Raw genomic sequence first — 567,055 nt, 5'->3', positions numbered from 1 at the left:
TAGAAGAATCAGCTAGCTGCTTGGACAAGGAATCAATCTACTTAAAAAAAAATTTAAAACAGTTTTAGGAAGTGTATATGGCACATAAATAATTCTTTTTTTTTTTCCCCTTCAGCACTGGGGACTGAACTACTAGGCAGATGTTCTACCACTTGAGTCACAACTCCAGCCCCTTTTGTATTGGCTATTTTTGAGGTAGGGTCTTCCTTTAGCCTAAGGCCATCCTGAGCTGTGATCCTGTGCTTTCCTGTGTTGTTGGGGATGACAAGCAGGGGCGACTGCACCCCACCATTGTGTTCCCCCTGTGGTTGGGCTAACAGACCTGAGTCACTGCATCCATGCACTGCTCCACATGGAATCTTGTGAACGTTTCTGCCCCGGTTAACCTGAAACTACAATCTCTACCTCCTGAGCAGTGAGAATCCTGGGCAGGAGCCACAGTGCCCAGTAAGGAATCTTACCAATAGCTCTCTATTTGTACAAAGAGAAAATGTTTTTTATAAGAATAATTTCAAATGGACCTAGCGTTCTCTGCGGGTGAGAGTTATGGAGAGCTTGTGTATCATTTCTTAATAAGACTGAAACTGAAGATTCTCCCTTTTTAAAGGAAGCAAAAAGTAAAGTGAGGAAGAGAAAACAAGTCCTTTCTTATGACTGAGGATGTACATTAGAGCAGATTTCACCATGGTGGAGCCCTGAGGATGAGCTATGTTTTCTCCTCTCCTCCCTTTCCCCTTGCTCTCTCCTCCTCTCCTACATACTTTGAAAGGTTTTTGCTGTTGTTGTTTTTGTCAGTTGTGGGGCTTGAATTCTGGGCTGCGGTGCTGTCCCTGAGCTCTTCAGCTCAAGGCTATCACTCTACCACTTGAGCCACAGTGTCGCTTCCAGTTTTCTGGTGGTTAATTGGAAATAGAGTCTCATGGACTTTGGTGCCTTGGCTGGCTTTGAACCTTGATACTCAGATCTCTGCCTCCTGAGTAGCTAGGATTACAGGCATGAACCACTGGTGCCTGGCTGAAGTATTTTTATTTACAGAAAACATGAGTATGCTGAAAGAACCAAGATTCATTGGCATCATGGCAGTGACACATATGGGACTGGAAGTGTGAAAGATGGACCAGAAAAGAACAGAAAGTAACTTGAGCTGGACTCAGTGACTCAGGCCTGTAATCCTAGCTACTCAGGAGGCTGAGATATGAGGATCACAGTTCAAAGCCAGCCCTGGCACTAAAGTCCATGAGACTCTTATCTCTAATTAACCACTAGAAAACCAGAAGTGGGGCTGTGGCTCAAGGAGTAGGGTGGTAGCCTTGAACTGAAGAGCTCAAGGATAGCACCCAGGCCCAGAGTTCAAGCCCCACAACCAACTTAAAAAAAAGTAACTTGAAGGTCATCCACTGGCTAGAGATAGGGTAGTAGGGTCATGAAAGGTTGACTGCAGTGAGGTGAACTACATCAAACTATTTGGAATTCATTGGCATCTGCTCTTGTACCAGCTCATTATGATGGCACCTGGTAAATGAAGGGGAAAACAGCCAGGCAGTTATCTTCTTTCCTACACCTGGTGAGCAGGTGATTGATGAAGGAAGGTTTAAAATAAAAAATTTAAATACAGTTCCAGCCAACCAATGCTGGTAACTAATGGAATTCAGAAAATTTCTCATGATAGCACCAGTGTGGACTATCCATGCTGCTGAATGGAGCTGTGTAGCAGTTGATGAAATGCACTTACCAGGCTTACCACTAGCCATAGAGGGGCACTGGTGTCGTCTACCTGCTAGATGTAGCGGGAAGCTCCCTGGCTTCACTCATGAAACATTTTGTTGCCATAGCAACAAGCCTCAGCTCTAACTACCATCTTACAAAGAAGATGAGCGCAGAGACCCAGGCCATGACACATCTGAATCCAACCAGCAAAATTCTCGTGCCAATCTGAGACCTTTTCAAAGTAAAGCTGGTTATGGATCTTGTTTGAATCCTGATGCAGACAAGCCAGCTGTGAACATGAGAACACACGGACAAGATAAATATGCTGACTGCATATTTATGAATAAAATGATACGGTGTGTGGAATCTGATTCCAAGTGATGCCGGTCTGTGGGGCTGGAGAGAGAAATGGATGTCAGGTTAGAGCCAAGTGGGGCCCGGCCACATGTGGATAGGTCAGAGAAGCCGAGTGGAGTGCAGAGAGATTTATTATGCCATAATTTTTCCTTCAGTAGGGGAGATTTCCACAATGAAAAGCCAACATAAAGTGAGGAAATATACAGACAGAAATTAATTTGACATCTTGACAGTGGTGGAGATGGTATGTACATGTGAAGTGTGTGGCAGGTTTTGTGTGTGTGTGTGTGTGTGTGTGTGTGTGTGTGTGTGTGTGCTCAGTTTAGTCCTAATTAAAAGTTGCATTGAAGCTGGGCACGATGGCTCACGCCTGTAATCCTAGCTACTTAGGAGGCTGAGATGTGAGGATCAAGGTTCAAAGCCAGCTGTTGGAAGTCCATGAGACTCTTATCTCCAATTAATCACCAGAAAATGGGAAGTGGGGCTGTGGCTCAAAGGGTAGGGTGGTAGCCTTGAGCTCAGGGACAGCATCCAGGCCCAGAGTTCAAGCCCCATGGCCAAAAAAAAAAAAAAAAGATGCACTGATTACATTCTATAGGATGATTATCTGAGAGTGTAAAGAATGCCCCATCCTAACAGGCCCCAGGGATGTTGGGAAGCCAGCACAGACACAGGCACAGCCCTTCTTAGGGCACTGCAGGCGCCAGCCCCACTTGGTTATTCCCACGATCAAAGATGGCGTAGAACTGTCGAATGAAGACGTCCCCCAGAATCCACAGAGGCCCAGCTGGAGGCCCGATGTCAAGTCCTTGAAAGCCACTGCCACAGAAGTTCATTTCCTCCATGTAGTCCTGTGGTGACACACAAGTACATCAATGACAGGGAGCCAGGGGAAGAAGTGCCATTCAGTGGGGAGAAGTTGAAGCCCAGGGGCGGTCCTGAGGGGTGGGGGCAGTCCTGGGTGGCCTAGGAGCTGATGGATCCACCCTCTTGGCCGGTGGATCCTCCCTCCCACAGTGCACGCACACCCTTACTCCTCTTCCTCAGTGAGGTGTTGTGCACCTATGTTCTACAATCCTGAGCACTGTTCATGTGATACACAGCCCTACCATGCTGTCATTTACCAGAGGGAACCCTAATTTTACTGCAAGACTGGAAGAGCAAAAAGTTTTGCACTACAGTGGTTTACATTCTGTTTTCTTTAGTTTCTAGCAGAGTTCAGCTTAATTAAAAATTGTGTGTGTGTGTGTGTGTGTGTGTGTGTGTGTGTGTGTGTGTGTGTGTGTGTGTTCTGGTGTGGGTCTGGGCACTGTCCTTGAGCTTTTTAGCTAGTACTCTACCACTTAGGCCACAGCTCCACCTCTTGCTTTCTGCTGGTTAATTGGAGATTAAAGTCTCACAGGCTTTCCATTCTGGGCTGGCTTTGAACTGTGATCCTTAGATCTCAGTGTAGCTAGGATGACAGGCATGAGACACTGGTTTCTGACTCGGTTTAATTTTTATGAGAGAGGAATTGCTCTATGTCTGGCTAGTACTACTGTTTCCTTTCTTTCCTTCCCTCTTTCTTTCTCTTTTCTTTCTTTCTTTCTTTCTTTCTTTCTTTCTTTCTTTCTTTCTTTCCTTCCTTCTTTTTCCTTCCTTCCTTTCTTCCTTCCTTCCTTCCTTCCTTCCCCCTCTCTTTATCTGCCAGTCCTGGGGCTTGAACTCAGGCCTGCACACTGTCCTTGGACAATTTTTCTCAAGGTTAGTGCTCTGTCACTTGAGCCACAGTGCCTCTTCCAATTTTTTCTGTGTATATGGTACCAAGGACTCGAACCCAGGGCTTTGTGTATACTAGGCAAGCACTTTACCACTAGGCTACACTCCCAGCCCCAGTACTGGTCTTTTCTTGCTGGTGTTCTGGGAATTATTTGAGTGAGCTCATTTAGGTACAAAGCAGGAAGGCACCCATTATTCTGCAAACCGAGTGTAATCTCTCTCAATCCTATTTTTCAGTTTGTCAGAGACAGAGCCCACCCGGGCACTAGTGGTCTTTCCAACAACCATGTGACATGTGAGGTGGCTGAGGAGCGCAAGGGCTCAAGGAGCCTCCATGAGAAGGAGACACAACTCCAAAGATGCTGCAGCATCTCTGATGGTGTGCTGTGGCTTTCATTAAAACCTGCAGCATGGTCCACGCTGGCTGTGAGGAGGGGTGAGCATGAGCAAGGACTCTCCTAGGAGAAGGTGGGAGAATGTGAGACGCTGGCATGGTAATGGACATATAGACTCATGAACAAGGCTCAATTTCAACATCTGTAAAACCATACCAGGAAACTTCCTTAAATGACTCAACCAAGATTCCCAGGGGAATGCCCATGCTCAGTACCTGTGTCTCTTTCAGGAGGAAAACCACTCAGGCTACTTCCCCGCATGATGGGAGAAGGGCTCAGGGTGGGGGTGGGGGACACAGGCAAGTGTGGGCAGCTGTTGGAAAAGGGAAGTGGAGCCCACGTAGGGAGGGCCCTTTGACTGGCAGAATAAGGAAACAGCTCTTACTGGCAGGGTGTAGGCAGTTGGGCTGAGGGAATAGGTGACACCGTTGATGATGAAGGCGACATTGGGCATGACATTGAGGTTGCTACACTCCACAGCATACTGAAAAACACAACGTGGGGTCCTCTCAGAGGCTGCCATCTCTGGCTCCTGGTCACTCCCACCCAGGGGGCACTCACTTCTCCATCCACGAGTGTGGCCCCAATGGCCTCCTGCAGATGGGTGATCTCGTGGGAGGGGCCAGTGATGAGGGAGGTCCCTGTGTCCACGATGGCCTGGCAGCCCTCAGCACAGAACATCACGTTGTTTCCTACCTGGATTCTGGGGGCAGAGGGGTCACTGTCAACCAGCCTTCCCCGGGTCCCCTGCCACTCCTCACTTCTTGTGCTCCCTATCACCCTAGAACTCACTGAAGATGTTCTTTCACATCTCTTCTATACAGGACTATCTGTGAACTTTTTTTTAAAACTGAGACTCATAGTTAGAAATACACTTGTGTGTGTGTGTGTGTGTGTGTGTGTGTGTGTGTGTGTGTGTGTGTGTTCTGGGTCTGGGACTTGAACTCAGGGTACTGTCCCTGATCTGGTTTGCTCAAGGCTACCACTATACCACTGAACTACAGCTCCACTTCTAACTTTTCGGTGGGTAACTGGAGAGAAGAATCTCACAGACTTTCCATGCCCAGGCTGGCTTCCAACTATGGCTACCCTCTTGAGTAGCTAGGCCTCCAGGCACGAGCCAACCGTGTCCAGCTGCTTCTTTTTTTGGGGGGGGTAGGACAGAATTTCACTTTTTGCCTAGTTTGGGCTTGAATTTATAGTTTCTCCCCTTAGCATCCTGAATTGATAGAATTAAAAGCATGTGCCTCCACATCCAGCTTGTACTTGTTCTTAATACAAACATACACACACACACACACACACACACACACACATATTACAGTGTACCCTATTTTTATTGTATTCTATTTCACTAAAAAATAAAAAGTAGATCAGAACTGAGTCCCACTGGCTCAAGCTCATACTGCTAGCTGATCTAGAACATCAAGGTTCAAAGTCAGCCTGAGCACAATGTCCATAACCTATCATCTCTAATCAACCAGCTAAAGAATTGGGCCTGGTTCAGTGGTAGAGTGTCAGCTGTGAGCAGGAAAGTTGAGTGGGAGAGGGAGGCCCTTAGTTTTATAGATCAGGATCCCGAGTGATATCATAATCCTAGGCAGGAAAATTTCTAGTCTGAAAAGTTCTAAGATGACAGTGTGCAGTAGATCTTTGTAACATTTTGCCCTGAATGTCTTAGGAACTGACAGTTTAATTACTCCTCTTTGAATTCCTACAATGCCTAGTACGATACAAGACACATAAAAAACACCAAATTCCACTTTCCCCGGACGCTCCACCAAGATGCTGTGTTGATGTTAAGTCTTGATTTCACAGCCGTCTTTTCCTGAAACCCTGAGTCTCTCCAGATAGGCAGCACCTTGTTCTGACCACAGGGCCACTTTGGTGGCTCCTCTCTCAGGCCACTGAATGCTTCTGTGGTCATTGTAAGCACGTTTCATCTTCTGTCCATGCTTAAGGGGGACCAAGTTCAAGTCCAAGCCTCCCTTTCCTTTCCAGTCCCTGGGCCCTGTCTCTCTGCTCATTAGTGTTGATGGCCAGAGGACAGCAGGTTCAGGTAGGCATTGGCCATTGGCTGAAGCTCAGGTGTGACTCATGGACGGGAGAGGAAGCTTCCCCATTGCCTGGCTACACCTGCCCTCCCCCATCTCTGCTTACCTTCAACCCACACAGTGAGTACTCAGCGTCCACTCCTCGAGACCTGCAGCATCCCTCAGTCAGCGGAAGAGATACTCACCCATCCAGGGCAATCTGCCAGTAACCTTGCTTGGTGACTGGGATCCAATTCAGACTTCCAGAGAAATGGGAAGAGTCATAGCCTCCAAAAGTCAGCTCACTGCCACTGAAACCACCTGGTAGCTCACTGTGGGGGAGGGCAAGATGAGTTACTGAAGAAAAGCCACTGACAGCGCTGGGGAGCTTGGGCTAAGACATTGTGCTTCATGGCCTGGGTGCTGAGTCCATATACCTAGCTAGGCACAGATACCCACTTGGCCTTCGCCACCACCAACCAAGTTGATTAGCAGAAACTGCTCTGTTCAGAGAATTGTGAATGTCCCTTGCTTCTTAGACACAGCGGTGGCCCTGTAGAACCAAGGCCAGGGCCACACACTTTGTGAATTGAAACATTCCCTCAAAGATCTCTTTCCCCAAAGTAGCTGGCTCCCTGTGGCTGTGGTGGTATAGAGTTTCTGAGGCATCCACTCCTGGGTATCTATGCTCATGCGACTGTGCTATGACTTTACTAGGACTTAAATATTGCTTCAGTTTCACTAGCACTTGAGGTCTCAATTTTTTTCTGGCACCTACCAGGGAGTTGGCGGAAACAAGACATAAAATAGATTCATTTTCAGGAGGATCTGAAAACCATGGAACTCACCTGTACTGCAGGGGGGGTGGTAATGGGGGAGTGACTGGAACTTCTGTAGAAATTTTAGGTTGTGTGTGATGGGGGTGTGGATCTATGCTGGATAGCTTGCTTAGCACTCACCACCTCACAGGTGTTTATGTTTGTTGATGTTTTCTTTTTGAGGGGTCAGTCCTAGGGCTTGAACTCAGGGTTTGGCACTGTCCCCGAGTTTCTTTAGTGTAAGGCTAATACTCTACTACTTGAGCCACAACACCACTTATAGCTTTTTCTGAGTAGTTTTAGTAGCCTCTCCAATGAGAGAAGGGCCTCATGGACTTTTCTGCCTGGGCTGGCTTCAAACCACAATCCTTAAACCTTAGCCTCCTGAGTTGTTAGGATTACAGGCATGAGTCACCAGCTGGCAAGGTCATAGGTTTTATCAGTAGCACTGAAAAAACTGAGAAAAAGAGAAAAGAGGAGAGGAAAGGAGAGAAGAAGAGAGGAAAAAGAGGAGAAAGACAATAGAAGGAAAGAGGAAGAAGGAAGGAGGAGTAAGAGTAAGAGATGGGAGAGGAAGGAGAAGAGAAGAAGAAAGAGGAAGAAGAGGAGGAGGGGGAAGAGAATAGAAGAGGAAGAGGAGAAAAATGAGCAAGAGAGGAGGGGGAGGGAAGGGGGGAGGGAGAGAGAGTGGGGGAACTACCTTCTGGCCTCTGTGTAAGGAAATGAACCTAATCTTATTTAACTTTCATGTCCACTTAGCATTCATTTGGGGAAACTGAGGCCCAGGGAGACAATGTAGGAGGAAGGACCGCAACCTGGGCTAGTCTGACTGCAGTACTCTTGCCTGATCCACGTCTTCTCAAGCTGAGAGGGAGCAGGAGGCTCTTCGGGAGAAGGTAGTATTCCCACAACCCCTGGCTCCATCCACCCAGGCTTGGCTCAGCAGCATCCAGGCTGGGGTGACTCACAGCTTAAGAGAGGGAGCCAGGACCCTTCATGCAGAGGGAATGGGCAAGTGAGCTTACGCTGCAACAGGGAGCTCTCAGGCCAGGCCTAACTAGAAAGAAGGCAAGAAAGGCAGGCAATCACCTTCCTGTGCAGGGAGGAAGATGATGTCACTGGCCCAGGACTCCAAGGAAGGTACCTGAGGGATTGTCTTCGTGACCTTTCTGACTACAATGCATTGTTTAAAAATTTTTGTGGCAGGGCTGTGAGTTTGGCCTAGTGGTTAAAGTGCTTGTCTAGCATGCACGAAGACCTGGGCTCGATTCCTTGGTACCACATACATAGAAAAAAGCCAGAAGTGGTGCTGTGGCTCAAGTGGTAGAGCACCAGTCTTGAGAAAGTCCAAGGACAGTGCTCAGGCCCTGAGTTCAAGGCCCAGGACTGGCAAAAAAATTTTGTGGTAATGAATACATAACATAAAACTTAATATCTTAACCATTTTTGAGTATACAGTTCAGGAGTGTTTAGTATAGTCACACCATAAAGCTCATCTCCAAAATATTTTTCATTTGCAGAGCCAAGACTGTACCCATTAAAAATGAGGCCTCCTGGCGCCAGGACTTTGACCTAGTGGTAGAGTGCTTTTCTAGCATGCATGAAGATCCGGGTTCGATTTCTCGGTACCACATACATAGAAAAAAAATAGCCAGAAGTGGTGCTGAGGCTCAAGTGGTAGAGCTCTAGCCTTGAGAAAATCCAAGGACAGTGCTCAGGCCCTGAACTCAAGCCCAGGACTGGCAAAGAAATGAGGCCTCCCTTTCCTGACTTATCCAGCTCCGCCAATCCCCCATGTGCTTTTTATCTTCACGAATATGATGACTCTAGGCACCTCATGCAAGTGGAATTAAGGCTTTTCTTTCTTTCCTTTTATTTTTTGTGGGTCATAGGACTTGAATTCTGGGCCTGGGCATTGTCCCTGAGCTCTTCAGCTCAAAGCTACCACCCTATCCCTTGAGCCACAGCCCCACTTCTGGTTTTCTAGTGGTTAATTGGAGATAAGAGTCTCATGGACTTTAGTGCCAGGGCTGGCTTTGAACTGTGATCTGAGGATCTCATCCTTCTGAGTAGCTAGGATTACAGGCATGAGCCATGGCGCCCTGCTCATAGTGCTTTTCTTTCTATGAGGCTATTTCACTTAGTACAGTGCCCTCAAGTTTAATGCATGTTTTAGTGTCGCTCAGAATGTCCCTTCCTTTTCAAGACTGCATAATATTCCATTATATGGCTAAATTCCAGTTCCTCAAAACTCAAAGAGGTGAAATATTTTGTTCAAGTCCAGACAGCTGAGAGCAGGCCAGCCAAGAGATAAAGCCAGGTCTTTTGACAGCTAGGTATAGTACGACACAACTCCCAGTGGCCACTTGGTGGCCTTGACAGCCTTGACCTGGCTTACCCGGGGGGCTCGACAGCCCTTACCTGTTCATGTAGACAGAAAATATCGGCAAATCCAGTAGGTTCTGGGCCATCATGTTGTCAAACACTGGGGTCACCCCTCCAGCAGCCAAGGAGGGGTACCCCAGGCCCAGAATTCCATCAAACTCTGCGTTCACGAAGGTCTTGCCCGGCTCAGTGACACTTTCTCCAAACTGCTGAGCAGTCACAGTCAGCCCTTCCACCTGAGGGAGAGAGCCACAGAGAGCTGCACCGGGAGCTGGCAGAGTGCCCTACTTGATGAACTAGGCCATATTCTCACCCATCGAATTTCCTTATGTAATTAATAAATCAAAGTATAATATAGTACTATATTATAAATCATAGGTAGCCAAGCTTCCAAATCAAGAAACAAAACACTCTACCAATTACAGCTCCCTTCCTTAGAGTAACCACTCTGTCTTCTTCTCTATCCCTCTCCTTCCCATCCTTTATCATTTCCTCTGCATTCCTTAGTAATATTTTCAACATATGCTGGGTGACTGTGAAGGGATTTCTATATTTTATGATCGTTATGTTTTGTCTTTTTTTTTTTTTTTAAATTCTGGGCCAGGAGTTTGGCCTAGTGGTAGAGTGCTTGCCTAGCATGCACGAAGTCCCAGGTTTGATTCCTCCTTACCACATTACATAGAAAAAAGCCAGAAGTGGTGCTGTGGCTCAAGTGGTAGGGCTTTAGCCTTGAGAACGCCCAAGGACAGTGCTCAGGCCCTGAGTTCAAACCCCAGAACTGGCAAAAAAAAATTCTGTGCCAAAATTATACTGTTTAAATTACAAAAGTGAACTCAGAATTTGGCAGTGTTTTTCATCCACATTACCTTGGTGATTTTATTTTAATTATAGAGATGTTTTCTGTTATTATTTATTAAACTCAGAGCCTGGACACTGTCCTTGGGCTATCTCAAGACTAGCACTCTACTACTTGAGCAGCAGCACCGCTTCCAGCTTTTTCTGTGTATTTGGTACAGAGGAATTGAACCTAGGACTTCACGCACGCTAGTCAGGCACCCTATCACTAGGTTACACTCCCAACCCTATATACATGTTAAAAACAGCTTGTTAGGCGTTCAAACCCCAGTATTTTTACAGAGGTGACTTGAGTCAACAGATCAATATGAAAATATTTTATTTCTTTGTAAAACAATTATTTAATCTATAAGCATGATTTATCTAGATCTTTGAATTTCATTCAATAAGGGTAGAAGTGTACTTTTTGTTAAATTTTAGGTAGGTGGCATTTTTATAATATTGTGAGTGCCAGTAAAAACCCATTTTTCAATGCCTACAGAGAAATTTAAATGAGTTTTTTTGTGTTGACTTCATTTCCAGAAACTGTATTCCTAATACTTTGTCATTGAGAATTTTTTTGTTGGTTGTGGGACTTGAACTCTGGGCATGAGCATTGTCCCTGAGCTCTTCAGCTCAAGGCTACTATCCTACCCCTCGAGCCACAGCTCTATTTTTGTTTTTCTAGTGGTTAGTTGAAGATAAGAGTCTCACAGACTTTAGTACCTGGGCTGGCTTTGAACCACGACCCTCAGATCTCAGCCTCCCGAGTAGCTAGGATTACAGACATGAGCCACCATGCCCAGCCAAAAATAACTGTCATTGAGAATTGTGTCATTGCTCATAATGATAGCAGTACTTCTTTTCTTTCTAATTTTAATGACCTTGATTTCTTTTTTCTTGCCTTATTACATTGACTGGGACCATCGAAACATGTTGAATAGAGATAGCAAGAATGAGCATTCTTATCTCATTCTTGATCTCAAGACCACGTCTCTCAGTCTCTCAACAAGTCATCATTCTTTACTATGGGTTTCTTTGTAGGCATTCCTTCTTTTCTTCCTCTTTCCTCCCTCATCTTTCCTTTCTCTTCTCTTTCTCTTCTCTCTTCCTTTTCCTTCCCTCCCCTCCTCTCTTGATGGGGTTTTTAATTCGGGGTTTATTTTATTTATTTATTTATTTTTATCAGTCATGGAGCTTGAACTCAGGGCCTGGGCACTGTCTTGGACACTTTTTGCTCAAGGCTAGCACTCTGCCACTTAAGCCACAGTGCCACAGCGCCACTTCCAGTTTTTCTGTGTATGTGGTACCTAGGAATCAAACCCAGGGCTTCATGCATGTGAGGTGAGCACTACCACTAGGCTATGCTCCAGGCCCCTACATTCAGGTTTTAAATTCAGCTCTTGCTGGGCAAGCATTCACTCACAGAGACTTGGTCCATTCCCATGATGCCAGTCAAGCTCCCGGTCCCGTAGTGGATGGAGAAGGAGGTCCCCACTTCGCTGTACGTGTTGGACTGGGAAGGGTGGAACACGGGGTGTGTCTCTGAAAAGTGAGGATGCAGCTCACTCCTCCATCCCTGCCCAGCTCCCAGCATGAAGTTGGGGCCCTGGAAGACCTGCCATGGCCCTCCCTAGTGACTATATGTTTGCCTCTAGCCATAGGTGTGGCCTAATTAGGGACCAAATAGTTGTCCCTGGGCAAACCTGATTGTGGCTATGACTTCCTGGGGCACACCAAGATAAGTGCCATTTATCAGGTACCAGCAAGGTCCTAGCCAGTAGTGTGGGTGACATTCTAGCCTTCAAAGAAACTTAGGGGTAAACAATTCCACTGTAGGAAATCACCCCCATCTCTGTCCAACCTTGGGGACACCTGGCTTCAGGGTTTCAGAGAATCTCTGCCTGGGGAGATTTGTCCTGAGACATCTTTGACTGAGATATCTTTGTTTATGGCTTCTTTTGCCAGTTTCTCATAAGCACCTACCCCCCTGTGCTACCTCTGACTAAATGGACATGCCCCAGCCACTGTGCCCCACCAGCCCTGCCTCTGCCAGAGCCAGGCCACCAAGCCTCTTGGAAGCAGGCATATGGGCTCCATCAGAACCCAAGCCACCAACCTTTCCACAGCAGTCACCCAGATGGAACTTTCCCCCATGTTCCTTTGTGTGCTCAGGAGGAAATGAGTCACTAAGTTAAAGATTTCTCTTTTCAATGGCTAAGTTTTTCTCTAGTAAATTCTAAACCTGTGAAAGTTGTTATCTTGAGCGGGAGCTGTGTTTTAGCTCCCTTCCTGGTCTCACCTTGTTTCTGTGATAAGCTGTTCTGGAAAGCGAGGCGGGGGGGGGGGGGGGGGGGCGGGGAGGGGCAGTGTAACAGGGCTGACCATGCCCTCTGCTCCTGGAGTCCCAGGCCCTGCCTCCAGGGTTGGCCATTTCCACAGGGATTCCTGCCCCCCACTTACTGCAGGCTGGACTGGTGCAGTACACAGAGGGGACCCAGAGATTGGAGGAGCCGGTATCAAAGATGACAGTGAAGTTTTGCGGTGGGGAGCCAATGGAGATAGTGCCAAAATACTCCATCTGCAAGGGGGAGAGGAGAGGGCAGGGGTGAGGCAGGGTGGGAAGGCTCACGGGGTGGGGGTGGTGGGTGTCAAAGGAAGAGTGCTTGGGACCAGCGCCTAGTGGACTGTAGACCAGAACTCACAGAGTGTAGGAATGGCCAGGCTGGGAAATAAAAGATAAGGAGCAACCAGGCACTAGTGGTTCGTGCCTGGAACCCTAGCTACTCAGGAGGCTGGGTCAAAGCCAGTCTGGGCAGTCAAGTCTTATCTCCAATTATCCAGTGAAAAACTGAATGCAGGTGTGGCTCAAGGGTAGAGTACCAGCCTCGAGTGAAAAAGCTAAAAGGACAGTTTCCAAGGCCCCGAGTTCAACCCCCAGTACTGGCACAAAAACAAAACAAAACCCAACAAACCAGAGGAAAGGCTGTGAGGGGGGAAATCACGACTCGGTTTGATTTTATGCCTGTTCCCCTGGCTCGCACAATACTACAAGCAAGGCAGGAATTCCTCCATTTCACGGAGCCCAGGATGGGGCTGGGAGGAGTCAAGCATTCAGCTTAAGGACATAACTAAGAAGTTGCAGTAGAGAAAATCAGGGTTCTTCCTTGGGGGGTTCTCCTCCCACAGAGAGCTGGGGCATGCTGGAGCCGGATGACACCACTCGTAGGGACCCAGAGGGCCAGTCCATACGATCATCCAAGGCAAGCATGGTCTAAGGCTGGGCCTTCCTCCCTCCTCCCTGCACCCCTATCCCAGGGAGCCTCACATCCAAATAGTTGACCAGGGGCTCATTGACACTCTGGCCCAGGGTGCAGGATTCCGTGAACTGGATCATGTCCAAGTTCTGGGACTTCCAGAACTCTGACAGCTGTCCCTTGGCCCGCAGCTTCTTCCGAAGGGACTGGCGCCTGGTGAGGGGCACCCTGAAGACAAAAATGCTTGTGAAGAGGGACGCAACTCTGCTACCTTCTGTTCCCCTCCCCTCTTTCCACCAGGAGGGAAGCGGGGGCAGATCTGTGAGTTAGGGCAGAGGGAGGAGCAGATATCCCATCTCTCCCCAGCTAGCCAGCCTCCTTTCTGCCCCAGATGCTCAGTCTCTGCAGGAATGTTTCTGTGCTGAGCAGGGGCTTTGCGATCCAGAGAACAGGGCTTGTGAGACAGCTCACAAAGGGCTGAGTTCAAGGGTGAGAGAAGCCCTTGGGAAAGTACTAAAGATTCCACAGCACCACGGCAGTCCTCTGCTCCTGAGCAGCAGGGGGCTGCGAGGGACTCCTGGACTGGGTGCCCATGTCCGTTGGAGGTAGAGGCAGAGGGTTGGCTGAGTGTGCATTGGAGATTAAGACCTTACACAAGGAGGCCATTGGGGAACATTTTGCTGTGGATCCCACCGTTTTCTTCTCTTCGTTCCCCTATCAGCTTTCCTCTCCTGGGGTAGCCCTAAGCTGGACTGAGTGCTGGGCACAGGGCCTCACCTGTAAAGGGCTCCTTGAACCTGTCCCAGCTCCAGTATTACCAGAACCAGCAGCAACAGGAACGCTTTCATGGTAGCTGGACCAGCAGCTTCCTCTCACTGTGTGTCGCTGTGTGTCTTGTTCCCTCCTTTTTCCTCTTGTCCAGGGCAGGGGAACTAACTTCTCCCTTATGGCAATTCTTCCTTATGGGCAGGCTCTGCCCTGCCCAGTCTGAGGACTCAAAGATAAGACCTGGCGTCACTAGCTGTCGCAGCAACCGAGAAAAAACAATAAACCAACACCAGACTGTGGAATGAGGTTTGGGGCACCAGGGCCTGAAGTCTTCCTCAAGCTTCAGGTGTCCTGGGTCCATTTTTACAAGGTATTTATTGAAAAGGCTACAGGGGTGTACGTGCAGAAAAAGTAATGTCACAGTAACCTTGAAGTCACAAGCATCCATCGTGTGATATACTCAAGTAATAACTTTTTTTTTTTATCTTAAGAAGCAGGTGCAAGCAGCAGGTGACCTACAACTAACAGATTTCTGTCGATCCCTAAATTCCCAGAAAGTTAGGTGTGGAATTAGCCTACACCTAGGATAGGAATCTGAGGTCCTTCAAGCCTGGACACATAGACCATTTTAGGAGATTCTCAGCATTCCAAGAGTTCAAGGCAGAGGCATTCCACTCTCTCAATTCTTCCATGTCTCCAGCTTGGCTTCTGGGGACTCCCAAAAGTAGCCATAATCAGAGCAAATAGAAGGTGGGGCCAGATACTCCTCCACCCCTTTTTCCTTCCCTTTTGCTAGGGGAGTATGGGTCTGGGGTGAGAATTTGGGGGTCGAGTAGCCCTCTGAAAGCTGGCCTAGACTTGCTTTTCCCAGTTCCTTTGACACCTTACCTGGGCTCTAATAAATGCATTGTTAATTGGCTGAGAGCCTAATGGGTCCTTAGACCCACCTTATTGAACTGGTACTCCATGAATGGTTGGCTGAAGACCCCAAGGGGACAAAAACGGACATGTCATGCATGGTAGGATTATAACTCAAAATATAAATTGGCCTTTTACCTCTGTGTTTCTTCTGCCCTGGTTCAGAGTGGCAGGCCACTTTCCCCTGTCTACTTCGTAGCAGTAGCCTATCGTCCCCACAAGCCCTGAAAGAGAAGACTTGGTGATAGATTTGCAGCCTTCCACACCTGGATGGATGGGTCTGGGTTGGTGATGTGTGTATGTACAGAGGGTCAGGGTATGGGGGCACTGGGCCTTGGCAAGAGGGAAGCCCTGGTCACTGGTGATCATATTTCCTCATGATCCTGGAGCCTGAAAGCCCAAGGTTGTCTCTGAGGCCCCTCTCTTTGATTATAGTTGGTCCTGGTCTCTCTGGGTCTCCAAGATCTTTCTTGTGTACCTGTGTCCTAATTTCTTCTTCCTGTAAGATCACCAGTCATGCTACATTGACTGCTGACTTCATTTAGCTTCAATACCGCCCTAAAGACCCTAACTCTAAATATGCTCACACTCATTCTGAGGTACTGGGGGTTGAACTCATAAAAGAGCCCACAAACATCAGGATCTTCAAGCTGCGAGGACTGAGGATGGGAGGGGCTTAATGGTCACCCATCTCCTACAACATCCAGATTTTCCTGCTACCAATCCATCCCATGTGCCAATGCCTCTAGAGGGCATTAGATCTGCAGTAAGAGTCAGAGGGCCTGGATGTAGGTTCGGCTCATGTTCTGGAAAGTCCCTTAACTGCCATAGATCTACCTTTCACCCCTCAAGCCCAAGCAGCAGGCAAATTCACAGTCTTGAGCTAAACCAAACCCCTCCCTAGGTCCAAAATATTAACTAGACATCTGAGAGAGAAGAAACAACCCAGACTTTTGAGCCCTAACCTTAAGGTCACCAAGGCTTTTGAGCATCATTTCCCAGGAGCCTGTCCTTTTGCCCTGTCACTAGGGACTTAAACAGCACACTGATCGAACCCCAAAGGTATAAACTCAAATAGACACCCAGTCAGGGGACTAAACAATGCATGGAGAGCTCTTCAGGCTGCAAGGAGCCTCTGATGGAGTATGGGATCTGATGTGGCCCACGGTCTGTCCACTAATCTCGACAGTCACATAGCTCTCTCCTAGAGAAAGGGGTTACCATAGCTTAGTATCCATATAGGCCACAGAAAGTCACAATAAGACCTTGCACTGGAAGGCGTCTCACAGACCTGCACAGCAGAACTACTTCTAAAGCAGAAGAAAAACAGACTTGAGAAGCAAGGTGCCCTATCAAGAGCACTTGATTCATCCAGAGGCATTTCTACAACAGAATTCCCGCAGCAGCATCACTGAGCTCTCACTGGGCATGCCCAGAGCCCCTCTCTCCTTCCTCATTTTCTTCTCCCCACCTCACTCCCACTTATCTCTGTTTACCAAGAACAGAGTCTTTTATTGGCTCTGCTGAAAAAAGGCTGGCCAGTTTTCATAGCTATGGGTTCCTTAGCCAACAGTCCCAGGTCTACTGGATTTTGGAAAGTCTGACAAAGGTTCTAAGTGGACAGGCATGTGGGGACATCTGTCAAAGCTAATGGTTCCTGTCCTCACTAGAAAGGCAGGAAGTCCATCTGTCCTGGATTCAGATTATTGGCTTCCGGGTGGAACCAAAGCTTGCTTCGGACAATTGCAGTGGACAATGTGATCCCAGGAGAGGGAATGCTGCCTAGGCATCCTCAAGGGAATGTGTAGCCTGGGGAAAGGCAGAAGGGGGACACATTGTAGGAGGCAATCTGGTCTTGACATTCCCTCAGGAATGTGGACAGCAGGCTGGGATGGCTGTAGAGGGTTCTGGAAAAATTCAATCACCTTCCCCTTTCTGGAACTTCAGCTTCTGGAAGAGAAACTGAGGCTAATAGGAGAGTTGCTCTGTGGAGGCCAGCCCTACTGGAATGCCAGAGCTCTAACAACAGAGGATGCTGATGTGGGACAGATGGCTCCTGATGGCACAGCAGTCACGCTTGCAGGACATGTGTGAGGCCCCCTGGGTGGCTGGGAGCTAAGGAACGGAGAAAGAGCTAGCTAGCATTGTGTATTATAGAGAGGGCCGAGGAGAATGCCTGATCTAGTCCTGGCTCTCCCACAAACTGGCCATCTGCCCATATAGCAATCACTTGTCATAGAATCTGTTCCCTTGTTTATAAAATGAAGAATTTGGGGTGGGTGATAATAACAAGGGACGTTTTAGGGGCATATGTTTTATGCCAGGCTCTGAGTTAAGAAACATACAAGCTTCAGCTCCTCCAGAGATCACAGCAATCCTGGAAGGCAGGAATGTAAGCCTATTCTACAGCTGAGGAAATAGGAACACAGAGTAACTCAGGTAAGGGGCTACAGCTAGGATTCAAAACGAGGTTAGTTTGGTTCTAAAGCTGTTGATCTTAACCATGGCGCTATACTGGTAATTGTTAGAGTGGGAGGAAGGCAGTGGAGAGGGAGGAGAGAAGGGGGAAAAGGAGAAAAATAGGAGGAGAAGGAGGAAAGGGAAGGAATGGAGGGAGGAAGGAAGGAAAGGATAGAGGGGAGGAAAAGGAGGAGGAAGAGAGGCAAGGATAATTTCCTGCATGGCAGACAATTTGAGGTCTTAATATGTAGCGCAGGTTAATCCTTCTTCAGACTCCTGAGTGCTGGTATTTTAGGTAGGCACCACCATGTCTTCATTTTGCGTGTGTGTGTGTGTGTATATTCTATTTTGTCTTCTAGAAGCTTCACACGAAGGATCATTTTCATTGTACTGACAGGTTAAAAAAATTTCCCATGTGTCCCTTTATTAGCTCCTCCTTGACCGGCTTAGGGGAGAAAATTACAAGTTTCCCATGAATAAATCACGTGTTTATGGCACTTCACATTTATGTTTCTCCCACATAGCCTGGCCTCTTTTGCATCGTCATAGCCCCTTGTTTGTATGCACCTGGAAATAGAAGGATCTCACCATGTCAGATTAGTTTGACTCATTTCCACAGTTAGTTCTCTTCTACACAAGTGGTTTTCAAACCAGAAATTGTGGCAGCATAGCTAGCAGAGGGCGCTTGCTGGTCCTGCTAGATTTTCCCATGATCCTCCCTCCTCTGTAGTAGTCTGTCTGTCCATGAATAGGACTGCTGGGCTCTCATGGCCAGTTTTCACCCAAAATCCCTTGGGCTTTAGACTGTGGGCATTTAGACTATGGCTAACCAGGCTCAAAGCAAAATTCCAGTCTCAGGTGTATTTGCCTCCATTCCTAAAACCCCTTCTCTCATTCCTAGCTTATTAAGTGCCTTGGAAACCCCCCTGGGGGAAACACAGGTGAGGGACACAGTTAAATGACTCACGTGATCTGGCTCAATCACATCCTTTACTCAGAACCTCCAAATGCAGCCCCCTCCTGAGGTCTCGGTATACACCATTCATTCATTCTCATCTATTACTCTAATACTCTATTACTGTAATGTTGAGACAACAAATGACCACAAATGCAGTGCTTTTTAAAAAGTGCTCATCTATTATATACTCACAGTTCATACTAGGTTAGATGTTTGACACGGGTTCAAAGGGCAATGGTGAGCTGCCCTCCTTTCTCTAGAAGGAAAATTTGTTTCTTTGTCTTCGTCTAGTCTAGCTTTTAGAGGCTGCCCACATTTCTTAGCTCTTGTTCCTTCTCTACCTTTAGAGTCAGCAGTATTGAATACCTCTCACTAATCTTCTCGAGCCCTGCTCCTTCTGGCCACAGCTGGGAAAGTTTATGCTCACTTGTGTTTGCATTCGCACCTGAGAAGATAATTCAGGATACTCAGTTCATTTTAAGGACCTCGATGTAATCACATCTGCAACCAAGTCTCTTTTGCCAGTTGTAGTAACATTAATAGATGTTTGGAATTAGATATGTGGACATCTTTGGGAGCTGTTCTTTTCCTCTTCCCCCTCCCTCCCCTCCCCTTCTTTCCCTCCCCTCCTCTCCCCCTCCCTTCCTTCTCCTCCATGCTCATCTTGGGGTTTTGAACTCAGGACCTCACACTCTTGCTCAGTTTACCATTGCCACTCTGCCATGCCTCCAGTTTCCACTTTTCACTGGTCAAGCAGAGATAAGAATCTTTCAGTATTGTCTGCCTAGGCTAGCTCTGACCCTTGATTCTTAAATCTCATCCTCTTGAGTAGCCAGGATTACAGGTGTGAACCACAAGCACCCTCTCCCTCCCCCTCTCCCTCTCCCCTTTTCCCCTCTCCCCTCTCTGTTTTTAGGGAGAGAATCTCACAGTGTAGACCAGGCCTACCCTAGTCTTGCTATTAGTCCAGGTGGCCTCAAGCTATGGATCTTCCTGCCTTAGTTTCCCTTCTACCACCTCCCCATGCTGAGATTATAGGTATACATCACCATACCAATGGGAGATCATTATTCTCATTGCCAGTCACAATGACCTATTGATAAAATAGCCATAGCTCAGTAGGTACCACCGAGTCCCCTGGAACTCGTGAAGAATTCATCCGCACAGGCCTTCTCAGCAAGCAGCAGCAGACACTGATGCCGAGGGCCAAGTGTAAGTGCCTCCACTGCCTTCCCTGCCCCCCAGCTCTAGGGTTTGAACTCAGGGCCTGGGCACTGTCCTTGGACACTTTTTGCTCAAGGCTAGCACTCTACCACTTGAGCCACAGCACCACTTCTGGCTTTTACTAAGGAATCGAACCCAGCTCTTAGTGCATGCTAGGCGAGCACTCTAGGCTATGCTCCCGGCCCCCCATTGACACTGGCTTTGCTGAAGCTGATGTCTGCCCAGCATGGAGAGGGGAGCCCATCCAGGGTCATCTGGATACCTGTGCTAAGGGATTCCCAGCAAGACAGTCTACTTCCTCAAGCCATGGATTCTAATTCCAGTTCAGGTGCAGTCTGACAACTGCACATGTAGATGGAATAGAGGAAGATGAGGCTGGTGTGTGCTTAAAGCTTGTGGGGAATGGATAGAGCTGTGAGCTCAGTGCCTTGCCATGAGGCAATTTATGAAGCTCCAGGCAAATGCAGATTGCTGGATGAAAGCCCTCACCCCGTGTTGATCGTCCCTTGAGGATGGGGCTGTGTGCCCAGCACAGTGGAGGTTTTTTTTTTTTTTTAAGTTATTTATTTATTTATTTATTTATTTATTTTTGCCAGTCCTGGGCTTGGACTAAGGGCATGAGCACTGTCCTTGGACTTTCTCAAAGCTAGCACTCTACCACTTGAGCCTCAGCACCACTTCCGGCTTTTTTTTATGTATGTGGTACCGAGGAATCGAACCTGGGTCTTTGTGCATGCTAGGCAAGCACTCTACCGCTAGGCCAAACTCCCAGCCCCAACAGTGGAGGTTTATTAACGAGAATTAAGATGTGCTAAATGAGCCAGATACCACATTATAATTCCCCTGGACATGTCTGGTCCATACAGCCTGTCATCCTCTCTCCCATCCTTCCATGTGACCTTACCCTCTAACAGACTAGCAATGCCTTCTGCTTGCGCAGCTAAATCACTCAGAGCCTTTGATTGACATGTGTTTTATGCTTGTTGAATAGCAGATCATACCTTCCAAATGTGTAGCCTGAGTAATCTATCTGGGGCATAGAGAGAGTGGGTACCTTCATTGGCTCATGGAAGCCACAGCAAACAGATGTGTTAGTAGCTTAGTAAGCCACTGACTTGGTAAGCAACCCAGGACCCCTCGCCAGCCAGGAGGGCACAGGGAACTTTACAGTGTGTGATCTTCAGCCATTTTGGTGGAAAATAGAATTAGGCTGTCCTGGTGGCTTAATCTGTAATGGTTTTACTACCAGAACTAAGAGGAAGTTGGGTTTTTCTTTTTTTGGTTTTTGTTTTGCTAAAATAGAAGTTTGCCATAAAAACAACATCAATTTGAGAACCTCTTATTTTCCTCATGTCCTAATTTTTATTGAACGTGCTGAACACTAGTTCTAGACAGAGTTGCCTGTGTTGTTGTAGAGGGGGCCTCAAGTTTGTTTTCAAACATCAAGGGCTTTTGAAGGCTGTACTCTCATTAAGTGGTTTCTAGAAGGTTCCTCTTGGGTGTATCTGGAATCATTGCTCTAACAGTGAGAAATCCTGATTTGTTGAGAATATCAACGTGGAGTGCCATATGCTTCATTAGCTTGATTTAACCTGCTCTGAAAGTTATTTTGTAGAAGCAGCATGGACGTTGGGCACCTTTACTCTTCTCGTGAAGACTCTTGGTTGACCTTCTAGGATGGGTATCATAACCCCATCAAGTCCATCCTGGATTTTTCCCAGCTGCTGCTCAGACTACTCTAAAGGCAGTTGTGTCTATACCCATCCCCTTTTACTTTCCTTAGTGTCTCTTAGTGCCTTCTAAGAAGGCCTGTCTCCAAATGAGTTCCAGTCTCTGAGGGTATATTTAAGGGTAGTTATTTCTGATGAATGGGTTTCAGGCCAAATAATGTTTTTATTTGTTCAAGGGGATGGGCCATAAATTAATTCATGACTAGTCTTTGAGGCTTGATTTTTTTTTTCTTTAAGGATGAGCTAGGTGCTGGTTGCTTATGACTATAACTTAGCTACTTAGGAGGCTGAGATTTAGAAGATTAAGGTTTGAGGACACCCTGAGCAGAAATGTCTGAGAGACTCTATCATCAAAATAACCAGCAAAACAATGGGCTAGAAGAATAGCTCAACTGGTAGAATGCCAGCCAAGCAAGCAAGCTGAGTAAGAGATTAAAGCCCAGAGTTTCCATTACACATGGCTTACATCCACAGGAGACAGATCGCAGTTATTTCACAGTGTGGTATTTAGTGTTAGTGTTCATTACAACAGTCAAAAATTTTTCAGTCAATAGTCTGCTGTATTTCAATTATCTGGTTTAGGTTTTCATCTTTCAAACAATGTGTACATGTTATTTGGTGTTTGTATTTGTGCTCTGCTAGAATCCTATGAATCCTCATGATTTATGTAAACCAAGAAATTATGCCAAGATGTTCATACTGCTTCTTGGATGATCTCAGATTGTGAAATATTGTCTCATCAATCTACATAATCTGTTTTTTTGACCTTAATAAGCACGTATTTTCAAGTCAGATTTGAAATTTGAATACTTAGTAGTACTATAAACGATTATTTCAGATTCTTCATGTTTACTTGAAAAAATATGTGAATTCCTCCTGATCTTTGTCTTCTTTCTCATTTTTTGGTTGCTTTTGTATTTTTTAAAAATTTTCACAGAGCTGGTAAAATGTGCAATGAATCCTTGGAATAAAAATAGCCAGAATCTAGCAATTGGCTCATTTACTGTATGGGAAAAAAATGCTCATTCTATTCTCCCAAACATCCAACTATGTTATCATAGTTTGTAAAGTAACAATGTCTAAACTGAGATGGATCATTTCCACTTGCTGTCTGGGCTGTGATCCTGTGTCTTTAGATCCTTAGCAGTTTAAAATCAAGTTTTTCTTGAAGCTTACTGATTATGTTTGACAATGGAACTACAAGGGAGTCCCCACCTGCACACACTTGCGTGATACATTTGTTTAAACCAACAGCTTCCAGCCTCCATTTTCTTTTGGTGTTTTACCTCCACAACCCCTTCCCCAACTGAATTAATAACCCAAATGGTTTTTCCCCCCCCTTCATTTTTCATTTTCTTGGTTTTGGCTCAATGATTTTTTTCTTTTCAATATCTTGGAAAACACAACATCTTAGCTTATTAAAAATTAAATGTTATTAATATGAGTCATTTATCTTAGCTTCTATGTAGCTGTGTGTGGTGGTGCATGCCTGCGGTCCCAGCTACTCAGGAATTAGAAGTAGGAGAATCATGGTCCGAGGCCAGCCTGCACAAAGTTAGAGAGACCCTATCTGAAAGACAAACTAGGGGCAAAATGGCTGATGATATGGTTCAAGTGGTAGAACTTGATTGCCAAGTGTGAGGGTACGAGTTCAACCCCCAGTACCACACACACACACACACACACACACACACACACACACACACACACACACACACAGATAATCTAGTAAATTTTAATTTTTGTATTGAAGAAATTTCCTTTAACAGCTCATAAACAATAGCTATAATGTAACAACTCATATGTAGAAATTATAAATTGAAAGTGCTTGTAGGAGCTGTGCACTGGTGGCTTACCCTACAATTATAGCTACTCAGGAGGCTGAGATCTTAGTATTCCAGTTCAAAGCTAGGCAGGTCACAAAAGTCCATGAGGCTCTTGCTTCCAATTGGAAACAAGCTGGAAATGGAGGTGTGGTTCAAGTGGTGGAGTGCCAGCCTTTTTCTTTTGAAAAAAGCCAAGTAAGAATGTGAGGAACTGAGTTCAAACCCCAATGCCAGCACTAAAAAGAAAGAACAAGAAAGGGAAGGAAGGAAGGAAGAAAGAAAAAAGGTAGGAAGGAAATGCCTGTACGTGTCTGATGATTAGATAATTACTCTAAATGTGAGTTATGATCTAACCAAAATCTATAGACCTAAATTTATAACTCAATGCAGACTATAAGTCAGAACACAAAACTTGATATTTAATTATAACACAAATACTAATAGTGAGTTTTCACCACATTTAGATAAATTTTTTTTCTTACAAAAACATGGTTGGTTAGGCCAGGAGTGTAGTCTAGTGGCATAGCGCTTGCCTAGCATGCATGAAGCCCTGGGTTTGATTCCTCAGTACCACATACACAGAAAAAGCTGGAAGTGGTGGTATGGTTGAAGCAGTAGAGTGCTAGCCTTGAGTCCAGCTCAAGGACAGTGCCCAGGCCCTGTGTTCAAGCTTCAGGACTGGCAACAAACAAACAAACAAAAATGTGGTTGGAAAAGCATCTCTGTTTACAAATACTACTTATTTAAGTCACCAGTCTTTGTCAAATACATTCTGCCTAAACCTACGACATGAACTTTTCACAAAACTATGTATTTCCATTTGCTGTAAAATTATCATGGCACATGGATTTTCGTTAAATAAGTATTATCATTTGCAGAAAATTATCATAATAAGAACACAAATCACTTACCTTTGGAATCACCAGTTAAGCATAAAATGTAGTAAATGGATGGTTGGCTCAGGGCTTTTGAGGTCTGTTCTGAGACGCTGGCTTTGCCATTTGCTAACGGATCTTGAGCAAGCCTTATCTCTCAGACACCTCAGCTACAAATAGAGATAACTACTCCATCCTTCTAACTGCTGTCAGGAGCTTGCACGAACAAATAGGACTGTGAAATGGGCATCGAATTTGCCATCTGCACTTGTGGAAAACCTGCTCACTTCTTTTCTGGAGAAAAATTGTAATTGTAGTTTGAAATCGAAGACACAGTATATACCAACCACACAAAAGACAGTAATTCCCACCAAAATATCCACCAACATTCCCATCAGTATGGGACCTGTTCCTGTTAAGCACCTTGTTTGGATTTTCTCATGGAGCCAAAGGTTAAGGCAATTGTTTGCTGTTTTGCAGATAAGCTACTGTGCAGGCTAAGAAGCACAAAGTGATCTTTAAAGCAACCCCAGCAGACAAATAGGCTATGTGATAAACCTCCAAAGGAACCAGGGTTTCTATTTTGAGAAATAAAAATTTGCAGTAACAACCAGAAAGTCATCTAAAGTCCCAGAAATGAGAGAAACGAGTGCAAAACTAGGAGGAAGTGTCTTTGAATATCATGCTTCCTTCTGCCTGCTGGCTCAGCTTCATTACACTGGAATACCTATGGCTGACCTAAGATACACAAAGGGAAATGGGTTGGAGAATTCCCTGTGTCTCAGGCACTGGCCTAGGAGCTAGGCAGGTAAGTTAAACAGGTATCATCAGAGGCCACACAGGGCTATTGAAGTCGAGTTAGCTAACCATCTGTCATGCTGTCTTCTCAGGTTCCATTCCTTTTTCCTTCCCCATTCTAGGTGACAGCCTCCTGTTACCCTCAGAAGCCTGGGGTTCCATCTCTCACCAGTAATTTCAGATGTTCTCCAAAGGGAGGTGGGGATGACTCTTCACTTCATGTTGCCTATGTCTTTGCCAGAACATCCATAATCTAGCACAAACAATACCAGCCTTCCCAGAAGCAGTCTAGTATTACTTGCTTTGTATATCTATTTCAGTAATGACTTTCGTCATTAGATAATGAAAGTCAGACTTTCATCATTAGATATGGTATTTGTCGTATTTACTAGCTGGGGTGGGTGGCTATGAGGCAGAACTGCTGAGTCCAGGACCCATGGGTCTGCCTCTTCTCAGCCTTGCAGCCCCCTTACAGACATAGAGCCAAGCAAGTCAAGCAAGTAGGACTGGGTTGGATTTCTTCTCTTTGATTGTGGAATTAGAATTGGACTAATTAATCTTATTAGTGGTGCTATATGTGCATGTAGAATAGTCTTTCTGTTCTGTTTATTGAATGTTGGGGGAGCTGGTACTGGGGTTAGAATTCAGGCCTTATGCTCTCACTAGGCTCTTTTGGTCAAGTTTGGTGCTCTACTACTTTAGCCACATGTCCACTTCCTATTATTGAAATTCCTCTGTGTGTGTGTGTGTGTGTGTGTGTGTGTGTATGTGTGTGCGCGCACGCGTGCGCATGTGCACATGCACCAGTACTAGGGCTTGAACTCTAAAGCGTAGAGGCTTACCTTAGCTTATTCACTCAAGGCTGGTGTTCAACCACACGAGCTATACCTCCACTTCTGGCTTTTTGGTGGTCAACTGGAGATAAAAGTCCATGCAATAGATACTTATCTGAGATCTTCGGATATTAGATTCCTGAATAGCTAGGATTCTAGGCTTGAGCCATTGACACCAGCTAGTGAACATTTTTTAAATCTCCTTTTGTTCTTTATCCCCTCCTACTCTTGGTTTATTGAAATATGACCTTCATCTATCGTCCATATGTCAATTGACATATTTATGTAAGTCTGAAGGAAAGCTGGCATTGCTTTAGATTAGATCTATCTCTTGACTATAGAAATTCTGTAGTTTCCTTGTCTGACATAAACAACTGACATTTGGCAGGAGGTTTCTGTCCATCATGGCAGGAGATCATGGTAGAACAAGGCAGCTTGTGTCAGGCAGTCAGGAAGCAAAGAGAGGAAGCAAAGAATGCCCATGGCTACTGGCTTTCTCTTTTCCCTGCTTTTATTCCATCTAGGCCCCAGTTTTCCAGGATGGCAACACCCACCCCTGTGGGCAAGTCTACATTTATTTAGTACTTTCTGGAGATGCCCTCACAGACACACACACACACAGAAGGAAGCTCTGCATAGCAGTGTGTGTGTGTGTGTGTGTGTGTGTGTGTGTGTGTGTGTGTGTGCGGTGCACACATATTCTGGGTGCATAAAGTGTACATAGAAGATGTGATGGCTGCCTCCAGGAGGAAAGCTGAGGTCAAGCAGCTTTTCCAGAAGTATCTTCTTGTACCTTTGATTTCTAAGACATACATACATTGGATTAGTTAGGTTTCAGAACTCTTACATCAGTAAGGCTTCCCTGAACAACCTTACCCAATTACTCTGCCCAGGTAAGACCAACTAAAACCAGCACAAAGCAAACTTGATTCCTACTAATTCAATAAGGGATTTACCATACATCTCTTAAAAGAAGGTACTGATATTATCGGGCTCTAAATATCAGGTTCTTTGTCCTTCGTGCTTGTTCTTCCTTCTATCCACGCTCCTCATCCTCCCCAGATAGGCACCTGCCTTTCAGACCCTCGAGGAATGTGCTCATGCTGTCACTTTTCTTTATGGGAACAGATGTGCTTACCCCAACCATCCTCCATTAGCTGGTAAGCCAAGTTCCCCTTTTATCAATCTGAGGTCATGTGTCTCCTCTCACCCCATTCCATTCCTGTGGATGCCCTGTGACTCAGTGCCTAGTCTTGTGTCATTCACCATGGGTGATAGGCACGAGAAAGATCTGGTTTCTAAGACTCCTCCCTGCCCTCCACCCAGTAGGTGGATAAAGCTGTCCTAGGATATCATGGTGAGGTCAGCTATTTCACTCTGAAACAAGACAGGAAAAAGGCAGCAAGGAAGTGAATTCAGAGTGATATTACCTGGCCTTGGGGCCCCAAGTGGCTGCAGTTCCTGAGTCTATACCCCAACATTAGACTGCATTAGTGATCCAATATATTCTCTCCACCTTACACTGGCAGCTGTCACTATATATGAGTGTCTGGCCCATTTCCCAGACCTCTTAGCCAACTTGTTTTTTTGTTGTTATGTTGTTTCTTGTTTTTAGTTTTTTTGGTCAGTCCTGGGACTTAAACTCTAGGCTTGGGCACTGTCCCTGAGCTCTTCAGCTCAAGGCTACCACCCTACTCCTGGAGCTACAGCCCTACTTCCCCTTTTCTAGTGATTAATTGAAGATAAGAGTCTCATGGTCTTCAGTACCTGGGCTGGCTTTGAACTGCAGTCCTCAGATCTCAGCCTTTTGAGTAGCTAGGATTAAAGGCGTGAGCCACCTCACCTGGCTTCTCAGTCAACTTTTTAACACTATGTTGGTTCATAGTTTCAGTCTATGGTGCTGGCTTTTCCATCATCGCTTTTAGGCCTTTGGCAAGACGGGAATATCAGGGCAGGAAGATGGAGTAGAGCTGCTCACTCCATGGTGGCCAGAAAGCAGAGATGGAAAGACAGAGCAAAAGTCTAGGAACAAGGTAGGACTTTCAAGGGCACACCCCCAGTCACCTAATTCCTCCAGCCAGGTTCTATCTTCTTCCCCCTCCCCCCACCTCCTCCTCCTCTTCCTCTACCTCCTTTTCTTCCTTCTTCTCCTCCTCCACCTCATCTTCCTCCTCTTCTACCACCACTACCTCCTCCTCCTCCTGGCACTGGGGCATAAACTCAGGGCCTGGGCACTGTCCCTGAGCATTTGCTTAAGGTTGACACTTACCATTTGAGCAACACCTCCACTTTTGTGCTTTTCTTTTTCTTTCTTTGTTTCTTTCTGTTTTGGGGGGTGGGGGAGGGGGTTCTTTTTGTTTGTGAATTAGAGAGAACAGACTTTGCTGCCAGGGATGTGTTTAAACTGCAGTCTTCAGGTCTCAGCCTCCTGAGTAGCTATGATTACAGGCTTAAGCCACTGGTGTACAATTAAATTGATAGCCCATCCAGCTATGAGCTTCTCAATGGATTACTCCAGTGATGATATTAAAGCCTCCTAATCTATTGACCTCTTAACTTTGGGTCCAAGTATTCAAAATGAAACCACGTACCACCAATGACCAAGCCTCCTGGGGAAATACCAGATCCAACCCATAATATTAGGAGCTGTGGACAGGGAGATGCCTAGCTGCTCAGAGAGCAAGAAGAGCCTGAGTGTGTGAAATGCAAAATGTGGGTTAAAGTCCTGGTTCCTACTTCCTCTGAGGTTTCTCCCCTGTGTGATCCTTTTAAGAATCTAGAAATAGGCTACGGCTGGAAAAAGGATATACTTGGTATCTCTATCTTTGAGGTAGGAAAGACTCTCCTAGAATGAACAAATAACAAAACAGAAGAAAGTGATGGGATGTATACAGGGAAAGTGACGAAAGTGGATATTGAGTGGTTAGGGTAGGACTAGAGACTTGATTGTCACAAAAGAGAAGGAGGGAAGGAAGGAAGGAAGGAAGGAAGGAACGAAGGAAGGAAGGAAGGAAGGAAGGAATGGAGGGAGTGTGGGAGGGAGGGATTCCTGGCAAAGCCATTTGAAGAGACAACATAATAGCCTCAGCAACAAAACCTTTAATATTTTATAATGTTCCATTTTAACATTAGTATTATTGAGATAGAAGTCACATGTCATGCAATTCGCCCACTGAAGTCATACAATTCCATATGTTTTGTACATTGTCACAGTAGTGTAACTGTGCCATCACCTATCATCACTGGCAGGCATAATCATTTGTTATTCTCACAGTGCCAGGGATCAAACCCAGGGCCTTGAACACGCAGGTAAGCACTCTACCATACCAGGTACCACTTTGAGCAGAACTACAGACTTAAAAAACTCATTTTTAGTCTGTGTGCTGGTGGCTCACACCTATAATCCTAGCCACTCAGGAGGCTAAGATCTGAGGATTGTGGTTTGAAGGCAGCCTGGGCAGAAAATCTCCGTGAGACTCTTATTTCCAATAAGCCATTGAAAAATCAGAAGTGGAGCTATAGTTCAAGATGGCAGAGCCTTGAGCAAAAGAGCACAGAGATGGTGCCTAGGCCCTAAGGTTAAACCTCACAACCACCACCAACAAATTCTCAAGGCTAGCACTGTACTTCTTGGGCCACAGCTCTACTTCTGGATTTCTGGTAGTTAATTTGAGATAAGAGTCTCACAAATTTTCCTGCCTGGGCTGGTTTTGAACTTCAACACTCCACTCAGATCTCAGCCTTGAAAACTGTTCTTTTTAATTCAACTGTATAGATAAGGCAAGATGCAAACCTCAATTGGAATAGGTAGATAGGGACGAGATTTTCCCCTCTCTCAAGTCCCTTGTCCTGTAGCCATGTTTTTCCCTCAGTTAAAAGTGAAGAGATAAAAGCATCTGCAGGCAGTAGCTCTGTTCTCCTACAAGGGTTGGGGACTGTGTGGCCAGTGGGGAAAGCTGCTATCTTGTTCAGTGGGCTAGGGGTGTGGTGAGTGGAGACCGGATGGGGGGAGGTGAATGTTATCAACCTCCACCTAAGCTCCTTCTCTGTGAAGTAATAAGCTATCAAAAATAGCTTCCTGTTGCTGTTGCAGATATTGTAACTTCCTTTATCACTGTCTGGTCTCCATTGCTTCATACCCTTGGGGTTGGAGTCTGACAGCCTAGAGCAGAGAGCAGGGGGTCATACCTTGCTGGGTCTAGGATCCAGTGATGCATCTCAGTGTGGATCTATTCCCACAGGCAGAAGCCCTGGAAGCGCCTCTGGGAACAAGTGCTCTCCTCAGCTTTGACAAGGGTTGGCTTGTTGTTGGAGAGTAAGCAAGACGTGGGCTTGCATGGACTACGCATGCATGAACCATGTACCTGACTTCACGGGCTCCCTGATCAGTGCCACAAAGATTCGTTGAGTGTCTACTGAATAAAGGCAGAGATCTGGCAGTGGGATACTGGAATGAAATAAGACGTGGATCCTCAGTGAGTCTCTTTGGGTGGGGTATCTGTGGCTCATGCCTGTAGTCCTAAATACCCTGGAGACTGAGATCTGAGAATTAAAGTTGGAAACCAGACGGGGAAGACAAATTCAAGAGACTTACCTCCATGTAACCAGCAAAAACCCAAAAGTGGAGGTTTGGCTAAGTGACAGAACACCAGCCTTGAACAATAAAGCTAAGATCACCAGGCCCTGAGTTCAGTACCAGTGTGGGTACATTCACACACACACACACACACACACACACACACACACACACACACACACACACAGACAGATTCTCTTTCTCTTTAGTACTTAGAGGAGTATCCTTGTTGACGCATAATGCACAAAATCATGAGATTTTGAGCCAAAAGGAGCCAGAAGGGATTCAAACTCCATACGGGGTGGTGCTGTGCTGGAGCATGTACTTAATAGGTGCAACACCCCTCATCCCATCTCCAGCACCAAAAGAACAAATGAAAGCCCTCATACATGAGGAAAATGCAGTCCAGAGAGGATAGAGGTCAAATCCTCAGACCACGTGCAATTTCTACTCACCCCAGACACCTGATACCAAGCTGACAAGGACAAGCTGTGTTGCTGTCCCGTGTGGCACACACCCATGCATGCTCATTGCAGAAAGGTGCCGCCATTCCTCTTGTGGTCGGCGTGCCCCATCCTAGCCCCCACTCAGAGAGAAGCTCTAAAGTCTCCTGCAGGACACCTGAGCCATCTTGGTATTGAACAGCCTGGGGAGCTCTGGTCAGCATGGCGGAGGGCTCGGATCCAGAGAGATGGCAGGAAGACGGGAGCTGCACAGACAGGTAGCAGAGTTAGCAAGCCCAGGGGCTTGGCTCGGCTTTCACAGATTGGAGTCTCAGGGTTGGTCTTTGATGGGTAAATATGGAGGACACAGGTAGGAAATCACCATGCCCAGCTACCTGAAGTCCTGAGAGATACAGGAGTACTTTTCTTCCTAGAAGTCATGAAAAGGAAAGCAACCTGTAGGTGGCTTAGGACCTATGAGTCCAACTCGGGCCTTCTCAGCTTAGAGAAATAAAAATACCACCCACTCTAATTTGTAACAGAAGAACCCTCTGCCTGTTTTCTTTTTTCTTTCTTTTTCTTTCTTTCTTTTTTTTTGGTCGTGGGAGTTGAACTCTGGGCCTGGGTGCTGTCCCTGAGTTTTCAGCTCAAGGCTACCACCCTACCCCTTGAGCTGCAATTCCACTTCCAGTTTTCTGGTGGTTAATTGGAAATAAGAGTTTCATGGACTTTAGTGACCTGGCTGGCTTTGGACTGCGATCCTCAGATCTCAGCCTTCTGAGTAGCTAGGATTACAGGTGTGCGCCACCATGCCCAGCTTCTCTGGCTGCTTTTTGTTCGTTTGTTTTAAGATGGGGTTTCACTGTGTAGCCCAGACTGTCCTCAATCTGTTCATCTTCCTGCCCCTGCCTCCCAAGTGCTGGGATTACGGGCATGCACTACCATATTCCCGATTTCTATTCATATTCTTATTTACAGTCACATTGCATAGACATTCACAGTAGAGGGGATCTTTGCTAACAAGGAGGGACCTGCTTCTTCATTCTGCAGAGGAGGAAGAACCAGAGTCCCTCGAGGGGAAGTGAGTTGTGAGCCCATGCAGCGGGTTGGTGCCAGAATTTGAATCCAGGACTCTTGACACCATGCTCTTTCCATGCTATGCACGTGTTCATGCTATTTAAACGTGGAAAGGGAGACTGCTAATCGCCCCTAGCTATGCGAACTATCTGCAATGGGGAGAAGGGCATGTCCTCATGAAGCAAGGGGTGTTATCTGGATCAGCAGCCCCATGCATCAGAGCAAGATGCTATCACTTCCTTGGAAATGATGAAACATGTGTGACCAACTTCCAGTGACGGCTAGGGCTGCTGGCAAGGTGGGGGGTGGGGCGTGTCCGTTAGTATCTAGCTGCAGCTCAGCCTGGGCTTAGTCCTTGATCAAGGCACCAGAGGTGAGTACTGTCTAAGTAGCACGGTGGTAAGTTCATTTGTGGGATATCTGTCTGTGGACATGGATGCAAGAAGCTTCAGATAGGATTCTCCCTTTCTGTGTTGGGATGCCAGGGCATGGGATTCAACTTGCCAGTGGCATGGAGTGAGCTGAGATTCAGCAGTTTGCATTTTTTGAACATTTATTTCCCATTCTGAGATCTTTCTGCATTTGCAGTAGTGGCAGTTAGGGCTATAGCTAGAAGGTAGTTGGAATTTGGACCCAGAAAACACTAGCTTCAAAATCCTACTCTGCAAAATGTTGTAATCCTCAGTTTTCTCATCTGTAAAATGGATTAAAATCGGCAAAGATTCAGATATGCACACCCAGTTCAGTGCCCTCCAGTAGCTGAAGATGTTACATTTGCTTTCTGTGTCCGCTGGGAACCAGATCCCAGGGATGTTCCCCTGGTCCCCATTCCGAAGTGCTTTCCTCAAGATGTATTCTGAGCTGCAAAGGACACAGTTTGTGTGGTGATCGAAAGGCCTGCTTGTGGAGTGGGGGTAACAATGCCATGAATGGAAGCCAGAAAATGAGTGCTGTCAGAGAAAAGCCATGCAGACCTTTGTGCAGGGCCAAGCCGATGTCAGCAGGAAGCGACCGTAGCTGACTCTTCAACAAACCTGACTGGGCGCCAGGCACTGTTCTAGACAGACTCATGTGAGCCTCCTGCACAGAATAGTTAAGGGATTTATAGTTGAGGAAATTGAGGCACCCTGATATTAAGTAGCTTGACTGATTCAGTGGGAGGAAGCACATCTGAAGACCCTAACAGAGAGGAGCAGCCTATCCCAGGTCCTTCTTCCTGATCTCCCCAGCCTGGAAGGGCCTTGGGAGGCCAGTGCCCAGAGGGATGGATAGAGTACCCAGAGGACTGGTTGATTAGCCTTCCTTGCCTCTTCTTGTGCTATGCATTAAAGACATTGGGACGGTGCCCAGGCCAAGTTCAAGCCCCATGACCCACAAAAATAATTGTTTTGTGCCAGTACTAGGACTTGAACTCGGGGCCTTACACCCTTGCTTAGTTTTTTCTGCTCAGAGCTGGTCCTCTTACCACTTGAGCCACTTTGACTTTCTTTTGCTGGTTAATTGGAGGTAAGAGTCTCAGATTTGTCTGCCTGAGCTGGCTTTGTATGGGGCTCTTCAGATCTCAGCCTCCTGAGTAAGTAGGATTTACAGACATGAGTCAGTGGTATCCAGTCTTTCTCAAAAATGACTGAGAGTTCAAAGATGAGAACAGTGAAACATGAAAGCAATCACAGAGATCTGGGAACTCGTAACTGTAAGCAACGAAGCCAGGCCTGGGCCCTGGCCTGACAGGCAGGAATAGAGCTGAGTGTTCTATGGTTTTATGCGGTCCTCTTGGCAATTGTGGGAGGGAGACACAACTTGGAAAGAGGAGAAAAACGTGAGCTTTGGAGAAGTTAAAGGGCTCCCTCAAGGTTAAATGATGGTTATTTTCTATGTTTTATTTTTCAAATAGGGTGTTACATTTATGGCTTGGTCAGGCTGAACTGAGGCAGGGCATCTAGATGTGAACACCTGTTGGGATGACAAGTATTCACAACCACACACAGTGTTTATTAGTTGTGATGGGGACTTACAAATGTCTTACCTGGATTAGCCTCAAACCATGATCTCCCAAGTAGCTACGATTCCACATGTGAGCCTGGCTTGCTTCTCATTTTTAAAATTTGGACAGTTTATTTGAAAATAATTGACCTAGAGCTCATTGGCAATATTATTTTTTGTTTTATTCTGCATTTGTGAATTTTCTGTTCCATATCCCACACTTGGGAATCCTAGTGTTTTTCATACAGATATATGTATATATATATATATGTGTGTGTATGTATGTATATGTGTGTGTTTATAAAGTGGTAATCTGTTTAAAATTATGATTTGCCATACTTAGCACAAGTTTTTTTTTCTTTTTTGTTTTTGTCCCCATTTTCCTCTCCCCACCCCCTCCCAATCATCGTGTTTTCCCCAGTTCTCTTTCCTATTTCAAATAAACAAATAAATGTATATACAATATAACAGGTAATAAAGCCAGATACAGTAACAATACGAGATTAACCAAAGGGCAAAAAAAGAGAAGAGAAATAACATAGTACATTAAGAACAACAATCATGTAAGATAAAGCTCTTGTTTTCATATCTTAGAGATCCTTTCATTTAGTCTCATCCTCAATGACCTTATGTACCTAGGTTTTGAGCTATGGTAATCCTCTGCTAGGGGAGGCCTAGATGTGTACTAATTATTACAAATGAGGGAAAACATTGGGCCTATGTTCCTTTGGGTCTAGCTTGCTTCACTTAATATGATTTTTCCCAAGTCTTTCCATTTCTAACAAATGAGACAACATTATTCTTTCTGATGGCAGCATAGAATTCCATTGTATGTAAGTACCACATCTTCTTAATCCAATCATCCACTGAGGGGCATCTGAGTTGGTTCCATATCTTCACTATGGTAAATAGTGCTGCAATGAACATTGTTGTGCTAGTGGCTTTAGTATGTCCTTGTTTCTGAACATTTGGGTAAATGCCAAGAAGTGGGCCACAGGGGAGCTCTATGTTTAGTCTTTTGCTTTACATAGTGGTTGAAGGAGTTTGCACTCCCATCAGCAGTGTAGTAGTGATCCCTCTTGGCCACATCCCCGCCAGCATCTGTTGTTGTTAAATTTCTTGATAATGGCCATTCTAACTGGAGTGAGGTGGAATCTCAAAGTTGTTTTGATATTAGCACAAGTTTTTAAAATCTGCTTGCCTTTACATTTTAGTTTAACATATAAAGTTTTAATATTTTACAGCCAAATCTATTTTTCATGCGTTCCTTTATGATTTCTTCCAGTGTCCATACAACTAAAATTTTTCTGTCATCTGGAGATTTAATTAATAGTATTAAATAAATGAATATTTGATTCTATTTCCTTATAATTTTAATGTCTCTATTTAAAAATATTTAGGGTCCAGGAATTTGGCCTAGAGGTAGAGGGCTTGCCTAGCATGCACAAAGACCCGGGTTCAATTCCTCAGTACCACTTACATAGAAAAAAGCTGGAAGTGGTGCTGAGGCTCAAGTGGTAGAGCTCTAGCCTTGAGAAAGTCCAAGGATGGGGCTCAGGCCCTGAGCTCAAGCCCAGGACTGGCAAAAAAAAAATTTATTCCCCAGTTGGCACCAGTGACAGATGCCTATAATCACACCTTCTCAGGAGATCTAAAGGATCATGGTTTGAGTCCCGCCTGGGTAGAAATATTCACTAGATTCCATCTCCAAAATAAGTAGCAAACAGCTGGGCTGGGGGTATGGCTTAAGTGGTAGAGCTCCTGCTTAGCGAGCATAAAACCCTTAGTTCAAAACCCAGTAATGCGGGCTACCAATTCCTTTAGATCCTGTTTTTCTCTCTATTTAAGACCTGATCTAAGTTGTCTTTTTCCTTGGTAGCAAACCCATTGGCCTCTATATACTATTTGATGAGCCACTTGCTTTGTGAACTACTTCTGTGACCTATTTGTCATTGCTTGTATTTATTTTTTAAGTCTATACTAGTTTTAAGTGCTAGTCAGAAACCTGTCTTCTCACAAATGTTTAGATTCTTTTTGATTGTCCTTTTCTTTCAAATAAACTTTAGAATAATATTGTCATAAAAATTCTCACACAAATATGATTGCAATTATATTGAGCCAAGAAGTTAATTTCAAAAATACTTTTCAGAACTCTTTTAACTTTGCCAACAGGAATATTGTCTCTCTCTTCTGTTTGATTATTTTCTACAAGATACTTTCTTGTAACTTAGACTTTATTTTTTTTTAGCATTTCCATAGTTGTAATTGTTAAATCTCAGGGTATTTTTATCTTATTATTTATTGTTGATACAATAGAAAGGATAGCTTGCAACTGTAAAATAACACAGCACAGGGCTTTATCAATCAGCCTCTTTAATTCCACTGGTTTGAGGAATTTTATGTGTAAGATCACCCATCTCACAAATAAGGATGAATCTGCTTTCTACTTACTTTATGCTATACATTTCTTTAGCGTATATTTTTCTGTCTTTTCTTTTTGGGTACTGGGGATTGAACCTAAGACACTACACTTGCTACTTTGCCACTGAGCTACACCCCTCCCCCCTAGCCCACTTTGATTTCTTTAATGCACTGAGAAGCACAAAGCCCCATTAACATGTTTGTTAATTTATCTCAGTGTTGGTTAATTTGTTAATAATAAAGAATAATAGTATATACTTCCTGATGTGGTGGTGAGAATTAAATAAATTAATGTATTTTAAAAGGCCAGTTAGAACATGCTCAATAAGTGTCACTGTCCTTACCGTTTTTGTCAGGGGCCCACTTAGAACTTCTAGTTTTAAGTTCTATATCAACCATCTTATTCTCAACTGCTAAAATACTTCATCAATTGGCAGATCTTGATAATCTGTACAGGATGGATACTTTTTTCTTTTTCTTTTTCTTTTTTGTTTGTTCGTTTGTTTGCCAGTTCTGGGGCTTGAACTCTGGGCATGGGTACTGTCACTGAGCTTCTTTTGCTCAAGATGAGTGATCTACCACTTGAGCCACAGTATTACTTCTGGCTTTTCTGAGTAGTTTATTGGAGATAAAAATCTCACAGAGTTTCCTGCTTGGATGACTTTGAGCTCCTTTGAACCATGATCCTCAGATCTCAGCCTCTTGAGTAGCTAGGATTGCAGGCATGAGCCACCAGTGTCCAGCTGATATCCTTTTTGTATTTGTCCTTTTGAGACAAGTGACCCTGACAATCCTCTTGCCTCTGCCTCCAAGTGCTGGCACTACAGACATAAATCACCATGCCCCCAGATACTACATTTTTTTCTGTGATTGGAGAGTTGAGTCTATTGATATTGAGTATTAGAACTGAGAAGTATGTAAAAAAATCCTATCATGTTAACTCTGTTTGAGGGGCTGTGTCTCTTCTGAGTTTATCTCTTCATCTGGTGGGCTCTGTTTTCTCCCCTTCTTTCATATTCATATTCTGTTTTTATTACTGTGGATGTTAAAAACATTCTATACATTGTATTCAGGTTTTAATTCAACTTGCAACTTGGTTAGACAGGCATACTGTTTTGTTTTGAAAACAAAAACGTATGGTTTTGTTTTGAAACAATGCTACTGTTTACGATGGCTCAATTTGTTAACTAATCTGGAGTTCCATTCTTAGGCTATTGCTAAAAGAGTGGTTTTCTATTGGCTTCATATTCTTATTTTAAGTAATTATTCTGACATTTGTAGTGACCTCCACAACAATGTTAGCAATAGTTATTTAGTTTTAACTGTGTTTAGTGGTTTCAAGGCTCTCTGTTGCCACAGTAGACATCGTAGTCTATATCCTAGACTACTGTCTACATTGTTTGATTTCTTTCTCAATGGACTCAAATTAAACTTGGAACACTACACAACTTTTTGAAAGACTCATCAGAAGTGTCTTTTATTAGTTCCTAAATAGACAATACTGAATGTCAACACATGTAGATATGTAAATCTAAGACTCTATTCTTTTGCTGGTCCCTGTGTATATTCATAATTTAGCTGGGTATAGCTGTTAGGGGAATATCCTAACATTTTTCTTGAAAACATCTCTCATGTAATATTTTAATAAGATTCTTAATTTTGGCTCATTAAAAAAAGAAAAAGAGTGCATGGGCCCGGAGTTTGGCCTAGTGGTAGAGTGCTTGCCCAGCATGCAGAAAGACCTGGGTTCAATTCCTGGGTACGATATACATTAAAAAAAAAAAAAAGCTGGAAGTGGTGCTGAGGCTCAAGTGGTAGAGCTCTAGCCTTGAGAAAACCCAAGGACAGTGCTCAGGCCCTGAGCTCAAGCCCAGGACTGGCAAAATAAACAAGAGTGTAGATTTGGAGCTCAAGCCTAGCCACGTGTCAGCTATGTGATCTTAGCTGTCACTCATTGGTGCCTCCTGTTGCTTGCTTTTGCTCTGAGAATCAGGTGAATGGAGATGGACACAGAGCTCTGGTGAGCTCCTAGTTATTAATATGGTGGCTGCCTATTTTGCATACTCAAAACAGGGAGTCTGGATTGAGATCAGCAAATGGCTAAGGGAGCTTGCCTGATGGGAATTGGGGCCTGTGGCACAGGAGTCCTGACCCAGGGCTTTACCTCCAGCAGGCTGCGGGCAGGGTCTCACAGGTGGCAGCAGTACTACTGGACAGGGCACCAGCACAGTTCCTCCTAGATCTCTTCCTGCTGCTCCCCAAAGAGCCTGAACTCTGCTTAACAACCAGCCCCTGTCCAGTGTGAAGCTCACCATGTGGACAGGGTAAGTGAGCTGAAGAAGGGCCCAAGCGGATTGGTGTAGCTGCTTCCTCCCGAACATACTGTCCAGAGACGACAATATGTCCAAAGGGACTGGACCTGAGACTCATCCCAGCACAGAGGTTGGCCTCTGGCTAGGGCGGGAATGGGTTTGCAATTGAATTACTATCTCTGTCGCCTGACTTTGACCAATTCCTTTCCCAGCAGAGAAATGGAATTGTGGCATGGCTTTATCATTGCAGCTGTATCCTTCTTCCTCCAGACCTGCATCCTTCTCATCATCACTTACCTGCTCACCAGGCACCTAGGTAACTCACCCAGCTTCCCTGCCTCTTCTAGTCCCCTTCAGATCCATTCCCCAGGAGACCCTCAGGCCCCTGGGGTTTCCAAACCAAGCCAAAGACCTATTGAACAGAGCTCTATCATGGGCACCCTCACCAACCCATGGCCATAATCTCCACCTCTCACCTCACCTCACCTCTCACTCCACTTACCTGTGGTTTAGAATAACTGCTGGTGACTTCAGTACCACACTTCCCCGCCAGAGACCTGTGTAGAGGGTGCTTTTCCTTGTACCTGGGCTTCCTTCCATTCTTCCTTTCTGCCTTTCTTTCTTTCTTTCTTTCTTTCTTTCCTTCTCTCTCTCTCTCTTTCTTTCCTTCTCCCTCTCTTGCTCTCTTTCTTTCCTTCTTCCTCTCTCTCTTTCTTTGTTTCTTTCTGTCTTCCTCCCTTTCTCTCTCTCTCTCTTTCTCTCTCTCCATACACACACACACACACACACACACACACACACACACACGTCTGTCTTTGTCTCTGTCTTTGTCTGTTTCTGTCTCTGTCTCTGTCTGTCTCTCCAGTACTGAGGATCCAACTCAGGCCCTAGGCCCTGTCTCTGAGCTTTTTGAACTCAAGCATGGCATTCGACTTCTGAAATTCTGGTGGTTAATTGGAGATAAGAGTCTCACAGACTTTCCTGCCTGGGCTGGCTTTGAACCATGATCCTCAGATCTCAGCCTCTTGAGTAGCTCTGAGTAGTGGTGTGTGTGTGTGCGTGTGTGTGTGCCATTCTTGGAGCTTGAAGGTAGGGCTTGGGAGCTGTCCTTGAGCTTTTTTGCTCAAGGCTAGTGCTGTACCACTTGAACCACAGTACCATTTATAGTTTTTTAGTGATTTGTTGAGTTAAGACTCTCACTTTTGTGCCCAGGCTGGCTCTGAACCATGAGCCTCACATCTCAGCCTCCCGAGTAGCTAAGGTTACAGGCATGAGCACCAGCCCTCAGCTGAAGTAGCTTTCTTTATTGCCCAAAGTACTGGCCATGAGCAAAGGCCTGCAGTTGCTACAGAGGCACATATGAAAGGCTGAAATCAGCTAACACTCTGGAGCTCACAGTAGAAGATAGAGAAGTTCCATCTTGGAAAGCACTTCAGCAAGAAGACAATACAATAACGCTGATTCCGCTGTGCAAAGACCGGAGACTCTATAGGATGGTGCTTCACGGGTCTTTCCAGTGAAAGAAGTTCAACTTTCTCTCTTGTTCTACCATTCATTCATTCATTCGTTCACTCGCTCATTCATTCACTGAATAGATAGATACTTACCAGGCATTTCAGGCACTATCTAGATCCAGCTTATCACCACAAGAAACAAAACAGGAATTCTTACACTGAAGAACTTCCATGTCATGGGAGAGCAAGATAAAGAAGCCACATAGCCATATCTGAGAGTGTGGCACGAACTGGGGAAAGACATGAATATGGAGCTGGCCAGTGCTCTGAGTCATTGGTCTCTTCCTCTAGGCTTCCAGGAAGGTAGTCATACTGCAGAGGCCCAAGGCAGGCATGGTTGGGTTGGGCTGGGCTGGACACAGCAAAGGTCAAGCAGGGGTAGTGCAATGAAGCAAGGGAAAGGATGGAGATGGAGTCAGAGGGGCCTCAGAGGAGAGCTTTTCCTCCCAGTGAAGCCAGGGATTGTGCACCCCAGCAGAACTGAGATGTAAAAGGGCCTTAAGTATCATCCGCTTGACTGAGACAGGATGCAGAAGGGCTTCCTTCCTGTCACTTCTGGTCCTTGCTTTCTGCCCTCCAGCTTACCAGAGTGAACAGATACTGAAGGAGACCAGGCTCCAGGCCCAACAGACCAGATCTGCCTACTACCACGTGACAGCTGCCAAGAAGACCAAGGAGACTGGGACAGGCCCAGACACCCCTGTATCCTCTCCCTGCTTCAAACGTGAGTGAGCGCGGTCAAGCCCTACCTGGGGACTCCAGTCAGGGACTTGCCAAGCTCCCTTTTTAAAAACCAAAACAAAACCTGTGGGAAAGGACCTGTGGCCCCTGTGTGGCCCAATTCTTTCCTGGCTTTGGTCGTGGGTGGAGGGTGGGGTGTCTTTCTGCTCCTGTCTTGGTAATGCTACCTGGCCTGGTCTACTCAGAAAGCTAATGGGCAGAGGCATCCAGCCAGGGCAGTTGCTGTGCATTATGCCATAGGCCAGCTCACCCGCTGCCCACAGGAGGTTTCTTCTCCATCTGAGATGGGCATGACTATCTGGGCATTTGAAGGACTAGGACTTTGGTGATGACTCCATTTCTGTTCCCTGCTGTAAGTAAGCCACCAGGAATATGTATGTGTATATGGGTGCGGGGGTGCATATATGTGCATGTATATGTGTACATGTATGTGAACATGTGTGTGTGTGTGTGTGTGTGTGTTGCTGGGGATGGAACCAGGACCTTATGGTGCTCAGCAGCACATGCTCTACCACTGAGCTGTCCCCTTAGCCACACCCTGTTGTGGTTCTTTTAATCTCATGGGCTGGAGACCCAGTGGGTCCCTAACCACACATGCTATGGCTGCAAGACAGCGAGGAAGACTTACACATACCCCCTCAGCACTTTTCTACTGGCTTATTTCCTATTGGTTAGAGCTGCTCAGTCCATCTGATTTCACCTTTTTAGCTGAGATAAAGGCATGGAAGGGTGCTGCTCCCAGGCCTTCGGTGTTGCTGCAGAAAAGAGGAGGCCCTGGGCTCAGGGCCTTTGGCACTCTGCTGGGACCGGGGACTGTTGGGCTAGCAGGGACCTGAGAAAACCCAAGCATCTTGCTTTATATTGGGAAAAAACCAGGGTGCAAAAGGAATGCGAAGCCAGGCATTGGTGGCCCATCTCTGCAATCCTAGCTACTCAGAAGACTAAGATCTGAGGAGCAACACTCAACGCTAGTCCAGGCAGAACATGTTTATCTCCAATTAACAAGCAAAAAGCTGAAAGTGGTGAAGTGCTCAGGGACAGTACAGAGAGAGAGAAAGAGAGAAAGAGAGAGAGAGAGAAAGAGAGAGAGAGAGAGAGAGAGAGAGAGAGAGAGAGAGAGAGAGAGAGAGAGAGAGAGACAGAGAGACAGAGAGAGACAGAGAGAGAGACAGAGAGAGAGAGAGACAGAGAGACAGACAGAGCCAGAGACAGAGACAGACAGACAAGCTAGAGCTAGTAACAAACTTAGACTGGAACCTGAACCTGAGTCTGGGGCTTGCCAGACCAGAGTGTGTTGCACTCTGGATGGCATGTTGCCCCCCTGGTGCCAGTCCTGCCCAAGCGCCATGCAGCCCGCTGTATGGTTCATTCGTGATGGATGAGCTGGTTTTATAGCAGTGTGGGCTCCTGGGCTTATTCCTGACTATTGCTGAAAGCTCTTTCTCCAACCACCCTTCTTCCCTCCCCTTTCTCTTTTGGGGGCTCCATGTCTCTCTCAGTCTCTTTTTGTGACTGGTTCTGCCTCTGTCTTTATCTCCTGCCCCTGCCTGGGTTCTCTCTTAACACTCCCTGGATTGTTCTGGAAAGAAGAGCCATTTGTGTCTCCCTCTCAGGTGACAGCTATACCTCCTCAGACAGCTTGGAAAGCTCACCTCCCATCCGCCAGGTAATCACATGTTATGGGCAGTCTGGGTCCCTGCTGCACAACAAGGAGATCAGGCGGCCCTAGCTATGGAGGGCGGATGGAGAGAGGAAGGGGTGGCCAGTCCCTGCAGTGTCCTTAGATGAGGGCTACCCCACTTCTACCGCAGTCCCACAGCGGCATGAGTCACCCAAAGTGGATCTGAGCAGACCACCTGCCAACATGCTAATGGGAATCCCATCTCCCCATGCCCAGTCCCTGCCCGGGTATATTACTAAGTCCTTACCTCCCACGTGTCTGTCCTTAAGCTGCATCCCCACAGGCAAGTGGAATGAATTCACTGGCATTCTACCTCCTTGCCCTGGCCCTGGTCTCAGCTACCAACCAGAATGGGAGTTAATTCCCAGCAAGTCTTGGGTGAACCTCTAAAGGAGCTCAAGCCTGTAGTCTTGCCTCCTCCAACAGGGCAGAAATCTACATCCACCTTACATGTCTCTTGCTTTCTTCTTCAGGACAGCAAGGATGTGAATTATACACAAGTTGTCTTTTCAGCAAATGGAGAAGGAAATAAAGATTCTTCCCGGGACTATGAGGACATAAAGGAAGCCGAGGACTATGTCAATGTCTACCCCAAAGGTCATAAACCCAATTTTTGGACTATCATGAAGCCTGCTATCTCTGAGCCTGTGGAATACACTAAAGTGGCCATCTGAATTCTGCCTTTAAAAAAGAGAGAGAGAGCGAGAGGCCAGAGTTTGGCCTAGTGGTAGAATGCTTGCCTAGCATGCATGAAGACCCGGGTTCGATTCCTCGGTACCACATACATAGAAAAAAAAGCCAGAAGTGGTGCTGAGGCTCAAGTGGTAGAGTTCTGGCCTTGAGAAAATCCAAGGACAGGCCCTGAGCTCAAGCCTAGGACTGGCAAAAAAAAAAAAAAAAAAAGAATGAGGTACAATGTCTATAGATCCTCAGGTTTCTTTTTTAGTACAATGCTTTTTGGAAAAAATTATTTTAAGCAAAGTATAGGAGGAAAAATAGGCTCATATTCCAGTAAGACTCAGATCAGAGGTTAGGAAGAACTTCTAGGGAAAGCATAAAAACCTTAGAAAGAAGGCAGTATGTTGTTCGTAAAGATTCTCATCAGTTGTCATGAAGCTCTGTTTGGTGAAGATTAAATAACTTCTCTTTGAGTTCATTAGTTATTGACAATAAACAACTTCTTGAAAAGTTTTAAATAAAACTGCAACCCATAGTTCTCTTCTTTTCCTCTTGCTCAACCCTGTACTCTGACCCTGTTATCAGTGATGCATTTTGCTTAGTAATCCTGCTTTGCCCTCAGAGATGGAGATGATTCATGCAGAAAGCCCTTACAACACCAGCCTACAGCTTTGTTATTTCTTATAAGCAAAAGACAACAAATAAGACCTTAGTCAAAACTAGCCAGCATCAGAATTAGTTACTCCAAGGAAAATCTTCCAATATTTAACCAAATAAAATTCAATATCCATCCATGGGTGTTTGGTATATCTCAACCAATAGCTTGGTGAGGTTGCATGCACCTCTTATTCCGGCTCTTATCAGAAACCTAGATAGGAGGTTCACAGTCCAGGCCAGCCCAGTCATAAAAATAATTAGATCAAAATGTGCTGGTGGAGTGGCTCAAATGGTAAGTAACCTTGCATGAAGCCCTGAATTCAATCCCCAGTGCTGCTAAGACCAAAAGTGAAACAAAAGTCAACAAAGAACAGCTTGACTGCTGGACAAAATGCCCCCCTTGCTTCTCCACATTACTTGCGAGGAGATCAGTAGAATACAGGTTTAAGATCAGCCCAAGCAAAAAGGAAGAAGCCATCTCAATGAATGAGCAGGGTATGTGTTAACATGTACCTGTCATTCTAGCTATACTAGAGGCCACAAGTAGGAGGCTTTTGGCCCGAGGCTAGTCCCAAGCCAAAATGCAAGCCTCTACCAGAGAAATAAACCATAAAGCAAAAAGGGCTGCAAAAATGGTGGGGGAGAGGGGGGATGCGATGGGGATTCTAGGGAGCTCATATACCATGGATATGCTGGGACAGAGGGAGCCACAACCTATCTGGGGAAGGAATGGGAGAGTACAAGATACCATGACACCGCTCAAGAGGGTGCACAGTTGAAAACTTGCTGTTTCTTCCAGAAATTTCCCATGTAACCTTTCTATACTGCACCTGGCCGTGGGTCATGGAGAGGTGGAGAATAATCAGCATCACCTAAGCATGTAGCCTTTGTGATATTTGCACATGCTGCGAGAGTCAGCTGCCTCCAGCTGTAAGAACAGTCACTGTGAACGTTGTACTCCAGTTGAGGGAGGGTTACATGTCATTGTCACCTCTGGGGGGAAATCCTGAGCTCTAGTCTTGGTATCTCTAGGCAGGAAGACTGATCATTTCTTCTCCAATGGGATACAGAGAAACAGCTTGACCTCTAGCAACCTGTCTCTGTTTCCAACGCGGCTTGATTGCCATCTTTCTGCCTGCCTGTCTTCTGCCTGCCTGTCCGTCTATCCATCCATCTACTTATTTATGATGGTACTGAGATTAAACTCAAGGCCTTGCTCTATTTAAGGTACTCTCTCACTTGAGCCGTGCCCTGGCTTTTCTTGATTGAGTTACTTTGAGAACAGTGTTGCATTTTTGCTCTAGCCACCCTGGACCAGAATCCTTCTCTGTACATCTCCCAGGTAGTTAAGATTACAGGTGGGCAAACCATGCCTAGCCACCTTGATTGACATAGGTCTTGTTAACTCTTCCTACAGGCCAGACTTTCCCCACAACTGTTACAACTGCCTTTCACACCCTGTAGCTGGGATTACAGGTATGTGCTACTGTGCATGGCACATCTAGTGTTTTGAGGTCCCACCACTTCCCTAGAGCACTCAGGCTTATTTCCTTGCCTTGGGGTAGTGATACCTGTATTCAGTTCTTCCTCTTCAGAAGACACCCTCATTCCTTGCCCTTAGCAAATACATCCTCTGTGGGCTTAGAGAGTAAGAATGTGACCCAGAACCAGGTTAAAGAGGACCACCATGCTAGGACTTTTGATGAAAGTTAAGTATGGCATTTACTCTGAGAGGTGCATGATTTCGCCAGTTGGTCCCTGGGTGAAGGGGGTCATTATAGCTTCAAGCCTTCCAGAAGAGGTGGCATGAGCACTCAGCAGTGCTTGGCTACACAAAGTGCTTCTCCCAGATTCTCAGGCAGCTCAACCCAGCCAACCCATCCAGCCCAGGCTGACCAAGCCTGTTCTTTCAGCTCCACGCTGCCACCTTTTGGCCACATGGAGAACTCCAGAACACTGCTTTTCCCAAGTAAGCAGAGGAAAACTTTACGCCCTGGCAATGGGGCTCCAAGGAGATCGTCCCCACCCCCCCAGCCCCCTTGCTTTAGAAGGTCACATTTCAATTTTATCTTGCATGGCCCATTGTCATTGTCCTGAAGGAATAAAGATGCCCCTCTGTATTAAAGAAATTTATTAGTTTCAAATTCCAGATCCGAGTTATCTGCTGCAACGAGGGCTAAATTTATACCCTCTGTCTCCACCCCAATAAAAGCACAGCCTAGTCATCTGGGAAATTACCATATGTGCCAAACAACAGAAAGTCGTTCTGTGGAATCCCACAGTCCACTAGCTCATAAGCCACATACCAAGCAAACGCTTCCCTGCCTGCCTCCTGACCTGTGCCTGTATGGCTGGCTGCCTAAATCAAGCTCTATCTCTGTTTCTGTCTCCGTCTCTGTCTCTGTCTGTTTCTGTCTCCATCTTTGTCTTTCTCTGTCTCTATCTCTCTCTCTTTCTCTGTTACGCATCTTGAGAAGCTTCACTGTGTAGCCCACATTGGCCTTGAACTCTCAGTCTTCTTGCCGCAGCCTCCTGAGTCCTGGGATTACAGGAGTGTTCTGCCATGTTCAGCTCCTACATGGGTTTGCAGAGGTTGAAGTTCTGTACCTCATAGGCCACAGGAGGCCCACAGTGCCCCACCCAGAGGCAATGTTTTTCAGAGTCTTCTGGGGTTAGTGGTCAGAAATGAGGCTGACCACAGAGAACACAGCGTGCTTCTCTAACTTCCCACAGAGGCTTACCTTTCTCCAGCAAGGCTCATCCCCAACTCAGGCTGATGCTGAGAGCTTCTATAGCTTCTACAAAAGCCACCATTCAATGATCCAGACAAGATACACCATTTCCTCCAGGAGCTCCCGGGCCCAGGTCCCTGAGTGCTGAGGCCCAGTGTCTGCCTGCTCCCATTGGCCTCACCATAGAATCAAACCAGCTTCCTGGAATCGGTGAAGTGCAGCCTTCACAATATTGGTACAGGGATGTTACCAAAGGCAGAGGGTGGCCAACCTTCTCCTGGGCTCTCCTTCTCTTCCCTCTCACCTGTAGATACTCTGGACCCAGTTCTGGAAGTCACCCACCAGATACAATCCAGAATCAGGGGGTGACTGTGCTCTGATGACATCAGAGAACCTACAGACCCAGAGATCCTGCCCCAGTGCATCCATGGCTGTTCCTACTTAACAAATGAGGACTGTGCTGTCTTGCTCAGCACTTGGGAAACTTGCTCAGTTTGTGCAGAAAGACAAAGGGTGAGATCTAGTAAGATAAGGTCGAAGGAACTCAACTTTGAGACCAGACAGAGCTACATACTAAGACCTTGTTCAAGAGAGACAGGCAGACAGACACAGCGACAAAGAGGCTACCAAACAGAGTAGAAAGAAGAAAGGAGGGAAGGAAAATAAAGAAAAAGGAGAAAGGAAAAAATACCAGTAAGAAGGAAGTTGCACTTTGGTGGCTCATGTCTGTCATCCTAGCTACTCAGGAAACTGAGGTCTGAGGATCCCAGTTTGAAGTCAGCCCAGGCAGACAAATCCATGATCTCTTATCTCCATCCAATCTCTTCGCTCTAATTAAGTTGGGACTGAAAGTGGCTTGAGTAGTAGAGAGACATTCTTGACTATAAAAGCTAAGGGACAGTACCCAGGCCCTGAAGTTAAGCCTCAGAACTGGCACACACATACACTCACACACACACACTCACACACACACACACACACACACACACACACACACACTCACACAGAATCAGGGATGTGTGTGTATGTGTGTGTGTGTGAAGAGACTCAAACCCAAGTCCTTAGGTTGTATGGCCAGTGCCAGTGTCTCTTCTTATCATACACAACATTTACCTGGCACTAAACAAGTATTTATAGGCATTTAGACAAGAAGGGGAACTGTACAAGGCTCAGATTCTACTCTGCCCTGCTTCCCGCACCCTCCTCTCTAGCACAGAGAGGACTCATGTCACTAAACTGAAGGTGAATGTGTGGTCAGAGCATTCCTCTGCTTGATGCCTTACCAGGGAAGCAGATCCTAAAAGGGGGGAGCTGAGAAACCCTGGAGTCATCTCACCTGCTCTAAGGTGAGGACGCTGAGGCCTAGAAGCCCAGGGACTTTGCCAGGCCACGCTGGGCACTTGATCCCAGCCTCCTAGAGAATCCTGCTGGCTGCTCCACAGAGCCCGAGATCATGGCCCCCTCTTTCCAAGATGCCTCCTCAGTGCAGCCCCCAAGGACTGCTGCAGAGGAGTGAGGGCACCAGGCCTACAGCCTAGGAAGATAATTCTAGCTCTTCATTATTTTGTGGCCATTTTCACCTCTTCTTATCCTCCCGTCCTCATCCCCATTGGGGTCCATGGAAGGACCCCAAAACCTATGCCACCCATGAAGGGTGATGGAGTGAGGGGAGCTTGTGTTTGAAGAGTTCTTGCAAAGTACCAGGTGCCGTGCCAAGGTGCAAATCACCATTAAACCATTTTTCTCCTATGAATGGGTGGGCACTGCAGGTGAATGTTACAGCCATGTTAAACATCCTTCTGCTGTCTTCCTCTAGTTGGGATGGGATGAGTTAATCGGATTTGAACAGTGCCAGGCACCAATAGCTCACGCCTGTAATCTTAGCTACTCAGGAGGCTGAGATCTGAGAACTGCAGTTCCAAGTCAGCCCAGGTGGAAAATCTATGTGACTATATTTCCAACTAACCAGCAAAAAGCAGGAACTGAAAGCCTTGAGTAGAAAAACTCAGGGACAATAACCATGACCTGAGTTCAAGCTGCAGCAGGAAAGAAGAAGAAGGGGAGGAGGAGGAAGAGGAGGAGGAGAAGGAGGAGGAGGAGGAGGAAAAGGAGGGGGAGGAAGAAGAAGACAATGACAGGTAGACAAAGCACTGATTTCTTGGCACCTGGGGAGCCCCTCTCCCCTGGTAGTGCCATCCTGACCTGGATTGGACCACCAGCTCCACCCCAAGGCTTGTTCATGCACTCTGCAAATATGGCAGGAGCAGGGAGGCCAGCATTTGGCTCTCCTGAGTCCCAGTGTCTGATATTGGAGCCAAAGACAGCAGTCCTCACTACAGGGCAGCCCTGCCTCAAACTAAGCACCCCCTAGCGCCAGCTTTGACCCTCAAAGTCCTCATGCCTGAGGAGGACAGAGCCCACCTCCATGAGGTCTTCTCTACAAGATGCCCGTCTCCATGGTGGCCTCCCCATGCACCTGCTCTAGGTCCTTCAGTGACTCTGCAGGCCTGGACCTCGCACCCAGGCTGAGGCTGAGGCTGAGGTTGAGGGTGGGTGGGCAGCTGGAGCGGGTGAGAAGCGTGGCGTGGCGGCTGCACAGGCTGCCAGTGGAGAGCTGTCTGTGCAGTCGGGCCTGGAGGGGCCTCCAGCAAGGCAGGCGGCGCAGGGGCGGTGGCAGCCGGTGGTTGTTGAAACCCATGTAGATCCAGGGGTTGCAGCAGCTGCTCAGGTTGCCCAGGAGCATGGAGATGGTAAAGGCCACATTGGTGGAATCTGCTCAGAGAAAAGCGCAGAAGTGATTGTGTGTATGTGTGCGTGTGCATGTGAGAATGTGCACACACACACACACACACACACACACACACACACACACACACACGTACCAATCCTGGAGCTTGAACTCAGGTCCTAGGCACTGTCTCAGCTTTTTCACTCAAGGCTAGCACTCTACCACATGAGCCTCAGCTCCACTTCTAGCTTTTGGAGGATTAATTGGAGACAAGAGTCTCACAGACATTCCTGCCTGGCTGGCTTTAAACTACAACCCTCAGATCTCAGCCTTCTGAGTAGCTAGGATTACAGGCGTGAGGCACTAGCACCCAACATCGCCATTCTGAATGACAGCTAGTAGAGAGTGAAGAGAGTTGCTAGGAGGAACAAAGAAGGAAACCGAGGAAAAGGTTCCCTTAGGATTCTACAACTAGAAATGCACACCAGGGGATGTGAAGCTGGGGCTCTGGACTCTTGGATCACATCTCACTGTTTTTTTTTGTTTTGTTTTTTTGCCAGTCCTGGGCTTGAGCTCAGGGCCTGAGCACTATCCTTGGACTTTCTCAAGGCTAGAGCTCTACCACTTGAGCCTCAGCACCACTTCCGGCTTTTTTCTATGTATGTGGTACCAAGGAATTGAACCCGGGTCTTCGTGCATGCTAGGCAGGCACTTTAACCACTAGGCCAAACTCCCGGCCCACATCTCACTGTTTTATGTTTTGTTTTGTGCTGGGATTTGAACTCAGGGTCTTGCACTTGCTAGGCAGGTGTTCCATCATTTGAGCCACTCCTTCATGTCTTTTTGTATATTCTATACCTATAGAGTAAGGATAAGAGCTACAGTTTGCTTCAAATTGAATTTAGAAAGGTAAATATTGTCAAGGAAGAACAGGTAGCTGAAGTACAAAAGCAGTGCGATGGCCATGTTGTATCTATTTCTTTTCTTTTTTCTTTTTTAGTGCTTGGGATTAAACCAAGGGCCTTGTGCATGCTAGGCAAATACTCCGAGCCACAACCATTGCACAATATTTTCAAACTGTTAAATTAGTTGCCAAACTTTAAATTTCTAGAAATTTCACTCACACTAAAGGAACTTACACTGCCTGATAAGCGGAGGGTGGCAGCATTGTCCCTTCACATGAGACAGTATCATAGTTCCGGTGTTTATCCCATCCCCCCCCCAAAAAAAAACCTCACATGTTGGAAATGTAACTCCCCAAATCCTGTGGTAAAGACTCTTGCAAGAAGACATTTGGTCTATCTGGCAAATACCATGTAACCCTTTTACTAATTACAATAAAAAAAATAAAAAAAAATAAAAAAAAAAAAGAAGACATTTGGGAGGCGATGGGGTCATGGTAGTTGTGCCTTTGTGAACAGTCATCTGATCATGGATTACTAGGTTAATAAAGCAGTAGGTTTGTCATTATAAGAGTGGGTCTGAGGGCTGGAAGTTTGGCCTAGTGGCAGAGTATTTGCCTAACATGCATGAAGGCCCAAGTTTGATTGATTCCTCGGTACCACATACAGAGAAAAAAGCCAGAAGTGGTGCTGTGGCTCAAGTGGCAGAGTTCTAGTCTTGAGAAAGCCCAAGAACAGTGCTCAGGCCCTGAGCTCAAGCCCAGGCCAAAAAAAAAAAAAAAAAAGAGTGGGTCTGTTGCCAAGTACAAGCTTGTACTAGTAGCTACTTAGAAGGCAAAAGGAGGAGGATTAAGAGTTCAAAGACATCCTAGGTAAGTTAGTGAGATCCTATTTCAAAACAAAAACAAAAGGACTAGGGAAATTGCTCAAGTGGTAGAGCACTTACCTAGAAAGCTGGAAGCCCTAGACTCAATCCCAGCACTTCCCAGTACCACCTGAGGACTCCAGAGAGTCCCTGCCAGCAGGAAGATAACCCCTTGACCTTGAACTTGACAGCCTTCAGAACAGTAGGAAATAATTTTCTTTTCTTTATAAATGACTCTGCTTTTAGGTGCAACAACAGAAAATGGACTAAGACAAATAAGCATCTGCTTTCTTAATTGCTTCACTCATTTGTCACCAGACCAACCTGGGAGTCACAGCACCCTTTCCCCTAGCCCTCCCATCCTCCATCCCTTCCCCTGGCCCTCCAGTCTCCTAGAGACCACACACTCGCCTTCATTGGGTGCATTCTCATCCCACACCGACCACATCTGGACGCTGAAGAAGGGCGCCCAGCAGGCGATGTAGGCCAGCACGATGACAAATGTCATCTTTACAGTTCGGATCTTGGCCCGAGACATGGTGTTAATGCTGCTGACCCGGGCTGGCATCCCCGGAGAGGCTGCAGCCGGGGCAGAGGGCGAGGGTTTAGTCCATGTCCTCCAGCGTCCTCCTTCTTCCCTTCCAGCCCGCGTCTTCACTTTGAGGTTCTTACAGATCTCCCGGCAGATGAGGCTGTAGCAGGCTGTGAGCACGGCCACAGGCAGGATGAAGATGGCCACAGTGATCCAGGTAATGTAGGCTCGTGGCCCCCAGGGGAAGTGGAAGTGTGCCCAGCAGTCCAGCACCCCTGTGCCCTGGATCGCCTCTCGCAAAGAAAAAATGAAGACTTGAGGAAGGCTGAGAATGGCGGCCAGCAGCCAGGGAGCAGCAATGAGTGGATAGGAGGACTGGCTGGGCTGCTGGAGGCTGCGCAGGGGGTGACAGACGGCCAGGTACCGGTCCAGAGTCATGGCCAACAGCATGTAGGTGGAGGCAAACATGCTGAGCACCTGCAGGTACTTGACGGCCCGGCAGAGCAGGTCAGGGCCCTGGAAGCGGTAGGTGATGTCCCAGAGCAGCTGCGGCAGCACCTGGAAGAGTGCCACACCCAGGTCGGTCAGGGCCAGGTGCAGCACGAACAGGTGCATTCGCGATCGCTTGCGGCCAGGCAGGCCCAGTGTCAGCAGCACCATTAGGTTGCCCCCAGCGGCCAGCACCAGGACAGTAGCCAGAATGCCAATCTCTACTTTGGCCAGCTCCTCATCCCGGCCCAGCCAGGGTGTGGTGGCATTGGGGGCAGACAGTGTGCCCCTGGGGATGGGGCTGGCAGCCCAGGCAGGCTCAGAGCCCATGGTCCAGGAAGAGGGAGGGAAGGAGGGGGGGTGTGGGCACGAGGGCAGAATGAAGGGGAGGGGAAGGGAGATTGAAGATGGAGAGAAGGAAAGGTGGAAATACAGGATAGGTAGGAATAGTTCAGAGCACAGGGATGGAGAGGAGGAGGCAGAATGAGACAAGATTATAATCCACAGCTGAGATTCCCCGTGTCATAGTCTCACCGGTGGAGAAGGAGAAGGATGAATACTACCAGATGGGAAAAAAGAAAGAGGGAGTGTGGGGGGGAATGCAACAACTGCCACCTTCCCGGGAAATCCACCCCAAGTTCACTTCCTCCAAACTTCAGTGGACGTAGAGAGCAGATGCCAGACTACAGACTTGAAGTCTAAGGCCATGGACCGCCCTCACCCCTCACCCCGGGGGCTGGCAGCAGGGAGCCAGCGGGGCAGCATTTTATGGGCTGGGCTAGGCCCCGGTTGGCTCTCACAGAGGAGGGCGGGCACTACCAGGCAAGAGGGCTGGAGGCTGGCTGGGGGAGAGAGGAGGGGTGATAACGGGGTGGGGCAGGGTGACCCGGCAATGGGAGCCCCAGCGGGACGCTGCAAAGGGGATGCGTCCGTCCTCGCTGCAGCTCTGCACAAGTGCATACCCGGGGTGAACAGGTGTCCCCTCTTCCCACCTCCGCGGGGACATTTAGGGGCTCCCCCTTCCTCCAGTACGGGGCTGGTGGGTAGCCTCAGAAGATCCCAGATCTTCAGGGGTGGCCAGGTGAGTGAGCAATGACCTCAGATGGAGTCCCACTGCTCAAGTCCAGACTTGGGGACTGGTAGGGGACTCGCAGCTGCAGGGAAAGAAGAAAACAGCAGGACAACGCTGGGGGCCCTGCTGTCCCCCTCCCCCCATGCTGACCTGAGTGTCTGGCAAGAAATCCTGGCCCCAGCTAGCCACCAGTGGAGCCCAAAGGCCATCCAGAAAGAGGGTATGCAACTTCGAAAGGATTCCCAAGGCTCGGGGCAGGGCAGGCCCAGCGACAGTCCAGCAGCTGTGGAGAAGCCGGGCTCTGTGTGCAGTGTGCAGGGAAGCCGGCTGGGCTGTGGCAGGGGTGAAGTCACACATCCCAGCTGCTCCCCCAGAAACTCCAGGGCTCTCCCTAGCCCCTCTTATCAGTGCAGGTCCTTTGATGTGGCCAGTCATCAAACACCATTCGAGCCCCTTCGCAAATCCCCCACTCACAGATCCTCTTAGCATCATTTCTGGAAGGTTCTGCAACCCATGCAGCTCACAAACTCTTTTGTGCTCTGGAGCCCAAGCTTTTAGTGTCTCGAGGATGTTGCATCTCATGAACAGTTATTTTCAGTCTCTCTATCAAACTCTACATATAAACATTATCAATTAATGACACTCAACCCATGCCTATCACCTGGTCAACAACAAGACTTGTGGATGAAAAGAAGAAGAAAAAGGAAATCTAACTCTCCAGTACACCAAACCCCACCTCCAGCCCTTCAATCCCACCCCTTTCACCTCAGGACTTCTCCAAGGGCAGTGTGTCTCCACAGTCTTCCTCTAATCACTCATTTCTTTGTTATCTTCCCACCACCCCTCTCTCCTCCTTTTCCATTCCCTTTCTTGACAGGGTCTTGCAGGTACCCCATGCAGACCTCAAACTCAATATCCTCTCGCCTCAGTCTTCTAAGTGCTGAGATTACAGGCTTGTGTCGCCACACCCACCTCCATTCACCCATTTTTATAGATATTTCAAATTATACATAGTCACAATCTTAAACTATTATATAAATCGTTGTTAACATATTAATGATAACATATTGTCATTATTTAATTATAACATTTCAATTTAAATATGTTGTAAATTGTACATATGTACAGCTTTAAATATTATAATAAATATGATTTTGGAACTTGCTTTTTAATTTCTACATCATTTTTTAGGTCTGCCTGTGGGGATACATAAGATAGACCTAATTTGTTCGTTGTAATTATAGCCTAGTAATTCAAGCATGTGATTATAATACATTTCATTTATCTAGAACTCTATTTGTAGAATTTAGATTATTCCCAGGGTTTCCCACTATTTATTATTATATTATGTGGTTATATATTTTTATTTATATATAATGATATATGACATCATGATTTATTGATTTATGATTTGTTTATATATAATGATATATGTTTGTGAGTAAAAATAGATGCTTCACACTGCATATATAAACAGACATGTTAAGATGAAGCCCCAAAAGTAGTTCTGCAGGTTGTAAATGATTTTGGATAATGTAGGCATACAATTTTATCTGCAGAGAATGATAGTTTTGGGGGATATTTATTCTCAATCTGTTTATCTGTGATTTCTTTTGTTTGTCTTATTATGAAGCCTCCAGTGCAAGGTTGAAGACACACTTATCCAACCCTGTTCACCTAGGTCTTTATCCTTCTCCTCCACAAACTCATTGGGAAGCAATATCAGACATCATGTCAGATCAGTTCATTTGTAAATAAGTTGTATAGTTGTCCTAAAGGAAAAGAACTCTAAAATATAACAGCAGCATGTTCCTAGCTCTGTATTAGTCAGGATTCTCCAGAGAAAAAGAACCAAATATATGAGTCTCCATGTACATACACGCGCTCGTGCGTGTGTGTGTGTGTGTGTGTGTGTGTGTGTGTGTGTGTGTGTGTGTGTGTAAAGAAAGAGGAGAGATGAACAGAGAGACTTGCAATGTTGTTACTGAGGAGATCAAATTATTTTATCCTGTAGAATGCCCTGCAATCTGTATTTTGAGAATTGCATCCCTGTTTCCCAGCATGCATGTTAATATCCCATTCCTTAACATACTCTTATTTTTGCTATAAATGGTTAAGCTGGCTAAAGGAGAGTCAGAAGGGGTCCCTCTTGTGGCATCCCATGACCAAGGTGGAAGGAGATGGGCAAGGGAACCCCTGCTCTGGATACCTGGCTGCTGGAGCCTCTTTATGGTTAGTGAATTACATCCTTGTTCTTTATGTTTCTGCCATACTTCTTGAGCGATAGCCCCACTTCCCGTTTTCTAGTCATAAATTGGAGTAAGAATCTCATGTTTTTTTAGTGCCCAGGCTGGCTTTGAACTTTGATCCTCAGATCTAAGCCTCTGAGTAGCTAGGAATGCAGGCGTGAGCCACCATGCCTGCCTGGTAAGTCGATTTTAGCTGCTCCAGTCACCTTCTGTGACTACACAGAGTGTGTGGAGACTGAGTAGTAAGTACAGATTTAGTTTATTTTAATTTTTGCTGGTCCTGGGGTTTGAACTCAGGGCTAGGCATTATCCCTGAACTTCTTTTGCTCAAAGATAGCACTTTACCACTTGAGCCACAGCATCATTTTACAGCACCACCTCTGGCTTTTTCTGAGTATTTTTATTGGAGATAAGAGTCTCACAGGTGAGGCCAGGAGTTTGGCCTAGTGGTTAGAGTGCTTGCCTAGCATGTGCGAAGACCCAGGTTTGAGGTACCACATACATAGAAACAAAGCCAGAAGTGGTGCTGAGGCCCAAGTGGTAGAGCTTCTAGCCTTGAGAAAGTCTAAGGACAGTGCTCAGGCCCTGAGCTTAAGCAAAAATAAAAAAAAAGAAAAGAAAGATATAAAGAGTCTCACAGGTTTTCCTGCTTGGGCTGACTTCAAACCATGATGTTCAGATCTTAGCCTCTTGAGTAGCTAGGATTACAGGTGTGAGCCACTGGTGCCTAAAGTATTTTGTGTGGGGGGGGGGGGTTGGGAAGGGAGGTTGAATATAGAGCCTAGGCACTATCCCTGAGCCTTTTTGCTCAAGGTTAGTGCTCTACCATTTTGAGCCACAGCTCCACTAAGTAGATTTTTTTTTTAAAGTTAAAACCAGTTAGACTGGCTCTTCAACCCATTCTACTATTGACCTCTTGCTATCCAGTCTCAGGATTCAACCAAATTAACAGAAGATGGTGGCTGCTTAAGGGCTGCCCCTGGCTATAAAAGATCCCTGTAATGGCCCATCTTCCCAGACCACTTCCTCCATCAGAACATTTACAGGCAGGTGCATCAGGGATTCCCTGGGAAGGCAGGAAGGTTGGCACCTAGTAGGTCACAGGTGCCAGGCACCTTTGCATTATCAGCTCTGCAAAGTTACTCATCATGGGAGAAGGATGTAATTCACAGCCAGGCACGGACAGTGGCTCACGCCTGTAATCCTAGCTACTCAGGAGGCTGAGATTTGAGGATCAAGGTTCAAAGCCAGCCTGGGCACTAAAGAATGTGAGACTCCTATTTCCAATTAATCACTAGAAAACAGGAAGTGGGGCTGTGGCTCCAGGGGCAGAGCGATAGCCTTGAGCTGACAAGCTCAGGGACAGCACCCAGGCCAAGAGTTCAAGCTCCATGACTGACAAAAAAAAAAGGGGGGGGGGACTTAACTCTTGGTTCAGGCCAAGAAGAAAACGGATGATGAAAAAGATCCTGATGACCACCAACTCCTATTCTTCCATAGGTCAGCTATGGAAAGTCAGAGTCTCCGCAGGACACAGCACTGGCTGCTTGTTCTCTCCTCTTCCATATGTATCTCAGGCCATGGTTCCCCATCCTGACTGCACATTTGAGTCTTCTGGATGAATAGTAAAATGTCCATACTCAACCACCTACAGATGTCCTGGCTTCCTAAGTCAAAGTTTCATCCTGGGTAAGAATACCAACCTGGGCCGGGAGTTTGGCCTAGTGGTTAAAGTGCTTGCCTAGCATGTATGAAGACCCGGGTTCGATTCCTCAGTACCACATACATAGAAAAAAGCCAGAAGTGGTGCTGAGGCTCAAGTGGTAGAGCTCTAGCCTTGAGAAAGTCCAAGGACAGTGCTCAGGCCTGAGCTCAAGCCCAGGACTGGCAAAAAAAAAAAAAAAAAAAAAAAAAAAAGAGTACCAACCTGGTGCTTGGCTCCTAATAGACCCTCAATACATTTTTATTAAATGTTAACTCAGGACTTAATGGGTATTTTATAAAAACAACACTAATATTTTCTATTTGTGTAACTTTTGCAAGTTGAAACAGTAGTTTGAGCACACATTATATCTCATTTAATTCTCATGATTGTCTTCCCAAGCAGATATTTTGGCCCCAACCTGAAGGACCACAGAGGTTTGAAGAAGGTAATTCCTAGGGCATGGTCACAAGGGACATAATGATGTCCATAGGGTCGAAGTTCCCTAGGGTCTCTATGAGGACCAGAACTTAAGCAAAAGATGCTGGGAAATCATGAGTGTGTGAGAAGCAGGCACCTTCTTCTTTTCCTTGTGTTCCTGCTGGTCTCTTCTAGTCCCACAGAACTTAAAATGTGGACAGGCTCTGGCAGTGCCCAGCCCATTGGTTCTTAAAGGGATCTAGGGAATTCCCTAAGGTGCTCCTGGGGATGCCATGGGGCAAAGGGAAGGCCCAGCAGCCGGGGCTCACCAACTAGTCTGGAGGAAGTCTTCCTCTGGGTGAGGAAGCTGCCTGTGCTTAGAAGACTCAGAGGTGAGATCCTGGTGGCTTGGTCTGCAAGGGAGTAGAGAAGCCTTGGAGAGAGGGAGCAGAGGGAGAGAGGGAGGGAGGAGGACAGAGAAGAGGAGGAAGGAGAAGAAAAAGAAGAAAAGAGTAAAGAAGGGGGAGGAGGAAGGAGAGTGGGAGGAGAAGGGGAAGAAAGGAAGGAAGAGGAAGAAGCAGGAGAGAAAGGCCAGGAGAGAGAGGTGGGGGAAGGAGGAGGGAGCAAGGGAGGAAAGGGAAGGGAGGGAGGGTGAGGGCTGTGGCTGCAAGCTGGTGCCAAGTCAGCAGAAATGGCACCTGGGCTTTTTAAGAACTGAGAAGTCTAATTTTAGCAATGTGCTCTAATGGCCCTTTGATGTACAACCCATGGCCTTCCCCCTGCCTGCCTCACTAGACACATTTGAGAGAATGGGGAGGGGCAGTGGGGGGCGGGGGGGGGCGGCCATTTCCTCCATTTCCACCCATGCTGAGGCAGAGTTGAAGAAACAACTTTCCAAATGTGGAATGAGCTTTGTCAGAACAGGGCACTGGAGCTCATGACCCCACGGAGCTGTGAGCAGGGCTCAGGCTGGGCCCCTTCGTCCTTCACCCTTTCTGCTCTACTGACCAACTGTTGATGGTAAACACTGCGCAGGTCACAGCCTCCTGTGCACGTGGTCACCATGGCTTCCTGGCCTCTCACCATTAACCTTCTGTTTGGTCTCCCAGAATCCTTCCCATCCTCATCCCTGTGTCTCTCACCTTGCTGGCCCTTACCCCTACTCCTGATGTACACAAACCCTACCAGCCTTCAAGGCTGTCATCGCCATAGCCCTGAACAGCCGGAAAGCTGGCCCTCAGCCTCCGAGTGGAAATACTCTGGGTCTTAGGAGTTTAGTCACCCTCCGTTCCTCTGCCGCCCTAACCATGTTGCATTGGGGACATTTGTGACAGATGGCGTGTGCATCTTCAGCAATTGTAAATATTTGTCTTGTAAAACTTTGAGCCATGTAGAGTGCAGACAATATTGACTCTGCACTGACAATACTGCTTTAAAAAAGTGTGTGTGTGTGTGTGTGTGTGTGTGTGTGTGTGTGTTCATTCATAGGAATCAGCTGTGCTTCTGTTACACATCTGGGGCTGGGGGATAATGAGAACTGCTCTCCAAGTCTCAGGCCTGACATTTGGAGGGTTCCCTGGCCTTCCTGCAGCCTCCCAGCAGCCTCTCAAGGAGGAAGGGACCCCACCCAGGCGGGAGGGTGAGTGTCCATGTGCGCACAGCACACCAGAGCAGCACAGTGTGGTGCCACATGCCCTTCCTGTGTAGTCCCGGGAGCCCCCCGACACACACATGTATACACACATGTGTGTGTGCACACATACACACGCGCACGCACACCTGCACACACGTCATATATACAATATGTTACATATCGTTATATATGTATTGTTATATATGTATATATATTGTTATATATACAATATAGCAGACATCACACACCTCATATATGCATATATTATATATGATAAAATGTGTATTGACTGATTACATGCAATTAGAACCTAAGAAACATGCCCTTAGTTCTGACATCTCATCTTTGACTGATTATGAAATGCACAAAGCCCCCCAAGCCCTTCCTGGTTTGATAGGAGACATTCACTGCTATGTAGGAAACAAGTTTCCCGTGAGCACGTGGGCCTCAGAAGGTCAATCCTCACACCTTGAGGAAGCCTGGGCACTCCCTGTCCTCTAGGCCCTTTCCTTCTCTAGCTCCCTGACTCAGCTGTTCCTCTTGTTGGTTCCCGGAGTACGCTGTGCTCTTTTCATTGCTCTCTTTTCTCCCCCACTTTCCCTACCTGAGTCATTGTGTTGCCATGGAAAATAGTCAAGCAGCTTCCTTACCTACAAATTTAGGTCACTTAATACCTGCTCCCAGGTCACTGTGAAGATTAGAAGCTATGTGTGTGTGCTCACTCATGGGGCTTGGAACATAGTAAGTGCTTGATGAAATACATAGCAGATGATCCTGTAACACTACAGCACTTCTCTGCTGCTCTTCCGAGTTCTGGATCCCTTTGTTATGCTTTAGAAAAGGAGCTTTGAATGGGGACTTGGGGGCGGAAGTACGTTTCCATGGGCTGCATCATCTTTTTGGCCTTCCACTCTGGGGAGGTTAATGATGGCGTATATAGGCAGAGGCAGAAATGGCTTTTCTTCAGCAGTCTAAGGATCTTGATAATATTCAGACTCCACTGTCATCTCAGTCTCGCCTTGCTAATTCCCAGGTGTGCAGTGACATCCATTTACAAGCTCCTTCCTCTTTTCCCCTCCACTTTTGTGCTTTCTCAAACCACAGTAGCATGAAATTAACTGACACTCAACCAGATGCTGAGAGGAAGAAAATGGGGAAATAAAATCTTTCCAGACAAGACAAAATGCAGGTGAATTAGCTAAAGAACAACTCCACTTTTCTCCAGTTATGAGGTCCCTATGACACTGAAAAGATACAGACATAATATTCAATAGTACATCGGTGAAATGGAACCAGGGAACTCGAGGAGATGGGTGAGGTTGGGACAGATGGAGAACAATGATGTATTGTCCCCCTGAAGCTTGGCCTAGTACCAACATCTCTGAATAGCTCTGTTTTCTGTTACTTTCTCCAGTCCATTCGACCTCCAGAATAATCTAAGACATTACATCGCCTTCCTGCCTTAAAAAAAATATATATATATTATTCCTTATCTACATCACAAGCTCCCCATAGACATAAAGTAGACATGTTTATATTTCCTATGTGATTGCTAAGCTTCAGTGGGGAGATACAGAATTTTACTGCCTGTAATTTGGAGGCTGGGGGACTAAATCTGCCTTTTATACTGCTAACACATAACCCCAGAACACAGCGGTGGTAGTTGAGCTACAGACGACAAATGGAGCCATAGCATCATCATCCTTATCTTTTAGCAGTTGTATGAAGGAGTTTCAATTCATGAGTTCAGTCAGTCATCCTTTTCATCCTTCTCCCCATCTGTCCCAACCCCATCCATCCTCTCAAGTTACCTGGCTCTGTTTCACTTACGCACATTGAATATTATGTCTGCATCCATGGCTTCTTCCCTGCCTCTTTTTGCTGAAAACGGAAGAACATGGCCTTGATGAGAAGGACATGGTGGAGTCGGGGACAGCTGGGGATGCACACCAGAGTGAATAAGCCCTCACTCAGCATTATTCAAAACAAAGAAAATGGTAAGAGTACATAGCAGTGGAGAGCTACATCCCAAAGAAATGTAATAGAAGGGACATCTGGGGGCGAGCACTTTGCCAGCCTCATAAAGAGGTTTGGCTAATTGATTCTAGTAAAGGAGCAATGGTTGAGAGCCAAGGGTCACCTGGATCTAATTCTAGGAGTTAACAATAAGACAGTGCCCACCAGGAAGAGAGGAACAGTCCAAAACCCATATTCCAGAAAGGACACTGCCACATAAGGAAGCCAGGCAGGAATGCCACCATGAGGGACAAGGGTGAGACCTGGTCATTGCAACCAGGAAGAAGGCAGATGGACCAGAGTACAAATCCAAGTCTCAGTCCATCCCCTACAGATGAAGCAGTGGAAGTGGCTGTTTAGGGCTAGGGATATAGTCCTGTAGTAGAGTACTTGCCTAGTGTGTGCAAGGTCCTGGGGCTTCATCCTTGGAATCACAGAGAGGGGGAGGAGGGGAGGGGGAAGGGAGGGGAGGGGCAGGAGGAAATGGAGGAAGTAAAGCTATTGAAAGCAATGCATGATTTCCCCCCAAAAATCGAGGACACTGCATGGTAGGTTCAGAAACAGTCATTTCAGCAGAAATACTAACTGTGGATGTTTTAACTGGGACAGAGGTAATGGATATAGTGGTGGTTCTTATAAAAATAAACTGGTAGATTGAGAAAACTGGACTTGATTTCTCGCATTAAAGAATCTGTGAATTGACATTGAACTCGAAGTCAAGAAACCAGGTCCCAGTCCTATATCTGTGGACTGCAGGACAGGTGGTCTCATTCCTGCCAGATAGAAGTGTTTGGGTTCACTGTGGGTCCCAGGGAGAATTCTACCACATCTGGGGTCTGCAGCCTCCCTCAAGGCCCTGCAACCTGGTGATAACCCAGTCGGACAGTCAGGATTTGCCAGCAGCACAGGTCTGGACTCAGTAGAATCAGCTCATATTTCCTTGCCTCAAGTAGAGCCAGGTTTGGGGCCAGGTTGTTCCTACTGAGGTATTTAAGCAATCTCAGCTGGGATCTGGAAACAAAGAAGTAAATAGGGTGCCATTTTCTTTTGGTCATTTAACCACCTCCCCATCAGCTCAGCTGTGGCCATCAGACAACTGACGTGAACTTTGAACCCTTTAGATTCAAAGGGAAACTTTGGGTATCTGACTTTTGCAGACATTTGTGTTTTATATTCACTCATCAACTAAAGGAAATGTGGCACTGATAACAATTCAGTTATATGATTTGGGGTTTATTTTTGTTATTGTTTTGTCTTTTTTTACTCTGAAGCCAAATTTCTGAGCCTTCTTATAACATTCATGCCCAGCTAACTGGAAAATTTGAAAGTAAACACATTATGAAGGGGAAAAACTGAAGCTAGAAGTCCCAGCTGCACTCAGAGGAGCCTCTGCTACCTGTGGGTGATGTCATCACTTTTTGTGTCTGTTGAAGAACTCGATGGTAAGTTCTATTTTCTCTTTCTGCCAAGCCAGTTATATGCCTGGTAAGATGGTAGCCTTGGAGTTTCCAAGCTTGCTCTTCAACTGCTGTGGTCTCCTCCTCTGAAAAACAATTCCCACACTCCACATTAGGCTGAGCTGAGCAGGCATGCCAGTGTTTGCTTTTGGCCAGTATCAGAAGAGGAAGCCATGGTGAGCAGGCAGACATATCTGATGGGTGCACATCAATGCTCCAGGACTTAGGGCCGCCATCCTGGGGACACTGGATCCAATGAACATTGTAAACTCAGTTAGCGTACTTGTCACTCTTTATTCCACTCATCTGGTGGGTCTGATGTTAGAGGGAGAAGGGTTCTGAAGGCTTAGACAGGGGAATGGCTGTCCTGGTTGCTGGGAATTGAGGGATTTTCTGGGATGGGGAACTTCCAGTAAAACCAGGCAATCCCCCAAAGGGGGCACCCTACAGAATATCTTATTTTCCTGTGATTGATGCCAGCAAAAGGTGAGCGGGGGAAGAGTAAGGAGAGCTCATTTGGTGGTTATGAAAGTTCAGCCTGTGTCAGGGCCACTGGAGGCTTGAGTAGTGAGAGGATCACTGGATCACCACCGCCAATTACAGCTTCTGACTCAGTCATTTCAGGCTGTCAAGTCCCATTCTGCTTGGGCCTGGGGCTCCTTTGCACAACCGCTGCTCTAAAACCCTGGGTTATTCATTGCACAGTGGAAGCATCTGATAATTGATTATTTTTAGGAGCAGAGCTCAGTCTTACTGTGAGATTCTGATTTTATTTCTCTGGAGAATTTAAGTGTCCCCAGGTGTCTTTAATGTGCAAGCAGGCTTGAGATCACTGCTTTAACATGTGCTCATGGGCTAGGATGTAGCTCAGTGGTAAAGTGCTTGCTTAGCAAGTGCAGCATCTTGGGTTCAATCCCCAATATCAAAAAAACAAAGCACAAAATAACTGTGCTTTTATCTCCATACTCAAAAGATAACTTGAACTCATTTCCTGCCAGTCATTCATTTGAAATTCAACATGCCTCTTCCCCCACCCCCCCCCCAGTACTAGGGTATAAGCTCAAGGCCTCCTACTTGCTAATCAGGCACTCTACCACTTGAGCAAGGCCCTCAGGCCTGAAAGTGCACTTTTGATTACCTATTATGAGCAATGTACTATACCAAAGACTGTGTGACTAAAATTGCTCCTTTGAGGAGTTTATTGTGTAAGGGAAAATGCAATACCAACAATGACGAACAGTGAATATGCTGGTAGAAATTGTGGAATCAGATGTGGAGACACACGGATGTAATCTCAGAACTTGGAAGACAGAGGCAGGAGGACTGAATTCAGGATCAGCGCGGGCTATCCACAGTGATCCTGTCTCAAAATGAGAGGGAGGAAGAGTGGGAAGCCAAGATGGGAGACAGGGAGCTGGGATTTATCTTGAGAGAAGTCATTGACGATGTCTCCAAGGTGACAGTAACTGTCATTTGAAAAAGTTAGAAACCAGCCCTGCCGAGTGTGTGCAGAAAGCACTCTAGGGAAGGAAAATGGTTCTCAGAACTGTAGAGAGAGCAGTGTTCCTGCAGGACCCAGGAGAAAACAGAGTGGCTGTGGGCAGGTGTGGGGAGGGTAGGAGAGCAGGACCACCGCAAGGATGAGCTGGAGTTGTACTCTTAAGAACAATGCAATCTATTGGTTTTGTTCTCATGTATTTTGACTCATATGAGTGATGTATATGGGGGTACAGTGTGATATTTTTGTGCATGTATAGATCATCATCAACTCATGACAACTACTATTTCCATCACATCCAACATTTATTATTTGTGTTAAGAACATTTAATACCTCATCTTCTAGTAATTTTGAAGTATATGGTAAATTGCTTTTAGCTCTAGTTATGCTGCTTGGCTTTGGGAGTACAACAACTTACTCCCACTATTAAACTGCATTTTGGCACCTGCTATCTATCTCCCTCTACCCTTCCTAATCTTTGGTAACCATTGTTCCATCTTTTCCTTCTAAGACTTTCGTGCCCAGACTGGCTTTGAATCATGATCCTCAGATCCCAGTCTCCTGAGCATGTAGGATTACAGGCATGAGCTACTGGTGCCCGGCATAGAGTAATTTTCTTAGTTTCCTGTTGTTGTTGTTTTGATTTTTCGCTCTAGAGCTTACACATGTAGCCTCACACTGGCTCAGCTTGTGTGCTGATGACTGATATTCTACCACATAAACCATGCTTCAGCCAGGTATTTTGCTGGTTATTTTGGAGACAGAAGCTCTCACTTTTCTGCCCGGGCTGGATTCAAGTAGTGATCATCTGATCTCACCTTCTGAGTAGCTGGTCTCACAGGTGCCAGCACTTGCTTTCTTGCCTTCCTTTTATTGTATTTAGGATATAAAGATTCTGTTTTTCCACATTGCTGCATGGAAAAGAGATTGTAAGCATTCAGGCCCAGGTTCTTCACCAAAGACTAGCAGGGGGCGGGGACTCATTAGACAAGTCCCCCCTCATTTGCTGTGAAGAGTTCTAGAGGACTGTGTGAGGGACTTTGTGTATTTGTGTATGGCTGGAGCTATGGGAAGAGATGAGACACTTTGTGCTAGTTGCATAAAGGCATGGTAGCTGAGCATGCAATCTCATCTGTGATCCCGATATTAAGTTACATACATAAGTTTAACACACCTGCGCCTCTTCTCTGGGTGGACATGGGCTGGAGTCTGTTCTAATGAGACTGGCTTTGCAGTTCCCTGTCAGAGGATCTGGAGGCTCCAAGGCTGGCAGTCCAAAGCCAGGCCCTGAGGTACAGAGACTTGTGAGTCCCAGGTGCGCAGCCATCTGCAGCAGCTCTTTGCTTTGTGTGAGGAATTTTAATCTATTGCCCAGACAGAGGGTCAGATTAAATGAGTCTAGCAGTGATGAGAGACCTGGGAGGGAGTATAGCAGCAGGAACATTCTGTGGGAATGGGAATGCCTTGCTGAGCACGCTGAGGGTAGCTTCCTGGGCGTACAAGGTAGCTGTCGTTTGGGTCCCTCTGCACCCTTTGCAATGAAAACCATTGCAGAATGCTTGTAAGCTGAGAGCAGACCCTCCTGAAGAGTATATGAATGTACCTTGTAAGGTCTTGCATGGCCAAGCGCTCTCAACTTCTCCTCAACAGGAAAAGGGAGGCTTGGGGTGTTTTTTTTGTTGTTGTTCCTTTGTTTTTGTGCCAGACTTGAACTCAAAATCTGGACGCGGTCCTTGAGCAGTTTTGCTCAAGATTGTCACTTTACCACTTGAGCCACAGATCCTCTTCTGCCTTTTTCTTTTTCTTCTTCTTTTTTTTTGGGGGGGGGGTGGTGTTCCATTGGAGACAAAAGTCTCAAAAGACTTCCCTGCCCAGGCTGACTTCAAATCACAATCCTCAGATCTCACCCTACTGAGGAACTGGGATTATAGGTGTGAGTCATTGGGGTCTTGATATTTCATTGTTTTATAATCGGGGAAATAGAGGCTCTGAGGAGAGACAAGATTGTCTTCGGTTTAGACTGAGCACATTGTATCCAATAACCAGGGTCTGTTCTCAGCCCTATGTAGTACTCAGGAAACTGCCTCCCTAAGGGAAGACATTGGAGCAGAGTAATGTAGCCCAGGCCACCTGGTCTTAGGTTTCAAAGAGGCAGAATTAGAGTGAAAATGAGGAAGGTTATGTCTGAAGAATGGGTCAACTTACGTTCTCAATACTAAACATTACTAAGAAACCTTCTATGAGGCGGGGAATTGGCTAGGTCCTGGGACAGAAAAGAGGCTAGTGGGGCGCAGAACTAGGTTTGTTTGTTTGTTTTTAAAAGCAATCCTTGAAACAATATAATTGTATCGTTATTGAAGTGCTGTACAGAGAGGCTACCACTTCGTAAGTTAGGTAATGAGCACATTTCTGCTTTGGACAATGACAACCTCCCTTCACTTTCTCCTAGTTTTCCCCTACTGTCCCTGCCCACAAGCTGCATCGTTCATTTTCCACATAGTGGAAAAAAAATCCTCTACCTTCAACAACAGTAACAACAGTTCAAAGCCAACTCAGGCAGGAAAGTTTGTGAAACTCTCACTCTCTCTCTCTCTTTTTTTTTTTTTGGCCAGTCCTGGGCTTGAGCTCAGGGCCTGAGCACTGTCATTGGACTTTCTCAAGGCTAGAGCTCTACCACTTGAGCCTCAGCACTGCTTCTGGCTTTTTTCTATGTAAGTGGTGCTGAGGAATCAAACCCCAGTCTTTGTGCATGCTAGGCAAGCACTCTACCGCTAGGCCAAACTCCTAGCCCTGTGAGACTCTTAAAAAAAGAAAAAAACCCAAACATTTTTTATTGTTGTTGTAATGGTAATGTACAGAAGGGCTACAGTTACATAAGCTGGGTAAAGAGCATATTTCTTTTTGGACAATGTCATCCTTCCCTCACTCTCCCTGTTTTTCCCTCCCATCCCACCCCCACCCCAACACACACAACTCATATAGTTCATTTTCAACATAGTGTCCCGTGATGAGGCTCTCAAGCCAGAAATAGAACTGTAATTCAAGAGATAGAGCACAAAAGCTCAGGGACAATGCCCAGGCCCTGAGTTCAAGCCTCAGGACTGTCAAATATAAATAAAATAAAATAATAATAGTGAATAAATGAATGAATGGCAATCCTTCTGAATTTGAGGGCTATTGTTCTGGGGTACAGTAACCACTAGGATGATTCAATTCAGTGTACTATCATTTTAAAAAACAACATCAACAACTTTTTTTTTGTCAGTGTGGGACTTGAACTCAGAGATTGGGTGCTGTTCCTGAACTTTTGTGCTCAAGGTAAGCACTCTATCACTTTGAGCCAGAGCACCATTTCCAATTTTCTGGTGGTTAATTAGAAATAAGAATCTTTCTCACCTGGGTTGGTGTTGAACTGAACAGCAGTCCTCAGATCTCAGCCTCTGGAGTAGCCTGGATTATAGAGGTGATCCATTAGTACCTGCCTAAAAACTTCTTCTATCTGAAACATCATAATCCTGTGCCAGAGTCATGTGCATGTCCTTTTCTGCCCTTCCTATTTCTAATAAGAGTGAAACGTGGTACAGAAGCAAAGTATTTAGGGATGTTCTGAATTCACGTATACTGAGGAGTGAAACGGGAGACAATGGTGGATCTCACCTCTCCCATCTCCTGACTGTCAGAGTGCATCGCCACTACAGAACAAAGTACAGAGTCTCAGTACAAAAGAATGAACTTCACGGAATTCATTTCATCTAAGCCACAAATCCATACATAGCACACTCCTCCCTTATCTACCTTCCTTTTCCTCTCTGTTACCTTTTATCATTTCAACTTCCGTATATTAAGATACTAAAATTTTAGTACTGAGATTGGCCTCCAAGGGCAAGTACAAGACCCAGGTTCAGGCCCCAGAAAAAGAAAGGAAAAAGAAAGAAACATATTAGAGACTAGAAATATGCTATCAAGCTTCATCTTTTTCATTCATGCCTCAGTTAAGAGCATTTTGCAGTATTTCAAAGAGAAGTCCTACATTTACTTCCAACAGACCAAATGCTTTTTTTTCAAGTTAGAAAATGATTGAAAGCAAGTAGTGGAATTCTATATTTCCTTAAACATCCATTCAGACTGTTAGAAGAAATATTCCCACTAATGGCCAAAATATGATTGATGTCATAAAATCACCTTAGGCTTTACTTGAGTCTCCCACTGCTTGGTCATCATACTATATGCTCAATAGATCAGAAGTGACTTCCTGGATATAGATTGTTAACCAACTGTAAATAATGCACTTAATTATAATTACTATCCTTTCTATAAGCACTATACTTACCAGTGGCACAATAACTCCTTTCGCTGTTTATTTCTACAAGGTAGATTTCACTCCTACCAGAAGTCTGTTTGCTTATGTAGAACAAAATGTTTTTAAAAGGCAATCTAGTCTGTAATGACCTGAATAGTTTAGAAAATCAGCTTTGTTAAACTTATTTGGGGAGTGCATACATAAAAATGTTTGAGGACTGATATATATTAAAGAATATGGGGCTGGGAGTTTGGCCTAATGGTGGAGTGCTTGCCTAGCATGCACGAAGACCTGGTATCACATATCTAGAAAAAAGGCAGAAGTGGTGCTGTGGCTCAGGTAGTAGAACTCTGGCCTTGAGAAAGTCCGATGACAGTGTTCAGGCCCTGAGTTCAAGCCCCATGACTGGCAAAAAAAAAAATATGCTATCATTTGTATCATCTCTGAGAGGGAAAACCAGAACACCAAACTTAGCGGCTGAGTGTCCAGAAACACTGCTGCTCTTCTTGCCTTGCCACTGGACTTGGGTGTAACACGTGCAGGAACACTAGATCAATCCCAGGGATTTAGATGTCATCTCTCTCCTGATGGATTCCATTCAGGGACCCATCTTCATGATATTATCCTCCACACTGAAGTCATATGCACTGATTGGGGAGTCTGTGTCACATGCCGGCCTCCTTGTTTCAAGGGACATTGGGAGAATTTACTTTGTTTTCAAGAGGCAGATTCACTAGAAAGAATTCCTAAATATAGAGTATTCAAAGCATCTGGATGGAAAAAGTCAAATAACAACTACTATACAGCATGTACAAAGTACCTATTAACAACACAAAGTATATAATAGCACGATTTTAAATAGAAATAAATTAACTCAAAACATGATCAAGAATTGCACTACAATAGTCATTTTACTATAGTACTTTAACATTGTGCTAATTTTGTACTTTTTCCCATGCCACACAATGATGCATATTTCTTCATTAACTTTAAGTGCATATTTTCTCAGCAAATAAATTTTAAAAAGGAATAGTCTGCAGTGTATGGGTTAGAGTAGGCCTATTAAAACACATTTAAATGTATCTGTCCAGAAGTGGTGGCCTGGCTTAGATGGTAGAGAACCAGATTTGATTAGAAAAAGCTAAGGGACAACACCCAGGCCCTGAGTTCAAGCCCAGTACCAGACCATATGCTTACAAAATTATCTTTTGTAATAAGAAAAAAGCTACTTTCAATACTCGACAATAAAGAAATCAAATAACTTTTATAATGTTTTTCAAACTAAAAGTAAACACCACTCCTGCTTTTTGTTTTTTCCCCTGTGCTGGTCCCACGGCTTGAACTCAGGGCCTATGTGCTGTCCTGAGCATTAGGGCTCAAGGCTAGCTCTTTGACATTTTTGAACCACAGCTCTATTTCTGACTTTTTGGTGGTTAACTGGAGACAAGAACCTCACAGACTTCCCTGTTCAGGCGGACTATAAAACATGATCCTTAGTTCTCAGCCTCCTCAATAGCTAATATTACAAGTGTGAGTCTCCAGAGCCCAGCCCCCAGTACCTGGCCCCAATCTCACTTTTAAGGATGTCACAAATGCCCCTGGGACAACATGGCCCGATGGCCAAGGCCAATGGTTAGGAAACACTGCTTTACTACTCTCCTAGAGGAACTCATATCTCTATTTCCTGCTTTTTCCTGACTCTACATGTGACATCATGACAATTGAAATAGAAATGGGTAACTCCAGATTTTCCTTGCTGCCTCACCTCACCTAATAAGTCATTCCTTCCCTTCATCTTTACTGTTCCCTGCTCAAATTATTTTATATGCTTAAACTGATCAATGAATGGATGGCCAGGGGTCCTTTGAGTAAATGCCTTCTAGCCCTTCAAAAGAAACCAATAACCTGAACAAGGGGTCTGTACTCCATTGGCTCTAGGGCGCCCCCTCAGGCTAGAACTGGAACCCTGAGTATCTGCTACAAAGTTAAGTGCAAGGTGAGTTCCAGAATAGCCCATCAGATGTGACTTCTCATTTACTGGCAATGGAGACTTCACATCCATAGTGTGTTATTTGATGAAACATGCTTATAAATAGCAACCTGAAACCTTTTATCGTATTTGTTCTTTTAGAAACAACACAGTTGAGACCTTATCTTAATGCATGTGGTATTCCGGTTGTAACCAGGGGCCTTTTAGTTAAAAGAAAGGGACAGCAGGGCTGGAGTGTTACTTTTGCTCTCAACTGACTCATAAAATGGAGATGAGCTAGATTAAATACTAAAATGGGGAACTCATCTCTTAGCAGCCCAGTCAGAGATAGAAGTGGAGATTCTTGCTATAGAATAAACACCCCCCTGAGGTAATAAATGACACATGTTAGTAAGGGTCTTGTCCTATCTACCTACTGTCCCTCCTCAAAAGTCTCCCTTGTAGAATAACCCACATTGTGCGTGTCACTAGAGTTGAAGAAGTTGAGAGGGTGTCACTGACTTTACCCGCTAAGTCAGGTGCCCAGTCTGGGCCATCTCTGTCATATAGACAGAGTGGCTGTGCCCTTTAAAGGCCATGATGCCTGAAGTTGCCATCCCAAGGGTTGATGGAAGCCCTGTAAACTGGCCATCCCAGCCATGTCATCCTCTCTCTCCTTCAGTTCCTGCTTCTCCACTGTACCGATCATTTTAGCACTTGCTCTGTTAGTTAATTTAAATGCCGGGCCTTCCTTTGAGAGAATTAACCTATTGTGTTGAGTCATGCCATGGTGATAGCTTGATAAATTATTATTCTACTGTGTATGGAAAGAGATGAGCATTATTCCCATAGGATTCTCATAGAAGGCTCCAGAAGTAGGAAAGTTAACATCCCATAGCTACAAGGGTTAGCTCCTTCCTGCTGTTTCATGAAACACCCTGTTCATTCTCCTGTTAGTTGACTGAGACAGAATGTAAGACATGACTTCTTTTTTTTTTTTTTTAGAAAATATTAAAATTGAATCAGGTGGACTTTGAATGGAATAAATAATGTGGGCCTTTGTAGAATCACATTATTCATAATGGTTTACAAACTATGTTGTTAAAGAAAGAAGTCACCTAATTCTTCATTTCTAATGAAGTTAGGAAATGGAGATAGCTTCTCCATGTCTGAAACAAAGGCCAAAGATTAAATATAAAGCAGGACTTCCTGATCCCAAGAGGGGAAAAGGTCTTTCTTGAGAGAATGTAAGCTTAGAAGATCTGCAAAAGGCTGATCTAGTTTCTTTAAAAAATAATTGTTCAGGCTTGATTGGCATAGGCTTGATGATGTGGAGGTGCCCAAGATTAGTAGATAGAACTTTCCCCTTCAAAATCCCCATGCAACACCTGCCTCTGAGATCCTGGAAGCAACTTCTAGTGCAAATGTTCCTACTGCATCACCTTGACAGATTCTACTTCTGCTTCCTCCTTTCATTCTCTTCTTCCTCCTCCTCTTCTCTTCTTCCTTTCTTTCTTCCTTTCTTTCTTTCTTTCTTCCTTTCTTTCTTTCTTTCTTAATTTCTTTCTTTCTTTCTTTCTTTCTTTCTTTCTTTCTTTCTTTCTTTCTTTCTTTCTTTCTTTCTTTCTTTCTTTCTTTCTTGTGGGTCATGGGGCTTGAACTGCCCTGGATGCTGTCCTTGAGCTCTTCAGCTCAAGGCTACTACACTACCCTTGAGCCAAGCCCCACTTCCTCATTTCTAAGGGTTAATTGGAAATAAGAGACTCAGGTCCTTTTGTGCCCAAACTGGCTTTGAACTTTGATCCTCATATCTCAGCCTCCTGAGTAGCTAGGATTATAGGCCTGAGCCATCATGAATATATATCTATATCTATATATAGATATATATATGGCCTAAGAACTGTCCTGGGACCTTTTCAAGACTAGTACTCTACCACTTGAACCACAGCACTACTTCCAACTTTTACTATGTACATGGTACCAAGGAATCAAACCCGGGTCTTTGTGCATGCTAGGCAAGCACTCTACCACTAGGCCAAACTCCCGGCTGCTGTTCAAATCTTTTGAACAACATATATCCTTCACATATACTTCAAATCCATCAATTTCACACCCGCTTACTACTCCCCATCCCCATCCTCTTTTCTTAAAACTACTTCCTTCATTTGATTTAATTTTTCATGAGCTTCAAAAGGTTATACAAAGGGGCTGCAATTTAATGTGTGCAGCCAAGTGGCCAGGGCTTCTTGTTGAGTCACCCCTTTCGTCTCTCATCCCCATCCATCTATTATTTTCCTGCCTCTTCTTTTAAATATTATTTTTAGTGAGATAAAATGATTGTGTTATCTTGTTTTCTTATAGGAAATCAGCAACTAGACAGTCAGGGACTGTACAAGGGAGGATAGAGAAGTGCCCTGGGGGGTTTATGTTTGCTTTATTCTTCAACAAAGTCAAGCAAGGCCATCAGTGGATACCTCGGATCCACACAGCCTTGGAACTGAACTTACAGTAGTGTCCCAACTTTTCCTTAGCATGCCCAGCGTCCTGAAGCCCGGCCTTACCTACCTTTGTAGTCTTGAGCTTCTGACTCTTCGGAGAGCATTGAGCCAAATAAGCTTCTATCCTTTCTAAAATGGCTGAAGCCAACCTACTAAATTATAAGTTTGGGAAAAGTTAAATATAGACTTGGTACCTGTCTACTTACCTGCTACTTCCCCTATTGAGCTGTGAAATTCTTGTGTTAGAGTAAGTACATCTTCTCTTTCTCAAGCTAAGAACAGTGCCTAGGACCCAAAATGTAGTTAAATAATTGTTTATTGGTTGACAGGGTGAACGAATGATGTAGCAGATTACAGGGACAGGCAGTATTTGGGTCTTTATAACAGTGAGGACCTAATAGCTGGTAGAATGTCCAGTTGGCCTGCATTCTTCTGTGCTCTCCAGAGATGGGGGTGCTGGCCTGACAGCATGAGGCGTGTCAGAAGAGGCCTGAGCTGCCTCTTCTACATGATATGATTGTCCCCAGTGCACCTTCTGAAATTTCCCACTGTCCTGATATGGGTTGATTCTCGTGCGGAATCTGTCCATGCTATCTCCTTTTTTCAGATCCTGTTCCACTAAAAACAAAACAAAACAAACATAAAAACCTCAGGAAGTTAATTCTTCAGGCTCTGTTGAGAGAGTCCCATTTGGGAACCATGCTTGAGAGTTACAAAGAAACAGGACATTTGGATCCTTCACTACTTTGTGCAAATTATCCAAATAAGCTCTCAGGCTTTAATGTGCCCAAGATATATGCACATCAAATATTTCTATGCTGCTAAGGGATGTAGTAAGGTCATGGTAAATTATGTCACTACTGAGGTATACTGGATCTTGGGTCCCCCGTGAATCTCCCATTACTTCTGGGCACCTACAGGAGATCTCTTCACATGTGAAACCTGTGTTCTGGTTCTCTTGACAAGCTACTCAGATGAAAGCCCTGACCACTGTCACTGCTGCCATGGTTACTGCAGGAAGGTCCTTTCTGCTTCTTTGAACTCTGCTCAGAGGCCTCTTGGGAGATGTTGCCGTATTCTAGGAAATCCCTGGAGCACAGCTCTCCTCTCACTTCATCATGTACGTGCTCACCTGGGCCCTGATAGAGCATTACTTGATCTGAGGCTACCCCAGTTTCCCCATCGAACAGAGGCCAGGCTACAAGAACAGGTATCGCACAATTCCTTCTTCCCTTCCTTGTCTCTTTTCTACTTGTTTTGGAATCTCCATTGTTTTACACACACATATGTGCACTTATATACACATACAAAAGCCCCTTGCCCTTTAGATCACACACATAGGAAGAGGAGATCATATTCCCAACAGATACGTTGTATTCAAATAAAACAATCCTGCTACAGAGATGATAGCACTCAGCTTTTAGAGTTGTGAGAACAAGGAACTTCATAACAAACATAACTATTCATTAAGATCCATATTACAGCAAAAAAATCCATGGGGCCGGGAGTATAGCCTATTGGTAGAGTGCTTGCCCTAGTATGCATGAAGACCTGGGTTTGATTCCTCAGTACCTCATACTCAGAAAAAGCTAGAAGTGGCACTGTGGCTCAAGTGGTAGAGTGCTAGGCTTGAGCAAAAGTGTTCAAGGACAGAGTCCAGGCCTGAGTTCAAGCCCCAGGACTAGCAAAAAAAAAAATGAAACATCAAATAGAAAGCAAAAGAGCCTACCACAGATAGATAGACAGGTAAAGCAAAGGTAAATATATATATATATGTATTTCTGTATATGTATACATATATGTGCAGAATTGAATATTATCCAGCCATAAAAATAACAAACTTCGATCATTTACAGAAACTAGAGGACATTGTGGTAAGTAGAGTAAGTCAGGTATAGAGAGATAAATATCACATACTCTCAATCCTGGACAAAGCAAAAATGTTGACCTCAAAGGAGAGAATAGAATAGTGGTTACCAAATCCCAAGAAAGGTGTGGGTTAAATAAAAGAGAGAAAGGATGATTAATAGATATACAAGATGGAGATGCTTGGAGGAACAACTTCTCATATTCTGAAAAATATTCTAAGAATAGGATATACATGGTTGAATATTTCTAGTCAGCTAGATGAGAAGCCTTGAATATTCCCAACAGAAAGAAATGACGAATGTCGGCAGTAATACATAATGTCTTGATCTGATCATTACACATTGTATTCACATATTGAAATGTCATTCTGTACCTGTAAGTTTATATGTGAATTGCATGCAATAATTTTTTTTGTTGTCATGGGGCTTGAACTCTGGACCTGGGTATTGTCCCTGAGCTCTTTAGCTCAAGGCTAGCACTCTACTACATGAGCCACAGCATCACTTCCAGTTTTCTGGTGGTTAATTGGAGATGAGAGTCTCAAGGACTTTCCTGTCCAGGCTGGCCTTGAACCTCAGATCTCAGCCTTCTGAGTAGCTAGGATTACAGGCATGAGCCACCATGCCTAGCTAAGCTGAATAATTTTTACTTGTAGAAGAGACAGGTAGCAACTTATTAAAATGTAAATAACAATAAACACATGAAAATATAGCCTCAGTCTTACTAATCACAGAAATACAGCTTAAAATAAGATTCATGTATACAGAGTTGAAACTAGACTGCTGTCTTTCACCCTGTATAAAAGTCAACTCAAGGGGCTGGGAGTTTGGCCTAGTGGTAGAGTGCTTGCCTAGCATGCACGAAGACCCAGGTTCAATTCCTCGGTACCCCACATACATAGCAAAAAGCTGGAAGTGGTGCTGAGGCTCAAGTGGTAGAGTGCTAGCTTTGAGAAAGCCCAAGGACAGTGCTCAAGCCCGGAGCCCAAGCCCAGGACTGGCCAAAAAAGAAGTCAACTCAACACTGGCCAAAGATCTTAGTGTAAAACCTGAACTTTTTTTGGGGGAGGCTCATGGGGCTTGAACTCCCCCTGGGCGCTGTCCCTCAGCAATTCAGCTCAAGGCTATCGCCCTACCCCTGGGCCTACTCCTTGAGCCACAGCCCCACTTCCGGTTTTTAGTGGTTAACTGGAGATAAGAATTTCATGGCCTTTTGTGCCTGGGCTGGCTTTGAACCTTGATCTTCAGATCTCAGCCTCTTAAGTAGCTAGGATTACAGGAGTGAGCCACTACATCAGGCATCCTGAACATTTTTGAAACTGCCAGAGGAAGACACACAGGGGAAAAACTTCAAGACACTGACACATGAAGGGGTGACACTGATCAAGATGCAGTGTATTAATAAACCACCTTGTTATATGGCAACTACTTAAAGATAATAAAATGTTTACTGTATTCTGTTTATTAAAATAATGACACAGAAAAGGATTCTTTGATAAAATTGAGAAAATTTGAATAGCTGGGACCAGGAGTTTGGCCTAGTGGTAGAGTGTTTGCCTAGCATGCACAAAGACCCAGGTTCGATTCCTCGGTACCACATACATTGAAAAAAGCTGGAAGTGGTGCTGAGGCTCAAGTGGTAGAGTGCTAAGCTTTGAGAAAGTCCAAGGACAGTGCTCAGGCTCTGAGCCCAAGCCCAGGACTGGCAAAAAAAAAATGAATAGCTGAGGAAGTAAAAGCAAAAATTGACAAATGAAATTACATCAAATTTTAAAAGTTTCTTCACAGAAAAGGAAAAAGTCAGTAGGTTGCAGAGACAGCCTTCAGGAGGGGGCGGGGACTTTGCTAACTATTCATCTGACAAAGGGTACTATCCAAAATATATAAGAACTAAACACCAACAATAAAACAAAGAGCAGTGAAATCAACAAATGGGCACCTTATCTGAATAGACACTTCCTAGAAGTACAAACTTCCAACAAATCCATGAAAAATTCTCAACACTTTTTGCCATCAGGGAAATGTAAATGAGTTTCATTTTGTATTATGTCTCACACCAGTCTGAATAGCCAGCATCAATCCAGCATTTGTTGGAGAGGAGATGAAGAAAAAGGAATCCTTATATATTGTTAGTGGGGATGTAAATTTGTGCAGCCATTATGGAAATCATTGTGGAATTTCCTCAAAAAATAAAGTGAAAATAAAATTTACCATATTACCACTATACTACCCCTGGGTATATAACCAAAGGAAATGAAATCAGCATACATGTTGATCAGTACGATAATAGCTAAGATATGGAATCAGTCTCTGTGCCAGTCAACAGACAAATGGATTTAAAAGATACAGTGTGTAAACACAATGAAGTTTTATTTAGCCATAAAGAAGAATGAAACCATGTCATTTGATAGAAAATGGATTGAACTGGAGGTTATCCATGTAAAGGAAAATTAGCCATACATAAAAAAGTGTGACATATTATGTGAAAACAAGAAACAGGACAGAACAGCGACAAAAAAGCCTAAAGTACTCAAATAAAAATTTAGGAAAAAAGATAACTGGGGACAGACCTTATGATAGTATTAGGTTGGATGAGTAGATATAATTAAAGCATGCTATACGCATGTTGGACGATGTCATGGTAAAACACATACATTTGCAATTCATATAGTGGAATAATTATAAAAAGTAAGACACAAAATTCTCAACAAAATGGTAGAAGCTAGTGTGAAAATGTAATGTGTTCATGTTGCTGAGGCTCCTCAGGCAGCCCGAATCGGCAGGAAATGTATAGATTGACAGCTGTTCCAACAGAATGTCTCAGCAATGTCCATCTCATTGGAACATGGATGTTCACACCCAGCATGTCTCCTTCTAATGCACATTCCAGGAAAAAAGACTCCAAATGTGCCCCCAAAAGTCAGGGGTCTTCCTTGTCCCCCCCCCCGTTTTTTTTTTAGAAAGCAAAACGATAGCAACTACCTTAATGTTTAGTAACAGTGAAAAGGTTTAAAATAATTCATAAATACTGTGGAATTCCATGCATAAAGTAGGGTATGTATTGCATAGAAGGGTCTCTAAAACAGATTTTAGTTGTGTAATGCTAAAGAACCGGACAATGCAGGCCTACTTTTCTGCATAGAAAATCATCCAACAATTTATGCACGACTTGGAACAGCACAATGTATCCCATTAGAATGTACAATTTTTTTAATTCAATACGTAAGCCTAGTAACTGAAGAAGAAATACAACAACAACAACAAAAAATACCTTTGTAGTACTGTACTTCCCACCTTACCCAACCCTATTCTGACAGGCTGGTCTTTCCTAGTTTTTCTGGCTTTGGGACAGCAGGTGGCAGCACAGTCAAGCCTTCTGGTTGCAAAAGCTTCTAGAGATGCCTGTGTCTCCAAATGGTTCTCTAAGGAGAAATGGCTTTTGAGAAAAACGCTTACATCGGAAAATCTTAACACAAGAAAAAAACATAATAAAGCTGAGAGAGGGACTTGTGCCATCAGCCCCAGCCACTGCAGGCCCTGATGTCATTCCGTCTGCCAACTGCAGAGCCTTGTCCTTCTAAGGAATTCTGGGATTTGATACTGACAGTAAAGACGCCAGGGTCGGCCTGCATGCCCCTGATCTCATTTGTCCTGGTCACATGTGGAAGCTGATTCAACAGGAAATGGATTCAGAGAAAGTGGAACTTCATGGAGAGGTCAGCAAAAACTAAATGTATGAATAAGGAAAAGTGTTTTAAGGGCCGGGAGTATGGCCTAGTGGTAGAGTGTTCGCCTAGCATGCACAAAGCCCTGAGTTTGATTCCTCAGGACCACATACACAGAAAAAGCCAAAAGTGGCTCTGAGACTCAAATGGCAAAGTGCTTGCCTTGAATAAAAAGTGGTCAAGAACAATGCCAAGGCCCTGAGTTCAAGCCTCAGTACTGGCAAAAAAAAAAAAAAGGTGGGGGGTGTTAAATAGAGACTTTACAGTGTCTGTGACTCATATCTGTAATCCATGCTGCTTGGAAAGCTAAGATGGGAAGGATCATTGTTTGAGGCCAGCTGAGAGATAGACCCCTCCCTTCTCAATCAATAGCTAGGCTAATGAACTCCTACCATCCCAGGATGAAAGGAAGTGTAAAACAAGAGGATTGGGATATAGGCATGGCCCAGGCAGGAAGCAAAGCCCTGTCTCAAAAAGGGCTAGAGGTAGAGCTGAGCAGTGTAGCACCTGCCTTACAAACATGAAGCCTTGAGTTCAATCCCCCATATGAAAAAAATGAGGAGACATGCCACAACGTGGATGAAATTTGAATCCTGTAAAGTCAAAAGTGGCAGTCACAAGAGACCACAGAATGCATGATACCACTGTGGGAAATGTCCTGAATAGGCAACTTCAGCGACAGAAGCTGGCTTTGTGGTTGTGTCGGGCTGGGGAGGTGGTGACTGGGGCAGGATGGCTAATGAGTAGTAGAGGGTTTCTTTTGAGAGATGATGAAAGAAACATTCTAAAGTTAGACTATGGTGGTGCTGGCACAACTCTAAAACTAAAACTCATTTCATTTTATATTTCAAATGGATGGACTGTATGGCATCTACAGGACCTCAGTACAGTACAAAAACTAAATCATGAAGACTTGGTTTCAAACCCCAGTTCCTCCTCTTATTAGAATTATGAGACCTCAGTTTTCCACACCCACATAAAATCTGAACAGGTTAGTCACAGTGAATGTGGAACTCATGTCCCTTTCCTAGACATTGTGTCCCTACCAGCAAAATGATCTGTTATCTCAAACAATTGCTGGATCATGTTTTGCCATTGTACTCCATTGAATCTACTGACTTTCCACCACGATTCCATTTTCCATCAAGAACCTTCCTTATTATTACTAATTTTTTGAAACAACATTGGGAAGTTCTTGGAAATGAAAAGTCAAGTCAATGGCAATAAAGTAGACCCTAGACCCTGGGCATCCACAGAAAGACTGGTTTCAAGGAGAGTGCCATTCAGGAAAAACTCATGCATGCTCAGCTTGCGCAGTGTACAGGGTGCTTAGACGATGTTAAATTCATTTTTCCCATGATATCACTCACTCTCAATACATGCCTTCTTACAAATCTCCATTTTTAATTAATCACATGCATTAACTCTGTGTGTGTGTGTGTGTGTGTGTGTGTGTGTGTGTGTGTGTGTTGTGCACAGGCATGGGTCTGTGTACACATGTGTTGGTCTTGGAACTTCAACTCAGGGCCTGGACCGTATTCCTGAGTTGTTTTGTTTTTGCTTTCCTCAAGGCTAGCACTCTACAACTTGAGCCCCATCTCTATTTTTAAAGCTCACAGACTTTGCTGCTCAGGTTGGCTTCCAATTGTGATGTGCAGACCTCAACCTTCTGAAAATAGCTGAGATTACAGGCCTGTTCCACCTGAGCAAGGCTTAAGCACATTTACTTTGGGGCTTAAGCACATTTACTTTGGGCCTTGAACTCAAGGCCTGGGTGCTGTCCCTGAGCTCTTCTGCTCAAGGCTAATGCTCCACCACTTGAAACACAGTGTTACTTTTGACTTTTTGAGTAGTTTGTTGGAGATAAGAATCTCAAAGATTTTCCTTCCCTCGCTGGCTTTGAACCCCAACCCTCAGATTCCAGCCTCCTGAGTAGCTAAGATTATAGGTGTGAGCCACCAGTACCTGGCTCACAGAGTTGTGTGTGTGAGTGTGTATGTATGTGTGTTGTTCAGGCAGGCTTTGAACTGTGATCCTCAGATCATAGTGAGTAGCTAGAATTTCAAATGTGAGCCACCTGCATCTGTGTTTCTTCAAATTTCATACTGAAATTTGATTGCCAATGAACAGTGTTGGGAGGTGGGGCCCTTAAGAAGGATTAATGTCTTTCTCGTGTGACTCAGGTTTCGTAGTTCTTGAGAGAGCAGGCCATGTATTATAACCTAATCCTCCCTCTTTTCTTCTCCTCTGTACACATGCCTGCTTGCCAACTCTCACAGGCACTGTTGCTGGGGGATGCCATCCATCAGGTTCTAACACAGAAGGAAGCCTTTGTCAGAGGCATCTATCCCATCTTGAACTTCCCTCCTCCAGAACCACAAGCCCTCTTTTCTTTATAAATTATTCCATCTCAGGCATCTTGTTATAGCAGCAGAAAATGGACTAAGACAGCCGGTTTACCCCATGTAAAATGCCCTACACTACCATCCAATAGGAAGCTTGCCTTTCTCATTCCATCAATAGAATCCATGCTCTATAGTGTAGCATGGGAGATGCCATTTGATTCTCAGCTTAGGTTCCTGTGTCTGTAACATGCTGAAGTAAATGAACCCCCAAATGTTTGCTTCTGTACATCTTATGACTGATGCAACCATTCACCTTCAAAGGTAAATGACAAATACAAGCAAGCCAGCACTGGAGGTGTCCTTAGCGTAGATTAATTACACGAGTGGTCATTCTCAAGTAGGAGATGAATTAAAGTGCCTCAGTTTTGATTCGGCTTCCTCATTAGCAATGTCTCTTTCCTGGAAAAGCAACAGTGGTGTGTGTCACACAGAGCGGTTCCCGCTGACGGTTTTCTTCCTCTTCTTTGGCTTATTGTTCACTCTGACTGTGCGGTTCATTCTCCTGGAGTCACTTCCTTCCCAGATAACAGCAGTGATCAGAGCTCATAGTTCCCTGGAGGTTGCTTTGAAATGGCTGACATACGACTGACCCGTTGTCATTGCACTTGGTTCCTACTTCCTCAGAGAAACTGTAAAGCCTGTAACAGAACAAGATAACCTTTATTCAATTATTCAGACATTTTGCACTAGTTGAATTTTCTGCTTTTCTTGCTTCTGATGCCTCTCAAGGAGCTCTTGGATACAAACGATTATTCGAGTCTCTTGCTCCATCCCCCTCTCAGCTTCTCTGAGCAAGCAACATCATCTGCTAAATGTGTTCAAGGAAGCGTCTTATCTCTTTCATCCCTTGCTCCCTGAGCATCCACCACTACAGAATTTACTAAAGAAGCAAAGATCTTCTTTTAGCTCCCTGATGCTGTGGAATTCAGGGACAGCCACAAAGAAATCAAATAATGGAACTGCCAGGCAGCTTGTGATGGTACAGATTTTTTTTTTCCTGGTGAGAAAACTAAAGGGATCATCATCAAATATATATCATTTTGTTCCCTTCTGAACAGTTCGTTTTCTAGTTGACTTTCTCAAAAAAGAAATAGAAATCACACTTTATTAAAATAGAAAACATTTATTCTATCTTATTCTTAGGATAATGCAAATAAAAATAAAAATTAGGAGGATACTTAGCGAAAGGACAAAACATCTAAAATGGATAATCTCTGCTGGTATTCTCATACAACAATGGTGGGAGAGGAACATGCTGTATGAAGGGTAACTTGATGACATCGACTTTGAAGCACACCAAGTCTTAGATTCAGAAAGAATTTATCAATAGACATTCCAGACATGTGCACCGAGATCTAGGTATCAAGATTATGTCCGTGAAGAAGACTGGTTAATTAATAAGCTAGAATATGTTCATATAATGGGATACTAATGACAAATGAATTTCCATAGTATTTTGTGAAGGGGAGAAAAGGTACAGAGAGGGACAGGCATTGATTCCATTTGCTTGATATATAGGATGAGTGGCGCTGGTTGCATATGGAGAGGAAAACTAGGAGCTATGTATCCTTATCTTTCATTGTAGTATCGTGTGCCTGCAATCCTAGCAGGAAGCAAGCTGAGGCAGGAGGATCAAAAGTACCAGGCCTGCCTGGCTGCACATAGGATTGGAGGCCACCTTAATGTTTATACTACTTACCTGTCCAGTTCTATTTAAGAAGTGAAAATGGCAATTGTTACAATGGTGATGCCAAAAAGCTATGGGAATCCTAGCTTAAATTCATGGAATTTTGCCATATGTTAGATATTAATTTTTTTTGGCCAGTCCTGAGGCTTGAACTCAGGGCCTAGGCACTGTCCTTGAGCTTTCTCACTGCTAGCATTCTGCCACTTGAGCCACAGCACCACTTCCAGATTATTCTGTGTAAGTGGTACTGAGGAATCAAACCCAGAGCCTCGTGTGTGCTAGGTGAGCACTCTACCACTATGCCACAACCCAAGCCTGGATAATAACTTTTTAAACCACCTTTTATGTGTTATTTTATCACAACCCTGTAAGGTTTGCATGACCATATTACAGAGATGGGATAATTGTGGTCAAGAGAGGATAAACAACTTTCACAAAGATTCTCAGCAACAGTCAAGATTTGAGTCCAGGGAGCCTAGTTCCAGAAACTATATTCTTAGGCACCACTGTCCTTGCCCCTGTGAAGGATCCAATCTTCATAATGAACTCTTCCCTATATGGTAGCCAGAACAGTAGTAGCTTACTTCCCCAGTTCATGATTTCATGTGTATGTGTGCAATACTAGGAAGTGAACTCCAGGGCCCTAGCCAAGCACTCTTCCACTTGAGCCACAGTTTCAGTCCTTTTCACTTTTACTTTTTATTTCTTTTTTGCCAGTCCTGGCTTGAACTCAGGGCCTGAGCATTGCCCTTGGGCTTTCTAAAGGCTAGAGTTCTACCATTTGAGCCACAGTACCACTTTCAGCTTTTCCTATGTATGTGGTACCGAGGAATCGAACCCAGGGCTTTGTGCACTCTACCACTAGACTAAACTCCCAGCCCCTTTTAGGTTGCTTTTACCTGAGATGGTGTCAAATCATGATGTGCCTCTCTCTACCTCCTGAGCAGGTAAGATTACGAGAGTGTACTACCATGTTCAGCTCCCTATCTGATTGGAAGTAAGTTTTCAGCTTGATTAGGAGATGAGCTTTCAGTTATTATTGGGAGCTTCCTCTAAAGGTTGTTAAGATCCTATGATCTGACAAAATACCAAAGCTTAGCAGAAGCCCAGCAGTTGTCATTCTACATCAGTTGCCTTTGAGATGTCTCCTGGGCCACCCTCACTCCTAGGTAACAAACATCTTTTCAGTCTTGGGAAGCCTTGTCCTCTCCTGTCCCTTCAGCCTTTGAAGCCATGAATCATACTCTTCAGTGGGTTCAGGTTTTATCTAAAGACAGTAAAGTCACTCCCCAAAAGAAACACTCTAGGGTGAGACATTACTAAGGGTCTATCTAAGTTGTCAGCCTAGAGTCAAGGGGGAAAAGAAAACATAGGAAAGAGACAAAGAAATTAGTATTGCAGTAGATTATCCCTTCCTAGAATCCTGCCCATGAGAAAGTGAATAACTTTTGACTTAGCACTTACCTTCTTTACCGAATTTCCTTCTGCAAGTCCTTGGACTTTTCTGTTACAGAATGATGCTGGTAATAAATAGACAGGGTCTTCCACTGGCAGCAAATTTGGATAGAGACATTTGACAGTTAAATGCCTGCAACTTGGATACAAAGATAATCAAAGGATAGTGCCCAGGAGACAATGAATGAAGAGGAAGACCAGGAGTGCTTTCCTTAGGTCCTGAAAGTCTTCTAATGAGAATCAGCCACATTCCTGGCCCCTGCTCAGTAAACCACCACCCAAGCGTAGAAAGAAAGACAAGTGTTAGAATCCAAGGCCCTGAAATCAAGGAGAACATACTTAAATGGAAACCAGGTGGACCCTAGAACTTTGGAATGGCTTGAGTAGGCAGGAAAAAGGAGGCAAATGATTTAAGCATAGGATCTGTTAACTACAGGATCTTGGGCAAGAGGTCTGTCCCAAATTCCATCTGCTACCAATGAGAGCAGAAAGGAAATATGTACTGAGAACTAAGCCAAAGGAAATGGTCCAAGATGGGTGTGCCTCCTGCGTACTTAATAATCATGGCCAGCTCAGCAAATCTGCATTTCTTTAGGCCTTGGGCTACTGTCCATTTTAATGAGTAGCAAACATTGGATGTTAAGCAGTTTCAAAAACTCAGTCCTGTTCCCTCTCCTTCCTACACACTTGCCTTTGTCTGGGTTTTGTAGGAGAAACAGCAGAGCTGCTGTATGGGTCTCCATTTGTTTATGGATGATCTGGGTTAGCAGTTCCTAGTACTTTGCTCCACCTAGTGGATTGCAGGCTAGAGAGTCCTGTGATGAGAAGCATGTACTTTGGCTGGAGATTCTAAACTGTCATTTTCCTCACTGACAGTATTCTGTCCCACCTCCAATCTGTCTTGGCTCACATTGATTGAGCTCTTTCATTTACTGCTGTTAAACCTAAATGGGTAGCTGTGAGTTAGTAGAATCAAATATATCCCTTGTCTTTCTTTTTAATGTAGAAACAGCATTATGTAATTAGGAGTCCCATATCAGCACAGAAAAACATATGTCATCATAATTATATCCCCTGTTGACCAAACTCAATCAAAGCTCAACAGGGTCATGCAATTAAATAGTGGCCTAACACTTTTGGCTGCTCCTTTGAACAATAATTGGAGATAAAAATACTATAATAATGCAGAGTAAAGCTAGGAATCACAGGTTCAATGGGATACAGAGATGGATGTTACACAAAATCCACATGTGGAAATAAAGATTAGGTTTAAGCATTAGAGTAAACAATGTAAATTCAATAATATGTATTTACTTCAACCACTACCATAACCATGTCAAATTACCATTCTTTTTTTTTTTGTGGTCATGGGACTTGAACTCTGCGCCTGGGTGCTATCCTTGAGCTCTTCAGCTCAAGGCTACCACCCTACCTCTGGGCCTGGGCATTGTCCCTCAACTCTTCAGCTTAAAGCTACCAACCTACCCCTGGAGCCACATTCCCATTTCCCATTTTCTAGTATTAATTGGTAAGAGTCTCAGGTTATTTAGTGCCTGGGCTGGCTTTGAACCTTGATCCTTAGATCTCAGCCTCCTGAGTAGGTAAGATTTCAAATTACCATTCGTAAAATTCACCAAATCATTACTCTCTATTCCCCATATATTGGTAATACTTAATTCATGTTCAGGATTTTGACTCCATTTATATTCCTATGTTGAATTCCTAATCCCCAATGCCTCATTTGGTCTTATTTGCAGGCAGGGTCTTTATAGAGGTCATAAAGCTAAAATAACATCTCTAGAATAGGCCCTAATCTAATAAGCTAGCATCCTTTTTTTGACAAATAGTAAGCTAATTTATTCTTATAAAATTAATTTGTATTTTATATTGTTTCTCATTTAATTCCAGGGAAATCCAAAAACATATTTTGGTGTCAAATGTATGTTTCTTTTGTTCATTATTCAAATGGAATTGCATTTGCTCCACTAGCAAGTCTCATTTTGAAGTCATCTCTTTTATCCTGTTTCTTTATTTCTCTGATGCTGGGTGTGGTTACTTCAGCGTACCTGGTCCTGCCTTAGCCAGTGCTAAGCTAGCATCCTTATAAAAGAGGGGACATTTAGCTGGGCACAGTGGCTCACGCCTGTAATCTACCTACTCAGGAGGCTAAGATCTGAGGATCTAAGTTCAAAGCTAGCCCAGGCACTAAAGTCCCTGAGACTCTTATCTCCAATTAATTACTAGAAAACCGGAAGTGGGGCTGTGGCTCAGGGGGCAGGATGGTAGTCTTGAAGAGCCTAGGGACAACGCCCAGGCCCAGAGTTCAAGCCCCATGACCAACAAAAAAAGGGAGGGGCATTTGGAGAATGCACACATTAAAAAAAGGGCACTGTGTGGAAGTGAGATGGCTGTCTAAAGCCATGAAGAGAACCCCCCCAAATTTCTCCCTCACAGCTCTTAGAAAAGGCAACCTACCCATTCCTTGATTTCAGACTTCTAGCATCCAGATGAAGCAGTAAGTTTCTGTTGTTCAAGCCACCTTAATTGGTAGTATGTTGTCACAGTGGTCCCAGTGAACAAATATAATTACTTTTGGCAAGTGATTTGGAAGCTTACTGAAGAAAATAAAGTTAATCCTTCAAGTACTAGAGTTGGAAGGAATGTCAGAAAACATATCAACTTGGGTATTTGAAACAAATACCCAAGGTCACATAACAAGTAGATCTTAGTCACCTTTTCACTCAACTTTCAGTCTAATAAATTCTATTTTAATGGTCAACCACCTACTTCAGAGATAGTGGCCAAACCAGCCAACATCATTGATGATTACAGGGAACGCTTGGTTGGAAAGAATTTTTTTGGGAGAACAATATGTAAAGATGTGGCCCACCTAAATATTTATAAATAGAAGCATGTGCTAAATAGAGTAATTCACTGCTGACTGACAAGATGCCAGCTAGATGATTGATACCCAGCCAAAGAGCAAGGCAGGTAACTTGGCCTCTGGTTAGGCTCATAGGCTCCATCATCATTCTGGACAGGTGAAGATCTGACTCCAATGGGAAGATGCCCACACCCCACTGAGGATGATTCACAGAGGAACTTAATTATCTGTGGGTCAGAAGCTCAGGTTCCTGTGAACACAGTGCGGGCACGGGGATATAGAGTCTGAGTAATGCTTCATAATGGGTGTGGACACTTGTTATAATAGTAAGCATGCTCTTGATTAAAGCACATGACACAAGTAATTGCTAGAGATTCCAACTCAGTCATCGCTTGGGATTATAGAGTTCTATCTAATATCAGACAGAAAGTGCAGCTTACACTTTGAAGCCCAGGCCTTGAAAATTCTCAGGAATAATTAACAGTCGATCAGTATGATCATCACAGCACATGATTCCTGCAGCCACAGAACTACAAAAAGGGGTGAATGTATAATTTTACCAGCAGCTATACTTGCATCACAGTTTCAGACTAGGTAAAAAAGAAAATGTCTTTGCATTTTTGTGTTTGAGAGCTTATAGGTTTGTTGTAGATACAGCGATGGGCATTTTCCCCTTTCCACAGACCTAATCTGTATTAATTTGGACCGAACAGAAAGCAACATCTACATCAGACAGCTAAGCTTCTGCCTTTTATCTCATCTTCTTGTAAACCATCCCCAAAACATTAAGGAAGAGAGTCATTGTTCACTCCTGCAGATACAAAGAAACATGTTTCTAGTAAAGAAATATTAGTAGAACTGTGGTTCAAAGTGGTGGAGCACTAGCCTTGAGCAAAAGAATTCAGGGACAGTGCCCAGGCCCTGAGTTCAAGTCCCACAACTGATAGAAAAAAATGAAGAAATATTGATTATGCTCTTGATTTCACTCCATAAAGTAAAACCAGCAGAAGGATTCCTTTGTACCATAAGGATAAAGGATTTTAAATGGTTGTGGTAGATTAGCACTGCAATAATCCTTTCTATCCCACAAAACATTTCCAACACTTTGCCACAGCTCCCATAAAGAAATGGAATCTTGGGGCCGGGAGTTTGGCCTAGTGGTTAAAGTGCTTGCCTAGCAAGCATGAAGACCTGGGTTCGATTCCTCGGTACCACATACATAGAAAAAAGCCAGAAGTGGTGCTGAGCCTCAAGTGGTAGAGCTCTAGCCTTGAGAAAGTCCAAGGACAGTGCTCAGGCCCTGAGCTCAAGCCCAGGATTGGCAAAAAAAAAAGAAATGGAATCTATTTCTCCTCCATTTGAATCTAGGCTAGTCCTCTGATTAACTTTGACCAATAGAGGGAAAGTAAATGCTTAGCAGAAGTGATGTTATGTGACTACCAGAACAAGCTCTAGTTCCTATCCTCAAGGTGAAGGTAGCCATCATATTGAAAAACTCAGGCTAGATTACTGAAATGGTGACAGGCCATGCAGAGAGAGCAGGCTCTGCATCCAAGGCATTCCAGCTTGAATCTTAGACATATAAATGAGGCCATCTGGGACCTTTTATCTACCACAAAAGAGTAATTATGCAACTATGCATAAAAGGCCAGGTGAGATAAAAAGAAATGCTCGCCCAAACAAAATTTGTTTTTTTTGGTATTGGTGGGGGAGGATGGTGTTATCACACAGCAATAGATAACCGAAAGGTCAATAAATTTAGGGTTTGCACAATGATTGGAGAGCTGAACAGTCAGGCATAAGGCTTTGCCTCCAGAAGCACTTCCCAGAATAATACTCTAGAGCCATCCTGCCAGAAGAATTGCTACTTGCACTATAATCTAGAACCTGGCATTGACAAGCTTTCTGTCTCCTCCCCACTCTGGAATTATATCACTGTAGCCATGACCTAAGCATCAGGAAGTAATTATGGTTGTCTTAAGAGCCATATCAGAGTCATGCTAGGTTAATAGAATGGAAAATGAATGGACAATACTGCCTTTTAGCCACCTTAGCTCTGGAATTAAGATTGTGTATGTGTATATGGCTAGCAAAAAAAAATATGTCTGGGGCCTGGGAATATGGCTTTGTAGTAGAGTGCTTGCCTAGCATGCATGAAGCTCTGGGTTCAATTCCTCAGTACTACAGTATGCATCACTGAAAGGTACAGAAGAATATTTTTTCTTTATATTTCTGTTTTCACTGTTTGACAAAAGAGTTGTCCATAGATAAGAGCTGCTCATTGACTATGGGATAAATGGTTGAATACAAGTTTTATAAAGACATCGAGATGATAGGCTCTAATTAGCCCTAGTATGATATTCTATGTCTAAACCCCTGTATTCCTGTCATTTCCCTATATGAGTATATTCTGGACTATCTAGAAAAATTTAGGATTCAAGATTTACTTCAGCCAAGTATTTGCCAGTTACTATCGCCGTTCAACTATTCCAAATCAAACTTGCTGAATCTGTTTGTAATAAATTCTCACTAGAAGAAATGAATTTGGAGGGTGGACAGAAGCTCCTGAAGGCCCAGTTTTTAATCATTCTTGCCTCCCATGGCTTTTGCTGTCATCTCTCCTTGCAGGCTTATTCTTCAGGATGCTGACAGCTTGATTTCTCTGCGTAATGTCACACAAAGGAAATTAGCTCAGTATGTCTTCTACTGAATTCCATCTGTAGCTCAATGTTTTGGGGTATTTGTGAACAGGCTACAGAGCAATTTTGATAAGACAAGGCAATGTTCCAGTCTCTGAGAATATTTCCCTTAAAGAACCATTAAAAAAAATACCATGGAACAGTCTGAAAATCCACCCACGCATGAACAATCTCCAGCAATATACAGAAAGCTTTTCAGGTGTCACAGCCATAATAGCAGGTGGCTCCTTTGGGGAGAAAAATTATGGCAAGGATAAAGAGACAAAAAGCAAACAGTTTGGATCTTCTGGGTACAACTTTCCCAGAGTGAATCATTCCCATATGCCTACTTTTGCCATGGGCCCCCTTCCAGAGGAAGTGATTTGTGTGAACGGAGGTGTAAAGATGCATTCTGGTGGGCAAACTTCAGAGGTGCCCATAATTGGCAATCTACTTAATGGTCAGCTATTTATCAACCCACTCTTCCACAAGCCTCAAAATGTAAAATTTCAGTATGGCTTTGATACCTGCTTTTGCTTTCCTTGTAATTAATAGTCCTGTTGTGAAAATTTACTAGTGCTCTTTTAAGGTAAAGCACATCCCCCAAATTCATATAATAGATTTTATGTACAAAAATATAAGAAACTGAAACTAGAAAAATTTACAAAAGTACATCATTTAATACACTATTTGAGACATATACATATATACTATACTTGTAAATATTTGTTTACCTTATACATATATGCATACATGGAAATGCTATTTAGCCACAAAGAAGAATTAATTTATGTTATTTTCTGGGATATGGATAAAGCTGGAAACCATTCTTTTGTTCTGAACTTTTTTTTATTGTCAGGATAATGTATAGAGGGGTTACAGTTACATTCGTCAGGTAGTAGGTGCATAACCTCACACATTGATAAGCCTTTTCATGATTTTGTCTCCATTTCCTTCCTCCTACCCCCTCCCAATCATCTTGTTTCCCCCTTCCCTTTCCTATTTCAAATAAGCAAATAAAGATATATACAATATGCCAGATAACAAAGTCAGATACAGTAGCAACATGAGATTAATCATAAGGGCAAAAGAAAGAGAAGAGATATAAGATAGTACATTAAGAACAACAATCACACAAGATAAACCTCATGTTTCCATATCCTAGAGTTCATTTCATTTAGTTTCATCATATATGACCTTATGTACATATGTTTTGAACTATTGTAATCCTCTTCTAGGAGAGTCCTAGATATGTAGTAATTATTACAAATGAGGGAAACCATTGAGCCTATTGGAAACCATTCTTATTTAAGTAAGTCAGGCTCAGAAAGACAAAGGATACATGCCTTCCTTCATATGAGGATGTCAGACATAAAATATAAATATATATTTAAGCATATGCAGGATCATATCTGTATACATGTATAGATATGTAAGTTCAGTTTGACTCATATGTATATGTTGAAACAAATTTGAAGAATTATCATGTACTTTAACAAAAAAAGAATAATTGAGAGGACATTTCTTGTTTGATCCCAGATAACCAGGAAGGGGGAAAATAAGGAGGAGAGGAGGGATAGTAAATAGAGACAAAATATTTCATATACATGTATGAAAATGCAATGAGGTAACTTGAGGTTGGTTTGGGATGGGGCAAGGAGAGGAAAAAGAGTGATTGTGTTCAAGAAACATAGTATACAAAAACAGACTTATTTTAAAAAACAAAATGAAAGCTGGGCACAGTGGCTCACGCCAGTAATCCTATCTACTCAGGAGGCCAAGATCTGAGGATCAAGGTTCAAAGCCAGCCAGGGCACAAAAGGACCTGAAACTCATCTCCAATTAACCTCTAGAAAACGGGAAGTGGGGCTTGGATCAAGGGTAGGGCGCTAGCCTTGAGCTGAAGAGCTAAAGGACAGCGCCCAGGCCAAGTTCAAGCCCCATGACCCAGACACACACACACACACACACACACACACACACACACACACACACACACACATCAAAACAACAACAACAACAATAACAACAACAACAACAAACCTTGCCAGGCACCTGAGATCTGAGGATCGTGGTTCAAAGCCAGCCTGTTCACAAAAGTCCATGAGACTCTTATCTCCAATTAACAGCAGAAAACCAGAAGTAGCAGTCACTCAAAGTGGTAGAATGCTAGTGCTAGCCTGGAGCTAAAGAACTCAGGGATGGTGCCCAGGCCTAGAGTTCAAGCCCCATGATCAACAAAACAAGAACAAAAACTTTTTACAACTAATTGATGTCAATTAAAACGAAAAAGGCACTAGTGTTGCAAATTTTGTCCTAAGTTTCTTAGCTATTAGTGGAAAAATAGATCTTTGTTGAGAAACACTTAGAGAAGTAGGAAAGATTCTTAAACTAAAATAATAAGACTCAGATTCTAGTTGACTTTTTCTCCCTGGGTTGGAACTAAGATGTTCTTTCTTGATTTATAAAGAGAGAATAATAGCTTCCAAGGTATTCTGTGGATATGGGAAAATTCACAATCAACTTTTAAAATGTGATATTGTTCAATTTTATCTCAGTGACTTTGTCCATTGGATGACAGACAATAAAATGATTCTTTGAGAATGTTGGAAGAAAGAATCTTTAGCTGAAGATTTAAGTACTAAAAATATTCAACCCCAGAGGTACCACAGACATAGACTAATGTTTTCCATCTGTGCAGTTTAGGGTAGATTTGGCACACACTCAATACCAGGCAAGAAAGAAACTATGGTTTAGGCTGTTTTTAAAGTAAAAAAAAAGCAGAAAAGGAAACTATTTCCTTTTATAAGCATGAGTGTTAAAATAAAGCCTTCATAGAGTAACTTACCATGGAGGCAAGACTATTTGCTCTACATCCTCCCCTTTCCCCTCTCCATTCCTGATTTATGTTCTGATTAATTAGTTGTTTTCTCTGTCATTGTGTATTATGGTCACTAGTTCCGTAACAAAGGAAAGCAAATATATATTATTCCTAATCAGTCAAATGTGACTCAGAGGTCAGAAGAGCACTTCTTTGTTGGATAATCTTCCTCAATTGCTAATATTTAAGGACCTGATGTTCAGAATCAGAAGTTCAAAATATAGCTTTAAGATTAGCCCCACCCAAGATGCCAGCAAACAGAGCCAGAGTTTGAGGTTGGGAAACTGGCTTGAGGAAAAAGATAAAGTAACAGAAAAAAAAAAAAAAAGCCATGACTGATGAACAAATGACTCACTGGCCCTTCGTTGACCTTCAGAAATGACAAGATGGAAAGGAGAAAGGAAGAGGGAGGGAAAGGCAGTGCCCTACTGTGGACCACAGGTTCCAAGAGAGGCAAAAATGGCACAGCTCCCTAGGACAAAGGATAAATATAATCTCTACAATCAAGTTGTTAAATGCCTCAAAGTAAGGGCATGAGAAATGCTAAATTTGATTATACTCTTGTCAGAGCTTTTGTCCTAAATCTGATCGCTGTATTTTCCTGCTCAAAGACCTCCAATAGGGGCTGGGAGTTTGGCCAAGTGGTAGAGTGCTTGCCGAGCATGCACGAATACCCAGGTTCGATTCCTCGGTACCACATACATAGAAAAAAACCGGAAGTGGTGCTGAGGCTCAAGTGGTAGAGTTCTAGCCTTGAGAAAGTCCAAGGACAGTGCTCAGGCCCTGAGCCCAAGCCCAGGACTGGCAAAAAAAAAAAAAAAAAAAAAAAAAAGACAAAAGTAGCAGGGATGGGGCACATGTGTCCTCTTAGTTGCTCTGGAGGCAGGGACTGGGGAAAATCAGGTATAAAGACAGCCATGGCAAAAACCTCCAATAACTCTCACTGGAAACTATTTTCCTAAACGGGTGGCTCATTCCTGTAATGATCTTCTTCTTATTATTATTATTTTGCTATTTAGGAGGCTGAAATCTGAGGATTATAGTTCAAAGTCAGATCATGCAGAAAAGTCAATGAGACTTTTATCTCCAGCTATCTAGTAGACATGAAAGTGTGACTCAAGTGGTAGAGTGCCACTCTTGTGTGAAAAAGCCAAGTGAGAACATGAGGGTCTGAGTTCAAGCCCCTGTTCAGGCACAAAACCCTAACAAAACAAAGAACTTCAATAACTCTACGTTGTTCTCTGAACTTACAATGGCATAGAACATTCTTTAAATCACAATCGTAACCTTCCTTATTACATTAGTATTCCAATGATTTCTTAAATGATTGTCTTGGGAGGTATGAGGGACTACTTAAAATGTTCTAGGTAATCTAGGTCCTTTAAAGCCCCATCCATTTATTTACACTGTCCTCTGTCCTAAACTGTTATCCCAGCTGGCAAAGTCCTGTGCTTCAAAGCCTGTCTCAAGTATCATTACTTCTCTGTAAATTTCTCAACTCCCACTCTTGCCTGCTATTCAGGATTGTTCTTTCATCTCTGGAGTAGCAGCACTTTAAACATACCTTTGTTAATTCCCTTGATGTGATGAATTAGATCCTTTCCCCAATTCACTGGGTCCTCCTGAAGTCAAACGAACAGTTCATTCTATCATTCCTGCCACACTGTAGGAGAATAATATGTTTATTGTATCCAATATTGTGTATATGAATTTTTTTAGGCTTTTAGACTAAAAAGCACTTACTAAACCTACATGTATGTGTCATTCTGTATTTGTTATTATCAAAGTCTATGGAATTGGCTTTTATTAAAAATCAGTATCAAGAATAAATTTCTCTAGATAAAAATTTGTCAATCCATCTGCTACTTAAAATGGACTTTCCTGGAACCCAGTCAGCTAAAAACAGCTGAGTAATTTGCAATATTGTCCAGCTGGACTAGAATCACATTTGGGGCGTGCTTCTATCAGTCTTGCTCTTCAAAGAGCCCCTCGGTCAGCCATAGTCTTTGAAGGCCTGAGCTGAACAGAAACCAGATGAACTCTAAATGAATGTTAACCTTGTATTTTAACTTTATTTTAAACTCTTCTCTGAATGAACACATTAACTGAAGGTATATAATGTACTATCACCTTATTTGTCTTATCTATAGGTCCATTTTATTCCAGAACAATAATTTGAGAGGCTAAAGAATAACAACAAAAAAAAATCCGAGACTAAATTGCACTGAGCATACTCCCTTCATTCTTTGGATGACATTCTGTTGGCACTTTGGGTCAGTATGAAAGACTCCGAGAAGCATGTTATGGATGTCAGTAACAGCATTTGCTGCAGCACCTTTTATCTTAGTTTATAGCAAATGATTCTTCCAATGCCCAAAAGTCTCTTTTGTCCCAAGAGCAAATAAATGAAGTTTTGTTCAATTTTCAAATTCCTCATCTGTATCTGTACTGAGCTTACATAAGGTAGTCGGCTACCCAGCGAAGTCAGATCACGACTCATTTATGTCTGAGGAGTCAAGGGGTACGGAATGATTACGAGTGGGAGTTCTGGAGTCAGGCTGTCTGAGTTTGGTCTGCTTCTCTGACTGGTTGTGTGATGTCAGACAAGTTACTTAACCTCTTTGTTTCACCTGTTTTATCAGTAAAAAGGAATATAACGGTGGCTACTTCCTGAGTTTGTTTGGGTAGCGTGAGCTAGTTTGTAACTTGGGATATGGTCAGTACCTCCAGACTTTGTTATTTATTTATTTGTTTGTTTGTTTGTTGCCAGTCCTGGCACTTGAACTCAGGGTCCGAGCACTGGCCTTGGGCTTTCTCCAGGCTAGAACTCTGCCACTTAAATCACAGCACCACTTTCTGGCTTTTTCTATGTATGTGGCACCAAGGAATTGAACCTGGGTCTTCATGCATTCTAGGCAAGCACTCTACCACTAGGCAAAAGTCCTGGCCCTCCAGTCTTAGTTATTTTATACTTTAGATATCTCTTTATATTATTAAAGTAAGGTAAGTGGGCATAACAAAAACATTAAAGGAAATATGGTCATTTTTAGAACCAACTTTATTTATAAAACCACAACTCAAATCTGTTTTGGTATCCATGTGGACACAATACCTATACCTGAGATACAAGGAAGTACATTGACATAAAACCAGAATCCAACACTATCCCAATTTTTACTGCTGTGTCTTTAAATGCAACCTAAAATAATGAAAAAAAATATTGCTAGGTACAATGGCTTAAATTGTTTAGGTTTTTTTTTTCCCCCTTCAATTTTAGCATTTGGACTGAGACTACCCATGTAATTTGCTATTTACAGAGAAATTCCTGGGGAATGGATGACAAAGATGAAGGTTTAGTATAGTTAGCTTTCATCATACAATCCATCATGGCTTTAGAAAAATGTAAATATATAACCCTGATAAACAGTATATGCTGTTAAATGTCTGACAAACTAATTTGTCTAACATATCAAGGAATCAAAATTATTCCTCATCTGTTTTAAAGTTTTAACTTATTCTGTAAGCTGATTCACAAACCTTGTTCCATGTTAAAGCAGTTACCACCAGTGTAACATATGATAGTCAGTATCCATGACAACCTAACAGCCTGTTCTTCTGTTAAAGCCTCTGTTAATACTCAGTTGAGACTGATATATGTGTGGTTGATATTCAAGTGGGTATTAATGTTCTTTATTGAGGAATGTAAAAGTCAGTGGTAGCTGGTATCCCAATTGGGAGGTAGCTGTGTGATATGTGAAGAATCTTCTATCTGAAGTTAAGAATATGAAGGCTGGAGGAAAGGAAGCAGTGGAAGAGAAGAAAAACTTCACTGATGCACATGAAACTGAAGGAATTAATTTAAGACAGCACATAAATAAATCAATAAGGGTTTAGTTTTGCTTTCAAAAGGAAGGAAGGAAGGAAAGAAGGGAGGAAGAAAGGAAGGAAAGAAGGAAGGAAGGGAATGAGAAGAAAAAAAATATAATTGGAAAATCCTCGCTAGTAATTTCGTTAATCCCTTAACATTTTTAAATAGGAAAGCATTATTATAAGATATTATATATCATAATAATTCCATTCATCTAATACATTCTTCTCCTGAAATATCTAGTATATCTTCATCTGTATTCTCTTCTGTTTCTGGCAAGTTACCCCAAAGTAGGAAGTTTATACCTGAAAAGAAAAGGTCCTAACATTATTTAGTGATTACGGTTATAATTCAGAACATTATATACAAGATTAATTTTTATTTTTTTTGGTCCTTCATGGGGCTTGAACTCTGGGCCTGGGCACTGTCCCTGAGTTCTTCAGCTCAAGGCTACAGCCCTAACCTTAGGCATTGGTGTTGTCTCTGAGTGCTTCAGATCAAGGCTACCACCCTACCCCTGGAGCCATAGTGCCCCTTCCTTTTCTAGTAGTTAATTGGAGATAAGAGATTCACATCTTTAGGATCTTTAGTGCCTGAGCTGGCTTTCAGTTGAACCTCTATCCTCAGATCTCAGCCTCCTAAGTAGCTAGGATTACAGGCGTGAGACACCATGCCCAGCTATACACAAGATTCAGATGCTAAAATTCTTATAAAAATCATAGTGTTAATAATGAAGAGAATTATCAAAGGATAGATAATAAATAAAATTAGTATTATTCACCTAAGACATACAGACTTCAAATTATTTCAAGCAAGAACTGGACTGTTAGAATCTTGGAACTCAAAAAGGTCTCAAGAAGCCAGGTGTGGTGGCTCATACCTATAATCCTAGCTACTCACGAGGTTGAAATCTGAGAATCATGATTCAAAGCCAGGCACTAAAGTCCAAAGTCCTGAGAATCTTATCTCCAATTAACTTCTAGAAAACTGGAAATGGTACTGTGGCTCCAGAGGTAGGGCAATAGCTTTGAGCTGAAGAGCTCAGGGACAGTGCCCAGGCCCAGAATTCAAGCCCCATGATTGACAAAAAAAAAAAAAAAAAAAAAAAAAAAAAAAAAAAAATCCTCCTGCATCTTAATATCATGAATAGATTGTTATTTGCTTCTGGTAATAGTGCACTAAGGATGTGACAGGATTGAAGGAATTACGAGGCCAAAAATCTAGGTGGAGATACTTTGACTTGGTACCATTTGCCCAAATCGCAGAGAATTTGACTTGAGAAATTTCCCAAGTCTTCAGGGAAAAGTCTGAGAAATCCGATCTGTATATGAAGGCAATCTTAGAACACAGAACCCTTGGGATTCTTGTCAGTCTGGATGTTTCAGTCTAAACATTCTAGCATTTTTTAACAACTTGTATATGTATTCATTTAATGTTCCTGACTCAGGTTATTTAAGGACAGTTCTAAAGTCATTACAATCCCTCTTCTAGTGACACCAGTGGCTCACACCTGTAATCCTAGCTACCCAAGAATCTGAGTTCCAGAGGACCAGGTTCAAAGACAGCCTGGGCAGGAAAGTCTGAGACCTGTCTCCAAAATAATCAGTAAAAAGATCAGGGCTGGAAGTCTGGTCAAGTGGTTAAGTGCCAGCAGATCAAGCAAGTTGGAACATGCTCAAAGTCCTGAGTTCAAGCTCCAGTACCACCAAAATCTCCCAAATTCTCTTTTATACAAAAATCTTAAACTAAATTATAATATTAGAGCTACAAAGGAGAATTTTGATATTCTTGGAGTTCATGCTTAGGAGCCATGCAGCCGTTCAGCACAACTGCTTCAAAGGAGCAAAAATAAACTAGGAGACTGAATCTGATAGAAGCGCCACCTTCCTTTCTGTTTTAAGAAGGGAGGAAGGAAATCCTGTGATACATCTGTTTCTCATGGATTAGATTCAAGCAAATAAAGAAATCTGGGCTTTTATCTTTGAAAAAATTGACCACTATTAAAATTTAAATCAAAACTGAAAAATCACTCTGTGTTTTGAATCCCGTGAAGCAGGAAAAACAGTTTCAAAGCAGAAATCTGCTTTAATGTATCCCATAAGCAACACAAAGATAAAACCAAAGGCCTAAATTAAGAACCTATATATCACTTAGGGGAATTCAGAGGAGTCTTTGGTTGAAAATGGTCTTCTTTATATCTAGTCTCAAGATCTTTAAATAACGGATTGGGAGCCCACTTGAATCTCAGGTGATTTAAGAAAAAAAGTCTGTAAAAACTCAAATATAATTGGAAGGTTTAAAAACCATGACAACCTAATTTGCAATTCACGATCTTTTGGTCTGTCAATGCAAATTGTATCTTTCTTTTATAAAAAGATTATCTCCTTAAGTTTCAATGCAGAAACATACACTGAAAAACCTGAGTGTATCAGTGATAAATAAGATTGTTATCCTCAACATCAACTTGGTATGATGGATAAAGAGATAATAGACATTAGGAACATGTGTCCCATAATAAAACTAAATGGCTCCAGCCAATATAACAAATATCCACAATAATTGATACTATAATTAGTACAACACATTGCAACTAATTTCAACAATAACTTATTGGTATAGATATCAAAATATTTATTTTTAATGTATTTTTTTTTTTTTGTGGGTCATAGAGCTTGAACTCAGCCTGGGTGCTGTCTCTGAGCTCTTCAGCTCAAGGCTATTACCCTACCCTTGGGCCAAGCCCCACTTCCATTTTCTAGAGGTTAATTAGAGATAAGATTTTCCGGTTCTTTTGTGCCCTAGCTGGCTTTGAACCTTGATCCTCAGGTCTCAGCCTCCAGAGTAGCTAGGGACACTGACATAAATCTACAGGCATGAACCACTTCTGCCCATTTTCAAATATTTATTTACATATTTATTTATTTTTCCCAGTCTGTGGGGCTTGAATTCTGGGCCTGTGCTCTGTCCTAAACTCTTCAGCTCAAGGCTACTGCCTTACCTCTGGAGCTATAGTGCCACTTCCATTTTTCTAGAGGTTAATTGGAGAGAAGAGTCTCATGGAGTCTCATGGGCTTTAGTGCTTGGGCTGGATTTGAACCATAATCCTCAGATCCCAGCCTCCAGAGTAGGTAGGATTACAGGTGGAAGCCACAGTACCACAAAATATTTATCTTTATCTTTAGTGAGGAACTACCAAAGGCAAAGGTTTCTCTTCTCACCCTCCCATTCCCCCAGTCTCTCCTTTTACACACAGACACACACACACACACACACACCTATCATATATGAAATCCTCAAAATGTCTCTGGAATTGTAATATATATCAAGATAATTTAGCACAGTTAAAACAGTAATTTAAAAGGAGTAAAAAGTCAAGCATGGTGGCACCATGTGGGAAGCTGAGGCTGGAGGGTAGGGAGGTCAGCTTGGATTATGTAGTTAGACTATGTCAAATGAAATGAGAAGAAAAGGGAAAGGAAAGGGAAAAAAGGAGAGGAAAGAGGGAAGGCCAGAGGAAGGGAGGGAGAAAAGAAGTAAGCATAAAAGGGAGGAGGAAAGAAGAAAAGGGAAGAAGAAACAATACATTTGAAGTCTTTATATATAATTATGAACACTGAGTTTTGAGTTCTGCCTAGGAGTTTTCATACATGAATAGAAAATAAAAGGATTGACATTTCACTCTGACTGATCCAATCTAGCTGTGAAGATCTCATAGAAATTCAGAAGGAGTTTGGCCTAGTGGTAGAGTGCTTGCCTAGCATGTACGAAGACCCTTGGTTCAATTCCTCAGTACCACATACATAGAAAAAAGCTGGAAGTGGTGCTGAGGCTCAAGTGGTAGAGCTGTATAGCCTTGAGAAAGTCCAAAGTCAGTGCTCAGGCCCTGAGCTCAAGCCCAGGACTGGCATAAATAAATAAATAAAAATAAATAAAAAAATTCAGAAACAATCTGTTTGGAATTCTTCTCAGGTATTGACAGAGAAATGTGATAGTCTGTCAATGGTTTCTTACCGGTTGGGTCTAATCTGTTAATACCATAAACTGCCTGGCTGTGAAACATCCAGAAGTGTCCATTGTTGCAGGAAAGAAGGCAGGGACTACATGGAGCAATCACATGGTAACCTACAATGTTCCCACTACAAAAGAAAGTAAATGTTATTAGATACCATGTTCTACTTGGTCCACAGAAGCATTTTTATGTTCTAACTGAAGTAAGAGCCTTTAAGTTAGACACCATCTCTTGCGAACAATCTCCCTCACTGGGAGCTTCAGATTGGATTTGCTCTGATAAGGGTTACAGTTCTATTAGCAACTGAGAACTTCACCTGCAAGCTAAGTGAAATAATACTAACAGATCTTTGCTATTGTTTTTGTATTCTGTCCTTGAAAGCTAGCTTCTGGTTGTGATCAGCTCTGTAAAGGACAAATAGAAGTTTGTGATTCGTTCTGTCAATGCCCCAATTCAATATGATGTACTGAGAATAATACTTTAAATAAAACCTAACTTAAGTGGGGGGAAATGACTCATGCTTGTAATCCTAGCTACTCAGGAGACTGAGATCTGAGGACTGAGGTTCAAAGCCTTGGCACTAAAGTCTGTGAGACTCTTGTCTCCAATTAACCACTAGAAAACTTGGAAGGTCCACTGTGGCTCCAGGGGTAGGGCGGTAGCCTTGAGCTAAAGAGTTCAGGGACAGTGCCCAAGCTCAGAGTTCAAGCCCCATGAATAACCCCCCTCCAAAAAAAAAAAATCTTATCTAGAGGTAGACAATTTTTTCTAACCCCAGTATTGTGGCAAGGTGGGTTCTTATATGTTCTAGTTCAATGCCAGAATATAAAAATGTTCCAACAGATGGAGGAGTAGGAAGACAGCATGAGGCCCTGTAAACTAAACACAAGCTGGCCACTCTAATTTTAGTTTCAGTGTTTTTGAAGGAGTTCAGAAATAAAGAAAATCACCAGTCTCTAGAGAAAGTTGAAAAAGTTTTTACTGTCTTCAGTATTATCCAGCTGATCTTAAAGTACCTCAGTCTTGAATAAAAACAAGTTTTTTTTTCTAGCTTGTCATATGCTAAATGGAGTAAACACATGGAATATTTTCAAATATTTTGTAAATGACATCATGAACTTTTTGTATTTTGAGTTGTAAAAGTACTTACTATAGCTTGGTCTCACCCAGTGAGATGTGGGAGTCAGTCACTGTAAATTCCTACGAAGAATACTATACTAGGTACTATCTACCTAAAATATGTCTTCAAATCATAACCTGCTTTACGGCAAATAAATAAAAATGAAAGTTGTTCTTAGACTATAATGAACAATTATTTGTAAGACTATATGTACTCCAAAAATAAATCTATGATTTTACTACCCCTATTCAATCAATTGTCCATTCATCTGCTCTCTTAATTTATATTTATTGAGCCAGACATTGTCTAGGTGGTAGAAATCCAGTAATATACAAAATCAAGTCCTTGTTCTCATAGAGCTATCATTTATTGTGAGGATATGTGGAAAAGAGAAGAGTGAAGAGGAAAGAGAGGAGAGAAAAATAATTCAGAGGTTTGTAGAATTTATTTAAGATCACACTAAGAATAAGGATAGGATCAGAGCTCAAATCTGATTTTTCTAACTAAATCCTAGTGTTTTCTTCTAGATTACATTCATTGTTTTATTATGAAAAAAAACTGCTACCTTTGAGTACACTTAGAAAAATTACAAAATCATATACAAATGTGAAGTATCCCAAGGCCCTTTTATAAATAGCTGTAAGTAACAAATGGTTTTTCAATGGCTCATTGCATGGGTTATATCTGTGCTCGTTACAGCCCACTGAACCTTTCTCCTTACTTTGGAGACAACATCCATCTTCCAAACCCAGGCTATCCAGAATATTGCCACAAATTACCATTTTAAACAGGCTATGTTCTTCAGTTTACATTTGCAGATTTCCGTGAAATAGCATCTTCCAATGAAGTCCACTGCACTACAGAACAAAAAAGTTTACAGATAAAATGTTTTAATTGTGGCCAAATGGTGACATGATTTACCATCTTAATTTTTAAGTGCATAATTCAAAAGTGTTAAATATAGTTACATTGTTGTGCAAGAAATTTCCAGATCTTTCTCATATTGCAAAACTGAAACTCTATTGGTATTACATAACAAATCCCCATTTTCCCTACCCCCAGCTCCATTCTACTTTCTGTTTCTTTGAATATGAGTATTTAAGTAGAATACACAATATTTGTCTTTTTGTGACGTGTATTTCACTTAGCATGATAGCCTTAAGTTTCACTACCACTGAAATATACATCATGATGTTGTTCCTTTTTATGTGCTATATATATATGTATGTGTATATATATAAAACTATATTTTGTTACCATTTATGTATTTCACTTAGCATGATAGCCTTAAGGTTCACTACCACTGAAATATGCGACATGATGTTGTTCCTTTTTATATGCTATATATATATGTATATGTATATATAAAACTATATTTTGTTACCATTTATCAGATGAGTCAACAGATATTTAGATTGTTTCTATCACTTGGCTATTATCAACAAAGCTGCTACATGGAAATATCTTTGTAAGATGCTGCTTTGAACTTTTAGTTATATGCCAAGATCATATATATATATTTATATATCATTTATAAATATCATACATACAAGATCATATGACAATTCTGTGTTTAATTTTCAAAGAAACTGCCATGCTACCATGTTGTACCATTTTATATCCCCAGCGTATGCACGGGTTTTCATTATTCTACATTCTTATGAAATTTACTCGTGATTTGGCACACATTTTGTAAATTCATATAGCTGAAAGTATAGAAATACAGAATATTTTATGAGACAATTAGTATTTGTGATCTAACTATAAACACCTGGCAAAACTTCCACTTAAAATATTTTACATATTCATTGAGTTTACACATAGCTTAGCACATTAACCCATGATTATAATTCCAACAAAATAGAAATAATAAAAATGACCTAACCCTGTTCTAGACTCTAGCATAACCTATAATATATTCACTTTTCTGAGCCTTCCATAAGACTGCTTGTTACTTACCTCCGCTATTGTTGAGATGAATGGGTTAATTTAAAAAAAATTGTGAGTATGTGCTACTAAAAAGAAAAAAAGCTGTAGACAGTAAATCATACATTTGCAACAGAAGGTCCTGTGATTTATCATCTAGTGTCCCTTTTATCTTTTTTTGTTTCACACATCAACTTAAAATATTAACCCATTTATCTCTGTAAAAATAATGTGGTTGCCTTTGCAGTTAGCTGTGGCTTAAGCCAAGGAATGAAATATTGTAATGGGGATCTCCATCCTACAGATTTATTTGAGTATATTTTAAAACTTTCACAGTTTGTATTATTACTACTATTATTTTTGTTTTAAATAAATTATGTCTATTGGTTTGCTTCCTTCCAAGTGTGGCCAAAGACTTGGAGAATCATTATCCACTCATATTTTGGATAGTTCCATTTTAGCAATGAAATGACTATTTTGAAAATTATGTAGGACACATTGATTATGGAAGGAAAAATATTTTTTATAGCCAAATAAAGGTTTATGTAAATCAAATAATATGACTGTTTTACTAAATAGGAAGCAACTTTTAAGGACTTTAGCATCCAAAGTGGGGAGGTAGTGAAAACAGATTTTAAAAGCACGTAGTAACGTAAACTGATGTGTAACATCAAAAATAGGCTCTATGGGGGATAAGGATTCGCTTAAGTTTCCATTTTTTTTTGTGCCATCAATATCAAACTGACATTGAAGGAAAAGGGAAGAATAGATAGGAAGGAGGGGAAAAAAGAGGGAAGGAGGAAGGGAGTGGGAGATGTGAGAAAACAATGTTGAATTCTTTTGACAGTGGTAATTTATCCCTTGCAAATCATGGTAGAAAAGTATGATGTATTTTAGTGTAAAACCTTATGGACAAATAGGAGACTCATATGACTCCTTATCTCCAACTGGGCAGAAAATCTTGCCTGAATGCACCTGGAGCCTCCATTCAGTGAGACAGGCAAGGCTGGACAAGGCTCTGTGCCAGGGCTGTAAGTTAAGGGCTGCTGTGGCCACGTGACTGTACTTGGACTACAAACATGACATCAGTACTGACCACTCTGGCTAAACCACAGACTTTGTCCAGACAGTCTGCCCACTTCAGGCAGAGTCCTAGGGGATCATCAGGCTGTTGGGAGTGTCTGGAACACCAAATGATAACCTCCAGTTGACTTCCAGAAATCCAGAGCATACCAACACTCCCCACTTAGCTAACAGCTACCACGGCTTGACTTACTTGGTAGGAGGAATGTCTGTGGAGAAAAGGTCTATGTCAGTATCAGCCAGCAAAACAGCCTTCATCCCCCTAGAGCTGAGCACCTGCTTACAGAATTTGCAACACAGGATAGACACGCATCTGTTCTTGAAACTACAACTGCTCGTAGACATGGCGTCCCAACGGAGGAGGAGGAGGAGGTGTTGGGCTTTGAAGAGGAACAAATACCCTTCTTTCTTATTCCCCTAGCCTAAAAAAAAAAAAATCAAGTTTCAGGCCTTGTGATCTTATTCTAAACCCCCAAATTGGGCAGGACAAACAGAATGCTTTGTTTTCTCAGTGGAAGAGTCAAAGTAGAATTTATTGAGCGGGACCCAGGGGGGAGGGAGGGTGAGAGGGAGCCTTTCCTCCTGGGCGGATCCTCCACTGTGAGATTTAAAGGGATTTCCAGCCGCCAGGCCCTCCCGCAGAGCGTTCCAGGCCCTCCCCCAGGCCCACGCCTCCTCTCCCCCGGCTCTCCAAGCCCGGCCTCTGCCCATCGGGGCCATCTCCGGTTCTCTTCCCCCGACCCCTCAAACCCGTCCCCTCGCCCGGCCCAGCTCCCCCGCTAACCCCGGGGTCCCAGGCCGGCCCTGGCACGCAGCGGGCTCGCGTGGTTTCCCTCGCGGCCTCCCTCAGCTCTCGCGCCGCCCGCGGTGCCTTCAGGTCTCGGTCGGGCCGCAGCCGGTGTGGTGTGGGTGTGGTAGGGCAGAGGTCGCCTGTTAGGGGTCAGTCACAGAACACGCTGGAATTTTCTTTTTTCTTTTTTTTTTTTTTAAGCCTTCTTCCGCTTTCTGGGCTTTTCCAACCCGCTGTCCATTTGAATTGCCAGCGCCGAGCTGCGATTGGGAGAAACTAGAGTTCGCCCACGCTCCGCATTGGTAGGTCTAGGGGGGGACTTCCCCTGGCCAGCGTTGAGTGGCGTGGGCACCGTAGGCCCCGCCCCAGTAACGGTGCCGAGATCACATGGACTTTCTGGTTGGTCAAATTTGGCCCCGGCTTCAAGCTGATTGGCCGGCCTCTGGAGATCCCAGCAAGAACCTCCTGCCATCCTGGTGATAGTAAAAGGACACGCCCTACCCACTTCTTATTGGAGGATGTTCCACAGTCTCCGCTGGCTTCTACTCTCTATTGGTTAAAATTCCCCGCAAAGCCCCTCCTCCCTACCCCAGTCCCATTGGTCGTGCCTTGTCTTAAGAGTTTGTGTTTGGCTGTCGGTTCCATCTTGTCCCGCCCACCAGTTCTACTTTAGAGGGATCGACAGATCGGGGAGGACCTTACTCTAGGACCACGCCTCAGCAAGTGAGTTCTAGTCACACCTCCAAGTTTCGTCGGCTCCTCCCCTTATCCCGAGATGAGCAATTCCTATTGGCCAGAGAGCCCATCGGTCCATAGAAAGCGGGTGGTGATTGGCAGGAGGGCGGGCACTTCTTCCCGGCGGGGTCCTGCGGAGTTGGCGGAGGCTCCTCTAGGGACTGGGGGCTGTTCTGCGTAGAAGCGGGTGGCGGGGAGGAGAGGGGAGGAGAGCTCTTAGTGGGAAGCGGAGCCCGGGGCCTGAGACCCACCGCGTCAGAGCCCAGGTAAAGGCTCCTTCCCTCTCTTCCTTTCTCCTTAACCGTCAGGCTGGAGCCCTGACTGAACAAACCCGGGGCTGGGGCGGGAAGGAGAGCGCGCGGATGCGCCTTGGTCACGGCTCGGTCGCTTCGCCTTGGCGGTGCCGCCCGCCCGGAATCCCTCAGACAGCCCTTCCCAACCCCCCGCCCTCGCCCCTCTCCGCACCTCCGCGTGTATCCTGAGCTACTCCTCAGGATTGCGGGTCTCGCCACCCGCCTCCCGCCGCCTGGGACTCCGTCCCGTTCGCACACTGCACCCACACCCAGCCCCTCCGAGGTCCTCAGCCGGGGTCCACGGAGGGGCTGCGGTGGTTGGCATCTGCTGTAACGTCCCTGTCTCCCAGTCCTGTATGACATCCGGATCACAGCCTGGGACCCTCAACGATGGGTGCTCTGCACAGCTTTCGGGCTCTTTTCCCTGCCTCCCCCGCTTCCCGGGTTCCCCTTCACCCACTCCCATTCCCAGACTCTCTCATCTGGGCTCCCCAAGTCGCCCACAGCCTTGTATTTTCCACAACATCGCAGCCCTACGATTTTCCTAGCTGCTCTTCGCTCCCCCCCAAACCATCTTGCCCTCTCCCCGCATTCCAAGCCTGCCTGTCTCCTGCGGTCCCAGGGCTCCCGCTTAGACGCCTCAGGACCCCCTGCCTCACCCCGGCCTCCCTGCTTCCTGCCCGCCTGAACCACGCCGCCCCTGCTCCCTCTCCTCCCTCGGTGCACCCCTTCCTCCAGCCGCGGGAAGAGGGAAGCTCTAGCGGGCGCCGCCTCCTGCCGGCTCCCAGAAGGAAAGGGGCGGCCGTGGAGGGAGGGTCGCCGCTGCGGCGCCCCCGGGAGCCGGACGAGGTCGGGCTGGGCGCTTCCCTCCCGCTGCCACCAGCGGGCCTCGGTCGGGCGGGACCCTCCCAGCGGGACCCTCCGCGACCTCTCCCCACCCCCGAGCTGGGGTTGGGTGTGGTGTTTGGGATCACTGGGCTTAAGTGATAAAAAAGATCTGGGTGTCATTTAGATTCCCTTTGGTCCCTCGTTTGGAGGAGGTGGCCGCTGTCTTCCGCCCTCCACATTCCCCGGTTTTCCCGGTTCCGACCCTGTCCTCTAACCCGTTTCCTGCTTCTGCCGACCGCATTGTTTTCCTGGACGTGTCCCGTGCCGAGCAGCCTTTTTCCTGCGGATTCCCCCCCCCCCATTTTGCTGCCAAGAGAAGCTAGTAACCAAAAACAAAACAACTGGGAGGAGGGGGGGGAGAAAAGTTGTGCGCCGGTGGCTCGTCCCTCCCCGGCTTAGGTCCGCTTTGATGTCCCGGGAGGTGCCCCAGTCGGGGGTCCGGGGCCGGGAGGGCCCCCTCGGGCTGGCGGCTGCCCAGCGCCGGCGGAGGTGCCGCAGTCCCCGCCCGGAGCCCGGGAAGGCGGCTGCTCCGAAGTGTTTTCTTTCAGCCTTTAAAACAAAATCCGGAGGGAGCTTCCTTCCTCCCCACCTCGCCTCGCCGCGCTGCGCCACGGGGCTGGCCGAGATGAATGGGCCGGGGCGTCCCCCACCCCACCCTCGCGGCGATTAGGATCTGCTCCCCGGCTGATCGCCCCCTCCCCCTTTTCCTGCGTTTACAGGCAAGTGAACCGGAGCGAACGACTTCCGATCCAGTCCGAGCTGCTGCGGCTCCCGTTTGGGATTTGATTTGCAGCATCTCCGAGTCTGTACGACAGGAAAAAAAAAAACCCGCGAAGCACGCCCAGCCCTCCCCCATCCCCGGCACCCCAATACAAGCCCACTCCCTGCCGGGGACACAGCTGGGCGCGTCCACACCCCCGCACCCCCCCACCATGTTGTGCGGAAGGACTTCCACTCCCCGCCTGTGTCATTGATGTCAGACCCCAGGCCAGCCTCCGGGCGCTGCAGTTCTCCCCGCTAATGCTGAGGCTGCGGCCCCGGCTCTAGCACAGGCACCACCAGCCGCTGCCGCACTCGGCCCCTGCGCCCACCGTCTGCATGTGCCCGCCGTAGCCGCCTGCCCTACCCGCAGCCCGCGCTCCCCGGAGCGCTGGAGACCACCGCGGGGGGCCCCTTCTGCCCTTGGGAGAAGCGGTCTTGGAGGTATTGATTTCAGTGGTTGGATTTTTCCCCCCCCTTGGATCTATCCATTCGCAATTCGAATTCGGAAGAAAGAAGGAAATCATGACGTCCCCAGCCAAATTTAAAAAGGATAAGGAGATCATAGCAGAGTACGATACTCAGGTCAAAGGTAAGGGCTTTGGGGGGGGGAATGTCAGAATGCTTATGCTCTGGGGACTGGTGAGGCGTGCTGTTCATTCCTTTGGGTGGAGCAGGTGGGGGCAGGCCGACCCTAGAGGTGGTTGCATAGGTGGGTGTGAGCCTCCTAAGGCTGGGGCAACTAGAGAGGAATGGTCTGAGTGGGCTTTAAGAGTCTTTGTGGGGCTGGTAGCCTCTTCCTCCAGGGTGGACAGTGGGGGGGGGGGGAGGACCAGAGGGTCTTGGAAAAGGGCGGTAATTTAACTCCTGGTGTCTGGGTCAGGACTCCTTGAAGGACAGCTGAAATCTGACAGGTGTTTGGACATGCATTTCAGAAATTGAAGAGTCCACACAGAAAGGCGGCCTTGAGAAGGTGTACAATTTGGAGAGTCCTGGGAAAGGCTTTTTTTTCCTTTTTTCTTTCTTTTTTGGATGCACTATATTAAAGCATGCTATTTGCTGTGGCACTGGACACAGAAAGTCTAGCCATCTTGAGGGTACCTTGTACTTGTGTAGTCCCTGGTCATCTGCATACAGTCAGAGCCAGATCACAGAACAGAAGGAATAAGGCTATCCACGCCTAGTTCTCTGCCCTCACCAAACCCAAATTGAGTTGGGAACGTTGGGGTTTCAGAGTAGTACTGATAACTGGAAAATGGGAAGACATAATTGTTTAACCCTTCTGTGCTATCACCCTCTGCTCTATGCAGAATACATGCTTTTAAAGATTCATTTACCCCTCTGCAAACATGCGAAAGGTAAAGCAAAATACAGTATGATGAATACAAGGGACCTGTCTCCTCATCTAGTCCACCACCAGACTTGGCTGGTCAGTCAGTCCATGTCCAAATAGCCTTTCCTTATCCAGCATTTCCCTTAGGAGGACTTCCTGCCTGTGAAAGAGCCCTAGCTTGTGTTTGTGCAAGACACTGTCCTTTCTGACCAGTCATTGGAAAAAGCCATGTGGCTTCAACCCATTGAGACCTTTCCTGGGATGTGGGAGAGGTAGGTAGCCTTGAATGCTACACCACATGGTTGGAGCTCTGGGTTTTCCTTTGTTTCACAGTACAGAGGGAGGGGCCCCTCCTTCTTTCCTTGTACCAATGCAAGGAGACCCTTTTTCTATTATAAAGGACTTGGGAAGGACCACATTTCCCTTCTTCTGAGTGCCTGGGGTAAGAGTAGAGTGAAAAGGGCAATTCCCTTATCCCTTTGAAGGTTGACAGGTAGTTTGAAGTCCCCATTGTGTCTGAAGGATCTTTTTATGTCATCAGTTTGGTCCGTGTTGGAGGTGCCCTAAGGGACCTTCTATCCAGTTGGCTGCATATATTGGTAGTTTTATTACAGAAATGGAGTAGTTGATTGATTGATAGCTTCAGTTGGGCTGGGATTGAGAGAGGTGTGGTTGTGAGTTATAATTGAGGTCTTGGCCTCTTGTCACTGTCATAATCCTGGCCTGTTTTTGTAAACAATAGGCCACTGGCTTGTGTCCTGCCCAGATGCACAGCATTCTGCCCCTGGAAATCCCCCCCACTGCAATTTTAGCCAGACATGTCCTTCTTTTTATTTCCTTTCCCTTCTTAATGTATCCTATTTGTAACTGTTTTCCTAGGAAGTGTTAATAACTTTGACTTTCCCAGATTTCTTTCTAGAAGCATACCATTTGAATAAGGTGCAAAGTAATTTACATTTTTTTGCGGGGGGGGGGAGTTCAGGGTTGATAGGTGTTAATAGAATCTGCTGGTTTGGGGGGCGGCAAAGATTTCTGAATGTCTCAAAATTAAATGCTTGTATATATTTATAAATATTGTCTAGAGATGATGTAATACAGTAGCTATTTGGGATTTCTCCTCAACCTATAAGCTGGAGATTGTTTTGCTTTGCTTGGATATCTTTCCATTGACCCTGTTCAGGACAATAGAATTTTTTTTTTTTTTTTTTTTTTTTTTTTTGCCAGTCCTGGGCTTGGGCTCAGGGCTTGAGCATTGTCCTTGGACTTTCTCAAGGCTAGTACTCTACCACTTGAGCCTCAGCACCACTTCTGGCGTTTTGCTATGTATGTGGTGCCGAGGAATCGAACCCGGGTCTTCGTGCATGCTAAGCAAGCACTCTACCACTAGGCCAAACTCCCAGCCCAGGACAATAGAATTTTATAGGTGGCTAAACATGTCTTCCTCAGCAATGAGCATTTATAAAACTGAATTGAACACTTTAGTCCATCATTTTTGAGGTGAGAAGAGTACAGAGAACTTGCTGGTGGTTTACGCCTGTAATCCTATCTACTCTGAAGCTAAGATCTGAGGATCACAGTTCAAAGCCCGCCTGGGCAGGAAAGTCTGTGAGACTCTTATCTCCAGTGAACCAGCAAAGAGCTGTAAGTGGGACTGTGGCTCAAGTGGTAGAGCGCTAGCCTTGAGCAGAAAACCTCAGGGCTATTGCTCCTACCCTGAGTTTAAGCCTTAAGATCATCAGTACATACACAAGAAAAAAATACAGAGAATTGAGATTTCCAAGGTCACACAGCTAGGTAGTATCAGGTTTAAAGCTAGCAGGTTTTCTGATTTCTTATTTTCTTTTCTTTTTTTTTTTTTTTTTTTTTTGTGGGTCATGGGGCTTGAACTCAGCCTAGGTGCTGTCCCTAAGCTCTTCAGCTCATGGCTAATGCCCTACCCTTCAGCCAAGCCCTACTTTCTAGTTTTCTAGAGGTAATTGGAGATAAGAGTTTAGAGGTTAATTGGAGATCAGAGTCTCTGGTCCTTTTGTGCCTGGGCTGACTTTGAACCTTGATCCTCACATCTCTGCCTCCATAGTAGCTAGGAGTACAGGTGAGAGCCACCACACCAGGCTGATTCCTCATTTTCTATTCTGTATCTTTACTGTGACACGTGACTGGGGAGGGAGAAGAATTTTACTAGGATCCAAAATCTGTCAATGAAACGTACTGGTGATATGACAATAGTTTACATTTTGGTTGCTCATGTTCTATCTGCCCCAAGAGCTTTCCGTCAACGGTCAGGTTTAATTCCTACGTCAACCCAGGAAGTGGGCATTAAAGTCACTTTCTATTCAGGAAACAGGCGTAGATAAAGCCTTCTAAGGTCACATAGCCCAACCAGGGCAGCTTGACTTCATTCATTCTTTTATTCATCAGCTACTCATTGAGTGCCTTGTGTTTTTGTTACGGTGATATAGCAGTTGAAGAGACAGAGTCCCTACCTTTGTGAAGCTTATATTCCAGAACCTAAATTCCCTATGGGAGATCACAGAACTTGAACACAAAGGAACCTGGGTTTAGGGCTGGCTCTGTGCCCCACTAGAGCATTTTATTTTCTTTTCTTTTCAAACAAGGGTCTTGAAATGTAGCTCAGGCTGGTTTTAAACTCATAACCCTCTGCATCCTGAGTACTTGGATTTTATTCTTGCATAGTAAGAGTACCTAGCTAGAGTATTAGCAAACCATTGGATGCATGGTGCTGCATCTCTTAAGAAGCCAAGATTAAAAAAAATAAAATTGCTATCTAGCAAGCAGTTCCATTTGAGGATTAAAGAGTAGATTATCTTTCTTTTTTTTCTTTTGGCTTGGCCTAGGGACTTGAACTCTGGGTCTGGCTGTTGTCCCTGAGCTTTTGCACTCAAGGTTAGTGCTTACCAGTGCAGCCACAGCTTCACTTTTGGCTTTTTATGCGTAATTGGAGATCCTCAGATCTCAGCTTCCTGAGTAGCTAGGATTACAGGGCTGAGCCACCCATGCCTGGTTTAATGGCTGTATATATTAAAAGAGGGAGGGAACCAGGTTTTAATCTTGATACTGCTACATGTTACATTTTGTCTGAGCCTTGGTTTCTTAAGTGGGGAAATAGGCAAAAGAATAGGCATTTCCTAAGGTAGTTAGAAGTGAGGGAAGTGAGGGCCTGTGTAAGCCACCTAGCACCTGGCTCTTGTGAATGCCCAGTGAAGGTACGGAGGCTACCCTCTTCAGTGAGTCTTCCTTTCTTGCTGACTTGGCCTTCTTGATATGTTAAATGATGGGAAATTTTGAATCTAAGAATGAAACTGGAATTCTAGTTTAAGTTTCTCCTGTAGCAACAAAAAGTATATTGTGTCTAATATTTAAACTCTTTGGACATCAGTTTCCCTTTCCTGTAAAATGAACAGGTAAATTGTCTACGTGTAGGCCACTATATAGCTGTGTCTTGGCCCATGGTCCTGGATCTGCTTTTCTGTCAGAATGGTTTGAAACAAGTCAATTCTCAATAGACTTTGTGGAACTCTCTCCTGTGGCTTTTACATCCTCCTAAAACACTGTCTTGCATGAATCCCAAAGACCTTCTAAAATTGCCACCTTAGTCCTATCCTAGTGTGGTTTTATGAAGGGTGTCTCCTTAGCCAACCTGCTGTGTATCTGCTTCTGGAAACAACGTTGTTTATGCTTTGTGGGTATTTAGATTCCTTTGAGTGTTCATGCTCTCAGTGTTGGGCTCGACAGAACTAATATTCTGAATCTTTTTACAAGTTTTAGTTTTTTCTACTTTAAAAATCACTTTAATGTATGCTTCTGGAAATACTTGACAACCTTGATAGGACTCATGATCAGAATCTGGTGCCTTTGGTCTCTAGCTGGTGACTGCTGGAATTTGAGCAGTAGATGGTGGTAAGGTGTGGGGCATGATACCAGAGATGATGGTGTGAATGGGAGTTGGGAGAGTTCACTACCTATAGTCAGAGCTGATGTCTTTCCTTACTCAAGCTCCCTCCTTTTTTTTTTTTTTTTTCCAGTCCTGGGGCTTGAACTCAGGGCCTTTCCCTGAGCCTCTTTGTGCTCAAGGCTAGCACTCTATCACTTGAGTCACAGCACCACTTCCGCCACTTCCGCTGCTTCTGGCTTTTTCTGAGTAATGCATTGGAGATAAGAGTCTCACTGACTTTCCTGCCCCAGGTGTCTTCAAACTGAAATCCTCAGATCTCAACTTTCTAAGTAGCTAGGATTATAGTTGTAAACCACTAGCAGTAGGCTTCAGGCCTCCCTTCCTTTTACCCAATTTTTGAGTTTTTAGTTTCTCAGGAAAGTCAAGATTAATTGTTAATGCAAATGCCATAGGATACATAGTCTCAGACAGAGTGTGCTGAGCAGTCAGATTTTCTCTTGGGAGCATTAGGGATCTTATTTCTCCCTTCCTTCTTTGTGTCTTAGGAGAACAGTATGCATGTACCTCAGAGCTGCGAAGTGGAATTTGTAAATTCCATCTGGAGCATTTTGATAAAAGAAAAAAAAAAAAGGTCAGGCAGGCCTTTGCCTGGAACAGTTTAACTCTTTCAAGACCCTTTGAGAACTGAAGATGAAATTTCAGACTCTAGTCAATGTTGTGTGTTCACACACACTTGGGAATGCTGATGGCTGGTATTTAAACAGGATTGATCCCTAGAGAGATTTAAGCAGTGCTTCACTCATGCCAGCAAAGTCTTCTCCCTAAGCTGCTTTCCTCCCAGCTCCCACCCCCCACCCCCCCATTCCCCAAGGGAGCTTTAAATATAATCAGTTTGTGAAAAGCTGCAGTAAAACATCTCTTTGGAATCCCCAGCAGATGTTATCATCCTATGTAAGACAATTGAGGGCTCCTCTTGCCTTGTTCAGAGAACATAGCAACTGCAGTAAGGTGAAGGCCTTGGAAGAAAATGAATCTTTTGGACAAATTGAAGCACTCTACATCTTACAGTTTCCAGACCCCAGAGGAAGATGGTATACTAGAGCTAGGTGTTCTGTGTGCTTTGCAGAGCAGCCTTGATTGGAAACTGTGAGCCGTTCTTAGCTGATATCAGGCAATCTTTTGGAGGGACTAGGGATTTTACTTTGGTAAATTACTGACGGGTAGGGTGTTATCCACCTTCTACCACACAGGTGGAATCTTAGACAACCCCTGATCCTTTGTCCCCTGTGAAGTTCTATGTCTAACCTGGCCACATGCACAATAGAGTCCAATCTTCTAAAATAAGCTGGTGCTCAAACCTTATTTATTTATTTATTTAGTGAGTCGTGAGGCTTGAACTCTGGACCTGGGTGCTGTCCCTGAGCTCTTCAGCTCAAGGCTACCGCCCTACCCCTGGGCCCTAAGCCTGAGCCAACCCCCATTTCCCTTTTCTAGAGGTTAATTGAAGGTAAGAGTCTCAGGTCCTTCTGTGCCTGGTCTGGCTTTGAACCTTGATCCTCAGATCTCAGCCTCCTGAGTAGCTAGGATTACAGGTGTGAGCCACCTCACTGGCTTGGTATAGATTTTTAAAACCATAAAATAAGGGAATGATACATTATCTTTAATCATAATAAACACAGGAGTGCTAAGATATGGCAATCAGTCTGTAGGTCAAATCTAAACCCCATTTTCTAGGTTAATTGGAGATAAGAGTCTCAGGTCCTTTTGTACCCGGGTTGACTTTGAACCCTGATTCTCAGATCTCAGCCTCCTGAGTAGCTAGGGTTACAGATGTGAGCCACCGTGCTCCACTGTACCCAGCTGCCATTACTATATTTTTAGGAGAGGATAAAGAGCAGAAGGAGAGAGAAAGGAAAAAAGTCTTAGTTTTGCTAGTGACAGTATCTGTTTAATTATAGAATTTACTTGAACCAAGCTGGGCGTGTGGATCATGCCTGTAATCCTAGCTACTCAGGAGGTTGAGAGTCTGAGGATTGCAGTTCAAAGCCAGCCCTGGCACTGAAGAACGAGAGACTCTTACCTCCAATTAACCACTCACACACACACACACACACACACACACACAAATTTTTTTTTTTTGCTTGAACCAGGTATTATACCTCTTCACAGGGGGCCACACGAGAGCCAGACTCCAAGGGTTGAGATACGGATTACCACAGGGGATTTGTTCAGAATATGATAAATTTGGCTTCTTTTGCTAATGACTTGATGCTCTATTGCCTGCTTAATAGGGACCAACTTTCTGAGGTAGACATGATCTTTGTCCCCAATCTGACTGCATCCTGTCATTTCCAGCACTTTTAATTTTACTTTAAGACAACTGGAGACTTGACTAGACTATTTGCCGTTTTTAAATGTACAACTATTAGCTAAGATTTTGTTGTTTGTTTGTGTCTTACCATGTAGTATGCATTATCCTAAATATTTCATAGATATCATTTGATAATCCATATAAGAGGATCCACTTAAGCCAGGTGCCAGTCTCACACCTGTAATCCTAGCTACTCAGGAGGCTGAGATCTGAGGATTGCAGGTCAAAGCCAGTCTGGGCACTAAAGTCTGTGAGACTCTTATATTCACTTAACCACCAGAAAACCATTAGTGGTGCTGTGGCTCAAGTGGTAGAGCACTAGCCTTGAGCTGAAGAGCTCAGGGACAGTGCCGAGGCCCAGAGTTCAAACCCCACATAGACCAAAAAAAAGGAGGGGGAGGGCGAATCCATTTTCACATTTACCCGAGGAAGAAAGTGAGATGTGGACATTCTGGATATTCTGTAACATACCCAAGGACTGCTGGGAGAATGATAGAACAGGCCTTAGGCTCTTAATTGTCCCTAGAGTGAGATCTCATTAATGGTCTTGGTGGCATTCTCCCTTTTTCCCTATGCAGCTCATATCTTCACCTGCTCAAATTCCTCTTCTTCCTCCACCTCCTCCCCTCCTCTTCTTCCTCCTCTTCTCTTCCTCCCCTCCCACTTTGCCTGCCCCTTTCCTCCTCCTCCTCTTCCTCCCCCTTCTCCTTCTGCTTCTTTTCCACTTCTTCTGTCCTGGGGCTTGAACTCAGTGCCTAGTCATTGTCTCAGCTCTTTTGCTCAAGACTAGTGATCTACTTTGAGCCATAGTGCCACTTTTGATTTTGTGCTGGTTAATTAGAGATACAAATCTCACAGACTTTGTGGCTTTGAACCACAATCCTCAGATCTCAGCCTCTTGAGTAGTTAGAATTGTAGATGTGAGCCACCAGCACCCAGCTTTCATTTGTTCTTATATATCAGGATTTCTGGTAGGAATGCCTTGAGGTTGGGTAGTACACTATAAAGAATGTAAGTGTTGGAACCAGACTTGGGTTGGAGTCTGTCATTTTGCTCTTCAACTTTACTTGAGTCACTCAATTTCTCTTTAAAGCATCTTCTGTAACATGGTGATGAGTACCTGGGTGTTTATTGCAGACGTATGGATTGCTTAATGTATGACAATTACTCAATAGCTTTTATTATTATTAAGTCTTTCATATAGGAAACTTGTCAGGAATATTATTGTGGCCTAAATGGTGGGTCTCAGAAAATATATATTGATTATAATAAATGAGTGAATAAATGGATGACTTAGAAATAGACTATTTCTTTTAGAAGTAGTTTCTTAATTTGATCTAGACAGTGTATCTTTGTACAGCATCACCACACTAATTAAAAACAAACACATAAACATTTGTTTTTCTGTGAAAGTCATAGCCTAAAAGGACTATTGACATTCACTATTTCCCATGTATTCTGCTGCCGGTTTTTCTGTTTTCCTTTTGGTAGTACTGGAGCTAATTCCCAGACCCTTAAACTTGCTAGGCAAGCCACTTAAGCCACATTCCCAGCACTACTCGGCTTGCATTTTATACACTTGTACAGCTCACTGCTCCAGCTTCGTTACTATTTGGGGGGTGGGGGACAGGTGAGTTATGGAGCTTGAACTCTGGGCCTGGACATTGTCCCTGAGCTCTTTAGCTCAAGGCTACCACCCTACCCCTTGAGCCACAACCCCACTTCTCCTTTTCTAGTGATTAATTGGAGTTGAGTCATTAGTGCCCAGGCTGGCTTTGAACCTGATCCTCAGATCTCAACCTCCTGAGTAGCTAGGATTGCAGGTGTGAGCCACTGTGCCTGGCTCCATTGCTATTTTATGTAGTGCCATACTTTGTGCTTTATCTATACTGTGTCTGCTCTTTGGATTGAGTATTCATCCTTGAATATAAAAAACTTGAAGTTGGGTACCAGTAGTTCACACGTGTAATCCTAGCTACTGAGATCTGGAGATTGCAGTTCAAAGCTAGCCCAGGCAAGAGAGTCACAAGACTCTTAACTTCAGTTAACTACCAAGCCAGAAGTAGAGTTGTGGTAGATTGCTAGACATAAGCAAAAAAGCTCAGGGACAGCAATGAGGCCCTGAGTTCAAGCCTTAGGACTGGCTTGAACACACACACACACACACACACACACACACACGCGCGCGCGCGCGCTGTATCTCTTGAAGTCCAGCTTAGAAGTCAGCTTGTCAACTTGTCCAGGAAGCTGGCTTCATTTTCCTTCATTGCCTTTCTCTCTCTGACAGTAACCTTGTATAAGACCCAAGCAGACTACCATTGGCATGCCCCTGACTCAGGTCAATCAGTGTATGTCAACAGCACCCAGTCTTTGGTGTCCTTCTACACACCTGTGTTACACTCTCTTAAGATTATAATTACATTGTTTACTCTTTTTTGATTGTGATCTGCTGACCACATTTAGATTAGAGTTATCTTTTATTAATTTCCCTGTGTTTACCTTCTGGTATACATCAAATCCTGTAAAATCGTTATGAATTAAATTGCATTGTTTTCTGAATTGCAGGTGGGTGTGACGGTGCCATGCTACTACACTTCTGCAATTCTCTCTCTACTCTAAAAAAAAACCCTACTCCTTTCTTAATGTAAACTGAAATTCAGAATAAATTAAACACTGCCAATATTGTTACTTGCACAAGGATAAGTACAGATAGATAGCACACAGCTCTGCCACAGATTACTCTAGAATCGCTGCCCTACAGCTATATTTGACTTGATCAAATTTTTTCAGTCACATTTTTTACATTGGAAACCAAGGAAAAATATTAACTCTGAAATTGCCAGAAATCTTAAACAAAATTTAAGCTTTCTGTAATTAAAGTGAAACACGTATTGCCATTTTTACTATTTGAAATGTAAATTTGACCCAGTTATCTCAGGAAGGTAGAAATAGGAGGATCTATAGTATGAGGCTAGCTTGTGTAAGATCCTTTTTGTAAAACAAACTAAAAGCAAAAAACTAGAGCTGTGGCTCAAGTGATGGAGTGTTAGTCTAGCAAGGATGAGGCCCTGAGTTCACTGAACAAATGGATAAATGAATTAATAAATGAATGAAAGAAATTTGAGAAAGATCTATCTTGACCTGAAGATTAAAAAAAGGTTGACTCGAATAAGGAACTGTCAGGATACATTTTTTTTCTCTTCTCTTCTCTTCTTTTTTTCCCCTCCCTCCCTCCTTCTTTTCTCTCCCTCTTTTTCTCCCTCCCTCCCTCCCTCCCTCCCTCCCTCCCTCCCTTCCTTCTTTTCTTTCTTCCTTCCTATCATGGGATTGAACTCTGGGCCTGTGCATTGTCCCTGAGCTCTTCAGCTCAAGGTTACCACTCTATCCTGAGCCACAGTGCCACTTCTGTTTTCTAGTGATTAATTGGAGGTAAGAGTCTTATAGACTTTTTAATGCCTGAATTGGCTTTGAACCCTGATCCTCAGATCTCAGCCTCCTGAGTAGCTAGGATTACAGGCACAAGCATGAGTCACCAGGACCAGCTTAGGATACTTTTTCAAAGTATAGAATGGTAAGAGCTAGTGCTTGGTTAGAAATAGCTGTGTAGCGGTGGCTCACACCTGTAATGCCCAGCTAGTCAGATGGCTGAGATATGAGAATTAAGGTTCAAAGCCAGCCCAGTCCACCAGCCCCTACCCTAAAAAGTCTGTGAGACTCTTAATCTCCAATTAATCACCAGAAAACTGAAAGTGGCACCATGGCTCAAGGGGTAGGGTGGTAAAAAGAAACAGTTGTATGATCTGTGGTGAATAAGTAGGAAAAGACTAAGGGGAAAAAGACTAATGGGAAAATTCTCTCAGATTTTCAAGTCATTTGGTATATAGTTGTTTTTTTTTTTAAATTTATATTCCTGAGGAAGTAAAAACATTCTTCTTCTTCTTCTTCTTCTTCTTCTTCTTCTTCTTCTTCTTCTTCTTCTTCTTCTTCTTCTTCCTCTTCCTCTTCCTCTTCCTCCTCCTCCTCCTCCTCCTCCTCCTCCTCCTCCTCCTCCTCCTCCTCCTCCTCCTCCTCCTCCTCCTCCTCCTCCTCCTCCTCCTCCTCCTCCTCTTCTTCTTCTTCTTCTTCTTCTTCTTCTTCTTCTTCTTCTTCTTCTTCTTCTTCTTCTTTTGTGGGTCATGGAGCTTGAACTCGGCTTGGGCTGAGTGCTCTCCCTGAGCTCTTCAGCTCCAGGCTACAGCCCTACCCATGAGCCAAGCCCCTCTCCCCATTTTCTAGAGGTTAATTGGAGATAGGAGTCTCAGGTCCTTTTGTGCCAGGGCTGACTTTGAACCTTGATCCTCAGATCTCATCCTCCTGAGTAGCTAGGATTACAGGCGTGAGCTACCACACCTGGCTGCTTCTTCCAATTTTGTGGATATTTTAGGATACACATCGGGTAGGGCAAAAGCAAAGTTGTTGGTAGTTTGTTGTTGTTTCAATCTTTTCTTCTAAAAATGCATTGTCAGTCAGTGGGCAGTTGACCTGATGAAGATGTTGTGAAAGTTGGGCACTTCTCTTTGGCATTTGAGACCAGTTTCTGTAGTTTCACATTTGGAATCATGTGAAGAGGGCAGAGACTGAATGCTCTCCCTGGAGGAGCTGACCTCATCAGCCATGGGCGGCTGGGTGGCCAGGACTCCACACGAAGACAAAGCACAAAACACAAAGGAACCCAAGGGTATGAGCTAGCCAAGACAGGACATGCCATGGGCTTTTGGAAAAAAAAAAAATCTTGTTTCTAAAAAGATACTAACAATTTCTCTAAACATTGAAATCCTCTTTCCCATTAGCCTATCTCTGTCTCCATCTTTCTTTGTCTTTCTCTATCATCTGTCTGTCTATCTTCTTTCTGGGAGTCCTCTTGACTTGAAATGTATTCATATTGAAGCAATACTTCTTTTGATTAAGAGAGTATTTCATAACAAATTGGATTGTACACAGGTAGAATTCTTCTAAGAGAAAGAGAGCCAAATAGGAAGGCAGAAAAGGTGGTTCTAGTTTGACTTTGATGGTGATTTCGGGAATAATTCACCTCAGGTCTGAGAATCCCTGGTTGCTTCATCTGTGAAATAACTGTTTTTGGCCTTCATTAAAAATGATGATGATAATGGCCAGCATTTATTGAAGTATTCATAGGTCTAAGCAATCTTTTAAGTGCTTTGCATATATTAACTCATATTTTCCCATGACTCTATAACCAATTAGTGCTATTCCCATTTTACAGATGAAGTGAAGTTAAATAACTTGCTTTGAAAGCACACGGATGAGAAGTGATGAGATGGGAGCATGAACTCAGACTGATTTGATATTGTTGTGAGGCTCAAATGAACAAACGCATTTGGAAACACTTGGGAACCATGAAGTGCTGTGTATGTTTGGTTCTTTGTTCCTAGTACCTTGGTTGCAACATAGAAAAAGTTAACATAATGTTCTGAATGTCTTCCTAGTACACACCTATTTGACTTGCTTATACATGTTTTCTCATCTCAGAAATTAGTGGGTTAAATGTTTTTTTTTTTTAATTCGTACGATCCTCTCAACTTTCAATGGCTCATGATACTTGCTTATTTAAGATAGTGAAAATGATGGTCATCCACTTGCAGCTATAGAAACCTATATTTTCAGAACAACACTCTTCTAGCACTAGGACTTGACATGCCTACATGGCTACGCACAGATGTAGTGGGCCTCAGGTGGTGGCAGAGTGGAACTGACCTGGAGAGCATTTGAGGTGGTTCTAGGTTCTTTGTTATACTCTGATTGGGAAATGTACACTATAGTTGCATAGTTGCATAGTTGCACATAGTTTTAGCGTGGAAGTAGACTTTGTGTGTGTGTGTGTGTGTGCGCACGCGCACGCGCGTGCGTGTGTGTGTGCGCGCACGTACGTGTGCCAATCCTAGGACTTGAACGTAGGACTTGGGCGCTGTCCCTGAGCTTTTTGCTCAAGACAGATGCACTGCTGGGATGAACTATGGAGAGAAGGATGGACATGCTGCTAGAATATAGGATGAGCCTTCAGTTTTCTTTCTGGTTCTAATGCTTGAACTCAGGGCCTACATGATGTACCTGAGCTTTTCTGCTAACGTTCTACCACTTGAGCCACAGCTCCATTTCCTAGGATGACCTTCTGCCTCTTGTATTCCTCTGCATTATTAGGGACAAGTCTCGTTGTCAACTCAAGGATTTCATTGAGAATTGTGATGAAGTATGGTGTAACATGAGGTCTTGATGTTGATAATTGTCCTAGCGAAGGCCAGAAATCCCAGAATAGATATTCTCAGACTTTTCTTATTCAGAGCTCCTACGTAGAGGTTTCATCATTAAGTGACATTAACAGGCTTTGTGTTTTATGTATCGCTGGAGTCAATTGTGCTGTATCTCTTGATCTTGCTTATTTATTCAGGATTTGTGGTGATGTAAGTTATCTCAGCTCTTTATTGTCAGCAGTTTTAAAGAAAACATCGGAACATTTTGGATAGGTGGCATCTGTTACTTAGATTAATGAGGATCTTGATCTGGATATGTTTAGGCCAGTAACAACACAATTTTGGAATACCTAATTTTTCTGCAGATTATGATAGCATGCTTACTGCCAAAGCCTGCGTCCGGCTTACTTGTTTTGTGCCATATACTTCTTTGAAAGAGAAAAGTCTATGTGTACGTGAACTTTTTCTCTGTTATTTTGGCCAAGGGAGCAGGGCAGACAATCCAGAAATGCCAGGTATTCTGGATTTAGCAGCAAAAGACTTGTCATTATCTTCACAGAAAGATTTTAAGGTTTTAACCTTTTCTTGCTTTATATCTCCTTCTTAGTGTTCCTAGAAGAAAGCCATGTGTGTATGAAAGCATGTTCTCTCTCTATCTGTCTCTCTCTCTGTCTGTCTCTCTCTGTCTCTCCTTCTCGCTCTCTTTCTCTTTCAACTTAATGTAAAATGATCTCATGTTTATGAGAGCAGAAATTACTTGGGAGGGATACTTGTGTTCTGCAGGCTTAGTGGGCATGATGTGAAAGCAGGGCTATTTGGCCTGTGGAGATTGTAGATAAGAGTGTGAGATGTAATTGAGTAAGAATTTGAAAAATTATCCGATAACATTAGGAGCAGCAAAGCAACCGCTTGTGCTTTTTTATGCTTGAAAACTATTTGGAGTAGGAGTGGGGAGCTAGCATTGTTTCCAGGGCGTGGGAACCCCATCCCCACCCTACCAGCCAAATATGTTTGCCCAGGCCCAGAGTATGAGATCTCAGAGATCTCTGAGAGGTCGCCACAGAATATTTAGTGCATTCTTCTGCCTCTGGGGCAATTAATTCTTCAGTCTATAATTCTTTCAGGAAAAGACTGTCAGGTAACCTTTGAAATCTTCCATAAGAGTACAATGCAGTCTTCCTCCATCTTATTCTGGTAATACACACTTTAAATGGTCAATTATTTGCAGAGATGGAAAAGAATTAAGAAAAAGCGGAGGGGGGGGGGGAAGGCAGGAGTTTGGCCTAGTGGTAGAGTGCTTGCCTAGCATGCACGAAGACCCAGGTTCGATTCCTTGGTACCACATACATAGAAAAGAGCCAGAAGTGGTGTTGAGGCTCAAGTGGTAGAGCTCTAGCCTTGAGAAAGTCCAAGGACAGTGCTCAGGCCCTGAGCTCCCAGGACTGGCAAAAAGAAAAAAAAAAAAAGAAAAAAAAACCAGGCACAGTGGCTCACGCCTTTAATCGTAGCTACTCAGGAGGCTGAGATTTGAGGATCATGGTTCAAAGCCAGCCCAGGCACTAAAGTGCACTAAAGACCTGTGAGACCCTTTATCTCCAGTTAACCACTAGAAAGTGGGGAAGTGAAGTGAGACTGAGGGTGGTAACCTTGAGCTGAAGACCTCAGGGATGGCGTCCAGGCCCAGAGTTCAAGCCCCACAACCCACAAAAAAAGAAAGAAAGAAAGAAAAGAAAAAAAGAGGCCTCATGAATTGAATTCATGGATTTGTTGCTTCTGCCACACCCTCTGTGAGACTTGTGCTTCATTTGGGTTCCTCAGCAACTTGGTAAGGAGGCGGTCATTGATGAAACCTGTGAGGCGTTAGCTCTTGGCTGCTGGTGTTGTTCTTTCCAGTCTCCTCCCTTCCTTACTTCCTCTAATGTTGGGGCACTTCGTATTCAATAAGAGAATTAAGAACTAACTTCAACCTGCCTAGCATCTATATACTATGTGCTTGGTGCTAGACTAGGTTGTGGGCATAGGCAGAGGAATAGAAAGAGTTTCAAAACCATCTAGGGGGTGGCCAGATTGTGAAGGGACAGGACTAGGATAGCAGGAGAGTCAGTGCCATGTACCCTTCCCTACTTGATTCCATTTGATCCCAGAGTGGTGCTACAACAAGACAGTATGGTTTCAAGCCTATTTTGATCATTTGTCTTTTTAAAAATGTTTTATTTTGAGATAATTATACATTTGCATGCAGTTCTAACAGATAATAGCGAGATTGCACACAGTCTTTCTGTCGTTTCCCCCAGTGGTTAATAGCTTGCAAAACACTAATATAATATTGCAAAGAGGGTGTTGACCTTGATCCTTATTACTGAACACGTCCAGCATTGCATCACTACAAGGCTGCCTGGGCTTGAACCCCGGGTCTGGCATGCTCCCCATGTCTATTAATTGCCATTTCAAAAATGTTCTAAAAATGGAATTATAGGGGCCGGGAGTTTGGCCTAGTGGTTGAGTGCTTGCCTAGCATGCAGGAAGACCGGGGTTCGATTCCTTGGTACCACATACATAGAAAAAAGCTGGAAGTGATGCTGAGGCTCAAGTCGTAGAGCTCTAGCCTTGAGAAAGTCCAAGGGCAGTGCTCAGACCCTGAGCTCAAGCCCAGGACTGGCAAAAAAAAAAAATGAAATTATAAGTATGTCACCTTTTAGAACTGACTTTTGCTTCCTTATTGTTCTCTAGAGATCCATGCAGGTTTTTATGTGTATCAGGAATACATTCTGCCAAGTGTTGGTGGCTCAGGCCTGTAATCCTAGCTACTCAGGAGGCTGAGATCTAAGGATTGTGGCTCAAAGCCAGCCCAGTCATGACCATCTGTGAGAATTAGCTCCATAAACTTCCAAGTGCTTCAGAGGTGGAGCTGTGGCATAAGTGGAGTGATAGCCTTGAGCAAAAGATGTCAGGGACAGTACCTAGTGTTCAAATCTCAGGACCAGCACCAAAAAAACAAACAAATGAAAACAGATTAAGAAAAGAAAAAGTATATTTCTAACAATAGAGGTGTGGCTCAAATGGTAGAATTCCTGATTAGCAAGTATAAGGCTAAGCTTAAATCCCAGATGCCATCACCAAAATAAAAGAAAAAGAAAAAAGGGGTACATTCCTTCTAAAATATTGATTATTATTCTGTAATATTGTGGAATGCATGGCAATTTAACCTTCTATCTAATGAAGGACAATACCTAGGCTATTTCCAGTTTTTGGCTCTTGGGAATAAAGCTGCCATGAATATTCATATATAGATTTTTGTATGAACAAGAATTTTTTTTTTTTTACCAGTCCTGGGCTTGAACTCAGGGCCTGGGCACTGTCCTTGGACACATTTTGCTCAAGGATAGTGTTCTGCCACTTGAGCCACAGTGCCATTTCTGGCTTTTTCTATGTGTTGTGATATGATGAATTGAACCCAGGGCTTTGTGCATGCTAGGTGAGCACTCTACCACTAGTCTATACTCCCGGCCCCAGTGAATAGGAATTTTTCAAAAGTGGAGGTAGCGGGGTTGGGGATTTAGATCAACGGAAGAGCCCTTGCCTGGCAAGTGCAAGGCCTTGAGTATAGTCTTCAGGACTGGGAGAACAAAAAGGCAGCTATAAAAAGTTGGAGGTAGAAGTTTTTTTTAATGAAAAGATTGTGGGTTAGAAAAAGTAAAGTCTTTGGTCGGAAATTTGGCCTAGTGGTTAAAGTGCTTGCCTAGCATGCACGAAGACCCGGGTTCGATTCCTTGGTACCACATATATAGAAAAAGCCGGAAGTGGTGCTGAGGCTCAAGTGGTAGAGCTCTAGCCTTGAGAAAGTCCAAGGACAGTGCTTAGGCCCTGAGCTCAGGCCCAGGACTGGCAAAAAAAAAAAAAAAAGAAAAAGAAAAAGTAAAGTCTTTTTGATTATCAATAAAATAGTATAATATATATTTTGCCTATATACCTAAATTGTTATATAGATAAACTAATATATGGTCATGAGTGTTAGAAACTGTAATAAAGTATAAATATATGTAACTAGAAGGAGATATCGAGTCACTGTGTTCTGTTTTAATTTCTGGGACATAAACTGGAATCTTACAATTCTTAAACTATAATCCAGAGTTAACTTTTTTTTTTCTTTTCTTTTTTTGTTAGTCCTGGGGCTTGGATTCAGGGTTTGGCTCTGTCCCTTTGCCTTTCAATGCTCTAGGCTAACACTCTACCATTTTAGCCACAGCTCTACCTCCAGCTTTTTTCTGAGTAGTTAATCAAAGATAGTATCTTAGGGGCTTTCTAGGCTGGCTTCCAAACATGATTCTTAGATTTCAACCATCTGAGTAGAATTACAGACATGAGCCACCAGTGCCAGGCCAGTGATAACTTTTTTCTTTTCTTTTTTTTTTGCTGGTCCTGGGCCTTGAACTCGGGGCCTGGGTACTGTCTCTGAGCTGCTTTTGCTCAAGGCTAGCACTCTTATTACTTGAGTCACAATGCCACTTCTGGTTTTTTATGTGTATGTGGTACTGACGAATGGAACCCAGGGCTTCATGCATACTAAACAAGCACTCTATCACCAGACCACATTTCCAGTCCCCAGAGATAACTCTTTTAAGATGTGTTTCTTTATCTTATTATTGATATATATGAATTCCTTATTGATTCCTATTCTACTTATTAATGATTATGGATTAAAATACCTTGTCTTAGAGTTGGCCTATTTTTTCACTTCCTACTGAATTATTTGATTAAATTCTTTAATGCCAGTTATAGTGGTGAACATTGATAATCATCTAGCAAGATGAAGTAGGAGGATTATGAGATCAAGACCAGTCTAACATGCATATTTGATTGAAAGAAACAGAGAAAAATTTGGGGGTTGGAGTTGTGGTTGAGTATTAGACCTTCTTTCTAGCAAGCATGATGCCCTGAATTCAAACTTCAGTTTATACAAAAGAGAAATGTTATTTACTTAGACGTATTAAAGATACGTACATATGGGGCCAGGAGCATAGCCTAGTGGTAGAGTGCTTGCCTAGCATGCACAAAGCCCTGGATTCGATTCCTTGGCACCACATACACAGAAAAAGCTGGAAATGGGGCTGTGGCTCAAATGGCAGACTACTAGCCTTGAGCAAAAGTGTCCAAGCACAGGGCTGAGGCCCTGAGTTCAAGCCCTAAGACTGGTTAAAAAAAAAAAAGATATACACATGCCTAAACCTTTCCTGTGCTGAAATAATCATGATACTCTTGTGTATTTTCTTTAAAAAAAATTTTTTTTGCCAGTCCTGGGCCTTGAACTTATGGCCTGAGCACTGTCTCTGAGATTTCTCAAGGCTAGCACTGTACCACATGAGCCACAGCACCACTTCTGGCCTTTTCTATGTATGTGGTACTGAGGAATTGAACCCAGGGCTTTGTGTGTGGTAGGTTAGTACTCTACCACAGGCCAAATTCCTGGTCCCAATCTTCTATATTTTCTTTTAAACATTTTAAAGTATTATTTCTTATGAGCATGTCTTGAATTTGTAAGTTACTTTTGCAATTGGTATGAGATAGGGATCAAACATTTCGTATTTTATGTGTCTGTTCAGTTTCCATTTATTGAAGGGTCAATCTCCCTCCTTCATTTGATTTCTTTTTCTTTTTCTGTTTTCTTTTTTTGGCCAATCCTAGGGCTTGAACACAGGGTCTGGTCACTGTCCTTGTGCTTTCTCAAGGCTAGTGCTCTACCCTTGAGCCACAGCACCACTTCTGGTCTTTCTGTTTATGTGGTTCAGAGGAATTGAACTCAGGGCTTTGTGCATGCTAGGCAAGCACTCTATGATGAGGCCATACTCCCAGCTCCTCATATATATACATATATATATATAAATATGTATATATTTTTAATGTCATCTTAGTACATAGGAAATTGCTACTTATTTATGGGCAAGGTGAATTCTCTGTAATGCTGAAGTGCTACTGTTCCTGGAGGTAGGTACATTAGGGGTTGCTGTTAAAGGAGTTGAATGTTTTCCCTTGTGAGATAGACAGCACTGAACTGTTACCATAACCTCAACCAGAAAGGTCTGCTGTCCTGTTTACTAGAATTGACATTTGATTTTATTTAAATTTTTGACATTTAGTTTTTCTTTTAAATCTGAAAATGACCATTTTAGCAGATTATATTTTTGGAACATTTTCCAGAAATAGCCAAAAAATCTTTATTTCATGTTAGATTGGACATAAGAATAATATGTCACATTATATGAGGAGATGGTATGTTTTTCCAAGTAAAATAAATATATATCATTTGGTGATTGTCATTTGTGCCAAATATATCACCTGTGCAACAGATAATTTTGTAGTTTCCATGAGCAATCTAAAGCTGTCTGGAGTCTAGCCTTTATCTCTATAATAATAAAAACTAGAGGAGAAAAAAAATAGTCTTTGTGTAAGAAAAGTAATTACAAAAATTAATGCACAGCAATACAAGAGATGACATCAGCCTGGGAAATGACTAAAAATGAGTGATGTTGATAAGAACTTGAGGAATTCTGAGATGGGAGAGGTGTGGGCCAGAATGAATAAGACCTTGGTTTATAGAGTAGGATTTGGCAAAGTTGTGAGTGGGAGGGAAGAACAGAAGCTGTGTGTCTTCCCTCAGTGGTGTTCCCACAGCCCCCTTCATGCTTACCACTCCTGCATCACTTCCTACACTCTAACACAATGATGGTTTTATCCACCCTCACCCCCCTCGCATGTCCCTCCTCCAGACACACACTCCCTACTAGAAAGCTTCCAGTTCTGGAATGGTGGGCAGCGCAGCCTTTCATTTCAGTGTTCCGAGCATCCAGCATGAAGTGTGCAGGTGGTAGGCTCCCAGTAGATGTGAGTGAAGCGGCTGCAGTGGAGGAAGTCAGGCGGGGTTGCTTCAGATGGTCTTGAAGGTCAGCCAGCGTTGGCTCTGCAGTGCATCAGGGAATAGCAGAGGCCGTCTTGAGTTGAGGAGTGGTGTGATGAGAGATGAAGCTGGTTTCCAAGAGACAGACTTTCTCCCTGGGTGCAGTCTGGCTGGCAGAGGAAAGATGGCGGGTACCCAGCCACACAGGGTATCCTAGTCTGTCTATGCCTTGCCAAGGATGTTAGAAATAACTTCCTAACTCTGATCAGTTCTTAAAGCCACCTGAAAAGAAAAATGATTCTTCATTTACTGAACTGGTAACTTGTGTTCAAGCAGATGATCCTAGGTAACAGTAACCAAAGAGGCAAGTAGGGACTGCGTCTCAGGATAGCTCTGAATGAAACCATGGACACCATCATGCTTGACCGCACTTTGTGGGGAGACACATGTTTGACTGTGTCTGACCACTGGATTTCACCATACTCTGTGGAGAGACACTGCTAAGATGGGAAATTGAGCTACAGAGCTGGGAGTAGGGATGAAGGATGAGGTCAGAGTCAGGAATGCCTGTGGTTTTTAGCTTGGGAGGAGACTGAGGGTGACAGTTGGCAGAAATAGTCACAGGTAAGTCAGACAGAGGTGTGCTGCCATTGTGAAGAGAATGAACATTATTTTAGACATTCTGACTTTGAGGTGACACTTCCATTGAAGCAGGGATTTCATCAAGCCAGTGACAGTGCCATCCCTCCTCCACCCCTCCTTCATTATATCTGTCATTTTCCTTCCTTCTAAATTGGGAATGTAGCAGAGAAACTGTGAAAAAGATGACACCTTCTGTACACACCAAATACCTGACCTTGTTGGCAGCCTTTTTACATTTTAGTTTGAGAAGTGTTTTCTCTGAAAGGGGACTGAGTGTTTGTGTTTGGCAATAAATAGCATTTTTCCCCCCACAGCCCTGCAGGGAATCAGTGCAGCTAAGCAAGGAAAGGGAAACCTTGGATTCTGAGCTGCTCTGCTTTGGGAGTTGGAGGGAGGCCTCAGCCAAGGGTCAGCTGTGACCTTAAGCCTTGGCACCACCCTCTTGTCACTTGAGCACTCTTGGTTGACTAAAGAGTTGGCTAAAAACCCAGCTATTTTAAAGATATCCCAGGGAGTGTAGGAGAGGCTGAGGTGCTGGGAAAGGAACTTGGGTGGTGCTGGTGCTGTTTCTAGGTGTGGAGGCAGGAGTGGCTACATCACCTTCATTTGAATAAACCTGAGATGGGGAGATGGCTCTTTGATAGCAGATTTGATTGGGGATTGTGATATAGGCTTTGCTGAAAGAGGGGATCAAGAATCCGGTTAAAGCTATTTATAGGAAAATAATATTTCAGTTGAGCTTAATGTGTTTCCTTGTAACCTCTGAAGCTTTCGAATTCTTAGTGTTAGATCTGTCTTGAGGACAGTGACCTTTGATGACTTCTTATGCAGTGTGTTAGATCCATGGAGACCCAACATCCGTGTGTTGGGTCCATGGAGGGTGTTGGAATTATTACAGCTCTTATTGTATATTTTATTTTTCCTTTTTCGAATAACAATGACTACTTGTGGTTGTCTTGGAAATTCTGAGACCAAGGAAACATCCAAATGGAAGTAGAGACTAAGGATGAAGTACCAAGTGCCAGCTCGGATACTTGCTTTGAGTAGGGTCCTTAACCTGTTCTGGCCTTGGCTTCTTCAGATTCAAGGCACACGTATAATATTGACAACGAGGGGTTGTGGTGTTGATTCAGCGAGATTAAACTTACGTATCTGCTTTGTAAATTATGTAGCCCAAACACATAAGAATTATAATTTTATTTGTGGTGACCAAGAAAGAGGATAGTCTCTTGGTATTTATTTAATGGGGCTTGACCTATATACCCAAGGATGTTTGTTAAAGTGAATCACCTGTTGCTTTCTGGGCCATGCCTGAAATGACATGCCATGTTGTGGTGAACTCCTTTTTGTACCGCCCCAAGTTGAGGTTGTGCTTGCACAATTTGGATGAGGTTTATGAACAGTCACATTCTTCCCCCTTGGAAACAAAACAGTGGCTTAGGCAGGGTAGATATCAGGACAGTGACTTAGCTGGTAGATATGTGATTAATAATGTAGATTTGGCCTAAGTGTTAGTGTGGGCCTCTGTGTGGATGGGTAAGTGATAAGTAGCAAGTATGCCAGGTTAAGCATGTTAGGGAACCTATTTGTCTCTGTGCTTGAAGAGTGACTGTGCCAATACTATACTCAGTATTTAAGGAAAAGAGCTCATACCAATAGCTCTAGTTCCGTCTTATTTGTTTATATGTCCTTTCCTTTTGCTAGGCTATGAGCCCATTGAGGGAAGAGACTATTCCTACTTCTGTGTTTTTCTAGCATCTGGTGTAATGATTGGCATGTAGTAAACATTAATTGGATGATGGATGGATGGAGAGGAGTAAAGCTCTGTAGTTTTATTTTGAACTTTTATTTATTTTCTTGGTGGAACCCATAGATATGAGATTATTTGCGTGGTTACCTGGTAGTTTCATAGACGCCTTCTCAATTGCAGGCCTTTGCTGTGCTGGCCACATTTATGAAGAAGTGGTTTATGGCTACTGTGACCTCTTTCCTGTGTCCCTTCCAGGCTGCCTCAGTCTGATGGCACAGTGAGGAAGGCCTGACTCCACATTTGTCCGTTTCATAGCACTCTCTTATCCTCTACCTGCTTTGCCTTTCTTTCAAGGCTTGCAACTCGGCTAATTAATTCACCTTAGACAATCTTTCTATACCTCTGTTTGTCTTCTTTATCCCAATTCTTCCCTCCTTCTTTCTGATGCTTGTTCTTACCTTGAAGAAATCTTTTCAAGCCCTTCTTGCTGATAAGATATATTCCTGTTATTAAGTCAAAAATCAAATATCTCCCCTGATATCCTAATTCTGGCAGATGAACTTGAAAAACTTGAGGAGCCCAAATGGCAGAAAGGCCTGGCCACAAGGCTCTCGGATGGGAATGAAAGCAATAAAGCCCAAAGTGCTGTCAGCCTTGAAAGCTTCTAAAAGTGCCCTAAGCCTCCTTTTCAATCAAGGAAAGTCTCAGTTTACCTCCTCATCTTTCTCAAATGAAATTTCCTTTCTCAGGCACCAGCCCTCAGAAACAAAGCATACCAAAACTACCACACCTATTTCTTTTTCAGTTTTTACTCTAGTGGGAGGGAAGAGAATGAAATATGGAGTTGGAAGGCCAATATCAGTCCTGCTGCTATTGACTGAAAAGGTCTTCCAGGCTCTCTGTGCTTTTTATTTCCTCCATGTTTGAAAATACTACCATGTACTATCAAATAACCACCTATCCATTTTCTACTAAAGTTTACATATTGAAAAACTCTTTGAGGCTGACAAAAGACAATATACATGTCAGATATTTCTCACGTTACACCAGTTTTCTGTGTTGTTTGATTTGCACATACTCAGTTTATTTCCATTGCTTTATGGGCTTAACAGTTTATTTATTTATTAGCTTGAGAACTGAAACATGTCTTTCATGACAAAGTATGTTTACACTTCAGACTATACACACATAAACACACGCAAATAATGTTATTATGAAATATACTCAGGCTAATTGAGAGGTGTCTCTAGATTGTTAATTATGGGTGACAGGAACTTTATTTCATATTTCCTTGTACCTGTCACTGATGTTTAACATAGTGTTGGTCACTTAGCAGGTGATTAAGAAATGCTCTTGTTGATAGTTTGAAGAACCTTCTTAATTATGACCTAGAATGAATGATTCTTTTTTTAGTATTGGGAGTTGAATCAGGTTCTTGCCCTTGTAGATACTATCACTGAGCCACGAACCTGGCCATTTTGTTTTTGTGCTGTGGGTCTGGCTAACTTTGTGGGTCTGGTCTTAAATTCCCCATCCTCTTGCCTCCTCCTCTTCAGTACTTATGATTACAGGCCTGAACCATTACACCTAGTTTCTGATCATTCTGATGTAGTTAAGCAGTTTATAGTGTCTTGACTCAGTGTTAAACTAAATTCATTTTGGAGCAGAGAATGGAAAACTGGGCATTCTTCTTACTTACAGGTCTCTTTTACAGTATTTTCCTTTTTATCCCAAAGTTGGAAAGAAGATCCAATTTTCTTGTAGAAATATACAAAAGAATAGCATGTGTCATGTGGCAAGTTGCTAGCTTATTTGTTTGTAATAAGATTGCATTACTTTTCAATGAACAAGGAAGTTATTTCCCAATCATTTCTGGATGTTTTAGAAAAATATACCAAGTGTGTGAACCTGTAAGCATGGAGTTTTTTGTTTTGTGTTTTTTTTTTCTTTTAGCTTTTTTTTTTAGTTTTGTTTCAAGTAGGTGAATTTATTTATTTATTATTATTATTATTATTATTTTGGTTGGTTGTGGGGCTTGGACTCTGGGCCTGGACGCTGTCTCTGAGCTCTTCAGCTCAAGGCTACCACCCTACCCCTTGAGCCACAGCCTGCACTTCCGGTTTTTGTGGTTAACTGGAGATAAGAGTCTCATGGACTTTAGTGCCAGGCTGGCTTTGAATCGCGATTCTCAGATCTCAACTTCCTGATTAGTGAGGATCACAGACACACGCGACTGCGGCCTGCTTTATTTTTTATTTTTGAGACAGAGTCTTTTTCTAATTGTCCTGTTCCAGCATTCCAAGAGCTGGAATTACAGGTGTGCCTCACTGTGCCCCGCTTTCACATAGTGATCTTTACTGTCTACCACAGTGCTTTAGTCTACAGAGAACAACTCAAGTTTAATCCTGTCCTCAGCAAGCAGATGACAATTAGGGCTGACATTAGATAGAGCCAGGGATTTGTAGAGCAATGAGATAAAATTATGAAGGAAGATCCAAAGAATACCTTGCCTGGGAGAATTTAAAGAAAAGGGTAGATGGTTTTGTTAGTACAGATGCAGGTGGGCTTATACTAGGGGCTGAAGGATGAGGTTTAGAATCTCCCAGGTTTAGCCCTCTGCAGGAAGCTTCTTGCATTCATGCAGACATTGTATAAAGGTTACAGTCACCACTATTGAATATATTCATGGTTTCACTTCTCTTAGGTACCCTTATCACAGGCATATCACTGTGAATGCTTAAATCATTAACAACTCATTAAAAGACTTGGCTATTTTCGTTTTTTAGCAAGCTGCAGCCTGGGTGTGGTGGAAACCTGCACAGGCCTGCTTGGCTGGGCCGCACCTGAGCAACTCCTAGCATTTGGCTGTCAAAAGGCTTTTTGAATAAACATGCTGATTGGAACCAGGGGCCATCTCTCTGAAAATCCTTGAAGAGGATGGGTCTTCAGAATAGAGGAGAGTCAAGGATCTGACTCTTTATCCTGGAGGACTCTTCAACAATTAACACTTTCACGCTCTTTTTATACAACCACAGTTCCTCTGCCTCAGAGGCTATATTTGTACTTGTTTTTTCCTTTCAGAACTTCTATAGCTTCTTTCTTTCAAAGACTCATAGTGCTTTTAGTTCTGTTGTTTCATTTATTCTCTGTAGGGCAGGGATTACATTTTCTTCCCTTCCCTCCCCTCCTACCCCTCCCTCCCTCCTTTCCTCCCTCCCTTTCTTCCCCTCCCACCACTTTCCCCCCCCCGCTTTTTTCTCTTCTTGTGCTGGGATTGAACCCCAGGCCTGGGTGTGTGTGTGTGTGTGTGTGTGTGTGTGTGTGTGTGTGTGTGTGTGTGCACGTGTGTGTGCGTGCACGCGAGCGCATGCATGCTAGCTAGCTAGGTAGGTGGTGAACACTCTACACTGAGCTATTGAGCTACAGCTCTGCAGGAATTAGTCTTGGTGATGCGTACATCATGCATCCCTTACTGAGTTGTGAAGTCAGTTGCAGTAGGACTATACATATGCACATATACAGGTACTATATATACTCATTCATACATGCACACGCATACGATACTTAATACGAGGGACATGTTCTAAGAAACATGGAGGCTAGTTGATTTTGTTGTATGTGTGTAGAACACTTGCACAGACCCACATGAGTAGGTCAGTCACAGTCCATGTGGCCTCTTGATGCAGTGAAAGGCCCAGTAAACATAAGCTGTAGGAGGCTGTTGCCAGTGGAGTGCTGTTTAACAGTAAAGCCTTTTCTCCATACTAGAAAATATAGAAAATATGTAGACTAGCAACATTGTTATTCACTGTTATCCTCAGGTACAATATACTGCTGCATGTGCTGTGCTCTTCCTGTGACTGAACTGGCACTGCAGGAGGCTTGTTCACAATCGAGAATAAAAGGTTGCTCTACGAAGTTACAAAGGCTGCAGTATCACTCCGTGAGAACAATTGTTCAGCTCTATTGTAATCTCATGGGGCCATTGTTGTGTATTTTGCCCATAGCTAACCAAAGCTTGGTTATGTGCTGTATAACTTTGTAGTGTGCATACTTACCGTTTGCACATCTTACCTTATTCCAAAGAGAATGGGTGACAGTTTATAATGTTTTATTTTGAGACAGGATCTTACTATGTAGCCCAGGCTAGTCTTGAACTCTAGATCCTCTTGCCTCAGCCTCCTCCTCAGCCCTCCCATTCTGCCCAATACTTCAGTGTCTTTTGTTTTGGTTTGCTGCTCCTGGGGCTTGAACTCCAGACTTGGATGTTGTCCTTGAGATTTTTTTGTTCAAGGATAGTGCTCTACCACTGGACCCACAGCTCCACTTCCAGCTTTTTTTGATGCTTAAGCGGAGACAGGAGTCTCAAGGACTTTCCTGCCTGGGCTGGTTTTGAACCGCAGTCCTCAGTTCTCAACCTCCTGAATAGCTAGGATTACAGTTGTGAGCCATTGGTGCCTGGCTTTAGTGTCTTTAGAAGGAGAATTTCAAATATTATTATTTTTACATATTTGAAATATCTTATTTGTTCCTTTTAAGTAAAGGATTCTGTGCTTTTGACTTGAACTATTTGTCCCATGGCAAACTGATCAGTTGCCACTTGTATTGAGAGGAAGACATCCAATCAATCACAGTGTTTCTGCTACATTGGCATGCTTTGTAATGGAATAGAAAATGACAGCATGTTTTTGTCACTTTAAATGAATTAGGTTTCCTTGGAATCAGTGCTTATGTTGGAGTAGAGGTATCTCAGTTTGTGAATGCTGATGATTAACTCTGGAAATAACTGAGGGAAGCACTTGATTTTGCCTCTGCATTTCTTAGATCTAGTTCCTTATTGCAGTGTCATTTTTTGGGGGAAGGGGAGTTCCTGGGGCTTGAACTCGACCTGGGCACTGTTCCTGAGCTCTTTAGCTCAAGGCTACCTTCCTAACCCTGGGCCTGGGCATTGTCCTTGAGCTCTTCAGCTCAAGGCTACCGCCCTACTCTTGAGCCAAGCCCCACTTCTCATTTTCTAGAGGTTATTTGGAGATAAGAGTCTCAGGTCCTTTTGTGCCTGGGCTGGCTTTGAACCCTTATTGCCAGTTCTCAGCCTCTTGAGTAGTTAGTATTGCAGGCATGAGCCACTGTGCCTGGTAAGCATTGTTATTTCTTGCAAGTGCAGATGTGACTCAGGACATCATTTCAGTGGTGCTTATCAGTGGGCCTGAAGCCTGGTCTTTAAAGGCATTCAATTTAGTTGAGTAAAGAAAATCCATTTGTTTGCTCATTCATTAATTCACTCAACATATAGGGATGCATGTTTACTGTGAACTGGACTGCTTGTTTTAGAGATAGTTTTTCAACAAGACTTTGCTTTCATGGAGCTGTAATCTTAGAAATATTTAATAATGAATAAATGAATAAATGAGTAAGGTGCTTTCAGGTAATTGAGTTATCTGATAGAAATGAGATGGTGTGTTGAAGAATGCCTGCCAGGTAGGAGGGAGTTTACTTAATCCCACAGGGGCAGGAGAGGCCTCTTGGAGGTGACTGCTGAGCTGACACTTTGAGGAAAAGAAATAAGGAGCCAGCCAAGGGCACATCTGGGGTAACAGGTGCAGGGTCTGAAGTAGAAAGAGCTGAATGTGTTTGAGGAATAGAGAGAAGAGATCTGTATTACTAGAGGATGGTAAGAAGCAGCAGAGGCATAGGTGTAAGAGAAAAGGGAGGGATGGCCAGACCACAGAATGCCTAGGGAACACAGTGTGGGCTCTGCATTTGATTGTCAGTGCAGTGGAAAGCCAAGAAAGGCAATACCAGGGGAGGGACACATGTGAATTATTTGTTTTTAAGCTTAGTCTCCTTGCTGTGTGGAAAATGGATGTTAGTGGGTAAAAAATGGAAGGAAAGGTACCATTTGGGAGATTCTTGAAGTAATCAGGTAAGAGATGATGGAGGCTTAAACTAGGTGAAAATTGAACAAATGTGAGACTTGTTTTGGTAGGTGAAACGCAGTGACAGCTATATTCTCAATAGAAGGAACATTTGCAAGGAAGGGGCACAGTTGGCAGGTCGTCCATGATGCTCAGAGTCCATTTATGTAAGATCTGTTTACAGGACAGGGCCTATAAAAGGACAAGGCAGAGCTTGTAGGGTTATTTTGTTTTGTTGTGTTTTATTCTTTTGCAGGTCCTGGGGCTTGAACTCAGGGCCTGAACACTGTTCTTGGGCTTTTTCCTCAAGGCTAGAGATCTACCATTTAAGCCACAGCACCACTTCTGGCTTTTTTACTATGTATGTGGTACCGAGGAATTGAACCTGGGCCTTCATACAAGCTAGGAAAGCACTCTGTCACTAGGTCAAACTCCCGGCCCCAGTTTTAGCTCTTTTATAATATTTTTTTCCCCAGAATTCCCTCAGAAGAATGTTTGCTTATTTATATTTATATATATGATTGCATTTGTTTCTTAACGAGGTCTTAATAAGGGTCTTAGACTAGATGCCAGTTTGAGGGAAGAAAGGAACTCAGGGCAAGTAAGCAGGTATCTAAGACTTGAACTAAAAGGTGGGGGCTCCTGTAATTAAATCTACTTAACAATTTGCTCAGCCTTGAACACTTGCCTTCTTTGAGAATTAGCTTCCTAATTTTTAAGACTTGTTTGCTGGCCCTGGGGTTTGTACTCAGGGCCTGGGCTCTGCCTCTGAGCCTCTCTGTTATCAAGGCTAGCTTACCTCTATCCCTTGAGCCACAGTGCTAAAATGAAGAGGCTGGATTAGATCATTGTATTCTCTTATCTACTTTTCCTACCTGTGTAGGTTTGTTCTTTACTGTCTAGGCTTGGTGGGGTTTTTTGTTTGTTTTTATTTTTGGTCCTTTTGCTCTTCTCAGAAGAATGCACATTTTCTTTCCCTTTCTTTCAGAAAGGGTGTGTCTCACTAATTTCTCCTAAAAGAGAAGAGTCCCCAGGGGCAGTAATGGTATCTGCCATGGTGTCTGTGCTCCCATCCGGTAGCTGAGCTCCCATGCTGGGGTGTTTATCTGTGGGAACCAGAAGGGCCTGTGCATGGATACATCATTACCATTCCATAGAGATTCGCCAGATGATGGTCCCAGGCAAGTAGAGAGAACTCAGGTCATGTTTTCCATTGGGAAGATTTAAAAAACAATCAATTAAATAGAACAGGTTTCTAGAAGATGTGCAGCAGGGAAGTCCTTGGCATAATTTTAGTTAGGTCATATTTGCTTTTAGCATCTTGTGCTTTGTAGAAGAGGTCCACTTACATGATTTCACTTGATCTTAAAAGTCCTATTAGATAAACAGGACAGAAATTATTAATCCCACTGAAAAGAATGGAAAACTTGATACATAAAGTAGGCGAGGTAACACACCCAAGATCACATAGCAAGGGCAGAATCACACTGTATATTTCTTCAATTTAAAACAATTTATTATCGGGAGTACTTGGGAGGCAGGAGGATCTTGAGTTTGAGGCCAGCCTGGGCAATATAGGGAAATCCTGCCTCCAGCAAAACAACTACCACAACAAAAAAATAACCTTATTGAAATTAATTTATAAACAACAAAGTAAATCCATTTAAAACGTATAGTTCAGAAAGTTTCGACAAATGTATATACTTGTATAACCATTGAAAAAAATTGTAGCACCCCGGCAAAGTTCCCTCCTGTTCCTTTGTGTTACCCACCTGTGTTTCCCCCCCCCCCCCCAATCTTTTGATGTCTAATCCAATTCTCTTTTCAGGATCCCACACTCTGATTTGACAGGCTCTCAGCTGTATCCTTCTGGAGAGAATACTGGCTGGCAGCCGGCCAGCCAGTCTCCTTGTGTTGAGTTATGGGAGTAAATGGGAAGCCAGTGGGTTGGTTACTCCATTGTTAATTCCTTCCTTCCCTTCTTTTACCAGCTTCAGGCTATAGAAAGATAACGTGGGTTTTCCTTCCCAGGTGAGCTTGCAAAACAGGACACCCACTCAGCTGTCTGCACTAGCTTCCCTGTTTCCTGCAGAGAGGGGGGAGGGATGGAGGAGATACAATGATAGAGGAGACAACCCCTAGAGGATGCTCTTAACTTCTGTGTGTCTATTTGGGCTCTCCTTGGAAACCCACACTCTGCTGCTTAGTTGCACCTCCCCAAGGCCTTAAGCAGTCTACATCCCATAACTGAGATGTTTATCCCAAAGGCCCTCAAGATCCCAGCTCTGAAAAATGAGCAAGCCTTGAGTTTCATAGTTATGCAGGGCAGGTCCTAAGCAGAGGCCTTCCCTCTGTGCTTGTTAGGTTCTGATGTATTGCTCTCAGATGCCAAAATTTGCCTAGAATATTTTGTACATTCCAGAGGGTCAAGGTGTCTGTCCAAGTGGCCCTGTTGTGTTGTTACTGTTTCTGAAATTGCGATATGGCATCCAGCAAACTGAAGGAGGCACTCCTTGCCATAGCTGGCTTTGACCTAGAACATCAAGGTAGAGATAAATGAGACAGCTGTACCCTTATAGGTGAACACAGGAAATGACTCAGCATGGTGGTCCCTGCTGTTCTGGGTGAGGTTTTCTCTTAATTGAGCTACCATTGGGGGCAGGGGGGGCGGGGGAGAAGAAGTCCTGTGCTATGCTGCTAATGCCTTCCGTTTGTTTTGGGCTGTTGAGTTTTCCCAGAGTCCCATTCTTCTCAGTGACCCTCCCTTATTCTCAGTAGGTTTGGTACCTTCTCTTAGGGAAACAGCCACATCTCTTCTGATGTTTTACCACTGCAAGGACCCAAGCTGCTAAGTTGTCTCTTCTGCAAAGGCTCATCCTGAATCTTGGGCCCTGCAGTGTTGATTTTCTCCTAGTCATTTTACAGATTTCTCTGGCTTTGGTTATAGGGGGTAAAAAAATCACCAGGCTGCATGCTTGAGCTTCAAGTTTCTTCAGAACTGGCAACCTTAACAAGAAACAATCTTTTTTTTTTTGTTGTTCAGCGCACATAGCCTCAGGCCCTGGTTTTCTTTGCACTACTTGCTCCCTAGTGTCTGGCTCCCAGCAGATGGTGTCCATCCCCTCCCCTGAATCTTCATTTGCTGCCTGCATTCACTTGATGAGGCCCTGGTGCTGACTTGCTGACCTCACCGCCCTCTTTAACCCCTGCAGGGACCTCTTGCACTAATGGAGGTTTGGAAAACAGTGGGCTTCCTGTGTTTTGTCTACATACAGCTAGGTACCCCAAAGCCCGAAGGACAACGCTGATTTCAGGATGCTTTGGGAAGAAAGTGCTGGCACAGGTCCGAGTGGACATGTGCAGTGGTGTACGCATCTGCAGAGAAGGACCAGAGACGGCAGCCGTGCTCTTCCATTTCCCTTTGGAGTTCCATTTTTAAAGGTTCTTTTACATCCTAAGGGAGCATTCCACAACAGTAAAAGCAAGGTGATACAGGGAACTGGCAGTAAGATAGCCAAGGAGGATGTCAGGAAAAGAAAAACAGTAACTAACAACCCTGTATTTTAAAGGGAAACTTTTAGCCAGGCACCGCTGTAATCCTAGCTACTCAGGAGGCTGAGATCTGAAGACCCAGGTTCAAAGCCAGCCCAGTCCTGAAAATTTGTGAGACTCTTACCTCTAGTTAACCACCAGAAAACCGGGAGTGGAGCTGTGTCTCAAGGGGTAGGGTGGTAGCCTTGAGCTGAAGAGCTCAAAGACAGAGCCCAGGCCCGGAGTTCAAGCCCCATGACAGACCCAAAGAAAGGGAAACTTTTTGGAGAACTTGATGGGCTCTGCTGGTCATGTGGAGGAAGAAGGAGGGAGAAGATCGTGGATCTCTTGGAAGTTCTATTTTCCACTTAGGCTTCATGTATACATTCATGGAGAAGTAGGGAGCTCCTCCCCAAGGAATGCCTGGCTGCAGATGGGAAGCAGATTGGCTCAGCCTCCCCAAAGAGCTCAGGTGTTATTTGTTGTTTCCCCCTCCTAGTTTCCTCCTTGCAGCTTGTATCTTCCCTTTCTATAGGAAAGCTTAGCTGCCTTTCTGCCCGCAGCTTCACTGGGCCCAGATAGATGGGATGCTGCCTCCTTCCTTTTCTTTTTTCTTTTCTTTTCTTTTTTGGCTTGAACTCTGGGCCTGGGTGTTATCCCTGAACTCTTCAGCTTAAGGCTACTGCCCTACCCCTTGAACCACAGCGCCATTTCTGGTTTTCCGGTGGTTAATTGGAGATTAAGAGTCTTACAGAGTTTAGTGCCTGGGCTGGCTTTGAACCGAGATGCTCAGATCTCAGCCTCCTGAGTAGCTAGGATTACAGGTGTGAGCCACTACCCCTGGCCTTCCTTTTCTTTTGATAGAAATGATCAGACTTGATAGAAATGATCTAGGGTCATGGGAGGGAAGAAGGGCTTTGTTTTGGTGTCTTCCTTCTGGACAGGGGGCTGCACTGGACCAAAACAAATGGAGAGAAAGAGAGAGAAGAGGGGGGAGGGACACACACATGCTGGTCCTGAGGCTTGAACTCAGGGCCTGGGCATTGTTCCTGAGGTTTCCTGTTTAAGTCATTCTATCATTTCAACCAGTTTTACATCTACCTTTTTGCTGCTTAATTGGAAGTAAGAGTCTCATGGATGTACCTGCCTGGACTGACTTTGAACCTCGATTCTCAGATCAGAATTACAGGCATGGTCCACCAGCACTTGGCTTGCCAGGATTGATTTTATCTGTCTCTGGGAAAGCAGATTCTACAATCTATTTTGAAACCTGTTTCCTCAATGGAAAGCTCTTAAATTAGGAAGTTCTTGGTAATACCTGACTTAAAATTAAGCAGCTTATAATTGCAACCTCATTTCCTTTGTTCCTTTGAAATCATGGAGTTTGGAAAGGAGAGGAATTTTGGAAGTCATTTAGATCTATCCCTAATGAAGAAAATGAAACCTACTAATTTCCTAGCTCTAAATTGAAATGGAAAGTGCCTCTTCATCCTCACATTGAGGAACTCATCCGTTTTGGGATCTGCCTTTGAGAGCACATTTGGGTGCCATTCAGTGAGAGTCAATTTAATTTTGAGAGGTAAAAAAACCCCAAGTGATTCTGGAATTGGAAGTGTAGAATGCAAGGCATTAACTGACTTACTCTATTTTGTTTCTAGTGAGAAAGTGAAATGATGCTTGTAGAATTACCTTGCCACTGTTGGCAGAGAGTAAAAATAACGCAGCTCTTCACATACACAGGCTTTTCCAGTTCTTTTCCCTCTTTTGATATCAATGCCATTCTTTAAAGGAAAAAAAATGACAGGTAGTGATTTTTCTCCCTTCTATCAACCAGATCCTCTACATGTGAAGGATCTCTTTTAAGTATGTTGTCAGGTGACTGAAACTCCTCCAAAGGTCCCTTTCCATTTGGCTTTCTGCTTCTACACACTCCTTTGACACAGCCCTGTGCTGCCTCGTCTGACAGACTGCATTCTGATGGCAGGAAGCTCTGGTGAGAAGCTAATGATATGGGCTCCATTTCAGCTCAGGGAATCTTATTTTGCCATATAGAAATCCAGCATTCTGTGCAAATCAGCAGAACCCATGTAGGCTCATGCTGAAGGGGTCTTGGGAAGGGATCTCTTGTCTCCTTAGTAATGGGTATTTGGAGCTTTTCTACCTTGGCTTGGAGATATTTTCTCCTGGCAGTGATGGTCAGGTTTAACTTACAACCTCTGTCTTCTCTTGTCCATGTTTCAGGATACAGGGAGTCAGTATACCACTTGAGTCTGCAAGTATTATTAGCCTGTTAGTCTTCAGGAAATATAGTTAAAATTCAGTGTTTTACCTGGAACTCCAACTATTTGCCCATTTTATAAAATCCCAGGTCAGTAATCTCTGCTACCTAGATTGAATTGGGCTAAAAAAGTGTAAAGTGTAACTTCATTTTGCTGTAAACTTAAGAAACAAATGTATCGGAGACATCTTATTAGGAGCAATTGGGCCAGAAGGTAGACAGTTAGTGCAAAGCAAGTTAAAGTAGAGAGCTAAAAAACCAGCAGCAACAACAAACAAAAAGCAGTAGAAACAGTCTTGAACACGTTTTTAACTTAAAAATATATAAATGTACATGCATCTACAAATTTGTTGATGGAGTCCAAAAAATGAGGGTCCTTCAAGTACAGTTTGTTTGTAAATCACATCATTAACACATCTATGTATGATCCCACTCTCCCTTCGTCCTTCTCTCTCTTCTTTCTCCCTCCTTTCTTTTCCTCACACTCCCTTTTTTCCTTTTTCTCTTTTTTCACTCTGTAACTCAAGCCTAGCTCAAACTCTCTCTATATAGAGAGTTCTTGAGTTTCAAATCCTTCTGCCTCTGTCTCCAGAGTAGATTGGGAAGATGCAACAATAAAAGGAGGATTACAGCATGGGCCACCATACTAGGCAGTTTCTGTTTCCTCAAATTAATCAAGTTCTTAAATACATTTGAGAAATATTATAGAATACTTCTGGGCTTGGACTCTGGGCCTGGGCATTGTCCCTGAGCTCCTCAGCTCAAGGCTACCACCCTTCTCCTTATGTTGTAGTGCCACTTTCGGTTTTTTAGGGGTTAATTGGAGGTAAGAGTCTCACTGGTCTTTAGTGCCCGGGTTGGCTTTGAACCTCAGTCCTCAGATCTCAGCCTTCTGAGTAGCTAGGATTACAGGCAGGAGTTTATCATGCTCAGCGCCCCCCCCCCCCCCTTTTTTTGTGGCAGTACTAGGAATTAAATTCAAGGCTTTCCACTTACGCTTACTTGGTTTATACTTGAGCCATGCTCCAGCCCAACTTATTGCTAATTATATTGTTGCTACAGTCTCACAGACTGGCTTTGAACTTTGAGCTTCCTGCTTCAACCTCCTGAATAGCAAGGGTTGCAGGCATGAGCTCCCAGCTCCCAGCTACATCTGCTACATCGACATTTTAAGTTCCACCTCTTAGGAATCTCTCTTACCTTTACTTCATGGAATGTTTTGAAAGCATTCAGCTTACTTTCCATAGAAACAACGTTTTTATATTTGTAATTAATATAATAATTTAATACATAATTAAAATACACAGACACATACTTAGTGCAGCTCTGTATACATAATTAGTGCCAAAGAGCTTCTTTGTTGTGTATTACTACTTGTGTTGTACTCAAATCCTATATAATAACCTATCGTTCAAAATTTTTGCTGCATGGGTTCCTTCTGTTTACGTGAAAATAGAGTTGGGGGGCTATTACACTTGGGTTGAAACAGCGTGTTTTAGGAAGCTCTGCTTTTTTTTTTTAATATAACAACTATACCTTAGAATAATAACGATAAGAATAATATTTATTGGGTGCTTACTATGTGTCGGATCATGTGCTAAGAGCATACCCCGAAAGAAGATATGCCAAGTGTGTCTGCGTTTCTCGTTCCCGGATATGAGGAATCTCTGGGTGCCAATGAGAATGGGGGACAAGGACTAATCTTTGAATGGTACAGTTTGTTTCAGAGTGCTGCTTCTTATTTTAAGGGATGAGTGTCCTCTTTCTGGCAGGGTAAACAGAGCTCTCTTACCCCTAGAGGGCCTAGAAGGAGATGCTGGCGCTTGCTTCAGGCTTGCTTGGAGTCAGGGTAGTCACTCTCTTGACGCCAGAGAATGAAAAGGATCCTTGTGACTGGGCACTGCTCGGAGTATTTGAAATCAGATTTTGGCAGGTGGGAGGTAAAGGCAAACTGGCAGTGAAAACAAGCTACTGTGGGGGACATTAGACCCTGCTTGTCACTTTCTTTCTTCTTTTTCTTTTCCCCCACCAAGACCCCCTTGTTGGAGGGCCCTTATGAAACTCCTGTTGCTTTGGTAGTCTGGATGCGTGTGTGTGAACAAGCTGTTTATTGCTGCCAAGACAAACAGCCGTGTGGGTCCCAGGGCCCAGCCTGAGCTGGGAGCTCCACAGAGGGTGGAAGGGTTGCATTTGGGAGCCGTGTCAATGGAAGTAATTTTCAGAGCTGCTTGTGTGAGATTGGTTCCAAAGTGAATTTAAGAGAGAGGTAAAAGTCTCTTGGACTTCCATCCTTTTGGGACCCAGCAGATACCACAAATCCAGTCTTTACAAATAAATTTTTTTAGTGCCAGAAGTGAATCTAAAAAAAAAGTGTTGGTCAAGAAGGCAAGAGTAAACACCTAGCCAAATAAACAAAATGCCTGTGGGCTGGCAAGAGTGATTTCTGTGGAAGGCTAACTCTTCCCCTTTTTTGTAGCTTGGAAGGACTTAGCAATGAAAGGAAGAGGGGCCACCTTCTTTCATCCCCCCCATCTCCTTCACTAAAGATGCATATTAGTCACTTCTATGATTCGCTTTAAATTAATTCAAAGATAACCCTGACTTCCAAGTTAAACAAAAGGGTTCCTGATACACTTTTCAGCCATGAGGATATTATGCTGTTATATGGCCAGTTTTTCCACCTTAGTTTGCTATGTGGCCCAGGCCAGCCTTGAACTCATGGTCTTGTTGACTCTGCTTTCTTACCGCCATGTCTGGCTAAGTATAGAATTCGATCCATGGGGCGACTGATAGGCCACTTTCTTGTTGAATGCTCTGTGTCTTTCCTGGGGTACTTTCTGTTCCTTGAAAAGAAAGACATTGATTGGTTTTGGCAGTTTTATTCTGAGCTGGATAAAGTTGGTCAATTCAGGTGGGAAAATAATTGTAAAGGGGGGTGTTGATTATGTCTGTGAAGATATGCTACACTCATCATTGTGGAAGCCTCTTCAAGTTTGGCCTTAACTCATGGGATCTGGCTTCCCGAAAAACAACATCCCAGGCACGCGCTCAAGCACAATTTGGTCACGTCTAGCTGTATCTGGCCATATCTGATTTCTGCTTCCCTGAGACAGAATGAAGTCATATAACCCTCCCCTAAACCTCTGGCCTCAGCTTCTATGAAAATGATCTGTAACAGCTTGATGAGAAGAGTATTTCCATCCTCATGTTGGTAGGAAACATATCCAGGATTACCCAGGTCCTAGAAATAGAGACCCAAGAACTGCTTCTAATGTCTCTGCTTTTCCCACAGGGCTTCTGAACTTGTCCTTAATCCTTGGCTATTTAAGTCACTTCTTGAATTCCTTGGGAAATAAGTACACTGAAATGGGGCTGGAAAAGAAAAGGAGCTGTCAACGAGAGCCATTCAGTTAGTGGCTTATGAAGGAGCATTTCCTTTCCTCTTCTACCTCTGCTGACGTGGACTTGATTGCTGGGTAGAAGTAGAGATACTGCAGTTGAGGAGAGCTGTTCACTGTGGCTTCCTGTGATTTTACATAATAAAACCAGCATCTCCCCAGTGGCCTTTTCCTGTCTGCTAGTGGCTGTGATGAAGTGGGCCACTCTGGGGACAGCCTCACTTCAGGGCCTCCCCAGTGTTATTAGGCCCACAAAGGGTCTTGGGATCAAATGTGCAGTTAAATTGATGAGATCAATTCATTAGGATAAAGACTTCCTCTACTTGCAAAGCAGTGTGGGGCTCTGGTCAGTCTCTTTAGAAGTTAATGTGTGGATAAAGGATTTCATATCAGGAAGAGATCTATGCTGCCCTTCTGCAAAGCTTTGATTATTTGAAGGGCAGGGAAGACTTCTTGAATCTACATCAAAATATTCAGCTTTGAAATATGATTGGAGTGAGGCTAGTTTTCTGTCTGCTCTTTTCCTTTAGAAATCTGCCCTACAGAGCAACCCAGGTGACTTTTTTTTTTTTTTTAAGTCGGGGAGGGTTTTATGGACTGTGTAGCAGTGTGTGTGTGTGTGTGTGTGTGTGTGTGTGTGTGTGTGTGTGTGTGTGTAGCTCTGACTACCACAGCAGCTAATGTGATCTCCTTCCTCATCTTGATCCTATTTAATTACCTATTCTGGGAGCTATGTAAATGACTATTTTGTTGTTGTTGTTGCTGTTTTTCACTTATAAAAGACAACTAGCTCTAGCTGAGAGAGATGGCTTACCCCAGCAATTTCAGCTGCACAAGAGGCTTAAATAGGACGAAATAAGAGGATCGTGCTCCAGGTCTGCCCAGGCAAATATTTGAGACCTTCTTTGAAAAATAACTAGAACAAAAGGGTCTAGGTGCGTTGCCCTGAGTTCAAACCCCAGTTCTGCCTCTCCCACACACACACAAAAGGAAGGAAGGTAGAAAGGAAGGAAGGAAGGAAGGAAGAAAAAAAAATAGTTCATGTTTCTGAACCTTTTCCTTGAACACATTTTATGAATTGGTCTTTGTGTTTGTCTCCTTTGCTTTAATTCACTGAACACCTTTTCATTTTTGCTGTTAATAGTTCTACACTATCAACTTAAGGGAATCCACTTAAATTAAAAAGATGTTAGGTTGAGAGAAAAAGATGCTGCCATACTTCCAAATACAAGCAGACCTTATTCTGCCTTAGACTTAATGTCTGAAATTGTACGTGTACTGCCTCCCTCATTCTGCTCTTCTTAGTAGTTCTGTAATCAGGAGTCTGCTATTTTCTTTTTAGTTTTATAATTATTAGTCTAGTCTGCACTATCCTTAAGGCTTTTCACAGAAACACTGCTGCTCACCTCATTTTGCAGAAAGTCCCTGTAGGCTTTAAGAGTCATTTAGTCATTCAACAAACATCATTTAGCACTATTTCAAGAAGTGTGCTTCATGCCTGGAATTCAGTGAATGAAGTTCATGCCCCTAAGTATGTATCACCAGAGAGGCCCACATACAAATAACCAGGCATACTTCAGTGAAAGAAATGCTGGGTTTGGGTTACCTACATGGTTCTGATTTTTTTTTTTTTGCCAGTCCTGGGCTTGAGCTCAATGCCTGAGCACTGACCTTGGACTCTCTCAAGGCTAGAGCTCTACCACTTGAGCCTCAGCACCACTTTTGGCTTTTTTCTATGTATGTGGTACCGAGGAATTGAACCCGGGTCTTCATGCATGCTAGGCAAGCATTCTACCACTAGGCCAAACTCCCGGCCATGGTTCTGATTTTATACTGGTTCATCGAGCAGCAGTTTTCCAAGTCTATTCACTTGCCTGTTCCCTTGAACTCTGAGGGCCAGGAATGAAATAAGCCTGTAGAATGAAAGAGCAAATGATGTCTTTGCTCAATATTAGGCTTGTTTTATAAGGTGTATTCCATAGGTTTCAACCTTCCTAGAAAATGTTAGTGACTAAAAGACTGGTTTGTAGTGGAGCCTCCAGAAAAGCAATGGATTTTTGCCTTCTTGCCCATTAACAAAACGCCGGACTTGCTTTTAGGATTCTATTAGGTAAACACATGAGATCACCATTTTGTAGGTGATTTTATGATGTTGATCGGGTGAAAAGAGAGCTATTTTCCAGTCTTCTGGTCCTCGAGGCTCCAGACTTGCGTGGAGATGAAGTGACTTACTTCACCCATCTGAGTGTGCATCTGTATTTGGAGCATCAAAGAGGAATCTGTGCCACTCCTGTGACACTCAGCTTTGAAGCGGAATTCCTCCAGGCAGTGTCTTTTGGTAGACTAGACAGGGAGTAAAACTGCTGCTCACTTTGGGCACATTGAAAACACAGTTCCATTTCTCTTGAAGAATGTACAAGAACAGGGTTTTGTGCATACGTAAGAGAAAACAGCAAATGAAAAGGATGTGAGCGCAGTAGCATGAATGGAGCATTATTCTTAGCCGCAATCTAACTCAGGGAACCGGAAACAAGATGCTTCAGAATGTGGACTCCATGTGGACTCCGACTGTCCCAAGCTAGAGCCAAGAGTCTTCAAGTCATAGGGAAACTCATGACAGCAGCTAGCGTCCTCCAGACCTTCCTGTTTTGGTAGAAAAATCTCCTCCTCCCAGACTGAGATGGAGAAGGGGAGGTATTCTAAGGAACTGGAGAGAAAGAGCGATCATGTCTCAAGAAGTGGACTTCCTGCATGGCTTACTTCTTCCATAGAGACCAACTGTGGTCATCCATAGAGCAACTTTTTTTCATGCTTCAGAGGTTCGGATTCTGACAAAGAGAGGGGTGGCTTGGCTGACTGACTAAACCTTATATACCTGCTTAGGAACATTTTGATTGGTTGATCAGACCAATCAGAAGTTGATTGGTCTTTGAAGGCAGAACTACCACTCAGTGGTGAGCTTTTAGAAAGTTTCAGCCACTCCTGGTTGCGCAGTGACTGCTGATTAATTGGCTTGAATATATTAGTGTCTGGAAAGTAGACTGATGATCCAGCTTCCCTCTCTGATGTGATGATTGATAGGGAGGAATGTTCCCAGGTAGCATTTCCCATAGGATTAGGATGGGATGGTTTTAGTCAGATGTATGTTATCACTGTCACTATCACCAAATGATCTTTATTTTTAACTTAACCTGAGTTAAGTAAGGTAAATACACATTGATTGAGCTCCTATCCTGTATGTCATTTAGTATTAAAACAGCTATGGAAAAACAGTTTAAAAAGACATGTCTTTAATTAGAATCTGATATGAGATGGATTTCTTCAAGGAGGGCCAGGTATTGTGGCATTACCTCCAAGCATATTCTCTGAAATGGACCAGGCCTGTATATAAGCTATTCAATGTTCTCTCTCTCTCTCTCTCTCTCTCTCTCTCTCTCTCTCTCTCTCTCTCTCTCTCTCTCTCTCTCTCTCTCTCTCTGTCTGTCTCTGTCTCTGTCTCTGTCTCTCTCTGTCTCTCTCTCTTCTCCTTTCTTCCTTCCTTCTTCTTTTTTTCTTTCCTTGACCTCTTCATTCCCCAGCTGGTTTTGGAGATGACCTATATCCCCATTTCTCTTGAATTTTATTTTGAGAACAGGGTCTCTCTAAGTTGCCTTGAGCTTGCCTCACCCTCCTTTAGCTTGCCTCACCCGACTGAGCAGCTAGAATTACAGGTCTATAATTCTAGGGTACTATCACACCCTGTCCCACTTTCTTATTTCTGTGAAGTGGAAAAAAGATAATCTGATTTTTTTTCACTTTTTCTTATTTTGAACACTAAGTTCATTTTACTGCTCCAAAATATAAGTAGGGCCACTCTTCTTAGAAAAATTCATTCTTTCTTTCTTTCTTTCTTTCTTTCTTTCTTTCTTTCTTTCTTCCTTCCTTCCTTCCTTCCTTCCTTCCTTCCTTCCTTCCTTCCTTCTTCCTTCCTTTCCTCCCTCCCTCCCTTCATTCCTTCCTTCCTTCTTTCCTTCTTTCTTTAGAGTGGTTTATGGAAACTCAGAGCCTCCTTTTACTGTCTGTCTTGATTTGGTTAGAATTTGTGAGAAATGAATATAGGGAAAACACTGGCTATAACCTGGCAGTAGTTTTCTTGTACTTGGTTAATATTCTCTTAACCATGTGCTCTACCTAGTACAGATTCCCATTTCCTTCTGTCTGTTACACCATGTGCCACTGATATTGCAAGTTAGCCTCCTCAGGTAAGACAAAGGCTAAGGTGGAAGATGGATCACCAGCTGTTCTTAGCTTCTTCATAGAGGTGAAAACTAGGTCAGAGCCAGACCCTTGAGACCTGGAAAAACATGGACGCTATTACTAGGAGCACCTAGTTCTGGCTTTTCATTGCAGTTAAGGTGGTGCGTGCGTGTGTGCATGCGTGCGTGCGTGTGTGTGTGTATGTGTGAGATCTTTGTTATCTGCTATCTGTTATCTAAGGGATGTCAGTGCAATTTTCTATAAGAGATGTAGAATTAAGGGGATGAGAGAACTGACCTTATGCTGATTTGGCAAATGGTTATCAGTTCTGTTGAACCTGGTTAAGGCTCAGAGTTTTCACTTGGATTTATTCTGGGAAATTTGATATTTGAGAAAATAGTAAAGAGGCCAGTCAAAGAACTGGCTTCACACAATATGATCTTGTTTTTGGTCTAGTGATGACAGATCACTAGACTGCTAGATCAGTCTTCATTATGAATTCAGAATAGAGCAGCTTTTCATGTTTTCAATTTCTACACCTGAAGACTCCATCATCCACAAGTCAGAAGTAAGCTGGTATGTTGCTACATATAATTCTAGCACTCAGGAGGCCAAGGCAGAAGGATTGTAAATTGGAGGCGAAGCTTGACTACATAGCAAGTCAGACTCCCCCCCCCCCCCCCCCCCCCCGCTGTAGTTCTCACTGTTTCATCCCATCTCACTCCAGTACTCATCATTTATGTTGTTAGGTCTGTGATAGTTGAGTCTGTACTAAACCTGTGCAGCCTTTTTTCTTTCCATTCTTTACAAGTCACTTATATTACATTATTATATGTACTTGAGAAATGATTAAAAGTATATGGGATTGTCTTTATAAAAAAAAAAAAAGTATATGGGAGAAGCCAGGCACCGGCAGGAAAGTCTGAAAGACTCTTATCTCCAATTATCCATCGAAAGGCCAGAGATGGAGCTGTGGCTCAAGTGGTAAAGAGCTAGCCTTGATCAAAAAAGCTCAGGGACAGTGCCCAGGCTCTGAGCTCAAGCCCCAGGACTAGCACACACACACATACAAAAGTATATGGGAGAATGTAACAAATTATGTGCAAATATTATACCGTATTTACCTAAAAGTTTTGAGCATTCCTAGATTTTGGCATCCACGGAGGGTTTAGGAACCAATTCCCTGCTGATACCAAGGGAAAACTGCATCGGGAGCCAGTTGAAGTGAGGGGTGTTAGGGGAGGAGAAATGAAATGAAGTCTTGTGGTAGTATCAGAGTCTCCTAGTCTTTTCTAGAAAAGATTCCTTTGATGTGGAATCAATCTGCTTTGTCTAACTAATTGGAATTATGGTCTTCTTTCTGTCCCTAAAGATTCTGATGTTAGTCTTGGACTGCTCAATTCTCTTTGCTCAGAACTAATGACATCAGTGATAAGGTATGAGACCTCATGTTTAAATGATGGTTTTGGATTATAGGTTCCTTATATTCTTAAGTTAGCAAGAGTGACAAACCAAGAGAGACAAACCAAGAGAGACAAACATGGTCTAACTACAACCACACTCACAAACAACAAGCTGTAGCACTAGAGAGATGCAGGTTTAAATCCTGGCTGCCCCGTATGTAAATTGTATCACAAAAGTAAATTGCTTAATCTCCCAGAGATTAGTATTCTTATTGTAAACTGTGAACAAAAATATCTAATTATCTCAAAGGGGGCTTTTGAGATTAGAGGGAAGGTGGAAAGGGCCTAGCATGTAGAGGTTACACCATCAGCTTCATTTGTTTCTGTTATTAGCAATGAATTTAGCAGTGTGCAAACTTACCCTTCCATGCTTCCCATGGTTCCATTAGTAAGATGAGCTTGACATTCCTTGCCCAGTGGTTGATAAGAAGCCAAGGGAGATATCTGAGCTGGTGAGGACAGATGTGTATCTCAAGATCTTGGGGCCCAAATTGGGGCTGTACAAATTGCAGTATATTTATAAGATCTGTATTGAAAGCACACCCTGCCTTTTCCCTCTGCTGGTCCTCCTGTTCAGAGGGGGCTTTTCGACCTCGTTGCTTTAAATAGCCTTCAGATGGTAATATGGATAGTAGATGAACACAATCCCTGTTAGTTCATTTGCCTGGTGCTTGGGCAGTCTATTCTTAGACCACAATGGCCGGAATAGAAAGCCTCTGACCCCACACCCCACTGGAGCCATGTGTGCCTGGCTAATGAATTTCTTTGGGAAGCTGGGACAAAAGACTGGATCTGCTTGTGTCATTGACTGGACTGGGAAGGAGTAGACTATTAAAAACCAGTCTCTTTCTAATTGTCTAGACTTTATGAGCCTGGCTTACCTGGGACAGGTCATGTTATGATCCTAATTAAGGTTTGGCCTGTTTGCTTTGGTCCAGGAACCATAGGGAATAAAAGCAGATAAGGTATTTATGGGTGAACCTTTACTGTTTTATTTTTTCCTGGATCTGTGATTAAAGGATTAGCACTCTTCGCATTTGTTGAGCAGAGCTTTGGGAGGGAGAAGGATTTCACCGTTTATTTTGTTCCTTCTATAAGCTTGGAGCACTGCCCAAAGTATTTTATATGTTCCCTCCTTTAATCCGCAACATTGTCAGGTGGAAATTGAGGAAGGAACTTGCCCAAGCCTTTCTTCTGTATTACCTTACTTGCCATGTCTTTTGCTAGATAGTCACCGACATGGTTATTTCAGTGAAGATACTGGTTAGTCAAAAGCAGCACTACATGTTCATTAAACATCTCAGTGTAGGTATTATAGTCACATCATAGAGCATCACAGGGCTTCTGATACTATCTGCACACATACTTGCTCCAACCTTGAGTCTGCATTTTGTAAGAGCATAGTTGGTTGCCCAGCTCCAAAGCCAAACAATTCTGGGGGAAGCGTACTTCCATATTGTGGAGTGTTTCCAGAAGCAGCCTGGTTTTTAATTACCTTCCTAAAGATCATGCCCTCTGTTTGTGGAGTATCTTTCTCCAGGGAACCCCTTGAGCTTCCAGAGACATGATCTCAGCTTCATAACATCCCTGGTAAGAAAGTAGGGGGCTGAAATAGTTTCTGTCCTTTACAGTGAGTGGGAGGCTCAGGCACAGATGGGAGACAGAGGCACAGAAGTTAGATAATTAGTTCAAGGTCATATCAGATGATTTCCAACTCAACTGATTATCTGTCTAGGACTGATCTCCCAAATGTGGCAGCTTCCCTTATAATGTAATTTGTTCTCAACCACTTAACATGTCATATAGTTCTTCCTCCCCTTTCTACTTTGGTAAGTAAGATGTTTTTTTTTTTACACCTACTGCCTGATTAATGTTGGGTTTTAATTTAGCCCTTCAAGATGATCAATGACTTAGCTGAGAAAACGGTTGCCAGAATGTAGTTTATAGCACATCTTCATTGTTATTTCTTTCCCCATGTTGAGTTTTCTGTGCCAATACTTAGCACACTGTCAGACTCTGTGGGTCAAGATCTTTGGAACTCCGAAGACTTACCTAGACAGAGGAGCTTCTGTAGGGAGGGACTTTTCACCTTTCTCTGAGCAGTGCTTATTAGGAAAAGAATCTAGAAATTCCTGTTTTCAACTTTATCAAGGAAGTGGAACACATTCCAGAAGAGCCTGTTGCCCTCCCCTGTAGAAATAGCATAGCACAGCTTTGGCTTTTGTTATTCCTTTCTTCTTATAATAATAACAACATTAATGTTATTCATAAACATCCCCTCATCTCAGGGTCCCACAGTGGAGGTTGGAATTTTGTATCAGCTTCATTAGATTCTGCCAATTCCTTAGAATTTTCCAAGGTCCTCTTGACATACTTCAGAGGGTGTTACAGACTCTTGACTGCTACGCCTTGTTCCTCCATGCTCTTACCCTTTGTCCAGTTTCCCTCCTTCACCTGGCTTATCTCAGTAGCTTCCCTGATATGTCTTTGCTACCCTTCTTGCAGCTCCAGTGTACCTTCAACTGGACAGCTTAAGCAATTCTTTTAAAATGGAATTCCTCCTCTGTTCAGAATACCCCTATCCCGTGACTTTGCATTCGGGACGTGATCTGGCCCCTACTACCCAAGTGACTTTGCTTCCTATTTCTCTCATCACCCCTCCTCCCCCCACTCCTCTTCATCAACACTGGGTTCATTTTGTTTTCTTTAACATGCCAGACATACTTGACCCAGTCCTGTTGGACAGGCCTTGCTGTTCCCTGGATCTGCAACATTCTTCCCCTGGTGTGTGCACAGTTCACTCCTTACTGTCTTGGACCTGTGTTCAAAAGTCATCTTATCAATGAAATCTTCCTGATCCCACTCCCCACCCATATTTCCTATATGATGAATATCTGATTCTATCCTGATTAGAATAATCTTTTGGGCCTGGTGTATACCTATAAGGACATAAGGAGGATTAGTGTTAGGGGCCTGCTGGGGCAAAAAATTAGTGACCTATCTTAACCAACATTTTAGGGGTATAGATTCAAACCTGTAATCACAGCCACACAGACACAGGTATGAGGATTATGGTAGTCCAGGGTCAGCCTAGTAAAAAGCAATAATCGATCGATAACCTAAAAATGAAAAAAGTTGTATGTATGGGTCAAGAGGTAGAATATTTGGGGCTGCCTAAAAATGAAAAAAGCTGTAGGTGTGGGTCAAGAGGTAGCATATTTGGGGCTTGGAGTTTGGCCTTGTGATAAAGTGCTTGCTTAGTAAGCATGAAGACTTGCTTGAGTTTGAGTCCTTGGTAACACATACATAGAAAATGCCAGAAATGGTACTGTGGCTCAAGTGGTAGAATGCTAGCCTTGAGAAAGCCCAAGGACAGAGCTCAGGCCCTGAGTTCAGGGGAAAAAAAATAATATTTGGAGCACAAGGCTTAGAGTTCAAACTCCAGCATTGTGAAAAATAAACAAATAAATGCAAGTTCTCTAAGGGAAAGGATTTTGTCTGTTGTTTTTTTTTTTTTCTGCTCTATTTCATGTCTATGAGGTGCTTAGTGTGTTTTGGTTGAGTAAATGAACCAGTTGATTACTGACTCAGTAAATGTCCCCAGTGGAAGGGTCTTCTGGGCCAGTGTAGGTTAATGAATGGAAGGCACAGTCAGTGTGGAGTTGACCTTTTCTTAGTAAAATTCCCAAATGCTCTTTTTTCTGGATTTAAGCCCCATTTTTATCTTTATTGTTATCACTTTTTAGTTAAAAAGTCAAAGAAGGAATCTAGAAGACCAGTTGGTCTTCTCTTATTGCTGTGAAAATTAGAAAGTCTAGAGAAGGGAGAATTATCCAAAGTTACAAAGCTCTAGTTGGGGTCAGTCTAACATTAGGCTACTGGCATTATCTTTCCTGCATAAAGTCCCTTGGGTAAGGAGATTCATAGGTTTTTAGATTCAACCATTTCTCTTTAGGCTCTAAACAGGAGCTTTGCTCTGGACATTTCAGGGTACTGTAGATGGTGATGGAGTTGACTGGTGTGAATGGGAGTGATCCCAGATGTGCCAGGATCATTACCACAGGCACACTCACCCTTCCATTGGCAGAAGATATGTAGGTTGAAAGGAAACCAAAAGGAAAATCCTGAGCCTTCGCCACTCCCGTTGTTACATTACATGTCATAGTCCGTTGTGTCTTCCATTTAAATTCAGATTTCTTTTTCTGATGAATGGCCAGACCAGCTGCAAGCCCTTTGGGCTAAAAGGCTTGGTCTTGCCAACTGTTCATTTTCTGGATGAACTTCCGTATTTCAGGCATTTGCTCGTACTTGTCTATTCAGTTGTCAGAGGATGAGGAGTGGTCTCTTTGGAACAGTCACTTCTCCCCATGCAGCTTGTGTCTTGAAGCGGGCTCATCTCTATCCTCTTTGTAAATGCGTGGAGTCTTTTGTTCAGCGGTGTGATGTGATATGAACAAGGACTCTTTAAAAGAGTCTCTTCTAGCATTTGTTGGAACATGTTTGTGAATTGTCCAAGATATAATTGGGGTGACATAAAAAGAAGGGTTCAATGTGTTTAATTTCTTGCCATCTGGTTTGTGATAGGAGGTGCCCGATTTTGATTTTAGAAGATACTTTGATTACACCTGAAGGTGTCATATTTTATTGCATTCCCTGTAGCCTCAATGATAATACCAGCCATGCAGAAGTCACATGTTTTTGCTGCATCTAATTTCACCTATGAAAAGTTCATGGGAACATCTTTCCAGTTTGGATCTAAACTGTATTCTGGGGTGGATGTTGACTTCCAGATAGACATTTTTGTGAGCAAGGAAAGTTTTTTTTTTTAAAAAAACGTTTTGTGTACCATACCACACCTTTTAGAGAGCTTCAGTTGGCGTTAGTTAGTAATCTTATATTAATTAGTTGGGCAAAACAAAGGCCAGAAAAGTTTAGGGCTGGGCCTTAAAATGCCCAGTTAAGAAGTTTTAGATTTAGGAAGTTCCTTTGTTTACAGATAACTTCTCTTCTCCTTCTTCCTTCCTCATTCCATTTTTTTTTTTTGATGTGTATAGACACTTTCCCCCGAGCTTTATTATTTATTTATTTATTTAGTCATTTTGTTGGTTGTGGGACTTGAACTCTGGGCCTGGGCACTGTCCCTGAGCTCTTCAGCTCAAGGCTGCCGCCCTACCCCTTGAGCCACAGGGGCATTTCCAGTTTTCTGTTGATTAATTGGAGATAAGAGTCTCATGGACTTTTTTTTCCCCAGTCCTGGGCTTGAGCTCAGGGCCTGAGCACTGTCCTTAGACTTTCTCAAGGCTCTCTACCACTTGAGCCTCGGTACCACTTCTGGCTTTTTTCTACCTATGTGGTACTGAGGAATCGAACCCAGGTCTTTATGCATGCTAGGCAAGCACTCTACCACTAGGCAAACTCCCCACCCCTCACACAGACTTTTTAGTGCCCAGGCTGGCTTTGAACTGAGATCCTGAGTAGCTGGGATTACAGGCATGAGCTACCATGCCTGACCCGAGCTTTATTTTTTTACAAACCTCATACTCTGCCACTTGAGCCATACCTCTATTTCTGGCCTTTAAAAGAAGTGGTTAATTGGAGATAAGAGTTTCTTGGATTTTTCTATCCTGGCTTTCTTTGAACTGTGATCCTCAGATCTCAGCTTCTGAGGAGCCACTGGACCTGGCTGATGGTTTCTTTTTTAAGCTGAAGGAGACAGCAGAATTCTTGTTGTTTATACCTCCTGGTTTTATAAGATTATCCTTTGGGTGCTTCTCAGATCTTGTCTCAGTCATTCATGGCACCTCTTCATCTGAACATGACAAACCTTGAATTGCTGAATTTAAACAACTGGATTGGAGAAACCCGCTCCTACCCCACCCCAGCCTTGGTTCTGGTAGATATTGTATGGAAAAGCTAGATAAGGCAATCTCAAGGCTGTAAGGTCCGCCCTAGGAATGCTATTCAGAGCCCCTCAGAGGCGCCCCCCTCCACTTCCCGGCTAAGTCTTTACCCAGTACCTGAGTTATCTGGATAACTGGCACACCTGGAGGCAGTCATCTCCCCTTCTCTACACCTCCTCATCAGACCATGGGAGGGTCCAGGCTCTGAAGGCACATCCATACCTCCCCACCTCACCCTCACCTGGCCACACCTTCTCCCTGCCACTTCCCTACATAAGTGTTTGCTCTTGGGCCAGGGGTCTCCACCATGCATGGTGGGGTGCAGTTCTGAATAAAGTTCTCCTCCCTGCCTGAATACCATGTGGTGTTCCCTTTTCATTGGCCTAACTTAATTTAAATCTAACATAATGGCATCGAAACCTGGAAGGGGACCACATCTCTACACCCCTTGCCAGCAGGAAGTAGGTCGAGAGAATCTGGCAATGGCACCCTGATGTTTCTGGTTGTGGAGATTGTTCTAGATTCTGAGTTAGGGTCTTCCTTCATCCTTGTGCACAGAAGTTTCTCTTAAACCTGTAGGGTAAGTACTCAGAAAGTGTAATTTCCACCAATTCTTATTCCTATCTTTAAAGATATACTGTTAAATTTGGCTGGCTTTCTAATTTTGTGTTTTATTAGCAGTTTAAAATAGCCAATTTAGATACAAGCACAAAGATATTAACCAGCTTTGGAAATAAATGTGAGTTCTGTTACTTTCCCAGTTACTATTCTTTCTCATCCTCCTTCCCTTGCTCCCCCTCCCTTGTACCCCCCTTTCTTCATTTCTTAAGCAGGCAGTCTTACTTAATTTATCTTGGAAGAGCTGGTGAGGAGCTCTTTTTTTTTTTTATGACTCTGAAAGAGTAAAGATGATGGTCTCAGCTAATGGTAACTAGATCCAGGGGAATAGGGTCCGCTTGAATTGGAATTAGTTCATATGAGCAAGGTCCTGATGGCCAGTGGCAGGAATATACGTGACCACAAAGTGTTAAACACATCTGGAAAGGGATTCTGACATCATCACCAGAATCTGCAGGGAATACACACCACCTATAGACCCATTCCTCTTGGACCGCCCCCCTGCAAAGATTCTTTAAGAAGTGATGCCTGAGTGGTTTTCTGGCCTGCCTGCCTACTCATTTGTCTTTGAGGGAATGGAAGGAGACAACCCGCCCCTGCATTCTGCTGTCTCTGTGGTGGGTGGATTCTGCATTTGAAAGAACCAAAGCCCTTGGTGCATCGCAGGGGATCTGCTTTTCCTCTACTCGTTGTCCCAGCAAAACTTTTCCTGGCAGGCTATTTCAGTGGGTTGCTCTTTGCTATTTAAGTTGTTTGGCAGTGGTGTGTCAGGATGCAAGTTTTCTGAATGCTTTCCCAGCTGGTTACTGAGTGGTGGTTAGGGAGAGGCTAGACCGAGTTCTTGAGGCCTGGTGTCTGTCTGGATATTTGCAGCTGGTCTGTTGAGAGCAGCTCTTTAGATGTGGATGGATGGAGGTGAACTGGGGGCATGCCTGTTGAGGTCTTTTGTTGGTGCTTTGATACAGTAGTGGATTAGAGGATTCAATGTGACTTTTCTTAATTATGCATACTTCTCTACTGGTGCGCAGCCTCCCTCCCCCAACATTTTTCTACATGCTTTTGATTTCCTACTTCCTCTATATGTAAGGGTTCCATTTCTAAGACAAGGCCCTTTTGTAGCACCTGAGTCAGTTATGACTGAAAAGTTCTAGAGGCAAGTTTAGACCTACACTCTAGAAAGCCATGCTACATGGGGGCCAAGAATCCAAAGGAAGTACATCTGTCATTTTTTAGCTTCCTGTAACCCTTTAGTTGGTTCAGCACATCAGGGCAACACAAAGTGACCCTCCTGTTCTAGGCTCTCCAGTAGTCAGAGGCCTTCCTCCTGCACCCTATGTTGTGTAGCTTACATTCTAGATGTTTTGTTTGTTTGTTTGTTTGTCTGGGGCCTGGGAAGGAGGAGGGGTTTAAATATACACAAAAAATAAATATAGTGAATCTCTATGTTCACAACAGTCAGATGAAATTACTGACAACTTTATTTCATTTGCTCCAAATCCCCAGTCCTAAACATTTATTTTTCTGTAGGAAAGAGTGGGTAAATATTCAGTTTCCCTGTCCTACCTTCCTCTCCTTTTAATTTCAAGAATAATGAGTTAATGATCAAAAACCTCTAATGACCTAGTGACTATTTCTTTTCATGAGTATTGGGGGAGCTCATAAATATTTTGATTTCATTTATTTATTTAGTGGTGCTGGAGATCATACCCAGAATGAAAACTCTGAGTCTTGTGCTTGCTAGACAGATACTCTACAATTTGAGTCAAGTTTTAAGCCTTCTTCGTATTCCGAATCCCTTAGATATCAAACCCCATTGTACTTTGATTTCTGACTTCTTTTGTAAAGGTTCATCTCTGAGACTCTTGGACTTTAGTCTCAGGTGCGGGCTTCCTGATTGTGACACTTTTGCCCCAAGCATACTGAATTTTGGTAGTCCTGTGCAGGCTGTACACTCCTCATGGAGACCAGTTTCTATGACTTACAGTACTTACTCTGACTCATGAATGCCTAATACTCTCGTGAGCAAGGTTTTCTTGGCCTTAGCTAACTTCGGCTCCCTTTTGGAAACTGAGTTCTAACAACATCCTATTTATAGGAAACCCTTTCTCCCCTCATCAATAACTTATCTGGTCTTTCTGGGCTTGCCACTGCTTCCTGGGTTCTAAGTTCCTGTTTCAGTCTGAGAATCAGTAGTACATTGTCTCATCAGGTTATCTTCAGCCCAGACTTACAAAGAGTCAGGTGGGGATATGGTAGGGAGTTGTTGTGGTGTGCTTTTGGCATAACAGGTACTTAGCCAGCTCATTCTCTATCTTTTCTTTCCTCCTGTAATCCCTGGGTTTCAGTTTCTTCAGCTACTAAATACAGTGGTATTTAGTAGAGTGTAGAGTTGATTTTCGGTCTGGAGGTAGGGTACACTGGCTCAGTACCATTGGCAAAAGGACTTAAGGAGAGATACTGGGCTGTGGTTTTGTTGAGTGGAACAGTATGAGGTGATAACTTTGTAAAGAGATTTGGCAACAGGGTCAGTTTGGGATGGTTGCTTCTTGGCACCCATATTGAAATAGATGGATCCTTGACAAGACTTTTACATGTTTTCAAATTGAGGAGATTGCTGATACATCAGTTAGTCTTGAGTACTTTGTGGATCTCCAGAGATTCTGTGTATGAGGGTAATCATTTTTATTGTTTTATTTAGTGTTGTTAGCTTCTTTATGTGGACATACTGAGTGTGGAAGAGCTGTAAGCATTAGAGGAAAGTCTAGGAGCGAGCCTAGTTCCCCTGTCTCTTACAAGGGAGGATCCATAGTTAAGTAGGAAAGAACTAGGCTTACAGAGAATGAATCCTGATCCAGTTCTTTTTTGTTTGTGCTTCCTGCAGTCCTTCACTCAAATTTACATCCACCAGCTCAGAGTAGCATGTACAGTAGTGATTCAGGATTGTACTAGCTGTTTGTTTATAACAAAAAGGAGACCCAGTAATTTACAGCCTATCATTTCTAAAGTCTGGAGATGGCTCAGCAGAAGCTTTGCTAAGGCAGATTTAGTTGCATTAGAAAAGAACCTAGCTGGCTGCGCTCAATCTTGACGCTTTTGGGTATAAGTAAGTAGGTTATGGAAAGGTAACAAACAGGATGACTCTGGGTCTCCATCCCCCACCCAAGAAAAGGAGTAATGAAGTTCTGGGTTGGCCTCTTTTTCATTTCCTTTCACTTTGAGTAACAAATTCCCTTCTCACTAACCAGCTGAACAATCTGGGACTCTCTATGCCCAAGGAAGACTGTTCTCACACCCATCAGACTGAATTAGGTAAAAACTCCATGACCTTAATGTCGAAGGGTTTTTAAAGGGCTAATGGAGATTCTTCTAGGAGTAACATTTTCCATTCTATCGGGAGGCAATTCTGAAGAAATTCCCCAAACCTCTTGGGTTATTTTATACAGCAAAACATCCAGCATTCAATTTTTTTTTTGCTAATAGATGATCGGTAGATTGCAAATACTTCAAATCCATGGAGAATCTCTAAATTGCACTGAGGCACAAGCGTTATGTCTCCTTTCCTATCCCTTTTACCAGAGCAGCTAGCAGGAAGCAGCTTGGGAAAATTTATATGACTTCTCTCCCTGCTATGTCCCATCATTCTTTTAGAAAATGTTGAGTGGCTACCTGCCAGATAGAATCTAGGTAGCAAAATCCAAAGTCTATTCCTTACCCAGGTTGCTTTCAAAGAAAGGAAATAAATCTTGTGTAGAAGTCTTTAAATTTACTATTGAATGATCACATTCATATTGTACTTTGGACTAGTCATTCCATCCTGGTTGCTTTTATTCTACATCCATGAACCAATGGGCCAGAGTCACGGTGTAAGTAGACCCAAAGTGGCCTTGCCACCTAAGGCCTGAGTGGGAGCCATGATAGTATTTTAAGGAAAAGAATGACACAGTCTACTTGCATTGTAGAAAGAGGACTGGTGATAGTGAGGGTCCCAGTGGGTTTGGAGGGTGTGAGACTGTAAAAGTCCAGAAAAAAAGAGCTCTCCCATCAGGCACAGTCCTAGATCCTGGGAACCTGGTGAGAATAAATCATTCTCTGCACTTGAGGGAGAGATAAAGTGGTCAGAAAGACAGATCATACACATCTAACAAGTGCTATTTTTAAGCTAGTAATAAGCAGTTTGAAGAAAGTAAGTACATCTACGGGAGGTAGAATGTTAGGGCCTTGGGGTGGTCAGCAAGGAGGTGACTGATGTAAGCCAAGTGACTGAGACCTGTGAAGAGTGATTCTGATTGGGGCAGAGTGGGAACAAAAACTGTGTGCAGAGGTCCCTGAGGTGGGTATGTATGTGGTACAATGTTTGACTGTCCTAAGAGTCACTGTATCTGGAGTACAGTGGAATATATGCTAATGATTGGTAGTCACAGGAAGTTGGAGGACCCTCTAGGGTGTGAAAAGGAGTTTGGATTTCTTCCAATGGAGTAAAAAGCACTATAGTTAATTTGAGATCGGCAAACCACAGTCCATTTGACCCATCCAGCCTGCTATTTCTCTAAGTAAGCATGCTGGACAGTCAGGCCCACTGCTTACATATTATATGTGGCTGTTTTTATATTACAAGAGTTGAGTAGCTGTGACAGAAAACATCTGCTCCAGAAACTTAAAATATTTGCTATCTGGCCTTTGTTGAAAAAGTTTACCTATGCATAAGTGAAATGACCCAACTTAAGTTTAGAGGAGATATTCTGGGTGTGACATAGAGAATAAATGATGGAAGACGTAGTGTATCTGGGTATTTTGAGTGAGAAATAATTAGATATTGGGAAGCAGGGAATCATCATGCTTTCGTTTGGTTTACGAACACCTAGCTATGATCAATGCCCATTAAATACTGCTGAGTTAATCAGGAGAAAGCTGAATAAAGTGGTGCCTGTAAAAATAAACGGGAAATAAGGCTCTGAAAGATTTTTAGGCTGCAAAAAGTCCCATAGCTAGCCGGGTGCAGTGGCTCACGCCTATAATCCTAGCTACTCAGGAGGCTGAGATCTGAGGATCAAGGTTCAAAGCCAGCTCAGGCACAAAAGGACCTGAGGCTCTTACCTCCAAATAACCTCTAGAAAATGGGTAGTGGGGCTTGGCTCAAGGGTAGTGCAGTAGCCTTGAGCTGAAGAGTTCAGGGACAGTGCCCAGGCAGAGTTCAAGCCCCATGACCCATGGTGGGGTGGGAGAGAGAAATCCCATAGCTATTGTTGAATAGTGGTAATAGAAATAGGGGTAAGGGACTGGGTTGTAGGTTTGGAGAGTAGATTTACAGTGACTGAATTTTCTCCTACCTTCCCTGTATTTTTCTCACCCTGGATCCTCTCAGAGTATAACCAACATTCTCATTTTCATTTCTCTTTGAAAACCATAAATGTGAAGCCAGCAAGGAAGAGGGAGAAAGGAGAGAATATGGGAAGAGAGGAAGGAAGGAAGAAAAGATGGGGGTCAAGGATAAAGTACTAAGGATGAGACATATGAGGAGCTTGGGCACAGGCAGGCTTTCCGTTTTTGGCTTGGGTTGTGGTGCATGGCAATGCCTCCAACTGAGAAAGGAAATTGCAGCTAGTAGAGCATATGTCTCCAGGAAGGAAGTATTCCATTTTGAACAGAGGACATCCAGGTGGAGATATCTTAACAGAGAGACCAGAAACCAGGTCTGGAGTGACAGGAATTCCAGTTATCAGCCAATGAAGATTTCTTCAAGCAGCATATATGATAAAAAGGGCAGGACTGGATCTCATAGGACCTTTATTACCTATATAATATGTATTTAGAGAGAAGACGAAGCTAAATCTAGCTCTTGAGCTATTTGCATCAATTTGCAATTTGTCTGGCCATCCATCCCATGATTACAGAGTTGCTTTTTTTGCAGAGACTGGTGGGCTCTGAAGAGGACTTGCTGTTACGTACACTGCTTTTTTTTTTTTTTTTTTTTTTTTTTCTTAAATGGCATCACTGGGGCAGGTCTGGGGCTTCTTCTAATATTGGTAAACTTTTGATCTTTTTTTTTTTTTTTTTTTTTTTTTTTTTTTTGCCAGTCCTGGGCTTGAGCTCAGGGCCTGAGCACTGTCCTTGGACTTTCTCAAGGCTAGAGCTATACCATTTGAGCCTCAGCACCACTTCCAGCTTTTTTCTATATGTGGTACTGAGGAATCGAACCTGGGTCTTCATGCATGCTAGGCAAGCACTTTAACCACTAGGCCAAACTCCTGGCCCTAAACTTTTGATCTTTTCATTGCTTCTGGTTCTTCATCTCCCTCTTGAGTGTTTGAGGCTGTATATAGGTAGGAGGGTCTAGTTAGCTGCTCTTGGCATTCTGTTGCAGCAAGAATTCTCTTGATTTCAAGATTACACAGGTAGCTTAATTTTACTTATTTTAATGCTATTTCTTTTAACCTACAAGGCTAGATAAACTCTTGAGGAAGCCTGAACAAAGCTGTCCTTTTCCTTTTCTGGTCTGGGGGCAGGGGAACCACGGAAACGACTCATAAAAAAAGCACTTGTGTTGAAAGCGGCCTTGTGGTAGAAGTAATCCTAGACTTGGACATAAATCTCCCCTCTTTACAAAAGTCTATTATAAAAACCCACGGATAATGTAAGAAACGTTCCAGGAGCAGAGAGGACTACCATCCCTGGCACCTTTCACCACAGACTCCTACCTGCTGTTTGTACACTTTGAGAAGGCCAAGCTAACCTACCCTTAACGTAATGTGTTCAAATTTTCTAAAAGACAAATTTATGTGTGTATGTATATAAATTATCTTGAAGTAGTTGTGCAAAGGAGTGTCAGTTCAATAGGTCAATATTCAAGTATAATGCATCTTGATCAATGTCACTCCTTCCTTTGTTTTCCTCCATCTTTCCCATCCCTTTCTGTACCTTCAAGTTATATGGTTCCATTTTCACACAAGTACGTTGAATATAATGACTATTCGCCTGCCCTTACTCTTTCCATTCAGATATCTTGCATTTCTTTTGACATGTTGCACTATTAGGGAACATATGTGTTTCAGTTTCTCTTTCCTTACAGAGATGAGCAATAGTCTTGCTAGTTCTTTAACCCGATGATTACTCTCTTGAAGCTAGTGACTTCTGGCAGACCCAGGTAAAACCTGATCATCTGGTCCCAATGTGGCAGAGGTAAAGTTTTACTCAATACCCTTCTCCACATCTCCCCCAACAAATTAAATAGTAAAGATTAAAAAACAAATCAGGAAAGTCAGGACATGTTGCTGCATGCCTAGAATCCCAGAGCTTGGGAGACTAAGGCAGGAGGATTCTGAATTCCAGACTGTAATTCTGAATTCTATACATCTTATAAATTCCAGACTATAAATTCTGAATTCTAGACTATAACAGCAAGTCCCTATCTCCAAATTAAAACGATCACATAAGAAATTATGTTAATGAGTTTCTATCAAAAAGTATAATTTCTGCCCCTATTTTGGTAGAAGCTCTGCTTTTTATTCCGTAGCACTCTTAATAATTTCTTACATTTCTGTACACTGTTTCTTTATGTGAATATAATTAACTGTAAACACGTACTCTCATTTCTCCCCTCTGCTTTTGCACAAAAGGTAGCATATTATCTAACCTGTTTTTAAAGTTGCCTTGGATCTTTTTATGTTGATACGGAGAAAATGGTTTCATCTCATTCTTTTATCAGAGCTGTGTAATATTCCATTGTGTTGCTAGCTGCCGCGGTTTGTTAAACCAGTTCTTTTCAAATAAAGATGCATTGCTTTCAGTATCTGCTATGAGAAGCAAAGCCTCAATGAACAAAGGCAGCTTTTTCAAAGGGTTGAAAAGAACTGCCTATGCTCCGAAGATTATTAGTCTTCATTTTTAGAATGCTAGTTGGTTTTATTGGTTGATAAATTCCCTATTACTGATATTGAGGAGTGAAACATTGGTGCCGGGACCGACAGTCCTTCATAACTCAAGAATCATTAGTGTGACTGCCCCATGGAGGCATATCGCTCTGTCTCAGGCTTATTTCAATAATAAAACCTTTGGAAATTTTAATAATGAAACCTACTTAAGACCCTTTGCTTAAGAAGTCTGAATCACTGATCACTGCAATTACTGCCATAGCAGCTGTAGAGCAATTTAACAGGATAATAGCGAATAGGATAAATTACACTTCAGATTCTTAATGGATTGATGCACAGAAGTATGTGAGGGAAGATGGAGTAAGGAAAGAGCACCTTCTGAATTTAGCACATAGTTACAAAATAGGCCGCTGGGGCCAGTGTAGCTATCACTACTTGGAATCAGTCATCCTGCACCAGCCTCCTGGGCTCTGAAGGATAAAACACCCTGTTTATTATAGACAACAAATTGGGTTAATCCTCTTGTTTGTGTGCCTTTGAAGTGGGTGGGGATGCTAGGTGACTGGCTAATTATCTCATTTAGAGTACTCTCCTTTGTACTAAAAAATGGGTATCTGGTGTGAAGGGGGGAGGCAGACTAGTTTTACAAATAGCTGCTGGCCTGAGGGATAACAATTCTTGCCAGGCAAGTGATTGAAGGGTGAACTGGAAAAAGAACTGAGGGACCAGTAAGTAGGTAAGCGTGTCATTCTGTAAGGTAACATAGGAACACCCTTGTGTATTGGGATGGGTGAAGGGGAATGGTTTGGGAAGAATTAAGTATAGGGCTAGTATTGTGAGCCCCTCGATTAGTATTTAGGGAAAGAGGGTGACTGCGTGGCTGATGTGAGGTGGGCTTTGAAAGGGCCCAGGAGCCCTGGCTGTGGGTCTACCCTGACTTCCTTGGCACCTGCTCACACTGTGGATGCCATCATAGCTGCTCGGTGTTGCTCTCTTGCCTTCACGATGCATGGCACCCCTTACTCTTAATTCTTCCAAAGCTGTTGGAGATGAAGAGGAAAATGAAGTGTTTCTTGCTTATGTTTAATCTGTTTTAACATGTCTTAAAGTGCTGTTGGATTTAACAGTAGCATTGTGTTGGTTCTAAAACAAACTAATTTGCCTTTTTTTTTTTTTTTTTTTTGCCAGTCCTTTGCTCAGGGCCTGAGCACTGTCCTTGGGCTTTCTCAAGGCTAGAGCTCTACCACTCACTTGAGCCACAGCACCGCTTCTAGCTTTTTCTATGTATGTGGCTCTGAGGAATCAAACCCAGGTCTTGGAGCATGCTAGACAAGCACTCTACCACTGGCCCCACCTTTTTTTTGTTTGTTAGTTTGTTTTTGACAGTTCCAGGGTTTGAAGTCAGGGCCTTGTGTTTGCTAGACTGGTGTTTTACAACTTGAGCTATGCTCCAGCCTTACCCTCTCCCCAAATATCTTATAGACTAGAAAGCCCTTATGAAAAAGGGACAGGGGTAGTCTGAGAGAGCAAACCATGCCAGGGTACTCTTCATCATTTATGACAGATGACTCAGAGGCAGTCTGGGCAAAAAATTCTGAGCTTAAAGCCAAGCTCTTCCCTTTTTGGCTACGTTATATAACCTTTAACTTATAGCTAGTCTGTAAAATAAGGAGAATAAAATCTACCACGGAGTGTTTTTAAATGGTTAACTAAGAAAATAGAAAGTTGGCTTTCAGTAGGAGGTAGCTGCTACTATTATTAGCAGTCTTGTGCAGGGTCTCATTTATCGGTTTGGATGCAAGGCAGGTGCTGTCTCTTGCAGGAGATCTGGCAGTATATCAAGAGGGCTGACTTTAGGGTTGGGAAGCATATTGACAGTATTGGAGGAAGGTGTTAGTTACCATGGCAACTTGGGAATTCATTTGGAGGGAGGCTTGTGACTGGAGGTTATCTCACTATAAGAGTGACTGGTGGAGATTAAAAAAAGAAAGAAAGAAAAGCCCTGACTAGCAGGAATTAAATCTTGCTTGCATTGTATCTGCAGGAAACACGCACATGCATGCGTGCGCGCGCGCACACACACACACAGATGCTCTGGAGAAAGTTCCAAATGATGTGACTCAAAGCATTGTTCCAGTCTTCTGTGGGAATAGGTGGATGTGTTTTAGCGTGCCTCAACCATGCCACCAGCTTACCACTTTTGTTCACATGTACTATTTGGGTTAGAAAAACGAATGAATGGATTTCATTGAACTTCCCCACACAAAAAAAATTGGGTTATCTGAAAAGATACCATCATACCGTCACACCTTTTGCTAGTCATGTAGTCCCCAATAAGATTTGAGTTGTAAGGAGCAAGAGTGCAGAGCACACTGCAATCATTTACTTTGTCCTTAGTTAAATGATATGATTAGTACAGGTGTCTCCTCTTGATTGGGCAATTCAGACATGTTTTCTGTTTGTAAAGGCAATTCTAGTATAGTTGCTTGTTACCTTCTAATTGCAGCCCTGCCTAGAAATAGGAATGGACCAAATGCAGCCCCTTCCACAGTGTGGTTCACCATTTACTACTTAATTCTCTTCAGCTTCCAGTGCTCCCTCACATCTACTTCTTCCCTTTGACCTTAGGGATGGCTATATGACTTGCTTTGGCCAGAAAAATGTGGCTAAACATGGCATTTTTGGGCAGAAGCAATTCCCAGTATGTGGCAGTTCATTGCTTTTCCCCTGCTTCAGTGATTATGAAAGTTTGTGATCAAGTGAAATTTCTGTCATCTGGGCCTTTGAGCTACAAAGATAAACAGATTTCCCTTCCCTGACGCTTGTTGGACACATATCATAGGCATGGAATGTGTTAAGCCACTGAGATTTTGGGGGGTGTTTATTACAGTAACAACTTGGCCCATCCTAACAATTTCAGTAGTGACTCAATGCATGCTTATTCAGCACTTGGCTTCAAGCTGTACTTTTTCTTTTTCTTTTTCTTTTCTTTTTTTTTTTTTTTTTTTGTGGGTCATGGGGTTTGAACTCAGGATGTGCTGTCCCTGAACAATTTTATTCAAGGCTAGTGTTCTACCACTTTGAGCCACAGTGCCACTTCCAATTTTTGAGTGGTTAATTGGAGATAAGACTCTCACGGGAACTTCTCTGCCCTGGTGTTTTGAGCCTCGATCCTAAGATCTCAGTTTGAATAAATGGGGTTAAGGTGTGAGCCCCTGATACCCAGTCCAGGCTAGACCTTTTTACCTTGGGAATATAACACTGAAGGCAACAAATGAAGTCTCAGCCCTCATGAAGTTTCTATTCAATGAAGATAGACAACAAATTAGTAAATAAAGAAAAATAGTCACAAGTTAAGGGGAATAAGGTCATGGGGATACATAGAGCTCCATAAATTAAAAGAGGTTCTAGTGAATAGAGGGAATGTCCTAAACATTTGTTAATGTTCTTTAATATTTCTCAATGTCTTTTAATTCTGGGTATTTCTAGTATGATTTCTTATACCTTAGAAAGGAATTTTAACATTGAAAGCAAGATAGACAACATATTGTATACTTGATGGCATTATAAAGAAATTAAGTTGCCATGGTACTCCAAAATAAATGATAGTGAAGAATATTAATTTGCTTTGTATCTTTGAAAACTCATTAGTATCCCACTGAGTTTAGTGGGGGATGAAATCCTAGCTTGTTGTGTGAGCTGTTACACCCCTCCCGTGGGCGTCCATTTTCCGCAGGCACTCTCTTCTGAGATTTGCTTGTTTAGCAGATCCTTGTCCAGTTTTGAAGTGGCAGCTTGGCTCTTACACTGGGGAGGGACAGAAAGGAAATGGATGCATACTTTGTGTGTCTTATCTACTGTGAATCTGGAAACAGACTGGCAAATACTTCCTTAAATCTCCCTTAAGTATCCCAATGTCAAGTTGGACGGATTATAATTTTTCTAGAAGTATAGGACTGGAGCTCAGGTTTGGTTGTTTAGAGATCTTGGCTGTGTTGCTAGCTGTTAATATTGTCCTTTACATGACCCTGAGTGGCTTGGTAGGAGAGTAAAGAGCACTTATGATGACTTGGTGAGAAAAGTAGGACATGGGACTTGTACTGGAGGAAAGAACTTTATCTGCTTTTTATTCCTTTTTTTTTCCCGCCAGTCCTGGGCTTGAGCTCAGGGCCTGAGCACTGTCCTTGTTTTTTTTTTTTCCTCAAGACTAGAGCATACCACTTGAGCCACAGTACCACTTCTGGCTGTTTTCTATGTATGTGGTACCTAGGAATCAAAGCTGGGTCTTCGTGCATGCGAGGCAAGCACTTTACTACTAGGCCAAACTCCCGGCCCTTTATTCCTTTTCTTTTGGGGCAAGCCAGAGCCATGAACATGGGGGAAGATCAGGGAAAAGGGTTATCTAAATGATAGTTAGAAGGAACAGGTAACTCTTTCAAAAGCACTGGACAGGAGAAGAGGATGGGTGTGAAGTTGTATGTACAAACACCAAAACCACTTCCGTAACAGCAATGAAAAGGACTGTGGTGGGCTGGGCATGGCAGCATTCACGTTCTTCTTACGGTCATCCTGGAGGAGGATGGAGAAGCTCTGAACTGGTGCCCATACATAGTTTTTCTCTCTTGGATATTTTAGACATCTCATGATCTGGCCAAAACTCCAGGGTAATAGGAAAAACAGATAAAAAATAAGAAATCCCAGCATTGAAGACACATGTACATCCTAGCAACTAGATGGCTATATTGGTAAAGTATAACTTTCCCTGCCAGGATACATGCCAACAGTTTAATGGTGTATATATCAGAGCCCCTCATTATCCCCATTCAGAAACCCTAAAGTGAGTTGTGAAACTGAAGGTATTGAAGCTGAATGCCAAAAACAATGATCATGTTACCTAGGGTCTCATGAATAATTCAGCTAACTTTAATGCTTTTTCCATGGTGAAAATAAGGGCTGAAATATTTGGCATAATGTAGGCAAATTACACCCGCCTTTTGGGAGGATGGTTGGTCACGAGGAATGTGAGAAAGGGTGGAGAAAAATAAGGAATCTTCTTTATTTCTTTTAAGTGAATATGTGGAATCTTTCAACATTCCACCTTTCAAGAAATAAATATATAAAAATTCAAGTTGCAGGTTTAAAAGTGTTTCCTTTACATGTTCATTAATGGCTGAAGATTTGGACTTGAGAAGTACTTAGAAAATTGCTCCTTATGTCCTAGAGGCTGATCAGAGAAATACCAAGAGGGAAGGAATGTCTGATGTTCTTGGTGATAGGAAACCTTAAGAGTGGTAATCTGTTTCAGGGAAATAATGATCTTTAGGCATGTGCAAAGGAACCTATAGATGTGCTTGCAAGTTGTGTACAGATTAAATTATTATAAAGGTAATTATAGTTTAAGGGCATTAAGAAAACATTATATAATAAGCCATGTCAGAAGACTAGAATTATTTTTCATGAACCTATTTCCCTCTTAGTAATTTAACTTTTAAGTGTAGGTTTTAGTATGTTGATTTAACTTACATTGAGATCTTTGCTTTCAAGGGAATAGAGTACTAGACATAGTACAGTTTTAGATTTCAGGTTTTGCCATTTAATTTAATTTATTTACCTAGAGCAGGGGATCTAACCCAGGGCTTTACACATGCTTGGCAACCACTCTCACTAAGCTGCAGTTCCCCCAACGTTTTGTCTCTAAAAATAGGTTAATTCTCATCTTTTTTCCAATTTTTTCCTCAAAGTTATAGAATCTTAGGATATTGATCGGAAGAAACAGAGAATTCATCTACTGTGAAAAATCCCTTTCTCCCTATATGAAAGTAACTTGTTATCGATTAGACTATATATTACAGAATGAAACCATAAATACATTAAAAGAGAACATAGAATATTTTTCAAGCCCTGGAATAAGTATGATATAACAATTCAGAAGCTATTTAAGACTTTGATGAAATTTAGAGATTCTTCATGGTTAAAATATATCCTAAGCGCAGAAGACAAATTTTATAAGAGTTAACCTGCTTTGAAGATAGTCTTTATACAACCAATAAAAAGTGAAACATCAGCCAGTGCGAGTGGCTTATCCCTGTGTCCTAGCTACCTAGGAAGCTGAGATCTGAGGATCATAGTTCAAGCAGCAACAGGAAAACCTTGAGAGACTCTTTATTTCCAAATAACTATCAAGGAAAAAAAAAAAGCCAGAGGTAGAGCTATGGCTCAAGTGTAGAGTGCTAGCCAGTGTATAGGCCCTGAGTTCCAAGCCCCTGGACCAGTACACACCCACCTACCCAAAGAAAAGTTAAACTCAGTAATTCAAAAGAACAACTTAACAAAAACAGGAGCCATTACTTTAAAGGAACAAACAACACAAAGATTTTTTGCTGAACGTACAAATATATGAACACAGACAATGAATTTTATGCTGATCTGATTTAACCTATTATAGAGAAATACAAATTCAATTACCACTATATTTCACATATTAGATAAAGTGTTTGCTAATACACTGCATTCTCAGAATATACAGTTGAGCTATATAAAAATTCAAAATGTATAAACCTTTTAACTGAAGGGCTTCCTTCCAGGACTTTACTCCACAGATACCTTCACATTTGCATTTACTACAGCAATGTTTATGATGGCAAAAATATTGAGAAAAATGATAAGAACCAAAACATTTTCCAAAAAACAAAACAGTAAACAATTGAACTTAAGGAATTAGGAATAGAATTCCTACCCTAACCCCCAAGTGTTATACTTTTGAGGAAAATCACTGTTACAGTTTTCTTATGTATCCTTCCAGAAATATCCCATGTACTTACAAGCATCTGTGTGACTGTCCTTCTCCCTCCCCCACCTAAAAAAAAAATAAAACATACTGCATGAAGTGTTTTCCTGGGTTAGTGTGCTGTGCCCCTTTAGGAAAGACAAAGCCTAGCAGAAATATTTTTACTGTTAATAGTTATTCTCTCTCTGTGTCCTCTCTCTCTCTCCTTTCTCTCCCTCTCTATCTCTCCCTCCTCGCCCACCCCTTCTTTCATTGAGGTAGATCTTTCTGTAGAGCTCAGGCTGGCCTGGAAGTCATAGTCTCCTCTGTCTGCCTTCCCAGTTTGGGATCACAGGCATGCACCACCATGCCTACTTTCCAAAGTGATTCTTAGCAAAGATGCTTCTGGCACTTGGGATGCATGTTTGATATATGAGACTGTCCAACACATTTCACTTCTAGCCCTTTGCACTAATTGCCAGTTGCACTTTCCCAGTCATTGTAGCAAACAATAAGTACTTCTCTACATTTCTAAACCTGCCAGGGTTTGGGGTGTGGTGATGATAGAACTATTTGAGTTTAAAGGAATCTATTCTTCAGGTTGTTCCCTGTTCCCAGGATCTATTGACCTAGGAGGGCTCCAACACAGGCAGCTGTAGACTTTATTTAGCCAGGAAAGAGCTTACATGAACTTCCTTTCTATAACCATGGTGTTCACTTAGCCACAGGAGGTTGACCTAGGCCAGGAACTATTATTATAAATGTGTTCAGGCTTTGGTGACAATGGGCAAGCGGTCAGGAAGGAGGACTTGGATTATGGTTCCTTAAAAAGCTTGCATTGGTTATAGCCTAATAGCATTGGTCCATTTTTCTGTGGTGTACTTTTTAGGTTTTGTTTTTTTTTCCCCCCTGACAGAAAAAATCCTACCACACAGTTTTCTGCCAACGAATTTTCCTGAGCTGAAAAGAGCAGATGTTTCTGTTGGAAACTGGCATCTGTCTCCCCTCTCTGATGTGCACATCCACTGAATGCAGACCCATGTAACACTGAATTCACACTACAAGGTTCTCTCCTGACATGCAGGGTGAAGAATCCCTACGTCCTTGGTCCTTTGGGCCTTAAAGAACTGACATCTCCTTACACAGTGACCACAGTGCTCCTGTCTTATGTAATGAAAGCGGCTGAAGACTGTTTTCCTCTCTCCTGAAACAGGAGACAGAAAACTTCAGTCTTTAGCATTGTATTGTCTCCCTAGGACTTTAAGTTGGACACACCCAGGGATACAAAAACACCCAGTAGAGAATCTTTCTTTTCTGTGATTCTGTATCTGGTATGAGTACATTCTTCTTGCAGTGCATCTACTAAATGCCTTTAGTTGTCAATTAATGTTTTTTTTTTTTAGCCTGAGTGTACACACTAAAGCATATGAAATGCTAGCAGCCTTACTGCTGCTTCTTCTCGCCCTATCCACTTTTCCTCCTCTTCCTCATTGTCGTCATGTCATGGTCGTCGTCTTCTTCATCTTCCTCCTCCTCTTTTGCCTGCTTCTTCACTGGACTTTCTTTCATTCTTTCTCTTTTAGCTTCCCATTTCCTGACTTAACCAGAGGTGGGGCATGCTCAGAATATTGCCTTAAAGCTTTCTGCATTTGTTCCTCTTAAGTTTTCAAAACGTTTAAGAGGACATTTATTGTTTATTATGATTAGAAGCAACGTAATTGTCACAGACAATATGGAAAACACAGAAAGAAGCCAAATGAGGAAAATAGTCTTTAGAAAAATGATAGACACCTTTTCTTCTAAACCATCTGTCTACATCTTTGTAGCTACAGACTCTTATGTTCTAATCCTGCCTTTTATATCTTTTTTTTTTTTTTTTTTTTTTTTTTTGGTCAATCCTGGGGCTTGAACTCAGGACCTGGGCATTGTCCTGAGCCTCTTTGTGCTCAAGTCTAGCGAGCTACCACCTAAGCCACAGTGACACATCCAGCCTTTTTTGAGTAGTTTATTGGATTTAAGGTTTCACAGACTTTCTTGCTCGGGTTGGCTTCAAACTGCCTCCATCCTCAGATTCCAGTCTCCTGAGTAGCTAAGATTACAGGTGTGAGCCACCGCGCCCGTCAGCCTTTTCCATGGTAGTGTACCTTGAGGGATGGCAGACAGAGATGGAGGTCCTTGGATCTCCCGCCATGGAAGAACTGTGGAATGTGGCAGGAGCTCTTGCGGATTATGAGAAGAACCTGCATGTCTGGAGGACTTTGGGTACTTGGGTTCCAGTAATCTCACAAAGAGAGTCCATTCCTGGGGAGAGCAAGAATGGTAGTATATGCTAGTGGTTGTATGTAGGAGACTTATGGCAAGCCTACACATTGGTGATTTTCACAAGAACTTAAGCTCAGTGGAAGCTCTTTGTTGCACTTCATGTTTGTACTGTTGAATTTTTCAGGTTAATTTTGGGATCCACAGTGAGAAGTCTCTCTGAAGGCCTTGGACTCTAGTTCTTAGCTAGTTTCTGGTATATACTGGCAGTAGGACAAGTGGCAAAGAAATCTGATGTCACTTCAGTTTCAGACTACCCTGTAGCCCCTCTTTAAAGACAGCAATGTGAACATAGAAGGCAACTGTGTTAATTTTGATAAGACTTCTAGGGAAACTTTTCATTTTTATAAAAACCCAACTGGGGAGAGTCACTGTTCAGAGATAAGCATATATGAGCTTTTCCAGTTCACATCATTTTTATATTAGAAATCTGTTTCTTAGCCAGACATGGTGGTGTACCCCCAAGTAGTGGGCAGGTAGAAGTAGGGGGATAATGCCTGGGTGAAATTAGTAATATTATCTGACAAACAAGAAACAGACTACTAAAAGAGGGTGTGGTTCAAGTGGTAGAGTACTTGCCTGTCCTGCCCAAAGTCCAGTACTTAAAAAAATACAAACAACAACTAAAACACATGGTACAGCCACGGAAGAAAAGGAGGTAGGGATAATAGTTGGCTTGTTTCAAAGTTCTTTTAATCCTCCCTCTGCTATCCCTTCACTCAGTACTGATTCTAGTGCCTGGTTATCTTAGCTTAGTATTCAGATCAAGAAAACCTTTTATCTTACTATCATCATCATCATCAACATCATCATCATCATCATCACCATCATCATTAGTAGTAGTAGTAGTATTTTTGCCAATCCTGGGGCTTGAACTCAGGGCCTGGGCACTGCTCCTGAACTTCTTTTTTGCTCAAGGCTAGCACTCTACCATTTGAGCCACAGCTTCACTTCAGCCTTTTCTGTTTCTGTGGTGTTGAGGAATTGAACCCAGGGCTTCATGGATACAAGGCAAGCTCTTTTAACACTCAGCTACATTTTCCAGCCCAATACTTTTATTCTTAATTCTCCTTCTGAAAGTTTCATATCTTTCAGAACAAGATAGGAAAAAAGGGAAGGAGGTTTATTATTAACTATGGTGGTTAAGAAATAAATCTTGGTGAATAGATTCTCTTGTGGACTGGAATTTCTCAGGCATTTCTTTAAGACATGCATATTCTGGAACTTTGCAGTTGTCTGATTTTTTTCTCTGCCTCTGTCTTGCCTTGTAACTTTAGTCTCCCAAGGCAAATAGTTCTGAAGGCATTGATAAAAGTAACCTTTAGGTGAGCATAGATTTTTGTTGTTATTGTTACATATCCCTAATCTAGAGCCTCAACTGGTTTTCCCCTGAAGTCTCCAGTGGATGGATGAATAGGAAGGGACCCACTGTGTTTTAGACTCCGATGGGACTCTGACCCCTGGCTTTTGGTCTTTCTCCCAAGGGGCATAGTAGTAGGCACTTAATAAAGAATTGTTGGGTCCAAGTGGTTTGAATGGAACATGATTTGTGTGTAATTTTATATTTCTATGAAGTCTGTTCCTAGGCTGGGTTACTTTTCAAATTATATATTGCTACTCTGAAGATTGTCACTTCCTGAGTTTTCTTTTCTTTGTTCTTTTTTGCCTACTTGTTTCCATTGTTCCAAATTTAGGCATATTGGAAGTGAGACCAGGTGGGTGTAGAAATGACTTTGTCAAATTAACTTGTTCAGTCAGAAGAAGGTGAGGAAATGGCTTAAGCATCAGAATCTTTTGTCTGAGTTTTAGGGTCGGAGAATGGAAAGGTAGTGTGGCTGGCAAGGACAAAAAGTGACAGTTTGCATTGCTTTAAATCTCCATTTGCCTCAGAGCAGCTAGCCGCAATGTGGTGACTACAGGCTTTGCAATGTCCCTGTTCCTGGGACTGTTCCTGTGGAGTGGGATGGGGTAGGGGGTATTGTCACCTTCTTGCTGCCTTCCCAGCAACAGCCTTTCTTTTTTTCTTCTTTTTCTGTTCCTCCCTCCATCCTATCCCCCCCACCCCCGTCCTTGGCACTTCATTTCTCATGTCCGTTCTCCATCCCTCCCCTCTCATAAAAGTGAGGTTTAAAACCGTTAGCTTTCTGACTGCCCTGCAGTAGGAAGCGCAATCCCAGTCCCTTTTAGCCCCTTCTATGTGGGTGTCAGACTGAGCGTTTAACTTCTTTATGAAAATGCACATTAGCTATTCAGAGACTTAATCTCCTAATGATTTGTGTGTGTTGGTAAAAAAGGAAAAGCCATCATCCCTGCCTGGTATACTCAGATGTTCCCTTTGGTACACTGATGGCAGGATTTCAAAAGCAAAGGACCATTTAATTTAATTTTGCAGATGGTGGGAGGTATTGCAGGGAAAGCGTGGTCACAATATGCCCCCTCCCAGGAGAGTAGCTTCAGGTTGCCCGAGGGGCTTGGATGTGAGAAATCTAACCCTCTGTCTTCTTTCCACCTCCTTCCATTATATAAAATGTGGGGTATGAAGGGGAGGGGGAGAGAGCCTGAAGGAGGAGTGAAGAAAATTACTGGTTTGAAAAACCAGTGACTAATGTAAGATTGTCATTTGTAGAGGGATTGTTGCATTGGACATATGGATTATAACTAGCTACAGATTCACCCATTCCTTGTTTAATTGTTTTATGGCTTTTTCCTTCTGAAATTGCCCCCCTGTGGCCTGATATCCTTTTCTAAGGCTGGGGACTGTATTTGATGGCCAGGGAATCAATCTACCTCTCTCCAGGGTACTAACTCCAGTCAGTCTGAGGAATGTCATCTCATCTTTCATCTCATCTCATCTCATTAAGGGTAGCCCAGTCTAGCCTCAAATTCAGGATCCTTCTGCCTCCGACTCTGAAATGCTGTTACTGTAGGCATGCAGCACTTCACTCCACTTTGACTCTTCATTGTTTTTAGGGTGCAGCCTTCCACAGAGAAGCAGGTCCATGATCTTAAGTTGTTAGTGCACAGCAGCTGGGCATTTGCAGCCTGCTTTTATGTGTTTCAGGATTGGAGATCCAAGCTGTTGGGTTTCCCACCGCCCCCAAATGTTCATCTGTTACTCTGTGGCCAGGAGACAGACTCCAAATCTTGGTGGTTTTTCAGTCTGGCTATTGGACAAGTCTAGTTTTGGCAGAATGAGGAGAAATTGATTTTCTTAGTGCTTCAGAGCCATACCACCCTATAAGAAGTGTGAATTAAATAGGTATGGATATATTTCTCTTTAAATTATCATTTACAATGGCATTTAGAGATGTGACTTAAATGTCTTCTTAAAACTTCTGTTTGGTGACCTGTTCAGATAAAGGCAAATCAAAATATCTCACTCAGAAGTTATATACTTCTTGAAGTCTCTGGAGTTTTGGACATATCTCTTTTTTTTGTTCTGTCCTCCTTTGGTGTCTGCCAGAAAACTCCTTTTTTTTTTTTTTTTTTTTTTTTTTAGGAGGAAGGATCTAGTGCCATTTATTTATCTTGATAGATTGAACATTCAGGGGTGGGGAGCATCTGATTCAAGGGTCTTATGGCCAGAGAAATAATTTGGTATGATGGGACAAACACACGTGCTTTTTTTTTTTTTGGCCAGTCCTGGGCCTTGAGCTCAGGGCCTGAGCACTGTCCTTGGGCTTTCTCAAGGATAGAGCTCTACCACTTGAGCCACAGCACCATTTCTGGGCTTTTTTCTATCTATGTGGTACTTAGGAATCGAACTTGGGTCTTCATGCATACTAGGCAAGCACTCTACCACTAGGCCAAACTCCTGGCCCATTTTTTTTTTTTTTTTTTTTTTTGCCAGTCCTGGGCTTGGGCTCAGGGCCTGAGCACCGTCCTTGGACTTTCTCAAGGCTAGAACACTACCACTTGAGCCTAAGCACCACTTCCAGCTTTTTTCTATCTATGGGGTACCTAGGAATTGAACCTGGGTCTTCGTGCATGGTAGGCAAGCACTTTACCACTAAGCCAAATTCCCAGCCCCACATGTACTTCTTGTTTGCTTTTTGTCAGCTGCCCCTGGCCTGTCTGCCTATATTGGTAATTTTGTATGGCCTGCAAATGCTGTTATGATAATCCAAATGGCTTTTGGTAAGAAAGGGGCATCTTAACCTAAATGAGCATGTATGTTTCAGTCATTTATCCATCTCTGTAGAGAAAGTCCCATTCTGTTTTAGCCACCACTGACCAGGTGAAGAAATATTTATATCCTAGGCTGTTGAGTCATTTATTCACTTATTCAGTCATCTGCTCATGAAAGATATTTACTGGTTTTTATTTATTTATTATAGATATTTTATTAGGAATCAGACATAATTCTGGGGTTTTTGTTTCTTTTAACAAAACAAAGATTTCTGAGTTAGCATTTCTGTAGGGGAGGAGTGAGACATTAAACTTGATAAATTATAAATTGCACAGTAGTTAGAAAGTAGTAAGTACAGTAAGGGGGATGTGAGTGCTAGATAATCTGGTCTGGTTTTATTTTAAAATGGGGGTGAGGGATGGAAACTCTGAGGTGATGCCCTGTAGAGTGGATTATATTTGAAAGAGATGAGAGTGGCTATTGGGGGGACAAGGATTTGAAGTAGATAAGCTAGCTTGTACAAAGGCCCTAGGGTAGAGGCTGAAGGCCTTAAACTATTTACTTGATGTTTATGAGGAAGTGCAAGAAGGTCAATGCAGTGGCACCAGTGTGGTCTGGTGGGAGTGAGGTGGAAGTATAAGAGTTGAAGTAGGGGGAATACTACTGAAGGTACTGCCTCAGGGAAATACAAGGGGGAGGAGTTGGAATGACAGTTTGTAGTTGCATTTTCAACTCTTCTCTGAAGGTAGAAGATAACCTTGCCAAAACACTATGCCGCTCATATCAGCAGGAACTAAGCTGCTTGTTTCTCAGCTTGTTTCTCACTGCACAAAGAATTGTACAATTTCCAGTGGGAACTCCCCTCTGGAGGTGGGGAGAGATGGGGACGGAAGAGTGGAAAAAGGCAATTAGGAAGAAATCTTCATTGTGAGTCTAGATTGACCCAGGATCTGTACATAGTTAACTCTGAGGCTTTGCTGGATTCTGCCAAAGATTCATTGTTGAAGACAGGGCAAGCACAACTCATTTCCATTTATTTCAATTCAACATTTCTGCCAGCTCTGCACTAGGTGCTGAGGATGTAACAATGAATAAGACATGGTCTTGGACTTGAGGCACTCCTTGCCTGGCAGGGAAGACAGATGTAAATTGCTAATTACCATACATTGTGCTGAGTGTCATAATAGAGTGTGTGCGCGCGAGATGCCACGAGCTCCTGAATTAAAGGAACTATGCTTTAAGCTCCTCATCCTGAGAAATGTACCATTTAACAATGGAGGGGTTTCTTTTATAGAAATTGGTGAAGTTCACTTGATTGAAAATGAAAAGGAAATTTCTAAAGGAATCAGACTACAAGGCTATTTTTGTGTCTTTTAGTCAATATATAGTATAATGTTAAACTATTTTCTTAAGCCAGTTTGACAGAAAGTCTGGAGATGCATAAAATAATTAAATAAAATAAATTAAAAATATAAAGTCCTTAAAAATAATGACAAACACAATACTAGGGACTGGTGTGCCTTTTTCTGAGAGAACCCACACTCTCTTCTTTTTCTTTTCTCATTGGTTTTTAAGGCAGGAGCTACTTCTGGGGATGTGTAAAATCATGACTGATTCCACAGCTATAATATTAATGCGGTCCACTATGGCTCTCCTGATGCTATTTGGATTGATGTCATTCATGTGCATTTGCCCTAAGTCTGGCCCATAAGTCTGGAATCAGACTGAGTTTTAGTGTCTTTTTTTTTGTTTCAGGGTAGGGTGGTACTGAGGTTTGACCTGAGAGCCTTGAGCTTAATTAAAAGGTAGGTATTCTGTCACTTGAGCTTTACTTTTAGCCATGTCATCCTTTCTATTCTCATTTTTGCTTAGATCCTCCTGCCTATGTTTCTCATATAGCAAGGATTATAGGTACTTGCTACCATGCCCGACCCCTGCTAAATTTTTTGCTTGAGTGGGTCTCAAATTATAATTTTCCACATGTCCATCTCTTGAGAAGCTAGCTGGGATTATAGGTATGAGCCACTACTCTCAGCCAATTCAATAGTTTTGGATTTTATTCAGTAGTTTCCATGTGTTTTATTCTTAGCTCATTTGATTCTGGATTTTGTTTCTGCCTCAAGTAAGTTCTGAATATGACTGTCAGTGGATTTGACTAGGAGAATATGTTTCCTGAGGTGTGAAATGAGCAGGCAGCCATATAACTTGAGACATATTGTACATTAGGATACATTTTCTTGCTTGTCTGTTTCAGGAGAATGGGGAATAGGCAGCCGGTAGAGTTCTCTGCATTTACACTATGGCGGCATGTGGCTTTTCCGTGGTGTGAAGTGGGCGGGCAGGCAGGGAAGAAGTGCTCGCCATAGATTCTAGATGAGGAAAGCGAAAGCCAGAGGCTCAAATCTGTGTGACTCATGCAGTTTGCCTGCTGCTGCCTCTCATGGTCCATGGTTAGACAACCCTGGGACAGAGCTACTTGTTAGGTCAGAGCAGGCTGTCCTCTTCTTGCCTACCTTTGGATCAGCTGGCTCTTAGTGTTTTGGGGGTGTCTGCATTGAGCCCCCTGAAACAGCCTTACATTCCCTTTCTCCTACTTTGTCCCTTTGTTGGAAGGAAGCACTTAGGTCAATGATTAGAACTTTGTAGGCTTTGTATCTGGGTGGCAGAGAACTTACCTAACATGGTCAAGGTCTGGAATTTGGTCCCCAGCAATAAAACAAAGCAAAATACCAAAAAACCCCAAAGACTTAGTTGTTGCCGTGCCACCACCCATCCCCCAGGGCCGATTTCTGAATCTAACTTGTTTTAGGCTGGGGAATGTAGCCCAGTGGTCGAACACTTGCCTAGTACATGCAAAACCCTTGGTTCAAATCCCCAGTGCTGCAAAAATAGTAAATCAAAACAATAACCAGATTTATGATCAGTTTGTAATTTGCTTATCTAATTTTTACTTAGTGCTCATATGGATATCTTGTTATTGCTCTTAGGAGCGAGTCCATAACTTCTTTAGACTGTGCGCCTTCTCAGGGTTTGATGCCCCCACCTTGGTTCACACTGCCTCTTAAAATCTGTATTTGAGCCAGTTTGACTTTCTTTGATATTTCAGTCTCCTGCATGTGGCTTCCTGGTTTTTTTTTATGTTGCCTCTGGGCCTTTGTACATGCATTTCCTCTGGGCTGGTGTCCTTTCCCTGCCCTCTTCCTCTGGTTAACCCCGGCTCTTCAACTCAGCTCTTCTGTAGATGCCTTGCAGTGTCCTGGACCGTCCTTTGCAGTTCCTCTTGGAGTCTGCCTCTGTGGAAGGCTGCATTCTCTTGGGTAAAATGAAAGAGATTTTTGTATTGGCCTGGCATTGCCTACCATTTTTGAATTTACAAACTCTACTCAAAGCAATATAATTTCATGATCTCCCCTCAGGAATTTTTAAACAATATTGTCACTTTTATAAACCTACAATAAAAAATGAATTTAGGCAAAACATTTTCTTTTGTAATGACATTATTAAAATATTGCACAGCTCAAAAATATTACATGGCTTACTTTAATATACTATTAAAACTTAATAGCCTTTGTTTTTATACAGGTGATATTTAACAAGTAGTGTGCACTATTGACTTTATAAATTAAATAAATTAATAAAATTTAAGTGTCACATTTATAAATAATCTAAAATGTAGTAGTAAAATAAAAAATTATGACTAAATATACTCTTAAATATATACATATATACATATATATATATATATTTTTTTTTTTTTGCCCGTCCTGGGGCTTGACCTCAGGGTTCAGGCAATACCCTTGGGCTTTCTCAAGGCTAGTGCTCTACCACTTGAGCTACAGCACCACTTCTGGCTTTTTCTATGTATGTGGTACCAAGGAATCGAACCCTTGTTGGGTCTTCATGCTTATTAGGCAGGCACTGTACCACTAGGCCAAACTGCCGGCCCTTAAATATATTTTTAAGTATAGCTGGAAATTTAATTATTTGCTAATTTGTGTGTGTGTATGTGTGTGTGTGTGTGTGTGTGTGTGTGTGTGTGTGTGTGTGTGTGTGTGTGTGTGTGTATGAAACTGAGTTTGAGCTCAGCACTACATACTTGCTTGCCAGGCAGATGCCTTACCACTTGGACCATGTCCAACTACACATAAAAAAAATAATGCTGTCATGATGTTGCCATGGGATGATTGGATGTGTGACACTGGGGCTCCCTTGGGCAATTTTTATTGGGGGGTGGAGTTCTGGGGCTTGAATTAAAGCCCTGGGTGCTGTACCTAAATTTCTTTTGCTTGAGGGTAGCACTCTATCACTTGAGCTACAGTGCCATTCCTGGCTTTTTCTGAGTTTATTGGTGATAAGAGTCTCATGGCCTTTCCTGCCCAGGTTGGCCTTGAATTGCTATCCTCAAATCTCAGCCTTCTGAGTAGGATTATAGGTGTTTCCACCGGCATGTCTCAATCTTCTCATTGGCCCCTCTGATCCTGTGCAGCTAGTTAGATAAGTATCAACTTATCAAAAGTGATCTTATTTCCTATTTAAGTATTGCCAAATATTTGTTTATTTGCAGCATGTATCAGATGCTTGGTGGACTGTGGTGCCTGGATTATGGTAGCCATAGTTAAAGCAGCTTTTATAAAGGACAGTGAGATTTAGAAAGAACCTTGCCAGTTTTCATTTTTGCTGGGAGCCTTGTTCAGTCTTTCTCCAGCCCTGGGTAATTGAAACTTTTGTTCCAGTTAAGTTTCTTCTTAAAAAAGATTTTGTTAATTATGAGAAATGCCCTGTGGGCATCACATTATGAGTGCTTTTGTGGCTGGCATAGATAGTGGGGTAGAAGGAATGCTTGTCAGAATAGAGCAGAGATAATGCATTTATTCTTTGATTTTTGGTATGGTCTCTTTTAATTTTTAAATAACTTGCATTTTCAAAAAAGTGATAAATGTTTATCATAAAATTCAAATCAAAACTTAAAAGTTACACAGATCAGCAATAAATTTTTCTAGGTCTGGAACAGGTTGTCAGTTGTTCATTCGTTCACTTATTCATTCACTGTGTATCCACCAAGTACTTGGTATACGTTGAGTACTAAGGATTGAGCAGAGAACAAAGCTAATCTAGTGAGAGAAGAGGATGAAAAATTATCTAAAGAGACTCAGTTATAAATGTAGTAAAGAGAAGCAAAATGGGATAAATGAAGTGGCCACAAAGGCTGCTTTGAGAAGACAATAGTCTATATGCAGAGAACTTCCTGAAATGAAGGGAAAGTGGGGAGGTATGCTTTAAGCTAAAGGAAGCATATGCAAAGGGCCTGAGTAGGAATGCTTGGCATATTATGTTTCCCAAGTGGCCAGTGGGCCTGGAAACCTGTAAGGATGAGCTGCAGAGATGGGATGTGAGGCATTAGAAAACCTTCAGACTTTCTCCACTGAAGGGTCACAAGCTGGGCTGCAGTGTGGAGAACAGACGACGGGGAAGCAGGGATAGAGGCAACAGGATCTCCAGGAGCAGTGATGTAGAACAAAGGAATGCTGAGTTGCCACAGTAGGGAATGGTAGAGTGGATTCTGGACAGTCTGTAAAAGTAAAACTGGCAGGATTTGTTGATAAATTAAGCAGAGTTTGAAAGCAAAGACTCAGTAACTTGGAAGATTTGGCTGTATGGTTATTATGTTGGAGCCTGGCGGGGGTGGGGCAGAAAGGACTGTCAAGACTAGATTTTTGCGTAGGTTTTAGATACCTATTAGAGAAGATATGAGAGGCTGGAGTGCAGGAAGAGGTCAAGATTGGATGCAGAGATGATACTCAGCAGGCGCAGGACTGGATGGATGAAATGGACTTGGGTCCTAATGGAACCGGAAAGGGCTTCTAGCCTGATTCCTAGAGCACTTGATCCCAGCATGTAGAAGCTGGGAAGGACAGAAGTCTAAGGGAGAAACCACACACTGAATCTGCTGAGGTCTAGTGAAGGGGTCTTACTTTGTGTCTGCGTGCATACCAGCAGAGGATGGTGTCTGGCACCAGTCCTGGTGTGGCAGCAGCAGTGGAGGGGTCCTGAGAGTTGGCTGTGACTGGCAATGCAGAGGGCTTTCCTTCCCCTTCAGGAGAGACAGCCAGGAGAGCTGGTCTCAGTGAGCAAAAGAGAAACTGTGGAGGCAGGAAATGGGGCCAGCCATTCTGAGTTTGGTTGTGAAAAGAAGCTAAAATAAAAGGTAATTGGGTGACAGGAAAGGGGGGATCAGATGATCACAGGAGAGCTGAGAAATACAGCATGGTTGTTTGTAGATGGGAATGAGCCAGTAGAGAGGAAAAGTGGCTAAAATGCGGATTATACTTCTGGTCCGGGCTCTGTCCCTGAGCTTCTGTGTTCAAAGCTAGCTTTCTAGCACTTGAGCCACTGCTCTGTTTCTGGCATTTGGTTGGTTAATTGGAGATAGAGTCTCTTGGTCTTTTCCTGCTGGGGTATGACTTTGAACTGTGATCTTCAGATCTCATTCTCCTGAGTAGCTAGGATTACTGGCATGGGTGACGTGCCAAGCTAGGGTGCATCATCTTAGAAGCAAGGGACTTGAGCAAGAAGAAAGAATTCTTTTGGCGTTGGAGGAGAAGGAATCTAGGGTAGGGTGGAAGCTGTGGCAGGGCAGGCAGGCAGGAGGGGAAAGCTGTGGGTTGGTGATAGACAGTGATTTTCTCTTTCAATGTTAACATTCAGCACACATACAGAGAAGAGTAGCCAGGGAGCAGGAAATAGTTTTATAAGAATGACAGGCCATATGTTCTTTTATTAACAACTTTTTATTAGCATACATTAGTTGTACAAGGGAGAGCGGAGGGTTTCACTGGGACAGTTCCATACATGAGTTCAATGCATCTCAATCAAGCTCAACCCTTTTTAAAATTTTTGGTCATGGGGCCTTGGTGTCATCCCTGAGCTTTTCTTGCTTAAAGTCCTAGCACTCTACCTCTTTGAGCCACAGTGCCACTTCTGAGTTTGTGGCGGTTAATTGGAGATAGGAGTCTCACAGACTTGCCTAACCAGGTTGACTTCTAACCTAATCGCCTCCTGAGTAGCTAGGATTGCAGATGTGAGCCTCGGGTGCCTGGTTTAAACCCAACCCTTTCAGAACTTTTCGTTAACCTCCCTTCCTCCTTCTTAAAATAAGTTTAACAGATTTCTGTGTCTAATTTCTATTCACACAAACAAACCACTTTTGCCATATTCCTTCTCATTCACCCTCTTCTGGTTTTCTAGTGGTTCATTGGAGATAAGAGTCTCATGGACTTTAGTGCCTGGGCTGGCTTTGAACCACAATCCTTAGATCTCAGCCTCCTGAGTAGCTAGGATTACAGATGTGAACCACCATGCTCAAAAGCAACTTCTTAAAAACGTTACTCCAGTTCTTATTTGGGGCAATTGGAGTCCCATTTAGAGTTTTCTCATGCAGTTTTCTCTGCAGTGAAGTTTTAGGTTTTACTTTGAATTTTTTGATACATTTGGAGTTGGCTTTTATACAGAGTAAGATATAGGGATCTAATTCCACTGTCCTCCAGGTAGATAACCAATTTTGCTTAGGCACCATTTGTTGAAGAGGCCCTCTTTTCTCCAGTGTAGGTTTTGGGCTCCTTTGTTAAAACTTAGATGTCTTATGTTCCAGTGTTCTTTGTGTCTGTTTGTAGCACTTCCATTCTGTTTTTGTTACTGTGTTTCTGTAGTATAATTTGAAGTATAGTGCTGTAATAATACCTCCAGTATTGCTTCTTTTACTCAGAATTTTTTTTTTTCCTATTCAGGGTCTTTTATTCTTAGAATTTTTAGAATTTTTTTTTTGTGTTCTTGAGAAGAATGAATTAGGGCTTTGTGGGAATTGCATTAAATCTGTAGATTGCTTTCCTGCTACATTTTCGGAGGTGTTTATCAGATCATTTTTTGATGGAATCTGTAGAGTCTATAAGATCTATTACATCATTTGCAAACAGTGATAAATTGACTTTTTCCCTTATTTGGATATCTTTTATTCTTTCTCTTGCCTTTTGCTCTGGCTAGGAATTCTAGCACCATATTGAATAATAGTGGAAAGAGTACAAGTTTGTCTCATTCCTAATGTTAGGGGAAATTATTTCAGTTTTTCCCTTGGTTAATACAATGTTGGACAGAGCTTTGTCATATATAATCTTTTATTAAGTTCAGGTACATTGCTTCTTATTTCTTCAGTGCTTTTATCATTTAAAAATGTCAAATGTTGTTAAAGGCTTTTTAGTCTCAATTAAGAAGACCATATAGGGCCAGGAGTTTGGCCTAGTGGTAGAGTGCCTGCCTAGCATGCACAACGACCCAGCCTCAATTTTTTGGTACCACATACAGAGGAAAAGCCAGAAATGGTGCTGTGGCTTAAGTGCTAGAGCTCTGGCCTTGAGAAAGTCCAAGGATAGTGCTTAGACCCTGAGCTCAAGCCCCAGGGCTGGTAAAAATAAATAATAAATAAAAGAAGATTACATAATTTCTTTACCTTGATTATATGTATATGATATGATATATTCTTAATATATGTATGGATTTATGTATATTGAACTATCACTGCATCCTCAGGGTAAAATCAACTTAGTATTTGATGTTTTCAGTGTATTGTTGAATTCAGTTTGCAATGATTTTTTTTTTTTTTGCCAGTCCTGGGGACTGTACTGAGGGCCTGAGCACTGTCCTTGGGTTTTCTCAAGACTAACACTCTGTCACTTGAGCCTCATCACCACTTCCAGCTTTTTTTTTTCTATGTATGTGGTACCAAGGAATTGAACCCAGGTCTTCGTGCATGCTAGGCAAGCACTCTACCACTAAGCTAAACTCCCAGCCCTGCAATGATTTTTATTTATTATTTATTTATTTATTTGTGGGTCATGGAGCTTGGTCTCTGGGCCTGGGCACTGTCCCTGAGCTCTTCAGCTCAAGGCTACTGCCCTATTCTTGGAGCCACAGCCCCACTTCTCCTTTTCTAGTGATTAATTGTAGATAAGAGTCTCAAGGTCTTTAGTGCCCCAGCTGGCTTTGAGACTCGATCCTGAGATCTCACCCTCCTGAATTGCTAGGATTACACTTGTAAGACAATGAGCCCAGCTTCCTGTCTTTTTTTTTTTTTTTAGCTGTGTATTAATTGTACCAAAGGGTTTCACCAAGACCATATGCTCTCCATAAAAGTAAAGGTAATTGAACTTCATTTTACTTGTTTAACATAAGAAATTAAAGGGTAAGTGGAAAAACTGTTGAATTTCAGATGTTTCTTTCTACCAAATACAATAGTTTTAAAATTCTGTCCACGATTAAGGATACAACTATGAAAACCATTAGAATGCTGAAGTTGCTATTAATATTTTTAACCACATCCTTAGCTTTATCTTTCCTTTGAGAGGGACTGGCTGATCTGTTGGAAAGACTCTAAATGTGTGTTTTTGCACTTTCTTACACCTTTATTCCAGTTTTTTTTTTTTTTTTTTGCCAGTCCTGGGCTTGAGCTCAGGGCCTGAGCACTGTCCTTGGACTTTCTCAAGGCTAGAGCTCTACCACTTGAGCCTCAGCACCACTTCCGGCTTTTTTCTATGTATGTGGTACCAAGGAATCGAACCCGGGTCTTCATGCATGCTAGGCAAGCACTTTAACCACTAGGCCAAACTCCCGGCCCTTTATTCCAGTTTTTATAACTTATGTCTATTTTTCCTTTTAGGGTTGTGAACATTTACATTTCAACCTACATGCTCCCACTTTTTTGGTCTCAGTGCCTCATCTAAGCATCTGTTCTCTGTTTTATCCTGGCTTCCCTGTGCCTCTGTCCTTGTATTGACTGATCTTCTGTGTACAGGGTTTCCTAATCAAGATTAATTCATGGGTGCTTCCTAGGGTGAGATCTTTCAAGCTGGAGAGTGTCTGAATCTTTTTTACACTTGAGTGGTGACTCAGCTTATCATAATATTTTTGGATCAAAGTTGCTCTCTCTTTGAGTTTTTAAAGACATGGTTCTATTGTCTTTAGACTTTCAGTACTGTTACAGAAAAGTCTGAGGAAACCGTGGTTTCCACTCAGTTTTTTTGTTGTTGTTACTTTTTAGGTGGCTCATGCATGTAATCCTAGCTACTCAAGAGGCTGAGATCTGAGGATCTCAGTTCAAAGCCGACCTGGGAACTAAAGACCCCGAGACTCTTATTTCCAATTAACTGTTAGAAAACCAGAAGTGGTTCTGCAGCTTCAAGGGGTATGGAGATAGCCTTGAGCTAAAGAGCTCAGGGACAGCACCCAGGCCGAGTTCAAGCCCCACAACTCACCAAAAAAAATGTTATTTTTGGGCTGGGTGTGTGACCTAGTGGTAAGAGTGCTTGCCTAGCATGCGTGAAGCCCAAGCCAGAAGTGGGACTGTGACCCAAGTGGTGGAGTGCTAGCCTTGAGAAGGCTCAAGGTCAGTGCACAGGCCCTGAGTTTGAACCCCAAGATAAACAGCAACAACCAAAAAGATTACTTTTTCTTGATCAATATGTGAACAGTTCTTCCTTTGTCATTTTTTTCCTTTCAAGACAGTTTCCCTTTATAGTATAGGATAACCTCAAACTCATGATCTCCTGCTTGCCTCCTCAGGGAGGGGTTGACGCCACTACCCCCAAGTCAAAAACTTGGGAACATTGTATGTCTTGATATTGCTTGTTCAGTGTGCATCTCCTCATAAGCAGGGTGGAATGTGTCATCAACTCTCAGATACAGTTCTTTGGATATTTTTTGTTTCATTTATCTTCTTCATTTGCACTCATTTCATTATGAATACTGTCAAAAAAAAAAAAGCAAAAAGAAAGAGAATAATGTTACTGGCTCTCACACAACTGCCCAGCTGCAGGAATCAGCTTGTGACCAAGGTTACTTTAGCTGTGCTCCACGCCCCCCCCTTCCCACTTTCTTCTATTACTTTGCCATGAATACTAGATATTATTTACCCTCAAGTATTTCAGTATTTATTGCCTAAAAGAAAAGAGCTCTTCTAAAAAGAAGAAAACAGTACTGTTAATTAGACTTACTGGTTTGTTTATAATCCATTTACTAACATAGTGACACCTTTTCATTGCATTAGATTAGCAATAACTTTGCTCCAGAGGGCTACTGGGTAATGACAGTTACTGGGCCTCAGAATCAGGAAGATGAAACTCAAAGAAAAGGTCTCAGATTGTTCCTGATGTGGCAGGGAGCCTTAGATTGGGCAATGCTTGCACGCACCGGAAGTGTCTGCTGGTTCCCTGTTGCTTTCTGGATTTCTAGCATTCATGTGAACAGTAGAAGGACTGGGGCCATAGCTGATGGAGAATCTGGAATGTACAGTTTCTTTTCCAGCAAGAAGTGAAACTTGGGTCCTTTCTGATTTAATAATAAACATGAAGAAAGTCTAGACCAACAGTTGAAAAGCTCTGGAATAAACTACATGGCTACCAAAGGCAGAACTAGAATTGAGTGTTCAAACTGTTGGTTTAGATTGGTAGATCATAAAGTCAAATTAGTGAGCTATAACTAATGTTCAAAAAAGAAACAGAATAATCAGAGTCCATGGTATGTACTACATGTAAATGTTTCATTAAACTTTCAGTTGTATGTGTGCAAGAGAGAAAGAGAGAGCATACATTGACTTGTAAAATTTTGTGATTATTAATTGGTTTTATTTAATTTCTATCACTTTCTTGCTCAGAAAATTAAAGGATCAAAGAACGACTGAAATCGGTCTTATTTATGTATTATATGTATATTATATAACATATGATTATGTATATCTGTATAATTATGTATACATACATATAGTGTTATAGTTATTACAAGTATATTGGATTCTATTAATAGCATGGGCCTTTGACTTTTGGCTGCTATTGCCTTTGCCTTTATTGTGTTGTTTTGTTTTGAATTCTGGTCCTGGGCACTGTCCTGAACTCTCTGCTCAAAGCTAGCATGCTACTACTTTGAGCTACAGTGTCACTTCTGGTTTCTGGTGGTTAGAGCTAAGAGTCTTTCCTGCTTGGGCTGGCTTTAAACTGCAGTCCTCTGATCTCAGCTTCCAGAGTAGCTAGGATTATAGGCGTTAGCCATCCATGCATGGCTATTTTTTTTTTTTTTGCCAGTTCTGGGCTTGAGCTCAGGGCCTGAGTACTGTCCTTGAGCTTTCTCAAGGCCAAATCTCTACCACTTGAGCCACAGCAGCACTTCTGGCTTTTTTCTGTGTATGTGGGACTGAGGAATTGAACCTGGGTCTTCGTGCATGCAAGGCAAGCACTCTACCACTAGGCCAAACTCCCAGCCCCGTGGCTATTTTTTTTTTAATTAAGATTTTAGAATTAAATATATCTGTGTGCAGTTAGTTAACTCAGTAGTGCTTTCTAGGCACAAGGCTTGGCTCAGTACTTTATTTACATTATTTCTTTTGCTCTGTATAATCCAATGGAATGGCCGCTGTTGCAAGCTCCATTTTGTAGATAAGGAAAACAGTTTAAATAGATTGTCTTGTTCAAGAATCCACTGCTAGTAAGTGGCATAAATTAAAACTCAGTTTTTTTTCTGAATATAGAGTCTTTGCTTTTAACCATTCTGCCTTACGCAGATGTATCCTCCTGAGGTTTTTAAAGATTGAGTGAGATAATGTACCTTTGTACTTGAATAATGACTCAATATAAGCTTGCTTGGCACATAGTGAGCACTTAATAAATAGCATTTGTAATTTCTACTGAATATCTAAGATGTACCTGCCTATAACTTTGTTGGAGAGAGTTTGCCTTTCCATAAAATGTTAGCTTTAGGTAACAAATCAGTTCTTCTAGCCAGCTAGTCACTTGACATGTATATTGACCCTTGAAGAATGTTTCATTAGTTCAAGTATTCTGGATACATACTTCCATTGCAATAAAAGTTTTATCCAAGAAGGGACTATCTGCTGGCATCAAGGGCAGTGCTTGGCATATGATGGATGTCTCAGTCTAGATTCCCTAGGAAAGACAGCTAGAGGCAGAGAGCCATTCCTGGAATGCAGGGATGAGGAGAAAAGAGGAATGAAAAGAGGGAAAGCAAATATGAAACACTGATTATCAGCTTACCACAGTTCCATGAGGCACTAACTACTTGGACCTTGGGGATACCTTCTGAGAACTATGTGCAGGTACTGTGTGACTCAATAGACCAGTAGGGAGGGACAGAAGATCTCAATTGTCAGTTCCTATTTCCCACTAAGTTTGACCTCATGGAATCTAAAATTTTCTGAGTTTCTTGGCTGAGTGGCTGCTGACTCAGCAGGTCTCTCCCAGTCTTATGCTATAGGAAAACACTAGAGTTTCTGAGAGGCGTGGAGCAAGCGTGTGAGGCAGAATGCTATGTGAAGTAACAGCTGTTTCAGCTTCAGTAGTACAAATGGTACAACAAGGTAGTTGGGTTAATCTTGAGTGAACACAACTGAATCTGGCCAAGCAAGCTGTTAGTAATCACGGATCTCTTCTACCTCAGCTTCTGGAATGCTGGGATTATGGATGTGCACTGTCACACATATACCACCACTTTGGTGTTGATCTGTCTTTGGTCTTAGTCCACTTGCTGTATCTTTTTATTTTCTTCCCACCTAAATGGATATGTCTCAGGCCTAGGCCTATTTCTTTTTCATTCTGCATACCCTCTGTGGACATCTGCACTCACTTTCATGCTTTACTCTCCAACTCCCATCTACTTGCTGATGACTCCCAAATGTCTGTCTGCAGATTCAACCTGAATCTGAAGACCTCTAGTCTGCAGAAGAAAATGCCTTTCCAATAGAAAGTTCCATAGGCATTTTCTCACAGGCCAAGTGAATGTCTTGATCCTCCTGATTCCCTTTTCTTGTCCTTCTCCTTGATGACTATAGGTACTGGTCCTTGCCTATTGAACTGAAACAATGTGCCAATAAAGTGTGCTAAGCTGGGTCCTTCTCAAAATGAAGTGTGCCCTGCAGAGTTGTTCTCTAAGAACTTTGGGACTGAGCAGTATTAGTACTGCTTTGGCTTGTTTTCCATCTAGCTTTGCTGGTACTGTTTATCATAACTATCAAGATTATCTTTGGATACACTTGACATGTTTAAATTGGCATTTGTTTTTTTCAGTTGCTTGTTAGGAAATTCCTTGGGTTTTGACTCTCCTTTAGTTATCCTATTTTCAAAACTCTTGATTTGTGTGTAAGAACCAGGGGCTCTTCTGGTCTGCACTTGTGTCTGCTTAACTCATCCAACACACAGGTGCCTCTCTGCTGGCCCTAGCTGCCTTCATGTCATTCTGTGGTCTCCTCCTAGTGTTTTTACAGCTTCATCCACCCAGCTTCACCTGCCTATGTGCCTCTTATCTTTGCTAGCCACATCCCTCCTTCCTCCCTTGGCCCTCTTGTCCCTTTTAACCTTTCTCAAGTCAAGGCCTCAAGGCTAACCTATATGTATACTTCCTTAAAGTGACCTCCTATCTGAACATGGTCTGGGACTGTTACTCTAGAACTTGCTGTGCCCCTCTTTACAGGGTTATACTTTTGCATTGCTCTCCTTTAGTTTATAAGCTCTTTGAGAGTAAGGCAGCAGCATGCTTTCTCATGAAAGTGGTTTACATTCATGTGTGTTCTATAGATTGATTATCTGGGTGTTTGCCCAGAAATGGTGATAGATAAGCATTTGAGGGTGGAGGTGCTTACTGGTTATTGTGTTCTCCTAGCAAATAGGGAGCATCAGGGTAGGTGATATTACCCTGAGGAGCTGTTGGTCTCCTCATTCCACACCATCGGTTTAGAGTATAAGTTAATTCTAGATTTTGGACATTGGGAATTGTGTTTCTTAAACATCTCCAGCAAGGCCTAGGACTAAAATTACTACCTTGGCATTTGATCTGGCAGCTTGTTCATCTGGGAGGCTTTTGTCTCTACCTTTGCTATTGAGTCACTTGAAAGAGCCAAGGCGGCCTGCCAGAGCAATTGAGATGATTAAAGTTCATTGAGATATCCCCTCCACACCCTCTGACTCCCAGCCTTCCCAGGGTTACTTTCTTTGCCTCCACTTGGGGGCTGGAAAGTTAATGGATGACTGAACATCCTTTGGAAACACATGGGGCTATTTTTCTTTTTCTCTTTTCTCTGCCTGGTTTCATTTTGTCTCCAAAGCTGCATGTATTGTTTTTACCTAGTGAAGTGTTTATGTAAGGGGAGGAGAGGGTCTCTCTTTCCTAGCTTTCGAACAGTCTGCTAGACAAGACAGTGTTTTGTTTGTTTGTTTGTTTTGTTTTTGCCAGTCCTGGGCTTGAGCTCAGGGCCTGAGCACTGTCCTTGGACTTTCTCAAGGCTAGAGCTCTACCACTTGAGCCTCACCACCACTTCTGGCTTTTTTCTAGTATGTGGTACTGAGGAATCGAACCCGGGTTTTCATGCATGCTAGGCAAGTAATCTACCACTAGGCCAAACTCCCAGCCAAGACAGACAGTTTTGAAGACGTCCAAAGTTACAGTTTGACAGAGATCTCCAGTGAAGAGGAAAGCCAGGGAGGCCAGTACTCTAGCCATGCATCCCTCTTCCCCGTTAAAGATGACTATTTTACTTTGAACACAAAAGTCTCTCTTGTTACAACCAGCTTGCCTTCCACCATAGAGGAAAAAACGGTTAGCTTTAGGGTCACCAGATCTACAGTGAAATTATGTTGAGGATCAGTGTGAGTATGCACTGGGATTTTTCCACTCATGGAATTTTATTCATTTTGACCTCTCTTACCATTCAGCCCTGTGCTCATTAATGTTTGCTTCCTTGTTAGGAAGGCCTAGGAATCCATCCAGCAGACCTTCTTTGTGGGATCGTCCATCTCTATTGTTTTCATCCTGACACAAACTTTTACCAGCTTATATTGGCTGCTTGAAACTCATCTACTGGCCTTGGGCACTGGTCCTTCCTTTGAACCTGGTGTGTTGTAGAGTTATCCTTTACTGCAGTGAGGCTATCTTCATTTCCATACTCAGACATCCTGCCTCCAGGCTTAGGTTTTCCTCTCTTTGGAATAGTCTCTCCTTAACTTTTAGTTAGGAATAATCCACTCACCCTCAGAATACTCATTTAGACTTCCATTTCTTCCCCTTCATACATATATGCCAAGTTTCTGGGTCTAGGAGTATATTATAAACTAAACACACACACGGAATTTATTCTGAATTTTATGCCCAATATACAATAGCAAATATTTTTATAACATGTACTACATATTTGATATAATTTTGTAATATCCAAGTCACTATATAATATTTAAATGGGTCTATTTACATGTTTTGATTACATCTTTAAAATTAAGTCATAAGTTCCTTGCAAAAAGGAAACTTCATACTTCTGAATACTTCAGAATCCCTTACTTTATTCACTAGGACTTCTTTGTTTGCAAGTGACCAAAAACCCAAAGATAGTGTTATGAGCGAAAAGTGAATGAGTTTGCTAGTATGACCAGAAGTCTCAGGGATAGACTGGCTTTTGGCCATGACTTGACTCAGGTGCTCCCATTTCCTTTCCCCACCTCTCAGTTCTGCTTCTTCGGGCCAGTGTCTCTGTATTCTCCCAGTGCTTTTGCACTAGATGGTGGCCGCAATCTCAGACTGTCATTATCAATGGGTCCTAGCTCTCAGTCGAGAGCTAGAGGTAATGTCCATCATCTTTGGAGAAGAGAGGAGATAAACTAGTTTTAACAAAAGCACATATTCTAAGAGTAAGAAAGACATGGATGTAAGGAATGGAAAAACCATTGTTCTGGAAGCCTTGGTTTGGAATAGCTCATGTCCTCATATTTCTGTTCTTCAGTGGAGTGTTATAATGAGCAACAAGGCTAGTCACATGTTTTGAGGAAGAATATCTACTTTCTAGTTTACTGAAAATAGTTAGCTAGCCTTTTGTTGGAGCACTGACTACTCACAGAGAAGTAATATTGTTGGTCCTGGAAGGTGTGATATGGCAAGTGGATTGAGGGCATTCTGTGTCTCCCTCTGTGCTCTCCCAGCGTCAGTGCACACCTCATTTATTCATATTGTTCTTTAAATATCTCCTTTGATATATTTTTTGTTTCTCTTGCCTTTTCTTCCCAGAGCATTTGGAAGTTTGCAGTAAGAGATAGAAAGAACATTGGCTTGGAGTCCAGCAACTGTAGTGCCAGTGTTGGATCTGCAACCAAATAGCTGTGTGAGCTTGGTCAGTCCTCCTGTCTCTCTGAGTTTGGGATCTCTATCCAGTGAGGATTTTTAAGAGTTCTCAGTACTGCAAACCAAGGCAGGGTAAAGAACAAGATTTGGCAGGGCATCCTGGCATTTTGTTTCCCTGGGGAACCGTTTTGAGAGAGGCTGATTACTGTTGTGATAAGAAGCTTTGGTACGAGATATAGAAGGGATAGTCTGATGAAAGCCCCAATTGTATTCTTATATAACCTTTTCTGGAAAGGTACTAGGAATTAATATTCCTGAGATGGCTAAGGTGACATCATATGTTTGCAAAAGGGCTAAAAGCAGGTGAGACGGATTTTTTGGGGAAAAGACTGGCAGCCAGATCAGGTTTCCAGTAGGGAACATGGGTTGATCTCATGCTTTGTGCTGCCAGCCGAGCTGTGGAGTCATAGCTCCTGACCCTACTGGGCGCTGACACAAGGAGAAAGGAAGGGAATGCCTGCTTATGTTCCTTTCCTGCATGAATACATCTTCCTTCTGACCTGTCCTGCGCCCCCATTTTCTCCTTAGAAATGAGAGATTAATGACTCAATCAGAGAAAAGTCCTGAATATAGGGATACATTTTCAAAGGGGAAAAGAAATGAGTTAATATTGCCAGGTTGAAAGCAGTCTGTGAACACTGTCCCCACCTGTGCTCTGGTGAAGTCCCTGGGTATTCTCTGAGGTGTAGACAGTGTCACCTTGCCAGTGCAGGTTAGACTTTAAATCATCATTGTGACCAAGTCCTACTTTGAGTCAATGATCCGGATTCTGTGAGGTCTCATTTTTCTTCCAACTGCATTCTCATTGTGACTCTTTCTATCTTCCCAAGGAGGAAATAGGCCTTCTTCTAGCTCCTAGGACAGGGTAGTAACTCGGTAGTTCCTAACTCAGCTGTGGCCAAATGTGGACAAGGCATCAGGTTCCCCAAGAAAAGCTTTGTTGGGTGTGTCTGCTTATCTTAGGTTTGAACTCGGGCATATAAACATTCCTTGCTAAGGTCTGACACCCTTCAGAAACCATTGGTGTTGAATGTCGTGACCAAACCTACTGTCAAGAGGGGCAGTTTCCAAGATTTGCTTTAGGGATATTTAATGCAGAACTGATTTGGCCCATACAAATGAAGAAATGAAAACCAAGAAATTCCCCCCTTCTTTTTTTTTGATCAGTTGTGGGACTTGAACTCTAGGCCTGAGCACTGTCCCTGAGCCTTTCAGCTCAAGGCTGCCACCCTACTTGAGCCACAGTGCTACTTCCGGTTTTCTAGGGGTTAATTGCAGGTAAGAGTCTCACAGCTTTTAGTGCCTCTGGGCTGGCTTTGAACCGTGATCCTCAGATCTCAGCCTCCTGAGTAACTAGGATTATAGGTATGAACCATCTCGCCCAGCTAATCCTTCTCTTTTTTTGCATGTCTGTTGGGCCATTTCCCAACATATTTTTTTCTTTTTCATATTTACCCAAAATTATTTTTCTTTTTTTTTAGTAAGACAAAATTTCACATATTGTAAAACTCATTATTTTTAAAATATACAATTCAGTGCCTTTTAAAAAATACACTCATGAGATTGTGCAACCACCAACACTATCTTAATTGCAAAAGAGCTAAGTTAAATGTTGACTTGAATGTTTGAATGAAATATCAGCCAAAGGTCAACTCTGATTCTCAGAAAGCTTGTTTAAAAACTTTGGTCTAGGGAAGCTGAAATTTTTATTCAAGTGTCCTTTTAAAAAACACATATAGGGCCAGGATCAGGGCCTAGTGGTAGAGTGCTTGCCTAGCATGCATGAAACCCAGGGTTTGATTCCTCGGTACCATGTACACAGAAAAAGCTTAATGTGGCACTGTGGCTCAAGTGGCAGAGCAAAAACATGTCCAAGGACAGTGCCGGGCCCTGAGTTCAAGCCCCAGGACTAGCCAAAAAAGAACAAAACCCCCCAAAAAATATATAGTAGGAAAAAAATCAGAGAGCATTACATTTTTCTTGATTTGTTCTTGTACCTAATGATGCTAAAGTTTCAGTACTTAAGATTGGGGATTATTTCCATGCCTTTGATATATTAAATAATAGTCTAAGAAAGCCATTCATGGGTGCCTCATACCTGTAATCATAGCTACTTAGAAGGTGAGATCTGAAGATTATAATTCAAAGCCCACTTTTGAGGAATGAAAGTCCTTGAGACACTTAACAACCAAAGAACCAGAAGTAGAGCTGTGGCTCAAGAGGCAAAGCACTAGCTTGAGCAAAAAAAAAAAACTCAGGGAAAGTACACAGACCCTGAGTTCAAATTCTGGGACTGGCACGAATATGCAAGACCAAAACAGGAAGACTTTTTTTTTTTTTTTTTTTTTTTTTTTTTGCCAGTCCTGGGCTTGAGCTCAGGGCCTGAGCACTGTCCTTGGACTTTCTCAAGGCTAGAGCTCTACCACTTGAGCTTTAGCATCACTTCCGGGTTTTTTTCTGTGTGTATGGTACCGAGAAATCGAACCTGGGCCTCCATGCATGCTAGGCAAGCACTCTACCACAAGGCCAAACTCCCGGCCCCAACAAGAAGACTTCTTTTGCTTTCTTGTCCCTTTTTGTAAGCCATACTCGTTACGGAAGGGCTTAGGCCTGTCTTGATGTCCTTTGTCACCATCACCCAGAATCTGTCCTGTAGGAGGAGCTTAGGGGAAGTTATAGATGAATTCTAGATGGCCAGTTATCACTCTAGGAAGTTTATGGTGATCTTAGTACTTCGGCTTTATGGTTAGTCAGAAATCTTTCATACCTTTGAAGACACAGATGCTTATAAAAAGTCAGTGCTTGACTTGTTCCCCTGTAGTGCTCAGGTAAAAACCTCCAAGAGTATTACCTTCCCAGGGGCCTAGAACCTTATCCAACTCTGAAACACATTCCGAAAACCTTCTTGAGTTGGGGTGGTGAAGGGTGGGGTGGCTGATAATGTCTTCCAGTGCGCTCACATATGCATATGCACATGTGCACACTCAGTGGGTATACAAGGGAACTGTGAGGCAGCCCTCTGTGTTTTAATAAATTATCTCTTTCTTCTCGGTGCCCTTGTGGTTGGTGGGGTCGGGCAGAGTGCCTCTAGCTTGGGCACATGGCCCAGACATGCTGGCATTCAGTGGCCTATTGTTTCTTGCCCCTGTGTACATGGACAAAGGACCAGGACTGGCCCAGCTGCCTTCTTGGGGACCATTGTTTGTCTTAGCAGCAGCAAAGGCAGCAGCAGCAGTAGCAACAGCAAAGCCTGAGGCAGTTCATTCAGCTCTGGACAAAGCAGCCATTCTGTCTTGAAGCAGTAAGCCTCAGGGTGGGGGTGGTTGGAGTCTCTTTTAATATCTGGAGGATAGCAGCAAGGAGGTACCTCTCCTTCCAGGCAAGTTGTGGGGAAGGTGGTACCCTGTCACAAACCACAGTGACAGGTGGGATCCATTAGCAGTTCTTCTTGTGGGTCATGATGTGGATATTGCTCTCTTCCTTTCTCTGACCTATAAACCTATAGTATGCCCTCGGGGTATGCTTGCAGGATAGTGAAAACACTTGAAAACACTTGTTGCTCTGGACAGTAGATGTAGGAAGTGGAGAAGGGGTACAATTTGGTGTAGACTAGTCAAAACATGAGCTAGCTAGTGAGTCATTGGGCTAGCCCCAACTCAATCCTGGGGTCCTTAATCACCTTTCAGCTGAAAAGTAGAGAAGCCATGTTCCAGATGCCATAGTTACTGATTTACCCAGAAATTCCTCCAAGGCTCCTGTAGTGCTCTGTTTTTCATTTCCCTGCTCCACTGTCAACCTCTGTTACAAGACAGCATTAGTTTAACTTCATCCCTACTTTCCCCTAGTTGTATGGCCCTTTGGTGTATAATTAATACATTTCACTTCAATTTGCCATATCTATTGAAACAAGACAATGGGCAATATTGGATATTCTGTTGATGAGAATTAAATGACACACAATAACCATAGGCTCATAATATATGTTTTGTAAACAAATTCACCTTTCCCTTGAGAGCCCAGAAGGGATGCATACAGTTCATGCTACCCCACTGATGAACTCGAGAAAGGGTGGAATTCTATGCTGGCTAGTTGTACTTGGGGCATCTTAATATCTCAGAGGAACAAACACGCAGTTGTTCCTTGGATGGGACAACTCTGGAGTGAGTTGCTTCTGGAATTTCAGGGGAATTGGTTTAGAACCTCAGGAACAATCTGCTCTCTTGATTAAATTGCGGCAAAGATTAAGTGAATGTTATTTTAACGGTCCTTATGTCCTATTATCTCTTTTGTACCTTTGTTCCTGATTAGGTACCTAGAGAACCTTCTTGCCCTAAGAGATTTTTCTTTTTTGCCAGTCCTAGAGCTTGAACTCAGGGTCTGGGAACTGTCCCTGAGCTTCTTTTTGCTCAAGGATAGTGCTTTAATACTTAAGCCACAACACCACTGCTTGTTTTTTTCTCTGTGTGTGGTAACCAAGGAATCAAACCTAGGGCTTCATGCATGCTAGGCGAGCACTCTACTGCTAGCCAAACTCCTGGTCCCCTGAGAGATTATTCTTCAATGGACAAGTTTCATAATCTTAGGGAGCCTTTTGAAAGCTGTCAATACCCACTCAATGGCTATGACTGCTAGCTCTTTATTAATATCTAGATAGGGAATAGATACCTCTTGACAAGGGCTATTGCCTTTAAGGGATCCAGAAATCCCTAGCAAGAACCAGATGCCTGATATGACCTCTGCAGGTCTTCTCCCCTAGTGTCCTTGTAATCAGACTCCAAAATACTCAGAACAAGAGAGCTTTGATGAATGATGAGGTAGGCAGCTTTTCTGCTCAGCCTTCTGTCTGCTTAAAACAATCCTGCAGTGCTCAGTTTCAGTTCAGGTGAGGTTATGCTGGGTTGGCTGGCACTGGAGGTTGGCAAGGAGATATGGGGTTGAAGAAGGTGTACTTCACTTACAGACCACGTGAGATCATCCACAAAGGAGCAAAGGCATGTGTTATACAACGATACCTGAAGAAACAGAAACACGGAAGAAGATGAAGATGAATCATCAAACTTAGTTACCCTTAAAGGAAAACTCAAGTACACTTTTAGTTATTCTTGCTTTAAGGACTGGTTGCAAAGCTTTCAGTATTGCTGCATCAATCTTGGAATTGCCTCTGAATTATCTGTGATGCAGATTTAAAAAAAAAAAGGGGGGGGCAAAAAACCCCAGACACCTCCTCTTCTTTCCCCACCTGCCATTGCCATACATTCTATAGCATAGACAGAAAACCTTGCTGTGACTTTACATTTGGAAAGGGATTTGAAATACACATAAGTAAAAGCAGACTATAGCTGCTCCCCCAACCCTCATCCCAATCGGAGTCATTGTTACATACCAATGCTTGGATGGAAAACACTTGCAGGGAAAGGGGATAAAAGACATTGTTCCATTCTGACTCAGATGTGGCTTGGGACATTTCATCAGTAGGGTACACACTCCAGGCCTTCTCTGAGCTGCTGGCAGGCTGCTTCCTGCAAGTGCCAGGTCTCTTGTCAGTAAAACATTCAGTGATGCATTCAAGGCAGGTATGGTTGCATCTGGCGCTGCCGTTGCTGTAGTTCCATAGGGATAATGTTGGCGAGGTGTGGGCACAGGATAACTACACAGAAATCTGCCAGCTGGCGCTTAACCAGAAACACATCTACCTCTGACAGAATAGAGGCTCTAAAATCTCTATAAGGGCGAAACAACTGAAATGAGGGGTATTGGCTAGTGAAAAAGATCCTTTTCTAAGTTAACTGAGTATATGCTCATTTGTGTTCCTAGGGATCAGAACTCCATCACTGAGCTACACCCCAACTCCCAAGTCAGCTCTCCTCCTTTCCCCCTCCCTTTCTAATACTGGAGTTTGAAACTCAGGACCTCATGTTTATTAGGCATATGCTCTACCAGGTCACAGGTCCAGCCCTCCTTTGTACTGCTTATGTTTGAGATAGAGGTCTCACTTCTTGCTCAGGTACACTTGAGCCATGATATTCCCATTTTAGGCTTCCTCTAGTAGCTGGAATAACAGACATGTACTTCTCCATCCAGCTCTGGGTTGAGAAGAAGTATCTCAAACTTTTCTACCTCCACTGGTAAGAAATTCTTACCAGGGTCAGGAGTTTGGCCTAGTGGTAAAGTGCTTGCCTAGCATGCACGAAGTCCCGGGTTGGATTCCTCAGTACCACATACATAGAAAAGCCGGAAGTGGTGTCGTGGCTCAAGTGGTAGAGCATGAGCCTTGAGAAAGTCAAAGGACTATGTTCAGGCCCTGAGTTCAGTCCCCAGGACTGGTTTAAAAGAAAGAAAGAGAGAGAGAGAGAGAGAGAGAGAGAGAGAGAGAGAGAGAGAGAGAGAGAGAGAGAGAGAGAGAGAGAGAGAGAGAGAGAGAGAGAGAGAGAGAAAGAAAGAAATTCTTACATGTATGATCATTCATTTGGGGCTTTTGTCAGAGGAAACCCCAAATTTCTGGCACTATGTCAGAAACCCAATGAATTGCTCAACAAATATTTAGTTCTGAATGTTTATTATTATATGTAAGAAGCAGCTTCTTCAAAATGATCTAGCAGACTCACAATGTTCTTAATGGTCCAAAAAGAGTTGGTGGAGTTCATGAAGCCAGTTTAGACTTTTAAATTAAGAGGATTGTCTCCCAAGGGACAGGAACAGGTAGAAGGAAGGTGGTAAATGTCTGAGTGTGTGGAGTTTGTTTAAGGCTGTCCATGAGTAATATGGTCCCTTGTTTTCTTGCAGAGATCCGGGCTCAGCTCACAGAGCAGATGAAATGCCTGGACCAGCAGTGTGAGCTCCGGGTGCAGCTGCTACAAGACCTGCAGGACTTCTTCCGGAAGAAGGCAGAGATAGAAATGGACTATTCCCGCAACCTGGAGAAGCTGGCTGAGCGCTTCCTGGCCAAGACTCGCAGCACTAAGGATCAGCAATTTAAGTAGGAATTCTGTGACTGTTGCTTTGAGAGACCTTTAGGGTGGGTGTGGGGTTGAGGAGTCAGGAGGTACCACTTGAACCAGTTGAATTTATGAATCTATGACTTCGAATTAAGGGAAAGCCCTCAAGGACTTTTGTTTTTCTGCATCAGGATTGTAGGTGGTAGTATATCTTGGAGAGAACTTTTAACCAGAAATAGCTAATGTTGTAGTCATACATCTAAATCCTGGCCTAAGCAATCACTAAGGCCTATTCCTTCCCACTTAACAATATTTTGCATATCCAATTCTTTCACTCTACTCATTGTCATTGTCCTAGTTTAGGTCATTATTTTATTTTTCTGAATGATTACAATATAGTATGCATTGCTGGTCTTCCAAAGCAGAGGTTTTCAACCTTGGATACACCTCAAAATTCTCTGTATAACTTCACAAATCTGGGAATCTGCTCCAGAACAATTAAATGAGAATCTGGAATAGTGTGCCTTAGGTAACAGGATTTTTTTTCATATATTTTTTATTGTAATTAATAGAAGGGTCACATTATATTCACCAGATAGAAGATACATTATTTCACATTGATACCTTTTCTCATGTTTTGGTCCTCATTTCCCTCCCCCTCACCCCGCCCCTCATCTTGTTTTCCCCCATTCCCTATCCTATTTCAAATAAAGGCGACAGGATTTTATAGACAATTTCCATTCCATGAAGAGCCATGCTCAGGGCCACCTTAAAATCCCTCTCCTTGCTCTAACTTGCTTGGACCAACAATATCAAATTTAGTCTTCTAGTATGAAGCTCTGAGTTCAAACCCCAGTACTGAAGAAAAGAGAAAAGAAAAAGATTTAGTCTTTCTGAAACACACTGAGTATTAGGTAGTTTTCTGCACAAAACTTTTAGTGATTTCTTATTGTGTGTTTTTGACCTGCAAATTATCATCTACTAGCACCTGTGTCATCTGAGTTTTTAGAAATGCAGAATCTCAGGCTCCACCCAGATATCCCATAGCAAAATCCCTAGATAATTGGTATTTTTGTTGGGATCTGCTCTGTTCACAAAAGTTCACACCTCACATTTCGCCTTGGACTGTGTTCCAGTTTTGCTTCTTGTTTTGGTTCTAGGGTACTTCGGCTAAGTAGACTATCAGAGGGCTGTAGGTGACCGGTTATTGAGCTTGTGAGCTCATTTGTCACATTTCTGTGTATCTAAGCCATACCTAAGTTGTGGGGCCTATCTCAGTTGCTCCCTGTTCTCAGAAGCTTTCTTGATTCTCCCAGAAAAAAAGAATGTTCATCCGTCCCTCTCTCCCTCCCTCTCTCCCTTCCTCCCTTTGTCAGTCATAGTGCTTCAACTCTGGGTCTGGGCATTGTCCTTGAGCTCTTCAGCACAAGGCTAGCGCTCTACCACTTGAGCCATAGTGCCACTTCCAGTTTAGGGCAGTACCCTTGAGCTGAAGAGCTCAGAGACAGTGCCCAGGCCCAGAGTCCAAGCCCTACCACTGACCCAAAGAAATTTTCCTTCTTTCGTGGATTATACAAGTTTGTTTGGTTTATCTCCTAGCATATGTGGTTGAAAGTAGATGCTCAGTGAATACTATGTAATGAGTAAATGAATGAATGAATGAGCCTAATAATAAAAAGCAAGTGTATCCTATTTCCCCAGTTTTCTATTTTTTTATTCCTGTAGTAATACAGGAAAGAGAATAAGTGATTCTTTACAAGCCAGCTCTGAGCAATAAACTTAGAAGTTAAGACTGAGAATGTATGACATGGTCAACACTGGCCAATACGTGAATTTCCTCCAGATGTTTTCTCTTCTGAGTCCCTTATCTTTCCCAAGTCCTATTTTCTTTAAGATAAAAGAAATCATCTGATAATGATATGTTATTTTAGTATGTGACAAATGAAGACTTGGTAGAAGGATCATTTGCTTTAGAAAATGATTTCAAGTTGCATTATTCTGTTGGTAAATTCCTCCTAACTTTAAAATAGCATTTAAGTTTTAGTACTGTTACCTTATTCTCAGTTAAAGACATACTTATTATAAACTAAGTTGCATTATTCTGTTGGTAAATTCCTCCTACCTTTAATACAGCATTTAGGTTTAGTACTGTTACCTTATTCTCAGTTGAAGACATACTTGTTATAAATTGAGGTAGATGTGCTAACGTCTAAGTTATCTGAATTGTGATCATACATGAGGAGCAGTATTATTTTCCTCAAGGCTAGAAGAATTTTCTTTCTTTCTGATAAAGCTAGTCTATTTTTCCTAACATAGTGAGTCTTTATGCTCACTATCACACAAGATATTGGAAGATAAGAGAATTTTTTTTTTTTTTTGGTGGGTCATGGGGCTTGAACTCGGCCTAGGCGCTGTCCCTGAGCTCTTCAGCTCCAGACTACCACCCTACCCTTGAGCCAAGCCCCACTTCCCATTTTCTAGAGATTAATTGGAGTTAGGAGTCTCAGGTCCTTTTGTGCCCGTGCTGGCTTTGAACCTTGATCCTCAGATCTTAGTAGCTAGGATTATAGGTGTGAGCCACCATGCCCGGTGAGAATTTTTTTTTTAATATCTATCCATGGAGACACCATATCTGGTTAGAGGAGTGGTTTTTTTTTTTTTCTTTGTAGATTGTGGGGCTTGAACTCAGAGCCTACGTATTGTCCCTGAGCTCTTCAGCTCAAGGCTATCACTTTACCAGTGGAGCCACAGCACCACTTCCCATTTTCTGGTGGCTAATTGGAGAAAAGAGTCTTCTGGAGGTGAGGGGCTAGCTCTGTCCTGGGGTGGGGGTGGGGGGTGGCTTGGCCTACAGGGAAGGCCAAAAAAAAAAAGTGTCTCATGGACTTTTGTGCCTGGGCTGGCTTTGAACCACAATCCTTAGATCTCAGTCTCCTGAGTAGCTGAATAGCTAGGTGTGAGCCACTTGTGCCTGGCAAGGAAATATATTTGAATATAGGAAGAAAATAGAAGGTAAAGTAATAGTGATCTCATTAAGAGCTTATTGGTGTTATTTGGAATAGGGATATCTGATATCCCTACTGGTGCTTTATATCTGATATAAAGCACCAAATAAGTGGGACTTTGGTTAGATATCAATGGTAGATGGTTAGAGAGCAGCATGTGCAGAAGTGTGAGGGACAAGGGGAAGTAGGAGTTCATGTAATATCTAGTTTTGTTCAAGGGAAAGTTTTTTTATGAATATATTTATCCAGTTAACATGTGTTTCACATTCCTTGAGCTCCTTCTTCATCATGCCTTGAGGTACAGCAAAAAGTAAGCACTGACTGCCCCTCCCACGTGACACTTGAGTGAAGAAATGGGTATTAAGAAAATCACTCTATTAAGTATGGAATTTGAAGTTGGAGTAAGTAAGTATTGTGGAAGGAAAGGGCAAGGTAGATTAAAATCCTAGGGGAACTTCTGCACTTTATGAATGGCTTATTCAAATAGCTTCCTGTCTGATCTCATCCTCAGTAACAATGTACTTATTTAATCACCCCCTATGGATATTAAGATGAATTATTGGTTAATAGAGAAAAGATACAGGAGAATTCTGACACTTTCAAAGCAGAGGAAAATAAGGTTAAAAATAAAAGTGAGCTAGTATGTCTACCATAGCAATGTAGAATAATTGTGGCCCCTGTTATAGAGTGGAGATGTTACAAGAAGACTTGTTTTGAATGCTGATCTTACCTTGGACATGTTGGATTTGGGGGAATGTGAGGCCTCAGGCATCCTGGATGAGATGTATTGCTGAGCTTACAGGTTCTGACTGGGAACAGCTAGCAGAATCTCCTTGTCAATGTGACTGTGAAATCTTCCTTGTCAATGGATATAAATGAACCCAGAAAAGAGAAAAACAACAAAGCACTAAGTCCAGGATCCCTTCCCTGGGAACTGCCAGTGTCAGGGATAAAAGTCTTAACACAGGAAGAAGTAAAATTACAGAAAAGATAGAGAAAAGAAGGAGGGTGTTAGCTGTCTTCCGCTGCCCAGGAAGGTAAAATGATAAAAGGTAAGACAGGCTACCAATACCAGTCTCAATGGAAATAGAAATGTTTCATGTAGAATTGGTTGATAAAAGTCAATCCTGGCAAGTTATTATTGATAATCTCATGTTTAATGCATTAGGAGACATACAAAGAAGATTAAAATGAGCCCCAAATGCAAAAGCTTTCTGTTTGTTAGAAAATATGCATATGTGAAACATAGGCAATTACTGGTTTTTATAGGTCAAAGATGGTCTCATAATGGCATATTCACGTGATACATCCAAATACAAGAAGAAATGAGACAGACATACAAATGTACTGGATATCAGCAAGAAAAAGAGAGGTCTAGGCAAATCCTACTTTCATTACACCAGTTATTCCTAAAAATGTAAATAAAAGTCAAATAGTGGAAAGTCCAAATATAGTTATAAGAATATAAGTGAATTTCTGATTGTGTTTCACCTGACACGTTTTCAGCATTTTGCTCCTTGTCTTTCATTTTTTTCTTTCTTCCACAATTAAACCTATGACCTATTTGCTTCTGTGTAGTGAGTATCTGAATAGTGCATGTGGCTGATTGCTTCCCCTTTCTTACTAGTAGAGGATGAAATCTCTACGTCCATTGCAGCATGAGTAACAACACTCTTATTCTTTTATTTTCCCCTCATTTTTGTATTGCAAAAGATAACCCAACATTCAGATAACCATACTACTAAAACTGAGCTGGCCATTTGGCAGGAGGCACCAGTAGACAGAGCTTTGAAATATTTGTTAGCAATGGTGTAGAGATATGTCTGATTTGGTTTAGATATAGATATGACCATTATATATATAATTTCTATATAATATATATAATTTATAGAAATATATAGCATGTAGAAATACCAATTTACACAAGATATATAAGAATCTGTCATCAAAGAGTTGAGCATCAACAATCTAGGACTGTGTCATGCTCCTTATTTGTTACCTGGAGTATTATCTTTGTCTGCATGAACCCAAATGTTTCACTGCTACCATGTCCCCATCCTAGCCAATGGGAAAGGCAGCAGGGCAAGGGTCAAATGTGTCTTTCTTTTTAAAAGTTGCAGTGTGGAGGTAGCATATATATATGCCCTTCAGTTCATATCCACTTAGCCAGAACTTAGTCATATGGTTATGCTGAACCATAAGAGATTCTGGGAAATGAATTTATTATCCCGGGTGACAAGAAAGTAGAGTTTCTGTCCATCTAGAGCAGGAAGCTTAGTGGGGAACAATTAGTAGCATCTGCCACATTGTGTGTGGTGAAAAAGGGCAGGTATGAAAGGACCTAGCTATCCATCCATACAAAGTACCGCATGTATCCACAGAAAAGGGATTTGTTCTGGTTGGAGGACTGAAGAGGGCTTTACAGAGGTGAAGTTCAATGGCTAGAAAATGGCCGAGTGAATCCAGACAATAAAGAAGTTATAGAAAGAAGATGAAGAGATAAGGGAAGGAAGTCTCTTAGATAGAGACAACAAAAAAGACCTGGGGGGGTAGGGGATGGCAGAGTTGGGGAAAAGACTGGTAGGTAATTCATCTGCTTTGCTAAAGAACAAAAATAATAAATACAATAGCTAAATATGCCAGGAAAAGTTGGTAGGGGTCAGAAGATTACAGAGCTTTATGAATACCAGGTGACAGAGTCTGGGCTCTATTCTGTAAGCAAAGGGGAGCCATTGATAATTTTTTGAGCAATGAACATAATTATGGCTGTGCTTTAAAAGGTAACTATGGCAACAGTGCTTACAATCATTGGCAGCAGACAAGCTGGAAGAGAGGACCTGCTAGGAAGGTATGGCTGTCCAGTGGTGAGGTTAATGTGGGCCAAAACCTAAGTCATGCCCTTGGGAAGAGGAAAGGTGGGGCCGAATGTGAGGGCAAGAATCAACTGAAGCGAAATAAGCGGGGACAGAGAAAGTCCTCTTAGTTTTCAGAATCTCTGGAGTGGCGATTGTACTGTATTTTCATTCAGCCAGCCAACTGTAGCCTTGATTTTTGCTTACTCTATGACTGGTCCCAGAATAGTTTATTCTCTGCCCAGAGCATCTCAGCGGGCACTTGTCACCTCCCCCGGAGCTGTAGCAGCTGTCGGCTTAGCAATGCCATGCATTTTGTCTCCCTATGCTGCCAGGAGAGCAGCTGCCAGCAGCAACTCTGGGCAGACGCATGTCAGGGACGTGGAAACTATTCGGATTGGGATGGGGCAGGTTGGCCAGGATTGAAGGCAGGCTACATGGATTCATCCCACTCTTTTCCAGGCCATTTTCTCACCCTGGCTGTATTTCCAACCATTCATCCTGGGTTAGGGGTGCTATTTTGTTACAGTTTTAAGGAATTGCATTTAGGGCCAAATGTTGCTGAATTGCTTTATCATCTTGTCTAGGATCATTTCTTCTTCTCTTGGAAGCCATTACCCAGGTACCCTTTGGCTTTGCTCCCTGTTCTGCTCTGTTACTTCTTACGTTTTGTCCTCTCCACCCTGTGTTCAACAGAAACAGTTTTATTTAAGTCCACCTGGCTTGACAGTGTTAACATCTGATCCAGTGGTCCTATCCCTCTGCCCCAGAGGAAGAGTGAGAAATGCTGCAGATCTAACAATAGGGATTATTTCAGTCTATCATCTTCTGTTTTCAGATAGATAATATGGCTCCTCTGTTTGTGTCTGAAATTCTGTCAGCCTGGTTTGATTAAGGGCCGAGAAAAAACAATCACATAAAGATAGGAAGGCTTCCTGGGGAAGATGTTCTTGAATTTTCTTTGGCCCCTTGAAGAGTATAAATGTATTCCTATTTGTTGCTGAGCCTTTGATTGTCTGTTTTAAGTGAGATCTGTGTTAATATTACCCAGCAGGCTTCTAATTGATAATGCGTTGGCTGTTTTTTTTTTCCCCTAGACTTGCTGTAAATTACCTTTCAGTCATAGCTCACTTGGCTTTGATCTCTTACTTTTAATAGCTCATTTTTTGCTTTACTTTGAGATAGCGTTTTTTTCTCCCTCTATTGGGTTTTTAGAGAACTACTTTCACATCACTCTCCTGCTGTGTTCCTTATAGAACCCTTATGCTATTTTGTAACCAGCAACACCTTTTCTGCCTTCCTCCAGCTTATCCTTCTCCTCAACAAATATTTGTTGAACATTTAAAGGTATTATCCTTCTAGGCTCTTAGAAGAGGGAGCCCAAGTAAAAATAGTGGTTCTTTGTCATATAAATTTATGACTATGTCAAGGAGCAATTGTACCTGAATAGAAGAACAAACCTTCAGTGTAAGGGTATATGTGTAAGACCCTGTGTGTGCTATGGAAGAGGTGACACAGTGTGGTCAGGAAGCTTCGGTGAGGAAATGGGATGTGGATCAGCCTCTGTGAAGGGTGGATAGGATCTTGATAGAAAGTAAGGAAGGCAAGGGGATCTGGGCAGAGAAAGGACACTGGGGGGGAAAGAATGCAGCACTTTGGTGTAGAGTGAGTAGACTGGTTTGGCTGAAGTAACCATAGCTAGGAAGCAATTGGACACGATGAGATAGCATTGTATCGTGGAGCACTTCAGTTCTTGACTAAGAGCTCTGGCTTACTATAGATACTAGAAACCATGGAAGGTTTGAATAGTTTATTATTTAAACATAGGTACAAGCTCTGCATAAGGAAAACTCAACCTGGCAGAGGTTTGCTAAGTGACAAGAGATTTGAGATGCGGAACCAATTGTCCAATAGATAATAAGGACTTAAGTCATGGTGGATGGTAGCATGGAGAGAATAGGAATTTATTTTTTTTGTTGTTCATTTAACAAATAGGTATTGTGCTCTTACCATGTGCCAGCCACATGCCAAGCAGAGTAGGGACTGCCTCCTGCACTTCTGGAGCTTCCAGTCTAGAGGCATATGGAAAGCACCTGGTGCCTGGGGAATCTTCTGGAAGTGATGATGAGAAATCATCTGATGGGATTCAGATTTCAGTGAGTTTGGGAACACAAAAAAAGAGGGCTCTGAAGTTTCCTTTGGACTTCAGTAACAGGTAAATGAATGAGGCCTTTAACTAAAATGAGATTGAATTGGTTTTGAAAGGCTGAGATATGAAAAAAATATGTTTCAGAGATGTTAAATTTAAGGTATTGAAAGGATATTAGAAACAAAACTTTGAGTAATCAACAGAAAATAAATAACTGGCCAGGCCTTGGTGGCTCATGCCTGTAATACTAGATTCCGGAGGCTGAGTTCTGAGAATCACAGTTCAAAGACAGCCCAGTCAGGCAAGGCTATGAGACTCTATAGCCCAAGTATGTAGCAATATAGCCCAGTCTCGAGTTCAAGCTCCACCAACAAAGAAAAACAAAAACAAAAAAAATTAGAAGGGGGGGAAGGGAAATTTCCTTTGTAGTGTTATTGGCATTCAGATTGCAGCGTAGACAAAGTGAAAATAGATTCATTTTATATCTATTCAGAATACATTTTTGGAACCTAATTGAATACCAAGCATTGAGCAAGGAGTGGAAAATGACAAGAGAATATTGTATTTTTACTCAATTAAATGAGCAGGGTATGAAGGAGTATACATGGAGGTACATCTGCATATTTGGTTGTCTGAGTTGTGTGTCTGTTGGAAGGGATGTGAGGGAGCGGGCCTAGGTATCTCAAAAATCTGGTAGACATTTAACCTGCAATACTCCTTTCAGTGGGAAGATAGACACACAATTAACAAGAAATTCTTGTACAGTCCATGCTCTTGGCCTGAGGCCCAGTATTTGTATGTGTACAATCTATATAGATAGGTTACTTATTGCTGATGGATTCCTCCTCTGGAGTCAAGTTCAAAGTTGTTCACTTGTTCTCACAGCATAGCACCAGGTTAAAGAGTCAGTTGGCCTTGAAGAATGTTTTAGCTGTGATTGCAAACCAGAAAAGTGTGGATGGTCAGAAAGTTCCTCTTTGAATAAGGGGTGACCTTGAAGAGGGAAGTAACAGAAAACATGAAATTGCCGGAAGGGAGAACTCCCTGACTTCCTGGGACCAGTGCGTCATTCATTCATTTTGGACATACTTGGGAGATATTTGTTCCTTCTGGAAAGATTTTGTCCAGATGTGGCATCTGGTGTTGAGCAAGGGTTGGCTTTCCTTCTTCATGCCTCAAGTTACTTTCATTGAGAAGCTAATAGAAGGTCTGGTGTGTTTTACACCAGCCCAATCCATATAGAACCTTGAATGGTGATTGATCTTTCTTAAAGTTAGGATCTTTTCATACATGGATAAAGCAGGATAGAAAAGATATAAGAAGGGAGTTTGGCAGTCAACAATACAGGAAGGTGGCCAATCTTTCAAGTGAGGAAATAATTCTGTCAAAAGCTGTTCGGGAAACTTTGTGTCTTAAAGAAAGCTTAGAACTTTGAACTAGACAAACTTATGTCTGAATCTCTTATTTCCCACTTTGAAGAAGTCAATGTACCTCTTCAACTCTGTTTTCTTATCTATGATGTAGAAAGTAATACTTTGAAACTTTGTTTTAAGGATCCAGTATCATATGTGTTAAGTCCTAGGCCTGTTTCTATAGCTTAGTAGGTACTTTTGTAGTTATCACCAGTACAGGAGAAAGAGAGCATGAGAATTAACATCTTAGGGTTAGCACCAAATTTCCTGAGTTTCTCAGTCTTGGATTTCCACACCGATTGTATAAGTTTAGATGAAGGTGCTTAATTACCTCAGTTTCTTCAGTTGTAAAGTGATGATGGATAAGAGTACCTACCTCGGCGGAATTGCTATGCTAATGACTTGAGTTAATATATGTGAAGACCTTAGGGTGCTGCTTTGTACACTGTAGCAACTTTGAGGCCCCCCACCCCCAGCTGAGCATTCTCACACTAGATAAAAACATTAGATATACTAGCTGTAAGCATGACTCCGTAACATCACCTCAGTCTCCATTTTCTTCAGAGGTCCCTGTGGGCTCCTTTTGAGGCCAAACTCATCCTTTGGTGTGGATTTTGATGGTATAGCTTCTTTGGGTAGGACATGTATTGAAAGGTGTCATGCAGTTCAACTCTGGAATGACATTTTTAGAACCAGGTTCATAATCAAAGAGAAGAAATTTGTCATACAGCCATGTTCTGGCTTCCTTACCTTCTTTGAGTCAGTAGTTAGGCAGATTGCTGGATTGATGCGGCTTCTGAAGAAGTATATTATGACTTACGTGGTGAAAGGCCAGTCTTCTTCAGCCTGATGCAGTGTCTACCATTGACAGCCACAGGCCAGGGTATCGCAGGCCTCTCCACCATGAGCATAACAAAATAACAGAATGTGGTTTGCTGAGTTATTGGTTTCATGGGGCCAAACAGAAGTTTTCTGCATAAGTGGCTATATATCATCCTCTTAGGAGAAAGAATGGTAGAAGATAGGCCAGACAGATGCAAAATCTGCTTTTTTTTTTTTTCTTTCTTTTTTGGTTGGTTGTAGGACTTAAATTCAGGGCCTGAACATTGTCCCCAAGCGTCTCTTTTTGCTCAAGGTTAGCACTCTTCCACTTGAGCCACAGGCTCACTCCCAGTTTTGGAATGGTTTATTGGAGGTAAGAGTCTCATGAGGACTTTTCTGCCTGGGCTGGCTTTGGATCTGAGCCTCCTGAGCTGCTAGGATTGCAGGTCTGAACCACCAGTGCCCAGCAAAACTTGCTTTAATGAGCAATTGGGAGGATGTTGGGGGGATTCCTGAGAACATCCTGTGTCTCCTGGGATCAGGTACTAGAATGCCAGCACGCCACATCTCAGGTTTTCAGCTCCATGAAGCAAAGACGTTGGTGATAATGCCCCTTGACAACAGAACTGGGAGAAGGGGAGCTTGGTGCTTTTTTTTTTTCTCCCCTCCCCCCCTCCCCGCCCACCCCTGGAAGCCTCATAATAATTCTGTCACAGTCTACACAGGAAACAATGTGTGGCAAGGAGGTGGGATCTTTAATTCGTAGGAACTCTCGGCCAATTAAATAAACTGTCTTTGATCCCGTTCTCTTTGAAAGGCAAAAGCCATGTCATCTTATTGGGAGCCGACTGTGTTAAGTGGGAGGGTTTTCAAGATAAGAAGAAAAGACAGTCTCTGCTGCACAGACTTTCATCGCTGAAATGGGGAAAAATCAGGCAGGCTGCGAGAGGATAAGAGGAATGCATGGGCACACAGATCTAAAAATAGGTCTCATTTAAAGCAAGTTCCAGAAGTCCCTGCAAGGGAGAGAGGCTGGGATACTCAGGAGGGACTCATGTGTGGCGCAATCACCATAAGGGAAATGATAGCACTGTTAGGTTCTCAATTAGATTTGGTCCCATGTTAATTGAACTAAAGACTTTAACATCCAATTCCTGCACTAAGTTCAAGTTATCACACTGAGGAGAAGCTGCCATAGAAGAAGAGCTTGTGTTAATGAAGGATTCAGGGAGCAGGAGAGAAAAGTGGGGCTTGGATTTTTCAGAGTTGAGACCAGATCATTTTTTTCCTGTTAGTTCCTGCTTCCCCACTGTCATTACCCTTCAGGTTTTATATTCAGGAAGGATCAATGAGCATAATTCTGCTTCTAAACTTATTCTGGGTACAGCTGGCTAAAGAACTAGGATTAGAAAATGAATAGAACAAACTAGGGTTATCTTCAGTAGTGGGGAGCTGTTTGCCGATTCCTGCTTAAGCAATCGGGACAGGGCATCCTTGCATGAAATTCAGACATCCCTCCCTGGCAGCCTCTGTGTTAAAGTAGAGGTTGCAGAACAAGTCTGGCAGCTCTCAGCCTGAACCCTTGTAAACAACAGATGTTCATAACCAAGTTCTAGGGGGTGGGGGTAGGGGTTTTCTATTGGTGCTTGAAATTCTTTGGATTTATAGGCAGCATCTCAGGGATTCAGCAAAAAGGAGGAAGTTGTACAGACTGATTCTGCATCAGACATGTAGAGATGATGCTTCTGATGGATTACCTTGTAAGACAAAGCATGGACTGTTGTATGTTGAATGGAGAATGATGGGAACTCAGGGAAACAGGCCCAGTTAAAGGCTCAGCTTCCAAAGTTTACTGCCTTCCTGCTTTCCTTTTCCCTCACATTCTCCTACCTCCCTTTTTAAAGATGTGGGGTCTAGGTGCTGTCCCTAAACTTTGTTTTGCTCAAGGCTAGCGCTCTACCACTTTGAGCCACAGCTCTACTTCCACTTTTCTGGTGGTTAGTTGGAGATATGACTCTCACAGATTTTCCTGGCTGACTGGCTTTGAACTGTGATTCTCAGATCTCAGCCTTTTGAGTAACTAGGATTACAGATATGAGCCACCTGATCTGAAATTGTCAGCCTCTTCCTTTTTTTTTTTCCCCCCTTTGGTAAAGATGGAGATATGTGCCCTTCCCTACCATTGAGCTCTACATACACATGCATTCAGGTGCACAGTCTGTGTCTGTCTCCCTCCCTCCCTCCCTCCCTCCCTCTGTGTACACATTTGTATGTGTATTGCTGGGGACTGAATCTAGGGATTCCTACATGCTAGGCAAGTGGTCTACTACTTGGCCACACTCCCAGGCAGTCCTTTCATTTGTATTTTATTTTTGAAATAGGATCTTTTTAACTTTGCCACAGCTGGTCTGTCTTCTTGCCTCTGATTCTCCTGTTGCCAAGATTATAGGCATGTACTCCTGGACTTTTCTTTAAACTACCTATGTAACCCACACTGACTTAAAACTTCTGATTCTCTTGCCTCAGGTGCTAGGTGACAGGCCTGTACTTTTCTTGGATCTAAGCTTATTCTTATCCATTCTCAGTGTTGATTTTTTTTTTTCTTCTAGTTCTGGGGCTTGTAATTTAGTGCCTAAGCAATGCCCCTGAGCTTCTTTTAGCTCAAGGCTAGTTCTCTACTGCTTGAGCCACTTCTCTACATCCACCTTTTGGTAGCTTATTAGAGATAAAAGTCTCATGGACTTTGCTTCCTGGATTGGCTCTGAACCATGATCCTTAGATCTCACCTATGAAGTAGCTAGGATAACAGGCATGAGCCACCAGTGCCCAGCTTTCAGTGTTGATTTTGCAGGTCCCCCTTGCATCATTAAGGTAAGAACTAGAGAATCCCCACAGATCTGGACTGGTATTCACTAGCTTTGTACATTCTTAGGTGAAACAGCTAAGAGTGGGCTTCTTTTCTAGAAGAAATAACAACATATATTCTTGGCATTCAAAATCATAGATGATTTTTATCAATATTTTAAGCTAGTTGTTTTTGGCTCATTAGAGTAGCACAAAAACTTGTCCAAACAAAATATATTGCCCTTTTTTTCCCCCTTGTACTGATTCTGGGGCTTGAATTCAGGGCCTAAGTACTGTCCCTGAGCTTTTGTGCGCAAGGCTAGAGCTCTACCACTTGAGCCACAGCTCCAAGTCTGGCTTTTTTTAGTGTTTATTTGATTAAGATAAGAGGACTTAAAGACATTTCAAACATTTACTAAGCACCTGTTCTATGCCAAGGATTACACTAGGAATTAGAATAATAAACCACAATTCTAGCTCAAGGAGATTATCATTTAATGTCAAATAGTTATTTTATTTTATTTTTGGTATAACAGCAACTTAAAGTCTCATGCTTGTTAGGAAGATGTCCTACCATCAGTCTCAGATCATGAGCCTCCTCCTTCAGCCTCCTGCATAGCTGGTATGCACATACCACCATGTCCACTTCATTGATTTAGATGGATTCTTACAAATTTCCTTTTTTTGGCAGAAGAGCAATGCTAGCTTCAAGCCCAGATTGTGTAGACCTTTGACTCACAAGTAGCTGGGATTGTAGACATCAGCAGCTGCTCCCAGACAATGGGAACTAATTCTAAGTATACATGTATAGTGATATATATGCATATGTGGTAGTAAGGTGTAGAGTTCAGGGTTGAGGAGCCAGAAATGTTGACTGATTGTTTTAGTGACTTGTATATGATTCATTAGTAAACACTTGGTTTCTTTTTCATCATGAATAATGTCCAACAAGTTGTGGCCAAGTTCTGAAGCTGTATAGAGGACTGAACTCCTACCTTTGGGGACCTCATGGTCTCATGTGGCAAGCAGACTATTTTAAAGGCTTGTCTGCTTAGTCTGTAATTCCAGATTCTTGGGAGGCAGAAATAGTTATGTGGTTCTAGGCCAGTCTGGGCAAAACACACAAGACGCTATCTGAAAAATAACTCAAGTAAAAGGGCTATGTGGTTTAGGTGACAGAGTGTCTAACAATTGTGAGGTCCTGTGTTCAAAAAGTCTATCATCAACTCAAAAAGAAAAGCAACTTGAAAATGGGACAAATGACTTCATTTTCTTCCAAGCTAGAGTCTTCTCTTTTTTTTTTTTTTTTTTTTTTTGCCAGTCCTGGGCTTGAGCTCAGGGCCTGAGCACTGTCCTTGGACTTTCTCAAGGCTAGAGCTCTACCACTTGAGCCTCAGCACCACTTCCGACTTTTTTCTATGTATGTGGTACCGAGGAATCGAACCCGGGTCTTCATGCATGCTAGGCAAGCACTTTAACCACTAGGCCAAACTCCCGGCCCGAGTCTTCTCTTTTTAATTTTTATTTTTGACACAATTTTATGCTTACAGAAAAATGTTGAGTAGTACAGTACAAATAAGTTCCATTCACCATTTTTATCCAGCTGGCTCTAAATATTACAACATTTGTTTTATATCTTTCTCAATGCATAACTTGCAGATAAAGGTACTTTTGTTTTTCTGAAGCACTTGATAGTGAGTTTGCAGACATGATGCCTTTTATCTATCCCTACATTCTTCAGTGTGTGTTGCTAAAAGTAAAAATATTTTCTTATATAATCAAAGTACAGTTACCAAAATAAAGGTATGAGGACCAATACAATAGTATTATCTAATCTATGGATGACCAGGTTTTACCAGTTTTTTAAAAAAACAAAAATCATCCCTTGGGGCTAGTTGCCCATGGCTCATGCCTGTAATCCTAGTTATCCAAGGAGACTGAGATCTGAGGATTGCTGTTTGAAGCTAGCCCAGCAGGAATGTCCTTGAATATTTTAGCTCCAGTTAACCACCAAAAACCTGTGGCTCAAGTGATAGAGCATTAGCCCTTGTATGCAGATAGATAAAAAAAAATAGATAAATAGACCAACAGATAGGCAGGCAGACAGGCAGGCAGGCAGGCAAACAATCAGACAGACAATTTGAAACTTGTCTTGGCCCCATACCACTGTGAAGTCAAAAACTTGCTCCGAAGGAAAGTTTCAAGTTGTGTATAATTCAATTGCTTTATCTCCTAAGTGTCTTGGCATGTTTCCAAGTCTTCTCTATATTTCATGGCATTGAAATTGTTTTGAAGCATTCACCGACTTGTTTTAAGATATATCTATCATTTCTGTATTGCCTTGTGATTAGATTCAGGCCAGAAACTTCTGGCAGGAATTCCCTAAGAGACAGTATCATAGTCTTCCCAGTGTATCTATCTGGAGTCATTTGTCACTTTATTGGTGATGTTAACACTGGCAACTAGGTTAAAGTGTTGTCTGTGAGGCTCATGTCTTTGTAATTAAGGTATTAATGGTGGAGATATGCTTTGAGACCAGATACTTCAAAGCCCTTATACTCAATACCTTGAGCATTCATTGATAATTCTTGCTTTAATCAATTATGATGACCAAGTTTCCCACCATTCTGTATTAGTTGGAAGTTAACAATAAGGAAGACTTCTTCTTCACTGCTCATATATTTTTAGTTTGGGTGTCGGTTTATGTCATTGTGGTTTTGTAGGTTCTCGTTTTCTTTCAGTAAATTATTATTCTTCAACATCTTCATTTTAATGTTTATGTTGTCCCAAGTGGCCACTGGAGTCTCATTGTGCTGACTCTGTGTCCTTTTGACATGTCCTCACATCATCTGTTTGAGTACTTCTGTAGTGTTCTGGCACAAGATGTTCCTGCTCATCTTATACTATCCTTGCTTCAGTTGTGGAGTCAGTCACTTTTTAGAGATCCCTGGTTGCTTTTGGTGTGAAGTGGTATTTAGAAATTGTAGATGCTAAGTGTGTTCTTGCCAGCTGCTCCTGGAGTATCACTATTTATAGTCTATCAGTAGAGGTAGCAGATTGATGTAGGCACATGTCTCTCTCTCTCTCTCTCTCTCTCTCTCTCTCTCTCTCTCTCTCTCTCTCTCTCTCTCACACACACACACACACACACACACACACACACACACACACACTTACACTTCCTTTTTTGCCTGTACTAGGGTTTGAACTTCTTGCTTGTGAGGCAGGCAGGTGCTCTACCACTGAAACTCCAACCTATTTTTTGCACTGCTATGTTTGAGATAAGATTTCATTTCCTATCTGGATTCACACCTGAATTACAATCTGCCTATTTTATACTTCTCATAGCTTGGATGAACAGATACATGCCACTGTTCCTGGCTTCTTCCATTCAAATGGAGTTGCATGGACTTTTCTGCCCGAGTGTCTAAAAGTCTCATCCTCTTGATCTCAACTATTTAGTTTAGATGACAGTCATATACCACTGCACCCAACTTTTTGTTGGGAAAGTGTCTCCTATGTATGCCCAGGCTATCCTTGAGCAGAGATCCCCATGTAGCCAGGATTACAGCTATGAGCCATTGGCAGCTGGCTAAACATGTATACGTAAATGTTTCTCCATCTATATACAAGTGTTCTTTCATTTATGATGGCATTCCATCAAGGTGAAAGCATCATAAGCTGAGAATCTGTTTAAGACACCCAACCAAGCACCATAGATTAGTAATAACACAGCATCCTGTAGAGTATTGATTACATTGTGGTCTCATGGCTTATACAGATGTGGCTCTCTCTATGGTCCAGAGAACCATATCACATGCTTAACCCCAGAAAACATCAAAATTAAATATGAGGGATACATGCTGAATGCATATTTCTTCTATACCATTGTGAAGTCAAAAACTCTCAAGTTGAACCATCATTAATGCAAAGACTTTAATATCAGTAAGTACTCAGAGCCTGGGCACTGTCTTTGGGCTTTTCTCAAGGCTAGCACTCTACCACTTGAGCTACAGCACCACTTCTGGCTTTTTCTGTGTATGCAGTACAGGGGAATCAAACCCAGGGCCTCATGCATGCTAAGCAAGCCCTCTGCCATTAGGCTATGCTCCTGTACTTTTTTTCTTTTTTTATCAGTAAGTTCTTTTTCCTTAAAACTTCAGATTTTCAGTATGTTTATATTATTTGTTGAACTTTTCCCCCTCTTGACTAGAGATTGAGGAATCTCAGAAGTGAGGGACCTCTTGCTTCTCTGTAGACTATGTCAGATCAGCAGAAGTCAGTGATGGGGTCGTAGGTCAGACAATGATTATGTTCCAAGGATCCTCTTGAAGGTACTTCCTCTTATTCCTGGGTCAGCCCTCACCAAGCAAGCCATGTATGTCAATGTCTCCTAAGATTGCTTTCCTTATGCTTATTTTACCACTAAAATTACCTCTCTTGTCCTTCAGGAAGTAACAGTTGAGCTTGAATTTCAGCTCTAAGCTTTCATCTCGTCGTATGTCCCATGCTTCATGATGGACCGTTAGCTGGTCTTGATCTGATGACCTCTTAGAAGCACAGTCCCAAGGCATTGCTCATGAATACCAACCTTGCAGAATTTTAGCCCTTGCTGCTGGACTGTTAGCAGATCCTGTTCTGATACTCCTAGTATTTCTCCTCGTCTGAATTCTTCCCTCAGATGCTTTGGCTCCTATAGCAACTCTTTTGCATTAATTCTGGCCATCTTTTCCTTCCTCTCTGAGAATGGCTTCCAGATTCCCCTTCCTCTGTCCCATTTAACCTGTACCCTCATCTTTCCCGGCACACACTGTATTTCTGTTTCCTCCAGACACATATAACATGGCCAGTGCTGCTGATTCCAGCTGTTCTGAATCTTGCCTAGAGCTTAAGTTCAAAAACAGATGGGCCCAAAGCTACCTAGATTCTGGGCCAATTTCCACTGCATGAAAACAAATTACTGAAAAGCATCAGGAACTTTTAGAATTGTTTGGGGTTAGATTCTCTTGTCTAGTGGTACTGTCTCCTTCATGCCTTGCTTCCTTTCCCCCTTCTCCATTCTTTCTCCCCACTTGCCATCACTTCTTTGTATATGTTCCTTGACTTAAGCTAGTTTCCAAAACCTTTACTCCCATTTTCAGTTCTGAATGGTGATGGGTAAAACCATTTGAACAGAACTATTTGATAACCAAGCTGGAATTACTGGTAGTTTTCTAATTGGCCATGTCCCTTTCTAGGGACTAGGAATTTGTGGAGTTGTGTTGTTGTTGTTGTTGTTGTTGGTGCACAGAAAGGGAGGTTTAGCTTCAGTGTCATTGGTCAAATAAGCCACCTACTTGGGAATAATGTAGATGTTCTTCCATTCATTTTATTGATAAGAATGCACAAAAGGGCCAGGTACAGTGGCTTACCCCTGTAATCCCAGCTACTCAGGAGGCTGAGATCAGAGGATCAAGGTTCAAAGCCTGCCCATGACAAAAGGACCTGAGACTCTTATCTCCAATTAACCTCTAGAAAAGGAAGTGGGGCTTGGCTCAAGGGTAGGGTGGTAGCCTTGAGCTGATAAGCTCTGGGACAGCACCCAGGCCCAAGGATAGGATGATAGCCTGGAGCTGAAGAGAGTTCAAGGACAGTACCCAGGCCAGTTCAAGCCCCATGCCCTTCCCCCCCCCAAAAAAAAGAACACACACAAAAGGGCCACTACTACTATCTCCCCTTCTTTGAAAGGAGCAAATGGGTACTTCCTACAGATGAGGAGTGTTTTCAGTATCATCATGGACATAGTTACATCCTTCTTATATTATTTTCAGAATTTTTATTCTTGGAATATGCTAGCAAGCAGCTTTCATCTACTAATGTTCTATAGAACATTGCTTAACTCAGCATTTCTAGTTGCCCTGAATGTAAGAGGAAGAGAAGGAACATGGTGAGGACTTTTATCCTTTCCAGGGCATAACAAAGATACTGGCCTTGATTTACAGAGCACTGGGGAGAAGATGCTTGGTATACTCCCATGATTATTGGATGCCACTATGACCAAGTATACTAGACACTATAGGAACGTCTTTATGAGTCAAAGTCGGCCTCCAGAAGTTCAGAGACCCTTGGGATTCATATATATGTTATTGCATTCTACACAACAACTACCTTTCTTTCTCTTTCTACTCCCCCTCTCTCCTCCTTTCCATCCTTTCTTCATCGTTTGGAAGAAAATTCTCATACTGTCAAGAGTTCCAAAGTATATAATCATCTCTCAGAATTTAGGACCATTTCCCTAGTATTTTTTTTGTCATGAATCTGTATTACAAACTAGGACGTGCACTATTAAATAGCTAGAAACAACACTTTCCCAGACCAATATTTGCCTTTCTTTTATATGATACTCTCTATTTTCTACTTAGTTCTGTTTCACATTTTGAGACATACACATTTGCAAAATATAGTTGCAAAAATTATTTTTAATTTTAGTTACACTAGTGAATTGTATCTCACAATTTGGAAAATATTTCTTTTCTTTATTGTAACTAATAGAAGGGTTACATGATATTTGCCAGATAGATGGTGCATTAATTCCCATACATTGATACCCTTTCACATGTCTTGGTCCCCATTTCCCTCCCCCCCACTCCTCATCTTGTTTTCCCCCGTTCCCTATCCAATTTCAAATAACCAAATACAAATATATCCGATATATCAAGTAACAAAGAAATAATATGAGATAACCAAGGGACAGCAAAAGAGATGAGAGATAACATAGTACCTTAAGAACAACATTCATTATATTTGTTACATGAAATTGTGTGATGCTTATTTAAAAGGCAGATTTCCTAGGCCTCATCCCATCCTTAGTGAATTGAAGTCTTTGGCAGCGTAATACCAGGAATCCATATTTTAACAAACAACCCAGATGATTCTGATGCAAGGTGCTTTGGGGTCCAGAAGACTCATGAACTGCTCTCTCATGAACTTAGATTCAGTTCACATAGTTGCTTAAGAGATGACAGTAGTCAGAATCAACCAAATCTAGACTGAGAATCTTCTCATTGAGGTCAGTCACCTATGCTAACTCTTAGGTCTCAATATTTCTTCCGACTTCTTTTTTCAAAATGTCTTTTATGACCTTTATTATGGCAAAGAAGGGGTTAACTGAGGCCTCAGAATAGAGCATGAAGGAACCAAAGGGTCATTTTACAGAGTGGCTGGGTGTGGCACAGTCCACTTGTAGGTGCCCAGAGCCAGTCCCAAATTAGAATGGGGTGGGATTCAAAGCTGCTTTTCCTCTGCGTTTGCCTTTCATGTGTAACCACATGCAGTGTGTCAACATGCTTTCCGGCGCCACTAGGCACCAGCAGTTTTGCTCCCTCTGGGTTCCTGGACCCTTGGTATTCCTGTTATGTGTTGTCTTAGAATAGCTGTGTGCTCTGGGAATTGAACATTGTTTGTTAACTCCTTCGGCACCAGGTCTTTGTAGATGCCAAGGGCTTTCTGGTTAAAATATAGCCTCTATCCCAAAGAAATATGAAAGTAATTTCTGGTTCAGACCTGGTTCTTGCCTTGTGCTGCCACTGTCTGTGTGACCTCAGGTTCCTTGAGGCTCGTTTCTCATACAGAAAATGATAGGTTTGATCTAGACACCAGACCATCTTGAAAGTCCCTTCTAGCTCTGAAATTCCATGATTCTATTTTTTATGCCTTCTGAATTTTCTCCTTTCAGTTTAGCATTCTTTCCCTTCAAGTCTCAGCTAGGTTGGGCACAGGAGATTTATTGGGTTTGGAAATTTCCAGAAAACCAGATAATAAGTTAATAGCAACAAAGCATATTTATGTTTAGTGCGCTGATGAAGTAGGAAATGTGTCAATTAGGTTTATTGTAAGATTGAATAATAAGGAATTTTGAGATGTGTTTACATTTAGAGACAGGACTTTAGCTACATTGTTAAGAAAGGATGATTTCTGATGTATTTCCTTTCCATAAATCTTTTTTATGAGTGTCTCTATCCCCAGAGTCAGAAGAGGTCAGCAGGGCAGGTATGCTGCCCTCATTTACCTTTTTTTTTTTTTTTTTTTTTTGGATTTTCTCAAGGCTAGAGCTCTACCACTTGAGCCTCGGCACCACTTCGGCTTTTTTCGATGTATGTGGTACCGAGGAATCGAACCTGGGTCTTCGTGGATGCTAGGCAAACACTCTACTGCTAGGCCAAACTCCTGGCCCCTCATTTACCTTTTTAAACAGATGAATAATGCCTTTGTGACTTGTCCAAGGTTATCTGGCTAGTATGTGGCTGAGTGGAATCTGGGACTGAAGCATAGTTTAGGATGCTGTCCATGGAGTGCCTCCTTGCTGAGACAGGGTTCCTTATTCATCCAGACTCCTTAAGGACCTGAACTCAATAGTTTGTCCTACTAACCTGAAAATTGACTAAAGCATCTCTTACACCACCCAACCCTTTAAAGTTCTGCCAATCAAATGTCAGCTTGGTTAATCATAGGCTGTAATTCAGAGCCCACAAGCCAATGAGCATACAAATTTGGTCACTTGATAGCCACCCAGGATGCATACTGGAGCAGCTGAGTTGGTGAGGTGGATGAAGGGGATATTGACTATTCATTAAGTGAATTGTAGTCTTAGTGTGCTCTACACTTACAGGGTTTCTGTGGTTCAGGCATCTGGTTCTTGATGATGGGTATTCTTTGAACATTCCAAATATATCCTGTCCTCAAGAGACTTCCTTCCAATAAAGGCAAGATCAATATCAATAACACACAAGAAGTGCTAATGTTATATTGCAACTAATCTGATGACTTTGTAGACTTCATTCCATTTAGCTCTGTAGTTGGATGTTTGAGTTTGAGTTTTCCTCTTTCATATCATGAGATATGTAAGGGGACTTACTGCCCAGAGATAGGTATTCAGGAGAGAGAAAGACCATTCTGGATGCTTTTCCTTCACAATGGCCTGTTGGTACTTGGCTGGCTAGCTAGCTTGCTTCCTTCTTTCCTTCCTTCCTTCCTTCCTTCCTTCCTTCCTTCCTTCCTTCCTTCCTTCCTTCCTTCCTTCCTTCCTTCCCTCCCTCCCTCCCTCCCTCCCTCCCTCCCTCCCTCCTTTTTTTTTTTTTAATTTTTGTTTGCCAATCCTGGGCATGAGCTAAGCGCCTAGCACTGTCCTTGAGCTTTCTCAAAGCTAGAGCTCTACCATTTGAGCCACAGCACCACTTCTGACTTTTTCTGTGTATGTGGTACCAAGGAATCGAACCCTGGTCCTTGTGCATGCTAGGCAAGCACTCTACCATGAGGCCAAATTCCCGGCTCTGGTACTTGGCATTCTTAAGTATTGACTGCCAACCAGGAGAGATACTCAGCTTTCAATCAAGCTTCTCTACATGTGCCTGATGCCAGGGAGATGCCTGTTCCTATCTGGTACTCACTGCTCTGAAAATGAGTGTGGATTTTGGAATGATGTCATTCCTCTTTGGCACAGACAGGTATTTATTTCTCTAGAATGAATTATCTCAGTCATCTTCCGAGGTTTCATTTATTTAAAAAATCTGCTAACACATCTGCTGTACTTTTTTTCTTCTTCTGTATGTTTGTCATATGCTATAATTACTATGGGTTTCTGGTTACATCTTAATTAACTAGAGAAGAAAAAACTGGAGATATAATTTAGAGTTGTTAGCAGATTTTTAAAAAATGGAATATGTGGTTCTAGCTGTCAATGTGTAGTACAGGTGGTTATACATTCTTTAAAAGTGAGAAACGTACAACTTTGGTCATGGATCATACTGGTGTTTTTTCTTACCCTCTTGCTATTGTATTTTAGTTTGGTTGAATGATGTAGTCAGGCCAGGCCTTTTGGCAGGATTATAGTCTATTTTGGTAGGCCTTACAAGGGTATATTTAATATATTTCTAGGCCCTTAACTCAACAGATCATATTGGAGTTGAAATCAGTGTCATGTTCTCTTGCGTTTAAATTGTATCTGACTAAAATCAGAAATAAGAATGGTTGATGTTTTTATCCTTAGTTCACAGAACAGTGTTTGGCACATAGTGGATGCTAAAAATTAATATTTGTTGACTAAATGAATGAAATAAGAAGAGATTGGTGCTTCAGAAGGCACGTACACAATCAGACATCAGAAATCTAAGGAAGAAATCAGATGGGAGAGATTCAGATCTTGGGTAGACTCCCATTCCTAATCTTTTGGAGTTCGCAGAGCTGTCTTGAATGTTTTGAAGCTCCAAGCTGGTGCCATCGGAGTGGTTAATGGAAAGGCAAAGTCTCTCACCTAACATTAATAGTCGATAGTGGTTCTTATTTGGGGGTCCATGCCTAGTTTTTTGACCTAAACTAAAAGAACCTCAGTCCCATAGTCATCCAGGAAGTTTGTTATTAAGCAGTTAACAGATGTCTGACATTGTGCTAGTCCAGTTGTCTACTTCAAAGCAGATTCCTAAGCTCCTAGCTCTTGGGCATGGGTGTGTCTGGACCCCATGGAGCTAATCCAGAGCCACAAGAATCTCATTTCCATTCAGTTCTTTCCCCAAACTTGATTATAGGGGACATTTTAGACTATTTTGAGTAAGATGGGCACGCCACTGTTTGAATCCTTTCTAATCATCTGTCTAGGTTATGGAAACAGTTTATGACATTAATGTGAAAGCTTATTTTTCCATATACAGAATACATTATTTTTGCTTTTGGCATTTTCTTCTCTCTGACTCTGAACTCTTCTACTCTGATCTCATTGCTGGCAGAGCTGGAGCCAGAGCTGTGATAAGCCCAAAGAAGTGTGCCTGCCTTGTCTTTGAAAAAAATGCCGTTAAGCTGCCACCCTTCTACTGGGTCACACAGCCAGCAGGACACCATTACTCACAGAATGTTTTTCAAATCAGTTTCTACTTTGGAGCTTTTTTTTTTTTGCCCTCCTTCTTTTCACACCTTCCCCCAGCAAATCCAATCCATCCTCTGGCTTATCTGGGTCAGCAAGGGTCTGATTTTATGCATGGCACTGTCAGACCATAAATCCGCAGCAGCTTTGCCTCTCCATCCAGCCTGTCTGCTTCTGTCAGCATCAGCAAAATGTATAATAGAGAAAATAAGCCAGAAAGGCTAATAACACTCATCTGAATAAAATAATCTCTTTGGCTGCCTCAGTTCATTTCATTTTAATCAAGGTGCTTGGGGGGGGGCAGGGAATTTAAGTAAAAAAAAAAAATTAGTTTTCTCCACATTACTAGTTCCCTGTCCAGCCATCACGAAATTCTCTGTAATCATACATGTATATGTGTGTATGTATTTTATCAATTCTCTTGGTTGGATGTTTACTATCATATTGAATGATACAGTTAACTCTTGTAGGATTTTGTCTCATCATAAATGTGTTTTTAAGACTGAGAAGTCATATTTTTAGATGCATTGATATTTGCCAGCTCTGTGTAGATGGAGATTGTCAGTTCTGATAGGCATTCTGGGGTGGGGGTGGGGTCTGGAACTTGCATCTAGGGTTCTGACAACCTGGGTTCCCTTTCCATTCCTGTCAAAAACAACACAGTGGACTGATTGTTCCACCTTGTCCCTTAGGGAAAGGACAGTGGCAGATTGAATTCTGCTCTCCCGTTGCTATCTCCCTCACGTTTTCCTAGAGACTTACAGCTGCTTTGTTAATTGCCTGTTGCTGATGTTATATCCCAACCATTATTTGCTGAGGGCTGTGCATTTTCAGTAGGCTGTGCTCTTGGCCCTGGCCCAGGGCTGGGTGAGGAACATGTTGGAAGTAGATGAAAGCTCTGTCCTGGTTTGTTTGGAACTGAAAATAATAATATTTCCTCACATTTATATAGTGCTTTTGTGTTGTCATAGTTCGTTGTGCTTGTCATCTTAGCTGATCCACACAGCAGCCCTGAGAGTGGCAAGTTAGACTCTTGGCCCAGAAGGAAACACACCTTAACTACAGCAATGAAGAAGTTCAGGCTCTTCCACTCAGGTCAAGTGTGCTCTGGCTGCAGGTCTATGAATGTAGCCTTGAGTAATTTAATGACATCTCAGACTGGAAGAGTTTCTGGGATTTTTATAGCCATTCATTGAAGATCTTTCTCAAGTCCCATGATATCCATTTGGTGGATTGAGCCAATTGAAACCAAACAAAGGGCCCCTGGCGGGGTGGAGGAGGTATGGTGGGAAGAGGGGCAACGTGTATAATGTAGAGACCACATTTATGGAGTTGACTCTCCACACTGGATATTTTAGAGAAATCCCTTTGAGTATTTGTTAAGTTTGTTGAAGATTCATAAGTAATCTAAACTGAGAGAGCAAAACTGGGCTGACATCTTCAGAGCTAATGATTCAGCTGGGCAGGTTTATCTCATCCAGTACATTGGCAGTGATAATCCCTTCTGCAGATGCGTAGCTGGCTCTTGACTTTCTATGTCTTCTATCTCTTGACTTAGGTCACACCACTGTCCCCCGTCCAGTACAATATGATATTTTCTTGATCTTCTTCCTGAAATATTTTTTCAAGAAAAAAATACTTGTGGATATTTTGTCTGCTTTTTAGGGATTAGTGTTTAAGGAGGTTTGCAGCTGTTGAGCACATTCCTAAGGGATGCAGATCCTTTTCTTTAAATGCCGAGTATTACACAACCTGGGGCTCTGGGGGAGGGGAAAGCAAAGACACTGTGCAAACACATGAGAGATGGAAAAGATATAAAGACCATTTTCAATTTTCTAACCAAGTTCCCTTGGCTCCAGTGGCCTCAAATAAAATCAGGCTGCAAAGCCACTGGAGCAGGAAACCACTCTCACAGAGTCTTAATGCACTCCCTATGAAATCACGTCTCATGGACTTGCTTCTTTTCCAGCCTGTGTGTGTTTCAGCTTTGTTCGTGTTGGCTGGGAAACTGCCTGTACAGTATATTTGTGTTCCCTTCTTCCACACTCCCTTCACCTCTCCTTTCTCCCCCCCCCCCCCCGCCTAAAAGTAAATAAATGAATTAATTAATTAACCACCTCTGTTGAAAGGAAGACTATGTCTGAGAAAGCATCTAAACTCAGAGGACCTGAAAGATAATCTGGAAAGTTACAGGAGTAGTTTAAAAAAAAAAGACTGGGAATCTCTTAGAAGAAACATAACAGGTCCTAATATGCTTTTAAGCCCTATACTCCCTTATGTGAAATAAGTCCAAACAATGTTTTTTTTGGGGGGGGAGGGTGTAAATTTAAAGTACACGTTTTTAGAGTTACATGTTACACAGTCAGTCAGTATGCACAGTGAGGTTGTGTTTATATACTAAATTATATTGAAATCAGAATTATGAATAAGTTTAAGTGTGTATCCATTTGTATCCAGTTTATTTCCTGTTGGGTTGGGATAGAGCTCAGTGGTAGTGTTTTCCAGTCCTTAGCACATAAACCTTGATTCAGACAGATGAGTTATTATAATTTTGGAAGAGTTTTAAATTGATTGAGATGCTTGTAATAGAAATTTGTTTTGTTATTGAACTACTGACACTTCCTGGAAGCTATTCCTGTACCCCTTTGTGAATATTAATTAGCTAATTCCTAGTATTTAAAATAAACAGCAGTAATTGATGATATAGTGATATATTGAAACAGTTGATTTTCACTAGACAACCATGGTTTACTATGAACCAACCCAGCACTGACCAACAGCCCATGCTTGCTAGTAAGAAACAACTTGAAACCAATTGTAAATTTAAGATCTTGTGAGACTTGCTCTTTACCAAAGTAGGAAATTTATTTTATTTTATTTTGTAATGCTGGAGATTGAACCTTGGACCTTGTACATGCTAAACAAATGACCTGCCACTAACTATAACTACAGCCCAATCCTGCCCTTTAAATGGGGACCAAGACATGTGAAAGGGTATCAATGTATGAGAATTAATGCACCATCTATCTGGCAAATATCATGTAACCCTTTTATTAATTACAATAAAAAATATATGGGAGAAAAAAAAAAGCAAGTGTCATGGCCTGACACATTTATTCTTACTGAGGACATGGAATATCTCTTGTAGAGCGTGGAAATTTAGCCAGGCAGCAATAGCTCATACCTATAATCCTAGCTACGCAGGAGGCTGAGATGTGAGGGTGTCAGGTCAAAACCAGCCTGGGCATGAAAGTCTGTGGGACTCTTATCTCTAGTTATCCACCAGAAAACTGGAAGTGGTGCTATGGCTCATGTGATACAGTGCTAACCTTGAGCTAAAGAGCTCAAGGACAGCACCCAGCCCAGAGTTCAAACCCCACAACCAACCAAAAAGAAAAAAGTGTAAGTTTGATTTTTTTTAATAACTAAAATGGATTGGAATTATGTTGAATGTTTCCCTTTGGAAACATCACATATCATTGAATACATGCACTTAACTCCCTCATCATTTTGAATTGTTTCCTGTTTACTATTTTTTCCTTTGCTAAACATTTTGAAGGAAGTGAATTAATTATGTATATCTATCCCCTCTCGCCTTAGCATAGTTTTAAATTTCTGTGGAAGTCTTTGAATTTCCCTAGAAAGGTAATAGATATAACATTGTGATTGTCAGATAGTGATAGCAATTTCATATTGCTACAAAGCATGACGATTCTGAATTGTTGAGGGTAGTAAGTGGAAGGGGGTGAAGTTAGATATGATCAAAGTTATGTGCATGTGTGAAAATATAATGAAACCAATTCTTCTGTACAGTGAGTGAGCTCTAATTTGTTTTTAAAGAAGTGCAAGGCTTGGGATGGGGCCTTGAAGATAGGCTGAAAACAATTTGACTTTAACATTCATTGGCTTAAAGCAACTTCGTACACTTGGTTAAACAAGTCTTTGATTTGCTGTTCTGAAATGTTCTGAGGTATAGATAGGCGTGATGTGATTAATTACTACTACAGAATGGAGTGCTTCTAAGCTGAACTCCTAGCTTTACAGATAACAGCCACCTAGCAGCCACCAGCCCTGGTTGGAAGCAGTGCTGGTTCAAGAACCAATTCCCTCTCAGTGGCCCCTCAAACTCTTTATTTTGCACTGAGAGTGACTCGGGAGAAGGGGAGAAAAGGGAGATGCATACGCTGTGACTCTTCTGTATGGTTAATAGCACTCTTTGCTGTTATACCCTTGGTTTGGAATTCCAACATTGTCATTTGCTAACTGTGTGTTGAACCTGTTTTTCATTGCATCTTTTCTCACTTTTCAAGCATGATTAATTGTACCCATCTCATCAGTAGTCATGAGGCTAAGTAAAATAACACGTGTAAAGGGCCTAACCTATGCCAAGTGCTTTATAACCATTGATAAACAGGACCACAAATGAAACCTACTTCCTGTTTTCTCTGCTGTTTGAAGAAATCCAACTTCCAGGTGCAAAACTTGCAGTTACTTAAATTAGTACTATGAACAGAGTAGATAAAAAGTCTTTGGGATGTCATTCTCATTTGATATAAGCATCTAGTATTAGCACTTGTGGCTCTACACAAGATGTAGACATTCAGGAATATGTATGTTCAGATGTGGCTGTGCTCTTATTTATATGAGACACAGATCATGGCTCAGTAATGAAATCAAAACTTCCTTAGATGTGTTCCTAAGAGTTTTTTTTTTAACTTTCTTTATCAGCAAACATTGCCTTTATGGAACCCTACAGTAGATAAATTTGTGGGGATTTAGTCTACAGTACTCTACTAGTTTTTGCCTCTAGATAAAATCTCTAAGTTTTGTTCCAAACCCCAGAGATAATGCTAATGGCTAAGACTATGGATTTTGGAGTCAGACAACTCACATTTGTTTTAATGTGGCAGTGCAGAACTGTGGGTCTAGACTTCTATGAGTTTCAGTGACTTCTTGACTCCTTCTATGACTTCCCTGTGAGTTTGAGTTTTCTACTACATAAATAGTAATTCTTCCTTACAATAACATAATGGAACTTCAGTAAAATAATGCATTTAAAGTTTTCACCAACATTCTAATACATAATATGTACTCAGCAAATGATCTAGGTTCTCCTATTTCACTTTCCTTTTTCCATTTTCCTCCCTCTCTTTATATTATTATTATTATTATATTTTTACCTTATACCATCTCCCCGCCCCCCCTTTTTTTTTTGGTCCACTGAATTTTTAGAAAATGAAGAAAAATAGTCTCAGGTTTTAGGAAAGATATCTTTATTTCTGGTTCTGCTATGATTTGCTATGATTTTGTGACATGGGCTATAATTGTAGATGTGCTTACCAACATTGAGGGGTTTTTTTTCCCTTGCTATTTCTCTACAGGAAGGATCAGAATGTTCTGTCTCCAGTCAACTGTTGGAATCTCCTCTTAAACCAGGTGAAGCGGGAGAGCAGAGACCACACTACCCTGAGTGACATCTACCTGAATAATATAATTCCTCGATTTGTACAAGTCAGTGAGGACTCAGGAAGACTCTTCAAAAAGGTATGTGGATATTCTTCATCACATAGTTTCTTGATAATCTATTAGCTAAGAGAAGGGACATCTTCTTGGTCTACTGACCATTCTCTGCCATGTATTCACAAGAAAACAATATTTGAATTAGCATTCTTTTCTTTCCGAATGAATGAATTTAAAGTAGCCCTAGAAAGATAACCATTTGCAAGACACATTCCCAGACTGGCACAATCTTACATAATCTGTGTGTATTAATAATGACTGTATCTTGGTGATTTCCTCAAGTGATTTGTGGAAACCATCAGTGCTGTTTCATGTTTTCTCTTCTAGTCCACTTAGTGAATCCCTGTATGCTTCTGTATGGGGTTTAATTCCGTTTCCAGAATTTGGCCAAGGGGAGTTTAGGAATTGTGTTATTTTTACTGTGACTTACCTTTGTTCTGGTGCTTGGTGCTTCTGAAGCTTAGTTGTTATTCCAATTCCTCAGATGTAGATTGAGCAATTTGCCCAAGGAAAAACTAAAAACTAATTCGATAATCTTGGAGGATTTCTGCCAAATTCACCTTTCATTTAGTGATGGAACCAGACTCCTGGAAACATCTTTTCTTGAGCCCTCAGTGGAGTCAGTTTATTTATATGGTTTGCTTACAAATGGTGGCAAAGGCCCTAGCAATTGTACATAGTATATTATTTCTGACATTCAGTCTCTTTTAACAGTCCCCCCCCCCCGCCCCAGATTTTCCTAGAAGTTCAGCGAACTTCCCACAAATCACAGGTAGAAAGAAGATCTGTAGGGTTGTTTTGAATTCATCAGTTTCCACCTGGCAAAACAGAATTTATTTTTACAGTTTGAAGCTGGCTGGGCAATAAAAAGCAAAAGATTGATAATCAAGGTTGTCATTAATAGTTATAACTCTTGATCGATTTCCTACTCACTAACATTAGGAAATATTTCAGATTTCACATCATTGGGAATTAAAAGACTGACTTAGGCTGTAACTGCATCCATTAGCAGGCTTTTCCTATGTGTTTAGAGAAAGAAAAGAAGGAAGAGAAAGATAATTCCTTCTAGAGCTTGCTGGCTATGTTTAATGGCCCTGCTGAACAGTGTCCAGGGCCATTCTTCAGTTAGGTTTGGGGTTGCTTTTCACCATCTGCTCTAGCTTGCTTACCACTATTCTGAATTACCTTGCAGTACTTGGTGGTGGTGGTGGTGGTGGTAGGTGTGTGTGTGTGTGTGTGTGTGTGTGTGTGTGTGTGTGTGTGTGTGTCTGTTTGACTAAAATTAAAACACGCTCAAGTGAAATCTTGACCATAAATGATTATCACTTCAGATCTGTGTGACCTGGACAACCATGAAGACTATGAAAGTTTCATCTGAGAAAATAGTCCTTGTGCAGAGTTTTCCCTGGCTTGATTTCACAGTCTCTCAGCTCCCTTTTCTCCCAGCCTTAGGGTAGAAAGGGACAAACTGATAATCGTCTAGCCTTTCTACCTCTCAGTGTTGTCCATGATAATGGCAGCCAGCTATCGAAGCCATAAATGTCCCTGGCTCTTCCAGTGCTCGTGCACATTTTACCCGAGGCTAAGTGAAAAACACACGTAGAAGACATGGCCATGCCACCTCCAGAAGAAAAATTCCTCTGTGAATATTGCATTTCATTATAGAAAAACTACACAGACATTTATAGATTGATGTATTCTCACAAAGTGAGCATCCCATGTAACCAGCTCCTAGATGAAGTAACACTTCAGAGAGTGAGGCAGGGGATGACATTGTCCAAAAAGAAATGGACTCATTACCTGACTTGGGGAACTGTAACCCCTCTGTGTATCACCTTTATAATATAATAAATAAAAACTTAAAATTAAAAAAAAAAGTCTATGAAAGAAAAAGAAACACTTCAGTAGCCCAGACCTCCCCATGTATTTTTGCCCCATTTCTGAACCTCTAAGGATAAGCGCTGTCTTAACGGAAGAGATTAGTTTTGCTTGGTTTCTTATTTTGTCTAAGTAGAATCATAAAATATGTATTTTTGGGGATCTAGTTCCTCTCAACATTATAACTAATTTTATTTGTAGTATATCCTTCAGATCATAGGTCTTTCAATGTTTATACTTGCTCCAGTTAAGATATAGTTGATTAGAGATGTGCATTAGATGGTTGAATGGCTGATGCTTTCTGTTCCAGAGTGAATAATGTCTCTTATTTTTCCCTTGGATCAAGTATACTCAAAGAACTCTTAAAGTAGAAGAAGCTGGCTGGTAGATCAGAAAAGATTCATTCTCTTTAGGCTGGGTGAGAGTTATTCTACTTTCTAGTAATAGGCAAGAAAAGATTTTTGCACACTCCAAGTTTTCAATCTTTTGTTGAGAATATATTCACATGAAAAATTAGATTCTCACTGGTCAAGATAAAACAATTAGATAAGAAATCTATGGAGTATGCCTGCACACTGTCAGTGATGTGAAGCTTCTTGGGGTTTGTTTTGTACTATCAGAGCATCAGCCTGCTCCAAGCACTCTTTTTTCATGGGCCTACCTCTTCCATGACCCCTGAGACCTTGATATTAAAATCTTGGACTTCTGGGGTCAGAAGTTTGGCCTAGTGTTAGAGTGCTTGCCTAACACGCATGAAGACCCAGGTTTGATTCCTCAGTAACACATACATAGAAAAGCCAGCAGTGCTGCTGTGGCTCAAGGGGTAGAGTGTTAGCCTTGAGGAAAAAGCCCAAGGACAGTGCTCAGGCCCTGAGTTCTAGCCCCAGGACTGGCGAAAGATAGGAAGGAAGGAAGGAAGGAAGGAAGGAAGGAAGGAAGGAAGGAAGGAAGGAAGGAAAAGGAAAAGAAAAGAAAACCTTGGACTTCTTTATGTGACCCAAGTTGCTAAAACTAAAAAAAAAAATTTGGATTCTATGGTTTTCAAAGTGTCTCCTAAACCCAATAAATGACACAATTCTGTGATAAGACTTCCTATACTATCAACTTCCTTTGGGTTGGTAGGTAACATTGGACAGATCATGATAGGTCATTTCTAGTCTCAGAGGTACGAACAAACAGAAGCAAGGTGTGGATGTGGCCAGGGCTCACTAAACAGTTAAAGACAAAATTTCTTGAGTAATAAAAATTAATCCTTATTGTTTCAGAAGTGTTACCTATAATGACCAGCAATCCAGAGATGCCAAATTGGAACCCCAAACTATAAAATAGATAGGTCTTTACCAGTAAATTTGGTTTTAGCAATAGAAGGAGTATTTGTATGTATAGAACATGGGCTTCAGAAAAGCTGTATTTCTAAACTTCACTCTGGAAACCTGTGCTCTTAGTTAGTTTTACTCTATGAAATTCACTGAAAAAACTTTTGCCAATTTGAATCCGCATACTGTGTTTAGCACTTTGTGTGCATTTGATTCTTTAATCCTTACAATAATCCTGTAAATTAGTTACTATTTTATTTTATTTATGTTTTGTCAGTACTGAACTTTGGACTAAAGGTTTTGTGTTGATTTAGGCAGGTGCTCTATTACTAGACCACAGTTTTAGTTCTTTCTGGTTATTTTGAGATAGGGTTTCACTTTTCGCCTAGAAATGCATCTGGACCTTGATTCTCCTATTTCTAACTTTGCATTGTAGCTGGGATGATAATTGTATACTACTGTGACCAGATGTTAGTTGAGATGGGGTCTCGAACTTTTCCCCTGCTGGCCTCCAAAAATGATCCTCCTAATCTTTTTTTTTTGGTTGAGGGGCTTGAACTTTGGGCCTGGGCATTGTCACTGAGCTCTTCAGCTCCAGGCTGCCACCCTACCCCTTGAGCCTTCCCGTTTTTTCTTGTGTTAATTGGAGATAAGAGTCTCACATTATTTAGTGCCCAGCTGGCTTTGAACTGTGATCCTCGGATCTCAGCCTCCTGAGTATCTAGGATTATAGGCATGAGCCACTGTGTCTGGTGATCCTCTTAATCTTGGCTCCCTGAGTAGCTAATGTTACAGGAGTAAGTCAGGGACTGGGACTTAGTGTGCTGTTCTCCTGTCCACTTTAGTTTGATGCTCCACTGCTAAAAGATTAAGAAAAAAACACAGTAACTGGAGAGAGGAGAAGTGGAAGGGAAAATGTACTAGAGGTGCTAGTTTATAGATGCTGCTAAACCACTAGGTCAAAAACTCCTGAGTCTGTAGCTGCAGCTGGGATGGAGCTGATAGTGGCATGGTAGGGGAGCCAGTGTGGAAGTGGGATGAGGGCACCCATGCAGTGTCAGTGGCACTGAGCAGAGAAGGATGTTCCAGATTAGTCTACAGAAAAGGTGATGACAGGTTTCTGGTAGGTTAGGTGCAAAACAAGGAGGGAAGTGTGAAGTGATAGTGAAGAAACTTTTTCAATTAACAATTGATAAAGCAGTTACCTTCTTTTATGAATGAAACATCAAGATTAATGTAAGCCTTGCCCAATCCTATGGCCCTTAATGAAGGGATGAACTTGTAAGAGAAGCAATGGGAATTTACATCAACATCCTCCAGACTTCACCCAGTGAGGCTCTTGTTCACAGTTCATGGATAATCAGTAGACCCAGTGGGGCAGCCCACCCTAAAAATGGAGGAGCATAAAGCTGTCTGCTCCATTACAGCCCCAGGATAAGCCTATTGATGTCAGAAGCACTTGCAAGATTACCCTAGAGAAAGCTTGCTGATGTCACTGGAAGGGCTTTTACACATGTTCCTGCATTGTTAGCAGTGGGTGGAGGTGGGAAGTTCTGCATAGTGAATGGCAATGTCTGAGTTATTTACTGATCTGGTCCCTGAAGGCAGTGTAGTCTTGGCTGGAGGGGTGCTGTGTCAACATCACCTTGATCTTCATTGAGCAGAATGGAAAGTCTGTCTGTGGATGGAAGGCTGGGGCCTCCTTGCCCCTGAGGAAGAATGGAGACAGCTGATCTGCCAGTAGTACTACTTGGATGTTATCAAGCTGACCTTTGTATGGCGTATGTCCATTTTAGGGCCAGGAGTGGGGACTTCAGCCTGCTCAGCATTGCAGTCAGCCTTCCTGACTGGGGATGAGACTCAAAGGATCATGCCAACCTAGGACCCTGGTCTCTGTCCTCCCTGTAGACTTTGCTTTATACATGTTTTCAACTGGCTGAGATCAGAGGATGGCATCTCATTTATGTGTTTATGTATCAAATAAACATACTTTTTAAATAATTTTTGAAATCCTAGTCATCTGGTTCTAGAATACAGTGTTTCTATCTTCATGCTCTGTTGTGAGACCATAGGTATGGTATACAAGAAGGAGGTTTACCAGATTTCTTGCTTCTTCCATTGACTCCAGAACTTTCCCTGAGTATAGAATTGACCTCACATTTTCTTGTGCACATGAACCTCCCTAAGGTGAGGAAGTGCTTAGACATCAACGTTAGATTGTTTCTCCTACCTGACATTGGAGTAAAACCACTAGGAGTTGGAGTGAAATAGAGCAGCATATTTTCTCCCCAGAGGCAGAATCTCTAGCTTAAAGAGGGAAACAAAGACTCATTAAATGGGAAAACTGGCCAAAAATCTGGCTAGCAGCTAATTTCAGCTAATTTGGGGATGTCAGGATGGCTGCACAATTGGCCCTTCTATGCTGCTGGACTCCCTGAAGGGATGCTCCCCGTTAGCCCTCTGGTTTGTGGTTATGTCTGCTGGGACATATTTTACATTTGCATGAAGCCGTGTTGGAGATTCCTTTAGCTAAATATACCATCTGTAGAAAAGTGGCCTCCTATCCACAGCTTGAAAACAGACCTACTTTGTCTAGGACTCTGGGGAAACTTGAGCCCCATTTGTAGCTCCTGACATCTCCTCTCATGGAATGAAAGCACCGTCTGTCTGACCCCTGTTAGAACTAAGATTTGGGCAAATATTATTGCTGCCACCTTCATTTGTTTAATGTGGTGGCTTCAAACATGGTGACTAAACACTGCCAAGGCTGACTCCCATCTCCATGATGTCCTAAAGAGTCCCTCAAAAACAAACTCATTTTTTCCGCTTGATCTGTTTAGACAGAGATAAACTTGGATGTTGTTTCCCACCTTAGAGTAGACAATCCTCTTCTTTCCCTGCCATCACTTAATGGGAACACGCTAAACGTTCCTCTAGCTTTACTTTTTCAACTCACTTTCTAGCTCTTGACAGCTGCTCACAGCTTGGAAGCCATTCAAATCAGGCAGTTTGAAGGCTCTCAATTACATCCTTGTTTTTATAGTGCTCTGGTTACCTGTGTTCCTGCTCTACCTTTAGTGTGCTTGAAAGTCTGTGTGTCCACAACTCCGTGAAACTGAGAAAGCTAGGTAAGAGTCCCCATAGGCCCTTGGTTGTCAATGTAGCCTGTGCATGAAATTTACTTGGGGAAAGTGAGGAGAAAGAAAGTTACTTGGGAAGTTTTTGTTTTGTTTTGTTTTTTAAATCTTTGTGACTTTGGACAGATATAAAAAGCATGAACTATAAAAAGAAAAAATAAAGACAAATTGGACTTCTATCAAGTCATGGACTTTTGTTCTTGGAAAGACGTTGTTAAGAAAATGAAAACCAAGCCACAGACTAGGAGAAAATATTTGCAGTGCATCTGTCTTAGTTCATTTGGGGCTGCTATTACAAAATAGCCAACACTGAGTAATTTACAAAGAATGGAGGTTTATTTCTTAACAGTTGTGGAAACTGAAAAGTCCAGGGTCAAGGGGCTTCCATCTGGTTTCCATCAGACTTTCTTACTACATCATAATAAGGTAGAGGGCACAATGTGAGTGATAGAGGAGAGAAAGAGAACAGGAGTCAAATTCACCCCTTTATGAAGAACCAACTCCTGAAATAAGCCAACCTACTCCCATGATAATGGCAGTTATCTATTCATCTAATTACCTCACAAAGTTCCATCTCTCAATGCTATTACATCAAGGATTCAGTTTCCAATCCATGGACTATCCAACTACAGCAACTTATATCTGACAGACTTGTATTTGAATGGACAATAAAGACGAGAACTTGGAGAATTCAACACTGGTGAGACATGCTATTTTAAATAGGGAAACATTTTGGGTAAATACTTCACTAATAACAATACATAATTGTCTAGTCAGCATATGAAAGTATATTCAATATCATTAATCATCGAGGCTAAGCAAATTAGAATAATGAGCTATGTTACAGTTCTGCCCAGGTGGTTATAATTAAAATGACTAATGTTTGTGGGGATGGATGGAACTCTCTAAAGTTGCTGGTGTGAATTGGAAGCTGAGTGTGATAGTGTCTGGCCTTCTATCCAAGCATTCAAGAGACTGAGGCAGGAAGATCTTCAGTTTGAGGCCAGGCTACATGGCAAGACTACATCTCCAAAAACAAACAAACAAACAAACAGTAAATATAAAGTGGTAGGACCCGTTTGGAAAATAGTTTGTCAGTTTCTTATGAAGTTAAATTAGTACCTACCATTCGACCCAGTAGTTCCAGGTACTTTTTGATATTTTCCCAAGAAATAAAAGTATATATTCTCATATTCTCTGGATGTTCATAACCACTTTCGTAGTAGAACACCTTCTGAAGAAGACTACTCCTCTCCCAAAAAATGTCATGTCTTAACCCTTGGGACCTTCAAATGTTTTTGTAGACTTGGTAGATATGATTAATTTGAGGATTTTGTGTTAGGACTTTATACCTGATTGTCCAAGTGGGCCTTCAATGCAATCAGTCACAGGTGTCTGAGGGCCGGGGGGGAGGGGGGGCGGGGCAGAGAGAGACAGAGAATACGGATAAAGGGGTAGGCCATGTGATAGGAGAAGAATCAGAGGGAGGATGTTCTGCCAGGGGCTTGTCATGATGCTAGAAAAGACAAGGGCACAGTTTCTTCTTGAGACCTGCTGAAACCTTGATTGTAGCTCACTGACATTGGTTTTGGGGTTTTGACCTCCAGAACTATTAGAGAATAAATGTATGTTATTTTAAGCCACCGAGTTTGCTGTAATTTGTCACAGCTGCCTTAGGAAACTAATACTTGGTTCATAATAGCTCCAACTGGAAACAACCCAAATACCCATCAACAGATGAATGGAAAAACATATTATGGTACATCCATATATGTTACTCTGTAATAAAAAGAAATGAAATGTGGAGCGATATAGTGTAGCTCAACTCCAAAAAGCATTATTTTGAGAAGAAAAGCAAAGAACCATGAACACATACTGTATGTTTCTGTTTATATGAAACTTTTAAAAAAGGCAAATCTCATCTAGAGCCATGGAAAGCAGATCAGTGATTGCCTCAGGCAGGGTGGGGATGAAAGGCTGATTTCAAAAAGACATAAAGGAACTTGTAGAGTTATGAAAATGTTATGTAGAAGTCTGGAAGTACATGTGTCACTTACACTGTACACTTAAAATGGTCCATTAGGTTGTATGTAAATTAGGGCTTGATAAAGTTGCCTCGAAAGATAAGGCTCCACCCCAGTGTAATTGGAAGGCAGTCTCTGCAGTAAGACATGGGGGATTATTGCCTAAAGCCAAGGTGAAGAACCACCTCTTCAGATACTGTTTTTCATCTTGAGGAAAAAGAAAGTTGAAGATTTCTGAAGTCTGAAGGTCCCAGGTATATGAGAGCCAGGTCTGCCCCAGAAGCCAGTTTCTCCAGGCATCCCACTTGTTTACTGAATTGCTCTTGAGGGGTGATGGAGGGAAGTGAAGGGAAAATTTGGCTTCCTTCATCTGCATGCACGTGAAGACTGCGTGCACGTAGAATGCTGAGAAGGAATGTAAAGCCCCAGCCAGACTTTTGTCCTGGACTTTTAGATGGTTAAACAGATCCTTTCACCATTAGTAACCAGTCACATGAGAATTGCCAGTCACATTTCCTTTGGCATCAAGGAAATGGCAATTTAAAGAAGCGTGAAGAGAGTTAAATGTAAAAGCAGTGCATGCTACCTATTTATTCCCTTTGGGGTGGGATAGGCTTTGTAATGGAGTCTTAGAGTCCAGCTGCTGGGCATATGTGCAGAGAGAAGACGATGTTATGGGGAGACCTATCCTGTGGTGTCACTGTCATCAAGAAGAGAATTGAGCTTGTATGTAGCATAGCTCAATGTCTCCCACAGGCACACTTGGCCTGCTGTATCCACAAGTTCTACACTGTGCAGTCAAACAATTGCAGATCAAAAATACGTGGAGGATTTTGTGTATCTGTGCTGTACATGAATAGATGTTTTTATTGTCATTATTTTCTAAACAACATAATATAATTTTATACAACAGTTACATTGTATTTGACACTATAAATATCCAGAGATAATTGTGTACAGGAGGATGGGTATAGATTGTGTACAGATACATTCCCATTTTATATAAGGGACTTGACCATTTTTGGATCTTTGGTGGCCCCTGAAGTCTTCTAACCAGTTCTCCATGGACACTGACGGATAACTGTACTGTTGACTGGACTAAGGAGAAAGAACAGTTTTCCAAAGAAAACTGTGGAGGCACTGGGCAAGCCTTGGATGCATGATTCGGCCCTCTGGGTTTTTTTTGTTTTGTTTTGTTTTTTGTTTGTTTGTTTTTTTCCTATTTGCCATAACCTCTTACCTCCCCGAACTCAGTACCTGGGACTGCTTGAATCTCAACATTGGCAGCAGCATTGCCTTCTGTTTTGCAAGCAGCTGTTCCATTTGTCCACTTTATCTTGTTGGAAGCAAAAAAAATCTGTTCTGATTAATTGAGCTTTATTTGCTCATATCTGCTGAAGAGATCGTCTTTGGAGGAAAGAATGGGACGTGAAGCTGAGCTTATTTGAGTAGGGGATGGAAAGCTGCCAGCTACTTCAAAGGTATGTCTGCTGATAAAGGGTGTCAGGTTGGCTGCCAAAGCCAACACAGAGGGGAGCTTGCAGCCAGTGCTGCATGGTGTGTGTGGTGTTAGCTTTGGTGTCTGTGACACTAGGTCAGAAGCATCTCCTGCTTTCCCAGGAGGCTTCTCCCTGGGTGGTCGAGGATTTTTGTTTTTGGACTTTGGAAGATGCAACTCAAAGGGAAAGTGTGCATCAAAGACGCCCATAGTCTTCTGCTTAGGTTAGTGTATATAATTACCTTTTTGGTGTTCTTAGTTCTTAGATATGAAAGAGTTCAAGGTGCTAGGTTGGTTTCGAGAGGTTAAGACAGGGCAATAATTTGATTTTGTAAACCAAAGGATGAGTAAGAGTATCTAAATCAGAGTAGCAAAAAACAAACAAAGAAGTATAGGAGGATTGCAGTAGACAGAAAACAAGTGTCTAAATGCAACCTTGTTATGTGTATATTAGCCTAAATTAGAAAATCACACAGTTAGTAAGCACTCTAGTGAATACTGCAAATGCACCATTATGCCAAGTGCTGGAGGAAGATTTTCCTCCAGGAAGCCTAGGGCTGTCACTCCACTTAGCTCTTCCCAAACTTTCTGTGGGAGGATGATAATAATAATAGTATTAAAAATTTCTCATACCACCCAGTGTACTTTCAGTGTACTGTATGTTTTGCTTTAATGCTGTCATCTATTTTTCAGGTTTGTTCCCTATTAACTTTTGGTTGAAATCATAATACTTAAAGGACAGGTATAATAAAATATATGTCTCAGTGAGTTTTTACAAACTGCCCGTTATTCACTCTTGAAGGGTAGCCACTTTCCTGACTTCTAGCACATAAAAGTATTTTCCTGTTCCCAATTTTCTTTTTCTTTACTGTAAGTGAAATCTTATGCTTTCAGTAAATTAAACATACTGGGTTTTGGGGTTTTTTTTGTCTCTTGACTATATCCTATCATTTTCCTTTGTTCTTTCCATGTTAACTAATTACTTACACTCATGGGATGTGATCCTATAGAGATTGTTGGTGTGCTTATTGTCCTCTGAAGAGTGTTAAATTTCGTTCTAAAAGGCAATTAAGTGAGAGATGTTCATCTGGAACTTGTGGGTACTTGATTTTCTGCCTTCCCACAGTAGATACCTATGTTCCAGGACACAGTTAAATTTGTTTAATTAAAGCTTAGTCTTTACGTGGAAGCTGTCTCCTATGTGGTGGGCAACACCTAAGACAAGAGTCACCAATCCCAGATTGCCTGGGGTTTAGGGCTTCTGAGGCTTCTGAGACTTTCCAATTTAGCCATTCTGTTGATCACATTTAGATGACTTCTAGCTTGAGACTCATGTATAATGTCTCTATGATCACTGTGCTAGGAAGTTAGTTCTTTCTAATGTATGTATGAGAAGTTAAAATTCAACTAGGTATTCCTGTAAGAGCAAGAGGAGATGATACAGAAATTTGAATGCCTGTGTTCTTTCAAGTATGTCATCCTGCCACCTGGTGTTTCAGGATGCACCAGTGGTGTCTTTAGAAAATACCTGTTGCTATGTTACATTGTTGGACTGGATTACAATCCAGGCATTCAGGATAATGAATTCAAAACCAGCTCTGTTGCTCACTTCAGACCTTTGCCAATCCCCGTGTCCCTGTCCCTTTCTATCCTTCCCTTTTTCTCCCCTCCCTCCTTTCTCTCTAATCTTACAAATGATTTAAACAGTTTTTACAGTGTATGTTCATGGTAGAAAATACAGAACAAAAAATTCTGACTAACCGTAGAGATGACTCAGTTTCAGTTTATTAGTTTATTAAGGTATACTCCTTTTCTAAGAAACATTCCCATTACTTTCACTTAAAAACAAACAAAAATGGGAGACAGACATTGCGAGGATTATGGTTGCAGGCCAATGTTAGCAAGAATGTCCAAGAAACCCCATCTCAGCAGTGGAAGCAGAGTGTGATACTTTTTCATGCCTATCATCCTAGCTATGGTGGGAAGCATAAGCAGGAACATTTTAATCCAGGCTAGTATAGTAAAAACTTGAGACCCTATTTTAAAAATAACCAAAGCAAAGAGGGCTAGACGCCTGACTCAAGTAGTAGAGTACCTGTCTGGCAAGCATGAAACCCTGGGTTCAAACCCCACTACCTAAAACCCAAAACCTCATTGTACTGACTATATTCTTTTCTTTTCTTTCTTTCTTTTCCTTCTTTCTTTCTTTCTTTCTTTCTTTCTTTCTTTCTTTCTTTCTTTCTTTCTCTTCTTTCTTTCTTTCTTTTTTTTTTTTTTAACCAGTCAGGGCCTGGGCACTGTCCTTAGACACTTTTTGCTTAAGGCTAGCACTCTGCCACTTGAGCCACACATACACAGAGTTTTTTCTGTCTACACGGTACAAGGAATGAAGCTCAGGGCTTCATGCATGCTAGGCAAGCACTCTACCACTAGGTTTGATCCCACCCCTGACTATATTCATTCCTACTGAATGTACAAAATATTGTACTGACTATATTCATTTTTAATTAGTTAAGAAAGATTACTTTTGCATTTCAGTAAATGCAAGATGGATTCGAGTTAAATATTTCTGATCGAGAATGCATACTATTGATGGTATCAGGTATTTCATGTTGTATCACACCAGGAAACACATGATATTTTCCTAACTGACAAATACGGATGCTGTCACTACCCCGCTCTAAACAGAGTCAATATCAAGCCTTTCCTAGCATGGTTTTTTCTTAAAATGGGAGGAAAACTTTTTCACATGAAACAGAAGTTTGTTATAAGGTGTTATGCATAATGCCACTGTATAACTATTGTGTGGCAATTCAATCATTCATCTGATCATTTAAACAACAATTTATGATTCAAGACAACCTAATTTACCATCTCTCTAGGGTTTGCAACCACACTAAAAGAGTAAATAGTTATTTTAACAGCTAATACTAAACAAATGCTCAGGGACTATATGCTTTTCATGTGTTCTCATATGCAGCCCTTTCAGTTGAATCCTGGTTTCTCATCACATTCACAGATAAAAACATGGGTAGAAAATTAAACAGTTCAGTCAAGATTATACAGCTGGTTGATGGGGAAACTGAGATTACAGCCTGGGCAGGCAGCTTCCTGTAGATCATCTCTCCACATCACCATGCTCTACCACCTGCATACAAGAAGGTGGCAGCCATGCTGGGAAGCTGTAGAGCCAGTGCTTGTGTAAAGAAGTACAATGCCTTGTGAATCCTGAGCCATACACGTCTATGCTTCTATGAGGCCAGTGTTGCTGTTGTACAACCCTGATTCTGCTTCTTGCTCAACATGTCCTGAGCAAGGCCACACCTTTGATTTCCACTCCCTTCTTGAAGGATTGGCTTTTGATTCTCCGATTTATCTTTGTCAGGAGTTATCCTTTGAATTTTTTCCCTGCCTGTCTGAGCATGATTTTTACTTTTAAATGAGAACAAAACTTAAATGTTTCTTCTTTAGAAATAGTATCTCCAGGTGTGCTTTCTTCTTCTTCTTCTTCTTCTTCTTCTTCTTCTTCTTCTTCTTCTTCTTCTTCTTCTTCTTCTTTTTCTTCTTCTCCTCCTTCTTCCCCTTCTCCTCCTCCTCCGCCTCCTCCTCCTCCTTCTTCTCCTTCTCCTCCTCCTCCTCCTCCTTCTTCTTCTCCTCTTCTTCCTCCTCCTCCTCCAAAACTGGACCTTTTCTAATCTTGTAATTTTTCTGTTAGATCCAGACTTTCTTTGCTTCTAATCTCAGCCCTTGGAGTTGATTGATTTTGTTTTTCTTTGTCCTTTGTCTTATAATTTGTGCCACACAAATTATAAGAGTCTATATTCAGTACTTACTTAAAATGAAACTTATAGTTATTGGTTGGTTTGTGCTAAAATTCTGGCTTTTCATTTTAGAGAACCCAATCTTAGTAGCCTAGAATTGTTTCAATTATAAAACTATAACATAATTTTTTCAAAATATTGTGAACAAAACAAAAAGAAAATAATTTGGAATCTTTTATAAAGATTGTAATATGCTTCCTTTCATTTCATTTTGTTCTATAAACATTTTTATGAAAATTGCTATTTTTTTTTTTTTTTGGCCAGTCCCAGGGCGTGAACTCAGGGCCTAAGCACTGTCCTTGGGCTTTCTCAAGGCTAGAGCTTAACACTTGAGCCAGCTTTTTCTATGTATGCGGTACCAAGGAATCTAACCTGGGTCTTCGTGCATACTACGCAAGCATTCTACCAATAGGCCAAACTCCCTGGCCCCCAAATTGCTGTTTTTCATTTAACATTTTTAATAAGCATTTTTTTCATGTTATAACATCTTAAAAACCTGTTATGCTTTCTATGGCTAAAAACATTTTTAAAAAGAAAACATTGCTTTTTATAACTAAATAGATACAAATCCCGATCTGCTATTCTAATAGCTTGGTCATGCATCTTCACTTTTTTGTTGCTGTTGTTGTAGTTGTTGGTTGTTGGTCATGGGGCTTGAACTCTGGGCCTGGGTGCTATCCCTGAGTTCTTCAGCTCAAGGATAACTCTATACCACTTGAACTATAGTGCCACTTCTGGTTTTCTGGTAGTTAATTGGAGATAAGAGTTTCATGGACTTTCATGCCTGGGCTGGCTTCAAACTGACATCCTCAGCCTCCTGAGTAGCTGGGATTACAGGAGTAAGGCACTAGCGCCCAACAATCTTCATCTTTTTTGACTTGACTCTGCCTGGGACCACGTTCCTTTACATATCAAAGCAATCCAAAAAATGTCCTGTGAGTCACTTGTTTATTGGATGACTTCACAGATGGCCTCTGCTTTCATTTGGCAATATGTTACTTCTACTTAATATGCAGCAAGGGAAAATGTTTCTCCTATATCTTTCTTCCTCTTCTGTTGTCCTCATTGTCTTTGAATTTAGCTGGAAATTCAAATCTTGGAGTCCTAGCTAGCTCAGGACAGTTCTTCACTATGCTCTCTGTCAGTTTCCTCATCCTTACTTGGAAGAAAATTACTCATATCCTTTCGCTTCCTGCCTAGACTGTTATAAGAAATCCGTAAAACCTGGGAGAAGATTGCTCTGTAAAACTGTTAAGCCAGATGGCATCTGATTCTTTTCCTATGGAATAGTGTGTGCCTTGTACCTTCTCCCAGCTGGAGTAGTCTTTACATCCCTAAGCTAATCTTTTTTAGCAGTGTGTTATCACATAGGGTAAGAAAAAAAATACAGGCAAACTGGGAGATTAGCCTCCAGCTTTAATCATCTCTTCTCCAAAGCCAAGATAATCCAAGCCTTCTGCCCACATAAGCATCCCATTCTTTCCTGCTTGCCTCTTCCCATGACCTTGTTTTCCTATTGATATTCATTTTGAGGGTGGAGAGTTTAATTTTTTTTTTCTTTTTCTTTTTTGTTACTCTGAGTCATTAGCCTTTCTGGGTCTTTGAGTTCTCAGGCAAGGAAAATTGCATAGTCTACCTGACCCTTCATTCAAGAACTTAAAAAATATTTTATTTAAATACAGAGCACATGCAGCTATTACCAGTTCATTCAGTTCAGTTTAATAATATTATCTGACTGTCTATAATTGCTCAGTATCCAGTTTGGCACTATAAAAAGGCTGTAGAACAAGTTGAAAACATGGTTCATGATCTTAGATTCCTTACATCTCAGTTGGGTAGTCAGGCCACAGACTCCTTAAGTAATTTACAACTTAAGACAGCAATTTGATGAGTGGTATAGATAATTAGTTGTCTATGGGAGCTTGGAAAAGAAACAGATTCATGAGAGGTGAGTCAGACGCCTCATAGAGGATAAAGAATTGGGATAATGTTCTCTTAATTACCTGTTGCAGGATTCCCAATTATCCATCCAGTTCTTATTTTATGGCAGTATGTATTGAATGTTTCCAAATCATCTGATACCAGCTTCCTTTCTTGATGCTTTGTCCTCATTAGAAGTAACTCCTGTAAGCCTAGCTACTCAGGAGGCTGAGATCTGAGGATCAAGGTTCAAAGCCAGCCTAGGCACAAAAGGACCTGAGACTCTTATCTCCAATTAACCTGTAGAAAACAGGAAGTGGGGCTTGGCTCCAGGATAGGGCGGTAGCCTTGAGGTGAAAAACTCAGGGACAGCACCCAGGCCGAGTTCAAGCCCAATGACCCACAAAAAAAAATAAAATAAAATAAAATAAAAAAATAATGCCTGTGAGACCAGTCTGACTTTACAGAGGCTGCATATGGGGGAGAAATGTGGGAACTTCTTTGGAAGAGCTTGGGGCCTAAGTGGGAGATGCACTGAATGTCAGCTTAGGGAGTGTGATCATCAAAGAGCATTTGGCCATGTTTAGTTAAGACAATGGAATCTTGAAAAACAATTTTCTGCTACAGTAATTGAAGATGATAATGGAAACTAGTTTTTGGATATTGGCAAGAGGAACTGAAAGAATGAGATTTACTGTACAACAAAGCAAAACACTCTAGAGCTTGACAGGAGATGGGAGGCGGTAAATGCTGTAAAGGAATGGAGATTCACTTAGTCATTCAACAAGTATTTATGTTGTACCACCTATTTTCCAGGCACTGGATTAGGCACTAATCCAGAAAAGCATCTAACAAATAACATTTTTTTTTTTTTTTACAGGGGGGAGGAGCAGTACTAAGGTTTGAACTCCTGGCCTCATGCTTGCTAGGTAATCTACCACATGAGCCACACTCCTAGCTTCAAGCAACTAGTAAAAGTCCTTGCCTGCTTGGAGCTTGTATTCTAGTAGGAGAAACTGATACTATACAAATAAATCAGAAAATAAATGTCCCATGATAAAATGGAGCAAAAAAGATAATGGTTCTAGGATTATTGCCATTTTATATTGGGAGGTCAGAAAAGGTCTAAATGCTAAATAAGTATTTGAAATGATCTTCCAAGAGGTGGTTGTTAATTCTTTGAGGAATGTTTCAGGCAGAGAAAACAGTGCAGGTTGAAGTGCCTGAGAAGGGAATGCGCTTATCTGGTTAGAGATACAGTAGAGTATAAGTGCTTGGGTAGGCATGAGGAAGAATGATACCGGAAGAGTTAAGGACTGGGGCAGGCAACAATAGCAGAAGCTTTAGGTATCATTAGAGACAAGCATTGGAACAAAGAAGGATATACTCTGGGCTCATGTTGAAATGTTTGTTCTGGCTTTTTTGTTTAAAAACACTGAAGAAGAAGCAAAGTGATAGCAGGAAGGGAGAAGCTGTAAATAGTTCAGGCAAGAGGTGACAGAGGACTGGAACCAGGAATAGGTTGTGGAAAGTTTGAGCAGTGATCACATTCTAGATGAATTTTGAAGATGGAGCTAATAGGATCTGCTAATGACTTGAATGTGCCACATGAGAAAAAAAACAGTCAAAGACGATCCCCAGCATTTTTTTTTTTTTTTTTTGCCAGTCCTGGGCTTGAGCTCAGGGCCTGAGCACTGTCCTTGGGTTTTCTCAAGACTAGAATAGAGCTCTACCACTTGAGCCTCAGCACCACTTCCAGCTTTTTTCTATGTATGTGGTACCGAGGAATCAAACGCAGCTCTTCATGCATGCTAGGCAAGCACTCCACCACTAGGCTAAACTCCCAGCCCTGATCCCCAGCATTTTGTCTTCAACAATTTTAAGTTGGACTTGCCAGGTTGTAAGGAAATGGTTAGGGAAGCCATTGATTATAATCCAGTAAGTAGTTGGTGAAGAATTGGAAAGCTAAGGAAAGTGACCTACCTTTGTTCATTTAGAACAGGATCAAAACCTAGGTCTTCTAAGTTCAGTTGTAGACATAGTAAAGGGGGATATTAGTAAAGAAAAGAGCAGAAAGGAGGGTTTGAAAATTAATTACATACAAGAAAAAGGTGAACCCAGAAAATAAATATTCAGACTAAAGGGCAGTTGAAGCCTGGAGAGATTTTCAAGAGCCAGCAAAGAGGAGAGAACAAATTAAAATGGACAAAAGGCTCAAAGTAAATTATATGCATGTCTTGAAATGGAATAATGAAGCCCATAAAAATTTTAAGGGGGATAGTATAAATAAAAAAGTAATAGAGTGAATGAATATACTTGAAATATATGCATTGATAGAAATATCACAATAAGCCCAATGTACAACTAAGAAAAATAAATAGTTGAAATGAACATAAGACAAATGCAAATAATCTGTTTCATGGAGCTGAAATGGGAGGATTGCTCACTGATGAGAACTAAGAGGGACTGGAAAGAATTGGTACTCAAGAAAATGTCATTCGATTGGGTTTGGGATCCTTGGAACCTGTGATGATCTAACAAAACCTAAAATTTTGAGCACTCTTTTTTTTTTTTTGCCTTTTTAGCTAACATAAGATTGGATATAAGGGCCCGGGAGTTTGGCCTAGTGGTAGAGTGCTTGCCTAGCATGCACGAAGACCTGGGTTCGATTTCTCGGTACCACATACATAGAAAAAAGCTGGAAGTGGTGCTGAGGCTCAAGTGGTAGAGTGCTAGCTTTGAGAAAGTCCAAGGACAGTGCTCAGGCCCTGAGCCCAAGCCCAGGACTGGCAAAAAAAAAAAAAAAAAAAAGATTGGATATAATAGTGTAAGCATGATATAGTTTTTTAAAAATTCTTTTCTAACCTAGCACTACCTTCTTCTGAGCCTTGAACAAGAATTTCACCTTCTCAGATAGCCACTAGTGCCCAGGTGTAAAGAAGTATACTCCATATCCCTTTGCCTTCTGGAGACCATATGAAGATAACTATGGCAAAAGATATGAAATTGCTTCAGAAGAAAAATATTATATAAATCAAAATATCCTTTCCCAGTTGACTGTAAATTTTTAGCTTTAAAAAAAAACTGGTATTAATGGCTGATGCTTATATGAAGTCATCCCAGGCAAAAAAAATAAAAATAAAATAGTAGTTGGGTTGCAATTGTGTGTACCTGCCATCCTGGTTACATGAGAAGAAGCTGAGATTTAGAGGATCATACATACTTCCAGGCCTGGACAGTAATAGTCGAAAGGACTATCTCAAAGGAAGAAGCGAGCATGAAACTACAGTGGAAAGTAAAAAATAACAAGTTCACAGTGCAGTTATGTGCTCTTGCAGAAAGAGACTCTGTCTTAGAATAATGAGTGCAGAAAAGAGCTAGAGATGTGGTCATTGGAAGAGTGCCTGCTTAGGAAGCATAAGGCTCTAAGTTCAAATGTCATAATGTCAAAGGTCATAAACATTTTGCAGTAGTTGGGCACTGGTAGCTCATACTTGTAGTCCCAGGTAACATAAGAGGCTGAGATCTGAGGATCATGGTTCCAAATCAGCCTGGGCTAAAAAGTTCCGAGATACTTCTTTCCAATTAACCACCAGAAATGGCACTATAACTCAAAGTGGTAGAGAGCTAGTCTTGAGCAAAAAAGCTCAGAGATGGCACTCAGGCTCTGAGTTCAAGCACCATGACTGACAAAAAAGGAAAAAAGAAAAGGAAAAGAAGAAAAGGCTTTATATTAGCTATCCATTAACTGGGAAATAGTGACCAGTGGAATCCAATGTAATCTTTGAAACAATATTTCAGTATCATTTCGATTAAATATTGCTTCACATATCAATTCCTGCCTGAGTTTTCAAAATGTAATTTTATAGTAATCATTTTTTGTAATCATTGTTAACCCTGACACCAAGACCTTAGAGGTTTTGCAGGCACCTTTAGGACAGGTTTTCCTGGCTGAGTTCTGAACAGTGTCAGAGCTGTTAGCTGAAGCCCAGTAGAATTTAATTCTGTCCTTCCAATCCCCTTCACATAACAGTACAAAAAGAATGGGGATGAAAATTAATTGAACCTGCCGGCATTATTAAAGTTATCAGTGCATATCCCCTCTTGGGCCAGGAAGATTAAAAAGGGTGTCATAATCAGAACAGATGATTTCTGACATTTTGGATGGGCTTCCTCCCCTGCTTAGTGTTGAGGATGTGTTGTGAGCTTATTGCTTCTGGCCTGATACCTCATAGCTGGAGGCTATGCAGTCTCTACCTCTTCCTCCTACCCCACCTAGGAAGATGGTAGGCTCCTGCTCTCCTTTGGTGAGAAATCAGGCCTGATAGGCCTGCTGATTATGTCTCAGGCTAGGCTTGGAGTCATACAGTGTTCAAACTCAGCCTGAATGAAAGAGGACATTGAAATGCTGTACCTTGGTGATTCCATTTGTTTATTAAATGCTTTTCCCAAGCACCACCCCCAAATCTAGCTGGTTTGGCCTGCTGGCATGCTGGTATCTAAAAAAGGTCCTGATACAAGAATGCAGGTCTTACCCCAACTAATAACTGGAATGATGAGAATCAACTTTGTAACTAGTTTTTTAGGATTTGGCATTCTACTCTGTAAAAAAGTGTTTGAGTTAATCTTCCAAAGCTTCTTCCTTGAAATTCTTCCCCTACTCCCACCTCCTTTCCTTTCCTCCCTGAAATTCTTTTTTTGCAGGGCGGGGGGGCAGGAGGGAGGGTCTGGTCTTGGGACTTGAACTCAGGGCCTTGGAACGGTCCCTGAGCTCCTTTGTTTAGCGCTTGTGCTCTACTACGTTGAGCCACTATATCACTTCTGGTTTTCTGGTGGTTAATTGGAGTTAGGAGTCTCACAGACTTTCTGCCCAGGCTGGCTGTGAATCATTATCCTCAGATCTTAGCCTCCTGAGTAGTTAGGATTACAGATATGAGCCACCAGTAGTACCTGGCTCTCTTCCTGGAATTCTTCAGTGAAGGGATTCCAGTAAAAAATGATTGCCACACCATTATACACTGCACAGATTTTGGATATTTTTGATAGCTCTATGTATAAATGGTGTGTTCATTCATTGCGGGGTTAGTTTACTGAGGTCCGCTTCTGTGTGGCTTCTTGCTGAGAATATAAATATAGTGTGATATGGCTCCTGACCTAAGAGCCTAGGAAGAGCAGACATGCAAATTATGCAAATGGCAATAGTTATGGATCCTTCCTAGAGGAAAGGTGAGGTGAAGTTTGCCTTCCTGTGTCTTACAAAGTGTGGTTATATGGGGAGGGAAGCATAGGGATTCCTGGGAGAAAAAACAGCATATTCCGGGAGGGAAAAAAAGGAGTGAAGAATATTCCAGAACTATAGGCAGTAGGGAGAGGACAACTGAGGACAGAGTGCTTAAAGGGAAATGAATGAGGTAGGCGAGGCCTTGCCACACTTCATATTTGAAGCCAGTGAAGCTGAAACCTCTGTAATGTCGTGTTTTAAAGTAATTTGAAACTTAAAGATTTCAAAAATAGTACAAAAATCACTGGTATCTTTAATTCAAATTCTCTAAATGTTAAGGTCTGCTACAACATGGTACAAACTTGACACAATACTCTTAGCTTACTAGCCTTACTCAAATAGCACTAACCCCTCCCATAATCAATTTCTGGGTGAAAGTGTGGTTCAAGTACAGATGAGGATCTCACATTATGTTCAAGTGGACTATCTTCTTCATCTCCTCTTATGCCTGACAGTCCCTGTCTTTTTTTGTCTTACATGATTTTGACATTTTTGATGTGCTGATCTCTTAGAGTTCAGCAATGTTGGACAAACTCCATAGAAATGATGTTGTGAATTTTCTCAGTATATTACAGCTGAGGCACTAGCTAGGGCTACAGACTGTTGATAATAAAAATTTTCATTGTTGCCAGGCGTGGTGGCTCAAGCCTGTAATCCTAGCTACTCAGGAGGCTGAGATTTTATGATTGTGATTCAAAGCCAGCTTCAGCACTAAAGACGTTGAAACTCTTATCTCCAATTAACCACCAGAAAATGGGAAGTGGCACTGTGACTCAAGGGGTAGGGCAGTAACCTTGAGCTGAAGAACTCAGGAACAACACCCAGGCCCAGAGTCCAAGCCCACACCAACCACCCCCCCCCAAAATATATATATGTGTATATATATATATATAAACAATGAATATATATATGTGTGTATATGTATATACATATATATATATTCATAGTTTATTTAGGGTAGGCATTTCCAGGTTTCTTTGATGTGAAGTGGCTATTTTTCCTTTCTCACTGTAAATAAGTATCCTGTGAAGATACTTTAAGACTGTATAAATACCTTATTTCTCTTCATCCTTTGCCAAGTAATTTTAGGAATTTAAAGATACTCAATTGAAACTTAAAATAGGCTTTACTAAGACAGGGCCAATGACAGATTTGCCCTTAAGGAAGGTTATTGGGGTGCTGAAGTATGAGAGATATTAGAAAGGTATAACAGAAGTTTCAGTACAGCTCCCTAAAGAGACATCTTTAGGAGACACACAGCTTTGTTCTGAATCAGAAAGAGCAGAGTGTAAATTTTGTGCCATAGATTTAAATGCTCTAAAACAATCTGAGACAGGAAGAAAAACCCTTTTCTCTAGATTAGCAAGAATGAATGTAACTTTGGACCACTCTTCTAAGAACCAAGGCAGCTGCCTTATTCACACTTAAAGGTTGCAGAAACAGTACAAAAATTCCTCTGTGCCCTTAATTCAGAATCTCCAAATGTTTAAATCTCATAGAACATGGTGCAGTAGTCCAGATCAGGGAATTAACATGCAACAGTATTATTAGTCTACTAATACCATTCAATGGACACATATTTCATTCACAGCCAATTTCTGAGTTAGGGTCTGGTTCAAGTTTATTAAGTGATGTTTTACAAGTTGATGTTTCTTCTTTTGGATAATTCTTGAACTAAATTCCTGTCATTCAGTTTTAGAGCTGTCTGTAATTTCCATCTGAAATGTGTTCACCATTTGGTTATAGGATATGATCAAATGAGTGTACGTTCTCCATAGTCCAGAGACTACCTCCATTGGCTCTTTTCCCAAATTTCTTCCACTCTCTTGCTTAATTCAGAATGAATGGATCTACGTGCCATGTCTTTATGGCTTGACAGTATCAGGGAAGCATTTCATATTAGCTTTTGCAGAGAAAGGGAGAAATAAGTAAGCCAGCAAAAAGAATATGGGAAGGAGGGGAACACTTAGTTCTTACCTTAAGCAGCAGCTTAGGGAAGATTATTGCTTATTTGAGATGGTAAACTTTTACATTGTAGCTTTGCAAGCAAGTGAGTATACATGCTTAAACTTAAAACCTGGCACTGTTTCTGAGCTTTTTTACTCCAGGCTGGTGCTCTACCACGTAAGCCACATCTCTACTTCCAGCTTTTTTGGTGGTTAATTGGAGGTAAGAGCCTTATAGATTTTGCTGCCCACGCTGGCTTTGAACTGTTACCCTCAGTTCTTAGCCTCCTGAGTAGCTAGAATGAGCTACTGCTGTCTGGTTTATTTCAGTTTTTAATAACTGGAAGTTTGAATTTATAGAATTAGTTGAAGCACTTGGGATTGTTCCTAACCTCAGGTTGATGGTCTACCTGAGTCAGGGAGGACAGAAGGAAGAAGAGTCTCTGAGTTCTTTTCTGTGGGAGCTGTGGAGGGGTGTATACTTCCTTATATTCTGAAGTCTTGCTAGGTTTCTAGGAAACATTTTGAATATATTTCTCCCACTACTGTATAAATGGATTAAGCTGGCAGGCAAATGATGGCGGGAATGTGTTGCATGTCCCAGGCTGAAGGTCATGTCAGCTGAATCTGTGGCTGAGAAAGGAATTTTAACACACATTCGGGTCAGCTCTTCACATAGATTGTGTATGTTTTTCAAGTCTGTGTCAAGCCTTCCTTGAATACCTCTAATTCCTTCTGGCTCCAAAGACTCCTACTGTAGAGGTTTGAATTGGTGTACACAAGGTCCACTGAAGAAAGTGGTGAAGAACAATGAGGCCCTTTTTAGGAGACACTACAGCGTAGAAAAGGAATATCAGACCAAGAATCAGGTAGCCTGGGAGGGACCTAGGGCTTCAGATGGATGGTTTTGTTATTGGCTTAATTCTATCCCAATCTTGATGTTCTCTCTTGAGTGTTGACCGTATTCTAGAAAAATAGTTAAGGAAATCAAGGCTGAATTAATACTTGATATTTGCAAAATTGTAAATGAGTAGATGACCAGAGGAAGAAGCAGGCATAGTGTGACAGGATGACTTTTCTTGTTCTGCATTCCACAAACAGTAATGATGAATTAGATAGTGAGACAGAGACAGAGGAGAAGGGGAGAAAAGAAGCCAGGTGCCTATGACTCATTTTTATAATCCTAGCTACTTTGGAGACTGAGATCTAGAAGATTATGGTTCAAGACTAGCCCAGAAAGAAAAATCTATGAAACACCATCTCTAAATAACCAGCAAAAAGCAAGACTGGGGTCATGGACTAATGATAAGAGTGCCAAGCAAGCAAGCAAGCTGAGCAGATACCCTGAGTTCAAACTGTAATACAAGCAAAAAAATAGATAGATAGACAGACAGACAGGAAGACAGACAGATAGACAGACAAGACAGGCCAAACAGACAAGACAGACCGGCCAACAGGACATGCTGTCTATCTTTTAACTTTTCATTTATTTCTGAGTGTCTGCGTACTAAGAAAATACTTCTCTTATTTCTGAGTGTCTGTGTACTAAGAAAATACTCCTCAAACTCTCCAGAACATTTAGGGTTAATTACAAATTGTAAAAACACACCCCAAGTTTAGTGCGCTCTGTATGCCTAGGATTTTACAAAAGTTTGACATACTCTGGCTTTGGACCCTGACCCCAACTTTTCAACTTGCTGATTTCAACCCTACATAGTTGACTGCAGCCCTAACACCACAAAGAATGCGGAACTGACAGTATACCCTAACTCCAAGCTAGCAGGACATCTTGATTAAATTAATGTCAAGGGGGTGGGGTGGGGAGAAAGGCACATGATACAAAGGCTGTTTTGAAGAACCCTATAGTACTATGGAGAATGAATGTTCTCCTTAACTATAGCCGTGACCTGCAGCTCCTCATATGCAGAGACACAGCTCAATTGTATGTAAGAGTTGTGGGGGGAGAGGGGGGGAAATCTGGAGAAAGGCCATCCGGGGCCATGCTCTTCATCTCCAAGTCAAGAGAACAGCTTGGCATGAGAAGGCTGACATGCAGGAAGGTTTGGTTGCTTTCCATTTACTATCACCAAGGCAAGTGATCCTTTGACCAAGATCCTAATTTTTGGAATGGATCAACAAGTGTTGACTTTATCTGGCTGGTTGAACCTTCCTTCTTTTCTCACTTTTTAAAGTTCTTAGTGGGACCCTGAAAGCGCCCATTGTCTTCAGACTCTTTCCACCCCTTTCCTTGGGCTCTCCAGTAAGATTTCTGCCTGAACTCTAGAGGGCAAAACATGAGCGGCCATGCCTCCAAGACAGTGCCCACTCTTGTCATTCACCCACTATTCTCATCCCATTCATCCTTAAGGCTCAGGAACAAAGCAAAGAACAGATGGGCTGTTGAAAGCTTCTGTGGGATGCCTGATCAGTGGAAAGGCAGTCCTTCTTTCTAGCTGGGTTATCCCTTGGCTCAGTTCCATCTGTGCTGGCCAGGGTGCTTCCTGAGACACACTTTTGCCATTTGTACTTCGAATTACCAGCCAGCTAGCCAAATACAGCAACTTGGTTTAAAAGCTAATTAAGTAGTGGATTCTCTTCTCCTAGCCAAATCTTCCAGTAGCCTTTTTTTTTCCCCCAGTCTTGGGGACTGAACTTGGGGCCTGGTACTGTCCTTGGGCTTTCCTCAAGGCCAGAGCTCTACTACTTAAGACAGTACCACTCTGGCTTTTCTATATATGTGGTACCGAGGCAAGCACTCTACCACTAGGGCAAACTCCTGGCCCCCAGCAGCTTATTTTTATATATCCATATATATGCTTCTCTTTTCAACAAATAGAATTGAAACGGTCTTCAACAGTATATACTTAAGGACTTAAATACAGATACACCAAGACTATCCTTTTTGCTATCCTTCTGTTTCTTGCTATGAAAGTTTATTTTTGTTCACCCTCTTTTTGCTTAGCAATTATTGGATACTTAACATAAGCAAGGCTTTGTACAAGGTGGAGGAAATACATATATTACTTAGTAGTGTGAAACAGGAGTTTATAAGTTCCAATTCATATGACATCACTTAGCAGATCTTCCCATGGACAAATCTCTTGCCTTCCCTAAGCATCAGCATCTGTGCAAAGGATACAACAGAGTTATCCCAAAGATAAAAATGAAGCTATAAGTGATTAATCCATAGTAAACACTAAGTATAATCAATACTCACTATTTTTTTCATTAATTACTAAGTATAATATCTAGTTCTAATCCTTAAGAAGCTTGTGCTTCTGAATGAGAAGAAATCCACATGAGGATTGCATATATAATAACTGCTGTAGAATACAGCGCAAATAATAAAGGAGAATCTCATATCCACCTTGTTGGTTCCAGAGAACCAGGGAAGTGTATCCATGGTAGGCATCACTAATCAATCATGGAATCTTTAGTTTTCAAGATTGGAAATATCATAGATAGCAGAAGCATGTAAAAGTGTGTACAAATAAAGGCAATTATAAAGCAAATGTTGAACCAACTAACAATGTGGGCCAATACAAAGCTTTTTATCAGCACCTCAAAAGTTTCTGCTTTTATGCCAGCATTGCTTAGGCAAAGCCTGTGTGGTGTTACAGAATCTGAGCTGTCTGACAAAGCTGATGTCCATCTGGGGGCTGGATGCCACAAGTGTGGCATCTTACAGGACTTTCCTGTGTGCTCTTTTCCAGAGTGTCTAGTCAAGTTCCTCCATCTGATGGACTTTGGATCATCAGAGTATTTCTGATTGTCTATCACTTACCTAATCTCAGTGGTGCAATTTATTTGATTCACCTTATCTCTTAATTAGTTTGTGGTTTCTGAAGAAAATAAAATCTCTGTGTTGGGCTGGGAATTTGGCCTAGTGGTAGAGTGCTTGCCTAGCATGCCCGAAGACCCAGGTTCCATTCTTCAGTACTATATATATATAGAACAAGCCAGAGATGGTGCTGTGGCTCAAGTGGTAGTGCTCTAGCCTTAAAAAAAAAAAAAAGCCCAAGGACAGTGCTCAAGCCCTGAGTTCAAACCCCAGAACTGGCAAAAAAAAAAAAATCTCTGTGGAAAGAGGTGCCATAGTTAAATTCGCATGCTTGCTTCTCTCTTGGTTTACCAGAATGTTTTGGTTACTATGTTCTGGGAAGGGAACAGCTTGAAACCCTAAATGTGACAGGCTTATGCTATATTGAGTAGCCACTCATTCTTTCATGCAAAGCACATTTCAGTACTTATTAGGTACAGAGAGTTTCACTAGCCCTAGTGAAGAATACAAACATAACACAGTGAGTCTTCAGATTTTAACATGGAGCTGTGCTCTTACAAATGGCAACCTATGCAATTCAGACTAACCTTTATGCTTCAGTAGAAATTCTTTCACTCAGAAGGTATCTACCATCTACCATCTAGCAGATAACTGAGGGACAAGAAACTTCCCAATGTTTTTAATAAACTTGAGAGACTAGCAGAACAAAAATGAAACCCAACACTTTGGAAGGGGAAAACTAAATAAAGTTTCTCCCATGCTTTGGACACCAATGGGATACAGTAGAAGTAAGGTAATCTAGAAATAATCTATAAGGTAATCCAAAAGGGACTGAAAAGCCTAGCATCAAATTGTCTTAATCTCTCATGAGACTAAGATAGTGGCTACATAGGGATAGATAGTGGATAGAAATAAATTTAAATCTTTCCTCTCTAGAGGAGGATACTCTCATTCTAGGTCTAATATATTTTATTAGTTTTCATGTACAATGTTTGCTATTCTATTTTAAATATGATCTATGATTAGAGCTAGGAAAAATAGGACTGGTAGGTTATCTAAGTAACAGTGTCAGCAAACATAATCCTTAAATTTGCTTTACTTCACAATTCTGTACCTACTATATTCGGTAATGGAGGCAAGAGGATCTCATTAGTCTGAGATCAAACTGTACTACTTAGAAGCACCTTGTCTCATGAAACCAACAGGAAAAACAAATTTTGATTCCCAGTTACCTCAGTACATTGTTGCTGAGATTAGACTATGGAAAAAATTGTAATAATTTCTTAAAAACCAAAGCATAGTATTGTGACCCAGTAGTTCCACTCCTGGGGTATATACTAAAAAGAAAGGAAAGCATATCCTCACAAAAACATGTACACAGATATTCATATTAGCATTATCTATAATAATCACGAAGTATAAAGAATAAAATTATTCATAAAATGGAACAAATTTAAACAAATTAGCATATATAAGTCATGTTACTTAGATTTTAAAAGTCAGCAGCAGGGCTGCGTGGTAGGTGCAGTGTGGCTCACAGGTGGAGTGCTTGCTTAGTATGTGAGAAACTCTGGGTTCAATCCCCAGCATTAAAATGAAAAATAAAACTGGATGTAGTAGTACATCTCTGTAATCTCAGCACTGGGGAGGCTGAGGCAGGAGCAGAAGAATGAAAGTGGCTATAAAATGAGACCCTATCTTTAAAAAATCTTTCATTTTTTTATTTTTTTATTTTATTTTTTAATTTTTCTTATTTTTTTAATTGTAATTAGTAAAAGGGTTACATGATATTTGCCAGATAGAAGGTGCATTAATTCACATACATTGATACCCTTTCACATGTCTTGGTACCCATTTCCCTCCCCCCCCACAACCCCCAAAAAAATCTTTTTAAAAAGAAGTACTGCTGGCCATGATGGCTCAAGCCTGTAATCCTAGCTAGTTATTCAAGGAAGCTGAGATCTGAGATTATGGTTCAAAGCCAGCCTAGGCACTAAAGTCGGTGAGACTCTTTTTTTCTCAATTTTTTTTGTATTATTTTATTAAAAATATGGAGCGCTTCACGAATTTGCATGTCATCCTTGCGCAGGCGCCATGCTAATCTTCTTTGTGTCATTCCAATTTTAGTATATGTGCTGCCGAAGTGAGCACTCAGTGAGACTTTTATCTCCTGCTAACCACTAGAAAACTGGAAGTGACCCTGTGGCTCAAGGGGTCCGGCAGTAGTCTTGAGCTGAAGAGCTCAGGGACAATGCCCAGGCCCAGAGTTCAAGCCCCATGACTGAGAAATACTAGATATATCATGTCATGGGTAAACTCGAATATCTTACATTGAGGGAAAGAAGCTAGACAAAAGGCTTCGTGTTAGGTGTAAAAAATGTTAAGAATATGCTAATCCATGGAGATAGAAAGTAGATTAGTAGTTGTCAGGATCTGAGAAAAAATGGATAGAAGAATGATTACTAACAATTGTAGGGCTTCTTTTGGAATGATGAAACTATTCAGAGAATAGTGATGATAGTTGTACAATTTATGAATATACTAGAAACCACTGAATTATATATTTCATAATGTAGGTAGTGTAGTATATAAGCTATCTTTCAAAAAAAAAAAGAAGAATTGAACAAAATTTTGGTACTGAAAAAAATACAAAGCTAGGGCTGGGAGTTTGGCCTCTGGTAGAGTGCTTACCTAGCATGCACGAAGACCTGGATTCAATTCCTTGGTACCGCATACATATAAAAAGCCAGAAATGGTGCTGTGGCTCAAGTGGTAGAGTCCTAGCCTGAAAAAGCCCAAGGACTGGCAAAATAAATAAGTAAATACAAAATAAATACAAAGCTAAAAATAAAAGGTTAATGAGTGGATTAAACAGCATATTAAAGCTGAATGAAGAATTAATAAACTGGAAGACAGATCAGAAAACAATATATATTGAAATTGGAGAAATAAAACAATGGAAAATACAGACATAATCATCAGAGTCTTATGAGAGGTAGTGGGTAGGCCTATATACATGTATTTCAAGTCCCAAGTGAAGACAACAAGGAAAACAGAGTAGAAGCAATACTTGAGATAATACTGAGTTGTCATAAACTAGCAAAAATATGACAGAAGCACTGTCAACTTCAACTAGGGTAAATACAAAGAAAATACATGTAGGTATATTATAGTAAAATGCTACTTTCAAAGAAGCCAACCAAAGTTAACACCTGACTTCTCAACAAAAACAATAGAAGAAGGTGTAATGAATGTGTTGAATGGAGTATCTTTCTTCAAAAATGAAGGGCAAGAGTTAGAGAGGTTAGCTCAGTGTTAGATGCTTTCCTAGTATGCACCAGACTCTGGGTTTGATCCCCAGCAAGACAAAGGCACAGACACACACAGACACACAGACACACAGACACACAGACACACACACACACACACACACACACACACACACAGTTAACTAAAGATGTTTTCACATAAGGAAAATCTGAGAAAATTTTTTACCAGCAAACTTACATGAAAAGAAATACTATATAGCTTTGTGTGGGGGGTGGAGGGTGTCATGGGGCTTGAACTTGGCCTGGGCGGTATCCCTAAGCACTTCAGCTCAAGGCTACCGTCCTCCCCTTGAGCCAAGCCCCACTTCCCATTTTGTAGAGGTTAATTGGAGATAGGAGTCTCAGGTCCTTTTGTGCCTGGGCTGGCTTTGAACCTTGATCCTCAGATCTCAGCATCCTGTGTAGCTAGGATTACAGGGGTGAGCCACTGAGCCCAGCCTATAGCATTTTAAACTCAGGCCTTCTAAATGCTCTACCACTCAAACCATTCCTCCCTCCAGTCCATTTAGCTTTACTTATATTTTAGATAGGGTCTTGCATTTTTGCCTGGACCAATCTCAGACCAAAATCCTGTAGAATTACAGATAGCTGGGCATACAGATATGCTCAGTTTGTATATTAGGATAGTATCTTACAAACTTGAACTGACCTTGAACCACTCTCATCACTACCTCACAAGTAGTGGGGGTTCTAAGCATGAACCACTGTGCTCAGCCATGCAAAGTATACAGATTATTATCCCAGATACAAGTTTGGATATGAAGGAGAAAATAAGGAACAAACAAATAGTATGCCCATGTGTGTGAATTAATATTCACTGCTGAATGGCAACAATATCTTCTCATAAGGTTTTAAGTAGATACAAAATCAGTGGATCATTTAGAAAGTTAAGCTGTGCCAGCCACTGGTGGCTCCTGCCTATAATCCTAGCTATTCATGAGGCTGAAATCTGAGATTCAATATTCAAAGCCAGCTCCAGCAGGAAATCTATTCCTCCAGCAGGAAATTGTTCCTCCAGTTAACCATCTAAAAGCCATAAGTAGAACTATGGTTCAAGTGGTAGAGTACCAGCTCTAAACAAAAAAGCTAAGGGACAACAGCCAAACCCTTGAGTTCAAGCCCCAGTACTGGTACAGAAAAGAAGGAAGAGATAGCAGGAGGGAGGGAGGGAGGGAGGGAAGGAAGGAAAGAAGGAAGGAAGGAAGGAAGGAAGGAAGGAAGGAAGGAAGGAAGGAAAAGAAAAGAGGCCTGCCCTGGAAAAAATAAGTTGGAAGAGTTTCAGTGAGAAATCAGAGCTAGAAATTGGAATTTCCAGTCCCTAACACTGGCCATTCTCCTCACAATTCCATGGCTTTGCAGTAGAAGCAGGAGATGATATGACTAGGACATATATGATTAGTGTAGACAGAGACAAGAAATTGTAAAACCACCACATGGAGAAATCCCTATTCCAGCTCCAAGGAAATGCATTCTTCCCTGTTAGTGACGGACTCGTCTCCATTTTCTCTTATGTCCAATTCTGGTACCTGGGGTGTCAAGAAAAATGCCATCTTCATAATTAAACCCTCTAGAAGCTCTTCTGCTCTTCGCAGTTAAGATTCAAAGGCAACTTCAAGAATTCTTACACTGCACAGATCCCTGATGAATTGGTTCTGCTACTGTGTTCCTCTTTCTCATTTAATCAGCAATTTTTCCCAGTGCCCCAGGCATTTCCTGTAGGGGTGCTACTGACAGTTTTACTTCCTACCAAGCTGCCCTCCTCCTCAGTGTTGGGCACTGCCAACTTTTAGATGAGTTCTATTAACTCTATTCTCCCTGTTACCTCCTGGCCCAGCTGTCTGGGAGCCATGCAGGCATTCTTCTTCCCTGCGTCTTGATTTCGTACTGTCACAAGGCATAGACTGCAAGCCCCTTCCCCTGCTAACACTTTCTCACGAAGAGTCATATGGTCATTTGCCAAGAGAAGATGACAGTGGTGGTTTAAGAAATGGAACTTCAGACATGATTTTCTCTTTCATTTTAAGGGATGTTGTTCTGCTTTTTTCCCCTTAGTGTTAAGATAGCTCATTTTAAGAGAAAGGAACAACTGTGAAGAAATTTTAAGCCAATACTGCTGGAGAGACCTTTAGTTTTTCACCCACCCCCATCCTCCTTTCCTCTCCCAGACCAGTGGGACTTAGTCTTGTCCACATTATGTGTTTCACTGACAAGAGGCTTTGGTGAACTGGAACGGGGGAGAATGAGTCTCTGCCAAGGGGAGAAACTGAATTTGCAGAATTCGTGTTATGCCAAGGAATGGATTTTCCCCAAGGGCCACTACATTACTGTGGGTTATCATGTGTGACTACTCACATGTTTCAGAGTTTCTGGAAAAGCCTAAACGAAATGGCCTTCATAAGCAAATACCTCAGGAGAGAGGTCCTAGATTTCATTAAACCAAAACTTGGCAATGAGTGCTGTTGATATATTCCTTGACCTAGGAAAAAAGGAGCTTCCACCCTCATGTATAATTTCCATGTTTTCCTAGCTAAATGTTTTGTTTTGTTTTGTTTGTTTTTTGGTCTTTGGGGCTTTTGTGTGTTTATTGGTTGCTATTGTAGATGATGATGGTCATGACCATGATGATGATTTTTTTTTTTTGGCCAGTTGTGGGGCTTGAACTCAGGGCCTGAGCACTGTCCTTGGACTTTTCTCAAGGCTAAAGCTCTACCACTTGAGCCACAGCACCACTTCTAGCTTTTTCTATTTATGTACTGAGGAATCGAACCCTGGTCTTTGTGCATACTATGCAAGCACTCTATCACTAGGCCAAACTCCTGGCCCTTATGATGATGTTTTTTGAGACAGGATATCATTGTATGTAGTCCAGGCTAGTCTGGAACTTGCTATGTAGCAAAAGTTGGCCTTGAACTTTTTGATCTTCAGCTCCTGAGTGTTGGGATTACAGACATACACCACCATGCCAGGCTGTCTTTGGTTTCCATTTTTGGTTTTTTGTTGTTGCTGTTGTTTGATTTCTTTCTTAGGAAAATAATTTAACAATTTTTTTTGACAGCCCTGGGGCTTGAACTCAGGGCCTGGGCACTGCCCTTGGATTTTTTTGCTCAAGGCTAACACTTTGCCACTTGAGCCACAGCACCACTTCTGGCTCTTTCTGTGTATGTGGTACAGAGGAATCGAACCCAGGGCTCTGTGCATGCTAGGTAAGCACTCTACTACAAGGCCACACTCCCGACCCCATTGCCCTATTGTTTTGGGTTTTTTTTTTTATGACAATAGAGATTACACTCAGAACCTCATGCTTGCTCAGCAGGTGCAGTTAACACTCAGGACCATGCCACCAGCTCCTTTTATTTGCATTGGTTATTTTTGAGTTAGGTTCTTGTTTTTCCGCTGAGACCAAACAGAACTGCAGTCCTCCCACTTGTGCTTCTCTGTTGACAGATGTACACCACCACATCTAGCCATTGATTAGATGGAGTCTCTAAGACTTTTATGCCTGGACTGGCCTTGAACCTTGATCTTTTGTCTCTACCTCTCAAATGGTTAGTGTTATAGGCTCACATACCCTGCTAGGAAGACTACTTTGTTCCCCTTGTTTTCTTTGAAAAGGAGTCTTACTGTGCTATAGCCCAGGTTAACTCCAAAATTGAGGAATTCCTGCCTAAGTAGTCCAACTGCTAGGATTATAAGTCTGTTATTCAGGCTTTTTCTCTTACAAAAAATAACAGAGGTGCCAGATATGGTAGCTCACTGCCTGTAATCCTAGCTACTCAGGAGGCTGATATCTGAGGATCAGGGTTTAAAGCCAGCCTGGACACTAAAAAGTCCTGTGAGATTCTTATCTCCAATTAATCACCAGAAAAGAAGAGGAGGAGGAGAAGGAGGAGGAAAAACAAAAAAAAACTAGCTCAAGGGATGGGCCGTAGCCTTGAGCTTAAGAGCTCAGGGACAGTGCAGAGGCCCAGAGTTCAAGTCACATAACCAACCAAAAAAAAAAAAAAAAAAAGACAATAATAACAGAGAGCTGGGAGTTTGGCCTAGCATGCATGAAGAAGACCCGGGTTTGATTCCTCAGTACTACATGCATAGAAAAAGCCCGAAGTGGTGCTGTGGCTCAAGTTGTAGAGCTCTAGTCTTGAAAAAGCCCAAGGACAGTGCTCAGGCTCTGACCTCAAGCCCAGGACTGGCAACAAACAACAAACAAATAAATAAATGAGAAAAATAGCTTAGGGGAGGAAAGACTTACTTTGAATCATGGTTTCAAGAGTTTCAGTCTGTGGTTGGCTTGGTTCATTGTTTAGGAAGAACATCATGCTCACCTCATGGCAGCCAGGAAGCAAAGAGGAATAACATGAAGCTAGGGCCATACCCCTCAGAGACACAGCCCACCCACCCATTTCCTCCAACTAGGCCCTGCCTTGAACAGCTCCACCACATTTAAAATTTTGAATCCATCAATGAATTAGATTGATTAGATCACAACTGTCTAGATCTAATCTTATCTGGAAATACCCCCATAGACACACCCAGAGGTATACTTCATTAATCCCCTAAGTGGCTCTTCATCCAATTAAGATGACAATCAAGATTAACTAGAACTGGTAGGATGGCTCTGGTGGTAAAGTGCCAGCTGGGAGCAAGAGAAAAAACTGAGTAAAAGCTCAAGGCACTGAGTTCAATCTTCAGTTAAAAAAAACAAACAAACAAAAACAAAATTATCACACCAACAACTACATATTAAGAAGCCATTGTTATTTTATTAGTTCTATGGGAGGGAGGAAAATATATCATCCAGTAAGTAGTGAGTGCAGGAAAAGCAAAGAACTTCCTTTCTTGTGGCTGAGTAGAGTCCTTATCTTATAAGTTGAATTTAGTTGCAGTTCTTATCTGGGGAGAAGTTTCTAGGGCCTTCACAACCCTGTATATCATGATCACCCATACTCTTGAGAGTATAAAAACACAAGAAAAATACTCAAGTGAGTGTTGGGAGAGGTGAACTGTTAAGATTTCTATGAGTTCATATGACATCCATTGAACATGCTGGGTTCTATTTCAAGCACTGGGCATGGATGATCCTGTTTTTGAATTTCTAATAGATTTGCTGTTACAATCCCATTGACAGATATGGAAGCTGAGACACAGTGATTGAAGTATTTATTTACCTGAAGTCCTGTAGTTCAAGAATAGAAACAGGATTCTAATTCTGCTCTTGAACCTTTGTTGATTTTGTTTCAGGTTTTTTGTTTGTTTGTTTATGGGGTGCTGGTTCTGGAACTCTGGGCTCACAGATGTTAGACAAGCGCTCTACCACTGAACTGCATCCCCAGATCTGTACTTGTATGTTGTAATACTTCGGCATACGGTCCTAACTGGAGGTCAGTCTTTCTGGAGCCATTACTACTATCCTAGCCAGTGAGTGAATAGCAAGTGAGAAGAGCCCTCCCCACAGGCAAAGAATGTGATCGTGAGGAAATCTAGAAGTCGTTCCTGCACTGTGTTCTGGATCACCATCCTCACTACCCTGCATCACCATTTTATTGAACTGAGTTAAATGGCAGGGAGGCCAGACTTAGTGCCCTCACCTCACATTGACACTGATGCTAAGCAGCCCTTTCTTTAAGCCCAGTTATCCCCATCTGAAGCATTTAGGGCAGTGTCAGCTGCGTTTCTTGGTCCCCTTGAAGCCATGAACAAGTGCCCTGGAACCTTACTCTAGGTCTCCTGCTGCAGCAGGCCTATTAGGAGGTTCAAGCCCCTTTCCTCTAAAATGGAGAAATGTCAATGTGGTACTTAACTGATTTTTTTTTTTTTTTTGTAACAGTTGACCTCTGTGTGCCTTTGGGTGAGGAGGGAATGCCAGCATGAGTGGAGGAGATCTGTGCCCTTGAAAATTGGATTCTCTTTTGGAAAATTGCTGACACAGACTCCTCAGCACAGAACTAAATGATCCTACTGTTTTTACCTGCTGACAGCCTCAGCCTTGGGATGGGCTGAAATTAGCTCTTGCCACATGGCAGAGATCTGCCTTCCTCCTTTTTATTTTCTTTCATAGAAGTGGAGTGATTATGTGCCTATTAAATGATGAACTTTTATAGTGTTGGTAACTAATAAAATTTTTAAAAAGAACCCCACCCTAGCCCCTCGGAAAAGACACAGTATCCATCTGAATAATTGGAGAGTTGTACAAGAATGACTCAAATAGTTATACAAAAAAAATCAATTTAACATGATCATTTACGTGTACAATGCATTTTGAATCACTGTCATTCCATCAGTTTCCCTCCCTTGAAGACTGGTTTTTAAAACCCTTTCATTAATTGGCATTTGTTGGGGGAAAAAACTAATAGACAAAGTTACTGAAACTCAGAAGATGTACTGACTTAAAGAGGTCCAGCTTTTCACTGAGACTGACCAGGCCACTAAGCTATATCCTTTCTGTGAGTGAAGAAGGTATAGAACATTTTCCTGTGGGGACTATGAGACTTCTCTCTTGTCGTCTTGGTTCTGTTGTTCTATGCTGTTATCTGTTGGCAAAAGAGGAGTCTCTAGCCGTTTTGTGGGTACACAGCTGGCAAGAGCTGTTGCAATCTCATTGTTTTCTGACCAGCCCAGCCAAGGCCTTGTTTAGTAACAAGCAATGCGGGGGCCCCATGTCTGGCCAAAACGTTGTGGTTAAGTTTCAAAATAAAAAAATCAGGCCTAAAGCACACCATCATACTTCCTATTCCAAAGAACCAGCATTGGTAACTGTGCCACATCTCCATTCTAAATTTAGGCTTCTTTTTTTTCTTTTCCATGCAAAGATTACTATGCAAACATTTAAGAGAAAAACTTTGCACAAAGTAATCCCCCTGCCCCTCCTCACCGCTACCCCCGCCCCAGATTTCTGTTTGGTTTCCTGCAATGTTTAGATGACTCATTTTCTTCCAAGAAATTTTAAAAGAGAGGCATGCTGTATTCTAGTGCACAAAGACTTCACTGTAAATTCATTTTTCTTTCCTGCCTTGAAATCCCTGGCTTCTTTGTAGGGAGAGGAAAGGCTCTGCAGTCTTCATTGTCGTGTTGGGCCTCTTCAGGTTTTGTCCCTCATAGGAATAAATGTGCCCCTTGTCTTTGGGTGGAGCCCCCTTTTTGCAGCTTCCCAACCCCATCCACCCCTCCACCAGGGCCTGTATGGAAGCTCTTCCGGGGGTCATACTTTCCCTCAAATGCACACACTTAAGGTTTCTGAAATGGAGAACGAGTGGCCATTTCCTGCCTCAGAATTGTCAGAATTGTCCCTGCTTACTGGGGTCTTCATTGTCCATTTTGACTAAGCTAGCTAGCTGCTTGTGTATTCCCAGCACTGCCCCAACTGAGCCAGAGGGAGTGGTTAGATCCCTTCAACTGCCTGTTCAAATAAACAGGCATAATAGTTCAGTGGTCCTCCCAACTAATCAGAACAAGAAAGGAAACATCTGCCTGGATAATTGCTATTTTATTGGTTAGGTTTTCCCACCTCCACCCCATCCTAGTACTTGCAGCTACCTTATGTAAGTCATGTGTAAGAAACTGGAGAGAGGATCAGGAGCTGCCTTCTTTCGTCCTTGCCATTTAAACCTAAGGAGGGAGGTGAAAGAGGCTGGGGGGCAGGGCAGCGGGAAGTGATACTGGAGTCACTTTCTCATCTTGCTGCTGACTCTGAGGTTAGTGGTGAGTCATTTTTCCCCACTTCACCTCCTTGAGCCTCTCTTGCTCCTGTGGATTTCAACTTTCCTCATGAAGGAAGAGGCTGAGGTATGAGGTTATAGATGGAAGGAAGGCATTCCCTTTTGTGGCATTTTCCTCCACAGGAGTTAAGGTCACATTGGATGAGAGACACTGAAAGTGGTTTCATGAACTGATTTCATGCCTATAACCTTAGCCACTCAGAAGGCTAAGAGCTGAGGATTGAAGTTCAAAGCCAGCCCGAGCAGAAATGTTTATGAGATTCATATCTCTAGTTAACTAGCAAAAAGTCAGTCAGAAGTAGAAGTGTAGCTCAATTGGTACAGTGCCAGCCTTGAGCAAAAATAATCAAGTGAGAACTCAAGGTTCTGAGTTCAAGCCACAGTACTAGCACCAAAAAAGAAAGAAGGAGGAGGAGGAGGAGGAAGAGGAAGAAGAAAAAGGAAGAGGAGGAATGGCAAGGTGTCTCAGAAGCCCCCTGTTTTTCAAAGCATCTGAGGTTTTGTCAATTTGCTCATTGTTACAAAGCCAGCCAGGCAGTTGAAGGAGGTGTGGGGAATTTGGTTCTGATGTGGATGTACAGAGCCAAGTAAAGATCGTATACAGTCATAGAATGGTAGAGGTTGGAAAAGACCTCAAGAATGTTTTGTCTGAGGCTTTTCATTTTGTGGAAAAAAAGAAAGATCCAAAGATATTAGCCATGTAGGTCAATGTTAAAGCAGGTGGTAGAAGAGCTGGGACTAGGAGACTCTCATGATTGTTATTTAGGCTTCTTTCCATCCCCTTTCCCACTATCGGGCATTAAAATGCATGAAAATCACATATATGAAAATACTTTAATATAAAAATCTGGCAGAGAACTCCTTAGTAGAAAAATGGCAAAACGTAACAGAAAAGAGCAAAGTTGGATAAACATTTTTTTCCCCAAATGCTCAGGTTCACTGGAATCAAAGGAGTGCAAATTACAATAATAAATTGTTTGTTGTTGTTGTTGTTGTTGTTTTGCCAGTCCTGGAGCATGAACTCAGGACTGGAGCCCTGTCCTTGGGCTTTTTTCCTCAAGGCTAGCACTCTACCACTTGAGCCACAACACCACTTCCAGCTTTTTTTTCTGTGTATGTGGTACTGAGGAATTGAACCCGATTTTTATGCATGCTAGGCAAGCGCTCTACCAGTAGGCCAAACTCCCAGGCTTACCATAATAAATTGTCAAAATCAAAAAGAAAAATACCCAAAACTCTGAAATAAACATTCTTATATGCTTCTGCAGTAATCTTAATTGGTACAGTTTTTTTTCAGTGTTACTTATAATAGGAAGTAATGAATGATGTGTGCATTGGTTAGGTATAAAGTAGTTTAATACATTTTAGTCACAAATTTTGACAGCAAGAATAAGAGCTACATCAGTATAATGTATTCTAGTGTTACAGAGGGATCATACATTGGGTATTGTTCACATTTACATGTATACATTTAAATAAGTTTCTAAGCAGTGTTTGTGAAGAATCTCAATTTAGTAAAAAGTACAATGAGAGTGAAATTACGGGAAAAAGTCTAAAGTGATCATTTATTAGTGGTGTTTTCTGTTTGAGATTTTTCTAGTTTCCTTACTGTAGTAAACATAGTACCTTTATAATCAGAAATTTACTCATTCCCTTATTTATTTTGGTGCTGAAATTTAGTGAATGCTAGGCAAGCACTCTCCTACTAAGCAACACCCTGAGCTAGGGGCAGGGGGAGGGGGAAAGTACTTATAAGATAAAAATATATGCATCTTGAGAAAAGCAAGGTTTGAAATGAAAGGCCTCTTCCTTTCTTGCCTGGGAACCAAGCTATGACAGGCAATATTTATTATACTTTTTTGTTCATTAAAAGAGTATTATTGGTTGGTATCTGGTTTTTTTAGTTGCAAAGAACTGGAAGGAGGTGGCAGAAGATAAAATTATGGTTCTCCTTTCAGTAATCAAGTGATGCCAATCAGCTTTATTCCCTGTTCTCTTGGGCTTGACATATAACATTTCATCTAGGAGGCGTGGCTTTGTCCTCCCTTCGTCCACCTTTTTCTCTGTTTTTACTGCTCTGTGTGCTTCTGTGTGTTTCTTTTGTCCTGCATAGACACAAAGAATTGGTAGGTTGTTGCCTCTTGGGATTAAGCAGTAGTTGTTGGGGAGCGTTGGCTAATTTTATAAGCAGTTTCTTCTGAGGAAACCATTGTGTTGGAAGTTTGGAGTAGAAATAAAACAAGCGAGAAGTATAACTCTTTCCTTGGAGTTTCCTATTTGGCTAGGGACATTGAAGTCCTTGAATGTTTACATACTTTTTCCTATCTCGTCCAATTGCACATTTTTCTGTAATCCTCTGGATTGTAGTCACAAGTGTCTGAGGAAGCATGTTCCATCTAGCAACAGTTGCTTAGTAGGATGTGGCATTTGTGCATGCTCTTTGGAGACAGTTGAAAAATCAAAGGCTATAACCATCGTCCCTTCATGTGATTGCATTTACTAGACTATAGACAGGGCGTGTATCATTTTATTAAAACTCTTAGAGTGATCAGCCATAATTGGGTCTGATTCAAGTGGTTATCTGATTTGCTGGGTTAAATAATGGCCCTTAATTAAGTCTGTGTTGTTTTTAGAGCCTGTGCTGCTCTCGCCATTGTTGCCCCTCACTCCTCCTTCTGGTTCCCAATTAACTTTCATTCCTCTTTCTTTGCAGAGTAAAGAAGTCGGCCAGCAGCTCCAAGATGACTTGATGAAGGTCCTGAATGAGCTCTACTCAGTAAGTCAGATGGCTTGCTTGGCTCTTTGACAAGTGGAGGAAAGCAGCCTTTGGCAGCTTGCAGACACAGTCACGTCAGCAGCAGAACCCAGCTGAGGCTGAGGACAGTGAATGTTCCCCAGTGGGGGTGACCCCACCCATCTCTTTTTTTTTTCACACTCTTATTTTCAAAACTTGAATGAGCCAAAAAATACTTGCTCAAAATAAGATCCCTTTTTAGCTATGCAAGTTTACCCTGGCTTCATTTGAGACACCATTCCAAGAGACCAGCCAAATCCTAGGTTACCAAAATAGCTAACACTATTAGCAACAAACCAGAGAACTCAAACTTAATGCAAAGAACATAGCCGGCATTGCACCATGAATATGTGCCTCTTGGGAAGGATTTATGGTCCAAGTTTTTCATCAGACTGAGGATTTATTTTGGTATAAGATTAGAGCAGATGCTCCAAAGGACAGCAGATTCCTAAGTGTCCCTAGTTTAAGGGACTAGTTCAGACAAAGTTTTGCAGACCTCAGTGAAGAGACAGGCTTCAGGCTTGGAATAGAATATACAATATATTCTGCAGGAACCTGGTTACTGTAGCTGATGTGTGCTTTATACACCAAGAGGTACTGGGGGTATTTTCTTCCAGACATTTTTCGTTATTTATAATGAACACAAACACACATACATACACACACATACACGCACACGCATGCATGTACACACACACACGCATGCACACACACATACGCACGGAAATTTTTATAAAGAGAATACTTCAACTATATAATTATATTTAAATACTCTCCTTAGCTCTTCTGTATCAGCTCTGTGTATCATTTTCAGGATTGCCCCAAGCTATTTGCAGTGAAATTGATTTGCCTGTTTACTTGTTTATTCCTTCCTTCCTTCCTTCCTTCCTTCCTTCCTTCCTTCTTTCCTTCCTTTCTTCTTTCTTCCTACAAGAACAGGCAGTGTTGACATTACAGGCATTTGGTATCAGACAGTTCCATGTTCTTGATCCAAAAGTCTAGGTGTGGTCCTTTTGTCATGGCAACTGTTGAACAAGTAAATAGGGTTGAATAGTCAGTCATCTGATTTGTCTCCAGTGATACTTATTTTTTAAATTTCTACCCAGTCCTCAGCTCTGAAGCCACGTAGATAGATGGTACCCTTTGGTTCAGCTCCCAAGTTTTCATTTATCTCAATTATCTCAAATGAAGTTACATCATTTAAAAATAGAAACACATAACTGGGTGCCAGTGACTTACTACTGCAACTCTAGCTACTCAGGAAGCTCAGATCTGAGGATCGAGGTTCAAGGCCAGCCCAGGCAGAAAAGTTCTGGCAAGACTCTTATCTCCAGAAAAACAAGAAGCGACACTGTGGCTCAAGTGGTAGAGTGCTAGCCTTGAGCACAAAGAGGCTCAAGAGACAATGCCCAGGCCTTGAGTTCAAGCCCCACAAACAACAACAAAAAGAGATACATTGAACCATTTACAGACTGGATGAGTTACTTGAACCTTGTCTTTTCAATGCTTCACTTCCGTTCTGTATTTTTAGAGCATCTTCTAGGCATCGAGAATAGCTATTACTCCCTTCTTTTGGCAGAGAACTCACTAAGATGGCAGAAAGTGACACAGCAATATAGAAATCCTTTCATTTTCCCATAAGCATCTTGAACCTCTGCAATCTGCATCTGTTTCTCAGGAAGAGTCCATTGGGTAACTAGCAAACCTTAAACAAACTCAAATTGAGTATGCTGCTTCTGTAATGGGATACAGGGGAATGAAGGAAGAATGCTGTTTAAGGAAGTTTTTTTCCAGAATCCTGGGTCTGTATAAGCTATGATTTTAAAAGTAGATGAAACAGTGTAAACTGTGCCAGAGTGAGGAAGCAAAGCCTGAAATTTGCTCCTCTGTCTGAAGGGGGCCAAAATGATATCTCCATTGTTTCTTTCCAGGCATCCAGTACTGGCTAGCTACTTCCTGGCCACTACAAGTCCCCAGTCAATACAGAAAATCTTTTCACTGGTGTTCAAATTGAGATTTGACTGAATGTGGTATCATTTGTCATGAGATGAGTTGGTACACACACAGTTCACCCATGTAGGAAGTTGGGACAATTGTGTGCTAGCTTTGAGAGGCTACTTGCTATATTCTCATTCTGTCTCTCTGTTTCTCTCTGCTCCACCTCCATACCCTCCCCCCATCCCCAGTCTATCTCTGTGATGTTCTCTTTTCAATGTTTTACTATTTCTGTCTGTTTCTCTCTGTGTCTCTCCTGCTATCAGTAATGGAAAATTTTTTCCATGCAGCTTTCCCCTATTGCTTTTTGGGAAAGCAGAGAAGGGCCTCTCCTTTCAATGATCATGGAAGAACTAGAAGTTAAGGATATAAAGAGTCCACATCCTTCCCTCCCCTCCCTCCCTCCCTTCTCTCTCCCTCCCTTCTCTCTCTCTCTCTCTCTCTCTCTCTCTTCTTTTTTCTTTCTGTACTCTTCCTGCTTCCATCGGCCTCTAATGCCCATGGATACTTTTGGGAGGACCAGTTACCCAGGGGTTAAGTATTTTTGAGTCTTGATAAACCCCAGACAGAGTCTAGGTGTTTCCAAATAAAGATGCCTTTGGCCAAGGGGCTCTGAATCCTGCTGTAAGTGCCCAGCTGCCCCTCTGCACCTTCCTCTTTTCTGCCAGAGGATCTTTGATTTCCCTGACTTGGCATTCTGTGCCAGGGGCTGCTTCCTACAGCTGCTCTTCAGACAACACTCCCAGTGAGCATTCTTCTGCAGATGATACCCTCCAACATACCCCAACCCCCAGGAGCTGGCTAGCTTGTAAGCCATGTTACAAGTGCTTTTTAGCTTCTGGCTGATGCTACAGTAAGGCTTTTGAAGTCAGAGCACACTGCTTTTTAAACTACTCTAGGATTGTCTGCCTGTTAGACTCAGAGACTGTGTCTTGGAAAGTCCAGGAAATGCCCACAGGAATAAGCACATGCAGAGGTTCAGAAGCCACATGGACCAAGCATGAAGAGTCAGGCACACTCTAGATGTGAGTAGGAAAGAAAAAAAAAAGATGTTGGGTCAGTTTGGAGCTACTGTTATCCCAGAACTTTTTTTGCTTCTGTGCTGTTCCTGAATATATATGCCCTTGACATGGGGACATAGAAGCAACAGCTGTCCACAGAGCTTCTTCAGCCTGATATTCTCCACCTGTTCCCTTGAAACTATGCATCTAATGGATCCATGTATCTGCTCGTGTGTTTGACTCTAGCATTGGGCACTCACAATTCAGAGGCAAAATAGGGAATGCTCCCAAGCTCATAACGTTTAGTTTTATATAGGGAAACAGAAAAGTAGCAAGCAAAAAAAAAAAAAAAATGAGGTGATAAGCGTTCTTTCAAATGTCTGCCCAGAGGAGGGACAGTGGATCAAGCTTCTTGGAGAAGTATTTGAATCTTAATTTCCAACAACTCTTAAATTGGTCTCTACATATTTGTTCATTCATTCTTTTTCATGTAGCTCTTGTTTTGTGACATGGTACTTTGACATCTTCCTCTCTGGGCCATTATTGATAGACTTTTTCTTCTCTAAGTATACTGTTTCCTTTAAATTGCTTGTTTTAGTCTTGCTTATTTTGGAAAATGGTAATTATTTTCTTTAAATGCCTGGTAATTCTTAGTTGCCCTCTCATAGTTTTAAAGTTCTCTTCAAGGTGATCTGACTGAGCTGTGTCTGAACAGAAAGACCCACAACAGAATTTGTCTTTTTTTTTTCCCCTTGGATAGCAAGACTGATGAGAAATGGCTCTTTCATCTCCTACTCTATCTTCAGGTGAACTTAGTAATCTGTAGTCTAGGGGCCCCCAGTTTTCCAATATAATGAAGGAGAAAACCTGGGCATCTAACTGTTCTTAGGCTTTCAGTAATTTTTCTTGTTTTCAGCTCTACCCTTATCCCATTGGCACCAGTTCCTCTACATATCTCTGGGATATGTATGATCTTTTAGCTCTCTCTACTTTGAGCATTAAGATTTAAGAAATCAGTTACTACTTACCTGCATTTTAGAGTCTGCTTCTATTTTGTTGTTTTCCTTCATTTATACCTAAATAGTACCAAGAAAAATTGTTTTAGTATGCTTTGGGAGGGAGCAAAGCCAAACGCATAAAGTGTTTAGTTTTCTAAAATAAAGTGAATTTTGAAGAAGAAAATTTAAATTTATGAGTTTTTCCTATAGTTTGTATTCACTTCCACATATATGTATATGTGTATATATATATATATATATATTTCTTTTTGCCCTGATCTTTCATCCTATTTGTCCAGTTTTTACCACTACTTAGCTCAGTTTTCCCTTGAAAACTTAGAGGGTGCTGGTAATTCTTCCCAAAGCAAAGATTCAGTGTCATTTAATGTCATTAAGTCATATGGGCAATCATTATGCTTCTAAAGTTATTGATATATGACATTTCCTAGCTATGGAGAAGAAATAAACAAAAGGAGTGATGCTTTTCTTGAGAAACTTAGTTTCTTGAAGTAAGGTTTTACTCTCTTCTAGTGAAGTTCTGTAAAGAGAAAGGAACGGCATAAATTGTTGGTTTTTATTACTTCAGTTGTGGTCTGTGGAGCTGTGCTTTGAGCTCTTTTATCTTTCATGTTCATTCATGAGTCTTTTTTATTCAAGTATTTCATAAAAGAGAAAATCACTTTCTTAAAAATCACTCATTTTAGCCGGGTGCGGTGGCTCATACCTATAATCCTAGCTACTCAGGAGGCTGAAATCTGAGGATCACAGTTGAAAGCCAGCCCTGGCAGTACAAAGCCTGTTAGATTCTTATCTCCAATTAATCATCAGAAAACTGGAAGTGGTGGTGTGGCTTAAGGGTTAGGGTGGTAACCTTGAGCTGTAAAGCTCAGGGACAACACCTAGGCCCAGAGTTCAAGTCCCACGACTGACCAAAAAAAAAAAAAAAACTCATTCACTTTGATTATTATTTTCTCTAGCATTTGACTCCCTTCATCAGATTCATTTGCTTCATGTGCCCTTCTTCAGCCAGGAAAACAAATGATTCTTTCTTTCTTATCAAACTCTGGAAAACGGGGGATCTGTTTGAATTGATTAGAAAGACTTAATGCCATTGGCAGTTACTGTTGCTTCTGTCTAGCAAGTGTGCAGACTATAAGCAGAGTAGATCTTGTGAGAAATGATAATCAGGTTCATAATAAGGGAATCTGGTTTAAAAAATTCTGTATCCAAAATCAGTCAGAATTTAGACTCTAATGTGCTTTGATTTTTGTCAGCACCTCAGTATTCTTTATTCCTTCCTCTAACTCTGGATGATTCTAAAGGGTTGGTTTGCTTATAAAGTCCTTCTAACCTTTGTTTTTTCAACTTGGGCACCATTGACATTTGGGGCCAGATAAATTTTTGTTATTGGGGCAGTCCTGTGCATGGCATATTTAAGTAGAATTTCTCTTCAACCCACTAACAATTCTCATAAAAATATTTTGCCAGATGTCTTCTTGAGGACAAATTAGCCCCAATTAAAACACTGTTCAAACATAAGTCCTTACAGGTCCCTGTATAGGCAAGGACTTCCTTCCCTATATTTAACCTTTATTCCAAACTGGTTGGCTCCAGTTCTGTGTAGAGGAGAATCACTGTTACATAGTGGCAGAGACTGTGGACTCCTTAGGGGTTTTACAGCCCTCAGTTTAAGTCTTGACTGACATTTAGCAGATATGTGACTTTGAGTGCCCATAGTTAATCTCTTTGAGCACTATATTCTCATCTTCAGAAACAACTTCTTTCATAAAATTATGAGAATTGAAGGAGATGGTGTGCATGCAGCCTCTGGGACACAGGACGCCCATACGTGGTAGAAATTGGTGTGAATATTGTACTCTTGCTCTACACATGTGCACACACACAGACACACACTACATACTCTGCATTTCTCTCTCAAAGAAACCTCATAGCATTAAAATTTTGGCACTCTTGGGCAGGGAGTTTGGCCTAGTGATAGAGTGCTTGCCTAGCATGCACAAAGACCCAGGTTCAATTCCTTGGTACCACATACATAGAAAAAAAAAAGCCAGAAGTAGTGCTGAGGCTCAAGTGGTAGAGCTCTAGCTTTGAGAAAGCCCAAGGACAGTGCTCAGGCCCTAAGTCCAAGCCCCAACTGGCAAAAAAAAAAAAAAAAAAAAAAAAAATTGGCACTCTTGAACTTCAAATTGCTTGGTTTGTTATCAAGCATTTAACTTCTCAGATAGAGCTGAAGGCTCCCCATGTCAGAACAGAAAGCTCTGGCAGAAGAAGGCAGGTCTCAACTCACATGGTGGGAAGTCCTATGCTTGTAAGGACTGGAAACAAGCTCAAGTGCTGATTTCCTTGCTAGGAAATACAATTGACAGACACCTAGACTGTGTCTTTGGTGAAAAATTTGAAAATTGTGTCCCTTCTCATGACAGCCTCAGTTACTTTTAACATGCCTTTTCTTCTTTCCCAGGCTCTCACTTGCATCATGCAAGTCTAAAGTGTTTAGACTTTATTGGCTTGGTTGTTGGCTGGATCATGGAATAGCTACATGAACAAACTGAGCAAGTGTGTGTGTGTGTGTGTGTGTGTGTGTGTGTGTGTGTGTGTAAAACAGTTGACACAAAGCTAAGATTACACCAAGTGCTCACTTAGTAAATGATAGCTGCCATAGTTGCTGGTCTGGTTGTTATGTGAGAGACTCTAGCATAGATAAAGCAGTAGAGAGAACTTTCCGAGTTTTTTTCTTGCCCCAGTTTTATATATGAAAAGTGGTTATTCTACAAGCCACTCTGCCCTTTGCCTTTGGGGTCCAATGGAAAGGTGACTAAGTGATAGAAATCACTGGACCCATGCTAAGAGTAATAATGACAAATTATAACAAACAGAAGTAAATAATATGTGGTAAACAGACATGAAATCCTTTAAATCAGAAGATACATTAGTTCAAGTCCAATAGAGCTTTCCCTACGCTCTGGTCTTTAATCTATAATGTTGGTTGAACCAAACACTTCTGGACTTTTCCCCCAGTGGGGTGAGAATATTGCTTCATAGGGGGAGTTCTGACCCAGTCTGTCAGTAAATTGACAGGAATTGACCCCATTGGCTTGACCTCTAGGATGGGGTTGGGGGTGTCTTGCAGGTGATGAAAACATATCACATGTACAATGCTGACAGCATCAGTGCTCAGAGCAAACTAAAGGAGGCCGAGAAGCAGGAAGAGAAGCAAATTGGTAAATCGGTGAAGCAGGAGGACCGGCAAACTCCACGCTCCCCTGACTCCACGGCCAATGTTCGCATTGAGGAAAAGCACGTTCGGAGGAGCTCAGTGAAGAAGATTGAGAAGATGAAGGAGAAGGTATGTATTCACTGTCATCTGTAGAGGCATGGAGGAAGATTTTGGAAAGCAAGTTTGATGAGTAGGTCCCATGAAAACCTGAACAAGGGAGTTTGGGGCTCCTTTAGTGCTTAGTGGCCAAGAATTTGCCCCCTCTGGCTTGGCAGGAATTCTAAGTATTAAGAAAACTTGGGCATTTGGGCTCCAGTTTTTAACACATAACATAGACAATAAACAGTAGTCATCTTTTCCACCCCATTTTCCAAATCCGGGTATGCATCTCATACAGGAAGTAGGTGATGGATCTTGAGTTTGGCTTAGGCACCAGGAGTCCAGGGGGAGAGATAATGGTGCCTTCTCCAGGGTGAGAGTGCCAGAATGGAGGAGACTGTGTGAAGACAGAAGCAAAGTGGGGCACATAGCTAAAGGAGGGAGCCTCATTAACCTTCCCCGAGTTGATCTACATTATGCCCTTGAATCTCATTAGTCAGAATTAGAACCCAATTTAAAGCAGGCACGCATGGGGAGTAGCGGCACAGTTGTAGTTCTTGAACATTTCGTACTTTCTTCTCTCAGAGAACAATTTCCCCTATTTTAAAAAAAAAAAAAGTAAAAGTGAACTTCTGTTTCCATTTCAGCGCCAAGCCAAGTACACAGAGAATAAGTTGAAGGCCATTAAAGCCCGGAATGAGTACTTACTAGCTCTGGAGGCCACCAATGCATCTGTCTTCAAGTACTATATACACGACCTGTCTGACCTTATTGATGTAAGTGCTTAAAACCAGGGACCTGTGGGCATTTCTTTTCTGGTTTCAGAATCCTGGGGCACATTCCCTCATTCTGTTTTTCAAGCGTCTAGTGCATGTTTCTGTATCCCAGCAAGACCAAGTTTAAGACCAGGAGACGGATCTTGTATTTGTTCTTACCCTCTCCTCACTATGAAGGAAGACATTGTCATCTCTATTTTTTTTTTTTTACAAGTCCTGGGGCTTGAACTCAGGGCCTGTGCACTGTCCTTGGGCTTTCTACACTAGAGCCACAGCACCACTTCTAGCTTTTTTTTCTATGTATGTGGTACAGAGGAATTAAACCAGGGTCTTCGTGCATGCTAGGCCAGCACTCTACCACTAGGCCAAATTCCCAACCCGTCATCTCTATTTTTGATTAATATTCGTAGAAAGTTTAGATGACTTGCTCAGAGCCAAGTGACAAAGGCAAAATTTGTACCTAGGTCTAACTCCTAAAGTCCATGATAGTAACAATGTTTTTCTGACTGCCAGGAAATGCTCAGCAGCTTCTCCAGAGATGTGGAGGACAAAAGCTAGAGTTAAATACCACACTTTGACATTTATATAGCACCTTATGTTTCTTAGGATTATTTTATTCCATGGTCACATCACCTTTATGGATGAGTAATATGTTAGATGAGAAAGGTTGGGGACTAGATGGTTACAGGTTTGCAGTGAACTGCAAGGGTCCTATCTAGAAGGTATCCAGATGCCAGTGACATCTTACCCATTCTTTTTTTTATTATTAAAGAATTTATTAACATTGATTTTTACATCATATTTTAAATGACAGGTTTAACAAACAAGTGTTCAAGGAGGGAATCTCTATTTACAATCACTGGGACCTAGTATTTAGAACTTAATCAAATTTAGGCTAAGTTACCCATTGTTTTTAAGATGAGGCACAGAAGTGGTAGAGCAAAACAGATTAGTAGCTGTTGGATTTTGCATGGGGCCACTTTTGTCTTTGGCCTTAAAGGTTAGCCTTGACCTTGGTGTCCCATTGTTTTCCTTCAAGCCTGTAGGCCCTCTCACTTGCAAACTCTAGTATGGTCCTCATGAGCCAGTCCCAAGAGAAGTTATATATTTTTCTCACCGTTTTTTCCTGGTCATGAAATCGAGGGGTCTGAGGTCCTCTGACTGAGCATCAGCAGCCTCATCTGCAACCCTTAAATTAAACTTGATTCCAGTTCCTGCGGCGCAGTGTATGCCTCACTCAGCCCTTGGCAACACCTTTGAGCCTTGCAAGCCTCTGATCAGACTGCTTTTGGGAGACAAGGAGACAACTCTGGTCTCTGTTATATAACTGGGTCAGGCTTGTGAATGAACTCTTTTTGAACCCTGTTTTGTTCCCTATCCCTTCACCCCTGGGTTAGATCATTGGTTCTTAAATCTCACCCACATCAGTTACACGGGGGCAGCTTTTCTAAGATATAGGCTCCTGTCTCCCTTACTTTTGATTCAGCAGGGTTTGGCTTCTTCGTGCCCTACGTGTCATTGTTTCACAGGGTAAGTGGAGCCCTAGTCTGTTCAGGCTCCTCTTTGTTCTCTCTGCTTGTTGATGCCAATCTGGACAAGTCCTTCAATGGAGGTCAAATCTCTAAACAGGATTCTTTCTCCTCCTCTGGGCAACTGTTCTGTTCAATGTTGGAAGAGAGGCCCTTTCTCAACCAAGGAGATCAGTGCATTCTTCTGCTCCCTTTTTGCTGTTTGTTTCATGTGTATTTGGTTTTAAAAACAAAAAAAAACAAAATCTTACCCTTATGGTGCTGGGTAACACACCTCTTCTGTTGATCTGTCCTCTTCCTTTTGCCCTTCAGGGCACCTACCTGCAGTCAGTAATCACTGACCAAGGGGATGACTGTGCCTGGGTCTCCTGTGTCTAAGATATAACGTTGGTCACCAATAAGCCCTTCATCTGCATGAGGATAGTTTAAAGTCAATATAAGATGCTCGCTATTTCATCATATGCCTTATTTTCATCATATTAAGAGACATTAAACATTAAAAGTCCTCTGAAGAGATTCACTTGACAGGACGAGGTGTTGAAGGAGAAGAGGACAGTCGGCAGCCCCCGTATGTGGCAGGACACGTGTCTGGATGACTGTGAGCTAGGCCAGGAGAGTAGCATTCAGATTTTGCTTTCTTTGCTGTTATGTTTTTAGTTTACTTTGTTGTTTAAGTTCTAATATGGGTTGATTAAGACTAGAAAAGTTGGTAATATTGCCATGCTCTATAAATATTCACTTAAGTATGGAGGGAGGTGAGACTGTGCTCAGATTCAAGGGTAGCAATGGAAAAAATAGTGTTTGTCCGAGACGTATTCATAAACTCTAGTTTCTGAAAGTACTGTATAATCATGATTGTAATTCATTAAGGGGAGCTATGAGGTCACTTTTAGGATTTGACCTGTTTCTTTTAAATTGTGAGAATAGAATAAAATAGATTAGGAGAAGAAAACAGCAGGATTCATCACACTAGTCTTTATTTTGTGAAACTTTTACATTGGGTTTGCATATCTATACTTATGCATTCATTTTTGTACTCATGGATGATGGAAGGGGGAACAGACATAAATATACACACTTGCACACATACACATGTGCACATATGTGAGAAAGAGATACAGGAGAATTAAAGATGTATATCTTACTATGAGCTAAAAGGATAAAAGAGTTTGAGAACTACAAAAACAAACATTTATCTGAGACTTCTCAGGCTTGTTGTTTTGTTTGTACACTGGGAATTAAACCTAGAGCCTCATGTTTGCTGAGTAAGCACTGTACCGCCAAAACTACACCCTTTTCATTTGTTGTTGTTGTTTTTTAATTTGGTTTTTAATATATAGGCTTTTGTTAACCTTGCCTGGCTGGCCTCGAACTCAAAATCCTACCTCTGCTTCCCAAATAATTGGGACTACAGGTATGCCTCACTATATGCTGTTCTCAGCCGCTTAAGAAAGATCCTATAGTAGAGGAACTAAGACTCATTCTACCTTTGTTAGCCCCTAGTTCTTAAAGAATAGGAAAAATGAGGATGACCCCTATGCCAGCATTTGTTTTTGTTTTTGAATATCCTTTTGGTGTACAACTTACCTATGAGGATTGAAGTTAAGTGCTACAGTTTCAAAAGTTTAGAACACTTTGTAACCTATATTCTGGCAAGATTTAGAGTAAATACTGTGGTGAAAGATACATTCCCATCACCTCACAGAGTGTTCTTTACCTCTTTCTAGTCAGTCCCCCAATCCAAGACAGTCAGTGTTCAGATGTCTTTCATTGTAAAATAATGTTGTTAGTGTAAACCTGCATACAGATATACAGTATAGAAATTTTGTATCTGCCTTCTTTTGCAAAGTATGTTTCGAGTGTCATCTCTATTTTTGGCCTTTATTGATAGTTTCTTCCTTTTCTTGCTGATCTATGCCATCAAAAGGCTGAGAGTGTGCTATGGAAAAGGAATCAACAGTTAGAGAAGGAGTGAGCAGGGAGCCTGATCTCGACAGTATCCAGAACTTGCACGAAGACATGGGGTGATCTTATTTCAGTCCACTACCATCTGTGTTATGAGTACCATTCTGCCTCCTTCTGGGATCTGAAGCTCACTGTGTATTTAAGGCATTGAGCATAAGTGAAAAGAAGTTATTTTTGCCAGTGCTGTTACAAAGACACAAGGACTAGCCTCTAACTTCTTTTTATAGTATTCTGTGAAATTTAAAGTCAGACTGTAGGAACCTTATGTGAGTTAAACAACACACGGGAAAAACCTCCACTCTGACCTCATTTGATCACATTTAAGAGCTGTGGCTCTTTGGAGTATAATTTTCATTCCCGGTACTCTTATGACTCTCTGTCATGGCCTAGGGTCAGACAGGTGAATGAAGAGCAGAGCATGAGTTGTTCTTGAGCAGAAATGGAGTGTTGTGAGTGCCAAGTACATGGACAGAGTCTGTAGCATCAGCATCTTGTATACCAAGGTCATACCAGAAGGATCTTGGTTTTCCTACCCCCAAATCTTATCAAGGTCTATAGTTTTCCTTTCTGAGATGAACTTGAAGTGGACGTTATAACATCCATTTATCTTCCTTCAGTCTTTTCTAGACTCTGTGAGTGAAAATATCAGCTGGTAAAGGGTTAATGAGTTATGGACTCAAGTTATCACACATCTGGATGGGCTGTCATTAAATTCTTATAAAAATTTGATTTCCCTTGAGAGGGTTTTCATCAAACATTTATATAACCCAGAAATGGCCAGGGGATCTCGGCATGGCTACAGAACTCATCAAAAGCCATGGAACGTGTGCTTTGTCCCCAATGTAAGTGAAATAATGTGCTGCCTGTGCGCACCAGCATTCTCTTGGGAACAGGATAAAATATTCCAATCTCATTTACCTAACCTTGCCAGATATTACTTCTTCACTGGAGGTTTAGTTTTGCCCTACAGAAATGTAGATGGTCAAGTCTCTGGGAAACTTACTCTGAATCTCCCAGGTTAGTTAGAGCCTTGGCGGAGCTATAAGTCAAACCTCCACTCATCCACATGGAAAAGGCACCCTTGCAGCCCAGGGACACATCCGGCTTCCTTTATACCCTACCCAGTGAATAGCACATAAGGATTCAGAGGCCACATCTCCTCATTTGACTTGGGTCAGCCTTCGCCTATGTAGATGACTTCCCAAGAGGCCAGGATCTGTCCTTGTGGCATCAATCAATGAACAGAGCTTTAAAGGATTCCTACTGAGAACATCCCTCCTTAATGGGGAGGGATGTAACATAACCAAACCCCTAAGACACACATTTGGTTGGGGTGATACGAAATGGCAAGCCACAGAATGAAGTGGGCGGGGGGGGGGGGGGAGTGAACGGGCATGCAGAGTTCTGAGTGGAGGTCATGGTGGCCAGGGATGAAGGGCTGGCTGGTGTCCCAGAGTCTGGGAACTGGTTTTGGATCTTGAAGATTGGGTTTAATTCCAACAAGTGAGAGGAGTGGGAAACATTTCCAGAGGAGAAAATGCTAGGAGCCCAAGGACAGAGTTTGATAGTGTTTGCTAAGTGTTTTCATGGTGCCAGCAATGTGTAAATATATCTCCTGTTAGCCTCGCAACAGTCACAAGCCTCACACTGGCCCCATTTGAGGTCTGAGGAATTAAGTACCTTGCCTATGGATACATAGCTGATTGGGTGCTACATTTTCCCACCATTCTGTACAGAGAGTGTATCGTTGGAGTGGAGCAAAAGAGAAGAGAGATGATGTAGACTCGGACAGATTACAGTTTGTTCTGCCTGTTCACCCTTGTTCAAGTTACTTAACTTTACTGAGGTGCATTTGCCTACCGTGAATACTTAAGATAACACTGTCCTCACTGGAGTAACTAAAGGACTAAAGCATAATACACTTATACCAGCATATACTCAACATTACTCTTTTCCAAACTGAGGAAGGTATAAAATAGTTTGGGTTCTTCAATGAAAGCAAATAAGTCACATTTTAGGACAGTGAATCAGAAAACACTGGTATAAGATATGGTTGTGAATTAGGACAGAGTAGTAAAAATGAAGAGGAAAGGGGGATTTCTTAAAATGCATAAAGTTTCCCTTAGTACTTCATGTGTATATGTGCAGCTGCATGCTGGTACTGGGCTTGAACTCAGGGCTTCAGGCTCTTGCTTGTTTTTTGTTTTTTATTTATTTATTTTTCCTCAAACCACATCTCCACTTCCTTTAAAGGTTTCTGAAGGGCAACCTGCCTCCCTCCGGTTTTTCCTCTACCTACCTACATCCATCATTGGCAGAACTTCTTCAGGTCCATAGCATAGAGTTCATTATCAAATTCTATAGAGAGCTAGGCAAGAAGGCTAGAGGTTCACAGGCAGCCTGGCTAGTTCAGCAGCATCTCTCAGAGGAAGAAGGCCCTGCACGTGCAGCTTCCCAATCAGCTGCCTTTGTCTAGCTTCCATTTGCTCTTCCCCCCAATTGAATTTAATGTCTTTCTATCCTCTGGCTCCAGTTTTGCTGTAACTGCTGTTATTCTGTTGAAGCCAGCACCTGCCAGAGCCTGTTGGCACTGAACCCAAAGCCCAGCCCAACGGATGCTCTATCACTGAACTTCTTGTCAGATCCCTGGAAAGAGGAGGCATGTCACATGCTTTTTCTTCTCCAATAGTGGCTGTTTCCAGTGTCATCGTGTTGAAAGGGAAAGACTAGGAGGAGATTTAGTGCTTGCTTGGGTAGTGAAATGACAATCAGACATATGGCCTTCCTCTACCCACGGGTTCTTTGATGTTTCTTAGTTTCTAGGACCCAAAGCTGCTGAAGCAATGGACTAGATAATGGATGACCAAGAAATTTGAATCTTTATGTCTTGGTCGAGGAAGGGAGGAAGACTTTAAAGGATTACATTTAATCCAGGGATTTTTGAGAGTTTTTCTCTAGTAGAAGAATTCTTTCTCTAAACCAGATCTAAACAAAAATGTAAAATTAAGCCTGCCCGGCCAGTAGCTCACACCTATAATCCGAGCTACTCAGGAGTCTGAAATCTGAAGATCAAGGTTCAAAGCCTGCCCAGGCAATAAAGGACTCTTATCTCCAATTAACCTCTAGAAAACGGGAAGTGGGGCCTGGCTCTAGGGTAGGGCAGTAGCCTTGAGGTGAAGAGCTCAGGGACAGCGCCCATGCTGAGTTCAAGCCCCATGACCCACAAAAAAAAAAAAAAAAAGTAAAATTAAACAGAATTGGCTTTGTTGACAGGAGGCAAAGGAGGCTTTAAGTCCTACTGGTTGGGTTGCCCTATTGCCCTCTTCCCAGGCAGCCTGAGCCTAGCGCGATTCTTAAGAACCTCTGATCTACAGTTTGAAAACCGCTGACCTGGTCACATCTGTTCATTGTACTGTCAAGGAAACAGGTTTAGGCAAGTAGGAGTCACTTTCTCAAGCTTATCTGACTCCACCTCCAGTGTTGGTTTATCAGTTAGTTGGTTGGTTGGAGGTGTGTATGTGTGTGTGTACCTGCATACCAGTACTGGGATTTGAACTCAGGATCTAGGTGTCCTTCCCATTAGCTTTTTCACTCAAGCCTGGCATTCTACTATCTAAACCACACCTCCATATTGAGACTTTTTTTTTTCTTGTGGTGATGGGGCTTGAACTCAGGGCCTGGCACTACCCCTTGAGCTTTTTCACTCAAGGCAGTGCTCTACCACTTGGAGCCACAGTGCCAATTCCATTTTTTTTTTCCTGGTGTCTAATTGGAAATAAGAATCTTGGGCCAGGAGTTTGGCCTAGTGGTAGAGTGCTTGCCTAGCATGCACGAAGACCCAGGTTCGATTCCTCGGTACCACATATATAGAAAAAAGCCAGAAATGGTGCTGAGGCTCAAGTGGTAGAGCTCTAACCTTGAGAAAGTCCAAGGACAGTGCTCAGGCCCTGAGCTCAAGCCCAGGACTGGCAAAAAAAAAAAAAAAAAGAATCTTGGAGACTTTCCTGCCTAGACTGGCTTTGAACCATGATCCTGAGATCTCAGCCTGCTGAGTAGCTAGGATTACTGGCATAAGCCACTGGTGCTCAGCCACTTCCAGACTTTTGCTTGTTAATTGGAGATATGAGTCTCATGGACTTCACTGCCCAGACTGATTTCAAACCATAATCCTCAGATCTCAGCCTCCTCAGTAACTGGGATTACAGTCAAAACACCAGCATCTAGCACTGTTTGATTTTAAATACGGTTGCCTCCTTCGTGCTATTTTGTCACCTTTGTTCTAAAAAACCAGAACCCATTTCAAGCTATGAATTTCCCACTAACACTTATGTTTAGAACATGTTAGTCTTCTAAGTGTCCTTTCTGTCCAGAAGGAGCTTCAGGGCAGATTTCCTGCTGGGAGTGCAGGCCTGTTCTAAGACGCTAAGTTGGTGGGATGATGACTCAGAGTCAACTTCCCGTTGTCTTCTTCTCCCACCTAAAGCTGAATTTGTAAGAATTTCCTGCTGCTGCAGCATTCTGGATTTTTTGACTCTTGAAGGCTACAATAGCCTGGCATGGTTGGTATGTCATGACTTAACCACAGCAACCCTCAGGGAATAGCAGGCTAGATGGTAACTGTTGAATTTTGTCATAATGGCATCAGCAGATAAGTCAGAAAATAGGAGAGAATTCTTTTAACTCTTAGTCCTTCTCGTGTTTAGGGATTAGCACTATATAGCACTTGATAAAATCATGTCACTAGGCCCTTGTGCATACTTTTGCATCTTGCCATCCTCTAGGGTGTGTTTAAACCATTGAATTGGGAGGCAAGAGCCAAGAAATCTCACCCAGATCCCAGAAGTCATTATGTCAACCTTCTTTCCCCTCCAAGGTTCCTTGAAGAGATCAGATCTTCCCTGGGGTGTCGACCGCTCCTTTTTTGTGAAGCCCTGAGTTGTCTGTGGTGTACTCATGTGTCTTTTTCCTTCCCACAGCAGTGTTGTGACCTCGGCTACCATGCTAGCCTGAACAGGGCCCTGCGTACCTTCCTCTCTGCTGAGTTAAACCTGGAACAATCCAAACACGAGGGTCTAGACGCCATCGAGAATGCAGTAGAAAACCTGGATGCCACCAGTGACAAGCAGCGCCTCATGGAGATGTACAACAATGTCTTCTGCCCCCCTATGAAGTTTGAGTTCCAGCCCCACATGGGGGACATGGTGAGCCCTCCCACATCCTCACATCTGTCCCAGGGACTTAAGTACACTCCTGTGTAGTTTCATTACTCTGGGTCCATGTTATACTGGGGGAAGAGAGCTTCCTGCCAGGTGTATGAGGCACTTTCCCATTCCTTTGGTAAATAGCCCATGAGCACCCACTGTCTTCTAGTTTGTCTGTGAACTTCGAGGACTGGAGTCCTCAGGTAACTTATTGTCTGGTAACTGAGGTTGAGAGAGAATTCCCCTAAGAAGGGAACAGCTGGTGTGTTCTAAAAGTCATTCTGAGTTCAGGGTGGTGGAAGGCAAGTGAAAGAAGGGGCAACTCCACGTGATGAGACAGGAAGAAGAGCTGAGGTGTGGCCAGACCCCAGAGGCTTCTGTGGGGGAGGAAAGTCTAAGCAGAAGAATGATGTGATCTTTTGTCATTTGGCAGAGACCTGGAGGATCTATTCCCCTGAGTATAGAAGATTAGGATGATGGATGTAGTTTCTTTGCTTACTGAGCATAATGTACCTCTAGAAAGTATAAGCTGAGTGAGATGCCATCTGAGTTTGATGCTGGTTAGGCCCTGGCTTAGGAACATGAAGATAGCAGCCATGTTTTAACTTTGTCAACTCCAATGACTACAATAAGAGGGGTCTAGATAAACTAAAGGGAGAGGAAAGAGAAGCAACATACCTTTCCTTGTTCTGAGTCTTTCATTTACTCTTCTGGCAAGGTATTTCGTTTCTCTTTCCTTTATTATGCATGCATCCTAAGCATCAAGAGAGAGCCTCTTTTCTACAGGTAGGAGCTACTGTTTCACCTACCCATTTAAAGCAAGGGAGGATGTGATGGACTTACATGACAGAAATAGCAGAATAAACTTTTAGGTAAGGTTGGGTTTAAGAACAGAACTTTTACCAAGACTTGGTAAAATTTTTATTGCCAGCCTTAGATAGTTCCATATTCCACTGGAGGTAAGCCTGCCTCCTTATAGGCTAAAATCCAGTGGGAAAGAGTATCTACCTCCCTCCTTAAAGGCCTCACAAAGGTCTCACTGGCTCTTGGTGGTTTTAACTGGGTGATGTGCTTACTCCACAGTCAGGCATTGCAACTGGTATCCACTGATTTGCTGGCTTGTGCCTGGATCACATGCTTCATCTAAAGCAAGGATGGGAGATTTGGGTGATTCACGTGACCAAAGAAAAGACCAAAATGCAGTAATGTTCTTTCAACAGGAATGGGGCTTCTTAGAGTTAACAACTGGACTAGAAAGCCCTGCTCCAGCATTATAACTGTAGCAGTATAAGCAAACCGTTCACTTTCAGTACACCACCATGGAGAGTAGGACATTTCTATCCTATAATCAAAAGTGTAGGGACGATTTTTTTTTCTCCTTCTTGGGGAAAACCAGCTTCCTGACAGTTTGTTTCCATTGCTGTGGCTTAGGAGTTGTCAACGTCTGAAGTGAGATTTCAGTATGTGTAGTTAGGGTTGAGGAAAGGGGCAAGGAGTGTCACCAACCCCTTCTCCCAGGAAGCCCCATTCCTCACCTGTCCTGACTTCTGGTCAAGCTGACCTTCCAAGCTCCTTCTCCTGCTGCCACTGAGCTCCTTCCCAAGAATCAGTGAAACTTGGGGACTGGCTGAGAGGAGTGCTGCTTTTTTCTAGTGTTGACTGAGTTTCCTTCTGAGCCAAAAGCTTGTCTCCATAAAGGGGGAATCCAGATGCTGGGTACTCTAGGGCCCCTCCTTACCCTGTCAGAGCCACATTTCCATACTCCAGAGCACAGCTGGAGTGCATTACCTTTCACCCTGATAGAGGATCACTGCCAAAGCATGCATCAGCAACTCTGCTGCTTCTTAAAGGAACAGACCTGGAGGTGGATTTCCCTCCATGATTTCTCCTTGAAAGGTCTGGGTTCCTTTTTAAAAAATCAATAGCTCTTTTTTTTTTTTCCCCTGCTGGGGCATTTCCTTTATGTGATAGGATGATCAATGCCCGAGCCATGCAGAGTCAGGGCCAGACCTAGAGCTTTGAAAGGTTTAGCCTAGCCGTTGTAAAAGTAGAAATAGAAATGAGCGTATTGGCTCCCTGCAGCCAGTCTGGCCCTGTCAGTGTGGGGTGTATAGACTATGGAGGCTGTGGATGCTGCAGGAGGGAGCTGCCTGGAAGTCCCTGAACTAGGCCAAAGTTTGGGTGGCATTTTAACCGGAAGTCCTGAAATTGGCCAAAGTCCCACACTGACTGGTGTTCTGGGGCCCTCAGCACATGAGTTAATGCCAGGCACTCCCAAATGTAATAGGAGGTGGTTCCTGGCTCCACTCTTAGTGCCCCCAGAGATTCATAGGGCTCTGGATGCCGGACTGGTGACATCAGGCAGCCCAAGAATTTCACTCTTGGCACCAACCCGTTCTGGCCACTGAGCTTTCTCCATTGTGTCTGCTTATCTAAGAGTCAGAGTGAAGTGAGACCGCTTTAGATCTGTGAGTGGGCCTGTGCCAGCCTCTCAGCTGGGGGAAGAGGTCAAATCAGTTGGGAGCTTAAAAGCCAAGGAGGAAAAGGTCAAGTCCCAGCCCCCTTTCACTTGAAGAGAGATTTTTGTCTTTAAAGCAAGAGAATAATAGTCTTTGAGCCTGTGAATACACCCACTCTTGCTCAGGAGGAAGAAGCCCAGATTTTTCCAGGCGTATATCTCAGACAAGAGACAGGTAGCAAGGTAATAGGAGCTGCTATGGCTCCTGACTCCCAACTGTCCTAGCCTTCTGCTCCTCATCAGTCATCCTAGGAACTAGGGGAACCTAATGTTGGAATCATACCCCTACCAGGAGACAGAGATCAGCTATCCCTTCATAATAGTAATCCTTGGGGAAGGGCAAATGACAGAGTCCTCTCCCACCAGATCTAGTGCAGACCTAGAGTAAAATGATAGTTCTGCCAGATTCCTTGCCCTCTGGAATCGACTAGCATAGTTCGTAAACTCATTCCCGGCTTCACGCTCTCTCTCATTGAGTCAGAACTCTCCTGCATGGCCTGAATTTATAAACACATGCTGGCTGCCAACAGCAGCAAGTTAGCCTCCTGACCCACTTCTCTCCTACTTTCACTCTGTTACATGAAGGGGGAGGTGGCCACTTGGACCCAGGCAGGAAATTTTCATGGTGCCAAAGCATTGTGTTCCTAGGGCTGGGTCTGCTGAAGTAATCTTCCAACCTTCCCTGGAGTTGCATGCCTGCCTTGCCAAGCACCAACCTGCAGATGGGCTTCCAAAGAGGAAACCCTCTTTCCAAACACATACCTTTCCAATTCCTTTCAGGTGATATTTAGTCCTATAAGTAGTTCATACGTGTTGACTTAGGATTTATTTCCACATAGAAACTGCTAGTCCTACTTGGATATGAGCAGTTTTGTGGGTAATAATTGGAACTCTGGAACACTCAAGAGTAATGTCCTCTTCCTGATCTACGATTCCTTTCTTCTGGCAGGCATCCCAGCTCTGTGCCCAGCAGCCTGTCCAGAGTGAGTTGGTGCAAAGATGCCAACAACTGCAGTCTCGCTTATCCACTCTGAAGATTGAGAATGAAGAGGTGAGTCTGCCACCTAGGAGGCTCAGAGCCACTGTTTCTTTTTGCTGCTGCCTATCTGGGAGCAGGTGGAAGGAGCATGCAGAGAATGTCCGGGCTGCCACAAACATTTCCTAGCCAAATGTCGGCTTGGACTTTCCCCCCTAATACATCCTGCCCTTGAACTCCAGGAAGTTGCTCTTGCATTGCCAAAGATTGTGCTCTATTTTGAGCTTTTGCAAAATGTCCCCCCCCCCCAACTACACAGTTAATCAAAATGGCACTTGGCAGCTGTGTGAACGATATTGTGTCTCTGAAACCACCCCCTCATGCCTGGATTTTTCCTGCATTCTCAAACAAACAGAAGCCTTTGACTTTGACACTTCAAACATCTCCATCCTCTTAGGAAAGGATGACTTTCTTCTGGGCCCCGCATATATTTTTTTTAATAACTGTTTCAGAAGAGCAGTTTGGTAACCCATGTTTCTGTTGAGCTCACATAGCTTCTTCCCTAGTATCTCAATCTTATTTTCCCAGAAATACCAGAAAGGACTGGAGGTGGGCTACTTAGATTACCAGTAAGAGAACAAATTCATTGACTCATTAAGAGTCATGAAGCAGCAAAACCTGGGGCATTACAGGACTATGCCCATTACACATTTTGACTCTCTCTTTATAGGATAGGGTTGGCTTGGATTTGTTTCATTCTCTTTTCCATAGCACATCCATTATAATAAAGAGCTATTATTAAAGTTTTAAAGCAACTATCAAGTAAGAGAGCTGAGTCAAGTTCCTAGCACAAAGTGAGTAATGGTTGTTAGATCCCCACTGGAGAGGGAAGCTAAAATGAAGGCCATGTATGCTTATCACTCAGCCAGGTTGGGTGAGAAGTAGAGCTCTACCCTCTGCTGGCATCCTCCATCTTCCCCCAGCCCAATGCCTTTCATATTATTCCAGGCTTCTTCATGGCCTGCTATTCTGCAGCCTGCCCACCCCCTATGCAGTATGTTGGTCTTGTCATTACAGGTAAAGAAGACAATGGAGGCCACCCTACAGACAATCCAGGATATTGTAACTGTTGAGGATTTCGATGTGTCTGACTGCTTCCAGTACAGTAATTCCATGGAATCTGTCAAGTCAACGGTCTCCGAAACTTTCATGAGCAAGCCCAGCATTGCCAAGAGGAGAGCCAACCAGCAAGAGACAGAGCAGTTTTATTTCACGGTAAGGAAACTTAGGAAGCATCAACAGGTACTGTGGCACCAAAGAGAGTCTCAGAACTCAAGAGTCATATCAGATGTCTGAAAGGCTGGTTTTAAGTAGCCTAGATCAAAATCGGGGTGTACTTGGAGACATCTCTGCACGTCAAGAGACAACATGAGCACTGTATACACCAAACAGGGATCTCAAGTGAAGGAATGAATACTCCCTGATATATTACCAGGGAGATAACTTTTAAAAGTAATTTTTAGCCAGCAGGTACTCCGAGCTACAAGGAATCAATGTAGGAGGCTTCATCTCCTGGTTCTTAGGAACTATATTCAAATAGCTTGGATAACCTACTTTTTTCCCTTGGGGGAAAAGGGTGATATTGGGGTTTGTACTAAGACAGGTTTGTACTTGCAGGTATTCTGCCATTTGAACCATGCCCCTCCCCCTTTTATGCTTTAATTACTTTTTAGTCAGGGTCTTGAATTTTTTTCTCAGGACTAGACTGTTGCCAAAATTCTTATAGTTAATACTTCATGTGTAGCTGAGATCACACTGACTTTTCCTGGGCTGGCCTTGAACTGCAATCCATCTGATCTTGCTTTTCAAGTAGCTGTGAGCCACTGCACCCAGCCTAACTTAATACATTTCATTTAAAAAAGTCCTTAAGTCTCTTCCAGATGACTTACCTATCGTTGGGAAATTATTTTTCATAATTATTGCTAAAATTTAAAGGAACTCAAAAATGCAACATGGTTAATTTTCAGAGAATTCCAAAATATTGTTTTTTGTTCTTCATGTATCTCCGGCCTCCTTTTAGACAGATGGACCTTTTAAAAAAAATAGTGTTAACACCCCTTTGGAACGTTGTTAGCTGATCGTTGTTGCTATTTTTTAATAATTCAGTTACTTTGAGTTTGCCAAATAGGATTTATTGCCTGAACTAAAATTTATTTCTTACTTTTCTGATGACCAAGAAAGGAAAAAATAAAGTTTGTAGGTGTGAGATGAAATATGGCCAATGAATATGTATACTAACTCCGAATAACAGAAATTAACTTGTTTTTTAAATGAAACACAATCTGCCTTCACTGTCTTCAGTAAAATTGAATTTTTCCTCCAACTGGAACAATTTGTTTAATTCTTCTTTGAACATTGTCCTTTTTCATTAAGAACACTAATGATTTGCTAAGTTTTTTTCTTAAGTCTGTTTTTTAATTAGTTAAGCTGAGAATCTTTGAGTTGTTTTTTTTTTTTTTTTTTTAAATCCCAGGGAAGACTGTTGAAAGGGAGTGATTTAAGAGTATTGCTCTTCTAAAATAACTTCAGGGGAAAAAAAAAAAACAGCCATAAAGAGAAAAACATGCTTATATATAAAACTTAGAAGCAAAAGGCAGAAAATAAAAATCATCTGTAATTGTACTACCTAGAGATATGCTAGTTAGGTAGAATATACCTATAAACCTTCCAGTCTTTTTTTTCTCTCCATATACAAAAACATGGATAAGCAGGGCACTGGTAGCTCATATCTGAAATCCTAGCTACTTAGGAAGCTAACATCTGAGAATTATGGTTCAAAGCCAGCCCAGACAATAAAGTCTATGAGATTGTTGTCTCCAATTAACTACCAAAATATCAGAAGTGGTACTGTGACATAAGTGGTCGAGCACTAACCTTGAGTCCCGAAGTTCAAGGACAACCAGCCCATAAGTTCAAGTCCCAAGACCAGGACATACATGCGTGTATGTGCATGCGCACATGGTATACACACACACTGTATATACACACACACACCACCCCCAAAGCATGTATAGTGCATATTTATAATTTTATTACCAAAAATGGAAGTATCTATACATATTGTTTTATAATTGAAGTCATTTAGTTCTAACATTTTCTAAACATATATATGAATAAAATGCCTAATATCTATACAAAGAAATGATAGCATGAAATTTTGACTCATTCATTTTTATAAAATAGTTATTAACACATTATGTGGTTTATAGTGCCCAACAACTGCTATCACCATCACTATTAACTTTTTCATTAAGTCATTCATTGATCATTTATTACAGACTTGCTTTATGCAAGATCTGTGTTACAAGCTGGGAATGCCTGTGCAAAAGCATGGACACATGCAGAAACCTGTCTTATATGTGGATAGAACCTCATGACTGGGCCAGGAGTGTTGCCCAGGGGTAGAGTGCTTGCCTAGTATGCACAAAGCCCTGGGTTCCATTCTTTAGTACCACATGCACAGAAAAAAGCCAGAAGTCATGCTGTGGCTCAAGTGGTAGAGCATTAGCCTTGAGCAAAAGAAGCTCAGGGGCATCAAGCCCCAGGACTAGCAAAAAAGAAAAGAACCTCATGACTCCAAAGGAGGCTATGTTGCTCTAGCCCTCGTTATCTAAGAAGCTTGGTGAATGTTCTCTAGCGGCTTCTTTTTTGAGAGAGTGTAGGGGAGCATCAGGCATGGGGCTTGAACTGGGGATTGGGTACTATCAAGGTTAGCACTTTACTACTTAGATCCACAGTACCACTTCTGGTTTTCTAGTAGTTAATTTGAGATAAGTGTCTCATGGACATTCCTGCCCAGGCTAGCATCGAACCATGATCCTCAGACCTCAGTCTCCTAAGTAGTGAGCTACCAGTGCCCAGCTTTAGAGGCTTATAATAGTAGGATTATTCAGTGACTCTTTCTGGACTTCTTAGATATAAATGACCTAATCTTGTAACATGACAGAAGATTTCTACTTCTTAAATTAAGAAGTTTGTGACATAAAATCTGTACCTAAGATGGTTTTATCAGAATTACTTTTTGGATCTATAACATTTATATTCAAAGTGGGCCAATTCAGAAATATACCTGTTCAAACCAATGACCTCTTAAATTCTGCCTTGCATTTTTTTACTTGTGTCTGAGTGCACTAATGTCCTATAACACATTTTCTGTCTTTTATGGCCATGATGCTACTAATCAGAATGGCAAACAAATTTCCTTGACTAACAGGAATAATTTTTGTCTGGGCTTGTCTAGTAACAGATTTACAAGAGAAGTCATCACTTTTGTAACTCGTGCCTGTAATGTGTCAGATAATTTATCTCATGATAAAAGAATTTTTTTTTTTTTTGTGAGTGATGGGGCTTGAACTTGGCCTGGGCGCTATCCCTGAGCTTTTCAGCTCAAAGCTACCGTCCTACTCTTGAACTAAGCCCTACTTCCCATTTTCCAGAAGTTAATTGGAGATAAGAGTCTCAGGTTCTTTTGTGCCCAGGTTGGTTTTGAACCTTGATCCTCAGATTTCAGCCTCCTGAGTAGCTAGGATTACAGGCACGAGCCACCACGCCTGGCCAGAAGATCTTTTTTCTTTTGGATAGTGAAATGCATGTTTAAGAAAAGGAGCCCTTGGGGCCGGGAGTTTGGCTTAGTGGTAGAGTGCTTGTTTAGCATGCACAAAGACCCGGGTTAAATTCCTCGGTACCACATACATAGAAAAAAGCCGGAAGTGGTAGAGCTCTAGCCTTGAGAAAGTCCAAGGACAATGCTCAGGCCTGGAGCTCAAGCCCAGGACAGGCAAAAAAAAAAAAAAGAAAAAAGAAAAGAAAAGAAGCCCATGTTAAATGAGTCCCAGGCTTGCCAAATCATACAAAGCCCTCTGGTACTTCCACAAATGGTTCCCTTTTTGTTTCTCTGTGTTCTTCAAAAGCATTAGAACAGCACACTTTAGAAGCTCTCTCTTAGAAAAATTGGGAAGAGGCTCCCTGCTATGGCTTTTCTAAATTGTTCTGGTGAATAACAAGTCTGCTGGGATAGTTTTCTGACTGGTTGTGGCTGTCAACAGATTAATTTCAGGTGACATGAATTTGAAATGTGAAGCATGTCCTAAAAGTAAATTCCAGGAAAACTATCATGAAATTGTAAAGTTTCAAGTGATTTTTAAAAATCGTGTAACCAACCAACTGGGCATTGGTGCTCACTCCTGTAATAATCCTAGCTACTCAAGAGGCTGAGATAGGAGGATCATGGTTCAAAGCCAGCCAAGGCAGGAAAATCCATGACTCTGATCTAATTAACCACAAGAAAACCAGAAGTGGCACTGTAGCTCAAAGTGGTAGAGCACTAGCCTTGAACAAAAAGTTCAGAGACAACACCCAGGCCCTGAGTTCAAGTCCCATGACTGACCAAGATAATAATAATAATAATAATAATAATAATAATAATAATAATAATAATAATAAATCGTGTAACTCAATCTTCTCATTTGAAAGGTTAAAAAATACAGAGACTGAATAGCTTGGTCACAGTCTTCAATAACTGTTGTCTGGTTCCAGGTACCAGGCTTTCCCTCGATGCACTGTTGAAGCAGAGCCCAAGAGAAAGGCTCAGGAACAGTGAGCCATTTTCCTCCTCATTTACCATATGGAGGGGATACAGCCTCCTATCCTTGGCTTTGTCACTCATCTTCTGTAACATCATCTAGAAATGTCTGCTTCTTTTCTTGTTACCTTTTATATAGTGATTGTTAAAAATAAATTTGGGGGGCTGGGAGTTTGGCCTAGTGGTAGAGTGCTTGCCTAGCATGTACAAAAACCTGGGTTAAATTCCATATATATAGAAAATAACTAGAAATGGTACCATGGCTCAAGTGGTAGAGCACTGGACTTGAAAAAGCCCAAGGACAGCACTTAGGCCCTGAATTCAAGCTCCAAGACTGGCAAAAATAAATGTATTAAATAAGCATATATATTATTCTTTAATATGCAAAGATTTTAGAAAATTATACAGGAAAAAGTAAAGTTTGCCTTGTCCTTGGCCCCTACTTCTCCTCCCCTCTGCTATTGTTTGAAACCAGTTTCTTCTGTGTCCTTCCAGAGATATTCTTTGTATATGCAACCACTAATGTATAAGTGAATATTTTAAAATGCAATAAACTACATTGGAAATCTAGTAACATAAAATAGGACCAACAAAACTGCCACTCAAGGTTTTCTTCACTTTGCTTTTATCATTTATTTTACTCTGGATATTATTTTTATGTGAATCCAAAAATATCTACCTCCTTTTTCAATGTCTGGACAGAATTCTGTTGTGTGCACGTATCGTCATTATTTCTCATGACAGTAATGCTCACTGTTTAGCCAAGAATTATCAAATCCCAGGAGGCTGGTGTTTCTCCTAAGTATTTCTTTGGATGGTGCCTTAGTGTAAGGAGTTTTTGTATGGGGGGGGAGTGAGAGAGTTAAGGATTGTGGGCTGGTAAAAATAACAAAGCCAGATTGCCTGAATTCTTAGGGACAGGTCTGCATGAGGTAATGGGAGAGAAGCCAGTGCCTTCCCCATTGGAGCACTGTGTCTTAACCACTAGAGTTGAAAGTGTGTCTGAGACTTTTTTTTTTTAATCTTGATATTTTGTAGGCTTACAGGTACAAATGAGTGAACGCCCCTGCCCTACTAATTAAACTGGAAAGATGTGCTCCATTTAAAGTTTACTCTATTATATATTCTGTCTAACAGCTGTTTCCTGCTTTAAAAATTGACAAGGAGGGAGGGGAAATGTCAGTATGCCTTAATGGTGGCAAAGCAGCCACAATAACGATATCTGTGTGTCTCTGTACATAGGGCTGGCTGGCCTCACGCAAGCCTCCTCCACCCCACCTCCTTGCTGCAGTGTTACTTACAGTCTGGGGTTCAACAGATTAAGTAACGCATTTCCAAAGATTTATACACCCATGATGAGTATATGTAAAGCGAAAAACTTTAAAATATTTTTTTTTCAAGTCCTGAAACCTGCTTTGATTTAGCTTTCTTGGGTGTTTGCCCAAAGCAGAGAACTTCAGGAAGGAATTATTTTTTAGTTGATTGAGCAGGTATAATGTCTACTTTCTAGTGTATGCCAACCCCTATGCCAGTAATGGTCCTCTTAGGCTTCCTGTTTCAATCTCAGCAGCCTTGTGGAAAAGACAGTATTCCCATCTTTCTGAAGTTAGAGGAATTAGTAAGTAGTAGAACTATTATATGCCATGCCTTTTTGTTTTACTACTCTTTTGCTTTTCATTTTACAGTCAACGAGAAGGGACTCAGAAAGGAAAAATTACCATGTTAATACTTATTAATAAACCAACCTCATTGCTGACAATACCACTTAGAAACTATTGAAATAGATTAGTGAGATCATAAAAATGAAATTGAAATTTCATCATGTAAAGAAATAAAACTAAATACCAAATAGACTCAGTGACTCCCTTTTTAATTTTTTGGAGAAATTTTGCTATTATTGAATTACAAGTTGACCTGGGAAACACTGATTATACTATTAGGAACTTGATTTCTTTTGGCAAAATACCATGTCTGGGTAAAGTGATATCCTCAGGTAATTGCTTTCAGAGTTGAGGATGTAGAATGGTTACGTAGTAGTAACAAGTATTTTTAAAAAAGGAAAAGGGTCAGATGCCAGTGGCTCACATCTGTAATCATAGCTACACCTGTAATCAAGAGGTTGAGATCTGAGGATTGCATTTTGACGCCAGCCCTAGCAGAAAAGCCCAAAGACCTTTTTTTTTTTTTTTTTGCCTCACTTGGGGCTTGAACTCTAGGCCTGGGCACTGTCCCTGAGGTCTTCAGCTTAAGGCTAACACTTTATCACTTGAGCCACAGCACCACTTCTGGTTTTCTGGTGGTTAATTGGAGATAAGAGTCTCATAGACTTTTGTGCCCAGGCTGGGCTTTGAACTGTGATCCTCAAAACTCAGCCTCTTGAGTAGCTAGAATTATAGGTGTTAGCCACTGGTGCCTAATTTCCATAGACTTTTATCTCCAATTAAACACACACACACACACACACACACACACGGAAGTGCAACTGTAAATCAAATACTAGAGCGCTATTCTTGAGCACAAAAAGGACAGTGTCCAGGCCCTGAGTTCGAGCCCTAGAACCAGCACAGAAAAAAAGGGGAGGAGGAGGATCAATAACCCTCATTGCCCAAGAAAGAGATTTGAGGTTGCATATCAACAGCTCTTTGCCTAACCCTTTAGGCTCCAGAAACCATAAGAAGCCACTTCTTTGTCCTTTGCCTTTAGCTATCCAGTTCCTTTCTCTGTGTTCAGCATCAACTGAGGCCTTCTAACTCACATGAGAGGATAAAGACAAAGTTTTGTTTGTTTGTTTATTTTTTTACCTCCAGAAGAGTGTAGACTTCTGGGTTGGGTAGGGAGGTGATGGATAACATGCCTGCAGACTCAACTCAGGGATATCTTTACCTTCCCACACTTGGTTTACCCAGATGCAAACATCCAGCCATGGTTCCCATGCCAGTATGAGAATGCAGGTCACACCCTGACACAGTTTTGATCCTTCAAGATTTAATAGAACCTGAAAAGGTAATCCATCACAGCTCTTTATCAGATTGTTATTTATTAGACTGGTTCGCCAAGTGACAGCCAGCATTAACTAGTGAACTGTGAACATGAATGAGAAAAAATGATTTTGGAAATCACAAGTAGAAACATGAGCAAGGAAGGAATTCACAACATCTCCTTTTAGTATTTTGCTGTATTCTGCAGTTGGGTTTTGTTTTGAGGGTTACAGCCTCTTGGTAAATTTTCCTCATTAGGAAACTCAGGAGTCTCTTGGGATTTCTCTCCCAAAGAGAGGCCTTTGAGTGTTACGGTTATTAGAAATGGATGTTTCCTAAAGGCTTTTCACCTCTGGGTCCCAAAGTACTATTCCAAGTCTACAATTAGTCACTAGCTGGGGATTAGGATGTCACCCAGGGAAGACTGACAGCAGGTGAGGTGGCAGCTGGAGCAGATGGAAAAGGGAAGGTGACAGGAGAGCCTATTTTCATGCAGATGTTCTCGTGCAAAAGCACAAAGGAGCCCAGGGAACAGGTCTTGAATACGCAGCAGAAATTATTTAGAATAGCATTTGTTTCTCCTTTGTTTTATAGTTCATTTAATGTAGGGACACATCAGGGGCTGGTTGTAACTGTGAAGGGCAGTTCTACAGAGAGGAGAGTGAAGCTCCTTATTTCTTTATTCATTCTTCTTGCACTTATTATTGAGTGTGTAATATCTGCCGGGTTGAGGTTCTGTACCCAAGAGATGGGGAGAAGGAACAACGTGCATCTCTGATCACAGGGAAGAGACAGTGTGGAGAAGAAAGCATGAGGAATAAATCCTCCATGACAGGACTATGGACAATATTGTCATTGACATAGAAATTAACAAGTTATACACAGTTAGAAGATTTTTATTTATTATTAAATGGAGGGACAAGGACAAGCCCTTGGTTAAAAGTTTATACTCTGTAGAAAAATTATAGAATGAAAAGAGCTAATTTTCCGTGCCATTTTGTTCTCAGTGTGCTTTTATTTCATTGGTACTAGAGTTTGAATTCAAGGCCTCATAGTCACAGAGCAGGCTTGATATCACAAAACTCCATCCTCAACTCCATTTTTTGTGGTTGTTTTAGAGTTAAGGTATTGCTTTCCTGCTCCGGCACGTGTCTATACTGCTGTCCATCTATTTCAGGCTTTCTGTCATTGCTAGAATGATAGGCATGTACCATAGTGTCTAGCTTTCCTCCTTTGAGGTAGTTTTCTGCCCAGGCTGGCCTAGGGCTATAATCGTCCCGATTTCAGCCTCTCCTATAGTTTGGGGTGCCAGCAGTACCCATGCATAGAGAGAAGACGTCTCATGAACCTTTCTGCCTGTACTAGCCTAAAACTGTGATCCTCTGATTTTTGTTCTTTCCATCTTAAACTATTAAAGTGTTAAATGTTTTCTACACTTCTCACCTGAGAATGATCCCATGTCTTTCTCGTGATTTGTGGGTGACACTTGGGGAAACTCTACCATTCAACTTCAGAATTAAACATGGGCAAAGGAACCAGTGCAGCAGGAGGCAAGCAAGGCAGATGGAAATCCACAAGAATCATTGTGAGGCATCTGGGATGTGGCTCAAGTTGTAGAACCTTTACATAGTAAGCATGAGACATTGTCCCTTCTCCCCCAAAATAAGTAAGTCATAAAGGTGCCATGATAATAGGTAAGTATAGTGGTACACACCTCTAATCTCACTCCTTGGTGCCTGATACAGAAAGATTACAGCTGAGCTATGTATAGAGACATCTCAAGACACTACCTTTACATAGGAAAAAAAAAAACAAAACAAAATACACAGTCTCGACCTTGGGAGTTTCTGTCTGTCTGCCACCTGGTACTGTCACTTACTAATGTAACAATCTGTAGACATTCCCCCTTCTCCATGATCATCTCATTTCTAATAAGGAAATGATAATCATAAGATCTTCCCTGCATGCTGTATGGATGTGCTCTAAGAGTTCCTACATTACTGTACATATTAAAAGAATGGGTATTATATAGTTTGGTACTGCATGTCACACTCTATGGGTTTGGATACTCACTCCCCCTCTCATTATTTGGCCTTGAGCAACTTAGTCTCCCCAAACCCCAGTAACCTCATCTGTATAGTGGGGGCAATGATAATAGTAGCTTATTGGTTTGTTATGAAAATCAGATGATTTTTTTTCCAGTCAAATGCAATCTCTCTTTGGGCAGACAAGGTTTAAATGAGCAATCACATCTAAAGCACAGTCATATTTCAGCTGTTAAAGCAGGTAAAATTCCAAAACCTCATCTTGTGTTTAGAACTGTTGTGTGGTGTCTGCACATAGCAGGTGAGTACTACTCCCAAGTGCTCAGAAATCCCACACTTTTTGTAAGGGCTTCATGCAGAACACAGGAGGAGGCCCAAGAGAGTCCAGCTCTGCCATCTTCACTTGTAGCTAAGGCCAAGGCCCAGGCTGGGCCTCTGCTCCTGGGGGGGATGGAATATGCTGTGGGAGGGGCAGGCAGGAGGTCAATGAGGTGCCAAAATGCAGGCACACACCTTCATACCAAGAAAACTGGGACTCCAAGACACTGGCCAGCCACCCTGCAGTTCTGATTCATCAGTAGACCTGAAGGAGACCACTCAGGGACTTGAGGAGACAGTTTCTTGAACTAGCCACATGAAGCTCCTAGAGAAACACAACAGGGTACTCATCCACCAGGAAAATCTGCACCTGCCCCTATACCAAACCCTCAAAAATATTTTAATAGATCAAATAAAAACTGGATCAGAGCGCCAGGAGTTTAGTTAGTGGTAGAGTGCTTGCTTAGCATACATGAAGACCCAGGTTCAATTCCTTAGTACCAAAAGCCAGAAGTGGTGCTGTGGCTCAAGTGTGGAGCTCTAGTCTTTAGAATAAGCCCAAGAATAGTGCTCAGGCCCTGAGCTTCTTAAGCCCTAGACTGAGGGTGGGGGTGGGGAGGGAACTGGTTCAGAAACCAAATGGCTCCTGTAAAAGGAAATTGTCTGGCTGAGCATCTGTGATATTTTTCCCCCTTAGGTATCTAATTCCTCTCTCTCCTCCTCCCTTACAGAAAATGAAGGAGTACCTAGAGGGCAGGAACCTCATCACCAAATTACAAGCCAAGCATGACCTGCTGCAGAAAACGCTGGGAGAAAGTGAGTGTGGGAATGCTGTTCAGGATGCTGGCAGCTGGGAGAAGCTGGCTGAGTTTCCTGCTGAGCATGCGCTCTGTCCTCTGTCAAGTGGTCCTGATCTGGTTATATGAATGCTTTTCTTTTCCTAGCCTCTTTAATGTGGAGCAAGCACATGCCTCAAATGACTGCTTGAGTAATGGGGAAAGGGCAATGTTTAATGAAGCATTAATGTGCATCAACTATTTGTTTAAATGGAGCATGCCTGCTCTCTACCCAGCCCCTCCTTCACCTTCCCTGCCACAACTAGGATAAAGAGGCTATGAGGTTATTGCCTCTCCAGATGCTGTTAAAATTCCTAGCTCCCCTGTGGCAGGAGGGAGAAAGTAGGGAGCTTGCTATGAGACATGGAGCTGCTGTGAGGAGGGAGAGAGTCCTCAGAGCAGTATTGATGAACAAGTCACCGTTTTCTACAGCTTCTAGGATTTCCTTGATGGAAGGATCTTACTTGATGGAAGGATCTCTGTTCTATTTAAGTGGCAGCCCTCTCTTCTGTGGCTGTGCTGAAGCCATGATCATCCCGATGATGATCTTAACCAGACCCTGGAAAGTAGCAAAGCAAGAGAACTGGACTGGCATTCTGGACTTTCTCTCCTTGGCCAGCCGTCAAACAGAAGGCGAAGGTTGAAAGGAAGCTTTCCTGGGGTTGTTTGGCATTCTGCCCAGGTCTCCTGCCTTGCTCTCAGCATCCTGTGATTAATGGGATTCCCAGGTTAGGGATGCCTCTGAATGTCCTGCCCTCCTCCCTACCCACTAATCTCACTTACAGATGGGAGAAAGACAAACAGAGGGGCCACAGGGAACCTGTGGTCACATCAGTGACATGTGAGCCTGCACTTAGACAGAAGTCTAATATTTTTTAATGAATTCTTAAACACTCATCAGACAAACTGGAGACTGTAGGAAAGGGAAAGATGCATTGCTCATCAGCCCAGGAATTGGAACCTCGCTTTTAATACCAGAGCCTCCTACATACCCTTCTTGTCTGTCCTTTCTTGTTCCTGTCCCAGAAGTTGAAAACAGTTCCCCCAGATTATTAATTCATCTCTTCTGTCAGGGATGTAGTGATTGTTTAAGGTGTTCTCCATAATGTAGAGAAAGCCTTCTAGAAAGGCTTCTGGTCTCTTTGCTCTCTGCTACCCAAGGGACTCAGACTAGACAGGTCCAGGCATTGAGAGCCAAACTTTGCTTATGGAAAATCTTTACCCTTGAGTTATTGGAATGCTCTGTAAGGAATTAGTGGAAAATAAGCCCAGAAGCGAGTTATAGCTGTGATTTCTTTTTTGCAAGACAATCTAAGCATAACCCATCAGTTAAGACAGGGAGTAGGACCTTGAAGTGGGTGGTAGGAGAGGGAGGACATGCTAACATGCATGTATACACCAAATGAATCCCTTTAGAGAGATGAGGGCTGACCATTCTGCAAATTGCCATAATCTAAAGATGACAAGTTCAAGGGATAAAGAGAAAAAAAACCTATAAATCATCCTGTGTACAAGTCATCATGTTCTTGCCTTCTGTGTGTATTTGTCACCATAATGCAAGAGCCCCTTGTTCTTGCCACAGAGGGATAATTGATGTGTATGAATATTCCCGAATGGAAATGGGACAGATGTTGAAAATAATGACTCAGAATAATATTTTTGCAGATGAAAGCTGAACCTTTGATAAGAAGATGCTGTTAGGGATGGGGGATGGTGTTTCTCAAGATGAATGGAGCTGTAGTCAACAATTAACTAGCTTTAAAGGGCAAGAAAAAGCCTGGAGTTGTCTCTCTAGGAGCTTGAGTGAGAGATGTGAGAGCTGATCTCTCCTCCCGCTTCATGACTGCTGGAGTTTGCCCCTGTTGTGGCTAATGCAGAGCTAATGCACATTAATCGTGAACCCAAAGAAAGCAACATATCACAGCCTATGCATACATGTGTCTAAGTCTTGTAAAAACATAAGAATACTTGGTATGAATTTCAAGACATCCTGCGTGTGTGTGTGTGTGTGTGTGTGTGTGTGTGTGTGTGTGTGTGTGTGTGTGCGCGCGTGCTGATTTAGGGCTTGAACTCAGGGCTTGGGTGCTGTTTTTGAGCTTTTGTGCTAAAAGCTAATGCTCCACCACTGAGCCATAGCTCCACTTCTGCTTTTTTGTAATTAAATGGATTTTCCTGGCTAGGCTGGCTTTGAACTGAGATCCTCAGATCTCAGCCTCTTGAGTTAGTTAGGATTACAGACGTGAGCTACCAGCACCCAGCCTTTTCCATCTCATTCTTTAAAGCTAGCTATAGAGAAAGGGAAGAAAACTCTATGCAAAAGGAAGTGTACTAATTATCTAACTTGTGTAATTGTAATCCTTCTGTACATCACCTTTATAATTACAAGACAAATAATAACATACAAAAGAAACTGGAAGAAAAAAAGCTAGTTATGATCCTTGAAGATATTCCGATGCACTGTTTGCTTGAGAGCTGAGGTGCTGGCAGCATCAGCAATAAGTCTCAACTCTCTCGCCACCCCCGTCTAACCTCATGAGAGAGTTAGTATTAATCTAAAATGCAAATGTGGGCAAGATTATTTCTCTCCACTATCTCCAGACAGCTCTTTTCCCCTCCCCTCCTGACCCTGTGCACACAAACAGTTGTTCCTCTACCTACTCAGGAACAGGGTCTCTGCACACACCCCAAACAATACACTTATGCACGCGCACACATACACACACACACACACACACACACACACACACACACACACACAGCATGTAAGTAAGAAACTACTTCATCTCTGGGAAATCTTTCTTGGATTTGTCTTCTAAGGTATGGTCTGCCTTATCTACATCTACCCCTATTTAATGTCTGCTTGGGAAGACAAAGTACAGGTTTTGGAGTATGAGCATCCCTGATCTGGGAACCAGAAGCAGATAGTTCTTACCGAAAAAGAGGCTTTGGGTGCTCTGTGCTTTCCTGCTAGTGGCTCTTTAGGGAGATGGCCAAGGGAATAGTCACTTCTAAGGAGTAGATCTCCTTCTTTTATCCATTCTCCTTCAACATATGCTTTTTCCTTTGTCTTTCCACAGGTCAGCGGACAGATTGCAGTCTGGCCAGGTAGGTGTGGCCTGGGACAGCCCTGCAAAGGAATATAGGGAGGCTGGTGAGATGTTATTGAAGCTTGGAAAGAGCCAAGTTGTTGCATTGTAAAGACATTGAATGAAAGCCAGGTACATTGGCTCATACCTGTAATCCCTCACTAGAGATAGAGTTCAGGAAACCTGTGAATGCAAAGTTTGCTGACACTCCCCCACCCCCTCTCTGCCAACTCAACAAATAAGCTGGGCATGGTGGTTCATGCTTGCCATTCTAGCTATGGAGGAGGCAGATGTAGGAGAATCTTGGTCCAAGGCTATCCCAGGAAAAAACGTCTTGAGGCCCTGCCTGCAAAATAGGTAAAGCAAAAGCTCTAGGGGTGTAGCTATAGAAGGCTTAAGTTCACATCCCAGTACCACCAATGGAAAAATTAAAAGACACTGAATGACTTTAAAGGAAACGGCTTTGAGCAGAGTTACTGCCTTCTCTTCGCTTTATAATCCCCATCTGATCTCAGATGGCACTGGGATTTGCTGTCATTTAAGGGAAGGGCTGGGCAGAACCAAATCAAGGGAGCTACCTACCATTGGTGGAAGTCCTCCCTGATGTCAGGAGAGAAAATCGGGAGATGGTATTCGATCTGAGCTGTTCATATACATGGAAAAGACTACAGCCTCTAATTAATGACTATCAGTAGATAATATAATATTATATTACATTGCCAAATAAGCACTGGTAGAAATCCTTGCCTGATGTACAAGTATACAGCTCTCCCAAACTTTCCCTACCTTCCCCTTCTATCCCAGCCAAATGTTTTTCCCTCCTAGTCACAGTGCTGCTATGAGAAAACTCGTGAGCTGGCAGAAAGCAAAGCATTTATTCAGCCAAGAGTCTCAGATACCTAAAAATGTGCTGATTTAACTGGAGGAAGCTTTCATGGGCAGGACTCCTTAGAGTCCTGTGTTAGCCTATTATATCAACCCTTGCTAGCTGCCAACACACAATAATCATGAGGCCATTTACTATTATAGGCTCATTATTTAGAGATAGCTTCATTTGGCTTTCATCATTTGCTATTGTGGATTACACCAAATTTCTCATTACTAACATACCAGTTTTGAGGACTAGAGAGAAGTAATGGAAAAATGGAATTCTGTGGGGTATGCCTCATAGTTTAAGTTCACCTTAGGTCTTACCGTGTCTGGAAAAGACTGAAAAGAGCTCAGTTGACTTCCTTGTTGCTGGGTTTTTTTCACTATGTGTGGCCTTGGGGCCATTCTTCTCCCCTCTTGGAACCTCAGTTTCCTCCTCTTACATTAGATCTGAGAAAAGGGTTTCAAAGAGATTCTTTGGGAACAGGCTGGCAGCAGAGGCACAGAATAAGGCTCAGCCAGGCCTTGGCTCTGTCTTCACAAGAGAGGAGGGGGAGAGAGAAGATTGCTACCCTCTCTCTTCCTTTGGGGTATTGCAGTTCTATGTCAATTCCCTGAGGGAAAAAGACTTCTAGGCTAAACACAGTTTAAAAAACATTGAGGATCCCTAAGAATCTTTCCAGTTGGGCGCCCTACCCCCTAAATCCAGAAAAATAACTCACTTTCTTTTGTCTGAGGAAATCCAAAAGAAAAAAAGCACTATATCCATTGGTATATATGAATTTTCTGGTCTGATCCAAATCTCTTTTACAAGAGCTTGAGCCAGTTCCCTCCTATTTGAATTTTGGATGTGGTAGATATTAAAAGCAGGGCTCTCTGTGCTTCTGTGAGAAGAAAAGCTTTATTGAGTGTTAGTAAATTACCAGGCTAGAGCCATGGTTAAGTGGTAAAAGACCTAAAGAAGGAAAAGGAAATGTAACTTTATCAAGTCCCTTAGCCACTTCTAGAACTGAACTCAGTAATATTTGTTTCATTCATCGCCACATAGCTTATTTTTCGTAACTAAAAGCTTTACTTTGGGGTTTAAAAGTGATTGGTTGTCTCATTCTGCCTTAATTCTCTCTTTTCCCTCCCTGTTGCTGAATTGGTCCTCCCTCTCCAATTCCGTGGGAACAATCACAGACGTAGCTCAACCGTGAGGAAGCAGGTAAGAACCTAGCAAGAGCCAGGCTCAATTCTCAGACATAACACTGAGCAAATCCTAGCTATGTATGGAACTTTACCAGAGACAGGGTAGACACTTCTATGTACCTATAGTTGTGGTGTGGTTAAGATTATGGCAACTTCACTGAGTTAGCTTTCATTAGAATGGTCATTGTTTTATGACTCCTTCTTTTCTCTAGTTATTCATGCACATGTCAGGTTTGGCTTGGCCTGGACAGATTGTGTCAGAATCCCCAATGGCACTGTTTTCCAAAAACTCAGCAGCCTCGCTCTTTTTTACCTATGCACTAATGTCAGGAATTCAAAGCAGCTGATCCCCTAAACTAGACAGTCTTGTTCAAATTTGTAGATTTTGTTTGTTTCTGGTAGCATAATTATCCTAGATGTGGTCCTGCTACCTGCTAATAATGCAGAAATAAATCTGGTCCAGGAGTGATAGGTAAGAGTCATTCAATTCTGCAAGTGATGTTCACCCTTATATTAAAATCTGCCTTGGGGCAGCCAGCTCTTATTACACATATTAGGAAGGATCTTAGGGAGCAGTGATGTGGATAATCCACATCAGTGAAGAATCTAAACAGCACTTGTGCTTGTTTAAAAAAAATTAATTGAAGTTTTTTTTCTGCAGTAGCAAATTTGACTTCCTAATTATATACTTTATGGCAAATACGGAAATGGTTCTGTGTTCCCTAAGCTCATTCCAGCTTTGCAGAAGGCAGTTAGCATGGAAGGAATAGAGAGAACTCAGAAATCTTTTTCTGTCTATTCAAAAGAAAACTGGTCCAGGCTTTAAACAGTCATTCTGGGTAATTCACAGATACCCCAGCTACAGGGAAATAATCAAATGTAGAAACCATGTACCCTACAGCCTTTTCAGGGATCCATCTGCTTTGGCTGGGTGGACACCCAGCTGGGGAAGTCAGAATGCTCAACTTAGCTTGTCTTAGTTCTGCTATCATTATCCACTGCACCCTGACATTGAATCAGTATCTCTCTCTCCCCCACTCTCCCTCTCTCTCTTCCTCTCTCCCTCTCTCCCTCTCTCCCTCTCCCTCTCTCCCTTTTTCCCTCTCTCCCCCACCATCTCTCTTTTTTTTTTTTGCCAGTCCCAGGGCTTGAGCTCAGGGCCTTAGCATACTTGGACTTTCTCAAGACTAGAGCTCTGCCACTTGACCACTTGAGCCACACCACCACTTGCAGCTTTTTCTATGTATGTGGTACTGAGGAATCAATCCCAGGTCTTCATGCATGCTAGGCAAGCACTCTACCACTAGGCCAAACTCTTGGCCCTTATTTTTCTTTTCAAGTTATTTATTTTAAATAGTCATTAGTGTTTTATTATGGTTTTTATTTATTTATTTTTGTGCTATTACTGGGTTTTGAACTGGCACTTGCTAGAAAGATACCCTGCCACTTAAGTCACATCCCTAGCCGTGAATCTCATTTTGTTCTGTTCTACTTATTTTTTATTTTATTATAAGTACATAATGTATAGTGTGCCAAAAAATTTTCAATTCTCCTCCTTGTTCCTGTTTTTTCTCCCTTTCTCCCTTAATTCTCTTAAAATTAGAGAGGAATGGAATCCTTCCTGGGGATATTTATTGTATTTAGAACTCATAGGTGGATAAATGTCTTTAAGACTGAACAAGCCATTTTCCTTTTAATACCAAGAATAGGAAGAACTTGAAGTCTATTCCTTTCAGTTCCTCATCTAAAACTGAGCCTTCTGCTTGGAGATGCAGCTTAAGGGTGGGAGGGTTTTTACCTCCTGCTCTCGCTGCAGAAGTGGCTACAGTAATATTGTATATATGCTTATTTGGTTATTTGAAATAGGATAGGGAAGAGGGGAAAACAAGATGAGGGGCGGGGTGAGGGGAGGGAAATGGGGACCGAGACATGAGAAAGGGTATAAATGTTTGTAAAGTAATGCACCTTCTATGTGGTGAATATAATGTAACCCTTCTATTAATTACAATAAAAGTATATGGGGAAAAAAAAGAAGTGGCTATGGGAGCCCACAGTTTGACAGGTGGTATGTACCCTTGGTTGGACTTACCACTGGAGGAGGGCAGAGTCAATCTGGTCTGTACTGTGCTGTACCTAAGCAGTTGCAGGCAAAGTGTATTTGCCTGGTAATCTTTGCATAAGAGTTCCAGATTACATTCTAAATCCCAATCAAATAAAAACTTGTATTTTGTTCTGCTACTCCAGTTTCTGTCCAGCAGTTCAGATCTAATGATAGGTCAACTAAAGTTTTTCCTTGATGATCAGGAGACCAAAATAGTTACTTAGAAGATGAGTCATTGTCTATAAGTAGCCAGGATATCACTGTTTGTATACATTGTTGTTTGGGATTTTTTTTTCCCCAGTTACCTAATGAATTCTAGTCACTTTGACCCAGCAGAGACAGTTAAAGCATCTAGTCATTCCTTAATAAGAAGAAGGCACCTCAAATATTGTTTCCAGACATTCTCTGCCTCCTTTAAGCCTCACATTTCTCTCCCCTGGCCATTGCTTCCCCATGCCTTTGTTCCTGGTTCTGCTTTCTCTGTTCCTGTAGACGAGGCCCTCTGTTGACTTTGCCTCATGTTAAGAGAAACATGAAGTTAAGAGACAGCGCCACCCAGGAGAACCTCTGTCTCTTCTCCAACATCCCCTACTTTCTGTGGTCCTGCCTGCCTGAGTCTGTACCTCTAAGTGACTGCTTGTACTTTAAACAATATATACATGCATCAAAACATCATGTAGTGGCTCATGCCTGTAATCCTGGCTACTCAGGAGGCTAAGATCTGAGAGTCGAGGTTCAAAATCTGTCCAAGGAACTACAAAGCCTTATCTCCAATTAATCACTAGAAAACAGGAAGTGGGGCTGTGTCTTAAGGGTAAGGTGGTAGCCTTGAGTTGAAGAGCTCAGGGACAATGAATGCCCAGGCCCACAGTTAAAGCCCCATGACCCCATATTGAGACCACATAGTATCTCAATATGTTTGATTTGATTTAATATATCAGGATAAATATAAGAAATTAAAATACAAAAAAATATAAAAATAAAAGATTTTATACCAAAGGAAACACATGTAGACACTGACAGACCATTGAATGTTTACTGGAACACTGCTCTACAGTCTTTTTAGACCATACCTACTGCCTTTCTTCCATCAATATTCTTAACTTGATTGAATGGGAATTTAAAGGCCCCTTCCAACTTTAAGATTATATGGCCAACATATAGGATGAGGTCAAATTAATGGACCTCAAGGGCATGGAAACAAGAGCTTAATTATGAGCGACTGTTGTTCTTAATGTACTATGGTTATTTTTTTCCTTCTCTTATGTTGCCCTTTGGTTAATCTCATATTATTACAGTATCTGACTTTGTTGCCTGGTATAGTGTGTGTTGTGTGTGTGTGTGTGTGTGTGTGTGTGTGTGTGTGTGTGTGTGTGTGTGTGTGTGTTTATTTGAGATAGGAGGGGAAAAAAGATTAGGGGAGGGTTGGGGGAGGGAAGTAGGGACAAAAACATGAGAAGGGGTATCAATGTGTAAGAAATAACGCACCTTCTATCTGGCAGATATAACTGTAACCCCTCTATACATTAAAATAAAATTTTAAAAAAAGATTATATGGCCAAAACTGCTGTAAACAGCAACAACAAAATTGAACTGACCTTTATCCTACCATTGGGGAAAAAGAGAAATATTGTGAATGAAACATAGAAATTACTCTTTTAGGGTTTGAGGCCTGGTTCCAACCAGGTAGCAGAGCACCAACCACTGAGTGAAAGAGTCAGAAACTGAGTGTGAGTCTGGGTCTTGGACCAAAAAGAAGGAGAAGGAGAAGAAGGAGGATGAGAAGAAGAAGTAGAAGAGGAAGAGGGGGAAGAGGAGGAGGAGGGGAATAAGGAGGAAGAGGAAGAAGAAGAAATTGCTCTGGTAGTTGTGTAAAGTTAGTGTTGAAGTAGGGGCATTCGTGTGTGGAGAACATGCTCATAGTTTAGAAACATCACAAGAAGGAAGAAAGATCAGCTAAAGCCTTTGTGCCTTTATCTCCTATTTATTCATACTGGAAACTTGTTTAGGCTTCATGGGAACATAGGTCAAGACAAATACTCTCTTCAGTAGGACGTGTCACCACTGGCCCGTGATTCCTCTGAGCTGCTTCCAGTGTACTCTTTGGTGACTTTGGGCATGCAGGTTAATCTCGTCAGCATCCTCCTTCTTGCCAATCGTGCCTAGTTCATTTTGCCATTGATAGTCTATTTTCTGCACATCCAAATAGAATTGCTGCATTCACATAACTTGTTGAAGCCAATTATCTATGAGCTTCCTAACTTCTCCTGCCAAGCCTTTCTATATAAATCGAAGGCCAGCAAAACTTAACCAACTCTCATATTGCTATTATCTTCATTATCTCTGCTGCTGCTATTTATAAATGAAGCATATAATAACTTCAGTCTATAAACATAAAAGACTTCCCAGAAAATGAAGCTTTTTTCCTCTCTTAGTAATGGAACACAGTCTCTGTACAGAAGATTAGGATGAAGGTTCTATTTGTAAGATCACTTGGCCTGACTGGCAGAGGTCAGAGATGCAGGCAGATCTGACTGCTATAGCTGGAGAGCTGGAGGAAGCAGATGGTTCAGGGGTTGCAAAGCTTAGCTTTTGGGTCACCAAGACCTTCCTGATCCAGCTCCACCTTGGCATATATAGTTATCCTTTGGCAGTGTCCTGGTTCCTGGCAAGCTTGGGAGCTGGAAGCCAAGCCAGCTCTTCTCTCAGTCTTGTTCTTCATGAGACCCAGCTGCCTTCCTAATGGCAGAAAACCCTATGGCTACAGTCGGAAATTCAGAGCAAGGAAGGACAAAAGCAAACCTATGAAATGGGCAGATAGCGCTATTGCCCACCCTCCTGGAAAGTCCAGTGTCTGTCCTGACCACCTGAAGCCTTTCTAGCTAGGTTCTAGGCCTCTGCTTGATGTCCTTCTATACAGCTCAATTATTGTGCTGTTGCTGCATTATGCTCTCCTGGATTTTAGTATAATTGTTTGATGACTTCCTAGATGACAGTGTTGTTGAGTGTTCAGTCTCATGGTTGATGGCAGCATTTAATCCTGGCCTTGCCACTTTCTAGCTCTTGATTATAGTGACTGTTTGACCTCACTAAGCCTTCATTTCCTCATTGTCAAGTAAGAATGAAAGTAATAATAATACCTAGTCTGTAGGATTGTTATGAGGACCAATTTATCTAAATACATGGCTCAGCATCTCTGTAAATGGGAAGCACTAATATCCACATGTGAAGAGGACATATTGCTTTCCTTGACCACCAGTCCCTTCCTCAGATTGAGAATGACAAACTGAAGTCCATAGAAGTTAACTTGGGTAAGATTACTCTATGAAAAAAAAATGCAGAACAAAAATTGACATCAAAGGCAATAGCTTTTTTTATTTGGTTATCTCTAGTGTTTCCAAGAATTGGTTTTTCTTTTCTTTCTTTTATACCAAATGAACTCTGAGGCTTCCTTTGGTTTACTCTGTGATCTTCATCTGATGTTAGCTGAGTATAGAATCTGCCCTTGTGTGGTCTATGATGTAGTTGTCATGGAAGTTAATGTATCTATCATCATACAGGACATCATAGCCAAGATTTAGGAACGCAGCAGGAGCCACTCATTTGAGGAACAGAAAGGTCAGCGTGTTTGTGGCTGAGATAAAAGGGCAAGAACAGACCAACGAGCACTGACAGCAAAGGCAGGACTTTAGCCATGTACAGCTGTGAAGAGCGCAAAGGGAAGTCTCTGAAGTTTAGTGAGGTGTATACTCTTAAAGATCCCCTATGTGAAGGAAGACAAATGTGGATGGGGGGGCAGGTAGCAAGGATGGGAATAGAGATACGGGTGGAATAGACAGGGATGGTTTCATGCAGCCTGAAAATGAATAGACTTGAAAGATTTAGGAGGCTGAGACAGAACAACCAGATGGTCACAGGCAGGGAGAGGGTAAATAAAAGATGACCTACTCCAATTAAGACATGATGGATTTAAAGGCACTGTGTGGCATGAGGTGGTTGTGTTTTTGCACCCTGGTTGGAGGGCACAGAGAGACCAGGAACTTCTCTGTGTGGATCACTCACTGGCCCAACTGAGTTTTACATGATATGGCTCACTGTCTGTTACCTAGGCTATCCCTGTTTGATCATTCTGATAGAGCATTTCTCTTTGGCTTTTCAGGACTCTAGCCAAACAATTCCTTTGGTGGTAGAAAGCTGCATCCGGTTTATCAGCAGACACGGTAAGCAGAATTTCAGCCTTGCCTATATTTGTGCAGAGGTTGGGAAGAACTTCCAGGAATTGTTTGTAGAGCAAGAATAGGGATTGCTTTCCCATCCTGACATTCTTCAAGTACAGTATACTACCTCAGAATGACCACACCTAGATGTGGAAAGATAACATTTTAACCCAAAACTCCATAGTTACTCATCAAATGCCTTTTTCTAGCTCAAAAATAAATTTGAAATCCAGTTGCCAAATGAGAAAATATGAGTGTAATATTTGATGGCAGTAGCTTTGCCATTAGTCACAGCCATTGCATATATAGGTATTTCCCATGGCACAGCCTGGCCATTTTGTCCCTTTGGCTTTCTGCACCAGAATTATTAGAAACAAGTCCATTTTTAATGTTTCCCTAGTCTCTTGTAATGACAGATTTTGTGCTGGATTAGTTTCATTGGATACTATGTCATCTAAGACCTCAGTTATTAACTGACCCTAAAGCTGTATTCAAAATTTGGGAGTCTGCAGGGGCTGGCTCTTTCTCAGTCTCAAACAAATCACACTAATCCTTCTGCTTAGACAGAGCTAAATCTAATAACTCCTTTCCTGACCAGCTACTGGTCTACTTGGACAGAATTTAGGAATGGAGATAATTGCCAGGGAATTGATTTTTCTAAGGGTTAGGGTGTTCGTTTTTAACAAAACAGAGATATGGAGATGTCTATAAACTGGGCATCAGAAGCTATTTTAGTTAATGTCTTGCTTAGCGACATGAGAAGGGCAGAATGATGATCCTGTAGCTAAGAAGGAGTGTAAAGCATTGCTGTCTAAATTCCAAGGCAGTCATTCTCCCTCTCGCCCTATAAGCAGGGACACTGCTTGGGTTCCTTTTTGGAGCAGTAATTATTTTAGCATTCTTACTACTTATCTCATTCTCTATCAGCTGTTATTTTAAAATTTTATCTCTGTTCACTTGGGAGAAGAACAGTGTACCTCTCTACTGAACATTCAGCAAATATATATCAAGCCCCTGATCAATGCTGAACACTGTGCATTTCCAGGTAGGAAAGCAAAAACAGTGGTATATCCACCGTTCTTGTCTTTAAGTAGTGTTATGATGCATTTGGGAAGATGTAAGTAAGCAAGTGATACATTAAATGCAAAGAGATAAGTGTGAATAATTCAGAATAGCAGAAGAAGAAATTTCACAAGATAGTAGTGATTAATGTGCAAGCAGTAGGGAAAGGTAAGTCTAAATTGAGTTCAAGAGAAAAAGAATTATTTCTGCCTAAAAAAAGGTTTGAATTCATATTTATTCATTCATTTGTATATGTGTATATATGTATCTTTATTATATATGAATAAAAATGTCTGGTTTCTGTCCTCCTGAACTATGCATTTTACTGAAAGATAAACATATCAGTTGACTGGCCCACAAGTAAGTAAATTTGCTTGTAATATTCTGAGTATTGTTGAGAGTTATAAGGAAAGTAAAGCAGCTAGGTACAGTGGCTCATGCCTGTAATCCTAGCTACTCAGGAGGCTGAGATCTGAGGACCGTGGTTCAAAGCCAGCCCAGGACAAAAAACCATGAGACTCATCTTCAGTTAACCACTAGAAAAGTGGCACTGTGGCTCAAGGGATAGGGCAGTAGCTGAAGAGCTCCACAGTAGCACCCAAGCCTAGAGTTCAAGCCCCACCACCAACAAAAAAGAAAGAAAGAACAAAAAAGAAAAGAAAAGTGAGGAATGGAGAACGGAAGAGGACACTGTTCTAGATGGGCTCTGTGAATAGATCTGTCTAGAGTAGATGAGATCTGAGCAGCGTTGTGAGGGGGTGAACTCTGTGTATTATCCAGGGAAGAATGTCTTGCAGGACAGGGAACACAAAGTACAGAGATTGTTGATGTGTACAGGAAACTGTACACAGGACATTTGACTTTTTATCCAGCAATCCTAGGAATTTGCCATGAAAATATACCTCCAGCAATATAAAAATGCATGCACGGGGCTATTTGCTGCAGCACTGTTTGCAAATGCAAAATATTAGAAACAACCTAGATGCCCCTGTGTATAAGAGTTGTTGGAAAGATGACAATCCATCCATTTTAATGGATGCCATACAGCTTCGAAAAGATGATGAGAAAGATGTCCATGGCCTGATATGGTAAGATATGACATATTGTTTTTTGTCTTGAGACCAGGACTCCAACTTGGTACCTGACACTTTCACTTGTTGGCTAGCACTCTACCAACTGAGCACACTTCCTGCCCCTCTAGAACATACTTTAAGTGTGAAAAACAAAATATTTAAGAGTATCTATAGTGTGCTGTCTTTCATGTAAGAAAGTATAAGAATATACAATTATTATTTCATTGTACCAAAGCTACAGGAAAGAAAATCAATCTAGAAGCTAGAGGGTGTTTGGGCAGTGGGGAAATAGGAAAGTCATGGGAGCATTTTTCTTTTTTTTTTTTTTTTGCCAGTCCTGGGCTTGAGCTCAGGGCCTGAGCACTGTCCTTGGACTTTCTCAAGGCTAGAGCTCTACCACTTGAGCCTCAGCACCACTTCCGGCTTTTTTCTATGTATGTGGTACCAGGGAATCGAACCCGGGTCTTCATGCATGCTAGGCAAGCACTTTAACCACTAGGCCAAACTCCCGGTCCCATGGGAGCATTTTTCTGAGTATCTTTTTTAAAACTATGCTAAGGTTTCCAGTACTCAGTGGATACATAGATAAATAAAACTAGGATATAAGTAAAACCCAGATGGAATATGAACGATATCAAGTTGTGCCACAAATGCATACCACATGGAAGAGGAACAGAACTAACCAAGTAAGAGGAAAAGAACTAACCAAGTAACTTTGTAACACAGTGTTTTGACAACATACTACTGTCCTAAAGGCAAAAACAGCTATTAGCAAACATGAGTTATGTAACATCTATTACAGAAGTATAGGTGAGCAATTCCATTATTTTATGCATATTTTTAATTAACCAAATAGATGATTGTTTGGTTTGTGGTTTTGTTTTGTTTTTTTATAAATTTGGGTAACTTATTCAGCTAAATTGATTTTTTTCCCCAAAATAATGGCTCTAGGTGCTTGGGAGCCCCCCAACAAAACAAAACTAAAATATTACAATATCCATGTATTTAATGGGCATACTGTTCTTTATCAGACTTACAATTGTCTCTAGGCTTCTCAGTGCTAGGAATCTTTATGTCCTTATTATCTTCACACACACCAGAGGAAAGCATTAAGGCCTTCATTATTCAGATAAGAAAGCTGAGCTTCCCTGTTTGGGTGAGTCAGTGATTTGGGACATCTTAAAGGAGAAGGAAGAACATAAGAAGCCATCTTTTCCATGAGGGAAGAAATGTGGGTTATCTAAGAAGAGTCACTCTTAGCAAGAGCTGAGTCCTACATCCAATGGAAGGTGGGGGGTTTTTTTGCCACATATAAAATAATTTGCCCAGGTCCAGTGAATTTTATACTCTCTTGTTAACGGGCACTATGAAAAAGTACAGAAGTAAAGGTTGGGGCTGTGCCATTTTGTTTATGCCAGAATTTACCTGTCTTGGAATCAAAAGGCAGCTGGTTTCCCCCCTTTTCTCTCAGGAAAACTTAGTTTCTGCTCTTAGAAGCATTATGTCAAGCACTCTAAAGATTCTGTCTGTTGAGAAAGAACTAAGCAGTTCTTTTAAAACATCATCCTCCAGGAAAACCAGAAACTAGACCAAAGGGAGCACATAATGTTTCAGGCCCCTTGCCCAATTTCCAACACCTTTCATCTCTACGTGTCCTGGACCCATGGACCAAGGCTGTTTTCTTGGTGATCTAGCCTACCCCGAAGCAACAAGGTGACCCCCTCGCTAGCTGGTACAGGACCAACTAGAAAGTGTGTAGTGCACCAACAGCTGGAATACACTGAGCATCCTGTCCTCTGCACTATCATTCCTTACCCTGTTTCTGACAAACAAGACACTAGGTATGTGGCTGTTTCTGCCAACTCATTATTTACATTCTCTTTTTTAAACAACTTTATCTGGCTCTGGTATCCCACTTGATAACTAATGTACTACTGCTACATGGGTATTAATGAGATTTTAACGTTGTCTGCCATTCTGTGAGGAACATTCTGTAGATTCCCTTAGAGGAGCAGACAACTTAAGTCTTATTACAAACCAAATAATCACATTCCTTCTGCTTACTTCCTAATGCTGTTTCAATTGGATTCAGCAATTGCAGTCCTTATCCATGTAGTTTATCTCCAGAGGTCCAGCTGATTGAATCTAGTTGCCTTTCTATCTCTGACAAGGTAACCCTGAAATAGCCAGGAAAATGTAGCATTTTGTTTTCTTAGAAGATATTTGAGGTTTCCCTGACATGCCATCACTGAGGGATTTTGACAAAAATGACCAGGGTTGACATCAGCGTTCCTAAGAAAGGCTGGGCAGTCCTGCTTTAATAGATATGTCAGTTAAGCCCAGCCCCAGGTCCTGGCACTAATGAGGTGTTTCCCAGATCTCTACCCTACCTTGCAGTTGAGAATGTGGGGTTCTCTGAAAGCCACTCCAGATTGGCCAGCACAACTCCCAGCTGCCCTGCACTTGTACGTCAAGAGGCCTCAAGAGTCTGGTCTTGATGGATGAAGAGTTCATGACTACAGCTACAAATCCTGTGTTCATATTAGCAGTATAACTGAAGTCCGGTCATTATTCCTCAATTTCTTCATCTAAAAATTAGGATTATTGCTAACCTCGACCTTAGTGTGAAGTTTTCACTTGTTGTAGGTACTAAGTATTATATTTACATGATAGTGCTTTTTAGAAACAACTGCTATTCTAGCTTTATTTTTCATGATTATTTTCTCTTTCAACAAAGCCAAAAAACACAGAGGGGTGTGTGTATGTGTGTGTGTGTATGTGTGCGCACGCACACACATGCGTGCATACAAGTGCATGTTGCCATAATGTAATATTCCTGATGCTTTCTTTAAAGCAGGGGTTATGCCTGTGTGCTGGCAGTTAGCTGTTAGCAGATCCCATCATCTGAAAACATTACTCCCTAGACTAGTAGCAGTGTATGAAAACAACTGGAAGAATTCATTTATGACCTCAGACCTTAGACGACTCACTCTAACAGTCCCTAATGTCTTGCCTGCATGATCTATCTTCTGTTCTTGACTCTGAGTAGTAAGAAAGTATGATGGGCCGCTTCCCATTGACAGGTGAGAACTGATAGACAAAGACAGGGGAAGGCCACGGTGTGACAGTCTCCCTCTGCATCAGAAGAGGAACAAGATGTAGACAGTTCTTCCCTGAAGTCTCCAACTTGGTGTTTTCTTTAGGCTAGTGCTTCATAATCATCACAGTGATGTTTCCATTGTCGCTATACTTCTGTTTTTCTTTTTGGCTTGAAAAAAGAGGAGAGTCTGAGTACTGTCCACACTGCTTGAGGAGATATGTATCGAACTAAGCTTGGTGCTTGACACTGGTTGTGAATTTCACCTCTCATTGATCACTTCTCCTGTGTTTTTCTAGGACTGCAGCATGAAGGGATCTTCCGAGTGTCTGGATCCCAGGTGGAGGTGAATGACATCAAGAATGCCTTTGAGAGAGGTGAGGGGACAGCCATGACAATGAGACCCAATATGTCCTTCTCCACCTTTCTCCCTTGAGAGGTCCCAGAGTTTAATAAGCCAACCTGCTGCCCTCTCCAGATATTTATCTGCTGTCTTCATAAACTCCCCATTAGATATGCAGGGAGGCCTGTAAAGTGAATTCCAGCATCCTTCCTTCTCGGCCTCACCCATCCTGCCTCTCTCCTGTGGATGATCTGCCAAAACCCAAGAAGTTAACTATGATAGCCAAGCGGTTTATGGCCTGTCTAAAACCCTTGGTGGCAGTTAATATCAAGGCTAATGCGCCTGTTCATTGTAGCCCATTTATTATCTGGTGGGCTATTAAGGTAATGGGCAAGCTTTGGCAATTTCCGTCACTGTAATGGATATATATAGTTTCAATTTGAGGTTGGTCCTCTCATTAAATCTAATTACATCTGATAGGAAATTTTCCATAGGGAGTTTCAGCATGATTGTTCTCCTGTAAGTAGGTGTCCTTCGCTGCAGGCCAAAAGGGGTGAGAGAGCTAGTCAGAAGACCTGGCCTCTTTGGCCTCATTTTCTTCCCCCAGGGGCTCAGTCACAGCCTGGTTTCCTGATTCTGTGAAAGAAGCAGTTCCTGTGTCCCAACCCCATCCCCAGGGAATAGTCCTAAGCTGTGGTAATCTGCTCTATCTGTTCCTTAGTCTGTCTACTCATGGAAAAGAATGAAGACACAAGCACCTATCCTCTACTGCCTCTGCTTCATCCTAGTGTTTTTGCTTCTCTCACTGCTTTCCCCTTTTTTTGTGGGGGGGTTTCTCATCCTCAGGAGAAGACCCCCTGGCTGGGGACCAGAATGACCATGATATGGACTCCATAGCTGGTGTCCTGAAGCTTTACTTCCGAGGTCTGGAACACCCACTCTTCCCCAAGGACATCTTCCATGACCTGATGACCTGTGTCAGTAAGTACTGTCCTAACCTCACATTGGCTCTGGAGCCAAAGCACCTGGAAGCAAGAGATTCAGAAATTCCCATGGAATTATCTCCCCTAAATTTTTGGTTTTCTTTTTTTCATTTTCCCCAATGAGTTTCTCCTTTTATGTCCACTCTTCCATCATTTGTGGGGAGAAAATGTAGAGGGAAGATGACTTTCCAGTAAGAATCTAGAACCCAAGTCTAGTGCTGATGGCTCATGCTACTCAGTAGACAGAAATCTAAAGGAGCTCGGTTCAAAGCCAGCCTGGACAGAAAAGTATACAAGACTCCACCTCGAAAATAATCAGAAAAAAGCAGGACTAGAGATATAGCTCAAATGACATGCCAGTATTGCAAGCAGAACCCTGAGTTCAAACCACAGTACCACTTTAAAAACAATAGGTCTAAAGACCCAAAGTGATGACTTCTGAGCTTTTTTCTGATTTGCCTCAGTTGTAAACTCCTTGACTTCTCTGAGCTATACAATCCTTTTTTTTTTTTTTTTTTTTTTTTGCCAGTTGTGGGCTTGAGCTCAGGGCCTGAGCACTGTCCTTGGACTTTCTCAAGACTAGAGCTCTAGCCCTTGAGCCTCAGCACCATTTCTGGCTTTTTTCTATGTATGTGGTACCGAGGAATCGAACCCGGGTCTTCATGCATGCTAGGCAAGCACTTTAACCACTAGGCCAAACTTCCAGCCCTGTACAATCCTTTTATAAAATACCTTTATCCATAAGATGCAGTTTTTCAGTTATTTGAAGCTTATGCATCAGTGACAGGGATTTTCATGATACCAAGGGAAAAGCATAACTGTTGGAAGTGTTCTTGCTTTAAACATGTCCTGGCTTTCCTGCTACATGTGTTCATATGTGCTCTCCTAAAAAGAAAAACACTTTGTACATTGAAAGTGATTATTTTCTGAGAGAAAGACATAGATGTTCTCATTTACTAGGGGGTTTGTCTGCCTCTTACTATAATAGGGACTTGAAAAGCTATTTCCTTTGCCCATTTAGTTTATCTCATCATACTAAAACATCCTGTCACTTATGTTCATGAAAAACAATCCACAAAAACTTGGGTCCATATCAGGTCATCCTGGGAGCATACCCAATCTGAAAGGTGGCGTGAAAGGCTAAAGGGAACCATACTTTTGAAATGAAGAGAAGATAACTTCTTCCTTTGACTCAACGATTACTCAGAAGACTTCTCCCACTCAGTTACTTTGAGAAAGGCCCAGAGCATTCAAGATGCTAGCTCTCTTGTTTTGTTTGTTGGAGTCTAGAGGAAAGGAACTATGTGTGATTAAGAACATACATCCCTAGGTCTAAGTGACAAAGCACTTGCCTCATAAGAGGGTTTGATCCCCAAGAAAAGACAAAAAATATACAATTAAAAACAAACACAGCTGGTGTGATAGTTCCCGCCTATAATCCTTGCTAGTAAGGAGTCTGAGATCTGAGGATCAGGGTTCAAAGCCAGCCCAGGCAAAAAGGACCTAAGACTCTTATCTCTAATTAACCTCTAGGAAATGGGAGGTGGGGCTTGGCTCATGGATAGGGTGGTATCCTTGAGCTGAAGAGCTCAGGGACAGTGCCCAGGCCTAGTTCAAGCCCCGTGACCCACAAAAAACACCACAAACATGTATTGCTTGAATTACATCTTTGTGTTTTTTGCAAGACTGGACCTAGATAAAGTCTCTTATGCTGGGTGATAGTGCCAGGACAATCTGTAAAGACTCTTCACTGCCCAGTTCTCCCATAGAGATGTACCCTTCCTTAGTCCTTGCTCTTCTTTCCCATGTAAAAACACTAATAGAAAAATGACAATATCCACATCGCACACTATAGAAGGGAGTGCTTCCAGGATATCACTGTTCATCCAGACATTTTCCAGTGTCTGGTTACGCTCACTCCTGCCCACGTCCGATAAGGGAGAGAAGATAGCCTGCCAGACTTGTCTGGAGGAGGAGATGATCACATGTAGAGTGGACAGAAGAGGACCCACCTGTGTTATCTCTTTCCCTCCTAAGAGGAGGGCTCCCCAAGACTGAGTGTTGAGCAATCATGGCAGGTTTATGGTCAGTCAGCTCATTATTTGTGGGAATTTGAGTAAGAAAGTGGTTGATGCTGGGGAGACAGCTTTAGTACTGTCTGTGTCTAAGAAGGATACAACTAGTGCCTTCTTGGCAGCAACCCCACTTCAAGCAAAGGGAATGAAACTCCTGCCACTGTATACCAGTGCTCTGCAGGTTTAGTCTGTAGCTGTGCTCTGCCTCTGGAAGCAAGGGGTATGTGACCATTGCTTTTGGGATCACAGTCGCAGGAAAGGATAACACATGACGTTCTTCTTTCAGCAATGGACAATCTGCAGGAGAGAGCACTACACATCCGGAAAGTCCTCCTGGTCCTACCTAAAACCACTCTGATTATCATGAGATACCTCTTTGCCTTCCTCAATCAGTGAGTACCCTCCTTAGTGAACAAATGAATCAGGTCTTCACTTTGGCCAGTGGAAGACCATATAGAACTCTGCCTGTTCATCCATCCCAACAAGATTCCCTGAGTATCTAGAGTATGTTGGCCATAGGAATAGGCTGTAAAATTACATTGTTAAATGAGAGAGAAAGTGTTGATATTATCTAGTATGAGTTTCAGAAAGAACAGACAATAACACAGCTATCAGATGGAATAGATACTTCAAAAAAAAAGAGTGAATAGAATGCAAGGAGGTGATGAGGTAGAGATGGAAGGATGGAGAGTACTTTAGATGAGTGAGCTGTCAAGAATTCTCATGTAAGACAAGGTATAGGCCACAGCCTACATGAAGTGTAAAGGGTGCCACAGGAACGTTGAAGGCATGAGGATTATGGCAGGCTTAGACTTCAGAAATGATTGGAATATTGTAAGTGCAGCACTGTTATGATCTGCTTCTGTTTATTTTCAAACCTGCCCACTGTGCTTTGTGCAGAGAATCGTGAAGAGCATTTTTTTTCCAACACATACTGTATGGTGTGGTGAGGTATTGGTAGACTGGAAGGTGGTGAGGAATGGTCAGGCTGGGAATATGTTTTGAACATACCATTGTCAGGACTTGTTGGTGGGCTGATTGTAGACTGTGAGGAAAGAAATCTTAAAAGTTTGAGTCACAGAAAAATGGGGATGGCGTTTATGGAGCTCAGGGAAAACAAGATATGGAAGAGGGAATCAAGACAGGGCCACATGGGCAGAGTGATTAGACATCCAAGTGGAGATTTTAAGTAACTAAATATAGGAATCTGATAGTCTGAGAGAACTAATGTAAGAGTCACCCATATGAATGATGGGGATGAATATGGCTAGAAGAAAGGCCTGAGGACCATAGGAGCCCTAGACTTGGATAAGGTATTTGAACCTATCCAAGGCAGTGTGTCTTTGCCCAGAGAAAACATGAAATGGCAGTAAAGGCAGCAAGCAAGAACACAGGTACTTTCCCGCCTGGGTCCCTCTGATTTGATTCTGCTTTTACCATAACTTCTCCCCCCACAACCCAGAACAAAGGTTATAAATAGGCAACCTGAGCATCAATCAGATAACATGCCCAGTGCTTTTTTTTCAGGTCCGTTGGGTCTTGAAAACTTGAGATAATATCAAACTCTTTGGGTATTCTACTTTTTAAAATAAAAATTCTTAGGAGCTGGTAGCTCACCCCTGTAATCCTACCTATTCAGGACACTAAGACTTGACCACCATGGTTGGAAGCCAGCCTGGGCAGGAAACTCTGTGAGACTTATCTCCAATTAACCAACAGGAAACTATAAGAAGAGCTTTGGCTTAAAGTGGTAGAGTGCTATTCTTGAGCAGAAAAGCTCATGGACAGCACCTAGTTCATGCCTGAGTTCTAGCCCCGTGACCAACAAAAAAAACAGATTGATCAATTAATCTTTTGAAAAGTGATTAAGTTATTAAGTGAGACCTGCAACCAGACGTTCCAGCAATGCCCTGTGGTGTCAAGGCAAGCATGCCTCAGTTTACCATAATCCCCAGCCATCCACATTACTACTCCCCAGTCCAGAGAATGACTTCACTTGTCACTGATCATGACACTGGCTTATAAGATTTTCATATAGTTAAGAAACACTTCCCTGGATCTGTGTGTCCATCCATGTGGGTAAAAAGGAAGGGAAACTAAGGTGTCAGGGTACTTTTTAAAAAGTACATACTTCTTTGTGAAGATGAAATCTTCCTGTATAGTTGATCCCTACATAAAAGGAATACAACTTTAGAGTCATTTTAGAAGCTTTATCTTGCTTACAAGTTCGAGGTGGCCTGCCCTTATAGGCATCTGGGTGAACAGTCACAGCTGGAGTTCTCTGGGATGCTCATCCCATCACGTATCCCTGCTGCTAGCCCAGCATAGATACCAAGAATCCTTGTTTCCCCAACCTGCCTCTTCCACAAGGCTCCATCTGCCTCACTCATTGGTCAGATCCTGGCTCAGCACCCCAGCCACATGACTTTCGCAGACTTACCCAGGCTTACACCCAGTGTTTATAAGCAACCAGGAAACTATTTATTACTGTGTAGTTAGTCAGTCCCCTCAGAGGCACCCAATCCTTTCTCCCCTCACTGACCATATTTGTCCTCAACGTGAGGCTGGTTTGTTTGTTCCTGATGAGCAAGGAGGCCAAATCGGAAGTGAGGGGATGTAGGAGAGCCTGGGGGCATGTGAAAATACAATCATCTCTTTCTCTTTTTGAGCTTGCAGAGGATGAAAAGCAACAGAATAAGCATGACACAGAGTTGGAGATAGTAGCCATCATGGCAGTTGTCCCAATTCCAATCATTAATTTTGTTTTTTTGTTTTTGTTTTTGTTTTTTTTTTTGCCAGTCCTGGGCTTGGGCTCAGGGCCTGAGCACTGTCCTTGGACTTTCTCAAGGCTAGAGCTCTACCACTTGAGCCTCAGCACCACTTCCGGCTTTTTTCTATGTATGTGGGGTACCGAGGGTCTTCATGCATGCTAGGCAAGCACTTTAACCAGTAGGCCAAACTCCCGGCCCCTAATTTTGTTTTCTTTGTCTGATTAAAAAACATTGATTTGTTCATCAAAATAAATTTCATGTAAGAGATGCAGCATGAATAATCACAATATTTCCTAAATTTATAATTAATGGCATGCAGGACATAGGTAGTAAAGAAGGGCATTTCCATGAAAAGCGGGGCCCTTCCCAAGAGGTGTGGACACAGTTGGCCAAAAGTTCCTAGAGGAGCATTTGGCTAGGTCCACACTTTCAGGACCTTATCCTTCATTGCTACGGGTCCTAGAGGTGACTGGAGTTTATTCTTGGATTATATGAATCCTCTATCTCCACGAAACAGGTACAGTAATATCACCTAGTGTCTGTGAGTGGTCACTCCTGGTGCAGCTTAGCTGAGGCCATGGGTCATGGGTCCAGGATTGCATGAGGTTGTAGTAAAGGTCAGTGCTGTGGTCTCCAAAAGCGTGAGTTCTGCTTCCAACTCTCACACAGTGAGATATTATTCCATCGTAAAGAAGAGTTAAACTACTGACACATAGATATCAGATCTTTCAGAATTCTTAGAGGATCTGACATGTATGTGAATCAACAGAAAAGCAGAGAGTTAATATCAAGACTATTGTTTTGTTTTGTCTCAATACTAAGGGTTAAGCTCAGGACCTCATACATGCTAGGTAAGCATTCTACTACTGAGCTACACCTCTAGTCCAAGATATGTCCATTTAAGAATAAAAATCTATATCTTAGCCAGGCACTGGTGGCTCATGCATGTAATCCTAGCTACTCAGTAGGCTGGGATCTAAGGATACTGGTTCAAAGCCAACCCAGGCAAAAAAGTTCGTGAGACTCTTATCTCCAATAAACTCCTCAGTGCACAGGGGAAAAAAAAAAAAAACAGAAATAGCACTATGGCTCCTTAAGTGGTAGAGTGCTCGCCTTGAGCTCAAAGAAAGAAGCTCAAGGACAGTACCCAGGGCCTGAGTTCAAGCCTCAGGACTGGCAAAAAAAAAAAAAAAATCCAACATATCTTCAGGATATTCAAAGACTACTACCACTGTGACATGTAAGGCAAGGTTGTTTACATTTGTGTGTGCAGATGTATGAATTTTTCTAGTTATTTTTAGGGGTTTTTTTTTGCATATATGTGTGTATGTGGTACCAGAGCTTGAACTTGGGGCTATGCAAGTACTCTACCATGTGAGCTTAAATGGGTTTTAGACTGATCACCTTGTCTGTACCTCCTGAGTAGATGAAATTATAAAACATGCATCACTATTCCCAGCCTTCTACGTATTTTTATTTGTTTGTTTGTGACAGGGTTTTGCAAGCCTGGGTTTGCCTCAGTCTCTTAGAGTCAAATGATCTTTCTGCCTCAGTCTCCCAAGTAACTGGGACTACAAGCATTTGCTATACAAATTAATTATCAAATTCTTGAAGACATCTGTGTTCCCCATAGAGTAAAAATCTCACTCCTTTAGCTCCTCTCCTAAGCATAGATCCTCCCTCTGAGGATTGGAAAAGGGGCTCCGAGTCTATTTTTACCTAGATTTGTGAGAGTACAGTTCATGAAGATATGCCTTCCTCAAGCTCCTGGTCACGTAGCCGTTTGTGAATGTGACATCGTCTTCCACAGGAGGTTTCCAAGCATTCTTCACCTGTCCCAGAGCGTTCACTTGGGACTCTCAGTGCTAGTTTCTTCCCTTTGACCCTTAGGCTTTCCAGAGAGTAGTTTCTTGCATGATACTAAACACTATCAGACCACATTTAACAAACAAGGTCTTGCTGATCCTCCTGCTTCTCTCCAGTTTTAATTTGGCAGAGAAGTAGAGTAAGATACTTCCCCAATCTTTTCCAAATCTGCTTCCTTCTAACTCAAGATCCAGGGAAGGATTATAAAAGTAGACGTGTAAGAACTCTCCTCAGAAGTAGAGCTGTAGCTCAAGTGGTAGAGTACCAGCCTTAAATGAGAAAGCTAGGAACAGTGCCTAGGCCCTGAGTTCAAGCCCTACTATAGACATAAACAAAATAAAGAACTCTCATAAGTTCTTAAACTTACAAGGTATAGTAACACATCTATAATCCTAGCACTCAGGAGGCTCAGGCAGAAGAAACTCAAGATTAAGGACAGCCTAGGCTATTGAAACCCTGTCTGAAAATAATAATAATAATAATAGTGCAAAAAAGAACTCCTTTAAGGCAGTCTAGTCACTGAGATTATAGCTTTCCCACCACTGGCCTCTTGCATTTTTTAGTCTAAGTCATACAGAGTAGCAATGTGCAGCTCCTTCCTCCCATGGCAGTTCACATCCATTGGGCCCCTTCACGTGTCTTCACTGACTTAAAAATGCTTCAAGTGTGAATAAGAGCCCAGACATTAGGTTAGAAGGAAACCAACTTTGTAATGTAAACCTCAACGCAGGGTATTCTAGAAATCAACTCTGCCAAATGCAGAAGAGTAGCTGCTGTGACAAAGACAGTTGAGGCTTGGGCCTTTCCGTGATTCTGTTCAGAATCAGGAACTGGGAACTTCCTGCTTATACCCATAATAGAGGAAGGTCTGGTCCCCACAGCAATGCTTACAGTTCTGAAGGCCGTGGGTTCTATCCAGAGATGGCCTAGCCTTCTATACCTGAACAGTTAGGGGCCCATGGAGACTCATTGGGTGCAGTTACTTATTGAGGACCTTGAGTCCTTGTCCAAGGTTGAAAGTTTGGCTAAAGCAACTGTAGAAGTGGGGAGTTCCCAGAATAAATAAATACCCAATAATGAAGTCAGTCTGCCTTCAGAAGAAGCCTAACAGAATTTAAACAGTATACTGATGTTTTCCTGAAAAACTCCTAGATATAATCTCCAAGAAGATATTATGAAAAGGAAAAATAATTGCATTAACTATTCTAGAAAGAAATTCACTGGCCTGATAGAATACAAAAGCTAATCCATCTGCTTTTTTTTTTTTTTTTTGCCAGTCCTGGGCTTGGGCTCAGGGACTGAGCTTTGTCCTTGGGTTTTCTCAAGGCTAGAGCTCTACCACTTGCACCACAACACCACTTCTGGCAATTTTTTTTCTATGTATGCACTACCCAGGAATTGAACCCGGGTCTTCATGCATGGTAGGCAAGCACTCTACCACTAGGCCAAACTCACAGCCCTCCATCTGCTATTTTTAAGATGCAGTTAGACATTTAAGTTGAATATCCCTAATAATTTGGTGTGTTTGGTAAACAAGAAGATATACAGTGCCCAGTACCTACATCTCTTGACCAGATCATCACCAAGGCAAGCAGAGGCTCCCCATCTGCCCATCTGCTCTGACTGCTCGTGGGTTGGGCCCCCTCTGCCATTGACATGTTTTCAAGTCAGAGCAGCTTTGGTGAATACGATTAAAGGTACAAGAGTTGAGTAAGAGCTGCAAGCAGGAACCTTCACCTTACCTGTGGTGTTCAGTGTTCTCCTAAGCTGACTTTCTGGAAGGAATCTCATGGCCAGAAAGGCAGGTGGCAAATTGTCGACTTTCTGCTTTTGCTCGTGGCGGTGCCGCCTGTGATTGTGTTTTCTGGGCAGTCATGCGAAAGCGTTCCAGCCTGCCCCTCTCCCTTCTCCTCCAGTTTATCACAGTTCAGTGAAGAGAACATGATGGACCCCTACAACCTCGCCATCTGCTTTGGGCCCTCACTGATGTCGGTGCCGGAGGGCCACGACCAGGTGTCCTGCCAAGCCCACGTGAATGAGCTGATCAAAACCATCATCATCCAGCATGAGAACATCTTCCCAAACCCCAGGGAGCTGGAGGGTCCTGTCTACAGCAGAGGAGGAAGCATGGAGGATTACTGGTAGGGAGCTTGGGGCTGGAGGGGAGGGAAGAAGTCACTAACATGCACTGGTTTGGGGGCGGCCAGATGGCTAGGCAGAAACCAAAGGATTTTTTTTCCACCCAGGTCCTTCAGCCATGGCTCCAAGCTTTTCTGGGCTTTAGGGTCCAGGGATGTTGTAGGCTGTCCTAGCACCTTGGCCCTTTTGTTATGAGTTCCAGTGTTGAAGAACTGTTACAAAAGAGTGGCAACACAATAATAGTAACACTAATACTCCAGGAAAGGAGTAGACCCCACATTAGGAAGTGGGTCTATCTCCACTGTTCATCAGGCAGCCAAGCACTGCAGACTTCAGCTCTGCCCTGTGAGCACTACACCCAAGGGAATCACAGTGTTCTTGGAAGAGTTTAGATACAAGGCCTAATTTTCTAACCAAGTTTCTAAGCGGATACATTCAAATGCTTTCAGAAGGAGAAATAAAAGTCACTCAATTCCGGCAGGTTAGACACGTATGGTCCCACCCTGAAGCCATATTGAATTCTACTGTAGGGTCTAACAACAGAGGTCTAAAAGGAATCCCTAGTGTGCATCTTTGCTAGACTCCTCCATTAGATAAATAATGATTCATTTGTAAACAGTGACATCACAGTTCCATGTTATAGATAAAGTCCCTGCAACCCAAGAGGCCAGTGGTGCTATATTAGGCATTCAGCCCTGATCTCTGATTTCTAGAACAGTGCACTGGCACCCCACACAGCCACCAGGATGCCATCATAGTGTCATTTCCCACTAAACACCGAGGCAACTGCCTCCCTTTTAATCCCCATCACCCCTTGTTTCCCCTTCCTCGTCCCCCTCCCTTCTTCCCCTAAACAGTGTTTCAGCCTGAGCTGAAAGCACAAGCGAGTCAGATTCCATTGGAATTCAACATCTGGAACCAATTTGATCAGTGCCGTTGCTATCGACCCACATAGGGGAGGACCAGGGGGAGGTTGTTTACTTAATTAGAAACCTATTGGTCCCTGCTTCTCCCTGACCCCCACAGAACAGCCTCCTGCCCATGGAGTAATATTTATGCCTCTGTGAGCATCTTAATAATGGTAGTGACATCTCTGAGTTCATTCCTCTCAGCTGAACTGCAGGTCCAAAGTCTGGGTCCAAGGTGGAGGATCCTCAGCTGGCTGGCTTGGAGAAAAAGTGTTGCCAACAGATGGTTGAGTGTGATTGGGGAATTTGGTCAGTTCAGGCCTCAGTCTCCTGGATGCCCGTGTGCATATCACCTCAGAAGCTGCTTTTCCATCTTGCACGAATAGTGAAAAGCTATGGAATACTATTCCCAATTCTTACTTTTACCTGCACAGCTCTGGGAGCACAAAGCTCCTTGCACCAGCACCCTCCCTCCCCCACCTCAAAGGAGGGAGCAGAGAACCAGTGTGGCTCACTGGGGCATGCATAGACAAGCCACTCCCTTTCTCTGGTTTGCTCTAAGGTATTTTCACTCTCGTTTATTTGTTGTGCATCTGATATTTATTAACAGCCTGTGGAAATACTAGATTAGTCAGGGAACATTACTACATAGTCCAGGCCTCATGCCAGAGGCACCAAGGAACAGGAGTCAGTGACCTTAGGTTGAGAGAGACCTTCCGGCCACCGGATTCACACCCACTCAGAAACTCTCAGCCTCTCCCTCCATCCTTTGTGAAAAGAGAAAAGAACTAGTAAAGTAAATTAAGGTGGCGGTTTGGGGGAAGTGAGCACTTGCCCAAATGCTAAAGAGTGTCCCGGAAACCAGGACTGCCAGGCAGAGGTACCAGGGCCCTGAACCTCCCTACAGCTATGGACAGGAAGGGCAAATCCATTCCAGAACTCTTACCAGCCCTAAAATTGGAGCCTGGTTTCCTAGGACTACCACTGGGCCTATTGTAGACTCCTGGGACCTGGAGGTTGGTGGGCCAGGGGTGTGGAATGAGAGAAGCATGGCATTTTAGAGCTACAGGGACCTTAAAAAGAACCATCTTGAGTAAAGGTGATACCACAGTATAGAGGTTTCTAAAGTGAGATCCTTTGACTAACAGTACCCAGGCCATGTGGGATTAGCCCCTACCCAGTCTGGTGACTCAGAAACTGGGCTGAAGTTAGGTGATGTGATTTATAGCAAGGTCTGTAGGCAGAGGACTAGGCTGTCAGCAAATAGTCACAAGAATGAACTCCACTCTTGGGGAGGCTTTGTTTTTTGCCCAGTGTGCCTTAGGGTTCTCTGAGGTGAGGATTTCCAGGATGTTGCCAAACTCTTAGAGGGCCCAGAATGTTCTCTGATGTGAACTGACTGACTTGCTCCCCTTGATAGGTCTAAGCTAGTCACCTGGCCATTGAGGGACTTCAAGGAGTATAGGAATTCATGCTTTGGACAGTCTACAGGGCTAGAAGTAGAGTCAGCACAGCAGGGTATGGGACTGGCGGCCATCTGTAAGTCTATCAGGAAAGGTTCACGTGTTACCACTTGCTGCCAGAGGAAGAAACCAGATAGGAACATGGCTTTTCTGTACTTTTCAAGAAGTTAAGAACTCCTTTCTACTCTTAGCATGTCTGAGCCAGAAGATAGGAGTAGAAATGGCACCTTAGTAATTGCGATGGCCATTCTTGGTTATCTACCCTAGGTTGATTTGAGAGAATGTACATTTTTCCATGAACTTGACCAGGCTTCCAGTCCTTACTTCAACACTACAATTCCACTCACACCCATGACTCAGCTCCTTCTTTCTTACCAGTGCTCACAAAGAAAACTCAAAAAGATTGTTTTATTGTTGTTTTGTTTGGGGTTTTGGGTGTTTGTTTTTGTTTTTTTGTTTTTTGTTGTTGTTTTGTTTTGTTTTTTTGCCAGTCCTGGAGCTTGATCCCAGAGCCACATCACTTCTGGCTTTTTCTGTGTATATGGTACCGAGGAATTGAACCCAGGGCTTCATGCATGCTAGATGATCACTTGACCACTAGGCAACACTCCCATCCCCTCAAAAACGTTTGAGAAAAAGGGGCAGCAAACAAACCAGGGAACAGAAGTGCATGTGGTCAGTACCTCAGGGTGCCAGTCACATCACTGAATTCCATCCTTGATTCCTCATACAACAAATCATTACCTTCGGCGTAAGGGTGACCTCGCTGAGAGTCAAGATGAAGCCACCTGTCCTGAGTTACCTCGCTACCCAATATCGGAGCTGGTTTTCAAATAGTTGTGGAAACAAGCCTTCCCTTCTGCCATACTCCTCCCACCTTGAAAACCAGGAACAAATTCATGTAGCGAATTGGCCTTTGAAGAGTTGCGTTCTAGTGGGGTTTTTTCCCTTATGCAATTTTGTTGTTATTATTAAGGTGTTGTGCCAGAAGGGTTACCATTTTCATAAGTCAGGTAATGAGTATATTTCAGTTTTTGAACAAGGTTATACGTTCCCCCAGTTTTCTCCTCCCATTCCTGCCCATAAGTTACATAGGTTATTTTCCACATAATGTCTACAAAATAGAATGACTGAATTTGTTCACCCTTCCTCCCTCCCTTTCTGTGCCCTCCCTCAGCCCCCCAAAATAAAAAAAAAAGACAAACACCAACAAAAACAACAAAAAAGCATGTTTCCTGGAATTCATTTCAATAAACAGTATTTTAAATTTTCAGAGAAGTTACCCATTTGAATTCCTCTCCTAAGGGTATCCTCCTTTAGTCTGATTGTGTGTGAATGCCTGGAATCTTGTATATAGGCTATCATACCAAGTTATATTTTATATCTAGCTTCCACATGAGAGAAAACATGAACTGCTTGTCTCTCTGAGCTTGGCTTACTGTTCTGTGTTTTCTAAAGAATGCATTTGAAAAGCTCAAAAGAGTTTTCCCTTGTCTCAAGGTAGAATCAATGGTTTGGGTAGCAGGAGGACTACAGAATCTATTTCATTGTGAGCATTTGTTGGCACAGGGAGCTTAGAAGTGATTTGATGCTCTTGTTCCAAGGAGCTATAGAAATGGGGAGGCCAGAATTTTGTGAGCAAACACTGATGATCCCTGGTCTTGCTTTGGTTGCAGTGACAGCCCTCACGGAGAGACTACCTCGGCTGAAGACTCCACCCAGGATGTGACGGCAGAGCACCACACTAGTGATGATGGTGGGCTGCTCTTCTTCCTGCGCGATGGGGCGGCTGGGGAAAGCAGGAGGTGGTTATGTCTTGTGCACCTGGTGAACTCTGCTGTCTTCAGGTCCTTAGCGGGCAGGGAGCTCTCCATCTCTCATTTCTCCGTTCCTTGGAGAGATATCCTCCAATAGATTAGTCTCTGGATTTAAACCGTAGGTGAAGAACTCCAGCTGTTATAGCCCTTCAGCTATTCCTCACCTCTTCAGCTTCTTGTTTAGCCTGAGTTCAACAGGCAAGGAAGGATGTAGACCCCTTATCACAGCTGACTCCTGCCAGGTAGCTGAAGACTAAAGCAAAGGAAAGTTCATTGGAAAAACAGCAAGCTTAGGGAATAGAGAAGCTGGGTGCTGAGAACCCAACAGAAGCAAGCGAGAGGGGAGAGGGGATGAGGAGAGAAAGCACGCACTTGCATGCCTGCCCACTGGAAAAACTGACCCTTTGAAAAGATGTGTGTGGGCAAAGCTTTCTGGTGGCTGCACATCCAGGGGTGGAATGCTCAGTTGTCATCCTCGGGCCCCTCCGCAGAGTCCGTGATTTATTAGCATCTGTGCAGCCAACACATTTTCCCCTGCTTCCAGCCATTCCACACCTCCACTTCAAAATCACTTGGGCTCTGGAAGTCTCATCATTTGACAAGTGGCCTCAAAATCTTGTGGGCATGAGAATGGAATGACACAGTTTATAGAGCTTTGCATGTTTCTTGCTTTGTGGAGAATTCTGCAACTCCAGGCCAGCCTTTAAAGGAGAGGGAGGAAAAAAATTAAGGCGGCTTCTATAGATCTTGATGTAAGAAGAATCAGTGTGATCACTTCACTAATTGCTTTATGAGAGGGGGTGGTTGAATGAGGGGATGCAGTATCGGGTTAGAGATGCCTTTGAGAGGCCTTGTGTGTGTTCTCTTGATCCCTAGCAAAATAGATTGAGTCACTGCTTTATAGCTGAGAAAATGAAGGTCAAGAAAGCCAAGTGATATATCTGAGACTGTAGAAAACTGAAAAAGGAACATGTAGATGGGCCTTCTCTGGCTTCCTCTTCCAGTGAAATCTCTGGTCCAATCCATTTAGGAGCAATATACCAGCCAGCCAGAGCTCTCTAGACATGGTTGTGCTTTTAGGTAGTATTTTTCAGTTTTACATCATAAGTGACTTTAGGTTCTAGGTTTCTGGGAGCCTTTCTTCCTTCTGTAATCTCTACCTGAAATCTAGAACAGGTAAAGATAATTGATAACAATTACAAACATACCACAGTCCTGGCACTATTTTAAGTACTTTAACAGACTATAATTTGTTAACTTTTCATGATAGAGGTTAGCTCACCCTGGTCAAAATACATTACTCTCAGAAACTCCTTTTCATTTTTCAGATTTCGCTAGAATACTTTTCCATAGACTGTTAGTCACAAATTATATTTCTATATTCTGTCCCTTGGAAAGTTATTGTCTCTTTTGCCCAGAACAAAAATCCATTTTCTAGGAAGTAGTACTATGACTCATGTGGTAGAGAGAGGGCTAGCCTTGAGCCAACAAAGCTCAGGGAGAGCACCCAAGCCTTGAGTTCAAGCCTCTGTACACTAGCACCAAAAAAAAAGAAAAAATCATTTTCTACTGATAAATGTTTTACAGTTTACAGAGCAATTATTTAACAGAAAGGAAATAATGTATGACACGTTTGCTGACAGGAAGGGATCACAGTGTAAAGAGCTGCAGAGAAGTCGCCAGAGAAAGCAGTGTCTCCATGCTTCCTCAGGCAGAGTGGAAGGATTCCAGGTGGCAGGACAGGAAGGACAAAGGCAGGGAGGATGGCTGTGTCTATGAGAAAATCGGCTTATATAGACCACCCACGGCACATTTGTACCCAAGGTTATCCTCTACACTCTTAAGTCCAGCTAATTGGACTTTTCTTTCAACTTCCTGAGTCTGCAGGTCTCAGCCACATGTGTTTCTTCCTTTTATGCTCCTCCCAGAATGTGAACCCATTGAGGCCATTGCCAAGTTTGACTACGTGGGCCGGACAGCCCGAGAACTGTCGTTCAAGAAGGGGGCGTCTCTGCTGCTTTACCAGCGGGCTTCTGATGACTGGTGGGAAGGCCGGCACAACGGCATCGATGGACTCATCCCCCATCAGTACATTGTAGTCCAAGACACGTATGTAGGACCCTGACACCTTTGAGTCTCTTGGAAGGAACTCTGCCCCAAACTAAGTGGAGACTAGTACTGTACTATTTGAGATATACCTTCACTTCTGGCTTTTTGGTGGTTAATTGGAGGTATGAGTCTCACAGATTTTCCTGGCCAGGCTGGCTCAGATTTGAACCTCCTGAGTAACTACAATTACAGGTGGGAGATACCAGTATCTGACCTTTTTGTTGTTATTTTGAGAGAAGGTCTAAACTACATAGCCCAAGCTCAGCTCAAACTTCCCTCCTCCTAGATTCCAACCTCTGAAGTGCTGGGCTCTCCTCTCTGAGCCACCTTCACTTCCTCTCTTTAAAAGAAAAAAAAAAAAGAAGACTCCAGCCTGCTAATGACGCTTTTCAACCTGCAAGTGAAAATGGCAAAAAGTTACTAAGAGGAATGTGTCATAACTAGCTTTGTAGAGGCAGGAGATTGGAAGTGGCAGGCAAAGGATGTCAGAGAACAATGGGACCCTGAACAGATTCCCGAGAGATCTTGTTAGCTGGGCTGCCTACCCTGTGAACAAGTATCTCCCTGGCAGGAGGTGGTAGCTCCTATAGCCCATCCAAGCTGCCTCCCCGGGCCTTTACCCTGTTTCTACCCCATCCATACCCAGCAGAGAAGACACTGTCATTGTTTTTAGACCTTCCCTTAACATTTCTTAAAGGTTGATACCCTGAATGAATCTGCACCCTCCCAGCCTCTCCCTGGCATGTTCTGCGGGGAAGTTCTCTCTGTACGGCCCGAATGCAGTGGCCACCTGTACACAAACAGGACCCTCCCAAATTTAGCATTAAAACCTCCCTGCAGGATCCAGAGAAGAGGAATTGTGGGAGAGAAGGGGTTTTCTTTGTCATCAGTAGCCAGAGGGGCCGGGAGAGCAGTGGAGAAACCTGGGACTGGCTTGGACATTCTAAACGAGGCTAGATCTACTGGACAGAGCGTAGCCCGGGGCCATGTCCTGCCTCAATGCCAGCATCTCCAGAACCACCACACAGCTTCTCTGCTTCCCTAGCAGTACTCGGGACCTCAGCAGCTAATCCACAACCTGGACTTCTGCTTCCTTCTCCAGGAGGTGGTCCCCACATGGCCACCCACCCCAGGAAAATAGCAAATGCCTGGAAGCCAGGTGTCCCCTAGCCAGTCTTTCCTGAGGAGCTGAGGGTCCCATAATCAGCAGATTATTTATTTTAATATAAAGCCCTTAGGTTCCCTTGCCTCTGCCCACAGGGTTAGATCCACAGGGTGTTACTGCTGTCTCTAAGCCATGTGCAGTCATACGTGTACGTGTGCGTGTGTGTGTGTGTGTGTGTGTGTGTGTGTGTGTGTATCCAGGGGGGCCATATTGCTGACTTAACACTGCTTTTGTGTTGTTGTTTTTCCCTTCCTCCCTGCCTGCCTGCCCCGTCTCCCTCAGCGAGGACGGTGTCGTGGAGAGGTCCAGCCCCAAGTCTGAGATTGAGGTCATTTCTGAGCCACCTGAAGAAAAGGTGACAGCCAGAGCGGGGGCCAGCTGTCCAAGTGGGGGTCATGTAGCCGATATTTATCTTGCAAACATCAACAAGTAAGCTCTGCTTTTCATTTTCTGCTCCCCTGAACAAGTCGCACCACCCAGCATCACCCCCTGGCCTAACCCCTCCACCCCGTGCCGCTCTTGGGACTCCAGCCCTCCAGCCTAATGTCTGCATGTGTTCATTGCTGCTGCGAAGCAACAGGGCTGAGGAGACTTCCAGAAACCTGGGGACTGAACTGAGTCACACTCTAGCTGCTATCAGGCTGTGGCAAGGAGTTGCTCTATGTGTTCCTGCAGCGTCTCACCCCAGACCTTCCCCAGTCTTGTGGCTTAAACCTCGGCCAAAGCTTCGGCCACTTTATGCAACTTGGTTTTGTGCTGTTTCTGAAAGGTGCCTTCTCTTTCCCACTTCTTACTCAAATAATAGCCTTTGGTGTCTTCCTGACTCTTGTCTGTCTGAAGATTCAAAAGTCTTGTGTGTCTCCCATCAGGCTACTGTTCTGCCAGGTGGACTTATTTAGATGCCATGTGTCTGCTCCCTCATACCCACCCTGCACACATTCATTGCTGTGGAGGAGAGGAGAGCACTGAAACACCCTAGGAAAGCTTTGTCCCCAGCTCCTGAGTCGTCCTGTGACCCACCACTGTTTCTTCTCCCCCTTCACACCAGGAGAGTTCATTTTCCATTTCCCTTGTTGCTTTAGCCCTGTGTACCATTCTGCCCTAGCACCCCTATGCTGTCCTGCAGGCTCTTCCTCTACCCAGCTTTCATTGTGGCTGTTAGGAACATCCTGGGGTTCTAACTTCACGCACACCCAGCTGGCTATCTAGAGGGACTTTTCGCCCATCCACCAGTGTGCTGCTGCCTCCCATAGAGGCGTTCAGGCTATCGGAGAACTAATCTCATCTCAAGGGGCCAGACACCAAGTCCCAAAGCCTACAGACCTCTTTCCGCCAGACCCTGAAACTTGGCCCCGTGCCAGCAGGATGACAAGCCCCAGGGTGTTCCTGATGGATATGGATTGGAGATGATGTACAGTTTTTATTCCCTTCTGGCTCTGGAGGAATGAAATGATTTGCACTTTGAAAACCTGTTAACCATAGCCTCTGGACACTGAGACTGGAAAGGAGAATAAAAGATGCTTGATGTTTTTAAACTATACCGGATTGCCAGATCTCTTGGCTTTGTTCCAACCAGACGGTAGCCGGGGGAGTGTTTGGGACACATGGCTCTTTTCCATCTCTTTCACCCTCAAGTTCATGAAGTAGTTTATTCAGATCACTTATTCAATGTAGTTATAATTTAATTCAGACCAGTTTAAAAGAAAAAAAAAGGATTTTATACTTTCTTCCAGCATACTCCCCTGATGGGAAGACAAGCTTGTGAAAAAGTAAACTGTAGGCTGATTCTGTTTTTCCCCCTGTTTACAAGACTTTGTTAATTATAAAGCTATAATCATAAGATCATAAACCTATTATTTAGCTGGAAGCCAAGACTGGCTTGGAGGAGAGAATTAGATATTCAGTCAGACTATAGTGGGGATTGAGCCTAGGCTCTATCATCGAGCCACACCCCCAGCTCTAGGTACCTAATTTTCAGACATCAGATGCTGCATGCCATTGGTATATGGAGTCACAGAGAATGACAGTTAAAAGATGAACATCTAATAGGAAAGTAAGGTGATTCCCTTGGACTTGTTGCCTGCTGGTGTCAGGGTAGTCTGATGACGTTCTGGGAGGACAGATAACGTCATCATGCCACCTCCCACCTGCTCAGGACACCAGCTGCCCCATTCGGGAGCAGCAGCCCTCGGTATGCCTGTCCCTTGGGAGTGAGTGCTTTTCAGCCTCTCCACAGTGCTCCTTCCACACTCCTTTAATTCCCTGGGTGTCCGGAATTCTCCCTTCCGTGGATTTTCCCGTCGGAGACTCCACTCATGGAGTCAGCTCCCCCTGTCCCTTTGAGCCTCAGTCTAGATGTTACTTCTTTAAGTGACACCTTCTGACTCTCCACACTGGAGCTAGATGCCTTTATTCTATTCCAGAGTGGCGTGGTAGTTCTTGGTACTCAAGCTGCATCCAGATCCCTCCCCTTCCTCCATGCTGAGCTCCCAGGAACTTAGAACCCTGTCTTTCCCATCTTAGGGAAAAGGGTAGCCTGGGGCATGGCATAGTGCAGCCACTCTGAAATGTGTCTTCTCAGCACTTTTAGATTTGTGAGTCAGCCATCCTCAAGTGGAAAAAGGAAATCAGCTAAGGGCTTTTAAGGTGTGGCATTTCCACTTAGCTCCACACATGTACAAAGCATCTGTGCTGTACCAGGCCCTTATGCAGGTTACTTGCTGAATAAGGCATAATCCTGGCCCTCAGAACTCTCATTCGGGCAAGAGACCATAAGAGAGGTAGCTTGAAACAGTATCTGGACACCCCGGAGGAACATGGGAGAGAAGACGCATTCTGTCAGGGGCTAGCAGTATCTGGCAGACTACAGAGGAGGGCTCATTGCAGCAGGGCCTTCTTGGGCTGAGAACATCCCTTTTCCACTTGAGGATGGCAGCCTTTCAAGGCTGGAACATACCAGATGAACAGATTCATAGACTAGCTGCTGTGGACTAGGCCTTGGGTCTGTAATCTGAGGAAGGCCTCAGCAACGAACAAGACTGGGACTGGCTTCACACATTGGCCCTTCCTCGTAGATGACTTGACCCCTTGTCTGCAGAGTCCTCCCCTTCCCTCCTTCCATCTTCAACTCCCAGTCTCCCCTCATAGATTTAGGATCAGAGCTGCCCAGATGCTTTAAAATCTGATTCCAGGAGAAAATGAAATTACTCAGCAGCAGGCAACACCCATATGACTCGGAGTCTGCCAAGCTATTTCATTTGAGAGCCTTAAATGGTATGGAACAATTTGGGTCAAAGCCAGGGTTCAGCCCAGCACAGGGTGCCATAGGAGGTATATAGATGTCTTTCCACTATAAGCACCTACACATACTGGGCTCCCCCAGTGCACTGCAACCTCTTGAGAAATCGTCCGTTTCAAGTCTGCAGAAGAGGCAACAGCAGATATTGCCACAACCCCAAATACTTATAGTCTTGCTCTAATTGGACCAAGAGACAAGCCAAAATTTGGAAGAGTTAATTCTTCTCTTCTCCCCCCCCCACCTCAAACCCCCTGGTTGGTGATGGTGATACTTTTACTACCTGGAGCCTTGGGTTTCTGTTCACAGCAGGTAATGGAGTGGGTCTTTCCATGAATCTTTCTCCCTTTAGAAGTTTTCCCTTGATAAGACATTTTTTTCTGGCAGCTTGGTGAGACTCAAAGCCTGCAGTCGCCAAGTAAGTATCCATTCCTCTTTTGCCCATGTTGGGGACAGCAAGGCACCTTCCGTACCTCTCCTTTCAGGAGCCCCACATGCCAACGTCTGCCCTTCTCTCACCATCCTGGCTCTCTTGGGGTCAGAGCTCCCTGATCACTCTGCCCTCTCTGTTTGTGATTGAAGGCAAAGAAAGCGTCCAGAATCTGGGAGCATCCGGAAAACCTTTCGGAGTGACAGCCATGGGCTAACCAGTTCCCTAACTGACTCCTCCTCCTCCCCGGGGGTGGGGGCCAGCTGCCGCCCATCCTCCCAGCCCATCATGAGCCAGAGTCTCCCCAAGGAAGGGCCGGATAAATGTTCCATCAGCGGGCAAGGGAGCCTTAACTCTATCAGCCGCCATTCATCCCTAAAGAACCGGCTGGACAGTCCACAGATCCGGAAGACTGCCACGGCGGGGAGGTCAAAAAGCTTCAATAACCATCGGCCCATGGACCCTGAGGTCATCGCACAGGTAACTGAGGGACCCTGTTCAAGCAGGACACATCATTCTCCATGTGTCACTTCTACCCTGTGAAACCCCTGATAATCATGGCAGGACTTGAAACAGTCGTGTTGTGTGTGTTCTAGACTGGATTCAAGAACAAGTGAATATGTGGACCAGTTAAGACGACTCATCCAGCAGTCTACCCCCCTGCCTCTTCCCAGCAAACCTGAAGATAGCCAATTAATTCTGGCTTCTTATTCATAGGCTACTCATTTTGAAAGCCAGTAGTGAGAGTATTTGGAGACACTCCATTCAACCCAGTTTCAGGTCTTAAGACCCTGGTAAAATTGAAGCAGACCCAAAACGTTGTGGCTCAGAATCAGTGCTAGTCACATTTGTGCATTACCCTGTCCATCTCTATCCTTTCCTATCCTGAAGCTCATCTCTCATGCCTAGTGGGCAGATCATCTACCCGACATCCACCTCTGGTCTTAAAGACCCAGAAATGGTTCTATTGCCAAGAGCTTAGGTACCAGAAGTTTTCCAGCCTGAGGTTCCAGATACAGTGCAGATGAGCTCCCGGGGTACGGGGTCTCCCTTCTTGTCTATACCACACTGATGACTCTCTGTTTTCCATGAAATATCAGAGATCCAACCCCACCTCTAAAAACTCAACTACCCGGGCCACTCCAAGCAGTTCTCTCAGACGTCTCTCTCAACTTTATACTTTCCATTAGACCAGGTAGGAGCCATTGTCCTCACCCCAGAGGCTTGGCGTGTTTCCCTCAGCTTCATTGGTGCTCTGCTTAAGAAGATGAATCTGGCATCTCAGTACTGATCCTGCAATGCCTTGCTTTGCTAAGCCTTCTATTCTGCGCCTCTGTTTAACCTCCTGGCAACAGTCTGCCGTGCACCACGGGAATCCTTCCTGATGGATCCTTGGTCAGGCACTCTAGGATGTCAGGAAAGGTTCACAGGTGGACAGACCCTGGCTGCAGAGCAAGATTGGACAGGGAAATGGAGTTCTTCCTGAGGTCTGAGAGCTGGAGATGTCACTCAGTAGTAGAAACACTTGCCTAACAAGAGCAAGGTCTTGAGTTTGATCTGCAGACCCTAAATAAATAAATCAAGTAAGTAAGTTTTGAGAGTGCCATAGGGATGAGTGAAAGTGAATCACTGTGAAAAGAAAGTATAAATCTCTGCAGGGCAAAGGAACTGGATAGTGGGGGGTTGCTTGGAACGCAGGTGTGAGTTTGAGCCCCGTGAGGAGTCCTGTGTTGGTTTGGGTGTCAAACAGAGTGTGTAGAGAGACTGGCAGAAGCTGGTGGAGCTGGCGCTGCCCCTAGAAGGCAGCCGGCTTACATGCATACAAAGGGTCTTTGATTTTTGCCTTGAGCCCCGGGCTAGGGCTGCTCTTTGCTGAGGTCTGTTCACTGACTTGCAGGTGATTCGCCTACATGGGCTTTGGCTCCCCCTCCTGGCCTCTCTTGGTGGTGGTAGATGGAAATGGTTTCTGTCTGGACACTTTCATGGGGTGTGGGAGAGTGGGAGGAGGTATCATCTTGTTTGGCCTTTCAGTTCAAGAAAATAAAGATCGTACTTTATCTTTATAGTTTCTTTTTGTTTGTTTGTGCTGAGTGTAGTAAGGCGTACGTATAATCATAGCACTTGGGAGGTGGGATCTCAAGTTGAGGAGGATCTCAAGTTTAAGGCCTGACTGAGCTACATGGTAATGAGACCCTGTCTCAAAACAACAGCAGCAGCAAAGCAAGCCTGATGCCAGTGGCTCATGTCTTTAACTACTCAGGAGGCTGAGGTCTGAGGATCACAGTTCAAAGCCAGCCCAGGCCCAGGGAAGTCTGTCCAGTTAAGCACATAAAAACTGCAAGTAGAGCTGTGACTCAAGTGGTAGAGTACTAGCCATGATCAAAAGAGCTCAGGGACAGGCCCTGAGTTCAAGCCCCAGAATCAGCATATAAATAAACAAACAAACAAAAGAGATAAATACGAATAATGAATCTACCCATGACCTAATTCCTAGTTCATCCACCACTCCACTCCCACAGTGGATAAGCACCTTTCTAAATTCAGTACTTGTCTAAAACCCAAGGGCACTAGTTAAAAACACCTCGACCACTATTTCTAAAGGAGAGGGGGGAAATTATGGTTAAAACAATACATATTGTCCATTCCATGCACATTCTACACTTTCATATATTCAAGGACTTTGGCCAAGTAAAATAATCTGGACATTTTATCATTGGTTCTTCATGTCCTGTTGAAATTGGATCCTTGGGGACGCTGTCTCCATTTGCCTCACTCCTCCTTTTCCTGTTTTGCAGGATATTGAGGCAACAATGAACTCTGCTCTGAACGAGCTTCGGGAGCTAGAGAGGCAGAGCAGCGTCAAGCACACGCCTGATGTGGTTCTGGACACCTTGGAGCCTCTCAAAACCTCCCCAGTGGTAGCCCCCACATCGGAGCCCTCCAGCCCTCTGCACACCCAGCTCCTCAAGGACCCAGAGCCCGCTTTCCAGCGCAGCGCCAGTACTGCTGGGGACATAGCGTGCGCCTTCCGGCCCGTCAAGTCTGTCAAGATGGCTGCCCCGGTCAAACCACCAGCCACACGGCCCAAGCCCACTGTCTTCCCCAAAACAAATGCCACTAGCCCTGGCGTCAGTTCCTCCGCTTCCCCACAGTCCACTGACAAGTCTTGTACTGTCTGAGGATATAATTTAATTGTTCCAGACAAGGGGATTTTAGGGACTGGCTGTTATTAAAATCTTCCTATTTAACTAGGTTGAGGACTTCAGTGGAAAAATAGACTCTAAGTTGTCCTTGCGGGAATTAGCCTCCCCGTCATCCAGAACCTTGAGAATGAAGCCCTTGGTACCGCCTTTCCCTTCCCTTCCCATGGCCCTCTGCTTCCCTCATCATTGTAACGCAGCCAGCTACAGTGCATACTGTTCGTTCTTAGGTTAGTCAGAGATAGTTTTTCATTATCAGGTCACTGTGAAATCTGGCAAGGTAAGCCATGAAGAGGTGGACTCCAGTCTTACAGCCACCTCAAACCATAGTGGGGGGTGCCTTGACCAGATGGCTGGCTGCTGCCACCTGGTTCTCAGTGGCATCTTGTTTTGGGTACTGATTATAGAGAATCATATGTAGTCCATTCTTATTTTACATACATACACACACACATACAACACACACCTTTCTAGTCTGGCATGTATATCTTCTGGTCATAGACCAGTCTCTTTGTAAGTTATTGTGGCTTTTTACACAGAGCCACCAGGGGTCTCTATTTCTGTCACAAACTGTTCTGACTGGGTCATAGAACCTAGCCTCTGAAATCTCTTCATCATATGAAATGTGACAGGATGCGACAATCCTGCGATGTAGGGTGGGGGGTGGGGCTTGCCTCTGTTTTCCCTATTGCTGTGAGTCAGTCACTGGTGTATCCTTTCCTTTGCTCCATCCTGTAGAAGTACATGCACCCCAGTCTTATAAAGGAGCTTTTCAAGTTTTTTCTGAATGTATAGACATTTCCTGGGTTTCTCTCTTTGTCTCTGATGGACCATTTTCCATTGAAGACACTTCCATTGAAGACAGCTTTGATAGCTGGTTCCTCTTAGAGTAAAGAGTCTTAAAAAAAAAAAAAGTTTAATTGTGTTTATGGCAGGTTTGGGAAAAAAAAAAAAAAGGTAAGATGATGGGTCTTGCTTCCTCCCATCTTTTTAGGAGGAGGGGGAAGAAACTTAAAACATAAAATTAATTATTCTATTAAAAAATTCAGCTTTGCTAATCCAAAATTGTTCCCAATGGAAAACATTTTAAAGTCACCCATTAGTTGGACAAGGACACACAAGCGCGCGCGCGCACACACACACACACACACACACACAGTCTCTCCAGGGACCAACAAGGGTTTGGAGAACCCTAGCTAAACAGAGACATAGCCCCTCAAGTATAGTTTTGCTTTATCCAAATACGGACAACTAAGGGAACTTTGACCTTAGAGGTTCTAAAGTTTTCCTAAAATAAGATTCTAAAGGAAAAAAAAAATGAATTAGCTACTGTGTATTTTCTTGGCTTTCCTTTAGCCTTTCTTCCTTCCTGGTTCCTCTCCAAAATGAAGAAAAGCTACCTTCTGAGCTCCTACCCAGTCTTCAAACCTGAGCACATGGTCCCAGCGTCCCCTCCATTGGACTGCTCCAGACCAGGGCTGGTCGCTCACATCCCAGGCTCATGGGTTTGTAAACAGCTACCTAAAGCTCACACTCACTCCTCTTTTTGCACTTTTGGTTTAGCCATATTCACTTCTATAGTTCAGGAGAGATTTGCCATTCAGGTAGGAAAATTTCTGAGTATGGGTCCTTTTTTGGATCTGTGGAAAGCAACAGATACTTGTGACACTGTGTCCCCAATAAGGAGATAGCCTCACCACCAAGAAAACCTTAGAACTCCTTCATTAAATTGAGTCAGCCTGCAGCTGGCAGCCCACAATTCTGTGGATGCTGAGCCTCTGTTTAGTGGCTTGATCCTGTCTTGACCTGGGCTTCCCTAGGTCCTGAGCCAGGAGGGGGGCTTTTAAATCCCCTCCCCCTTGAACCTAAGGATCTGCCTCCTGAATGAAACTCCCACCTTCCACCTTACATTTCTTTTAATCCAACTGATCGAAATTGCCATACCTCCTCTATTCCTCTAAGAAAGTAAAAGCAAAGCTTTCTTAATGCCAATGCTTTGGGCCTGTTCTGTTGCTCTTGCCTTATTTCTCTTTCAACCTGTACATGACTTGTGTTTGCCATCCCCTTGGTCAGTGTCCATCTGCTGATTTGCATCATGAACTGGATGGTGTGTACCTGGTCACCTCCTACCCAGCTCTTGGAGCCAAGCTGTCTTCCTCATCTCTGGTGCTCCTGACGCCTGCAAGACAGCCCTGTCCAGAGGACTAGGAACCAACAGGAGGAGAGTCCTCAGCAGAGCTCACTGCAGCCAACTGGAATTGAGGTTGCACACTGTGATTTTACACCCAAAAGCCAAAAGGAGCTGGTCACCCTTGGCCTAAGGAGACCAGCCTTCCTCAGATACGCTTGCCCAAACCAGCATGATGCTTCCAAGAGCCCCGCTCTGCCTCTGTGACCCAGATCCTTTTCTTGTGTGGACTCAGAAGGGTCAGTGGGGCTGCCAGCATTCCAACTTAGAAAACAGATGCGTTTGCCGCCAGCAGCCTGTAAACTGGAAACACTGGTCTCAGCCAACCTCCTCAGGGCACCCTGGTTTCTCCCCAAAGAGATGAGCAATGATGCCAGCACCAGGATGCGCACACCGCTGGAAGGGCTGGTGTACGTGGACTTCGGTTCAGAAGAGAACTCCATCTTCCAGGGAATTGCAATGTTGTGGCGTCTGACGTCGTATGTCACATTTGTGTATAATGGTATATTCTTTCAAAATAGTGTTGCTACCTGGGATATTGTATGTATGCTTGGAGATGCTTTGAACCTAAGACTGTTACTCCACAGATGTTGGACTGGGGAAAATCCAAAGCACAACTTCAAAATAAAACACATTTTTAGGTTTCCAGGCTTTTGCTTCTGTCCTTTCTCCTCACTGGGAAGTCTCCTGAAATTCAGGAGACCAGAAAGAATTGTGATGCATCCAGGCTTCACAGAGCCCTGCCTGAAAACAGGAAGGAATGAGATGACCTTACAGCTGGCTACCTCCCTCCCCTACCAGGGCACAGCAGAGCTGCTTTTAGAATGTGGGTCTCGCCCCCTCAGCATGTTCATTTAGCCCATCTGTGGATACTAAGAGGTTTTAAAGAAAGCCATCTAGCACCCCACTGGCTAGTCTGTTGCCATGAGAACCACTTCCTTCAAGGAATCCACCTTCCCTGTGTTCAGTAAAGACCATTTGCCTTCTGTCTTTAGTTAGCTTTCCCTGCGTAGAAGAGTGAGGCCTCCGAAGTAGATTGGAAACATTGCCAGCTGTGACTTAACGGTGGCCAGAGATTCTTTTCCACAACCAGGTCCCTGAGTCATTCTACCCTCAGCTGACCCCTCCATCTGGCACAGAACAAACTAGCATGCTTTGGTGGGGATGGAAGTCACGCAGGATGCTTTTTCCTTTAGACCTTAGGTGTAGCAGAAGGCAAGTTCAAGGGTAAAGTCACTCCCACGTAACAACTCAACACTTCTGGGCGCTGGGCAAGGAGTTAGGGCTCTACTGTAAGTGCTGCCAGGGTGTACCACCACAGGCCCAAAGCCTCAGGCCTCCCCATCATGCACTGAGGCCTTTAAAACCCATCCTCCAAAGGATTCACTGCATAGAGGAGGCATCGAATTTGCTGAGTTCCCAAGATTCTCTAGGAGGGCTGCTGTGTGTATGGGCATCCCAGCCCATCGGCCATCTTGTTCCGACTCTATCTGACTTCTTGAATTGCATTCCTTCCCTAGGTGGGAGCAGGTATGCGTACATGTTTTTTTAAAGCAGACATCTAATTAGTAAAATACAAAAAATAAAAAACTAGAATGAATTCTAAAGCCTCTAGGGGCCACACATTTTGGGGGACAGAACTTAATCTAATGTCAGTTACCCTTAGGGATGGATTGGGTCTGTCACATCAGAGGGTCCCCATATTCAATGGTGATACGAGGTGCCCTGCCCCCAGGGCTGGCCTGGGCACCTTACACACACACGCTAAACTGGTCATCTCCAGCTGTTAGGCATGTATCTCATATCCCTATCATGCCCTCCCAGCCTACAAGCCCCTTCCTCCTCCTCCTCTGTGTAAATGGAGCAGCTACATTGTGAGTCAAAGCTGAGGCTCTCTGTCCCCTGTGGTGTGAATAGCTTCTCAGGCCAGAGCACTGTAGGTAAAGATGGCCTGGTATACCTGAGATAAAGCCAGGTCTTAGATGTGGGCAGAAGTCCAAGGCGCCTTTAAAGAGTAGCCCTAAGGCCCTTTTCATTTGAGGCCTCTTCATTCTACTCCTATATCCTGCTGAGGGCTTGATAGAACCAAATGGCCATGAACAGTGTGCTTGTGGAACACACGAGCCCATGTTATCTAGATAGAAAACATGCAAGGAGACAGGGGAATATGAATTTGGGGTTATCCAAATATTCAGTTTATGCATATAGTCTAATCTCTTCTTAATTGGGACAGTCTAGCTATGTTGCCAAGGCTGCCCCAGAATCCTACCTTAACCACTGGAAGGCTGAGATTACAGGCATGCACCATCAGGCCAGCAGAGTTTTCTTTTTCTTTTTTTCTTTCTTTCTTTCTTTCTTTCTTTCTTTCTTTCTTTCTTTCTTTCTATCTGTTTTGTTAGTCATGGGGCTTGAACTCTGAGCCTGGGCGCTATCCCTGAGCTCTTCAGCTCAAGGCTACTGCTCTACCCCTGAGCCATAGCCCCACTTCTCATTTTCTAATGATTAATGGAGATAAGAGTCTCACAGTCTTTAGTGACCAGGCTGGCTTTGAACCACGATCCTCAGATCTGAGCCTCCTGATAACTAGGATTATAGGTGTGAGCCACTGCCTGGAAAATAACCTTTTTTTTTTTTTTACATTCCTGGAGCTTGAACTCAGGGCCTGAGCACTGTTCTTTGGTTTTTCTCAAGGCTACAGCTCTACCACTTGAGCCATAGCACCATTTCTACCTTTTTCTATGTATGTGGCACTGAGGAATTGAACCCGGGTCTTTGTGCATGCTAAGCAAACACTCTTAGCACTAGGCCAATCCCCGGGCCCTCAGAAACTTTTTACTCTTTTTTCTTTCTCACATATGACTAAGAATCGTTTAGTTAATCAACAACTTTGAGCCTTTCTGAAAATACTGTCATATAATATGAAACAGGCCACGGAGCTTTTAATTCTAGTTAGAGAAGCTAAAGAAGCAAAATAAGAATGAATGTGCTTGGGTTGGGCTTTTTTGTGTTTGTTTGTTTTGCTTTTTGTGTTTTAAAGCCATTTTATGGAACGGGGTATAATAACACATACCTGTAAGCCCAGCTATTGAGAAGGCCTAGACAGGAAGATTCTGAGTTCAAGACCAGCCTTAGCAACACAAGACCATATCTACTTAAAAAAGCAAAATAAAACAAAAAGACAGACAGACTTCAGTGGTATAAAGGAGTTGTATAGGAGACCAAAATATATATTCCAAGAAGAGTGGTAGGAGGAGGATAATCCAACTGAAAATACCAACTATACTTTTGATATATGAGCCTGGAGTTTAGGGGAAAGAACCTATCCTAAAGCAAACTTGGGAGTTAACTATTATTGACAGTTGAAACAGTGAGCGTCCATGGAAGGAGATACAGATGAGAAAGCCAGTGGAAAAGGAGCCAGTGAAGTAGGAGTGAGTGACAGGTAGGTGTCATGCCACAAAAGCCAGGAAAAGGAAATGTAATAGCCCCTAAGTTGGTTTCCTGGTGCAGGATGCACTGATGACGTCAGCCAGAGCATTTGCTCCTGAAGCCCTCCACACGCCCACCCTGCCCTAAGCTTATTGCTTCCTCCCTTAATGCACTCTGCAGACACTGGGGATACTGGCCCAGGCCACACAGGGGTAGAAGAACAATACCTTTCCTCCATTTTTTGTTCATTTTGTCATGGGGCTTGAACTTGAGGCCTAGGCGCTGTTCCTGAGCTCTTTTGCTCAAAGCTAGCGCCCTACCCACTTTGAGCCACAGGGTCACCTCAGTTTTACTGGTGATTAATGAGGAATAAGAATCTTACCTCCTGAGTATCCAGTATTATAAGTATGAGCCACGAGAACCCAGCAACACTTTTCTTCTCTTGTTTTTGGGTGGAGGTGGTGTTGGGACAGAACCCAGGGTACATACATGGAGCATAAGCTCCAGTATTGAGCAATACTCCTAACCCCCTGGTTTTTAAATTTGTATCTATTCATTTATTATTTCTTCAATGACCTCTCACCATTGGTGCCTGGCCCTGAATCCTGGGCTCAAGCAATCCTCTTGCCTTAACTTCCCAAGCAGCGAGGACTGCAGGCATGCGCCACTCTACCTCAGACAATATCTCCTCAGAACCTACCAGCATTTCATCGCGTTTTGCTTCCCATCGAGCCTGTGGGAGAAGTTGAGTGGCTTGTTCAAAACCACTGCTCCAAGAGTAAGGTGACCACAGGGTCAAAATGCAAGCTGTGGTGGTGCTGTAGCTAGTGCCAGCCCTATTTTCTTAATAGAAGGCAAACGTGACATGTTTTTCCCTGAGAGCTGCCTCCACTTCCCACCTCTGCTCCCTGGGCTACCTTTTGAATGCCACTCCTATTTCTAGGACTCCTCAGAGGTACTTAGGAAGATGTGGCAAGGCCTAATATAGAGATCTCCTCCTTCCTCCAGGACACTCCCCAAACAAAATGCTGGCTCTGATACCCACATGGCACATGGGCAACCTGTTTTGTCCACACCAAAGATATCCAATGAAGCTTGATCTGTCAGCAGTCCAGTCCACGCTGCTCCCTTTCTAGCATGGTGCATCGAGCAAGTCACATCCATCTCATGGACTCTGCACATTCCTCCGCCCCCCCCTCCCCTTTCTCCCCCTAACCCCCCTATTCCCACTGCCATACTGACTCTCTGCTGCCCTTGTGCTGCAGTGGGGACCTCCTGGCATTCATCGCCCTGTCCTGGGCTTCTAGGAGAAGGCTAGGTCTCCCCTTTCTATCTTGAGTACATAGTCCTGCTTCACAGGAAATGCTAGACACCTGTCCCTGTCTGTTGGCATTTGAGGAGGTTGAGAAAATGACAGGGAAAGAAAACTTTGCCTTGCTGAGTAAGCAAGAATGCAGGTTGGTGATGAGGAATAAGTAGCATTCTGTGATGTTGCCAGCCACAGTGGCCTAAAGCAGGTTTGATCTCTCCAAGATTGTGTCGATCCCTCCTGGGACGGCAGGGGGCGCTCTGCTGCGGAAAGTCATTCAAGGTCTTAGATGCATGCAGTAGCCACCACTTTGAACAGAACCACCTTGCCAAAGGAGGAGTGGGGGTGGGAGGGTGAGAAGTCTTGCAGCAGGAACTAAAGGAGCTAAATGTTTGCTTTTGCAAGCACATACTTTCCCACCTGCCCAATTCCAGGGTGCCAGGAAGCGTAATTTCCCCCATAGGACCAGCACATAGAACAATCTGGAGCCCTGCTTCGAGAACCCACTGCACACTTGATCTGAGCAGGAGGCAGTGCCCTTGGTTCCTGTGCCCTGATGGGGGTGGGGCTTGCAGAGGAAATCACCAGGTATTGCCATGGGAAAGTCCCTCCACCGATCTATAAAACATGGAATTTCCTGGTTTTAACCATTTCTTATCCAACTACCAGATTCTCAGCAGACCAGAGCATCACAGTCTCCCCCGGACTCGGAATTGGCTCCTGGCTCAGCCCCACACCTGACTCCAGCCCCAGCAGTGTCTGAAGACCATGGGTAAATTACTAAGGGTGTGTGAGCCTCCAAGCCCACATGTAAAAGTCAGTACCAAGACTTTCCAGTCCCTCAAGCATTTCCAGGTAGGCTGCTCCCTATTATCCATACATCCAGGCAAAAGACACTTCCCTCCAACGATGCAGGAGGTAGTTGGCTGCAAGAGGCTTTGTGCTGGGCTCCTAGAGTCATGAGCTGGGCTCCAGCACTTACTCTTGGGCCTCTGGGTTTGAGGGGAGGACCAACTTCTCCTAGGACTATTAAGGCTCCCGTTCCCCAGTAAACACACACACACACACACACACACACACACACACACACACACACACACACACACACACTGGCTCCAGGCAGAGCCCTTGGCTTTATTGCTTTAGTGAAATGCCCAAACAATACCTAGTCATCTGCCAGTAATGCCCAGGCCTCTGTTCCAGCCTTAAACTCTGCCCTTATTGTCTCCACTGGGGAACTCACAGCATCCTCTTTCCCCTTCCTGCTGGGGTGGTAGCCACAGAGCTGCCTGTCTCTTTAAGACAGAGAGAGGGAGGGAGGGAGGGAGAGAGAGAGAGGTGGAGAAAGAGAGAAATCAGGAAGTGGGAGCTTAGCTTGGTTCTGCTGGGCTGGGTGCTCCACTGCTGGCTGGAAGGCAGAGAAGAAACCTTTCAGTCCCACATCCTGGGTGGCACGCGGCCATTTCAAGTAGCCCTGCCTGTGAGCCCCAGCAGCCCTAGCCACCAGAATGCTCTGGGCACTACCTATGGATGACTTGGAGGTCTGAACGCTTTGGAGGTACACCCAGTCCCTGCAGCTGAAATGGAATGGTGGGGCGAGGAGGGGGCAGCTGGGTGAGACAGCTGCCAGGGCAGGGCTCAGCTGAGTGGCTGCCAGGCCAGTGTTAGCTACAGCAGCAGTCTCAGCCCAGTGTCTCTATCCTGAGTCTTTTCAGTGGCTGTTGGAGGCCAGGAAGTGTTCCACCTTCTCTCTCTGATAGATAGATATTCTTGGAAAGGACAGTTTGGAGATGATCAAGAAGCAGGAGGGTGGGGTGGAACCATAGAGGAAAGCCACCCTTGCCAACAGTACCTCTCGTGGGTTCTGTGTCCCAACACCCCCAAAACAAAGCTGGGGTTAAGCCCTTCCCTCTGCTTCTGGTCTCCTCCATGGCTAGAGAAGAAGTTGCCAGGAAAAGCTCTGAGAACCACTGCTTGGGGGGAGGGGGGTGTAGTGGAACCCCTTCCCTCAGCCCTGTGGGGGGGGATGAGAAACTGGCTGGTGTTGGTGGCCTTTGATGGGGGGGTGCTGATACACCTCTCATTCACCTCCCCCCTCCACCCCTCTTTCCAGTGTAGCTCAGCTCCTGGACTTGCTCAAGACAGAAAGCATAGCCTTCACTCACCAGGAAGAGTTTCTGCCAGATTTCGGGCCATTGGAGTTTGGGGTGAGTCAGAGCAGCTGGCCACAGAAGCGGAGCGAGGAGGGAGGAAGCCATGCAGTGCGTGGATCTGCTGGCTCCTGGGCTTTGCTGGAGTTGTTCCTTCATCCATCTACTCGCTGAGGGTCCCAGCCCTCTGGTCAGGAGAAGAGGGGCCGGGTACCCAAAGGGGAACGGGTTCACTCCAGCCAAGCTCTTAGGTACAGTGCCCATCTTGGTTCTGTCCTGTGCACCACACATGCCTGTGTGTGTGTGGGGGGGGGTGTGCAGTACCAAGTAGCCACGGGTGGGCAAGCTGTGAAGACAGTGTATAATCTGTTCTTCCAAAGCTGGCCCCCCAGTTTCAGCATGTTCTACACAAGCCTAAAGCCCAATGGTTAACTGACTCCTTTACCTTAGAGCTAGCTGCTGGGTGGTCTTCAGCAGCCTCTCCTCGCTGGCTCCTGGAAGTCTTCATGGTACAGGAAGATGAGTACAGTGTGTGGAACTAGACTACTGATCTCTTCCAGTGGCTTCTGGCTCAAGGGCTGACATTCTCTAGGATTTGCTTTTTTTTGTTTGTTACAGAACTTTCAAAGCTAAGCAAGACTGGAGCTGAATGCTGATAATCCTAGTTACTCAGGTGGCTGAGATCATGGTTCAGAGTCAGTTAGGACAGAAACATCTGTGAAGGACTCCATTTCCAAAATAACCAGCAAAAAGCCAGGCTGATGGTATGATTCAGGGAGGTAGAGCACTAGCCTAGACCCAAGGCCCTGAGTTCATATTTAGCACTGCAGAAAAACATGGAAGGAAGGGAGAGAGGAGAAAAGAATGAAAAAAAAACAAAAACTTCTAGGTCTGGCAACTCTTACTTTGAGAACCTATGATGGGCTAGTGGTGTGACTCAAGAGAGACAGAGATAGAGAAAAAGACTGAAATGTTAGATTAGTGTAACCCCTTTTTAATCCAGCCCTATTTCAAGACATTTAAGGGATAACAGCCCTTTTCCCACTGCTATCCATGGCATCCCAAAAGGGCCAGCCTGACCCTATTTTCAGAGACACTGTGAACTGAACTTCTGAAGCTACTCTGGAACAGGATGGGAGGATAGATGAGGAACAGAGCTGTAGAAGGGTTTCAGATCCTCCCCAAGATCCATGGGCTTTCTGTCTCTCCGTCTCTGTCTTTTTCTCTCTGTCTCAGACACACACACACACACACACACACACACACACACACACACACACACACACACACACCACTTGCTCTCTCTTTGTCTGCCATGAGCCTTCTCCTCTCTCAGACAGCGTTGACCTTGCTGAGTGGCTGTCTAGTGAGGAGCAGCTTCTCATTCACAGGCAACAGGAAGTGATAAGGAGAGTGGCAGCAAGTGGGTAGGGTGGGGGCTCCGGGCCTGTGTCGCAATCCTGGAGATTTGTGATGGAGGGACGACTCTGCCTGCCCCTCTGTCTGACTTGAGGCCCTTCCTTCTGTACAATTTCTGTTTCCTGGGACAATTCTAGGCCTGGCTGCCCAAATCCCAGAGACCTAGTAGCTGGGAGAGGGGATGGAGAAAGGAGGTTCATCTCTCAGGAAAGCTTGTCTCCGGAGGGGCTGGAGGGGTCTTGAGGAGCGAGGGCATGCGCAAAGCCCTGTGGGAGGAGCGGAGCAGGCTGAGGCTGTAGGCTGAGGGCATAGTGGGAACTCTCTTGCCATTGTGCCCCTGGAGAAAGTTAAATCACATCTCTGCACTTCTCACTGCTCCCTGCTCCCCCCTCCTTCACCTGTGACATGACCACATGTCACCGTGTAATCTTGGGGCACTGGTGGCTGGCTACCTGTGTCCACTCCAGATTAGGGAAGAAATCCTGGGCTCTGGCATGTTTTATTATTTTTTTCCAGGTAGAAGGTGAGCAGTCAGCCTGGGGCAAGAGATGCAGAGTACAACCAATTACCTGTGGCACACTGATGACCTGCTGGGGCAAGGGGCCACCGCCAGTGTGTACAAGGCCCGCAGCAAGGTAAGAAGCAGCCTCGCAGGCTCTGGCCCCCTCACACACCATACACTCGGCCCAGCGGCTCTCTTGTATGGCTGGCCAGGGGCCCTGGGGCTTTATTCTGTTTCCTCTGGGCAGGGAGGCGGGCTGCTGGGAATGATACCTCTGTCAGGCACAAGTTGGGACAAGAGAAGGATGAGGATGGGAAGCAGACATTCAGGGAGGAGGACAGTAAGTGGCATGTAACCATGGGGTGTGGGAAGGTGGGCCTGTTTGAGTTTGTCCTGTGCTCACTGCAGAGCTGCAGCAGAACTCACAAGATAACATTCCCTTCTCCAGCTTCCAGGTTGGAAGCAACCCTGGGTGCAGGCCGATCACCCCTGTAATCCAAACTACTCAGAAGGCTGAAATCTAAGGATCACAGTTTGAAATCAGCCTGGGCAGGAAAATCTGTAAGACTTGAATCTCCAATTCATCTGCAAAAATTGGAAGCAGAGCTGTAGCTCAAGTGATAGAGCATCAGCCTTGAGCCTTTAAGGATCACCAGGCCCTGAGATTAGGCTCAGGACACACGCACTGCCACATTCTTGTGCATGGTAGGGACAGCAATAGGCATACCGGAAAGGGGACCAGGTGTGTCCCTTGTCCAGAACAAGGTTGGGGAAGACACTGAGGGGCAGGGGGCCCTTTCAACTAGGCCTCTCCACTCTCTGGGGTTGATGTGAGAGGCTGAAGAAACTCAAAGGGAGGGTCGCTGCTCCCCCTCCCCACAGAGGTGGCAATTCTGCTCCCCTCTCCTCCCCATGACAGAAATCCGGGGAGCTGGTGGCTGTGAAGGTCTTCAACTCTGCCAGCTACCTGCGGCCCCGTGAGGTGCAGGTGAGGGAGTTCGAGGTGCTGCGGAAGCTGAACCATCCCAACATCATCAAGCTCTTCGCCGTGGAGGAGACGGTGCGTGCTGTCCTGTGTCGTGTCATTCCCACGCAGCAGAGCGCTGAGTGTGGGCTCCAGTGGGAAGCATGTGCAAAAGGAATAAAGTACTGGGGCACCGGCGGCTCATACCCGTAATCTTAGCTGCTCAGGAGACTGAGATCTGAGGACGGAGGTTCAAGTCTGTGAAACTCTTCCCTCCAATTAACCATGAAAAAGCTAGGGGCCGGGCAGGGGGTGGGTCATGTTTCAAGTAGTAGAGGGCCAACCTTGAGCAAAAAAGTCAAGGGGCAGTGCCCAGGCCCTGAGTTCAAGTGCAGGTAACTAGCACAAACAAAATGAATGAAGCCCAGTCAGAGAAGGCTTCCTGGAGAAGGTGGCCTTGGACTCAGTATAGGGAATCAATAGGAGGCAAGGAAGGAAGGCCAAGACAGAAGCTGGGGCCTGGACCCTGGGGCTTTGGTGCCAGGTGGGGCCACCTGTGGTCGGGTGGGGAGGAGAAGGGCCCCCTCTGGAATCCTCCCTTGGTCCCACTCGCAGGGGGGTGGCCGGCAGAAGGTGCTGGTGATGGAGTACTGCTCCAGCGGGAGTTTGCTCAGTGTGCTGGAAAGCCCGGAGAACGCCTTTGGGCTGCCGGAGGACGAGTTTCTGGTGGTGCTGCGCTGCGTGGGTGAGGCCACGTGGGTGAGCTCCGCTCCACCCCCACCCCCTCCTCCATCAGACCAGTGGGGGGGGGTATTCTGAGGCAAGCAGGCTCCCCATTCCCAAACATGAGGCTGAGGGAGACAGCGGGCCAGGCCCACACTCGCCTAGGCTAGGCAGCAAGACCCTGGGTCAAGAGAAGAGAAGAGGTAAGGGTGGTAAATTTGGCCCGGTGTATTTTACCACATGTAAATGAATAATGGAAGTTGGGCGTGTCCTATTTGGTTTGCTGTGGCATCCATCATGGGGCTTGAACCCCAAGTCTGGGCACTGTTCCCGAGCTTTTTTTTTTTGCTCCACACTACGGCTCTACTACTACTTGAGCCACTGCTCTACTTCTGGCTTTTTGGTCATTTACTGGAGCTAAAAAATCTCACCGATTTTCTGCCCTGGCTGCCTTCAGTTTTCAGCCTCCTGAGCAGCTAAGATGACAGGCGTGAGCCACCCGTGTCCGGCCACTCTGGGTTTTTGAACCCAGTTGAAGCTCAACCCTCTGAGGTCCTTGGAACGCCCCTCCTTTCCCTGTGCCCACCTGTGTTGTGCTTTTCCTGGGGCTTATCAGCCTGGGGCATCCACTCCCTGTGTATGTGGAGCCCAAGGCAGCCTTTTGGCCAGGGTAAGCCAAGGACTCTAGCCATGCTCTGGCCAGGGCCCGCTCACAGCCAGCCTCTGTGTGTCTGTCGGTCTGTGTCTGTGTGTCCGTCCACCCCGTCCGCAGTGGCGGGCATGAGCCACCTGCGGGAGAACGGCGTGGTGCACCGGGACATCAAGCCTGGGAACATCATGCGTCTGGTGGGAGACCAGGGCCAGAGCATCTACAAGCTGACAGACTTCGGGGCGGCCCGGGAACTGGATGACGACGAGAAGTTCATCTCCGTGTACGGGACGGAGGAGTACCTGGTGAGCAACGTGCCAGGGGCCTCCGGGGGCTTACCCTTTGCCTTGTGAGCGCCCCCCTAGGAGGGGCCCAGCCTGTCCCCCTGCTCCCAACTTGTGCAGCCTTGAACCCCACCTGGGAAAGCCAGCCTCTTCCTTAAGATGGGTGACAAAGGATGCTGCAGCCTGCCGGTCCCTGAAGAGGAGGGGGGCAGCGCCCTAGAGCAGTGGCGTGGGGGTACACTTTAGAACTATGAACTGTTCCCGTTCTGTGTGTGTGTGTGTGTGTGTGTGTGTGTGAGATGGGGGGGGGGTAATGCCTTTTGTGCTCACTTTTCTTCTATAGCTCAAGGCTAGCTTTCTACCACTTGAGCCAAGCTCCACTTCTGGCTTTTTGGTGGTTAATTAGGGATAAGAGTTTCGCTTACTTTCCTGCCTGGGCTGGCCTTGAACTTGGATCCTCAAATCTTAGCTTCCTGAGTAGCTAGGATGACAGCCACCAGTACCTGATATCTATGTCCCTTGGTTCCTTGCATGAGTAAGTGGGTGGACTGGGAATGGGCCTGTTTCCACCCCTAGGCTGGCATGGAAGGGGCTGACAGAGTCCTTTGCCCTTGCCACCTGCCTCAGTGGCTGGCTGCTCTCCCCCACAGCACCCTGACATGTACGAACGAGCTGTACTTCGCAAGCCCCAACAAAAGACCTTTGGGGTGACTGTGGATCTCTGGAGCATCGGGGTGACCCTGTACCATGCTGCCACTGGCAGCCTGCCCTTCATCCCCTTTGGTGGGCCACGACGAAACAAGGAGATCATGTACGGTGGGGCTGTGGGAACTGGAATGGTTGGGGACAGGCTAGATACATTGGCTTGCTGCACCCCCCCCCCCCGGCCTCCCCTCACTGCCCTGTGTTTACTAGTCACCTGCATAGAAGCAGAGCCCTCCCCTGGCTTGGTGAGGGACACTCATAATCCCTTCCCTTAACCCAGGACTTTACTCCTGCCCACCACACCCACTGCTGCTCAGAGACTCACCCAAGGTAGCCAAGCCTGTAGGGGTCACAGTAGGCCAATATGAGGGTCTAGGGTCCCCCAGTGGCTGCTCCCCAAGTACAGAGCAAAAGAGCTCTAAGGTAGAACCGAGGACTCTAGAAATCCAGGGACCTTGAAGCACACAGGTTTACACCAGGTCCTGTGACCTGTCCTGCCATGGGGCTAGGCGTCCTCTAGAAAGGTGTCATCAGCAGTGGGGAGGAAAGCGGAGTTGCTTACCACCAGCCAGCTTGGTTGTACAGAATGGGAGCAGGAGGATTAGCGACAGTAGGTGGTGGGATAGATAGTGGGACCCTCCCTGCCTGAGCAAAGAGCTGCACTTGGAGCGGCTGAGCAGGGTTAGTGGGTGATGAGAGCCAAGACCCCCCCAATCCCAGCCCATCTCAAGTGGCTGGGAGGCTCGATGCTTTGCCTAGTGATTGTCACTTGAAGCACAGTAATTGGGGGCCACTGACAAGACTCTGACTCACCCCCTACACCAGGCACCGGATCACCACAGAGAAGCCAGCAGGAGCCATTGCAGGGACTCAGAAGCGGGAAAATGGGCCCCTGGAGTGGAGCTACAGTCTCCCCATCACCTGCCGGCTGTCCACGTGAGTGGGAGAGCAGACACCCGTGGAGCCCTGGGAAGTGCAGGGCTGAGAGTTCCAGGCTTCCCCATGAGCCCGGCCTGGAGCATGGCCTCCCCTTCATGGACAGGGCATTCTATCTGGAGGCTGACACAAGTTTTCCTACCGATTCCTCCTCCATGCCCCCTGCCCTATCACTCCCTGAAGGAGGACATGGGGGCCCCAGGCCTGACCGGGCCCCTGTCCCGGGAGTACAGGGGCCTACAGAGCCAGCTGGTGCCCATCCTGGCCAACATTCTGGAGGTGGAGCAAGCCAAGTGCTGGGGCTTTGACCAGTTCTTCGCGGAAACCAGCGACATCCTGCAGCGACAGGTGGTGCACGTCTTTTCCCTGTGCCAGGCAGTCCTGTACCACGTCTACATCCACGCCCACAACACGTGCGTGGGGATGGGGAGGGGGCAGTTAGGGGAGGAGAGGGGAGGGAAACAGGCCCTGCCTGAGCAGCTGTGAAGGTCAAGGCAGCACGTGGGAGGAGGGGCTGAGCTCAAAAGTGTCTGAGTCCCAATGTGGTTTAGAAAAGTACTAGTTCCATAGGGTTCAAGTTCAAGTTCAAGAGGTTTCTTCCCTTGAACTGCAGATATACTGTATCCTCTGCAATGCCATGTGTTTTTCAGAAGTGTGTGTGTGTGTGTGTGTGTGTGTGTGTGTGTGTGTGTGTGTGAGGGAGACATTTCTGAGCTCTGTCGCTCGGATCCTCTATTGCAGGATCCTTCACTAATGGAGCATGTGGTTGGTTGGTTGGTTGGTTTGAGAAAGGGTCTCATTATTTATCCCTGTAACCAGTAATCGTCCACCTCAGCCTCCTAAGAGCTGGGATTATGGGTGTGCCCTATCACCCTGGCTTACTCCTGAAATATTTTCTGGGATCAGGGAGACTTTACTGGGGGCAAGGCAGCGACAGGCACAAAGAGGGAGGCTGGGACATCTGGGTCTACAGGGCATAAACTGTGCTTTTGTCTCTCGGTCTCTGACGAGAGAGACAACTATTTCTGACCCTCCACAAACAAGATCCTAGTTGGCTTGTCCCCCTGAGCCCTTATATGGTCCACTGACCCTCCCACCCCTTCCTGGGTCCTAGGATAGCCATCTTTCTGGAGGCCGTGTATGAGCAGACAAGCGTGCCCCCCCAGCATCAGGAGTACCTCTTTGAAGGTCACCTCTGCGTCCTTGAGCCCAACCTCTCCACACAGCACATCGCCCACACAACTGCCAGCAGCCCCCTCACCTTGTTCTGCACAGCCAATGAAACGCCCAAAGGGCTGGCCTTCAGAGACCGTGAGTAAAGGGGTGTGTGTAGTAGGGGGTCCCCAGGCTGGGCCTTTTATCCTGTGACATTCTCCTTAGAACTTAGGGGCATAAAATCCAGAGCACTGACTAATTTTCCTTGTGGGTGCTTCCTGAACCACAGGATAGGAGAGGTGAGTGTGGCTTTTAATTCTGTGTAAGCTTCTATGGTATCATGTGACTTCAGCTAGTGGCCGGTCCTCCTGGGCTCTCCAGGATCCTCAGAGCTGTGACAGAAATCCAACCAGGCCAGAGGTGCTTGAATTTAACATGCTCCACAGTTTCTGTAGCTAGAAGGGTGATAGATACTTGGGTAGCTGCTATTAGAGGAACTGGAGCCCAAGTTGCTAGAAAGAAAGGCAGGTCAGGGGCCCAGAGCCTTGTCCTTTTTCCAGATTCTAGCAAAAATATTATTCTTTCCAACTGGAATGATACCCATACCAGCCTCTGAGGTAAGGAAGAGGAATTCACCTTGAAAGTCATGGGCAAGAGGATGGGCTCAAGTCCTTCCTTCTGGATGTTGAGGTGGGGCTTTGACTTGAGGGTGTAGTTCCTCAATATGGCCACAAGGTGGCAGAAACATACCTTACCTTAAAAAATTGCATTGAAGATGGGGCTTGGGTGGGGATGCTTGAGGTGGGAGTTGGGCTGTGAGAGGGGAGTGCAAACTGGAAGCAAGGAAAAATGAGGTCAGAGTTGATCCTGATCACAGAGGCCACCCCTTAGACAGGTCTTTGTCTGCAGCTGCTCTGGACATCCCCAAGTTTGTCCCCAAAGTGGATCTGCAGGCAGACTACAACACAGCTAAGGTGAGGGGCAGCCTCCAGTGGTGCAGGTGGAGAAGGTGGTGGAGGTGGTAGAGGTGGTGGTGGTGGAGGAGATGGTGGTGGTGGTGGTGTGTGTGTGTGTGTGTGTGTGTGTGTGTGAGAGAGAGAGAGAGAGAGAGAGAGAGAGAGAGAGAGAGAGAGAGAGAGAGAGAGAGAGAGAGAGAGAGAGAGAGACAAGTAAAGTGGGTCCTGACCCTGCTCACCTGTCTGTTTCAGGGGGTGCTAGGTGCTGGGTACCAGGTCCTGTGGCTGGCTAGAGTCCTGCAGGATGGACAGGAATTAATGCTTCGGGGGCTGCACTGGGTCGTGTGAGTACCTGGAGGTCAAGGGGAGGAGGTCCCGCAGGCTGCCAGCCTTCTTCTTGGCCCCGGCAAGCTTGCCTGCCTGCCTGGTGCCCTGGGTGTCCGGGGCTACTTTGTACCCTGGACCGGGCAGCCCTGTGCAGCTCCGACTCCCTCTTCTTCCATCAGGGAGGTGCTGCAGACCATGTCCCGACGGACGCTGGAGGTCACCAGGACAGCCCTCCTCTTCCTCGGCAGCAGCCTGGGCACGGAGAGGTTAGTGCCCTGCCCAGGCCAGCTGGGGTCCCTCAGTCCTCGCTCCTGCCTTTTCTTCACCCCTGCAATGCACCTGTACGCCCCCCCCCCCCCAGGCTCATCCCTGCTAGTTTGGTTGTTCTCACTCTGGTTCTCATCCCTCCCCCACCTGGTCACATGACTGCCCAGACCAGGCCCTCACCTAGGCTGCCAGGGGACAAGAAAGAGCTTTATACCAGTGGCTCACGCCTGTAATCCTAGCTACTCAGATTTGAGGACAGAGGTTCGAAGCCAGTATGGGCAGGAAAGTCTGTGAGACTCTTCACTTAACCACAAAAAGCCAGAGGTGGAGCTCAAGTGGTACAGCATTGGTCTTGAGTACAAAAGCCCAGGGACCCCTGGAGAGGTGAGGCATAAGGAGGAGGGAGAACAGAGCCCCCCCAAAAAACATTTATATTCATGTAAATTTGCATGTGTTTATTGTTGGGCTCCCCTGGATTCTCAAGAACATTTTATTAGGTAGCAGGATGGAGACGTGTCTCCCCATCTATCCATGGCCAGAAGAGGGGATGATAGACCCAAGGTCATGCAGGTGGCAGATGTGGCCAGTACGACTCAACCCGGCTCTCCTGCATGCACCGGGTCCACGTCAGCCTTGCCTGCTTTCAAGTACTATACCCACTGCACATTCGGTAGTGGCTCAGCCATCATGCAAGGGTAACTACTGGGTACTGAGAGCTTTGCTCAGACTTAGTCCTGAGATAGTTGATGGGTGAAGTCAAGAGTATCCTTCCCTTCCCTTCCTTTCCCTTCCCCTCCCCTCCCCTTCCTCTCCCCTTCCTCCTCCCCTTCCCCTCCCCTCCTCCCTCTCTCTCTGTCCAGGGCTTGAACTCTAGTACTCACATTCTCCCTCCAGTTTTTTGCTCAAGACGGGCACTCTACCACCTGAGCCTTGCTGGTTAATTAGAGATGAGCTTCTTGGATTTGTCTGTCTAGACTGACTATGAATTTCTGTTCTCAGGCTCAGCCTCCTGTGTAGCTAGGATTACAGGTGTCAGCCACCGGCACGGTCTCATCTCTCTTTTCTTGAAGATTCCAGTTGAGGCCAAAGTCTTCCTGCTCACCAATTCTTTTCTGCCATCCACCTCCATTCCCACCCAATATACAGGATTCTTTTTAGGGTACTATGGTTATGGTAAGGGGTGTGAAGGTGGTTGAAAGCTAGAAGATTCAGACAAGCAAAAAAGAAGAACTGTCGTCATGACTCTGGGTGTCCGACCCCTGTCTGACCCAACCCTTGAGCTTGATTCCTATGTTCCAAACCCTGCACTCTCCAGAGCTCCCAACAGGCAATGAGTCTTTCCCTCTACGCCATGGCTAGTTTGTGGGGCGCCCTATCTCCCTCCTCTCCTGCCTCTCTGGTCCTTCAAAGTAGCCTCTTTCCTCTCCAGGTTCAGCAGCGCAGCTGATGCGCCTGAGATGCCGGCACTGAAGGAGGCGGCTGAGCTGAGGACCAGGCTGAGGACTGTGAGTAGACTGGAGAGGCCAGCACAGGGTTGGGGCAGTAATCAGGGGCTGAGTGGGGGGGCAAGGCCCTGTACTAACCTCCCCCCACACCCAGGGCCTGCCTTTTGTCCCCACAGCTGGCTGAGGTCCTCTCCAGGTGTTGCCAAAATATCTCAGACACCCAGATGAGCCTGCACGCCCTGAGGCAGGAGCTGGTGAAGAGCCGGGATCAGGTACATGGAGACAGAAGGTCCGTGGGATTGTTCTACCTCTCGGGGTGAGGGATGGGAGGTGTGGAGACAGAAGGGTCGAGAAGCTTTTTCAGCAGTCAGTTGAAACCCTCCCTCCTCAGAAGGGGCGGGGGTGTCCAGTAGGGCTCATAAAGGAGCCAGACCTTCCCCTGAGACCAGCTAGAAGGACAAAGGTATCCAGAGCCTACCACCACCATCACCATCACCACCATCACCACCTCCACCCCCATCACCACCTCCACTTCTACAACCATCACCATCACCACCTCCACTTCTACCAGCATCACCTCCACCACCACTACCATCACCTCCACCACCACTACCATCACCATCACCACCTCCACCCCATCACCACCTCCACTTCTACCAGCATCACCTCCACCCCCACCAGCATCACCTCCACCACCACTACCATCACCACCTCCACCCCCATCACCACCTCCACTTCTACCATCACCACCGCCACTTCCACCTCAACCACCACCTCCATCACTACCTCCTCCTCCTCCACCACCACCACACACATGGTAGCTTGAAGAGCAAGGTAAGACTCTTACTTAGCAGGTGCAGTGATTCTGCAGGACACAGCTCTGCTCCCTTGGTCTGTGTGTGACCCTTGGACAGCAACACACTGAATTCCCCAACCCACCATTACACCATCATGCTACTGTAGTTACAGGGTATAGATGAGGAAGCTCACCATGCCGGCTCGTTTTCCCTGAACCACCCACAGCTCTGACAAATGATAGAGACTGAGCCTCTATCTTGGCCCACCTCCCAGCCTGGGTTTTGACCTCGAACAGGCAGGGACCTGCAGCCTTAAAAAACAAAAAACAGAGAAGGGGCCAGGAGTTTGGCCTAGTGGTAGAGTGCTTGCCTGGCATGCATGAAGACCTGAGTTCAATTCCTCAGTACCACATACATAGAAAAAAAGCCGGAAGTAGTGCTGAGGCTCAAGTGGTAGAGCTCTAGCCTTGAGAAAGTCCAAGGACAGTGCTCAGGCCCTGAGCTCAAGCCCAGGACTGGCAAAAGAAAAAAAAAGAAAGAAAAAGAAACCCAGACAAGCAAACCATGGTGCGTGATCCCTGCGCTGGGCCTGGCCGCAGTGGAGGGCGGGTGGACATAGCACTCAGGCTCTCCACACATTAAGACCCCATGTCCTCAATTCTAGGTGAAAGAGTACTAAAAACCAAAAACAAAAAAAGCGAGTGTTCTATACAGTTGTGGTCACTAAATTGTTTCTTTGAAGGTGTGCATGCATCTGACCAGGGAATACTCCTGGAACCCCAGTTGGGGTGCTCCAGCACACACTGTGGGTACACTTTCTGGACTACCACATCAGACCTTGAACTGTCTGGATGAAGGCTGTGAATGTGCCCCCCCATCCTCACCTGCGTCTTCTCTGAGGCACAGACCCCTTCTGGGAAACTGAGGAAACGCTTGTGCTCTGTCCAGATCCAGCTCCAGAGAGAGCTGATGTGGAGCAGCCTGGAGGAGCTCGGGGGAAGAAGGAAAGAAGGAAGAGGCAGCAGAGGCCCCCAAGAAGGAGTAGGAATAGCCTTAGTCAAGCCTAGGGACCAGTGATTCATTCTTGCTTTTTCAGGATTGTGATTCATTATTCAGGTTGCTTCTATGTGCCAGGCATTGGAAGACAGATCCTTGCCCTGGCAGGTGACCACTCTACCCTAGCTGCCTCTGTCAGCCTCTTAGGTTCTGGGGTCTTCTGATAAGCAAGGGTTATTTCCTATCCTGCCCTCATTCTCACTTAACCCATGCCTTGTGTGTGTGTGTGTGTGTGTGTGTGTGTGTGTGTGTGTGTGTGTGTAGGGCTGGTGGCTCATGCCTATCATCTTAGCTATTCAGGAGGCTGATATCTGAGGATCATGATTCTAAGCCAGCCTAGGCAGAAAAGTCTGTGAGACTCTTACCTCCAATTAACCAGCAAAATGCCACATGTGATGTGTGGCTCAAGTGCCAGCCGTGAAAGAATGAAGCTAAGCAAGGCCCTGAGTTCAAGCCCCAGGACTGGGATAATAACGCAAATGATGAAGACAGACAATGAACTTGAGAATCAGTTGGCTATATCCCCCCAAGATATCTCAAATAAACTTAGAGACAAGGCAGTTATCCCCAGTCCCAGATCAGCCCCCAAAGCAGCTCTTCTCCCTCCTTCCCTTCTCCCTTGACACCAGGCCATCCGGTTTTTCCTTCTGCCTACAGCATCCAGCAGATTCAGTGTTGTCTGGACAAGATGTACCTTGTCTACAAACAGTTCAAGAAATCCAGGATGAGGCCAGGTGAGCCATGGAGAGAGCGTGCTCCCCCCCCCCCCCCGCAACCTGCTTCCTCCTGCCTCCCTTCCCATTACATTTTTGTTCCTCCACCTAATATTGCTTGCTGGAGGCCTGCCCTTCTTCCCCTCAGTGGATGGGCCTAGTCTAAAGCAAGTGTCCCTGCCTGAATGCTGCCTGCAGGTCAGTGAGGGCCGTTCTATGGTATCCACTGTGAAGCACAGGCTTAGATGGCAGGGATGGAGAATGAAGTAGTCTGGAGCCCTGTGTTGTGGGAGTGGTTTTGTGTTGGGCATTGGATAGGAGTGTTTGCCCAGTCATTGTACCATGGGAGCTCTGAGACCACCAGGTTTTCCAGAAGATGGGTGATCAGAGAAACCAGTCACCTTTTGAGTAATCAGGCCAGGCAATTTGCCCACTTCCTTGGCTGATGTGCATGAAGAACTCCTGGTGGGGGAAGCCCATTCAAAGGCTCGGAGGTGGACAGGAAGTTGCTTGCCTAATTGGCTTCCACCATGGGACAGGACAGTGGTGGGCTATGGTGTGGGCTCAGGGAGCCTGAGGGGCCTGCGTTGAAGGGGGAGCCCCCTCCCACCCTGAAGCACTGCCTAATGAGTGCACAGAAAGCTTTGGGCGTGCTTAGCTGATGTTCTTCTGTCCTTAGGACTATTTGTAATACCCCAGCTACAGTGCCAGCCACACAGATGATTTTGGTTTTTTGTTTCATAGCCAAATCAAAAAGTAGGAAGAAACAGGTAACACTAATTTCATTTCAGCACATAATCAATATAATCAAAACACTATGCTGTGCATGTGTGTGTGTGTGTGTGTGTGTGTGTAGAGTCTTCAAAACCCCATGTGTATTCTGGCACTGATGGCTAAATGTCTTTAACAAAGTGACGTGTAATCTTAGCAAAGCAGTGAAGCGTAATGCATAGCGATGTTATTCTGCTTCAGTTTTAGATTTAAACTTACCTGAATTAATTCAAATGAAGGCCACTCCAGGAGACATGGAGAATGACAGAAGACAATCCCCAGCCCTTGGGAACCTTAGTCTGACCTGGCCTGGGGGTGGTCAAAGGATTGCAAGGGATGGGAAGGAACAACCCCCACACAAGCACACCACTGGATGGTGGGGACATGCCAGGCTGGCCTTATACCCATGGGCTGCCTTTGCTGTGTGCTTTCAGGTCACCCTCAGAGGCTGACATTACCCTATCATCCAACCTTCCCTCCCCCCTCCCCCCGGCCAATGCTAGGCATTGCCCTAAGGACTCAGTTCTTAAGTTAGTTAGTTAATCCTCATAATATAGATGAGAAAGTTGAGCACTCTCATTGCAAATGCTAAGTGTGTGTGTGCACGCGTGTGCATGCGTCTGTGTGTGTGTGTCTGTGTATGTATTTAAGTACTGGACCTCACACTCTCACTTGGCTTTTTGTTCAAGACTGGTGCTCTACCTTTGAGCCACACCTCTACGTCCTGCTCTTTGCTGGTTAATTGAAAGTAAGAATCTTAGGGACTTTTCTGCCCTGGCTAGCTTCAAATCTCAGATCTTAGACTCCTGAGTAGGTAGGATTACAAGCGAGAGCCACCAGTGCCCTGCTCCAGCTGCTTTTCTCAAAATGGTGTTTTACTGTTGGGATAATGTATAGAGGGGTTACAGTTACATTTATCAGGTAATGGGTACATTACTTCTCAAACCTTGATACCCCTTCTCTCCAGCTGCTTTTAACTGCCATATTTTTTAGAGCCTGAGGAATGTTCCTTTCTGTTGATCTTCTGGAGTACTTTATTAAAATTAGGAATTAGCCTTTAACTGCTAAGCCCCTAGAGTGTTAAAAGGTGCCATTTAGCACCATCTTCTTTCTGATCTACACAGAAATATTATACACTGGGTGGATGAGCAAACAGTCTCTGAGAAGCCGTATCTGGTGCCTACAGTACCTGATGAGAGGAGGCAGTTCTGGGGCTTAAACTTCACAAGTGGAGGGATTTACTCAGCTGGTTGAGTGCCCCTACAGGAAGTCAGCTACCAGGGTAGTGGGATAGGAAGACTGAGAGGTGACTGCCACGTCCAAGAGGCCCATTCCCTCCGTTCCCAGCAGAGGGCAGCACCTCCCCACTATAGGACCACTTAGGGCTCTCCAGGAAGCAGATGAGGTTGCAAGGCTCCAGGCCCTCTGAAAGATAGTCTGCCAGGAATGGTTGGGCTGAGAGGGAGAGCCCAGAGGGTGGTGGCCTGGTTTCTCTAGTTCATTGTTGCAGAGTCTATCTTGGGGTGACTGCTTAGGGACGAGGCCAACCAGCTGCAGGCCTGGTCACTGGGGAGGGCCCCCTCTCATCCACCATTTCACACCCCACTCCCTGTCTGCAGCTTCACCCTCTTCAGGGGCTCTAGGCCTCTCAGTCATGATCAGTTAGTTGGCTGTAACAACAATGATGCAAGAAGTTGTAAGAAGTGACTTGGCGTTCTACTTCAACCTCTCTCGGCTTCACTGAGCGGCAGGACCCAGGCTGGGTCATCTTCATCTTTGTAACCACCTGCCACCCCTTGTGGCCCTATGTTTGGTTGATGTCATCATTCCCATCTGTTTCCTGCAGGCCTGGGCTACAATGAGGAACAGATCCACAAGCTGGATAAGTGAGTGGCGGATGGCAGGAGGGTGGGTGTCACACCAGTCAGTCTCAGGGAAATGGCAGAGGGCTCTGATCTTAGGGCGTAGCTGGGCCACAGAGGATGATGGTATCTAGGGCGGGTTATCTGGGGCCAGGGAGGGACCTTGCACAGCTGAGTCAGCGGGAGGCTTCTCAGAAGCAATCTTGATGTAACTGGACTGTTCTGACACAGGCTTGGATGGTTGCAGGATTTCTCCCTAATGCCTTCGCTATCTTCCTCCTTTTGTACTCTCTGCCCTTGTCTCTCCCAGGACTTCTGTTTCCAGACATCCTCATCTCCCAGGACACTCTTCCTGATCCAATGGTCATGTGAAGACCCCCACCCATGCACACACCTTTCCACAGCCATGCATCTTTTCCTTCTCCCTGCTGACTGAGCTTGGGAGAGGCTGTGTTCTCTGAGGGCCACCCTCTTCCTCCCTTCGTGCCTAACTAGCTTCTTGTCTCCATCTTTTGTGTGGGTGACTGTTGTCTCCTCCTTCTCTCAGATACATGCCCCTGCTGCCAGGCCAAGCACTGGCATTTGTGCCAGGTGATGGTGGAGATGCTGGTTTATTTACAGGTATTTCTGGCTGCTCATGCACGGGCCTTGGTGTCTCTGCCCTTGCAGGGTAAATTTCAGTCATTTGGCCAAGAGGCTCCTGCAGGTGTTCCAGGAGGACTGTGTGCAGAAGTATCAGGCAGCCCTGGTCACTCAGGGCAAGCAGATGAGGTAACAGCCATGTCTCCTAAGCTCCTGCTCCCCCTCCCCCACTCCCCTCCCTAGGTCAGGGCCTCAGAGGACCCCAGGCTCTGGAGAGCATGGGAGAGAGAGAGGAGTTAGCATAGGAAGACATGAGCAAATGTATGACTCCCTGTACCTGGGTGGACAGAGCCATCGCTGGGAGATCCCACAACTTTGCTTATTTATTTAGTTTCATAGTATTTAGTTTTCTTTCTTTCTTTTCTAGTCCTGGGGCTTGAACTCAGGGCCTGGGCACTGTCCTTGGGCTTTTTCAAGGCTAGAGCTCTACCACTTGAGCCACAGCACCACTTCCAGCTTTTTCTATGTATGTGGTGCCAAGGAATCAAACCCAGATCTTCATGTATGCTAGGCAAGCACTCTACCATTAGGCCAAACTCCCGGCTTCTAGTCTCATAGTATTTCTACCCAGGAGATATTAGTATCTCATTTTATAGGTCAGGAAACTGAGGCTCTGAGAGGTTGTCTCTTCTCACTGTCAGTAGAAGCTGAGTTCTTCCTGCTGTCCTGGTGGCTGGGGTGCACCCTCATCTACTTGAGGTACACCAGATGCCTGTAGGACAAGGACAGGCAGATGATGAGCTTCTGAGTGGGCAGGGAAGAAGAGGCAAGCAGTGTCCACTAACAATTCAAACTCATACATTTCCCTACCAGAATTTGGTACTCTCAGGAAAGTGCCTCCTTCTCTTGCTGTGGGAACACAGGCTCCTGAGAAGAAAGGACACCTTGCCATGTGCTTTGTGGCCTGGGGCTTGTCATGGGGCTGAGACTAAGGCACCACCCACTGCCATTAGATTATCAGCGCCCAGGTCCTACCCTAAATCTGATTTAAAGGATCTCAGTAGGTCTTACATTTCAGTGTTTTACACACACCTTCTCTGTGGGCAATCCTATGTATAGTCAGGATTGAGAAGCAACTCTTGGTTTAATGGCTCCAGCCTCAGTTTTCATGCTGTATAAGGGAGAAACATAGAGAAGAGAATTCACAAAATACTTTGAACCTTGAAGCACTCTGGACTCTAGGGAACGTGGACATTGCCTACTCATTGTGCCCCCGTGTGGCTGCCATCTGCCTCTTGGGAGCCCTCCCAGCTCTGTGCTCACAACCCATGCCCCGGACTGGCTTCTTCCATTTGCCACCAGGGCTCCTGTGGCAGCTCTGTTGGAAGCCCCTCCAGCAGTCATCACAAGGGTCCATCTGCAGCAGGACAGTGGGCCAATGAGAGATGGAGACATGCCCTGATAGGCTGAGGTGGTGTGGGGGACAAAGGCCTGGGGCCCCTGGCTGTCCTAGAGGTGACCCGATGGCAGCTAGTGGACCTCAGGCGGCACAAGCTGAGCCCAACCCTCACTGTCCTTCTTCACCTGCTATCTCCAGGGAGGTCCATAAGACCAGGAACCACCTGCGTCTGCTGGGATGTTCTGTGGCCGCCTGTAACACAGAAGCCCAGGGAGCCCAGGAGAACCTGAGCAAGGTACCAGACCCTCATGAGCACCCCAAGATTTGACTGGGGGTGGGGATTCAGACCACTCCCTGTCTTGACCAAGTCCAAGTCCTCTGATGTTGGGGATCTCCACTTAGGAACGTGCACTCAGATGCGGACATAACATGACTAATGGAACAAAGTTAAACAAATGTGGCATGCATCGATCATGTTACTTAGATTTTAAAAGTTAGCAGCAGGGCTGGGTGGCACCCAGTTCTGCTTCTGGCTCCACGTCTGGCTTTTAGGTGGTTCGTTGGAAATAGTCTCACAGACTTTCCTGCCTGAGCAGGCTCTGAGCCAGCGGTGAGCCTCATCTCAGCCTCCCGAGTAGCTAGGATTACCGGCGTGAGCCCTGCCTAGCACTTGGGGGTAGTTTTGTTACCCTCTTCTTGCCTTCCCCCAGCATGTCCCTGATCCAGCCACGCATAAGCTGGCCTGTCCCTTCTGACTAACTCATGGCCTCCCTGCAGATACTTGACCAGCTGTCGTATCAGCTCCTTCAGGATGCAGCAAAGGGGGCTCAGGCCTTATCACCCACCACGGTCCCCCCTCCCAGCCCTGCTCCAAATGACCTGGTTCTCCGGTAAGGGCTGGAGGTGGGGATGCCAGGACGGGAGGGGAGAGGTGTCCTTTTGTATTCTGCCGGGCCTAGCATTCTCAGCAGTGGGGCTCTGGAGAAGGGATCTGGGTCATGTGGCTTCAGCCTCAACCTCCTCTCACCTCTCCTTGGGCAGCATGCAGGAGCTCCGTGAGGAGATGAAGCTTCTGGCCTTTGACCTCCAGGACAACAACCACATCATTGAACAGTAAGGGGCAGCTGCTGAGGGCTCTGCAGGACCAAGGGCACCGGTCTGTTTTCTGGTCAGCCACACGAGAGCTGAGGCCGCGCCTCTCCTGAGGTGTGGGTCTCTTATGGTCTAATGAGGACCTCAGTGCCATCAGGGAGACAAGAAGTTGGAGGCCAGGGGCTGGTGCCTGGGCCCCGCGCTGGGGAGGAAGGGCGACCAGGAGTGGAGTTAGGGGTCCGTCTCCAGAGTATATGTAGAGGGTCATTGACCGGCATCTCTTCCGGCCCCATTCCCTCAGGAGGAAATGCCCTTAAGCACCCATAGAGGGAGGTTTAAAGTTTCTTGGAGAGACTCCCAAGTCAGGCAGGAAGTTCCAATTTTAGTGCCAACATAAATTTGTTCTTGCTGTGAGATGTCAGCTATTTACAAAATAGCTCAAAAGTTTATTTTAGAGAGTTTTGCCTTCCTTATTCAGAGTTGTAGCCAATGAGTCTAGTAGATCAGTCTAAACTACCATCACCTCAACCTTGTCACTCAATGGAGTCACAAGGGGAGCTCTTTAAAGTATGGGTGCCTGGGTCTTGCTTCAGAGGCTCTGGGTGCAGCCTAGACTGGGAGGAGGAGGTCTTACAACCCCAGGTGACATCGAACAGGCAGACAGGAATGAGGGCCAGAGAGTTCTGGTTAGAGGGCCAGGGCACTACAAATGCCTCAGGCTTGGATGGCTCATGAGTTTTCCTGGTGCTGGGCCCTGAGGTGTGGTCTGTGGGCTTTTCTAGCAGGTGTGTGAGAGTAGGCTGTACCTTTTGTTATAGGTTAAGTAGACACCCATCGGCACCTGACGTCTGAGCTCCGTGGGGTACACAAAGCATCCAGGAGCATTAACGGCATTCATCTGCATTGCTCTCCTGCACTGAAGGATCCAACCCAGGGTGATTGGATGCTATCTCATCAGCCTACCTCCCTCCTGGTCACCATCCAGGAAATGTTATCAGCATTACTTGCCACTGCCTGTCCTTCTGGACATCTCTGTTGGACCCCACAGGAGACAACATAGCAGCTGCTTACTTGGCTGACTGTGTCTTATTCAGTCCTGGAGGGCTGAATGAACCGGGCCGTGGGGAGAAGGGGCTCCCGCAGGCTTGCTGTCCTACCCCTCTGCACTTTCCAAAACTGAGCAGATGCCTTCTGGAGCTTTCCCAGGGTGCTGGTTCATGCCAGCTCATCTCACCTTGCTCTTTCTTAAAAGTTTCATATTGGGCACAGCCCCCACCTTTCTCTCGTGTTTCCAGAGGGTCACTACATTGCGGCAGCGAAGTAGTGCTTCTGGTCTGATGCATCTGATGTTGGGAAATGAGGTGGGTGAGGCCACATCCCAGTGCCTTAGGAACCCTTCCTTTGCTTTCTCTCCCTGAGGCACCACCTGGTCCTGAGACGTACAGTCAGCATTAATGGGCAGCTATGCCAACAGGTCCGGGCCTGCAGGCCCAGTGCCTTGAAGACAGAACAGACCTAGACACTCAAGAAATGGAATAAACATGGCGCCTTTTCTATTTCCTGTACCCTGCTTACTGGTCTGCATCTGAGACGGAGAGTTGGAGAGCACCCTCTGCTGGGGGTGTGTGACTACAGTAGGGCTGGCAGGAGATCTCTGAGGAAAAGTGTTGGGAAATGGAGCAGCAGGGAAGTCATTTCCTGATTCCTGCCTTTCTTTCAATGGGCCCTACTTTTAGAGAAGAGTTTTAAGAATGAAAGCATCCTGCTGGGAGGACTTACCTTACCATTGCTTCCATTCTCTTGTCCCACCCTTCTCTTTTGGGGGAGCTGTGTTAGGAGTCAGAACCTGGGAGAGAAAGTTTTTATCACTTTATAATCCTAAATCTACTGGCTAAGTATCCGCTGCTTCCCCCATCTTCACCACTGTTCAGGATCTGGACTGTGCCCTCCCTATTTGAGGACAACTCTGGGTCATTTGAAGCATTTGGTCTGGGAGCTGGAAGGGTGCCTGGGGAAGGTATGTATCCCGGATTGTACACATCGCTTGCACATTGACTCTCTCCTTATCCAGCACTGGAGTCGTCTGTCTTAAAGGGATGGGAGGGAGGAATGCAGGACCAGAGCCAGCAAGAGCTTGGAAGCATGAAGGCAACCAACAATCTTCCCATCTTCTCTGGGAGCTTCCCATCGCTGAGCCTCCCCCCTCTAAAAACCCAACAAGGCCATAAGCGGGAAGGCCACGTCCCAGAGGCTGACAGCCACAGTGCTGCTTCTGCATGGACAGCATCTCTCTGTGTGTTCTGAACACTTAGGGAGAGATGCTGGTGGCCAGTTGGTTATGCAGGCCTAATGGTGTCACATTTGCTATCTGAGCCTCAAGCCCCTGGGGTCTCCTGAGCCTATAGGTTCAAGTTCTGGGTCTCAGGGCCCAGCTGCTGCCTGACATCTCTGAACACTAAAGCATCTCTGTTCTGGTCTTCGGGAATGATGCTCAGGCCAAAGCTTCTGGCTCATCAGTTGCCTCACAGGGAAGTCCCACCATGGGCTTTCCCTTGCAGCTGTGTTTTCTTTGGACTCCATGTGTTTGGTGGGGCTCAGTGAAAGTGCCAGGGAATACCTGAAAGCCAAATGCAGAGGCTTGAGAAATCACTGGATCCAAGGTCCGGTCTCACCAGCAGAGCCTGGAGGGTGGAGGAGCGTTCTCAAAGCTTTGGCTGGCTCTGATGTAGGTCAGTGCTGCTGGCAAGGGTGCCTCTGCCCATGGGAAACTCGAAGAGCCTCTGGTTCCTCCTCAGAAGGAAGTGAGGAAGTGGACTGATGGCTGCCTGGCCCCAGAAGTACCCGTCAGCTCTCCCGAGTGTCTGAAGATCCCTTAATCTTCCCTCTCTGTCCTCTGCGGTGCATCCTTAAAGTGAAAAGAGGCCCATCAGTTCATCGATGGCAAGTGGGCACTTTCGTGTGCCAGGCCCCATGTTAGGAGCTGGGGCTTCCCAAGGACACCTTGCCTGGCCCGGAGGAGCTCACTTCTGGCGTGCCAGCAGGACTTCCTCATTGCCAGTAGGTACTATGATTGGAAAGCCCAGTTCCTATGTGGTGCAAAGTCCGCATCCCAGGACAGGGCGCCTAGGGTAGAGGCTGGGAAGATGAAGGTAACAACACATGGACCAGGTGCCCCAGAGTGGCATCTTAGATGGCAAAGAGGCATGGGGGACATCCCACAGTGGGGATGGCAGAAGCACACGCCTGTTCCTTGGCAGTCAGCGGGAAGAGGAAGTCACCCATGGCAGAGAGGGAGGAGCTCACTCACAAGTTTCCAGCCACGCTAAAGCTTTGCCTCTGGGAACTGAGTCAAGTTCAAATGGTATTTAAAGATATCATTCTTTGGTGCCTGTGTGGAGGGTGGAAAGATATGGGCAGGACTAGACTAAATATTTCCAGCACCATGTTAGTTCTCAGCCCCCTTGCCCATGTCCCAGTTTACAGGCTCCTAGGCCTCTCTGCAGGGTAGCAGAGAAACAAGGGTGGCCTCAGGTTCAATAAGGAGCTCTCCCAGTCTGTCCCAGGCATCTGATGAGGACCCTCATAGCATTGGTGGTAAGCATCCTCTTAGAACAGAGCAGCCAGAGTTAAAATAAAAGTGTGTGTGTGACGGGGACTAACGGGAAGGGTGCAGGGCACACCCCAGCCCCGAAGCCGGAAGTACAGTCAGCTTGGATAGCCAGCTACCGCCTTCCACGCCCTGGCGCTGCAGGGCTTTGTTTTTCTCCCAGAATCCACTGGTGTTCACATATCAAACGCACGACTCCAAGGCCCCATGCCCATCTTGAATCAACCCCTCTGGGTGTGACCCAGAAATCTGCACGCTGACACATCCTTGGTGGTTCCAGACAAGCTGAAGCTGGAGCTGCTATGCAGGCAGAGTTTGCAAGTGTCTGGTTGGGGACAGGAGTGGCTATTGCACTACGTCTCCCCACCCAGCATGTCCTGAGAGCTGAGGCCTGCAGGAGGCCACTTGAGAGACGGATAGATCTCCACTGTGGCCCAGATACTTCCTTGGGATCTATCATTTGCTCTCTGGGAGGGGATGGGGGCTCCTCCATCCAGACTCCCCACTCTCTCGCTGTACCTGTTCCCCAACAGAGCCTGTCTGACTTCCCTGTCACTTTCATAGTGTATATTAATTACACAAGAATTTCACACACACATTTCTACAACCACACTGCAATGCTTGTTTGAGAAGCTGGAATTCCTGGTTTCTTCCCTCTCCATTGCACAATGGATCCTGACAGTTAAGGAATGGACTAGAATGACCTAAAGTACTCGCCTTTACTTTCCTTGGAAAGTCAGAATTACTGGATCTTTACCCTTCAGCCCTCAATGGAGAGAGGGAGACAGGAGGTGAGAGGAAGGGAAAGAAGAAAGGAGGGCAGGTGAGAGAGATGAAGAGAGGTTGAGAAGAAATGGGTACAACAGAGAAGAAGAGGGAAAGACAGAAGGGAAGAGAGCAACAAAACAAAGGAAGAGGTGGGGGAATCGAGGTGGGCAGGGATGGCCCATGAGGCCATTCAGGCCACTCTGTTCCTTCTGGTCTGTCCTAACCCCAGCCACCACAATGGACCCAGACCTGGCTTAGCTCTGGAATGTGTCTGTGGCTTGTAGCCTCCACTCTGGCTGAGGGATAAAAGCTCCTGACAAATCTGCCTGGAATAGCTGAGTTTTTCTAACACAGAGAACACACACACACACACACACACACACACACACACACACACACACACACTTGGCAGAGTGGCTTGGAATGGAAAGATTTCATACTTAGATGCAGATGGGAGAGGGGCTGTGAGACTGCTGGTAAACAAACCCCACCCCCACCCCCACCACGCCCACGCTGCACAGCATTTCTCAGGAACTTCCACATTCATCTCACCACTCTGATCTGCCCTTCTGTCCCCACTGCCACCCCGTGGAGGGTCCCTTGGGAGCACTGGTGTTGGATGGCATTTGAAATCCATTCCCCCTGGGGGTAGGGGGTGGTGCTCAACCCTCCCCCCTCCCCTGGTCAGTGAGGAACATCTGTCCACAGTAACCAGCACCTTGGAGGATGCACAGGCTTCCAGTGGAGTCCCCAGCCTCTTTCACTTCCCTCCCAGCAGGTCTTCAGGCACCTTCCATTCTCCCTAGACAGAACAACTTATTTTCCATCCCCTGAACGATGAATTCAGCCTCAGTGACTCTAGGACGGCACTATGTAGGTCCTGGAAAATTGAGCAGATTTCCATAGAAAACTACAGAACATAGATTTTGCTGATTCTTCACCCTGCACCTACACAGGCCAGCACCCCTTTCCCACACTAGCTGGGTATGGCAAAGCCAGATTCCAGGACCTAAATGGATTAGAGTCCAGATTGACAACTGTTTGGACTAATCACATGACTGCAAACCTCAGGGTTTTGGTTTTTTTTTTCCCCCCACATCTGTGAACTAGGGATGCTGGCTCTTTTATTCTCTACAAGGGAATTTCATGCATAAGCCTAGCCCTGTGTGTAAATACACTGCCCAAGAAAGGAAGGAGGCAACCATTTCCTTCAAATGTTGTGGCAGAGTCGCCAACCTGTGTGGCCCCATTTTCCAAGTATGATTTATGAATCAAATGGAAGTCCCTTACTGGAAATGGGGCTTATGGCTCAAGCGGTAGAGTGCTAGCCATGAGTGAGAAAGCCAAGCAACAGCATGTGGCCAGAGTTCAAGCTCCAGTACTAGCACTAGACAGACAGACAGACAGACAGATAGACAGAAATAGATATAGGCTTAGACATAGAGTATCTTACCAAATAGAGGCCAATTGCCAGGCACCCGGCAGCCTTCTATCCCCTTACCTCACTTTGACACCAAAGTACATATGGCCCAACATGCCCCTTACACCTATGTTTCATCATGCAGCTCTCCCACTGGAACAAAAGCATGGATGTACTGTTAGTGTCTAGAAGGGTACCCAATCCATAGTATACGCTAGAGAAGTACTTGCTGAAGACATGGCTCCCTGCTCTGTCCTCAAGGATTACAGGGGTCATCAGTGTTGGCTGCTAACTGGTTTCCAGCTAGCTTCCCATTCTCAGCACAGGGTGTTGTCACTCTTCTTGCAACCCTTGCATAAGGTGCACCATGGGTTGTGACAAAAAGTAACTGGGTTTTTACCTGACAGTGTGGGATCCTTCTGGCTCCCTTGAATTCTCTTTGGTACAGAGACCATAATTACACATGAAAGCAGTGCCGGCTGCCAGGGTTCCCTGAGGGACTGAGGGGTAGAGGGTCCCTGTCAACCTGCAAGGGACATGCAGTAGAAGAGGCAAGTCCTTGTTATTTAAAAGCTCTGAGATTTAGGGCTTGTTTGTTACTGTGGCAAAACCTAACTTATCCTGACTGACATAGTAAATCTATGCAGACAGTTGTACAAGTGTCAGCATCCCCAGAGTTCCTTAAAAACTTTGGGAATTTCAGGCAACTTTAAATGTCTCAAAGCAAAACCAGACCAAAAACTATGTCTTCAAACAAACAAACAAACAAACTCCCCCCAAATTTTTTCATCAGAAACACAGGCCATGTCTGTTCTTTCTTTTTCTTCCCTTCTTGAGGGCTTGGAGAGGGAAATTGTAGGAGAACCTTAAAAACCACTCACTCACGGGCCAGGTGTTTGGCCTAGTGGTAGAGTGTTTGCCTAGCATGCACGAAGACCGGAGTTCAATTCCTCGGTACCACATATACAGAAAAAAAAAAAAACAGAATTGATGCTGTCGCTCAAGTGGTACAGCACTAGCCTTGAGAAAAACCCAAGGACAGTGATCAGGCCCTGAGTTCAAGCCCCAGGACTGGCAAAAAAAAAAAAAAAAAAAACAACCACTCACCCAGGAGCTTGGATTGTAGCCTAGTGGTAGGTGAGAATGCTCACCTAGCATTCACGAAGCCTTGGGTTTGATTCCTGGGTACCACATACCTAGAAAAAGTCAGAAGTGGCGCTATGGCTCAAGTGGCAGAGTGCTAGCCTTGAGCAAAATGTGTTCTAGGACAGTGTCCTAGCCCTGAGTTCAAGCGCCAGGACTGGCAAAAACAAAACAAAAAAACACTCACCCAATAGGGAAATCAACATGTATTGGGACCACCTGTGGAGTGAGCTCACGTATTAACCATATTCTCAAATTCACTGTTGTAATCCTTGGTCAAAAATACAAGCACTGGGGCTGGGAGTTTGGCCTAGTGGTTAAAGTGCTTGCCTAGCATGCATGAAGAGCCGGGTTCGATTCCTCGGTACCACATACATAGAAAAAAGCCGGAAAGTGGTGCTGAGGCTCAAGTGGTAGAGTTCTAGCCTTGAGAAAGTCCAAGGACAGTGCTCAGGCCCTGAGCTCAAGCCCAGGACTGGCAAAAACAAAACAAAACAAAACAAAAATACAAGCACTGCTGGTAATGAGTCACCACTGGAAAAAGTGAATAGCTCTGAGCCAAGAGGATCCGCTAAGGAGGAGAAAACTTGCACTGGGGTTGTTTCCATGGTACATGGTAGCTGCGGTCCCATTATTTTTTTTCTTTTATATATTCTCCTTTTATTCAAGGTATGTACAGAGGTGTTGCAGTTACATAAGGCAGGTAAAGAGTACATTTCTTTGGAGATGATATCATCCCTTCTTTAGCTTTCTCTCAAGGCAGTCCTATTCTCATAGCTTGGCTGATCAAAAACAGAACCCCCCCCCCAAAAAAAAAGTCAGTGTTCAGACTGAATACCAGGCTTGAACTAGATTTGGGTGCTGTAACTTAGCTTTTTTGTTCAAAGTTCCACTTCCAGCTTTTTGGTGGTTTACTAGAGATGAGAATCTCACAAACGTTCCTGTACCAACTGGCTTCAAATTGTGATCTACAGATCTCAGCCTCCTGAGTAGCTAGGATTATAGATGTGAGCCACCAGCACCCAGCATTTTTTCTTGTATTTCTTCCCTGTTGAAGGAAAAATGAGGGGAGGGGTGTGTGTGTGTGTGTGTGTGTGTGTGTGTGTGTGTGTGCACTGTGGAAAGGGATGCTGTTTTCAGGAAGGAGGGAATTGAACTGGGAAAGACGATTTAGCTCAGGGAGGCAACTACCTCCTCTGACCTCAATTTCTTGGCTCATACAGATGAGACTTAAGATAAACTTGATACACTTTTTGGATTACTTACATGAAGTTATTTATCTTCATTTTCATCTCTGTTCCCATCCCAGAAGCCAAACGTAAGGCTCTGGCCCTGTACCACCTCCTCCCCATCGAGAGCTGACAGCAGCCACTGCAGAAAACCAGAGCTGCAGCAAGAAAACAAAATCCAGAACAGACAGGGGATAAGGCTGCATGTCTGATTTCTCCAGACAGCCTCCTCTCCACAGTGCTGATACAGTCCTCGTGAGCCTCTCTATCCAGGGAAGCTGCCCAAAGGGCGCCTCCAGACTGGGGGCTGGGAGAGGAGAGGGACAGATATGAGAAGAGGATTGCTAGCCATTATTTCATAAGTGGCATTTCAAAGCTGATCTTTCAGTGATGTACTCCTTTCCAGAATTCTTCTTGCCACACCAAACTGTCACACATTGCTCAGGCTGGGCCTCTGCCCTGGACCTCACCCAGAACAGATGTGAGTTCCAAACCTTGCCAAGATGGATGGATAACAGAGGGTGGATGCAAGCAAACATTTATATGTGATACAGGTTTTTGTAACAAGGCCGAGGACTGCTTGAAGAAAAATTAGGAGCAATGAGTGTGTGTGTTGGTGGGGGGGGCGTCAGAAAGAAAAAGTATACTTCTTGTATACATTCAGTAGAAATCACTGAGGAATTATCCTTGTTGGAATTAGTTTTTGTCATGTCCATGTGATATTTGCCAGATCATCAGAACAGAATGGAGACATCCATTTAGTTCCAACCTGGTCCTAGAATAGAACCCAAGGACCAGCAACACTGACATAACAGCACTTGTTAAATTCACAAAATCTCGGATCCCAGTCCCAGAATCTCAGGACAGAGCCCAGCAATTGGAGGCTTGACAAGCCCTGCAGATGACTGGGAAGAGGGTTTGGAGAAGGAGAGGGATAGGTGAAGGAGGAATGGAGCAGAGATGACTTGGCTGGTCTCACTGCCTAGCAACTCCTGCTTGTGGTGCGCTGTTCCCCACTCCCATCTCAACCCACATTCTCCCCCTCCACCAGGGGACTGCTTGTAGATAAGACCCTGTGAATAAGGCCTGGGGCTTTCTCTCTACTACAAATATGGGAAGAAGACTCTGACTACCACCAACAACAGGGGAAAGCCACGAAACAGAGCAAGCCGGGAATTCCCTGGCCCTGGACTGCAGAAACTTTAGGAATTATCTAAAAATATTTCCAGGGGGAAAACAAAAGGCAAAAGTGAGTATTCCCCTATTAGACACTAGGGGGAGCCCCACCTCTGGTCTGAAAAGAACCAGAAAAGATGTAAAAGTCTAAAGGGATTTAAACTCCAGTGGATTCTCCAGCCTGGCCCCAGAAGACTCAAATCCACATACTGAAATCCCAGGTGCTCAAGTTCTCTATACAAAATAGCTGTGTTGGAGTTGAACCTATGCATGGTTAATTTGTAGCGCCCAACACAAAGTTACTGTTATTTAAGCAGTTGTTAACACTGCATTGCCATAACAATGTTATAACATGTTCTGTACATACTCTGGGTATCTTTGTTGTTGTTTTACTGAATATTTTCTCTCAGTAGTTGGTTCATACCCTCAGTTATGGAAAGGAGAGTCTTACAGGTGGTTGCTGGTGACTTCTACTAATGAACCAAATCAAATCTGTTTTTAAATGTGTGGTGTGGTCACTGAGTCACAGCAGAGGAACTGGGAGGTATCACAATAGGATCTCCCCCCACGCCCAATCAATGGTGAAGAAACTAGGGCTAGAGGGTGCTTAAGATCATTTCCCTGTGGCAGGACACCCTGGCTCAAAGATCCGGAAATCATACTCTTGTTTCCTCTTCACTTGGGAGATGGGGGCAAAGATGCTGTGAGGAAAATACCTGGGCCTTTACTGAAAACCGAAAACTATCAAGATGGTGATATGTAGGGCACTGGTGGCTCTCTTTAATCCTAGCTATTCAGGAGGTTGAGATCTGAGACTTGGAAGTTCCAAGCCAGCCTGGACTGGAAAATCTATGGGACTCTTATTTCCAACAACCAATGAGGGGGGGAAGGGGGGAAGGAAGGAAGGAAGGAAAGAAGGAAGGAAGGAGTGGATCTGTGGTTTAAGTGATGGATTACTGGTCTTGAGTGCAAAAGCTAAAGGGTCAGGGAAGGGGAAAAACAAGATAAGACAAAGGAGAAAAGATGAACCAGTGTAACCACGATATTCTCAAGACAATATGTTGGAAATGAACTTTACAACTTGGAAGGGGGTGGGGGAGTGAAGTAGGAATAAAGATGGGAAGGGGTAACAATGTTTAAGAAGTAATGCACTCACTACCTTACGAATGTAACTGTAACCCCTCTATATAGCACCCTGATAAAATTTTAAAAAAATCTGTTTCAAAAAAGAAAGCAAGCAAGCTAAGGGGTCAGTCCCTAATCCCTGAGTTCAAGCCCTGCAGGCGCACGTGCGCGCCATGGCGACGGCAGAGCCGTGGAAGCAGCTGGAGCTCCGGGCGCTAGGCGCGCATCTGGTAGGCAGGGATCTCTCCCTGGGACCCACAGGTGAGTTCTCCCCAGCAGGTCCGGAGTGGGGCATTTGCGGGAGGGGGCTGGCCCTTCCTCAGTCAGCGTCGTGATCCAGGCACACACAGCCAGGCATCACCGCCGTAACCCGGGTTTTCTGGGAAAGAGGACTCCCCTACCGGGCAGGGGTGCTACGGAAGGGAAAATCCAGCCAGAGCGAAAGTCCCGCGGCGGCGGGCGGGCGTGGCCGGAGCGGAGGCGGCTTCCCGCGGTCGGCGTCCGGCCGGCCCCGCGCCCCCGCCACGGGACCCGAGCCCGGGGCATCCCCGACGCGCGCGCGCGTGGGGCTCGCCCGCGGAGGGTGGACGGCGGACCCCGCCCCGTCCTCGGTCAGTCTGCGAGCTCTCCCTTCCCCACCGCAGGGTAGGGGCGGGAAGGGTGGGGAGGGTGGGGGGGGAGGCAGGGAGCAGGGGTGGGGACCCAAGCCCCTGCAGAAACCTGTGCGCTCAGAGCGGAGCTCCGGGAAGCCGCTGTCCTTCACGGCCCCCGGGGGTCCGGCCGACTCCCCGCGGGCGCCCCGAAATCCCGCCCGCTGCGACCCTGCCACACCGCACGAACTAGGTTCTCCCCGGGCGCCCTGCCTGCGGCTCCGCCCCCGCCCCGCCCCCGCCCCGCCCCACGGGCTGCGGTCCCTTTAAAGGCGCGCTCGGCCGGGGCCGCCCCTCCTCTCGGGCAGGCTCGGGAGTCGCTGCGCCGCCCGCCCGCAGCCACGGCGGCCGCCGCCTCCAGCCCGGCTTGGCCATGGCGTCCCCGGCCATCGGGCAGCGCCCCTACGCGCTACTCTTGGACCCCGAACCGCCTCGTTATCTGCAGAACCTGAGCGGCCCGGAGTCCCCGCCGCTGCCGCCGCCCCCCGGCCGCTCGTCGCGCCGCTGCGTCCCCGCGCCCCTCTCCACTGCGCCCGGGGCGCACGAGGGGTGCGGCGCCCGAAGGGCATCCCGGGGAGACCCCGAACCCCAGCCCCGGGCTTCCCGACCCGCTCGCCCTCTCCGGCCTGGTCTGCAGCCGAGGCTGCGGCGGCGACCCGTTGCGCCCCGGCCCCGCGACGTGCGGAGCATCTTCGAGCAGCCGCAGGATCCCCGCGTCCCGGCCGAACGAGGCGAGGGCCACCGCTTCGTGGAATCGGCGCTGCCGCCGGGCGCGCCGGGCTGGTGCGACCTGTGCGGACGCGAGGTGCTGCGGCAGGCGCTGCGCTGCGCCAGTGAGTATGAGGGGCGCGGGGAGGGGCACGGGGCCAGGCCGCGGGCCAGGGGCGGGGAACGGCCAGGGGCCAAGGGGCATTGCCCTCTGTGGCTCCGGGGGAGACCCAGGATGAAGACAGGTAACCCCTAACGATGCTCCGCCCCCATCTCCCCTGCCCGGCATCCTGCAGCGGCCGCCCAGGTGTGGGTATGCGCTAGGCTTGGCTCATCCCTCTCTGCTGACAGGTGCGGGTCTCAGCCCGCCCCCCCCCCCCCCGCCGCCCCTTCCTCCCCGCACGTTCCTGCCAGCCTGCAAGCTCCAGGTTGGAGCGGATATCGGCCCTCCAGGTCATTGGGTGGCCATTCGGTGTTTCAGATGTCAATTCTTGGAAGTGGGTAGTGATTAGTGGGGAAATGTCTGCCTGTGGTACAAGCTTGAACTATAGGAGAGGAGATGGCCTAGGGAGAAGATAATGCAGTTAGACTTTGGATGGAAACAGACTGTGAGGTCAAAAGAGCCTGAGGTCACCCGCAGCCCGTTTCTCCTTCTGCCTTCTACCCCTGACCCCTTTGGGTTTCTGCTCCAGCGTCTGGGGCTGTGTTCTGCCACCTCCTGTAGCTTCCCCTGGGTTCTTGCACCCTCCCTCACATCATGCCCCCACCATCCCCTAGGTGACCTCTGCCCGGTCCCTTCCTCCCCCCCACCCCCGCCGTGCTCTCAGGCCCCTCTAGCTGCTTCCCAAGCCACGCTTTTCTCAGTCCTGTGAAACACTGGGGCACCAAATGTGGAGATTTTCTGGTCAGAGCTTCAGTCCTCTTGGCGTTTATTATTTTTTTTCCTTCTGCAATGAGATGTGTGTATTCCTTTAATATGTGTCCCCCACCCCCACCCGTGCATTTGCCGTTCATACTTTAGCAGAGAAGATCCATAGCTGTGCGTGTGTATGTAGACACTTTAAATATCCAAAGCACTAAGCACAGACAATGGCAAGCATCTCAGGAAATGGATTGTGGTTTGCATCTTTCACAAAAGCCCTTCCCCCCACGTGAGCAGCCCCACGTCTCCTGCTGCAGCCTGGACAGCAGCAGCAGCTCCATCCCCGTCCCTGTCAGGAAGGCCCTACCTTTCCTCTCTGGGCAGTGGGAGATTTTGTGGAAGGTTGAGTGTGCCACCCCCCCCCCCCCCTGCAACTGGCTGCCAGGAAGGAGAGCTCTGAGTGTAAGCCAGGGTCAAATGGAAGGGGATGACTGCATTGAAAGTCATGCTGCTAGCTCTTCCCATTAGAACTCAGTGCAGAAGCCAGATGCCAGCGGCTCCTGCGTGTAATCCTAGCCACCCAAGAGGCAGAGATCTGAGGAGCATGGTTCTAGGCCAGCCACAACAGGACAGGAAAGACTGTGAGACTTTTACCTCCAGATAACCACCCAGAAATGCCAGAAGTGAAGTGGTTCCTCAAGTGGTAGAGCCCTCACTTTGAGCAAAAAGCTAAGGGACTGGCAGGCGCAGTGCAGGTACCAGTTAAGAAGGAAAGAGCAAAAGGTATGGAGGTCCACGCTGGGTACAGAAGGCCTGGTAAATGTCTCTGACCTCACAGGAGATCTAATGCCACTTGCATTTGAATAAGATGCCAGCTGTCACTCTCCCAGTGGTCCTGGGAACTTTACCCACTAACCTAGGAGAGACTTCGTCCTCACTGGATGGGTCTTATTGTGCTCAACTCTCAGGAAATCTGCATTCTTGTTTGTGTTTAGACTTTTAGGGACCCATCTGTTGTAGGAAAATTTGCACATAACTTTACGATTGTTTCTGGTTTTGGTAATGATGTATTTGCATGAGCATCTCTGTGATATTCCAGACTAAATCTTCACATTGCATTAGAATTGTTTGCTTCCCTTGCTGAGGTTATAAATCATTTTTAGTGACAGAAAGACCAGGTCCAAACAGTACCTAGCAAGCTGTGTATAACTGGGAAAATCTGTTCACTACTTCTTTTGTAGTGTCAGTTGTACTATGGATTAAATTTGCATATTTTACTCAAGTGCTCTACCATTTGAACCCCCAACCCCCTTGTTTTTATTTGTAATTATGATTCTGTTTTTGAAACAGTGCCTCACTATCTTTGGCTGGGCCTACCTTGAACTCATATCTCCCTGCCTCTGTCTCCTGAGTGGCTGGGATTACAGGCATGAAAACCACCACCATCTCTGGTTATGACGTCCTTTCTTAGGCTCCCATGGCCCCCTACATAGTTTAACACCAGCCTTGTGATAACTGCACACCAGAAAAAAGAAACAGAACTGGAATCAAGGGGCTACAGAGAGGTCTCTGTTTTTTGCTATTAATATTTAACTAAATATGAGCTGTAGCTGGCTGGAAAAAGTTGAGAAATGTTCTGATGTACAAGTTTAGCTGGCAGGCCAAACTCACTAAGCATCTTGCTTTTTTTTTTTTTTTTTAAATGCTATCCCTGGGGTTTGAATTTAGGATTTAAGGCTTAGACACTGTTCCTGAGATTTTGCATTCAAGGCTAGCACTCTTCCAGTTGGACCGCAGCTCTACTTTTAGTTTTTAAGTGGTTAATTGGAAATAAGAGTCATGTGAATTTTTCTTGCCTAGGCTGGCTTCGACCCAATATACTCAGACCTCAGTCTCTTGAGTAGCTAGGGTCACAGATGTGAGCCACTGATACCTGGCTCAAACATCCTGCTTTTAAATTGAAGGTCTAATCTTAAGGCAAAGTTGATTTATTCTGAAAAGCAAGGACCAGGGACTGAGGAAGCTTAAGGAAGAAAGTCCTGGACTGGAATCCTGACTGCCACTTTGTCCTGTGTGAAGTTGTACATCTGTGTGTTTGGTTTTTTGTTTTCAAAAATGGTTGCTCACACCTATAATCCTAACTGCACAGGAGAGGCTCAGATCTGAGGATTGAGGCTTGGGCAGAAAAGTCTGTGGGGCTTTTATCTCCAATTTACTAGCAAATAAATAAATAAGCAAGCCAGAAAGTGGAGATGTGGCTTAAGTGGTAATGCACTAGCCTTGAGTAAATAAAGCTAAGTAACAGTGCCCAGGTCTTGAATTCAAGCCCTAGAACTAGCATTGTAAATTAAAAAAAAAAAAAGGCTAGGGATTGAGGGGAAATGATCTTACTAAATTGGTTTGTCAGGTCAGGAGTGTAGCCTAGTGGTAGAGTGCTTGAAGGCCCAGGTTCAATTTCTCAGTACCACATACATAGAAAAAGCCAGAAGTGGTGCTGTGACTCAAGTGATAGAACACTAGCCTTGAGAAAGCCCAAAGACAGGATAGAGCTCAGGCTCTGAGTTCAAGCCCCAGGACTGGCAAAAACAAATGTGTCTTGTCAATGTGAGACTTCAGTGGCTTTACCCTGAATATATAAAGTGCTTAGGACAGGGCATGTTTAATTCACCATTCAAGAGCGGTGTCACCCTGAGCCAGTGACACTTTTTGAATTATGTCTCCAAGCAGCAAGTCCCATGCTCAGACTCTGCTGGTTTGCTCAGTTGAGTGGAGAAGTTGAGTACTCAGGAAGTTTGGTCCCCTGAGAACGTTGTCCTGTCAGAGAGAGGAGGCAGAGGCCTCTGGCCGGGAGCATCTTCACAGCACCCTGGGGCCTGAGATGCCTCTGTGGCTGGTTCTTTGTATATCACTTGAACCCAGGAAAGTGCTAGGCCTGGTTTCAACAGGTAGCAGTTAAGGTGATGGCTTATTTGTACTATTACATCTCCCAGCTGTTGGAGACAAACAACAGGACAGCAGCACGTGGACCACATCAGTCTGCGCAGTAGCTGACACTGAGTGGTTAAGTGGACTTGAGTAAAAAACAAAAAACAACAACAACAAAAAAACAACTTTTAAAGATTGTATTCACATCATCCGCCTCTCTTAAGTTTACCTCTGGCTTCAAAGGCTTTGAGTTCTGGTTAATGTTGGATTTGCCAAGGAGAAAGTTCAGAGCTAATACTGATTCTTAGGAATTAAATAAATTTATTTATGTTGGTTACATAGAGAAGGAAATCCAGGAAGAGAATGGCACATGTATATGGAGGGAGAGAGGTGGGGAGGCGTCCAGGGAAAAGCTGTGGCAGGCTGTGTTATATTCTGGGGTGGAGTGATTATGGTGAGGATCCATTTCTAGCGTGGAGTTTGAACCATCAACATCAAGTAACCCAAGGAATTCACCAGCCCCCCCTTTGGCTTTGTTCTCTGAGATGGTCCCTTATGGACTGTGTACCCTTTGTTCTGTGGAAGGCATTTAGAGCTGGCCTTTTACCATTCTTTCCATTTTTTGGTGGGTGTGTAAACCATCCTGGGCTAGAGAACATTCTGGCAGTTGGAGCAACCCAAGTGAACTACCCTGCTCGGGCGGAGGGGTCCGATGTCCCTTCCCATTTTAAGTGTCACACATGTTCCTATCTTGGCAGTCAGTCTTACTGAAGGGACAGTTATTCCGAGCCATGATATGTTATGCTTGGGTTGGAACTGGGGCCCTGAGGCTTCAGTGCCCTGAACTCTCTCCCCTGCTATAGACTTAATTATGGTGTGAGTGCAGGTGTTTGCCATGAAGTCCTCAGGGGTGGCACAATGGTTTCCCTGTGGAACCTGGCTAGTGTCTTCCAACCTCCCTAGTTCTTGTTGGGCTTTGCTCAACCTTCTCCAGGACCAGAACTGCCCACGTGACAGCCTGGCCCCTCCCCTTTTGTGAGATCTGGGGACATTGGCAATGACTCTCTGGGCAGCAGAGGAAGGTCTCCATCATGGGCATCTCGGAAGTGAGTCTTTGTGGTCCTACTGGCTTCTGTATTTACCTCGCCTTGGGCACTGGAAGGTGTTGGTTCAGTACACACCCCCGTGCTGGTGTGGTGTGGCCTGTGTTTTTCTTGGTTTAGGCCTGTGTTTGGCTTTGAGGCTAGGAAAATGAAGGCTGCAGAAGTGGATGTTTTGTTGTAATCTCTCATCTCAGCCCCTCCTCTCATCCTGGGTCTAATTGTGGTCTTCTTTGTGGAAAATGGCCTTTTGGAGGGTGTGTGTTAGGGGACAGGGAAATGTTGGACAATGGAATGCTTTGCAGAGCTGAGCCTCTCCTCCAATCTTCAACCCCCCCCCCTCGTTTTTCCTCCCCTTCCTGCTTCCTGTCTTCTCAAAAGATGAAAAGTGAAAGGATTAAATGTGGGCTTCATTCCCACCCCCCCTTTCATCAGAGCATGAAATTTTCTGATTATGGGAATATGGGGGGCTCGAATCCCAGGTACAGTCAAAAATGATTAATGCCACTTGTCTGCCAGCCTAATTAGACTTGGTAATGAATGTGTGCATTCGCCTGCTGATCCTGCAGAGCTATTAGATGGAAGCAAATTGACATCGCCTCTCAGCACTGAGGGTTTTGCCTGGGATTTTCTCCTTTTTCTCTAAGTTTGCTGTTGAATCAGCCTGTGCCAGGCCAGTCTGGTAGGCCCTGAGTGACAGGAAAACAGCTCCAGCCCTGTTCCCAAAGGCCCCACCTGGCTGGTGGAGCAAATTCATCGTGTCAGGGAGCCATCTTCTATCTCTGTGTGAAGTATATGTGGGTCAGTCTCAGGCCAGGCCCAGCCCAGCTTTGAGAATGAGTCCAGGAAGAATTCTCTACATGTCACTAGTGCCTTTGCTCTGAGGAGCCCAAGGTTTCATGATTGCTTCATCTTCAGAAGAACTCGGAAAGTCCAGTTGCAGAAATACCTCTGCCATGATCGCACCGGCTCAGGACTTACCTGTCTATCTTGGGAGGAGAAGAATCTCTCAGACGGGGATAATTCAAGCAGGTCTGCCTACCTGGGAGTCCCTCTCAGGCCCTCAAGTCATTCCCCGCCGTTGGGCCCTGTGCCAGCTCCTCTCTCAGAGGTAGCCACCTGGCATAGCACAGCCATGGGTGGGTCCTGCACCCAAGTACTCACCCAAAGGGGCTTTCTTTGGCTTTCCACACCCTCCCCTCACTGCTCAGTTTATCCAGCATAGGGTATTATTAAGACTGGTGAGGAACCTATAAACCTATGTGTGACATCATCAAAAGCCCTTCCTGTTCACATTCCTGGGATGGCAAAGTCTGGAGGGTGAATGAACGTGGGTGTCAAAGCCTGCAAACACCCATTCCTGAAGGCTCCTCTCCCCGCCCAGGCTGCTGCAGGGTGATCACTGCCTCCTCTGACATCCTCAGCCTTAGTCTCCCCTCTGGCCTGCGCTCTTTAGCCACCCATCCTTCCTCATGGCTGTTCTTGTTCTCCTTGGCTGGGTCAGGAAGTGCTGGTGGCAGCTGGCTGCAAAAGCCAGCCCTGACTGGAGAGATGGTTTTGCATTTAGTCACTTTGGGGTTTTGTAAGTTTTTTTTCCGAAGAGTTTTGGCAGACTTCTCTCCCTGTGTCCAGGCTGGAGCTTAGGGTTGAGAGGGGCACCGAGCCAGACTTTAGGCTGTAGGGGAAAGAATGAGGAGGCTAGGAGGGTGATGTCAGATAAGGCAGAAGGCTGGATCCCTGGAATCACAGCCTCGGTGGAGTAAACTAGTGCTGGCAAACGCTTGTCTTCATACAAAGAGAGAGCTGTTTGTCCTTTCTTACCTACTTTCCCCTATACTATTTTGTTTGATTATATAAATCCTTGCTAATAGTTATAGCACTCCTGTCTCAAGTTCAAGGCTATCTTGCCTGGGGGGGGGGTAGAGGTGGGGGAGGTGATATTTGTTTTCTCTGAGCACCCACATGCTGTGCCGAGGAGACAGGTTAAAACCCCCGGAGACCCTGAAGCCTGCCCATATTGTGGTCATTGGTGGAAATTGTCCTACATCCATGCTGGCCTCTTCTAGCCTGCTTATGGTCCCTGAGTAGAGAGTTAGTTAGTTGTACCTACAGGGACATCTATGTGATTTGAGTCTTTTTTTATTTTGTTTTCCTCTCTTAAGAGAAGAAAGGGGGGGGGCATTGGGGTTGCTCCTAGGACTATGATACCTGCAAAACAGAGATGACCTTTCTTGGCTGAGGGGACCCCCTGGTGACCCCCCCCTCCTGGAAACTGAAGTAGATAGTAGATTTTCTTTTTCTTTCTTGATTTTTTTGAAGGACTTTAACTCTGGGTCTCTTGCTTGCTTTTTCACTCAAGGCTGACACTCTGCCATTGGCACCATGGTCCATTTTTTGCTTTTTGCTGGTTAAATGGAGATAAGAATTTCACAGACTTTTCTTCTCAGGCTGGCTTCGGGCCTCAGGCCTCACACCTCGGCCTTTCCAATAGGTGGGACCGGAGCCATGAGCCTCCAGCTCCTGGGTCCAGATTCTCCTTAGGGTTTGCTGCCTGTACCCACTGGCTAGCTCATTTGAAGACACAAGGATGGCGCTGCACTGAGGGTTTGTAAGAGGGCGGTGTTCTGTGTTCAGTTATTCATTTCTGTGTGTCACTGGACGGTCAGGTAGGTGGATGAATGTGACAATCACCTGTGACTGCAGCAAGCCTGGGTCACGTTTATTATTTATTAGAGGAACCCTGCTCCACCCTGTCCCCCTCCCAGCTTCTTGAACAAACATATTTCTGGGGCAGGGTGGGTCTTATCCATATGTCTGCAGTTCCTATTGTCTGGGGCTGTTGAAAAATTCAAACTTAGCTTACAGAGACTTGGAATTAGACCATAGGCTCATGAGATCAGGCCTAATAATAAAACAATATTGCTTTTATTTTCATTTTTAAAAAGCCTTTTATAACTATAACCTTTCTGTATATCATCATGATAATAAATTTGTTTTTTTTTTAAAAAAAAGAAGATAAAAATATTCTTTTAGGGGCCGGGAGTTTGGCCTAGTGGTTATAGTGCTTGCCTAGCATGCACGAAGACCCGGGTTCGATTCCTTGGTACCACATAAATAGAAAATGCCAGAAGTAGTGCTGAGGCTCAAGTGATAGAGTTCTAGCCTTGAGAAAGTCCAAGGACAGTGCTCAGGCCCTGAGCTCAAGCCCAGGACTGGCAAAAAAAAAAATACCCTTTTATACCAGGCACTGGTGGCAAACCTGTACATTAAAGTCCATAAGACTTATTTCCAATTAACTAGAAAGAAAAAAAAAACCTGGAAATAGAAGCATGATTCACATAGTAGAGTGCCAGCTTTAAGTAAAAAAGCTAAGGGAGATTATGAAGCCTTGAGTTCAAGCCCCAGTCCTGGCCTGCATGCACAAACAATCCTTTTATGTTTTGTTGGTGTTGGATGTTAGATCTGGAAAAGGGTTATCATTGAGTTGGCTGAAGATACAAGTTGGTGTTCTGGGAACTTACTGAGATGAGAGCGCCCATGTAGCATAGAAAGAGGGAGAGATGGCTAGGAACTGGTAGGGGCAGAGGGAATGTTTATCCCACGTGCTGCCTGAGAGCATTGTCGCGTGAGCTGTCAGTGTGAGACATGTGGGCTGGTGTCATCATAGCCCTTCACAGAAGAGGAAATGCAGCCTTCTGGGAAGTCAAGTGATACCTCGCATCCGCACAGCCAGCAGGGCTCCAGCGAAGTATTCTGCCTCCAGAGCTGGCATCCTGGGTCACACAGCTCACTGAGTTCCCTTATTCGTATGCCTCCCTTCTGCCAATCCATGTTGAAACAAGGCAAGGGAGGCTCTGTCTGCAATTCCAGCTACTCGGAGGCTGAGATTTAAGGATGAAGGTTCAAAGCTAGCCTGGGTAGAAAAGTCTACAATGCTCATCTCCAATTAACCAGAAGGGAAAAAAAAAAAGCCAGAAGTGAAGATGTGGCTTCAAGTAGTAGAGCACCAGCCTTGAATGAACATGCCAAGTCAGAGACTGGCTTCTTGAATTCAATACCTAGTATTAGCACAAAAGAAAAGAAATGTCGATGATGATAACAATAAAATGAGGGTGAGCCCAGGGGTCAGGAGAATCTACACCCATTGGTGTTAGATAGGTGCAAGGGTGGGTAGATGAAGAAATTCAGGCAGACTTTTTTGTATTCCATGTCTCTCCCTACCCATGACCGGGCTATCAGAGTTGATGATAGAGCCAGGAACCAAAGAATTAGCAGTCTGCATCCCCGGGGTGCAGGGCTGGGGTAAACAAGGCAAGGAGAGGGATTAGAGAGTGAATAGGTCCATATTATGGTTCTCTGGCAGTGGTACCTGAGAGAAACAGCACATCTGGGAAAGTCCTGCCCCATCTGGTCTCTGTATACTCCCCTAGTTCAGGCTCACCTCTGGGAGCAGGAATCATTGTCCACTGTCCTTGCTCACTTACTTGCTTGGACGTTGTTCTTCCTATCCAAGGTGAAGGGAAGTGGAAGGTTTGGTGTTTTCTGTTGCAATCATTACATGCTTTCTGTAACTGAAGAAAATATTAACAATCCAGACAGCCTCAGAGACGCCTTGCCATTTAAATGGAGCACAGTCTTCATCCAGCTATTACTTGAAAGTTGAGAATTGTGTATTCTGTCTGCAAATGCCTGTCCTGTGGGTGAATGTTTTTAAAAGCAATCTGTTTTTGCATGAATAGGGTGTCTGGAGATGAGGATATATCATATCACCAGCCCTTAAGATGATGAAAGCTGTTGCTTCAAATTCTTTTCCCTTAGCTGGACTCCCTTTAGTGATTGGGTCAGTGCTTGGGCATCAGCAGCAGTGAGAAATCACCACACACATTCTCCTAGACTACACCATCCCAGTAGGACATAGTCTATCTACCTTCTGAAGGATCCAGGATGTTGTACTATCTCAAAGCCCTGTCTCCAGTCTGTTAGAATTCTTTTCTTCTGGCTTTTCCATTGGGTTAACCTGTTCACCAAACAGCTACTCAGGAAGCTGAGATCTGAGGATCATGGTTTGAAGTTACCAGCCTAGGCAGACAAATCCAAGAGACTATTTCCAAAAAAATCACCAAAAAGCCAGAAGTGGAAAAGTAGTTGAAATGGTAGCGTGAGCAGGAGTGTGAGGTCCTGAGTACAAATTGGCTCTGGGGGTGTATCTCAGTGGTAGACCATTTACCTAGCATGCACATGGCTCTGGGTTCCGTGCCCAGTGCTGTTGAGGAGAAAAAGAGAAGTGGGGTCAGCTTATCTATAAGCCCAGATGGGCCACTTTTAAAATTTCCTGGGCATTCAAGTTCTCTCCTCTCTGAGGGCTGCTATGGGAATGCAGACCTCACCTGTGCCCCACCAGAGATGAGTTTTTGGATTCTCCTAGAGAGTTCAGGGTCAGAGGTGAAATGGGACAGGAAATCTAGCCTTCCAGCCCATGCTCAATGATTCCAAGTGCCACTTCAGGACCTGGAATTACCTCTAACTGCACCCCCAGCCTTTTTTTTTTTTTTTTTAAATACAGAGGCTGCTTGGTAAATTAAGTGAACACACAAAAAGAAGGACCAGGGCCGGGAGTTTGGCCTAGTAGTTAAAGCGCTTGCCTAGCATGCATGAAGACCCGGGTTCGATTCCTCGGTACCACATACATAGAAAAAAGCCAGAAGTGGTGCTGAGGCTCAAGTGGTAGAGCCCTAGCCTTGAGAAAGTCCAAGGACAGTGCTCAGGCCCTGAGCTCAAGCCCAGGACTGGCAAAAAAAAGAAGGACCACAAGCCCAGGCACTGTGGCTCACACCTGTAATCCTAGCTACTCAGGAGACTGAGATCAGAGGATCAAGATTCAAAGCCAGCCCAGGCACAAAAGGACCTGAGACTCGTATCTCTAATTAACCTCTAGAAAATGGGAAGTGGGCCTTGGCTCAATGGCAGGGTGGTAGCCTTGAGCTGAAGAGCTCAGGGACATCACTCAGTCCCAGGGGTAGGGCAGTAGCCTACCCCTGAGCTGAAGAGCTCAGGGAGAGTACCCAGGCCAAGTTCAAGCCCCATGACTCACAAAAAAAAAAAAAAAAAAAAGGACCACACATGTCTTGATTTTCCTCAGGAAGTATTAGAGAAGAGGAATTAGTTTCTGGGTCTGAGAAAGGGTGGCATCTTTTTGTGATACTGAATCTGGAGCCCAGAGTCCCAGACATGCTAGGTGAGCATTCTATCACTTAGTTACACCACCAGCCCTTTTAATTTTATTTTTTAAATGTTGAGACAGGATCTTTCCAAGTTTTCCTCAAATGAGATCTTGCCTCAGCCCCCCTTGTAGTTAGGATTAAAGGCACATACCACTATATGTCTATATTTCTGTTTTTTTTTTTCTTTCAGCGTTAGGGTTTGCACTCAGGGTCTCATGTTTAGGAAACTTGCACGAAAGCATGATACTGCTGACCCAGGCTATTGCCCCTGTTTTTCTCTGATTATTTTTAGAATAGATGTTTGTTTTTTGTTTTTGTTTTTGTTGTTTTTGTCAGTCATCGGGCTTGAACTCAGGGCCTGAGCCCTTTTGCTCAAGACTGATACTCTACCACTTGGAGCCACAGAGCCACTTCTGGTTTTCTGATGGTTAATTAGAGATAAGAGTCTCATAGACCCTTTCACCACCCTGGGCTGGTTTTGAACTGCGATCCTTAGATCTCAGCTTCCTGAGTAGCTAGGATTACAGGGCTGAGCCACCAGATTCTTGATTCCCACCCAGGCCAAGATTTACATATTTAAGATATCCTGTCACTGCTAGAATTACAGGCCTACACCACTTACATCCATCTTTCCTCTGGGAAGATGAGAAAGCCTCTACAAGGCAAAGTGATCTACACAGGACTTCCCAACCAGACTTCTATGAGAAGGGCAGGTGGTCAGGATGCCTCCAAGAATCTGAGTGAACATTTTCTTCTCTTAAGTAAGTCTCAGGATATGGCCGTTGATATAGGATGACCTTCAGCATTCTCTTTGACCTTGGAGAAGGTGACACAACCAAGAGGCTGAGCCAGAAGTTGGTGGTTGTATATGTATCACTTTAGTGCATATGTGAACCTGTGGGTGCTGGCATATTGGCCTAGCCAAAGCTGACCATAGGCCAAATGTGGGCCTGCTTTCTTTGGCCAGCATGTGAGTCTTCTGTGGCTCATTTCCTCTGGTTAAAGGACATATCTATCTTTCACTGGTTGTGGACAGGTGAGGCTGGGGTCTTTAGGCAGCCTGGCAGTGGGTACATCTCTAGGGCCCTTCCAGGAAGGAAGGCTGTTGCCTGCCTGGTGGCTGTACTTTATTTTGGCTTGGGCAACAAGAACCTGTCCAGGAACTGTTCTGAGAGACCTCAGCTGCTCCTGGGTCATAATGACTGGACACTGTTTTAGGGCAAGAGACAAAACTTCTGCTCTTTCTGTGAGAGGCTGCTCTTTTCTTCTGCTGGCCACAGGATCACATGCTTTTTGCCAGCCACCTCCTCTCTATCCTGGTGTCTGTCTCAGATAAATGGTCTGACCCCTTTCCAAGCTACTCGACCTCCTTCCAGGCCTTCCCCGCTTCAGCTCATCATGGGAGGATGTGAATTAGCCTGGCTTGTCCCTCAGGAGCCTATACAGCTGGTAAAGCATTATTAATCCACCTTCCCCAAAGAAATCCATTAACAAGCTCCTGGGCCAGGCCTGTGGTGGGAGGTAACCGATCACTTCTGTTGTCGGTTGAAACTTTGGAGCCATCGATTTTCAGACTTGCAGGCGAGACTGAGAAGCACAGCTCAGGGCAGGCTCTCCAGCAGCCTGTTTGGTTGGGGGCATTTTTATCTTATCAAGCTAAAAGCCCCAGGAATAGAACGTTTTCCACACAGGGAGGAGGAGGGGAAGGGACCTCAGCTAGGAGGAAGGCAGTATCAGTCAGTCTGTGCCGGAGCCCAGGGTCTGGGTGCTGATCCAGGTCACATGAAGCCTGGAGATCTTCCTGGAGCCAGTGACTTCCTCATTTGGCTCCCATCCCTGATGCCAGCCTAGAGGAGAGCTATTGATCTGTAGACGGGATGAGTGATGGGCAAGGGGAGGCGGCAGCCTGCTTTGGACCCGTCACTGCACGCCTCCAGCGGCTATTCCGAAGGTTCCCCAAGGGCCGCTCGCTGTCTAAGAAGCTCCAGATGCAGCAGAGGCTCCACAGTGAGGGCTGGCGGGAGCGCGGTAGGTCCTTGCCATTCAGCTCTGGGGTGCTGGGTTTCTGGGGCCTCACCTGGTGGCTTCTCTTATGGAAAAGGAGTATGGGATCTTGCAGGCAGCCTGGTGTGTAATTTTCTGTGTACATCGTCACTCGTTGGTCCTCTGGACTCTAGAGGGATGAAGGCACGGGCCTGCTGCCTTGCTGGGTTCTGGTGGAATGAACAAGCCGAAAGGACATGGTCAGTCAGTCTGATTCAGAGGCCTTGTGTTGGGAGTAGATTTAAATAATCTTTCTCAAGGTAAGAATTAGGACCAAGCGACTATCATCCTCTGATACCTTGAATGGCTGTTTTCTAATCTGCCCATTCTGTAGCTCTCAGGGATGTTCGACCTTCATAAGCTGCTGGGTCAGTCTGCCCAGGGTCAGGGGCAGCGACACAAGGCTTCCTCCCCTGCCTGAGTAGTGGAGGTCACGTGTGGTCAACAGGGCTGAAGGCTGCTTGGGCGAGCCCAGGTGGACAGGAACCCCTGCCTCAGGCAGTGGGTGCACTAGTTAGATGGAATGGTCTTTGCTGGGGAAGGGTGGTAGAATAGTGCAGGGGAAGGGAAAGATATAAGAACAAGTCACAGCCTGCCAGATGACCACTGTATGATCCAACAGCCTACTTTTCCTTTCCCCGAGCCCAGTGAAGTCCTGTGGGTGGCAGCTCCAGAGCTGTGTTTCCAGGTACCTGGCTGCACATCTAGACTGTTCTCTACTGCATCATGCTGTCTCTAGCATCTTAGATTTCTGTTGAATTGACTGCAGAAGACTCAAAGTATTGTGGGTTTTTTGTTTGGTTGGTTGGGTTTTTTTTTCAGTCCTAGGACTTGAACTCAGGGCTTGGGCACTGTCCTTGGGCTTTCTCAAGACTAGAGCTTTACCACTTGAGCCACAATACCATTTCTGGCTTTTTTTTTTCTTTTTCTACATATGTACCAAGGAATTGAACCTGGGTCCTCGAGCATTCTAGGCAAGCACTCTACCGCTAGGCTAAACTCCCAGCCCCGTATTAATGTTTTTAATAGCAATCGTACCTCCTAGATCCCAATCTCATGAAATCACCAAGGCTTTTCCTCTGTTTCAAAGATGATCCAGCTCACAAAAGATCTGGCAAAGGTCATTGCGGCATAGCTGGGCCTGGAACCTTTTGCCACTGGATTTCCTCATTGCTATGGCCTTGAAAAGCTTCTCTTGGATGGCTGGAGATCTTTGGATTACCCGTGCTTTCCTGGGAGCTCCCTGCCCCAATCTGCCTTGTAACCATCCTCATAGATTTAGGAATAGGTAGGGAGTGGGGTGGGTCACACACAGTGTGCCTTAGGATGGGGTAAAAATGAAATACCATCCCTGGGGTGTTTGGAAAGTAGAGTTGTTTTTTTTTTTTTTAAAGGAGAATTTTGACAATGATAGATAGCTTTTTTCTGATTAAGGGTCTACCTCTTGAGAAGTGGGAATTTTAATTCAACTAAACTGAATCCTCATAAGGAGATAAATGTTGTTTAGCCAGCCTAAATAATTAATCCTCATCAATGGACTATTACCTGCTGTGACCTTCACTAAGAAGAGAATTGGATACAGAGTTTCTTTATTTAAGTAAGTACTAGTGTTCCCCCTTACCCCTCAGAATTATTCAACAGAACAGTTCCTTGCTCCTTTGCTATTCAGCCCAAGGAACTATGGATTTAATAAAAATCAATCATCAGGCCTGGAATGACAGCATTCAGTTCAGGGAAGAACTGCACTGCAGTTAGGACATGCTGGCTTATCTTGTGCCGGCATTTGACATAATCAATGGAAGAGGATGGGGGACACACGATACTCAAGGATGCTGACAATCATTAGCTTCCAGAATACCTCCACCTCCCTTGCAGGATCCCATGAGCACCTGGGGCATAGCATGTAAGAGCAGGGGCATGGAGCCCAGCAGGCTTGAGTGTGGATCCTGGCTATTGTATTTTTCCCCTATTAGATTTGGTTTTCCGAGCATGAAATAGTGCCAAGAACCCCAGCTTCAAACTGGTGTTGGATAGATTAAACATGATAGTGAGTATAAATAGTTGTCATGATGCCTGGCACCTCACTGCCTGGCACCTCACAGACCCTTCCCTGGGTGCTTCTGTTACTGAGTTCTTCTGTGGGGCCTCAGGACACACTCACTGCCATCTGCTTTTTTTTTTTTTTCCATGTGTGCCCCAATGGGCTGCCTGTGTCTCAGTGGAAGGTACAGGATTTGAAGGTTGCCCAGGCAAAAGTTTAGGAATTGGGGGGGGGAGCATGAAACCCTTAAACACCTCTGGAAAAATTCCTGGCATTGAATTTACCACACCACAAAATTAACAAGCAAAGTTAGATCAGCCCACCAGGCATCATAAGGAGTTAAGCAAGCATGTCACCAAGAAGTAAGTCATATATTATTTTTAAAGACTGTTTGAGGGTCAGTGAGAAGCAGGCGAAGGTCTCTGCAGTCTTTGGTGGTCCTGGCTTTAGATGTAGCTACAAGGAAGCTTTGTGTGTACCTGGCTGTAGACACAATCTGTTTACTTTTATTCTCCCTGAAATGTCTGCCTCACCTGGTTGGCAGCCATTACTTTGAATGCCTGCAAGTGACAGCAAAGCAGATGTAGAAAAACCAGTTGGATGCAGTAGCCTGGCTGTCCCATAAAAGACTGAACCTGTCTGCTCCTGGCCTCCGGTGACCTCCTGGTTCCTGGCCGGGGCACCACTCTGAGCATGCGCCACTGTATACACTTGTGTCTGCACGTCTGAACCAGCTTCCTCTGTTGTCCTGCGGTCTGCATGTGCCCAGGCAGGACTTTTTTCAGACCAACCGTCTGTATCTTTAGGTTCTGTGGAACACTACCAAAAATGTCTTCCAGGTAACTAGGAGACTGTATCATCCTGGTGATCCTTCTCAGAGATGGCGTCTGCTTTAAAATAGTATTCTAAAACATAACTTAACCTTCCTTTTCCAAAATGTACCTCACTACTGAAGCCCCTGTTATTATTCTCTGTCACCTTCTCAGGCGATCCTTCCTATCCTCTTAGGGGCCCCTGGGATGGGTGAGAAGCCTAGGCACAGAGACCTCTGCTGCTTTGTCTCTCTTACACCCAGAGTACAGTGACACATGCCTGGAGAAGGGAGCTCCCTCCTGAGCAGGCCAAGGCTGAGAGGGCAGCTGTCAGCACCAGGCCAGCGTTCCGTATTCTGGCTCCTCACTGTTTTTTCATTTTCATTAAGCCTGTCTACTATAGCTTAAAATGTTTCTTTTCTTAAAGCGCTGTGTGTGTGTGTGTGTGTGTGTGTGTGTGTGTGTGTGTGTGTGTGTGTGTGTGTGTGTAAAAGAAAGCAGGATGTGTGTGTTAAAATCCTTCTCTCTGTATATATGAAATCCTTTCCTGTGCTTCTTTCCATTACACAAAATCTTTGAATGTAGTTAGATGTTCTCAGCAGCAGGCTTGGCCTGTGGTTGTTTCTCAATAAAAACATGTGTACAAATACAAAATGGAAAGATAAAGAGAGAAAGCCAGGGGAAAAGGTATGGTGTTCTGCGTTCCTGTGTCCTACTGGGAATCCACACTTGATTGCCCCGTTGTAGCTGGGCACTGGTGGCTCCCGCCTGTAATCCTGGCTACTCAGGAGGCTGAGGACCCCTGTGCAAAGCCATCCCATAAGACTCTTATTTCCAATGGACACCAAAAAAATCAGAAGTGAATTGTGACTCATGTGGTAGAGCCCTAGACTTAAGCAAACAGCTAAGAGAGGGCACCCAGGCCTGTGGTCAAGCCCTAGGACTGGCAGAAAGGAAGAAAGAAAGGGCGTGGGGGGGGGGGGAGGAAGAAAGGGAGGGAGGGAGGGAAGATTCCTTGTCTGTCTGCATTGTGCATGGCCACACCCTCAGTATGAAGTAGGCCTTTTGGGATATAGTGTCGGAGGGTCTAAATGACCATTTCCCCATGTTCATTTGCATGTGAGGAGTAACGTCCTTTGGGCTTGCTCACACTGACACCCCACCTCGAACCATTTATTTTTATATTTCCCCCAAATCTGTTGCTTCTTAGTATTCACGGCCAGGGAAGGCTTCTCGGGGCTGCTCTGCAGCACACACTGAGGCCTATGGACCCCAAATTCTGGTTACCACTGCAGTCCACAACCTGCACTGTGTGAGACCAGGTACTACAGTGCAGAAAGGAATGTAAAACGGGCATGTCTCCTTAAGGTGCAGCATGCACCATCGGGAAGCATGCTACATGGAACATATATAAAGATCTCCCCTCAAAATATACTGAGACAAAACGATGAGTTAAACTGTGAAAATCTAAGCCTGAGGAGGAAGCTCAAGTATGAGAACCCCTGTGTTGCAAGTATGAGTCCTTCAGTTCAATTCCCAATTTCACGAGGACATAAAAATATAAAATAAAAATTCTAACTAAGAGGGCCCAATGTATTTACAAATGTCGTCTATTTTGTGTTAATCTTGAAGCTGAGGATTGAACCCAGAGCATTCTACCACAAAGCTACCCTTTTAGTTCTAGAAGTAGAGCTAACTTTAGAAGACTGTAAGCATTAGTTTTTTATTTTAAAAAGAGGTAAAACTGACCGGGAGTTTGGCCTAGTGGTAGAGTGCTTGCCTAGTATGCATGAAGACCCTGGTTCGATTCCTCATACCACATACATAGAAAAAAGCTGGAAGTGGTGCTGAGGCTCAAGTGGTAGAGCTCTAGCCTTGAGAAAAGTCCAAGGACAGGGCTCAGGCCCTGAGCTCAAGCCCAAGACTGGCAAAAAAAAAAAAGGTGGTAAAAGATGTAAAACTGTATAAAAGCTGGAAGCATAAAAAAATACAGAAAAATGGTACAGAAGAGATAGGAAGGAAAGTTGTAGCATTGTTCTACCCAGAGGCTAATTAATACTGTTGGAAGGAGAAACAGAAGTTGCTAGAAATGACTCACTCTATTAGGTGTGTTTATAATTACACACACACAGCATGCCTCTAAGCACAGAACCCTCAAAGAGCAAAGTATCGGGAAACTGGCCAGGTGCCCTGAGTAGCTAGCTGGGCACATGGTGGGCTCTGCCTGCCTTTCATTTGCTCCCTCTGAATGGTTTAGCCATGCCTTCCTCCCTCCCTGCACTGCCCCCTGCCCTTTCCCAGCCATCCCACTTACACACACACACACACACACACACACACACACACACACACACACACACACACACACACACACGCACACGGCCTGGCTGATGTTGTGAGCCTGGCACATGTGATTGGGTTGGAGAAAGGTGTTTACTGTGCTGTTGAGAGGTGTACCTACACCCACCCACCCTTATGTGGCAGGGCTGTGCCTCTGCTTCTGCCAGATTGGTTGGGTATGTCTGGGAAGAGGGCACAGGGTCATGTACAGCCTGCTTGGGAATGTGATGAGAAATGTGATTTGGGGAATTAGCAACTGAGACACTAAATGCAGGGACCAGAGTTTCAGAACTTATTTATTTTTGAGGCAGAATCTCATTCTGTAGGCTTAGTTGATCTTAAACTCATGCAGTAGCCCAGACTGGTCTCAAACTCACAATCCCCAAGGGCTGAGCTGGCTTAGAGGTCTATACCATCATGCCCAACCCTGATAATCTGCTTTAATATCTGTTGAGCAACAACCCATCAGATCTTTTGCCTTTCCCTTCAGTACAAAGAGGCCTCTTAAGGATGTGTGGAACCTATTGTACTGTTGATGGGAGTGTAAACTAGTACAGCCACTCTGGACAGCAGTCTAGAGATTCCTCCAAAAACCTAGATCTTCCCTGCAACCCGTCCATGCCACTCCTGGGCATCTACCCAGAACATCACGAGCCAAGATACTGTAAAGACACTTGCACATCCATGTTCATTGCTGCACTGTTCACAATAGCCAGTTTGGGGAAACAGCCCAGATGTCCTATAAGAGATGAGTGGATCCAAAAAAAATGTGGTACCTATGCGCAGTGGAATTTTACACAGCCATTAGGAAGAATAATATTCTGGCATTTGCAGGGAAGTGGATGAATCTAGAACAGGTCATGTTAAGTGAGGTAAGACAAACTCATAGAGACAAACGACACATGCTTTTCTCTCATATGTGGAAGCTAGATCTAAAATAAACTGGGACATGATAAAGTATACAGGAATCTAGGCATTCACACACAGTGAGACCAGAGGACTCTGAGGAGAAAAACACAAAGGTACATTGAATCCCTGGGTGCCTCTGATCACACAAAATAATATTTATCGACCTGAACTCAGAGAAATGGAAACAAGGAGGTTTTGTTGCTGTTTTCCTTTTCTCTTCTTTCTGTATTGTTTGTATGTCTTTGGGAGTACAAGGGGAGGCACAGAAATGGAGTGACAAAGGGTGAAGAAATGCAGTACTCATTAGACGCTATGTTGAAAATGAGCTATGGCAGGGGATGGGAGGGAAAAACTGGGAGAGGGTGAAGGAAAGGTGACATTAGCCAAAAAGAAATGTACTTATTACCTAACTTTTGTAACTGTAACCCCTCTATTTTTCACCTCCATAATAACTATTTTAAAAATGAAAAGAAGCTCTTTAAGAGTAACCTTGCCTTGCCATGAACAACCTCGCTAGGATCATTAAAAGAGCCAGGACTGGGATCTTGGGATAGTCCTTAGTCACCTTATTGGTCCTCAGTTTACCCCAGTTCTCTAGAACTAACCCACTTCTCTAGCACTTTCCTCTAGGGGCCCTCTATCTTCTGTTCTGCATGGAAACATCAGATCAAACTTGAGCAGATTCAGAGGCAACCTCTCTTCCCACAGTGACAGCCAGGCTGTCACCTTGCCTGTCCCAAGGGGAGGGGCCAGGAATCTCTGACCTCAGAGTTCAAGGTCAGAACTTCATCTAACTATTGCACTCACCTTTCCTGTTGGCTTCCTCCCTTCCTTTCTAGCACTCTGTGTTGATCTGTCTGTGTGATGATTGGGCTGGAGGTAGGGTTGTGTAAGGGAAAGGAGCAGTTGTGTGCCTCTAGGCACTCTGGGCTGGGATGGGATGAGAGTACTAAATGTTGTCAGAGGTGGTCTAGCTTTTAAAACAAGGAACTACAATATATGATCTCAAGAGGGCTGAGCTCAGACCTTTTCCTGGAAACACAAAGATGCAAATGTCCTGAGCAGGCTGCCTGACCCAAGTAGGAAGTTTACACACCCTAGCTGTGGCCTCACCAGGAGGTGAGGCAGCAGTGTGGAAAACATATAGATCCTGTAATGGCCAGAGACCTGTAAGCTCGGCCAGCACAGCCTTCCCACCTTCTCACCACTAGTGCAGCCTACTCTTCAGCCGGCTCCCTTTTCTGGGCATATCATGGGCAGAGGTTGGGGGGAGGTGGGAGCAGGCAGAAGGAATGTAGGTAAACAGGTAACCTGCAGGGTTGTATCCCTTCATTTAGCGGAAGTAGACCTGAAAACCAGAAGGATCTTTGCTGGCATTTTGTGCTGAGTCACCAGAAAACCAAACTTAAGAGTCCCACAGAATTGTAAAAGATATGTACAGGGTGTCAGCTTTACCTGTGTACTCTGTAATGTTAGTGACTATTTTCCAACAGGAAAGATGATATTGCCTCTATCTGCAGATGAGAAAGTTGAGGCCAAACGATTTCCATCTTTGACTGAGACCAATTGTCCGGATAGCTCATACCCAGTTAAGGCAGGGCTCAGACTCGCACTCAGTCCCGCCCTCGAGGCTAGACTGAGTGTTCAAACCCACACCTGTACTGATGCCAGGCAGCACTGCTGGTCTATGCCTGCCATCCCAGCTGCGCAGGAGGCTGAGGACTAAAGGCCATAGTTGGAAGCCAGCTAGGATAGGAAAATTATGGCATAGTTATGTCTAATCAATTAGCAAACAATCAGAAGCAGGGCTCTGGCTCAAATGGTAGAATTCCAATCTTGAGGTGAAAAGCTGAAAGGCCCTGATGTTATGCCTCAGTCCTGGCACATACCCATATGCACACCTATGTTTGTACACGATTACCTACTTCTGACTTTAGCTGATGCATGGGTGCGCTGGGATGCTAGTCTGTGAGATGGCTGGTACTGGGGGCCTCATGTCCATTCTGCTGCCATGGGGAGCAGAGAGGGAGAAGCTTTTCCAGGGAAGTTGCCTTGAGAGCTCAGGACAAGAACCTCTGGCTGCTGTCTTAGTGCTTTCAATCAGACTGGGCATGCTGGGGGCAGTAGAGTCGTAGATGAAGACTCAGTCTCGAGCAGGTTCTAGCAGCTTCCATGTCATATGACTTGGCTGGGAGATTTGAGGCAGCTGTGAACTGAGCCCCCATAAGCCCTCTGAAGATGAGGTAGAAGCAGGGGGACAGATGTAGTCACTGTTATCTGCTAGACAGAAGCCAAAGCACTCCCTGCTCCAAACCTTCAGGCCCTTCAGGTGTTCTTTCCTCTATCTTCCCTAATCCCCATCCTTCATGAAGCCCATCCTGGCCTCCAGTATAGAGCAGAAGGATCAAGACCAAGGAGAGGGACAGCTCCAAGGAGCAGGCTATGTCGTGAAGAAGCAGAGCTGCTGAGAACAGCCAAGGTGGAGGGATTTCCAAGTCTGACCCCATAGCCTAGTGGCTGAGAGGCTGCCAGTCACTCACTCTACCTGTTCAGGCTCAAGGAGACTAAAGGCGTGGGGACTTAGGAAAGCCTACAGTGAGTACTTGGGGTTGAAACAGAGCATGCTCACTAGGTGTAAGGCCCCGTCCGAATGCCTCGCTGTGAGTGGGCGTCTCCAGCTCTGAATGCCTAGAAGAGCCAAGAGCAAAGGCTGGGAAGGCCATTATTTGGGATTGCAGCCATGAAGAGTGGTGGAGGCTGTGCTGTAGCAGAGAACTACTGGGTCCATAATAGAGGGCTGGTGACTCATCCAAGGGACTGAAAGGGATTCTTTTGGCCAAGGATAGCAGGGTGGAGTCTGCAGGGCAATAGTTGAGGCTAAAGGTGGTGAAGCAGACCTGGGCTGTGTTGGGGAGCAGAGCATCACTCTGGCTCCAATAGGGTGACTCCCCCAGTGCATAAAAGGGAGGTTCCCAAAGGAATATTTGAGAAGAGATTTGGGACAGGTACTCTGGCTGAGGACTACCTCTCTGACTTGTGTCTTTGCTCTCTCTTTTGTTTTTATTTTTAAGACATGGTGTTGCTATTCAGCCTAGGTTAGCCGCTATGTTGCCCTCATGGCCTTGAACCCAAGATCACCTGGCCTCAGCCTAGAGTGCTGAGATTTGTGGGTTTGCACTACCATGCCTTACTCATTCTTAAAGAACTTTTGTAAATTGATATGTCTCAATGCATTTTTTCCAGATTCCTCTGTAGCATGTAATGTATGGTTTCAAAACCAAAAGTTATTTGTGTGCTAGAAAGTAATGGGGGGAATTTTATGAGACTACAGATTCCCTACTAGGATTTTGGTGGAGTATAAAAGAAATCCAATAGTGGGAAAAGAGACCTGAGCAAGGAACATAATGAACCGAGGGCCTCATGTCCCAGGCTTCGACTCAGTTCTGGAAACCAAGAATCCCACACAATCCTTAGCCTATGAACTGGCCATTATGATTCCCATTTGGTAGATGAGAACATGAAGGCTTAGAGACATTCAGCAGCCTATCATAGATCTGAGGATTGTGAGAGAGTGGCCAGCCTTGGCCACAGTCCATTTTCTCTCCACGGGAGTCTGGTACATGGTACATATCAGGCCACTGATCCTAAGAAAGAATGGGGGAGGATGTGGGGACAGGTATGGCCGACTTTCTCCCCGGGGTGGAGAATAGATTAAAATGGTCTGCATTGCCTTGGCATCAGAATCTGCTTTATCCACACAGGGGGAGAAGCTGGGAATGACTGCAGGATGGGCTCCCTGTGGTGAGGCTCTATATCTTTGGGGTCTGCCTGTTCTCACTCATGCTTTGGCCAGAGCTGAGGGTAGTGAGAGTCCTATTATCTCCATATCTTGCATACAACTCCGGCATGAAAAGCCCTAGGGTGTCTTATCAATGCAGTGCCTCTGGTTCAGAAAAAAATAGCCACTCGGGTTACATAGACATTTGGCAGCGTGTACGCATGCCTGGTATGTGCCTGCCTTTGGCAACTGGGACTGGGTAGAAGTAACTTGGTTCTTGGTTCTGGGGATTAAGAGGAAGTTCACAACACCTGAATTTTGAGGAAACAGTCTCCTGGCATGAAGTTCCATCTGACAGCCTTCCTTAATCTGAGGCCTAGTAGAAGGAGGAATGTCATCTCTGAACAGTTTGTCAATGCCCCTGAGCCCAGCTCCTTTGTTTGAGGTGGTTGAGTTTGGTGATAAAAGCCAGGAGCATGGCCTTTGTGGGCAGGCAGGTGGCCTTGGCCTTATCCCAGTACTCCTTGGCCCCCTGGCTTTGCCAGCTCATTGCTGACCCATGGAAACGGCCCCCATGGACGCCTCATCTTTTTGGACCTAAAGGGCTCTGTGTTCTCCATATAGCTCTGGGTCTGTTAGGGTTGGTTTGCACTTCTCATTCAAGTCCTAACCTTCAGTACTATAGAATGTGACCTTATTTGGAAATAGAGCCATTGTATATGTAATTAGTTGTGATAAGGTCATACTAGAGTAGTCCTCAAGTCCAATAGTGTTCTTCAAAATGGCCATGTTGAGATAGAGACATAGGGAGGGGACCCTATGTAGCTATAAGCCAAAGATTACCAAAAGAAAGGCAGCACGCCACTAGAAACCAGATAGAGGCAGTGCAGACCTGCCAATTTATTTCAAAGTTCTAACTTCCAGAAGTAGAAAGCAACTTTGTTTGAAGCCACCTGGTTCAGGTCCTTTGCTCTCTGTAGCTCTAAGAAACCAATGCAGACTGATAATGATTGGATCCACTCTTCTTGGCTCATGGTTCCTTTCTTGGAGAGGAGCCGGTGTTATGTGGCCTCCTCATTTTTCCTTATAGTTACTTTGGTTTTCGTCATCCCCTCTTCCAAATTCTGGAAACATGTTTATTCTCCCCAACACAACCCCTTGGGCTAGTTTGAGGATGAAGATGAATAAGAAAGGACCCCTGAGGAGCCAGGTAGCAGAGAAGACAGGATCCACACAGGAACGCCAGCCCAAACATCTGCCCCGCTCGGAAGAAGCTGCCAGGGAAGACTCAGGGTGCTGGAATTGGAAGGAAAGGATAACCAGGAGAAGGGGAAATACTTTCCATCCTTCCTTTCCTCTCTTCCTCCCTTCCTTCCTTTGTGTGTGAGAACCAGTACTGGGGCTTAAACTTAGGTTTGGGGTGCCATCCCTTAGCTTTTTTACTCAAGGCCAGCATTTTATCACTTGAGCCACAGCTCTACTTCTCCTGAGCTTTCCTTCCCAGCCGACTTTGAACCATGATCCTCAGATCTCCATCTTCTGAGAACTAATATGCATGAGCCACCAGCCCCTGATGGGATAATTCTGTTTCACCGATGAGAATACTGAAGTCAAGAAATGCCAGTCATTTCCCAATTTCCAGCTGCCTCTTGGCACCAAGAACCTTGTCCCAGCTGTTTAGTGTTGCTACGTAGAGCCCTTGCTTGTCGTGGCCCCTGAGATCCGAGCCCATCCTTGTTTCCACTCCATAAGTCTCCAGCACCTTGAGCCTTTCCCTGGCTTCCCTGGCTGGCAGGTGTCTCTGCTGCCCTCAGACCTATCCCTGGGCTGTCACATTTGTTGATGTTCTTGTCCTGTGAACAGTCCATCTGCTCGACTCCCTGGCTTGTCAGGGGCGCTGCCTTACTTATCCTGTTGCCTCAGACTAGCACAGGACTTGTGCATGCTGCGACCAGAAGTGATGGGGCCTGTGTAGCTCTGTTCTACCCTCTATTCCCTTGTCCAAGCCAAGAGTCTATGGAGAACGATGGGAGGCCAGAGGTGAGAGCCAGCTGGGCAGCTCTGAGATGAGCCACTCGAGGGACTGGTGGGCTGCGGGATCTCCCTCTGGGGCTCCAGGGACGTGGACTTGGCTTTGGAATGTGGTGGTTCGCCCCACACCCCACACCAGCCCCGAAGGCTGCATTTGGAGAAGAGTATGAGGCCTCTGACTTCATCACTTCCGGCCTGAAAGCTGCAGGCGTGGCGTTTCCACAGGCCGGGAAGTACAAAGCCATACTCTCGTGGCTTTGCTACAGCCTGTCATTACTCGGGCCGATGGAAGAAAGCCGTTAGTGCCCAATGTGCTTTTTCTAAAATCTGAAAGCTTTTCTCTAGGGCTCTGAAAGCCTTCCTCTAGGACTCCGCTGTTCCCAGCTCCATCCAGCTCAACCTGTAAAACGATCATTCTGAGGTTTTGGTGCCCTTTCAAGGGTGTGTGTGTATATGTGTCAGACACGCATGCGTGTCAGAAGAAGACAGAGAAGAACAGTGATCAGATGCACAGACAACAGAGTGCCTGTGTCACCATGAAAGGAGATGCGAGAGGAGACAGTGGTTTTCCATACCCTTTCCCATTTGTACATGGATGGCATTCTTGCTGTCTGGGAGCCCAGAGGGCTGCTACTCCTTCCTCTTCTTCCTTCTTCCTGTTTCTTGGCATCCTGGGAGCATTCTTCATCGCTTGGAGCATGACCATGAGTGGCACAGGTGTGTCCCAGGGCCAGAGCCAGGAACAATGCTGCCCTTTGTGGGCTCCAGCTTTGGTGTTTTATTATCAGAAAGTCCTGGCATTTCTGGGCACTGCAGGCGGAGGTTGCAGAGGTAAATGTGGCCTGTCCATCTTCTGTGTCCTTGAGCCCTGTGAGGGTGAGGCTGTGTTTGTGTTAAGCAGCAGATTTCTGTGGGGGTTGGTGGGGTTTGGGGAGGGGAGAGGGCAGAAACACATATGGATACCTGCTGGTACCACAGAAGAGTGACTCCACTCATTTCATCCTCAGGTGAGGGGGGAGTCTCAAAGGAAGAGTCAGGGAGACCTGCGGGCTCAGGTGTGATTGAGGGAAGCTGGCAGAGCTCACCTTCAGGCATGATGAAGATGATGGGTAGAACTTTTTTTTTTTTTGCCAGTCGTGGGCTTGATCTCAAGGCCTAAGCACTGTCCTTGGACTTTCTCAAGGCTAGAGCTCTACCACATGAGCCTCAGCACCACTTCTGGCTTTTTTCTATGTATGTGGTACTGAGAAATTGAACCCGGGTCTTTGTGCATGCTAGGCAAGCACTCTACCACTAGGCCAAACTCCCAGCCCGATGGGTAGAACTTCTAACCAACTCCCTAGAAAGGCGGCCAGAGGGACTAGGAATGTGGCCTAGTGGTAGAGGGCTTGTCTAGCATGCATGAAGCCCTGGGCTTGATTCCTCAGTACCACATACACAGAAAGCCTGAAGTGGTGCTGTGGCTCACGTGGTAGAGTGCCAGCCTTGAGGAAAAGCCCAGGTGGCCAGACCACAGAGCAGGAAGAAGCTTGCAGTGTTGTGGAGTCGGTGTCCCCGTATCTGTCAGGACACTCCCCTGCACGGGGCAGATGCCATGCAAGGAATGTGGCCCAAGTGCTTAACCTCTGGAGATGTAAGGGCAGGAGGCAGCTGGGAGCAGCCACCATTATACCATACGATAGACTGCATTATAGCTGTTTTCTAAACCAGACCTAATGCTCTGAAGTTTTAGAGTTCATTGGAAGGAAAAGTCTTGAGATATCTAAGACCTTAACAACCAGAAGTGGTCCCTACTCAAGCGAGCCCGGGCTGTGGTGCCCTCGTCCATCCACACCACTGACTTCCCAGTCAGGAGAGGAAATACAGGAGATCCCAGCACCTGGAAGACAAGGACTAAGCCACCTACCTGAGCTGTGACATGGCTGTGGCCAACCCAGAGGCTATCATGGGAATGACACATCCCTGTGCATTTTCCCTATGGAGAGACTCTAGTTAATTATTTCTGCTGCTACCCTTTTTGTTTGTTTTTGCTAGTCCTGGGACTTGAACTCAGGGCCTGCGCACTGTCCTTGGGCTCTCTCAAGGCTAGAGCTCTACACACTTGAGCCACAGCACCACTTCTAGCTTTTTCTATGTATATGGTAGCAAGGAATCAAACCCAGGGCTTCATGCATGCTAGGCAAGCATTCTACCACTAGGCCAAACTCCTGGCCCTGCAGCTACTCCTTATGCTCCCCTTCTGCCTCCCTTCTTCTCATTTGGCTGAATCTTAGTCCGTAGCTCTCTTCTCTCTGGGAAGCTCCAGAGGAGGCCTTAAGAAAGCTCGGGAAGCTCGGGAACACCGGCTGCCTGGTTGCTCCCACTCATAAACTGCATCTTTGCTCAAAGATCTCTCTCTGTAAGGGAGTCCCAAGATGCTTTTTTTTTTTTTTTTGCCAGTCCTGGGCTTGGGCTCAGGGCCTGAGCACTGTCCTTGGACTTTCTCAAGGCTAGAGCTCTACCACTTGAGCCTCAGCACCACTTCCAGCTTTTTTTCTATGTATGTGGTACTGAGGAATCGAACCCGGGTCTTCATGCATGCTAGGCAAGCACTCTACCACTAGGCCAAACTCCCGGTCCCTCAAGATGCTTTTTCCCCCCCAGTTCTGATGCTTGAACTCAGGGTCTGGGTTCTGTCCCTTAGCTTTTTCAGTATAATTTGAGCCACAGCTCCACATCTGTCTTTTGGGTGGTTGATTGGAGATAAGAGTCTCATGTGAGCTAGAGTGTGGCCTAGTGGTAGAGTGCTTGCCTAGCATGCACAAAGACCCAGGTTCAATTCCTCAGTACCACGTACATTAAAAAAAAAAAAATGACAAAAGTGGTGCTGTGGCTCAAGTGGTAGAGCTCTAGCCTTGAGAAAAACCCAAGGACAGTGCTCAAGGCCCAGGACTGGCAAAAAAAAATGAAAATGAGCTGGCTTTGAACTTCTGCCCTCAGATCTCAGGCTTCTAAGTAGCTAGATTATAGTGGTTAAGATTACCTGGTTCCTGGGTTCTTTTTAATGTGATGGTTAAATCTCTGCTCCTGTGGAAGTAAACACTGTGTAGAAGGTATGCTTTTCCCCTAATTTGGGGTATTGTCAGTGGGCTGTTTCATGGACATTAGAGTAGTTATTCTAACATTTCTGACTGGGCAGGGACTGAGAAGCCACAGGCCTTCTTCCAGATGTGTTCTCTGTGCCTGCAAACATCCTTATGCCAGATGGTGGGCATTTCCATATGTGTATTTTACAGATTACAGATAAGGCCCAGGAAGATGAAGCCCTCCCCAGGAATCCATGGCCTCCAGTGGTCGATGTGAATTAACAGAAAGAGCGCTGGTCTAGGGCCTGATGACTGAGTGTGATGATGTCACTGAGGTCCTTAGGCTCCAGTGGTCATAGATGTAGGGTCACACTGCAGGTGGGCATAGGTCAGAGACACTCAGGGCAGCCACCATTCTCACCATGTCTTCTGCCCTGCCCCTCCTCTCCCATGCCAGTTTTCCCATTGGAGCTACATGCAGTCTCCCAGGTTCTTTCTCTAGGTGGAAGGAATGAAAATTCTGCCTGGCTCCTAATTCCTCCCTTTGGCTCTTTTCCTCCAGACTGTAAATTCACATGTCATCCAGAGTGCCGCAGGCTGATCCAGCTGGACTGTGTTGGGCAGGAGAGCAGGGCCCGGGACAGACCCTCTCCGGAGAGTACCCTAACCCCGGCCTTCAGCCAGGTAAGCAGCAGAGCCTGATGTGCCCCCAGTCCTACCTTCTCTCCAAGCAGCTCTGGACAGAGGGAGGTGGCTTGAGGCCTCTGTGTTCCCAGGTTCTGGATACTGGAGTGCCCTTCTGGCCAGGGGGAGCCACAGACACACCCCCTTTCAGAAAAGTGGCCTGGAACAGTCTACAGAAAATCAGTGGTGCTCTGCACATCTCCTCAAGCACAGCCTAATGGGCTGTGTGCCTGGTGCTCTGATCTAGGTGTGGGTTTGGGTGGGGAAAAGGTGAATCCCAGAGAAGCTTCTAAGAAGGTCCTTAGTGTGCTAGGGTGGTGGGGAAGGTGGAGCTGAAGCCTCACAAATCATTCTACCTGTGGATTATGAATCATCTAGTCTCAGCCTTTCCCATTATCCAGCCTGCCACTCAGCCAGGCAGGCCGCACCCCACTAAAAGGGGTGGGGAGAATGCTCTTTCTCATGTTAGAGAACCAGGAAGTGGGTGCCAAGAGCCACAGTGGGTCCTGGGTTTTGCCAAAGCCCGTGCACACACTGTGTGGAGTATGCAGGGTTTGGAATAGAATCAGAGGCTCATGTCTATGGCTCTGTGGGCTGAACACACATTTGTGGTCATGATCTACCCTGTGCCTGGTGCTGCTGGAGGAGAACTAAGTGATACACGCCATGATTATCCCTCAGGGAGCTCACATCCTGATGGGGGAGGCAGAGGCCCCCACAAAGTAGGGATTGCACAATGCTGGGAGAATCGAGGAAGGCTTCCCGAAGGTGGTGACATTTGATGTGAGGCTTCATCTGAAGATGCTGATCATGGAAGTAAGGACTGTCCCAGGATGCCATCCCTTTTCTTTTCTTTTCCCTTCCTTCCTTCCCTCCTTCTTTCCTTCCCTCCCTTCCTTCTTTCCATTCCTCTTCTTCCCTCCTTCCCTCCCTTCCTTTTATTCTTTCTTCCTTCTTTCCCCTCCCTCCCTTCCTTCTTTCCTTCCTTCCTTCTTTCTTCCCTCCTTCCCTTCTTGTCTTCCTATTGTGCTGGTACTGACACTTGAACTGGTACTTGAACAGTGCCCTGTTCTTAGCTTTTTTGCTCAAAGCTGGAATTCTTACCCCTTGAGCTATACCTTCACTTCCAGCCTTTGGATGGTAATTGGAGAGAAGAGTCTCATAGACATCCTGGAACTATGATCCTCAGATCTCAGCCTCCTGAGTAGCTAGGATTACATGTGTGAGCCACCAGCATCAGGCAATGGCTCTTCTCTCTGCTCCCCAACCCTCCCCATCCCCTTTCCTAGAGCACTCCCCTACACGTACACAGTTTCCTGGTTCACCCTGGAGATTCTCTATTGCTTCCTTTATAGTAGTAGTTGTACAACTACTTAATAAAAATAAATGCATATTTTTAAAAGGAAATGATTTTGCCCAACTCAGGAATGTTAATGGCAGTGGCTGAGTGCATTGTTCTGTAATGATAGGAGGCCCACTAGAAGGCATTACATGGCCCACATGTCCATCGTGTCAAGACTGAAGCCTGGCTGTGCACCAGCTTAGCTAACCCCTAGGTGTTGTGAACATCGCACAGGAAGGGCCTGGGATTGTACCCACAGCATCTCATCCTCAATGCCAACCGGGGAGCAATACTTCCCAGCGGGAGAGAGCAGGCACCTCCAAACACTCTTCAAGTGAAATCAGAGCTGGCTAGAGTGGAAATGTGAGTGGAGGTGTCACAGAGGCTGAAGCAAGAATCCCACGTGGTGCTGCTCAGCCTGTGCCAGGCTGCAGGGCCGGCTGGGCAGGCCTTGGTGTTTGCCTTGGACAGGACTGGCTGCGTACTTCAGCAGAGCAGCCTGAACCCAGCCTTCTGTCAATAAAGCTGGGCCCTGCTCCAGGTCCCTAGCTGTTTCTAAAAGAGCGTGTTTGTGCTGGTTTCCATCTTGGCTTGGTTTCTCTTAAGCTCAGGATAGAACCTTCTTCCATATTGATGTCATCTTGGGGCTGAGCCAATCTCAAAGGGCAGTGCCACTGTCTTGGAGCTATATCATGGCAGAGGCCTAAGTCTATGCTCTGGTAGTTTTGGAGTACTAGGCTACCCAGAAGGTCTCAGCTTTCTGCCCTTTCTCCTCTCTGTTCTTTAAGGGATTGAGAAGCATCGATTTTCCTCCAGCCAGAGAGACTACTCTCAGTTCACATTTTTATATATCCTTCCTGTACATTCATGCATTTTTAAAAACATGGTTGAGATGATCCTGTAGATAAGTACTTGGCTTCAACCTTTTAAAAGCAGTAATCACAAAGTTCTCTCCAGCAGGGCAAGGGAAGAGGTAGAGAGGCAGGAGTGGTTCAAAGACCCCTGCTACAGACTCATGTGGGTTGGCCTGTGTCACCTGGGTGTCACAAACTGACAAAGGGTAAGTGATAGCTAACTGGGCTACTGCCAATCAAGGAACCAGTGGTTGGCAGTCTTTTTTCAGAGATCCCGAGGCACAGGATCCCTGACTTTCTTGGTTACTTATTGTATGACTGAACAAATCCTCTTGCAAGTGCACCCCAAATCCTGACTTCAGTTTCAGCCTATTTGCCCAAAAAACGTCACTACTATTGGCTGAATATCACAGCAAATTGCCAAAACAGCTGGAGTTACTTTATTTGGGGACCTGTCCCAAAGAATCGGTATTTCTAAAAGTATCAGTTCTAAAAAGTGTTTTTAGCCAGGCATGGTGGCTCCTGCCTGTAATCCTAGCTATTCAGGAGGCTGAGATCTGGGGATCACAGTTTGAAGCCAGTCCAGACACAAAGTCTGTGAGACTCTTATCTCCAATAAACTACTCAGGAAAAGCTAGAAGTAGTGCTGTGGCTCAAGTGGTAGAGTGCTAGCCTTGAGCACAAAGAGGCCCAAGGGCAATGCCCAGGCCCTGAGTTCAAACCCCAAGACCAACAGAAGAAAATTATTTTTGAAGTGCTCTTCAAGGGTCAGAAGCACAGCTCATAAATCCATGAAGTTTCTGCCTAGCAAGCTATAGGCCCTGAGTTCAAACTCCAGTGTCGTGAGGGAAGGGAAAGCTTTCACAAGGTTTCCCAGGGATGGAAAACCCTCCAAGTCTTCCTCAGAGGGCCTGCTGGTGGCTCATTCTAGTCCTCCCATGGCCTCTGGGCAAGGCTACCTCATCAGGAAGCTGCTTTCACCCTTGCTACCCATGCACATTGCAATTCTGTCTTTCTGGCCTTCTAGGGTTTCTTTTCTTGAGACCTGGAATGCTCAGAATGTAAAAGAAAACTTGAACACTCTCCTGCTGCCCAAATCCTACTCAGCCAACTTTTTTTTTAAAAAATTTATTAACGTTGATTTTTACATCATATTTTAAATGACAAGCTTAACATACAAGTGTTCAAGGAGAGAATCTCTATTTACAATCACTGGGACTTAGTATTTAGAACTTAATCACAATTAGGCTAAGGGTTTGTATGTCATAGAAACGTATTAATTTATGAAATAAAACATTATGTCTATAGAGTCATAGGTTTTTATGTCTATGTAGTTATGCTTATATTTCCATTACCATGTCCATAGCTTTGGGTATGCAGTTATTGAGTCCTCGCTCTTGTACTCTTTGGATTTAATAGCCACATATTAAGGATACCATGCGCCTTTTGATCCTTAGGTCTTGACTTGTCTCACTCAACATGATTCGCTCTAGATTCATCCACTTCCCTGCGAATGCCATTATTTTATCTTGTCTGTTGGCTATGTAGAATTCCATTGTGTATATGTACCACATTTTCTGTATCCATTCGTCTGCAGTAGGGCATCTGGATTGTTTCCATCGCCTGGCTATTGTGAATAGTGCAGAGATGAACATAGCTGAGCAAGTGTCGTTATCATGTCTTGGGATATTATAATATCTCAGGATAGATGCCCAGAAGTGGTATGGTGGGATCATAGGGAAGGTCTATTTTCAGTTCTTTAAGGAACCTCCACACTGCTTTCCAGAGTGGCTGAACTAGTCTACATTCCCACCAGCAGTGTAGTAGAGTTCCTTTTTCTCCACAACCCCGCCAGCAACTGTCATTGTCTGAGTTCAAAATCTTGGCCATTCTTGTTGGGGTAAGGTGGTATCTTAGGGTTGTTTTTATTTGCATTTCCTTTATGACCATAGATGATGAACATTTTCTCATATGCTTTTCTGCCATGTTAATCTCTTCTTTTGATAAGTCTCTCTTTAGTTCCCTTGCCCATTTAGTGAATGGTTTATTGGGTCTTGGGGGGATTAGTTTCTTGAGTTCCCTGTAGATACTGAATATTAAGCATTTGTCAGATGTATTGTTGGTGATATCTTTTCCCAGTTGGTTGGCTGTCTCTCTGCTTTTGCGACTATGTTTTTATCTGTACAGAAACTTTTTGTTTTTAGGTAGTCCCATTTATCGGGTCTCTCTCCAATCTGTTGTGATCCTGGGATTCTGTTCAGGAATCTGTGCCTATGAGTTCCAGTGTTCAGCCAACTTTTAACCCACCAGGCCAAATGCCTTTTCCTCTTCCCGCCCTTCGGGTCCCTGAAGGGGCTCTGGAAGCCAGAGACTCACCCCATTGTAGCTCACCACTCCCATACCAGTTCCAGATATTCAAGCACTCCTACACTTAGGATTGGAGCCATCATTTATTTCCTATAAAGTTCTCATGTGTGGGGGGAGAGGGTATGGAAGCTTGAACCCAGGGCCTAGGTGCTTATCCGTTAGCTTTTTGTCAAGGCTGATGCTCTACCATTTGAACCACACCTTCACTTTCCACTTTTTGATGGTTAATTGGAAATAAGAGTCTCACAGATTTTCTTGCCTGGGCTAGCTTTGAACTGCAATCTTTAGATTTTAGCTTCCTGAGTAGCTAGGATTCTAGGCATGAGTCCCCAGTCCTTGGCTCATAGCTTGCTTTAAATTCTCATTTTATTAAATGTAGACAAGAAAAAAATGTAAATATCCTTGAATGACTTCTTCGATATACTTAGACTCATTTTTTTTTACCCAGACACACATTGGATTGGTACCTAATCTCTAAATAATAATAATGATAATAAGTATGTCTAAAGACAGCTGTATGCTCACTCCACAAATATTTATTGAGTCTGATCCCACCGTAAAATCCTGTTAGTGCTCCAGGGGAAAATGCTGCCTGCCATGGCAAGGCCACTGTCTCTGCCCATCCGGTCCAGGCCACAGTCCGGGCTGCAGATCGAGCACCCTGTGGAATGAGCATTTGGGATGCCAGGAAGAAAATCCAGCATCCACACTGTTTCTACAGTGTACTTCCCAAGGGGAGACTGATATGCAAGGACTGATGGGAACAGTGCTGAGTGAGAACAAGCTCCAGCATAGCGAAGGACAGACCAAGCCGTGTGTGTGTGTGTGTGTGTGTGTGTGTGTGTGTGTGCATGGGCCTGGAATGTTGAACAACAACATCCAAAGGGAGCTTCAAAGGGAGCTCACCTCTGCTGGGGTGGAAGTTGGAAGGGAGAGAGTGAGACTTTCAACTTTTGTTTTTTTGCTTTGGGGATATTTGCCTAACATGTGCCTTTACATGCTTCAAATGTCATTTTTTAAAGCATTAAATATTGTTTTAGGGAAAAGAAAGCCATTCCTGGTCTGAGTGGCCAGAAAGTTAGGCTATAATCCAGATTGTATAGGTGATATATTTGGTTTCGGATCTGTGGTGAGCCTCCAAGTTTCTCTGAGCCGCAGGCTTCTTTGTGAGAGATGAGGCAGTCCATGGATGGTGGTGGGGCCTCAGCAGAAAACTGGGTGAATGTCCTGGGGTAACAGTCCTGGGTCATCGCTGCATTTTTTGTCGGTTGTAGCACTTGAACTCTGGGCCTGGGCACTGTCCCTAAGCTCTTCAGCTCAAGGCTACCACCCTACCCCTTAAGCTACAGCACCACTTGCATTTTTTTTAAATCAGCACCTGTGATGAGAATCCACAGGCTTCTCACCTCTTAATGGTGTGGCTCTGCCAGCTCTCCACAGTGCTGGAAGTTGGGCTGTTGATCTGGTATTAAACTACTCAAGGCTTAGGTGGATTGTTTTGCTATATGACTTATATGTTCCTTCCTAACAAGGCTCTGTTATCTTCTACAGATGACCTTGTCCCCCATTCACAAGGGACAGATGGCTCCCAAAACTCCAGGGTGAATCAACTTGGCCTGATGGCCTTTCTCTGCCCACCCTTCATTCCACTGTGCCCCTTCATATATATACCTCAAACACAAACACACCCTTCTCCATTGTTACCACTTAACAGTGCCCCTGCAGCAGCTGAAAGCTGACTCAGCTGGCTAGCAGTTCTAAGTTTCCTGGCTCCAGACCTTGAACTCCCTCCTCCAGACCCATTGTCTCCATTACCAGGAGCTATGCTTTTCTAGACTTTTCAGAAGAGGAAGCAGCCCAGCCTTCAGCCATACCACCACTTGCTGTATCCAGGACTGCCACATGGGGGAGGCAGAGAGCAGGAAGAGACCTGTTACAGGTCCTGGTGCCCTAACAATTACTCCCCTCTTTAAAATATAACCTTTAAAGTTCCCATAAAAGTCACACCTGTAATTCTAGCTATTCAAGGGTTGAAATCTGAGGATCATAGTTCAAAGCCAGCCAGAGCAGGAAAGTCCATGAGATTCTTATCTCCAATTAAACACCAAAAAAAAACACAAAAAACACAAAAAAAACAAACAAACCCAGAAGTTAAGCTGTAGCTCCAGTGGAAAGAGTTCAAGCTCCAGGACCTGCATACACACAAAAAAGGGAGGGAGCTGTCAAATGGAATGAAATTGTGATTAGTAACAACAGAAGCTTGCATTTATCTGTCTGTTTCAGTTATTATTGAGAGAAAAGGGGGAAGTTGGTATTTTGGTTTCGAGATAGCATCTAACAACCCTGATGGCTCCAAACTCTTCCTGTCTCCACCTCTACCTTCTGAGTAGTTTTGATTACAGACATGTACCACAATACATGGCTATGGTTCTATATTTTGAAGCTCTGTTATTAGGTGAATTTTACAGTTACTATATACTCTTGATTAATTGATTCCTTTATCATTATGAAACAACATTTATCCCTGGAAAAAAATTTTGGTCTAAAATTTGGTTGTTTCATATTAATATACCCACTGTAGTTTTCTTTTGATTACCATTAATCATTAATTGCCATTAATTATTTATTCTTTCTTTTATTTTTATGCCATTTGGATATTTTAATTTATGTATGTATCTGTTTATTCACTGGCTGATATTGGAGCTTTTGGAGTCAGGAGAGGTACTCTACCATTTGAGCCACACTTTTACTTCCAGCCTTATTCTGATTGTTTGGAAATGAGAGTACTTCAGGTTTGTCAGGTTAACTTTGAGTCTCAATTCTCAAATCTCAGACTGCTAAGTTGCTAGGATCATCGATAGAAGCTACCAATTCTCAGCAGTATTTGTATCTATATACAATCATGTATCCCTTAATAGTAAGGATTCAGAGAAATGCATGGTTAAAAGTCTTAATTTTGCCAATTGTGTGAACATCACAGATTGGACTTAGGCCACTTGCACTGTATGGCATAACCCATTCCTTGTAAGCTACAAATGTGCATAACATGTGATTGTACTGAATACTATAGGTAACTATAATGCAATAGAAAATATTTGTGTCTCTAAACAGAAAACATTGGCAGAAATACTAGGTGACAGCAATTTTTAACTTTATTTTAACCTTATGGGATCACTGTTGTAATATGTTCAGTTGTTGACTGAATCTTTATTAAGGGAGAATGGGACTACATTTAAAGATCTTTCATCCCTCTCCCCCCTGCCTTCTCTCTGCTTCCCTCCCCACTTTGCTGATCAGGTTAGCTTTGAACCACAGTACTCCAGTTTCCTGAGTAGCTAGGGTTGCAGGTGTGAGCCACCAGCACCAGGGCTCATCACCAACTTTAAAGTAACTTCCCATTTAATGTCCTTTTCTCTAAACTAGTATGGGAAGGCAGTGATCACGTCTTCGCCTTGCTAGACTTGGATACTCAGATTCAAGATTGCCATATAGAAGTTGCATATAGAAGTTGAACAAGTGAATAAGAACATAAGCAAAAAGAGCTTGACCCCATGTATTTACTGGATTCTCGTGATCCAGCATCTGGATAGACAAGGCTCTGTGACTGGAGAGGTTGAAGGAGACAAAGATAAGAACAGGGCAACTTCTGGGAGGCATTGACAGTCACTTAGGCCAGTGGCATTTGTCCAGTTAGGAAATCCTAGTGGAGGAGAGTGAGCAGGGGCAAGGTGAAATGGGGAATACAGAGCTCCATTTTGTGGGCAGAGCACACACTTACTAAGCTATTGTAATTCCTATCTAGAACTACCTGAGAGAGAGAAATATGGACCACAAATTTGTCAGGTGTGGCTAAAAACAGTTTGGGGGGTAGGGAGTAGGACAGGAACACAGACAGACGATGAACTACAATTTCAGGCAGTATGGTTATGATGAGAGCAAATCAAGGCTCACCCATGAGACCACAAGATTCAAGGGCTCAGGATTTTGGAGTCAGACCCCACTGGGTTGGTTTAGTTTTACCATTAACCAGGCTGTGGGGTGAACTGGAAAGTTATCAAACCCACCCGAACCTCCTTTTCTCTGTAAAGCAGAGATAGCTTCTACTTCTTTTTGTGTGTCTTGTAGGGACTACAGGAAATGATGCCCAGCAAGTTAATCCCACTCATTAGCTAATAATTTCAAACTATGTTTTGTGGGTGGGGAGCACTTGACCCTGTTTTCAGCCTCTGTCTCTCAGGTGAGCGGGTGGGGGGGAGACATCCGAGGGCCTGGGCTGCTCCGGTTGCCACTGTGAGTGAAGGGGAAGCTGAGATTCAAAGCCCAGCTCCTAACTTTCAGTACTTCTGGAACCACAGACCCAAGGTGGCCCTGACAAAGGGATCCAGCCTCATGTCAGGACTGTATTTAAGAAAGCCTGAAACACCACCTTTCATCCTCTGATACTCTGAGCCAGGGAAAGTGACCCATTTATTCTTTCAATGGGGCTTTCTGATCCCCAGTGATGCTGCGAATCTCAGATTCTTCATCTTGTCCTTTTGGTCCAGCTCCTCTTCCTGGGCCCATGGACAAGAACAATTCATTCTTCTGTTTTGGGAGTTGCTCCCCTCACAGAGGCTTAGAGTGCCAGGTTCCCTTTACCTGAGCCAATCAATACCACAAGTGTTGATTATTCCTAAAAGTGAGGTTTTAATAGTGTCCTTACACACCCAGGGGAGTCCCATCTTTGCCTTTGCGACCTTAGGATGTCAGTCTGGATTGTTTTTTCCTCCCATAGGCTGGCCAGCTGGCCATAGGCTGACTGATGATCTTTATAGATTTCTTTTAGTCCTAGGGACCCAGGTCAGAGTGCTGACTGTCTGCTAACTTACTTCTTGCACATGGCATCCTTGCAAGACTGGACTCTTGCCATGTGGGGTGGCATAGAGGCATTCCCGAGGAGCTGGGAGGCTTTGAAAGTAATGAGCTGCAATGGAACCAATGACTTCTCTTGGTTTCTTCACCTGTGAAGTGGGTACCATACTGTTCTTAGGCTTATAGAGGAACATAAGTGAAGCAGTGGGTATTAAAATAGTTCGTTGTTGTTGTTTTGGTCTTTTTTGTTTTTTGTTTTTTTGGTCAATCTTGGGGCTGAACTCTGGACCTGGGCACTGTCCTTGAGCTCTTCAGCTCAAGGCTACCACCCTTCCCCTTGAGCCACAGCCCCACTTCCTATTTTCTAGTGATTAATTGGAGATAAGAGTCTCATGTTCTTTTTAGTGCCTGGGCTGGCTTTAAATTGAGATCCTCACATCTCAGCCTCCTGAATAGCTAGGATTATAGACGTGAGCCACCACATCCGCTTTTAAAGTAGTTCTGAAAAGCTGATTCAGCATCAGCTCCCTGAGAACTTTCCTCCCAGGTGTGGCCTCTCGGGAGTTCTCTGGAGGAGGGATTCTTGCCTGCCTCGGGGGCACTTTGACTTAGTGTTGAAGATTGTTATTTGTGGTTCATTTGAATGGATAGACGGTGTTACTCAGTTCCCTGTGTGAATCCAAGGGTACACCGAGGTCTTAGAATCTGGGGCTTGTTTTGTCCTTAAGTATTGGATTCCCACTGAGCAAGGAAGTTCTTTTCTGAAAGAATGGACTGTTTCTTTGCTGGATAGACAAAGCAGGTCAGTTGCTTTGGCCCTCTGATCACAGAGAACTGTCTCTGCAGGGTGCAGCATACTCACATTGGTCTTGGAGACTGATACCAGCTTCCTTGGCTTCTTCAGTCTTGGGGAAATAGATGCCCCTACCCCAATGTCCTCTAAAATGCTCATTTGAAGACAGATCCCGAGCCTACCTTCAACCCCACTTGTGTGAAATTTCCCTAGCTCCTACAGCCCAGGCTCCCATTGTCTGACTCCACCAACCAAGCCAGGAAGAGGCAGCTGCTGGTACTGACAGTTTCCTGAGCTCAGGGTGGGTGGCCCAGGGATGCTGGCACAGATATGTGCCTGCCAGATCTTTCTGGGAAAGTGGCTGGGTGGGAGGATGGAGCCAAGTTGGGCTGCAATTTGTAGCTCTCCTGTGCACTGACAGATTTGGCTAAGGTGGAGGAAGAAGAAGGGGATCCTTATAAAAGTAACCAGAGTTTAAAATGGAGTCAGCAGCCTGGCCTCCAGGGGCTGAGTCTAGCTCTTCACCAGCTTGTGTTTTTCCAGCCCTGGACTGTCTCAGAACTGCAGAAAAAGCCACAGACACTTGGAAAGGGTTCTGATCACCGCTTTTGCCCCTCCCCAGGTCACCAAACTTGACAAGCATGGTGCCCTTTGTGATGCCAGGCTCTAGAGGCTGTTTTTGTTACACTGTGTTTAAAGCTGGCAGAGTGCCTGCCAAAACAGTCCCTTCTCGGTGGAGGGACAGTATAGCATGGTGACTAAGTGCATCCAGGCCCCGGAGTCACACAGATCTGCGTCTGATTCCAACAATCAAGTCCTGCTTTTGTGTGACTCGAGCCTTGGAAATTATGGTGACTACTCAATGGTGAATGGTGATTACAACCTGAGGTTATAGGAAGGTCGCTTCATTGCTTTGAAGAATTCAGCCCCTGACAAGGAGATGATTCCTTCATCTAAGCTGAAGTTGGTGCTAAGAATGAAGCTATCTGATGAAGCTATCTGATGATGACCATCCTGTGGGCAGGACGGTCAGGAAAATGCAGACGTAACCTGGGTGGTGTCTTCAGTGCTTCTCCAGCAACAGAAGACAGAGGCTAACTTCTCTGGGTGGGAGGGTAGACTGGGCCAACCTTGCATCACTGTGCATATTATTTGCATATGTTTTTGAGATCCTGCAGTATCTTTGGTATTCCCCCCCTCCTTTTTTTTTGGCCAGTCCTAAGCTTGAGCTCAGAGCACTGTCCTTGACTTTCTCAAGGCTAGGGCTCTACCACTTGAGCCTCAGCACCACTTCCGGCTTTTTTTTTCCCTATGTATGTGGTACTGAAGAATTGAACCTGGGTCTTCATGCATGCAAGGCAAGCACTCAACCACTAGGCCAAACTCCTGACCCCCCCCCCTCTTTTTTTTCTTCTTCTGCTGCTGTTGGGGCTTGAACTCAGAGTCACATGCTCTCCCTTGGCTTTCTTGCTCAGGGCTGGTACAATACCGTTAGATCTCTACCTCCTGAGTAGCTAGGATTGCAGGCCTGAGTCACCAGCGCCTGGCATTTTTTTTTACCTTTTCAAGTTTAATTCTTGGGGTTGTGTTCTTCTCCTTGTTGCTTCTCTAACCACGGATTGACCCCATTGAGAATGGGGGCCCGGAAGAGGGCAGAGTGGAGTGACTATGATTGAGAGGAACAAAGGAGGAGGGATGGGGCCCGACCTTCTTCTTTGGGGGACCTGAGTCACCGTGGGGGTTGAGAAGGGCTCTCTCCAAAACGCAAGCGCCAAGGGAATTGCCCATCCCACATCCATTCCTTCCCGCGTCCCCAATCTCACCGCAGATGCCCAAGTCCTGGGGGGCTCCCTGGCACCCCTGCATGTGGGGAGGTACAGGGAGGGCAGTGACCACCCAGCGGGGCTTTGAGGAACCCTGCGAGAGGAAGTGGCTTGCGCGTCGTGGGACAGGAAAGGCGAGGGCGCGGGGGAGGTGTGGGGACGCGGGGCGGGCTCGGGGCGGGCGGAGCGAGCCTGAGCGGCAGCCGGCGGCGATGCGCGCCAGGCGGCGGAGATGAAACCTCAGGTGCCCGAGCCGGGCGCGCGGGGCCGACCCCAAGGCTGTGTGGGCACAGGGCGCGCGCGGGGACGGCCAGGGACCGTGCCACTAGGACGGCTTCCGCTCCTGTGAAGGGATCGCTGGAGGCCCAGCCCTGCTCGGTGACCCGGACCGATTAGCCCGGGGCGGGCCGGCAGAGACCGGGTGGGGGTCCCCACCTCGCGCTCCTGCACCCCGGCCCTGCCACCCCGCGCGCTCCCAGGCTCCATGACGGTGGACAGCAGCATGAGTAGCGGCTACTGCAGTCTGGAGGAGGAGCTGGAAGATTGCTTCTTCACTGCTAAGACCACCTTTTTCAGGAACGCGCCATGCAGACCTTCCAAGGTAAACGAAACCAGGGCCTCACCTCCCTCCAGCTTGGCCCGTGGCAAACTGACAAAGCCATGTGTCCTGCCAGGCTTGGAGAGCTGCCCCAGGGACCTTCTTGAACTTGCCAGGTGAGCCGGGCAAGGCTTGGATGTAGAGCTCTTTGGGGTCCTTCAGCACCCATGACCCTCAGTTCAGCATTTCCTGTCTCTAGGCCTTTTCAAAATGGCTCTCTTAAGATTTGGGAGACTGTGCCTGGCTCCCTCATGACTGCAGGTTCCCCTGTACCTGAGAAAGTAACTCCCCAGCAGTTAGCTAACTGCTCAGCACCCCCCTCCCCTCCAAATCCCAGCTTCAAGTGCTAGGGAGGGCAGCATTCAGCGCCCCATCCTGAAGTCGGATAAACATTGTGAGGGTGAGACTTCCGTTTTGTAAGTGGCCAGAAACCATTTTAAAACTTATTCTGACACTTTGCAGAAGTCAGGGGTGTTTTTAGTAACCGAGTACAGCTTCTCTCCTAGCCTACTGTCATACTACCGATTTAGCTTCCCCAGTGGCCTTGGGTAACCGGTTCGTGGGTGCCTTTGTGTGTGGCTTGATGGCACTGTGTGTTTTTGAAGGCATCGGCCTCTGGCCATGCTTTCCCAACTGGCTGTAGATGGGGAGGGGTAAGAGCCAAAGTATATTTGTTACAGTAATTAGATGAGAGGGCTGCAACCCAGGACCTTAGAGAGGTTACCTAGAAAGGGAGTATTAATAGGCAAAAATGAGCCGAGTTTGTCACACATGGGTGTGTGACAGGCTCATCACTAATTCAGCAGGGCTATACCAATAGAATTAACCCAGGCTTCCCCAGGCCTGACTTAGAGCCACTCTTGGGAAGAATCAGTGATAACTTCATCCTCGGTTCTAGGGTCTGACAGATGCCTAAAAACTTTTTGAAGGAATTGGTTAAAACAGAGCTTTGAGGGCCGGGAGTTTGGCCTAGTGGTAGAGTGCTTGCCTAGCATGCATGAAGATCCGGGTTTGATTCCTTGGTACCACATACATAGCAAAAAGCCAGAAGTGGTGCTGTGGCTCAAGTGGTAGAGCCCTAGCCCTGAGAAAATCCAGGGACCGTGCTCAGGCCCTAAGCCCAAGACCAGGACTGGCCAATAAAAAAAAAAAAAAAAAAAAAAAAAAAAAAAAAAAAGAGCTTTGAACTGCTCCTTGATTTGGGGCTTGGGGTTCCCTTCTCAGACTGGGTCGGACTCATATGGAGCAGCGTTCTGCAGAGGAAAAGTATCTCACTCTTCCTTGGGGTTCTTGCCTTATTGTGTCAGCCTCTCCCCCCTTACATTAGCTCTCAATTTTTGCAACACCCTTGAATCATGGGATGCCTTGGAAGATTCTGATAGAAGGAGGGAGGCCAGGGAGAGAAGCTCAGTTGGCCCATGAAGCAGCTTGGGTACCAGGATTTTGCAAACCCCCCTGGGTAATTCTGACATACAGCTTAAGGTTTGAATGATTGCTCTCGAGAATTTTGTTGCTGCCTGGGAAAGAAATGGTTCCTACTATTAAAACAAAGTTTAGCTGCTAAAGCTTGCCTCTCATAGCTAGCCAGGCTGTAAGTCTTTAGTTCCAGAGAGTGAGATTTCTGCATAATTGGAAATGGCACTTTAAAGCTTTGATTTGGCAGTTGTAAGGGGTGGATGTTTCTTATATTCTTGGGAGAAACAGAAATATTCTTACACGAAAATATGCCAAGACTGGGTTAGCTTGTTCTGAAGCTTTCTTTTTCATTCTCCATCCAAGAGTCACAACTCCACTAGATAGATCTGTCTTTGGTTTGGTACCCACAGGAATTTTGTGTGTGTGTGTGTTTGTGTGTGTGTGTTTATATTTCTTTTTTTCATTATATTTTTATTTTTATTATAATTAATAGAACGGTTACATTCACCAGATAGAAGGTGCATTACTTCACAAACATTGATACCCTTTCTCATGTCTTGGTCCCCATTTCCCTCCTCCCCACCCCCACCCCTCATCTTGTTTTCCCCCCTTTCCTATCCAATTTCAAATAACTGAATAAGCATATATACAATATATCAGATATTAAAGTGAAATAATGTAACAATGTGAGATAACCAAGGGACAGCAAAAGAGATGAGAGATAACATAGTACATTAAGGACAACAATCACTCATTATATGGCTTTTGTTTCTATATCCTAGAGGTCCTTTCATTTAGCATCATCCTATATGGCCTTTATGTGTCTAGGTTTTGCTCTATTGTAAATCTCTGCTAGGAGAGCCCAAGGTTTCTACTGATTATGACAAATGAGGGAAGCCATTGAGCCTTTGTCACAGGAACTCTTTTTTTGTTTATGTTCTGAATCCATCACACCTGGAGCCTTCTGCCTCCCTCCCTTCCTCATTGTCTAGATACTGTAAGCTTACCAAGGACAGGAGACACTTTCAAGAAAATCATTTTCCTGGGCTGCGAGTTTGGCCTAGTGGTAGAGTGCTTGCCTACCATGCATGAAGACCCGAGTTCTATTCCTCGATACCACATACATAGAAAAAAGCTGAAAGTGGAGCTGAGGTTCAAGTGGTAGAGCTCTAGTCTTGAGAAAGTCCAAGGACAGTGCTCAGGCCCTGAGCTCAAGCCGAGGACTGGCAAAAACAAAAATCATTTTCCCATCTATTCAGTCTCCTCAGATCTGAGGAGTATAGTTCAAAGGTAGCCTGGGCAATGAAGTATGTGAGACTCTTATCTCCAGTTAGCCACTAAAAAGTTGTAAGTGGAGGTATGGTAGGGTTTCAGCCTTGAGCAAAAAAAAAAAAATCAGAGGGGCGGCGCTCAGGACCTGAGTTCAAGCCCTAGTACCATACACACAAAAGGAAAGAGAAGAAATTCACTTTATCAAGGACAAAGTGACACAGGGGACACTCCAGAGAAGAAAGGAAAGGTGGAAATGACCCCTCTATCCCTGGCCCCTGCCCAGCTCATGTACATAGTATGAGAAGAAACTGAACTAGACCCTCAGGACTGTGGTCACAAAGAGTTTTCCTCTGGTACTGTATGCTCCAGGGAGAGGTAGGCCTAGGGGATCAAGCCCTGGGGTTGGGCTGTGCTGGCAGAAGGCATTTTGGGCTCTGAATAGGTGTGGGAAGTTGCCTTAAGAACAGGGGAATGTTTCATTCTTCATTCTTAGGGTTTTGTTTTTTGTTTTTTCTTAATTTCATCTCCGGTAACATTTTCCTGCTCTCTTCTCCCCTCTGGTCACTCAAGAATTTCAAAATCAATCGGCCATCTCCTAACCTCTAACACTGCTTCTTTCCTACTCAAAGAGAGATTGCCTCTGAGCCAAGAGGATTTCTTTTTCCTGTCTCCAAGGGAAGGAGCTTATGTGTTTCCTGGTCGCTGAGAGACTGAGGCCCCCTTTGGGAAAGGCCATGATGATTCTATAAATAGCCCTGTCAGAACAACCTGTTTGCTACTCAGCCCAGCCTGGCTGGGAAAAGCCTTACTGCTGGTTCTTTGCCACCACCTGGGAGCTGTCCCTAGTGGGTCCCCCCAGAGGCCTCTATCCATTCCTTTTGGTGGGAAGTGGAGGTACCCATCTGAAGTCTCATGAGGCAACAAGAGAGAAAAGAGAAACATGGCCCCGGGCCCTCAGAACATGGCTGAGTCCTGAGGCAGTGTGCTTTGTTTGGGGATGGGGGTGTGGGGAGCTGGTTTTGAGTCAAGTAAGCCTGTTTCAGGAGGCCCAGGGCTCTCAGGCACTTCCTGCTGGTTGAGCACAGTCTTCTCAGGTTTGTCAAAGTGGGGTACCTGCTGGTTTGGAGGAGAACCAGCCTGTGAGCTCAGCAGAGCCCTCCTGTGCTCAGTAAGGTACACACACTACATTCCTCCTCTAACACGCTGCGTTGTTCAGGAAGGCTCTAGGACCCCAGGAATCTAGAGTCACCCAGACATTTGGAAGCACATGAAGCCTGCTTCTTGTAGAATGTCAGATGCCTCTGTTGATAGGTGGAGAAACTGAGGCCAGACAGGTTCGAGGACTTCACAGACCACAGAATCCTTGTTGAGAGCATATTTCTTTTTTCTCTTGATGTCTTACTCTGTGGGTGACCAAGGCAAACTGCAGGCTTTGTACCCTCAAAACCTTCTACAAAATGGAAAAGCCCAAACAACTGCAAGCTAGATAAGGATTTATAAGGTCCAACACTCCCTCCATCCCATGAGATATACTTAGCAGGTAGTCAGTCGGTGTACTCTTACAACATTTCTTCTTATTTTGGCAGGGCTGGGATTTGAGCTCAGAGCCTTGTGAATGCTAGGTTGGTTCTCTGCCACATAAGACATACCCTTAGCCCCATTTGCTTTAGTTTATTTTTCAAGTAAGGGTCACACTGTTTTTTTTTTTTTTTCCTTTTTGTCTAAGGGAAACCTTAGTCTTCAATCCTCCCATCTTTTCCTCCTGTGTAAATTAGAATTCCGAATGCTTACCACCATGCTTACCTTGTTGATTGAGATGACAGACTGACCTGGACCCTCCTGGTAGCTAATCTTACAGTGTTAATCAAGTGAAAGTTTTTAGTGTCTGTCCTCCAAGGGGAAAGGTTTGCTAGATAAAAATTTCTCTTTCTGGGACCGGGAGTTTGGCCTAGTGGTAGAGTGCTTGCCTTGCATCCGTGAAGACCCGGGTTCAATTTCGGTACCACATACTTAGAAAAAGCCAAAAGTGATGCTGAGGCTCAAGTGGTAGAGCTCTAGCCTTGAGAAAGTCCAAGGACAGTGCTCAGGCCCTGAGCTCAAGCCCAGGACTGGCAAAAAAAAAAATCTCTTTCTGAGGACTCTGAGGACTCTTCTTCATATGTGCTTTTCTTTGTAGATACGGAAATAGCAAGTTGGCTATTTTTGTGGTTAGGATTTATACTTAAGCACAAGTGGAACACACTCCTACTCCCAGGCCCACTCTGAACTATCTTCCTTTTCAAGGAAGATGACAGTAGAGAGTGGGGACTGAATTACTCCCTGCTCTGCTCCATACTTCTCTTCCCTGGACAAGCCCTGTGGACAGCAGCCAGCTTTGATGGACCTGGGGCCAGTCAGGGAGACCCCTCCCTCTCTGCCAGCTGCACACATACCCACCCAGGCCCCAGGCTGAATACTTGCCTCTGACCAACTTGGCATGAGAAGAACAAATACTAAAAATAAGCTAGCTCCAAATGCAGATCAGTGAAGATAAAACAGAAGTTTTATAACTGCTGGTCTATTTAACTATTGTACTGTGCCATCTCAGGGCCTTCCCCTGCCCAAGACTAAGCCCAAATGGTTCTTCATACAGGCACCTTCCAGTCAGTAGTCTCCACTCTACCCATTTGGCTTTATCATCTGTGGCCTCCTCTAGCCTGTCCCAGCCTTGCTTTTCCATGAGACTGTGACAGCCCTATAAGATGATGAACCACCTCCCTTCCTGCCCAACGTGGTGCCAAGTCGACAGTCACAGTATAGAATCTGACCATCCTGTTGTGCCATCCTCTCTCTTGCATCTTACACAACCACAATGTGTTAACTGAGTATACTAAGAAAATTAAATTGACAGGTAGAGCTAAGGTAACAAGAACCAAGAAGTCATGTGTTTGTCATGCCAGTATGCAATTGGCCAGAACTCAGTCACATGACCACATCTAACTATAAGGGAAGCTGGGACATAAAGTCCAGCTCTGAGACCAAGTGAGAAAGGAAACAGATTGGTGAAGCTTTAGGTTCCCTGATATGCATTCCTCTAGCCACCTTCTCTGTACATTGGAAGTTCTGTTCTTGGTAAAGGGCATGGCCTCTTTGACCATGTACCTTTTTTCATCTGTCACTGAGAGCCTGCTAGTTTGTTTGGTTTTGTTGCATAATTAGCACTTTTATTTGAAGTGCTAACAGAATATTTTATCCATTTCAACCAGGCATTTGTTTCATCATGCAATGACCTCAGAATGATTGCTTTGAGGCCTAGGAAGCAATGTTTTGCCTAGGCCATCTGAGAGCCCCTTAGTAGTAGGCTCCGTGAATTCTGTCCCAATCCTATCTAGTTGGGAATGCCAGGAAGAGAAATTCCCAGCCTGTAAACACAGAAGTATCTTTCAGACGACTGCCAGGGCACTGACTTCAGGTACTGTCTTCACAAACACCTATCGCTTCCAGAAGGGAATTCTGACTGCTCCCTTTTCTTCATTACAACATCCAAACTCTTACAGTAACCAACCCCAGGAAAAACCTTGTATTTCTGAGTATAGGTAGGGGATGTGGAGATGGATAAGCCAGAGCCTCCACTCTTAATACTCCGTGGCTTCAGTGTGTTAGATGAAGGAGGAAGCTGGCTCAGAGCTACTTTCTCCATAACCACGGGCCCTGATCTAGGGCTCCCCAGGGCAGCACAAGCAAACGCTGCAGGGCAACACTTCTGCAAGCTGATTTCAGGATGGTTTTCCAGGGAAGTTTGCTGAGACACTGGGTACGAGATCAATGAATTTTTCCCATAACCCTAACAAGAAGAACGATCCCACTGAGTGAGCAGAAAAGCATAAGAACAACTTGCCCGATGTAGTGCGGCCCCTCCACCCTGCCTGTGATTGTTCAGCTGTTTGTCCTGGAGCATGGGACGGGTAAGGCTGAGCTGAGTCTCTAAGCAACCAGACCTGGTACCTGCTGCCAGCAGACAGCATGGCCTTTCCTCAAGTGGGGCCTCTGAAAGTGATGGGGACCAAGGAACCTGTGGTAGGAGGTGGGAAAACCTCATTGGACAAATTTTATGTCTTTTTCCCAACCACTGGGAGTGGCAGGTTGGGGAAGACAGGACCCAGTAAGCTTCTCATTTGTTTTTCTTTCCCAGTTTAGTTTGAGAGAATGAAAGATAACAGTTCGGCATCTCAGTAGTTCAGCCAGTGCAATGGGCAGAGCTTTGCATCTGTGGAGGCCACCCCCTCATCTGAGCCTGGGAGTCCATGCCTGGGCCTTGGCTCTGAGATACATCAGGAAGCCTCCTCTAGGTCTGTCTTGAGGGCACTGTGCTGTGAGCATCATGGAGCTCTGGGGTTTGAGATAATGCAGTGGGTATCAGATATATGAGATAAGGCACATAGCCCACAGATGGGATGAGACTTTTCACTAAGTGGAAAGGCTCAGTTAAGTCACTGGACTTTGCTATGCTTTCTGGGCACTACATTGTACTTCTTGTAACCCTGTGTCTGCTAGGTGCCATGATTGTTTCCAAGTAACAGTGAGTCTCAGAAGGAGGTGAAGGAATGTGCCCGACACAATGCGGCTTTGGGCCCCACTCGTCTAATGGCAGCACTTCTCCACACAAAGCATGCTGCTCCTTCAGTCTTTGCAGAATTCTTCCAGTAGCTGACACCCTGGCAGGGAAGCAACACATCTCCCAAATGAAATATCGTGTCAGCCTCATATATCTCGGAGCCACTGAGCCTTGGTATTTTGCCATCCGGAGACAAAGAAAATCAAATGCCCTACCCTTGGGTTTTTATGACACGTGAGTAGGCATGCATGTACACATGTGTACACAAGCACGCACACACACACACACACACACACACACACACACAGAATCCAAGTTACTTCATAACTAACTTTTCAGTATTAGGAATTATCCTCAAGCACCTGGCTACAGAAGTGTCAGCTGGAGCTGGAATGGTGAAGAAGAGGTGTGGGGGCTGCCACGATGCCCAGCACCACCCCAGCTCTAGGCTGAAGGCAGTGGCAGGAGCCACAAAGGAACATGTCCTCTCTAGCAGGCAGGGCAGGCTGGCATCCTGGCTGGTGATACAATATCTAAACCATTCCTCCAAAGCGTGGGTGTGCTGGGCACTTGGGACTGGCTCTCCATCAGCCCCCATATCCTAACCCACCACCGGTCACCACCTGTGAATGTCCTGATCCCTCATGGAGCCCAGCGCCCCACAGGGAGCTGTACCAAGAGGTGGACTCACCGCTAGAATGGTAGCCTAGCCTCAGGAGCAGAGGCTAGGCTAAGTCCCCACTCTGCTCCTAAGTCCCAGCTTCCATCTCCACAACTTATTCATCTTCCCAACTTAGCTATTGAACAGTAACTCCTCAATCCTTCTTCCCCCAGCCCCAGGTCCACCTTCTATTCCTTTTCTCTATCAACTCTAGGAGCCTCTAAGCTGAATTATACGGTGTTTGTCCTCCTGGGTCTGGCTTGTTTCACTTAACATAGTGTTTGTTACAGCATATGTTTGAATTGCGTTCCATTTAAGGGCCAAATCGTATTCCCCTATGTGTCTACGCTACATGTTGTGAATCTGTTCCTCCATCAGTGGATATCAGGCTGCTTCTAGCCTTTGACTATAGGTAGTAATAATGCCATGTACAGATATGCTCTATCTTGCAGATATGCCCAGGAATGAATGAATTGGCTGATTTGTATGGTAATGCTGTGTTAAAGCTTTTGAGGAATCACCATGTTGTTTTCCATAGTGGTTTCTTCATTTTTATATTCCTAAGCATAATTTTCCACCATGCGATAGTGTATTTTAATGCAGTCTTCTTAATGGGTGGGAAGTGGTGTTTCGTTATGGTTTTGATTTGCATTTCCTTAAACACTAGTAATGTTGAAGATCTTACCGTGTGCTTATTGACTGTTTGTAGATGTTCTATAAAGAAATGTCTTTTTAATTCCTTTGTCCAGCTTTAGTAAGACTGTTCATGTTTTTGTTGTTGAATAGTGAGAGTTATTTTTATATTCTGGATATCAGTCCTTTGTCAGCTGTATGATCTGTAATGGAATCCTAGCTGTTTAGCCATCCTTCCATTGATTGATTGGCTGACTGATCGATCAATTAACTGACTAGGCCTTGCTGTGCTGTCCATCTTGTTTTAACATAAGATATTAATATATTTGTGCGTATACTCAGTGTGATCATAAACTACAACTTTCTGAATGACTGTTTTTGTGGAGGAAGAGGCCTACGGCGACAATTCTCAGGACTTGGGAATGTCATCGTGTGGGTCTGGTTGAATGGTTCCTCGGGGATGCCGGTTAATGGCAGGAAGACTTCCACGTGGCGTCAGTCCCAGTCACCACCCAGTCCTTACACCCTGCAAAGCACCTGTGTGTGTGTGAGCAGTCCTGCTTTCTCTCTACAGCAAACATACACACCAGCATCCCTCTAGGAGACTGACTTGCTCCAATGCACAAAACTTTGCCTGGCCTGCAAGGAACAACCCGGGAGCACACGGGAAGTGGGGTCTCAGGGTAAAGGGCAGAGACTCTGTGTACAAGCTGGGCTCTTCACTGAATCCTTGAGGGGCTTTGGTGAGACTGTGGTTCTGAAAACCTCAGAAGCAGTGCCGGGTGGTTGGTAACTTTCATTACAGTGAGGTCAGGCCCTGAGGCCTTCACTTCACAGGGCTGTCTGGGCCTGTGGCATGCACCATTGGCCCCTGGTCCTCAAGATCAACTGAGGGGTCACTTCATAGAGTGGGCCACCATGCCCAGGCCCAGGGACATGTTGGCCCTCTAAGGGGTGTGCCAGGATGACTTTCATCATAGGAAACAGATCTGGGCTGCCTAAAAGCCACTGGGTCTTTTTGTCCCAGGCAGTTCTGTCCTAGTTCTGTTGTGCCACATGCAACTATCTCTTCTTCATGTGACTGAGGGATAAGTCCGCCAGGATAGGACCACACCCCAGGGTCACCTCCCAAGGTGCCTTTCTCAGTTCTCAGCCCAGAGGCAATCAATCAGTTACTACTGGCTGGAGTGTCCCCATTGAGTCAACATCTGGGGACTTCATTCTCCTCCCAGTTTCTTCCCCTTCTATCTTCTGACTCTACCAGAGCTGCTCACATGCTGAAGTCCCTTCTCTGCTGTGCTACAGACAGCCTATTGGAGAACAGTTTAGAATTGCCAGACTTTTTTTTTTTTTTTTGGTGGATAGAGATGGTGGTGGTGGTGTCATCAGACCAGACCAAAGGGAGACTAATGGCAATGAACCTTTAGTTCCTGTGGGACCCAATGACCTCTGATTGTGGCATAAACATTGAGTGGGGTGTGTGAGGCCTCACTCACACAGATTCTGGCTTGTCCTTGCCTCAAGGTTCACATGTAGAATGGGTCCAAGTGAACCCCCGGGTGTTGGGGTCTGAAGGCCTCGGTACCAGTCAGGACATCCCCAAGGGCTGCATCTCTGGCTTAGGTTTGAGCAAGTCTTCTACCAAACAGTGAGACTATTGCTGGCAGATCTGCAAATTGCTGAGAAAGAGGAAATGTGGTAAAGGCTCACGGCAAATGGCTTCCGGGGGGTACTCGTATTTTGTTTTCTTGAGATAAACGAAGTGAGAGAGGTATAGATCTACTTAAGTGGGGCCAGGCTGTAGAGAGGAGAACCCGTGTGGTGAGTAGTGAAAAAAGCAGTTGCGGAAGTTGTCATCAAATTTGATGTGCTTCTTGCTACATTTCAAATAGGCCTAGCTGTTCTCTGTGCCCCCCCCTCCCCAGCCCCACACCCAATTCCCTGAAAGGAAGAGGAAGAAAACACAAAAAGCCACCCTATCTGATATGTTCGATCTCAGGCCATCGAGGGGCCTGAGAATTTCTTTGGTATCACTTCATGATTTCACAGATGAGGAAACAGAGATCCGGTGAGGGGAAGGGACATACTGTAGGTCACAGGTCATTTGATGGTCTTGTAGTTGTTCTTACTGGCAAGCTGCCGAATAGGCCTCAAGGCTGATTTCCAGTCAAAGCCTGGAGCTCCTCCAGGTACAGATCAGTATATGATGCTCCTGGAATGGACCATCTGACATCCCACGGGCCTTGGGCTGAGACTTTCTCAGGCTTTTCCACCCTCTTGGCCATCCAATTAACAAATATTTATCTTACACTTCTTTGGGGGTAAGCCCAATGTAGAGCTGAGCCCAGAACCTGGGTGTAAGCATCAGACAAAAATCTACCTTCATCATCATAATTATCACTGTTGCCACTGATGGCTGGGGTGGTCAGGGAAGCCTTACCACTGAAGGGACTTCAGAAGAGCAGAAAGAGGAACGTGGTGAAAGAAGTGGGCAGAAAGAAGTGGGCAAGAGAGAGAGAGAGATGGGATTAACATATGTGGAAATAATCTTTGAACAAAGTATATAGGTAATTAGATACCAGGGAAGCCATACAGGTTCTGACTGCACAGCTCTATGTGGTTCTTGCAGCCTGGGCTTTCATTTAGCAAGCAGCTGTCGAGTGGAATGTGACAATTTTCAGCTGTGCTGCCAGAAGAATGTGAGGCTTTGGACTGTGTTTGGGAGTGAGCCCCTGAGCATCTGGGGAAGCCCAGCCGGTCCACCGCCACCCCACCCCCACCTCCTCCCTGCATCCTTACTTCCTCCAGCTTTGCTGTCTCACTGGCAGAGCTGGCAGAGAACAACTCTGCTGTGACCATCTCGCTTTGGTCTGTTTGGGGAATGCATCCATTAAGAATGAAGTTACTGAGTGAGGCCCATTAACTGGAGTTGTGAGGTAATGGATGACTCAGGAGAAAGAAAGGGATAGGAGACAAGTCTACCTGCCCGCCTCTACTTGGGAATTAAGATGTCACAGATCTGATACTGTCTGAGACAGAGGAAAAGAGATTGCTGAGGGAAGCTGGAACCGTATCCCAGGCCATCCAGATGACAGTGTGTCCCTGAGAACACTTGTGTCCCTGGGCCAGATTCCTTAATCCAAGGTGAACTAGGGCAGACCCACCCTGCCCTACCTGGGGCTGCTTCTGAGATGCCAAAAGTAGAGTTGTGTAGTTGCCACAGATCGAAAAGCCTATAAAGCCTGTCTTGTGTGCATGTGTGCGTGCTTGCATGTGTGTGTGTGTGTGTGTGTGTGTGTGTGTGTGTGTGTGCATGTGCTCATGCTGGACTGGGGCTTGAAGTCAGGGCTTCACAATTTTGCTTAGGTTTTTCACTGCAGACTGACACATTACCACTGCCAGCTGGGGGTGTAGCAAAAGGAATGAAGGAACTCTAGGCATATGGGCAATCGAGAATAGATGATCAAGAAACGAGAGACTGGAAGTTAACTCAGAGGGAGGGATTTGTTTCCTGGGATAATAGTAGCATTGCATGTCTTTGGATGAGTTGAAGAACTTCTCAAACGCATTTGCACCCATGGTCTCATTTGATTCTACCTTCACTTCAGTCCTATGAAAAAATAAAAACATTTGATCTCAAATGTATAGATGAAACTGAGGCTTACAGTTGTCTGACCTTCTCAAGGCCACACAATTAGGCATGGGAGTTAAAAAACAGACACAGTTGTGTTCATTCTGTGTGTGTTTATGGAACCCTACTGTGTGCTGAGCTGGAGCTAGGCTCTGAGGTGCTGTGATGGGACAGGAGAGGTGTGTCTGCTTTTTCTCACAGAAATTAGACTAAATTGAAACCCCAAACTGGCTGCATTTCCTAGGAGAAAGTATGACTTTCCACTGTAGGCAGTGGAATATCATTGAGGTTTTGGGGTTTTTTTGTTTGTTTGGGTGGGTGGTACTGGGGCTTGAACTCAGAACCTCACACTTGTCAAGTTGGTACTCTATCATTGAGCCAAATCTCCAGTCCTGATTTTCTCTGGTTTCACTGAATGTTTCTGCTGAGGGATCCTCGTGATCTCAGCCTCCCGAGTTGTAGGCTTTCTGGTTACTAGACCCAGCTTCTCTGAAGTTTCTTGAACAATTGGTTATCATCTGCTTCATGCTCTGTGTATGAAGTGCATTGGGCACAGAAAAAAAAAATAGAAAAAGTACAGTGTATGAAATTAAGGAACTTCAGGATAGCAGGGAAGAAGGACCATTCCTGATGGACTACTGTGAGGCAAAGGTAAGCAGATGCGTACTTAAGGACCAGGCAGGATAGTGGACCCTGGCTCTGATCTAACTATAGTTCAGTTTCCTGGACTGTGAGACACAATAGTGGTAACGCTCTGTATCCATTTGCCATGAAGGTTAGGTGAATGAGTGCATGCTGAGTGGGACAGCACAACTTTCATGGTGATGATGGGTCATTGTCACTAGCTTCATGGTCATGATTATCCTTGGTGCCACTGGTGGCTAGACAGGTCGGGGTGTGGGGGCTTGCGCAATAAAGGGATTTCAGATAAGCAGGTGAGAGAAAGACATGGGCAAGTTGTGAAAGGGAGAGTGAAACTTTGCAGCAACATGAAGTTTATGTGACTTAGGTCAGTACTGAGTTCGAGTGAATGTGTGTGGCTATACCTCTAGGACTGGGGTGCTGCCCTCAGTCTCCTCTGCCCACTTCTCTCTCTGGGGGCTCATTTGTACTACCCTGTTCCCACCCAGGGATTAGAAGCCACAAAACTTTCTCAGAGCTATCCTCAGAGCTTGGTTATCCCCAGTAGCCCAAATTAGGACTTCCTTTGTTGTTGATTAGGATGCAGAATCAGCCAGTGTCTGGTTATTGTTGCCTTAAGGAAAACAAAAAGAAAAAAAATGGATTTAGGGCAAATGTGATCTGAAACAGGCCCTGGCTTCATGGGAATGGCTCTTTTTATTTATTGTTGAGTCTTTGATTATGACAACACCGATCAAGATGCATTATGTTGGGCCTTAATGGGTCATACATGTAATCCTAGCTACTCAAGACATTGAGATCTGAAGATCCACAGTTCAGAGCCAGCTCAGGCAGGAAAGTCTGTGAGATTCTCAGTTAACCACCACAAAGTAGAGCTGTGACTCAGTGGTAGAGCATTAGCCTTGAGCACAAAAGCCCAGGGACAGCACCCAGACACTGAGTGCAAGCCCTAGGACTGGCATTTTGTTTATCAATTGATTTTTGTTGCATGGTAACTCCTTTGTAGAATGACTTAAGATAATTTAAAAATATATTTGACTAGAAAGCTTCAAGAACTGCTCTTTGGAGGGGGGAGAGGGCCATTTTTGTTCTTACCCTAGTACCCCCAATCCCTTTTCACTTGACTTCATTCCAGTAACTTGAAGAATGCTAAGAGGGGTCACACAGCCTTTTCTGTGTCCCAAGACTTGTGAGATAAACCAATTTTTCACCAGTGCCATGGATAAGATGGCTGCACTGGGAACAGCTCAGCCATCTGCTACCAATGTTGGTAGCTTAATCGGAGCTGATGGATGAATTCCATGCCAGATGCACTAAGATGTGTAAACTCTCAGGAGAGACCCCTCATGGACCAGTGCCTGCATTTGTTTAGCCATAACAGATTTCCTCTTTCTTATCTATGTGGGTCCACCACAGGAGACAAAATACTATCTGTTTGGTTCCCAGCTTGGTACTCATGGGCAGAAAGAGGAATCTTCACTCAGAGGCCTTGAGAATCTGGCAGGTGCATAGAAATCAGGATCTTAGCCTTGCCCCTAGAAGATTACTGCATGGTTGATATTATTCATGCAGTAGAGACTTCCTTGAAGGTAAACTTTGCAGGCAGTGTGCATCCATTGGCACTAAGAAGGAACACCCAGCTGGGCAGAATAACTGGGGAAGTCTCTCCAAATTCTCAAATGCTGCAGCAATGTTGTAATCACCTGGGAGAATTTTTTTTAATCCCTATACCCAGGCTGCATCCCAGACTAATTAAATCAGTCATCTCTGGGGACTGAGCCCAGGCAGCGTATTTCTAGAGATCCCCATTGTCCAGGCAAGTTGAAGAACCACTGGTCTGGGTTATGTGCCATCTCCTGGGCAGGAAGATGAGTGAATGCTTGGTGAGAGCTTGCTGGCTGGCCTACTTCAGGAGATGATTCATTCGGCCCGTGGGGCAGACCTTGTCTGGCAGATTCAGTGTGGGCAGCAGCCATCCTAGACCAGGAGCTGGCATTTCAGTGTGAGGTTCATCGTGTTTGTCAGCCACACGCCAAGCTTCTGACAATGCCAGACCTCCAAAGGGTTAGGCAGGGCTGTGACCCTCTGTGCTGGGCTCGAAGGTGGCCATGTCCACGGTAGTGTACGTCACTTCCTCAGGTTTGTTCTGGGGAAGGAAGAAAACAGATGGGTTTATCTGATGAAGAAAAGGGGAACAGGAAGGAGAAACTTGAAAACAAGGCAGTGCCAACTGGCTGATTCCAAACCGGGGGAGAGTGGCCTGCAAGTACCTCAACACAGCTGCCTTTGCTAAACAGAAACGACTGCAAGTCGGTTAGAAACCGACAGCTCTTCCAGAGGCCTCTCCTGCTTTCTTTCTACCACTTAGCTCTGATTTTTTTGGAGATGAGTATAAGGGAACCCTTACCTCCTGAACAGAGACAGCATGTAAGCCTTGAAGATGGGCTGAAGTTAGCATACAACAGACACCAGACAGCTGGTTGTTCTGACTGGAAAAGTCCAGAGGGAAGGCGATAGAGCCACTGCAGGCATGTCTGATCCATGGAGATATGTGTGGCTGGTGGGATGTCAGGGATTGCAGAGGAGAAAGACAAATGAGAGTTTTCATTTTGAGGATCCCGAGATTCACACATGTGGTGAAATCACCTGGTGCACACAGGACAGGACAGGACAGGACAGGACAGCCTGGTGCTGGCTTTCCCCAGAGGTAGTCTTCTATAGAAACCTAAATAGACACACAGGAAGATGAAAATGGCTTTGCTTCCTGACAGTGCCTCCCACTCTGGAGGTTAGCAGTCCCTCCTTGTCCTTTTCACAGGATTCCCTGTGTCCTTGGGCCTCAGGATTCTGACCTCTGCTCAGAGGAGTTAACTCGTAGGGCTTGGTTTAGTAGCTATTGGCCACAGCTCTGCAGCTCACAGTTCCAGGGCTTGTCATGGAAGTGGGAGTGATGGGTCAGCCCCTTCAGCAGAAGATGGTCATATGAGCGCCTGAGAGGAAGGACTTCACTCCTGTGTCTGCCTCTCTGGGCACTAGCATGGGTAGGAATCTTCTCTTCTCTTCTTTGAACTTTAGTTTTGTGATCTGTAAGGTAAGAATAATGTAAGTAGAATGTAAGTGGAGATATGGGGGAAAGCCTGGCACAGACAGAAAGAGGACAGGTAGAAAGATAGTCAGGGAAAGATGGTGTGTGGAGAGATGAGAGGCCAGAGCCACAGACAGATGCCGGACACACCCACTCCTCTGGACAGCCATGGGGGCCTGACATTTTACGTGTTCTGTGGGATTGGAAAGTGGTGGAGGAAGTGGTGGTGTGCCATTCTGTGTGACGCATTCCTACCAACAGGCTCACAGAAGGGGAAGGTTGAGGACAAGCTCTGTGGTGGGTGCCTGTTGTATTCGAGTGGGAGAGTGGTGTCAGGATCACAGAGCCTCAGCCAGGTGTTAGCGGCATCAGAGCCATCCCTCTGTGGACCTCAGTTTCCTCATTTGGCAAACGAGACTTCTGATGTGTCCCAACTCTGCCACATTCCTGAGATCGGGTAAATTCTAGAAGGGTTTTGAGCAAGCAGCTCCTGTACTCCCAGCCACACAGGGCCACTTGAAGACCAAGCAAGGAAAGAGTGGCAATGAACTTGAGCAACATCCAGAGTTAGCTGAGGGACACAGTTGCATAGGCCCCATCCCTGAGCTTTCTATAGTGTAACCAACACTGACCTCCACTTCAACTTGTCCTTCAAGGCTAGGGAAAGGAGATCCCGAGAATGGAGGGGAGAATGAAGCATGATGTCACAGGAAGAACCCAGCAGGATAGACCTGGGTTTCTGCTCAGTTCTGCACATCTTGACGAGGGAGTTAGATACGCTCGGTCTCCACCATCCGAAGGGGTTAAGCACCTGTCATTGAGGGTTACTGGACTATCCTTCAAAGTCTAAATGAGATCTTGTATGCCAAGGACTTGGCACACAGGAGGTGCTAATAACAGCTGGTTGTCCCTGCTCCTCGCAGAGGACGTGCAGCTCAACTGCCACATTCTCTAGCAGCTCGCTCTTTCGCTTGTATGCACAGTACATGGACCAGTGGTATGGGGCTTTAACCGGTGCCTGTATGTCTATTTTCTGGGTCTGGGAAATTCTTCTTTTTTTCCCCCTCCCTCCCTACTCCCCCCCCCGTCCTTTTTTGTGTGATGGTACTACGGCTTGAACTTAAAGCCTCACATTCTCCCTGGGGTTGTTGTTGTTGTTGTTTTCACTCAAGGCTGCCACACGAGCCACACCTCCACTTCCTGTCATCATTTCTGTCAGCTTTTGCTGGCACTAAGTATATCACTTACATGTCTAGTTGGACTGTGGTATCCTCAAGACAGACCATGGCTTGTTTTTTATTTTGTAGCTCCTACAACACCTGGAAACTTACCTTCTTGACAAAGGGGGTAATGAGTACCTGTCAGTAAGGGTTGGTAAACCATCTTCTGTGAGCAAATATGGTTCTGTCCATCCACCAGATTCATGGCCAGGCCTGGGGCTTCCCTGGGCAGTTGGCCTCGTTGTTCTCACTCTTGTGGTTCACTAACATCCAGGGAAGCTGGTGCTCCTTCCTTGATGAGAGAGATCTTTGGGAGGCATGACCATTCCCCCTCTAGTCCTGAGAATCCCCACTCACACCCTCCACTTCTGTGTCTGCTGCAGAATGTCTGCAAGCCCGTGGAGGAGACTCCACACCCGCCGACGCTGCAGGAGATCAAGCAGAAGATTGACAGCTACAATAGCCGGGAGAAGAACTGCCTGGGCATGAAGCTGGTGAGCGGGCGGCTTACCCCCCTGCCCACGCTGCCTTTTCCTGGCTGTCTTACCCTCTGGATCCCCAGGCTCCACCCTTACAATTCCCCTCTCAGGGCCCCTGGAGACCTCAGGGACCATGGAAGGTTCTACAGCCTGGTAGGCATGAGGGAAATAGAATGGGCTTTAGAATAAGATCCAGATCTAGTCTATTTCATTCAGTTTTAACTTGGGGAAACTGTCTTAACATCAGCTCTGTAATGCAAAATAAGAATATTCAGGCCAAGATGTCAGGTCTTGGTGGAAATAAATGACAAACAATGACCAGTGACCCAATGTTACCCAAAGGCCTCTTCCTTCCCATTAGATTGCTAGATGCCCTTATGGGTGTGGGCTCTGGACTGCACTGGTGCAGAAAGGCCATCTTCAGTGGGGAGCAGAGATAGTAGGAGCCTGCCCTCTGCTGGTGGCTGGCAGCAACTGGCACTTTGGGGCTTCTCCTAGAGGTAAAGAAAATTGTGTGCCAGAAAAAATGGTCACCTATAGGCCCAAATTTACCTTTAAGGCTACAAACTCTTCGGGCTGGATCTTTGGATGTTATTCTAGAGTTTTCTTGCTCCTCCCTGTTTGGAAGATGCAAAAAATAAGCCACTGCAGACCTTGACTGTAAGAGTGAGAATTCACCAAAGCCAGGCAATTGGCATCTGCCTGGTGGCAGCCAGGCTGAACTTGAGTTGTGAGAGAAACCATGGCAGGCCCACTGGCATCTCCTCCTTGGGAGATAGACTCTGAACCTTCTTCATCTATGGGGAAAAGAAGGTCCATTTCCTTCCAGCATCCCAGGTCAGCAGAGACAGGACTCAGGGAGATGGGCGGGGGCCTGCCGGCCGGGATGGCTCTGGGGAGAATGGTACACAGTGGTAGTCACAGCTGTGGGAGACAGATCCAGACCCATCCAATGCCTCTTGCTTGCAGAGTGAAGACGGCACCTACACAGGTTTCATCAAAGTGCATTTGAAACTCCGACGGCCAGTGACCGTGCCTGCGGGCATCGGACCCCAGTCCATCTACGACGCCATCAAGGAAGTGAACTTGGCAGCCACCACGGACAAACGGACATCCTTCTATCTGCCGCTGGATGCCATCAAACAGCTCCACATCAGCAGCACCACCACGGTCAGTGAGGTCATCCAGGGGCTGCTCAAGAAGTTCATGCTGGTCGACAACCCCCAGAAGTTCGCACTTTTTAAGCGGATCCACAAGGGTGGTCAAGGTAGGAGTGACCCCCCAGCCAGAAACCACCCCGCATGACTCTCCACCAAAGTCCCTGCCAGCCCTGGGTGGGAGGGCCCACTTCTGAGTGCCAGGAGCCATCACAGGGTCATTGAGAAGCCATGGACGAGCCAGGAACTCCCTCTGTTGTGTCCCTAGCTGCCCATGACAGGAAAACCTCACCCTGAGCTCCCGTTTCCTCCTCTGTGGCAGGGCAGATATCAGCCCACTATTCTTTATCTTTTGGAAAATGATGTACATGGAAACACATTTTAATCTCTAAGCAAACACCAAGACAAGAGTCTCCCTTTGTCTTCTTTTCCCTTTGTGGGGTGAGGGCAGGAGCGGAAGGCCTCATGCGTGCCAGGCAAGTGCTCTGCCACCTAGCTACAGACATACCCTGCCACATCTGTTCTTGTCTGGTTCACTGAGATCCACTTCCAGCCCCACCTCTGCATTCCCAATCCTATCCCACCCAGCTTTGGTCCCCTCCGCTGCCGCCGCCGCCTCCTCCTCCTCCTCCTCCTTCCCCTCCTCCTTGAGTGCCCAGCCTCCTTTCTTGGTTTTCAGTGCTCTTCCAGAAACTTTCCATCGCCGACTGCCCCCTCTACCTGCGCCTGCTTGCTGGACCTGACACTGATGTCCTCAGTTTTGTGCTAAAGGAGAATGAAACTGGAGAGGTTGAGGTAGGTCTGGAGGCTTTGCACAAGACCAGCCCTTCGGGCCCATTGGGTGGGTTCCCTGACTGCCCATTATAGACAGAGGCCATGAAGCAGCGACAGTGGCAGCTGCAAAGTGACTGCTGGAGAGCTGGGCTGGGCGGAGTGTTGGGCCAGAGGCTTGGCATCTGAGTTAGGATTCCTTGTCAGCCCCCAGCGGTAACAAGTCAGAACCTGTGCCTGGCAAGGTGCCCAGCAAGCTCTACCTCTGAGTTTCACTAGGAAGTGATATTGTTGAGCATTTGTCTCTCTCCTGTTCTTGGAAGACTGATTTCCTTCCCCTAACGAAGCTAACTAGTATCTGGTCTTGTGGCATAAATGGGGGTGAAACCATAGTCTGGGATGCTTGAGGAGTGACAGATTGAGGGGGTAGGGGCCTCAGTTTAGTGGGGTGCCCAGGCTGTAAGGAGCAGTGGTGGGGACTGAGAGTATCTGGGCCAGCAGATCTTACCCTTGCCAGGGCAGCTCCACTCAGAGTCCAGTCTGTTCAAGCTATGGAAGAGCTTGTTTGGAAAAAGGATTTCACATGGGTGTGAACACTGCTGGTCCTCTGGAAAGCTCATGGGCCTAGGAGTTCAGAGACCTGAGTTTAGTTCTAGTTTGCATTCTGCTGCCACCAGCTCCTTAACTGTGGGCTGGCTACCTTCCCCAGTGGAGCCCCAAATCGCTCATTTACATAGGGTGGGAAGTAGACCAGATGAACCTAAAGCACTCAGGAGTCTCATTCCTTGGCCTCATTGGGACCTTTGCGCCTGCGTCAGGCTGAAAGGCATCAGACTTGCTTTGCACCCTGAGGAACCTGCACAGGCCAGAACTGAGGCCCTCCCCAAGCTTTACAGGGTGCACTATGGCTGCTGATCTGCCAGCATCGACAGAGGCACCCTTTTCCCACTGGAGGAGACAGGCCAAGAGGGTGGTTGATGTGTCCAGAGCCACCTCGCTGGTGAGAAAGGTGATAAGGCCCCAACCTCAGCATTTTGAGACTTGGGCCATCCAACCTCCATCCATGGCACCCACTAGGCAGGGGCAAAGCACGTATGAACCACCGACAGGAGCTGCGGGAAGACGGCGGCAGGCTTCTCATGGCGTTCTAACACATTTCTCTTGTCTTTCCTCGTTCATCTCCCTTACTCCTCACAGTGGGATGCCTTCTCCATTCCCGAGCTCCAGAACTTCCTAACGATCCTGGAAAAGGAGGAGCAGGACAAAATCCAGCAAGTACAGAAGAAGTATGACAAGTTCAGACAGAAACTGGAGGAAGCCTTAAGAGAATCCCAGGGCAAACCTGGGTAACCGGCTCGCTTCCTCTCCTCCCAGTACCCCCCCCAGATTTATTTTTATTATTAATTATTATTTTGCAACAGACACTTTTCTCAGGACACCTCTGGTGGGTACATTTGTGCCTGCCCAGCAGTTCCAGATGTGGCACAAAGTCTCTTCCATGGACAAGCGTTTGTGTCGGGGTTGATCTGTGCCCACCCCTCAGTGCCCCTCTGCCAGTCACCAGTACTCATGTGAAACACACAGTATCCAGTCATCTCTCAATCTGCAAGCCTTCTTCAAACCAAATAGTGGCCTCTCTGGTCACCAAACTGGAATCTTATCACAACAGTCGGTGAAAGTCAAAAGGAAAGGAAAAAGGATTTAGAGCTCTGTGTTCTGCCTCTGGCTTTGATTCTTCAGTTTCTCTTTATTTGCCACTTGTAGTAACTTTATTTATGAGTCAGACATTGTAGCCTATCCCTTTAATAACATCTGAGCTAAGCCTCTAAAGGTCGGATGAGGCTTGTACAAGCACTGTCCACTTCCCTGCAGTGTCAACGAGTCACATTTAAGGGAAATGCATCTAGTCACCAGTCCAGGATGCTCAGGGAGAGGGGCACCGAAGGTGAGTTTGGCTCAGAGACTCACAGAGAAGCTGCTCTGGCCCCGGGCCCAGGCCCTGACACCGAGAGACTGTGCTTATGTAAACCCAAAGGCATCATCTGCTTCTGTGTAGTACTGAGTCACATCATTGCCAGTAGCAGTTGGTGTTGAAGTTACACATCTAAGTTTTTAAAGTAATCATCCTCATGTATTCTCACCAAAGGGAAATCATCAATTCACCATTGAAAGTCTCCCATGGAATCAGGAAGTCAAGCAGTTAAGAAGAAGCCAAAAAAGCATTGCAGGGAAACCTGTCTGGGCTGTCTTCAGCCTCCCCGCAGTTAAGAGAGTAGAGGGCCTGGGCTGCCTTGGTCTCCCTTTGGCCTCCAGCACTGCCTCCCTTCTCCCACAGGGATCTTCGGGTGCTGCCCAAAGAGTGGCCTTGATTACAGAGGCTCCTCCACCTTGGCCAGCTTGGAGCCCTTTCTGTTGTGAGCGAGGTCTGCCCTCCCCGGCCTCCACATTGACCTCAGTGCCTTTTTGTTTACACAGAGAAAGAAAGAAAGAGCAGGGCTTGGTTGCTTGAAGTTCTGCTTCTGGTTTATTCCTGCCAGGAAGTGGACAATGGCAGTATGGGAGACCAGGCCAGGGGAGGCCTCACTCCACGTGTAGGTGAGGGTCACACGTCTTCCCATCTAGGTGCCAGGACTTGGACTTCCAAGAAGTATCATCAGATCTTCCCGTGCACAGGGTAGATCCGATTCCTGACTCTGGACATTGAGTCAAACTTAAACTAGCCAGACAATTCCAGCAAGTAGCTGGGACTGCAAAGACACTCCAATGTGGACAGAGAAGGACTTGTCGTATTCAGAGCAGGGCCCGTGTGTTCCAATCCAGCCTGAGACACCATTTCTTTGCTATCTTCCCAGGGCCACCCTGGGAACCTGGAGCCCAGGCTTCTTCATATAGCTTTAGAAGTTCTTTCCCACACCCAGGCTGAATCCACATTGCTCCTCCATCCCAGAGGAATGCTCACCCCTAGTCATGCAAACCGTGTTGTCTTCAGAGCTACAAAAGCAACCCAAGCTAGCAACTCTAAAGGACTGGACAAGCCACAGCCCCCCAGTGACCTGCCATCTCTTTTTCAGCCTTATCACTTCGCTCCCTGAAGGACTCTCCTCTTGTATCCTCACTGTGTGTTCCAGGGTGGCCTTTGTCCTTGTCCTGCATGTCTAACCAGAAGGCATGGCTTCCCCCGTACCCGCTGCCATGCTGCTGAGGGCTTTCCCTCCACAGGGACAGCTAGTTTATTTTTGAGAAGAAAGTCATGTACATATATATACATATATATATATATATAGGCATATAGCTATATATAAAGAGAAAATGTGTTTATGAAATAAGAAAATTATGGGAAAACGCAGATGTTAAAGCACAGTTAGACCCAGGACCTAGGCAGAGGTCTGAGCCTCTGGGGAACTATGTGTAGAATTCCCTCCCAGGGGTGGGCGTACTGTTGGTAGTGCCTTCCTTGGTTATGTTGCGTGTGTGTGTGTGTGTGTGTGTGTGTGTGTGTGTGTGTATGTGTGTGCGCATGTTTTGTGTTTTGAGGATATTTTCTTTTTAAATGTCTTTCTTATATGAGTTTTAAAAAAAAGTAATAAAAGCTTGTAAAAATGATCCCGGGTGGCGATTTCTTTCTAGAACTTTTGTCATTGTAGGGAAATTGGACTGGGGACAAAGATGACACACAGTGACAAGAACAGGTTTACATTTACCAGGAGGCAGAAGAATGAAGGCTACTGTTCTAGTACGAGGGAGAAAATTATCCATGCAGATGGGCCTGAAGCTGGAGGAGAAAGGAGGCATGCTACAGGAACAGTGTGTTAGAAAAAAGCAGGTGCTGAGGATGGCTAAATATCAGGATAGGCTACTGAGGGTAAGCAGTTGTTCTTTTATTTCTGGAATTATATCAAAATTAAGATAGACCCAAGGGCCAGGAGTTTGGCCTAGTGGTAGAGTGCTTGCCTAGCATGTATGAAGCCCTGGGTTCAATTCCTTGGTGCCACATACACAGAAAAAGCCAGAAGTGGAGGTGTGACTCAAGTGGTAGAGCTCTAGCCTTGAGAAAGCTCACGGGCAGTGCTCAGGACCTGAATTCAAGTGCCAGGACTGGCCAAAAAAAAAAGAGCCAAGCATGGGTGGTTCATACCTGTAATCGTAACTACTCAGGAGGCTAAGATGTGAAGATCACTGTGTGAAGCCCGTCAGGGCAGACCAACCCAAGAGACTCTTACCTCCAGTGAATCACCAAAAAGCTCAAGTGGAGCTGTAGCTTAAGTGGTAAAGTGTAAATGCAAAAGCTCAGGAACCTGAGTTCAAGCCCCATAATAACCTGTCAAGCTCAGCTGCCAAATTGTTTTGGGTAAAAATGCTTAGCCTGCTCGATCACCTGCGTGTGATTTCAATCACCCGTGTATGGGTACTAACTTAGGGCATCATGTGGTGATGTCCTGAAGGTGATGAGCCCCTGAGTGTGGCATTTACCTTTAAAAACTCTGCCCCACTGAAGCTTGGGGCTGTGCTGTTATCAGCCCGAAGGTAGACAGCAGTCTATTAAATAGCGGTTTAATAGCTGCACAGCTATGAAAATGACTCCTAGCTCAATTCACTGAGTGCTGGTGACTTTAATGCTGTGGGTTCAAGTCTCCTGAGTGCCTGAGATACAACACCACCAATAAATGAATGAATGGTGGGGATGCATCTTTGAAATTTTATGATCTTCTCACATGAAGGAAGAGAACAAAATTAAAAGGACCAAAGCCAGTCCTCTCATTTGGGTATCCTGGCTTCCAGCAAAAGAGTATCTCCATAATAACAAAACAGAAATTACCACAAAAAGCTGGGAACTGGAAATTCATGTCTATAAACCTAGCTACTCAGAAGGCTGAGATCAGAGGACTGCAACTCAAAGCCTGCCTGGGCAGACAAATCCAGGACCTTTTTTTTTTTTTTGGTGGGTCATGGGGCTTGAACTTGGCCTGAGTATTGTCCCTACGCCGTTCAGCTTAAGGCTACTGCCCTACCCTACAGCCACAGCCCCACTTCCCATTTTCTTTTTCTTTCTTTTTTTTTTTTTTTGCCAGTCCTGGGCCTTGAACTCAGGGCCTGAGCACTGTCCTTGGGCTTTCTCAAGGCTAGTGCTGTACCACTAGAGCCACAGCACCACTTCCAGCTTTTTTCTAAGTATGTGGTACCAAGGAATCGAACCCAAGTCTTTGTGCATGCTAGGCAAGCACTCTACCAATAGGCCAAACTCCTGGCCACACTTCCCATTTTCTAGAGGTTTATTGGAGATAAGAGACTCAGGTTCTTTTGTGTTTGGGCTGGCTTTGAACCTTGATCTTCAGATCTCAACCTCCTGAGTATCTAGGATTACAGGAGTGAGCCACCATACCTGGCCAAATCCATGACTTTTATCTCCAATTAACCACCAAAAACACTAGAGGTGGAGGCATGGCACTACTTGCTTAACAAAAAAGCTAACCAAAAGTATAATGTCCTGAGTTAAAACCCTAATACTGGCACCACCCCCAAAAATTTATTAAAAAATTTGTGCCTGTCTTCCTGGGTTGATCATGTACCATACAATGAACGGGACCCTTGTGTCCAGGGACCCTCCAGGCTTCCCAGGGAGAGCACCCTATCCACCACACATGGTTAAACTTGCCCAATTACGGTTTGCACCTGTAACAACTGTCTGCCTAGTCCTCCAAGAAGTATTCCTTTCAATGACCTTGCCAAAATACAGAAAGAGCAGTTTCAGCTTCTCATTGAAACTCACAGCTTAGAGTTAATATGACCTTGATACAGATTACTTGGCTTAGTATACAGAGGGAAAAAAATCCATTATACAGTCTAATTCTACATCGACTCTCCCACATCTCTGTGCTGTTCAGGGTTGGGGAGAAATGACTCAATGCAAATGTCACCATTACAAGAAAAAAAAAATGGACGCACAGGTCTTAACAGCTCTCTCATCAGAGCAGAGTTCTGGCTTTAACCACAATTAATAGAGATGGTCCTTTAGTGGGATCCAGCCCCAGTACTTACTGGCTTTATGTCTTCAGCAAGGATTAACCAGACAAGACAACCTCTCTGAGCCTCTAAACCTTCCACGGTTGTGCAACACAGATGGTGTTGGTGAAGTAACTTCACATTGCGTGCTATCTGGTTGTTGCTTTGTTTCTAAATCACGGGAAGCCCAAATTTCATTACCACTGAGTACACCCTGCTCCTTCATGTCACCGGCTTTCCAGAAGCTTCACTGTAGTAGGGTCATTTGGAGCCAATTTGTATAAATTATTTATAGGTTCCATGTGTTCATGACAGTAGATGGATTAGGGAGGAGCAGTGAAAAGACCAGTTCTGGACCTGGTACAAAAGTTAGAAGGCACCAAACGCAATTTCACACTCAGCCCTTCCTTTCCAATCTGTGGACCCTGATTGTTTTCAAGTCTTTCTTACTTCAACATATAAGAAGTGAGATGAGAAAGAATAAAGTCTGTGAAAATACAAGTCTCCTTTTGAGTACACTGGGGCTTAAACGCAGCCTCATTCTTGCTTAGCCTTCTCTGCTTGAGGCTGGTATAATAACCTGTCAAGCTTAGCCACCAAATTGTTTTTGTAAAAATGTTTACCCCACTCAACCACCTGTGTGTGGTTTCGTCCTTGTGGTTACTGACAGTGAGGGACACCTGTGTGAAGTTAGGCCCCCCCCCCCCCCCCCCCCCCCCCCCCCCCGCGTGTGACAGGCACCTTTAAAAGCTCAGTCCCACTGAAGCTCTGGGCAGTTCTCCATCAGCCTGAAGAAGAGCTGCACAGCTATGAAAATGGCTCCTAGCTCGGTTCACTGAGTGCTGGTGACTTTAGTGCCGTGGGTTCGAGTCCCACCTGAGTGTGTGGAATACAGCAGCTGGTCCCCTAACACTTGAGCCCCACCTCCATGTCCAGCTTTTTGCTAGTTAACTGGAGATAAGAATCTCTTAGATCTGACTGCCCCAAACCTCAATCTTTAGTTCTCAACCTCCTACAAAGCTAGAATTCCAGGTGTGAGCCACCAGTGTCTAGTTTGAAAGTGGAATTATTTAAGGATAAAGTCTAGGAATTTAAGAGATTTAGCGCAGCTAAACTGTCCACTGAAGGACAAGGTCAAGGATTCTAAACATCTCTGGCTTCCAGTGATCTCATCAGAATTTGACAAAAGCGCAGGTTATTTCTTAGAGAAGTGATCCTGCAGAATCTTATGCAGCACCACAGAGTACACAGACCTGAAGACTGAAGGCAGGGCCTGTGAACTCCAGGCTTACAAGGTGGAGCTAAGACTTCACTGGGGCTAAAAACTATCACAGTGGGCCGGGAGTTTGGCCTAGTGGTAGAGTGCTTGCCTAGCATGCACGAAGACCCGGGTTCGATTCCTTGGTACCACATACGTAGCAAAAAGCCAGAAGTGGTGCTGAGGCTCAAGTGGTAGAGCTCTAACCTTGAGAAAGTCCAATGACAGTGCTCAGGCCTTGAGCCCAAGCCCAGGACTGGCAAAAAAAAAAAAAAACCTATCATAGTAACTGTGATAAACTGTTAAACCGGGGAGAAATCTGGATCATGCAGAAGCCTATGGCCTTCTGTGCTGTGTGTTCCGTCTACCTAGCAGAAATTCTACAATAATAAATGTAGAGTCAGTAGTTCTTTCTTCTGTTACTTTTTAAAATTTTTTTTATTGTAATTAATAGAAGGGTTACAGTTATATTCACCAGATAGAAGGTACATTACTTCATGAACAATTTTTTTTTTCCTTGTGTGCTTTGAGACTTGAACTTGGAACCTGGATGCTGTCCCGGAGCTCTTTTGCTCAAGGCTAGTGCTCTAAGTACTTTGAGCCATGTACCACTTCCAGTTTTCTGGTGGTTAACTGGAGAGAGGAGTCTCATGGGTTTTCCTGCCAGGGCTGGCTTCAAACCATGATCCTCAGATCTTATCCTCCCGAATAGCTAGGATTATAGGCATGAGCCACCAGTGTGTCTGTTATCTTAACTGATAACAGAGAACAGTTGGGTTCTGTTTTCTATATAACTGATTTTTTTTTTTTTTTGCCAATTCTAGGGCTTGAACTCAGCTCCTGAGCACTGTCCTGGGACAATCTTAAGGCTAGTGCTCTACCACTTGAGCCTCAGCACCACTTCTGGCTTTTTCTGTGTATGTGGTACTGAGGAACTGAACCCAGGGCTTCACACATGCTAAGCAAGTACTCTACCACTAGGCCATGCTCCCGGCCCGTGTATGACTAATTCTTTAGAGATGAGAAGGGACTGTTTTGGAGACCAGGAAGTCAATCCAATGGTGGGAACAGATGAGCTGGAGGCTGTGAAGTATGAGATAGAGACTCTAAACAGCAGGAAGGTCCCGCCTGAACTGAATGGGTCAGCTTGCCTTGACAGCAGGGGAGGGCCTAGTCCCTAAAGCCACATAAAGGGAAAGGCACTGTGTGTTGGCCTCTCCTGTCCATTTCAAAAGCTTCCGACTTCAGAAATTAGTACCTTTTTCACTAAGTAGAGGAAACGTGAGAAGTGTAAACAGATGGGAATAAAACCTTTGGGTACAGAATTAAAGGATTTATTTGTAAAAGCTGACAATGCTCATATAAATTACCAGCTGGTCCACCGCAACCAACAAGGATGTGTCACTTCCTCTTGCCAGGTTTAGGGGCCTTTTCTAGGCCTTGGATGTGTTTTCGAGGGAGCCGATACTCTTCTGAAATCCAAAAATCATCAAGTACTCAGTGGGGCTTGGTCTGGCTCGCTGATTGCCCCTCCCTCACTTGCCCTGTGTCAGGTTGTTACTCCTCCAGCCCTGCTCACCGTCCTACCCTACCAGCCCCAATGAGCCCTTTCTCACTATCCAGGCTCTGTTCCAACTCTCAATGGTGATCTACTCCCCTGCATCTGGCTCCAGCTCATATTCTGGGGATGCCTTCTGGGATGGACCATGGGCAGAAGAGTGCACGGCGCTCATGTCCACACAGCTAGCTACATTCCAGGTTCTCGGGGTAGCAGCAAGGAGAAGGCCTGTGTCTTTGCTCACTTTTGTGCTCATCCATCTTCCTGTTCTCTCTGTCCCATATAAAGGGACTCAACTCTGGATGTAAACTGGGGTCTGCCACCAGCCATAAAACTGATCTACTGAGTTAGCAGGCCTTGAGGATAAAACAGTGGGGGAACAGGTGAGTCTTTGCCTGAGGGGCTCAGCCTAGCAAGAATTTTGGACATCAGAAGAGAATCAACTATGCTGCAGACATGAACTAGAAGCATAAACACAATTGAAAGTGTATCATTAGCAATTTTTAAGATGCTCACTTACTAAATGGAGCCATGAACCCTGAGCTGAAAGAGTAAGCCTCGGAGAACAGATGTGGGTGTGGGAAGCAACAGCTAGATGAAAGCAGATGAGAGGGATACACCTGGTGTATTTGGGGAAAAGGAAGAAAGCATTGGGGCTGGGGCTGGGGCTGGGATGGAATGTGGGAAGCTGGGAGAGGTTTGTTTACTGAGCTTATTCTGAAGGCACTGAAGCGACATAAAGAGCTTTTTAGAGAGGAGTGATCACATCATATTTGTTTTAGAAAGCTGACTCAGGCAGAGCTGTGGGCAGGGTTTGAACTGAGGACGGTCTGCATGCTGGTGACCCACAGTGAGTAGGAAGAATGGAGGCTGGAAAAGAAGGTGGTTCTGAGCCCACAGGTCAGTTAAGAGCTGGGGGAGCTCCAGACAAGGTATTGAGCCTTTCTGGACATCATTCTCCTCATTTGCTAAACAGGCAACAGTCAAGCATTGCTGTGATTAGAGAAGCTGCCCGAAGCCCCTGATGTGCCTGACACAGTGTCAGGATGCTCCATGAGTGTTTTCTAGAAAAGGAGGACTAGAAAGAAAATGGATAGTATGTACAATGGAGACAGCACTGTCTTTGGAAGAGAATGGGGCTCGAAATGTGGTTTAGGCCTTGGTTCCACCTCCTGCCAGCTGCTGTAAACAAACTGGACAATGTATGTTCATTAGCAATGTTCCTGGATGCATGCTGGAATTACAGTCCATAATGCACAGTGAACTGCAAGCTGAGCAGGCTGGAGATGCGCACAATACAGCTGACCAGAGAACGTCAGCTCAGTAGCACCTGATCTTTACCCATGATTACATGGGAACTGGACACTACTGCTGCTGTGAACATCTGGAGCCCTACAGCCCACAGCCAGCCCAGGAAAAGTTCAAAACTCAGATGAAGTTACATGCACTTCTGAATGTGTATCCGTTTCACACTGTCGACCACTGGAAGACACATGTGCATATGGGAATTATGATACCTAAACTGGGGAAGTCTACAGGAAGATCTTCACTAAGCTAGCCCAATGCCGAGGGATCTCACCAAGCAACAGCCGGCCAAGGTGGTGCACCTGGTTCCCTTGGATCTGCACCTGCAGGCTGTCCTTAGCCCCGGGGGCAGGAGTGACAGTGGTGCTAGCCTGGCATCGCTGCTGGAGGATGGCAGCCACTGAGCATGGATCCAGACCATATGCCTCCAAGTTCCGAACCACAGTCACCTGGGGATGGGGGGGGGGGGCGACATCAGTGATACTGGGTGAGGATGACACTTCTCCTCCACCAGAGGGCTGACTATAGGAATGTCCTCTACCAGTTCTTTACTGTGTATCTTTAAAAGATACAATTTTTTAAGATAAAAAAAAAACCTCTAAAATAAATTGACAGTAATTCCTTACTATCCAGTAGTTAGCAACACAATCATTTTTCTATTATCAAGTTCACAATGAGAAGGCTATGACTAACGGGTCTAGAGTTTGATGTAATGGTTAAGAGTGCAGGCCTAGCATGCAGGAATACCCAGGTTCGATTCCTTGGTACCACATACACAGAAAAAAAGCCAGAAGTGGGTGCTGTGGCTCAAGTGGTAGAGCTCTAGCCTTGAGAAAGCCCAAGAGCCCTGAGTTCAAGGCCCAGGACTGGAAAAAAAAAAAAAAAAACAATTATCTTATTCCTCTGAAACCTTTTTCTCATGACTAAAAATGGTTTAAAAAATTTTTTGAAGGGTTTTTCACTATCAGGATGGGTGGGAGAGGCATGCTAGCAACAAAGTCTCCAGAAGTTCCCAAAACCTTAGACTTGGAAGACAGTGTCTCAGAATGAGTTACTCCCACCAGGGAGCCACGCCCTCACGCTTGATCCCGCCCCCCCCTGCATCTCCCCCACCTGATCTTTGCTTGTCTACCTTCAGAAAATAACTCACTATTTTATGACACACCAATTTCAATTTGGGTGTGTTCTAATCACCACTAATCACAGAAAACTTGGGTTTAAACTAATACACATAAAATCGTTAAATAGAATACCTAGCTCATAATGATTGTCAATCAAGGTTGTCATGGCCAGTTCCCATTCACCATCATCGCTTGTTTCCCAAGCACTATTCTATGTGGTCACCTCAAGACTCTTCCTTTACTTGGCCCTTGTAGAGTCTGAGTGACTTGCTCAAGGTCACGAAGCAAGGCAAAGACAGTTCTGATTCCATATTTGATCCCAAAGCCCATGCTTATAACCTGAGACTACAGGGAAGTTTTCAACTGTGAACCCAAGTCTGACTTTTTGCAATTTCTACCCATTAAGGCAGTCTATCTTCTCCAGGCTTCCAGAAGGGTACTCTTTTGCAGGAAACAGTTTTCCACATATTACAATTTTGTGTTGCCAAAATAAACAAACTGGGTTCCTTCAGCTATTTTCACTGAGCAACACCCAAAAGGTAAAAAGAATGTTAAGAGCCGAGCACCTATAATATAGTAATAAGGGAAAAGAGGCAAAAATAAGATCTTGTTTACTGTTAGAAACAGGCACTAGCAAATCCCCAAGCACAAAATCCTAGGAGGCCAAGAATGAATTGTGGGAGGAGTCAGGTCTACCTGCTTTCTCCAGGCCCACTCCAGGCTTTATAAGCATGCATATTTCAAAAAAAAAAAAAAAAAATCCCTGAAGTGTTGAAAGCAAATCTAAAATTCTCCAACCATATTAAGAAAACTAGAATTTCAAGGGACATTAAGTCATTCACTATCCTCAAACACTGTATGTGGGGTTTTTTCTTGTTGCTTTTGTCGGTAGTGGGACTTGAACTCTGGGCCTTGGCATTGTCTCTGAGCCCTTCAGCTCAAAGCTATTGCCCTACCCCTTGAGGCACAGCACCACTTCCCACTAGTGTTTTTAAAGTTACCTTTTTATTATAAGCCCGCTGTGCCAGGGTGATGTCAATAGGACAGATTTTCCCTTTCTTCACAATAGGCTCTTGTCCAGGAAAGGTCACTTGATAGGCAGGCTGCAGTTTTTCCAAACACCTGGAATAACAACAGTTCTGAGTTAGGAAATACCAGAAGCAACACAACCATTTTTTCATGCCCTATTCCCAGTGTAGGCTGACTCCAGAGGCTGAACCATCCCTTGGCCTGTACTAGGTACGCTGCCTAGAAACGGTGGTTGGCAACCTGGCTACACATTACAACCATTTAGATCATTGAGGGGCTACACCCAGATAGTCCAATCAGCACCACACCAGGCCTATGTGTTTGTTAAGGCACCCCAGGAAGCAGCCACGGCCTGAGGCCTACTGATTCAGGGAAGGAACATCAGTGACTGAGCCCTTGCTTGGAATCTGGCCACCTGGCCTGCAACAACTATTCCACTCTGCCATTGTAGCAAAAAGCATTCCACAGACAATACAGATGATACTTAAATGGGTGAGGCTGTGTTCCAACAAAACTTGTTTACAGAAATAGGTGGCCTAGCAGGTCAGATTTGGCCATGAGCTGCGTTTGCCTGATTCTTGAAACAAATAATCTTCACTTATATTTCTGCAGAAAATAATCTTTTCTTTGCACACTTTAAAACAATTCCCCCTAACCCTCTTTTGTTTCTCTTTATGAACTTAATATTTGTGTGTGTGTGTGTGTGTGTGTGTGTGTGTGTGTGTGTACTTGTATGTGCATGTCCATGCATATGCATCAGTACTAAGGATTGAGTCCAGGGCGTGGATGCTGTCCTTGAGTTTTGCTCAAGGACACTGATCTATAACTTGAGCCACAGCTTCACTTCTGGGTGGGGGGGGTAGTAGTTAATTGGAGATAAGAATCTCATGGATTTTCCTGCCTAGGCTGGCTTCAAACCAAAATCCTTAGATCTCAGGCTCTTGAGTAGCTAGGATTACATGCAAAAACTTACTTACAGGGTTTTTTTTGTTTGTTTTGCCAGTCCTGGGCTTGAGCTCAGGGCCTGAGCACTGTCCTTGGGCTTTCTCAAGGCTAGAGCTCTACCACTAGAGCCTCAGCACCACTTCCGGCTTATTTCTATGTTTGTGGTACCGAGGAATTGAACCCGGGTTTTCGTACATGCGAGGCAAGCATTCTACCACTAGGCTACACTCCCAATCTGTTTTAACCATTTTTTGAGCAAAGATTAGAAGTTACTAGACAGACCAGGCTAGCCTCAAACTCACAATCGCTCTACCTCAACCTACTATTACAAGCATGTACTACCACACCCTGCTGAAAAGTTCTTAATGTTCCATTCAAGCCCCATAATCAACAAACAAAAAAGAAAAAAGTCTTATACATTAATGTTCCTTTCTTTCCTCCTCTCAAATTCTCCTATATTATGCTTATTCAAATTGTCCTAAAGACTTTAATGCATCAGGATTACTCAAGTCTGTGTTTATATACATTGACATGCAGAAAGAAACTTGCAGACTAAGACAGTGATGACTTGAAAGTTCAATTAAGGAAAGGAGGCAGAAAAGCTAGAAAGAGCCTGCCAGTCCTGGTTACCTGCTTAGGAGACTGTCCCATGGAAGTGTCATGACTGTGTGCTGTTCATTCTTTTCCAAAATGCAGTCAGAAAGGATGGGATCCAATTTCACCAGACTATAAAGAGAAAGAAATAGCATTAAGGAAATCTAAGATTCAACCTTTCTGAACCAAGAGGTGATTTTGGATTCACCTCTGTGTCACCTTTTCAGTTTCTCAGGATCAGGTGCCACTGTGAACCAGCATCCATGGACCCCCTTGTGGAGATGGGAAACATGGGAAAAGGTGGGATGGGCCAGATCCCAACACCAGGACTCTTGGCTCCGTTCCATTGGTAACCATGTTATTATAGCATTCCAGACTTTTACTCGGCCAGCAAGGAAGGCTGACAAGAAATGGGAACATCAGGATTAAGTCCCCAACCTGATCACTGGACACACGTATTCATATACTGAACCTTCACATACTCCCCATAAATAGTGTGCGGTTCAGTGGCAGTGTAACTAGCTCTGGATTCCATCCCTAGCACCACAAAATCAGGAATAATTCAAAATAAAACAGGTACTTGAAAAGTGGGCCTGGAGTCAAGAGAAAACAGGTGTATGAATGAAGAGAAGTGGGGAGAATTGAGTCCAAAAGCCAATGGATATTCTAAAAGTTAAAAAAGGTGAGAGGAAGGACTAGTGAAATGTTGAAAGGAGTGACGTCAATAAAGATGCGGTGTATCCATAAAGCAATTTGTTGTATGACCACTCCTTTGTGTAAATACTTAAAAGATAATAAATAAACAAATACAAACATTAAAAAAGGGGTGGGGGGGCAAGCCAGTTGTAATGGCCCATATGTACAATCCCAGCACTCAGGACACCAAGGTGAGCAGATCATGAGTTGGAGGCCAGTCTAAGCTACAAGTTCAAGGCTATGCAGAGCTACATAGTGAAATGAGATCCTGTCTCAAAAACCAAGGACTAGGGCTGTAACTTAGGCAGAGTGCTTGCTTTGCTTGCATACGGCCCTGGGTTTGATCTCCAGCATTACCAAAAAAGAAGTGTGTGGCAATAGCTCAAAAGCTATGTACATATGGTCATATAGGATGAGACTAAATGAAATGAGGTTTATCTTTGTGATTCTTAATGTACTATATTTTATCTTTTCTCTTTTTTTCCCCTTATGGTTAATTTCATGTGGTTACTGTATCTGACTTTGTTACCTGGTATATTATTTATACGTTTATTTGTTTACTTGAAATAGGGAAGGGAAGGGGGAAAACAAGATGACTGGGAGAGAGCTGAGGATGGGAAACTGGGACAAAAACATGAGAAGGGCTATTAATGTACGAGAAGTAATATACCCACTACCTGACGAATGTAACTGTAACCCCTCTATACATTACCCTGACAATAAAAGAAAAGAAAAAGAGAAGTGTATGGGACGGGGTAGTAGATTAGACTATGAATCTCACTTTTTTTTGTCACAAGGGTATCTTTCTAAATTACCAGCTTTTCAACTGGTAGATCATCTGAGTCCAGTTTGTGTGTGTGTGTGTGTGTGTGTGTGTGTGTGTCTGTGTGTGTGTGTCTGTGTGTCTGTGTGGGTCTGTGTGTGCTTTTGAGGGGGGCGGGAGGGCTGCCAGTCTGGGGGCTTGAACTCAAGGCCTGAGCACTGTCCTTGGGCATTCTCAAGGCTGGTATTCTACTACTTGAGCTACAGCACCACTGCTGGCTTTTTCTGTATAAGTGGTACCGAGGAATTGAACCCAGGATTTCATAAATGCTAGGCAAGCATTCTACCTCTAGGCCAAACTCTCAGCCCCCTATGTCCAGTTATTAAGAAAATAATTCAGCTGGATGTTGTGGCTCATATCCATAATCCCAGAGGAGGCCGCAAATAGGAAGGTCAAAGTCTGTGGCCAGGCTGGGCAAGAAGCTGAAGCTCAACAGAAAAGCTAGGCGAGGTGGTACACATCTGTAATCCAGACACAGAAGCCATAAGTAGGATGATGACAATCCAGCCTGACTGAGCAAAAAACCCAAAATATAACTAAAGTAAAAAGAAAACGACCATAGGTCAAGTGGTAGAGCTCTTGTCTAGCAAAAGCAAAGCCCTGAGCATAAACCTCTGTAGCATTCCCTGGAAGGGGAGGTTGGGGGTGGGGGGGAGAACGGGAAACAAAGAAGAGAAAATCATACCATACCTGACCCCTCAAAAAAAACAAAGGAAAAAGAAGGAAGGAAGGAAGGAAGGAAGGAAGGAAGGAAGGAAGGAAGGAAGGAAGAAAGAAAAAAGGAAGGAAAAGAATTACTAGAAGGTTCCCACTATCTGCACTTGAAGATCATGGGGGCCATGTGTGACCTGCTCACTTGGTGACATCAATGCCCCCTGCACTTACGAACCTAAAGACCCTGTCCAGTTCCTCTGGATGCTCACGGCCACCATTTGGAAGCACAGCCTGGCTTGTTCCTATGATACTGGGACTTTCCACTCCACACCGGGCGCCCTCCCCACAGCGCCTGCGCCCCAGAGGAAGGACGGCCTCACCACACTCCCACCCCATCCTGCACTTACTTTTTGTTGTTTGCATCAACCAGGTCATTTTTCTTGGCATAGTCAATGATGATGGCTCGGACCTCGCCACCCTCCAGAGCGCTCCCCTTCCTAGGAGAGAGGGGACCCGGGTTACCGAGACTGCCAGGCGGCAAGCTGCAAATACCCACTCACAGCCCCATCGTCCTTGGCTTCCGACCTCTACTGTCTTTTCCCTGTGTGGGTGAAGCCCTAGGACTGTGCGAAGAATAGCTAGAAAGAAGACAGCTAATCCTGAGCTTATCCAGAGAAATGTCCTGGGGAAGGAGGCTGGAAGCTGGACTCAGAAAGGGGGCCTCAGGGGCTGACAGACTCCAGCAGTGCCAGGAGCACTACTCCAGGTACAGGAGAGGAAGCGTGGGCCCGAACAAACACCATGGGGGCAGAGCAGGGCTGCTCTCCCCACACTCACTTGTGGCCAGACTCCTGGAAGAGTGGGGCCATGCTGGCTGGGACACAGTAGAGGGGTTTTATATCTGGAGGCTGATACGGCTGTTCCTTGACACCCTCCTGAACAGCCGAGTTGCTCGGGGAGGGCTCAGGTGTAATGAAAGATGTGATCCTAAAACGCAGCAGGAGGAAAGAAAAAAACAAAACACACATTTCATACTAACGCCTCTCAGTAGGCCCATCTGTGGCCCAGATACCTATGGGCCACAATGACCACGCCCACAGTGTGAGGTGGCCACACCCCTCACTTACCTGGGGTGCTTCCAGTCCACAGCCACGATGCTCTCAACCCCCTTGCTCAGTTCCTTCACCTGGATAATCTGCTCCTGCTGCATGTGCTGCAGGAACTTAGAGAGCTAGAGGAGAGAGACCAGAGTAGAAGTAATGTACCCATTACCTGAGGACTGTAACTATAATCCCTCTATATATTATCCCAACAATAAAATATAATTTAAAGATAAAAATCTTTTGCAGTACCAGCTCTTTTTTGCTTAAGGCTGCCAGTCTACCACTTAAGCCACAAGTTTACTGGCTTTCTGCTTGTTAATTGGAGATGAGAATCCTTTAGTCTGGATTAAAACCATGATCCTCAGATCTCAGTCTGGTGTTACAGGATGAACCCCAGGCACCCAGCCAGCTCCTAAAAATCTGAATTCTAGTCTGAGCCCTATGGTCCAGGCTTCCAGCTGCCATTCTGGCTACACCACTCTGTGTGGCCATGTGGCTATTGCCTGGTCTTACCTTTTTGTAGCTTGATTTCTTTATGTCCAGTTGTTGTCCTTCAGGGCTGAGGGCAGATGGAAAAAGCAAGTCAAACCAACAAGGCAGGGGCAGAGGCGGGGAGGGGACCTTTCCTCTGACTGCTCCTATCTTCCAGGAATCTTTGCCCACTAGTGCCATCAGAGAAGGATACCCAGGACAGGTTCTCAAGTCACCAGTCAGCACACTTCTGGTGAAGGCATATCTGTCTGTGTTGTCCACTAAGCACTTGACATGTGCCTCCTGTGAGCAAGGACTTGAAGTTAAACTTTATTTGCACTAACTAACTTAAATTAGATTGGTCACATATATCTAGTGACTACTATATTAGCTGTAACTCTAGACTCCTCTCAAACCAGAAAACCATCCGTGGCTTCAAAGGTCCACTTCAAGGTGAACAACCCCGGAGGTCCCCCCCACCCCCTGCGCCCCCATACAGCTGTTGTCTGTGGCCACCTGCACACACAACAGCACCAGCACCACAGGAAGGTGTGCTACAGATGCTGTGTGATGTGTGAAACCTAAAATGCTGACATTCTTCTGGCTCATTACATAGAATACTGCTGCCCTCTGTCCTCCATACCAGCAGGAGAACATGTGGCTTCCCAGGAGAGTGCTGCTGAGTAAAGGGAGGTCAGCCTTCCTGACTCGGCACTTCAGAGCCTGCAAGAAGCACTGCTCTAACAGGTCATCCATTTGCTCTGCAAGGAAGAGATAAAAAACACACCTTTCCTGAGGGATGTGGGATGCTTAGTGGGTACAAGAACCCCCCCGCCCCGCCCCCCCACACCCTCTGCCTCTCATGCAACTCAGTCCCCACTTCACCCCATGGCTCAGAATGGCACCCCATTCCTGACTCTTGAGCATTTAGCTCATAACGAGGGCTGGGGGTCAAGCCACAAAGCCCTGCCAGGCCAGGAACATTCACCCAAAAAGTCAGAGCCGGGAGAACCGCAGGGGACCCTGGGGTGAGAAAAAGTCCAGTGCCAGGGCATATGGGCCCCAGGGGAGCTGTGACTTATGTAGAAGGGACTGAGTCATGACATCACAGGCGCTGCACCTCCCTCACCGGAAATAAGGGTTCTCCTCTCCCAGTTCCTCACCTCTCCCAGAGCTTCAGTTCCACTCCAGTCAGAGAGGAGGGTAGGCCTTCTACTCCCAGAGCCATACCTTGAAGGGATTTGCTGTCTGTGCAGTCTTGGCTCAGGGGCCCAGTGCTGCTGGAATCTTCTGAGACTTCTGGTGGGGATGTCTCCTCACCTGCCTGCAGAACCTCCCCATTCTCCTCCTCCTTCTCCTCCTCTCCTTCCAGGGCCAGGGCCCTCAGCTCCCCCTGCAGGGTGGGGTCCACCTTCTCTTCCTTGAGATCTGCAGGATCCGGTACCAATGGAACAATGGAAGGTGGGGAGGACTTGTCTCCAGACCGCCTGGAAGAATCTCACATCAGAAACACTCAGTAGCAGCTACAGCACTCTTCCACCCTGGCCAGGAAGACCTGGCCTATAATCCTAGCTTCTGAGGATGCTAAGACCTGGAGGACCGAGGTTCTAAAACAGGAAGAAAGTCTGTGAGGCTCCGTCTCCATTGAACCAGCAAAAGGCTGGCCTGGAGATGTGGTTTTAGTAATAGAACACCAGCCATAAACAAGAAAGCCAAGAGAAACCTTGAATTTAAATCCCAGTACCAGCATGTAGGCGGGTACATAGACACAGACACACACAGACACACACACACACACACACTACTACTACTACTACTACTACTACTAAAAAATGGAATCACAAAAGTCTTCTTCCAGGTTTGTGATTCTAAAACTCACCTAACCAATAACCAAAATTCTCTGATTGCTTGTGCTTGTGCAGATAGGAAGAAATAATTTATAATTCCAAAAAGTCTAGGGCCAGCTGGGATCAATACCTGTACTTGGGCATTTCAGGACCTGCAATCTCATAGATTCTGCCCTCCCCACTCCCTGTAAAAAGACACATAGTACCCACCACAGATAGTCTTGAAAAGTGTGGAGCACAGAGAAGCCCCTCCCCTTCAAGCCTGAAGTCAGCATCTCAGCCGTGGACATGGCAGCCACTCCAATCGCCACTGGGGCTCTGGGAAGGAGGCCAGAGACAAGGATCAAGCAACATCTGCATTGGGTGGGCACGTGTTCATATACCCTCCTTCCTCCCACAGACAGACACCACAGCCCCCAGTCTGACATCATGTATATCACAAAACTGAACTCAACTTCCTTCAGATTCCCTGTGAATATGACTGTTAAACATCCCTTGGCCAAGTACTATTCCTCTGTGTCATTAGTTCCTCTTCTGACATACAGCCTTTATCTCGGTTATCAATTATTCTCAGGTAAGACTTGAACAGATACTGGAAAAGCCTTTCCATAGTCATAGGCCATGGTCATCCTATAAGGAAGCTCAGGGGACATCAATCAGGCTGAGGGAACATAGGAAAAACAGAACCAGTAAATCCTGGAGTCAAGCAGAGAGGATCCCAGGACGCTTTTCACAACTGTGAGGTGTTCTCTGTGACTGTGGATCTGAGAATGGGGTGCTGCCATGCAGACAAAGCAGGCATATTCCTGGTAACTGATCAGCACTGGTAACTGACCAGGATGGGTGACCCACCAAACAGCGAGCCTGGGCTCAAGGGAAAAAATAAAGGGCAAAGTCCCCAGCACCTGAACTAAAATTAATTTTACTCAATGTGGTACCTCTACTTTCCTATGCCTCTGGGTCAGTTCCTGCCACAGAAATTGAATCTGGCCCTGTTCTTAAAAGAGGAGCCTTTCTTTTCTCACTCACAAACAGCAAGTGGGTCAAGAAATCCAGACGGTTCTTAGCAATCCCTTGGACACTTACCCCGTCATGAGCCACTTTTAACTCCCTTGCCTATATATGCTCTAAAGGCAAGATTGAGTAGTCAAATAATTGTTTATGTAGATAGACAGAATACTGGGGGAAAAAAAAAAAAACAGTCTTATCAATTGTGGTTTTTGCTATGTGTAAATAAGGAAGGTGTCTGACTGCTTGATTTCCAAAGGTTTAATGAAAATCAGTAACAAAAATAAGATCTTTAAATACTGATCCCCTCTCATGTCCACAGTAGCCTCTCTTTTCTTCTTTCTCAAAGAAACAATAAATAGCCGACCAGCGGCTCCTGTAATCCTAACTACTCAGGATGCTGAGATCTTAGGATCATGGCTCAAGCCAACCAGGGCACAAAAGGACCTGAGACTCTTATCTCCAATTAACCTCTAGAAAACAGGAAGTGGGGTTTGGCTCAAGGGTAGGGCGGTAGCCTTGAGCTGAAGAGCTCAGGGACAATGCCCAGGCCCAGGAGTAGGCTGGTAGCCTAGAGCTGAAGAGCTCAGGGACAGCACCTAGGCCCAGAGTTCAAGCCCCATGACCCATCAAAAATAAATAAATAAATAAATAATAATAATAATAATAATAATAATAATAAGTCAGAAGTGATGCTATAGCTCAAAGTGGTAGAGTGTTAGCCTTGAAAAAGCCCAAGGACTAGCAATAAAAAATAAAATAAATAAGCCTCCCAGATCCACTTGTCTATCACACCCTAAATTTAGGTATCATTTTCGAAGGGCTTCCACCTCAACCATCAGATTATCAGCGACCAGGATGCATCACTCTGGCCCCTCCATCTGTGTTTACATTGCCACTATCTGACCTGTTTATTACCAAGTGATGACACAAATGAAATTAGCCCATCATAGCCAGAGCTGGTGAGTGCACACATAATCTCCATGTATACGGAAGGGATAAAAACAGAAAATGCACCAGTGTCTTCCACCTTTATTCCTAGCTTTTCAGAAGGCTGAGATCTGAGAATGGCAGCTCAAAGCCAGTCCATGCAGGAAAGTTCATTAGATTCTCATCTCCAATAAAATAACAAAAAAAAACTAGAAGTGGAACTATCGTGCAAGTGTTAGAGCCTTAAGCAAAAGAAGGTGAAGGACAACATCTAATTTAAGCTATAAGATTGGAGAAAACAAACAAACAAAAACAGGCGCTGGTGACTCATGCCTGTAATCCTAGCTACTCAGGAGGCTGAGATCTGAGGACTGCAGTTCAAAGCCAGCCTAGGCATGAAAATCTGTGAGACTCTCATCTCTAATTAACCACCAGCAAACCAGAAGTGGTGCTGTGGCTCTACTTGCCTTGAGCTGAAGAATTCAGTACCCAAGCCCAGAGTTCAAGCCCCATGACCAACCAAGATTAGACAGATCTGTGTGCTGACATGGAAGACATCCACACTATATTAAGATATATATGTGTATGTTACAGTAAGATTTCTTGTATTTCTAAATATATATCTCAAATCATATACTTTTATCCACATGTACACACAGACTGAAGAATAGCAGTAAGGAACCACATCAACACATTAAAATGATAATGAAGGGCAGGACTGTTGAGTGAGAGGTTTCCTGATTTTTTCAGAAAACTGCAGGGCGCAGTGGCTCATGCCTGTAATCCTAGCTACTCAGGAGGCTGAGATCTGAGGATCGAGGTTCAAAGCCAGCCCAGGCACTAAAGTCCAAAGTCTGTGAAACTCTAAATCACTAGAAAACCAAAAGTGGCACTGTGGCTCCAGAGGTAGGGAGGTAGCCTTGAGATGAAGAGCTCAGGGACAGCACCTAGGCCCAGAGTTCAAGCCCCATGACCAACAACAACAACAAAAAAAACCCCAAGAACAAAAAACAACCCTATAAAACGGATTTTTAAAATAAAGAAGAATAGGGGCTGGAAGTATAGCTTAGTGATAATGTCTTCACCTAGCAAGCATGAAGCCCTAGCTTCCACCCCCAGCACAAAATAAAAAGTATATAGTCATTCAAATCAAAGAAATTGCCAGGTGCTAGTGGCTCATGCCTGTAATCCTAGCTAGGAAGGAGGCTAAGAATCATGGTCAAAGCTAGCCTGGGCAGGAAAGTCTATGAAACTCTTCAACTGGCCACCAGAAAACCAGAAGTAGAGCTGTGGCTCAAATTGGAAGTGCTAGCCTTAATCAAAAGAGCTCAAGGACAGTGCCCAAGCCTGGAATTCAAGCCCTACAGCAACAAAAATATAAAGTCAAAGAAATCAAAGAAATTCTGTTATGTGAACTTATCTCAATAAACTTATCTCAAAAAATAAAAGATGAGATCTGGAGGGCCTGGGTTCAATTTCTCCATACCACATATATAGAAAAGGCCAGAAGTGGTGCTGTGGCTCAAGTAGTAGAGTGCTAGCTTTGAGAAAAACCCAAGGACAATGCTCAGGCCCTTGAGTTCAAGCCCCAGGACTAGCAAAATAAATAAATAAATAAATAAATAAAAAGGATGAGGTCTGAGAGTTTAGCCTAGTGGTAGACTGCTTGCCTAGCATGCAGGAAGACCTGAATTCAATTCCTCAGTACCATATACATACAAAAAGCCAGAAGTAGTGCTGTGGCTCAAGTGGTAGAACTCTAGCTTTAAGAAAGCCCAAAGACAATGCTAAGTTCAGGCCCCAGAAGTGGTAATAATAATAATAATAATAATAATAATAATAATGATTGATTATGTAAATGATGGGGAAAAGCCTGGAGGTAAAGAAAGACAAAAAAAAGGCTGAGGGAATGTTAGGAAAGCTCGATGTCACAATGACCAAACCTGAGGTGGAACCAGAGAGCAGCCCTTGAATGGGAAGGAAAAAACAAAAACCCTAGTGGGAAAGGGTGGAGATGGAAACACTGTCTAGTTCAGTTAACAGCACTATCCTAGTATTGACTCCTCAGCTGTGGTAGTTATTATGTAGTTATATAAGTTGTTACATCAGAAAAAGCGGAGGGAGAAACATAACAGAACTCTATGCTAGCTATGTGACTCTTGTAAAAAAAAAAAAAAAAGTAAATAAAGACAAAAAGCCATAGGAGAAACCCTGAACCCAGATGAATGGACACTTCATGAGTTCACTGTCATTCAGCTGGAACTTAGATGGACTCCACATGCTGTCAATCCCACAATGGCCCACTTCTTCCCAAAGATCCTGAGTTTTTCTTCCAACCCGCTGTCCATATACAATTTCCTTCCACCTCCCTTTTATCTACGCAACTCCTCTCCCCCCCAAGGCACAGCGGCCTGGCACACAATACCTGTTCCCCACCAAGGCAATGGCGCAGAGGTCACCCTTCTGTACCTGAGGCAGACCAGCAGGGGGCACCACTAGCCCTGGCAGCATCAAATCTGCAGCAAACAAAAGCATCACAGCTTACAGTTAGCCTCTATCCCAAGTACTTGTTTTACTTCATTTAGTCATTTACAGGACCAAAAAATAAAAAAAAAAATTCTTAAGTGTCAAGTATGGTTTCACAATGAAAATTTAAAATGGCAATTCAAGTGTCAGTCCTCCCCATTTGGGAGCTTATGGTCAAAGTAAGGAGCAGCAGCAAGCTGAATGTCTCATATCATGATCCTGTTACTTTCCTAAATTCAGCTTACTGACTGGAAAGTACAGCATTTGGGCCCAGTGCCAGTGGCTCATGTCTGTAAATCCTAGCTACTCAAGAGGCTGAGATCTGAGGATTGCACTTTAAAGCCAGTTCATGCAGAAAAGTCGCTGTAAGACTCTTATCTCCAATTAACTGGCCAAAAACCAGAATTGGCACTGTGTGCCAGCCTTGAGCAAAAGAGTTCAGGGCCAGTGCCCAGGTCTTGAGTTCAAGCCCTATGACTAACAAAATGAAAAAGAAAAGAAAGACAAAGAAAATGTATAGCATTTGGTAGTCCCCAAGTACTTTCATGTCATTTATACACGGCTTAAAACAGAGTCAGAGAGGCCCAGAGCTCAGGAAACTAGTCAAGTGAGAGGTGTAACATCCAAGGGTACAAATTCCATTTTTTCAACCAATGTGAACACGGAAAATGGACATATTTATCCACTCAGTCAGTGCTTACTAAGTAACTTCAAGCAATAAGCAGAATACAGGAAAATCGTCTTACCTGCTCCTCCCACCAGCTTTTCGAGGACTAGAGGCCATGTTGTAAAGGTGGGCAGAAGATCGGGATGGGACCAGAGTGTGTACACTGTATAAAGAGACCCAGGAAACACAACCAAAGTCAATCCATGAGGAAACTGGCAAAGCCTAACACTAACATTAGTTTGAATACAGAATATAAACTCAACTCAAAGCTAGAGAGAAGGTTGTAAGGGAAGAAAGCAGAAACCCAAGGATTTGGGTTTCACTTGAGACTGGGAGGCACTTACTGTTCCATCTGGACTGCAGATGGCCACAGTGCAGAAAAATGACCACAGTGGATTAAATATGGGAGCAAAAAACTAACAGGGCTTCCACCTTAGAAGCAAGTGACTCCAAAACAGGAAGCCAGCTAGTAAGAAATTGGGACACTTGGGGCCAGGAGTTTGGCCTAATGGTAGAGTGCTTGCCAGGTATACATGAAGACCCAGGTTTGATTCCTTGGTACCACATACACAGAAAAAGCCAGAAGTGGTGCTGTGGCTCAAGTGGTAGAGCTCTAACCTTGAGAAAGTCCAAGGACAGTGCTCAGGCTCTGAGTTCAAGCCCTGGGACTGGCAAAAAGAAAAAAAAGAAGAAATTGGGAAACTTTCTCATCCTTATCATTTCTTTTTCTTTCTTTCTTTTTTTTTTTTTGGTGGGTCGTGGGGCTTGAACTCTGGGCCTGGGCCCTAGTCCCTGTGCTTTTTGGCTCAAGGCTACCGCCCTACCCCTGGGCCTGGGTGTTGTCCCTGAGCTCTACAGCTCAAGACTCCCACTCTCCCTCAGCCCCACTTCCCAGTCCTAGTGGTTAACTGGATGTAAGAGTTAATGGACCGTAGTGCCCAGGCTGGCTTTGACAGAGATCCCCCAATGTCAGTCTCTAGAGTAGCTAGGATTACAGGAGTGAGCCCCTTCGCCCAGCTTTCAAACTTATCATTTCTATTATTTCCACAGAGATCAACAGTAAAGGGCTTAGGTCAAAAAGAATCTGTGTTCGCTGACTTGTGGTATACACACCTATAATCCCAGCTCCCAGCTATTCTTAAAGCAGAGGTAAGGAAATCTTAGTCAAGGCCAGCCTGGGCAAAAGCACAAAAACACACTAAAGTACTGGGGGGATGATGGCTCAAAGAGTAGTGTTTGTGAACCCCAATACAGCTAGAAAGAGGTATTTGTCTTCAGACACAACAGAGAATGGTGGGGACTTGGGGAAGGGGAGGTGGCTGGGGAAGAAGAGGGAACAAGTGGCCAAGGGAAACTATATGGCACTGCTGCAGCCTACTTTAGTGGGGGAAAAAAAGCCCCAAGGGACAAAGTAGGTGTCAGCAGCTATGGAAAAAAAGTGACACAGAAAGCCAGCAAAGAACCCTAAAAGGCCAGGAGTTGACCTAGTGATAGAGTACTTGCCTAGCATGCATGAAGACCTGGGTTCAATTCCGTGGTACCACATACATAGAAAAGTCAGAAGTAGCTGGGTGCAGTGGCTCATGCCTGTAATCCTAGCTACCGAGGAGGCTGAGATCTGAGGATCAAGGTTCAAAGCCAGCCTGGCACAAAAGAACCTGAGACTCTCAACTCTAATTGACCACTAGAAAACAGTAAGTGGGGCTGTGGCTCAAGGGTAGGGTGGTATCCTTGAGCTGAAGAGCTCAGGGACAGTGCCCAGGTTCAGGGTAGGGCAGTAGCCTTGAGCTGAAGAGCTCAGGGACAAGTTCAAACCTCACCCATGACCCACTCCCCCCTAAAAAAAAAAATCCTATCATAGATTTAGTTGTAAGGAACAGTTTTCATGTCCTGAAATTCCATGCTTTATAAAACTGGGTCCTATCTATAGTTAACCAGCTGTAAACTCACCACTGCTCCCCCTTGTACCCCCCTGCTTACACACACACACACACACATCCCTTTATAAGTATCCCTCTGTGTGTTTGTTCTTCCCCCTACTCCTACTGTGGCCTCACTCCTACAACAGTTTCTGGTCTTAAACGATCCAATTGTAGGAACACTGTATGGATCTGCAAAGATCCTTCGGGATCCTGGAAGATCCTATTCGATCCAGAAGAGGCAGATGAACGGAAGACACGGAAACGGTAGTCAGGGCCACCTCCATCCTGCTGCCCTACCTGTGGGGTACAGATGCTTCTCCAGTTCGAAGAGGATGGGGTTACCACCGGTCACGTACACCGTCACCGCCTCCCCTCGGTGAGCGTACAGCCTGACGATGCTGAGCTCTTCCTTCCCGGGGATGAACTCTGGGTCCTGGCCCGATCCCAGGGTGGGGAAAGCCGCTGTCACGTCCGCCCGCAGCTTCCTCCTGCAGGATCACAGCAGCACCGGCCGCTCGGCCTGGACACTTTCCCTCACGCGCAGCACCCAGGTCCCCAGGGCCACACCCGCCAGCCGGGAAGGCCACGCGAGGCCTGGCTGGGTGAGGACGCCTTCCCTCCCCACGCGTCCTCGGCCCGGCCTCCCCGCAATCGCCTCAGAACGTGCCCGCCGGGCATCCGGGGCTCCCCTCCGGGCTCGCCGGCCCCTCTGCCCCGCGGGGTCCCTGCCCCCCCCCGCCCCGGGACTTGGAGATGTGGGGAGGCCTCATGGCCGCAGCACACAAGCTCCTCTTCTTCCCTCACCTGTCCGACCCCTTGATGGCCGTGTTGGACTTGACCCGGAAGGCCTTGGCGAACATGTCTGCGGGGAGGAGACCCGGAGAGACCCGGGAGAACACGCAAAGCCAGGGACTGTCAGGAAAGGGAGCGCGTGGCGCCCCTCCGGCCGGCAGCCCTGGGGGCGGCCATGTTGGAGGCCCGATCGCGAAAAGATCCCGGCTGGAAACCGAGGCGGCGGGGCTCGGAGGCCGCGGCGACGGCGGAGGTCGCTGCCGCCCCCTAGCGGCGAGTCCCGGAACTGACGCGGGTGGAGGACCTGCAGTTCACAGGCCGGCGCTGCCTCGCCCGGACAGCTGGGTCTCCTCCCAGGCTTCCAGTTTACCTGTGGGGCATGACTTCAGTGTCAAGAGACCATCTTGTCTGAAATTTGCCCCATGCAATCACACAGGTAGGGCATAGAGATTAATCCCTACTAGATTAAATGTTGTATAGTAAGATCTGATTAAAATGTGCACATTAAAACGGGCCCCGTTACATGAACCATTACTCCGCATTGTCATCCAAAGATAGGCCTCTTGCAATGTCTTGCAAGCCCCATTTTCTACACCTCCAAGGATTTATGGAACCGTCCCTCCTCCCCAGAGGAAAACGCTGTCCAGACTCCTATTTGTGGCCCACACATTCTGTTAGAGCTCAGCTGTGGAGAAAGCCTCTATAAGGAGCCCAGGAACGTGGCTTGGGGGAATAATATCCCTTTCAAGCCAGGAAAAGTATTGTATACATGTCTTAGAGAAGAAGACTGGTTGATTATAAGCCTCAAGCATCATTAGCGGTTGACAGGAAGAAGCCAGAGGATCTTCAGGGGTCAGGGAAACTATTCCAAATGGCACCATACCCTTTGTCCAAAGACAGTGTGTGTAACACCTAATGAACCCTCCTGTAAACCACCCATTCATTATAACAGCCAAGGAACAAACTTGCTTCCGTGCTCACACGAATAGAAAATGTGTCCACGGGCTCCCTGTGTAGAGGAAGTGGGTCACGGAGGGCCCCAGGCTCCTTCCCCTTTCTTTCTCTGTTGCTGGGTCATGACAGATATCTCCTTTTCCTCTGCCTGTGCCCTTCTGCAGTGACGCTCAGCTTTCCCCCTGGCCCTGAGCCAGTCAACCTTGGACTGCACCTTATTGACACTGTGCCTCAACATTAATGTTTCTTCCCATCAAATTGCTTTTATTTTAAGAATTTGTCACCGTGACAAGAAGTCTGACTAATAGAGATGCTCACCTCACATCCTATTCAAATGAGAATTTAAAAGATTGTTGACCTAAATAGAAAATACAAATCGTGAAACTTATTTTTAAAAATTGAGAAAATGTTTGTGGCTCTATGTTATGCAAAAATGTCTTAGGAATGACACAATAAGCATGATATATAAAAATAAATGATGATAAATTAGAGTTGGTGAAAATTAATAAACTCAACTCTTCAAAAGACAAATTTGAAGTGTCCTTAACACCCCCTCCCAATAAGTATGGGAACTAACAATATTAATCACTTCAATTTAACTATCCCAATACAAACACACACATATATGTATATAAGTATTTTAAAACAACAGATTGCAAATAGCAAGTAGATACCATTTTTATTTACTAATTGCATGAATACAATAAAGAAAAAAATTAATGTTAACTTATTGAAAAGATAAGCTTAGAAAAAAAGAAATTGCATCTATATTATATAACTAAATCTCAAAACTTAATTTTCTTTTTTATGCTATTACTAGGGCTTGAACTCAGGGCCTAGGTATTGTACCTTAGATTTTTCACACAAAGCTGGTGCTCTACTCCTTGAACCATGGCTCCAGCTTTTTGGTGGTTAGTTGGAGATAAGACTTGTCTCAGTCTTTCCTGTTTAGGCTGGCTTCCAGCTGTAGTCCTCAAATCTCAACCTCTTAAATAGCTAGGATTATAGGTGTGAGCTACTAGCAACCAGCCTATGGCTGTTATAAAATCAGCATATACTTACTCCCAGACTTAAGTATTTATCTACAGTATTAAAAACTTGTGTTCAGGGGCTGGGAATTTGGCCTAGTGGTAGAGTGCTTGCCTAGCATGCTCAAAGACCTGGGTTCCATTCCTCAATACCATATATACATAGAAAAAGCCAGAGACGGTGGTGTGGCTCAGGTGGTAGAGCTCTAGCCTTGAGAAAGCCCAAGGACAATGCTCAGGCTCTGAGTTCAAGCCCCAGGACTCAAAAAAAAAAAAACTGGGCTGGGAGTTTGGCCTAGTGGTAGAGTGCTTGCCTAGCATGCGCGAAGACCCAGATTCGATTCATCGGTACCACATACATAGAAAAAAAGCCAGAAGTGGTGCTCAGGCTCAAGTGGTAGAGCTCTGCCCTTGAGAAAGTCTAAGGACAGTGTTTGGGCCCTGAGCTCAAGCCCAGGACTGGCAAAAAAAAAAACAACCCACCAAACTTGTGTTCATACAAATATGAACGTCATTTGTGCAGAGGCCAGAGGCTGCCACATAGTTGCAAAAACTAGAAGTAATCCAAATCTCCCTCCACTGAGGGAAGGAAAAACAAATCAAAATGTTATTTAGTAATGAAAAGGAATTTACTTCTGATATATTCCTGTGGATGTTTCTGAAGTATCTTCTGTAGAAGAAGCCAGACTCAAGGGCTTCGTATTGACTCCATGTATAAACATGTTTGGAGGCAAAACCATGACCACAGGAAATGGATGACTGACAAGGCCCTTGTGGTTTGAGTACAAAGGGGATAGAGGATACTTTGTAGAGATGGAAACTTGGTGGTGTAGGTGATTATGCAACTATACATTTATTAAAGCTCATAGAAATGTCAAAGATAGTGAATTGGGGGGCTCAGAATATAGCTTAGAGAGAGACAGCTTTCTTAGCATTTGTGACCCCCTACTTTGACTCCTAGCACTACAAAAAGAGGATCCCTGTTTGAAGACAGCCTAGACAGGAAAGTCTATGAGACTCTTATCTCAAAGTAACCAGCAAAAAGCCAGAAATAAAGCTATGGCTCAAGGGGTAGAATGCAAGCCTTGAAAAAGATAAGCCAGCACACAGACCTTGCGTTCAAGCCCCAGGACTGGCCCTAATCAAATAAATAAATAATAAAAATTAAGGACCATGAATCCAGATGGCTTAATGTATGCACTGGCCCTAATGATTTTCATAGTAGCTTCTGTCAGGGACAAATTTGTATATCCCATTTCCTCCAGTTTTGGGAGTCATGTTAGAGTTATGTTATGCTGTAGGGACAAAATGAATGGAGGGCCAGAGGGTAGATTATGTTAGCCAGACTATAAAAGGGCCCTCAAAGGCCTTGATTCTCTTCATAATCCCCTTCCATGTGGCATCAGAACTGACCTGTGTGGTCAGCAGCATGTGATCGGACTGTGTGTTTGACTCACATGGGTTAAGCATAAAAGTCATGACAATTTCCTAGGTCTCCTGGATTTTGTGCTCTGGTAGAATCTGGTCACCATGGTGAGAGAACAATTAAGAAGTCCAGAGAGCCAGATGTGGTTGGCTCACATACATAATCCTAGCTTCTCGGGAACTGGGATCTGAGGGTTGAAGTTTGAAGCCAACTTAGACAGGAAAGTCTTTAAGACTTTTATCTCCAATTAAACATTAAAAAGTCAAAGGTAGAAGTATGGCTCAAGTGGTAGAGCACCAACCTTGAGTGAAATAGCTATAGGATAGCATCCAGTCCCTGAGTTCAAGCTCTCTTACTGGCACAAAAGAAAAAAAAATGTCTAGAGAAGAGGCTGAGGTGGGAGAAATCAACTGTCAGCACCAATGAACAGCCACATCACTGAGCCCCACGAGCCCACCAGTCCTTGCCAAGCATTCCACCCCATAGTCAAGTTCCTAGCTACAACCCAGCCATCAGAGAGCAGACTCCCAATCTCCGCTGTGTCCTGCGGAATTCCTGATCCACAGAAATGACCCTCAGGCACTAGCAGTCAGGCAGTACGAGGTCCTTACGGTTCTCAGAAATAAACCCTCTAGTCGGGCATGGTGGCTCACGCCTGTAATCCTAACGACTGAGGAGGCTGAGATCTGAGGATCGAGGCTCAAAGCCAGCTGGGGCACAAAAGGACCTGGGACTCTTATTTCCAATTAACCTCTAGAAAATGGGAAGTGGGGTTTAGCTCAAGGGTAGGGTGGTAGTCTTGAGTTGAAGAGCTCAGGGACAATGCCCAGGCTGAGTTCAAGCTCCACAATGACCCACCAAGAAAAAAAAAAAGGAACAAAAGAAAGAAAGAAAGAAAGAAAGAAAGAAAGAAAGAAAGAAAGAAAGAAAGAAAGCTTCTGCATCTCAGAAAGTTCTTTCCTTACTTAAGAATGGGGGTCATCCAAGGTAAAAATACCCCTCTCACCTGTGGCAGAAACTTGAGTCTCAGAGATTCCAACACCTGCTGGTTCCTGGGGAAATTCCATAGGGAGAACCCTGCCTCCTGGTTGATGACTCACAGTTCTGGGATCTGTAATTCCCATGGCAGGGACAAGGGAAGTTCAGGCGAGTGAGGGGCTCGAGGTCCTGCAGAAGATCTTGAGAAGGCCCTAAAGTGGGGGTGGGGGGCAGCACCACCAGTCTAGGATCTGGCAGAGACTGGGACTAAGGCAAGTTGCTCCATGAACTTCCAAGTCTGGATTTCAAGTGCTACCTGATCCTAAGGGAAGTGATTTCTTTTTAAATGAATGCTTACTAACTTATTTATTTATTTATTTTCAGGGCTGAGATCTGAACCCTGGGCCTTGTGCATGCTGAACAAATTGGCTACACTCCGGCCCAATACTTGCATGTTTCGGTTTATTAAAGGTTCTTTATTCTTCTGGTATATTAGAACTGCCTTCAAAGGACACACAATACATCTTTTATGCCTTTCAGCTTATCTGCACCAAGGAAAACAGTGGTCTTTTTCCCCTCCCAGTACTGGGCCTTTAACTCAAAAAGGCTGGATGGGTTTCTATCACTTGAGCCACAGGTCCATTTCTAGCTGTTCTGGCAGTTAATTGGAGGTAAGAGTCTCTCATCCACTTTTTTGCCTGGCTGGTTTTGAACCTGAATCCTCAGAACTCAGCCTCCTCAATAGCTAGGATGACAGAGGTAAGCCATTGAGGTCTAGCAACAGTGGTGATTCCAAAACTTATCTTGAGCAAGTCCTTGTGTGGGGGAGAAAGGGTATGCTTGGTGAGGTAGCTGCGGGGAGGGGGGGGAGATGGGGTGGGTAAAACGACTCCTGTTAGACCCTTACCGCACTTGAACCTGGACTTGCCATTTATGAAACTGGGATTCCTGGAGGAAACACAGCAAAGTATTCTGGTCTCCACCACTCTCAACAGAGTCATACCTCCCTGGACTCTGGGAACAACAGACAAGACAAAGGCAGCATCTGCACGTTCTACCTGAGGGGCCAGAAGCACAGCTTGTCTCAGCTTTAGCTTGGCTCTGGAAAATGTGTTTCAAACCCAGGTTGGAGACGCCAGCGATTCTCCCAGGGGAGGTGATTCAGAATGCGGTAAGGAAACAAGTGTGGGCAAGTCTCATTCAACCTTTCAGGGTAGCAGAGTGGTCTGAGGTATCCACAGAGATACAAGAGCAGGGGTTATTTAATAGGATTTTGCAATCGTGAGGCTGGGAGGGACTTTCATAACACTCTAGTCCAAACTTTTTGTTGCCATGGAACTCTTCAAACAAAAGCTTCAAAGAGCCCCAGATACAAATGTCCACAAAAAACAAGATTGCTTTGGTGGCAGGAGGAAAGAGAAGACGGGAAGGGAAGGGAAAAGTACAAGCTTCCTTATAAAATTAGAAAAACAAATGACATGATGGCCACGAAAGAAAATGTGTTTTGCTTATGTAGATTAATCACAAAAAGTAAAATTCCCCAGATGAACAGGCTCCTAACTCATAAAGAGACGTGGGACTCTTAGGGGGACGTACGAGAATAGGCTCTCTGACTAAGTCACAGGGAACTGACACGGGTGGAAACTCAAATATATGATTATTCTTCAGGCGACCTGAAATGACTGCCCAGGCCCCACCAGGTGGCGCCCGCGGTCGGCATCCGGAGGGCGTTTGGACCTTGTCCTTGGCGGGTTGAGAGGACGGGGTGTCTGGGTTCAACTCCTACTTTTTAGCCCTACCCTCAAACCTCGGTCTGACTGAAGAGACTGAATTTTACAGGAAGATCGGGAAACGCCTTCACACACTCTTAAGGGCAAAAGGCAGACCCGACTGCTCACTCCCCGGCCTCAGTTTCCTCGTCTGTAAAACGGCTTCTTGCGTCCTACCCCAACTTTCTTTCTTTTTTTTAAATCTGTGAAAGAGGACTGTCACCCGGTGTAGGCACCGGGATGAAGATAATCTTTCTTCGGTGCAAGTACTGTACAGGGCCATTGACAGCGTCATCAGCCTGGCTCTCCCCGGTCACGCTCTCGTGGCCCGGGTGTAAGTGTGAAACAATCCACCGATTCACTTCTCATTCAGATCCAAGCCCGAGGTTTTAGAACTCCCAGCTGCCACGTGCGCCCCCGGAGCAGCCCCAGGCTCCTGGGGAGGAAATAGGGGGCTTCCTGTCCTGGCAGCCGTGCGCCCCGCCCTCGATGGCCCCCCAACTCCAAACGTACCCCAACCCAGCCCACCCAGCTCCAGAGGCCCTCTGGGCAGGCGGTGGGGGAGGAGACACCTCCAGACCACGCCCCGCCCCGTGCGTCAGCGCGCAGCTGCGTAAGGCGTTTCCCGGGGCGTGCCGCGGTTGCTAGGCGACCTGGCCACCTCCCCGCGCGGCTCCCTCCTCCCCTCCTGGGCAGGTCCGGAGCTCCGGGCGCGCGGAACTGCAGTGTCTCCCCGAGAGTCCCCCGGGCGGCGGCGGCGGCGGCGGCGCGCCCCGGAGGCAGACGCAGCCATCCCGGCGCAGGTGGACGCGGCCCGCGGACCCTCCAACCGCCGCCCATCCCCTCGTGGAGGGCTCCGGAGCTAGCGATGGGAGGCACGGCTCGCGGGCCAGGGCGGAAGGATGCGGGGCCACCCGGGGTCGGGCTCCCGCCTCAGCAGCGGAGGTAACGGCGCCCCGGGGTAACGGGTTGGGGGCTCCCGAGCGAGCGCCCGGAGCTGGCTGGAGGGCCCCGGGTGGGGTCGGCGAGGGCCTGGGCTGGAAGTTGGGGGAGCACCGGCTCCGAGGGCTGCGATCCCCTCCCGGGACGCCACCGGTCCAGCCCCCCGTCAGCCCGGCGGGGCTGCAGCGTGGCGGGGGGCGGGGAGCCTTACCCGGAGAACCCGGAACCCCGGATCGGGGTGTGTGGTGTGGCACTCCTGAAACCCAAGGCGTCCCGGGGAACCGGGGAGCAGGACCTTCCTGAAGGAGGCCCTGTTGCTGCTCCGAGCCGAGAACTGAAGGGCTGAACTCCGGGGCTCCCCCGCCCCGGGTGCGGTCCGGCCCCGGGTCTGCGGGCCGTGCGGGGCGGCGCCTGCGGGGTTGGATGTGGAGACCACTGCCCAGCTTGCCCTGTCGTTCACAGCCAAGTGGAGAGGGGCTGTCCCGCCTCACCCCCCCCCCCCCTGCGTGGCGCGTTGCCTTCCTGTTAGTTCGAAATCTTGCGGCGGCGTCCTGAACGGCCCCGTCCCTTGTTTGTTTTCTCACGCGGTGGCAGAGTGGGGGGGCTCACATCCAGAACCTTTGGCTCCCTCGTTAAAGATAGAAATGGTTCCATCAGAATGTGAGCGCGTTTTAAAAAGAGAGAACATTCTAAAAATACTGATCCTGTTTTTGTATTACCCTTGGTATTCTTTTTAATGCACCACGCTCTAGAACTCATCTCACAAAACATTCTCTTTTTAAAGGAGGCTAAAATATTTCAGGATCGGAAACACAAAGCATTGTGAGTGTGTGTGTGTGTGTGTGTGTGTGTGTGTGTGTGTGTGTGTGTGTGTGTGTGTGCCTGTCTGTCTGTCTGCATGTTTGCCACAGCCTGAGCGCTGTCCCTGAACTTTTGTGCTCAAGACTAGTGCTCTACTACTTGAGCCACAGCTTCACTTCTGGCTTTTTTTTTTGTCAGTGGGACTTGAACCCTGGGCCTGAGCGTTGTCCCTGAGCTCAAGGCTACCGCCCTACCCCTTGAACCACAGCACCACTTCTAGTGGTTCTGGTGGTTATTTGGAGATGAGTCTCATGGACTTTTTACTGCTCAGGCTGGCTTTGAACCTTGATCCTCAGATCTCAGCCTCCTGAATAGCTAGGATTGCAGGCGTGAGCCACCACATCCATTTTTGGGGGGGGGGAGGGCCAGGGTTTTGGCTTAATGATCCTTAGATCTCATCCTCCTGAGTAGCTACAGTTATAGGCATCAGCCACCTGCATCCTGGTAAAAAGACTTAAAAAAAAAAATGCTTCCTTGACCACCTGGCTGTTGTCACAATATGCAATATAAAAAGATACAATGAGAATCGGCCAGGGTGGCTCAAGCCTTGTAATCCTACCTACTCAGGAGGCTGAGGTCTGAGGATCAGGGTTCAAAGTCAGCCTGGGCAAGAAAGGACCGGAGACACTCATTTCCAATTAATCTCTAGAAAACGGGAAGTGAGGCTTGGCTCAAGGGTAGGGCGGTAGCCTTCAGAATTTAGGAACAACTCCCAGGCCCTGGGGTAGGGCGGTAGCCTTGAGTAGATGTGCTCTGGGACAGTGCCTAGGCCCAGAGTTCTAGCCCCCTGGACTGCCCCCCCCCCAAAAAAAAAAGATACAATGAGGTGTACCATTGGAAATCTGTATTTTTGCTATGGGATAAACTCAGGTCCATCTTGCAGATTAAAGAAATCCTTTCCATCTTTTGGGTCCACATTGTTAGACACTTGAAAAATGAGCCATAATCATTTAGCATTTATTTGGGCTGCTCCATCCCCTGGGAAATGAAGTGGAGACAGAAGTAAAATCCAGTACGTTTTGCTATTTAGAACATCTAGTAATCACTGTATCTTCCTGCAAGCTAGGTAGCTGTAAATAGGAAAGTAAGCAGATTAATAAAAAGAACACCACCTTAAAAGACCTTTTATTTCTTGCCACTACAAACCAGAAGTGTGTAGACAGAGATCCTCTTCCTGTCTGCCCCAGAAAACCAGCTCAGAGCAAAAGCCTAGCAGTCAGTAGTAGAGATGAGTTTAGAGTTCAAGTCTCAGATTTTGACGTGATCATGAAGGTTTGTAGTTTTCATATTCCATATTCCAAGTAGCTTGTGCTTCCCAGTAATCAGTTAATTCATAGTCCTGATTTTTGAAACTGCATTCAAAAAGTCTTGTTATTTTAAATATTTTAAAGTATTCATTTAGAAATGCCACGTTTAAAAAAAGGAAAAGAAAAATTGGGATTCTTTTCTCCTTGTGCCAAATGGCCCACTTGTTTACAATGCCAGTGTGTAGATCTTTGTACAAATAGTTTGTAGCAAGCCTGAAGCAGTTCAGACACAGGGTGTTTTGAAATAGAAATTGATATTCTTCAGTCACTAACAAGACTTTATCTGTAATCCTTTCAAACTAGATTGGAGGATGGTGTTTACGATTCCTTCATGATGATCGATGAAACCAAATGCCCACCCTGTTCAAACGTTCTGTGCACTCCTGAGCCACCTCTACCCCAAAGACTAACTGTAAGTGAAAGAGCTCATTCTTTGCATTCTCATTGTCTTGGGCAGGAGGAGTCTGCCTGATACCCAAGGTGCAGTCACTGGCAACACAGACTTTGTTTGGTTTCCTTTTGGTTTCTCCTGACTGGAAAATGAACTTCTGGGGTCTGAATGTAGCTTTTCAGATTTTTGCTTTGAAGCCCACTTTTCAGATGATGTACAGAGTATTTGCTCCTTTAAACACAAGCAAACAGAAAGTACCTCAGAAATCATAAATGGGGCTGGGTGTCTGTGGCTCATGCCTCTAATCCTAGCTACTTAGGAAGCTGAGATCTGGGGATCATGGTTCAAAGCCAGCCAGGGCACAAAAGTCCATGAGACTCTTATGTCCAATTAACCACCAGAACCACTGCAAGTGGATTGTGGTTCAAAGGGGCAGAGCACTAACTTTGAACCGAAGAGCTCGGGGATAGTGCCTAGGCCCAGAGTTAAATCCCCAATGACTGACAAAAAAGAAAGAAAGAAATTGTAAATGGGCACAGTTTGTCCCTGCTAAGAAGAGATGCAGTGTGAGCTTAATTAATATGCTAAACAGCCATTTGTAACTCATCAGTAAAACTTGAACAATGCAGTTTGTTTTTGATGCATTTGATCATTTTCCAAGCTATAGACACTTAGCTTTTCAACACCATTATACTTAAGATAATAAATGAATTTACGTTCTTTCAAGCATTCATACATTAGTAGTTAGAGCTGGGTTTAGGGCATATTCCAAGATAATGAGAACTATCCTGTGACCTTAAAATATACTACCTATGGCATTTAAAGAAATGTGGAGAATTGAAATGACTCCATTCATACTGCTTCTCATTCATGTTTTGTGTTTAAAACCTGAAGTTGTTTCTGTGTTGAAATTATTGGTATCCTCTCATAGTCCTCAAGTTTTCTTTTTTTTTTTTCTATTCAAAGCAGCCCTCTAGTTTATTTGCAAGGCTAATAATATTAAAGCATGGGCTAAAGCATTTGGAAGTCTCTGCACTGTATTTTTATCTCCTTTCCAGCAGAATATCTTTGCATTCTCTGTGAGTTTTTCTTTAGTATATAAATACATAAAAAAGCCTCTGAGAATTCCAGGGTTCTGGAGTTCTGAACATCTGACTCAAATCTCATTTTAACTTTAATTTGGAGTTGGTCCACCTGATCTCAGTCTGGTAGATCACTTAGAATATATTTTTTAAGATCAATATTAATTTCTCTCTTTTTCTCCATATCTTCCCCTTTTTTTCTCCCTTTCTCCTTCCCTCCCTCCCTCCCCTTCATCTTTCTTCTTTCTGCCCCCCATCCCTCCCTCCCTTCCTTTCTTTCCCACCCTTCCTTCCCTCCCTTCTTCCCTCTTCCTTCCTTCCTTCCTTCCTTCCTTCCTTCCTTCCTTCCTTCCTTCCTTCCTTTCTTTCTTTGTTTCTTTCTTTCTTTCTTTCCTTGGGGTTGAACTCAGTCCTTAGCATTTTCCACTCAAGGTTGGTGCTCTACTACTTAAGCCATACCTCTACTTCTGATTTTTTGCTGATTAATTGGAGATGTGTGTCTTACACACTTATTTTCTTTTGCCCAGGCTGGCTTTGAACTTCAGTTCTTAAATCTCAGCTGTCTGAATAGCTAGGATACAAACATAAGCCACCAGTGCCAGACCAAAATATATTTATTACTGAATAGAATTCAAGATACACATTTTTGGAGATACTGCAACGATTTCAGGTTCTACCTCAATGGTGTCTTTGCAAACTTTGCCAAAAAAGGATGCTTTGGACTCATTCGTGGCTTATTGTGAATCTGTCAGTCTTTATATTGCTATTTTCACAGTTTTTTTAAGCCTCATTGCTTATGTAAGATGTTCATACATTCTCATTACCAACTAGAAATCATCAGCTGTAGACTTTTATAGGGTTAAGTTCTGTGTTACAGAGATTTAGATCAGGAGCTGGGCAAAGGATAGGCTTTTATTTCTGGATGAGAAAAATATTCATTCTGAATTTTTTCACAAGAATTTCAGGACTTGATTAAAACAATTATCTTTGAACCATCATGATCCTCTAAATTAAGAATGTATGTAAAGCCTTTTTTTGTGGGTAGTGGGGCTTGAACTCTGGGCCTGGGTGCTGTCCCCAAGCTCTTCAGCTCAAGGCTACCTCCCTACCCCTTGAACTACTGTCCCACTTACTGTTTTCTAGAGATTAATTGAAGATAAGAGTTTCATATTGCGGGACTGGCTTTGAACCTTGATCCTCAGATGTCAGCCTCCTAGTAGCTGGGATTACAGGCGTGAGCCCCTGCGCCTGGCTTATATAAAGCATTTTTATGAAAGAAAGCATGATCTAAAAAAAAGGTGTCTCTTGGGGGCACGATGGCTCACACCTGTAATCCTGGCTACTCAGGAGGCTGAGATCTGAGGATCAAGGTTCAAGGCCAGCCTGAGCACAGAAGGACCTGAGACTCTTATCTCCAGTTAACCTCTAGACAAATGGGAAGTGGGGCTTGGCTCAAGGGTAGGGAGGTAGCCTTGAGTTGAAGAACTCAGGGACAATGCCCAGGCCCAGTGGTAGGGAGGAGACCTTGAGTTGAGGAGCTCAGGGACAGTACCCAGGCTGAGTTCAAGCCCCATGACCCCCACACACACAAAAAAATGTGTCTCTTTAGATATAATTACATGTATGATAAAATATTTGGTACAGTCCATTAGTCCATTGCATACATTTCTAGTCATTGTGATTACAACCCTAGATTGGAAATATATAATGTTTCATTATATGGTTTGTCTAAGGACAATGGAAGAGAAGTTATATTTGTTTTTGTTTTTGTTTTTATCTATTTTGTGGTCCTAAGTTTTGAATTCAGGATCTCAAAGTTGCTCAGCAGGCACTTCAGTTTTTTTTTTTTGGCAGTGGTGAAGCTTGAATTCTGGGCCTGGGCGCTGTCCCTGAACTCTTCAGCCGAAGGCTCTCACTGTACCCCTTGAGCCACAGTGCCACTTGCAGCTTTCTAGTGGTCAGTTGGAGATAAGAGTCTCATGGTCATTAATGTCCCTGGCTGGCTTTGAACTGGGATCCTCAGATCTCATCCTGAGTAGCTAGGTTTACACATGTGAGCTACCTCAACTGGCTGGCACTTTACTTCTTGAGCCATGCTTCTAGCACTTTCTACTTTAGATTTTAGCTATAAGTACTCTATAAATATTTAAGTACTATTATAAAAGAAGTAGGCAAGAACTTACAACTTGATAAGTAGGGAGGTATGCTAACACTTTATTATTTTTAGCAACATTGAGGTTTGAACTCAGGGCCTTGTACTTTCTAAGCAGGCACTCTTTCAGTTAAGCCATATCACCGGCCCCATTTGCTTTACTTATTCAGTTCAAATTTTGCCACATTGCTTTCAGAACATTTTAATACACATTCTTTTGTTCCTACTATATATGCCCTTAAGATTTCAGAAGATGCTTGAAAAATTAGGACACAGTGTAAGAAACTACATAGTCAAATGACAAACGTAAAAAGTACAGACTCTAAAAGCTACAGTCAAAATTTGAAGTTAAGGGCCCGGGAGCATAGCCTAGTGGTAGAGTGCTTGCCTAGCATGCATGAGGCCCTGGGTTTGATTCCTCAGTACCAAATACTCAGAAAAAGCGGGAAGTAATGCTGTGACTCAAGTGGCAGAGTACTAGCCTTGGGCAAAAAGTATCTAAGGACAGTGCCCAGGCCCTGAGTTCAGGCCCCAGGACTGGCAAAATAAATAACTAAATAAAAAAGTGAAGTTTCAAGTCACAAGCTGGTGGCTCATAGCTATAAATCTAGCTACTCAGGAGGCTGAGATTTGATTGTCACAATTTGAGCGAAGCCATCCTGGTGATCATACACAGCACTTCCTGAATCTTATCGCCAGTTAACCCCCCAAAAAGCTAGAAGTAGAGCAGTGGTACAAGAGATAGAGCACTATTCTTAAGCACAAAAGCTCAGAGACAGTGCCCAAGCCCTGATGTCAAGCCACAGGACCAGGAAGAGAAAAGTAATGCTAATTGGAACGGGCTTAAAGTAGTGCTAAGTGGAAAAGAGGACTTAAACTAGGTCTTATTTTTATTTATTTTGATCATACTGGGGCTTCAACTCAGAGCATCTCGGCCTCTCCAGCTTGTTTTTCTCTGGTTGTTTTCAGGTTAGGGTCTTGGTTCCTCAAATCAGCACAGACCTGAGCCTCCCTCTGCCTACTTTTGGGCTTCCTGCTGCTCATGTCTGATGTGGTAGTCCCCCCACAACGTCTAGCTTCCTTTTCTGCCCAGGCTGACCTGGAATCCTTGTTCTTCCAAATATCATAGCCTCTCAAAAAGCTAAGGACAACAGATATGCCCAGCTATGGCTAGAAAAGAAGTCTCACATTTTTCTTCTACCTTAACTGCCCTTGAACTATGATCCTCCAGTTCCTTGCCTCTCAAATAGGATTACAGGCATGAGCCTCTGGTGGCAGGCTTAAAGTGCCTCTTAAAGGAGAGTAACATGTGAGTAGTTGAGTGGGTGGAAGAGGTCCCCTACAAGGCCAACCGCTAAGGAAGGAAACGAGCATCTTGAGGAATGCTAAGACAGTTGTTTTGTTGCTAACAAAGAAGGGTATACACAGGGATACACAGACTCGGAGTCTGAGGATTAATATAACAGGAGTCTCTAGACTTGCTTTTCTTAGCTCCTACTTGGGTCTTTTATCCTTAAAATAAATAGGACTGGACATAATTTTATCCCTAAAATAAACATGACTGGACATATTTTGATGTTGTTCAAAAGGAAGACTCTTTCATCTTTCTCCTTCCTAGGGACTGTGACATCGTATGTGTTTTTCTCTTCCTTAGATCTCCAGTGAGCAGTTAACAAGAGATCATACACAGCACTTTCTGAATGGAGGGGAGATGAAGGTAGAACAGCTGTTTCAAGACTTTGGCAATAGACGGTCTGGTACGCTCCAGTCAGAAGGCACCGGTGACTCCGACAAATGCTTACCTCTCACTTCTCAGGGCAAAAGTTCAGAAAGCTTTCACACAGTGAAACCCAACAGTTCCTCCAAGACACTCAAAGTGTCGGTACCTCTCACCCCTGAGCAGGCCTTGAAGCAGTACAGACACCACCTCACTGCTTATGAGAAGGCGGAAATTATCAACTACCCAGAAATCTACTTTGTAGGTCCAAATGCCAAAAAACGACAAGGAGTTGTTGGCGCTCCCAATAACGGGGGCTATGATGATGAAGAAGGGGCCTATATTCATGTACCTCGAGACCACCTGGCGTATCGATACGAGGTGCTGAAAATTATCGGCAAGGGAAGTTTTGGACAGGTAGCCCGAGTCTATGATCACAAACTTCGACAGTACGTGGCCTTAAAAATGGTGCGTAATGAGAAGCGCTTCCATCGGCAAGCGGCGGAGGAGATCCGGATATTGGAACATCTTAAGAAACAGGATAAAACTGGGAGCATGAACGTCATTCACATGCTGGAAAGCTTCACCTTCCGGAACCATGTGTGCATTGCTTTTGAATTGCTCAGCATCGACCTGTATGAGTTGATTAAAAAAAACAAGTTTCAGGGATTTAGCATCCAGCTGGTCCGAAAATTTGCTCAATCCATCCTGCAGTCTTTGGATGCTCTCCACAAAAACAAGATTATTCATTGCGACCTGAAGCCAGAAAACATTCTCCTGAAACACCATGGGCGCAGTGCCACCAAAGTCATCGACTTCGGGTCCAGCTGTTTCGAATACCAGAAGCTTTACACGTACATCCAGTCCCGTTTCTACCGAGCCCCTGAGATCATCCTGGGATGTCGCTACAGCACACCCATTGACATATGGAGTTTTGGCTGCATCCTGGCCGAGCTGTTCACTGGACAGCCTCTGTTCCCCGGAGAGGATGAAGGTGATCAGCTGGCATGCATGATGGAACTTCTGGGAATGCCACCACCCAAACTTCTGGAGCAATCCAAGCGTGCCAAGTACTTTATTAACTCCAAGGGCATACCTCGCTACTGTTCCATGACCACCCAGGCAGATGGGAGGGTTGTACTTGTAGGGGGTCGCTCACGGCGGGGTAAAAAGCGGGGCACCCCAGGCAGTAGAGACTGGGGGACAGCACTGAAAGGGTGTGACGACTACTTGTTCATCGAATTTCTCAAAAGATGTCTTCAGTGGGACCCCTCTCTCCGCCTGACCCCAGCTCAGGCATTAAGACACCCTTGGATCATCAAGTCTTTGCCCAAATCTCTAACGACAGACAAGGTGCCAGGAAAACCAGTCGTGAGTCCTACGAATGCTTTCCAGGGGCTGAGTTCCAAGCTCCCTCCAGTTGTTGGCATAGCCAATAAGCTTAAGGCTAACCTGATGTCAGAAAACAGTGGCAGTATACCTCTGTGCAGCGTATTGCCTAAACTGATTAGCTAATGAATAGCTCAGAGATGCATACGTGTGTATTTTTATCTTGTGAACCTGCAGATGGAAATGCAAACCCATTGGTGGCTATGTTTTGTTGGACTAGACTTCTCTCTCTCTCTTTTTTTTTAAACAAGGCAAAACATTTTTATATGACTATAAAAAGAACTATGGAAGGGCTAATTACCTGACAAGCTTGTATTGGCCATCTGGAATATACATTAAATGACTTTTTATAGGTTAATGCATCTTTGTCATTGTCATCAGAGATACCTCTATCTGTGTATCACTTCATTGGTTTAAAAATCTCTCTCAACGTAGAGGGTATTCCAAAAATATATACTGGCTCCCCACGTCTGTCTCCCTCAGCATCTGTTCAAGAGGAATGGTTTGGGATGTGGGTAGGTGGTATGCGTGAGAGGCACAGCTAGATCTCCTGCTTTAGCAGGCCATGCTGTGATCTTATGTCAGACTGCAGTGCCGGGGGAGGGGGGGCTGGGGGGAGCATCTCAAAGCTTATTGTCAGTTGGGCACCTGAGGCTCGTCCATAATCCTAGCTACTCAGGAGGCTAAGATCTGAGGATCATAGTTCACAGCCAACTCTGGCAAGAAAACCCTGAGATGCTATTCTAGTTAACCACCAAAAAGCCCTAAGTCGGCCGAGAGTTTGGCCTAGTGGTAGAGTGCTTGCCTAGCATGCACGAAGACCCGGGTTCGATTCCTCGGTACCACATACTTAGAAAAAAGCTGAAAGTGGTGCTGAGGCTCAAGTGGTAGAGCTCTAGCCTTGAGAAAGTCCAAGGACAGTGCTCGGGGCCCTGAGCTCAAGCCCAGGACTGGCACAAAAAAAAAAAAAAAGCCATCAGTAGAGCTGTGGCTCAAGTGGTAGAGCATTATCCTTGAGCAAAAAGGCTCAGAGACAGCCTTAGGCCCTGACTTCAAGCCTGACTGGCACAAAACAAACAACAAAAACTGCTTTTTAGTTATTCCTTAACATTCTCTGATGGGCTGTCTTTTTATATAATGCTGTTACTGTTATTTTGCTTGGGATTTGTTACTTTGGCATTCAGAAACATTTCAGGGATCTCTTAACGCTTACCAGACAATTCTGTAGATTACTGTTGTGGTGTGGGTAAGTGTTCTCCAAAGGCTTGTGTGTTGTTAAAGGCTTGGTCAGTGACTCTTGGTGCTCCTTGGAGGCTGTGGCACCTGTAAGAGGTAGCCCCTTGTAGGTTTCGGATCACTGGGCAAATGCCTTTGAAGGGGACTGTGGGATCCTGGTCTCTCTTCTTTTCACTTCAGGGGGTACACTGCTTTGCTCTTCCATGTGCTCCTGACCTGAGGTGACATCTCAAGCCCAAAGCAATGAAGTCCAGTTGGCCATGGATGGAATCCTCCAAACTGTGAGTCACAATAAACCCTTTCTCTGTATAGGTTGAGTTATCTCAAGTATTTGTTACAGTAACCAAAAGCTCACTGAACACTGGAGGCTATTGTAAAACCAAGTCCTAGGAATTCTTCTCTCCCCACTCCCTATTTCCAAGGGAACAGAAAGTGAACTTTTTTTTTCCCCCATATGACCCAGCATATTAAAGGTAGAATCAACAGGAAAGTTGTAATTCCCTGTTCCTACGTTGTCCTGGACTGGCCTTCTGGCTTCATTTTCATGTTCTTAACAGTGGTCACTGCCAATGGTGGTTATGGTTTAAGTGCTTCATTTTCTACCATGAGGTGGAACTTATTGTATTCCCTAGATTTGAAGTTTAATTTTAAGAAAATGGAAAATCTAGAACCTGGTAATAACCCATTTCTCTTCAACCCCCAGCCCCCCCACATACACATGTACACTTTTATCCTTTTTTTTTTTTTGCGAGTACTGGGACTTGAACTCAGGACCTGAACACTATCCTTGGGCTTTCTCAAGGCTAGAGCTCTACCACTTAAGCCACAGCACTAATTCCAACTTTTTCTATATATGGTACCGAGGAATCAAATGCCGGTCTTCATGAATGCTAGGCAAGCACTCTACTACTAGACTAAATCCTGGCTCCACTTGGATGCTTTTTAACAACCTTTCTCAGTAAGGTTTAAAATGAAGCAATGAGGGCTGGTAGTTTGATCTGCTAGCCAGATATCTTACAGGAAGAAGGGACGGTCCCCCAGTCAGTGCCTCCCTCATTGGTGCTGCTACTTAAGGTTGTTGTTGTTGTTGTTGTTGTTTTCCTGTCCTTTCTGCCTCCATTCTCCTCCAAAACAAAAAGTATGCCCAATTTTAACTAAATGGGGGCTCTTTAGAGCCCTACAACATGGTTCTCAATGTGACCCAGTTTAGTTTCTATTCTTCTAGAATTCAGTCTTGGTAAGATTGGGCAGATTCTTTCATGGGTAACAAAGTAACAAGAAGAGAAAAGCCACAGGCAGATTATTTAAGGAACAGTGGCCTTATCCAAAAGGAATCATGATTGTCCCAGTACAAGTGTGGGAAGTGGGAACCAGGCCCTCAGCAGCCAGGAGAAGGCCTGAGGCCGGAGGTGCACATACACCTCAGCCCTCCCCAAGAAAGAAGTCTTAGTTCTTTGGGTGGCTGAAAAATGATTTCACATCTTATAGTCTTCACTTCTGGCTCACAGAAGGCAATGGAAATTCCAATTCCTTTAGACTCATCTAACTCCTGCTGAATTCTCTTGATTCGCTGGAGAGCTGAAGAATCGCCTGCGTTATCTGGGCAGAGCATATGTTGAAGTTGTTTTGCTCCTTGTCATCAAAGTGAAAAACCGGCTCTAATAAACAGATTGCTACTTCAACCAGCATACACGGGGTTTCTCTGGGCTTCTTTTAGCAATGAGGTCCTGACTCAGTGAGCACTGAACCTGGACTCAGAAAAGAAAGCAGCCTGTGGCTGGGGCATTGGCATGGGCTCTGTTTCTGTGTCATGAATGGACTGTGAGATTCCCTGAAACTGGGCTGAGTGAAAAGGTAGAGATGACCCCGGATGCTAGAGAAATTCTAGAATGTTCTGAGGTGAATGGCTATGTGTCTGCCTAAACTTGGCAACCATGAGGAGTGACGCAGGGCACAGTCATTCTAGCTGGCACACCTGCCAGGGTTTCTCCCTGAACTTTCATGTTTTAAACCTGGTGATGTTTGTGCAAATGTATTGGAGGGTCACAGTTGAGTTTCAAGTTCAGGGACAAAGTGTGTTTTTTAGAGGCTGTCACCTGTCCCCCCCCTTTTTTATTATATATATTTTTATTGTAATTAATAAAAGGGTTACATGATATTTGCCAGATAGAAGGTGCATTAATTCACATATATTGATACCCTTTCACATGTCTTGGTCCCCATTACCCTCCCCTCCCCCCCATCTTGGTTTTCCCCCCTTCCCCCCCTTTTTTTTAAGCCACCATTACATTTCCCATTGAGTTCCTGCCTAGCCATGGCAGTGAGGGACTATATTGGATCAGGGGTATTGCACAGTCTGACAAGTTCTTTCTTCAATCTTTCCTCCTTCCCTCCATTCTTCCCTCCCCTCTCATCCCCCTTCCATCGTCCCTCCCTCCTTTCTTTTTTTTCTTCTTCCCTGTTCTCTCCCTCTTTCTTCTTTCTGTCTTCCTGTCTTTTTTCTTCTTTCAATAATTATTCTTAAGTAGTTGTACAAAGGTGTTTCAACACAAAATTTGCTAGTACAGGGGCCAGGAACATGGCCTAGTGGTAGAGTGCTTGTCTAGCATGCACGAAGCCCTAGGTTTGTTTCTTCTGTACTTCATACACAGAAAACGCCAGAATTGGTGCTGTGGGTCAAGTGGTAGGGCATTCGCCTTGAGAACTAAGGACAGTGCTCAGGCCCTGAGTTCAAGCCCCAGGGCTGGCAAAAAACAAATCGTTAGTACACTGCATCTTAACGTCACCCCTTTCATCATTCTCCCCCACTATCCCTCCAGTTTACCAGTTCTGTTTTCACATGTATACACTGAATATTATGACTGCATTTGCCACCCTTCTACCAGATTATTCTTTGGTAATTTTTGTTCCAGCCATGTCAGTAAACAAGTTGAGTTGGTTGATCACTGACTCCTGAATGAGGAAGAAAATCAACTGAGTTGCCAAATTGTTACTGACACATTAAAGTCAAAACAAATCTCTATTTGAGTAGAATTAGAATTTTTGTTTTATTTCATTTCCAGAATATTTTTTTCATCCAACATGGAAAATGAGCAAAACCAGCAAATATGCACTTTACCTCCAGCTCTAATAGTTTGTCTATTCATCCTCTGCTGCCATGATTTCTTCTTAGGTTAGAGTGGAGGCTTCAAGTGGGCAGGCCTAGCTTGTATGATGTTCTGAACATATTCTCACACTACCCTTGAATCATGAAGATCTGAACATCCAGTTCCTTCTCTGGGCCAGGCGTGTGCTCACCTCTTCCAGTTGGCCTGCACCATCTGTGATCAAAGGATTTACACGAGACTGCTTTCTTGTTACCTTAATAATAAAAGAAAAAGCCATTGCCTAACTATGACAGAAGGATGCTACTTTTGTCGCACAGCGGCTGCCAGAAAGAGGAAATTCACTTAGAACCATATTGGTGATTACTTAAATCCCAGGTGATGCAGGGTGTGTGTGGCAGACAGGTTAATTGGCTAACATTATTATATCTTTGTTTGATGACCCTTAATCTGCTCACATGGGATTCATTATGTGGTTCCAAACCAAAAGATTACCAAGCAGATTTCAGCTGGGAAACAGTTTTACATGGTAGCAGCTGGCTGTGCACACATTCCATTTTGCTTAATTTTCAATTTCATTATACTGAAAGTCCAATGCTGCGTTTAAGTTTTTCTGATAGAATTCTCCCACTACATTAGTAAATCATGGAAAGCTCTCCATTTATTTTTACTTCTTTTTGCCTCTGTCAAATGTGTCATCAGCACAGAAGCTGGAAAGGTGACAGAGAAGGTTCTATATGGTCTCTGTGTGCTTTATCTCCTCTGGAAATGGAGGTGAAGTTCTTCTCTAAAGTAGTTGGGAATGCCAAATCATGCCCTCCTGCTGCCCAGTCTCTCCTGAGTTGAGCTTCTGCTGGATACAGTTAACACAGAAGATGCATACAGCCACGACACTGGAAAGAGTCCCTGCAGTTAAATGGCAAGGAAAGGCCAGAGCTGGAAGTCAAGGAAGATCTGTCCTCTGCCAGAAATCAAATCCTAGTTCTAAATAATAGTTTTGATATCTTCATTTCAACATGGTCCTCGACAATTTATACTTCCTAGAGACCAAGAAGTGAAAAGACTTGACTTTTGGACCTGATTAGATTTTCCTGTGGGGGGGGGGGGGAAAGCATCCCAGTGACCTCATCCGTGCTGAGAGTTCTGTTATCCCTGGGAACTGTAACCCCTGAGCTAAGCCAGAGAACTACAAATATATTGTCTAGACTTTGAAAGGGCTGATGTGCTTCTTAATATAGCTAACCCATTGCTAAGTTGAGCTGAGGCACTGAGATTTTTCTATAACATGAGACGTCTGTTTGTCTGACTGGAGGCTAGAGAGAGGCTCATCTTCTGTGCCATCACACAAATAGACTAAAAAGAAAGCAGAGCCCCAAACCAGGCCAAATGGTGATTTGTGGCTATTTCAGCTCGGAATGCCAGCCTCAAGAGTGTTAGGTTTGAATCATTTTGGGGTCATGAGTTTCTATCATTGTTCATTTGAGTCTGCTGACATGTTTCCTCTAGATAGGGAAGCTTAGCATGTATGAGTCAATTTGGGGGTGGAATGGGGGCAGGAGGGGGAATTTTGTTGTGGTTGTTGTTTACTGGGTGCTGGTGGCTCACACCTGTAATCTTAGCTACTCAAGAGGCTAAGATCAGAGGATGCTGGTTCAAAGCCAATCCAGTCAGAAAAGTCTGTGAGATTCTGATTTCAAATTAACCACCAGAAAACCAGAAGTGGAGCTGTAACTAAAAGAGGTAGAGTGCTAGCCTTGAACACAAAAGCTAAGGGACAGTGCCCAAGACAAACAATCATCCCCACAGGCCCCCTGTGTCCACATATCTGAGTGACAGCCTGGATTATTAGGGCTGTACTCAGAGACAGCCTCTCTGATGTGATAGTAATGATAAGAGGAGAAAGTACTGGGCAAGGGAAATGGCAGGAAGGGAAAGGGAGCCAGAGAATCAATCTACCAGAGAGAGAGAGAGAATATGACATTCCATGTTTGTTGCTATTCCCCCTTGGAGGGGAGGGATTACAAGGTGCTGGGATGGAGAGAACACAGGAAGGTGAATACTGTACTCAGGGACCACCATCTCCCTGGAAACCTCGCCATCACCTTTCCCAGCAGGAAGCATCCATCCTTGGACCGCCTTGAGGCCCAAGCTCAGCTTGAGGCTGAAGCCTGCAGAGCAGTTTTTAGCAATGCAGTTTGGGAAGTTTGAGGTTTGTTTTCTTTTTCTTTCTTTTTTTTCCCAGTACTAGGGCTTTTGACCTCAGGGCCTGAGCACTGTCCTTGGGCTTTCTTAGGTCTACCACTTGAGACACCACCGTTTCTGGCTTTTTCTATGTATGTGGTACCAAGGAGCACTTGACCACTAGGCCATGCTTCCAGCCCCAAGAGGTGTTTTGTTGTTGTTTTAAAGGCCTCAGTCCACAGGGTAACTTAAAGCTTGGGAGAACTAAACTTAGTGGAAGGAGAAAGAAAACAGTGTACTTGGTGGGGCCTCTAGGTAGCTCTGTTCCAGTCAGCTTCCGATCTGGCCCTGAGCCATTGGCAACAGGAGCCAATTGGACACTGACTTGAGGGACTGCCTTTTGTCACCCTCAAGTTGTGCCACAGATGATAATGATGATTTTTTTTTTACAGCACTGAGGTTTGAACTCAGGGCCTCATGCTTTGCAAAGCATGGACCACTTGAGTCAGTCTGCAAGCCTGTGTATGTATGTAGAGCTCGAACTTGATCTTATGCTTCTCACTTGGCTATTTTGTTGTTCAAGGCTAGTGCTCTACCATTTGAACCATACCTCCACTTCTGGATTTATTTTTCTTTGTGCTGGTTAATTGTAGATGAGAGCATCATGGATTTTTCTGCCCCAGGGAGCTGGCTTTGAATGGTTATCCTTAGATCTCAGTCTTCTCAGTAGCTAGGATTACAGGTGTGAGCCACTGGTCCCCAACGGTCCCTTAAATTCTTGAACAGGCATTCTACCCTGGGGAATCTGACTTAAAGCTGGAATTGGACCTTCCTGTATTACATGAGAGAAGAAATAACTGCTGCTAGGAACTTGAGGCCAGATAGCATTTGGAAAGATATTTGGTCTTCAGTATAACCTTAAACTTGCCCACAAAGGCCAGCATACTCCTATGACCTTTTGTGCCATGTAAGGTTAAACCATCAGGTTAGACAAGGCAGTGGAAATGGCACTGAGGACCGCAGGCATGCTATCTGTTGCTTTTCACTGTCTGGGCAGGAATTTGGTCAGAGCAGAGGCGAAACCCTGAAATGACAGTTGCTCATCATGCTGGGATTAAACATGATCTCGACACTTCCGTAGCACGAGCCTGGGTGTAGTTTGACATTACATTGCAGGAATCATCCCTCTGCATCTTGGCTGCTGCTGAGCTCCTGATGCAGAAACAGACCACGGCCATCCAATCTGAACCCTACAGAGAATTCTGAATCATCCACAGGGTAGAGCCCTGGTCTAAGCCAACCAAATTCACCTATGTTCTCCTCAGATCTATGACTTCATATGCCTTCAGGGGAGTGGTTTCTGAGGGGAAAGTTCTGGATCTAAGTAGCACAGTACAGGCTTGGGGGCTACGTGAGTGAGCTGAAGGAGGATGAGAGAAGATAGCAGTGATGTTGTCCACTCCTTGCCTTTCACTTCTGTGTGGCTGACCTTGAAAAGGAAATGGGGTAATGTTGAGGTTTCTTTCACCAGATGGGGGTTTGCCGCTTGCTGTGCCTTCATTAGACCAATTCTGTCCCAAAACTAACCACCTAGACACAGCAAAAGAGGAAAAAATAAGCATAAACTTCCCTACCTATCTTCCCTCCTGCTTCCTCAGTGCCCTGAACAGCCAGCTCTGTTGCTGTTTTCTTTGGTTGCTAAATCAACATTGCTGTGGCTTTCCAACAGAGCCAGTCAGAGCCATTCTGAGAAGGGGATGAGCACATGGGACAGATTAAGAAACTGCTCCCCGAGATGCTTCCCTGCATGTTTTCAGTAGTGTCATACATTGTCCTGGTCCCTGTCTCTTTTCAATAACCCACTTCTCTCAAGAGCTCTTTTTCCCTTCCTTGAAACCCAAAGTCACTATCTTCTCTCTTTGTCTCTGTCTCTGTCTCTCTCTCCCTCCCCCCTCTTTTTCTTCCCCCCTTCTGTGTTGGTACTAGGGCTTGAACTCAGGGCCTGAACACTATCCCTGAGCTTTTTCTCTTAAGGCTGGTGGTGTACCACTTGACACTTGAACCACATCATCACTTCTGGGGTTTTTGCTGGTAAGTTGGAGATAACAGCCTCCAAGACTTTCCTGCCGTGGGGTTGATTTCAAATCTTGATTCTCACATCTCAGCCTTTTGAAGAGCTAGGCTTACAGGCATAAACTACCAGTGCCCGGCTACCATTTGTTTTAACATTCTTTGGGGGATGTGAAGAATAAGGACGGGACAGACCACAGGTGCTTCCCTTCCATCCCTTCTCTTCTAAAATAGCAGGGTCAGGTGCTTCCGTGGTGGGCCTTTCTTCCTGCAGGGACAACTGTTCCCCCAACCACTGTGTCACTCCAGCTACCACTCATGCTCCTCTTTGAAAGAAGGCAGCTGGATTTCAGAGAGAAATTCCTCTGTTCTTTATTTACTCCTGACCTTACATTTGTAGAAGAGGGAGAAGGGGAGGTGCAGCTTTAGCTGGGGAAGCCAGGCTGGAATTGGGGCTGAAGGATAAGAAGTAGGTATTTCCCAGCCAAAGTCACAGTTTGACAAGTTAGAAACCAGTTGGAGAAAAACCAGGAGAGCTTTGCTCAGGATAGGACCTTTCCTTCCCAAGACCTACGCTGCACTTCTCTAATACTTCCCTAGGGGGTGCTAAACCCCACGTCCTTCCTTCTGCCTTCCTTCAGTAAATACTCCAGCGTCGTGAGTCTGTCAGATGCTGTGCAGACCCATCCAAACATGACTAGTCCTTGCTGATGCTCCAGGGACTTCAAATTCAGTGAGAAGGCAAACAGGAGAGAGATTGTGTGAGAGTAGAGACTAGTCATCTTCTCCTAAAAGTAAGTGGTGTGGAAGTCAGTGAAGGATTGCTGTGGTCACAGCCACTATCATTTCCTTTCTAATTGTTTCCCCTTGCCCCCACCCCTTTTAGTCCCCAAACCTCTGCTCCTCCCCACACCATCTATCATATTGCCTGAGGTGGGCAGTGCAAATGAATGATGTCCAGGTTTTTCCCAGTGGAAAAGAATGGAGTCTGGGAGACAAACTAAAGACACCAGACATCTGTCTCTTTGATCCTTGACAGAATGAGGAAATCCCCCCTACCCTGACTCCTATAGCTTGCTGCCCCTTCCTCCATAGTATTTACATAACACTCAAAGCAATTCCCTCCTACTCTCCCCTCTCCCCAGCTAACTCTCCAAACTGCCAAAATGGGTTTATTTTTACTTACTGGATTGGGAAAGGGGGCAAAGGCTGAAGCTGGGGCAGATGAGTGGCGCCAGCTGGGACTTAAATACAATGAGAAAGCCCCACCCTGCCATCTCTGTCTGAGGAGAACCCAGTAGGAAATAAATAGCCCTGTGTGCCCAGCCTGGATGCCTGGCCTGCATATGTCTGTCTGGACCCAAGCCAGTCACATGAGCTGAAGCTGGTTAAAAAGAGAGCTCGGGTAATCTCCCAGCTCAGGTGTCCCTTGTGGTGTGAGAAGTCATTTGGTGAGGGTACCAGCCTGGGAAGACAGGGAGGCACAGGCGGAAGGGGCAATTGGGGCCAGGACGGGAGCTGGCCAGTGAGGCTTTGCCCTAAGCTATCAATCTCCAGCTGCTGGCACTGGGAGAGGGCGATAATGTGGGTGAAGGCAGTGTGGGCAAAGGAGTGAAAAAGGAGACAAAGCTTGGCAAAAGTTCCCTCAGAAACTTTAATTTAGTCAAGGCCATTGTATCTTTTGTTTCTTAGCTTCACATCCCCCCTTGCCAAGCATTTCTTCTCCTCCGGGCTCAGAATATCAGCAGACTCAGGCAGGTAGCTGCTTCTCCTTTCCAAGCCTCAGTTTCTCCTTAGGCAGCATATTTTCCATCTAGGGCAGCACATGGTGACAGGCTCCTGGGAGGAGGTTTTGCTCAGGAACTGATCTTTTTACAGAAGTCCCAGATGTGGAATAAATGACTCATCAAGACGATGACCCGAGTCTTGGAGATGGTGGGGAAAGACCTTCGGGTAAAGAGGCCCATAGCTTAGGTCCTCCTTCTGGACCAGGCAAGCTCAAGAGCTCCTGGTCCTTGCAATGGGTTGCCTGCTTGGGACTGGGAGTGGTGAAGGCACAGAAAACTTGCATTCTGCTGTAGGAGGTGGGGCAGAGGAAACAGGGGCCATTGAGGCCCAAAGAAGCACAGGCTGAAGGCTGTGTGTCATGATTTGGAGAAGCAGGACATACTCAACATCGCTTCAACAACAGAGGAGACAAGCTGAGCCTGCCTCTCTCCTTCTCACTGACCTCCACAAGAATTCCCAACTCCAAATTCACATGACAGGCTGATCCAGAAAACCATTGATTCAACAAAGAAAAGAATCATTTGAGATTTCAAGAATTAATTGTTCTGGAACTTCAGACTCCATGCAGATGACTCCAAAATAGAACACCTATTTTTGTTTGGGGAGTTTCAGAAATCAGGAAAACAGAGTGCTAAGCATGGTTGAGAAAGCTGAGTGTGAACCTGAGACCTTGAGTTCAAGCCATTGTACTGGCACCAAAAAAGAAAATGAGAAAAAGGAAGGAAGAAAGAAGGAGGGAGGGAAGGAAGAAAAGAAGAAAGGAAGGAAGGAAGGAAAGAAGAAAGGGAGGGAAAGAAGAAAACTTGGGGATTAACACATAAGACCCACTTAAGATCCTGGAATATAGTCCATAAATTTAATTCTGAGCCAAGTTAACACCGATGGCACAGTGTTTGGAAAACTCTGGGGTCAAAAAGCTAGACCAGGAGTAAGTGGTGGTGTGACTCAAGTGGTAGAGTACTAGACTTGAGTTGAAAAGTTCAGGGACAACACAGGCCCAGAGTTCAAGCCCTATGACCACCACCACTACCAACAATAAAAAGCTAGATCTTGGCAGTAAAAATGCTCCTGAGGATTCTGTTTCCAATCCCCTCTTGTGATGGAGTCTTTCAGAGACCACTTACAAAATGTGGACAGGGAATTAGGAAGCTGTTAAGGGGCAGTGTAACACACATGGTGGCCACATGGCCATGGATGGGACAGAGGGAAGGAGCTGTGGAACCTTGCAGAGCCATGGAGTGAATGAGGCTATGAGGGAGGGCTGCAGGCCCAACAGAGTTGGGGCTTTGGGTGGAGAAAACAGGCACTGGAACCTCATACCCAATGGAGAAGAACCAAGAGAATACATGCTGACCTCACTCTTGGGCCAGCTGAGCAAACAGTACATATAGCATGGCCTCTGTCATCCTGAGGAAGCAATTTCATCAGCATCAATAACAGTTCTTTAAGCATGAAACAAACATACATACAATACATGCTGTCCACTGGAAATAAAACAAGAAACGGGCTTCAAGAATGTGGCAATCCAGTTGGAAGCCAGGAGCAAGAGCGCTCAGGGAAGCTTTCTAAAGGAAGCGAGATTTACAGTAGACCTTGGAAGACAAAATACCATTTAACCAATTTTATCCACTTCAGTGACAAGTTTCAGATCTTTCATCTCTGAAATTTTACATAGTAGCCACAACCACAAACATCCATCTAACTGTTGTTGTCTGAATTCATACAGGACTTTTCAGCTTATCTGGTGAGATCTCAGTGCCTGTCTTTCTTGCTGGATTGTTTAAAGGACAGGTTTCTCCCACCTCCAAAAATAATGTCCTAAGGAGTGGAGAAACCCACTCAGTATTACGCATTCATCTGCTGGGTGCTGGTGACTACGCAAAAGGCTAAGATCTCACAGTACTCCAAGCCAGCCGAGGTAGGAAAGTCATGAGTGTGCCATCTCCAATTACCAAGGAAAAATCAGGAAGTGGAGCTCAGGTGATGAAATGCTAGCCTTGAGCAAAAAAAAACTAAGGAGCAGCACCCAGGCCCCGAATTCAAATACCAAGACCAACAGACACACAGACACACAGACAGACAGACACACACACACACACACACACACAAAGGAAAAAAGAAAAAAAGCATTCATCAGATTCATAAGTACATGGCCTCTCCCAGGAACTTGAGTTTTAGAGGTGCTTAGAGCACACTTCTTGCTCTCATTCAATAAACTCAAATTCTACACAGAATGGAGACGTGAAAGATGATGAAAATGTGTTCAGTAAGAGGTATAATGGAAGCATGAATAAAATATTAGGGAAACAGTGTGGGAAGTGACTAATTCCTAGAGGTGTTCAAAGAAAAAGTCTTCAAGCCCATGAAGTAGCAGGATTTTTCAGGGCAGAGAAGGGAATTTCTAGATGATTTAAAATGTGTGGGAACAGCAAAAAGTGAGAAACTCCAAGTGCTTTGGAGGGCAAGAGTCGAGTCTGGTGAGAAAGGCTCTGGTGTTGCAAGGGACAGCATAGCTCCAGCAAAGGAGCTGGCCAATTAAACACACACAAAAGCAACACACAGGATGTTCTAATGCAGGGGCGAGTCATGGTTTTGGAAAGGTCATTTACTGGGAGGAAATAATACTACTAAAAGGGCCTTCGGTGAGGGAATCTGTGCCTCAGCTCTCACCCCTCCCTCCACTCCTACAGTCTGCCTCCTCACCTCACCATCCTCACCATCTTCCTCCCACGAACAGTTGTTACTTAAAATTTGTTGCTGCTCTGACTTTGCATCAAGAAAACAAGGCCAAGTGAATAAAACCCGTTACTTCTTCTAGGACAATGTGGACTGAAAACACTCAGGAAGACACTTCTCCTTTGCCATTAATCCATTTCATTCACACACACACCATACAGTTGGGTACTTGATAAAAGAAAGGGGTTTGTTTAGCTTACTGTCTGGGAGACTGTGAGTTGAGATCAGGTAGCCATCCCTATCTATGGGTTAAGCTTCTGATGAGGCTCTCCTGACTGAGGCACACATTGGCAGACGGCTTCATGGCTGGGAGAGGCAGAAGTTACATGGTGAAATAGGAAGACAAAGATGGGCAGGATCCCATCTTTCACTTTCCTAAGAACCCTCACACATCCACTGAACTGGGGTCCCAGGAGAACTACATTAGTCATTTCTGAAGAAATGATTCCAATCACCCAATACTCTCCCATTATGCCCCACCTCTGAAGAGTCCTACATCATTTAACTTTCCCCTATAAGGCTCTAGGGGACGTGCTTAAACCACTTCCAAACCATAGCATCCGTCCTCCCATGTTTCTAAACCCCATCTTCAAATTTGATCATCAAGATCACAGGATGGAACCTTAAATGGAACTGCTAGCCGGTGGGATTTCAGACCTGCCAATGCTAGAATCATCACCCGCCAACTCCAGAGCTTTTTGGTCTTCCTGGAACTCATTCCAAATATCGTGGTTATTCCCCCAGCTCTCCACTAAAAAGCACCCAAAATAGGGCCAGCACTTTCTGATTTAATTAGCCATTCCTCTAAGGACAGCAGATGGAATGAAGCAAAGACAGATGCACTGGGGGCAATCTGGGGTGGGAGTAGATTCTAAATGGAGTTGTTGTGAACCCAGACTTACTCTATTCGGGCTGCTGCATGTAGCCAGGAGCTTGGGACAGACAAAGGAACTTCAGCCTTCAGGCTTTCAAGGCCATGGTCCAGCTATTGCTTCCAGACACTAGGCACTGAGGAGAGCTGTCCAATGTTTGAAGCCAGTGAGTGCAGGAGGTGCTTGGTATGGGGAGTAGGGGTCCCTGATCTAGAACAGAAGGAGGATTACTTCTTTGGGGGCTTACCTGCTAGCTGGTTCCTGGGCTGGGATTGTAGGCAGTTAATAGCCCACACTGAGTGCCTTGTGATAGCCAAGTGAAATGGACTCTATTTCTGGAAGTCTTTAAGAATGAGGGGAGCTGTTAGTTGCTTGGGAACAGATGATATCGACAGTGACTTCTTTATCTAATACAGGATGACTTGTCCTCAGTAAATTGAGGCAGCACTTCAGCAAGGGGAAATTTGAAAAAGACCCTTGGAAGTTACCTTGATAAGCCCTTGGAATGAATACTGAGGTGGAGCGATTGCTCCTCCTGGTGGTGGATATGGGCATAATTGCCAGGGGGCAGTTTATTCACTGTAAGAAGCTCCAAGTTCCAAAAATACATGACTGACCCTGAGGCATGAGTCCTGGTCTGCTTCCTTCTCTTCCTAGCTCCCTTTTCTCCCTCTCTCCCTGGTCAGGAGCTTCTTTCTGTGTTATGGATCTTATATATGCTAAGGGAAAGCAGGGGCTGTGGGTGGGTGATAGGTTCCAATAGGAACACTGAGGGGGTCTGTTGAAATATCTTTACACAAGCCAAGCTATTTCCATATCTATAACTGGGAAGTGTTGCCTAACACACCATGACGTCAAATCTTAATTACTAATTACTGGCAGGGGTTAAGGTGGCCTTCCTGGGGTCCAGTCAGTCCTATTGCTGATCTAGCCTATTGGAAGCTGATATCAGTCACTCATGCGTGATTATGAGATGACCCCTATCCCACCCCCACGGCTGTCCACCTCGTTCCATCGGGATCAGCAAATCATCTTTTCCAGCTGCCCAAGGCTGATGGCCAGAGGAGGATGGAATGGCCTGGTGATTCTGGCACTCAGGCTGGAAAGACTCCCGGAGGAACCCTGGCCCTCTTCGCTATTGTTCAAGTAGCCATGAGAAAGTGTCTAGAAGAGGCAGGACCCATGGCTGGACCTCTCTATACTCCCATATGCTATGGAATGAGAATGGAGCCGAGCTACCAGTTACCTTCTCAAAAGCTGACCCTCTTTTCTTTCTTGGGACATCCAGTTCAGTAGGCCAAAGCAGAGTACTGGGGAAAAATGGGCTCTTCCCCATCTCAGTGGATGAGATAACTCCTCAGTGGATGAGTTGTGGGAATTCCTGTTTCCTTGTGCTGTGATTGGCTCAAGACTGGGCACGTAATTCAATGAAATGTAAAGGGAACTGACTAGGAAAAAGGGGGTTTTTTTGTTTGTCTTTTTGTTTTTTTTTTCAGGGCCTGGACGCTGTCCCTGAGCCTCTTTGTGCTCAAGGCTAACAGGGTTCTACTACTTGGGCAACAGCACCACTTCTGGTTTTTGAGTGATTCATTGGAAATAAGAGTCTAAGGGACTTTTTTACCCAGGCTGGCTTCAAACAATGATTTTCAGATCTCAGCCTTCTGAGTAGCTAGGGTTACAGGCATGAGCCACGCAGGCACAGCTGAAAGTGTGTTTCTTTATAAGGAACCTCCCCCTTCAATTAAAAATTTATTATTTCTTTAAACCTGTGCTTCTTACCTTGCTCTGGTAAGCCAAGTTATGCCAAGCTTCTAGGCAGCGCCTTGTGAGAAAGAAATGAAGACTTGAGCTCATCCTAGAAGATACTAGATCCTGAATCCTGGATGGTACTGGAGGTCTGACCTGTAGTCAACCTGACCACTAAGAAGCAAGTTCTTTATGATTTAAGCCTCTACTTAGGATCTTTGCAGTTGTTTCAGCCCAAACTTAGCATAGGGAAGCTATACAAATTTTGTACTCAAAGTGATTTTGATTACTTTCAATCAGTTAAGATTTTTATTTATTTTGTTGTCAGTCCTAGGGCTTGAACTAAGGACCTGGTCCCTGTCCTTGGGCTTTCCCAAAGCTGGCACTCTACCACTTGGGACACAGCACCATTTCTGGCCTTTCTGTGTATGTGGTACCCAGGAATGGAACCCAGGGCTTCATGCATGCTAGGCAAGTACTCTACCACTAGGCTACTCTCCCGGCCCACTCAGTTAAGATTTTGTAAAATATTGAAGTAAGCAATCTTTGAACATGGTTCCTTTCCTGAAGTAGCAATGAATGTCATTACTCTGTATAACACTCTGATTATTGAAACAATTAAGTGACTTTCCATGGCTAATGGGACTTACGGAGAGAAGATGTCTTTGCCATTTTGATTAAAGCCAAGTCAAAGGAGTCTTCTGAAATATACATTTGCTGTCTTCATAGCTTCTCATTACATTTTTGCCATCCTCCTATTAGGAAGAAAACAGCTTTCCAGTCTGCCGTATTTCTTTTCGTTATAATATGAAATAGAACTCTGGGTGTCATACTTTGCTCTGTCAATAAAAAGGCCATGCTTTCTCCATGGAAAGCACAAAAGGCTGAGGTGTAAAGCTGGGTCAGGAAAGTCTATGATACTCATCTCCAATTAACTATTAAAATTAGAGATATTGGCTCAAGTGGTAAATCATTACTCTTGAGCAAAAATGCTCAGAGACAGCACCCAGGTCCTGAATCCAAGCCCTAGAACCAGCACAAAAGATAAAGAAAAAAAAATGCTGAGCCATAGTCTATTAACTGTGTACTGATAGAAATAGAGAGATGTTTTCAAGGGAAGAATCACATATTCAGCAGGCCTACCACACTCTTCTCAGGGTTAGTAAGGCTGCACAGGTGCTGAGAATGAAGTATTTGCCCTGGAGAGGTAAAATCCCCCCAAAATAACAAATGAAATCCCAAGTGCAACAAGAAGGAGACAGAATAGATTGGGGGGGGGAAATGAGGTTAAAAGCAAGGAATCTAGTTAGCAAGCTAATGGAATCTTCTAGGTGGGAGAAAAACTAGGGCATTGGTAAAAAGAGATGGAAAAGAAGAAAGGAGGGCAGGGTAGTGGAGGCCCTGCTGAGACAGAATCAGCAAGAACTAGCAACTGAGAGATGCAGAAAAGGCCAGATCTCCTAATATAGCCGGGAAGGGATCTCATATCACTTAATCATTGTTCCCAACCTTTCTTCTGGCTGTGTGGTACCTTACTCAACAAAGCCATACACAGAAGCTGATGTATTTGATGGGGTTATGTTTTAATTCTTCTACTTTGTTTGTTCCAGAGTTGGACTCATACAGGGCGCAGATCTAGTCACATGGGGACCTATACACAGAAGGACCCCACACATGTTTTAATCTCTTTTTGCCACTGATGTGTGTGTGTGTGTGTGTGTGTGTGTGTGTGTGTGTATGTGTGTGTGTGTGTGTGTGTGTGTGTGTGTGCTCGTGTACACATTGATGTGTGTGTGTTGGTATTAGGGCTTAAACTCAAGGTTCAAGCTCTTGGTAGACTTTTTCTGCTTAAGATTGGCACTTTACCGCTTGAGCCAAACATCTACTCCAGGCTTCCTTTTGGTGTTTAGTTTGGTGATAGGAGTTTCCTGCCCTGGCTATTATGAAGTGTGATCCACAGATCTCAGCCTCCAAAGTAGCTAGGGGTACAGTTATGAGCCACCAGTCCCTAGCACTGTCTTGAAATTCTTAATAATTTCTCAACAAAAAATCACTGCACTTTCACCTTTCAGTGGTTTCTCCAATTAAGGTGGCTAGTCCTGAACAGAGGGAGGGATGAGTAAACCAGTTCTTGTACAGGATCAAAGATGCTAGAACATGAAGGAAGAAGAAAGGAAGAGAAAGAAAGGAAGAAAGAAAGAAAAAAGAAAGAGAAAGGAAGGAAGGAAGGAAGGAAGGGAGAAAGAGAAAGAAAAAAAAGGAGAAAGAAAGAGAGGAAGATAAGAAAAGAGGGAGCAAAAGACAAACTATCACCACAATAGCAATCAATCTACTTCACTGTTTACTTCAAGTACTGAAAGAATAAATACACTGAAAATTTTTAGAGTCATGTCTGGTACACAGGGAATGTTATAGAAGAGTTCCATATTATTGCTGTTCACTGCTTGTACTGATTCAACTATGACCACATGAGGCTGATTATTTACAGGATTCTATCTCTTTTTTTTTTTTTTTTTTTTTTTGTGGGTCATGGGGCTTGTACTTGGCCTGGGCACTGTCCCTGAGCTCTTTCAGCTCAAGGTTACCACCCTACCCTAGAGCCAAGCCCCACTTCCCATTTTCTAGAGGTTAATTGGAGTTAAGAATCTCAGGTCCTTTTGTGCTTGGGCTGGTTTTGAACCTTGATCCTCAGATCTCAGTCTCCTAAGTAGCTAGGATTACAGGCATGAGCCACCATGCCTGGCTTTTACTTCCTTTTTATTTCCACATCCTTAACCTGTCAGTCACTATCCAGCCCCAGGCTTAGGATTGTCTTTTTGGGGGAAAAAAAGTTCAACAATAATTATTGCCCAATAAAAAAAGTAATGTATGATGTCACATCTTCTCTTTCTCCTTAGTGTAGCAGAAAACAGTTTTTTTTTTCTTTAAACTCAATTAATTAGAGGCTGTCTCAAGTGGTGTTCTTTTTTTCTTTATCTGCCTTTTTTGTTGTTGTTGTTGATTCTGAAAGGATTCTTGGGCCACCTTCCACCTTCCTTCCCTTTCTTCTGGGATCCCCCAGGAGAGAGCAGGATCTAAAGAAGACTGGGTGAAGATTGTCAGATTGTCATAAGATAATGGCTCCTCCCAAGCTTTGTGGCATTCTCCAGAGCCCAGTAAGTACTCAACCTTTGTCCTTAGAGCTCAGCCCTTAAATCGGGCCCAGAGTTCTGCTCCAGGAACTCAGGGTCCTGACCCCAGACTGGAGACTGCCCCTCCTGTCTTAGAGATTCCCAGCATATTTGCAGTGAGAAGGATTCTCTCCCCCCTCTCTCTTTCCCTCTCTCTCTCTCTTCCCCCTCCCCCCATTGCAAGTGGTAGGAACTACATACTTTTTCCTTGGCAGAAATAGCTGTGGTTTTCCCTAACAACTTTACAAGTTCCCGCTAGAGCTGGAAATTCCCTTGTTGGTTGTAGTTCTTGATAGATGCTAATGGAACATCCGGTCTGGTTTGATCTTCCCTCCTGATTTGAATTGGGAAGTCAGCCCCAGCCTTCTGGGCCTTAGGTTGCAAAAATTACCTTGACTGGGGAAGAATGGAGGGTAAAAAGATTTGGGGAAGGGTTATTTCTTTGGAGGACCTTGTCAGAAGGAATTTGCAAATGCCTCTATGGCAAGACTAGCCAGCCATTTGGGGAACTACCAACCCATTTAGATTCTCCCACATGACAAGATGAGTTTAATATTTTCCATTAAAAAAAAAAATTCCTCTTGGGGCCAGGAGTCTGGCCTAGTGGTAGAGTGCTTGTCTAGCATGCACAAAGACCCAGGTTCCATTCTTCGGTATCATATCCATAGGAAAAAAAAAAAAAAAAAACGCCAGAAGTGGTGCTGAGGCTCAAGTGGTAGAGTGCTAGCCTTGAGAAAGTCCAAGGACAGTGCTCAGGCCCTGAGCCCAAGCCCAGGACTGGCAAAAAAAAAAAATGTCTCTCCCCCTACCATCCTCCACAGAATATTCTCTCTTGCCTACATAAACACACACTTCAGGGAGTCAGAGAGGCCCTAGGTAAACAGAGGCCAGGCTGTGGAAATATTATCATGGTTAGGATGATAACGATGCGTTCAGTATGAGAAAACAGGAAGTGAAACTGCTCAGTGATAAATGCCCAGCCCATCTCCCCAGCTGGATCTAAAGGCAAAGGAGCCAGCCAAAGAAAATTGTAGCCCAACCACAGGCCCTACCACTTCCAGTGTGTGTGTGTGTGTGTGTGTGTGTGTGTGTGTGTGTGACTTTAAATACTCAATTTCTAGAACTTCCTGTGATCTTTCAACCTTATTCTAGCTCTAGTCCTTTCCCCATTCATATGACAGCCTAGGGTACTTCCCTATTACTTCCTTCCTTGTTTCCTAGAGAGAGCTTCCCTTGGCTGTCAGAGACTTAAAGAAGAAGTCCAGTCAGTTCCCACGACGAACACTTTTAATCCTAGCTTCTCAGGGAGCTGAGATCTAAAGATTGTGGTTTGAACTAGTGGGGCAGAAAAGTCTTATCTCCAATTAACCATCAAACCCCTGGAAGCGGCTCAAGTGGAAGAGCACCAGCCTTGAGTGAAAAAGCTAAGGGAGGGCCAGGAGTTTGGCCTAGTGGTTAAAGTGCTTGCCTAACATGCATGAAGACCTGGGTTCAATTCCTTGGTACCACATATGTAGAAAAAAGCCGGAAGTGGTGCTGAGGCTCAAGTGGTAGAGCTCTAGCCTTGAGAAAATCCAAGGACAGTGCTCAGGCCCTGAGCTCAAGCCCAGGACTGGAAAAAAAAAAAGAAAAAGAAAAAGCTAAGGGACACCACCAAGGTCCAGAGTTCAAGCCCCAGGACTGGCATCTAAAAAAAGAGAAGTTCAATTTAGAAATGAACTTATTCTCATGGCACACATCTTACCTATTCGGGCCAGGCTAAGCCATGTACCTCTCTCTGTAACTAGCTTTGTCCCCACCTCAGACATTTCATAGGCCATAGGCCTTCCTTCTCTGTCTCTTCAGGAAAGCTGCGTTTTCTCTCCTGGCCGGGCTGCTGGATACTCCTTCTGTGTTGTTGGTTGATTATTCATCTCCTTTGTCTGTTTTAGGGATTGATTATGGATAAATGGTGATCAGCAAACAGGGTGTCAAAGCCAATGTAATGATGGGACATTGACATTTCTAGTTGCTGCACCTTGGCCTCTGAACAGATGTTGAAAACAACAAACAAACAAATAGGGAAAATGACCCAATTTTCCTTGATAGTTCAACTGCCCAGAAAGAAAAGGACAGCTATGTGGCAGTAAATCAACCAAGCAGGTATTTCAGAACCAACTCCTCTGAACACTGTGCAGAAAACAATACTGAGACAGAAGGCAAAGAAAGCTTCAGGGAGTGGCAGCACAGAGAGGCTGGGGGGAGCACTGGGGCTGTGTGGGGCTTTGGGCTGCTGTCATGGTCTCCAGGGACCACACATTTTTTTTTTTTAAATGACTTTCAAACCAAGAGATTGAGCAAATTAATAGGTTATTAGAATTCTGGTTTGTGGGAAAACATAACTGCACCTCCATGTTTATTGCAGTACTATTCATACTGGCCACAATGTAGCAACAGCCTAGAGATAATTAGCAGATGAATGAATAGAAAAAAGTGAGATCTCTTGGGAAGGCACATCTATAATCCTAGTTACTCAAGAGGCTGAGATCTGTGGTTGGAGACCAGCCTAGGGAAGACAAATCCAGGAGACTATCATCCATTAAGCAGGAAGAGGCTGAAAGTGGCAATGTGGTTCACGTAATAAAGCATCAGCCTTAAATGAAAAAAGTGAACAAGAGCTTGAGGCCCTGAGTTCAAGCCCCAGTATTGATGCGCATGTGTGTATGTGCATGTGTACACACACATACACACACAAACACAATGAGAGACGAAAAAGATAGACATATCATAGACTGTAAGACTCTTTTTTTCTTCCTTTTTTGTGGGGGAGGGTAGAAGTGGTGGGAGAGGGGGTGGTCAGTCATAGGGCTTGAGCTCTAGGTCTAGGCACTGTCCCTGAGCTTCTTTGTTCAAGGCTAGGCACAGTACTAATTCTGGTTTTTTGGTAGTTAATTGAGATAAGAGTTTCATGGACTTGTGAGCAGTGGCTCATGCCTGTAATCCTAGCTACTCAGGAGGCTGAGACCTGAGGATCAAGGTTCAAAGCCAGCCCAGGAACAAAAGGAGGTGAGACTCTTATCTCCAATTAACCTCTAGAAAATGGGAAATGGGGCTTGGCTAAAGGGTAGGGCAATAGCCTTGAGTTGAAGAGCTCAGGGACAGCACCCAGGCCGAGTTCAAGCCCCATGAACCCCTCTTCCCCACCCACACATAGAAAAGAGTTTCATAGACTTTCCTTGCCTGAGTTGGCTTTGAGCTATGATCTCAATAGCTAGGATTATAGGCATTAGCCATTAGATCACAGCTTGCTTTTTTTTTTAATTAAGAAATTTGCAGGTATGGTGACAGCACTTGAGGGGTGGGGGGCAGCCTGGGCTTCATAAGGAGGTCTTGCCTTTACTTTAAAAACCAATTTGCATATTTGCAATATGCGACAATATAGATGGTCCTTAAGGAAAAAAATCATTCTATGAGGTATCTCATACCTCACAGAAGGTACCATCCTATGGATTCATAGAATTGAGGAGTGGCAGAGCTGGGGGGAGGGGGAGAAAGAAGAAAGAGGCTAAGAAACAATGAGCACAATGTTTCAGACAAACAGCATATGTATGCTTTAGAGATCTTGGGTGCAAGATCCAGTCTATAGTCAACAACAAAGTATTATAAACATAAAATTGTATTAACAAGGTTGATCTCCTGTGGTGTGTTCTAACTACAATAGCATAATATATATAGTAACATGTATAATAGAACCTGGCATGATAAATATGTGATGCACAACATAAACCAGACATGAGACACAACACATAATACACACTATTGAGTGGCAGTCTTATTTGTATTATGTGTGTGTGTGTGTGTGTGTGTGTGTGTGTGTGTGTGCGCGCGCGCGGGTGTATACTAGGGCTTAAACTTAGAGCCTCATGCTCTTGCTTGGCTTTTTTGCTCAAGGTTGATGTTCTACCACTTCTGGCTTTTGGGAGGGGGCAGTTCTGGGTGTGAACTCAGGGCCTGGGCCCTTTCCTTGGGCTTTCTCAAGGTCAGCATTCTACCACTTGAGCCACAACACCACCTCTGGCTTTTTCTGTGTATGTGGTATGGAGGAATGGAACCCAGAGCTTTGTGCATGCTAGGCAAGCACTCTACCACTAGGCCATGCTCCTGGCCCTACTTGTGGCTTTTGCTGGAGGTGAGAGGCTCATGAATTTTTCTGCCTGGGCTAGCTTTGAACCTTGATCTTCAGGTCTTAGCCTCAAGAGTAGCCAAGATCACAGGTGTGACCTATCAGCGTGGGGCTGCTACTGTTTTCTCTCAGTCTAGAAGAGAAGTTCAGAGAAGCACATGTATGGCTTGGGATGGAATGAGGGTCATGGAAGGAGAACTGAAAGAAAGTCTCTACATACAGCTTTCCAGACCAATCCTTCTAACCCGAACCAAGCAGTTGTATGTCTGGGTTCTCTGCTTTGGAGAACATGGTGGCTGAGAAGGCAGGTGTTGGTAGAAGCCCTCTCTTTCTCTCTCCTTCCCGCCTTCTCTCCCTTCAAAATAATTGCAGAGGATTCACCCACCTCCCTAGAGGTTTGCCCTTTTTTAAAAAAATTTTATGATGCTGGGGATGGACCCCAAGCCCTCAGGTTGTTGGACAAGTGCTCTACCATTGAGCCATAGCTCCAGTCCCTAGTTCTTCCTGACACAGAGCAGCTAATACAAGAGGTGGTACCACACTAGACTCATGTCCTTCTACATCCCATGGTCATTTTGTGACTCAAATCCCATAGGAAGGCAGGTCCCAGGTGTGCTGGACAAGGAAGGGCAGGATCCTTCCAGGCTCTTTGTCTTTGGCAAGGGAGCCCTGGGAGTGCTTGAGTCCCAGGAAGCCTGTTGGTCTTCCCACTCAGCAATTCTATTTGGACAGGTTCCCCTTCCCAGGCCCCAGGCTCCTTCACCAACTCTCTGGGGAGCTGGACCAGGGCCACTAGGCTGGGTCATCACCGCACTTCTTCATGGTAAACAAGAACCAGATTCTTGGGCAGTGACGCGGGCGGGAGCTTTGGCTGAGGCAGCTGTGATTACACTGAGACATGAAGAAACATCTCAATGCCACCCTGACCTGCCTGGGGAGGGAGGGCCAGAGGAGAGGCTGCCCGTAGCCCCACTTGGCTCCCTTCCCACAGCTCTAGGTCTGAGATAAAGGGGCTTTGGGACCAGCAGGCTCTTCAAGCCCAAATGTCAACTCATTGGTCCTGTGGAACAACTCTCCCCCACCTCTCCTTTCCTAGGATTTCCTCCTCCCTGAGCGTGGCTCAAGTCCTACCCTTGGCAATGACTCCTTCCATGAGAGAGAGCTTTCCCGTCTTCTTCCCCCAATGAGGTGGGAAGGAACCATCCTCTGAGGATGCCACAGGCTGTCAGAGCCATCTGACTCTAGATGATATGGCCTGGTCCAAGGCTCACCTCTTAACAAGTGTGGGCTAGATCTGTAGGATTTACAACAAACACAGTTCCTGGATGGAAGGATTGGACAGGCCTAGATACCTCTAGGAGGATCCATAAGAAACTGGGTTGGGCCTGGGTGTTGGTAGCACATACCTGGAAGCCTAGCTACTCAGGAGGCTGACATCTTGAGGATTTCAGAAGCTAGCCCTGCTCCATCCAATTCACTATCAAAAAGTAAGAACTGATTCTATGGCTCAAGTGTTAGGGAACCAACTCAGAGTGAAAAAGGTAAAGGACAATGTCTAGGTCCTGAGCTTAAGCCCCAGTACTAGGATACACACACACACACACACACACACACACACACACACACACAGACCACCACCACCACCACCACCACCAACAACAATAACTGAACAACCAATAACAAAAACCAAAACAAAATTGGAAAGTTTTATGTATATTTTACACATATGCACACTTTCTGCCATCCTATATGATATATTTGTGCGCGTGCGTGTGTGTGTGTGTGTGTGTGTGTGTGTGTAAAAGTTCTCAAAGCACGGAGAGCCACACTGCTCCTTCACTGAGTCACAAATACATTACAAATGCTTTGGGTGTTTGCAGACCCTTCACAGTATCGGGTACTAACTGGAGCTCAGTTAGCATTACCCTGAAAGGGGATGCTCAGTTAATGAGGGGCGTTGGATGCAGGTCCCAGGCTAGCTCTGTGCTCTTCCAGGACATCCAATGCTCTCTCCTGCACCTATGTAGAAAGAGAGCCCCGGCACTGTCTCACTGGAAGAGGCTGCAGATGGGACTGCACCTTCCCCAGAATCAGCTAATGTGCCTGTGTAGGAAAGAACCTGTCAGCAACATGTTTCGAGGAAGAACTTTCCCCTACAGTGTCATGAGGCACCCAAGATTGGATAGCCTAGGGGGTTGTGGTCATACAGCTGTCTGCATGGTGGTGTAGATGTGGTCTTTGGAAGAAAGGAGTGAGGTTCCATTCCCTTATGTCGCTTCCATTGTTATCCTGTTGTTATTTTGTGAGAAATGGGGGGTGGGGAAAAAACGTAACTCCTACCTCTGTCTGTCATGGAATACTCAAGAGAAAAGCAAAACATCCCCAATCTAAAAACCTGGAATCTTATTTATTTATTTTGGTGCCAGTACAGGGTTTTGAACTTAGGGCCTGAGTGGTTGTCCCTTGGCTCTTTTGCTCAAGGCTGGTGCTCTACCACTTGAGCCACAGCTCCACTTCTGGCTTTTGCGGGGGGGGGGGGCGGTGATTAATTGGAGATAAGAGTTCCAAGGGCTTTCCTTCTGGACTGGCCATCCTCAGATCTCAGCCTCCTAAAACTAGGGTTGCAGCTATAAGCTACCCATACTTGGCTGAGTTCCTTAATTTCTTGAGCTGTAATAAGCTACTCAAAAAATATTTCAGCTTTTGGAGTATTTCGGATTTTAGATTTTTGGATAAGGGATACTCAATCAGTAAAGCCTATGCAAATGTGCTGAAATGCAAAGCATCCTGAGTCAAAAACTACTTTTTTCAGCTCTAAGCATTTCAGACCAGGATGCGCAGTTTGTGTATGTTACATATCCTCACATTCAGGTCTTTTCTCAAAAGCTTGCAAGTGTTAGGATTTTGCATTCATGACTGCATCAGTGACTCTCTTCTTTTGCCTTTAACTCTGTCTTTGATGTATAATCTCTGGATTTCAGTTGTCTGCAGGTATTGATTGTCTCCTTAGCCTCAGCCTGGCATAAGGGCTGGCAGGTGTCAGGTGTTCGGACCACTTACAAGAGTAAATTTAGAAACTTGAGCCCTGTGTTGAAACACCATGGATTGGAATTTCAACTCTTTCACCTTCTGGTTGTGTGATGACTTCCAAAAGTGTCTTAGCTTAAAAAGAAGAAAGGTTTCTTGGGCTCAGTTTGGAAGATTCCAATTCATTTTTGTATATTTTTTGCTCCCTTGTCAAATATAGGTAACTATAAGTACATGGCTTTATTTCTGGGTCTTGTAGTCTATGTTTTTGTGCCAGTACCAAGCTGTGTGTGTGTGTGTGTGTGTGTGTGTGTGTGTGTGTGTGTGTGTGTTAGTTATTACAGCTCTGTAGTAGAGTTTGAGGTCTGGGATTGTGATACCACCAGCATTGCTTCCCCCTCACCCCCTAAAATTGCTTTGGATATTCCAGAGGTCTTTTGTTGTTTCATTTGAATTTGGATTGTTTTTCTCCCCCATGGCAGTGAAGAATGCCATTATTTTGATGGGAATTGTGCTGGATTTATGCATCACCTTTGGGAGTATGGCGTGAGTGAGTTTGGGGGTCCAGACTCAGAACAGTTTCTGTTGCTGTCACATGCAGAGAGGTGTGGGTGGGTTCTCGGGGCTGCGATGGGTGCCCTCCTTGGCAGTGTCACATGGGTGTGGGGGGGCACCAGCAGGCTCTGTAGCTGTACTGGGTGCTGCCCCTGGCTGCTGCCACTCGGAATGGGGTAGTGGAGGACAGGACTCAGGCCAGACACTCATGGTTCCCCCTCAATGAAGCTTTGTTTCTGAAGGTGCTGGTGCAGTCTTGGGGCTTCATTGATTCCAAGAGTTCAGCTTCTCAGTGCAGCCCAGCTTCCAGAGTTGTCTGCTTGGGCTCCTCTACTGTTTTTCTCTCTTGTAGGCACTTAAACTTTGACTCTTCATGGTTTGTTTATAGTTTGTTTGGTGTACTCTCTGGAAGCGGAGCTTTGTGCAAATGGCACTGAATTTCTGTTTGATCAGAAGGAGCTAGAGTTGTTCACTACGCTGAATGAGATGACATTTATGAAAGTGCCTGTCACATAATAATAACCTGAATTTCGAGGTCAATTACTATGTATCAAGAACAGTTGAAAATATTATTCTTATATTTAGCCTAGGGAATGTTACCTCCTCTTTCCTAACATAAGGAAACACAAAAGTACCATTGGGATTTGAACCTTAGGGCTCATTCCACTATGCTCTGCTGCCTCTGAAATATGTTCTTGTATGAAATTATTTATCTTTATGCCATAGGAAAATGTCACCCATCCTTGCAGGCTTTTTTCTCCCGCTTCCTTTTTTTATTAAAAGTTTTTATTAACACTGAGTTTTTACATCATACTTCAAATGTCATGTTCTACAAACAAGCATACAAGAAAAGAATCTATATGCAAATCATTGGCACAGAAATTTAAGAACGTAATTAAAGTTAAGCTGAGTCTTTGTATGTCATAATACATATCAGTCTATGTAATATATCAATATGTCTATAGAATATATATCCCATCATCGACTTATATGTCTTATAGATATATTTAGATCTCCAAATTCATGCCAATGATCCGAAGGACTTGAGTATTGAGTCATCACTCTTGAATTGTTTAGATCTAATACTCACATATCAAGGAGACCAGGCTTCTTTCGTTCCTTTGGTCTTGGCTTATCTCACTCAACATGATTTGCTCTAGTTCCATCTACTTCCCAGCGAATGCCATTATTTTATCTTGTCTGTTGGCTATGTAGAATTCCATTGTATGTATGTACAACATTTTCTTGTATCCATTCATCTGTAGTGGGGCATCTGGGTTGTCTCCATCACTTGGCTATTGTGAACAATTCAGTGATGACCATGGCTCTGCAGGTGTCCTTATCATATCCTGGGTTATGATGCTCAGGGTAAATGCCCAGGACCCACTTCCTTGTATATTATCATGTGTGTGTGTGTGTGTGTGTGTGTGTGTGTGTGTGTGCTCATGTGCATGTGCCAGAGTTTCAACTCAGGGTCTAGGCACACTGTCCCTTTGTTTTTATACTCAAGACTAGTGCTCTACCATGTAAGCCATAGCTCTTCTTCTGGCTTTTGGTGGTTAAATGGGGTTCAGAATCTCATAGACTTTCCTGCTCAGGTTGGTTTTGAACTGTGATCCTCAGATCTCAACCTCCTGAGTGAGCCACTAGTGCCAAGCCGCATGCCTTTATCTTACAAAATAGGGAAAACACCAGGCAACAACCAGGATCCCGAGTTGAAGAGCCACTGGTCCTTCAGTTGATCCACCTTAGTTGTAGTCCTTGACAGCAAGTTCCCTTTTTATTTCTCCCTTCCTGAACTCACGAGTCAGGTTGCATACTGGGCTGAGAGGCAAGGGATAGGCCAGATGCAGGCTAGACTGGAGAGTAGAGAATAGAGGAACACACTCTTGGCCCTTCTTGCGTAGAAGCAGGTACCTCTGTTCCTACACTGCCCATCTCAGCAGCAAGATTTTCAGCAGGGCATGCTGTCACTCTCACTGTCCCATCTGTTGTTTCTTTGGCCTGTGTTATGATGGGGGATGTGCAGAGGTAGAGTTTCCATTCCCCTTGGGTACTTCTGGCTCTCTCTTTCCATTCCGATTTTCACAGCTGCTCTGGGTGCTCCCCACAGTGGGTTTTAGTTGTGAAAGGATGGGTTGCAGGGAAGGGGAGACTGTGGGGTGCAAAGCATTGGATCCACAGCATAGCCTCAGAAAGTGTAGCACCACTTAACACTTAACTTAGAGGAGAATTTCCCCCGGTATGTCTCAGTCCTTGGTATGTTCAAAGAGGGATGAAATAGAAGAGATGATGGAGGTTAACAGTTGTCTTCTGTTTGAGATGGGAAAAATCACTAAGTAGTGCAGTCTGGCCTTGAACACACAATGTGCCCTGACTCAGCTTTTCAAGTGCTAGACATGCACTACCATTTCCAGCTGTCAGGTTTTGAGATCACTTGAACTCAGGGTCTCTTGTTCTTGCGTGGCTCTTTTTGCTTTCCTGCTTGAGCTACTCCCAGCTTTTTGCTGGTTAACTGGAGATAAGAGTCACATGGATTTTTCTGCTTGGCCTGCCTTTACACCGTGATCCTCATGTAATCTTCCTTTTTGAAGACACCTCGAGCTTCATTTTTTATGATGCCCTTAAATACATCTGCATGAGGTAAGATGATACATAAAGGAGAGCAAGGGCAGGCACACACAGGGTTCAGGTAATTTGTTAATGTCAAGAGGGAGAGGTGGAAGATAGGAGAGGGAATCGTCTTGTTAGATGCTGATGTCAATCTTGGTTTTGGTTTTGGATGGTGGGTCCACAGACACCTATTGCATTATTTAAAGTAACTAGTGTGCTGGAAGCGTGACCTAGTGGTAGAGTGTTTGCCCAGCATGCAAGAAGCCCTAAGCTCAATTGTTCAGTACCACAGATAGAGAAAAAGCCAGAAGTGGGGCCATGACTCAAGTGGTAGAACACTAGCCTTTGAGGGCAATGTCCAGGCCCTGAGTTCAAGCCCCAGGATTGGAAAAAAATTAAAATAACTAGTAACTAAATAAAAGTGGAGGTACATAGACTAATGACCTCATTACAAGGGTGTGATATGAATTGAGGATTATGACTAATCTAGTTCTATGTACCAGAGGACTTTAAATTGCCTTTTGTGTGCTCTCTAATGCATATGTCAACGAAATAATGCTTTAAAAACGTAAATCAACTAATCCTTCTTAAGCTAGATGTCTGTAGCTCATGCCTATTATTTTAGCTACTCAGGATGCTGAAATCTGGGATCATGAATTTGAAGCTAATCTAAACAGAATATCAACAAGATTCTTCTCTCCAAACCGCCACTTCCCTTGATCCTGGCTGTGCTACTGGTCTACTTAGGTCCTGGATACTTCCCTTAGAGACATGGGTTAACTTAGACTGGAACTAGGTTTCTTTTGAAATAACCACTCTTCTTATGGGAAGAGAAAATCAGAGCCCTGTGAAAGGTATAACAGAGAGAGACCTGACAATGGAGGAGGCTTCAGGGAACTCTTCCAGTCTCGATTTCTCCTTCCTTCCTTCCTTCCTTCCTTCCTTCCTTCCTTCCTTCCTTCCTTCCTTCCTCGGTCTCCAAGTCTCCCAGGTTGGCCTCGAACGTGCAACCCTTCTGCTTTAGTCTCAGCAGTAGCTGGGATTCCAGGCACACAACAGTGCATATGCTTGTCTAGCCAGTCTCAATCCTAATTAATCTTCTTTCCACCACATGTCTTTTATTATTTTTTTTAAAGTTCCTTTACATGAACAATACGTCCAAGGGCATAATTACTAAATTGACGCAGACACAAATCTTTCCTGGAATTAAAAAAAAAAAAGCAAACCTGTAACTTCATGAGAAGAATGTAAAGCTCTAGAGGAAAATTATCCCCATTAAGAAGGCAGGGTACATGTCCCTGGCGGGAATAAACTCCGCCTCACCCCTCTGAGGTCTCACCCAGCGGGGATTCTTCCCAGACCACCACCCTCTCCCTCGACCTCCAAATATCAGGCAAGTAGAGAGCGGTAGATCTGTGGATCTGCGTTCACTCGCTTTCCCTACCTAGCCCGCGTTTTCTCCACCCTCCGGTCGCCCGGCGTCCTCCCCTTTAAGGCGCGCCCCACCCCCACCGCGCCCCTCCCGAGGCCCCGCCCCCTGACCCTCCCCTTTAAGGACCGGCCCCGGACGCAGACGAGCCCGTGACGCGGCCGCCGGCCCCGGGGCTGGGTTGTAGGTAGTGCGGCCGCTTCCCCCCGGCCGGGCCCCGCCGTCCCGCGTCCTCGGAGCGCCAGGCCCCCCGGGGGGGAGGGAGGAGGAGGAAGAGGAGGAGGAGGAGGCGGCGGCGGAGGCGGCGGCGGCGGCAGGGCCGGTGGTGGGCGCGGGTGGCGCACGGCGGGACCCACGGAGCCCCGCGACCCGCCGAGCCTGGAGCCGGGCCGGGGCGGGGAAACCGGCTCCAGCCCGGAGCAAACTTCTCCGCCGCCGGGCGGGGGGTGGCGGGGGCCCCGCGCGGAGCCGGAGGAGGGCGCGTCGGCGGGCCCCGCGCCTGCGGGCACCATGCTGTCGGGCGGCTCGCAGGGCCAGGCCCCGGCGCTGCCGTTCGCGGCCCCGCCGCCCCCGCCGCCGCCGCCGCCGCCGCCGCCGCCCCCCGCCTCCGCCCCGGCCCCGCCGCCGCCGCCGCAGTTCCCCCAGTTCCACGTCAAGTCCAGCCTGCAGATCAAGAAGAACGCCATCATCGACGACTACAAGGTCACCAGCCAGGTCCTGGGGCTGGGCATCAACGGCAAAGTTCTGCAGATCTTCAACAAGAGGACGCAGGAGAAGTTCGCCCTCAAAGTACGGGCGGCGGGGGCGGCGGCGGGGCCGGCGGGGCCGGCGGGGTCCGAGCGGGTCCGGGAACGCGGGGCTGGGTGGGGGGGGGGCGGCGCGGCCGCGTCGGGGCTCGGCCGCCGGTCCCACCCCGCCTCGGGGAGGCGAGTCCTCCCCTCCCTCCTCCTCCTCCTCCTCCTCCTCCTCCTCCTCCTCCTCCTCCTCCTCCTCCTCCTCCTCGCTCTCTCTTTTCCGCGGGCACAAAAGACCCCTCCTCACTCGCGGGGCCGGCGGGCCGGCGGGTTTGGAGAAGTCGGGTCGCGGGGCTTCGTGTGGCCTCGCTCCTTATTTGGGAGGCGGAATGTGTGATTTCACTTCCCGGGGCCTGGCCGGGGACTCCGCGCGGGGACTCGGCGGGGGCCGTGCGGATCCGCCGAGCGCCGGCCCCCTCCCGCCTCCGGCCCCCGTGGGGCGCGGGGCGCGGGGCTCGGGCGCGGGGCTCGGGGCGCGGGGCTCGGGGCGCGGGGCCGGGCCGGGCCGGGCGCTCCCTCCACCTCCCCGAGACGGCCAGTCAGTCCCGGGCCACTGAGAGGCGGCGGGAGGAAACGCTATTCTGGGACTGGGGAAACCCAGCCTCCCCCACCGCGCCCCCCCCCTCTCTCTCTGTCTCTCTCTCACTCTCTCTGTCTCCATGGGTCCTGTGTGCCTGTTTGTTGTCTCTGTCTCTGTCTCCCTCCCTCTCCCTCCCGTCTCCCTCTCCACCCCTCTTCCTTCCCTCCCTCTCTGTCTGTCTGTCTCTCTCTCTCTGTCTCTCTCTGTCTCTGTCTCTGTCTCTCTCTCCCTCTCCCCCTCCCCCTTTCTTCCCCTCTCTCCCTCCTTCTCCCTCTCCACCCCTCCTCCTTCTCTCCCTCCCTCTCTGTCTCTGTCTGTCTCTCTCTGTCTGTCTGTCTGTGTCCCCCCCCCCTCTCTATTTCGTACAGGGAGGATGGATATATAAGTAGCAACAGAAGGGAAACAGAATGCACTTGGAGGTGTGGCATGGTCCCCAGTCAGTGAGGGTCACCAAAAGGCTTCACTTCTTGGAAGGGTTTCAGGTCAGGCCACATCTCTCAAGGTCACCTGTTAAGTTTGTTTCCCTGGGATGTCTTTAATGATTGGAGGAGAGAAATACTTCCTGTGTTCTCTTTCTCTCTCTTTCTCCCCTTCTCCCCCCCCCCCCCCACTGGTACAATATCTAGATTTTAAAAACATTTATTTATTTTGCCAATACCAGGGCTTGAGCTCAGGGCCTGAGCACTGTCCTCGGGCTTTCTAAAGGCTAGAGCTCTACCACTTGAGCCACAGCACCACTTCTGGCTTTTTTCTATGTATGTGGTACTGAGTACTCAAACCCTGGTCTTCATGCATGCTAGGTAAACACTCTACCACCAGGCCAAACTCCCAGCCCACAGTGTCTAGATTTTAAGGCCTGCGAAGTAATTTTTATCCTGCTGCATCCATTCTCAGAGCTGTTAGGATTTCTTTGGTTTTTTTTATAAGCACTTGCTGAGGGATTTTGGTTATTACTTAGTATTGACTGTCCAGGGAAAATTAATCATTGTCATTAACACTGTAGCAAGCCTACCTTCAATCTCCCTTCCATCCTTGCTTGTGAGGGGGAAAAGGGGAGGAGTTGTGTGGCTTGACAGTGGCTCTGACCTTGAGGACTGGAGGTGGGTGGATAGTTTGACCACAGTTAACCTGCACCATTGGGAAAGTGACAGATGTTCTTTCCAGGAGAGTTTTTTGGCCCTTCTGAGATGCCATCTGCCTTTATCCATCAGCAGTATGGGGACACTGGCTGTTCACTCATTCTGTTATAGTTGGAAAGTAATATAAAGAATCAGAATCTCAACTCTTATTTTTAGCATACACACACACACACATCCTCTATAATGCTTTTGAGTGGTCATTCAAATTTCTATTGTAACTAATAGGAGAGAAGTTTGGGTATTTTTCTTTGCTCCTTGAATAATATTGAAAGAAAAAAAATCTAGCAGTATATTAAATAACATTCATAGTTTATATGTCTCCAGTAAGAAGGGGGTGAAGTTTGAAGTCAGAGTCTGTTTTGACAGGCAGCTTGTTCCCAGATCTTAGAAGTTCAATTGTAGATTTCCCACACATCTTTGTGTGAACACATAATAATAGAGGAAGAAAGGAGGGATGAGGCACTTGGAGACTGACAGAAGTGTCAACAGCACTTTCATATCCAAATATTGGCTAAGACATAATTACAGCTGTGGGAGAATCTGGTTCAAAGAATCCTGTTCCAGAGACACATACTAAAGCGATTGCTAGATCTTGTCTTTGATTAACTTTAGGTGCTGAATAGTGAGTGGATGTTCTAAACCTTCGGATGATAAGGGTGAACGTTACAGTTGGGGCTGTGGGACTGGAGACCCCACCAGTGGATGCTGAGAGGAATGGAAGCGACCTCCACTCAGCAGGGTGTTTGAGCCCATTCCTGGGGATTTAGGGCAGAGCTGAGGGACAGGAGCTGAGTTGTCATGGACTTTTAGATGTGTACTGTCAGGTGGCCCTGAGAGTTGATGGAAAGTGGTGGCTGCTGGCCACGAGCTCTGGTCCTACATCATAGTGACCCCTTTGCCCTGTTAAGTGAAGTCAGTGCTTTAAACATAGTTCCAAGCTCACCTTGTTGCTTGTTTACCTCCACAGTGGAGAGTTGATGATGAAATGCCCCAGCTCACCTTCCCGCTGGGTGCTGTGGTGTGCCTCATCAGCTCTGCTGCTGGATTCTGAGTCACTTCCAGAAGATGGGAGATGTCTTCTCATCTAATCCCAACTCTCTCCTTTTTCAAGGCCCAGAGCAAGTGACTTGCTCAAAGTTACATAGCCACTCACTCACCTGTCCAAGGGCAGGATTAGAACCCAGGTCACTTGACTCCCAGTCTTAGGCTTCTCCTTACTTCCTAACTATGGTGACAGGCATGGGGACAGCTGCTGTTTTAGAGCATCTGTGGAGTCACTGTGACCACAGGCCTTCCACTGACTATTGATCAGTGGGCCCTGGCCCACTGCCTCTGCCATAACTTAGAGGCACAGTTTCCAAGGCACCTCAACAGCTTTATGAGTTCTGGATTTGTAGTGAAGAGCTATTTTTTTGTTCTTTTCTCACTTCCCTCCCCTTTTAAGGGAATATTGGATAGAAATCTTACTTGGGATTTTGTTATTGTTTGCACAAGAATACAGGAATTGTGTGCTTTCTTTGGTAGAGACGCATAGTCCCAACCCATTTGTGTATTAATTGATTATTTTCCTCATGGCTTCCTGCGATGCTTTCTACTCCTCTGTGTCATGGAGACTTTCTCGATTAACTGAACAGATTTAATTAAAACCCATCCTGCTGTCTTGCTGCGCAATGCTGATTAGGTGAAGCATGTTATTGCTTTATAAAGTATAGAATGTTGTCATAACTTATCTCTGTTTATCTTTCCATTGCGTACATGAGAAGAACAAGGTCCTGTACTTTCTTTTCCCTTTCTCCTGCAGGCCTCCCTCTCCAGGTCACAGTGTGCTGTGGCTTCCTTGGGTGTCATGAAGACCACGTATATGTCATACTTTGTCTGCACACTCTTAGAGGGAAATGCCCAGTTCCCCTCCCCCATCTCCCATTAGGGCAGTGTCCTGTCAGCACCCCTAGTTCTGTGAGTTTGTGACAGGTAGTGTGGCTAGGGGAGAGGATATCTCCTATTGGGGTTTGCTGGGTAGAATGATAAGAAAAGTCTCACAGATAACCAGCTTCTTTTATATCTAGTGTGGTTCCAGGTAGTGAGGCATATAAGTATACATGTATGTATATATGTATTCCCATGGAGGATATAGTTGTATGTAGTGGCCTATAAAATTTTGGAGGTCAAGAAAACTACTTGAGCCTGGTAGAACACACTTGTAAGCCCAGTCCCTGCAAGGTGGAGGTAGGAGGATCAAGAGATTGAGGCCAGCTTGTATCGTGTAATGAGACGCTTTATCAAACACCAACCTTCTAACCAATTTGGAGAAGGCAAAAATTAACAGTTGTAATCTGGAGCCTTAGGGTGTGATTGTTAATATTACAATTAATTAATCTGAAGGAATGAAACTCAACTTGCTTACCACAAGTCAAATAGTGCAGAAAGTTGAGCCTTGAAAGTTTTATTGGGCTAAATGTTATGATTAGGAAGAAACTTTGGAAAAGGGACATCTCTGAGGACTGTAGGTCTGCTGGAGGTTGCGGCAAAGCAGGTCATGGCTAGAGTTGAGAAGAGGGGCAGGAGTCCAGATTGCTAAGGGCCAACTTTACCCCTCAGTATCTAAACAGATTTTGAATTAGGGGCTTGAGGATGTTTAAAGAAAAGTTTAGAATCACTGTGGTCTTGGGCTGTAAGGGTTGTACTTTCTTTTTCATTTTCTTTTCTTTTTTGCTTGTCTTGGGGCTTGAATTCAGGGCCTGGTACTGTCCCTGAGCTTCTTTTGCCCAAGGCTAACACTCTCAATACTTAAGTCACAGTTCCACTTCTAGCCTTTTTGTGTGTGTAGTTTATTGGAGATAAGTGCCTTGTGGAACTACTGCCTGGCTGGCTTTCAACCATGATCCTCAGATCTCAGCCTCCTGAATGGCTAGGATTCTAGGCATAAGCCCCCAGTGACTGAGTGGGACTATGAATTTTTGAGTGAAGGATGAGTTTCGTTCCATTTCTATGTTGGGAGAAGGCTCCAGATACATCATCATTGGCCCTGACCTCTTTACCAGAGCAGGCTTTTTCTGTCACTGGGGCAGAATCAAAGCTCACGATCCTTTTGAATTCTGGACTTTGGTATTGGTAGAGCTTGAAAATCTTATCTAGCTAAGATTGGGGATCATTGGCTGATAGAAGGGAACAGAACAAGCTCTCCTGGGATCTCAGGACGATCTGTTGGTGGGAAACAGAAGGTTCCTTTGTAGATTGAAGAAAATACTAGTACCCATGGCTGAAACAATGTTTAGAGGTCTTGGAACCCAAGAAGTTGGGCCATCCTCAGCTGATAATTCTATGTAAGAGCCCGTGCAGGGACTGAGAGGAGGCTGGAGGAGCCAAGCTTCCAGACTTTATGCTTGGCAACATTCTGGGTCTGGAGGTGGGGCCAAAGGCCCTGTCACCTACAGAGCTCAGGGATGTGAGGGGCCTGTGCCAGGTGGAATGTCAGCCAAAGTGGGAAGGAGCTGGTCACCAGCATTTGCGTCTGAGTGTTTCACAATGCTGAACCAGTGCGTGCTCCTGGCCAGGCTTCTCTTCTGGTGACACAGGAATTCACACTGTACTACCTCCTCTCCTCTGCATCAGGCCCTTCTAGGGGTCATGTGAGGTCTCTCTCTTTCTCTCTTTTTTCTCCTTCCCTGTTTTGCCTCTTTCTAGATGCTTCTGTGACTTGGAGGGAGGTGGGTGGACAGGGCAGAGTTATTTACATAGGCTGCAGCTGCTATTGGCAAAGGTGTAAGGTCCAGAGGTGAAGGGACTTACACCTAAAGCCATGGGAAGTCAACACCTTGGACTCCTTTCAGCTCCCTGAGGACAAGCCTGGGCTGGAGCACCAAGTTTCAGTGGCATGACCATGATGTTAGTGTTGGCATCAGAGACATGTCTCTGGAGACCTGGAGACCTGCTCTTGGTCTGAGTTCCTTGAGTTTGTGGGTTGCTAGAGCATTGTTATGCTGGGGCAGAAGTGACTATCTGAAACTGAGCTGTATTGAACCACCAGATAGGAGAGTCATGTTCCTCGTAGGTCACCTTGTAAGAGGGAGACATTGGTAAAGAGAAGGGGCACACCCCTGTATATCTTAATATATACCAGGTAATTAATGCAGTGAGACGTGCTGTGCCGATTCTAGTTTGAGGTATGGATACATATGTATCTGTATGGAAATACAGATAAAAGTAAGTATAAATGAGCTTGTTTCTAGGGGTTATATGCTAGATAAGAAAGCAAAACAAGCAAAATCTTCCAAAATAATCCCCCTCCTCCTAACAATAACACCAAAAATGAACTGATCATGTGATATTGAGTAGGTTGGTTAAACTTCCCAGGCTTCCATGTGCCCATCTGAGGGTTGAGTGCAGCAGCCACTGAGCATGGACAGTATGGGCTAGTGGAAGAGGCTGCACTGGAGGCCAGGGGCCAAGGAGCCCTCAGGAAAGGTGTTGACTTGCTCGTCTGACCCTCAGCAGAATCTGGGCCAGGGTAGATGCTATTTTGGTATGTCTAATAGTAGTTTGCTCAGTAGTTAGTATCATTGACTAGCTGTGCTCTCCCCTGTATGAAGGCTTAGAAAATGTTCCAGCCAGCTATGGGGAAAGGACAGGCTTTGGCATCCAATGTGGATAGGAAAGGCCTTCTTTCCCATCTCAGTGTCATGATGGTTAAGGTAGAGATGAGGAGTGCCATGCTTTCTTGACTCTAATCTCCTTTGTTATTTGAAGATGGGTAGTTTTTTGTTTGTTTGTTTGTTTTTTTAATGGGCCATGGAACTTAAACTCTGGGCCTGGGTGCTGTCTCTGAGCTCTTCAGCTCAAGGCTACTGCCCTACCCCTTGAGCCACAATCCCACTTCCTGTTTTGTAGTGGTTAATCAGAGATAAGAGTCTCATGATCATAAGTGCCTGGATTGGCTTTGAACCTTGATCCTCAGATCTCGGCCTCCTGAGTAGCTAGGATTACAGGTGTGAGCTACCGAGCCTGGTGTTGAATGTTCAAAGGTGACTGCCTGAGCTTGGTGGGCAGTTCAGGGCCAGTTGGCTGGCTGGGCTATGCCCCACTCAGGTACACCTGGCTGAAGTCTTAAGTGTGTACTTGCCAACCATTACCTTTGTATGGGACTGAGTATACTCAAAGGAGCCTTTCCTCCTTGCTCACGCTCCAGTACTGGGGTTTATACTCAGTTGGCCCTCTACACCTGATGATCTTATCTGTACCTTCAGTCTGACTTTTGATGGTTATTTTGGAGATGGAGTTGGTTGACTTTTCTGTAGAATCGTGTTGACTTTTCTGCTTGGGCTGGCTTTGAACTTCACTCTTCTGAATCGTAGCCTTCTGAGAACTAGGATTACAGATGTGATCCACTAGGAATTCCATTTCTTTTAATTTGCCTATAGAGATAGTCATGGACTGGGGACTGATCTGAGATAACAGCTAGGGACTGATAAGAAAATGAGGATTTTTTGATCAGGTTCACTAAGCCCCAGAAAATGCTGGGTCAGAAGAGAGTTCTGGAGTCTTAGGTAGCAAAGGCAAGAAGGGAATCCCTGGTGATATCTGCTCTTTCCTGCTTGTTCAAAGGGAATGCAGTGGTGTAGCTCTGACATTTATTCTATGGGATCCTTCATACCAGGTCATCTAACTTGGCTGGAGGAGAAAGAGAGGCACAGAAGAAAGGCGCCTGAGGTTGGGCCTGGCCTCTGGCATTGTAGGGCTCTTGAAGAATTGATTCTCTGGTCTAGTAAACACCTGTGTATGCCAGCTAGCAGATGACAGAGCCTGGGACAGGCACCCAAGGTCAACCTCTGCTTGTATGCAATGTTCCTCTGTATGAACTGCCAGGCTGTGGCCACCCTATTCCCCAGGGTTTCCTCAAGCATCTTCTGGCCATTGGCCATTGGACTCATTTGGGAAGTGAAGAACTAGAGGTGGCCTAAAGTGGCAACTCTGGTCCCCCCTTGGAAGCATCTTCTGTCTCAGAGGAGAAGATGCGCTTAAAGGCATCTTTGTCTCTATAATAATGATGATGACTGAAAGCAGTTTGGGGGTTTAAACTCAGAGTTTTGTGCTTGTTAGGTTGGTGCTAACGCTTGAGTCATATCACCAGTCCCTCTTGCTTTATTTTTCAGATAGGGTTTCATGCTTTTTGCCTGGCTGGCACAGTCTTCTTACTCATGCCTTCCCCATAGCTGGGATCACAAATGTGCATTTCCACACCCTACTTACTGGTTAGTGCCTAATTATCCCTTGGATCTCTGTTCTCCTGGTTTTCACTTTCTGAGTAGCTGGGATTACAGACATGAGCTACCACATGCAGCCCCTGTGATTACTCTTCTTTTGTACCTGAAGCAATGATGAGATCTCTAAGTCCTGGAGAGAAGGATGGGATCTCAGAGAAGGCCTACTGACTGTCCCTGTGTCAACTGCTGTGCCTTCATCCTGTGGCTGACCTTAGGCTCCCTGCTTGCTCTATGGCAGATAATCGAGGTGACTACCTTGCTGCCATCTTGGTTATCTGTACTGAGAGGAGGCTGCCAGCTCATACTGGCCACTTGCAGTCTGGCCTCCTGCCCGGGGCCCAGGACCATTACTCAGCCCCTCTGCCCAGTGGCTAAAAATAAACCCGCCACTGCTGCAGTCCTTTTCTAGCTAGGCCCTGGTCTGTCCCAAGGCTTCCTGCCATCCTGTGAACACTCCTGTCACTTGTCACCTGTGCCTCCCTCTCCCTTTTCCTCTTCCAGCCTGAGCTTGATGAGCAGTTCAGAACCAGAGGGTCTGTGGATCTGCCTGTCTTATTCCCTAGGGGAGAGGGGATTAGCCCATGAGAGTATACAAACTCTTCAAAATTGTTGTCTTTTGCTTGCTCTGGTGGCCTCCATGCTCCACCTTCAAGAAGGCCACCTGGCTAGAAGTTATGGGGGCCCAGTCCGTCCTGCCCTTTCCCCCCACTGACTGTTCTGGGATGGAGCTTGCTATCTGCTTGTCCTCTTGTGCTGGTGCTAAATTTTATTATCCATTCTACAGTGTGAGGCTTCAGGTTACCACATTCTAAAGCATGACCTCATCTTACTGGTTTCCAAGAATAACTGAGACTGGCTCATGGGGCCTCTTCCTAAGTCAGACCACAGCCCCCTTTGACTGTTTCAGCTCAGCCACCTGCAGAATGTTACCAACAGCAGGGGTTTCTTTCCTAACTTCAGGGAAAGAAGTATTGGTGATCTGCGTCCATGGAGCAGTGTCCTCTTTCTCTACTGCCTAGGGCTCCTGGAGACCCCATGGAGCAAGATGAGGGAGGGACACAGAGTGCCTGCTTAGCCAGAGGCATTTTCCTTTTTGGCATTTTCCTTTTGATTTTTCTAGTCACTGGACAGGTGCTGGTACTAATCATGGCCCAAGAGGACTCTACGTCAGATTTGTGGGTTAGCATTTATTTGGAGGAAAGAGGTGGGACTTCGGTGAAGATATACCCACAACTTGTCTCCCTAACTGTCTGTCCCTTCCGTTCTCTGAGCCTCATTTTCTCTGCAGGGAGAGACTTCACGGCCAAGGCCCATTGGCCTCTGGGAGGGCAGGAGCTGGGTGTAGTTGTTCGTGGTTATTTTTAACTCTGACACAAGGAGTCCCTGTATGTCCTTGGAAGAGCCATGCCCTCCCTCCTCTCTCCCTGCCTTCACCTCCTTCCTGGCCTCTGTAAATTCTTAGGAGAAGGCTCATTGGATTCTAAAGATCAGGCTTCCTCAGAGCTGGGGGTGGGGGTGTACACTTCCAGGGAAGTCTGCCAATGCCTGTCAAGCTTGGCTTCTCCAGGACTCAAAGGGTGGGGGTGGGGGGCATTTAGTAAGGGTATTTGAAGGCGCTGGGGTGTGGAATGCAGAGCATCTTAGGAATGCAGGTGTTTGGTAGCCCTGGAGCTGTATTCTGGAAGCTGGCAAGGGATCAGCTTGTGCCTTTTTCTTTCCCTGCTGGTACCCAGGTTCCTGGCAGGTAGGTCAGTCAATGTGAGAACAAACTATAGTCACCCTGCTCTGTGAATGATTACTACAGAAATGTGCCTTGTTACTCCTGACTGCCAGGCTCATAGGTATCAGTTCTGCCCAGTGGCGCCTCCCCCACTCCCCAGAATTCTCAGCTTCTGGAGTTCATTTTGATAAGTGTTATTTTATATGATCAGATGTACAGAGGTGCCATGCCTTTATGATCCTCTCCTAAGAATATCCTCCTTTGGTCTCAGTGGTGTGTGAATGCCTGTATCTTAATGTATCTTTTACCATTTGTCTTCTCTGGGTTCGAGAGGAGGAGAAAGGGCAGCGGTGCTCCCTCTCCTGGGTCTCAAACTGTCCTGCTTCATGGACTTGATTACCTTGGCTCAGATTCTGAAAGAAAATAAAATTGGGTTTGAGGTGAGGGTGGGGTGAATGAGAGAAATGTCCAGCTGTAGAATGAAGGTCTGAGTTTTCAATCCCTTGGCATGCAGTGAGGGGGAGTAGTTTGCCTAAAACCCAGCTCTGATCATGCAGCTTCCTGGCTTAACCCCTCCAGGTGGCTTGCTTTGCCCATGGAACATATGACATATCCCAATCACTGCCAGATCTGGTGCTATTTTTTCCTAAATGTCTGTTTCCTCCCTTTCCAGCCCCTCCATGTCCACCCCCCACATGCATCTTCCTTGCTTCTCACCTTCATTCCATTTCTGTCTTCTACCTATTCTATCCTGAACCAAAGATGCTTTCCATGAATGCTTGCACATGTAAGTGAATTTGGGGGCAGGAGGTTGGGTCCCTCAGTGGCAGAGTTAAAGTGCTCGGCCTATGTAAGGTCTTGAGTACAATCCCTAGTACTAAAAAGAAAACACAACTAAAAAAGAGAGAGGAAGAGAGAAAATATTGACCTTCTTAGTCAAACTAAGGCATTTCTTGAGATTTCACATTTATAACTTCATTCTTCCATTCAAGCAAGGTGTTTGTTTAGACATTGGATTAGATTTTAAATTCTTTAAGGACCATTTTTTTTTTTGCATCCTCTTATTTGCACATGGTGACTATACCCTCATTTAAGAAGAAATTCAGTGTGAGTGTTGTCTTGGCATTTGTGGGATTGAGACAGCACTGGGCTGGGCTGAGAAATAGCTAGGATATAGTGAAAGACATGCCTGCCCCCCATCCTGCACAGACACCATGTCAGACTCTGTCCTCCTGTCTGCTGGCAGCTGCTTTCAGAATAATCTTCTGGACATCTCTTCCTTCCAGCCACTCAGATCTGCTGACTCAGGGGAGGTACCTTGTGTTTTTGTGAGTCCTCATTCTTGTATGAGACCTGCAAAAAATGGATGCTTTTCCTCCTGTTTAGGAGATAACCCATCTGCCCCTTTAACTGAGGGGGAGACAGATGTGGAACTTTCTTACTGTTGTTGGCATTTTCTGGTTAGTTCCAGATACCCAGATGAGACAGCTGATGCAGTCCCTGATTATCTGTCTTCTGCCTAGGTGTTGCAAGAGGGACCAGCAGTGACATTGGCTTGCTGACACTGATTGAGGTTAGAACTTTGGAACTGACAGGTCCTTTATCTCTGTGCAGGGCAGTCACACTTGCAAAGGTTAGAAAACTTGAGCGATCTGGCTCCCAACCTGACTCATGTGGCCCCAGAACCTGTCAGGAATATATTCTGTTTTTTCATTCATCAATGGAAAGCATCCGACTGGACCTCAGAGGACTTGTGCTCTGCCTTTCTTCACCGATGCCTTACCCCTACATCTGCAAAAATGACCTAATGTTGGTCAGCTCGATCCCAGAATCCTAATGGCAGAGAGCCATCCTCTCCCAGGGTTCTTTTACTCTCTTCTCTTGCCTGTTTTTTTTTTTTTAATTCATTCATCCAATATTTGTAAACGTTTATTCTCCTCTCTGCCTGCCTCCTGTCTTTCCTGCTGACTGGCCATCCGGAGGCCCAGATGGCAGGATTAGTCTGGAATGGAGAAATAGTCAAGGCTATCCCCATGGGTTTAGACCCTTCAACACCTCTGCTGTATGAGATGAGAGGAATTTAGAACAATGAGGGTAGATTTTTCTAACAGCTGAGTCTAGAGTCTTGTCCTCCTAAGCAGGATTTGCCTTAGGGTGCCTTCTAGTCCCCTGAGATACAAAGCAACTGACTGCTTAAAAAAATTAATTAGCAGTGCCAAGAATGACTTTTGCAGCTTTCCCCTGGATAGATAAGAGCAGCAGAGTGGCTTTGATACATATAATAGTCTGTAGTTCAGATTTCTGTTGGAAGATTAGCAACTCTGTGAAGCTTTCTTTGATTAGTAACAAGTCTTTATCAAGTTGATACTATGTATCAGGTATTGTCAAGTCTTTGAAACAATACTGCAAAGTTGAAACTATGTATCAGACATTGTAAAGTCCTTGAAATAATACTGCAAAGTAGGAGTCTTTTCTTTCCTTTTTTTTTTTTAACAGAAAAAGAAACATTCAGAAAAATTCACTTCTTGGTAATTATTTATTGGGTTATTGAATGCCTAATAAGTGCTAAGTATTTTATTTTTAAGGCTCTGGGGACATAGCCAAGTATGAAACAGGTAACAGTGTCACCCTATCTGTATGGAGTTTGCAGTCTAGTAAGAAAAGGTAGAACAATTAAGGGGCACAGCTTGTACAAGAGAGAAAACGAACAGGTAAGGAAGTTCTGAAATGCTGAGAGTGTATGTGTGACCACGCAGCTTTAAATGGCAGATCAAGGAAAGCTTTACTGAGGAGATGACTTTTTGAGTAAGTCTTTGACATAGTTTTGGGAAGAAGGGAGCACCTGGCAGAAAGAATGGCAGATACCAAAGTTAGGGGCTATATAGATGAGGAGAGGGCCTTACCCCTCCCTCCATCCTTTCCTTCCTCTTTCCCTTCCTTCCTTTTGGCAGTTCTGGGGCTTGAACTCAGGGCCTGGGCACTATCCTTGAGCTTCTTTTTCTTAAGGCTAGTACTCTAGCTCTGTTTATGTGGTACTGAGGAATCAAACCCAGGGCTTCATGTGCTAGGCAAGCACTTTATCACTAAGCCACATTCCCAGCCCACTTTTTTCTTTTTTCTTCCTGGTCTTGCTGTGCAGGCCTTAAACTCCACATCTTCCTTCCTCAGCCTTCCAAGTGCTTGGGTTATAGGCATGTGTTACCATATCTGACTATGAGCGTGCCTAATTCTGATAGTTTCTTTATAATTCACAGTATTGCAATTTGAACCTAGAAATTTCACTTGACCTCGTTATAACTCAGTACTTAGGTTGACCTAGCTATTTTTGCCTTATCATCAAATATTTATAAATTCATATACTGCCAAGAATAAGTAGTATATAAAGTGATTGAAGCCAAAGCCAAAGGCCAGTGGCCGGTGACTGTAATTCTGGCTACTTAGGAGACTGAAAACTGAGGATCCTGGTTGGAAGCCAACTTGAATAGACAAAGCTCAGTGACTCTTATCTCTAAGTAACCAGCAAAAAGTGTGGCTCAAGTGGTAAAGTGCCAGCCTTGAAAGAAAAAGCCAATAGACCCCCCCCCCGTGCCCCCCGCAGCCCTGAACGCTAGCCCCAATGCTGGGGGGAAAAAAAATCCTTAGCCATGTTAAGGTGGTAGCTCACCCCTGTCATCCTAGCTACTCTGGAGGCTTGAGATCTGAGGATCTCAGTTCAAAGCCAGCCCAGGCACTTATCTCCAATCACCCATTAGAAAACCGGAAGTGGGGCTGTGGCTCAAGGGGTAGAGCGGTAGCCTTGAGCTGAAGAGCTCAGGGACAGCATGCAGGCCCAGAGTTCAAGCCCCATGACCGCCCCCCCCCCCCACACAATCCTTTTACATCTGTGTTTAGCCTGCTAGCAGCAGGAACAGACATATTGTGTTGAGGGAGACTTAAGGGTTCTATGGTCCAAGATCCCCAAACTCTGACCATCTTGGCTTCCTTCATTTCTAGAACTGGGTGAGCAGAGGGCAGGGCTGATGGGAAAGTGAAGCAATGGGGAAGGTCTGGTTTTTCTTGAGCATTTTCAGAGTGATGAAGGAAGTTGCAACATGTTTTTTCTTCTTCCTTCTTTCCTTTTATAGAGTAAGGAGGAGGAGAAAATAAAACGGTTATTGAGGAAACTTTGGAAAAAGTGTCTATCTAGTCTTTGGTGAATCGTTATCTTTCTCCTTCCCACCCTCTTGCCCCTCTAACAGTGCTTTTTACAGGTAGTCTTCCTGGGCTTTTCTTCCCCATCTATACCTTCTTCTGAGAGATTATCTCTGCAGCAGGCTAGTCATAGCTCCAGAGAGGGAAGCAGCCTTGGACAGAGGGAACCCTGAAAAAGCATTGTTACCCATTGTTGACCAAGCCAGAGGTCAGATGCACCAATGACATGCCCGGAAGCTTGCTGCTTGTCCCTCCCTCATTGCTAAGAGCGCTTCAAGTAGGACAGGTGGGTCCAGCTACCCACCTGAGGCCTCTTGCTGCCTCTTCTGTCTGTGTTTATAAGGTATCCCAGAAGGTTGAGGTGGTATTTGTGTCTCAGTTCTGACAATCACCATGGTTGTAGATTCTATGTAGAGTCTGGGATAAAGGGCCCAAAATGTGTGAGGGAGGCAGTTGTCAAAGCTGGAAGACCACACATGTTCATCTGGATCCCTTTGTCATGTTTGATTTTTGGCCTCTATGCAGTAGCTGGGCAGACATCCAGTTGTATTTGGAAATGTACAGAAAAGACATTTTTCCGAAGAAAACTTCTGAGGGAGGTCTGAAGAAACCGTGGAACTTGCTATCTTTAGTGTTTCTTTGATGGGAGATTCCTTTCCTTTCCCTGGCTTTCTGTACCTCCACTCGGCCAAAAAGTTCCAGTGTAACCCAGCTCTGAAACTTCATCTTTTGTCAACTATGGGATGTTGTAGGCCATCTCTGAGGAGGAGGAAGCTGGACCTTTCTAGATGGGTATTAATTGCATTTGTAGGCTGAAGAGGGTAAAGTCCTCAGGGGTGAGAGTTTTTGTAGAGACACTCACCTGATGCTTCAGATTCAGGAAGCAGGGAGCTTTCCTTCCCCACTACTTTCTTTGAGGTTGACCTTTTTGTCTTGGAGAGGTACTCAAGGAAGGCAGCCGGGGGTGGGGGGGGGCGTGGCCCAGTATGCATAAGCCCTGATCCACAGGAAGCTTCACCTGCCAGTGTGATCCCCACTAACCCCAGTGGCTGTTTCAATGAACACTAAGAAAATAAAATTTAGGTCCTCGGTGGCACTGTTTCTGATGCCCAGTAGTTGGCTAGTAGCCCTTGTATTGTGCAGCACAGAACATTCCGTGCCACAGAACATTCTCTTAGCCCAGGATTCTGAGATAATCACCCCACATTCTGGCAGAGAGTCTGAGCTGGAAGGGGCCTTGGGGAAGGTCATGGGAGGTTTAGGTGAGCAGGTGAGTAGAAGGAAATTATTAGTACTGGGGATTGAACCCTGGGTGTCACGCATGCTATAATAAGCACTCTACCAACTGTGCCATTCCTCTAGCCTCAAACAAATAAACAAGTGTTCCATCTGACTGCCTCCTGAGTAGCTAGGATCATGGTTATATGCCACTCTGCCATCTTAGTAAAGGCATTTTGCTCCTCTTATTTGAAACCATTATCTCCCCCATCTCCTCTCATGTACACAGATAGCCCTGTGTCTCTTAAGGCAGATTGGTGTTATCTACTCCTGGCTAGTAGTATTTGGAGTTCCAGCTTCCAGGGCAACAGGCTTTATCTTACCAAGAACTAGGCGATACAAGGCTGATAGTCAGGAAAGTGTATATTTTTAGTGTGTTCCCAAGTGAGAATCATTTGGGTTTGGCAACCACCTGTCTGTCTAAGCTGTGCTCGTATTCCTCCAGTCATAGGGTGCTTATTTCCTTTCAAGAAAGAAAACCCTAGAGATAAAAAAAAACTAGCTATGAAAAATACTTAATATTGTGATATAAAACCCTAGATATTAAAAATATTTAATATTTTGATAGTTTTATGCTTACTAAATTAAGAATTTGGTTCCCTGACCTCTTAAAAATCCCTCACTGGTGGGTGCAGTGGTTCATGTCTGTAATCCTAGCTACTCAGGAAGCTGAGATCTGAGGATCAAGGTTCAAAGCCAGCCAGAGAACAAAGGGACCTGAGAATATTATCTGCAATTAACCTCTAGAAAATGAGAAGTGGGACTTGACTCAAAGGTAGGGCAGTAGCCTTGAGCTGAAGAGCTCAGGGCAGTGCCCAGGCTGAGTTCAAGCCCCATGTTCCACAAAAAACCTCCCCCACAAACCCCGTCATTTTTCCTGCAGAGCTTTCACAGAGCCTCTCAGAGCATGTCACTTCTACCTTATGCCCCTTAGATAAGAGTATGCCATAGTGCCATGTTCCTGGAACCTGGTGTCGCCATGTATTTCAAGGGCATCTCATCTGCCAAGGGCTTTCGGTCACTGCACAGATGCACTATCATTCCCAGGATCCTTCTGTCTCTCAGGCTTTGCTGAGAAACAGAATGGCTTGAATCTCAGCAGGGGGTTCCCAGGGAGCATGGATAGATACTGTCTACCTGTGTGTGTCCTGCTGCTGTTAGTCTTCCTGGTTAGCATCTGCCCTTCCAGAGCACTTGGCTTCCTTCAGAAGCACTGAGTGGCTTAGCCATTTATTCCTGGACAGATATGGCTACAAATGTCTCATAGTTAGAGACTTGCAGTTGACCTCTCTGGCCTCCCTTACTTCCAGTATGAATCCAAACCCCTGAACCTGCCATTCAGGCACAGCTGGGTTTGCCCTTTCTTTCCACCTTCACCCTTGCTTGCTCTGCCACATACACAGACTCATCTTCATCTTTTGTGGGCTCCATGTGTGCATCCTTCTGCATCTTTTCTGTTGACTTGTATTTATCCTTCGAGGCTCAGGTAAGACTTCTCCTGCCTACACACTGTAAAGTCAACTGTACTAGAGGGGCTGGTGTATGCTCACCCTTCCTGCATGGCTGCTCTGAACTTGAATCAAGTCACCACCTTATCCTCCCTAGTAGATAGCTTTGGAGGACAAGCTTTGTCTCATTGCTTGACACTTCATGAAGTACAGTACACATCGCAAGAATGGATCCACTTGTGTGTACATGCATGTGTGTGACAGTACTAGGATGTGAACTCAGGGCCTGGGCATTGTCTCTTAGATTTTTTGCTCAAGGCTGGCTCTCTACCACATAAGCTACAGCTCCACTTCTAGCCTTTTGGTGTTTAATTGGAGAGAAGGGTCTCATGGACTTTCCTGCCTAGGCTGGCTTGAACCTCATTCTCAGTCGCAGCCTTCTGGAGTAGTTAGTGTTATAGGTGTGAGCCACCAGATTCTGGCTGTTTGGGGAACTGGAAGCTCCTGGGTGGTACCAGCATCTTTACTCTCAGCTCCAATGCAGAAAGTGCTATTTAGCAGCTGATAATTAACAGGGAGGGCAGGAGGCATGGCTGCCTCAGGCAAACTGGTATTTAAACAATAAAGTGTTTTAAATCAAGTATTAAAGTGTCAGCTTCAAAGGCAGCTACTTTCAAACATAATTTCACCCAGTTAGAGGAGATAATTGGAATGATTAGTGGAGCTCTGTAGCCTTGAAAAAGAGTGGGACTGTGAGAGGGTGTTGTGAGGAGTTAGTTAGGAAGGGACCTTTGGGGTTTTGCTGTTTGGGGTATTAGGGGGAGGCAATCAGAGATAGGTTGTCAGCACATACATCTGCAGATTGGATTTATGTTCCAAAAGGACAAGAAGAGAAATTAGAAAAGTAGGGAAGGAATAAAGTCTGGCATCTGTACTAAGGTGATAAAGCGCACATATGAAAATTAGAACGAGAGCACATTTCAGCCTCTGATGCCTCAAGTTGTTTTCTAATCAGGTTGTGGGAGGGCTCCCTACACACTCCTTCCTACCCTCACAGGGCAGGGCTAGGGTGCAAGGAATTCCCCGCCTCTTGATGGTGGCCCAGATGCTAACCACAACCTGCAACCCCTCTGAAGGCCTTCTGAGAATTGTGTGTGTTCCAGGAACAGTCCCAACCTTTCTATGTGTGGGGTGGGGCCAGAAAGTGCCCTGCATGTGTGTGTATGGGGGAGTGTCTGGGGGGGAAAGGCACACCTGCTGTTCCGTGTTTAGCTGCAGAGCTCCTTGGTCTCCTTCATTGTGAGCAAAGCAAAAGACCTACTACTGCAAGTTTCCCCTGGGGCACAAGGGCTCTATTTTTCCTACCCCAAACTAGGGTCTGTCTGACAGTTCCTCTTGAGGGGAAGTGTCCAAAAGAAAATCTGTGGTACGTAGTTTGAATTTGAAGCTTCCAAGATTTGTGTCCTGTCTGCTAGCATCTCCCACTCATCCACTGACACCAGGTCCTGGCCCTGGGTTAAGAGGGTTGAGTGGGAAGTATCCAGGGCCCCCTTGCTGGTCAAATTCTACTGGCCTTTCTCCCCTGATTCCTTTCAGGTTTTTTTTTTTTTTCCTACTGGAATTGGGGTTGGTGGTGATGGCTGAGCTCCCCCTGATGTAGCATGATGATAGTGGTAGGTGCTCACTGGCCACAGGTGTGTACAGAAAGTGTGACCACCCCAGGAACCCTAGAGGCAAGTACAAAATGGCTGGTAAGGTCTGGAGTGGGGAGGGCTAGATAGGGAAATAAAGCCTGCTTGCTCATCTTGGGGCCGGACCCCTTCCTTATCCTTAGTGACGTATGCACAGATGATCCACAGCTCGGTTGGCATAGTGATGCTTGGCCCAGTCTGTTCCTGGGTGACTGTCTAATGGTCTGCGCCAAAGCTTCATTACCACTGGGCTTGAGTAGTGAAGATCCTAGCTGTCTGCTGGTGTGTCCATTCATGCGTTCCCTCCTCTGCTTGCCCGCAGCTGTGGAGGGAATGCGTGTCAGCAAAGTATTTCTTATATACCTTACAGGGCAGAGGAACTAGGTGTGGAGGTCCCATGGGCATACAACAAGGAGCCATGCAGGCCCTGCACATTGCCATGTTAAAGGCTCTGAGAAGTTCTGCAGTGACAGAATCTTTTTAAAACCACTTTGAGCATATCATGTATTAATATCCGATGGGATGCTGTTTGAGAAATGGCAATACAGTTGATTCAAGGGAAAAAAACCACCTGACTTGGTGCCAGTGCCAGTTGGAGGGGTTTGAAAAGGTGTATGTGCGTGAGTGTGTGTGTATGCTGGGGGTGTGGCTGAGGAGGGACTGGCAGGTGGCTTCTATTGAAGGTGGCTCTGTTCCTGTCCCTGTTGGCTTTATGTTTCTGGAGCAGCTTTGTCTTGGCTTGGAAACACTGAATAACAGCTACATCTGTCATGCCTGGGAAGCACAGTTTTTGGTGTGGGGGTGAATGAGCAGTCGGCAGACACCCTGCTGGAGGCCAGGCTGTCCAGAGCCTCTCAGTATTGGGGAAGGGAGGGGCCAGGGCCTGGAGGCAGCTGCTTACTAATCCTGGAAGTGAGGGGGAAGCTGGAGTCAGGTCCCTTATCTTTCTCTTTTTCTGATGGTGAAGATAACCGACAAGGACAAATTGTGTGTGTGTGTGTGTGTGTGTGTGTGTGTGTGTGTGTGTGTGTGTGTGCGCGTGAGCGCGCGCGTGTATGCATGTGTGCTCTTGAGGGGCAGCTAGGGAATTTTCTCAGGTAGGCTGGAGATTTCCTTCCTTTTTCTACTGTCTGGAGGGCTTCTGGAGGGTAGACTAGGGGAGAAAGCCACTGAGTTCTCCATTATTTAGAGGAGCTGAGGATTTAGAGTTGTGAAGTAGATCAATATCTTTTGTTTTTGTTTTTGTTTGTTTGTTTAAATTAGAGTGTCCAGAGTGGAATTGCTTTTAGACTCTTGGTGGGATGGCTGGAGCTGAGGAAATGAGTGATTCCCAGATGGCTAGCTTCCTGAGAAATGCCTGGGAGGCCTCTAGATTCTTCGGTTGGAACAAATCCAGCCAAGGGGATTCCCAGAGCATGGTGCAGGCCCATCTCAGGCCACAGTGCCCTTGTGGGGCAGCTGCCTGGAGCCATGGCTCTTTCTAAAGAAATTGGCAACCAGGGACAGATGGAACTGTAGGCTGGGAATCAGTGGCTCTTCCTGGGGATTGTGCATTTTCAGGGTTTGGAGACATCAGGGTAATTAATGCTGGGCTAGAATTTCCTATATTTGTTTGATTAATTGATTGCAGTTTCTAAAAATTTATTTATTTTTTCTAAGGAGGCTATTTTCTTCCTTCGTGCTTTTTTTCTGGCTGTTTTTCTTCCTTCCCCCTGGGAGGGGGTTAGTCTGTCCTCCGCTGTAGAACTAGGTCGATATGTCCTTCATCTCCTACCTCTTTGGCCTACTCCCTGTCTGCTCAGCCACAGCCAGAGGCCCTGACACTCAGATGGGGGAGGAGCAAGCCCAGACCCTAGAACACTGTCCTTTGTTCCAGGAGAAAGGGCAGATGCTGTGCTCTATTGCCCCCACCCTCCATTTGCCCACGTCTGGCTGGGTGGGCCAGCTTTGGTGTGGGAAGCAGCAGTTTGAGCCACTGCTGCTGGATCTGCTGGGTTTTCCTTGTGGACTCACAGGCTCCCTGGAGCAGCAGCAGCTGTAACCCTTCAGGATTTGCTGTGGGGAGGAGGCTCTGCACTCACAGAGCTGGATGAGGGGTACAGAGGGAGCAGAAGAAAGTGATTTGGCCCCTTCTTCCTCCATCATCTGGGGATGTATCATTTCTGCCTTCCTACCTCTTCTAGACAAATTGGTCATGGTGGAAATGTAGAAGAGCCTCTGTTTTTCCAGATAGTGATATTGTGAGTGATAATATGATAATATCAGTAAGTATTCTTGGATGAAGTCTATCCATGTGGTTTCATGTATTGGCAGTTTTTTTCCTTTTCCATTATAAGCAGAGTTCCACTGTATAGACAGGATGTATTCTGTTTGTCTGCCCTCCTGTGGATGGGCGTTTGGTTGATCCGGTGTGGGACTCTGATGAATAAAGCTCCAGAGAACAGTCTTGCACAGGTGTTTTTGTGAACCTGTTTCTCTTGGGTCAACACCTAGGAGTGTGATTGCTAGGTTATGGAATGCAGTTGCCTCTTGATCCTGCTCTGCCCCTTGGTGCTCCTCACGTAAGAACACGAGTGCTATAAAAGGCTCTGTTGCTTGGCTAGAGTAACTCCCACCCTTTCCAAGAAGGTAGGATTCCCTTGGAGAGCTCACCTGTGTGTTTCTGCTCTGCTGTTTCCCAGGACAGGGTGCTGACCCCCACTGTTGTGAAATGGCTCCGTGATTTCTCTCTTGAGTCACAATGGGACAAGTTTAGTTTAGTACCTTTTCTATGACAGACCTATAGAATTTCAGGATTCATCCAGTCCCACATCTGCTTCAGGGTTTTCGTTCTTCAGGTCAGTTTCCCAGTTAATTACTTGGGTCCTTGTGTGTGGTGGCTCTCTGAGCTGTGACATCTAGAAGTTTAGTACTTTCTTTTTTTTTTTTTTGGCCATTTCTGGCCTTGAACTCAGGGTCTGAGCACTGTCCTTGGACTTTCTCAAGGCTAGAGCTCTACCACTTGAGCCACAGCACTTCCGGCTTTTTTCTATGTATGTGGTCTTCGTGCATGCTAGGCAAGCACTCTACCACTAGGCCAAACTCCTGGCCCCAGAAGTTTAGTACACTCTTATTTCGCAGTGGGTCGTCTAGAAGGAAACCCTGGAACCTACATGCAGTCTGCATGTAGACTATACCTCTGATGTGTCAGGGGAGGGAGTGTGGTTGGATTTGCATTCCTCTCTTGATCCTGGTACTTGATCCATAATGAGCTGATGGTGAAACTGGTCTTTAGCAGCCAGATGGTAGTGTTACCTCAGATGAGTTCATGTTTGTAAGGGTGGCACAAAAGTATGGTGGCACTAAGCCACTCAGCTTGAAGTCATCCAGAGACTCGGATATTGACAAATTGATCCCATACTTTGTACTTGCCATGGTCTCATTTAATCTCTACCACCCTCTGATGAAAAAGCTATTACTAAAATTAACTGAGTCACACCCCTTAGATTTGAAGCAGCATTTCTTAGCTTTGGTATTGTTGATCTTTGGACCAGATGGATCTTTGCTATGGACCATTGTCCTGTGTTTCAAAGGACTTAATTAGCAACACCCCCACACTTATTAGATGCCTCTTGTAGCCGTCTTCCTTGTCCCTCTAAGTTGTGACAATCAAACCATTTCCCAGATATTGCCAAATGTTCTCCAGGACAGAATTATCCTCAAATGGGGACTGGCCTACGGCGTAGCTTTTCTGGAGTTAATAAGCTCTTTGGGTATAAACTTCCAGTTTGTGTTCTTTGGATAGACAAGCTTTATTTTACTTTTCAGGGTTCATGGATTTCAATTATTACAGATTAAATAACACCAGTCCCAAGCCCGGTACTGGCGGTTCACACCTATAGTCCTAGCTACTCGGGAGTCTGAAATCTAAGGATTGTGGTTTAAAGCAAGCCCAGGCAGGAAGATTCATGAGACTCAAATTAACCACCTCCAAAAAGCTGGAAGTGCAGTGTGGCCGAAGTGGTAGACTAGAGCAGAAAAAGCTTAAGATACAATACCCAGGTCCTGAGTTCAGGCCTCAGAACTGACAAAAACAAAAGCAGACCTGTTGAGAGATGTTTCACAGGGTAAAACAATGGAAATGGATTCAATGCAAGAGAGAAAGAAGTCTGGCAGTTTGTGAAGGACAGAAAAAAAAACGTTTACTGAATTAAGGAAGTTAAATAATGACAGAGCAAACACTATTCAGATGACTCTGGATAAAACTTTTACAAAGAACTGAAACATTCTTTCTCAGTGTCACTAATGTTTTAAATTATTACATAAACATGTATTTTGCTGTTTTTAATTTTCTTGTTCAAACCTGAAAGTAATTAAATGTTTTGACAATTAAAAAAATGTTAGTTTTATTAGCTACACAGAAGGAATTTTCATTATTACATTTGCACTTGAGTTTACAACATATTCCAATCATTCTCACCCATTTTGACAAAATTTTAAAGGTCATAGGACAATCATGATTTTCTGCAATGATGGTTAAGATTGCTTTGCCTGGTCATTTTTATATTTCCACATGACTGCACCAAGCAAAGCCTGTATTAACAAAAAATGTAGGTGAATGCCCCCGAACCCCCAAAATATTATACAAAAAATTGTATCATATCAAATTGCAACTTGCTTTTTTTGGTATTTTTTATTGTAATTAATAGAAGGGTTACATTACATTCACCAGATAGAAGGAGCATTACTTCAAACACATTGATACCCCTTCTCATGTTTTTGTCCCCATTTCCCTCCCCCACCCCCTCAACTTGCTTTTTTTCATGGAGGAATATCTATTTGAAGAACTTTTGATGTCATCATGTGTAGATCTACCTCATTTTTTTGGCAATTGCATATTATTCTATGGTTCACCACAGTTTATTTTACCTGCTTCTTATTAATATTTAATTTTGTTTTTTTTCCAGTTGAAAGTACATAGCCCTAAAATTAATACCTATAAGAGATATGTCATTAGCTTAATTTACTGGATGAGAACAGTGGAGAACAAGGAAGTGAAACTGCTGGGTAAGGCTAGGAGCTAAAAGCTGGCCTTTGACCTAAGAGCAGTGTAGTTTAAGAGTCCTGGCTTTTAACCATGATGCCTCATACACCTTCCCGTTTTCTTAGAAAGTAACTTTACAAACAACAAACGTTAAGAGAATACTAGGACCCAATGCTATGGACATGCTATTGGAAATATAAACATAACTACATAGACATAAAAACCTATGACTATAGACATAATGTTTTATTTCATAAATTAATATGTATCTATGATATACAAAACCTTAGCCTAATTTTGATTATGTTCTAAAAACTAAGTGCCAGCGATTGTATATAGAGATTCCCTTCTTGAACACTCGTTTGTTAAACAATTTGAAATATGATGTAAAAGTCAATGTTAATAAATTCTTTAATTAAAAAAAGAGAGTACTAGGAATGGCTCTAAGTTCAATTACATTATTAACTGAACAGCTCCTCTGTTAGCTAGATACTGTTAATATTCTTGTGTTACAGCAGTGGAAACTAGAGACTAAAGGAGTTGGAGAAGCTTGCAGGGGGAGGGGTAGCTGGTATAAGGTGGTATGTAGTTCTGCTGCCTCTGAATTGTTGGCTGGCACACTACTGTCATCCTGATCCTGGATCTTTGTCTTTTCTTTTTTTGTGGGTTAATGGGCTTGAACTCGACCTGGGTGTTGTTCCTGAGCTCTTCAGCTCAAGGCTACCATCCTACACTTGAGCCAAGCCCCACTTCCTGTTTTCTAGAGGTTAATTGGAGGTAAGAGTCTTCGGTCTTTTTATGCAGGGCTGGCTTTGAACCTTGATAATCATCTCAGCCTCCTGAGTAGCTAGGATTACAGCCTATTTATTTATTTATTTATTTATTTATTTTTTATTGGTCCTGGGGCTTGAACTCAGTACATTTTGCTGTACCTTAGCTTTTTTTTTTTTTTTAACTTAAGGCTAGTGCTCTACCACTTGAGCCACAGTTTTCCTTTTGTCTCTTTGGTGCTTAATTGGAGAAAATCTCTTGACAATTTCTGCTTATGCTGGCTTTGAACCTCAGTCCTCAAATCTTAGCCTCTGAGTAGCTAGGATTATAGGTGTGAGCTACTGGTGCCCTGCATGATGTTTTTTTTCTTTCTTGGGCATGAATATATTTGGGGTGAATGAGAATTTTCTTTGATTGCAAGCTTTTTATTTTTTGCCTTGAACTCTGGGTCTGGGTGCTGTCCCTAATTCTTTTGCTTAAGGATAACACTCTACCACTTGAGCTATAGCACTACTTCTGGCTTTTTCTGTGATTAATTGGAGATAAGGGTCTACTTGCATGGGCTGGCTTTGTACCATGATCATCAGATCTCAGCCTCTTGAGTAACTAGGATTACTGGAATGGGCTACCAGTGCCTGACTTCTTATTGCAACCTTAAAAAAAAATCACTCCTTGCTTTATTTAGTTTTTCAGATATTTAGCTTTTCTTACATGCAAATTTGGTAGGCTTGTTGTCTACTATGTTTTAAGATGGCTTGTTGGTGAATTGCTAGAATAAATCAAGGATAGCATTCCTTGGCTTGTCATTACCAGTATTCTATGGGATTAGTCATCAAGCAGGTATTTATTGAGTACCTCCTAAATTCCAAGTATTGGGTTAGGACTGGAATCAAAAGATAAATAAGACATTGGCCCGGGCACCTCTTAGTGGGTTGAGGAACAAAGAGGACTGGGACTCAACTGCCTGGAAGTGGCCCAAGGGGCTTTGCAGGAGGGTATTGGAGGATTTGAAACTTGGAGTCATGGAAAGGTGTGGCTGGTTTGAGTCCTGAAGTTCGCTGTGTTGCTAAAGAGTAGGAATGCTAGAGACAGCATCTGGGAAGGACTCAGATCAGCATTTGGGTGTTACACTGTTATCCAGCAGAGATATCTTAGGAAGAGATGTGAGAGAGTCTGCCATCTAGAAACCAGTTTGAACGTGCAGGTGAGAAAGCGGGGTTCAGTCAAGTGTATGGGGCCAGAGATGTAGGGGTGGAGGAGCAAGACTGGACAGAGAAGTTGGGTTTGGAAGACTCTCTGAAGAGACAACTGGGTTGGTCCTATTGGGGGAGGGAGTGGCTGAGATCTTCCCAGAGAGTTTCTTTGTAGAAAGCTGGGCACCTGGGCTGCCATCACGACTTACCAAGGTCCTGGAACAGCTGGGAGGGGAGAGAGCGTTCTAGCTGGCATTCAGCGGCCTGTCCTAGATCCTCCCTTAAATGACACTCTATTATTGGTCACTTATAGCAATTTCAAGTATTGTTTAAATGCTTTGTCAGCTCACTGACTTCGTAAGGCTGGCAGAACACTGTGTCTGTATACCTTATAAAACCCAGGCCTTTTGACTTGGGCATGGCATTCCTTTGGTCTGTAGTGTAATAATTCTGCTAAAAAGGAAATGAGTTTAATTTGCTATGGTTGCTGGTTGTTCTAGAGCTTTGCCAGAGTCTGATACTAAGTGAAGCAATCCATCCTATTTATTCCTTTCACTCAGAACAGTCAAAACTATATCCTCCTCACTGACACACTTTGGCCTTAGTGTTACTCCCCCCGCCAGCATAGGAGGAAACTCAGCCCTGTGCCTGGAATGCGCTGGGTTGGAAAGTGGTCTGGCTGGCTGTCCCCTGGTTTGTTGTTCTGGTTCACAACCATCTGCTTTCCTTACTCTAAGATTAGGATTTTTTGGTTCAATCATTGTGGGGTGGCTGTACTTGATTCTTTTCACACTGTGTGTGTGTGTGTGTGTGTGTGTGTGAGAGAGAGAGAGAGAGAGAGAGAGAGAGAGAGAGAGAGAGAGAGAGAGAGGGAGAGAGAGAGTATCCTGGGGCTTTTTTTTTTTTTTTTTTTGGCCAGTCCTGGACTTGGGCTCAGGGCCTGAGCATTATGCTTGGGTTTTCTCAAGGCTAGAGCTCTACCACTTGAACCACAGCACCACTTCTGGCTTTTTCTATGTATGTGGTACTGAGGAATTGAACCCAGGTCTTCGTGCATGCTAAGCAAGCACTCTACCACTAGGCCAAACTCCTGGCCCCAAATCCTGGGGCTTATATTAAAGGCCGTCCCTGGGCTTTTGTGATCAAAGCTGGTGCTCTGCCACTTGCAGCACAGCTTCACTTCCAGTTTTTTGGTGATTAATTGGAGATAAGAGTCACAACTTTCCTGACCTGGGTTGGCTTCAAATTGTGTTCCTCAGATCTTAGCCATCTGAGTAGCTAGGATTACAGGTGTGAGCTACTAGTGCCTGCACATCTCTGATTTTTTTTTTTTTGCTTTCTTCCTCCTGAGGTTATTGTGTTATAATTCATTTATTAGAGGCTGGAGCTGGGTCTTCAATGCAAGACTCCCTTTTGGGATCTCTGCCCCTCATGCTGCTTTGTTGAAACATATAGATTGTCTAGGATAATTAGTTTTATTGCTTTTGTCTGCAGGTTATTATTATTTTTTCTTTTCCTCTTCGGACTCTCCCAGTGTGGTATTCTTGTTCTTACTGTTTTTGCTAAGGGTGTGTGTGTGTGTGTGTGTGTGTGTGTGTGTGTGTGTGTGTGTGTTTATGTGTAAGTAAACACAGTATACTTTCTGGTCAGAATTTAGTCCAGAGCAATAGCTCCCTCGTTTTTGTTTTTCTCTTAATGCCAATTTTGGGGAAACTCAGAGCCTGCAGCTTCACTTTTACCTTTTTCTCTGTGTGTGTGTGGGGGGGGGGGTAGGTCTAGTTAATTGGAGATAAGAATCTCATGGACTTTACTGTTTAGGCTGGCTTCAAATGATGAGCCATCCTCAGATCTCGGTCCCCAGAGTAGCTAGTATTACAGGTATGAGCCATCAGTGCCAGCCTTCTGGCCTGTGTTTTTAGCTGTCTTGAGTAAGGTAGACAATTTGTCAAATGCCCTGATTTTAGGAGAGAAGAGATAACCCCTGAAGAGTTGGCCTCATGTTTGTGTTAAAGGGCTTGAGCTCTGTCTTAGATCTGGGTCATTTTTGCCAAACCCAGGGGGGGAAAATGGTTCATGTCCTCTCCTTGCTGTGGACACTCCCACATTCCCACAATACTGATGCATCTCCTGGTTCTTGGCCTCCTCTCCTTATCCAGCTGTTGTCCGGTGTGTGGAACTGTGAAAGGTGTGTGTGTGTGTGTGCACTTGCTCACACACTGCTGTTCCTCTTCCATCCTTGGTGTCATCAGGTCTGCTGATTTCAGTGTACATGCACAAATCTCATTTTACTAAATTGGGGTGGTGAAGATGAGGCTGCATTTTTTCTTTTTTTTTTTTGGTCAGGTGGTAGGGCTTGAACTCTAGGCCTGGATGTTGTCCCTGAGCTCTTCAGCTCAAGGCTAGTGCTCTTCCACTTGAGTACAGCCCCACTTCCGGTTTTCTGATGGTTATTTGGAGATGGGTCTCAGACTTTCATGCTTGGGCTGGCTTTGAACCTTGATCCTTAGATCTCACCCTTCTGAGTAGCTAGGATTACAGGAATGAGCCAGTAGCACCAGCTTGCATTTGTTTTTTTAAACTTTCAGTTTGCTCTGGCAGTTACACAGGGTCAAATTGACCCAGGCTTCTTAGGCCACAATAGTGGTCCTGACCTTTTCCCACTTTTTGTTTTGTTAGTCCTGAGGATTGTGACCAGGGACTTGTATCTGCTTTCTCAACTGGCAGTCTACCACTTGAGCCACACCTCGCCTATTTCTCCTCACCCTTTTCTTTCTTTGTTGGGGGTGGGGTGAGCAGGGGGACTGTATATTATGTTCAGGACCTTGTACTTGCTTGCTTGGCCGGTACTCTACCACTTGAGTCATACCTCTAGCTTCCCTGTTTTTTGCTGCTTAGTTTGGAGATGGACTCCAGCAGACTCTTCTGGACTGAATGGCTTTGAACCATGATCCTCTGGATCTCAGTCTAGTAGCTAGGATTATACGTCTAAGCCAGTGCTGCCTAGCTCACCTTGGTTGTTTTGGAGGTGAGGTCTGGCTTTGTTTCCACACCTGTCCAGGGTGTAGTTCTACTTAGGCTTTCATCAGTTTCTGGAGATGATAGGCAAGTGCCACTACCCTCAACCTTTGTGCCCACAACTCTGCTCAGCTGTTGGTTAAGATGGAGTCTTAAAAAACTTCTTTTCTGCCCAGGCTGATCTCACAATTTTTGGGGGGAGGGGTGGGGCAGTCCTGGGGTTGAACTCAGGGCTGGGTTGCTGTCCCTGAGGTTTCGTGCTCAAGGCTAGCATTCTACCACTTGAGTTACAGTACCACTTCCAGCTTTTTTGGTGCTTCATTGGAGATAAGTGTCTCATGGACTTTCCTGCCTGGGTTGTTTTTGAACCTCAGTCCTCAGACTCTAAGTAGCTAGGATTACAGGTGTGAGCCACCGTGCCTGGTGTTGATCCTCAGCTTTGATCCCCAGATTTCTGCCTTCAAAATAGTTAGGCTCACAGGCTTTAGCAGTCTGTTCCTGGCCCTCCTTCTGTCTTAAAAGTCTCTGTGATTTTTTTTATAAGCCATATCTAGATAATCTAAGGGACATGGAATTTTATTTCCCCCTGCTACTCAAATTTAAGCTTAAACTTGGCAAGTTTGATGTTTCTTCCTAACAGCATCTCCTGTCTCTCAAGGAAGGAGGCCTGTATCCTGTTAGAGGACACAGCCTGTATCCAATGCATTGTCTGTGTATTTTTCAGCCAGTGTTTATTGTGATTGGTGAATGGGAAACATGATGGTGGATTGATTAGGAGGAGAAGATGGACAGGTTGAGAGTAAACTAATAACAACAGCTCTGGGTTTATTTGTTAAAAGCTCCTTTATTACACGTGACAGAGGAACCCCATAAATTCAAAGGCTGGAGTTTGGAGTGTGAATCTACCTTTATCTTCTACTAGCCACGTGGCCTTGGGCAAGTTGATTCACTGGGCCTCCATTGCTGTACATGTACAAGGAGCCAGCAATTGGCTGTGTTCTGTGGGGCTGTTGGGAGGCTTAGATGTGGCAATCTTTTTCTCTCTATAAAGTGTACCTGGTACAACTTCCTCCCCCCCCCTCCCCGCCAGTCCTGGGGCTTGAACTCGGGGCTTGGGCACTGTCCTTGGACACTTTTTGCTCAAGATTAGCGCTCTGTCACTTGAACCACAGTGCCACTTCCAGCCTTTTCTGTGTATGTGGTTCTGGGGAATCGAACCCAGGGCTTCATGCATGCTAGATGAGCACGATACCATTAAGCCACACTCCCAGCCCTAACTTTTGGCTTTTTTAATGTTTATATGGAGATTAGAGTCTCACAGCATTGTCTGCCTGGGCAGGCTTTGAACTGGAACCCTCAGATCTTGGCCTCCTGAGCAGTTAGAATTACAGGTGTGAGCTGTTGTGCCTGATTCACAAGGAGGCATCCTGCCACCCTTACTGAGCTTTGCAGAGATTCTGGAAGAGTTGGGGCTGGGCATGTGTATTTCTTTATCTCCCACAGTGTACGGAGAGGAAAATCAGTCGAGTAAAGATGTGTCCCCTGGCCTGGAGTTTGGCCTAGAGGTTAAAGTGCTTGCCTAGCATGCATGAAGACCCGGGTTCGATTCCTCGGTACCACATACATAGAAAAATCCGGAAGTGGTGCTGAGGCTCAAGTGGTAGAGCTCTAGCCTTGAGAAAGTCCAAGGACAGTGCTCAGGCCCTGAGCCCAAGCCCAGGACTGGCAAAAAAAAAAAAGATGTGTCCCCTTGTCATCTGCTGTGTCTGGAGTGCTGTGGATGGACAGGGAAGTAGGTATGTCCAGCATGCAGGCAGCTGTTGGTGGTTGGGGGGCTGAGATTCTCACCACCATGGCACTTTAGAATGGCAGTATCTCATTGCCCAGATCACAGTGAGTAATCAACAAACGACTTGGTTGGAAGTAGTTTCTTAAGCGCCTCCTATACTGCAATGTAAGACCTGTGTGGAAGGGCTGTTCCCAGTTCTTATCTGTCCTGGTCTCTGAGCCAGTGTAGGCAGTGCTGGGCACACTGGGTTTTGCTGAGGGAGGGCCTTCTGTGGTGATGAGACCCAATGCTGTGTGCTTCTTTCCCAGCTCCCTCTCAGCCCTTGGACAGAGGTTCTAGAGGTGCATGTGGGAGATGATACCAAAAAATGTATCTTTTGTATCTTATTTTAGAGTTGATTTGTTTCATGTGGGATGGTGTGTGTGTGTGTGTGTGTGTGTGTGTGTGTGTGTGTGTGTGCGCGCACATCTACAAGCCTGATAACATGGCATTGCATTCTTCTGAAGAGGGCTGTATCTCAAGCTAGGTCAGGGCCCATAGAATTAGAGCAGGAAGGAACAAGTTTCATCTATTCTCCCTCTTCTTAAGGGAGTGCTGGAGCACTTTCCTGAATCTCTTGGGTAGGTAGGTGTTTGACATTCGCAGAAGTTAGACCCTAACTGTAGACCTGGGGAGGGAGTTGGGCTGCTTGGAGGAGGGGCTAGTCTTTGTGGTAAGGTTGGAGTGCATACAACATACAGTTAATTAAAGCTTACAGAGCTGAGCTTGAGAAGAACAGATGCTAATTGTAAACTATCTCAGCAATAAAGAGACACAGCAAAGGAAATTGGAGTTATCTGACATTTTATTTTTCAGAGATAATTACTATGAACAATTTACTGAGTGTTATTGGCCTCTCTGTGTTTACATGTGTGGACAAATATATGTCTGTGTGCATAGGTTTAGTTGCCTGCGGATACAAGTGAATACTGCTGTGGTGATGGCATTATACTGCACACCGGGTTTTGTAGTGTGCTTTTCTCATTTGCTATCAGGTACTTTCTAGAAACCTAAGTTAAGTTCATTATAGATTAGGAGAGTTTGATGAAGACTCCAGTCATCATTAAATACTCTTGAGTTTTGACAGCTATAGATGGGACAGAAAACTTGTAGGCATCAAGCTTGTTTAGCCATTTCTGGAGCAGGTAAGCTGCCCTTGGGCTGCACCTGCTAGTACTTCTGGGTGGAATTCAGTACCAAAGGTTTGCAGGCTCTGATTCCTTCTGTTGCCATCGTGCTCTCTGCCTTCCATGGGGTCAGGGAGTGGGAGCTTTAGGAACAGTAAGATAGCAGGGTTGAAATCCTAGCCTGGCCACAATTGGCTGAAAGGCCTTGAACTGATCTGCCAATACTGAATTATCTCTCCTGTAAAATAGAACGTTCCCTCCCAGGGTGGCTGGTGGGTGAGAAAACCCACTGGAAGTAGCCATTTTACTGGGATCCCCCACTTCACCTCTCCAGGCTTGCTGCCCACCTGCACACGGTGCTCCAGAGGTTGAGACTCCCTCACTGTGGCAGTTCTCCAAGGCTACCTCCTCCATTCCTCTCACCCTGAATTGCGCCCAAGGCTGCCATCCCCCAGGGGGTACACAAGAAGCCTCTCTGGTCTGGTGAGACAGACAGATGGCTCTGACCCGAGGGCATGTGCTGGGTTGGCACATGACACACAGGGCTTCCCTCTGGCCCTGAGGAAGGCAGAGGCTTCACTTTACTACACACCCACAATGCACTGGGTGCCTAGACTGGACTTTTATATCATCCTTGGTACCAGATCAGAGCCAGTCCTGGAAGAGCTGCCTGCCTTCTCCCATTACACCTCCACCTCCAGCTGTCTCTGGGTGGTTTGGGGAGGGAGAGCCCAGGGCTGCCACGTCAAAGCCTGCCTACCCCTGCCTTGGTACCCACTGCGTCGTTCCTGAGCTAAGAATAACTCCTGTGTGAAATGGGGTTGATGGGACCCCCGCTGTCCACCCCTGAGAGACTCACAGATAGGGAGCAGAGGTGGAAAAGGAACAGCAGACACACATGCAGCACTCCATACTTGCTCATTTCTGTCAGTTACCTGCACAACTCTAGAAAGAAAATTAGGTTATAATGTCCTTTAATGGATGAGGAGATAGGCTGAGTAGTTGAAGTTTTCCTAGTTCACACAGCTAGTGAGAAGTGAAGCTTCCAGACATTTCTCATGTCTGCCTTGGTGGTGGGCCCCAGGTTCCCCTCCGCCCTCCAGCTTCCTCCTCCTCATTTCTTTTTCCCGGCTTTCAGCTTGGTTTAAAATGCCCCCTCACTATGCCCCCTCCATGAGACGTTGTCCCAATCAGAACTTCAATCCAGGGCCCCAGGCTTCTTCCTCCAGAAACCTGGGACAGGGTGTCCCCTGTGACTTGCTTGCTACCTTCCTCTTAGAGAGTCTGACCCTGTTAGCCCCGCAGGTAGCCTTGGCTAGCCCAGCACTGCAGGCTAGCACACCTTCTCTGCAGAATACTCAGTGGAGACAAGTGACAGTTCCAGGCTTAGGATGAGTGGCACAAGTCACTGTCCCCCCCCCCTTACAAAAGGCCTGTGGCTTTTCAGTGGGAAGGTCCCTCCTCCTATCCCAGTCCCTCAGGCTTGTGGTCCTTGGTTTTGCCTTGTAAAACTCCGGTGGTTTCTGATGATATTGGCTGTTCTGGCTCCCTCTGCTGGTGGCCTCTGGCAGTGCCCTTGAAGCTGCTTCTCGGAACCCAGCATAGATGGGGGAGGGGAGAGGATGGCATTCTTTACTTAGCCTGGACTTCAGATTGGCACATTCTTTCCTTCTCTCCCCACACTTGTCTACAAGTGTCTTGGGCACGTTGTAACTCTGCCTTCATGATGTCAATTTGCCTGCCAGGCCCAATCAAAGATCTTGCTTTTTTGTGGCCTGGGTGAGTTTTCATATTCAGGCATGTTTCTGGTAAACATGAGACTGGATAGATAGATGCTTGCTACACTTCTGGGAGAAGTAAGGGTCCTTCAATTTTTTACTTTTACTTTCTATATTCCATGCAGAGAGGATAAGGATAGACCTGCTGTTCCCCCTCCTCCCCTCTCCACCTCCCTACCCCACACTTTGGGGGAGCTCCTCTGTAGGATAGTTCTCAGGGAGGACCTCAACTCAAAGGCCTGCCTGAGCACAGACCCTAGAGCAGGAACCACTAAAGGGTGAATCCAAGCAGAAGATGCTGTACAGAAGGTTAAGACTGGGGAAGTGAGATAGTGGTTTTGTTTTGTTTTGAGGAGAAAAGTACCCTGGGATATTAAGTCTGTCCTGACAGATGAAAAATTCCATTCCTAGCTTCCTGACACAAGTTAGGGAGTATAGAACTGGGGTTCAAATGCACGGAATTCCACAGCATAGGTTTACCCATGGTGCACCAGCCCTGGAAGGGTCTGTGTGCTTCTGAAGTGCGGGGTTAGCCAGGCTTTCTGGCAGCAATTCTCTGGTCCAATGCTGGCCTAGCCATGTGCACTGGAACCCGCTGAAGGCTGGTAGAACAACACTTGCGCTGAGTGCAGGATGTGTCCAGGTGGGCACAGTGGCTTGGTTCTTGGTGGTCCTCACTGACCCTGGTGCTAGTTGGGTAGAGCAGAGAACTGATGCGTAAGTGTTGGTGAATGGAATATAGACAGAACCCAGCCTACTATCCAGCCCTCCGTCACTGCCGGGCAACACTGTGGGTTTTCAGTGACGCAAGCCTTTCTGATCACAAGATACCTAGAAGGGTTTGCTGCATTCGATGCTTCCAAGGGCTTTGTGAGTGGAAGTCTGTGTGTGGACAGGCTCAGGCAGGTCATGACCCCCGCAAGGCTGTGGGGTCCCCAGCCAGCATCTCCCCTGCTTATAATCTCCAGCCATTCCCTTGCCTGTTTTAAGTTGGATTGTTCTCAAGCTTTCATTCGCCTGTGCCTGTAGGGGGCGACAGAGGTCCTCTCTGTGTGGTTGTTCTGGAGACTTAAGCCCTTGAACCCCTTGAATGTAACACCTTTGTAGTACTTTGTCTCACAGATTTGTGAGCACTTAAGCTAGGTGGACCCAGATGGTGGTGGTACACCAGCATGCCAGCACTGAAAACTTGTTATTGGCCTTTTGGATAGATGTGAGAATTTCTTTGCCAGGAAGGATGATTCGCCATGCCTTTGCTGGAACTGTGCCCAATGTGTTTGGCCCTGGTGCAGCCTGTTTTCCATGTCAGGAAGTTTCCATGTGAAACCTAGCTGGCCCATCACCCTGTATGAGTCCAGGCCGTGGGTGACAGTGTTTGGGTCATATATGATCCTCAAATGGATCCCAAACCAAAGTTCATGGACCCCAAACCAAAGTTGCTAGTGTCTCAATGTCAGTGTCTCAGAACCTTTTTGGCCCCATGATCCACACAGTGGGTAAGAGTCATCTTATTTTACCTGATGTTAAAGGCTCTATCAGTCCTGGGTCTAGAAAACACCATGGTCCTGGCCTGGGAGACGCTCCAACACCTTGGCTGACTCGCTGTCTGTCTCCATTCCCCCCAGCAGAGTTTGTGGGTGTGAATTCTTCTAGGGTTTCTCCTTTCCCCCCTGTCCTGTGACACGATGGAGAGCTAGAAGAAAGATTTGGAAAGCAAGCATTTTTGTTACCTGCTTCTTGTATCTCCATTTGCCCTTCCCACCAGCCTGATCGGAACTCTGTGTGCTCCCCATATGCAGCACAGTGCATGGCCCGTGTAGTATATGCTTGTTGAGTTGAATTTTCTGTGCCTGGAACTGGCCAGTGCTTCTGCTTCCCCTAAGAGCATGGGAATGTATACTAGATTTCTAAAGTTTTTATTTTATTGTAATATACAGAGGGGTTACAGTTACATAAGTAAGACAATGAGTACATTTCTTGTTGAACAGTGTTACCCTCACCCTCGTTTTCTCACACTTCCCCTCCCTCCCAAATCCACCCCCTGTTATAAAGTTCATTTCCAAGATAGTGTCTTGTGAGTATTGTTATTGCATTGGTTCACCTTTGTTCTTTGTCTTTTTAAATTTCCTTTCCCTTTCTCAAATAAGATAAATGTATATACAAAATACAGAATACCAAAACCAAAATGATGTGATCTAAAATGGTGTGTATTGAAATGGACTCCAACATAGAGAAGCACATGGGTTTTTTTTTTCATGTATTGTGTGAAGTTATTTCTTTTTCCTTTCATTTTTTTCCGTTTAGTTTTACCTCTGTTGTCATTGTTGTATTTTTTTTTTTGCCAGTTCTGGGCTTGAGCTAAGCACCTAAGCACTGTCCTTGGATTTTTCTCAAGGTTAGAGCTCTACCACTTGAACCTCAGCACCACTTCTGGCTTTTTTCTGTACCTGGGTCTTCATACATGCTAGGCAAGCACTCTACCACTAGGCCAAACTCCCAGCCCTGTTGTCATTGTTTTTGATTTTTGTATCCTGAGTCTCATTTACTAAACTTTTTTTTTTCCAGGTCCAGCCAAAGGCTGGAAAAGTAACAGAACTTAAAAGTAGAAGAACTTAAAAGTCCATACACTGTGCGCCACACATGGCCGACCACATGATGGCAGTGTAACCTCACAGGGGATCTCACCTCTTGCAAGCTGTTGGGCCCAGTACACTTCTTGGGAGACAACAGCTATTAGTGATTCTTTCTAGACACCTATGTGGGAGCCTCTCAGGCCCTACAAAGTTCTACTGGGCCTGTTGAGTGTTACCTTGTTGCTGGGCCAGTCACCAGCGAAGGGATGGAACAAATGAGAACTGTCCTAGTCAGGTCTCAGCCCCTGGGGCTGGTGAGATCCCAGAATCACTTCACATCCCTAGATGCTCGGTCCAAAAAGCACATGGGAACCAGAACAAGGCTCAGCTAGTTACATAGCTTGCTCAAGGTTGTAAAACTGATAAGAACTGGAATTCAGGTCAACAGCTGAGTGCTTCTAGTGTCTGTGTGTTGATGGAGTGAAGTAAACCCCAAGTAGAACATTTGCTCTGGGTCTGGTATATAGGTCTGAGTGGTCTTGGGGATACCTCTTTCCTGTGGAGTCTAGAACAATCATGATTGTTCTGGTTCTTCTTTTCTCTGCACACCCTGTCACCACTCTCCCTGACACCTGAAACCTGACTGCTGCCTGCTTTTTTAGCACACTTATCTGTAGAAGGCTCAGTTGTCCAGAATGACCCAGGGCTGATTTCAGCCTCCCTTTCAAGGCCTCATGAGTCAATTGAGGTTCCATGAGGTGCACATAGTTGCCATGCAGTTCTCCTAACTTCCAGGAGAGGGAGCCAGAGAGGAAGTCAGCGAGGCCCAGAGAGGTGTGGGAGTAAAGGTGTCAGTGTGGATCTGCCGTGTGGGCTGGGCTTGGAACAGGCCAGTGGGAAGGGAGGGCACCAGCCATCCTGTGGATCCCAGGTCACTCAGGAGACAATGGCCTTGCAGATGCTGCAGGACTGTCCCAAGGCTCGTAGAGAGGTGGAGCTGCACTGGCGAGCCTCCCAGTGCCCACACATTGTGCGCATCGTGGACGTTTATGAGAATCTCTATGCGGGGAGGAAGTGCTTGCTGATCGTCATGGAGTGGTAAGCAGCCAGGCAGAGACCTGTGCAGCCATGAGTCTTCTGGTCCTGATGGGGCCTCGTCAGAAGCAGGGCTGTGGACTTTCGCTAGGCTCCGGCCCATCCTGTCCCTGCCTCGCTGGGGTACCTCTCCTTCTGAGGACAGTCCGTTCCTTTGACTTCTGTGGGGGGGGGTGGGGGGAGCATGGCACAAGGGTAGGGGAGTGGAGGGGTTCTCGGTTCCTAGCTCTCACCCACGGTGGCTTTCCTTCAGTCTGGATGGTGGAGAACTCTTCAGCCGAATCCAGGACCGGGGAGACCAAGCATTCACAGAAAGAGGTAAGAAGGGGTCTGCGGTAATGACAGGCTCGGGGAGCAGAGCAGCGGGAGTCGGCAGGGCCTGGCGGAGGCGTCCCCTTTAGCAGAGTGGACATCCTCTAAGTTCTTTCTTTGTGGAGTGCAGGATGGCGGGAGGTGAGGGGTGACCGCTAGTGCACTGGCCTTTCGAGCCTGCCATCCTTCTCTCTGTAGAAGCATCAGAAATCATGAAAAGCATCGGCGAGGCCATCCAGTATTTGCACTCAATCAACATTGCTCATCGTGATGTCAAGGTACCAGCCATTCAGGCTCTCGCTCGAATGCTTTGTAGGTTGTGCAGGGAGGGTGCAGTCCAGGAGCAGAGGGACGGGGAAGATGCTTTATGGGCCATGGAATTTGGAACAGGATGGAGAGGCCATTGATGCCTGTGCTGAGCCCCATCAGACAGGGAGATGTCCACGTACTGCCTGCAATTGGGGTAGCCCTGTGGGGGCCCTGCCCTGTGGTTCTCATCCGTATCTAGTTGCCACACCCTTGGGTTTCTGTCCCTGTAATGTTCGTGGTGGTTCCCAGTGTTCACCTGTCTTCACCAGGGGGAGCTGGGCAGAGGGCCTGGATGAGTGACGGTCTTTACTTTGGGGGGATCTGACAGCTTCTCCCAGGTCCACAAGGTTGGTAAGCATCTCTCCGTCTCTTTCTATAGCCTGAGAACCTCTTATACACCTCCAAAAGGCCCAATGCCATTCTGAAGCTCACTGACTTTGGTTTTGCCAAGGAGACCACGAGCCACAACTCCTTGACCACTCCCTGTTACACGCCGTACTACGTGGGTAAGTCCAGAGGAGGCCCAGACTTCCCATCTGTCCCACAATGCCTCTCATTACTCCTTCGCTGGCTCTGGAGGCCACAGTTCCTTGTGCAGCCCAGTCCTTGTGACCCTTTCTGGTGCTGGTTCTAATGGGACCCCACCAGAAGCAAGACTACAGGATTATGGGTAGGATTTTATACATCTGGGTACTCTTTTTGAGATGTGCCATCATTTTAGTCAGGTCCTCAGTGGAGTTTGGGATCCAGACCTGGCTCTGGAGTCCCAGCTGACTGTTCTAGAACAAACTCCCAAAGCAAGTTTATGAAGTTAAATGGACAGAATGGATTTGCAAATCTCTGGCAGTTCAGGAAGCTGCAGGGCTCCTCCTGGGGGAGGGTCTTCTGCTCCCCCTTCCCTCCCCCACCCCTTTGCAGTTATCATTCCATCATGGTGGTCCAGTGGTTCGGGGGAGCCTCATCCACAGAGACACTGGGTAGGTTACAGTGTTCTGAGGGCCACAGTGTTGGTCTTTGGTTTGCAGCTCCAGAAGTGCTGGGCCCAGAGAAGTATGACAAGTCATGTGACATGTGGTCCTTGGGTGTCATCATGTACATCCTGTGAGTGCGGGGCAGGGGGTTGGCTGGGCTGGCTTGGGGGGCAGGGAGTCAGGGTGACCAGGCCCTGTCCAGGACAAAGGGAAAAGGCAAATGTCAGCATTCCCCTTCTGAGTAGGAGATTCCTGGGGAATCCCCTGCCTGCCCCCTTCTCTCGGCCCATAGTGGGTTCTGACCATCAGGTGGGGTAGAAACTAGCTCATGAGCACAAAGTGGAGATCCTGGGCCTGGTATAGATGCCAAGTGTCGCACTGTCTTTCCCTGTATCAAGGATCCCCTGTTTCTTTGTGACCTTTACAAAGAGAAGAGAATTTTGACCAGCCTTGTCCTGGTGCAGGGCCCCTAATAACACCAGCTCTGGTCCCCTCTTCCTGACTCTTCTTGACGCAGGCTGTGTGGGTACCCTCCCTTCTATTCCAACCATGGCCTCGCCATCTCTCCGGGCATGAAGACTCGTATCCGAATGGGCCAGTATGAATTTCCCAATCCAGAATGGTCAGAAGTATCAGAAGAAGGTATGAACTCAGCCTTTTGGGACAAGAAAAAGAGCCCTTGGTGCGTGCGTGTGTAAGTGAGTATGTGTGTGTATGTGTGTGTGCGCCATGTATGTTATGTGCCTGTGGATACTATCTCACTTGTGGGCCTGCTTCTTTGCCTACACCTGTCAGGTGTGTTTTGTCAGTGTCAAGGATTTGAGACCAGGCCAGGGCCATGGGGACTGTCATAATGGACCTTCCCTCCCTGGGGAACCAATACCTCCATGTGATCCCAACGATTTAGCTCTGGTTTTCCCCAAACACTGTGGACAGGGAGTGGCCTCTGAGCTCTCCCTGTCCTTCACCACCTCACACTGTGGACAGGGAGTGGCCTCTGAGCTCTCCTGTCCTTCACCACCCCACACTGTGGACAGGGAGTGGCCTCTGAGCTCTCCTGTCCTTCACCACCCCACAGTGAAGATGCTGATCCGGAACCTGCTGAAAACAGAGCCTACCCAGAGAATGACCATCACGGAGTTTATGAACCACCCCTGGATCATGGTAAGCCTGGCAGACTGGAAAGATCTAGAGCTGAGCTCATGGGCCCTCAGGACAGCAGGGGCTTAGCCAGTACTTTTTTGCCCCAGCTCTCACCTGATCCCCTTTTCTCTGTCCTTAGCAATCCACAAAGGTCCCTCAGACACCACTGCACACCAGCCGGGTCCTGAAGGAAGACAAGGAGCGGTGGGAGGATGTCAAGGTGAGGCTGGCCTCTGGGTGGAGGGCTCGGCAGGACAGAGCCCCAGGAGGGTGGGGAGCACTGACGAGAGCAGTGCCCGAGCTGCTTGTAGGCAGAGGTTATGTATGCGTTCCCATCAAAACCACACTAGTCTCTAGGTCTCCACTAGGATCTGAAAGGCCATCTTGTACATCTCACTTTGCAGTTGGGGAAATGGAAGCCCAGAGAGGGCCAGTAACCTGCCTGGGACTGCACCCAGAATGGCAGACCCTTGGCCTAGGGCTTTTTCTGTCTCCTGTGGGATCCTAGTAGGGGTCCCAGAGCGTGGAGTCATCCTGCTGTCAATGGCACAGACACACTGACCAGCCTGTCTTCTTTCCTGTGCCTCCCTCCTCCTGCCCTGCCTCCTGTCTCTTGTCTCCTCTGTTCTTTGTCTTTGTCTCTCTGTTGTATCCTTTGGCTTTCTATTGCTCCTTCCTCTCACTGCTCTGACTCAGGAGGAGATGACCAGTGCCTTGGCCACAATGCGTGTTGACTATGAGCAGATCAAGATCAAAAAGATTGAAGACGCGTCCAACCCTCTGCTTCTGAAGAGGAGGAAGAAGGCGCGGGCTTTGGAGGCCTCGGCCCTGGCCCACTGAGCCACCGTGCCCTCCTGCACTCCCGGAGGACAAGCAATAACTCTACACGAATATATTTTTTCAGCGAAGAGGCACGGATCGCCCCCTTCTGCTTTCTCTGCTCCTCAGCTGCATGGAGCCCGGAACCGTGTTGGTGGCTGAATTTGGCCTTTGGGTCTGGCCACCCAGAGCGGGAAGGTTGGGAGGCTGTGGAGGAGGGGCAAGGTGCTCTCAAACCTGTGCTCATTTTGCAGTTTTATCATTCAGACTTTGAATTTTTATGGAATCTCTTTTATTGTCTTTTCCCCCACTCTTCCTTCCCCCCACGCCCCATCCCCTTCTGGGTACTGCCGAGGTTTGGGGCTTGTCCAAGGGTATTGTGGAAATACCTTTCAGGGAGTGTGCACGTGGCCACATCTGCCCTCCCTGGTTTCCTGGTACAGTCCGGGGCCCTCCTTGGATCAGGTGTGTACGGGGGGGATTGCCAGCCACCTCTTCTGCTGGGGTCCTCACCGGTGTGCCAGGCAGATGGGAGTGAGTATGAGTGTGTGTGCATGTGTGCGCGTTCAGATCTGCACTGAGGCTGTGCATATGTATGAGGGTCCGCTCTCCCCCCACCCCACCCCCATCTTTCCGAGCTGCCTAAGTGCCTGGGAAGCCTGACTGGGAGCCAGGTGGCCATGGCCTGTGTGCTTACTGGGGAAGGGGCAGAGGGGTGGCTGGGCACCAACACAGCCATGAGAATACTGGATTCCCCCCTCTTCCCTCTCAGGACCCCCTCCCTGGAAGTGTCCTAGATCCCCGAGGGGCACACCTATGAATGGCCTCTCAACGTCCCCTTCCTGCCATTATGAGCTTGTTCACAACTCTTGAATTCTGTTTGTTTTTTTTTTTTTTGTTTAATTTTTAGCCATTTCTCAGTGGGCTGCCTCTCAGCTCATGTGGGCAAGCCTGGGCAGGTCCTACTGCAAAGCCTTCCTGTCTCGTGCATCTCTCCTGGCCCCTGGGCATCAGCCAGCCTCCCCTGGAGGACAGCGGCAGGGCCAGTGCTGTGGTCCTCCTTTAAATTTCCACTGTGTGGCTTAGTGGGCAGGAGAAGTCTTCGCACCAAAGATGTCCTGACTCTGCCCCCTGTCCACTGGCCACCTTCTCCCCCCGAACAACTCAGCCTGTGACGGGGGGAGGAGCTCCCAGTATTGAAGAGGAGCAGGCAGGGCGAGTCCTTCATGCCATGGTCCTCCATTCCCTTCCCTTTGGAGGAGGGGTGGCTCCCTCAGGGGTTGGTGGTGGAGGGGTCCCTGGGTTCCTCTAGCTTGGGGGCAGGGCCTGGGTGTCTACAGCCCCTCCCTCATCTGTGATGGTGTGTCCAGCACTCAGACTGTTGTAAACTGTTGTTTTGTATGAGCGAAATTGTCTTTACTAAACAGATTTAATAGTTGAACGTTTCTTTCTCTTCATTCCTGGGGCTCAGGCTCTTCACCCCTCACCTCTGCTTTTCCTACCTATGGAGAGTTTTGCACATTGAGCGTAGAATTTGGGAGAGGAAAAGAAGACCTCCCATAGAGTACTCAAAGGGGGAGATGTAGTTTGGGGACCACGAATGCTGCTCTCTTTCAGAGCTGGGGAGGGCTGTGGGCACTGAGGCCGGAGGCCTGAGGCCTTCCCCCTTTGGCAGTACTGCCTCACGAACCAAGCTGTCTCTCAGCACATGAATCTTGAATCCACACAGCCATTTTCTGTCCTATGGCCATTTATTTGGCCTGGGGAAGAGGGTAGGGCTGAGGAAGGGAGAACCCAGGGCCACAGGTTGGAGCAGTACCTGAGAATTCCAGCATGGGGCGGTAGGGATCAGCCATGTAACCCTAAGTGCCCTGAGCAGGGAGAGACCGCAGGCTTCCAGTGAGCTAGTTTCCTCAAAGACCATAGGATGAACTGGTTTGCCTTGGTTGAGTCTTGAGTAGACTATGATTTGCTGTCCACATGGCTGCTCCTCCCAGTCACATGAAGAAATGTCACCTCCATAGATCATTTTACCTGTGCAATCCTCAGAGCTGGCAAGGGAGAGAGGCTTAGCAGAGTTGCTTAGTCTCTGCTATGGGTTTATTGACTGATGGGTAGAAGCACTGGGCTGTGGATCACTCAGCTGCTGGACTAGAACTTAGGACCCAGGAGTCTAAGTCTGGGTATCCTCTTTTCTCCACCAGCTTTCTATCTGGAAGAGAGACTTGCCTGTCCCTTCAGCCACCAAAGCCGGTTGGGTCCACCCTCCATCCCCCACTGAGCCTGTAATTCCCAGAGACTTTCCCATCACACTGAGGAACATTTCCCAGGGTGAGAGGGAGCTCTTGCTTTCTTTCTTTTTTTTTTCATACATTTTTTATTGTAATTAATAGAAGGAGTACCTTATATTTACCAGATAGAAGGTGCATTACTTCACAAACTAGCTCTTGCTTTCAAAGACCTGCAGTTTGGTTTGTGCTAAGGAAGATTGGTACCGTGAAGATGTAAGGGTAAGAAGGAAGGAGAGCTAGTAGGAAGGGTGGCAGTAAAGAAGGGAAAAGGAAGTTGTCTAAGCTCTGCTGTTCAGAGGCAGTATTGGATTCCTGTTGCTGCTATGATATAATGAGAGGATAAGAAACAAATCTATCATCTGACAGTTCTGCAGATGAGAAACCTTGGCTGAAATCGAGATCTCAGCAGAGTTGGAGGCTCTGTTAGCCTTTTTCTAACTGATCGAGACTTGCCATGTTACTTGACTTGGAGACCCCTTCCATCTTCAGAGCCAGCCCTTCTGACTCTTCAGTTGTCATTGGTCTCTCACCCAGACATGAAAGACTTTGACCACACGTGTGCATGTATGTGTCCTGGTACTGGGTGTGGGCCTTACTCTCTGGCTTGGCTTTTTCACTCAAGGCTACCACTGGAACTACAGCTCCACTTCAGCTTTTTAGTGGTTAATTGGAGGTAAGAATCTCACAGACTTCTCTGCCTGGCCTAACTAAAAATGATGATCCACAGATCTTACCCACCTGAGTAGCTGAATTATAGGCATGAGCCACTTGCACCAGGCTCAGACCTCCATCAAAATATGCACAGGAGATCCTCTGGCAGGAACTGGGTTCTATCCTTCCATGAATGTGCTATTTCTTAAGCCATGCAAGCTTGCTGCAAGGAATTCAGTGAGACAATCAATCTCTAATATGACCCCCAAAGGACTTGTCTTCTTTTTTTTTCTTTTTGTCACCAGTAGAACCCTGCTCCTCCCCCCTCCCCCCCAGAAGCTTGCCCTGACCCACCAGCTCTGTGGTCTAAGGTCAGGCTGACAGCCTATCCATACCTTGTGGTAGTGAGGCAGTTGAGTTGGTAAACAATAACAGTAAATTTGGGGGTTTCCTTTGACTGGGTTGGAGACAGGAAGTGTGGAGGACTGAATGATGGGTAGGAAAGTTGAGTAGCTTGGGGAGGTAGAGCTTGCTAGATTCATAAAGAAAATTCAGTTACTCAAGGGAGGAGGATGGTGTTGGTAAGGCTGGGGAAAGTGCTGGTTCCATTTGTAAACAACGTCCCTTGGGCATTTCCAGGTGGGAAACACAATCCTTCTGTCTCTTGAAGCCCGTGCTTAGGGGTCCCAGCCACCTGGGGACAAGGCTGGCTGAGTGTGAGAACAGATCACTTGCTTCTTTATTTTTTTTACTCAGTCACTTGTTGTTTTTCTTTTTTTGTGTTTGCCAGTACTGGGGCTTGAACTGAAGGCCTCATACTTGCATTTTGCTTTTTTGTTGTGGTTGTCGTTCAAGGCTGGTGCTCTACCACTTGAGACACTGCTCCAGTTTTGGCTTTTTTGTTGCTTAATTGGAGATAAGAGTCTCTTGGATTTATCTGCTGGGGCTGGCTTTGAACCTTGATCCTCAGATGTCAGCCTGTGGAGTAGCCAAGATTACAAGTAGAAGCCACCAGCTCCTGGGGGAAAGTAGCTCCTTTAGAAGGAACCTAAGACTTCAGTTCTAGTGGCCCTTGTTGGTTCATCCACCTTACCGTTTTGTGCACCCAGGACCCATCCTTCTTCCTGCCTACACCGAGGAATGGGTTGGGGGAGAGGAGGCTTGGAGGAGTTGTGAGGGTGATGCAAAATGCTTGTGTGAACAGTGAGCGCCTTGCTATTGCTTCCCTGCACCTGGGCCCATGGGTGATTAGAAGCAGCTCTGTTCCGTAAGAACAGCGTCTTCTCTTCTCGTTCTTTAGCTTGTCTTTCAGTCTCCATGCGAATGGTTTGTGCCTTTCAAAGGGATGCCCTGCGTTTTCTGGCCACTTTCTTTCTCCAGTCCTCTGACCCCGGGCTCCCTTTGTTCATCCTGTTTGCTCTCCAAAACCAAAATTTGGAAACATGATCTGTCAGGGAC

At 44.7% G+C, this 567,055-nt stretch overlaps 10 protein-coding genes and 1 non-coding gene across 17 annotated transcripts; 6 read left to right on the top strand and 5 right to left on the bottom strand.

Annotated features, from left to right (window-relative positions):
- Positions 1 to 2,750: 2,750 nt before the first annotated feature.
- On the bottom strand, positions 2,751 to 15,434 carry Ctse (cathepsin E). The gene is made up of 10 exons (XM_090339931.1): positions 15,369 to 15,434; positions 14,322 to 14,531; positions 13,616 to 13,772; positions 12,751 to 12,868; positions 11,714 to 11,832; positions 9,490 to 9,689; positions 6,457 to 6,582; positions 4,779 to 4,920; positions 4,603 to 4,701; positions 2,751 to 2,915 (listed from the first exon to the last, which is right to left on the bottom strand). The coding sequence occupies exons 2-10, from the start codon at positions 14,390 to 14,392 to the stop codon at positions 2,751 to 2,753; spliced, it is 1,197 nt and encodes a 398-aa protein (XP_090196057.1). The 5' UTR covers positions 14,393 to 14,531; positions 15,369 to 15,434.
- A 23,531-nt stretch (positions 15,435 to 38,965) lies between these two features.
- Positions 38,966 to 43,356, top strand: Rhex (regulator of hemoglobinization and erythroid cell expansion). The gene is made up of 4 exons (XM_090339929.1): positions 38,966 to 39,062; positions 40,841 to 40,984; positions 42,615 to 42,667; positions 43,156 to 43,356. Exons 1-4 carry the CDS (start codon positions 38,966 to 38,968, stop codon positions 43,354 to 43,356), a joined length of 495 nt encoding a protein of 164 aa, XP_090196055.1.
- A 5,830-nt stretch (positions 43,357 to 49,186) lies between these two features.
- Avpr1b (arginine vasopressin receptor 1B) lies at positions 49,187 to 52,595 on the bottom strand. The gene is made up of 2 exons (XM_090341637.1): positions 51,656 to 52,595; positions 49,187 to 49,521 (listed from the first exon to the last, which is right to left on the bottom strand). Exons 1-2 carry the CDS (start codon positions 52,593 to 52,595, stop codon positions 49,187 to 49,189), a joined length of 1,275 nt encoding a protein of 424 aa, XP_090197763.1.
- A 28,773-nt stretch (positions 52,596 to 81,368) lies between these two features.
- Positions 81,369 to 105,792, bottom strand: Rumy1 (regulator of UNG2 and MKLN1 interacting yippee protein 1). 3 transcript variants are annotated; one of them, XR_016536890.1, is made up of 7 exons: positions 105,454 to 105,791; positions 104,863 to 105,091; positions 102,440 to 102,517; positions 100,543 to 100,667; positions 96,201 to 96,836; positions 94,228 to 94,326; positions 81,369 to 81,716 (listed from the first exon to the last, which is right to left on the bottom strand). XR_016536890.1 is itself a non-coding variant. In XM_090341321.1 (5 exons), the coding sequence occupies exons 2-5, from the start codon at positions 105,012 to 105,014 to the stop codon at positions 95,852 to 95,854; spliced, it is 366 nt and encodes a 121-aa protein (XP_090197447.1). In that variant the 5' UTR covers positions 105,015 to 105,091; positions 105,454 to 105,792; the 3' UTR covers positions 95,723 to 95,851. The 3 variants fall into 3 exon arrangements, 2 of the variants coding, with proteins under 2 accessions (XP_090197447.1, XP_090197446.1); XM_090341321.1 differs by lacking the exons at positions 81,369 to 81,716; positions 94,228 to 94,326; positions 96,201 to 96,836 and adding an exon at positions 95,723 to 95,862 and having other exon boundaries at positions 105,454 to 105,792; XM_090341320.1 differs by lacking the exons at positions 81,369 to 81,716; positions 94,228 to 94,326 and having other exon boundaries at positions 95,723 to 96,836.
- Positions 105,793 to 106,343: 551 nt separating this feature from the next.
- On the top strand, positions 106,344 to 348,934 carry Srgap2 (SLIT-ROBO Rho GTPase activating protein 2). Of its 2 annotated transcripts, none has more exons than XM_090341319.1 (23): positions 106,344 to 106,460; positions 108,095 to 108,726; positions 203,699 to 203,891; positions 233,207 to 233,369; positions 273,702 to 273,764; positions 280,928 to 281,143; positions 281,761 to 281,889; positions 290,363 to 290,584; positions 294,052 to 294,153; positions 295,156 to 295,353; positions 305,792 to 305,876; positions 308,974 to 309,001; positions 311,035 to 311,059; positions 317,304 to 317,364; positions 322,893 to 322,970; positions 323,783 to 323,917; positions 326,281 to 326,386; positions 332,548 to 332,772; positions 336,818 to 336,897; positions 338,887 to 339,067; positions 340,515 to 340,661; positions 344,110 to 344,437; positions 346,753 to 348,934. In XM_090341319.1, the coding sequence occupies exons 2-23, from the start codon at positions 108,660 to 108,662 to the stop codon at positions 347,134 to 347,136; spliced, it is 3,216 nt and encodes a 1,071-aa protein (XP_090197445.1). In that variant the 5' UTR covers positions 106,344 to 106,460; positions 108,095 to 108,659; the 3' UTR covers positions 347,137 to 348,934. The 2 variants fall into 2 exon arrangements, with proteins under 2 accessions (XP_090197445.1, XP_090197444.1); XM_090341318.1 differs by having other exon boundaries at positions 106,345 to 106,460; positions 290,360 to 290,584.
- LOC150058477 (U6 spliceosomal RNA) lies at positions 261,992 to 262,098 on the bottom strand. Its single transcript, XR_016536933.1, has one exon. It is a non-coding gene; the product is annotated as a U6 spliceosomal RNA (small nuclear RNA).
- Positions 348,935 to 355,472: 6,538 nt separating the features above from the next.
- Ikbke (inhibitor of nuclear factor kappa B kinase subunit epsilon) lies at positions 355,473 to 376,402 on the top strand. 3 transcript variants are annotated; one of them, XM_090341317.1, is made up of 22 exons: positions 355,473 to 355,641; positions 356,197 to 356,290; positions 358,169 to 358,287; positions 359,074 to 359,214; positions 359,734 to 359,863; positions 360,614 to 360,795; positions 361,425 to 361,585; positions 362,305 to 362,415; positions 362,649 to 362,828; positions 363,530 to 363,726; positions 364,480 to 364,544; positions 364,779 to 364,870; positions 365,033 to 365,119; positions 366,550 to 366,625; positions 366,742 to 366,854; positions 369,076 to 369,152; positions 371,749 to 371,788; positions 372,434 to 372,535; positions 373,944 to 374,040; positions 374,523 to 374,635; positions 374,787 to 374,858; positions 375,656 to 376,402. In XM_090341317.1, the coding sequence occupies exons 3-22, from the start codon at positions 358,201 to 358,203 to the stop codon at positions 375,687 to 375,689; spliced, it is 2,157 nt and encodes a 718-aa protein (XP_090197443.1). In that variant the 5' UTR covers positions 355,473 to 355,641; positions 356,197 to 356,290; positions 358,169 to 358,200; the 3' UTR covers positions 375,690 to 376,402. The 3 variants fall into 3 exon arrangements, with proteins under 3 accessions (XP_090197443.1, XP_090197441.1, XP_090197442.1); XM_090341315.1 differs by having other exon boundaries at positions 372,386 to 372,535; XM_090341316.1 differs by lacking the exons at positions 355,473 to 355,641; positions 356,197 to 356,290 and adding an exon at positions 356,328 to 356,484 and having other exon boundaries at positions 372,386 to 372,535.
- A 9,926-nt stretch (positions 376,403 to 386,328) lies between these two features.
- Positions 386,329 to 451,259, top strand: Rassf5 (Ras association domain family member 5). Of its 2 annotated transcripts, XM_090341312.1 has the most exons (6): positions 386,329 to 386,788; positions 415,353 to 415,474; positions 445,640 to 445,750; positions 446,705 to 447,002; positions 447,572 to 447,687; positions 448,861 to 451,259. In XM_090341312.1, the coding sequence occupies exons 1-6, from the start codon at positions 386,329 to 386,331 to the stop codon at positions 449,011 to 449,013; spliced, it is 1,260 nt and encodes a 419-aa protein (XP_090197438.1). In that variant the 3' UTR covers positions 449,014 to 451,259. The 2 variants fall into 2 exon arrangements, with proteins under 2 accessions (XP_090197438.1, XP_090197440.1); XM_090341314.1 differs by lacking the exons at positions 386,329 to 386,788; positions 415,353 to 415,474 and adding an exon at positions 427,738 to 428,105.
- A 4,980-nt stretch (positions 451,260 to 456,239) lies between these two features.
- Positions 456,240 to 475,106, bottom strand: Eif2d (eukaryotic translation initiation factor 2D). Its single transcript, XM_090341311.1, has 15 exons — positions 474,925 to 475,106; positions 474,418 to 474,608; positions 472,278 to 472,361; positions 471,431 to 471,521; positions 467,278 to 467,385; positions 466,451 to 466,707; positions 465,864 to 465,981; positions 465,263 to 465,308; positions 464,774 to 464,877; positions 464,484 to 464,633; positions 464,054 to 464,143; positions 461,510 to 461,605; positions 459,907 to 460,027; positions 458,059 to 458,233; positions 456,240 to 456,393 (listed from the first exon to the last, which is right to left on the bottom strand). The coding sequence occupies exons 1-15, from the start codon at positions 474,978 to 474,980 to the stop codon at positions 456,323 to 456,325; spliced, it is 1,758 nt and encodes a 585-aa protein (XP_090197437.1). The 5' UTR covers positions 474,981 to 475,106; the 3' UTR covers positions 456,240 to 456,322.
- Positions 475,107 to 481,798: 6,692 nt separating this feature from the next.
- Positions 481,799 to 491,266, top strand: Dyrk3 (dual specificity tyrosine phosphorylation regulated kinase 3). Its single transcript, XM_090341310.1, has 3 exons — positions 481,799 to 482,012; positions 484,481 to 484,589; positions 489,457 to 491,266. Exons 1-3 carry the CDS (start codon positions 481,936 to 481,938, stop codon positions 491,032 to 491,034), a joined length of 1,764 nt encoding a protein of 587 aa, XP_090197436.1. The 5' UTR covers positions 481,799 to 481,935; the 3' UTR covers positions 491,035 to 491,266.
- Positions 491,267 to 521,898: 30,632 nt separating this feature from the next.
- Mapkapk2 (MAPK activated protein kinase 2) lies at positions 521,899 to 562,934 on the top strand. Its single transcript, XM_090341309.1, has 10 exons — positions 521,899 to 522,386; positions 558,965 to 559,104; positions 559,355 to 559,419; positions 559,612 to 559,691; positions 560,102 to 560,228; positions 560,748 to 560,823; positions 561,211 to 561,335; positions 561,772 to 561,857; positions 561,976 to 562,056; positions 562,533 to 562,934. The coding sequence occupies exons 1-10, from the start codon at positions 522,108 to 522,110 to the stop codon at positions 562,674 to 562,676; spliced, it is 1,203 nt and encodes a 400-aa protein (XP_090197435.1). The 5' UTR covers positions 521,899 to 522,107; the 3' UTR covers positions 562,677 to 562,934.
- Positions 562,935 to 567,055: the final 4,121 nt, after the last annotated feature.

This window comes from Megascapheus bottae, chromosome 10 (genome assembly GCF_031878675.1).
Source record: "Megascapheus bottae isolate mThoBot1 chromosome 10, mThoBot2.hap1, whole genome shotgun sequence".
Classification (NCBI taxonomy): domain Eukaryota; kingdom Metazoa; phylum Chordata; class Mammalia; order Rodentia; family Geomyidae; genus Megascapheus; species Megascapheus bottae.
This window is presented reverse-complemented; position numbering and strand designations above follow the sequence as displayed.

What these genes read in the sequence shown, in the direction of transcription:
- Avpr1b (XM_090341637.1), bottom strand. Translation starts at nt 52,595, where the DNA reads ATGGGCTCTGAGCCTGCCTGGGCTGCCAGCCCCATCCCCAGGGGCACA. An exon ending in TGAGAATGCACCCAATGAAG is followed by an intron (nt 49,522 to 51,655) that starts GCGAGTGTGTGG and finishes TTCTCTGAGCAG; the next exon opens with ATTCCACCAATGTGGCCTTT.
- Dyrk3 (XM_090341310.1), top strand. Translation starts at nt 481,936, where the DNA reads ATGGGAGGCACGGCTCGCGGGCCAGGGCGGAAGGATGCGGGGCCACCC. An exon ending in CTCCCGCCTCAGCAGCGGAG is followed by an intron (nt 482,013 to 484,480) that starts GTAACGGCGCCC and finishes CTTTCAAACTAG; the next exon opens with ATTGGAGGATGGTGTTTACG. An exon ending in CTCTACCCCAAAGACTAACT is followed by an intron (nt 484,590 to 489,456) that starts GTAAGTGAAAGA and finishes TCTCTTCCTTAG; the next exon opens with ATCTCCAGTGAGCAGTTAAC.
- Mapkapk2 (XM_090341309.1), top strand. Translation starts at nt 522,108, where the DNA reads ATGCTGTCGGGCGGCTCGCAGGGCCAGGCCCCGGCGCTGCCGTTCGCG. An exon ending in GTCAGAAGTATCAGAAGAAG is followed by an intron (nt 561,336 to 561,771) that starts GTATGAACTCAG and finishes ACCACCCCACAG; the next exon opens with TGAAGATGCTGATCCGGAAC. An exon ending in TGAACCACCCCTGGATCATG is followed by an intron (nt 561,858 to 561,975) that starts GTAAGCCTGGCA and finishes CTCTGTCCTTAG; the next exon opens with CAATCCACAAAGGTCCCTCA.
- Rumy1 (XM_090341320.1), bottom strand. Translation starts at nt 105,014, where the DNA reads ATGTCTACGAGCAGTTGTAGTTTCAAGAACAGATGCGTGTCTATCCTG. An exon ending in ACAGACATTCCTCCTACCAA is followed by an intron (nt 102,518 to 104,862) that starts GTAAGTCAAGCC and finishes TTTGTTCTGTAG; the next exon opens with TGCAGTGGACTTCATTGGAA. An exon ending in AACATAGCCTGTTTAAAATG is followed by an intron (nt 100,668 to 102,439) that starts GTAATTTGTGGC and finishes TTTCTTTTGTAG; the next exon opens with TGGGAACATTGTAGGTTACC.
- Srgap2 (XM_090341318.1), top strand. Translation starts at nt 108,660, where the DNA reads ATGACGTCCCCAGCCAAATTTAAAAAGGATAAGGAGATCATAGCAGAG. An exon ending in GTACGATACTCAGGTCAAAG is followed by an intron (nt 108,727 to 203,698) that starts GTAAGGGCTTTG and finishes GTTTTCTTGCAG; the next exon opens with AGATCCGGGCTCAGCTCACA. An exon ending in CCGGTTTATCAGCAGACACG is followed by an intron (nt 317,365 to 322,892) that starts GTAAGCAGAATT and finishes GTGTTTTTCTAG; the next exon opens with GACTGCAGCATGAAGGGATC.
- Rhex (XM_090339929.1), top strand. Translation starts at nt 38,966, where the DNA reads ATGGAATTGTGGCATGGCTTTATCATTGCAGCTGTATCCTTCTTCCTC. An exon ending in CCTGCTCACCAGGCACCTAG is followed by an intron (nt 39,063 to 40,840) that starts GTAACTCACCCA and finishes TCTGCCCTCCAG; the next exon opens with CTTACCAGAGTGAACAGATA. An exon ending in ATCCTCTCCCTGCTTCAAAC is followed by an intron (nt 40,985 to 42,614) that starts GTGAGTGAGCGC and finishes TCTCCCTCTCAG; the next exon opens with GTGACAGCTATACCTCCTCA.
- Ctse (XM_090339931.1), bottom strand. Translation starts at nt 14,392, where the DNA reads ATGAAAGCGTTCCTGTTGCTGCTGGTTCTGGTAATACTGGAGCTGGGA. An exon ending in TGGGAATGGACCAAGTCTCT is followed by an intron (nt 9,690 to 11,713) that starts GTGAGTGAATGC and finishes TCTCTCCCTCAG; the next exon opens with GTGGAAGGGCTGACTGTGAC. An exon ending in CCACACTCGTGGATGGAGAA is followed by an intron (nt 4,702 to 4,778) that starts GTGAGTGCCCCC and finishes TGTGTTTTTCAG; the next exon opens with TATGCTGTGGAGTGTAGCAA.
- Eif2d (XM_090341311.1), bottom strand. Translation starts at nt 474,980, where the DNA reads ATGTTCGCCAAGGCCTTCCGGGTCAAGTCCAACACGGCCATCAAGGGG. An exon ending in AAAGCTGGTGGGAGGAGCAG is followed by an intron (nt 471,522 to 472,277) that starts GTAAGACGATTT and finishes TGTTTGCTGCAG; the next exon opens with ATTTGATGCTGCCAGGGCTA. An exon ending in ACTTTTCAAGACTATCTGTG is followed by an intron (nt 466,708 to 467,277) that starts GTGGGTACTATG and finishes AGATTCTTCCAG; the next exon opens with GCGGTCTGGAGACAAGTCCT.
- Ikbke (XM_090341315.1), top strand. Translation starts at nt 358,201, where the DNA reads ATGCAGAGTACAACCAATTACCTGTGGCACACTGATGACCTGCTGGGG. An exon ending in ACGGGACGGAGGAGTACCTG is followed by an intron (nt 360,796 to 361,424) that starts GTGAGCAACGTG and finishes TCTCCCCCACAG; the next exon opens with CACCCTGACATGTACGAACG. An exon ending in ATCACCTGCCGGCTGTCCAC is followed by an intron (nt 362,416 to 362,648) that starts GTGAGTGGGAGA and finishes CCGGGAGTACAG; the next exon opens with GGGCCTACAGAGCCAGCTGG.
- Rassf5 (XM_090341312.1), top strand. Translation starts at nt 386,329, where the DNA reads ATGGCGTCCCCGGCCATCGGGCAGCGCCCCTACGCGCTACTCTTGGAC. An exon ending in GCAGGCGCTGCGCTGCGCCA is followed by an intron (nt 386,789 to 415,352) that starts GTGAGTATGAGG and finishes CTTTTCCTCCAG; the next exon opens with ACTGTAAATTCACATGTCAT. An exon ending in GATCCACAAGGGTGGTCAAG is followed by an intron (nt 447,003 to 447,571) that starts GTAGGAGTGACC and finishes CTTGGTTTTCAG; the next exon opens with TGCTCTTCCAGAAACTTTCC.